Source organism: Phoxinus phoxinus (genome assembly GCF_949152265.1).
Source record: "Phoxinus phoxinus genome assembly, chromosome: 24".
Lineage (NCBI taxonomy): Eukaryota > Metazoa > Chordata > Actinopteri > Cypriniformes > Leuciscidae > Phoxinus > Phoxinus phoxinus.
In genome coordinates, this window is record NC_136899.1 from 12948746 (window position 1) to 13525461 (window position 576716).

Sequence of the window (576716 nt, forward strand, 5' to 3'; positions counted from 1 at the left end):
GGTAAACAAAAGTACGACTCGTGGATCGTTTGTTTATCCCGCGCAGCCTCCTGTTTATTCGCGTATAAATCCAAATGTAGCCTACTCCGAAATTTGATAATAATAATAGAACTCCGATCACACACACGCCATAAAATATTAATTGATGGTTATTCTTAGATGCGCTTTTTTGTACTTTCTCTTCAATTGCGTTTAGCTGTCTGATCTGTTCTCAGGTATTTTAAAAAGCGTTTTACATTTAAGCAATTGGCTACACGTTATTTACCGAGTAAACTGTACAAATGCATGCATTTTAAGTATCAAGCTTTCATAAAATGAAAGTCAATTATCTGCGTCACTCTTATTAATAAATGAGCAGAACACATGGAGACGCACCATAAATTGCAGACAAAGTGCTTTATTGTTTTGAGCAATGCTTATGGAATGGAGTGTATATCGGTTTACATCATAACACATGAGACAGCCTCCCCTTTGGTTACCCTCAACAACAGCTTTTAGACTCATATCTGTGAGTGTGATGCAGATAACCAGCGATTCTCCAACACTTCTATTACCTTCACTATCTAGATTAAAACAGTCACAAACGAGGGGATTTTTTTTCTTTCAATAAGCCTGTAAACCTGCATATTCAAATAAAATCCAGCCGAACACGTCATCCATTAATGTTTAGAAAATAAAAAAAATCGAATTGCTAAAAAGTACATGACATTTCCCCCACAAAGCTTAGGCCTATGTGATGAGTGCATCAATGAAAACATTGAGCAAAATGCTTTTGGCAAATGAAGAACATGGTGGAGGGCTTTTGAAGAAGGCGTAAAGTGAAGCTGTAGGCTATATTATAGCACTTTTCACATTTAGTGAAATCACATATACATCGCTGCGTGTGAATCCAGTATTAGAAGCTGAAGCGATGCTCTGACGACACTATCAAAGTCTACCGCTAAAACAGCCTCTTTTGTCATGCCCATGTTGTTGTTTGCGAATATTATAACCAAGACGACAAGGGTTTGTTTTCTTACCCAATGAGAACAATAAAAAATGCTTATTTTCCCTGTGCAATGGTTTCCCAAGGGCACAAGCAGCGCTCAGTTTATTAGGAAAATGAAACACTAACCAAGGACGCTGTAACATTGGTGCCGAATAATACTTCCAGATAAAAATGCTTTGAGAAAGCCCGAACACAATTTACAATTAACACTATAACAAGAGCCACACCTACTCATATCAACAGATTCACAATGCACAATCTTGTCCAAAAGGCTTTGCACATAGAATTAGCCGGTCAAGAAGAAATTGTGACCTTTTCAGTGTTGTGTTGTTGTGAACAGAAAGTGTATGTGTTGTATGAAACAGCACATTTTAAAACATCAAAACACCCACAAAAAAAACAAACACTGAAAAATCTGTTTTTTTCAACAACCACCCTAATATTAGAAAATAACATTACTTCTGTTTGAAAAAAAAAAAGATTAAAAAATACAGAATTAAATAATTTGGAGTAAAAAGGCACGACTCTTGCACAGTGTATACATTGAAAACACAGTATAAAGCAGGTATGGGACCATCTTAAAAAAATAGACCTGGGGTGGGGGAATGGGGAGTTTAGGGCAAGGGGGAAAAAATAAAAATATGACCAAGCATGGAATATACACCATCTCTGGGCTAAACCAGACTGAACACTAAAAATAATGCAACATGCATTTTTTTTTCTCTTTTTCCTTTCTTTTTTTAGACAGTACTTGTGTTGTAGGATTTTAACATTCTTCATTTATCAGAACACTTTTACCAAATCACAAACAGAGTGGTGCTTTAAAATTCTGGTGGATTAAAAGTCTATGTAAAAATATGTGCAAGTGATCAAAAAGTCTAAACCAACATAGGATGAGGCGGCTTTTTCTTTGAATTAGAAAAGTTAAGGAACAAATGTTAATCTCTAAGTCATATTACCTGCTTCTAATTCAATGCCATTTATAAAAGTATTCTCCTCTGTTACAGGTATTATGTTTCCCTTGTAAATACCACTGCTGAACCAACAGGATTCCGTGAACATTTTGGTTCCATTCATAATGTGCAAAATATACAACGTTTCATCTATGTTGCTGCCAATATGAACGTTCAAAAGAATTTCGAACAAAACTCACAAGACATATACACAATTTAAAAAAAAGAAACGATGTTTTAAAAAGAAGAAAAAAAAATACACAAAGCACCCCTTCCCCAAACCTCCATGGAATACTGAAACACAACACAAAATGGTGTGTCCTGGTACGATGCAAGAGGTAAACTATGTTTCGTCTGCTGAGAACAAGCGTATGCGTGAGAACACGTGAAACTGCAAGGCTGCGTTGAACAGTGCCTCATAGTGCTTTTGTTGCAGCTCGTAACAGACCGAGTGATCCTAATAAAAAGTGCAACAGTTTAAGGTGCTGATGGCAACTGAATCACTAATGTAACAGAATTCACTGATGACTGAAGAGAAACCACTGATCCTGCTGCCTCAGTGTCTTCATTCTCCCTCCTGTCAAGTTGCTGCAAAACGAAAAAAAAAAAAAAAAAAAAAAAATACAAACAAACAAAAAACAAATACCTACCAGAACCTTCGCCTCCATTTCAAACGCATTTGCCTCAGAACACTGAATGAACATGCAAAACAGTCAGATTCATCTATCTGTCTGTCCACACAAGGCAAGTGGGGGGGGGCGATGGGTCCTCCTTTTGTAAATGGCTCAAAGAGCGTTTCTTGTTAGTCTGTCCAGAGCAGGAAGAGGACTGTGCGAGTAAGGAGAGTTAGTGAGCAGGGTGCCGTGGGGTCAAGTGCTTCAGGTGCCTCTCTGCGAAGCCGTTGACCTCAGAACGGGCAGCCGAGGGCTGCGTGATGTGAGTTCGGGTAGCGATGTGATGAAATGAGAAGTTCTGTTTTGGCCTCCTTATCCAGAGACATAATTCTACTAACTGAGCCACAGAACATCACATGCGCTCTCTTTCCTCTCTCCGCCCTCTTCCACTTTAAAAGGCAAGAAAAGTATCAAACGGAACAAACAAGAAAAAGGGGCATGCATAAGAAAGCAGTAAAAAGCCCTATCCCCCCCAAAAAGGTGTAACTGTTGTCCTTTTCCATCACTCTCGTGGTCCCACAAAAACAAAGAACGAATAGATGAAAATCAAAATGTAAACGAATGGTGGTTGTAGCTGCTGTAGGGGTGCCCCCCTGTGGCAGAGCAGGCGAGTGAGTGAACTACACCCCTCCGCTGGCGTCCCTCTTCATCCCTGTGGACTCGACTCAGCTGCCTCGGACTAGGGCAGAATGGTAGTGATGAAATCATAGAATCTCTTCGAGTACTGCTCTGGGTTCACGGTGGAAATCTCTGCCCCAGCCTTCGACAAAAAAACAAAAAAAGCAGGAGGTTGATGCCTTGATAAAAGCTATAAAGGTTTCAGTCATGCATGAGCATGACAGAGAAATGCCCGAAATAATTCTCTGTACAGTACTTCTGGTACATGTTAAAAAAGTATTTGTTGGTTAATGATGTTTCTTCTATTAATTCCAACAATGTAAAAATGTTTGCAATTTTTTAAAGAAAAGATACAATTATTATTTGGTTATGCTACCTTACCGTACACACAGAACAGTTGTAGGCTACATGGTTTAACATCACATCATATGTCATTTTACTCTTAAAGACTGTCAAATGTATGGTCTTAATTTATGGCAAAAAAAAAAAAAAAAAAAACAGTAAAATGACATTCCCAGAAGTTTTAGACATCACATATGACTAAAATATATATTTAACATAAATATATTTTGTTTATTCGTATTGGTAATGCACATCAGAGTGTTTTTGTCTTGAATTTTCTGCTATTTAGTGGATGTTTATTGCATTATTTAAGTGTCATGTTTTACCCTGCAGGTGTTTTGGTTTTGTGTGTGTGACCCTAACTGTGCACCATCTATGTACAAATATTGGCCATGTTTTACAGGATGAATTCTGAATCATTATTCGATTTTACCACTTGTATTATTACGCTAGTTATCAGTACATTTAAAGGTAAAAAGCAGATTTTGGTAGTTCAAGTAACTTGGTATATTAATATTATAAGCACCAACATCCCATAATACCAGAAACATTGTCAATGTTGTTTTACAGTTTCTAGCTCCCACTTTTTTTAACATAAATTTAATTGAAATTCTTTATAGTGATATAACTCTACATATTAATAAAATGTTACAAAAATAAATAAATAAATAACTTTTTTTTTCTTTTCTTTTTTTTTTACACTCACCCCATGTTTTACCGTCTTGGCTGCATGAGCAGCCTTTTTCTTGGCATCGTAATGCTGCAGGATGTCAATAACAGCCATAAAATACACCTCCTTTCTGGGAGAATCTGGGGGAAAAAAGGTTTGCAATACATTTTCATAATGGGACATAGTACAGAAAAAAGTAGGGTGGGTCTTGGCTTATCAATCATGAATTGATTTGATTGTGAATGGTGGCCGTTACATACCAGCATGGAGACAGAATGTTTGACTATTAATATTATTTTCACCACCTGCCTCTATTATTACATTTTGATAAAAACTTAGAAGACTTTTATTTTAAAAATATCATGCATGGATGAAGCGTTCACAATAACCACAGGAACATGCATTCAAAAAAGGGTACCAGTAATAGGGCCAATTTTGGATTTCATTCTACTTAAGGTCCTCATATAAACAAAATGAAATGATTTGGTATAAAGCATAATGTCCAATAAAGCAATAAGCCCTGCGAAGCCATAGTCTACAGTGAATTTAGAACAGCTAAAAGACATTGTTAGGTACAACGCAGCATCCTCTTAGCTGTTCTAAATTCACAGTAGACTATGGCTTCACGGGGCTTATTGCTTTTATAAAACGGTTAGTCCATACAAATATTTATTTTAATTAGGTCACAGGTGTATGTTTGTAGAGTCATTTACAATGGCTTCAAATGCTGCTCAAACTATTTATCATATACCGTGGGATATCTTCACAGGTCCCATTTCAATAAGACAGCACATAAGCTTCTTTCTTCACTCACTGTCATGGCTTTTGATGGCATAGACGTCAATATTGGGGTCGAAGTCTCCCGGAGAGAGTGGTTTAGAGCTGTCTAGGGTGTTACTGGGACTGTCAGGAGGCGTCCCAACAATCCCTCCATCACTCTCTCCTTCCTCATCTCCCTCATTATCCTCACTTTCCACCTCCTCTTGTTCTGCCCTCTCCACGTCATGGATCCCAACCAGAAGACTGTAGTCCATCAACTTCAGCAAGGCAAGGAACTAGACAGAGATATGAGGGAAGAATAAAGACAACAGATGGATAGTAAAAGGAGAGAGGAAGTGCACAAGATAAATATATCATTGTGACAGGCAGACAGAGTGAAAAAGCTAATTCTTCTAAATCATTTACCTCCACATCCTTTCGAAGCTTATCGAGGAAGATTTTCTTACAATCCTCGTCAATGTATATTTTCTGTCCATCATTGATGAAGTCATTGTCTTTGTACGTAGGGAGTTCTTTAGCCTGGTAGAAAAGAGAGGAACAACATTTAGTGTGCTAAAGATGCTCACTTACACTTATAGACAGTTTTACGAACATCATAAGAGATTCATCATTAACATTCAAATAAATTCAGATCCTGATACCCTGGTCATGCAATGTAATATCATGCAGCACACCAGGGGGTGCTCTAGATTCACAATAAAGAGGCTGTTTGGCACGTTCAGCTGCATGTAGTGTCAAGGGACCCTCATATGAACAAATGAGGCAGCAGTCTAACAGTTTGGCTGATTTAGCTGATCTACATTTGTGTTTAGAGATATTCAGAATGGCCTACGAAAGAAATGAGCTTTTAAACAGAGTTAAAGAAGTATGTAGCTAGAATGCATTGACATTAATGTAGACCGGCCAACACCAAAATCAGCTACGACTCAATACGACTCAGCTGTAAGTCATTATTACTCACTACTACTACTTAATAATTAAGTAATAACTTTTTATGGCTTGTTCGAACTAATGAAAATGAATGCGGGTGAAAATGTGTCCTCCGGGGTGATTAAACCTCCAGAATGAACACACTCCAGCAATTCTCTGTAATTAGCTCATTTGGTAGCCTTGCTCCAGACTCCAGTAAATACCATATTAATGGACTTTAACAGCCTCTACCGTTTGCAGATTTCCCAACTTTTAAAAGCAAACATACACCTATCAAACTGTTGTGAAATCTAGGTAAATCATTGATAGTTGAAGAGTGCCCTGCTGGTGGGTTGAAGAACATTAGGCAAGGCAAGGCAAGGCAAGGCAAGTTTATTTATATAGCACATTTCATACACAGTGGTAATTCAAAGTGCTTTACATAGAAGAAATAAAAATAAAAATAATTACATAGATAATAAAAGAAATAAGAATAATTAAAACAGTTTAGGAAAGGTTGAGGAAAGCGCTTCAAACCAGACAACAATATAAGTGCACACTAAAAGTGAACAGACATTAGGGCACTGATGAAATAGTTTGCATTCATTACAGATGTATACACGTCCCCAATCTTATTGTGTGAGATTCATCTGTATATGTTATTCCAAAGGCAAAAAAATCTGAACCTCTGAAATAAATTTTTGGTCTCCAAGCCCTCTTATTTTTCAACCTCTACCTTCCAAACACCCGTCAAAGAGACCACTTTTCATGAGCTAATAGTTTTCTGACATAAAATTAACCTTTAAAGTGAGGTAATGGACTTGAACCTGATAGGCAGGCAGTGATGGAGCGAAAGGAGAAATATTTAACCTGCTGCAGGACTGAATCACACAGTATATGGCAGTATAGTTCATTTGTTTGTTTCTTAATGCCATACCAGCTTCTATGGTTAGTTTCATGGTGGAAAGAAAAACTAAAGACACTTAAACATCTATCTTCTAAAAAAAAAGAAAAAAAAAAAGAGTTAAAAACCTATTCTGGGTCGACAAAAGTATTCACAAAAGTATATCAATGATTCAAGTCATTGTGTGAATAATACAATTATGCATTGAAGCAAAACCAGAACATATAAATATTTGTCTTTGCAAATATTTCTGAGAAAGTTACTTCAAAGTCCACATTTGCACAGACATGTACAGACGCAATTTAAAAAAAGAGGGGCTGTTGTCAGAAAACAGAGCGTGTGAAGAAAATTAACCTTTCTTTCTACTCCTCTTCATGACTTGGCCAGGCAACAAGCAGCTTAATGGAGGCTAAAACAGTGAGTCCTCTGAGAAGGGGGTGAAGCCTTATATCCTATAGCCTATATGTGGGACACAGGGCTGACAGTGACGGCCAGTATCCCTGTTAAGCAGTGACCTTAAATTGGCACAGTTTCAACTGTCATCTGTAAAGCTGCCTTTGGCCTGTAATAGAACAGCAGCAGGTTCAGCATTTATTCAAAGAGCCGAGAATAAATAGGAAAGTACTGTATTCAAAATCCATGTGGCAGATGAGAAACTGCTAAAAATAAAAACATTTCCTTAATCAGCATTTTGGTCTTGTTTTTCCTAATGTAAATACCTTAACAGCCAGATAATTGACTTGAGATGCAAAACTGTGTGTGATAACTATAAGAGACTAGGTTTAAGAATATATATTATTAGAACATATACAAATTCCATTTAAAATCTGATTCATATAATTTGCAATATGAGAACAACAAAGATATTTTCTCTGAAATAGAAGCTCTTTTGTTTTGTCTTGTGTTAGACAAAGATGCTTGATTAAGGAATTTATTATTTTTAATCTTTGGCTGATTCTCTTTATTTAAAATCTCTTTAAAATGTGGCTATTAAAAATTTAATTGCTAAAAAAACTGTTAACATATTTCTTCTTTGTTAAGTTCTAGTACCTTCTGATGACTAAGACGGTCATTAATTCATCCTTTTTATTTGCATTCGCAGTGTTGATGCCACTGCAGCTTACAGCCTCATGGATTAATCTCCATAGCTTAAAAAAGCACCATGGACTTTGCTTCACCTTGACACACTAAGTATAGGATAGATCTACATCTGCGCACCCGATAATCACACAGGCGCTCTAAAATCAGCACGCCTCACTCTTATACTCACTCTCTGCTTCGCAGTAAATTAAGGTGCTCGAAGTGACAAATGATTAGCCACTACAGAATGAACCATCTTTAACAAACCCACAAACAACAAAGAGACTTGACATGCAATATACTCTGAACACAGAAAACTACTCTTGACTGACACAGGAAAGATATATACATATATAATATATATATATGTGTGTGTGTGTGTGTGTGTGTGTATATATATATATGCAATAAGTTTATTTTATATATATATACAGTATATAAAGGAAAACATTTTGCTTTCCCTTCAGAATTTAGAATAGAATAGAATAATTCTTTATTGTCCACCTGGGTGGAAATGTTTCTTTGGCTCACCAAACGTACAAGACAAATAAACATACAAACAATGTCTCAAACATAATAAGGAAATATTTCTGGATAAATAGAAAAGAAAAAGAAAAAAAAAGTTCGAGTTTAAGGGTGAAACTGACCTTTTCTTTGTCACTTGCCTCTCTAGCAACGGTAGATCCCTACATAGAAGAAAAATGTAAAAATGTCAAACCATATAATCATCATCTCGCTTGACTTTGCCACTCATTTTTCATAATCCTTACCTTCAGGTCATATTTCTTATACACAGACAACCGATGGCTGAATACGTTGCGTGTGACTATCATATAAGTCTCGTCTCCATCTACAGTGAGGCGGTACATGCCTAAGAACTGTGGCAGCAGTGTGGTACCATGAAATTCCACGATATACTGCAGCGAGAAAAGAACTTATAACCATCTGGCTCATTATAAATCTGCATGTATATTAAAAAATGTTTGGTAAAACATCAATCAAATGTATATAGCGCTTAAATAGGGAATGTATGAGCTTTTGTGTTCGCACCTGGTGGTACTTCTTGAGAATGTTGTGCATCTCAGCCACGTCCTCGCTGCTTATGGTCTTGATGACGTACCTCTTGTCGTAGGAGGTGTGGAAGCGAGCACCACTACGACCCTGACCTTCACTGACGAGGGGCGCGCTACGGGTCAAAGAGTTCTGCCAACACATAGAAAAGAGGAAGATGTCTTGGCATTCATAATAAACACAAAAATGGATGCAACTGACAGGTCTTGCACTTATTTATACATGAAGTTAGATCTCAACATCATCAATGCCCTGAATTAGAAATTAATGGTAATTTAAAAAGCAGAAAAGTTGAAACAGATTAGCTGTCTGTTTTTATTCTAATTTCTCTTACCATCTTTACCTAGCATCTGTTCAACTTAGAATGTATTTACACATTTTCTTTAAGCACACTTTGGCAACCACCAATGTTTATTAGCAACCAATTAACACCAAAAAATTGTGGATGTAAAAAGCAGTAGTTTTTCCCCTTTTCCACACATTACAGTCCTGAGCCAGAAAAATCAGCTGTACAGCACACACCTGCTTGTTTCGATCCAGGAACTTAGTGCTAATGTCATTATCCAGAAAGCAAGATTATGTAATTAACATAAAAGTTGGCTGCTTAGTATTTTTGGTGGAAAGCATAATATTTTTTCCAGGAGTCATAAATTCTGTACTGTCACTTTTGATAAAATTAAATGAATCCTTGCTGAATAAATGTATTAATTTCTTTAAAAAATGTTTTATAATACATACATTTAAAAATATGAATATGCACAGTAGGGCTGCGCAATGTATCGCTTTAGCACCAATATCACAATGTACGCATCCGCGATAGTCACATTGCAGGATGTACAATGTAATATAGGGTTCGTACGTAGTTGATCGGTACGGGTCAGCTGCCCCCTGGCTCGGAACGCATGTGATTCGCAGATTAATTCCAAAGTTTAACCATCATAGTGAGTTTATCATTTGCATGTGTTATTAAGTCCTGTCTAGACATCAAGTGTAAAAAGAATGGAACTCGCGCGTTGTTTTGTGCGCACACAGAGCCACACATACAGCTAGTGAAGTTCGTGAACACTGAATTCCCTTCCCTTTCTTATCTATTTGAGCTGGAATGGACATGTGCACGGAAAACTAAGTCAAAATGCCCGCCTCGAGGAGTTTCCTCATAAACGCAGTCGATTATGAGTTGTAACAGAGAAAGAAAACGGATGCTTGTCATTACGGTAATGGATACGTGCATTCTATTGAATACTGTTTGTGTCACCAAAGTTAATCAAACAACAAAATAGAAAATCACTTTTTGTAGCTTTAACAAAGATAAACTGTATTAATTATATGAATCATATTTAATTTATACAGCGAAGACTATCCAGTGTTATTTTACATTTGATTATTCAATGTCTGTACCTGAATAATTAATTTACCTGAAAAACAAAGCACTGCTTATTTCATCTGTGTCTTAGTTCTATTATATTCAGATGCTTGTAATTTGTTTATTATTTTCTATGCAGAGTGCAGATGCACTAAAAAATTACCCCAATCATCCTAGAATGATGAATTCTTTACGAATAGAGCTATTCAAATCATCAGGTGAAATTGTTTTCATATCGCAGAAAAAAAAATATCGCAATGACAGTTTTTTCCAATATCGTGGCGGCCTAATGCACAGCAAAAAATAAGACTGATGCTCGTTGCTGCATGTTTGTTTGTGGGCAGTTTAAGTATTAAGTCAGTTATGTAATGCAGAAAGTTCTGAAGTTCAAGTTCTGAAAGAGGTTGACAGAATTCACCACTGAGCACTGGCTCTCGGACAAAAAGGGTATATAGGTTTTACTGTAATCGCCCTGCCCACCAACACATGACCACTTAGATGTAGACACAGCAATTTTCCAACTGCCCTTGTGTCTGTACCAATTTCAGGAAAATGCTCATCGTGGACACAAAGCACATGAAAAGACCGGAGGCTCAGCGAGGGTGAGTGACGGGTACAGCTGCACTGAGCAGCTCTACGTACATTTCCAAGGTCTGCTACCTCAAACATGTAACATACACACCCACACATATTCCTATCGCCTCTCTGTTCCTCAAATCTTTGTGGTTGGATTTCCTCATAGATACCCTCACCATATTCACCAAGTATACTCATTAAACACAAAACCAAAAGCAGGATATGAGATTTCGAAAGGCTTCCCAGGGTGAGTCATGCGGCCGGGTTAGGGCCTGTAGCTGTTCAGCTGATGGCTCATTCCGCAGGGAAGTGGTGCACAGATGGGCTGAAAATAGTGATGATGAGGCAGGTAGCTGTCAGAGGACACAGGGCGGACTGAAAAAACCACACAGCTAGGAAATCATAACGGAATTATGCTAGATCTGTATTACAAAACAGCTGTTATCATGCAGGTAGTTACGCATAGCCAGACTTTTGACTTGCGCCATAACGTCTGGTCCAAAGTACCGCCCACCTATGACCAACATGAAAAGCTGTCCAAAACTAGCCTAATTATATAGGGTAGTGGTTTTCAAACATTTTTACTCCAAGGCCTCACATTGTCCACAATAATATTTCAAGGCCCCATGACTCTTCCAGTCGTGATTTACTGGATAATTATTATTTTTTTAGATTGGTGTAACTAAAAATTTGTATATTCATAATAAAAAAGCTCATGGATTTTATTCATTTACATTGTCAGAGCTAGAATTTTTTTTTTGTTTAAATGACGCTACCTCGTATATTCAGGTTTATCAAGCAACAGTTGTCGAGGGCGGAATTTAAACTAAGAAAGATCTTGATTTGTAGTTGCTTTGGCTTATTTCAATGCTTATTTTGTCTGGTTTTAAGTTATTTTAACTCATCTTGAGAACCACTGTTATAGGTGTCCTTAAAATTGATTAGCTGATTTTGAAAATATGTAGTTTTATGTACACATTTCTAAATTTGCTCAATGTTGTGCTTGTCTTAGTGCAATAAAGGTTTCATTTGTCTCTGATGTATAAGATAGGAAGCCTAGACTACGCTAAACGTCCAGTAAACAGCTCGTACTGAACGTCTCTAATCAAGACCATAAAATATGCAGCACATTCTGGGAAGCTGATGTTTTTTTTGTATGTGTCAGGGTTACAGTCATAATGTAATACCTTTTAAAACCCACACAAGCAGACAGAGAACTCTAACCAAGAACCTGAGCTCTGACTGATTACAGTGAAATGCAAAGGCATATCTTCCTCATTAGCCAAAATTAGAAATGTTGAGAAAAGCCCTTCTGCCTAACGCAAGCTGATTGCGAGTATTCTTTCTAAAAAAGGTATTTTCTTCTATGAAAGGGATAAAGGGAAAAGGATATGAAGGCAATTAAGAACATTTGTACGTGGGAGGCTGGAGGATGCAAGGACAGCTCTGACATTACTGTGTTATTATGGGGAATAATGGTGTTCATTACGACAGCAAATCGAGTGGTTAATGACTAAATTACTTCTTGATAATTATGGGCTTTTCTCACAGATACCTCAATCTATTTGGCATTGTTTAGTAGAGAGTACACTGGTGTTTTGTGTTATTCAAATGCAATATTACGCTGTGGCTTTAAGACACTGAACGTGACACCTTGGATAATTTCTCTCTCTCTTTCACAAAGCTTACCTGGAAGTCCTGGTCATCGATGTTGAACCTCTCTCTCAAGTTACGGAAAACAAGAGGGCAATACTCCTTGAATTTAAAATGGCTTGGCATATTCTCTCTGAAAAGCAAAGCAGTAAAGAGATCAAAGTGAATACACCAAATAAACATCTCTAGAATTTGCTGGGTCAATCTCACAAAGAAAAGTCAGTCATTTGTATATTTACAATGAAAGAGAAGTTACGAGTCTTCTCTAGAGTGACGAATATCAGAGTGAAACGAATGAAAAAAAAAAATGCACGGATATTTTGTCAATCGGGAACTGAATGCTGCAATGGTGACATATTTTTGTAGGCAAACCCAGAAGTTAGCATCACACTGGTACCCTCGACAAAAAAAACAATACGATTTTTCCATAAACTTTTGAATTGTCGCAAAAAAAATATGCTCTGTGATCAACAAAAGTTTATGGTACTTGCACGTTTTGTCCATTAAAGTAATTTTCACAAATGAACAACTTTTATGAATTTTGAAGCCTAAAATACAATTGCCAGAATTAAAAAAGTTAACCTTAGGCTATAAATGAACTACACCACGGTCGCTCGACTTCAACATCACCAGAACCACCAAGCTTCTCACAAATATTTCAATCTTTATAGTAAAAAGAATTTTCTCTGAAAGTGTGAGTTAGAATAGTTAGCAAGAGTGTGACTATAAACACAATGAGGCTGTGAAAGCAGACTAGAGCGTAGATTAGTTTACCTGTTCGGTGTGATGCCGTTTAATGTCCCGGACAACGTGATTTAGCAACTACCTTTTTTTAAGACACGTAAAAGCTTGTGTTCACCACAGACCACCTTATTTCAGGCTTTTAACCAAAATCAAACCATTAAAAAAAAAACGTTAACTTTGGGATGATGGAACTCATTTGGATTTTGGCCTACAAAAATACATCATCCCTGCAGCACTCTATTGATTGGATCTTTGTGGGTTGCTACTGCTGTGATCTCATGCGAGTGACCGGTTGTCCCGCCCTCACACCAGTAAACACGTCGTTGTAAGAGGGAGGGGAAGAATTTTTTGATTAAAGTCTGCATGAACCGGAAGTTGCAAACGACTTTTCTCCAGTGTTGTGACGTATTTCCAAGTGAAAGAGAATATTGAACAGAGGGCAGGGTTTTACTTTAGCGCTCCTCCTCTCCATCTCTCGCTCAGCAGACTAACGGTTTGAGGAGAGTGGTTAAGCGTTTTCAAACCAAGCCGTCAAACTGACGTCATCAGAAAAGGAACGCAATTCCAGACCGGAAGTAACTTTTCAGATTTTGATTAAAGATTACCACGGCAAACTATTTTTTTCTGTGTATTAACTTGCACGGACTAATTTGTAATTTGAATATTAAAGGATACGAGAGCATGTGAATTTAAAAACAAGTCATGATGTGCACCTATAAGTCATTTAGAATAAATACTGCAATATCCCATTAATCCATTGATTTTATGGTGACTATATATTATGCTATTACAGTACTAAGAATTTTTCTTATGATATATGATTCAGACATGTTCTTTCATGAGATTCACCCCTCTTATAACCAGTGTTGGGGGAAATGCATTACAAGTAACTTGAGTTACGTAATCAGATTACTTTTTCAAGTAACTAGTAAAGTAACGCATTACTTTTAAAATTTACAACAAAATATCTGAGTTACTTTTTCAAATAAGTAACGCAAGTTACTTTGTTTTCCTATTTATTGACTGACAGCCTGTCCTCATGTTGAGACAAATCAAAGTGCAGAGAAAAAACTATTCAATATTCCTCAAAATGAATAAAATCAGTGAAATGCAGAATAAGAAAACTATGCAAACCTCCAATAACTTAATATGTTAAATAAAACATACATTTTTATGCATTTAATCTAACTTTATTGACCAATGTACTTGCTTCTGACCTTCGATGATGCAGTTAAATAAGCAAAAATGACTATAGATAGATAGAAAGGTTTGCTTGTTTGCTTTCCTCCTCTGTACACATTTTCTTCAGCCTGAGAATTATTATTTCACTTTTGGTGTGAAAGGGTCTTTACATTTGCTCAAAAATATAACTTTTGTGTTTAAAAAAAAACAAGCTCAGCCGAGGGGGGGAAAAAGTAACGCAAAAGTAACGTAACGCATTACTTTTCTAAAAAAGTAACTAAGTAATGCAATTAGTTACTTTTTAAGGGAGTAACGCAATATTGTAATGCATTACTTTTAAAAGTAACTTTCCCCAACACTGCTTATAACACACGATTAAAAGTTGGATCATATGAGAATGAGGAACAGTGAAAAGTTTGAAAGGAACTCACTTGTTGAAAAGGTGGTTGTCCACTTTAATCTTAGAGTAGGCTTTGAAGTCATCAGGCATAAGCATGATGGGGATCTGAACATGGCTCAACTCATTTATCTAGAGAGAAGGAGAGAGATTCAGTTACTGGTTACTTGTTCAGGGTTTGAGTCTTGAGTCAAATGTAGTGGTCACCCGATATGGGCAAAGAAACGTATGACCAATACCAATATCTTGAGAGTAGGGGAGCTTATAAAAATATACATATAATACAATTTAAGATATGAGATGTAAAAACCTTATTTAAAATACTTTATAGATAACTATTTAATAAAAAAATAAAAAATAAAAAAAAGCTGGGTGTGGTTAACTGCAGATGCTGATGAAATAATATTAAAATGGCCAAGTATCAGCTGATTAAACAGTCTGTTGGCTATCAATAAGCTACAAAAATCCTAAGATTTGAAAACTTGCTACCAGTCAGTTCACACACGCTTTAACAACCGCACATTTTTTGCGATTAACATAATTGACACTGAAGCAATTAATGCACACAAACAGTAGGTGCTGAGATGCGCTGGGTACAGGAACGCTTCACTCAGTGTGAGTGATGTGTTCTGCTCATCAGAGGGCGATATCTCTGTGACACAATGCACTGTTTTGCTCTGCTCAGGATCTAAAACAATGTGCTACATTCAACAGTCATCAGTTCCTGCTTTGCACAGTTTGCTCTTGTGAAAACAACACTTGTAATAAAACTGTAATAACGGAAACTGCTGCATTGTGAGAAGTGGGAATTTAAAACTGCTGTGGACAGTTTTCATCCAAACAAAGAAATCTGGTGACTCATAGGTTCTTTCCCTTTATTAAGAAATAAATAAATAAATAACAATAGCGCTAACTAAACTCAAGAGGACTGAAGGCGGCTTTAATTACTGTGATATATTTGTTTGTTTGAGGATGTGAATGCACTAGGATAATTATAAGCAGTCAAATAGGCACGAAGCACCATGGGAGATCAAAGATTATGTTTGACAAGCTCTCCAGAAACAGATAATAATAAATATATTGTAAAAAAAAAGAACAAATAAACAGGGATACACCGCTATAAAAATTTTGGTTGTTAATTATTTTCATGTTAAGGCCAATAAACAAGAAATGGCTGACATTAAATAGCTACCATTTTGATACTATAATATTTGGTCTAAAATCGAATTAAAAATTAAATCAATCTGTTTAAATTGGGCATTACAAAATCTTAACGTTCATAATTTATTTATTATGTAGAAATATTTACAGGGTACATGTAAATAAATCAATATAAATAAAAGGTATAGATAAATAAAAATGAGAGACTGCAACAGAACAGAAGTGCACAGAAGATGGCAGTCATTTAGGATCTCACATAGATCTAATCAGCAAGAAAAAGGCTTTTAATCAAGGCGTGAGTTACAGCTAATCGCTTCATTTCCTCTGAAAATACATAGTAAAGCAACCAAAGGTCAAAGAAGTTGGATCTATCGGCTCGCTTTCTGTCAGTCAAACCATTTAACTGAGTTAAAGAGAGAGAGACAGGTTGTCTTCCAAAACAAGGAGATATTGCATCGACCCACTGTGATGTGACCTCTCAGAGAATGGAGAGCATTGAAGTCTCTAGAGACTTTCCTATTGGCTAGTTGAATGCCAGGCTTCTGGATTTGAAGGGTGTCTCAGAGCCAAATGCACTGTGGGTAAGGAGTGCTACCTATAGGAGGTAGAATACATTTTCTTTTTTGAGCAAGTGTGATTATACCTCATTTGTTCTGCATGTCAATATTGAAAAACCTCTTCATGAATGTCACACATTCAAGAGTCAATTAGTTGGCTTTCCTTGTAGACACTTATCTTATAACATAATAAAACTGCAATTTAAGACCCATACACTGATGTATAGCTAATTCCCCTAGAATGATTACTTTTAAGAATGATAAGAATGCATTGGTATGTAAAATTCTTATATACTAGTGCAAAATCAGTTTTTGTGTGCGTTTTTAATAATTGTTGGTTTGGTGTGTTTGAGTGCTCATTGTTACAATTACACAGCAAAAGTTCATTTTTATTTGTGCATGGAAGAAAGCAAATACTGATACTGACATAATGGCATACAATAAATATGGAAAATTGAACTACACGATTCAGGGAGCAGGCTATGCAGTGAACTCAGAGAAAACGCTACGCTTGAGCAAACAGTTTGTGAATAGGCTACAAATGATGGTTGTGAATAAAATATAATATTCAGAAGTAAACAGTGTAGCCGACTTAATGTTTAGCTGACAGAGTTTAGAATGTTTATTTTTAAACCACAACTTCAATGTGTGCTTCTTTTACCGATATATTTACCAATATCTTTTGCATTTCTAATCCAAACAACGTCCAACTTGGCACTGCACTTACTCGTGCCCGTTTCAAGACACCTGTTGTCAAGTTTGAAATCCATCAACCGACTAACGGTTGGAGAGATATGCGAATAACAGACATATAGACAGACACACAGACAGTTTCTGTAATTTATAGATAGATAATTATAATGCGTTAATAATTAACATATTACTGCATGGACCTGCCATGTTAACAATCTGTTACTGCGTGACTTTGCCAATTACGGTGGAGTCTTTTTTTCTGCAACTATTTAAAATTTGGATGACCAAGCCTCTTCTAGTTGACTAACTTTAGTCGACTATTAGGGGGCAGCCCTACTATTTTGTCTATATAAATGATAAATAAACACTAAAAGCAATAATTTTAAATGCTACAAGTGAATTTAGGCATCAAATTATTAGTGTTTTTAAATATTAACTTTAAGTAAGCATTAGATGGTGGCAAAGGTAACCTAAATGAAAATGTGTTAAAACACATGGCCGCGCCACTTTCTCCTCTTTTCAAAAGCAATCATGAGCCGCGTTCTCCATGAAAACGAAGAAGTTTCAGCAAAAGATCAATTGTGTAGACGCGCCTGGGAAAAACACGAGTACGCTTGTCGCACCTCTACATTTAAAATGACAAACTTAAGCGAGCAAAAGTCGTGACATGTGAACGGCCCCTTAGGTATCCAGGTATTTAGACCTGCAAAGTGTCACATTACATGCAACCTTAAATAACAGTGACAGACTATATTCCATTTCCAATATGTTTTTTCCTTCATTTCTGTCAAAAAGGACATGAGTGGGGTTCCAAGGGGAAACCTATGGGCCGATCCGAGCAGGCTTTGGGTTACTGAAAACCTTTACAAGAATGCAAATTGCGAAAGGGAGTCAGGCATTTTAAACAAGGTCACTTGAAACCCTTTAAAACGCCTCTCTCCTGACACAAGCAAGTGTAAAGAGGCTGTAATGCATGCTGTGGTTACTGCTTAGTGAGTTAGGCTCATCTTTCACGCTGTGGTCAGAAATTAGGCTATGCTAAATCCCTAGGTAAGAAGAGCACATTTAGGAAGAAATTAGGTACATTACAACAAAAATTATTAATTTATGGACTGTTAATATGATGAACCTTTTTTTAATGTGGTCAAGGAAATTAAATGTCACATGAGGAAGCGAAAACTATGAACACAGGAAGCCAATTTCATAAATGTTTATGCCCACTCATCACTAAAACAGAAACTAGTTTTTCTTTAGATTGTGCTGACACAAACCATTCATCCTTTTAATAGAATAGATGGGCTGTCTGACCAAAAGAAACATAACTGCTCCTCCGCCAGGCTGTTGTACACACTATTTATCAAAGATCAAGAGAGCTACAGGCAGAGCCGCTGAAGACAGCATGAGTGCCAAGAGAACATTACACTAAATCACCCACAAACCAAAAGAGTGCTAACCAAAAGTAAAGGAGATGAAAATCTCCGTCTTTCAACACTTTTTTTCTGACAATGTTTTGTTCTAAACAGAATGTAAAATGCAGCGGCATAGTGATACAGTAAAGCCAATGTCTTTTTTTCCTGCAGGATGGGATTAATGCGGTGTTTATTTGAAATGCAATTAAAGCTAAGCGGTGTTGTGAGGGGTTAAGAGGCAACAGGTGCTTGCAGAAACATGTGCGAGCAGGATGAGGTATGAGCTGTGCTTTCTAGAGGACTAAGCCTGTCTACTGGCAACGGTGAAGCAACAGCGAGCGGAAAACGGCTCTCTGTGACCCCACGTCAGCTACATAGGGGGCCTTCTCAGTCACTCTCAGCAGCTACAGCCTATTTTGGAGACAAAACCTAGGCCTTTAAAGGACTTTATACCATATTGACAAATAAGGAACTGTACATGTTCCTTTTTCTGAAACACAGTAGCCTATCCGACACCTGGGTCTGTGCATAACAATGATAGGCAAAAATGACACAAATGTTACGCAAGTTTGAGTAAAGGGATAGTTCACCCAAAAATGAAAACTCTGTCATCATTTACTCACCATCAAGTTGTTCCAAACCTTTATGCATTTATTTTTCTTCTGCTGAACACAAAATGAAGATATTTTGAAGAATGTCGGTAACCAAACAATTGATGGGACCCCATGGACTTCCATAAAATGTTTTCCATACTATGGAAGTCAATGGGGTTCATCAACTCTTTGGTTAACGACATTCATTAAAATATCTTCTTTTGTGTACTAAAATTACATATAAATTAAAGAAATATAAACATTTATTAAAATTTTTAAATTAAAATAAAATATAAAAAAAGAATCACAGAAGCACATAACAAAATGACTCAAATTTAAATAAATAAAAATATTCAAATGGAATTAATTAGTAAACCATTATTAATAAATACCATAATAGTATAAATAATAGTAAAATAACACTGCTGACAGTGATTTCAATGGTTATTTAAACAATACTTGTTCACCTAAAATGAAAACAAAATAAGTTATTTTGAATTTCTCAGTTTGTATTTTGTCCATACAATGGAAGTCTATGGTAAGAAAAATGGTTTGGTTACCAACATTTGGTTTCACAGCGGAAACGAAATGAATACAGTTTTAGAACAACATGGAGGTGAGAACATTTTAATTTTAGGCTCAACTATCCCTTTAACAGACATAGGGGTGGTCACACTACACTTTTCGTTCCATTGACTTCCAAACGCATGAGAATGTGTCAGAGCACAAATGCATGCTCATGCGAAAAGTTTGATTCCGAAGTGCAAGTTCGTTGAACTCTGACCTTCGAATTAGAATCATGTGAAGACGTGTGACTAGTAGAAGATTGATACTTCATTGCATGTCGTCTTGGCTGAATTAAAACAATGATATTTTTTGCAGTAAAGGTTGAGTAGATTGTATATTTTTACATTTTGAATGTATAACTATTTGTTATATGTTGAATTCATGTTTTTTTTAAAAAGACACTGAGAGCGAGACATCATATCACAACCGTTGCAGTGTTCGAAGCAATTTTGCATGCTCAAAGTCTTGTGTGACTGGCTTAATCCAGAAAAATTGAACGTCTCCACACAAGATGCTCTCTCTTTAATAAAATAATGAAACAAAAATGTACTAGTTTGCAAAGTCATTTACTGTGTTGTTGCATGGAAAACATCTAATGTGATTAAGTGCCTATGCTGGTTTGAAACAAATGCGTCTTTAGCTGCCTAAAAACCAGTTAACCATTGGAGCGGGTAAACTTGATCCAATAAATTCTATTCCGTGAGCCTGTGACGGAGCGTGAGCAGTTTTAGAGACGTTGCACTGCACAAGATTAGAAACTGAGAAACAGGAGTAGACAACATACTCCACTGTCCCACTTTCCACCTACATGCTAGATCCTTTGAGGATCCAGGGATAGTGGCCTAACATTTTCAACAAAGCCAGGAGCAGCTGCACAGGATCTCCTCAACTACCTTCCTCATACTTTAAACAGAAATAACATTCAAAGGCGACTGCTTTAGACTCCCCATCGTGCTGAGGCCACGTTATAGGTGTTTTACAAGCCTGCAGCAACGGTTTCATTTGTTCAAGAAGTAAGCACTTATCTCATCTCATCGGCCAAGTTTCACACTACCACTTCCTGTTTGTCTCCATGGCAGCGAAGTCAGGTTTTCCGCTACAGAGCTGACAAGCTTGCACTCCATCAGTACAGGAAGCCTAGTTCAGAGAATGCTCATCCTCCTACCAGATGTTTATAAAGCTCTTTGTTTCTAAGCAGTGCATTCATCATAGTGGGGTGTTCGGTATTTCAGCCTCTTGACGTCAACAATGCCTTCATTTATGGCCTATGAGCCTATGAGTCTAAAATCAAGTTACAATAACATCTGAAACAGGTTAAAATTATATATTGACAAATTACACAGAAGAGTGTTGATTTACCTTAAAGGGATAGTTCATCCAAAATTTTTAATTCTGTCATAATTTACTTTTGCACAACACTTAGGGTGAGTAAACTTTTGGTTTTATAAATTAAGTGTGTGGACATGATAATATATTATAGGCATAGTTATAAATCTGTCCTCATTTACTCACTCTCATGTCAACACACTTCGTTTAGAAAACCATTTTTAAAAATTAGGCTTCGATACAAAGAAAAGGTGTTCTGGAAACTAGGAAGGAATCTAACCAAATGGCTCATTCAAATTCTTGAGGAAGGCTAAAGAAAAAGCCCTAAGGTCACATATGAGGTCTGACCACATGCATTAAAACCTCAGATGCAAGTCATTTCATATAGACACTCTCAAATTAAAGTTCATCAGGTGCTGATACTGAGTTAAAACGAAAACATAGCAACAGCAACAAGATTAGTAGTGAGTGAGATAGCAGTGAGAATGTGTATGACCAAATCTGAGGTACATGTTTATCTTGTCCTACTCAAGGTTGAGGTAAATCCATTATGCAAGTCATTCACCTGTGCTGCCCTCCCTCATATGAATAACAAACTTAGAAGAACCTATTTCACCTGGTATTAAAATTCATTTTGGTCGACTTGGCCGAGTCAATGGCCGGGTAAATCCATAGGCTTTTTCAGATCTTTCGATCTAATGGATGAAATAATTTACATATGCAATTTACATATGAACGCAACCGGAGACGACAGAAATACGTAGAGTAGCAGGCAGCTTTCATTTCTGCTCTGATATCCGCAAGACCGCGATGAACGAAGTGTGTACGTGTTAGAAATCAGGAAAAGCGATAGAACATTGTGCTTAGTGTGTTTTTCGTCTTCAAACCAAACTCGGGTCTCCAGCCGACAGTTTAAATCCCGTCTTGCTAGCGCACTTCAGATAATGTTTAGGTCAGTAGGTGGAGAGCAGATGGTCTTTTGTGGCTGTTCAAACACATTCGGCTACATGAGCGTTTACAAGAAAGCCATCCGTTCGATTTTGTTTTCGACTACCTCTGGAAGAGGTCAAAAGTGGACGAGCTCAAAACGTTTTAGACCCTGTTCACACCTTTATTTACCATCATCCACTTGTGGTCCGATTTACCAAAATGCATCTTACTACCAGGTGTAAATAAAAAGGGCCTTAGGCACACTGAATTTGTGTAGGCGTCATAAGCTAAGCCTTGCAAATGAAGAAGAGAACGAGGTGCCTATGGATAAACTGACTATCAGTGTTAGTTTTAATTTATCTTCCCTTAGTAGTATGGACAAAAAAAAAAAAGACTACACAGATAAAAATTGTCATGGCGATTAGCAAATCTCTTGTTGAACCTGAAACGCCTACAACAAAGTAAATGGAAAATAGTATCCCACGTGTAGTTCAGCAGAAATGCATTTTACTGAGAGAGCATGTTAAAATCATCTGCATGTATTGCCCTAATCAAAGCATTCTGATTGAGCTTTAAAGACTTTGAAGATGATCAGCATTTGCCTTAGGAAGTGTAAAAATAAAATAGTGTGTCTATTTTCCCAGTGCCACAGATTGGCTGCTGAATCTTCTTGAGTATTTTTAGAAACTCCTTATGCAATCCAAACACAGACAGAGCAACTCTTGGTCAGGGCGGGAGAGTCTGGGAAGTATGGAGGGCTTAACAAAGAGAAAAGTAAGAGATAAAGAGATTAAGAGAGAGTAAAGACCTGTACAGAGTAAGCAGAAAGGGGAGGGTGCCTAAGTGATTGAGCTGGACTAAAACAACCGCTTCCAGAGTGTTTGATTTCATAATCATCTAAACTGAATATCCCCTTATTAGCATTAACTCTCATATCACTTTCAATGCATATACAAATTAGCCTTTTGTAGACGCACAAAAACAGACAGCTTGAGAACACAAAAGCTGAGGTGCTCCTTGATATGAGCAGAATAATGTTACATTATATTCCCCATTCACTGGTTTGCTAACCAAATTCAAGCAGCGTGGTCCTTAGTGGTCAAGAGCCTCTGCTTCTCTGTTTAGTAGTCTGAGCTCAGTGAGGGCCTGCAGCTGCATGCATGATTCATTAGCAGTGTAAGCACCACAGAGAGCTGCACCAACTACTCCACCCTCAACTTTCTTGACCACATGCTCTCAGAGTTGCTTGATATATAAAATATCCAACACTAGGTTAGGTTTCAAGGCCCACTTTCAGCCTACAGAATGTAGCAGCGCTGCTTAGCTCCGGTCAGTGGCAGTCAATGTGTTTAACTGATGGCGCTGTCACAGATAGGGAAGGATCTGTTCTCCGCTTCTCTCTTGTGATTTTTGGCCTCCCCCTCTCCAATTCCATTCCAGCCCTACAAGACCAAGACCTGACCTCTGCTTTGACCCATGGCACAAAGCACCACAGCTCTCTGTGGATGTTTATATCATGCAAAACAACCCAACAATCAGCTGTGGTTTAAAATTTGAACATAAAACTCTTTACAGCTTAAAGTTGGAATGAAATGGAAATTCACCCTATCTATTTTGAACAATTCATCCATGTATACGTTTCATATATATATATATATATGTAATTTTTCATCAAAATGTAGGCTAGTAATAACTTGATATTCCAGTGAAATGTCAGACTTCTCACTGGTGACATGCTAGACTTCTTAAATATTTAGTTAAACCCTGCCTTAAACTTTCTTACAAATGACTGCACACTCACGGTCAGATCTGCCACACAATCAACAATCGATATAGACAGATGTCCTCAGCCAACATTTTCTTCTTTTTCGATCATTTTACTTGGATGTCTTGCCGAACAAAAGTTTTGCCGCAAATTCAGTTACATCACAAACTTTAAAGGCACAGTATGTAATTTTCACTGCTAGAGGACATCACATATTCATAACAATGAGAAAGGCGTAGCTTGATGACGCTGTGAAGGAGCGTTAAATGATGGGAGTTGTCGTCTTCACCTCAATCATCAATGGGAGGGACTCACAAATCATGTTCATGGATGAGGTAATAAAATACAGTTTTGTAACTTCTGTTTGATCACATGATTTTATTTTATTCTAAAGAATAAGCTGAAAGTAACAATGTTTAATGCTAACTTGTTACTTTATTTGTCAAATGAAATAGTGGAGTAATGCAGCACAGTTTTATGTGTTCAAAACATTCATACAAAAAGTATATTTGAACGTACCCACAGCATTTGCAAAATGCTGACTTATTATTTATGTAGGCTATACACATACTGTGTTTAATTACACTGCCATAGACTTGTTCTTAATGCCACAATGATATTGATCCTCGTTTTATTCCTCCTCTTGTCCAAAAATTTTCTTGGATCATTTCTCTGGAGAGATAATAATCTCTGGAGACAGCTGCAAACGATAAATGAAACATTTAGAAATGAAATATTTAATAATAATAAAAAAAATTGGATGCAAGTTAAGATTAGAGGGCAAAACAAAAGTAATAAAAAATATAAAAATAGATTGAAAATACCCAATAATACTAACCTATACAGAAACAACCAACACTATTATTAATATTAACACACATATATATATCCTCATGTACATACATTTCTGGATACCTTTTCAGTGTTTTGACAATGGGTTGTGAGGCCATGAATACAAAAGAAATAGTTGCATTATTTTCATGCCTGGTCTACTTGAACATTTTCTTAAATGTCAACCATCCATGCAGGCTACATTTATCTACTGTAAATAAATAAATTAAGCAGAAAAATGACCCTTAAGAATGGTATGTGTGACTGGAAAATAACAAACCTTTATTACATCTCAGACAACTAAACAAATCTACCATTTGGAAAATGTCACCAGACAGTGTAGAAAACTGAAAACAAGCTGTATTTCTGAAGACCTCCAAAGAATGACATTTTAAGAGACTTTCATGTAGAACACAAAAGGATGTATGACTGGTCTGAGACAGTTCATTCATAGAGACATCTAACAAACAGCTGGAGGTGAAGACTGTCACACCAAACATAACTGACACTTGGGACACCAAGGCATCTAAATTGGATTTTTTTTTTTTTTTTTGCAAATACGGCCTCTCCTCACCTCAAAGTACAGTCAAACAGCCACTATATAAATATGAAACACTACCAACTGAAATGAGCAGGCCTATTAGAGAAGCACATCTAGGAGGCTTTCCTCTCCAAAGACAACTAATGGTGCAAACAATAACAGTCAGTATCAGCTGAGATGAGTCTTGCTTCAGTAAACCTCTAAGCTTATCATCTTGCAACCAAAACTTCCAACAGGAAACGATTACTCACCCACAACTCCACTACTGATACAGATATTATTTTGCAACCTCTTTGCATGCACATAAAAGGACATAGAGAACTTACAATTGAGATTCATTACGGCATAAACAACAAATGAAGGTTTTAAACTACCGGTAGTTTGCATCATAGGGGCATTTCGGAAGAAGTTTTTTGACATGAACAGAACAATATCCTTAAGTCAACAATTAATTGACAGGTTTGGTTCACATGCTTTAAGAACATGCAACTGCAGGTGTTTTAAGGAACAAAACCGAATGTTGTTCAATAAACTGAAGGTTAAGCAAAGCAACAGAAAATCAAAGCAGAGGATCCAACAACAGATGGTCGGTTGCGAGACATAACGTTACTGAACTTCTCTTTCCTCGTCAACTCTAATTCATTGATCAATAACGGACACAAACAAAGAAAAAAACTGCAGGTTTGACTCACCGAATGGTTTATTCCCCACATGAGAACACTGAGCAGAGGGTCGCTGGCACGAAACAGCTTCACTTTCTGAGCCACGAAGTGTTTCTTCTTCGTTTTTGTTTTGCTCGCAAACGATGAGACAGTGTTACCAGCCGAGGCCATTGTTGGTTGTATAACAATAAATTAACTATCACACAGTGACAAGTGTTTTAATTAAGCTAGTGGTGTCCTAACTGTCTCTTAGTAAAATTTCATTTGGCATAACGTTCAGTTAGCTAACTAACCGCAGCCAGCTAACTGTACCAACTCAACTATTAGCTCGCTGGACAGATGAAGAACTCGCCAAATGTGCTAAAACAGTCTGCTGTTATATATAACATTAAAGTTAAGAGCAAAACGCGGTGTTATTTTAAGTTCTCGCCCGTAAACTGCAAAAGCTCCTTAAGACTTCATTAGTAAGCCTTCCTTACTACTTGCTAACTAGCTAGCCTGACAAGCCAGCCTCCTCTCGGGAGCTTTTTTAACACTTCACTTAAGGAAAAACAGTAGAAATACTGACGGATACAACTGAAAATAGAGAATGAAATGTAATCTGAACGACGTCAGTCTAATTTGAGGAAAAAAGAGCGGGTGGAGAGACATCCACTGCAGCGCTGCTCCATTAGCATGCTAACGCACCCCAGTCAGGCTAAACCAGCCAGCAAATATGTCTCAAGCAAAATCCCACTCCCACTTTCTTTCTTTGTCGTTTGTCTGCCCCGAAAAGATGTTTACTTTTAGACGAAGCCAGTATTCCGAGCGTGGAAAGGGTTCGAGTCTGAAATCGGTGTGAATTTGGTCAGCTATATCTACATTGCTTGAAGTTGGCGTATCCGGCTCATCCGCACTGCCCGACTGAAGGACTGACAGCTACACACACACACACACACACACACACACACACACACACACACACACACACACACACACACACACACACACACACACACACACACACACACACACACACACACACACACACACACACACATTTTTAATTGTAACTCAAATTAATAATAAATAAATGTCTAGAATAGCCTAAATAAAAACTGAACAAATAGTTTCTTGATAGATAGATAGATAGATAGATAGATAGATAGATAGATAGATAGATAGATAGATAGATAGATAGATAGATAGATAGATAGATAGATAGATAGATAGATAGATAGATAGATTAAAGAGACGTATTGCGCAGGTGCATTTAGTTATACTTGAAGAATGGGTTAATTTACCAAAAGTCAAAAACACACTGGGTGGGTGTGTTGTATCGTATATCACATTCATATAACTTTTATTTGCTCCTTCTTGCAACACCCACTGCTGAACATGCTCATCATTCCAGCGAGCATGTCACGGAGTGGGTGGTGTAGTGTAGGCTACCACTGTCCATGAGTCTGAACATGAATATCATCAGAGGTCCAGGTCTACTCCAGTGACAGCTGTTTTTCCGACGAGTTTTTACCATTTTAGATGGAGGAAATTCGAGATGATGCTGATGCTTTTTCAACAATATAGATTAAATGCTTTAACCCGCATCAACTAAACGCCTTGTTCAAATAGTTTCATTTATTAGGCTACATTAAATATTGTATGAAATAATTAGTGTATAAGTAATTGCATTTAATAAATAGTGCTTTCGGATTAGATTAAATTATTTCTACAATAAGACTTTAAACATTCTAGATTTCTCACATGGTAAAGAATACTGCATATTTCATGATTTAATTGCACTATTGCTGTTGATAGTCACCAGAAAAGCTTATTTTGATGATGACCCATTGTTTTATAACCTTTTTCACGTTTTTTCTAATTATTACTGTAATTATTTTGAATGATCATAATTTAATAAATTATTACATCGGAGCCACCTAACGGTTCATGACCGACATATTTTAAACAAATAAATAAATAAGTATCCAAGTATGTTTCAGAGAGATTCTTGCCCCACCTACAGGTGACATGTTAAATTACACCTGTCACCTAGCAACAGCAGCTAAACAGAAAACCAAGCACACAGCTTTCAGCGTAGCAGGTATTCTTTATGGATTGTAGAATTTGTTTAGGAATTGTCTGTTAATATGTTTATGTAATTATTTATCTTTTTGGATTGTTTTCTGTGTAAGTTTATTTATTGTTCCTTATGTAGTTTGGAGTTTTTGATATCTAGATGGGGAAAAAAGTAAAAAAAGAGGCCGACCCATTCCCGAAAGATGTGGTGAGAACATTTTTCACCACTCGTGTGATTTTCCAGGGAAATATTTCTAACCTTGTAATAACTGTCAAGTTGTATTGTTTCAGTTCGACCCTCTACCTATCGAGAGCAAAACAGCAGCGACCGCGGTTCTCATGCTCAGCTCTCCTGAAGAAGAGGTGCTGGCAAAAGCTTGTGAAGCCATCCACAAATTCGCAGAAAAAGGTAACAGTGTCATCTAGTCTTACAGTCTAAGGTCATTGACAATTTTGCAGAGGTAAGTGCTCACTACGTTCCCTTGTGTGGCTCTCTTTTATTGATTCCTGTGTGCGTTTTTGCTGATATATTTTTAGGTGATGAGAATAAGACTTCTTTGATGTGCTTGGGAGCGATTGAACCTCTTTCTCGTCTCATATCTCACGAGGACAAGACTGTGCGCAGGAATGCTGTCATGGCTCTGGGCGTCATGGCTTCTAACAGTACGTAGAGTACAAAAATAGGCTCAAATCAAAGAATGTTCAGCATAGCAACATCGTTTAAATTTTTTGTTGGCATATTTAAACAGATGAAGTTAAAAAGTGTTTGAAGACACTGGATGTGATACCTGCAGTCATCAGAAAACTGTCACCTGAAGGTACATTCAATGTGCATTATATATATATATATATAAGCTGTATTCTCTTTTAATTTCTGTTGCACATACCTTACCAGCCATCTTCTTTTCCTCAGAGAATGTTGTGGTCCACGAGTTTGCCACATTGTGTTTGACGTCATTGTCAGTGGACTTCTCCTACAAGGTCCAGATATTTGACCACAAAGGACTTGAACCTCTTATCCAGCTCTTGTCTAGCCCGGATCCTGATGTGAAGAAAAATTCTGTGGAGTGCATATTTAATCTTGTACAAGTAAGACAACAGATGTCAGAGTCAGACAGACGGTCTGTTATGAATCAGACTAAAAGGCATTTGTCAGGGTGGTATTTTACAGCACTAACGAAACACAGTCGTTAGATGAAAATTGAATTTGAAACGATTTGTATTTTCAATGATGTCATAGATATTTCATCAGATTTAAAAGCATAACCCTTTGAATTCCAGAAGGACGCTGTTAAAATCAATTGTTTGTGCTCTTTTTTGCTTTGTGTCCACTCAGGACATTCAGAATCGAGCGGCTGTGCAGCGTCTAAATGGACTCCCCCCATTTCTGGATCTGCTGCGCTCAGAGTTCCCAGTTATTCAGCAACTTTCTCTGCGCACCATAGAGAACATCACCACTGACAGTGACACCCGTGTGGCCTTTAGAAATGCACAGGGCTTTGACAGAATCCTGGAGCTCCTTGCGACCAAAGTAGGCTAATTATTCTCATCTGAATTATTCATGAGCATTTAGCCATTTCAAAACGGCTTATTTAGTCACCTTCATTACGAGCAATCAAACTTCTTGTACGCAAGTTCAGGACAATTCAAGGGATTCAATCAAAATCAAGCAACACATGATTGAGCAGTAATGGCAGCGGTGTCTCTCCTCCCTACAGGAGTTTAGTGATCTGCATGAGGGGGCTCTCAGGGTTATCTGTAACTGTCTGGAAGACAGCGAGTCCATGCAGCTTATTCAGACGATGGGCGGCCTGGAACAGATACTGCAATTTGTTGGCACGGCCACACTGCCTGAAGCGCAGGCTAATGCAGTCAAAGCCATAGCCAGGATGGCACAGAGCAGTAAGAAAAAAATCATCATATCTCTATACTTTTTTTGACAAATGACAGTTCGTGCTCTATATTCTGTCAGACAACATGTGCAGGTATTGTTAAACAGCTTGTCACTAGGGCTGTGCCATTAAAAGTACATCTTTGTACCTCATGTAAAATGAATTTTAGTACCTTAAAGGTGTACTTTGCCCTAAAATGAAAATTATGAATTGAATCACCCTTAAGTATTGTATCTTCGAAGAGAAGATCTTTTGAGAAAAAGTCTCTTTTTTCTCTCTTTTTTGCATACAATTTTATTGCAAACAAGCTTGGAAACAAGCTAATGGTCACCAAAAGGGTTTGGTTTGGACCCAAAGCTCATGACCATAGGTGAGACTAGGAAGGAACGTAGATTGACCAGTAAATCGAGAGCTTCGCCTTAAGGCTCAGCTGTTTCTTCACCACGACAGACCGGTACATCGACCGCATTACTGCAGAAGCTCCACCGATCCGTCTGTCAATCTCCCGTTCCATCCTTCCCTCACTCGTGAACAAGACCCCAAGATACTTAAACTCCTCCACTTGAGGCAGAAACTACCTGCCTACTACCTGCATATGTAACTGTACCCTTGAAGTAGTAATATGTCCTCTTAAAGGGATAGATCACCCAAAAATGAAAATTCTGTGTCATTGACTCGTTTGTTCCAAACTTGTATGAATTCTGCTGAGCACAAAGGAAGAAAGGACGCAACAGTACTTTAAGGGTACATATATCAGTTTTAAGGTTGTATATCAATACCTTAAGAGGACATACTTCTTCAAGGCTGCTTATTTGTATTTACAGGTACATATTAGTACCTTAAGGGTACATGGTGTAGCTTAAGTTTTGCACATTTTGTCTAACAGAGCATAGTAGTAGAAACTAGTATAAAGCAAAAAAGACAGAACAGTTTTTTTTTTTTTTTTTTTTTAGAATTTTATTGTGTAAAAATTTATTTTTTTCTCTCTCCATAAAGGTGAGAACAGAAAAATTCTGCATGACCGGAATGTAGAAAAAGCCCTCACTGATCTTCTCATGCAGGAGAATGAGAGTGTACGTACTGCTGTTTGCCAGGCTGTGGCAGCAGTGAGCAAAAACCTTTCGAGCAAGGAGACCTTCAGATGCCTGGGTAATCTCATTTACATCAAGAATCCAGACTTACTTCCCTTTTTAATTCAATCCGGCTTTAGTTTTGTTCAATTTATCATCATGTCCTTTTGTGTCATTGAAGATGCGATCGGGCCCATCGTGCAGCTGCTGAACAGTGAAGGAAGTGAGTTGAGAACGGCTGCCGCAGAGGCCCTGTCCAGCCTGACCAACGGCAACAATCTCAATGCTTAGTGAGTCACAATCTTGAAGTGCAACAACAAGATTGTATAGTACAATAAGTAGATTGCTCAACCCTTTCTTTTTCCCTTTTCAGTGCTATATATGATGCAGGGGGTGACAAGCTCTTGGTGCAACAGCTGCGAGACAGCTGCACGGGAGCAGCTGTGTATGCGGCATCAGTCTTGACAAACATGGCATCGCAGGAGGAGCTGCGCAGAAGCATTCTGGCCCATGAAGCTATGCCAGCATTGGTGGAGCTGCTACACTCCACTGACAACAACACACTCATCAGTGCAATGCAGGCTGTGGCTTCACTGGCCTGTGATGCAGAGGCCAGGCTAGAGGTAGCAGTGCACTGCACAAAAGACTACATTTCAAAGTTCCACACAATCGCCATGGTTTATAAGCTGAGTGTAGAAAAAACAAACTTTTTTTTCTGGGTCAGGGGTGTGAAGGACGTACATGGATACTGTTCTACATTATGTGCGGTTTCTGGTGATTGTTTTTCTGTTTTTCTTTACATGCAGCTGAGAAATGTTGGAGGTCTGTCACCTTTAGCTCAACTGCTTAAATCGATCCATCCTGAAATTCGGAGAAATGCTTGCTGGGCAATTAGTGTGTGTGCAAACGATGAAATAACAGCCCTAGACTTGTGCAATGCGGGGTAAGCATGTTTTATGCTTTAATACACTAAATGTTTCAAGTTCAACATTTCTATGTATATTATACTCAAATGGGTGTAATCAGCCTTCGCTTTAAAAAGAACACACACACACACACACACACACACACACACACACACACACACACACATACACACACACACACACATCAACTTAAAAGGATTTTAATAGGCTTTAGATGTTTAAAACATTAGAATGAACTGTTAAAGCAAAAGCAGTAGATGGCAGTAAATCCCAAATATCAGAATTCTTGAAGAAAGTGAAGCCTGATTTAGGAACAGATTTTGCACTTGTGATTATTTTTCATGACAGTAAAAAAAATGCTTCAAACGTCTCATTCCTGTAATGCATCTGGACAGTTTACATAATTCACATTATTCTCAGTAATAGCCATTTTCATTATATTGTAATCACAGTAATTTTTGTATTTGAATCAATTGAAATACATTAAGAACATTTGAATAAATAAATGGAAGAACAACAAATAGCACCATCATACAAAAATAGTTTACTATTTAAATAAATAAAAATCTTTCCCACACTTTTTTGCATTACATTATGTTTATATTTATATAACAATAGGCAGATAAATTGTGTAATTTTCATCGCAATGCAATACTACTACTAATAAAACATTGATGGTGCCAAAACATTCTTCATTTCTTTTGATTCTGGAGTGAATTATGACCAGGACATGTTCCTGACAGGTTTTGAGAAATTTGTTTTTTTTTTTAGATGTTTTTGGCTGTTTAAGGGTAACTTCATTGACTGTCATTTGGTTTTGTTGTCATCAATCTTACAGAGCTCTAGAGATACTCCAGGAAATCAACCTGTCACCACACCGTAACAACAAATTTAGTGAGCTGGCACTACAGAAGCTTCTGGACAGCAGTCTATCACTGAAGTATAGTCTGACGGGACACCTGTCAGCCAGCGATATAACCACTGATGGCTTCTACGACCCTGGACAGGTCCAAATGTGAATGTTTTTCAAGAGAACAATAAACCCTCAATCGTAGAGGTTGCACAAATCAATAACTATTTTCTCTTGCTCTCTTCCTCCTTCTGCAGATAAGAATGGGTCATCAGGTTCCTACCTTAGAGGATATATCAAAACAAGTGGTCAACCAACATCGAGCCATTATTGCGGTTAATGGGAAGCCCCTGGATCAGTATGTTAAGGCCAAGGGTTATGCTTAGGAAATCCAAACCTACTGTTTCAAAATACTGTTACATAAAGCTTCCTCAAACGTCAAACATTGTGTGAAACAGCTCCACAAATGGCAGTGTTCTTCACTGATTCAGTGTATTCATAGTCATTTTGGGGGCACGCTTAGTCTATTTTCATTAGTATTTAGATCTCTTTTTACTTCTGCAATCTCACTTTAGTGACAAAACAAGCTCTTTGTAGAGAATAAAGACTTTCAGAGCCTGTCCTCTTCCACGCCATTAGCTCTACAGCAGCACACTTGAATATTAAATACCTCTGTTGCACAACAGATAGATGTAGATAGATGAATTTCCCCCCGGGGAAAATTCTTTTGCACACATTGGCTTTGGAATCTGGCCTAGAGATCCCACAGGAGAAATGGGAATTCTGCCACTGAGGCCCAAGCATTACAATTTAAGTTAATTACATTTAACGATTCTAAATTGTGAACAGAACTCGACTTGACCGCTTAAAATGTTTGTTTTTGTGTTTGTGGATTCGGTTCTACCATTCAAATTAGTTGATTGCCAAGTTAGCACAAAGGTCATTTGATCCACAGCACTAGGAAAAGTAGTTTGCTGTTTTTGCTAAGTGGATGTTAAGGTTTAAAAATGCTCATTCTTTCTTTCTCTTCTATCAGATTTATTACCAAAGGACCAGATGATCGTAAGCCAGACAGTCCAACAGAAACTACTGCCTCATCTGTTATGAGCAGCACAAGGAGCAGCAAAACACCAAGGTGTGTGTGTGTTGTGTATACTTATAGATGGGTTTCCTGTAAATCATGTTTCTCGCTCTCATCTCTCTTTCTAAAGTAAAATGAAGGGAAAGGGTCACAAAGAGGATGAGAAAAAGAAGGATGAGGATGAGAGTAAGTCCCAGCAGGAGACAGTGGTAGATGAAGCATGGAGCTTGCCGTATGACGCTGCGTTTCATAACCTTCTCAAGGAGGCTGCCGAATCCATCTCGCCACTTCAGGATGAGGTCAAAATGTATACGGCTTTGGCCATGTGAGTTTTTTTTTAATTGTCATCATCCCATATTCATTATCCATATGGCTGAAATGTGACAAGTGATCATTTCTCACAGGTTAGTGTGTGAGGCAATGGGCGGCCAGGTTGAGCCAGAGAAGCTGCATGACTTCCTGTGGGAACTGCACATTAGCGAGCTAAAGTTTGAATCCTGTTCCAACGTCGTTCTCATTGGAAAGATAAAAAAGGGCACCTACTTTCACAGAGCGTTGCTTTTCAAGGTAATTTATCCTCCAGAGATTCTTTGGGGTATTGACAGGACCCTCTCTTTGCTTGACTGTGTATAAAACTGACCGGACAGTGACTTTGTTCAACCAAACACATCTTAAGGACTGTAAACATTTAATAACCATCATTTAATTTGTGAATATTTGGTGGGATGTGTCCCCATAAATGTCTGATGGTTATGAACTTAGTTGCAGCTGATATTTCTCCCCTTTTCTGTGTAAGAGATTAATTGCAATACCTTTTAGGTTCTTGCAGACCGAATTGGGCTGAGCTGCAGTCTCATTAGAGGAGAATACAATCGTGCCTGGAACGAAATCCTCATCACTGGTCCAAAGAAACGTCATGGATACTCTCAGCCTGAAAGCTATATTATAGATCTCATGCACCAACCTGGAAACCTCATGAAAAGCAACTCACCAGCAGCTCTAGCATATCAGACCATTTAATAGCAATATGGTGTCCTGAGAAACAATGGTTTCAAACTGGTGGCAAAGTGGTTAAGGCATATTTTAATTATTATAATCTGTTGAAGTGAATTAAATCCTAATAAAGATTTATCAAAACGAATGTGTACTCTGGTCAAATCTCCGTTCCATTGAATTATCTCTGATGATAATATAACTGGTTGAGGAAGTCTACGTTTTTCTCCCTTATGAAGGTCAAAGTCTCAATAATATGCTGTGATGATAAGAGCGAAAAAATTCCGATAAGACAAGGAACTCCAAAATCAAACTTGTAAAAACTTCGACATTCATGATGCGGTTAGTCTAGTCACAAAAGGTGCAAAGTTTGATCAGTTTCAGTCAGTCGACCGTGACCCATAAAGTGTGTGAGTTGTGACCGTTTTCCGGTGGTCGAGCTGAGGGGGGGAATAAACAACTGAGCTCAATTCAGCTTCTTTTCAGTCTATTGAGTAGCCCCTGTTAACTAGTGGAGAAAGTCACTCCATTAAATAATATGTCGATAAAAATGTCACGTTTTCTAGTTCGCGTCTCCTCTATCGTTTCCAGCGGAGCGACTGGCAAATCAATTTTACCTCAAAAAAGGATATTTGTAGGGATTCGGATGATTTCTACGTCAACGGGTAGGTAGGGTTTTATTTCGAACTTTTTATGTAAACAAAATGAATTGCCTCAAGATATTCTTTCAATTGTAATTGTATTATATTTTGTGTACTTTAATTTGTGTGCAATTGAATTTAGTTATCTTGTGAGTCGGTGCAAAGTGCAGTTATTCTAGTCATGTAGTTCAGAACATGCATGCGTGACCTGATTACTCAAATACAGTGTTGGCTTTTGAGAAAGGCCTGCAAAACAAACAGATTGTGTGATGCATGATTTTTAAATAATAAAGTAAATACATATTGTATTACCTCTAAATCAACCTGTGTTGTAAATAGAAATGCAATTAAAATACAAAATAGCAGTTAACTGTTAACTGATAATGATCTTAAATCTACAAGTAAATAATATTAGCTATATATATATTTATATTTATTTATATATATATATTTTGGTTTAAATTGATATTTGAGACAAACCAGCTAATACCACAAATCCAATACTATCAAATCAGTGTTGTTGTTTTTTTTATTGTTTTTTTATTTATTGAATATGTATCAAATAACAAGCAGATATAAAGAACAGAACAAATAGAACTTCTACATGAAGTAAATTGTATCAAGTATATGTAAAGCTTCACATATATAAAAATAAATAAATAAAAAATAATAATAAATAAATCAAATTAAATACATACACAGAGGAAACATTATGCATCAGTGGTATTATTAAAAATATCATCATAATATTTCAAGAATCTGTCACTTTTCTTGTTTTTAATCAACCTTAGAGACTTCAGAAATGTATCCATTTCGATTAAGAAATGCAGAAAAGTAGAAAAGTGATTTAGAGAATTTTTGCTTGTGAATAAACAAACAAAAATAAAACAAAATAAAAAAAAATAAAAAAAAAAATAAAAAAAATAACAATGTAATTAATTCAAATTCAACAATAACAAAATTGTTGTTAATGGTGTTGTTTTTTCACCAGAAATGTCACTTCCTTTAAAGACCAGACTTTTGTTAAAGGGATACTACAGAAGACCAACATGATGGATTGCGAAACCTGTAAACCTGAAAAATGGTTACTAATTAAAACAATATTCCCAAGATTACATGTTCTTTAAAACACTTTAATTATAGGGGAAATGTAAAAAGAAATAAACACATGTATTACTTCTTAATAAACTGCTTTGATTTTTTTATACAAATCTTTACAAATTGTGGGTTTCATATAGCCTGACAACCCAGACCCATATCAAGATGTTGATCAAGATGCACACTGGCTGTAAAATAAAATCTGCTGCCGCTAGGGTGCGTCTAGATTTCTAGGTTTGGTTTCATATGTAATCCAGTGTACATATGTAATGGGAACAAAAATGTACTGCATTTATGACTGTTTACACAGGTTTGCAGTCATTGACACGTTATGACCAGTCCACAGATTGGCAGAGGAAGCTGACCCCAGAACAGTATGTTGTTACGAGAGAAAAAGGCACAGAGGTGGTAAGTTAACAAAGCAAGATGTTTACAGAACATTAAGCAAGATGCATGTGTATGCAGAAAATCGCATGAATACGTTCTTTCCATATTTCTTTATGAATGTACACCACTTTTATTTTCTAGCCATTCAGTGGCATCTACCTGAATCACAATGAGGTGGGTATGTACCACTGTGTTTGCTGTGACTCCCCTCTTTTTAGGTAAGAATAAAAATAAAAAAGCAAAATACAATTACAATTGTGTAATTCTACTTTAAGACACTCTGATACTTTATTGACAGTATTTACAATTATGATACAAAAATATAATTAATCAAAAATGAATATAAAATATAATATGTATATTAATGAATATGGCTCCAATAGCTCAGAAGCAAAATATGATGGAGGAACTGGGTGGCCGTCCTTCTCTGAGGCTCACGGGACATGGGAAAAAGACGAGAGTCATGCCAACATTGTCCGTCGCCCTGACAACTCGCTTGGTAGCACAGGAACAGAGGTCATCTGCAAACATGTGAGTGCAGGACAAAATGATGTCAGCCAGTTGGGTTATTTTATTGGCAATGGTAACATACAATGTAACGAGTATTAAATTCCACTCTTCATTTCAGGTTCCCAGATACCATTATAACATGCAATTTTGTTTTATAGTGTGATGGCCATCTTGGACATGTCTTTGATGATGGTCCAGATCCGACTGGCCAGAGATTCTGCATCAACAGCGTAGCTCTAAACTTTAAGCCCAGGGAAAAATAATGCAGAGACATCCAGCAGTTATATCCCTGGAAAGGATTTTACAGTTATACATGGAAAATAAAGAAAACAAATAGCATTTGAATAACAAATCTTCATTGTAGTATGCTATGAGTTACAGTTTACAATGTTTATTTTGAAAAAAAGAAAGAGGCTTGAAGGTTGTGTGTAAGGAAAGGTGGTTGATTAAACATCCCATATCTTGTATTTTTGCATATAGTGCACTGTACATTAAAATCTGAAAATGCACATGCTTTACACTCTTAAAAATAAAGCTTCCATTGATGTAAAAGGTTTCATTGATGCAAATAAAGAAACTTTACTTTTAAGAGTGCACACTGTAAAACATTATATGATTAATAAGTTGACGAGATGTGTTTTAGACTGCTTTAACTCATTCAAAAAAACGTATTTATGAGTTATAGAAGATTCATCTATTTTTTAATTCAGTTTAATGTAAATGACTTAAACATCCAAGTTGATTGTAGCCTACTTACAAATTTAAGGCAGCAACTTTTTTTTTTTTTTTCAGTGTGTCAAAACGTTTGTAAATGACATGTTTGGTTGTATTAAAATGAACATTGTGAGAAATCGACAGTGTGTGTATTTGTGTGGGTTTGTCGAGGGGTTAATGATAAACCTGAGGAGAGGGTCATCATCCTAATCTGTGTGGCAACACTGGACAGTTGACTGACTCTTATTAGCAAACTTCTAACAGAGCTGTAGGAGAGGACTGGTATAAAGGGTTTTAGTAAAGCAATAGCTAAAAAAACAGCTGATTTCATGATTCGCTTCTGGCTCCATCTGTTCTTTGTGCTCGTGTGGCTCAGTTTCTGGGAGCCTGTCGAGGCACGAAGAGCACGTTTTAAACCAACACCACCAAAGCCAAAGAAAACCGAGGCAGAAAAAGCTATTGAAAGACTAGCTCCAGGTCAAAACATCAACATTGATCAGGTATATTTCATCATCCTTTATGTCATCATAGCATTTAAGTTAATTCGTTTTGGCAAACTAAATAAAAAGAGTGCATCATTTGAACATTATTCACATTGATAGGCCATTAAACATGCCCAGTGTTGTTTCAACAGACTGCAGATATTTTTTTCATAAATGCAGTATGCACACAGTTTATTACTGAATTATATTTACACTATCTGTTTGAAAAAAAATCACTCTCTCTAGATGAGTGGGAAGTGGTACCTGCTTAGTGTAGCATCACGGTGTAGGAATCTTCTGGAGAGCGGCTTCAAAGTGGAGAGCACGACTGTCACTTGGACTATCACTGGTGACAAGGTGTCTGTCAGCACTGTGAGGAAACTGTAAGTACTCTTTTAGTCACAAGGGGGAGCAATTTACTCACTGAATTCAAGGACTCCCAGCTGATCTTAGTTCACTTTATAATATAGTTTGATTACTCTCAGTACTGGCCCTTAATTACACTTGGTTATTAGACTTAACAAGATCAAGTTTTTTTGTTTCTCAAAAAAAAAAAATCACAAAATCTCAAAATCAAACACAAACTCGCCAGTATGACTATAGACCTATTTAATAGGCTGCCAATGCTGCTTGCCATTATTTAAAGGGTTAGTTCACCCAAAAATGAAATCTCTGTCTAAAATTTCTCATGTCGTTCCAAACCCGTAAGATTTTTGTTCATCTTCGGAACACAAATTAAGATATTTTTTTAATGAAATCCGAAAGCTTTCTGATCCCCATAGACAGCAACGCAATTACCACTTTCAAGGCCCAGAAAGGTAGCAAAAACATTGTTTAAATAGTCCATGTGACAGTGGTTCAACCTTAATGTCATGAAGTGACGAGAATACTTTTTGCTTTGCTATGGGATGGTCAGAAAGCTCTCGGATTGCATTAAAAATATCTTAATTTGTGTTCCGAAGATGAACGAAGGTCTTACAGGTTGATGACAATGACAGTAATTAATGACATAAATTTAATTTTTGGGTGAACTATCCCTTTATAGAATCCGTTTAGTCCCCTACAGTCACCTATGGGCCTATAATAATTTATAACAACAATAATCAGAGGTTATGGCTAGTATTAAGTAATGCTGCTCCATGCTTGCTATTTCAATAGTATTTTTGTCTAGTCCCCTATAGTGAATGCAACTGTATAACAACTTAAAGTCAAGCAGTTAGTCAGAAATCTATATCTCACCTGATGTTCCCCATCTAACCCCAGCTCTGTGTATTTAATGAACGCAGATTTGTGGAAACAAAACATGGATTCAACAATCTACTAGAGTCAATGATTTCAGAGATGATTAGAATAAAATCAGATATAATTATTTATTATTAGTCAGGTAAATGATAGTTTACACCTCATTGGGGACAGAAGGTCATTTGCATCAGAGACCCTGCAGGGCACACCCTCCACAGGCTATCTCTAAACTCCTAAAACCTTTATTACCATTTTGTTTACTTCTGTGGGGATGAGATTTCAGTAGATCTCAGCATGAAGAGACGGGAGAAGTGAGAATGAAAGAAATGCAGATCAGACGGTGTGATCTACTCAGTGTGATTGCGCCTCGGATGAAGATGCTAATTTTGCAAGAGAGAGTTCAAATGTTCATATCCAGAAAAGTCCTTTGTTTTCTCAGAGAATAGCCCTCTCTGGGTCTTATAGGCAGCTATAGGCACCCGCCTTACTCGTATAAATACAGCTGATGTAATTAAGCAAAAGCATTGGATACTCAAGAAACAACTTGCTTTCTCAAAATAATTAGTGTCTCTCATTTAAATTGCTAAGACATGTCTAAAATATTCAATAATATAAATTAAACATATAGCCTACAAAACACAAATATAAATACATAATAATAAATTATATATATACATTGTTTATAATAAATTACATTAATTATATCATTTTTTAAACGATAATTTTTATATATATTCATCCATTGTGCTTTCCCCCCTTTGTTAGCAATTTTCAGTGCTGGGAAATCAAGCAGGACTACATGAAAACAAAGACCCCTGGCCAGCTCTTTCTCAAAGGTATATGCAGACTGAACTCCATTGACCAGAGTTCAAAGCCTGTCGATATTACCACTATCTAACTGATGTTTTTTCTTAGTTGTGAAATTTTCATTGAACTGTACTGCTTACATCTGACTATCGGTCAAAGGAAAATGTTTGGGAAAAAGCTCAGACAATCAGCAATGAACCCCCCAGGTTCAGGTTCATCAGGCTCACACAGTTCAGTTCACTCAGTTAAAATACTGTCAAATAGCTGTCTTCATTTCAAACAGTAGCCTATTTATTGTTTATAATTTAAACCCTAAAAAAGAAATGCCACTTGGTTTGATTTTTTTTAATCTAATTTGTCATTCAAATGTTAAGTGTCAAAATCTTTCTCTACTGTCTTTTTACCATCCTCTTATTCAGGTAAAAGACCTACTGAGAATATGGACATAATTGTGGTTGAGACGGACTATAGCTCATATGCTATGTTGGTTTTGAAGAGAGCAGGGAAAATGACCATGAAACTATATGGTAGGTGTAGTGTCTATTTTAAACTTCTCACTCCCCATCCTTTTGTCATGATGGCGTCTGTATGTAGTATTTCCATTAGGGTTATCTAGCCTATAAAAAGCCCACGTGTGTTTTACAAATGGTCAGTAAAACATACTGTGGAGTAGCCTTAGCTAATGTGGAAAAGTGTATTGTTTCAATAAAATATTCGTTTATTTTAAAAGGACGGTCAAGTGAAGTTCCTGATAATATCGTGGATAAATTTGAGGATCGTGCAAAGACATTCAATTTGGGATTGGACGTCATTTTCCAGTACCCCGACTACGGTGAGACAATGGACAAATAAGCCTATAAAACAGTTAATAGCCAAATACTCTTTTTGACTCTAGACTCTTTTCCAGGGTTCTGCGAGTCCACAGAAAAGGTCCTGGGTAAGATCTAAATTTGTTTGTTTTTAATAGATTATATTTCATAATGTAGGCTACATTTACAGAACGATATGTTGGCATATATTGTGAAGTAACCAAATAATTGTTACATAGCCTAAATAGAACTGCTTTCTGATGTGATATTCGCGAGACGCGAACGAAACGTTATTTTGTAACGGTTCTTTTTTTATGATTCAAACGTACCGACTCGCAAAGTGTAGCCTATATAAATAATCGACAATAATTGACATCATTGACACAATATACAAACTATTTGAATACAGAGTAATAAACTGTTTAATTGAATATTTCACTACGTAGGCTATATAAGGCTACAACAACACGTAAAACCCTGCGCAAAAAGTTCTGCGAACTGATTCAAACGAATCGATTCGTATTCGAATCTATAGCCTACTCTTTGGTGCCGTTGTTAGGCAACATTTACTGATTGGCTGAAGGAAAATTTACATCCTACAAAAAGAGCCAATCCAGGCATTTGTGCATCTCCTTCTTGCTAAAATCACGTTTTCTGTTTTAAAGGCATGTCTTGCCAAACTTGCATAACCTCAATTCGGTTTTGTAACAACAACAAAAACTGCATAATTTTGTATAATCTCTATTTTTGCCTAACAACTCTAATTTCTTCTCCACCAGATATGACCTAAGACTGACTGGCCAGTATCGTTGAGTGTGAGCACTGTGCGAATTACAACAATAAAGTTATTATGTAATTTCAAGGCTGTGTGTGTTTGAAAAATTATATTTTATAGTCTGCTCATGAACAATAGCATTCAACATAAGCACTATAATAAGCACGACCAACAAGGTGCATCATCCTTATCCATAATATTAGGTTACATCCTTGTAATAAGCATTGAAAGTGGTGATTTTCCTAAGCCATTCTTGATGAAACTAAAAAGTTCTTATAAAACAAGACAAAGGAATCTTGTTAGTGTGGTTTGTGATGTAACTCTCAAAACAAGACTCTGCCTGCCCACGCTTTTCGGAGTTACACAACACAAGGGGTAAACATGTTGCACGTCCAACATTCCAAAAAGTATCCCGAGGAAATCATTTTCTTATGGAAAAGAAATGAATTTGTTTAAACTCAAAATTAGTTGCTTCTGCAGCACCTGTCATATAATACTTGACATGAAAATCAAAGAGCAAATGCTGATTTGGATACAATGCATTTTGCTTTGCATTTTATATAACAAACACTTTTATTTAGTCTTAATTCAACCATTTCAATCTACTACCGCTCAAAAAAGGTTGCTGCCTTTTTAAGTTCGATCAACTTGGATATTTAAGTCATTGCAACTTAAATTACATTAAACTGATTTTAAAAAGATTTGTTGAATCTTGAATAACTTGTAAAAAAAAAGTTAAAATCGTTTTGATAAGTTAAAAGCAATGTAAAAACATGTTGTCATAACTTATTGATCTTTTTTTTTTACAGTGCATGAATAAATTACATTTTTTTGAAATAATAACCTTGTTGTTTTTCCATCATTTTTTATTTTGATTACATCAGGCTACATGCTTGCATGTGAGATACTTCTTTCAAAAACATTAAAAATGTTTTGCATGATTCTGAAGGTCAAACGGGGCATCCCGAGGGGGGCAAAAAGCATTAAAAGTCCTCACAAACACCCACATATAGGCTATCTGGAAAAATCCACACGTGGATGTTGCACGTTGTGTAACGACTGTAATTATCATTCCTCCTTTGGAGGTGGGACTGGGAGGGACTGAAGAAAGGAGGGTTTGAGGGGCTCACTGAGGATAAAACAGGGGCTGCCATTCGTCTCCTCTTCACAGCCAACTTTTCCTTCTGAACTGCATTCAGAGAGAGAAACACACTTCTACAGCCATGACTGTCGCGTTGAAGATGCTGTGCGTTCTGCTCTGTGCAGTGTTCGCCTCCGCTGAAGTCATGCCCATGACTGACTTCGACCTGGAAAAGGTAAATTATCTCAGAGTTATTAATAAGATTTGAGGAAGTTCTCAGGTTAAGTTGGATTCAACTCTTTGTATTCTACAGATGGGAGGAAAGTGGTATCTCGTTGGTTTTGCTACAAATGCAGAATGGTTTGTCCGTCACAAGGCTGGCATGAAAATGGGAACTGCCGTGCTGGCGCCTACCGAGGAAGGAGACCTTGACCTCACTTACTCGAGCCTGCAGTAAGCTCAAGTTAGCTTTATTGCAGTTTTGATAATGTTCGCATCATGGTTACAAAAGAATATCTGTAATGGCTTCATTTGTTTCTTAGGAGTGACGGTTCCTGCTGGAAGATGTCGCACCTCGCCAAGAAAACCGAGACTCCAGGACGTTTTGTCTTCCACAGCCACCGTAAGTCTTCCTGCGTTTGCTTTTATCGAATGGTCATTGTTTTTTTCTCATCGTACTTTGTTCCTTTGGACTAAAATGTGTTCGATTTGATCAGGTTGGGGAAATGACAATGACATGCGCGTGGTTGACGCCAAATTTGACGAGTACGCGCTCGTACACACCATCAAGACCAAGGGAGATGTGTCTGAGGTTCTCAACAAACTTTACAGTAAGAGCTCGCTTTGTACACACAATATAGATAAAATGTGTTTCACTAATATATGGTAAACGAACTCTGAATGTGTCATAATCACAGGTCGTACCGCAGAATTTACTGATGACTTAAAGGAGAAATTCAGGCAGTTCTCTTTGGACACCGGCATCCTTGAGGAACACATTGCCATACTGCCACCAAACGGTACAGCTTTAAGATTTTAATCGATTATCAAGTCCCTTTAAGTTATAATATATATAAATAAAATTATACTTGAACCTTTAAACTAACATTTTACTGTGAACTGCTTTTACAGGAGAATGCGCAGTTGCCTGAGGATCTCATCAACCAAATAAGGACAAAGACAACTTCAGCTGGACTGATCATTTCATCTGAAAACAGATCTGAATTTGCTGGCCTTAGTCTGCTCGGTTTTGGTCTTTTTCACTTTGTGCCTTAAACACAGTTGTTCTCACATGATGACAAATCTATTTTGCAACTCCAGAGCTTTTTCAAAGGACATCTCAAGCAGGGGGACAGAATGGGAAAAGCATTACCTTATCCAAATGATGCATTTTACTTTTCAGTTGAAACTCATGTTTCTTTATTGTCGTGCAAATTTGTTGACGTGGGTCTTGTCACTAATGCCACACCTGCAAAAAAACATTTTTTATGAACAGTGCTTTCTTTGTTGTTGGTGGTTTTGTTTACTGCTGTTGGATTAAATTGGTTTACAAATTACAAATGTTGGTGTGATTCATTCAAATTCTTAATTTTACAATGAAACAAACAAATAAACATTTTGGACACAAAATACTGTTTATTACTTCTGTATTTACAAATATTTCTTATACACATAACATCTTTTAGAATCTCTTTATTCCAAATTATACATTTTCAGTATCTGTGTAAAAAATAAAATTTATCCTAAACATCTTAATAATAATAATAATAATTTGAGGGTGAGTTTTACAACAAACAGACCAGAAGCCAAACGGCAACATTCAAGAAATACACAAACATACTAGCGTCTAAATTAAAACAAATTTAGATTATCAGCATTTCGGCCTGATTTGATGACTGCACACTCTGATCAAATCTCAAGATCTCTTTTTGAGCTGAGAACTATTTGCGATATAATTTTTCCTTGTAAATATTAGCAAGAAAACCTGTTCTACATTACACTCCAGTCATTTTCTTTATTAAATATCAGCTGGAATTTATAAATTAATGCACCAATGTTGACGATGCATTTTGGTGTATCCCCAAAGCCTATCTGGGCTGAACAGCCTATTATCTCTCAAATTAAAATGTTTTAGCAGCCAGGGCATAATATGAGTATTTCCAATTCATTTTAATTAGACAATCTGCTTATCTGAAGCTAAGAAACCAGTCAATAAAGCATTAGCACTTCCGTACTTGTAAACGCATGTGCATATACACGCCACAATCATCAATGCTATTCAAACATGGTTTGTGTAACATGCGATACAGGAGTCATAATTCAAATTTACAACCAGACGCACCAACATAAAACTTTTAACGTCCACCCTTGATGATTTAATATGAAAGTTTATCTATTTTTGCATTTAATCTAAAGCTGGTTAGCAGAACAACGGTTAGTTTGTCTGATTTAGACTCTCGACAAAGATTGATTAAACTTTGGAGTAATGCGTCTTCAAAACATTACAGCAGTGTAGCTCGTGACCGGACACATTAGTAGGTGGATTTTTGATTGATCTGATATAGCCTCTAGCTGGCTTTCCAACGGTCAGCTTTTGGCCCTGAAGACCACAGCTACATCAGAACGGACCTTTTCCTGATGGCTTTCTGATTGGTGTTGCAAAGGTCACATGGTAGGCATTAGGTCTTTATGATGCCGCGTGATGTGCTGATTCTTCTCCGACGGTCTGCGGAAGCCTTTCGAGCAGAAGTCACAGCGGTGAGGATAGTCTTTGGTGTGGATGGAGATCACGTGCCTTTTGAAGCCGGACGCATCACCTGTGCTGTAGTCGCAATACTGGCACTGGTATACCCGCCGCTCCCGATGGCCCTTGGACAAACCGGCGCCGCCCAAAATTTTCTTACCCCCATGAGCACCGAGTCCAAATGTCTTCTTAAGACCTTTTTTGTCAGGAAAAGCCTGCTGCTCCTTGGTGTGCACTGACAAAATATGCCGGCTGAGAACAAACGGATCTGCGATTTTGAAATTGCAATGCCTACACTGGTGTAACTTCTTCGCCTTATGGGCGGCCGAGTGCTTCTTGAGCTCGGACGGCCGGTGGAAGCCTTTTCCACAGACCTCACATTTATGTGGATAGTCTTTGGTGTGAACTGAAATGATGTGGCGCTTCAGGTCACTGGAATTGGAGCTTTTATGGTCACAGTGGGTGCAATGGTGCGTTTTGGCTTCCTCGTGCGTCAGTCCGTGTTGTAACAGCTCGTCGGGTTCGGCGAACGTCTGGAAACAGCGGTCACACTTGTAGGGCATCTCTTTGCTGTGCTTGGTCTTCACGTGCGTCTTTAAGTTAGACGAGTCGGCCGATTTGTAGTCGCAGTAAAGACAGGAGTAGGGCTTCTCGCCGGTGTGGGTCCTCATGTGTTTCTTCAGCTCCGAAGGATGCCGGAAGCCCTTCCCACATTCTACGCAAATATGAGGGAAATTCTTGCTGTGGACGGCGAGCAGATGTCGGTTGAGAAGTCCTTGTTCTGCAGTCTCATATTCACAGAACTTGCACATGTGCATTTTGTTGGTGGGTGGTGAGATCTGAAGCTTGGATTCTCGGTGGTGGTGCTGCAGACGGTGGGAGAACAGCGTCGCCTGCTGGTGGAACTCCTTTCCGCACACTTCACACTCAAATGGGGCTTTACTGCTGAGGGTGTGGATCTCCATGTGGTTGTGGAGATTGACTTTTTTGTTAGTGGTGAAATCGCAGTCCGTGCACTGGTATTTCTTTCGGTTTACGACATCCTGATGGTGATTCTTGGCGTGGCGCTTGAGGAAACCACGCGACTTGAACTTCTTCCCACACAGCATACAAGGGTAGACCGTAAGAGGCTGGCCGTAAGGTCCAATGATGATTGCTGAAGTTGAGAAAGGAAACCAAAATTAACATAATATTCTCTACTGTTCAAAAGTTTGGGGTTGTTAAGATTTTTTAATGCTTTTGAAACAAGTCTCCTTTACTCACCAAGGCTGCACTTATTTGATTTAATTTATTAGGATTCTTTGATGAATAGAAAGTAAGAAAGAACAGCATTTATTTGAAATAGAAATGTTTGGAACATTATAAATATATTTACTCTCACTTATCTCCAAATCTCCATTTACTTTGATTAATTAAATGTGTCCTAGATTAAATAAATATATATTTTGAACTATATATATATATATATAAATGTGTGTGTGTGTGTGTGTATATGTGTGTGTGTGGAAGAGCACATGTTTGCGGTAAGTATTTTTTTTTTTTAAAGAAATGACCTTCAAATGACCTTACATTTTTTTTAAGAATCCTGAAAAAATGTATCATGTTTTCCACAAACACATAAAGCAGCACAACTGCTTTCTGAAGTAATGATGCTGAAAATTAATCTTTGCTATCACAGGGGGAAAATCAAGTATATATTTTAAATACATTCAGTTAAAAAACAGTTATTTTAAATTTGAATAATATTTCACAATAGTACTCTATTTACTGATCCAATAAATTCCAAAGTGGTGAGACTTCTTTCATAATAACATAAAAAAATATCTTAACGACCTCAAACTTTTGAGTGGAAATGTACCTAACAATTGTAATGAATCAAATTATATAATTAAATTCAATAAAATATGAAAAAAAGCAGTAGAGATGTACCTGTCTGGATGTGACGGAGTTCAGAACGTCTTTTGCTCTTGTTCCTGCTTCGTTGACGACTGAGTCTTTCGATCACGTCAGAGTCATCGACGTGCAGCAGAGCGCTGGCGGCTCCATTCCTGTTCTCACAGCTTTCGCTCTCCTCCCCACCTGACACACATTACATCATTTCTAAGGTTAGAACCAAAACACATACATCCCCAACACATTTGTAATGTAAACTTTATCTTAATCTACTGCATATGTCCATCTTCTAGTAAGAAAACGTCCTTATTAGGAAATGCACAAATGCGTTAGGGAACATAAATGCATATTTTTCTTTATTACTAAATGTACAGCATTAATGTAGTAAATTGATAGCCATAAATTTTGTTTGTGGAAAACATCGCACAATGCAACTTTTGAATAAGATGTGCATGTGTTTGACTTACTGTAAGCAGCTGCCCAGGCCACAGGCATGAAGTCTTTGCTGAGTGATGCGTTGTCAAGTGTCCGTTGAGCATTTCCAGGGTCCTCACCACCCACCACCACCTCCATGTAGACCTCATCTGTGATTTTAGCCACATCTTCAGACATCAAGAACACACAGCATCAGCAGAGGCACTTGGAGGAAATGCCTTCATAACAAACTGACAGTAACAGGACTCACTGATGTCATCCTGGCTTTGATTGGCTTCATCCATTGACATGTACACCATCTTCTGTCTTATAGGCATTCCAGAGTGATCCACCAGCTCCACGGTTTCATCTACATCGAGCTCCGCGTCTTCTATGTCAACGGTGCCTCCTGTAAACAATCCATAAATGTGTCTGTAAACACCAAATGTTTGTAATGAAGTATAATGCCATGCAGGAGACTGACTTACCCAAGTCCTCCTCCCCTGAGTGAGCCTTGATAATGTACACTTTGATGACCTCTTGACCCTCATCATCCTTGTCCACATCCTCTGCGTCTTCTAAAGTGCCCTCAATGGTGACTTTAGCATCCCCATCAGAAACCACCTTCCCAGCCTCATCCACTGAAATAAAACCAAGACACGCAAATGGTGACAAACAAGCAATATTTTTGCATTCTGCATGTATTGTCAAATGGTGAAAAGAATAGCGTAATAAACTGTGCGTTACATTTACAACTTGTTTGACACAAAGTGGAAGCTTTAAAACCCAGCAACAGCAGGACGATTAAATACACTGGTGTTTAATAAATCATTAATTTAAATAATAATAATAAGATATGCACCAATGCTAATAATTATTTTCATGTTATGAAGTACAGTATGTTTTAATTGTTATGACAACAATTGTTAAATATTGACATTCCATACAACTTTATCTAAATCATTTTAAATGATACTAGTAAATTTAGGCATCACAATATTATAATATTCAGTATGAAAAATGGAGATTCATTCCTAAAGACTATGTGTCCTAAAGACAGTGTTATTCAATTATTATTACTTTTAAAGATGAACTTTCAGTGAGAGTTAGATGGTGGCAAATGTAAACTAAATGTACAAATAGAGCAAATAACCATGAACAATTAAACATCCAATATCAACCAATAACTTTAAATAATAAATACATTTAAATAATAAATAATGGCCGATGACTGATATGGTATTGGTACCAATATATTTTGCATCCTAAATAATAAGACGACGACATAACACGTAACAGAGTCTAAAGGTGCAGTAACATTAGCAAAATTTCAACAAAAAAAGATCCATTGTCTATTAACAGTGTAGCAATGTTTGAAGCCCAGCTCACATAGATATTTCACTTTCAAACCAAGCAGCTTTCTGTTGGTCAATGCAGCAAATTCGCATGATCAACTTGAACCCATTGCAAAAAAAAAATTCCCAATCTCACGGATTTCCGTTGGAATTTTGCAGAACAATGGTAAATATCACTGAACCCTAACTGTAGGCTGCTCACTGTTGTCAGCAAAAGCAACTTTCTGAACAATGAGTCATTAATATTCAGATCCTTTTCAAGAAATGTTCTATTCTCACTGGCTGAAGCCACTCACAAGAGATCATGAGGTAGTCTCCACAGGTGTCAGGATCCTCCTGTACCTGAGCGTCGGTCACCACATCAACCCGCAGTCCTTCATCCTCCAGAGCCACATCATCAGGTGACATCACACAGGTCTCCACCGCAATAGTGCCCAGCTCTTCGTCTTCATCCGAGCACGGCACATACTCTGCCACCACATCCTCGATGGCTTCCTGGATGACCAGCTCCTCGTGTGCGAGGCCGTGCACCGCAATCTTCTCGCCCTCCACGTCAGACACGAGAACCGACTCCTGCAGTTCTACCACCACCTCGTCTTCTCCATCACAGTCTTCTTGGAGAGGAACACACATAAATATCTTAATACTCATTAAACAACAATCTGAGAGACTTTATCATAGTCATTGTTTGTTTTACCTGTCCCATGGAATATGATCTTGGGCTCATGGGAATGGAGAGAGAGAGCCGTTACATCTTCATCCATTGTCTCCACTGGTTATCTGCATAATATAAGACCTACAGGGACCAAACACACACAAAAAAGAAAACCATCAGAACATAAGAACTTAAGACTAAAAAGTCTGATTTTCACAGCATACAATCAGCATTAAATTATATAATATATCAGAATTATCTTGCAATAGGATTCATTACATAATACACTAGGATATCGTAAAGATAACCATAACATCACAAAAGAAAGTAATAAAATAGCAGGTCAAATATGGATATTTTTTGTAGTTCCCATCACTAAAGCAATTATCGTCCTTCCTGCTGTGCAATACATTTGATCCCATTCACATCATATCAGTCTTGATATATTGTATAAAATAATAAATAGCCTACAATTTTTAAGATGGAAATAATTTAATCATTTAGAATAAAATTTAATAACACTGTTACATGTAATTTTTAGCATATCTCAAAAATGAAATATACTGTACATTATAAATTTTAAATGACAGATTTTTGCTATTAGTGGTTTATTTAAAATTTAGATTATAGGCGCGCGAGCTGTCTCGCCTAGGTCTGTATGCTGTGGCAATGCATTTTACATTGATACAAAATTAAGGATAATTTTTTGCTTCAGTATTCTCGTGGAAAAGGATTTTCCCCGATGCGTTGTTACGACAACGCAGTACGAGAGTATCTCTCGTAAGAGAACATTAAAATATAATTATCACATGTCTTAAAATAAATACATTTTTATAAAGATGGAATCAATTAAATCATATTCAAATAAAAACTGTTAAAAAAATTAGCTTGCTATCATGTAAATTATCAAATTATTAATTCATTTTAATCACCTGATCTTGACCAGTGCATATTTCTGAAAGTCTACATTTATGTAGATCTATTTTAAACACAAGCATATTTATTTTACTGCACAATAGGAATTGCCTTATGATACTTTAAGTACAGCAACTGTAAGCCAAATAATCCCATGAATCCCATAATCTGATACTGTAATTTAGTGTTGACCCTTCTATACACGGGTTTCTGTGCAACGTCATCACGTAGATGCGCGCGCATCTAAGAGGCAGAAAGCAACAGTCTTTACGGCTATATCTAGCAGAAGCAGAGATGACGCGGAGCTGTTGTGCTGTAAACTAACCTAAATGCATAGGGTATGTCAGGTTTTTATGATTAGCAAACTTAGTTGGACAATTTCATATAGTCAACTAACTAACGTTTTACATAATGTTATATTAATATGCAAATGAAACAAGCAAACAAATCCAACTCTGAAATTCCAGTTTATTATTGAGTCAACAAGAATTTACAAACAATGCGAAATCTACGTTAATTACAATGTTCTTTTACAGAACTCGGCATAAAATATAGCGGTCTTGCCTCTTGGATGCGCGCGCATCCGGTTTTGTTTGTATACAAGAAACCTATGTATTCCCATCTGTACTGTTTACAATGTGACAGTAAGAAGGGGCGTTCCCTGCCGGAGCCTTGAGCAAACAGAGCCCCGCCCACTGTTAGAACCCACCTGCCACGCCCCCTTTTTAGCGACATCGCCATTTTGAATACATTAAAATAATTAATTAAACCTTGTAAATATATACTTAAATGGCAGCACAGTGACACTCAAAATGATCTACAACACAATTACAGTTTGCGTAATCCATCTGCAAATGAAATCAATGTGTAATAGCATATGAATCAGCCTTGCAGGTCTTGAGAGTGTCGTCTCCGCGGCCTACTTTAGGCCTCTGAAGGCCGCGGCTCGGTGCTAACAAAGGCCTACGCGCCATTACAACGGCGTTAATCTCTCAAACAGATAAATACACAATTCACTCCAAAATATCCCATCAGATGCATATTTAACAAATATAAACGTTCAGATTCTGTTAAACATGGCGGCCTACCTGTTATATTTTTTTGTTTGTTTCCAAGGCCGTACGGGTTTCCTTCTCCCACCCCCAGACTCGGGCTGAACGCAGACGGGGCTCTTGTGTGAGCAGGGCGGGCCGCCGCAGAGCGCGGAGGGGAGGGGCCGAGTCTGATGCGCTCCGCGGCGCTGCAGCCTCCAGCTCCTCCGGCGCTTACGCCGCCTTCAGAGCCGCACGTCACTGCCTCGGAGCCGCAGGAAAATGCGGAAGGAGTCTCAGACAAGTGGCCGCAGTCCGGCTCTTTTGGCAGGCCCATATGCTGTATTTTTTCTGTGCTTCGGCGAATTTAAACTAGGCGGTTTTGACTAAAACCCAAACGAATAATTTTGTTTTTGTTTAGCGCTTTGGAAGTCGGTTGTGAATGAGTATTTTGATGGGGTTTAATTTGTGGCGGCGTGAAATGCGTATGGATGCGGAATGGCGAGCTCGGGATATTAGCCAGTTATGGATTTATGCTTATAAAATGGTTTAGATGACCATTATGGGTTATTATTACGCAAACTGTTTTGGTTAGAAATATTTTTTGGGTAACTTGGCACATTTATACAGTTTAACGTTACTGCATGTACGGCAATTAATCCGGTGGTTTTACGTTTTTATAATTTTCTTATAAAGAACACGCTAGAACATCAAATAAATTTGTTCTAATATTAGTTACAGGCCAAAATACTTCTATAAAGAAGAACTATTTACAGACCAAGAACCAAGCAAACATATATAGTAACATACAAAAATACATATTAGAAATAAAAATAATGACAACATATTCATTCCAATACCTACTTATATTATAATATACTTATACTTAAATATTTATTTTAAATTACTCATTAGATTTAGTTAAATTATGAAGCTGGCTGAGTCAATTTCCCCCCTAACACCAGCACTGAGATTATTAATACACCTATTAAAGCTGCCACCGTTAAGACAAAACTGCTGCTCATTCAAAAACCTCTTATTACATGATTCTAGATCACCTTAATTATGCTTTTAAAATTGCAATATTTGTTCAGGATATTTAAATTGAAAAAAAGGGTGTAAAAAACAATGTGTCACTGCACACTATGAAATGCCTTCGGACACTATTAAGAACCTGCATGTTTACCACAAAACTGCTGTTTTTTACGCTTTCTATCAAGCTTTGCTGTAAAAAATAACATCTTAACTTTGTAAATAATGTTTTAATAGGAAAGTCTTGTGGTTGAAAGGAAGCACAATTTTCAGAAAATAGAGCACACAAATGGTTTGATCCAAAAGGTTTTTATTTGTCATCACTGAAAGATGTTGACAATTTCTTTGTCAAGCCAAGGAATAATGTTTTCATTGCAATTCTCATATAAATGACACCAATCCTTCCACTGAGGATGGTGAACATCTTAAAATACAGGGCCAGTGCATTCCACTCAAAAAGAGCCTTTCCCTTCACTTTGCGCTGACCTGTGCACAAGAGTGCGTGAAATGGTTTAATAATTATGTCCGGCAGAGAGACAGTGCGAGCCATTGATAGAATGGGTCACTCCTCAATCGTCATCAACTGTGGGTGTGATGGTTACCCCTCTCCTGATCTGCCCCCATCCGATCAAACTAGAGGAAAAGAGAGGTCAATGACTGTTCAAACTGCAATAATGAAATCTGGAAAATATATAAAGCTTGGAAATCACAGCCAACATCATATTGACCCTACTTCTCTACTTCAAAACAAGTTCCTGGTCTCATTGTGCATGATTCATTGATGCACATTATTCCACAAAACAACAGGTCTTGAATTCAATTTTGCTCACCGCCAATGTTTTTCCACTCTGCGACTCAAGGCGATCTTCTCCCCCACCTCTGTGCACACAGGGTTAGTGAGCACAATCTTGGCCAAATCAGCTTTCACTGCACTAACACGGCCTCCTGTCGACAGCGAGCCGATGTTTACCATCAGCACCTCATTCTTTGACAGCTTCTGAACCTGTAAGCCAAATCGATAAGAAGAATCAGAAACTGTAATAGCAGGTACAATAAAATCAGAATGTTTATAAAAAATAAATTAAATAAGGCATGTATGTATATTCCATACTATATATACACACACTATCATTCTTAAGTTTAGGGTCACTAAGATTGTTTTTTTCTTAAAGGGATAGTGATTTAATCCAAATTTTCTGAAGAGACACGTACGATTTATTTGATAAAAGATTTAATTTAGTACTTTATTCACATATAAATCCATTCATCCATTCGCACATCAGTTGTGGTAAACAGAGGCTTAAACATGTTCGCTTGTCGAGGTTTGTTCCTGCACGTCATAAGGTTCAGTTTGAGCTTCTTTTTATGTTCGCTGATCAATGTTAATACGTGAAAAGCCTAAATTCAATCGGTTTATTTGGACTAAACCTCAATTCATATGGATTAGTTTTACGATCTCTTAATGAACTTTATGAAGCAACTGAGTGGTAGTTGCGTGGCTGTCATTGGAGGAACAAAATTATCTCAGATTTTATTAAAGTATCTTCATTTGTGTTTCGAAGATGAACAAAAGTCTTACGAGTTGGGAACGATTCGAGCGCGAGCACATTTTTTCATTTTTGGGTGAACTTATCCTTAAAAGAAGAATAGACTTGTATGTTCACTTCAAAAAAATTACTTAAAATTTTAATAATATTTGACAATATTACTGTTTTTACCATGTTTGGTCAAATAAATGCAGCTTAGGTGCTTTAAAACACAAATTTTGTCTCATTCAAAATCCAGGATCTTGTGGAACATTAAGTGGAGATTTTGCTTTACCTTGGCTGCTTTCTTGTCACCCTCAGTGCGCACACCAAGCAGCCTTCTTAAAAGGAAGTAGGAGATCTCAAGCTCTGTAAAGATCTCAGGAAGAGCCCCCACAGCACCGAGGACCTGGCCCACCATACGATCTGCTCTGCACAGTGTAGGGTCGATCTTGGTGCCAACACCTGCAACAGAGAATGTGCATAGCAAATATGAAATCATCCACTTTAGTACTACAAAAGAAACAACGACAAACAATGAACAAATATTACATTATTTCAGTAATGTTGAAGTCTGCATACCAATAAGGCCACCAGGAGCAGCATACTGGAGGTCATTGTGTTCGGCGAATAGTGAGACAATTTTGGAGAAGATAGGTTTGCACATTAGTTTGCCTTCATGGTCTTTAGAAACAATACCCGGTCTGACCTCAATCTCCTGTCCAACCTTGAACAAAAATAAACAGGAGAACAGCATGAAAAGAGGAACAGGAATAGCAGCCGTAAAGCAGACAATGAAAGAACTTCACAGAGTATCTGCAGGGGTTTTCAAATCAAATCTTAAAGGTTTTTAAGACCTATTTTAAGACATGCACAAATCAAATGAATACTGTATAAGCGGGTTAGGAAAATGTCTATGGTAACACACTAATCCATAAAATTATTGTAAAGCCATGATTTAAAGTGCCCCTATTATGCTATTTTAAAAGTTACTACTTCTACAATAGGTTTACATACATCCAATGTAAAAAACAAAACAAAAAACACTTTAACCTTCTCATAATATACATTGCACATCACCATTTCTCAAAGAGTCTGAAAATGGTTTGTTCAAAGATTCAGTCTCTCTAAACCCTCTTTTCCATGAGCTTACTCTGCTCTGATTGGTCAGATGGCCTAGTCTATTGTGATTGGTCTACTGCTTACATCTTGTTTCAGAAACTAAATGACTATTACAATATCTGAATTTCAGCTCTGGAGGCTTCCTTGGTACTTGATACACAGTGACACAAACAGTAACAATGGCGTCGTTTTTCCCCGTATCAATTCCGTTCGCGGGCAGCCAATGAAGACAATAGGCTGGCATTATGCAAATATGTTACATTGTTACGTAGGTATGTAAAAGGAAGTGAAACTGGAATTGCTGACAACTCTTTTCAGCAGTTCAGAATCAATTCTTTCTTTTAGGAGACAATACATATTTGTTGTCCACTATGCACTTTTTAAAACTTCAGAGACCTTTTACATTCACAAACAGCTATATTCACACTGCATGAAAGGTAATAATGGAATTGCATAATAGGGGCACTTTAAACAACTTTACTGTTCAAATACAGGTTGACAAAACCAAAAAAGATTTATAAAAGATTAACCTCACATTTCAATCTTTAAAGCCTGCATTTTCAAGAAAAGGGATAAGTTGAAATTACACACAAACACTTAGAAGTGTGTTGATGGAACAGTGTAGTAACATCTCAGAGCAAGAACTGGCAAATCTGGTGCAGTCCATGAAGATGAGACGCATTATAGCGTTGCTTAAAATTGGATCAAACAGGTCAAAAGTTACCTTCAGGACTCCTTTGAGGATACTTCCTCCAGCTACACCACCTTTCAGATCATCTACTTCACAGCCAGGCTTATTGACATCAAATGACCTGATTACTGTGGGAAAAACACAATCACTCATCTAAAATTTGACATTGAGCACAGGGAATCCACTTTAGTAGCCTTCAAATTAAAACAGTCACTTACCAATAAGGCGAGGCTCAGAGATGAAGTCACGGACAGGCACGGGGATCTTATTTACAATGTACTCGCAGACAACCTCAATGTTGTACTTGAGCTGGGCTGAGATTGGGATGATTGGAGCTCCTTCTGCTACCGTTCCTGTAGGAAAATAAATTAATGAAAGTTAAACCATCCTATTATAAAGCCATAGTTTACCCATCAGTCTGCACAATGCAATATAGAGGACATAAGCTATGATATAGAGAGTAATAGAAAGGGTCCATGTTAAATGGATTGTTCACCCAATATTACCATTCTGTCACACTCTTATGTCATACTGTACGTTCACACCGCCGCCGACGAAAGCGGCAAAATTCGCTCTCGCCGCCCTGCCATCGACGCCGTGAGATTCGGGGACTCTCTGGCGCTCTGACGTAGATTTTAGAATGCGTGATTTTTTTAAAACTTTATTTAAAGGAGCCGCAAAGCAAATAAGAACTGAACATAAATCAGTATCATATTTTGTGGATACTGGCTACACGTAGGGTATAAGTTAACCTATTAAAATCTTTTAAATGTGAAAGTAACAAAACACCAACAATTTCAGACACCTTTTTCCATTCGTCGTTCTTTTTATTAATGTCCCTGTATGTAAACAGGGACACGTCGTACAATAACGGGAAAACCCGCAACAGAAATAATTAACTTTTCCTCCATTTTGCTTAGGAACTAATGTGGTCGGAACCAAAGTTTACAGGATTGTGTTCTCTGGTATCCTCTCAGGCGGAGAACTTCTACATTCCGATTGGTTGCCGCCGAACCGCGTCATAGCTTATTACCATAAAGTTGACAAATTTCAACTCTTCTCGCCGCTCTCGCCGTCCAAGACGCGCCGCGCCGCCCTCACCGGAGCTCGCCGCCGGCTCTCATTGAAAATGAATGGCTTCCGGCCAATTTGACGCTCTCGCCGCCGGCGGTGTGAACGCACAGATAGACTTGAATGTGTTTGAAATGCATTTTGATGCATTTTATGGAGCCTGACAGATTCAGTCCCCAATCACTTTCATTATATTGAGGGTGAAAAAATTTTTAAAGTGAAAAATCAGGGCTGTCAACAGTAACGTGAAAAAAAAATCCACAAAATATTCAGCAGCGCAACTGATTATAATAATAAATGTTTCTTGAGCAACAAATCAGCAAATTAGTATGATTTCTGAAGGATCATGTGACACTGAAGAAATGATGCTGAAAATTAAACTGACATCACATGAATAAATTACATTTTAAAATATATTTAAACAAACAGTTATTTTAAATTGTACTGTATTTTTGATCAAATAAAAGCACTCGATGTGTGCCTACACACATACATGTACAAATATTTCTTCAGTTTTACTCTCTAAGTTTCAAAACTGCAATGATACTAAAACACTTACCCTGCACAAAAGCCAGGATCTGTTCATACTGCTCTTTGGCCTGACTCTCTTTCACCAAGTCGATTTTATTCTGCAGAATCAGTATGTGCTTGAGCTTCATGATCTCAATGGCTGCCAAATGCTCTGACGTCTGTGGCTGAGGGCATGACTCATTGCCAGCTGAAAGAGTAAAAAAGATCTTTAGCTACTGTTACAACATAAGGATGGAGTCATTACTTGCAAGACAAAAACTGCTAAAGGTTGTGAGGTAAATACTCACCAATTAAGAGAAGAGCAGCATCCATTACAGCGGCACCGTTTAACATGGTGGCCATCAAGATGTCGTGACCCGGGCAATCCACAAATGAGACATGTCTAAAAAGAATTATATAAACTAAATATAAAGACTGAATTCAGAAAAAAAAACAACAACAACAACACACTAACCAAACTGTCAATACACATGGTAAAGATTTAATACAGAAGAATATTACATGTATTGCCTTTTGGAAACCCTCTGAAACTGGCAGATTTGAAGAAAATTACAGTTGTTTGGCTAATAAATAAATGACAGACTGTTACGTATGAATTATTGTAATTTATAGTGTTATTATTAATTAGAGAGTCCACGAATGGCATGGGTATGCAGAGCATTAGCAGCTAATATGGACCGCACGCCCCTGGTATTTGTGATATACCTAGAACCTTTTATATATATATATATATATATATATATATATATATATATATATATATATATATATATATATACACACACACACACAAATAAAATACAACTTTTGACAGGTGTATATAACATATATATATAAACTTTTGACAGGCGTTTGAAAATATTTGGAACAAAACATACACAAAGGAAAAACAGTAATATTGTAAAATATTTGTAATAACTATTTGTCTATTTTAATATATTTAAAAAATTTAACTTATTCCTGTGATGTCAAAGCTGAATTTCTTAACCATCATTACTCAGAAAGGATGCACCGATACCACTTTTTCCAGACAGAGTCCGATACTTTCATTTTGGTACTCGCCGATACCGATACCTGTATTTTTCATTTTCAATTCACTGCATTTGTAATTTTTTAAATGTATTGGTAGAGAAACCAAAAGAATATAAATCATATTAGTTGTTTATTAAATTTAAACTTATTTCATCAAATATATATTTATTGCACTGCATATTCATTACTGTATTAAATTAAATATAGGTGGATATTTTTGTAAAGTTGAAAAAGGTAACCTATTTAGTCAAGAGCAGTGAGTAATTTATTTGTCCTTTGTTTGATTAACATTAAAACACAGCAGCAGGTTTATTAAACTGCTGCCCCTTTAAGACCAAACGCACGGACCCCATTTGAATTATACGGTCTACGTTCACTTAAGATATACCGTTAACTAGGATTTACGACGATACTTGCCAAGACTGGTGTTTTTACATAGTTTTGTGTGAATTCCTTCGTACAAGCGCAAGACGTGAAAGACTTAAATTCAGTGTTCGTGCGCTGTCTGAGGCGATGGTTTTCGGGGCGCACACTTTGAATGTTTGAAGTTCATGGAACTTCTTGACATGCAATTGTCCTGTAATAATGTAGGGAACCAATCGTTAAACATAAATAAGGTAACAGTTCATGTTTTACTTACATATATGATTTAGTTTTAATCCAAATAACACGTGCTGAGTGAACGATCAGCAATCAATAGCATTTAACAGAAGTGCGCTCTCTCTCTCTCCTCAGTTAACGTTAATAATAAACTACATGCCTCGTTTTACTTTCTTTGCCATTGACATCCGACGGAACTACAAACTTTCCACTGACGTCTGTGAAAAAGGGATGCGCTCGACCAGCTCGCGCGTCTGTGCTGCTGCGCGCGCTCAATCCACTGCACGTTTTTCTCTTATCAGCTCGCACACCACAGCTATAGTAACAGGTGTTACTATATTCCGTTTAATATTCCACTGATAAGATATATTTACTTCATTGACAGCCTTCTTTTTTATGCCCAATATAATTTCTGTTGTCAGTGTTTCTTTGTCTGGACACTAACACTGTACACACGCTGCCTGGTATCGGTTGTTGGTATCGGGGCATTTTTACGAGTACATGAGCTCAGTATCGGGCCCGATACCGATACTGGTATCGGTGTATCTCTATTACTCAGTCTTCATTGTCACATGATCCTTCAGAAATCAGCCTAATATGCTGAAATGGTGCTCGAGTAAAATTTCTTAGTATTATCAAAGTTGAAAACAGTTGTGCCGTTTAATATTTTTGTGGAAATGACTCGTCTGGACTCGTCTCGCTCCGTTTTCCATTGCAGATAGTACCTCCACAATAGTACCTGGTCGTCATAGCGACGCGACACACACCCGCTACCCACACACACAGGACAATGGAGTAAATCGAGTGTATGCTGTTTTACATAATATTAGTAAAGGGTATATCACACAATCTCTGGCAAAACTATTTAAAAATGCGGGGGTTATTCAGGATACTCCGTCTGGCGCGTGCAATGATGACACAGTGAATAGTGACGATTCTCTCAGACCAATCAGCAGTCTGCCGTGTTTCACGTCATATATTAGTATCGCCTCAGCTCGCTTAGAACCTCGCTGAAGGTGATACGAAAAAAGTACCTGGAAGCAGGTACCGGTACAACTTTTACACAGTGGAAAACCAAACAAAGGCGAGTCGAGTCGAGGTGGTACTGTGTAGTGGAAAAGCGCCAATTGTTTCCACAAACATGTTAGGCAGCAAAAACTGTGATGTATATTAGAAAACATACCGAACTAATTTGAAGTTGCCTTTGGTGCCAGGAATGTCTGTGAGGAACTCATCAGGTGTGCTGCTGCCACATGACCTGTAACACTCTGGCCGTGGACAACTTGGATCATCCAATTTATACACCTAGATAAGGGATTCAATGCAAAAGATATAAACTACAAGCGAACAAACATGACAAATAATATCAAACCCTCAGTAATAAATACTACACATTTCTTCATAAGAAATTACCTGTAACAGCCTAGGTTGGAGGGGAAAAAATCCCCCCCATAAAACGTAAGCTGTAATTTGTTGTTGCAAGGCTTAAATTGAATCAAATAATTGCTATTTCTAGCTTTTGACTCAGAGTGTAGCTTGCAATAATTAGAGATTTGAAATCAAACAATGTTGTTACCTACCTTTGCATTAGCATAACCCAACTTGATTGTAATGTTTCTCTCCAGCTCATTTTTGAATCTGACAGTGTGAACTCCAGAGATCGCTTTCACCACTGTTGATTTTCCATGGGCTACATGACCAATAGTTCCTGAAGACAAACACATAGGTATAAATAAAGCCAACATGAAATGGAAGCTGCAATCATCTTTTCATCCCTATTGTGACCGTATATCCGAGTGAAAACGACTTCTCGAGCAAGAAAAAATGTAGAGCGGGACTTTATTTTGTCCATTGGGAATTGATTGGATTGTTGTGGTTTGCTATTGATGTGATGTCATGTGAGTGACAGGTTGTCCCATCCTCGCATCATTAAACACATCATCAGAGAAAAGATGTCGTTCCAAGAGGGAGAAGTTATTTTAATTAAAGATTAAAAGAGCACATGAATTTAAAAAAGGTGAATAGATAAATTACTTAAATAAATACTGCAATATTCCATAAACTGTCCATTTTGATTTCATGGTGACTTTAACTTTAACATGAAACCTGGATTTGGATCAAATGTGACTGACTGTATGGAGAAAATAGTTCAAAGAAATCTCACCTATGTTTATTGTGGCTTGTCTGCTGATGATCTCTTGGGACAGAGGAGTCAGTTTGCTCACATCCTATAAAGCAAAACAGATCTGTTAATGCCAATCATCAAACAAATTGGCAAAAAATATGGCAAACTGGTTTAGGTGTAACCTTGTACACGAAAAAAACAAACAAACATAAAAAATATCAGTAGTGACAAGTGCATCAAAACATTCAAATCAATCAAGTTATGGGCGACAACCACCTAAAATAAATACTTTTTTTTTTCTTCCAAAACTTGTAACAGCCTCTCTTAGAGAGAGAAAAATTTTTCTCCCCTAAAAAAGAGAAGCTGCAATTTGCTGTTGCAAGCTTAAATTGAATCAAATAATTGCTATTGCTAGCTTTTGATTCAGAGTGTAGCTTGCAATAATTATTTTAGAGCTTCATTGTATTATTTGCAGGTAATTAATAAATAAGTCACAGTATCAAAAATAATCACTGAGTTAATTTCAAGGAATACATGTTAATAAAGTTTGCCATAAGGGAAGATCTACTGTCGACATTACATGAGACACCGGTGAATAATTAACGTTAGCTTAGAAGTATGTAAGATTAGCACATGACCAAAGTAGAACATGACAGGAACTATATTAAACAGAATGACATTTGGGTAATGACAACAGGTAGCGGTTTCACGACATTTTTAAATATGTAACTTATAAGTATATATCCGTAATTTCTACACGGGGTCCTTCTCCATCCCAGAATGAATCATGTGCTGAGTTTTCACCGGCACGGCTAACAAGCACGCCTGCCTTCATCAGAGAGTACAAGAGCACTGAACTCGAACTGGCGATGGCGCCAGTACACCTTGAACATTTTATATTACACTAAATTACAAAATATGAAGACTTACTAGTGTACTGAGGTCTTGTTTAGAAAGATGAGGCTGACCCAACGTTGTTCCAGACTCGTCGCCCGCCATCTTGAAAGAAAAGGAATGAGAGTATGATCCAGCTAACGCCTGACCGTTTTTACAAATACATGTGTGCCTTTCATTTATAAACTGTATAATTATTTTGTAGTGTTGTATGTATGCATATAGATAATGTTATACTTTTACTTTTTATTACACGGCAGAACACCAAAAAAGAAGGTAAATAATTATAACGCATCTAAAGAACAGCGTCCTGTAAGCATGGGATGATGCAATCAGTTTCTAGAAAAGGCCAGTAAATCCCAAGAAGGAGAAAACAGACCGGAAATGGCATCCTAGATCATAATTAGCATCAACAAATTTAAAATACCAACATATCCAACAACATAATTTATATAATCTGTAATTAACATGTAGAAAACTTGAACACACGTTGGATTGATGGGGATTAATCCTGGGTCCGTCTTCAGGTTATGACGTCACGCGTTTTGTAGTTTTGACAGTACTGTCACTACTAGTGACCTATGCTAGTGACAAGTTGTTCTTACCGAATGTGAAAATGTGTAAAAGAAATGTCAAGACCTTGATATTGAATTCTGTAATGTTTTGAACATGTAAAAAAAAAAAAAGCTTTTTTGCATTTTGTCTCTCTGTAAAAAAAAAGAAGAAAAAAAGAAAAGAAAAAGGTAGCCTACCAAACAGTTGAGGCCAAAAGTGATGTCCGGCCTAAGAAAATTGACATCTTCACCCTTTATTTAAATATTATTATTTTGTTGTTGTTTAAGATTTTGTAAGCATATATTGAGTAGTTATGCTTGGAGGCTTTTATTTGTGATAATGTAAAGAAACATGACAAATTGTACATTTAAATTGTGCTTTTTTTTTATTTTATTATACATTTAACGGACATATTGTTTGGCCCCACAGTCATACAAATAAATTATGAACACACACACACACACACACACACACACACACACACACACACACACACACACACACACACACACACACACACACACACACACACACACACACACACACAAACACACACACACACACACACTCCTATCTATCTATCTATCTATCTATCTATCTATCTATCTATCTATCTATCTATCTATCTATCTATCTATCTATCTATCTATCTATCTATCTATCTATCTATCTATCTATCTAATAAAGGAGGTTTCACACGCTCAAACTTCCCTCTTAATTCATAAGGAAAGTAGAACTTCAATCTTAATACAGGCTATGTCATAATTTATGCTCTCATAGCAATTGTAATGTCTGTGACGGTGAACTAAAACATTTTGTACATGTAACGTTAGGCAGAAAATATTGACACAAACTCCAATATTTCCGTCCGACCGACAAATGATCGGGAAATGACGTCAGTGCAGACAATAATATGGCGTCTACGAACGCAGTGGAGGCTATAGACAAACAACATTTAGCAAATCAGGCCAAATAACACTAGTTTATTGTCACCTAAAGACGCCAATGGGCAGCATGTTTCCGTCGATAATGAGATTTCATATTTAATTTCTCTGGCCTTTGTCTAATAGCAGCACTCCATGTCCGAAGGACCTCGGGCTCCCTGGTCGAAGCGGGGTTGCGTGGAGTCGCATCGCCGAGGTAAAACCCAGCTGGAATTGTTTCATTTTACTCACGCAACGTTATCCTGCTTAATAACTTGCTAGTTTTATCTCACTGTAGCCGAAAACATCAGAATTGTTTAATATGTCGTGGGCTGACATTCGTTGGGACGTGTCAGCGGTAATTACTGGCTGTGCCTCTGATATTGACCCAGTGAGTTCCCTAGATAGACAGCATGTTTGGGAATAATATGCATGTAAAGCGACTCAGTGACTATAAATGCTGCCTAGATAGACATATAATTAGGTTTCAAGACAGCGTTATTGTTTGTATCCAGTCGTTTTCAGATACTTTAATTTATTTTATTTTAGAATCAAAACAACTGAAATCAAAACATGTCATGCAGAATTCATAATACATGCTTTTCTGTGAATCAGCCAAGCGTTGTTTTTTGTATCTCGTTTACTGAGGATCTGAACACGAGGTCATTGCAGTTGAAAGGATATAAAACCACGTTGAGTGTAATGTAAGGTTGAACATTGGTAAAACAGGCCCATTTGTCATTAAGAAAAGGTGACTGTAAACATTAATTATTTCCTAGGATATATTTTCCAATAAACACAGAGAAGTTTACCACAGTGACAGTCAAAACAAGGTAAATTATATACATTTATTGTATAAATCAGGGGTCTCCAACCTTTTTTCATTTGAGAGCTTCTTTCTAAAAAGTGTCCGAGAGCTATATGTGATACTTAAATTTCTTAAATAATGTATCATAATTATTATTAACAACTATCCAAACTGTTTTACACCTGGCTGAAAAACCAATTGATGTCAGAGAAAAGAACAGAATCAGAGAATACAGTTCTTTATAGAAAATAGTACTTTGTATATACTGTGATTATACGTGTTTGAGACCCCTGGTATTGTATAAATGTATAGGCCTAAATTAAAACCCAGAGGCATCCTAGTGGTTACTGGAAAATGGATTGATTGTTGTATCATATGACACACAGATGTCTCATTGGAGTTTGATACACTACCTTTTGGCATTATTTGATAAAAATTACAGTAAAAACTGTAATATTGTGCAAAATTATAATTATTGTTTTCTGTTTTTAGTATATCTTAAAATGTAATTTATTACTGTGGTGACAGCTGCATTTTCAGCATCATTACTCCAGTCTTCAGTGTCACATGATCCTTCAGAAATCATTCTAATATGCTGATTTGGTGCTAAAGTAAAATTTCTTATTATTATCTGTAGAGATGTTCCGATGTATCGGCCGCCGATAATTATCGGACGATTTTTTTTATCAGAAACCATCAGCTATAGCATGGAAAAGGCTGATATAACAAACTGATGGTTTATTAATTAACTGCATGAAGGCACTAAGTTGTATACTGTATGTTGCATAATCCAACGTTTTTCTCTTGGTAAAATAATTAAATACTTGCTAAAACAAAATGAAATCTGTACAAAATACAGCAGGGCTCAACAATAAGGACTGTTCGGGGCCAACGTGAACGACGCTTGACGAAACTGTCACTGTCCCGATCAGGCCAGTGCTGCATCTTCACAAAAGTTTGTTCTTTGCACGTGTTTTAAACCTTGCGAATTTAAATATCCAAGTGCGAGAAGATGCCAAGGGGAACTCAATTCTATCAAAGTCCCTTTTAAGTCAAGTCATTTCACTCGGCGGCCATCTTTGAAACTCCTCTTGGGAAGCTATTTCAGTCATGCCAGTGCAGCTCCTATCTAAGCATACGATTAAATTTCATATTTGAAATAACCAATGAAATCTAACTACCATTGTCTCATGAATGTGGTCTCTTATGTTAAAATAACGTTAAAAAACTTATTTTTCAGGCTGGACCAGCCAATGCGCTTAAGCGTATGTCTCAGAACACGGACTGTTTCTATAGCAACTGGAGCTTCTAATGGCAGCTGCAGTGACAGTGACTTTATCATTCAGTGAATAGGCCATTTATTTAGAAGGCGGGATTTATATTAAAAGTACTATGAATGTATACTATAAATATATAAAGTCTTTGATTCTACTCACTGTGTGAAGTTTTGTGCGTGCAAATCCAAAGCACGCGCCCGGAAAGCAGCGTTTTAGACAGCGCGTAAATACTGAATTGAGTTCTTTCACTTTTTCTAATTCACACAAAATGATATCAAAATGGCCATTTTAGTGTTTTAACATTGTCAGTTGTGTCTTAAATGAATGTTGAGAAATAAAATGCTTGTGTACCAGTTTATTGAATCCGTGCAGATCTTAAAGTGACAGCAGCCTAATATTCCTGCTGCGCTGCTGTCTCTGTTATAATATTAAAGCTGCAGTCCGGCACTTTTTTGGGTTTAAAAATATCAAAAAAGACATTTTTGGAAAAAAACGTAACCAGCCAGTGTTCAAAACGATCTGCTTGCCTTACCTCGATTCAAAACGGTAAGCTTGTAATAATGATTTTAATTCCAGTGGTACTGGTGGATTTCCGCGGGAATTTCGAGCATGTCTTTGCGTCATTACGTCACTTCTGTACACATAGAGAAGGAGTCCCCGGCTAGCGTGTGTGGATGATGGAGGTGGAGATTTAGCTTAGCACTTGGTATGGCGGATCCCGAAAGTTTAAAGCAACAATCACCAGTGACAACTGGAGATTCACCAGTTGTAAAACCCAAAGACTTCGGACTTCAGAGTGGCTACAGAAAAAATATATTTTTCACGTTTTGACGTAATATAAGCAATCGTTAGATTTAATCAGCATGATATAGCTACTACAATGCTTCCCCCCACCCCCCCGAATTTGGTCAGAACAAAAGTGAATGTTACTTACTTGTTCAGATGACATTTTCCGATGAAAATTCTAATGTTGACACTTTCAAAAAGTATACTCTGAGATTGCTGATGACAGTACAGTATCCACAGCGACGCGACAGGTTCTCCTCAATACATTGTGTTCATCCGCGCTGTTTCATGCCGATTTACTACCCACGCACAGTTAATAATTCCGCGAATAACTGCAATTGCAGATTTCTAACAGAGATGGCGACAAAGAGGAAAAACGACGGACTGCAGCTTTAATCAAACAACAAAAGACAAAAAACACTACCTTTGACTAAATCACTTTTTTAACTTTAATAAGGATTAATTTATGTTTAATTTATACAAGTAAGAATATATTTTACATTTGATTTACTTTATTTTTGTACCCGTAAACTACTGTTAGACCTACCGTAACTGAAAAGTAGTTTTTCATATGCATTTTTGTTCTGTGGTATTTATGCTGGTCTGTTGAATTTTGATCCAATCCATGTTCAATAGAAATTGTTTGATGATGCAGTAATAAACAAATGCATGCTTTTTTGAACTTTGCTAATTTAAAACATGATCGAAACACTAATCTATTTTAAAGACAAATGTTCAAATAAGAGAGCAAGCGACAAATATCGGTATCGTGATCAGCCAATAGTTGTTGGTTAAAATATGGTCAAACGATGTAAAATAACGATATTGGTAAAAAAAATGCATCCCTGATTAATTATCAGTTTTGAAAACAGTGCTGATTTTTGTGGAAATGTGATAAATATTTTTCACAATTCTTTGATTAGAAATTATTTACTTGAATATCACTTTTTTTGTCACATACTAAATGTATTTATTTACTATCCATTTTTATCTTTTTTGTGTCCTGTTGAATAAAAATATGAATTTATATTATAAAATAATATAATAAAATTCAAATAATCGTATTCAGCTCAAACTTTTGAACGGTAGTGAATTTAAAATCATATTTTAACATATTCTGGGAAATTTCTAATTTTGTGGCCAAATGGATGCAGTTTGTTTTGAATAGGACATTCGTTTTCTTTCGTCTGATCTGTCGACTGACTGCATGAATGTAACTTAAACTGTCTAATACATCAGTCCCTCACATTACATATAAGCACTTACTCAACCGTAAAAAATAATAATCAGATGTTGCTCAGTGTCTAATGAACATTTGGTAATAATTACTAATTAACAATGGTTAAATTAAAGCAATAATCCATGTCAAGTCATAGTTTACACATAGTGAATTTAGGACAGCTAAGGGGCGTTGTTGGGCACGGATCGGAGCTGCTCTAAATTTACTGTAAATCACAGCTTCATGGGTCTTATTGCTTTTATAAATTGGTTATTCTACATCCCTGACAAGGTTTCATAAAATAAACACACAGGCACAAAAATGTAATGCTGCTGATAAAAATATTATTATTTTGTTAAGCAATGTAATTCTTCAGAGCGGAACGACCATCTTGCCAAGCAGTGGCGCAGTAATACTAATGTAATGCGGTTTGTAGAGTAATTTAAATCGGTTTCGAACACAGCTGAACCAATCACAATCAAGGACTGGAACTATCTGTTTTATAATAAGTAATAACACAGTAATGAAAAAATATCATATTTCATTCATAATCTGTCAATTTTCCATCATCTCTTTTTAGAGCAGGGCAAGTACAAGCAGAGGAAATGTGAACGTCCCTTCATCGCTGTGAAGCCGACCGTTGGCCAGGACCAGGAGGCCTCTAAAAGGTAAGTCACAAACTCATCACCCTCTGCTTTTCTCCAAGCCACCTTACCAGTTAAGGATACAGTGTCTTTAAGTGTTTCTCATCTCATTTTTATATTCAAAATAATGGTTAAACTATACGAGGCTTCTGTTTTGCACAGTTATGGTCCATTTTCAATGTGCAAGCAGGGATATTTTGTCAAAAGTATTCTGTCATCTACTTCCATTTATGCCTCAAGTAATTGTCTCCTGTTTGCACACAGTGGGACATTCAGTTGTTGGTACGTCTTTAGCATTTCAGTCTGTTGGTGATTTTCTCGTAATTTTAATGATTGGGGCTTGTTCGGTTTGTCATTTAGGTGAATATCTTCAGAATTTAATTTCCTACGGACACAGAGGTACTGTCCTCTGATTGGCTCGGACACCCCCCGTGACATGCCCGTGGCCAATCAGAGGTGAGTGTGCTGTGTGTGTATGTGTGCAGTAGAGGGGGGAGTGTGTGGGGGAGCTTTGAGAGAGTTTGGCTTTCAGCAGCAGAAACTGAAGTGCTGAGGTGTGAAAGTTCTTGAAGTCCTTCCAGAGGCTTTATTAAAGTCTGGCATGTATTTATACCATCTATTATTCACTAAACTGCAAATAGTTCTGATGATTTGGCTGATGAAGAACTTGAGGAAGTGCTGTTTAGTTCAACAAGCACTTAATTAAAGATTTGCATAATTTGATCTTGTATTAAATGGCTCACCTTATGCTCACCTGCATTTATCTGATTGAAATTATTTAAAATAACTATTTTCTATTTTATTGTATTTTTAAAAAATATTCCTGTAATGACAAAGCTGTATTTTCAGCATCATTACTCCAGTCTTCAGTAATTGATAACAGAAAATTTATTTTGGGTGAACTATCCTTTTAACAGGCCTTTACCATTGTGTTGATTGATATTGAAGTCTGAGACTAGACTTATGTCTATAAAATACTTGAGAGAAAATGGTAAATGTCTGTCTCTTCATCACAGTTATGGTCCTCCCGAACTTGCAGAGACGACCAGCTAAATTGGGACATATGGACTTACCTTGACGTGTCATTTATAAGCTTGTTTGTGTCTCTGCAGGTGCCTAATGGCGGGGGATGTGGAGGTGTACCTTTCCCAAGTGCATGATGGCAGCGTGTCGTCGGGCTTCCGAGCCTTGTATGAGGAGCGACTGCTGCTCGATGTCACTCTTCTCATCGAGGAGCACCACTTCCAGGCGCACAAGGCTCTGTTAGCGACGCAAAGCGACTATTTCCGGGTAATGTTCACGGCCGATATGCGGGAACGTGACCAGGATAAGATTCACATGAAGGGGTTGACGGCAGCCGGGTTTGGTCACGTCCTTCGCTTCATGTATTATGGTTCATTAGAGTTAAGCATGATCACGGTGCAAGAGATCCTGCAGGCTGCCATGTACGTGCAACTCACAGAGGCTGTAGAGTTCTGCTGCTCCTTCCTACTGGCCAAGATCTGCTTAGAGAATTGTGCTGAGGTCATGCGCTTGCTGGAAGACTTCAGCGTCGGCGTGGAAGGTGTGCAGGAGCAGCTTGATGCGTTTCTGCTGGAGAACTTTGTGCCCCTGATGGCGCGACCGGACTTCCTGTCCTATTTGAGCTTGGAGAAGTTGATGGCTTATCTGGATAGTGACCAGCTGAGTCGATTTCCGGAAATTGAGCTGTATGAGGCGGTGCAGGCTTGGCTGAGACATGACCGGCGACGATGGAGACATACGGATGCGGTGGTGCAGAACCTGCGCTTTTGCCTCATGACTCCTGCCAATATCTTTGAGAAGGTAACAATGCTTCCTTGTTTATTATGTGTTTAGGGGTCAGTGACAAGTAATAATTTGAAAATCTAATTCATGAATATCATTACGTTTTTGGAGAGTTGTACCATATGACACTTTACAACCTAATTTTACTTGTCGTTAATTATACCGTTAAAAAAAAAAAAGAAACATATCATGAAGATCTACAGAGATCTCTGTCTCTGTGATATAATTTCCTTTTTTTTAAATTCTGTATGACTTTTTACATGACATTATAACTTTTTTAAATTGTAATGCACATTAAGCTTATACAGAATACTTTTGTATGTTGTAATTTTTTTTTTTACAAAAATGCCATTAAATTGCATTAAATACATGATGCAAATCATTGTACTCTACCGTTCACAAGTTTGGGGTCAGTACAATATATATATATTTCTATTCATCAAAGAATCCTGAAATAAAAGTATTACGGTTTCACAAACATTTTAACCAGAACAACATTAATAATAAGAAGAAGAAATATTTTTTGATCTCCCAAATCAGCATATTAGAATGATTTGGATCATATGACACATATGACACATATGAAGACTGGAGTAATGATGCTGAAAATTCAGCTTTGCATCACAGGAATAAATTACATTTTAGAATCCATTCAATAGAAAAAAATATTTTAGTTTTATATTAATATTTCACAATATTACTGTTTTTATTGTATTTATGATTGCATAAATTCAGCTTTAGTAAGCAAAACAGCTTTCAAAAACATTTTAAAAAATCTTAATGACCCCAAACATTTGAACGATAGTAGGGATGAACCAATATGAAAATATTGGCAGATACCGATAACTGATCATTTTTTTATATTTGAAAGCCGATAATAACCGATATATTGGACGATAAATCTAAATCCAATTTGAATTATGTAGCCAAGATGACAGCTGAGCCTTTATCACAGCACATGTTCCATTTAACTGTATTTTCCTTTTTTGAAGTGATTCCTATCATATTTTAAGCAATTCAAAACCATCATGGCGAACAGTACACATCTGAAATGAACATTTATCGGCCGATAATGATATGGTGGCCGATATATCGTGCATCCCTAACGGACTTGTATGTTGGAAGTGTCCTGTCATTGACCCTTATGTGCTTTTTTTTCATCCTTGCATAGGTGAAGACATCAGAGTTCTACCGTTATTCCCGCCAATTGAGACTAGAAGTAGACCAGGCGCTCAGCTACTTCCATCAGGTGAACGAACAACCGCTGGCAGAAACCAAGTCCAACCGCATCAGATCCGTGAGACCCCAGACTGCTGTATTCCGTGGAATGATCGGCCACAGCATGGTCAATAGTAAGATCCTCCTCCTGCACCGGCCCAAAGTGTGGTGGGAACTAGAAGGCCCCCAGGTACCGCTCCGGCCCGATTGCCTGGCCATTGTCAACAACTTTGCTTTCCTGTTGGGTGGTGAAGAGTTAGGCCCGGACGGAGAGTTCCACGCTTCTTCTAAGGTCTACCGCTACGATCCCAGACAGAACTCCTGGCTACGCATGGCCGACATGTCCGTTCCCAGATCAGAGTTTGCCGTCGGCGTCATCGGGAAGTATATTTATGCCGTTGCAGGCCGCACTCGTGACGAGACGTTTTATTCTACGGAGCGTTATGACATTGTTGAGGACAAGTGGGAGTTTGTAGATCCTTACCCTGTAAACAAGTACGGCCATGAAGGCACTGTGCTCAATGGGAAGCTGTATATCACTGGCGGCATCACCTCCTCTTCCACCTCAAAACAAGTGTGCGTCTTTGACCCGGGACGGGAAGGAGCGTCCGATCATCGTACGCGGCGCACGCCAATCCTCACCAACTGCTGGGAGAACAAGTCAAAAATGAACTACGCCCGTTGCTTCCATAAGATGATCTCCCACAATGGGAAGCTGTACGTCTTTGGCGGGGTGTGTGTGATACTGCGTGCCTCTTTCGAATCCCAGGGCTGCCCGTCGACAGAAGTTTATGACCCAGACACCGACGAGTGGACTATTTTGGCTTCAATGCCTATAGGACGCAGTGGGCATGGAGTGGCAGTGTTGGACAAACAGATCATGGTGCTCGGGGGACTTTGCTACAACGGTCATTACAGCGACTCTATCCTCACATTTGACCCTGAGGAGAACAAATGGAAAGAGGACGAGTATCCTAGGATGCCTTGCAAACTGGACGGACTGCAAGTGTGTAGTTTGCACTTCCCAGAATATGTTCTGGAACATGTGAGACGCTGCAGCTGAGTCTTTGTACTTTCTAGACAGTTTAGGAGACAAACGTTTACAGGTGTGACAAGTAATACTAATACTGTTGAAGCTTTTAAACTGTAGGCCAGTGCTTATTTAAGAAGAAAAAAAATCCTTTTTAGGCTTTCATTGTAGAAAGGAAGGTTTGTTATTTGTTCGAAGCATTGGCGTTCTCATAAAAATCGGATACAGATGACCTTTTTGCTCATACGTCTGACTCATTGCACTGTATTCATCCTGTAGAGCACATACTACTCTTCATGTCACCACATTGTCTTCATTCTGTTCACAGGAAGTCATGTTTTATGTGTGCTTATTCCACGACAAGTAGTCTGGTATGTCTAGGAGTGGTTAGAAAAATGCAAAGGAGACTAAATGAAGTAGAGGAACTCACGAAGAAATTAAAAGACTTCCCAGTCCCCCTTTTTTCTTTCACATTTACTAATCTAAGAATGCATTTGTGCTGATACTAGTGATGTTGTAGTGGATCTTGACGATAATGACTGTAATGATTGTAATCTTGACGATGACGTTGACAAGCATTGCACTCGAATAAGGGCATATATTACTGCTCTACAATAACACCGGTCCTCCACTGCTGACTGCACAGGGAGAAAAGGGGACAGCAGAGATTAGGGGACGCGTAGTTCCTACTTCTCCGACCTTTATTAGTTGTGCTTATGCTTATTTTTAACTTATTTATTAAAATGGCAAAGCCTTGCCTTGATCCAATTCATGTAATGTAAGGAACTACTTTCTATGTGTGTGTGTGTGTGTGTGTGTGTCTCACATTTTGTTTCACCAGCAAAGGGCTAAAGCACATATGCATCTTGTGTTTAATGTCAAAAGAAACACTAATAGCAGTTCTACGAGTTTAGGCATTCATTAGGCATTAATATCAGTTTCAGTAAAAAGGATTATTCATCAAGTACTCACCCTCAACGTCATTCCAAACCTGAATAACTTAATTTTTTTTTTTAAATCTGTTTTTGTTTTTCTGTGCTATGAAATTCAGTGGGACCCAAAACATGGTTTTGGACTCCATTGGTTTTCATCTTTTGTGTTCTACAGAAAAGAAAGATTTGGAATGACATAAATGTGAGTAAATGATGACACAAACTTTTTTTTTTTGGTGAACTATCCCTTTAGGACAGATCTTGAAGGTGTTTGGCAATATGTCATTTACTATCATGGACCCTACATGTGATGCTGTGTTTCCTCAAAGTTCCAGGTTGGTTTGTACTTCCTCAAACACTAACTTTGACCTTTTGTCTCTGCCGTGTGACATTTGTCATCCAAAATTCAAGCTATTTTCATGTACATATAGATGCCAAACTGTTGTCTGTAAGGGTCAAACTAATAATCAGACACGGCGGTAGATTATAACCTTGTCTAGTTATTTTTTTCAGTAGAATAACAGACAATTATTCCACTATAATAATAATAATCCATAGCCCTGTATCTTGTTCCTGAGAGGAGTATAATCAGATTGCTAACTTGTTTACCAAAATCTGCTGGTTCACTGGTATTTGAAGACTTTGTAATTAATTTCCAGAAATAAATGTTCAAACTGTTCAGCTCTCTGGGTTTTCTAATTGAATACAATCACCTGCTGTGCTGATGTGTTTAAGTTTAACGTGTATTTAAGACGCTGTCTTCTCTAGATATCAGCATCTTATCCTGTGGGTTTATCCCTGTAAGAGGATCCATCAGCAGGGTGTGTGCTGCAATCCTAAGCCGGTTCTTCAGCTCGTGTGTCGCCATGTCTGACAGAATTGTGCGCTATATTGAGAAAAATGCATTCCTGCAGCTCTAAAAGCATGGTGCTAGCAATGCAATGGTCATGGGCTAGATTCCCATGGAATACATGAACTGATAAAAATGTATACCCTCAATTCAATGTAAGTCGCTTTGGATTGTTAAAAGAAACTTTATCCATTTGGCAGATTGGGGTATTTTTGGTCATGTGGCCAGATGTCTCTTGGTAATTTTTAAGTAGGCCTACTCTTTAAAGATAAATTTGGACCATATGCTTTGCAGCGACTGGATTGGATTAATATTCAAGCTTTTTTTTGGTTTGTAGAATAAAGCCACATGTTAAATATTATTCTTTCCAACAATAAACAGCAATTAAGAATATCAATTTTGCCAGAAGGAAAGACATTTTTTTTCCTTCTAAATAATAGTGTTTTGTCATGAAGTTTTTTTTTTGGGCCTATTTTTCATTGCAATACTTTTTGCCTCAGAGTAAAAAAAGGTATTATCATAATTGCAATTTAGGCTCACATTCACAATTGTGACTACGCTGCAATTGTGAGAAATGAAATTACAATGTTAGACTTTACATTTTACAATTGCGTTTTGTTGTTGTTAGTGGAAACAGTCCATAAAAATTATACTAAACTTTATTCAGAACTGAATTCTGGGATATTGTTGGACTTTTCCAGAATGTTAATGTTTTTATTTGAGACCCATCGTTTTTGATGATATATTCGATGGTGATCTGAAACGTTTCAATTTAACTTCTATATATGATTAATTCAAAACCTTTTTTTTGTAATACAATGGCCGTCCTACAGGATAATAACTGAACTTTAAAAGCCGGAAGATAAAGCTTTTTAACTCAAGTTTCTAAATTAATTTGACGTTGGTTGTGTCAGGACATAACATCAATAAGATAAAGTTATGTGTCGTCTCTTTTGGCTATGACAGACACGATAAATATGATTCATTTGTCCATGCTGCACAAAAAAGATACAACAAATCCCGATTCCCGAAAGCTAAATAGCAGTCGGTTTTAGCTTAGCAAAAAAAGCCAGGATAGCACAGAGCGCGCACGTGGCGCCGTGGCTTAGATGGTTAAAGCGCCTGTCTAGTAAACAGGAGATCCTGGGTTCGAATCCCAGCGGTGCCTTTTGAGTGCACTTCATTCACACGTAAAGAATATATAGACGAAAGCCTTTACTATTACACTGTACTAATATTATTTATTAGAACTCTATTCAATATTTCTCAGAATATTTTAACTTCTGTTTAGGCATTTGCTTCCATAACATATCTGTATTTATCACAGGCCTTTTGTTTGGCTTGTCTTCAAAGGGTCAAACTATTATTAAACACAAACTAATGCAGAAAACAGCAACAATGGTAACATAAAAATATTATACCACTGTTTTAAATAAATTTAAATCAGTCAATGAATAGCTTCAATAAGGTATTAATAAACCATTGTATTATATTAAATATAATATTATAATATAATTATTATAAAGTTATCTACCTTAATTATATCGTGTCGTTTAACCTTAGGCTACCATACGAATCGAGTAACCCCAGAGTGCAGTCTGGACGATGGGGCGGGGCGACACTTTGGGGCGGGGCTACACGTGTCGCTCCGCCCACCAATAATTTCATTGGTTTATAATACAGCAATCTTATTGGAGTAGGCATGAGCATGCGCATTCCTTTATGTACGAGTTTATGAATGATCTTCTACGCAGTTTGGCCGTAGGCTACTACGCATGGCGATTTCAGTAACGATCAATTAAATAATGTTTTTATTAACTTAGTAGGCTACGAGTTACAGTTAATACGACTTAATAAGTTAAATGAAGTTACTGTACAACAAACAATCCTTTCAAGGCAAACTGCCGTGTAATATAGCCCTGCTAAATCTGGGGAACGAATTCTTAATTCGTGGCCACGATAGCCTAGGTCTATATCATTATCAAGTGAAGTCAAGTCAAGTCAAAACATTTTGTATAGCGCTCAATTCACATCGTTTTATAGGCCTAGCAGTTTTTCAAAAAGTAATATTAGCTTTATATTGAGCCGTTTTAGAGCTGGGCGATATAAAGAAATATGTTGCTGATATAAATCATACGATGTTTTAGATTTAGCTAAATTATATTTATTAATTTACCCAGCAGATAAGTCAATGGCACTTTAAGTGAGCAATGATCATGACTGCATTCAATTACTAGCATTGCAAGGAGAGATCGCCTATTAAGCTGATAGTAATGTTTTCCGAATGTCATGCAGGGCTGCGTCATTTTACATCATTCATTTATGCTTAATTTTTCCATTAGGATTGGTGAATAAAATAAACTCGGGGTTTTACACTACATAATGATAATTCACTGTATTTCAGTAAGACACAGTTCCGAAAGTGACAAATAAGACAATAATAGGCTACCAAATAATACAAGCCCTGGACATTGTTTTTTTTTTTTTTTTTTTTTTTTTTTTTGCGTACAATGGGAATTAAAAAACCTGCAGTGCTGAAAAGTGGGAAAAAAAATACTAAAACAGATATTAATATGTCGCTCTATAGCAAATATTATTTTTTATGTGCTCAATTTAAGTATAAATAAGTAACTATTTGAAGTAGGCTGTTAGGCTATAGGCAATGCCCAGATTTACAGCGGTGATTTTTTTAATAGTTAGGCTGCAGCTGTAGCCTTTGCCAGTGTTAATATTTAAACCTATTTTTAACAGGTAAACAACAAGGAAATGAGTTTGCCATTAAACATTTTATTTGCACTTTGTGCCAAAAAATGCAAGCATTGGAGAACAAATCTCGTTTAAAAAAATCAACAAAAAACGGTCGCGCTTTAAATAAAAAAAAATTTAAATATAACATTTAAAATCAGCTGCTTGCGTTCGGGTTTGTCCGATGTCTTTCCTTTAATACAGCGATTTATCATAATTTGCGTAAAATCCCGAGTTTGAGATGATCCACCGACCGACCTGATGGAAATATGAAAACAGCTGAGGTGCTGTCACCAAGCGTTCGTTTTTAAACAATAACTTTGTCTATTCTGTGTCTTAACAATAAAACATTAGCCAATAGATCTTAACTAAAATGACCATGGTAAACCGATAATATTCGATTAGAGTTAGCATTTAATATTTCGTTAATATGGACAAATCATTCACAAAAATAGTACATAAAGAATGCGCATGCTCAGGCTTGAATCATCTGGGCCAATAAGATTGCTGTATAATAAGCCAATTAAATTGGGGGTGGGCGGAGCGACACGTGTAACCCCGCCCCAAAGTGTCGCCCCGCCCCATCGTCCAGACTGCACTCTGGGGTACTACGACGAATCTGAATGTATGGTAAACTTCTCAAAAAACGGTTACAGTACGCCCTCTGGTGGCAAGACGTTGTTTCGTTTATAGTTATGCATGCAACTGAGTGAGATAATACATCAAATATTTGAACTTTAGAAATTAATTTGTTATACCACAGGGCAATTGAAGTGAGATAAATAGTCGTGAAAAACTAAAGAAAAGCAGCCAGCATCTAAACACACGCTGCTTATGATACAACGGCTTAGTTAGATATAATAAATATAATAACAAATCTGGTCAATTTTTAGCAAATCAACGTAGAAGGTAGGTAGAATAGGTAGGCCTATTTAGTTTTATATTTATGGATCTGTAAAATTAAATTACATTAAGCAATGGCAGTGTTTTTTCACATTATGGTTGTAAAATACTGTGGCTTTTTTCTTGTGTAATAAGATATATATATATATATTTTATAAAACAGCATTAAACAATAGGCCTATGCTCTTCTTTAAACATTGTTACACATGTCTACAATTCATATTATCATATCATAATCAAGCTTTCTGTTTGTTGTGGGGACAGATATGACCCGGAACTCTAAATAGGGCTATGTCCTCGGTGCACGAATCGATACGCAATAAATATATAATATATAACACTTTAAAGCATACCCGCCATCCATTTACTTTCAACTGACATAATTTTGCTAACTCATGATGAACAAAGTAACGTTACAAAGACGCGAGCGCGTTATATGAAATAGTGGGCGTTGCTTAAAGGGACAAACACTAAATTCTGCAGTCCGTGTTAATCTATATAAGGAATCAGATTTGAACCTTTCATTTATCGTTTATCGAAATAAATTCGAGGTTTCTCAGTTCAGCGGTGCGGTAAGTGCATTTCAAAATGTAAAGCAAAAAACAATGTTGAATGCGGCCTGTGTTGTTGTCGATATATCAGCATTAAATTAAGCGTGTAACTTTACCGAATGTTTGTTGTGAGTCATATTGCTTTGAAAACTTTGAATGGAGTCACGAAATTTAATCACGTGATTCATTCACGTCTTTCTTTTGTCAGAATGCGGCGCATTGTAGTTGTTCCAATTCCAAAACTATGTAAACCTACTTTATAATGTAATATTTGTGGCCAAATTGTTTTGAAGAGTCTAAAAAGATGTGTTGATTTATTTTGCACGGAGTTGTCGACTGTAAATAAAGTGCAAACTGTTTTGATTTCGTGTTGTTTACACAGCAAATTGCGTAAGCATATTTCCCGTTTGCCATTTTTTTTTGGGAACAAAATAACGCTCTAGAAATGTTCTCTGTGGGGTTTTGGAACCAAAAACTAAACTAGCCAGAACGTTGCAGATTTTTTTTTTTGCAACAACCTAAAGAGAACCCGAACAGAACGTTCTGTTATGGTTATTTTTAAGGATATATTTTATAACCAAAAACGTATGTTAACGTTTAACTTTATCTGAAAAGCATCTGCTGTTTACGAACATCTGATAGACATCTTTAAGATGTCAGTTTAACATACATTCTAAATTATCAAAGACATTTTCTAAACAACTATTTGACATCTGACAGGAAACGTCCTATAGATGTATTGCAGATGTAAGTAAGAAAAAATAGGTCTTTCAGATGTAAACACACACTGACACACATCAAATAGACGTCTCTGTGATGTACGTTGGCTCGTCTGTAAGATTCTATCTTAGTCAAAGTTCCACAAAAGGAAGCAAACATGAAATAATACAAATACAGTTAACATATTTGATGTAGATAATATATAAAGGGTATATTATTAACGTAGATTAGCCTGTAGATTGCTCCATCTCGTAAAAATCACGACCACAGAAAAGTAAACATAATGCACAATTGTTTATCGCTTAATGGATCACAGTAAACAAGAAAAAGTTACATTAAGTTAAATATTCTGTTTATAATTTCTTTTTTTCCTCACAATTGCCTTTTAGATTTAAAATATTGCTTTATTGTTTGAAATTGAATAACCCACATACTGTCACTGTTTCGATGAATGAAATGCATTGCAGGGAAATTTGGAATTGAATAGGTTCACACCCTGTTTTTCTTTTATGAACAGATGGCAAACGAAGCAAAGCCCTGTCCATGTGATATCGGGGATACGATTGAATATGAAGGTCTTGGAGAGGAAGTTCAAATCGAGCACATTAAAGCTTATGTGGTGAAGCCTCAAGCATCAGAAAAGGCCATTATTGTAATTCAAGATATTTATGGATGGCAGCTTCCAAACACCAGATACATGGCTGACATGCTCTCAGCCAATGGATACATGTAAATGTTTTATAATGTTATACATATTACAATTGTTCAGATATCCCTGTTCTTACTTGATTATTTTGCATTTGCAGTGCTATATGTCCAGATTTCTTTGTTGGAAAAGAGGCGTGGAGACCATCTGACGACTGGTCAACATTTCAGCAGTGGCTTGATGACAAAAAACCTACAGACATCAAAAAGTACAAGTTCAATGAACTAAATGCTCTTATCTGATGCACTTGACCATGCCTTTAAAGGGAAGACTTAAACAATCTTGTTTTCCCAGGGAAGTGGATGTTGTATTGAGGTACCTGAAGGAGCAGTGTGGTGCAAAGGATATAGGTGTTGTGGGTTTCTGTTGGGGTGGTGTTGCGACACACTACATTGCTCTTCAGTATCAAGAAATTAAAGCTGGCGTCTCAGTCTATGGTAATGTATTTGTTGCATCTATATGAACAATCAAGGATACAGAAAGTTTGTGTCAGTATGCTGTCTGCAATCCTAGCGACTGTATATATGTTCATTTAACCCAGGTATCGTTAGAGAGCGGGAAGACAGGTTTGACCTCAAGAGTCCAACCCTCTTCATATTTGCAGAAAATGATGCAGTTATACCTCTTGATCAGGTAAGCTGAGGTCATTTTAATATGTATATATATATATATATATATATATATATATATATATATATATATATATATATAAAGAACACATTTCATTTAAGATTTAAACTGCATTCTAAAGTTCAGGGTCAGTAACATTTTAAAAAAGAAAGAAATTAATTTAAAATAAATGTTATTTATTTTTTAAAGAATCTTGAAAAAATATGTTTTCAACATTGACATCATAGTTCTGATGTATTGCTGAATCAAAAAGGATGTGACATGGGAAATGTGCTTTAGATTTGCATCAAACAGCTAAATTTAAGGATAATCAATCACAATTCTCTTTAAAATGATCTTGAGTATTCAGTCTAATACGGATTTATTTGAATTTTATCTCGAGAAAGTCACTGGATTAATAAAATGAACCTATTTCAGGGCCGTAAACTTTGGCCAAACAATCATTTGATGATGTTTATTGTCATCTAACTTTTAACCAAGGTGACCACACTAGAGACAAGACTGAAGGAAAAGTGCACTGCTGACTACCAAGTGAAAATCTTCCCTAATCAGACACATGGGTTTGTCCATCGCAAGAGAGAAGACATTAACCCAGATGATAAACCCTACATCGAGGAAGCCAGGAATGATATGATCAACTGGTTGAAGAAGTACATGTAAACTGCAACCGATTAAACAGTTTCTAATGACAGTCTTTTTACTAATGATAAAAAGCAGTAAATCTGATGACATTAACTTCTTTTTGCTTTTGCAGTTCTGCATGTATATTTTTAATACGGCACTTTTTTCTACTCAAGATTCAAAAATCTAATGTCAATGACAACCAAGAAACAAATCTGAAAACAAAAGTTTAATGATCACTTCGGTATTACATTGAACTGCATCAAATGATAAATAACAGTACAGGTTGGACACATTCCTTTAGAAGTGCTTGGGACCGTTCATTTCAGCACAGCAGCGCGTCGCTCAGTCTTCAGGCTCGCCGGGGCCCCTGACATCATCAATCTTCAGAATCATCTTGACTACTTGAGTGGCCAGAGAAATCTGTTGTTTCTTTCCAATGAGGGTCTCGATCACATGTTGTTTCTTCATGTCTGTAAAGATTTAAGTAAAATTTAAGGCCAAATATATTTTATGTATCAGTTTAACACTGAACTAATTATATATAATAATAAAAAATAAAGCAATACTGTTCAAAAGTTTGGTGTCATTAATATATATATATATATAAAAATGAAATTAATAATTAATGCATTAAATTGATCAAACGTGACAGCAAAGATTTTTTAGAGTAAATTCATAATGCTCTTTTAAACTTTCTAATCAATGAATTCTGGGAAAAATGTATCGCATGTATTTCCACAAAAATAATAAGTGGCATAACCGGTTTCAATATTGATAATAAATGTTTCTTGATCATCAAATCAACATTAGAATGATTTCTGAAGGATCATGTGACTGAAAACTGGATAGAAAACTTTTAAATTGTATTATTTCACAATATTACTATTTCTACTGCATTTAATCAAATAAAGACTTTTCAAAAACATTACAAAATCTTACATGAATCATTTCTGAATGGCTTTTTACTTTCGCACAAGCACTACAAATATTATTCTTTGCTTTTCTTACATTTGCCTATTATGTTGAAGAGTAATATCTAAAGAATTCTATTTTAAGAAGTATATTAATAAGGTTCATACCATTTGTTGATAAATGTAGGCAGTCAATTCCAAGTGCAGAGTTGATTTCCTTGACTTGTCGAGCTCTGACCTCTGTCATCGTCTGAATAGGGTTCAAACCACTGTTCTCGGCGAGTGCCATAGGGATGACCTCAAGAGCGTCAGCGAACGCTCTCATAGCGTACTGTTCCAGAGAGGGGCACTGGAATCCAAGCAGAGCGTTTTAGAAATATGCCTAACAAAAAGCTCAGAATGTAGAGTACAGATGACAGCAAAAATACCTTATCAGCTGCCAGGTTGACCGCAAGAGCGCAGGCGATCTCCGAGGCACCTCCACCGTACACGATGCGGTTATCCTTTACAAGGTTACGGATGACGCACAGAGCATCATGGAGAGCTCTCTTAGCCTCTTCGATAATCTAAATGATTCAGATGAGTAGGTGAGGGAGATTGCAAATTTGTAACCAGGATACGAAAACTAATTTCATATCTTGAGGGGGCAAAACACCAATTTAGCACTTAAAACTCTTTACCATTTTGTTCCCTCCACGGATGAAGATGGTCACGGCTCTGGAGTTCTTGCACTCCTCAATAACCAGCATTTTGTCTTTAGTGGTCCCAAAGCAAATTTCCTTCACCAGCCCAGCAGCGCCCAACTTCTCCGGGGTCAGCTCGCTGAATCGGGGTACGATACGTCCTCCAGTAGCAATGGCGATGAGCTGGAAATGTTTGTATAAAGTCTCATAGTTTGTTCATACTCTCAACAGACATTAGTAACCCATTAGTGATAAAGCTGAAGACATCGTTGTGAGATACCTGTGCATTCAAAAGGTTGGAAGTTTTTTTAATGAAAGGTATACTTTCAATTTATTTAGCAAAAGTGATTCTAAAGACATTATAAATGTTACAAAAGATTTGTTTTAAAGAAATGCTGTTGTTTTGAACTTTAGTCTTAATTAATTAATAATATATATATATATTAAATCAATGTCTACAAAAATACTAAAGTTCCTGTGAACTGGAAGTTGTGATCGACTTTACTTCAGTAATGTGACATTTTCAGAGTGAAATGTAATATTAAATGAGAAAGAGGGCATGGCTCTTTTTTCCCACTGGTAATTGATTGGATCTAAAAAAGTAGGCGTTCTATTCCGCTTGCTGTCATTGAATCTGGTTCATCAGAGAAGGAAAGCCATTCCAGAGGGGAAGTACAATTTCAGATTTTTTTCAAAGACAACAAATTGTTTTGGTTTAGATTAACTTGCAGAGATGATGAATTATTTACCACAAGACTAGTAATGTGTGCTAACAGTAAATAGGGTCAATTTTGATTTCATGCTGACTTAAGTAGCACAATTGTTTTTACCATTGATAAGAAATGTTACTGGAGAACCAAATCAGAATATTAGACTGATTTCTGAAGGATTATGTGACACTGAAGACTGGAGTAATGATGCTGAAAATTCAGCTTTGCATCACAGGAATACATTTTAAAGGTGTTAAAAGTTATTTTGCATTGTTGTATTTCACAATATTACTGTTTTTAATGCATTTTAAATGTACAAACATACTGACCCCAAACTTTTAAACAGTAGTGTATTGCAGTGTAGTTTTTACAAACCTCAATCTCAGGTCCACCGACCCAGCGGACGGCAGGAAGCTCATTCTGCAGGAGTAAGTGATTGGCCTCGTCGTCAAATCCCCACTGGCAAATGGCAAGATTAGCCCCAGTCTCCTTGACCTTTAGAAGACGTGTTGGAAGAGGGAGAGGAAAAAACAATCAGTGATACATTTATCATTAAAATCAAACTGAGGATGCAATATATTCAGAATATTAAATAACCATACTGAAGAGGGCAGTAATTCATATTGAGAGAAAACATTATTGCTATTGTTTGCATTTTTTTTACAATTACGTAACTAAATCTTAAACAAAAAAACTGATAAGATGTCTTTAAGGCACTTTAATCCGTCAATGTCAAATAAAACTGCTATTAAATGTTATAGCTTTAGAAAAGTACAAATTATAAATATATATTAAATACACAATATTAAATATTCATATACATATTAAATACAAATATATTAAAACTATCTCTTTACTTTCTCTTAAGAAAGTACACAAACAGAACAAGCAATATACAGACCTGCCGAATCATTTCTGCAAACTTCTCCTTCTCATACTTCTGCAGAGCTTTATAATCCTCCACTGAGGTCACGTCAAGCTTATGCTTGGTTTTGGGCTTGGGCGGCTCAAACGGGCAGGTGAGGATGGCGATTTTTGTGTCTTTCAGTACCTGGAGGAATATATAAAACATACTTATTAATGAAGACTGTATGCATATACATATGCAACCAGGTATGATTATTAACAGTAAACACAAACCTTGGGCATCTGAGGGTGACTGAACTCTTTGTCCACAACAACACCTTTGATGAGCTGAGTGTCCTCTAGTTTACCACCGACCTTCCCTTCCACTTTAATGAGCTCAAAGTCGACATCCTTCCTCTCCATGTCTGCAACTGTCAGGATGGCATTGACAGCAATCTCTGCCATCTGTCTGTGGCACCGGTTGATCCTACGAACCAAAAAAAAGTTAATACATTGATAATCCCGTACAATATTCTCAGTATTAAAACTGTTAATTTCAGACAACTAATAACAGACACACTCACACTTTGGACCCTAGCGTGGTCATGGCTGTCTGAATAAGAGGCTCTGTGTTGTTGGGATCCACTGGGAAACTATCCCCAATTTTGTCAAGCTCCTGGATGGCAATTTTTGCGGCCTGGTCATAACCATCGGCGATTCTGATGGGGTGAATGCCTTTATCTAACAGCTGCTCAGCCTGTTCCAGAAGAGCTCCTGCCAAGACTACAGGGGCAAACACACACATTAGACTATAAAGCTACACTGATAAAACAATAAACATACTCCAAACATACTACAATGTAGCACTCTTGAGATAAACCAACATATTTAAAGATGTCTACTACTATATATTTCATGTATGTCTAGCTATAAGCTACATCAACATTTTTTAGATTATCTAAAAACAAAACCACCATCATTCAAAAATCTAGTTTCGGTAGGACTTTCCCCACCCCAAATGTTTTTTTGTTTGTTTTTGTTTTTTAAGTCTCTTATTCTTACCAAGGATCCATTTATTTGATACATGCAGTATAAACATTAAAATTGTGAATAATCATTTATAATGACTATATTCAAATCTTTTAAGATGTAATTTATTTCTGTAATGGCAAAGCTGAATTTTCAGCAGCCATTACTCCAGTGTCACATGATCCTTCTAATATGCTGCAGAAGAAACATTTCTTATTATCAACTGGAAACAGTTGTGCAGATTAATATTTTTGTGGAAACTGAAATGATTTTTTGATGAATATAAAGTTTCAAAGAACAGCATTTATTTGAAATGGAAATCTTTTGTCAATGTCTTGTATATAAATTGTATAAATGTATTTGTCACTTCTGATCAATTTAATGCATCCTTGCAGAATAAAAGTATTAAAATCACCATGAAATCAAAATTACCCATCTTTATTTTATGGAAGATTGCAGTATATTTATCTGTGAACATTTAATTTTTTTTTAACCAAGTGCCCGATTATCATTTATCAAAATAACTTGCAGTGACATCTCTACTCTTTATTGATGCGTTTACTGGCATGGGGCAACCTGTCACTCACATGACATCACATCAATAGCAAACCACAACCATCCAATTAATTCCAAAATCCAACCCAACATGTTTTTTTGTTTGTTCAAGAAGCCGTTTCACTCGGATATACGTCACACATAGAGAAGAAAAGACTAGGGGTGTGCAGCAGAGCCAATATCTGTAACAATGTCAAACTTAATTTTTATAGTATATTAAAAAAAATGTTTTGGACATTTTAGATGAGCCCTATGTAATTTCTGACCCTGATACAATTTAATGTTACATCAAAGCATTATTAAATAGACCAAATTATGTAATAAACAAACCTGCAGTGGGAAATATGTGAAGTTTGATCAATGACAAGCAATAAAAAGCCAAATTCTGCAACCCATGTGCAGATAGCTCAGCTGGTTATTATGTTTAGTCAGGGCAGGGGAGGAGGGAGGACTAAAAGAAAAGCAAACTCACCAACAACACCAGTGGTTCCATCTCCAATTTCATCATCTTGAGACTTGGAGAGTTCAACCATGAGCTTGGCAATCTGATGGTCGACATCCATCATGCTGAGAATCGTTGCACCATCATTGGTCACGGTCACCTCACCATCCCTATCTACCATCATCTTGTCAAGCCCTGTAAACAGTATTCATCCGCATTAAGAAAACCGCAAGGAATGGACCATAAAGACTAACTTAAATGCAGAACCAAGGACTTACCATTTGGCCCCAGTGATGTTTTCAGGGTGCCTGCAACTGCTTTTGCTGCCATGATGTGAGACTGAAATAGACGAATAATATTGGAATAAAACATATGCACATTACAGATTCATTCTGATTAACGTTATGCATGATCTCATATTGTTCTCACAGAGAGTAAGGTGCGTCACAAACAAAAATAAACTTGACAGGATACTTAAAAAGTAATAAACACAATAAGCAGTTTGCATAAAAGTAAAGTCAAGGGACAATTAAAGCTTTCTCGTGGATAAAAACAATATTTCTTAATGTCTCCCTTTTTGCGCATCATGACTCAACGCAGTTAGCAGAGGAAGCACATGGACCATCCGCTGCTAGACATGAGGCACATTATTGATCGCATTAGACAATAGAATATGCAATAAAGGAATTCATTCTCTCCATGACAGACTACAAAAGCACAGTGCAACCAATACGTTTATAACATGAAACAGTTTGTAGTTTTCTGGATTATATATGATTAAATGAACCGTCAAAAAGCTTAGAGAGCCCCGCTAGCCCGTTAGCTTTTGTACCTTCAGGGCTTCCAGGCCAGTCAAACGAGATTTCTTGTCCTGGTCCTTTATGATGAGGAAAGGCCTTCCATATTCATCGAACGCGAGGGTCCCCATTGCGGACATGTTTAATCTCCACCCTAGAGATATGCACAGCTTTCTAAAATGATTTTATATGAGGAAGTTTTATCCTCTAGCCATGCACCTCGACGCACGGATCTGCCGGCTAGTTCTGGAAGAATCTTGGGGCGGGACGGACCAAACCAAGTGGAGGGTGTCATAGCATCAACGGGATTTTTTGGTAGATTCTGTAAGCGTCGTTTAGTCAGTAATTATATACAATTTAAAGCACTTCAGAAAATAATTTATGAAAGAAAAAGAAAGAAACATATCTACCAAATCTTTAAATTTAAGCATTTTAATAATGGTTCATCCTACTATCGCGATAACTCCAACAAATAACGCGAGTTCAGCCACAGATTTATATTCAATACAGATTGACTAGACATACTGAGGTGTATTATTGACTAGTATATCTTTTATTTACAAATAGTTTATTTCTGCAAGGCCATGTGCGACCGACTCGAGTCCACCACAGTAACGTAGTATCCGGTTACCTGCTCCAACAGTTCATACTTATGAAAGCATGCCAGTGATGAATTCAGTAAGTTTCTCGGCCGACGACGCGGTTGGAGTTGTCATTTGTAACTTCAAGGTAAATTCTATCAATTTAATCCCACCGCTCACATTTGACATTTTGTTTCGATGATTGGATAGTCTAAAAGAGTTGTTGATGTATTTAAAATAGCACTGTCAACTGTAATGAAATAGCAGACTGTTTTGATTTCTTCGGCCTTTTTACATGGCTTATGTAAATAGTTAACGTTACATGATCGGAGCTGTTTAATTCCAGTTTACACATGTGAAAGATTGTTTTTTTCTATCTATCTATCTATCTATCTATCTATCTATCTATCTATCTATCTATCTATCTATCTATCTATCTATCTATCTATCTATCTATCTATCTATCTATCTATCTATATTAGCCATGTGAAAAAGAAAATATACCCTATTGAATTCTATGGTTTTACATATCAGGTCATAATAAAAATGTATCTGGTCCTTGGCAGATCTTAAAATTAGGTAAATACAACCTCAGATGAACAACAAAACATGCCATTACACTGTATCATTATTTATTTCACAAAAACTAGGCCAAAATGGAGAAGCCATGGGTGACACCCTTACTGCTTCCATAGCAATGAAGAGGGTAAGTAGCAGTCAGGCATTGCTAATCAAATGCCTTTGATTAATTGATCATCAGCAAGTGTGATCAGAAGTTTGACCAGAAGTTTTGGCAGTTTGCTGTTCTGAAGCATTTAGGTGTGTTTTAAGATTAACACAATGCCAAGGAGTTAAGACATCAGCAATGATCTAGACAAGCAATTGTTGCCATCAATCTGGGAAGCGTTTTACGGCGGCTTCCAAACAATTTGAAGTCTATTATTGTACAGTAAGTAAGATTATTCACAAGTGGAAAACATTCAAGACAGTTGCCAATCTTCCCAGGAGTGGACATCCCAGCAAATTCACCCCAATGTCAGATTATGCAGTGCTCAGAGAAATTGCAGAAAACCCAAGAACTACACCTCAGACTCCACAGTCTCAGTTAACATGTTTAATGGTAAAGTTCATGACAGTACAATTAGAAAAAAGACTGAACAAAATTGACATGTTGGGAAGGGCTGCCAGGAGAAAACCTATTCTCTCTAAAAAGAACATGGTAGCACGGCTTAGGTTTGCAAAGTTGCATCTGAACAAACCTCAAGACTTCTGGAACAATGTCCTGTGGACAGACGTGGAGTGGAGATGTCTGGCTGCAAACCAAACACAGCATTTCAGCACAAACACTTCATATGAACTGTCAAGCACTGGGGTGGAGGGGTGATGATTTGGGCTTGTTTAGCAGCCACAGGACCTGGGCACCTTGCAGTCTTTCAGTTGACCATGAACTCCTCTGTGTACCAAAGTATTGTAAAGCCTAATGTGAGGCCATCTGTCTGACAGCTAAAGCTTGGCCGAAATTGGGCCATGCAACAAGACAATGATCACATGCACACCAGCAAATCTACAACAGAAGGGCTGAAAAAGAAAAGAATCAATGTGTTGCACGGGCCCAGTCAAAATCCAGACCTCAACCCGATTGAAATTCTGTGCCGGGAACTTCAGAGAGCTGTGCATAAACAAATGCCCGGAAATCTAAATTAACTGAAGCAACGTTGTAAGGAAGAGCGGCTCAAAATTCCTCCAGAACGATCTGAGAGACTGACAAAGTCAAACAGAAAATGATTACTTCAAGTTATTGCTGCTAAAAGTGTCTCTACAAGCAATTGAATCATTGGCTGTTCTTAGCTTGTCACACATGGCTTCTCCATTTTGGCTTTATTTCTGTTAAATAAATAATGACACTGTGTAATATGTCATGTGTTGTTCATTTGAGGTTGTATTTACTATTTACCTCATTTTAAGACCTGCTAACACCAGATGATTTTTTTTTTTATGTCCTGATACTTAAAACCATAGAATTGGATTATATACGGTCTTTTGAGACGAGACCCTTTCAAAAGGTTCTAATATCTAACATTGGTACTTTTATGCACACTTTAGGGGTAAATAAGGTACAAAGGTGAACTTTTTGAAAGTGTAATGCCCCAGTGACCGCTTTTGTATATTTTTCACAACATGCAGAAATGATTTTCAACATCTTAACTCCGTTTTGTCCAGCTATGATAATATGCCGTGTGAAGTTGCTGCTCGCTTCTTGATACTGTATGGATCTCAGCGCGGTCAGGCTCAGTCAATAGCTGAAGAGATCTGCGAACAAGCGGCTAAGTATGGATTAACAGCTGACATCAGCTGTTTGAGCAACCAGGACAAGGTATGTTTCTTACCATTACTTTCATGGATATCAAATCTGGGACAGTCACATGCAACTTGTGCATTCCCATGCATCCCCAGTACAACGTAGACAGTGAAATCCGCCCAATTGTTTTTGTGGTTTCCACAACCGGTGAGGGTGATCCTCCAGACACTGCTCAGAAGTTTGTGAGAAAGATCAAGAATAAATCTCTGCCGCACGACCACCTCTCCCATCTGCGTTATGCACTGTTAGGTAAGATGGTCTTTCTGTTATGCAAGCGTGAGCTCCACCCATCAGCACTTTTTTTAATGCTGTTATATATGCAGCTCTAGGAGACACAAACTATGCAGATTTCTGCAATGGAGGCAAGACCATTGACAGCCTTCTGCAGCGACTCGGTGCTAAACATTTCTATGCCACTGGGCATGCAGATGACGGCACTGGGTAAGCATGAATGTTAAATAACAATATAAAAAAACAGATTTTCTGATATATTTCCTTGTCAAATTCTGAGACTCTTTTCTTTCCAGACTTGAAGTAGTGGTGGATCCTTGGATTGAGGGACTCTGGGACGCTCTGAAAAAAACATTCTCCGGCATGTCCGCTTCAAATCAAACAGGCGCTGCCCGTAGTGACTGTACACAAGACAATAATCATAAAAATGCATCCGGCCAGGAAAAAAACAAGTCAGATCTAGAAGTTGATCTTCATCTTTTGAAGCTGAGTGAAGTACACTCACAAAATGAGAAAAATGTTACATCTGACAGCAGTGAAGCAGAGACTCGCTCTACCACGTTGGTTGCATCCCTGAAGCAATCTGTACTACCGTTGTCAGAGTCTGTTCTTAAAGTTCCTGCACTTCCCCCTTCATATCTAGAGGTTGTTTTGGAGCAGGCGTCAACTGAAGGGGTATGGACTTCATGGAAAATCAACATTTCTAGAGTATAGAGATTAATCTTAAATACCATGGGTCGTTTTTTCATGAAACACGAGAGAGACCGAATTCAGAGATTCTGTTTGTTACCATTTGCGTAAAATCATTGCAACAATTTATGTAAGAATGGATTTAGGAACATGCATTTTATGAATAATCCACTGGGGGGGGCCCTTTGAATAAATGTGTTGGGGGGCATTTGAGTCAAAAAGTTTGAAAACCACCATCTGGTATAGATGGTATGATAGAAAAAATAATTTCTTTAACTGTGTCTATTATTGTGCTAATAAAAATCGTCCGTTCACAGGAGACAGTCCCATCTGGTACAGACGGTTATCATGAAGTGTATATTTCAAAAGCAGTTCAATTAACTCAAGATGATGCAGTGAAATCTTCCATCTTACTGGAGATTGATATTTCGGTAAGTCCATATTTATTCATGTTTATTTAAGTAGGGATGCACCAATATTAAAACTCTGACTGATACAAATGAGCTGATAATTATTTTAATAATAAACAAATTATTTGTATTTATATAGAATTGTTTATAATTATGACCGATAACAAAGAAATGTATAGAATACATTTAATACAGATAAATTAATAAATAATAATACAATTCTATTCTAAATTGCCTAAATATTTTTCCTAAGTACACAAACTAAAATCAATCATTTTAAATGCTACAAGTGAATTTAGGCATCACAACATTATTATTAATCATTATTATTAATAATTTTTGGAACTTGCTAAAGATTACATTTAACAGTGTTATTAAATTATATATATATATATATTTTTTTTAAATATTACCTTTCATTGAAGTAAAATAATTGAAAGGGGGGGGGGGGGAAACACATTATGAAATAAATGTTTTTCTCCAAAACACGTTGGCCACAATTATTGGCACCCTTTTATTAAATACTTTTTGCAATCTCCTTTTGACAAGATAACAGCTCTGAGTCTTCTCCTATAATGCCTGATGAGTTTGGAGATAAGAGACCATTCCTCCATACAGAATCTCTCCAGATCCTTCAGATTCCCAGATCCATGTTGGTGCTTCTTCTCTTCAGTTCACTCCACTCATCAGGTCAGGGAACTGGGTCAGTCATGGCAGAAGCTTCATTTTGTGCTCCGAAACACATTTTTTGTGTTGATTTTGCTGTTTGTTTTGGATCGTTGTCCTGATGGAAGATCAAACCACGGCCCATTATAAGATTTCTAGCAGAAGCCGTCAGGTTTAGATTTTTTATCTGTTGATATTTGATAGAATCCACGATGCCATGCATCTGAACAAGAAGTCCAGGACCTCCAGCAGAAAAATATGCCCTCAACATTAAAGATCCAACGGTATATTAAATTGTACAAATGGGGTACTTTTTATCCTTGTGTGCACCAAACCCATCTAGCATGTTTGCTGCCAAAAAGCTCTTTTTTTTGTTTGTTTCATCTTACCACAGAACCCTGTGCCGTTTGAAGTTCCAGTCGTGTCTGACAACTGAACATGCTGGAGTTTATTTTTGGATGTGCAAACAGGATTTTTCTTGAAACCTTCCCAAACATGTGGTGATGTAGGGGTTGTTTGATTTTTGTTTTTTTCTGACCCCAAGACTCTTTGGCCACTCAAACTTTCATCCTCACCGTCCATTAAGGCAATATAGACACACGTTCTCTTTCTGGCAGATTCGTGACATCTTTAGTTGATTGGAACTTCTTAATTATTGCCCTGATGGTCAAAATAGGGATTTTCAATTCTTTAGCTATTTTCTTACAGCCACTTTCTATTTTGTGATGCTCAACAATCTTTTGATGCACATCAGAACGATATTCTTTGGTTTTACTCATTGTGATGGATGATTAAGGGAATTTGGCCTTTGTGTTTCCTCATATTTAAACTCCTGTTAAAACAAGACGTCATGGCTGGACAATTTCATGTTCCTAGTCACCCTGGTGTGCTAAAAAAGGTAAATATTAATGGGAATATACTTCAGAAAAGAATTCTAGGGGTACCAATAATTGTGGCCAACGTGTTTTGGAGAAAAACATTTATTTCATAATGTGATTTTCCCCCCACTTTTAAATCTTTTGCTTCAATGAAAGGATCGATTTTTGGCTTTTTTTTAAATGAAAGATCAAAAGGATAAACAATGCAGATTTATTTTTTTACAGCCAGTTATGGTCATATTTACCAGGGGTGCCATTAATTCTGACCATGACTGTATCACACACACACACACACACACACACACACACACACACACACACACACACACACACACACACACACACACACACACACACAGTGTATATGCTCATGCTCAAGACATCTAATTTTACATTTAGATTACCCCCATTTAACTGTAGTAATGCCTACTCAAAAGTTTAGTTTAGAACATAGTTTTGGATTAATCAAATGTTTTCCTCTGTTTTGGTCTCTGTGTAAGAGTTCAAATAAATGTTGTCTCTCCAGGAGCAGGATGTTGCTTATCAGCCTGGAGACTCCTTTGATATTCTCTGTCCAAACAGAGCTAGTGAAGTTGAAGAGTTGCTGCTCAGACTGGATCTGCAAATGCAAAGGAATTTTGCTGTTCAAGTCAGCTTGCTTAAAAACAGCAGTAAGAAAGGTATTGCAGCCATTGTTGACACAATCAGTGATACCGGGAACGTTTCCCTCAAACTGTGCAAGAGATAAAATAATGTATTCTGCCCACAAGTCAGCGAACTAGATTAAGATTGAACAACTTGAAATGTTGAATAAATGCATAGCCAGTTTTTCTTTTCTTTTACAGCAGCAAAGGTTCCACTTCACATCCCACAGAACAGCTCTTTGCAGTTTATTCTCACCTGGGGTTTGGAGATAAGGAGCATTCCAAAAAAAGTAATTTTGTGTTATTAACCTTATTTAATGTTATAGTTTCTGTGCTGTTTAAGTTCTGAACCTTTGATTTAGCACTGGCGCTTACTTTATACGCAACAGTGCTTTTGATGTACCGGTGGGGATGATTTGTTTGGCTTTCATGGGGCTGTAGTCTGAAGTTCCTGGACAGATCCTGTTATGCTGTTCTCTTGTGCTTTCAGGCGTTTGTGCGCGCGTTGGCGGACTTCACTCGGAGCAGTTCAGAGAAAAGAAGACTTCTGGAACTGTGTAGCAAAGAAGGCTCAGCAGACTACAACAGCTTTATCAGGGACACCAACGTATGTGTGCTGGATCTCCTTCAGGCCTTCCCATCCTGCCTACCTCCGCTCAGCCTCCTGTTCGGTCAGTAAACACATGTGATCTGCTTTGAATTTACTGGAATGGAGATGTTTTCTGCATTTCATACATTCCATATCAGCATATGCAGTTTGCATGGTAAATGTGCTTGATGTTTGGAAGTGTTTGCAGTGTCGGTACCACCAGGTGGCAGTAAAACAACATCGGATCAGAGGTCCAGCTTTGCTTTTTTGCTCTCCTTTTAAAATGCAAAATCCTGTTCTTTAACTGCAAGTATAGCCTCTGAAAAAAGAATAATTTTAAACTTGCAATAGCTGTATTGAGAGTCTAACCAAAGCATATTAGGGCACACAAGGAGAATGATAAATTCAGCAAATATAAACTAAAAATGAAGGCTGTCAATTAAGATAACTAATCATCTCATGAATTATATTAAAGGCCTTCAGTGCCATTTTAAGGGTAAAAAAATAATAATGTGTTATTACTGGGTTCAGCAATTTGAGTGGATGATGCTAGTTGCGAACAATGTGCTTGTCTATATAAAGACATAAGATTGCTCTTTAAAAACACTCTTTTGATTCTCTCAAAGCATATCAAAAGTTTGGAGTCAAGTTTTTTTGGAAATGTTTGTTTTGAAGTCTCTTATGCTCACCAAGGTTGTGTTTATTTGATAAGAATGCAGTAAAAACAGTACTATTGGAAAATACAAAATAACACTTTTCTATTTTAATATATTTTAAAATGCAATGTATTCCTGTGATGGCCATTCCAGCCATTACTCCAGTTTTCAGTGTCACAGGATATATTTTAAATAGAACTAGAACAGCATTTATAAATCACAACATTATTCATTTCTTTGCTGTTACTTTTGGTCAGTTTAATGCATCCTTTCTGAATAGAGTAAAAAAATACAAATAATTTGCTGTCCGCCTGGTAGTGTAAGTTTTGGACGCTGTATAAGAAATCACTGTGCCATGTAATTGAATTTGACAATACAAAGATGACATTTTGTAATAATAAACCTTAAATAATTCTTCTAAAAATATTTGGTGGATCTATTTTTTTTTTTGTGTACAGTAAGCCTCTGCTGTGAAATGCAATAAAATTATCCATCAAGGTGAGAAATGTGCATTCACCTTGATTTTGAGAAACAGCTGGTATAGCTGAAATTATTATTGCATAGCATGCTTTAGATATGGCGAACTGCAGGATAATCATAATGGAGTGACCCTCACTGATTTATGCGGATGTGGCCAGTGGATTGTTGCATTGGATGCAGGGTCCCCGCGGATCCTTAAAAAGTATTAAAAGGTCTTAAATTCGATATTTAAAATTTAAGGCCTTAAAAAGTCTTAAAGTCTTATTTTTACCTATGAAAGGTCTTAAATTGTAGATGACACTTTGACGACGTATCTAAATGCTTTCCAAATGAAAACTATCTAATTAGCGTGTATTATTTTTATTATTCTATCTTTGTGGATTTGCTTGTTCACGTGACAATTCGCGTCATTTACGGCAGCGTATTATCCTGCGTCTGTCTCCTGCACGCGAGAGAGGAGAGGATGTGTGTACATATAAAGTTTTAATCTGCATGAATATTACTGCGACTTTGGCAAATTAAGGATTAACATGGTCATTCTCCATGGCACAAATCGACAGAGATGCTGGTTCAGCAGCGTCTGACAGCACATTAATTTTATTTCTAAAATCACTCTGCACTGGTGTGTTCTTGATGGTAAGATCATTGTCATCAGTCAAACTGTTTCTCTCCTGACTTTCAGGCTTTTTCCGAGATTTAAAGTGCAGAGTTGTTCACCAAAACACCATGTGCCTTTTTGATGCATTTGTTTGCTCTGACGAGAGGCTGTAATTGCAACAGCTGCTCACTGTATTGAATGTTTGATTGTAATTAATTGATAATATTGAGGACCTTCGGCATCCACATATGGTGTGCTTGAAATGAACATTTTCAAATTGATTCATCATTTCAGAGAATTGGAGAAATTGTATGTCAGTTGTTGACTGATAAAGGGGAATTTGAAACATTTTATTTGAGCAGAGAAATGCACTACCTTTGTGCTTATTAAAGGGATAGTTCACCCAAAAATTAATATGCTGTCATCATTTACTCACCCTCATGTCATTCCAAACCTGTATGAATTTTTTTTTTCTGCAGAACAGAAAAGAAGATATTGTAAAGAATATGGGTTACCGAACAGTGGATGGAACCCCATTGATGTCCATAGTATGGAAATAACTATGGAAGTCAATGTGGTTTCCCATATTCTTCAAAATATATTCGTTTTGTGTTCAGCAGAAGAAAGAAATGATGACAGAATTTTCAATTTTAGGGAATCTATCTCTTTAACAAGGGACATTTTGTTAAGTGTAAAAAAGCCTTTTGCTATAATGTAACTAATGGTATGAGGTCTTAACTTAGTAATGCACTGAACTTAATATTATTGGGTGAACCCAAATTCAAAAATAGTAATTTAAACGCTCATAAACATTTGTTTGGAATAACTAAAATGTATTATTAATTTTGAACATTGTAATATTTTTGTAAGCGATTACGGTATGTTCTTCCTGCAACTGGTATCACTGCAAAATTTGGAAACGGAAAATCAAACCGAAAGGAAAGGGACCAGAAGCTTCTCTGTATTACAGAAACAATTTCTTATGTAGAATATTATAATTTGCATTAAATACCCTCACAGCCTCTGGATCAAGAATAGGAAAACCCTCCCTTATTAATGTCAATAACCAAAGGCGGGATTTCTTTGTTTTGGGACTTTAAGGCACAACTAGGAAACTCTAATACAAGAGTTTTGACTGTGATGTGCTTCCAGAGTTTTAAGTGAGTGTGTAATTCAGTTGTACTTTTTCTGTCTATATCATCCATCATCATTTGCATTTGAATCAGATTCAATTAAACCTGTATCATTTCACATGCATGCCTTTTTTTCCGCATGTTGAAGATTCTATCGTTGAATGGTAAATTGTGCCTGTTCACATTTTCCACCTACTTTCTCTATGGGCCACTGGCGAGTTTTAGACAAAAAGGTGCAGAAATTTCAGTTCAACCATATATATAATAGTGGTCAATGATATGGGCTATGCTGATATGACAGGGGTGCTGATTATAACTAAAATAACTATTTAGCCTATCTGATATTTCGGTTTACAAGTAGCTTTATTAGTATCTTATAATCAATTGAAAAGTTAAGAAGATGTTTTATTTTTTTTATGTACTGTACTTGCTTTTAACATCAAGATTGTCCTAAAAAGACAGACTAAATTAAACACTGTGTTGTGAATTTAGCTATTCTGAGAAATTGGCTCTCTTTAGATAAACTCAAAAGGCTTGGGTAACAGAGAGGGGACGCCCTAAAAGAGAAACTCAAGAGGTCACAATTCCATCTCTGATCGCTCCTCTGCTTTATTACAGAACATTTGCCAAAGCTTCAGCCCAGAGCCTATTCTGCTGCCAGGTAAGAGACCTTGTTTGAAACACCTGTGTTTTATATTTGGACACACAAATTAAAGCAGAGACATATTCAGGTTTTAGGTCATTATTTCCGTCTCTATCCTCCTTTGATGTCGTGTGGTTTATTATAGACAGACATGAATTCAATGTGGCACTTACTCTTGCTTGATGATACTTTATTTGTTGTGATCAAAGTCAAACATTGGATGCAAAGGACATTCCTTTCAGAACCGCCTGCCACTTTCATTTGTTTTCTGCCCATCTCCTTTGGCTTGTAAGTGGTCGGGCATCTACACTAATGTCTCATGTTCAGTACGCTGATGCTGGTAGAATACACAGAAACATTAGGGCTATGAAATATTAAAGTCCGGTCAGCAGGGGTCCCCAGGGCCCGATACAGGCAGGCCATTAAGAGAGAGATAATGAGGTCCACCGACTTGCTCATGTTCAGGGTTGTTTCTAGATTGTTAGCACTTAGTCTCTTATTTTCTGTCTCGTTCCTCAGCTCCAGCCTTCAGCACCCTGAGAAAGTTCATTTCGTGTTCAATGTTGTGGAGTTCCCTTCATGTCCCGAGCATCCAGCGAGGACGGGGTTGTGCACAGGCTGGCTGGTTGATCACGTCTCCTCAATCTTGAAGCCCCTTGGGACGGTACCTGCTTCAGAGTGCCTAGGCACATCAGCCCTGCCGAAGGTTAGCACTGTAGGCATTACACATTAGCAAGCCCGTTCACCTCCAAATTAGCTTTTCACAGTCCCTGGGAGGGTTTGGCTGAATTGGGTTGTTTGATTGAGGCAAAAGCTGGGCAGAAATAAGCTCTGGAGAAAGTGAACTAAGCCTTGCAGCAGAATACAACAACAACAACAACAACAACATAAAAGCTTTTGGTTTAGATGCTATCTACAAAATTTATGGAATTGGGTTTGTTAAGGTTAAATAGATGTGTGGAGGATTACAGAATACAGGCATCCCATCACCGCTTAGAATTGATTGGATCTAAATGTCACGTCCAGGTACATGTCAGACCTCGTCCAAGCAGCTCCTTCCACTTACCATCCGACCCCTCTGTCCCTGTAGTGATGGTGGGCCCTGGGACAGGTGTGGCCCCCTTCATTGGATTTCTTCAACAAAGGTAAATTTTGAAGGTTTATCACAAGGTACCACCCTTTTTTTCCTGACATATTTTAGTTGTCATGACATTTTTAGTAGTAATAGCAGTGTTGTGCAGTGTGAAATGCTATGCAGTATTTTTGTGTGAATTCCAAAATTCTGATGATATCAGTAAGCTGGTAATCATGTTCATGTAATGGCCCATAACTTGACATTTATTATAAATCTATACTACTTTGTTAAAAAATTTAAAACACACTAAATACAAATGATTTAAATCTTAAAATAGGCAGAAAAAGTTACAAGTTACAACTGTTAGTGAGCATCCCGCAGCTGCTGAGGCGTTTAGATGGATATGTAAATATGTGCTTCCCGCTGTCCTCACAATAACAAAATAAACACACAACAAAAATGACAGCTGTGAGAAAACAGCAGAAAGAAAGCATTTGATCATAGTGATGTGGATATATTTGCATGATCTCTGTTATTCGGCACTCCTGTGAAGTAGGATGCTTATTTTTGCAGCCGATACCGACTACCGATTTCTTATCATGATCGGCCAATAACGATCCCGATCATTCAAGCTTTACATAAGTGATATGTAAGCTCTCTGTTAACTGTCACTGTTAATTTTTTTTTTGTTGGTCCCACTTTATATTAAGTGTCTTTAACTACTATGTACTGACATTGAAATTAATAATTTGATACAATGGACTTATTGTGCACACATGTTTTTACATTGTACTTATATTTTAAAAATACCTGCTTGTAATTACAGCGGTAATTCACTTATGTAATTACACTGTTGACCTGTCCCTTACACCTTAAAACTACCCATACCAGCACACCTGTCCCTAACCTTACCTGTATCACACCGCAATAGCAGCAAAAGTGTTTTACAATAAACACTTTTTTTTTAGATAAATACCACAGATGTTTTCTTGGTTACAGGAATGTTGTAATTGTTTTAATTGAGAATTAAATAAGCACAGAAAATATTCATTTTACAATGAACATTTTAATAGGCCTTCAAAAACAGAGCTTCTGCAAAACACTATCCATATTAGAATACTAAAGCTTATTAAAGAGCCTACAAGACTTTAAAACTGAACATACCCTGTAATTGTAAGCTGTCAGTTGCTGGCTTAAAAATGCTGATTCATTCATGAATGATATAAGGTGTTAAAATTAATTTAACTTGAACGCCACTTCACGAGCCTCAATCGACGCTGAAGCTGATGTCTCACTTCGTAGAGATCAACGGCATTGATTTAATGCATTGAACCCTTAAATGGGAAAGATACTATGACAAAGATACTACTACTTCTGACAACTGATTGCAAACTGATTTTTTCACCAATATATGACTTGACCTAAAGAAGGACAGACGTTACAGACGCAGAGAGCAGACTTTGTTTTGGACTGATTTTTTCATTACATTAGGTCTTCGCATAATTAATTACATTTTTACACATTGTAAAGACACAAACATGGCTGTCAGTACAAAAATTATAGTCTTTATTTGAGGTAGCTCTCCATGCTCCACAGAGCAGTAAGTGTTAAAAAAACAACCTTTTTATCACACATCTTCAAAAAACTAAACCAGGTTTTAAAAGAGGAAGGAAGTTTATTGATTCTCATGTGTAAAAGTAGCATAAAACACCTCTAGGGTGATTAGGATAAATCTAAAAGGATTGGAGGAGGAAGAGAAAGTGTAAATGTGCTATTGACCTGCTCCCCGTCACATTATCTGTGATGCCTAATAGTGTTTCTGAAGACCCTGGTGTTACAATGAAGAAGGACATAAATTCAGGATCTGGCTGTAAAGGTGTCTTGTGGAGGCCTGTCATCTCAGTGTGTGTGATTTATACTCGGTGCCAGGGGCCCATGAAGAGTGACACGCCAGGACTACATATGAATGAAGCCGTCTGCCCTGGTGCAGGGCCGGTCGGTGATGCGATGCCTGCTGTGTGTGTACACGAATAGTTTGTAAGTGACACAAGGGTCACAGGTAATCACTGGGGCTAGTGTCCGAGCCGAACGGGGTTGATGAATGTTTCAGATATGTCTGGGGGACGATGAGAGTGGGATGAGACATTAATGATGAATGACAAAAGTTGTCCTCAAACACCACATCACCTTCCAAAACACCAAGGTCGAGGCAGTCATGCAGCAGAGCATGTTTGTTTTGGCCCCAAGCCATAGATCAGTGACAGATTTGCTTCTTTTTATATTTAAGCTTTTTTAAAAATGATATTCCTTTAATCTTTTTGCACATTTAGTGGATAATAAATTATTATTATTAGTTGTAGTAGTATTTTCTCTCTTCTCTTCATACATAAATTAATATTATTAATAGTAGTAGTATTTTCTGTATAGTATTAATAAAAATAGCATTATTATTATTGTGTCTACTAGACAAAAGTGAAGCAAACCGCACAATACCATTTAAATTAATACAGCAAATTTAAATCTAATTATGATTTTGTGATACATTGGAGTCTAAAATCACAACATATGTATCACAATGCATATCAACTTGTGAGGTAGTTTCCTTGTTGTGACAAATTCCCTACATACTAGGGAAGAATATTACCTCCACTCCAGGTTTCACATTCAGTGTGTGTCATATTCAAACCAAAATCACAGTTACTGTCTGTTAACAGTAAGAAAAAGTTTAGTTCTATCACAGTTATTATTACATAAACTGCCTGCTCGGTTGCAAGACAATGATATGACAGCAATTTACACATTTCTATTCTGAAATACAAAAACATTTTCTTGGACGCAAGCATCTGCAAATGTGCAACAATACAAGAGCGATTTAATCATGGACATGTGTGCTGTTGAACTGTTTCAATGCGGTTCTTAACTTGAGATTCTCTTAAATACAGCTACACTTGATGCCAGCCTTCAATTAAAGATAACGATCACCATTCTGTCAGCAGGACATTGTTTGTGTCACAAAGCTCTGCGTTTCCTCTTTAGGAGCAAACAGCATGGGATGCTTCGATTTTCCTCATCTGTAAATCAATGGCAGCAGGCAGACAGCCGGAAATGTATTGTGCTGTGGAGAAAGTGGGAGACTGGGCAAGAATCTCACACAAGGACAAAGCCAATTCATTTGTTTGCAGGCTGCCAGTGAGCTTTAGGCAGAAAGGATTTGACGTCTTCAGAATTAATTGAACAAAACTATAAGACTGCCTTCAAAACAAAAGCTAAAATTATAGGTGAAGTAGTTTCTGCGACAAGTGGCAGTTAGCGGAATTACAAAAATAAAGCACATTTGCTATTGAACATCCTTGTAAATGCCCATTTTGCGTGTCACCTCCCCCCAACTCAAACATCACAAACAACTCGAACGCCGCTTATAAAGGCATGTCTCAACAGGTAAAAGCAGGCTGTTAAATAAAAGGTCCGACATATTAGGAACACTTTTAGCTGCGAAAAGGTTATCAATAAAAAGTCTAAAAACTATAACTTATGAACTAAAACCGTACAAACTCTCCTCTTAAACTAATGACGGCAGAGTTTCAGTGCGTTCAAGCAGCGGTACTACAATAACCTTGTTCAAATTCACTCAAAAAACATGAACCATCCCCCTTCCTCTAGTGACGGCTGCCGTGAATAATGTAAACACATTTTCCTGCTTACTAATTGAAGCGTACCTTTTTTTATTAATGTTTTATTAAACATGATTAATAAATACACAAGATGATTAAGAAGAGTTAAAACAACAAGAGTTAAAACAAATCAATAAATACAATAAAAAGGACAGATAAAACCAACATACATTTACACAAACATTTCCATATATAGCTAAAATGAGCGCTCCCATACAGTTTGCGCTATTTAAGGTGAAGACGTACTATACATAATTATAGCTGTGGCATGATTAGCCAGGTTTGATTTTATATCTGCATAGCTTTCAAAGAAGTTTGAACACTTAAGCAACTGCTTCGAATCAATCTGTATTGTAAAAAGCATTACCGGTACCGGTATATAAATAAAGGTGTCTTGACTTGACTTAGCAATGCCTGGTAACCACCCAGAACACTGTAAACACACTAAATTTCCTCAGAACACTATAGCAATTGGTTAGCAACACCAAGGCAACCATCCAGAACACTGTTGCAACTGCATAGCAACGTACTACATTTCCTCACAACACTGTAGCATTTGGTTAGCAACACTCTGGCAACCATCCAGAATAGCAATGCACTAAATGAATATAACCCGGAACAACTCTGGCAACCACCCAAAACACCTTAGCAACCACATAGAAACATGACAACATACCAATGTCTTGGCAATCAGCCCAAACATTTGTGTTCACTTGCATGTTCTGTAGAAAAAGTTAAACTGTGGTTAAATGTCATAAAGGGGCTTAAAATGTTTCTGCACATCCTTTGTTCGCACTTTGTGTGCAGTTCACAGGTCAGAGAATGTTATTCTGAGTGACTACGATTAGCTCTGATATCACACATGTCCCTTGCCTTCACAATGCAGTGCATAGTCTCAGAGGAAAATGAGGAGGAGGATTACATAGTATGATTTATAAAGGTGAATGTCAGAGTAGGCCACTGACTCACTTTCATTGTATGAAAAGGTACCAGCTATTGCTTTAGCTCCGATTCTACCCAACTGCAGGCTGTCATTTTTTTTTTTAGGGATGCGGATATGTCGTCCTCGATGTCGCAGTATAGTTGATTTGTATTCAGGAGGGGAGCTGGTCTGCATGGTGTTACAAAATGGAATCCAGGTTTTTCATATTGGTACCGGCCCCTCTGGGGCAGCATAAAGCTCCACTAAAGCTAGTTTATTGAAGCCCATTTCCAGATTGGATATTGAACTCCCAGATGCTAATGGCTCTACTGTGGACCCTCTGTTTGTTCAAATGCCAAACTCAGTTGAGCCAAGCTTTGAGCAGGTGGGCGTGACCAAAAGAAGCATCCAAAACGTTAACCCTGTCTCACAAAATATCATTTCCTGCAGAGTGGGACTGCAGGGAATCGATGTGACAGGCTGTGTTTGGTTATGTTTATTATTTAAATTTCAAATCAAAAGAATGCATAAAGTGATTACTCTCAATGAAGAACATTTCCCATGTATTGTCTGTTTCATTTACCGTTTAATTAGTGGCTGTAATTGTTTGTGTAAATGTATTTTAGGACATCTAGAAAGTATAGAATTTATTTCAGAGGCTGTATAAGGGGGTGTAGACAAACCACTCATTGCAAAATGAATGGAAGAAATCATTAATGCTCAGTTGGCAACCGTAGGAATTTAAGGGTCAGTTAACAAAGCCAGTTGCCTTTTTTGTATTTGCTCTAGTCTAGAATGTGTATGTGAATATAATTTTTGCCAGATTTTATTGCCGATTTTGTGTGGAAGGCCCATTCTTTTCTACATGATTTTGTGGAATAGCCTGCAACAGTGAGGTATTGAGTCACGGTTTTGACAAAGTTGCAAATGTGAGGTATAAAGTCACATTTGTGAGAAATAATCATGACTGAAGCATAAAGTCAGGATTTTGAGGAATATTCATACCTGTTAAGTATAAAGTTAAGATTTTGAGGTCTTAAATGTGAGGTATAAAGTGTCAGTTGTGAGAAATAGTTGTAATTGTGAAATCACAATTATGGCTGTCACTAACGATTATTTTGGTAATCGAGTAATCAGTCGATTATTTTTGACGATTAATCAATTATTATTATTATTATTTTTTTGTCATAAAAATAGACCTAACAGTAGACCACAGTAGCCTTTAAAATTAATAAAAATAATAACAAGGCAATAATAATTTAGTTAAAATAAAGTATCAAAAGCAAGTTCTCATATGGTTTTGAACAACACTGTTAAATACATAAGTTAATTATTTATATTATGTATATTACATTATGTACATTACGTATTATAGCAAATGCCTACAGAGGGTGCTAGTGCATTGTGATTGTTGTTGTTACAGCTCAAATCCTTATTTTATATTGGTCAAACATGTAATATTTGGCCACTTCTTGGTGATAGAAATACTACAGCCATTGTAATTTCTTGAACAAGAAAATGTGGACATCAAAACATGCAAAATCAGAGTGAGGCTTTAAACTTGTTTTGAAATTGTGATGAATAGTTTGAATATTTAGAATCATTTTGATGTATTCTGTGTTGGCGTAGGTTTATAAATGATTTACCTTTCTAATCTGCTCCAATAGCACACGTTGTGTTCCCATATGGACGTTATAAGCCAACCAATCTCTCAGCAGAGATTCAGTTTGAGACGCGCTCCGCACACGTAAAAGATAACATTTCATGCGGAGCAGCATTTACTGTGAACGAAGCCACTCTGAGACGCATGTAACCTACACACATGTAAATAAATATAGTGCATATATATTTAATGAATCGCAGTCTATGTGAATTCACAATAGCACTATGCTACATTATGATTTTTAAATGTTTTTTTAATACATTGTGCTGCTTTAGAAAATGGTCTAATAATGCGGTTCATGGATTCTCGTCCGTGGACTGCACCACTTTCGGTATTTTTCCAGTTAATCGGCATAGGTAAATTGCCATCGAGGATTTTTTTTTTTAAACGAGTTGCTTTTAATCAAGGAATCATGACAGTCCTAATCGCAATTGTGAGAAAGTCACAACTGTGAGCGAGGTATAAAATCACAATTTTGAGAAATGATTGCAGTGGTGAAGTATAGAGTCGTGATTTTAAATTAGCAATTTTCAGACGTTCGCAATTGTAAGGCGTAAAGTCACAATTGTTTGAATTATGTGAGGTATAATTTGGTCTTTCAGCATTCAAGTAGAAGTACTTATGTACTTTCCAACCAAGATGGCTGCCAACCAAGCACAACTGACTTGCTTCAAGGGACATGAGTTATTTGCAACTAATTTATAGGCATCATTTTGTTTATTGATGTTACACAACTTCTAAAACATCCATATACCTGGAGCATAAAAAGATGCATGTTTTATTTCATTAACATCAGTCAGTAAACAAACCATTAGTATTCTATTGACTGCCCGTTGCTCAACATGCCACTTAATTAAATGTAGATGCATCACAATAACAACTGTCTGACAGCACGACTCAAAAGTGAGTGTTTTGCTTTGCTTGCCAGTTGTTCATTCCATGTGATGGGTCACTGAGGCAAGGACATGAAATGAAAAAGAACAGATTGTAGATGTTTGAAGAGAAGCTCTGTTTTGTTTTCCTGTGGTCATCTCGTCCACACTGTGGCTCATTAGTAATCTAATCGCAATTAAACTGTAAGTTCAGCAGATGGGGAGAGCTTAGTGTCTGAAACTCTGCTCACTGCAGTGTTTTGAGTGATATCAGCATGATGAAGGGCATCTCACCCTGAAAGTCCTTTGGGTGTTTCTACATTCCACTTCTTTTAATATCTCTGAAACTTTCAGACCTATTTCTGAATGCTTTATTTAGGTTGGCTGAGATGGCTAAAGGAGTAGTAGACACTGGAGTTTGCTTCTAGCCTGTGTAATGCGTCTCTAACAGATCTCTTCCTCTATTATGTTGGAGTAAAGATGCAGTGGAGTAGACAGTGTGCTGTTTTTTTTTTCCAGGGCCCGAAGACCGTTTAGATTGTGTTTGTGCGACGCCTTCTCTTTTATCTCTTTGGAGAAGTCTGTCAACCTTTAGCAGGTGCAGTGTACAGATAGTGCCTGGTACCTGTATGTCACCTTAGTGTAGGGAATTCTGGGAACACAGCCAGATCTTTTGGAGGACTTGCTCTTAAAGAACCCATCCAGATAAATATCAACGTCCTCTCTCTACAAAGAGTGACTTTGTGTTTTTGTGGTAACACCGCAGTTAAAGGAGAACTCCGGGCAATTTTTAAGTTAATCTTGATCATCATACCTTTTGTGAATACTGTCTATAGAAAAAAAAAAGAACCGGATTGGTGCTTGTAACACGGAGCTGCTACCGCTAATGCCCAGAGCTCCCACTCAGCTAAAACGGCAGTTATGGGGGCATATTCATAAAGTGTTTTTGTGCCTCTTAACAGACACAAAATGCAATTTAAATGTCTGTCCAACATGAACAGGGTCCTTACATGACAACAAGATGCTTTTAGCAACTTGGCCATTGTTTAAATTCACCTAAATAGTGTTTTAGACGGCTAGCTGTAGTCTCGCGCTGAAGTCCCGTGGGAACTCCCGTTGTAGCCGGGAAAAGGTATTGTTGACTGAAGAGTGTGAGGCTAGTTCTTCGTCTGTATACTCGGGTTTGAATAAATAAGGACGACCATCAAACTCAAAAGCCTCTCCGATGTGTTCAAAATCTTCTATATTCTCCATAGTTAGATTACGAACCATTTCTTCTTCATTTGTGAGCAACTCCGATCATCACTCTTCACACACACGACGCTCCTCCCACCTGCACACTTCCTATTTACCTTTTTCCGGCTACAACGGGAGTTCCCACGGGACTTCAGTGCGAGACTACAGCTAGCCGTCTAAAACACTATTTAGGTGAATTTAAACAATGGCATCGTGAAACTATGAATTGGATGAAAAAAATACAGAAGATTATTAAATTTGTAATAAGCGATCAGTCAGGTAAATTAATTGACTAATATTTGACAATTTTGAGATTATCAGCAGCATTTCCTTGTCCTTATTTAATTTTTAAAACATACTGACTGTCTATGAATAATAAACATGTTGGCATAATGAGGGTCCCTACATGCAAACCAAAGCATTGAGAACTTTGTAAGTGTATAGACAGTTAAATAAGAAGATACTTTATAAAGACAGTACACTTTGCGTATACAGGCAGGAGCCATCTTTGGAAAACAGTCTCGACCAGTCGAACCACGAACGCCGTGCTAAGTGAGCTGGTCGATTGGCTCAATAGCATAGACTGTAGGGGACTGTTTTCCAAAGATGGCTCCTGCCTGTATACGCGAAGTGTACGGTCTTTATAAAGTATCTTCTTATTAAACTGTCTGCACACTTACAAAGTTCTCAATGCTTCTTTAATGCAAAGATTGCATATTTTGACACAACCCTTTATATTTGCTTATATACATTAATAACTCACCATTTTATTTAATACATTTAATTTAAATAAGAACATTTGACCATTTGCACATATTACCGTGAAGCATAAACACATAAATATGCATGTGAGCATTAGAGAGCAGCCTCCTGTCAGTCAGACAGCCCTTGGCTACTGAATTGAGTATGCACTCGGTATTATTAAACCTACAGAAAGGCTTCTATTGCTTTATTTATTTTAGTATTGATTTGGCAAAGTTTAGGTCATTTTGACTTCCTTAATTGCCATTATTTTGGCCATTGGTCATCCAGTTCTATAGATATCATCAGCATGAAAAACCAAGTCATTTTAAATAGGCTATTTTATAATAGACACTTAATTTTATAGAGACATCATATTCAATTTTGCAATACTGTTTTGACCTGACAGAGAGAAAGAACATGAGACGAACCAGGATGCAACTTTTGGAGAGACGTGGCTCTTTTTTGGATGTCGCCACAAAGACTTTCTTTTCAGGTGAGTGTATTTGCAAGTTTCTTAATCTGTTGTCTGTCTTATTTTCCAGAATAAACTTCAAAACAGCCTTAAAGGGACCGTTCAACCAAAAATGAAATTTCTGTCAATTACTCACCCTCGTGTCGTAAGACTTTCGTTTATCTTCGAAACACAAATGAAGATCTTTTTTCCTTCCTGTTCCTCCATTGACAGCTACGCAACTACCACTTTGACGCTTCAAAAAGTTCATAAAGCGATCACAAAACGAATCCACATGAATTGTGCGGTGTAGTCCAAATCCAAATTTTCTGAGAGACACGATCCAGGGTTCCCATGGGTCCTTGAAAGTTTGTGAATCTGAAAAAAAAAAAAAAAAAAAGGTTCTGGATAGTTTTTGAAAATAAACATACATAGATACAGATCCTTAAGTGCTTTAATTGATTTTGTGCAAGACGTTTTCTGAAGAAAAAAAAAATCCATATTATTCCCTCCGGTCCGCTAATGTTATTTCGCTAACACTCCGTGGCCTATGCATACTAGCTTGCTTGATTTACGTTAGTTACGTGCATTTACTTGGTACGTTGTGTTTCCCATGTGAGGTACTTTGTGTTGGACGTTGCCATGACGTTCACGCGCACACAAAACTACTACGATGGTATCTCAACGTTTGTTGTTGGGCACAAAAAATATGTCCCCACATTTAAGGGATAGTTCACCTAAAAATGAAAATTCTGTCAGTAATTACTCACCCTCATGTTGTTCCAACCCCGTAAGACTTTCGTTCATCTGGGCCGGCAGATGCAATTACCTAGCAGCATGAAGGAGTGAGCCAGCTCTCAGATTTCATCAAAAAAATTAATTTGTGTTCCGAAGATGAACGAAAGTCTTACGGGGTTGGAACAACATGAGGGTGAGTAATTACTGACAGAATTACAATTTTTGGGTGAACTAACCCTTTAAAATCCTTGAATTTGAGGGTATTGGACCTGGAAAGTCCTTGAATTTGAAGTTAACCAAGGTGTGGGAACCCTGACGATCGCTTTAATGATGAAAAGATTGAATTTAGGATTTTATTCACATAAACATTCATCAACTCAACTGAGGTTCATTCTAGTGAACGCAGCACGTTTGAGTTTCAGCAAGAACCAGTGAGGTTCGCTCTCGTGTTGAACGACATGAGGACGAGTAATTGAGATAATTTTCATTTTTATGTGAACTATCCCTTGTGTAGTTGTAATGTACTTAAAGCAATTGTTTATTATTAGAGTGGCGTCCAAAAAAAATCTTGAACTTAATTTTTACCCTATTGCCAACTTATCGTATATTTTGTTAGTTGTATGCTAAAGATACAACACCAAAAAAACCAGGCTAAGAATACTTTTCATTTAATTTTAAGATATTCTCTAAAAAGCATATTTTCTGATGCAGGTTTGTTTCCCAGGTAAAGTTATTTTGTTTTATGTATGTTTAGATATTTTTCACTGAAAAACAAGAATAAATTTAGATTTAGAAAATGAATTGCAGTGCAGACAGACACACAACAATTCTTCCACCCTGCCCCCTTTGCAACCTGAGAGTATTTTTCACTCGATCTGCCAGCTTTACACAGGATCTTGGCGTCTTGTCTCCTCTTGGTTGCTATCAGCCAGAGGCTCCTGTTGCACTGTCCTTGAGAGTAATGATTGGGAAAGCAATGAAATTAAAGTGCTCCCTCTGAGAGTATGGGCCATATGATACGAGACATTATATAAGATGATTGGGGTCTGGCTGTCCCATAGGCACACAGTCATAATTCACACGCAAGGTCCTGAGTAATGACATTGGTGCCTGGATTGGTGAGTATTAAGCGTGTGTTGTGACCGAGGGGCGGCACACAGCGTTGTATCTGCGCTTGGCTCTACTTGACACAAGAGCTAATAAAAACAAGATTCAAAGTCAAGGTCCTGACACGCCATTTCAATCTATCTTTGCCTTCACTGCTCCTGAACATCAAAGGATTGTTTAACATTTCTTATTCATGTTTGTCCGCACTCTGGTTTCATTTATCATTTTTTTCCCCCTCTGCATTGATTAAGCCAATCAATGAAATGAGTTTTGTGTTGTTCAGTGTAACACCCTCATTGTCTGCTATGCTTTAATGAGCAAAGTAGAAAGTGCCAGTGGCATTTGAGATGAGAAAGTGACTGAACCTGGCTTGCAAAACTCAGCACTCACTGAAACACAAAAAGCAAACAGGCTGGCCATCAGGCATTCTGCTAAAGAAAACAAGGCGTCTGCAATCAATTCTAATCAAACATGATACTTATATGAGTGTTAAAAGGGTGAAATCAGCTTCAATCGTTGTTGTTGAAACAAAGAACACTTGTCTTAGCCCCTCCATCACCAATGAGTCTCTGTTTTTATGGATTTGGATTACATGAGGAGGGGTAGCGGGTGGCTTAGATTCTGTAAAAAGGACAAAGGATCACTCAAGTCTGTTTTTAAAAACAACAACTAAAACATTCAATATCTGTGACCAGAAAGTCAGCTCGCCTGGACCAGTTTAGATGGATGTGGCTCCCAGATGGACCAAGTAATCAATACATATGCACTCAAAAACTTAAAAAAAACATGTCATTAACAAACAGGTATTTTTATTGTACAAGTAGTTTCATAAGTTAGATGGTGAATTCTCGGCTTTGCTTAGTTAACCTGCAGTAATCATATAGTTTGTATTATGCAGTTTTCTTACAGAATATATATAAATATATACAAAGATTTCTATTAAAAAAATTGTTCATTTGAACTTTCTATTCATCAAAGAACCCTGATTAAATGTATTGTGTGTATTACTGTTTCTACAAAAATATTAAACAAAAAAGTAATAGCACATTGAGTTAAGTTGTGCTAAGTCACTGAAGTCGAGATTTTCTTTAGAAGCTTTAAAAAAAGATGTTCTTTTGCATTCAGATCATTGGAAACTGTTTAAGTGGTGATATTTAGAGTACGTGCCAATACTCAGGTTTTTGTGATCATTTAAACATGGCTATTTTTCAGATGTGTGCAAACGCTTGCTTCATCCATCTGTTTAAATTTCACTCAATCATTCTCTTTTTCTCTTTAGCTTTGCTGGAAATATATAGTAAATGCCTGAAAAGTTGAAAACAACTATTTTTTGCTATAGTTCACCCAAGAAAAAAGTTAAAATGCTCAAGGTCAACTGGCTGACTCGATTATCTGGTCACAATGGTTATGACTTGGTAAATTAAGAAGACGTGGTAGTGAAGTCCACATTTATTATACTTTTATTGTGCTTCTGACTTCTTTTTGAAGCTTAAAGGCTCCAGTCACCATTTATTGTAATTAAATGGAAAAAAATGACCAGTACAAAATGTCTCCTTTTGTGTAGAGCGAGTAAATAATGACACAATATAAATTTTTGGATGAACTATTCTTTTAAGGCAATTAAAAAATTCAAAGTGCCTGGCTTTGGCAAGTGAACATTCGAGGTAACAGACAAGAAAAGCAATCAATTGGAAAAGAGGCTCAAACCTTGAGCTTGACCCTGTCCGTTAACTTCACATTTTTCCATCTCTCATTTTGGTTGAAATAGCACCCAAACATTTATTCAGAGCTGAAATAAAAGCTGTTACAGAAACGATTTACAACAGAAGCCTTGAGGTTTTATAAACTTTCTTGCCAGATGGATGAGGGAGATGAAAAGTTGAGTTTCAAATGCTACACTAATGAGCTCCATTGTTGTTACTTAACCACTGCAAAATCTGAGAATCTAATTTGCCATTTGTATGTTTTAATGCACAAGTTTATCTTAACCACCGCAAAAACAACCACTGACTGATGAAAAACAGTGAAACACGGTAATAAGCACATTACTGCCTTTTTTCCAGAGAGGAGTTGGAGAGATTTGTGCATAATGGAACCCTGAGCCATCTGATCGTGTGCTTCTCCAGAGATGAGCCCGATGCAGCGGGAACCGTTAACAGACCAACATATGTCCAGCATAACTTGCTTCTCCATGCTAAAAATATTGCCAGCATCCTCCTTAAAGACAAAGGCAGTCTTTATGTCTGTGGGTGGGTACAAAATACCATTGTTTACCATTTATTATTGTGGACTGCCACATTTTGTTCACTAGGAATTAAACTATATCTCACGATTTTACAGGGATGCTAAGAACATGGCAAAAGATGTGAATGACACACTACTGGAGATCATAGGAAAGGAACTTCAACTCGATAAACTGGATGCTATGAAGATAGTAGCAGGACTTCGTGAGGAGAAGCGATATCTACAGGACATCTGGAGCTAAGAAAGAACACATAGGTCAGGTTGATTGGGACACTTTTTCCCAGTCATCTCAATGGCAAAAAGTGTCCCAATCAACCTATAGTACACAATTGCATCTTATTCACAGACAGATGTGCAAGCTACTTTTTGGCCATTTCAATTCAAATATGCACCACAGCTGCCATTGAATGATAGCTGAACTCATTAACAAACTGCTTTTCAACTGCCTTCAGTCTCAAGGCTTTTAAAAGCTTTTAGAGAATAATCTGAGGGTGCGGTGAAACGCTTAGATTAGATGGGTTTGGTCAAAACGGTTTAACTGTGCCTTTTATGCAATTAATAAAGAGAAGCCCCGCATAACCGTTTCATTCTTTGAGAACCATTTGTGTTGGGTTTAGATACAGCTCAGGTAAAATATGCATAATGCATCAGACTCCGAAGAGAGGAGGACGCTAGACACGAGAAACCAAAACATGACAGACTGGATGGGAAAACTGTCAGAAACTGCCAAATCCAGGATCATCTGCAGCATTTCTGTATTTTCCAATTCCAACTGTTTTTTGTTGTTGTTTTTTTTAAGATTAGAGAGTATAGCATCATCAATTTTCTTCCCAACAAACATTTTGCTATTTAGGTTTGAAATTCATCTCAGGTATCCACAGCATGTATACCAGTCCACAGAGTTGGTGAATCTAATGTTGCTCTATATTTTTTCGAATCTGCCAGGGTTAGAAAACGTGTTAATTGTCTATATCACAATATCTGTCTTTAAGTAGACAAAAATAAAATGCGTATCCAAAAAATGTGATCTAGTATTTTGGTATTAATGTCACCATGAAATCAAAATTGACAAAAAAATATATATTTTACAGAATTTAGCAGTTTATTATAAATGATTTATCCCTGCAAATCTTATTTTTATTTATGTGCATTTGTAATTAATCAAAAACGATAACCTCCCCTCCCCTCTAAATGACGTCTGTTCTCTTCATGACGTGTGTCTCGGTGAAAGGTGGGACTAAATATCTTCCACAACTGATTAAAACTGCCATTCAGATCTGCCTCCATTTAGGGGCGGTTTACACGACTGTTTTCAAACTATTTATGTGGGTTTAAAAGTGCAAGTTTTTGAAAAATATACCGTTATTGACTATACGCAAATTTGTGAAAACAATGACGTCATGCGCATACGTATTATGTATTTAGTCTATAGGCTCGTAGTGTTTCTTTAGTGACATCGCCAACTACTGGCCTGGCAGCAGAATACAGCTTTTTTTAAATAGTTTTTGCGGATTCATGTGAATGGAGATCATTTTGACAAGATTGTTGTTTGTCCTCAATCACAAAGCAAAACTTTTCCGTTTTTAGTACCGGTACATTATTGCCATGTAAATGTAAAACGCCCAACTTCCTATGCTCTGATCAATTCCCAAAGGATGAAATTACAGCTTTGGATAGAAAAAAGAAAGAAAATAAAAAGACGAGTGTGCAAATGATTTGGTGAAAAGCAAAGAACAGCACAGCAATGTCTTTCAACAAAACTAGAGAGGCAGTGTGTGTGTGTGTATGCACTGTATGTAGAGTAGCGGCCACTGGGCTATAATAATATTAATAAATCTAACCTATGTGACGTGGTTGTGTATGATTAGGCAATAGGGAACAACCTATGCACTGGTCAAAATCGGGCTGACTCCCCAAATTTTTTAAACATGTTTAAAAATTATCAGGAGGTTGGGAGGTGATCGTACAGTACTGGACCCTGCTCGTAATTCCTCACACAATGTGAGCCGCGACCATACAAGCATCAACGATTTCCACGCGACTTCTCCTCATACCTGTACGACAGCTCGTACGACAGCAAAAATCTTACCATGTTCGATGACACGTTAAGCTATGTTAAGCATACTAGCTTTACATATAATTTTTAAGTCCTGTTTCAGTTTTCTTTCTGTACTCCCTAGTTTGATGCCATTAATCATTTTTATGACCTTTCTTTACATACGTCTCAGACCACTTTTGTCTCAAGTGTTATTGCGTAAAGAACAGACTTAAGAGTTTTCTGTCTGTGTTGCTGATATCTGGTAAACACTGATTGTGCAGGAGGACTCTTGAAGGCGACGACTCGCGTCAACACTCCGGAGGGTCAGCAGGCTAATGAGACAGTGTAATCATGGAAGAATAATTACAGAATCCATCACCTCATGAGGTTATGAAGTTATGAACACAACCCCTTTAGGACCGGTTGTGAATTTAGGGATCCAATGGATTTGAAATGTTGTTTTAGAGCGGGAAGAGGGTTTCCAAGCTTTTAGACTGAACAGCGATGAGTTACGATGGTGCTGTGATTTGGGACGGTCATGAATTTATAAGTGTGGCACTTAAAATTTAAAACAAGCACTTGAAATTTTATGGGAACAATCAAATTGCACTGAAGCAGTGAATGATGTTTTTACACAGAAAAAAAATACAAACAAATGTATGGTGATTATCAGAGGCAGGCGGAGTACATAAATCAAGTACTTGAGTTTAAGTAGATAAAATATTACTCTGGTAAAAGTACTCATTTTCAGTTTTACTTGAGTAAAGGTGCAAAGTACGGTACTTCATTTTAATGTACCTAAGTATTTAAAAAAAACTGATAGATTACTGATACTGATAGATTAACCATGTTTATTAGTTATTGTAGCAAGCAGTCGGACTAGCCATTGGTCAGCACTAATAAGATTAGTGCAGACATTTAATATATATTGATCTGAAAATAAGCAAACATTTTATTCTATTACTAAAACTTGGTACTATACGGAATCAAAACATCTATTTAAGTTACTGATAATTCAAGTGTACAAACAAGTGAAATAATATACCATAGTATTTTAAAAAATTAGAAAATAAATTTGTGTAGCTAAATATGTGGCTACAAATACAATATAATGAGAAGACGTCACATGGGGCAAAAATGCCAGTGAAACTGCTAGAGCAGCAGGGAAGATGCATGGATATTAATTTGCATTATTTTAAAATCGCCGTACAGACGTTGACACAAAGTGTGCACATTCAAGCATTTCAGTGGGCTTAAACAGCTTGCCCTTTTACAGCAGATTTACTTCACAAATAACTGACAGTTGTGACCTAAATGTGTTTTCATTTACAACAATCAATACTAAAATTAGGCATTAGCAACTTAATTCAGTCGTGCACACATTCAAGCTCTGATAATATCCTGTTTCTTAGCTCATTTGAATCAATAACAGCTGCAATCGGATCAGTCCGATTCACAAATTAATTGTTCAGTGTGATTTGTGAACCAATTTAACAGATTCATTGGAAAGAATCAACTCGTTCATGAATCAGACATCGCTCTTGATTGAATCTTCAGTTTGAAATAACTAGGAACTTAGCTTAGTGAAGTAAAAAGTACAATATAATGCAATGAAGTAAAAGTTTCCCAAAATAAAAATACTCTGATAAAAGTACAGATACTTAAAAATGTACTTAAGTACAGTAAAGAAATAAAAATACGTATTTACTGTCCTTCACTGGTAATCATGTTTATAAAAGGAAAATCTGCTCTGCCGACAAGATCCCAATTGCACTGTATATACACATTTGTTTTTTAAAACTGCGATACATTTGTTATGTTTTTTTTTTTTGTCCATACACTGAAAGTCAATGGGGCCAGTGTTGACTTTACTGTATAGATTTAAAAAAACAGTTTAAAACTTATTCAAAATATCTTCTTTTATGATCCACGGAAGAAATAAAGTCATACAGGTTTGGAACGAGTTAATGACAGAATTTTCATTTTTGTGTGATCTATTTCTTTAACTTTGTAAACAGCATTCTTGTACAAACACTGTAAAAAAAAAAAAAAAAAAAATCCTCTGTGAAGTTTGATTTAGCTGACCCTGTTAAAAACTGACAAAGCCAAAGGAGCGAGGGGATATTGAATCATCAGATTTTTGTCTTTTTTTAATTTCCTTCTTTTCTATCCCATGAGCCTCTCTGCTTGTTTACGAGTATTATTTGCATCTGTACTGGGGAATAGCTCAGGACAGTGCTGCAAGGCACATAAATGAATCCCGTAATGAACGTGCTGCATTAATGATGGGTTTACTTCTAAATTAGATGCTCTTAATTAAAACGGTTCAAGGTGCCTTTATGACTGGGGTGCATAGAAGTGAAATGGTAATCTGAATAAATCACGAAGGCCACAAACTTGCATCGTGCTGGTGGATATGATAGATCTCTCTGTTAAGAATGGCTTAAATGAAGCAGAAAGTTGTGTGCTAGAGGTAATGATTATCATTAGAGGAGCCTCTGCTTCAGCCCACCACAGTTTCTACGTCCATGTCCATGATAGTTGACCGTTTCTGGGAAATTATAATGTTAGGTTTGACATTTTATCACCACTGTAAGTAGAAGGATAATGACATTATCAAGTCTGCCAAGAGTTGAAGAGGGTTTTTAATGATCTCTATAGACCTATAGAAAACTAATTTCAGTAGAGATTTCTCAGTTGTAGGTTACTCAATAATTATAACTATTATTGTGCAATAAAAAAAAAAAAGGTCAAATACTCCACTAAGAATAGCCTCTAATTTTACAAAGAAAAGGGCTGCAGCTCACCTGTTAATTACCAGTTATTAATCAGATCATCTTACACAGAAAAAAATAATTAATTATTATTTTTTGTTTTCCAGTAAAATCTTGTTTTTATGACATAAAATATGAATATATTATTATTAATAAATAGGAGTGTTTTATATGGGTATAGGGTATATCTGGAAAAAATATTTTAATGCATTATTTTAAGCGTAAAATTAATATAATTCGAATGAGGTTTATTTTTAAAACAAGTGTTAAGAAAAATAAATATTCTCTTAAATCAAGTCTGAACACGTCAATCGTGTTTTTTAAATGGTGTTTAGATGAATTTACTTGAAAACGAGACAAAATACTGAAAAAGAAATGGATTTTGCCACATAACCTTAATAAATGAATGGCGTTCGCTTTCACTGTTGATATCCATGGATAGTTTACTCCATTTCATGAGAAACAGTTTACTATGTGAATGTGACATTTTCCAGCAGATTGATTCTTTTTAAGTCCAGAACACTAACATAAAAAACCTAACCAACTGGTTAAAGTTGCTCATCAAAAGCAAATAGCTTGAAAGCAAACATGAGTCCGGAGCATTTTTAAAATAAAATCTCAGTAGATGAAATGTACAGCACATCCATCTCAGGTATTGCAGTGTAAAAAGGGCGATAGGGGAGTCAATTAGTCCTCATAATTACTAAAAGGCCTTCAGTACAAAGCTAATTGATTTTCCATTTAATGAGTGCAGCGGTAATGACCCTGAAATGGTGGTTGTAGGCTTCATATAAAGAAACCAAGAGGACAGAATGTTTTTGAGGGGGTTTGGGTTAATGCTGTCATCATTTGTCTCCTGTTAAATCAGTTTTTTTTTCACTGAGGAGAGAGGTATTTGATCATCCAGTTAGTTATTGTACACTAACTATTGAAATTTTTATAGGGAAAATCTATAATTTTGTGGGAACCGGTTGAGCGTGACAGTTTTAGGAGTAATTGGTTTTACTCTAGTACTCTAAAAATAAAAAGTCATTTAAAAAAAACGAGTGAATGAGTTTGGAATACACAAAAGCCTTTTTGTGGTGGTGTTTATTTTAATCTGACTTTTAGGGCTGTTGAGTAAAACAGATTTTTCTTACTTAAAATATCATTTGGAATCTCAAGGTAGGTCATGTCACATAAATAAATGCACTTGTGATACACTCTCCGTCTTTCTAATGCTGTAACCTAATTTTCACTTGATACATGTGAATTGTTTTAGTCAAGCCTAAAAACAGAACACATTTATTGAAGTAAAACCAGAGCTGGGGCAACAACGTGCACAAATAACTGGGTTTATTGATGTTAGAAAGCTAAGTAGTTATTAGTTCAAGTTTTAGGACACATACAATTGCATCTTATTGACCCAGCTTTTAAATCTTAAAACCGAATGCATGATAAAAATATGAATTATTCTTATATATTGATAATCTCAAAGAGCGAAGTAATACCATATCAATATTTATTGTGTTTATAGACACTGCCATTTGGGGTCAGTACGATTTTTAAAATTATTTTTAATGTTTTAAAAGTCTCAAGCTCAAGACTGCATTTAATTTGATAATATTAAATTATCTGATATTAAAATAACTTAAGTTATATTAAATGATCCTTCAGAAATCACTCTTAATATGCTGATTTGCTGCTCAAGAAACATTTTTTTTATGATTACCAATGTTGAAAACAGTCCACAGTATTTTTGTGGAAAGTAGGGCTGTAGTCAAACTCTTTGTCGAGTCCAAGTCCAAAGAGGTTAGAGTCCGAGTCAAGACCAAGTCCAGGACAGGGGGAAAAAAAAGTATTATGCATGACATTATCAAGACAATCATTTTGGGTTATTATTTGTTGCCCTAAAAGCAAAAACAGTGTCACAACACCCAGGATTTTTAGACATTCCCTTGATATCATACAATCTTCTAAGGAAACAGAATGATGACATATGGTGATATGATATACCTCATAGCAGTGTTAGAACTGATATACAAACACCAACCCACTACTATTACCACTGCTACTGAGCATTTGAGGAACTAAATGACAATATAGCTTCACTCCAGTCAAATATATCTAAATAACTTTTATTTTTGACGGGTTTCTGACATAGACTGTAAAAAAAATTGGTTTCTGAGCGTATCTGACGATGAAATGCTGAAAATGAACGTGTACTTGACAATGTGTAGTACATGAACCTGCGGCCCTCATTTGCTGAGACTCACTGAACAATCAGACTTTGGTAGCAGTCTTTAATATTCACAGTCACAAATCCATATAGCAATTTGATATGATCGGCAGTGAATAGACAGGTCTGTTATTTCAGCTGTGCGCCGGTATTGCAGTAGCAAATAGTAGAAAATAAATCACACAAGCGCAGGTCGTAGGCTACTTGTCAATGATAATCTGCGGAAATCTGCTGGTGCATACAACTATAATACGTTACTGGGAACATAATAAAAACACCTGGACTAGGTCGAGACCAAAAGCCATATTTGGCAAGACCAGTGGCTGAGACGAAGACAAGTCTGAGTCCGAATAGCCTACCAGCGAGTCCGAGAGACTATAGAAAAACGGTCTCGAGTCCGGACTCGAGTACTACAGCCCTAGTGGAAACCATGATACTTTTTTTTAGGATTCCTTGATGAACAAAGTTAAATATAAATATTTTGTATTATATATCTATCTTTAATGTCACTTATGGTAAATGTAATATATCCTTGATGAATTAATTTATCAAGGAAAAATGTATTTAATATTTTAATATGCATTTTTAATATGTTATAATATTATTTATAATACAACACAAAATTCTGCCCTTGAGACAAATAAAGTTGTCAAGGATTTGTGTACTTGTTCAGCTTGTGCACAGGATATTTGCATTGTATAATTTCCAAGCTGAATTTTTTTTTATCAATTATGCAAAAAATGAGAAAACATTCTTTCATTGCCTGTATTTAGGATGCTCTATGAAATTATCTTTATCAAGATGAATTTGGCTACTTTATAAAAAAAAAAAAAAAAGGATTAATTTCCACCATCATCATTTACACTAATCCCATTAAACAATAGTAATTTGAGATGTGGTAAAACAAATATTTATAATTATTTGCGTTTGTATTTTTGAAGCTAAAATATAAAAGTATTATTTTACAATATACATGATTCACCAATAATCAAGACTAATCCAGTCCATTTTTTTATTTATTAAAATACCAGTGGGCTTAAAAAACATGGGGGTTGTAAATCTGTCAAGTGTATGCAGTGCAGTGCAGCTAGTCACGTGGCTTGTATTGAATTGGAACCGGCACCATGTTCAACTCTAATCCACTGGCTCTGCTGCACATGCATGTAAAGAACGCATTACTCCTGTCTCAGCGCTGTGGCACTCCATCAGCGAGACTGTGATTTATGACACCGAGCCTTTCCAGTTGGCTTTAATATCCCGCCATTTACTTGCAGCTTTTTGAACAGCCTCAGGTTTTTATCTTATCCGACACATTCAGACCGATCCACGCGAACTGGGACCTAACACCTGACTCAAACATCCTCTGGTTTGACATGAAGTCTGCAGAGACTGGGTCTGAATAATATCAGCATCCTTCCCTATGCATTTAATGTCTTTAATGATATGAATATGAGGAGAGAATTAAAAACATCCTCTTCCGTGGAGAGAGGCCATGGAGTTTCTATTTAGAGATGCGTTTAATTAGTTGATGACTCTGGGTCTAATGCTCAGAGGCTAGAGATTAGTACACAGGGTATATATTCTGAATGTACTGAAGATGGACATTACATCATTATGCTTTTGGGGTTCACACAAGTGCAGGAAGCTCCAAATAAATAATTATGCGTTATTGACGGTTTGCAGAGAGCTAGAGCTGGTTTTGTCCCTGGGCGCTCTTCTGGTGTAATTACCAGACCAACTGTTGATGTTTTCAAGAACTCAGAGCATATATATTAACGTATTTATTTCACCAGTGGAATGAATAAATGAATGTTGTTAAAAATGTTTGGTTGGGTAAGGCCGGGTCTGTGAATAACCATATTTGGACTTCTGAAATGAAGTCCAATCAACCCTCATGTTGTTTCAAGCCTGTATGACCTGTTCGGTGGAACATAAAAAAAATAAAAAAATAAAAAAAATCGACAAATGAAAGTGAATGGGGTTCAACACTGGTCCCCATTGACTTTTGTTGTTTGGACAAAAGAAAAATAAATGTCTGGTGTCATTGTTAAAAAGGTACTTGTAGATAACATTTACAGAAACAAATATTTGACCCTGGACCACAAAACGAAATTTTCAAAACAAAATTTAAATTGAGATTTATACATAATCTGAAAGCTGAAATAAGCTTTGTGGTTTGTTAGGATATGACAATATTTGGCCAAGAATGTAATCTTAAGGTGTAAAAAAAAATAATAATAATAATAATATTGAGAAAATCACCTTTAAAGTTGTCTTCCCTCTGCAGCTGTCAATCATTCTCCATTCAGGATTCAAACTGTGCGCCTCATCCGGCTATGACATGAAACTGACATGAATATATATATATATAATTATTTACATTCATATATAAATAAAATTGTTAAAAAGTAGTAATTGGTTTTTATCAACATGTTTAGATTTTATAAAATGACTGCAGATTTTTTCAATAATTACTTTTGCTGCTGATTTATACACTCACGAAGTTTAATAAGAAAATTGTCATAGCAATTGAATACATTTATTTAATATTTAAAGGTGTTAACTGTAATCTTACACTGCAAAATGATAAAGCCATCACAATTATTGAATGAAGCACACAAAAAAAGTATGACAAAGCCCTAAAATAGACAATTAATCGGCGTAATCGTCAAAGCCCTAAAACACAATCAATCGTCATAACCGCGATTATTATCACCCAAATGTTATAATTGTGACAGTCCTACTTTCAAATGAAAGATTGGTATTAAAGGGCACACCCAGGTTCCTAACTGACGATGAAGACTTAAAGAGAAAAAGTAAGCAGATCTAGCAGTTTTTACAGCCTTTCTGTACGCAGTAACACTGTCCCTCCACAAAATGTGAAATACCTGGACTGGACTGTTTTCCTAAACTTTTCTTTAAACATAAAGGAGCAACCATGTCCAACGTGCTAGAATAGAGAAAGTCGAAAGTTTCTGTTGCAACATCGAGTTCTTCTAAGCGATCTGGTATTAGAATATTATTTATAAAGCAATCTTTAATGATTCACCGTATAATCTTTACACTTTCACCGTATCTGTAACAGGGAGAGGGTTTTGCAGCCTTGGCATCGCACTGCTGCAGAATTTCAACGTCATCAAACATCGATTCCATGTGTCAATATTAGATCGAAAATATGATTACGACAATGAGTGGGTCCTGACATGTGTTGTCTAAATCCAATAGATTTTAGAATGTCTATAAATGTCCACCCCACGGTGTCTTTTTCACTATCTTCATGTATATTAAAAATCACCAACAATTAGGACTTTATCTGCAGCCAGTTACAAACTCAGACAAAACATCAGCTAATTCTTTGATAAAGTCTGTGTGGTGCCCTTGGCCTTGTGGCCTGTATACAGTAGCCAGTACAAATGTCAAAAGGGATTTATCATTTATACTATATAACATTATTTAAATCAACACTAAAGATTTTTTTTAACCTTAAAATGTTGTTTCCAAAACCGTATCAGTGGTTCAAGTAGTAACAGGGTGAAAGGCACTTCTGGATTCGCTTTGCAGTCCTATATCTGCTATAACCACACTATGTATGTTTGCCAGACCGGGTTGCGTTTCTAGTTCGAATGAGACAAAAGAAAACTACAAATTTGACTTGCTTTACGCCAAGCGTTACAATAGTCATTATTTAGTTTTTCTTCGTCTCTGATGTCGCAATACATCATACTTTCATGAAATCATGCAACATACTCTACCGTACCTGTGGGACATCATTCATTCCAAAGCCGGTGCTGGATAAACAGCGAGCGTGCGACAGTAGGCTGCGGTAGGCTAAATTATTTATGACAGCGGTAATGGACAATTCCACTTCCAACCTGTAGGGCGACCGCAGAGTTCTTTTGTGTTGCTTTAAAGCACCATCACTTCAAAAGAATTATACTTGAAACCAGACCTCTGAGTTATACTAAAAATATGACTATAAATTGCAGAAACACACCCCCCTATATATATTCTGGAGTAAAGTAAATGCTGTACTTATTCAAAGAAACATTTCTTTATTTACAATTACATTGCAAACAAGCAAAGTCAGTCCAAAGCACTTAATTCAAGATTGAGGCGGGGTGTGTGACCAAAATATTAAAATGACGAAATATGGAGATGAAAGTTTTCTACCCGACAGCGATGAATACTCATGAGTTCACATTGACTATCCATTTAATGAAGGCACAAGAGATGCTGTCTGCAGATAAATGTCCAGTGTTACTGTAAAAAAGAAGAAGAAGAGTGCTCTAGACTAGAGTACACATTATTTGATATATTTCATAATATTTATCTTTTATCAATTTTAGTTCTGGGAGAGTCACTGCCAGGCGACACAAAACACCCGGCCGTATTCTTAAATTGAACAGCTTTATAGAAAGTGACAGGAAGAAAAAAGAAATGGAGATATTAAACCTTCCTTCTCTCCATGTGTGATGCGGTCATTAGATCCGAGCTTAAGTGCTTCATTGTTGAATCTGGCTATAAAGCGTTTGGTGAAGAAGTGTGGAAAATAGCCTCTGGTTAGACTCACTCATAGCATCGGTTACGATTAAAGCCATAAGTCCTTATACCGTCTGGGCAGGTGATGATAACACTGTAATTGCTGACGTTCAGATGAGCTCTGCTTCCTCATTTTGGAATAATATCAGCTCTGCCATCATTCATTGGTCACCATTCAGTCAAAATAAGATGGATTGACCAATCATTCCCTCATGCAAGGACATTGCCATCTCAGCAGATGAGGTCAAATGAAATCATCGGAGGACAGTGTAATGGAGATAGCCGGCCCTGAGCATGAAAAGGATTTTCTTATTTTTAATCGTGCACAAGCGCTGCTGGACTTGTCAATGCAAAAGAGCAATGAACTGTAAGCAATCTGTATAATGGCCTTCTCAGAAGCACTGGCATGACTAAAGCATATATTGTTATGTGGCACATATTGATCGACACACTAATTTAGCTTTTTTCCACAGGGTCGGAAAACAGGTAAATTCACTTTCTCTTAGCGGACGGGCTGACCTACATAATCTGAGGTAAAATTTACACCTCACCGACTCCCTCTTTCTGCAGATTAATACAATCACTGTAAAAAAAAAGAAGAAAGACATGTAGCCCTGCATAGAGGCCTCTACCTTCATACATTACACTGAAAATATTCTTCATACTTTATATTGAGTTTCCATTTCACTGATTTGCTGATGAAAAACATATCCACGCAGTGCTCATATGTGTGCTGTTGCTTTAGTATCTGCTACATACATTGTCTAAAACTATTTGTTGAGAAACTTGGTCAAGGTCAGTAGGCCTAAAGTTATAAAAACAGAGTGTATAGGGTGTCAAAGCCATAGAATAACCATTTTTGGTTCCCCAAAGAACCTCAGTGAACTTTTTTTATTCTTACATGTTATCACAATAACTATAACATATAACAATAGCTTTTAGTATCCCCACACAACTAAAACTCAAACATCAAAAATGTATACTCAAAGCCAATTGAGAAAACAGTAAATAATGGTTGATTTCAAGGAACGTCTTTTTGACCATTTAGGTAGGACATCCCCATCAAAATATATACGTTTATAAACCATAATATAGCGCAAGTTAAGTTATTCTATAGTGCTATAAAATACAAATTAATTTAACCAGCTGACATTTCTGATCATTATTTTGACCTTAGATGTAATCTCCTGACATGGAAGGGTTCAGAGACACTGTATTTATTAATATGGACAAGGATATGTTTGACTTAATTTAATTATACCTGTCACTAGCAATAAGGAAGTTGGTGCGCCTTAATCATATAGATGGCTGCTCTAGAAAGATCTAATTATGGTGTTTTGAGCATATTGTGAAGAACGTTCTTTGTGAATTGATGAGGACTAGATAGACAACTCATCTAATAGTGCTAATTAATATGAACTTCAGGCTTCTTACAGCACAGCGTGAGGGGGGTCTGCAAGGTCAAAGATGAAATAAAGGGCCTTTATAACCACAGTTAAATTGTACATAGTGATTGTAGTTTTTATTATTTACAATGCTGTCATTTCAATATACTTAATATTTTATAAATAAATAGAGTATATTAGTAAATTTATAAAAAGAATATTCTGGGGTGTTTATGACCAGTTGTGCTCACTGAAATTTAAGTGACCATAGATAGAGTTTAAAAAAAAAAGTAGCATTATGCCTGCCATAGACAGACCAGGCTTTCATGATCATACAAATAAAAAAAAATGTTTTATGCTTTAACGCATATAGAATGCACTTCACATTATCTGCTGGTGCAGGTGACTAGATATGTTTTAGGGTGAAAGGTGACATTAAATTAAAGTGCAGTTCCAACTAATTCTCTCACGTCTGATCCCCCCCCGGAAATTATTCACACATTTCAAATGCAAGCCTGGAGGAGTCTGAGAGGTTCCACTTCTATTCATTTCCATGGTCCTTTCTTTTTTTTTTCCCCTCTTCATGTTTCTGCAAGTCATTAAGCAGGCAGGCCAGACAGAAACTGGGCCACGATGAACTCTGTCTCAAACACCTCATTATGCAGACAGATGTTTGAGAAGAATTTGTCTCTTAGCACTGATAAGAGCTGGATTTATTTTATCAGAGGGAGGCTGTAGAGTGGGTGAGCTGTGACCTGTTGGGTCATAAGTCGACTTTCCATCACTTCATGCTCTTCAAAACTGAGATAGTTTGAGCATTGATCATTTTTACCTTGGATGGTGTTAAACTGTTTTATGCAGAATTTAAAAAATGGCTGCCTTTCCATTCATGATATGAATTTCAATTGAATTGGCCATCAAGCTGTTTGAGCATGAAAAAAAGTCACAAAGCAAGTTTTTTGCAAGTTACAAAGCAAAAAGATCACCGAGCACAAAGCACAGACGAGGACTGGTTGAGTTGCGTTAATAGTGTGTTGAAACCGAAACTCAAGGTTATGGTAAGGGCCGTGACATTTCAGAAACGCACTCAAAGCGGTAGACCAATCACAACACACTAGTTCAGCCAACCTATCAGAGTAGGCTATATTAGCTTTTAGGCTGGAAGGGCTTCATAGGCTACTGACAGCATATCCGATTGAAATCTGATCAGAGTTAGCTAATGTGAACTGGCAAGAAAAATAAAAAAAAAATTATTAAATGCGATTTAACAAAAAAAAGTTTGAAATCCTATTCAAAACGCATTCCTGGAAATCCATTTCAGTCTGACTTCTCTGATTGGATTTCGCATGGTTTGCGACTTTCTCACGCCACGTAAAACGTCAGACGTTGTTATTGGAAACATGCTGAAAGTCGCTGCCGAAACAATATATCCACCGCGTCGACTACACATTATCATGTTGTAAAATTTAAATAAGACAACATCTCTATTGCAAACCCCTGCATGTTGCGGTTGTTGTTTTTGGGGTATGCCTACCAACGCAACGTCATTGCCATAGAAACAATACAGATAGTCGGGAAAACGAAAAAGCTGCATGGACACACAAATCGTACAGTTGTATTATATATTCAATACAAGCTAATTTATATATTGAAATAAAATAAACAAATATAGTAAATAAAATAATTACTTTAAATTTTATTCAAATTACACTTCTTAATCCTGTTTGCTACCTCAAAAAAGCATTCTCAATTAATTTCTGCATGATGCACAAGCCTGGGTTCCACCCTTTTTTATATTTCATAATTTTTTGTTTAATATTTCAAAAACATTTTTTGATAAAGAAATCTGTGCTGAATCTCCCATCAGTCATTCCCTTTGTATCTAGACAGGTTATATTTCTCCGCTGACATGCCTCGCTGGTATAAAACGGTGAAGAACATCATCACATTATGGATCATTTCAAGACATATAATTACTTCAATCTCACTCAAATGAAAACAATTAAACACGGTTAGCTCTAGAACATTGAACTTCTCAAAAATCATTCAGAAAGACAAATTATGGTTAAACAAAGGCAGCGATTTGAAGCATATGGTCTTTTTCAACCTTATAAAAACTGATATAGGTTTTCATATATGATTGATTATCATAGATTGATAAGTGAGCCAATTATACTTGTGTTAAAAATGAAATCCAGGATTGCATGAACCCCCATAATGCACACAGGAATCTCTTTTTCCCTTTCTGTGCCCATTTCTTCTCACTGCCTAATGATGGAATGTGATGAAAACTAAACAAACAGCTTTAATTAAGGTCTGGGACTCGGAGACTCCTTGACTCATACAGTCCTTGTTGTATTTACAGCAAGACAAATAAAGAGGGGAAGAAGAGAGAATGTGAGAGAGCAGTCTTCACCAAAGCATTGCGTCTGAGAAGATTTGTAACGTCCACAATGAAATATTGATAACATTGCAAAACCATTTATTGCCGGCTGTGAACAGAAAAGTGCACTGTGCACGACTTCTATTCTTTTGCCCAATAAACTATTCCTTCCATAACGTTTATCTATAAGACCAGTCTAGACAAGAAAAATAGCATCAATTACCAAAAATTGGGATTTAACATGATATTTCAGGAGATTATTGATACATGGGTAAAGGCATTGACATTTTAGGGAGATATTTGAGTGAACAGAGTTCATGAATTAAATATAATATTTAGTATTATTTATTCAATTATTTAAATAAATAATTTCAAATGTGGATCAAATGTAAGTGGCAGTGCTATTTTAGTATCATTTAGATGCTATTATAGTTTTATTTGTAAAACTTTGTACTTTGTATAGTATTTTGAATTAGCTTTTATTTTTATATTTAGAATTTTCATTTTAAAGTTTTAGAAATAGTGTTGTCATTTTGATAAGTTTTTTTTTTCTAAAAAATGCCTATATAGTTTTTATTTTTATTTCAGTTTTAGTTATTTTAGTAAATTAAGATTGTATTTAAATTAAGATTTAATTGTAAATGCCCTGCAACTAGCTGAAAAAAAATAAGTTTGATATTGTAAAAATATTACATATTATTTCAGTAATTGTTCACTTTATTTAAAGCAATAAATCATTTATGGTTTTAGTTGCAGTTAACTATAATAACGCTGGTGAGTGGTCATGTGTCAATGTATTAATCTGTTTGACATCAGTAAGTTACAGAACTTTATAATAAACTTGGAAGTTTTTACAGGATATTTTTATAATAGATCAAACTCTTATTTCAGAAAATCAAAGAATATTCTCACGATATGAACCCATTTAATGTTACACTCTCTGCTTGCAAATTATATAATGTTCCCTCTTTTCCCAGCCGTTCTTGTCCTTTTGGCAGGTGCTAAGAAGCCTGTCGGCTCAATAAATCCTTTTAGATGCCATTTCGAGGTCAGAACATTAACCTCACCTCACACATTCATGTCTCTGACCCACAATTTGACAGACAAAAAAAAAAATGACTAGGAAATAAATTAGACTGGACAGCAGAAATGCCACAAACACCACCAGTCAGTAAAGCCATTACAGATTACAGGGTACTTTAATTACTCTCTGTGACCCGCTTTCCATGGGCTATGGGCCACCTTGACCCCAACTGGACTTGAGGCCTTTGGGCAAATAAGACATGTTGACAACAGAAACTTTTGGAGCAAGTTCATACACAGTAAACAAACAGGGAAACGTAAAGCAAATCTAATATTATAGGGAAATTCACGGTTCATTGATTCAATGCATAATTTGCTTTAAAATGTGTGCACACAACTGTTAAACATTCACATTTAAATCATTCTGTAGAGTTGTACAGCAGTCTTTACTAACCATTTTTTAATCATGTTTGTCTTTAGTCTAGTTTGTTAACAGCTATTTCAGCCGCATTTGGTTCTTTGAGTGCTTAGGAGAAACAGAAATAGCTCGAGTGGCACTTATCATTTACTCTGCGGTTGTAGCAGCAATAACTATCCGTAACGAGCATCTGTATTTTTCAACGTCTAACCAACCACCTAAAAACACTCTGAAACAAGATTCATCTTATCTACTCCCTTAATCATCACTGATAAATGTGCGTAAGAGACACTTTATATGTGGGCTTAATCATTTTAATGACGAAACCTGTTCTCCAGAGTCGTCCAGGCTCTAGTGGCTCATCACTAATTGGATTAATGATTGTTATCTACACCCAAAGTGGACAACAGCAGTTTAATAAATCATCTGGTAATTGTACTTAAGCATAGTATTTTTGTTTTGTAGGGGGTGAAACGCTTTATCTCCATTTAGAGGAAATCAGAGATAGCCGTAGAGTAATGATAAAGATAATGCAATAACGACTGTTAATTTCAATCAGGGCGTATGTCTTATCTGTACAAATCAATCAATCATTCATCACATTAGTGACACTTACCTTTTCAACAGCTTCTGGAAGTATTTTTATTTTATTTTATTAATTTCCTTGAAAGATATTTTAAAATATTAAAGGGATACTCCACCGTTTTTTCATATTAAACTATGTTATTCCCTTAACTAAGACGAGTTGATACATACCTCTCTCGTCTCAGTGCGTGCACTAAATCGCTCTGTCTTGCGGCGAAACTTTGTTAGCACTTAGCTTAGCCCAGTTCATTAAATAGGGGCCAAGCAGAGAAGCTACCAAACACCTCCACGTTTTCCCTATTTAAATACAGTTACTCGAGTAGTGTAACTCGACCTAGGACGGTGACACAAAACAAAACGTTGCTCTTTTCTAAGCGTGTAAAATGGATAACTATGTTGTATATCTTCACTCGTGAAAAATCCTCTCACCGGCCTCCGCTCACGGTCCATAAGAGCTAATTCCTCCTCCGTGTACTCGGGTTCAAACAGATATGTCTCTGGGTCTGCTACAAACAAGTCATAATCATCTACAAAGTCCGCCATTGCAAATGATCTCTTGCAGTTTGCTAATAGCACAGGTGGTAAAAGTCTGGTTCTATTGACGGAAATGAGAGGGAGGAGGAGAGTGAGCTAAGTGCTAACAAAGTTTTGCCGCAAGACAGAGCGATTTAGTGCACACACTGAGACGAGAGAGGTATGTATCAACTCGTCTTAGTTAAGGAAATAACAGTTTAATATGAAAAAAACGGTGGAGTATCCCTTTAAACTCTACCATTCAAGTTTAGGGTCGGTAAGAATGTTTTTGGGGAACAAGGAACAGGTGGGACTAATCAATCAACCAATGAATCACTATGACAACAAATGCAAACATACTTCGAAGTCAAGGAAACAGAAAGGAAAAACAATGAGAATACCAAACTAAAAGTCTATGAATCACTAAACTGAAACAAGACTATGTTATAGTTACAGCGCATCTTTTTCCTTTTAAAACAAAAAAATATATAATTTAGTTATTTCTTAAATGTATTTATTTTTATTCTTCTCCTTTTCTGCATTCAATTATGTTCTAGGAAGTTTACATATAATTTTTTTTTTGTTTACTAATCTTGACATTGTGTAGCTACTATATTGGTTACTCATGACAATTGGGTTTTAAGGTTAAATAAATCTGCTAAATTAATAAATGTAAATGTAAAAATGCTACTCTCTGATCAACACTGGGAAATATAATGAGACGAACACCCATGCCACATCTTAATGTAGTGTAGAGAACTTAACATTCTCATTGGAGCATCCTTTGTGTTAAGTGATTTAAGTTTGTTAATTGAAAAAAGTTAGCTAATCAGGAGGCAGATTTATGAACATGACCTTTGGGTTGCCCTATAAATGAACATTAGCCACATATTTCAATAAATCACCAGGCAGGGGTTAGAGCACGTCAGATGTGCAAAATGCACGTCTTCAATCTCACTGACACTCTTAAAGAGAACGGCCAAGGAACAAGTAGACATGTTTGCTTTACATTTTTATCCACAATGATTTTTTTTTTATAAAAGATAAAAAAAGATAGATTGATGAAAACCTTATTACAAAGATACTCTTTACTCATTTCTTAGGCTGTTTAAAACACAATTAGTATTCAGTAATATTATCAATTTAGCTGTACAGACACTATTGGATGGAAACTAAATTTAACTGGATAATGACACTAAATTTGCAACATTTGCAGAATTGAAATCAACATTGAACTGACTTGAACTGAATAATAAAACTAGAGCTGCTTATATAGCTGAATTTAACTTCCATAATTGATGCACTTTGCAACATTGACACAGTTATTGAACTGAATTAGAACAACACTGAACTAAACTGAGCTGAATAATGACACTTGTCTTCTGTACAACTACTTTAAAGCCAAAATTGAATGAGTTTCATAACGGATACATTTTACAACATTAAGGGTGTGTTCACACCAGGAAAGTCCGCTAGTTCACTTGCTTTGGTCCGGACCAAATACAATGTTGATTTTGTTTGTTTGGTGTGGTTCGCTTTCACATTGCCCTTTTTGCAAGTGAACCAAAATGTGTAAACCAAACCACATGTGTGCTAAAGTCAACCATTCATTGGACAGACATTCTCAAGCAGGGAAAAGCAGGAAGTGCAAAAACAGGCAATTTATGGAGATCTTTCGTAGTGCAATGAAAATTCGTAGTTTACTAATTTGGTGTTATCAGCTACTAACGCAATATGAAGAAACTTATGAGCATCAAATGATACAATGTCATCTATACGATGTCGGAATTAGGATTTTGCGAAGACGAAGATGTGCTGCAAGACGGTTCTAGCGGAGAAAGCATGCTCTTCACTGATGAAGTTCTAACATTATTAAAAACAAGTGAACAGTCAGTAATAAAATAAGAACAAATACACAAATTACAAGCAGAGATGAATACAAAATATCAACCTTACAAAGTCTAATTCCAGTACAGAAATGAATAATTAAGCCTAAATGTAAAATAACACTATTTGTTCACTGTAGAAATTAAATATATAGTTTCATCTTTGTTAAAGCTGTATTTTGTTGTTTAATTATCTACCCAACACTAGAAATGACCTTAAAGAACCTCTATGAAGTTCTTGAATACGTCTAAGGACAGTTAAGTTTCACATGCAACTCATGCAAGCAAAAGGATATTTCAAGGTCCCTTCAGAAAAGTCCTTGACTCAGTCAAGTTTCTGCAGAAGTGTGAGCTATAATTACCATCCTCATGCAGATTCTAAATCGAATCATGTTTGTTGTCAAGCTCTTAATAAGATCCTAATTAAAAATTCCTCTATAGCATAATCTCAGCAGTGGGCCGGTCCGCTCAGGTTTAAATTAGGTTATTTTTTTTTTAGATGTATTCAATTGTAGGGCTTTCAAGTACAAAAAGATGAAAAGATGATGAAAAGAATATACAGTGCTAAATTTAAATCTATCCATCACACAACCTTATGTATACATGATTTGGCTGTTTAATGAGCCTGTTAAAAAGCGGAGATCTTGTTCTCACAAGTCTTGTTTTACTATTTGAGTGGGGACCTTTTCAAAAATTTTACTCAAGTATGTATATAGCCTACTGACCTACACAAAACACAAACACAGGGGTGTAACGGTATACACAAAAATGACCGTTCTGTGCATACCTGGTTAAGCCATGGTTCAGTGTTTTCGAAACGATAATTATAAACAACTGTGGTGCTTTCATAGTTTACTTAACTATGTCTGTCTTTAAATAAGTCTATGGTGCTGTATTAATTGGGGAAAGAGATTTGAAGTGTAAACACTTTTGGATGCAAAATATGTAAGCAAAATATTAAGTAAGTAAGGATAGAATTATTGCACTCTCATTCTAATCCACTCCATCTATTTCATGCGCATGTTCCTGGAAATCTACAAAGTTAAGCAGACTCATTGCTGTCAGGATAATACTTTATGTAAAATTAAAATATGCGAATTTATAACATTTACAGGTAAGTAAGTTGTACACTGAGGAAAACTGACAGTAGCCATGTAAGTTCATGATTCAGTTTGAAGCCCTTAATATAAAGCTCTGAACATTCTTTATATCAAAGTATAGGATAATCCAGGGCTAGCTGCATTAAACGATTTTAATGCATGACGTAGAGTGCATTCAAATTGTTTAATGCAAAGCTAGTCATGAATTATCTCGCTTATACCATGTTCATTTGGTAGCATTAGACACTTGTGTTAGGGAAAGTTACTTTAAAAAGTAATGCATTACAATATTGCGTTACTCCCTTCAAAAGTAACTAAATTGTGTTACTAAGTTACTTTTTAGAAAAGTAATGCGTTACGTTACTTTTGCGTTACTTTTTCCCCACCTGGGCTGGGCTTGTTTTTTTTTTTATAACAAAAAAAGTTACATTTTTTGACAAATGTAAAGACCCTTTCACACCAAAAGTTTAATAATAAGCCTTAGGCTGAAGGAAATGCAAATTCACTTGTGTAGAGAGCGCAACTCAAACAAACCTTTCAAGCTGTGCTGCCATTCTGGATAACAGAAGGAGGCAGGAGAAAAAAGTTGAACACTCACAAAAAGTTGAACACATACATTAAAAATGTATGTTTTATTTAACATATTTAGGTATTGGAGGTCATTCCGATCCTACATTTCACTGATTTTATTCATTTTGAGGAATATTGAATTTGTGCAAGTGAGATGAGTAAATGGACGCTCACATTTAGTCTAGAACTAAAATAACCATCATGTTCACACACTACGCCTCTGCACTTCGATTCGTCTCAACATGGGGACAGGAGAGCTGTCACTCATTAAAATGGGAAAAGTAACTCAGATATTTTATTGTAAATTTTAAAAGTAATGCGCTCTGTGCTCAAATCTGTGCTCATTCTTTCTAAAGTAACGTGACTTAAAATTAAATTTTTTGTATTTTTCTAAATGTGTAAGCCTTTGGATTTAATGGAGTTGTTGTGTGCATTGCTGTGATCCCAAATAAATGGAAGCAGGCGCGACTAAAAACAGTTAAAATAACTATGTTATCATATAACATCAGTTATGCAACTGCTTGCATTATTCTACATTGTGCAATCTTAATATACACACTTCAAGGTGAAGCTTCGATTGATTTGACTATAAATGAACAAAAACTAAGTCTCTATGAAGTCAGTTTTATAAGACCTGATCGAATCATGCATCTGATGTTCCCCGTCTTACGCTTTATGGCCCATTTCGATCAGGGCTGTTAATCACAGGTCAAATTATGATGCATAAAATTAAGGTTTGATTGCCACTAAGGGACAAAGAGAGTATTACATTTCAAACCTGGTAAGTGCATAGAATAACTCTCTGGTGACTGGTTGGTGATCATGCATTCCACAATGACAAAAGCATTTATGGCTGTAATAAAAATGGCATCAAAATTCAAGTAAACATTCCTTCTAATGTCTGTCAGGATAGTCCAAGAGCAAACAATGCAGCAAGTTACAGTAGATAATTTCAGAAAACTGAAATTATATAGGAATTATATCCAGCATTTCAATAGCTCTAAATATTTTTAATCTGGCTTTGCTTGGACTTCACAGCTGTAGGTTAAAAAACTCCACTGCACTCAACAGCTCGGACATTTTGATTTGCAATCTATACGAGTTGTAATTTAAATGGGCACAGGAATAGAAACCAGACTTGACATCACCTGAAGTTATTATAATTGAGATACTCTTAGTTAAAAAAAAATAGATCAAATGTCGAGGCTTCTCCTTTGAAATGTACAGTAGGCCTATATTCATTTTGAGAGAAAAGAAACAGCAAAACTCAAAACCGCCAAGTAGAGGAATAAATCTTTCTTTAGAATGGGAAATTTAATCAGTTTCTCGTTCGCAAAATGGGCAGTGCAATAGCGGAGACTTCAAAGAACACGAAAACACATGAAATTAGCTGAAATTAACATAATGCTTCACTTATTAAATTAAGAAATGTATTGTATAGCGAACCTTTGAAGCCAAAATGACAATGTATATTATTTTGCAATGAAACAGCAAGATTCCTGGATACTAAAAAGTACTAAACTAAACAAAGGATTGTAAAGCACTTTGAGTGTTCAGTATGAAAACGCTATATAAATGTCTCATTCATTCATTCAAAGATTTCCATTTAGATGCAGTCAAATTATTAAATTTGGACACAAAGTTCATGCTGGTTAATGCTGTTTTTGAGTTGGTCTAGCGCCAACCTAGCTAGACCAATAATGTTTAATGGTGTCACTAAGTTTTTTTTTTATTATTATTTTTTATTAATGCTTTTATTTGGCAACGATGCATTACATTGATCAAAAGTGACAGTAAAGACATTTATAATGTTTAAAAAATATATATTAAATATGCTTTTCTTTTACACTTTCTATTCATCAAAACATCATTATAACGGGTTTTACAAAAATATCAAGCAGCATTACTGGTTTCAACATTGATAATTTTTAAGTTTCTTAAGAAGCAAACCATCATATTAGAATGATTTCTGAAAGATCATGTGACACTAAAGACTGGAGTAATGATTTGGAATGAATATAATTTTAAAATATATTCAAATAGAAAACAGTTTTTTAAAATAGTAATAGTTTTTCAATATTACTGTTTTTACTGTATTTTTTATCAATAAATGTTGCCATGGTGAGCATAAGCGATTTCTTTCAAAAACATTTAAAATATCTAACAGATGCCAAACTTTTGAATGTTAGGATAATACTAAACTTTCTAAAATGAATATTGGGCAATAATAAAAAATTATAATAATACAAGAAACTATCAGAACTGACCGTTTTAATACATTTTGTTTTAATTTTGAATGTATATTTTTTGTAACACAACCCATTTAGATCGGTTTCATGCTGAAGAGTCTTTATCAAGAGTTATTCACAAAGTTCTCTTTTAAAATGTAAACAAGTGTACCAAGTATCAACACCATATGGTACATCAGGGGTATTCAATTAAAATTCCAAGAGGTCCGGCCTCAGCATTTCCTTCCCAGTGGAGGTCCGGAAAAATCTTTTTTTCAACAACAGTTAAACATTTCCATCGGGGCAGCTGTATACTTTGTAAAAGAAAAAAAAAATCCTAAACACTCAAAATAGTCATCAAATTTTTACCAATATTTACCTAAATAAAAAGTTAATATTTCTCCAAACTGGATATGAATGTATTAAGGTTAAATCAGATATTTTATCAGACTATAATTTTTGTACATTTAGAGACCTACGTGTATAACACATGGAAGACATTGGATCGGATAAAACATAGGGGTGCAGGGGTTACCTTTTAAGAAAAGTACGGACCATTTTTGTTTTTGCTCAAAGTAATAAACTACTGGTGCAATGCTCACATATTTTATAATCAAAATAGTAACTTTGTTCCCATTTATGCCACAAGCTTGAAACCGGCCCCACATGCCGACCTCCCGGCCAAAAAACAACATATGCAACAAATCTTCCTATTCAGGGCATCATTTCTTTTTTAACACTCATTACAAAACTAAATTTCCCTAAAACTAGCTGATGTTGGGGATGTGTTCAACAGCATGCGTTTGCTGCATGCTCCACTTACGCAGTGAGGCCGTTCGGCACTGAAAACGAATAGTCTCATCCGTCTTCTGCGCTCAGCAAGCCAACCCAGTAATGGAGGCCCAAGGTGCTGCATGGTTGGCCTCACAATCTGTTCTCATTTGGATGGCATTTTATTATATACGAGATGTATCTCCCCCCTGATGTCAAGTATAAGACCTAGACACCTTCACTGCTGTCAAAACTTCAAATGACAGGATGAGGAAAATGAGGACGAATCGATATAAACAAACACAGGAGCTAAAAATAATGAAACATCCACATAAACACACACACACACAGAGAGAGAGAGAGAGAAAGAGAAGATGCCTAAAGTCCATGCAAGAATAAAGATGATGCTCTTTAAAACAAATTATCTGAACGTAATGCTCATGGCTTCCAGCCAACCAGATCTGCTGTTTCAGAACGAATTCAAACATTCTTTACATTTTTTTCTAGTGCGGTCAATGAAACACAACTCCCTAGTCTATTACCATCCTGGCCGCTGGCCAGAATAAACGAACAGAAGGAAAGAAAAGGAGTTTTTCAGATGAAGGAAAGGGGCTGAACATTACCTGACTGAGGAGGCAAACAAATCACATCTCAGTCCAATTCTTTTCCTCAGACATTTCTTTGGCTCTTCACTGCCACATGACCAAAACGAAAGCAAGTCAACCTAATGAAGAACGACTGAGGAGTATTGGTCCTGGTGGTACTTGACGCGAGGCTTTGGGTGGGCTTTCATCACGCCGTCTACTCATCAGGGAAAAATGTCAATCGGATTTGGCTTTCTAACACCTGCTCTCTCTTCTTTCTCAATGAACTGGGCCCTGTGGTTAGCAGAGTCCTGTAAACATATTCCTCCTAGCTGCATATATGTGTATAAAAAGTCCATTGTTAATCTTCACATGGAGTAACGGTTGAGTCAGCTACATGCACTCCCTCAGAGGAGAGAGGTCTACTGCTGAGAGTGCATCTCAATTTTCTCTGAAAGGTGTCAAATGTACTCTCTGGACCATAGATCCAGTAAACCCAGAGAAGATTTTTTGGGTGAGCAAAGAGTTGAATGATGTGAGAGCGAAAAAGTGAAGTGTGTGAGTGTGAAAAGGGGAGAAATAGTTGGTTTGGATTTTAAAGGTATAGATCAGTTAAAGAAAAAAAAGTCCTTTTTGTTTCAAACATGTCTTTCTTCTGCGATATATTTTTTTGTGTGTGAAAGATTCCTAACAAAAATGTTTTCATATTATAAAAGTTCATAGTGACAACAGCTTCAAAAAATAGTCACCATTAAATCAAAATTCACAATTCTTTTTAACGGTTTATTATAACGATTTATCCACGCACATCATTCAGCAACTGCAAAGGAACACACTCCTCTTTTCGCAGCAGCGTCCCAGCGAGCGCAAGTTCATCCCTAATTTACCGACGTGCGTCTGTGGAGGGAAAAGTCCGCTGTGCGTCGGGTGCAAAATAGGAATCATACATGCGTTGGTGTACAAAGTCAATTGCGCTGGGTGCAAGATAGGGCTCATCATATTCTAAATCATAAACATCTTAAAGATGTTTTATGTGTAGGCTATATCTTCCAGATAAACATGCACATCAAATAGACGCCTCCGCAAAACCTGCCTTTTATGTCAATAATATTACAATGACAATATTAACATAGAATATTTTCGCCTGAAAGAACCCTTTAAAGTTCTATATAGAACCTTTTCTTCCAACACCGTTAGAATTAAGGCTACTTCTTTAAAAATATACTTTTAAGATTTGAAGTACACTGCAAGTACACAATCAATTCAATTAAGCAAACTTCTTTATCACAAGGGTATGTCAGGCTTCCAGAAGACTAGGAATACAGTGCAGGAGCGTGGCCATCGTGGTTACTATAAGCTGTCATTGTCAGACTTTTCAAATTCTACTTTTGCTCTGACTTGGAGGTTTGAGAACTGCATTGAAATTTTTTAACAGCATATCTTTTATTCAGTGGTATACAATTAGTTTGACATCAGCTTGTTTGAATAGTTTTGAAGACTAAATGCTATTAAGTCCTTTAACTTAACATTAAAGGGGTCATGACATGGTTTATTTTATTTTATTATTATTATGTTCCCTTAGGTGCAATTATAGAATTACTATAGTTTTTTTTACAAAAAACTTTTAAAAATGTAGTGATTTATGACCTTTTCCCACCCTGTTTCTCATCCTCTGATTCAAACAGTCTGTTTTGGGGGTGTTTCCCCTTTAAGAGTTCAGTGTTAACGCCCACTGTTATGATTGGCTAACGTCAGTGCCTATGCATCAATTATTAACGCCCCCAGCCAGAACATTGCGGATTCGGCGCAACTGTTTAATAGCGGGTGATGCATGCGAAGCGATGGCTCTTGCAATGATAAAACCTTATATGTTTGAGCCAGAATCAGATGAGGAATCAGAGGAAAATGAACCATCACCACAACAACGAAGACTGGATCAGCCCGTGTCCACATGGAAAGTGAAACTATTTTGAATTAATAAAAAAATTGTAACCCGAAACTGATTATTGTTGCATAATTATCCTATAGCTTAATTTGCTAACAGTTTAACATTATTTAACTAATTCCAATGAAATGATAGGGTGTACCACGGACAAAAATGCATGTACAGGCCATCTTTGAAGATGCAGCATTGATAAAGGCAACATTTTAAATTTTCGATCACATGTAGGCCTACTAGAAAAGCAACATATTTTCAAGATTCTCTTATACAAATGTGTTTGATAAAAAGTGATAAAAAAGTGAAAAAATACATGATAAAAAGTAAGTTTGCGTCGTCGTTGTTGAGCCCAGAATAGTCGGCATGGACTTATCTTTGAGCAACAGTTTTCTGACAAAGCCAGCATCATATTGGGATTTTTTCCTCAAAACAGTCATCCTTCAAATGTATAGAACAAACGCTTAAATTAACACTGCCGTGACTGGGACGTTGCAAAAAATAAAGTGCATCCATTTTTCCCTGACGTCTGGATCTTTCGGCAGCGTATTCAAAGATGTTGTTTGTCCACAGCCAGGAACCGCACATCTGCGTGGCATCGTCATTTCCCTGTACACAGACCCACTCGCTGTCCGTCGACTGAACACTTTGTGAGGCGCGCGGCACGCGGGGCGACAACGATACGAAATGACCGTAGTTGTCTTGCGCTTAAAGCGTAGTTGTCTTGTGCCTGGAGGCAGTCATATGCAAACGCTGGTACGTCACTTCGCACCGTGACGTCACTTCTTACCATGGATCCAGAACGAGCTGTATTTAGAGCTTGATTAAATAAATGATTCGTTTATAATGGGGAGGACGTCTAAAGCTAAAACTCGCAGGACGTTTTAATGGTACAAAGACCTCTTATATACCAAAAGATCAAGGCAAATTTGGTTTCTCATGTCATGACCCCTTTAAACAATGATTTCAAGGAACAGTCCTTTAGAAAAAATTCAAAGCACAGAGATAGAAACACAATTTCCGCAATTAACTATGAAAGTCAAGAACATAAAAAAGGGAAAGTTTACTGACATTAAAAGGAGATTTGTTTAATTATTACTGTCATCATACATATATAAATAAATATATAGATTTCCCAGATAGAGGGCAGAACTTATATTTAAAACCATTTATCTTGTGTTTTTCCCCCCCCAAGACTCACTCTGACAAAAACATTTGTGTACTTAAAACAATATTTGATCTTCTGTAATCCTGTAAAGTTCTTAAGGTTAAACGTTGTGTTTACCGGAATCAGGACCATGTTGACAAATTATAATTTGCTTGATGATAATAAAGATAAATACCTGCAGAGGAGGTTAATGGGGCTCCATGTGTCCTGAACGATATTGCAGTTTTTTTAGTTTCCTATGGTTTTGCATCTTATGATCTCCATCTCCTCTAATGAATGCAGAGTGAAGTCATTCGTCAAAGAGGATGTCTGATGGATCATCAGGGGTTTATCTATGAGCAAGGTGCCATAGCTGAGAATATTAACAACCACGCTTGCCTCGCAACACTGCACAGTGACCTTCATTTGCATGTTCTTTGAGGGGCATTCTGGGTAACATTCAACCGATTCAGTGTCTTGCTATGTTTTCTTTCTTAAGTTCTTAGTAAGTTTAAATGTAGTGATTTTTTGAAGAGTGCGAGCAATCAATAACTCGTCCTAAAGCTCATTTAATACACTCATGGATTTAATTGGAAGGTTAAAGAGAAAACATTTATCCAGGGAAATGATATCAGTTTCTGTATTACACTCAGGTTTAGATTAAATTTATTATTGGTCGGGGGACAAAGTGGAAAATGAAAATTGATTTGAGAGATAGAACATATCAGAGAATGCTTATTACAGACGTGTCAAAGTCATTCCCTAACATGATCAATATATCCTGGTTCAGGATAGTCAAATGTAGAGATAGTGCTATGCCTAGATTATGCTTTCTACAAATAATATTAGCAATCAGTTGATGCTCTTAGAATATAAACTATATTGAACATTTTATGCATGTTCAAACTAATGAAACTAGTCCGGAAAATAAACATGGATGTGTCGTTGTGCAAAGAGGTCATAAAGTAGGTATTAAATGAGTCATGGAATCATTCATTCTACCATATTGTTCAAACAAATGCTGATTTATACTAGCCTGGAAATCCAGACCTAAATCTGAAAGATTAATGGTCTGGCGTTGACTAATGAAAATCGGCCAGCTCGAGGGGCGGCACCAAGCATGAATTTGAAAATCTCACTGCACACAATTGGCTAACACTACGACCAATCACAACAATACACAGGGTGACGTATCCAGAGCGACGGAAGGGAACGATTTGAGCGTCGTCTTCTGTTCCTCTTTTAGAGAAAAAGCCAAGTCTAAATCTTTCATTGTAGCGCCCAAAGCCGTTTCAAACAACTGGTGTTCATCCATAGCCATCTTGCAATGTTTACTAAAGACTTCGACGTCGCAGCGCTGTCGTCATCTCGCCTAAATCAGATAACCCGATGTGATTGGTGTCGAGTAATGATGCTCATTAAATATGCCCTTGTGTCTGAGCTGCACCAGAGTAACTCACTGATCAAATTCAACTTGTGCTCTCGCGAGAACTCTGGATTTCCAGTGTAGATTTATACAGGAACTAAACAAAACTCTTTATGCATGAGCATTGAATAATTCCAAATCAATATTTTTTTTTTTAAACTCACGAGAATAATAATCACTGAGGAATAAAACACTGCTGCTGTGCTTACAACTTCTCAGAAACAGCCCAAAATCTCATTGCTAATGAATACAGTAACCTGTTAATACATGCAGTGCGAATAAAAACCTTGATGATCAATTCTGTAATTCTTTTATACACTAAACCTGCATATGGTACAATTATTGATTTTTTTATGTAGATGAGTTTGCTGTTTGGCAGACAGAGAATCGGCGTTGTCTTGCGGCATGTCAGCGATAATTAAAGTGTGCATTCATTTAACAGCGTTTAGTCATGCCATATGCAACAATGTTTTTTAGAACTGTTATTCTTGAGGGATGAGCCAGATGCTTCATCACTTCAGTTCTTTCACTCTTCATCTCTTTCATGTTTAAGGTTCTCAATTTGCTTTTGAGCACCAATCCCTGAAACGCCATCAGTACATTCACTGATTAAACTGTATTGTTATGTCTTTAAAAGATGGCACGGGACTCATTTGAAACATCACAAATGAATTTCTAAAGCCCTTCTTAAATTTTCAAGAACTGTTAATGCATGCTTTTCAGTATTTAACCGCCATTTAAAATGTAGAGAAGAAATTCACTGTGTTCATGGAAACGAATGCACATTGAATTAATCTGTAAAGGCGTTTAGAGCACCCAGAGGTATATTGATGTTAAAAGCAGAGGATATGAGCCCTGCTGATGACAGGATCCATTTCTCACATGGAGGGTAATGTAAGTGATGCACTCCAACACCAGCCACTACCTTGTCAGCAATGATATTCCACCTGCCTCCACTTTCAGTTTTATTTACGGTTAGACACCCACATCTCACACAATTCAGAAGCGAGTCTATGCAACCACTAATTATGCTGTATTCAGTGACTAAGGTATCAAAGCAGATCTAATTTGAACAAAATATAACTAAACTAATTGCTTATTCAGTAAAGAAATACCTACATGATATTACATGAGATGGAATTCAGTAGTGGCTACAGTCCTTGCATGCATAACTCCACAATTTAAGGCTGACAATTAATTTACATAATAAATAATATTAATATAGGTTGCATATATGTAAATATTTATAGATTTATACAATTAATAAAAGTATAATATATAAATAATTATGTTAGCACTTAAAAACCGCAATGAATCCTGTTTCATTTGTGTGGCAATCAATGTAACAAGCATCTTCCAAGTTTACACTCTTCACTGACAAAATTCAATACGGAGCCTTGTTTTTTTTTTGTCAGCTGATCCTACATGATTAATATGGGAATTTTAAATTAGGTCACATCTGGAACAGACAAAAGAGCCAGATAGCCTGACCCATCTCGGTTTTTGTTGAACAACGCCTTGTTTTGCACAGCATGCCTGGACCATGCAATATTTATATCTCACTTGACAGGTAACTTTCAGCACATCTACTGAAGCAATCATCTCCATGAATTAGGCTGAAAATAAATGGCATCATCAGACATAGAGAACAGCCTCACAATGGGATTGAAGATGTGGCTGATTTTTCCCTGACAATCTGGTTGGGGAGGGTTACTGTGTTTCGTACAGAATAGCACAGAAATGTTCATTCTCTCGGGAGATTGCTCATATAAGGGGAGTCTTGTCATTGCATTCTGAGCTCAATGGAATGAATAGTATAGTTCCAAATGAATTTACAATGAAAAAATTTAATAAAAATCCCAACATACCGGTAGTTACATCACAAAAACCATGTCTATGACTGAACCTGGTATAGCCGGTTTTGCACAACCTTACAAATGAGACTATTTTAGATATAGAAATTTATAGATTGTTTAATGTTATCAAGTGCTGAGCAAGCTTTTGCAGACTTAGTAGTAGAGCATTTGTTGTTCCAGACATCTGAGATGCACCTAATGATTGCTGGAAGGAAAAGATAAAAAAAGAATAAATATCTGCCATCAGATGAAAATTATTTTGTGTGAATTTTGGCTTAGAGGACAAAATGTACGCCTAAGAGAAACTTAATCTATATGAAAATGTGAACAATATTTATGAGTAATGGGTAAAGAAGGGTTTTCAAACTGATAAGGGGTCTGCAGAAATGTTAAGAGAAACAAAATGAAAAATAAGAATTATATTAATAAATAAATAAAATGTTGAAAAGCAAGGCATTTAACGTTATTATGGTTTCATTCTACTTTCTAAACACTAGGCGAAAATCATGAGATTAAATTAACTTTTTTTGTTATTTTATTGCAAAAAAGGTAATTCCAATTGTTAATATTCAAATGAATGTTTTACATATTTATATATTATATACACAGTATAAATTTAGATGAAAATATATTTCTGCTTTTTTGTTTTAGTAAGTGGGTCGTGTTGCAAGGGGATCATTATATTTAGGTGTCCGTGGCATCCAACAAGTTTGAAACCCTCTGAATTAATGTACATGGCTTACAACTGAACCAATAAGACAATCTACAAATCAATAAGGAGGTTCTAATGCTCGTTTTAAGTCAATTATTTCACAAAGAGCAACAGTTGAATGCTGCTAAAAAGATTAAATATAGAGGTTGTGTCTGAAGTGTATTTGAAATTGCGTGTTATGTCTAACAACCATCACAGAAGGTTCACGAAACCGTCCAGGGTTATGCGTGTAACCCCAGTTCCCTGAGAAGGGGAACGAGATGCTGCGTCAGCTGCTGACGCTATGAGGACGCGCCTTCGCTGGACCGGTGTGTGAGGCACGTGCACAAACATGCCATACAATGGCTGACACGGTGCAATGCTGTTGCAAAGTGTGCCTCAACTTATAAGAAGGGTGGGTGGGGAGTGGGAGACTAGAAGAGTGCACTCGCACTCGTCTTCGGCTCTTCTCCCCAGGAACTCATTTCTGGAAAGGGCATAGATGACTTAGGAGGGGGCTGAACTCGGTGAGGGATATACAACCCAAAGGCAGCTGACTGCATTCTCGCCCCTCTAAACCAGTCCACCACCGTCTCAACAGTAGATCCAAACAGCCCTGATGGAGAGACAGGGGCATCAAGGAGGACAGCTTTATTGGACTCCTTGATCCCTGACTAATCAAGCAAGAGATGTCTCTTCTTACCATAGCAGCCATGGACCGGTCAATAGAGCGGTTTGCCTGCTTGGTGTCTGGAAGAGCCTGATCTGGTCATACGCAGTTCAGAGACCGCCTCAGGAGATAAACCCCTTCGAGAAGACCTGCCTGGTAAGCTTGCAGTAACGCCACAGTGTACAGAGCTCCACCAGTCTGCCCAGCTGCCGCTTTGCCCACCAACCTCAATGTCGCCTGATGTGGTTTAGAGGGCAAAGCGGGAGCATTCAGTGTTGAGGATGTCCCTGAGGAAAGGTAATAACTAAATTCCTTTCCAACCAAGGCATCCACCAAGAACCCTGCTCGCTCAGCCCCTCTACATTCGAATAACTCGAAGCCGAATGGACCAGTGTATGGATGTCTCCACACACCTGACATCTCAGTGTGCAGGTCTGGGAGAAAGGGAAGGCTTACCGGAGCTGCACACTTATGACTCTGTAGATATCATTCATCTTCAGCGCCTTAACTCACGAGACACACCTTGCGATGTCTTGGCCATTGTATGGCGTGTTTGTACACATGCCTCAGACACCGGGTTCGGCGAGGGCACGTCCCCATACCGTCAGCAGCTGATGCAGCATAGAAGTTTCCTTGAAAGGGAACTAGTTCATGAACAGAACTCAACGTGAACATTTAATGCAAGATATGTGTTAAGCAAAGATGTAAGACTGGTGATGAAAGCTGTGTGCCTCACTTGAATTGTCAGCACTCTTTTTTAGAGAGATCAACATCAGAGGTGACACACTTACAAACCCAACGTCTGAAGCCCAGAGGCATGATGGATTACTCGTTAGTTTTGTTTTGAAATTTTCCCTCTGAGAAATGACAGTCTAACTGAGACACAGGTGGTCTCTCTTTCACTGATTTACGACAACAAAGTGTAGTACTGAAGTCTCATCCACCTTCTGTAAGTGTGTTGTTTTTTTTAAGTTTTATTTTTGGATCCAAATTCATATTTTCGTACGATTCGTCACAAACATAATTTATCCAAAGATTGTTTAGAAGAAATTAAGCAGATCTTTAAAGCAACGATTCTGTCATCGCCAAATCTAAAATATATCGGATTCAATAAATAACATTTCAGATTGGTTTTGTGAGGTAAACTGATTCAATGAAAAGATCCAAAGTCATATGGGCCACTTTTATGATTGTTTTGTCATTTTGGAGATTTACAGCCCCTGGTACCATTCACTTTCATTATATTTAAAAAAATATCCAGGATACTCTCCCAAAAATTGTTCCACAGAAGTAAGGAAAGCATACAGGTTTGAAATGACACAAAGAAGTATTACAATTTTCATTTTCAGGCAACTGTCTCTTTAAGCACTGACATAGATTACTCTCAACAGCAACTGAAAGCAAAGAACATCTCATAAAACGTCTATTGATAACATTCCAGAGAAAGGAAATGGCTGGACCCTCAATGAGCTCATAGACGCTTCTTCAGCCTGCCAAAGTGTCAGCAGAGGCAGAACACAACTGTTCTGATTCACCTTTTTAAAAGCCAAATAGATGAGGGGGAAATGGACACTGCAGCTGGTAATCAAAAATGTCAGTTCTTTAAATGGGATTGGCACATAGGTTGGGTTGGAGGTGGGAGGAAGCTTCGGGGATTTGGACCAAGGCTTCCTGCAGCTGAATCCCAGGCTTGTTTAGCCACCTGTGGGTCCAGATGTCTGATGAGGAGGACTGTGGGGACTAACATCATCTGTCTATCTCTGGCTCAGAGACACCTTCATCTATTTTAGTATTCACCTCACGCACCTCAGCAATGACTGTTTTACTCTATGAGAATGACTCATTCCCATTCTGCAGATTCATTTGAAATCAGATCTTTATGAAGACATAATATGGGTTCCAAAAATATGAGGCCACTAGCAATAGTCATTTTTCTAATTTAATGCATTTCCCCGATAACAAATTGTTATTTATCATTTATCCACAAAATCTTAAGATTGCTTAGATAATTTTTTCCTTAAATTAATGCATTTTTCCCTATTACAAATGATGTTATTTATCATTTATCCACGGAATCTTAAAATCGTTTAGAAGTTGAGTTTTTTTTTGTAATTTAATGCGTTGTTTTTACATTACAAATATCTGTTACAAATAACATAAAATCTGCTATTTATTATCCATCCAAGGAATCCTAAGAATATCTGGAAACATCTTTAGCTTTAATGGAAGCAATAACATCTGTACAAAGAGTCACATGATCAATGTCACAAATGTATTTGACCTAGAAATCACAAAAATGTCTTATTTTTTCATAACATGCCTTTGTTTTAAAATCTCAAAATCCTAAAACTTCCAGATTGTGGTCTCAGACGTTTCTGTATCTTAAAACAAAACTGGCACTGTTACGGTCATCATCAAGACATAACATGCTGAGTAAGTTCTCTGCAAATCTTCCAATAACATCATAATATAAACCGCATACGGTTCTGTCCATTTTTCTATTATAGCAGCGGCCCTGCTGACTGAGTGACAACGCTGCTTATTGTGTCAAGAATATTTAAAGTGAAGTCGGCAGCGAGGGAACCGTGCACTGCGGCTGAAATCTCTCCTTCATCTCCTTGTGTTGAGAATTCTATTTGACAAATCCCATCGCACAAACACACTAAGCCTCACACCACGCACTTCACAGCGTGTCTGTGTTTCCGAGAAATTGCTTTGTGCTTCCCAGCAGGTGACAACAATAGCGGTGGCATCAGCAACCTCACACATTGCTAAGAACAGTGGAAAAATCATTTCCATGGCCTCACCTCAACACTGGTCAAGGATGGGAAAGAGGCAGGGATTGTGTGCTATGTGATAGAGGGGCAGACAGCTTGTTAAAGGCAGCATGAAATCAAAATGAACTCTATTAGCCTTCTTGATAAATGTTTCTGGTCTTATTCTGCATGAATCATCAGTGAATGTTATTACGTCATGGCAAGTCAGTTCACTTCACGGCCATCTTGGATCTAATCATTCAAGTACAGCTCTCATCTCCAAAACTTTTTCAAACTTATGTTCCAATAATCTGTCAACAAAAGGATTATAATCTTTTTCTTTTCATGATATTCAGTTTCCCTTGTAAGCACATCACATTATGACAATGTTGTTGCAAATGTAAGAAAACTTAAAGTACGTCTGACAAGACAACGTACGATCTGAAAACAGGGATGACACTTGGGGAAGGTGAGCGAGGACATGACAACAACGAAAAGAAATGAACAATAAAAAGACAAAAATGTCTTGCTAATTAGCGCTAACACATAGTGATAATGCTAATTTTATTTTTCCTGTAAGGACAGTGAGGTTTTAAGGACCAAAGTCATCGTCATCAATGAAGCGGCTACAATGAAATTGGCCAAATGCAGAGAAATGAGCTTCCAGGTGGATTAGCTGATGGACAATTTGCTGACCTGGACCTACACCGAGTTAAAGGAGAGTAGCAAAGGGTAGTGAAGACAAATGTAGCAAGCGTGGTTGCTGAACTACAGTAGAAACCATCTTGGAGAGGATCAGAAGGTCATGAAAGGCATGAGAGATGGAGTGTCAGAGTCAAGATGGCTAATCTCACTGATATAAGGCGCTTTTGCAGAGGGAGCTAACATCCATTTCCCATGAGCCCTGCGCACAGGCTATGGACTGTAAATTGCTAGAGTATTCAGTACAGCAAGTGAATTATTCCTCTTTGACAGCAATCATCAACAGCCTGGCATTGACACCGCTTCAGGGAAGAACCCTTGCTGAATTAAAGGAAAAGTGAAGCACTGCAGTGAACGATACCTTAAAGGGATAGTTCACCTAAAGATGAAAATTCTGTCATCATTTACTCACCCTCATGTCGTTCCAAACCCATAAGACTTTCATCCATCTTCGAAACCACAAATGAAGATATTTTTAATGAAATCTGAGAGATTTCTGTCCATTGAAAGCTCGTAAAATAAATCTATATGAATCGAGCGGTTTAATCCAAGTCTTCTGAAGAGACGATCTACATGATGAACAGATTTAATTTAGGCGTTTATTCACATAAAAACATTGATCAGCAAACGTACATAGAGAACACAAATATGGTAAAAGGAAGGTTACCGTTACACCAGCACGTTTAAACTTCCACAAGAACCAATGAGGTTTGTTCGGTTGAGCGATTGAGATTCTGTTTATCATATTTGAGTGATCCATGTATGTTCACTGATCAAAGTTCAGGAGACTTGGATTAAAACGCTTGATCATATGGATTTATTTTACAATCTCTTCTTCATGAACGTTTAGAAGAGTCAGAGTTTCGGGTGAATAGACTTTCAATGGAGGTACAGATATCTCTCAGATTTCATTGAAAGTATCTTCATTTGCATTCCTGAAGAAAAAGGAAAGCTTTGAACTTCATGAGAGTAAATGACAGAATTTTCATTTATTGGTGAACTATCCCTTTAAGCTGTTATTAACTACCGTATAATATTTTTCTCCATTGGGCTGTGAACCACAGAGAACGGTATCAGTTCAATGTGTGAACAAAACTTTCAGTCTAATTCATTTCAGTGTCATTAAAAAACAATGATTTGTTCATGAGTCAGATATTGATAGGTCGGATGTCGAGGTTAGGATTGAACAGGATATTCTTTAAAAAACACAAAGAAAGAAAGTCATACAGGTTTGGAACAACATGAATGTGCCTGAATAAAGACCTTTAACTTTGCAGTGCACTACATGACAAGGCAATACAATAATGTTAAAGATTTTATGTGACATTGAAAAATGAATCTGAGCGAGAATGTGTGAAGGCAACAATTATTTTGCTGCCACATAACGTGCATAACTTCTATTATCCACACAAGTACATGTGTAAACACGCAAAGGGAAGGAGTAAATTAACTGGTCATTTTTTTGGTCTTTTTTGTTCCCTGCAGCAGCTTTTATAATGGAGGTCGTGACCTCTAATTAAAGCGAGGTGAATACATGAAAAAGCAGAGTGAATTAAATCTATGTAGGTTTTTGAAGAACAGGGTGTAACTGGATGTAAACTAAAGTATTGAACGAATCGGCAGCAGTTCGTGCTGAATTTCTACACTGTTTGCTACAGAAATCACAGTGTGTTCTTGCTCTCATGCTTTATCATACAACATAAAGAGACAGAAATCTGAGCTATAGGCTTTGAGTGAAAGAATGAGAGCACACTAAGCTACCGTGATGGTTTTTGTGCAGTCCTAAGCCCATTTGTTTTACTGTGATTTTTTTCTTTGATATGATTTCCATGAAGCTCACCAATTTTTCAAAAGAGATGTGCGATCACCCATCTCGAGAAGGTTAAAAACTCTGGCCTTTATCTTGTCTTTCATTTATAAGCTTTTTTATTGAGATCTTACTGGAGTCAGAATGATAACTTACCTGGTAAATATTTGAAGACAAACTGTGCTTTGGAGAAAGTGTTTTATAACACAGCAGCGGTGCATCTGAGAGAACTGAGGCGGAGGAACTGTAAGAGAAAGACAGGTTTTATTTTATTTTATTAGATGATAGTGAAATTAATTATGGATTAAGAACAAGAAAGATGAAAAATATGTCATCAATTTTACATAAATTAAAATATAAATAAATCAAATAGAAGTGCACGTTCAATATGTCGCAAACATAAGCAGTTATGCTTTTTTATCATTAATCCAAAGAAATCATAAGAAGATTAGAAATTAAGCAGATCTTTAAAGGAACATTCACCCAGAAATTACATTTCTGTCATCATTTACAGAACCAAATCAGTTTGATAATAAATTAAATGTCACATTATGAGTGTTTTTCCCCATTAAAACTGGTTACTTATTATTTATCAAAGGAATCTTAGACAGACAGACAGACAGACAGACAGACAGACAGACAGACAGACAAACAGATATAAGTTTTATATTGTTACCAACCTATGGTGAGTACTATGCTTTCCCAGCATGCACTGCAGTATAAATAAATAATGGGAACTACTGCTTTACTGTTCACTGTATAACAGTTTACTGCATTATTTACACTGGTGATTGATGATTATTTTGTGCATGTCACAATGCTGTTTTTGTTTATTATTAAATGTATTTATACACAGAGACACACTATACCATATTCTAATAGGGGAAGAAAAAGAAAAAAGAGGAACAGAAAATTATCATAAATTTTGCAAGGAAGAACAACAAAGTCATAACCTTCCAAAATACCTGTAATGCGATTTATTTTTATTTCCAAACTTGCCCCTTATAGAGCAGTTAATGTTGAAATTGTTGAAGGATAATCAACAGAAAAACCAACTAATGCACAACCATGCAGGTTTAAATATGAAGCATGGTTTGTGAGTTATATCTATTTTATTTAGTGATTGTTTTTGTAATGTGATATGCTTTCTAACTCAGACTGAGAGCCAGGGTTGCCAGGTTTGCACAATAAAAACCTGCCCAATTGCTTCAAACCCGCTGACTAGAAAAACTACCCGTGGCAAGTGTAAATCTAGCCCAATTCTGCAGGAAACCCGTGGACTTGGCAACACTGCTGAGAGCGGTGGTGAAGCAGGCATTGACTGAAGCAGTGTCCGTATCTGAATGAAATGATTCCCCCACAGGCTACAGTGCTTTTAGCTGAGCACCAGCATTGATTTCAACAGCCGCTCATTGCATTTAAATCAGATTTTCACTCCTTGTGCTGCAACAAGTTAAATGTTAAAAATGTATTTTAACAATCTTCTTTATAGCATTTCAGAAATAGACTCAAACATGCAGCTCTGTCATTTGTTTCTTAATTAACAAGCTTGATGTAAAACATGCTTTCAGAAATAGGCTAAAAAAAAATCCCAATTTTTTTTAACTTAATTGTTAAGTTGCGAGAGAAAAAAAATACATATTTTTAATTCATTAGTTATTTCCTCTGGTAAAAACTGTGAGTTTAATACTTTATCCAATGTATAATGAAATATGAAAATGCTCCACAGGAATGATCCAGATAGTAAATTATATGCTGCTAAATATTTTTTTTGCCAGTGAATCTTTGCAGAACCCCTTTGATTTGTAGCCCCAGAGAATTTAATATAATATTTTAAAAAATTAAGACATTTGCATGGTCAAGGTTTTCTGATGACGGTTAATGGTCACATGACATGCATGTAGACAAATTGTAAGTGTTACAACCCCAAAACAAACACCAGTGTTGGTAACCCTGTGCCACTTGAATATAAAGACATACGTGTTATACGTTTCCCATGTCTTCTGTTGTATTTCCTGTTTCTAATCCCATTTTGTAGTTCGTTTGTTGATTAGTCTGATTGTTCCCAGTCTCCCAGGTGTGTCGTGTTGGCTTAGCCCTTGTGTTTCCCTTGTTCCTTGTCAGTGGATGTTTGTTGTCGATGTAGATGGTATGCGTCATGGTTCCCTGTGCTCTTTTGTAATTGGTTCAGTTTACGTTTGTTTATTTATATAAACACCCCATTGCATTTAAATCCAATCTATGCCTGCCATCTCTTCAGCTCCTGCCATGTTACAAAATGTGATGACAAACATTATTTCAAGGAAAACACCTAGCATCTTAAAGCAGAGTTAACCTTTGAGTTTAATCTAAGCCCTGTCTGTGAAACCAGACTAATTTGTGTATACGTGTGTGGGTGGTTGTTTGTCGAACCAGGTGGCTTTACATCAAGCATGTCAATATGAGGTGCGCGCTGGGTCAGAGAGACACATTAGTCATTTCAGACCATGTTTACAGACTAGAAACGTCTTAAATGAAGCAATTCAGGCATGCCGTTTTTTAACAAATGAATAGTACATATTTACCAAAACACCCTGAGAGCCTGCAGAACCAGACTAGTGCGTTATGCAACCATGATCATGAGTCAAAGTAAACTGTGATTAATCCTCAGGGGAACCTGTGATTTCAACACCTCTAGTTCACACAAACATGTATGAGTAGATCTATGATACTCAATTGCCATCTCACACTGGTTAAAGAAGGCAACAGAGAGTTCTTCTCAAAAAAGGCAGCTACTGTGGTGTTTATGGCCAGTTAGAGCAGCATAGGCTCACTGGAAAAAGATGCCTCTATACCTATGTTTTTGCAAAACTCCAACAACGTATATCCTATACACTGCAGTGTCCAGCTGAGATGAACAATATGGCAATAAAACACCATTAACTTTTTTTCATTTTCACACAAATTCTGGCCACAGACCTTTTTTTTCTCAATACTTAATACAATATCTTGAATATAACTTTAAAAAGAGTTTGGGATAAACCTCCTAACTCCAGTGAATCCTCATGAGGCCAATTCACACGGCACCGACAGACGCAGTCAGGTGCCGACAGTCACTAGATTATAGCGTATCACTTATTGGACATTCTAATTCTGATTCAGAATATAGGCAAAAACAAGCACTGACAGAGGACAACAACAGACTGACTGATCAGACCAAACACTGATGAAGTGTCTGTTGCAGTCTGTCGGTGTGATTGGTTGACTGCCAAATTGAAATATTAAACTCTAATCGGAAGCGAGCATCCCTATGCTATGCCCTACACACTCCGAAGGTCAGAGCCCTGGAAGTGGGGACTTTGGATAGAGCAGGGCACTTGTGTGTCATGATGAAGCCGTTTGGAACGCACTTGGCGAAGGCAGAAATTTCCTTACTCTAGTTCCTTACATGTTACCACGACAAAACTAGGCGGCGACAACAGAAATATCTTATTATTGCTGTTAATATAATACAAATAAGTGTTCTTTATAATGAAGTTGTTTAAATAGGCTATGCTTTATGCGTGCGTGTTCCGGATCTGCTCTTAACTTTAATAAGCTATAAGATCATGTGATAAGCATTAAAAAAATTACGTTTTTTACCTATGAATAAATGTATTGGTAACTTGATAAAACTAAATAGAATTTAGCCTACATGATGAAAATGTTTCACCATTCACCATTGTCACCATAAACAATTAAATTGCTTCCTTGAAGTGACCATCTCATGTTCCCTGATCCCTTCGCTAACGCACTTGTGCCCTTCGTGAAGGGATTCAGACTGTTGTTCACTTTCCTACAAATTGCGTCCCCTTCCATTCAAGGGCGCAATTAACGCCGTTTGTAATTCGACCTAAATATAGTGGTGGGCAGATCGAGGCTTCGTGGACACTGAAACAGTTGAAGCAAACGTGCAGTATTGTGTCGAGGCTTCGAAACAATCCGACACCCATCTCCACGGGGACCCCTAGTGGTCAAAAGAGTGTAAATGCAACAAAAACCCAGACCAAACATGCACACACCAAAAAAAAAAAAAACTTTTGCAAATTATTGCACATTTTTTATTGAAAGTAAAATTTTTAAATGCAATTATCTAATCATTTAATAAGATCATTAGTGTCTTTAAGTGTGATTTTATCAATTGTCAGGGTTAGTTTTGTTTGTTCTATGAATGGCTCAATAAGACACTACACTAACTACCATTATTCATTTTAATTATACTAATGTCTAATTAAAACGTCTTAAAATGTATTAAACTGATCAGAGAGCAGGTAAAACCCACAGGCACTTGTTCATTGGTTCTCAGTGACGTAATGAAGCCTCGCTTATCACGTGACTCTGGCTTAATAAACGCTCCGAACCATTGACTGGAGTCGGAACAAAAGATTCGTAAAAGTTTCGAACTCGAAGCTTCATGAAGCGAAGCAGTGGTTTGAAATTGCCATCACTAACTAAATAAGCGTTTCTGTTCATTACCATTCAACTTGATTTCGTTTTTGTTTAAGTAACGCGTTAAAGTTTACGTTTTTTCCCCGTTCCTTGAACAGGTTCAGAGCCCATTACAGATTAATAAAGATCGTATTTTCAAGCGGTTCCCCCCCTTGCACTATGAACTACAAAACACTTTTACCAAAGTGCATGATTTAAACATTTGGATGCATCACATAATCAGCTCCATGACCAGTCTGACAAGAGTTTCCCTCACCTGATACAGCGTTGCAGTTTCGATGCGGAGAGCTGAGGTCCAACACGATCGCTCACACAGGAAGCTAAAACGGCAGTAGCCCTTTTTTAAAAAAAAATCTCACTATCTGTTAGTTTTAGGGTCTCAGTAGGCCTACGTTAATTTCAAACGTGATAGGGCATTAACCTTTTAGCGCTACTCACATGCATGTCATTTCCAAACTGCAGTGACGCTATGTAGGCCTACAACCAACCAACGACGTAATAAAACATTGCCACATGCACGTTCATGTTTCAGAGAAAATAGAACGCGTTTTTAGCGCCACACACTGGACATTTCACTTTGAAAGTGTCGCGAAATCTATTTGATTGTGTGAATATCATTTAACATTGTGGCCACAAGGTTCCCAACCAAAGCTGGACTGACTAAATATGTGAATTCAAGCAACAACTCATGTAACATTTCACTGATCGAACACAGTGACTTATATGAAGCAATTTTAATTTATGCACATAAAACAAGCAAACAAAGTTTTACAAGTAGAAAAGAATTAGTAGAAATTGAAAAAGTGTATTCCCAAGCACATCTCCATGATGGATGGATGGTTAAGTTATAAGTAAATTCATTGAAATATTTAAAAAATGAAAGAAAATAGAGCTGAAAAAGCAGTTTTGTGCTGAAAGCTGTTTCTTTTTTTACAGATAATACTCATTTCCTCATGAAATCTTGAACCACTAAACATCTAAACAAATAGAAACATGTTGATAATATTCAAATGTTCAATGTTTTACATAAAAAGGTCCTGTAATGTTTCACATTCTCTCTTTTTTGCAGACCTTACACCACAAAGACAAATGTTAATAATATGACAATTCATGTCTTGTTTTGGTGACTGAACAGGGTTACTTTAAAATACTTTTTTTTTTTTCAGAATAGACTCATTTTTAAAAGCTACACTGACATATGTGTCATGAAAAGTGTATTGTACAACAAAAACACAGAGATTCCCACCACTGCTAAGCGCTCAACTAACAAGTGCCCCTATAATGAGAGATACATGAACACATTTTTCAGACACCTTGGTATCTACATATGGATGGTGTGTTGCAAAACCCCATTTTAGGGCAGGCAAATGCACTGGAGACCACCGTAGGTCCTCAGTGAGGCACAGGGGCTTCAGATTCGGCACAGGAGACAAAGCAGTCAGAGAAGGCTCCACCCATTTAGGACACAGGCCCCGCCCACAAACACTGGAATGCGACCAACCATGCAAAAAGCAACGATAAAGAAAAACACATTAAATGAGAATCATGCAAATCGTCCATGTGCCATCTCTGCAGCGAGAGTTTATCGGCGTCACGGTTGAATCAAATCGCCTGCTTTATTTGTTCATCATCATTGTTCAATTTCATTTAGTGATGTCCACACAATTGGAGAGCATGATGTCCTTGTTAACTCTGAAAATGGTTCTGTACAGCTTTATTGACATTTGATGATGGTTCCAGTTAAAATGTCTTTTTATTTATCCAGGCAACCCACGAAGAAAAATCACTAGGTGCTGAAGTTGATGAGGGGAAGATGACTGGAATCACAGATCCATTTTTAAAAGTCGTCATATGTGTTGACGTCGGTGAAGTATGCGTTGGTATATGTTTTTCCTGCTAGCTGAGGGTTGAAATACTTATTTCTTTCCTCCAGGATCAAGTTATTCTTATTGAAAGCCTGTGGATGAAAGAAAAAGGTGTTTCAGTAACAGAGATAACAGAAATGGAAAATACTTTTTTTTTTTTTTTGCATGGATGAAAAGTCAGACTTTATTGGGTTGTGGATCTAGGCAAAGAAGAACTCAAATCACAAATCACTTGAAAAATTCAACAGAAATCTTGCTTTGAGACGGAATGATGGTCAAACCATGAAAAGGGTTTAACAAAAGACTGATCCACTTGGCTGACTATATATTACTAACTGAAAATATCGGCCAAGGAAGTTAGTATCATTCACAGAAAAGAAAGAGCGGTGAAAACGTCACAGTATCAAGACAACATGGAAATGTCGTGAAGTGAACAAACTGTTTTATGCAAAACCAGAAATGGATTTTTGCTGTTTCTGCCACCCATATGCTCAACATGGTTTCATTATAGCTCTGTGTCAGCAAAATAAAGTATTGTTTATATAAATAAATAGCTTTTATTAGATAAGCAATTAAATGACTGAATTTTTTTATTATAAACTGCTTATTTAAATAAATAAATAGGTTTATTCTGTTTTTTTTTAAAGACAGCAGTTTTAATGTATGAAACAGAAAAACGACTTAAGGTGACACGCTTTTATATTAAAAGGTTAAATATAAAATATATACAAATAAATTTAAAAAATACTTGTTTTGATACATTAAATAAAGAAAAACAACTTTCTGTAAGCTGACATGGTTCATAAATATTACAAGATTAAATTTAAAACAAATCTAAAAAAATATGAATAAGATGTTTCTTTTCAAATGGTTATTAAAATAACAAAATACAAAAAACATGTAAAGATAATGATGAAAATATATTTATTCAGTCTTTTGTTAAACCACAAAGTCTCCTACATAGCCTAATTAGAGAACAATTAAAAGCAAATGTTACAAAGCTGTAAGCTAAAACCGAGCTCGGCGGGGTGGCAATAACAAGCAAGCAAAATAATAATTTAGAAGAAAAGACTAATCCGATTTACAAGGTAGAGAATAAAAGAGATGGGAGAAAAAAACGCATGCAACAAAATGGTAGTAGACAGCCATAATCACGACACCAAAATTACACTGCCTTCTCACAAGCCTGAGTATCTGCTCTGTGGGATGATGGGAAATGCTGGTGACATATGCAGACAGAACGAATGGGCGAGCACACCTGCCACGTACACGAGGGTCAGGGGAAGGAGAAGGGATTCGCGAGAGGTCTGAGAGTCAGAGGAGAGGATGGTAATGCCGGTCAAGAGTTAGTAGAAAATCTCCAGGCCCCGCGCTACACCAGTGTTAGAAGACAAAGGCTGGCGAATGTGGTGCTCGTCCAAAGGCAAGAGAACGGAAACGTCAGGCTGAAAAGAGGAATGGAGCACAGTCATCCTCAGGGCAGCAGGAGGCGGAAAGAAGGCCTGCACTGTCGTTTATGGTCTTTTAACGTTTAAAGTCAACATGAAACGGCCCTCGCAACCCATTTTACTTCCTTAAGGTGACAAATTTCAACGTGAAACATAATAATTAACATGACAAAATGTTGGGCGGGAGTTAATATAATGCTGTTTCATACCAGAATGGGCAATTGTGGCTATTTAGCTCCAAAAACACAAAAAGTTTCAACTCACTCTTAACTCTTTCCCCGCCAGCGTTTTGGACATTTTTTTTGCCAGCAAACGCCTGCATTTTTGATAATTTTCACAAAATTCTGGCTCCCAGAATATTTTGTTGTATGAATTAAACAGAAATTTTATTCTAGCTTCATGCATTCTTTTTATCAACACTTGAATATGGATAATTTTAATTAAAAAAGCAACATTTTGAGCAAAAAGACTACATCCAGATTGGATTCAGAACGATCAAAGCATAAATCGAGTCCATTAACACAACTAAAGCTTCACAGTCCTTTACCTCGTCCTGGGTCGACATTTCATTCATTAACATTAGGCAGTTTTGATTTATATACGGTTTAATGTTGATGAACGTGCTATTTAACATATGCATATGCTTACATATGATATTGTTTGTTTCTGCTTCTTTTTCGCCTGTATTTTGATCAGGAGATTCGGCACTTTTTCAGAAGATGCATAATAGCGCCCCCCTAACGGAAATTTCTGTCAATGGCGGGGAAAGAGTTAAAAGCATCATGACGTTGGTAAATGTATACCTATTTGCTATTACTAAAGTAACCTTTTATTACATAAAAGAATAGTTCATCCAAAAAAGACTGTTGTCATCATTTACTTTTTTAAAATTACATTTAATTTTTTATCCATCCATTAAAAGTTCACACAAACAAAACTTTTTACACATCAAAAAGTAATTAATATATTTATGTAATCCATATGTAATCAATCACTTCAGAAGACTTTAACTGTTTAATTTATAGGGATTACTTTCTGGATGACTTTTTGGCGTGTGAAAGTTTTGGATGTGTGGACTTTCAAATGATTGAACAAAAATAATTAGAGAGAAAAAAAGAATAAAAGTCCTATGGGTTTGTCATGAGGGAGAGTAAATGATGACAGCTATTTCATTTTTTTTAAAACTCTCCCTTTAACTTTAAATGACTGGATTTCCTAAGGCAGTGGCCTAAAACAATGTCAAACCAGCTTTTCTGGCTATTAGTTAACATTATTTTCCTTTTTAACATGGTCTAGGTGACGTTAGCCATTTCAGAAGTATTTTCAAATCATCTTGTTGAAATATTATAAAGACGTTTTTTCTTTGGAATAACATATCGATGAATCATGCACAGTAACATGTATTAAGAAAGTAAATAAGGGCAATTTGAATGTCATGTAGCCTTTAAAGATCCTGTATGGGAAAATATATTCCATACTTACAGTAACAAACTGACAGCATTCAGAAGAAGAGAAAAACAATACGACAAGTAAGTTGTGCATGGCAATAATATTGTGTAGCCTTAAAGTTTCATTCATTCTTGTCATCAGTAGAGATGAAGCTGAGCTGGTGACTTTCTACAGTCAGGACAGTAAAAAAAGAAAGTCATTTGCTATATTACCCTTCTGGGCTCGGGATATTGTGTAAATGATGCTATTCTATTGCAATACATCCAGCTGATGAAATATGCTACTTCACAAAAGTGTCTGAACAAGCAATAACTGAAGAGCACTTTCTGTAATTAGTCATGAGTCTTGTATTCAAGTCTAATGAAGCATTAACTGTCCTTCTGACTAAATGTGAAAAATGATGGTGAGCTTTATTTTTGCTGTGCTTATGAAAAAATGATCCATGTGTCTAAATCTCAGTGTGTTGCATAATGCATTATGTAATAATAACCCTCGATTTATCAATTTTTCAGGGTTAAAGTAGCCTAACAACAATAACATTCTCAGAAAACGACTGACATGAGCTGCATATTGGTTTCTGATTTCATTTGAGACAATCTCACACAAACACTGAGTGTACAAACTGAATCAAAACTTTTTCAAATTACTTATGAGAAAGCAGTGTATGAATGTATGAATCGATTTAGACACAAGACAGAGTCGCGCACACACACACACACAGACCACATACTGGATCCATCGTCTTATCTCTAGAAATAAACAACATTTTCCGAATAGTATGAGTGAAAACACCCACCTTAATGGCTTCAACCGAGTCGTACTTGTCCAGTTTGTTGATGTGGTTGGTGATGCTGGTGTTGAGGGGGGCGGCAGAGATGGGATGGATGACTGTGGCATCATGGGACTGCTGCTGGTATCTCTGACAGTAAGTGTACACCAGTAGGGTCACCAGGCAGCCGAGTATAGAGCTGCTCAGGCCCACGGCGATCATGTGGAACACGTTGAAGTCTGGCGAGAGAGGCAAAACAGCTAATGGCTAAATGATCTGACGCAAGCAAAATGGCTGTGTGTTCAAGCATTGATCCTAAAGCCAGTTGATATCAATCATCCATTACCTGAGCCAATTAAACATTATAGTAAATTACAGTCAATATCGCTGTTGCCCTGTAAATCTGCATGAACAGCCAATAATAATGGCTATAAATGGGAAAAATGTACTATTACAGATCATTCCAAATGCGCATTTGTTTAATGGTTCCCAAAAAAGCATTGAGGCACATTGTCTTTTCACAACATAATTTTTGCTGCAAACTGGATAAATTACACCTAGAATTATGTTCTGTGGAATACTGGATTCTGATTGGTCAACTGTGACAGTGAGCAGTCAGATGTTTTTCTATGATAAACATCGAACCTTATGTTTCACTGCTGTTCATGGAAACATTGCTACGCGATCTCTCTCTCTGTTATAAAATTGACCTTGGGAGTAGAGGTCTTCACGGGTCCAAAAATTCTTACCCGAACCGGAAGGGACCCGTAATTTGCTACACCGAACCGACCCGGACCCGACTATTATTTCAAAAGCTGGACCCGGACCCGTGCAGACCCGATAAATTTTTTGTAAGCTGGACCCGAAACTGCCGGGAAGACACAGACCCGACTGGACCCGATTGTCACATTTTCCACCTTAAACTGCTATTACAAGTCAATAAACCTGTTGCGAAAAATTACAACTTTTTGTCTTACCTAATTTAAGGAGCCGTAGCAGCGTAGTAACGTTAGTCTCTCCATCCTTTCCTTGTAACGTTAACGTTACGTTACCTGACTGGCTGTGATGCATTACAATCCTTCGGCTCCGACAAGAAAGTTATCCATGTTATTCCTCTCGTTATTCCACCAAGTCCAAGCTTAATCCTTGTTATTTCAGCTTCAAAAGTCCACATGATGTCACGGACTCACGGTGACGGATGACAAATTAAACGAGTTAGCAGCTAGCTGCTAACTCGCACAATAACTTTTGGCTGTTTGCCTTTTTGAACTATAATAACGATTGCTCGTTCAGTGCCATGGCCGCTGCGCTGACGTTATTTATCATCTCCGTGCTCTCTGCTCTGCATCATCGAGTCTGAATCTGACCACTAAAACTTTAAGATTGAACAAAACGATTAATTGACATTGTAAAATCTAAAGCGCGGTTTGGCTATCCCTCACTGAAGCTCTGCCTCTGGTAACTGGTTGCCATAGAAACATGACACGCGCTTGACTGCAAATGCGCGCTAGCTGGATGGATCAACCTAAAATATGCTTTTTAACGCAATTTATTTTGAGTGTCAAAGTAAACATTCATGTGACAGTTCACCTCAGATTATGTTACTGATTTAAAATATATTAAATATGAGTGTGACAAGACGCATTTTTGAGATTTGATGACTCGCACGGGTATTACACACAATGTTAAACAGACCCGGGACCCGAAGTAATAGATTCGACCCGACCCGGACCCGGCTGATCATTTAAAATATAGACCCGAACCCGTACGGGTCCCGGGTCGGGTCCCGGGTCAACGGGTCAACGGGTTCACCTGAAGACCTCTACTTGGGAGTTCATTTTAATACACACTACTGTTCACTATGTTTTTAGAAAGAAGTCTCACCAAGGCTGCTTTTATTTGACAGTAAAAACAGTAATATTGTGAAATATAGCTGCAAGCAGCAATCACCGGGGCCAAGCGCAAAGACGACGACAAGACATTCCAACATGGCTGGGAGTGTCAGACCAACTGCAGCAAGAAGCAATTAAAGACATTTAAAGGATTATCACTTTCGACCAATAGGTGTCGTAGTTAAAAAATTGATGTGATGTGGTCAGAGTGAAGTGACAATGACACATACAAAGTTTGGTGTAAATATGTCAAGGCATTGCAGATATAAAGCCTGAATAGTCATTTTGGCATCATGCATCAACTTTGCTGCTGGGGTATACGAAAACGGTTTTGTCTATCGACACGAAATCCATAACTTTTACTCGGCACGGTCTGGAGATGACACGATCTGATTTTGGTGAAAATCGGACGTTCGGTCTAGGAGGAGTTCGAAAAAGAAGGTTTTAAAAGAAAATAAAGATGGCGGACAGGAAGTTTGACTGACTATGGCAAAATTGGTATCTATGTTTTCAGCATAACCCAAGGAATCTATTAAGATCAGTGTCATTACTATAGGCAAATTTATTCAAATGTTATTAGCATTTTTGGACATTTTATTATAACTTTTGACCAAAAGGTGGCGCTGTCTCATAATCTTTTGAGTACCTTTAGGGCCTTGTACTGATGACCCATACTGAGTTTCGTAACGATACGTTCATGCGTTCATAAAATACAGCATTTTAGCACATAATTCAAAATGGCCGACAGCCAAAATGGCTGATCTGGGTAAATTGGATATCAGTCGACTCAACATGACGCCCTGAATCTAACGAGACCACTTTTGTGATTTTTTGACAAACCGTTCAGAAGTTATAAGCAAAAACATAAATTATTCATATCTCCGGACCAGTAGGTGGCACTGCGCCGAAACGCAGCATGTAGCCTCAGGTCATGCTTGTGATGACATGTACCAAATTTGGTCTGAATCTGATAAAGCGTTGTGGAGATACAGCCTTACGTCTGTTTTCGCAAGCGCTACGTTAAATTTATTTGCACGGTATTCGAGAACGGTTATTCGAATCAACTTGATTTCCATAACTTTTTGTCGTCCTGGTCTGGAGATGATCTGGTTAAGTTTTCTTGAAATGCGGACCAACGGCCTAGGAGGAGTTTGAATCGCCGTGAGCTCAGGAATCAGTGGTTCAAAAGTTATTAGCATAAACATGAGTGAAACTTTGGACAGCTGGTGGCGCTAGAGGGAATGAGTTGGAGTCTCCAAATTTGCTATGGTGATAGTTCAGGCTGTCCTCTATCACTGTGCCAATTTTCATAAGTTTCCCGCAAACGGTTCTTTAGGCTGCCATAGACGCCCAGTCGGAAGAAAAAGAAAAAGAAAAAGAAACAGAAAAAGAAAAAGAAACAGAAAAAGAAAAAGAAATAGAAAAAGAAAAAGAAAAAGAAAAAGAAAAAGAACCGGAACAGATACAGTAGGTGCCCGCACCTTCGGTGCTTGGCCCCTAAATATTACTACAATCACAAAAACTGTATTTTAATTCATTTTAAAATGTAATATAATCAAAGTCTTCAGTGTCACATGATCCTTCAGAAATAATTCTAATATGCTGATTTGGAGCTCAAGAAACATTTATTATTATCAATGTTGAAAACAGTTGTGCTGTTTAATTTTTGTGTGATTTATTTATATTTGTGATACCCAAAGTTCAAAAGAACAGCATTAATTTGAAATAAAAATCTTTTGTAACATTATAAATGTCTTAACTTTCACTTTTGTTCAATTTAATGCATCCTTGCTGAATAAAAGTATTAATATCTTTCAAAAAAGAAAAAAGAAAATCCACAATATATGGCTTTTTATTAGCGGAAGCTTTCAGCTGATCTAAGCTAAGCTTTACTAACTTAAATCAATATTTTATGTCCATATATGTCTTTATTTGGCAAGTAGCCGTGTATTAAATGGGATAATGTACAGTCAAACCCCAGCAGAGTGATAACAAGGCTGCTTGTACACTACTTATGAGTCTGCATACACTGCTTACCTCCACACCATCTTTCCTCCTGACTTGAACGTGCAACAGACGTTTCTGAGAAAGAAAAAAAAAATCAAGGGAGATGGGAAATGAATCCGTCAGGCTGATAAATGAGATCTTTAGAAGTTGCAGAACATTATAGCAAGCAAATTTCAAACTCAACCCATTATCGCGATATTCAAAGAGCTGAATAAGGAAAGTGGCACCTGCGACACATTTTTATGATCAGTAATGGAAGTAAATGAGGTATAAAACTTTTCTAATGAGCTGTAATGGAATGTTACTCTGTGAAAGATACAAGGACTCTGCGGGGCAGACAATATTTACACAAGATTTACAGAATAGTCGTAAAAAAATTCACTCCCCGTGCTGCGATGGAAGCGGAAGCGAGGTAATAACTCCCCTGACGATCATATGTTTAGCGTTTTCCATCTCTACAAAATGGTTGATCGCATAATAACTCATCATTTTCAAGACGCTTTAATATCATCAGAGCAGGAAGTACAGTTATTAAGATAAGATGTTCCCTCTTTCAATTAGCTACCTCATGTTTGAGTTTGTAAAACTTGTGGTTGGACTTCTCTCACAGCAGAACTATCTCAGGTATCTGGTGTATGAAACATCACTGTAATGCATTTGTTCGATCGTGCCACTTAGACAAGGCGGGGGATGAGAGGCTAATTATCCCTGCACTGCAGAAATCAATGGTTTGGTGTGTCTCGCATTACTTCTTGTCAATAAGGGAAGATCCTTGTTTGTCCAGGAGTCGATATGGCAAGTGTTTGGGTGTGTATGTGTGTGTGTGCCCACCTGGGATGAAGTTGGAGATGGGCAGACAGGCACGTGTTTCACTGCTGTTGCCAGAGCACTGGTTGCCGGTGGGAAACAGGACGTCACAGTGCCGAAGGCGTGCTTGAGACCCTGATGAGTCACAGGGGGACCATTCGGACCAATCAGACCAGCTCTCTGTAAATGATGACCAAAAGTGCAAATCAGATGCAAAGTTATGTAGAGGGGACGGAATGTGAAGTGCCCATCTTATTTAGTATTGTTAATGCAATTATGTGTTAAGATTGACATTTATCAATTTTCATATTTCATATTTATTTATTTTTGCGCCACCTGAAGACCGTTACCTCTGATAACAGATCACTCTAAATTGTAATGTGGACTCATGCATTTTCTGTAAAGCTGCTTTGAAATGATGTGTATTGCGAAAATCGCTATACACATAAATGTGAATTGAATTGAATTGATTTAAAAAAAGGTTTTTATAGGGAAAAAAATTGGGCAAAGTGATTCTGATTAAAAAGTATTCAAAAATAAAATGTGAAAATAAAGTAAATCAAGAAAGTCAGGACATATATTAGCTTAATTTCAATTAGAATAATTTTTTAATGTGACAAAACCCTGCTAAATAACATCTTAAAGGTTCATGAAACACTGACCTACATTTTCTGACATTTTAAGAGGTGCTGTGCTGTAACTTTGTGCTTTAAATTGCAACTGTCACAGGATAGGTGTGTAGTTGTGTAATATAAGGTGAGCTAATAAAACCACGCACAACATATTTGTTCAATTTGATGCGTGCAATGGTGAATAGCATTGTGCATTTGTGGGAAACTTTTGCATTACATTTCAAAATGTAATTTATCACAATATAAATATAATCAAAGTCTTCAGTGTCACATGGTCCTTCAGAAATTATTCTAATATGCTGATTTGGAGCTCAAGAAACATTTATCATCATAATCTATATATTTTTAATACCTAAAGTTTTAAAAATAATGTACAAAATAGAATAATACAAAATTTTGCGGAGAAATGGTAAATGTGACCTTAAAACCAAGAAACCAGGGGCCAGATTAACAGTCTGCAGCCGTGCAAACCTTTATTTAAAAAACTACAGTCAAGATTTACTACAATGAAAAGGCATGGACAGTTTTTTTTGTGGCTGACCTTTTTGCACAGGCATTTGTAGGAGTTTCCCTGTCAGATTGCAAAATTTATGGGCAGGGAGTATTTAAATGAATGTCTGATTTTGCGCCTGACATGACAATAATTTTATGCATTTTCAGTAGATCACCCACAAAACGTTCCACTCACATCAAGCGCTTCTATTATGCTAGCTTCAGACTACACACATTTTTTGTCTGTTACGACAGTCACTGTGTCAGATTATGCGATTTTGACTCCTAAATTCTTGTTGTGTCGCGGACAGGAAACATGTCAGACTACACGTTGCTTCCCGACCAATCATTGCTAACCGTCTAGACGTGTGATGTCATCAAGAAGGCGGAACTACAGACTGACTTCACAAGAGTGTAATTTATGTTTTTTTTACTCTGTTGTGGTAGTCCCTCAAGGAAATTTTCTATCAGGAAAGGCTTAAAATAGAGTCACGTGGTTATCGTACAAGAGAACTGATTATCTATTTGGCCTCACAGCTAATTTAAACCAAACCCATACATTGGAGCATAAAAAGGTTGAAATTCAGCTTAGGAGAAATCTTCCACACAGGGTCTTCTGATTAGCATTCCCCTCATTTATCCCGTCCCCCGTCTCCCGACCTGCACTGTAGACTGTACAGCTACACGCGAGCGTGTAATGAATGGTGTGACAGATAGACCTGAACGCAGCTAATAAAAGGTCACTCCGTAACCTCACTACACTTCTGGCTAATGGATGGACTGACATTTGAATACAAGCTCTCTTCTCCCATTCACCTTTCCGTGGATCAATGTGCGAGGTTTGACTCCGCCATCAATCGCCTTATCTTACCCTCCTCTATTGCACTCCCTGCTGCGAGCTTATGCATATTATCTTCGTATCGCAAGCTCGGCTTTACCATTTGCTTTTCTATGATGTGTGACATTTTGATTTCCTCTCCTTTCATTCCCCCACGGGCCGCTTTAGACACGAGACATGACGAAAGGAAAGCAGGTACAAGACAAAGGCTTCCTATCCAGAAAAAAGCCATGTAATTTCCTGTTGGAGTCAAGGTGTGACTGTTGTGTGTGTGTGAGTTCACGTAGGTTGAGTTCATGCACGTGATAAAGTGTGTGTGTGTACCAGGGCAGGGTTGGATGTTACAGAGAGCCTCTTCAGTATGCAAACCCAGGCAGATGTCACCTCCGTAGGCAGGTGGAGGGTTGTTACAGGTGCGTGTGCGCATGTAGTGTCCTCCTCCGCATGTCACTGAGCATTTAGACCAAGGTGACCAGCACGACCAGCTCCCATCCACTGAAAGATAAGGAAAAGAGGACACTCAAAATACTACTGCGCTCGTCTCATGAATAATTTCGGGACTAGCGTCTGACATTTCTTTCAGTGAATAGTGAAAATATTTCTGGGAACATGTTTGAGGGTGTTTGCAACTATATACATGTGTAATAATAGTTTATATCAACAGGGGCAGATGCATTTTTTTCCTCTACCCTTTTTCACACTTTTGCTCCGATAAACATTTGTTAACATATAACATCATATAACATCGATAACATCATGTTGAGTGTCATTACATATAAATGGGACATATAATGGAAAACAAGATTTAAAATAAATAAAATAATACAATTAAATACTTCAATTGAAAATGTACACATGCTCCCGTAACACAACGAAAAATGACCCGCAAAAACAAGCCATTCAGAAAGCATCATATCTGTAATATCAGCACCCATTCAATGCTCAGCAATTTAGTGAGGTTGTTACCCATTCCACAATCGAAGAGGTTAACCAATCATAGCATAGCTCATTTACATATAAACAATGCTAATAGAACACTGGCCTGTTAAAAAGGTGAGAAAGTTAGACAGGCAGAAATAGCCTAAGCTGATTGGATGGTCTTGGGTTTGAACATTTTTCTGCTGGCCAGACTGGGAGACAATCTTAAACCAGCTAAGACAAGACTGGGTTATGGCTGTTTTTGACCATGAAACAATTATTATACGTGTCTTTGAACCATTTAATTGAAATAGATCCAGGACATTTATGCATTTAGTACCACGATATGAATGAATGACATCACCCTAGTTATCTCTGGTACAATCACTACAATGGCGTCAAGACAAGCTAAATCCAGATGCTGAGAGTGCTGAGAATCAGGGGGACGATGAAAAGAGAGGCTGTTCACACAATCTGCTCCGGAGCCCTGCCTCTCCCTGGCGCTCTCACACTGACCCCTGCTCTAATTAATGAGGCTAAACGAACCATCAATTCACTCCCTCCCCTCTTCAGCGAGTGCCAAGCTCAGGGTCATCAACCTCGACAACTGGGGGAACAGAGAACAACTCACAAAACACTACCACTGCCTTAGTGCTAATTAAAGGAAAACAAGCATATACTGAGTCTCATTTCACATTAGCATTAGCCCTGACAGGTTTGTAGAAGAGGGGCGAGAGCTTATGTCACTGACATGAGTAGATTTCGGCTATGTTTAGTATGGAATATTAGCTTACTGATTACTGAATACTTGACAGTATAATGCCTATACTAAGCTATGAAACAAAAATTAAGATATTTTTAATTAAACCTGAGAGGTTTTCTGTCCCTCCATTGAAAGTCCAGGTAACCAAACTTAGAAGATCAAAAAGGGTCATACAAGTAAATTAAAATGAATCTACAGTATACGATTGGTTTAAACAATGTCTTGTGAAGAAGAGACACGACTGCTTTATATGATGGACAGATTTCATTTAGGCTCGTGTGTGTCACATTGCTGTTTGGAGCAAAACACATTGGTTCTCGTGAATCATGCATGCATGTTTGAGCTTCTGTGTTTACAATGTGTGATGTGCTCTATGTATGTGTATACTATCAATCATTGTTTCCTATCTATTCATAAGACTTGGATCAAATCGCTCAGATAATATGTTTTTTTTACAATGCCTTTAAGATCCTTTTGCATCTTGAAAGGTTTGGTTGTTTTTGGGCAGTCCAATCCAAAGGGTCAAGGGGGTTTGATTAGCATGCATCTGTCTCTACAGAAAATAATTAAAAATGTAATAATAATAAAATAAAAAATAGATTTTTGTCAAAAAATACTGGTATCGGTGATAACCATGATATTAAAAAATGTAAATATTTATCTCATGTTAATGCTACACATATCTTGGATTTACAATATTGTAAATATTTCATAAAATGGGAAAAAGAAGACAACTATACAGGGTGTAACTTGTATGTCAGAGGAGACGACAGGCGAAAGCAAAAGACTTTACCCACATATTAAAAAAATAGTGTTGGGAGATTTTTGGATTTGGTCAAAAAGTCTGCAGGAAGTGCCAATCAACAGTACGTTTTTTTTGGTATGCTTTTGTACAGTTATGGTTACAAACTCTCTCTCTCCCACCCTGTTATATACCCTCATACTTAAGAGTGTGATTCATTGGTCAAAAAAGAGAAAACACAAAATAAAGTTAAAGATGAATTTAACTGATATCTTTATGTTTTTTCAGAATTTATATAGATATTGCTATAATATCGTTATTGTGAATTAAATGGTCAAATGTATTTTTTCCTGTCTGTTGCCTTTGACGTCACACCTCAGGATAGTTGCTAGTGAATATTTTATGATTCACTGTATTTCACATATTTGGTGAAAAAAATAGAAAAGGTCACTTTTTTAAAGGTATAAGTAAACAAAACATTGCATTTTACCATCTGTTATAATTTATCTATTGCGCAAAATGACAAATAAGCTCCTGTCGGCCCCTGTGTGACTGATCATCTCATTTCACCTTTGTGATCTGCGACAAGAAGAGATTCATTCGTTTCTGAGCCGCAACAACAGCAACCGTGAGACCTCTGTCTGCCTCTCTCAAAACAAAATAATGCATTTCAAAGGTCTGACTTTGAACAAGTCAAGATTTAGCTAGGCAGAAGGAACCAATAAAAGACACAGTGAGAATATTGGTCACAGACAAGCTCCGGTTCAAAGACGCTTATGGAGGTGTAGAGCAATTTGATGTGTTCTTTTCCAAGCTTTCTGCTGGGATACGCTTGATGAAAGTCATCTGTACTGTTCTGTCGTCGTCTGTACAAAGGAGCTATTGAATCTAAGTTCTACTAAGACGTTTCATTGGAAGTAGACAAGGACTGAATTAAGTTAGAGAAGTGCAGAGCACAGCTACTAATCGACAGTGCGCTGAGAGAGTTTGCTGTACAATTTTTTATCTGCCAATTTTGTGAAATTTGCGCAGCGCTTCCTGATATGCTGGCAATTACTCCTGTAGAGAAAAACATCAATAAGGCTAATAAGGTCTTAAAACCTCTGGAGGTCTTTGTTAATGAAGCAGTCCTGCTGGTCTTGCTATTGTCACTTTACAGGAAATATGTGATTTCCTGTTAGAAAACAGCTGCCGTAAAATTAAGACTGAGAAGCAATTAGTCTTCCACCATAGCATGAAGAGAGACTCCAAGACTATATGAACTACACTATGCCCTGCTTTGATGGTTAGGGGTGACATTCATCTCCGAAAACAGGCTATTGATTAATTAGGATCGCAAAACAAATTCTGCATTTCCCGATAGTGTCTTGCTCACCGTTAGGTATCATAAAATACCCAAGAAGCACATTTCCATTTAGACAGCATATTGCCAGCACACATAACGATGAGTACTCATTTAATTAGAGAGCTTTTCCCCTCCTTCAACTTTAGAGAGGGTGTACGCCATTGTCATAAGCCTTTTAATGACTGAATCCTGCCTTCCCGTCGCTGCCGGTGTAATTAGCCTGAAATGTGATTACACACAACGATGCCACAGAGATTTCTCTCCATTTCCGCCGGCAAATTGGGGTCCTCGCACCTTAAAACAGGGAGATCGTCCTTCATGCGTACAAATACTGTACGAGAAAGTGGGCTATATCTTTTCTTTATTGCTTGTAGATGTCTGAAATTCTTCTTTATTCCCTGCGCACCAGAAACAGACTGAATGCCTCTATTCTCAAAAATAAATGCATGTTCTTTCTTAAAATAACACTTTTTTTTATATGTGTGTGAAGAACATTTTAAAAATCTAAAGAACATTTTTCTACTATAAACAATGTTTTTGGAATGGAACGATTGTATGGATGAAAAAGGTTCTATGGAACCCCAGATACCAAAAAATAAACTTTATTTTTTAAAGTGCATGAAACATATTAACATTTGAAGAGAGAATGGATAGGTCTTTATTATATTTGTGTTGTTTGATGGTTTTTCAAAGTAAACCAGCTGGCCAGATGTTGTTAACCTCTTTCAGAAGATTTTCCACTAAGCCGAGCTGTGTTATAACTGACTACCCTATCATATAACCAATACACAAACAAACAACACATTTCTGTTCTAATTCTGAACTTATTTGAACATCTAAAGACAATTAACTAATCACAAGCTGGTTTTTCGTAAAAAAAAAAATTCTTTACATACGGTACACACTGTTTTCATACAACTGGTGAAAAGCTGACAGAGTTACACCACCATTAACATTTTGGGGTCCATAAGATTTAAAGAAATTAATCCTTTTATTCAGCAAGGATGCATTAAATTGAACAAAATTGGCAGTATTGACTAATGTTACAAAAGATTTCTATTTCAAAAAATTTAAGCAGCTCAACTGTATTCAACATTGATAATAATAAGAAATCCACTTATTAGAATGATTTCTAGAGGATCATGTGACATTGAAGACTGCCATCACAGGAGTAAGTAATAATAAATAAATAAAACATTCAAATAGAAAACTTGTATTTAAATTGTAAGAATATTTCACTGTTTTACTGTATTTTTGGTGAGGCTTCTTTCAAAAACACACACATAAAAAAAATGTACAGACCCCAAACATTTGAAAAGTAGTGTACAGCAAAATTGATAGTTATCAAGTAAAATATATGACATTTATAAATTAACTGACAGTGACAACTCCAATGCTTGGAGAAGCTGTGTATGATGTAAAGGTGTATATACGAGGTGTATATATGACTAACCTGGACATGGTGTAGTGTTGCACTCCTGAAACTCCTGGGCAGGCCCGAGGCAGGTGATTCCTCCATATTTGGGTTTGGGGTTGGAGCAGGTGCGTTTGCGGTTTCGGATACCTGCGCTGCAGTCCCGACTACATTGGCTCCAAGGGCCCCACACGGACCAACCTCCATTTACTGTCAATCCAGTGATACGTCCAGATCGCAACAAATCTCCTAAAACGAGAATAAACACACCCAGCAAACAGTTAGGCTCATTAGACATGTGAATTCGACCCAGACAGGGTTTCCAATTTTAACTTTTTAATCCATTATTTCAACAAATGTAAAACATTTGAATCCATACCACCCTAATTGTATTTCAAAAGATTATCTCGGAAAGCTAAATTAATTCTCTCTTTCATAGTTATTGAAGCCATTCACAACTATGAGATTATCATGCATGTGATTTATCTTATCATACAGAGTGTTTTTGCTGTCTGCACTGTGACCTCTGTGTTTGTACCTCTGACCTTGAGGGAGATTGAACTGTGACAGTCCCTCAGAGCCACAGCCATTTATCCATTCTGAGCAGGCAATAGCGCTACATGGGTCGACCTATAATCTCTCCAGCACCAGAGCGCACAGCTCTCTCAAAGGTAATAGACTACTTCATAATCTACTCACACCTCGAAGCGGGGCGCCCGGCTCTGATGGCTAATGGCAGGGGAGCACAGGTGTCAGTGCATGCTAGACCCGCAGGTAAACAAACCAATGACTTTAACCAAGAAATGACTGACTACATTGATTTTACCAAAGTATAAAGTCATATTGTGGAATTGGATCTTGACTTTGCTATGCTTGCTGGTTGTTAAGATGCAAAGCAGAAGACAAATTGCGATTAAATACTTTGAAATAGTAAGCGCTAAAGTATCCGCTCTGAACTTTCCCGACCCAGATTCTGTGATGTGTTAGACAATGAGATCAGTGGTACATCTGCTGAGTGAGATGGGTGGCATTATATCCTGCACAATCAAGAAAATTAATAGCTCTTGTGGATTAAGAGTGTGGCTTTTACACTATTCCCCAGAGCTGTCGTAAACTGTCTAGCAGTCACCAGCGCTTATTAAAAGTTAGGGGGTGGGCAATTAGAATCGACTCCCTGATGGGTCTGCATGGTGGGTGGTTAACGCCTATGCAAATACATATAATTACCGTGATATACAGCGTTCCAGCGTCGCAAGAGGTAACTGAGAAACCAATGGTCGACTGAGGGGTGTGGGGTGCTCATAAATAGTGCAGGCCAAAAGTCTGAGACCACTGTTAATTTAAAAAATACATATATCTTATGTAATACGTTCTTATCTTCAAATACAACTAGATGGAGCAAAAAAAAAAAAAAAAAAACCTGCAAGATGTGTAAAAGTTTGAGGTTGGTGAGATTTTTTTTTTAACGCTTTTACTGCTAATTTGTACTTACTAAAAAGTGTACTTTTTTAATTATAAATTAAACTATTTGTAATTTTAAGAATAAATTGTTATTAAATTACAAATTCAATTAATTTGAATTAAATATAATCGTTTTTCAATGATACAAATATATGAATTTGTAACTATTAAATAAAGTTAGTTAAATAACAATTTGAGAGAAAGACTGAACTGAAAAATCAACATGAATTTCAGATTGTCTTTGGCTCGTGTCTGTTTTGCTTTAACAACAAGAGATGCAAACACTGGTCAAAGAAAAAGTTTGTGTAAAACCTGATGATCTCCACCATGATTTCAAAATCTTCCATGTTTTTAGTTCCCAAACTATCAGTTTACATTCAGTTTTATATTTAATTTTGAACCCCAGATTTATCAGATGTGACTTTTGGTCCTGGCTGTAAAAGGTTGAGACCAGAATCACTGACAGTGAGATTTTCTATTTTGTATCCAAGGACATGTGTGTGTAATGCAGCACAGAAAAATGTGCCAGCAGAGATCCTATGGTCTGCAGAATCTCACACTGAGTGGGATTCTAACTGATGGCAGATCTGTGGGGAACCGACAGTAAATAGCCTTGGAGATGTCAGGTTCTCAGAGAGAAGGCTGAGAGACAGAGATGGAGAGAGAGAGCCGTTCTTTTGAGCACGGTATTTAGATGAGAAAATAGTGCTAAAGTCACATGCTAAAATTATGTGCTATTGTTTCAGAGACAAATGAAGGTATCGCTCATAGCCAAATTACAGACCCGGGCCATCATCAGTTACGGCCTCTGGCTTATGAGGGAGAAGAAACTCAAGGTTTTAAGACTGTCAGGCAGCATTTTCACTCTAGCCACTGCCATTACTCCAGCAAACAAATAGACATAATGGTGCATGTATTGATTTTTATTGTACTGAAGGTTAAGCGTTAAACACTTGCACTTGCACTTTCTAAAAGAAAAATGGTGCTGTATTGTAAACGTAAAGAACTCCCCTTGGGTTTAGGCATTTGCATTAGACATGCTCTTATGTTTCAAACGGCTAGATTGATCACAAAAGAGCAAAACCCAGAGGTCTCAAGAGCATCTTAAAACAGGACGGGATGCTCAAAATGGGCAACGTTTGGGTTTTAAAGTCCATTATGCTCACCAAAACATATGCATTTATTTGATCAAAAATAGTAAAAACATTAATATTGTAAAAAATACAGTTTATTTTCTATTTTAATTTATGAAATAGAAACATTATACATGTCTTGAATTAACTTTTGGTAAATCTAATGCAAAAAAAAATCTTTGAATGTTAGTTTACCTGTCTCAATGTGTATGGCTGTAGTGGTGGCATTTTAAAAGTTGTGAATTTAAAGATTTTTCAGAATGTTTTTTTTTCCGGACTAGTTGACCACCAACCATCTGTACCTTTAATAATCTCAGAGGACAGAACGTTCAAACTTATAAATGCTGGAAAAATGACCTGATGACCATCAAGGTTTAAACAAATACAGCCAACAGTTTGTCAATGAAAGTGATGTTGTTATCTGACAATGTATTGTATTTTTATTCAGGTTAATCTATTCATTATAATGAAGTAAACTGACTGCAGATCACTAAGCAAAGCTCCTGAACCGGTGTGTAAATAACGACCAGCTGCTGCGGACACTGATAATTTCTTTAATTTTCACCAAAAAAGGCTGAGAAATCAAGGAACCTTATCTGCACAAAGCCGATTTAAATTGGCCTAATAAAAAACTGACATCAAATGCATTTCCAATCTGAAAATGTCAGCCAGGGCTGATACTACTGATCTTAATTCTTTCATAATGTTGATATTAAGCAGAGAAAGAGGCTTAGACCTCAAAGGCTTGACAAAATAGAAACATACACATGATTTCTACTTGAAAAAGCCAAGGTGACTTCCAGAGACCTGCCAACTCAGTTCATCTACAGCTGAATGTACAGCTTTCACACACACACACACACACACACACACACACACACACACACACACACACACACACACACACACACACACACACACACACACACACACACACACACACACACACACACACACACACACACACACACACACACACACACACACACAGTTATATTTTAGACACAATTTTGTCTGTTTTTGCTGATTTTGAAAATGAAAATATGACCTATATAAATCCACTGCAGAACTGTTACGTCTCCGTCGCTTCAAACCTGTATGACTTTCTTTCTTTTGTGAAACATAAAAGAAGATATTTTGAAGAATGTTGGAAACCAAATTGTTTGGTTTACCATTGACTTCCATTGTAAGACAAAAAAAAAAAAAAACCTGAGATAATTTCTCAAATTATCTTCTTTTATGTTCCACAGAATTAAAGTCATGCAGGTGTGAAACGAGATAAGGGTGAGAAAATTATGAGATAATTTTCATTTTTTGGCGAACTATCCCTTTAATACCCATTTAAAATCCATTAATCTCATAGCATTATTTCATTGTAATTGCAGTGTAAATGCATTCATGCCACCTCTGAGATGCAATAAACAGCCAAATTTAATGTGTGATTAATTCAATGAATTACCAGCACATCATGTAATGAATTCGATTAAAAATTGTAATCACTTGACAGCCGTAATCAACCTGTTTATTTAGAGTATGTGATTGTTGCGTACATGTTTTTTGTTCATGTAAATTTTGAATACATTTTAGAACAAAAGTTATCGACGAATCACGATTCATGAATGATGAAATAATACACACAAAATTTGTTTATATGCACGATTAGTGAACGAGTTTAGACCCCTTGATGTAACCACGTACATTCATTCCACCACTTTAGATTTTCCCACATGAACTCTATGCAATGAGATGCTCTGCTTTATCACACTCTTCACACAGGCATGGGGATTACAGATTCAAATCGATATGGGCCAGCCGAGACGTGAGGCTAAATCTTGGCCAAGTGGCAGCCCATTCGTTTCAGAAGTCATCTTCCCTTGTGGCTTCACTGACATCAACACACATCTTTAGTGTGGAGGTGATTATGGGACTAGGCCTCCTCTGTACGATATGCAGTAAGTTAACAACTGTCCAAAAGCCCTTAGAAGAAACATCTGTCATGACAGGCCATGCAGCGTTATAGCTGGGTGCTTCGAACTAAATAATGGTTGAAATGCAGAAATTAATCATGGATTTGCTGGGCACTTAATATTTATGTTTTATACTGATGCAGCACTTATGAATCATATGAGAGTCTGTAAACGGTGCTAGAGCCCTAAACATTACCTATGCATTTGTGTATATGCATGTATGCATTTATGTATGCATGTATAGCTCCTTTCACACAGAGATTCCGGAAAATACACGGATAATGTGACACGGGATTTGTCCCGGGATCGTTTGATTTTGGTTCATTCACACTGCCAGTGATTTTCCAGGATCTGTGAATGCGTTCACACACATCCCGGTAAGATCCCGTAAAGGTACGTGACGTCAGGATGAGACGTGTAACGTACGCGTCGAAAACTGTACACTAACGCATCGCGTACAGTTCCACAAAGCTGGCGAGCGCCCTCAGCTTCAGCGCGGATAGTAAAGAGCCCCTGGTCTCTGCATCGTTCCAGACATGTTTTCGTTCTTTCTTTGTTGATGACGAACACAAACTTTCTTCTAAGAGCAACAGAGTCGCGCGATGGCACATGTGACACACCCCTTACGGCACTGATCCTGGCTTTTGTTCACACAGGGCGCGTTCCGGGAATGATCCCGGCATCAATCCCGGGACGTGTTTGCGTTCACACAGAAGGCACTCTGGCAATTTCCCAGGACCAACGCGCTGTGTGAAAGGGGCTTGTGTGTGTGTGTGTGTGTGTGTGTGTGTGTGTGTGTGTGTGTGTGTGTGTGTGTGTGTGTGTGTGTGCATAAATAATTATCTCATGCTCATTTTTGCATTTAAGTGCAACAAAAAGACTTCCACAAATTGGCAAATGAAATGTTGCTGTGCTGTTCTCTGTGGCTCTGAATGTTCTTTCTTTTGTCATTTTAGCTCATTCGCTCGTAAAACAAAATGGAAATTAGTTAGATGGAAAATACCAAAAAATAGCTAGTCATTAGCTTTGTGTGCGGCATCTCTCAGTAAACGTCTGTTGAAGATCAGAGCTTCACTGTAGAATATGAGTGTCTATAAACATCACTCGCAAACCAAATTTACAGTTACAGGGTTTTCACTGCATTTCCGTTATATACCTCTGTGCCACTTTGACTCTCATAACTCGCCAGTTAACAGCTTGTTTACAAACCACAACTAGTTCACAGATGTGCAAACCCAATGCAGCTGCACACATGCAGGGAGGAAAATAAATCAAATTAAGTACATAAAAGAAGCCCCCCAACCACTGAGAGAAACAACATTCTCTGATTTGACTTAACTAGTATGTTCCTCATGTCTCTCGGAGGCACAATGCAGCCAAGAGCACTTGTGTCGGGTAAGACGACACTCCAAAATCTGATGTAGCGAGCCCACATAGATGAGAGAAAGAGAGAGAGAGAAAGAGTGAAAGAAAGAGAGAAGCACTAGAGCACATCATGTTGTCTTTCCGCTGATGGACAAATAGATCAAGTGTCTTGCCTCAAAGTCACTGCTGGCTCACTTCATCAAAGACACAGGGAGAAAAAGCAAGATGAGAGCAGAGAAAAGGAAAAGGGTGAGTGACAAATGACGGATCGCGGGGAAGAGAGACGGAATGAGATCTCACCATCCGTGGAGCATCCAGTGGATCCGTCGCTGGAGCAGTACCTCATCTCAATCCGCTGTCTGCCTACTTCCAGCAGGTTGGGCTCCGGCACTCTCGCCTTACAGGTGTACCTGAAGCGCTGCTCGTAGTGACCGCCATTGTCCGAGATATTCACTGGCGTCCATGGTGTCCAGGGAGTGGTCTTCTTTAGATCCGGGCAAGGGAGGGTATTACAGGACTGGAATTCCTGTGCAAAACAACCAAATATATTACATAATTGTATTTCATTAGGGGTGTAACAATATATGGTGTCATAATATATCGCAATACAAAAATGCAACAATATTTATCGTGGATTCGTGGACAATATGTATCGTGGATCATTTACACCCACAATGTAATATCAAATTTAGCACTTTAATCAACAGTACATTTTTTGTTAACCTTTTCGTGACATGAGGGTATCGTTGCACCTCTATATTTAATACAACTGTATTTCATATTTATAAAGTATAAAATAAATATTATATAATATATATAAAATTAAATATATATTTATTATATGTTATATATGTGTATCATATTTCAATAGTATTTAATACTTTATGTATTTATAAATCATGAATATATATGATATAATTGTAATGTATGTTTTTATTTTATATAAAATATATAAATATAGTATACATAATGTATATTTATATACATACATCTATCTACATACGTTATAAAAAAATCATATATACACATCTAAATATAAAATGTAAGTATAAATAATGTATACTATACTATATACATATAAAATATAAGTATAAATAATGTATAATATATATATAAATGTATGTATGTAGCATTTATGCTGAGAATGTCGCTTTGGTGATTTGTTGCAATTTTGCAGGCGCCTATGAAATATTTCCATCGCACTCTTTGCTGAACATGGCAAGTCGCAAACAAGTCAGGCAGAAAAGGTCATTGATCAAGTTTAATTTATGGCCTGCGAGGAGAAAAAAAAAACTGAAATATGAGGGAATAAATAATGGAGTACATCCTACACAGGCTAAAATGACATTTCGATTTGAATGGAACCTCGAATGACTGACAAAAAGACAAAAATTGTCACTACTAGCATGGGACAGTTAAAATGAGTTTCGGCTGCGCTGTCTGTTCTAACGTCTCGTCCTAGTTCGGCGGGGACAAATCTAACCTCTTAAATTCTTGATTGTTTTATTACATTCCTATAATTGATATGACATCTACACTGCCTGTATCCTTGATCTGTACCAGTAGTTGAGAGCTTTCAATCCTTCGATTTATGATAATGTAGCATCTTCTGATACCGACGTCTAGCACTTGAGGCAGTCAAATTCATGTCCTGACACCTTAATAAATCGTCCTGAAACAAGGAGCTATAGATTTCCTGTAAATCATATGTGTTCATTTGGGTGAGTGGGGAGCTGTGTCCATTTTCACAGCATTTATTTATGCTTAATAGACCTTGAATGACTGCCAGACCTTGGCAAAATAAGATAAAAGTCCTTTTTGTTCATCCGTCAATCTGTCAGACGGAGGGAGAGCTGATGTGAAGCGCTCAGACGTCTGGCTCACCTCCCCTCCCTCCACTCGTCTCTTTTCACCTCCGTTCTCCCATGGATGAAGAGCAGATAGACAAGGTTAAAGATATGGAAAAGTTGAGGCATTGTTTATAGTGTGCTCTGACCACCTGCTTTTGTTTTCACACTTTCTTTGTTAATATTTAATGATGGTAAATATTATGAAATCAAATCAGCTGACTCGACGCTTTTTTGCCTCAGTGAGCATCAACACATCAGCTAAATGGTCTACCATGCAAAGATTTTTGCGGTATGTTTTCTCAGAGACAAAAGAGGGCTGGGTGTTAGTGTTGTATTTGTGTGAGTACGCATAGCGAAATGTTAACGGTAGACTGCACTCTTCTCAGAGCACAAAAGCAAAACGAGGTACTCGATAATTACAAGGTACCATTATCCACGTCTGGATGCCTCCACAAATGAACAAACTACAACTACAAGCTGCGATACATATAAATAGTTATGTAAACATGCCATTAAAAATATTATAGAACTATTTCTTTAGTTTCAGTTTTTTTATCACTGTGCGAGATAAATATGATGAAAAAATATGGCATGTTACTACAGTAGGTGGTTGCTGGGGTAATTTGGGTGGTTGCTAGGTGGTTACTTTACTGGTCCAAGTCACTATGAAATTCTGGACACTAGATGGTTCGAGTCCCTCTACAATCCAACTTTTTCTTCTATTTTGTTGCTTGTTAGGAGAACATTAAGTCTGGTCAATAAATAATAGTACAAGTACAAGTCTTTAAATAAAGTATAAAGTAAGGAGTATAAAGAAAGAATATACTAAACACGCACGCACGCACACACACTATAACCAGATATTTTGTCCCCTAAACCTACCCTTAACAGAAAACTTTTAGCATTTTACATTTTCATATTTATAAATATGAAATATATTATAAACATTTATAATATTTATATATATTTATAAAGTGGAGAATGTGGATTACAATAGATTATAATTCAGTATTATCTGAGAGGAAATTGTCTGATCTTAAAAGTCTGATCACTTAGAAAAGTAATATCACACCTTCCCTCAACAACCCGTGAAAAAACAAATATGTTGATAGACTTTGTTTTCCAATGAAACACCTTATAAGCAGCCATCAGAAAATTCATAAACTTCCATTCGCTACAAAGCATGACGGCAAAAATCTCTTTTTCGAGGGAATTAAGTGAAAGTGATAATGCAGCAGAACGCACTCAAACACATCGGCCCGCGGTGCTGATGCTACATTGGACTCAATGAGGTAGATGTTCTCACCAGCTGGGCGAATGCCTACATATGTGCAGCACATCATAATGGTGATTTAACACTGATGCACACAGCCTGATACTCGTGCAAGCTAGGCCTCCCGTGATGTCTGAAACGTGAAAACATGACACGACCTAAACCGAGCAAAATCAATCATGTTTCCTCGTCGATAATGATGTTACGTGTGTATAATACAGCCTCTCGGATTGTTTGCTTTCTTTCCCACTCCTTTTTTTTCCGCTCCATCATTACTCATCCTGCACACGTTTTTCATTTCTATAATTCTCCATCCATCTCACTTTATCGGGCTCTTCCTTTCCCTAATTCTCTATTGTTCCGTTCTTGTTTTTCCCGCCGACAATCTATTCATTATCCCCCTCTCTCTCTCTCCATCTTTTTCAGACTTCGCACTCCCCAAGTCTATTTTTCATCCTCAGAATTACTGTATTACATACAGTTCTCGTCCGTCACTAATGCATTATGGGTAGCGGAGGCAGGGATTAGGGGATGCCCTGTATGAAGCTCTGCCAGTCCCCGTTCAGTCTCTAGGCATCTGCTGACTAATGAGTAATCCCACCCGCGCTCTCTGGAGCTTTCTAACATCATTACATCCACTTTGCACACACACACAATCCTCAATCCTTTGTGTCCACACACAAAAATGCAGCGTATCAGCAAGTATGTGTGTTGGAACGTAATTGGCCATTCTTCGGCTCCCAACTTTGACACTATATGCCCCCGACTCCACAGAGATAGCAGCCTTTAGTATGTTTTTTTCTGAAAACAACAAACTTCAATCCATTACAGGTGTCGTTGATTGCATTCATTACCAGCGGTTCACCTGAGACACGTCAGCTGGCCGTTCCACAATGGACCACCAAGACAAATAGTCTCAATTATTATTACAGAAAAGCACACAATCAGTCAGGCAAGACTACGGAGCATGATACACTCAGTCAGGAGGGTGTAATGAAAAATGCTGTCGTTTGGGAGTGTTCAAATTCCCTGGAGAAAACTTGTCTCTCTACGACCACAGCGTCGGTTAAATTAATACCCACGCTGCACAGTCACCGTAGAGAAATGGGATGCAGAGATTTTATGGGACGTGGATGGTTTTATGTAGTAGTTAGAAATATATTCAGAAGAAATTAATAAACTTGAGAACTCTCGGAGGACCGTCCAAATGGGATCATAAGAGATAAAACTTCTGAGGTCCTGGACTAAACACTCGCACAAGGTACACGACGGCCTTGATGAGAAATAAAATATACTTTTTTGCTTGTGCAATCTATTATGCAGTGTGTGTACTTTTTGAGTGCATTTTGAGTGACTGAATCAGAATAATGGCGCAAATGACCATGCTATTTGGACAAACCATCCAAAAAGAGGCCTTGGAGAACAAGAACAAATAATCAAACTACAAGCAATAGCACAAATAAATAAATACAATAGAACAAAGAAAAACAAATGAAATAATCAGTGCTTTTCAAGCTTCTCAGGTACAGAAATTGAATAAAGTAATCAAATTTAAAAACAACACTGCATGTAATCTTCACTGTACAAATTTAAGAAAGGTTAATCCTTATTAAAGTTACAAAAAATGTATTCAGTGAAGAGCAGTGAGTGATTTCTTTGTCTTTTATGGTTTGATTAACATTAAAAACAGACAGCAGCAGGAATATTAGGCTGCTGTCACTTTAAGACTAATGCACAGATCCAATGTGTTGTCTTTCTCTACTGTTTATGTTCACTTTAAGCAATAACCGACTATATGTTTTCATAGATACTCTTCAAGGTGGGCATTTTGAGATTAATCGTGTGCCAGTTTGGCATATCCTTCGCTTGAATGCATAAATTAGCAAGGCTTGATATACCTGTACTTTCGGGACCATGCAGCACTGGCCCGGTCACAACAGTCACAGTTCCTTCAACTGTTTGGAACATCTTGCACGCTTAAAGGCGCACTTGATGAATGACACGGGCTGCATCCAAAATCGAATACTTCCCTATTATACAGTAGGCAAAAACAAAAGAAGTATGGCAGAATTCACACTACTCATAAAGAGTGGGCAAAAAGTACCCGGATGAGCTACTACTTCCGGCGAGATTCTGAAGTGTGCGTACGATGGACACTAAGGTTACCATGGTAATATTTTCATGATTTATCATCACAATTATTTATCTTTTGTCAAATCAACTTCGATAACTAATGTGTGAAGATAACATACTATTTTGAGTTTCTGTTTATTAAACCATTCTTTCTCATTGTATTAACTCAAATTTTTAATTACAACGAAGTAAAAATTTTAAGGCAACAAGGTAACTTGCTTTTTTAAGTTAAACCAACATTTTTTTTTACAGTGCAGTTGCAACACTCTTGAACTGGTGGATAGAAGGAAAAAGTCGTTTTGTTTACACTTGAAATGTGTTGGCTGACATTATGTACACTTTGAGAAGAGTGTATTTTTGGTACAAGACACCTTCAATTTTTTCCTCCATTACACAAAACATTCCTAATTAACACTAAGAAAGAGAGAGAAAAAGTAAATCCTTACACTGAACAGTGTACTTCACAGATTCAAGCCTGTCACATATTTCAGCTGTGTTGATTCTGAAAATACACTTGCCCTAAGACAAAGTGACGGTAATATCTGAGTCTTATTATCAGAGCATAATTACACTGAACATATGAAGGATCTCACAAACAGACAACCAATTAAGGGTTTCCAGGTACTCATTATTAATTTTCTGTCTACTCTGACATCTGGCAACATTCTTGTGAGCTTTATCACTATCATTAGAGAGAGGTTACAACCACTGTGACAAACGAGCCCTGTGTAAAATTACCAGCTGAATGACACATCATGTTTTTATTGTGTCTGACAAAACATCCACCAACTAGTATTTCAAAGGGACATTTTTCATAAAACTATAAACAGCTGTTTGCACGTATGGCCCATGCCAAAGTCTGGCAATCATCAGTAAAAGAAAATAATATGAAGCTTACTTTTTAAAGCATCTGTTCTCAGTATTACCTCTTTGAGTAGATCAGCAGCTCAACAGATATGTAACTTCGTGTTCACAGGGCACAAAAATAGCCTAAAAATCCAAATCAGGCAACGCACCACCCTGGTACCCACACACATACATAATTATATACATCAACATGAACGCTGGCATTCCTATGATGCTTTGGTGTGTTTGGTGTCGTCTGCATGGTGATGGATCTGAGGCAGCTGACCTTGAGGCTAAACATGCACACAATATGACAGGGCTTTACCATTAAGATTCACAGGAGCGTCTGAACTTTCTCTTAAGCCATAGTGCCATTGATCATAGTGCCATTGATCAAGGTTGACAGCCTTGATTTCTATAACTGTACAGATGTTACTATTCCTTATAAAACAGTTTAAATAGCAAGTGAAGTATTCAAAGCTGTGCCAGATTCTTTAAATCATTCAAACCACTGCCACGAATGGCATGGAAAGTGAACCGTGGTCATGTGAGCTGGACTTATTCTAAACTAGCAGTGAGAGAGTGACTGGTTTAAAAGTGGAGTAAGAATATCACAGCTTGCTCATGCCTGGAAAATCCCAGCTTACTCTAGCAAGGCTAACACACGCGGCAAGTTCCTCCCAGCTTTCCAAAGGAGGATAAGTATTTTAGGATTGTAAGATGCTCTTGACTGTTAGAGCATGTACTACTGTTCAAAGGTTTTGAAAAATGTATTTTATGCTCACCAAGCCTGCATTTATTTGATCAAAAATACAGTAATATTGTGAAAAATGATCACAATTTAAAATAACTGTTTTGTGTTTTAATATATTTTAAAATATAATTTATTCCTCTGACGACAAAGCTACATTTTCAGTACCACTACTCCAGTCTTTAGTGTCACATGATCCTTCAGAAATGATTTGAATAAGCTGATTTGGTGCTTAAGAAACACTTATTATTATCAATGTTGAAAACAGCTGCTTAAAATGTTTGTGGAAACCATGATACATTTTTTATTAGGATTTTTAGATGAATGGAAAGTTCAAAAGAACAGCATTTATTGGAAATATTTTTGTTTTGCAACAATGTAAAGGTATTTACTGTCACTTTTAAGCAATTTAATGCATCCTTGCTGAATAAAAGTATTAATTTCTGTCAAAAAAAGTTGAATCTCAAACTTCCGAATAGTAATGTTGGTGTAGATGTAGTCCTTCATAGAAAAAAGCTTGCAATTGGTGCAACTTGTGCACTTGATTAGACACTTTTTGCCCATGGCGTCAGTTTGGTTTGAAATGTGCTGGGGACAGAGACGCATTCGGAAGTGCATTTTCAGAAGTGCTGGGTACAATGACGCATTCATTTTTTTTCTCTTTCGCGCAGGTCATGTTTTGAAAGACGATGTCACATTACCTGTAAGCTCTCCAAGCTACAATGCTCTCCACAGAACATGAAATATTAATTTTATTTAATTTTTCGTGTTCGCATTTATGAGGAAAAAACAATGTTACGGACGTGACCGCTCTGTAAGCGGCACTGAAAGACTGCTTTAAAACTTTCACAGAGACCTCAAACAGAAAGCTCAAAGCCTTTCTTTAAAGTGAATTTCGTTTTGTATTAATTGTATCTTTATTTTAATCAATGTTTCATCAACCAATTGCCTGGATTTAAAAAATAATAAGTAAAGCAGATAATAGATATCACGACGACACGGGCGCCGGCGCATGAACTGGAGCTCGTCTCATAAATGAACCGAAACTCAGCATACTTGCCTCACAGACCTGATAAATATATTTATTATCTACAGAACGCTTGAAATCATAATTTTAAACAGAACAATTCAAAACGAAAGAAAACGATGTAATCCGTATGAAATGTGCATTTCTCTCCGGCGCGTTCACTACTGCGAATATCGCGAGTCAGCATCGTCAACTTCATCTTTGCAGCCGACACAGAAAACACTTGTTTATTAATAAACAATTTAAATGTCTCCTTGCTATATTTGACATATTCATAATCATTACTTTTGCCGGTTCTTTGTGACAGCTTTTAGGTGCTTTATTGGTAGCGCCACATTGGTAGTATTGGTACTAACCATGCAATTTAAATATATGATACAAATGATTAAGATATTCTGCGCACCATAGGGTAGTCCATGATGCTTATACTCTTAGTTTGTGTAATATTGTAGCAATGGAATCTATCTATAAGCACTGAACACACATTTTCCATTTACTGAGGTGCTCAGTTCAAGGTCTCATAAACAAGCTGAGTAGTAAAATGAATGTGACATACAATGCTGCATCCAGGGCATTCGTTTCCGTTCTCGCACGTTCGTCGTCGTGACTGGATCCCACCACCACATGGAACTGTGCAGCGTTCCCATGGAGACCATGCTGACCAATAGACATGCGGGGGGCAGGGCAGGTGCTCGTTGCAATATCTAAGAAAGATTAAAACAAACATCTCAGCATGCAAATAAAGATTATTTTCACAAAACCCATCACCCAGTTTTTCACCCATACTGATTATGCATAAAACAATGGCCTTGATAATAGAATATGAATACTCTGACGCACAAATTATTAGATTACAAATAGTTTTACTTCAAAATAACAATTTCCAATCTTTTGTAACTTTGCAACTGCATGTCAACTATCAGTCATTATAGCATTAGTAGACTGTCTGCTTAATATCTGCTAACATACTTAGTTAGTTGATATATACAGTAGTTGCAAATGAATGAGCATTACAAGTTGATTATCGAAATAAAGTGCATCAGAGGTTTACAAGGAATCAAGAAAAAATTGTTTAATTCAACATGTAGGAAATGCAAACATGCAATAATGACTGGCTAGCAGATGTGTAGGTCTCCAAGGGCAGGAAATGCCTGGGTTAAGTGTAATGAGCAATGATGGAACTGTGTCTTATCTAAATGAGGTCTGCAGGCAGAGAGAGAGGAGGTTTTCTGGGCCCGTCTGTCCACTTGCAAACCCAGACACGTGGGTTCTACAAGTAGTTGTAATTGAAAGGTAGTTGTAATTGGTATAAAGCATGATGATTGGACACACACAGTCAATCATTCCAGCTCTCATGTGGTCTCACTGCAATCAGTGGATCCTTGAAAGGAAGCGAATTATAAATGAAGTCAGCTTCCTTTTGAAGATATGGTCATAATCAGAACAAAATGACCTCAAACATCCTGAGCCTGTGATGACTCCAAAAAAGAAAAAAAAATGAGTACAGATGTTGTTCTGTGCATTGTGCATTATTTTAAGACATTCATGAATTTATTTTAAGAAATCAGAAACCAGCAAACCTTATATAAGCCTTATATACATCCTTGTTGATCCTGGAACAACATTTCAATCGACCTATCAGATTTGAGGAACTGGTTTACAGTTCTAACAAGGGTTAGAGGCTTCCACACCATTCTAAATAACTTATAATTTCCCTCTGATTTTAGGTATAAGTTATGGGTAGGGATAGGGTTAGGACTAAAGATGTTGATCCAGGAACATGTCTTACTTGGCAAAATCGCGGCAGTGGTTCCCAAACTGGGGTACATGAGGTGATACATTTTTTTTTTTAGTTGCTCTGATCACCCACTTTTTGGAGAGTTTAATTTGCTCCCCCTCAGGTCGCCGTTTTAGGATACCTATGTTAAGAACCGGACGTGCCAGGGATTCTTTTATTCCTGTGGCTATTAGGAACCTGAATGCCCTTAAGTGATATTTTATGACATTTTTTATAGTATATGCTTATTTATTAATTAATTTTTTTTCTGTCATTTCTCATCATGATATACGGACCTGTGTATTGTATTGGTTTCTGTCATTTGTCATAGGGAAGGAGTGTCTCCATTGATGTGTTGATGTGTGTGTCTTGTGTTGTGTTTACAATGTTGTGGCATCTGGTGGTGCTTTTATTTTTGTTTTTAGATATTCTGGTGCACATTAAATTTCCTTTCTAAGGATAAATAAAAATGAAACTTGAACTTGAACTTAAAGGGGGTACGTGTACGAGTTTTGCAGTTAATTTAATTGAAATTAAACCTACCCCACCTTAAAATAACATTAAAACCAAGCATGTCATTCTAACAGGCAAAATGCAATAAAAGGTCAAGACATGACATCCAATTAAATTACCGGTACATTAAATTTGCGGTCAAAACCGACAGCATCCATACAAGTAGCATGTATATGATAGGTTGCTTGCAGAGTACGCAGCCATAGCAAATCGTACATCACTACCAATCTTGACAATGTTCCTTTGTAAAAGTGGGGATTTAGCACTTAGATGAAGAACAAATGGCTTATAGACAGACTGTGCATAGATATCTACTTAAAACTCAAACTCTCAATACAACAAAAATACCCTGTAGGAGTATTTAAATTAAGTCATTGTCATTCTTTTCACTACAAAACACCTCCTTTCAATGTAAATTAAGCTTGTTGTAGATTGCACCTTATTAAAAGTGCAACTGCTTTCTTCAACAAAGATGTCTGATGATGCATATGTGCTAATTAGAAAATAAGACAATATAATCAGATTCAAATAAGAAAAAGAAAAAGCATTTAAAAATTGGAAGGAGTACACATTCCCATTGGAAAACGATTGATCACGGCAACTTGTTGTGAATGATGTAGCGGGCAATAAAAAAAGTCGAGACATTCATATAAGAAAGATTTATAGCCAAAGGAAACCCACTGCCAATTTGCATATGCAAATAGTGTTCATTCAAATCGGATTTGCTAAGTTTAACAAGTTTGCCCCTGCTCTGGCACAAAAAAAGGAGAAAGAAACAAACGATCAAAAGAAAAAGAAAAAAGTGGTAATTAATAGCACATTTGAGATGGTGTATGAAAAGAATGAGGGAGCCTGTAAAAAACACATTCATTTATCAAATGGATTTCAGGCAGAACAAAGTATTGGAGTGTTGCAACAACAGTTCTTTGCCTTCAGGCGTTCTGTCTTGTTTTGGAGAGTTTCTGAGCACAAATGGATGGAAGTTGCTGGTTCTGCGTTTACAGACACCAAGTGCCGGGATAGATATATGGCTTTGGACCAGGGCTGGATTATGGACCGGGCCTCTATAAGGCAAAGCTGAATTTTGCCAGCATTAGCAACCAGTACAAAGAATACAATTAAAATGAATAAAAATTAATAAAAATGGTACTTATTTTAAATATATTTGAATTTTATTAGTTATAACTTCAGACCATTTTACCAAAAGCAATCAGTCATGGGAATTCATTAGAGAAGTAATGATATCTGATTCATGCATGGATCCCTTCAGAGTCAGAATGAGTAAATGATGATAGAATATACATATTTGACTTTAGTATTACTTTAACTAATACCATTACTTTCATTTTACTTTAACTCTCTCTCTCTCTTTCTCTAACCCTCATGGAGGACATCTCATGGTGACTGAGCCACAGCGGAGCGGCGTGCTGAAGACTTTGCCATCTGGCAGCAGTCCGGCAAACAGGGAATAAAGTGTGACTGTACATATGAGCTGAATAACTCTGAACAGATGCCCAATGGCTGAGCAGGACACAAAGAAAAAAGTTCCCCACAGTACTAACAAGTGAATCCAAACTTCTTTCAATATCAGATAAAAGACCCCAAACTATAGAGAATTTGCAGCAGTCCAAAGTGGAACAAAAACAGGAATGTTGCTTTCTTCTTTTGGACCAGCGTCCTGCTAAAGGGACTGACAAAGCACATTTGAGCCATTAATTCAGCTCCCTTCAACCTTAAATGAAAACTGAGGGCCTGACGCTCTCCCCGGATATGTTTTCACAGCCATTATGCACCGTTGGGCTGGCCGAGGTGTTGTATTAAAGTGGATGGGTGGTGTGAAAAACTTGCAAGGGCTTGTAGACGAGCTAGACTGGATCCAAACTCAAAGCTTGCACCAGAACTTTTTCTGCTGATTATTCACAGCCTTTATGCTCAGACACCTAAGGGCATCAAGTACCCCGGCGCCTTGGATAAAGAGTGTAAGCGGGGGGCAGGAGATGGAAAATGCAAGAAGTGGCAAAAATCCTCTGCTTCAGTCACCTGCAGAAAAAAATACCAATCTGCAGCCTTCTTCGTGTTTTAAGCCCGTGTCTGTGTTTCTATGGCGACTCGAAAGCAAGCGACAAGCGGCATGCACATTCTGTCCAGAATGTTATTGCTCAGCAGTTGCTCTAGCTCTTTCACAGGTCAAAACACTTAAATGAAACACATAGGTATCAACTTTGTCTCAGAAGTTCCTCCTAAAATGGACATTTTGAAATAAACAAGATTTTTTCTTCTTCTTCCATGAGCTTGGGTGAACTCCATAACTTTTTCCAATGAGATTGCAGACTTTAGTATCTTGGCAAACCCAGCCTCAGTTTGTCATATTTTCAAAATCTCTATAAAATAAAAAAGATTAATATTAAAATAATGTATTTATTTTTAATCATGCACAACTTGCTAATTGATCAATATGCTGATTGATCAATAAACTTATAATTCTTATAATTATCAATGTCGAAAACAGTTGTGCTGCTTAATATTTTTTGTGGATTCTTTGATCAATAGAAAGCTTGAAGAAAAAAAATTGTAACACAGTAACAATCTTTACTGTCATTTTTGGCCATTACAGAATTGAATTTATATTTTAAAAAAATTTAAAAACAAATACTGACCCCAAACTTTACTACTAATCATCATTATTGCTAATCATTTTGCCTATATTCGGGCCTATGCAGTTCATGTTATGTTTCTAATATTTAAATGTTTTTCATTTTAAGGTTACTAATCTCAATTGATTTCAAGGATCAAACTAAATGGTTTACCATACAAATGTAAACAAAACTGTCCTGTTTCCTTTACTTTTGTTTACCAATTTGTTTGATATTGTTAGCAGCCACTTGGGTCCTGAAACAAAACCAGTTGATAACCACTGTCTAGGAGAAACAACTTAGATTTTAGAGTTAATTTTCATGTCCTCGTGTTTTTATTTTCTGTCAAGAGGATCCGCTGAGTTTCAGGGAATTAGCACAATAATGTTTTCAACGTGGGAATATGGATAAAAATGTTTGAAGAAAAAAGTGCGAGTCGGGGGAAGTTGGCACCTCCAATGGAGGGACCATAGCGGTTTTAAACAGACGCCTCTCTCGTCTTCTCTTCATCCCTCCACTTCAGGTCTAATTTTTCAGCTGCAATGCACTGTTGCTTAGAAACCTCACACATTCTCAGGGCAGCGTAGTTTAAACATAATTCTGCCATGATTAGATGGCGCTGCATCATACCTACAGTGTGTGTGTGCGTGTGTGTGTGTGTGTATGTGTGGAGTCTGTGGTGGCAGTCCCTGTAATTAACAAGCCTTAGCATGTTTATTTTTAATTGGATGTCAGTCACGCAAAATTATGGGGCAGATAAAGAAGAACCTCTCTTACTCCTCCATTCAAACATTTGGTTTGCTGATAGTTATGCACTAACAAGCTTTCTACAGATGAACATTGCATAATAGGATGAGTAATAAAAAAGCAATGAAATGAGCTGCCTATAATCATTCATTATTGTCAACTGCCATGAAATCACAGCAGCAATTGCACATGCAGCAGGTGAGAATGAAAGGAACAAACAAAAGAAGCGGCATGCCCTTTCAAACAGACACGTGCCCCCTCACATTTCTGATCTATAAGTGGATTTTGAATGTAAATTCCAAAAAACAAATAAATAAATCTGCATATGTAATGAGCTATCTTGCTTTTCTTTTTACCTCTCTTCACGGTTCTGGCCCACACAAACGCGTCCTCCATGGCGGGGAGTGGGATTGCTGCAGGAACGCTGTCGAACTTGGAATCCGATCCCGCAGCTGGTGCTGCAAGGAGCCCAGGCCGTCCATGGTGTCCATGCCCCGTTTCTGAGGATGGATACGTTACAGCAGTAATCAGTAATCAAACGCTGGCACAGCTGGCTGCTATAATCTGACCTTCAGTTTGTTAACTGAGGATCTTAGTTAAGACCTTTCTAAGCCTGTTTACAATGAATGAAGCACTGCGAAATGGAAACAAAAAAGTATAATTTAGCTCAGAATCACACACAACTTTTGTTTCTCAGACACAGCTCTTTCATGGTGGTATGAAAGCTTGTTTCCACTTTAGAGTAAGTAAATAGGAAATAGTACAAAAAATTACAAAATCACATTGTGATATATACGTAAAATCACATTATGATAAACTTGCCAATTTAGAAAAAAATTAATATTTGAAATCGCAATTTAAAATCACAATTACACGAAATAAAGTTGCGATTGTGATATATAAAATTGCATTACAATAAAAAGAAAATAATAGATATAAAAGTCACATTGTGAGATGTAGACATGGTTTCACAGACAGGGCTTAGATGAAGCCAGGATTAGGCATTAGTTTAATTAGGACATTTAGCTTTTTTAAATGTGCCTTATATAAAATACAAAAAAACTTGTGTGCATCTTGAGACAAAACAATGGCACTGTCATATTTAGGGGAGTGAGGGGGGTAAAGTAAAGTCCTGTTAGCAGAAACCTTGTATCTCCATATTTTAAACGCTGTCGTTCTAATGACGTATAAAACACGTGTCCGACATTCTCTGATATTCGCTGGTCAAAAACCTTGTAGGTCCATTTGAGCTTGTTTTGGTAAAATGTTAATAATCTAATGACATATGCAAGTGTCTGACCACATACAAAGCCACAATATCAACTTTGACAGTGCAGTGTTTATAAAATAAAATAAATACATTTTTTTTTTAAATTTCCTGAAAAGTAACGTTTTTAAAGATACGTTTCCGCCCGACAGTGACGAGTTGTAAGTTTGAGATATTAAGTCATAATTATGTGATAGTCACAATTGTGACATATGAAATTACATCAGTAACATTTACAATAACAATTATGAGAAATCAATTTGTAATCGCAAGACAAAATGTCACGCTGTAAGATATAAAGATGCAATTACAAAAATCAAAGTTACAATTCACCTTTGGCTAAGCCCCGCCCCCCTTAGTTACTGTTGCTACCTCCGACAACTTCATCTGGGCTCTGGTTTGGTATCAACATGGCTTATGCTGTGACAGCTCTTCCTGCTGGAATTTTATCAAACTTTTATAAAGCAGCAAATAAAGTGTCCGATATAGGCAAAAGGGGCAGCAGTATGCGTACGAAGGCTATATTCAAGACATAAACGCAAGCAACAACAAGGCATCCAAATAGAGGCAAAAGCATAACGGTCACAGTTAAAAAAATGAACCACCGCATATCCTAATCGAGACGGAGGCTGGGACTAACAATATCAAGCAGCAACACTGTTTATGCAAAGCGGGGTAGGTCTATTACAAAGCAAAAGGACTACGCGAGTATAAAGTTCTATTTATTAGCAGCGTGTGCTAGCGTATCAACAATTAGGGTAGAAAACCGAAATCATAACCATAAATCAACGCCTGTGTTAAAGTCAATGGAGCGCTGTGAAAAAGTGTCGGACCTCTGTGGGAGCTGGTTCTTGGCTGCGCTGTGATTGGTCAATCTACATTCTAGGGCGTGGCTTAGCCAAAGGCGAATTGAGAGATAAAAAATCAGAAATGTGAAATGACAAAATGACAATTTTAATAAAAATCAAGGCACAATTGTGAAATATATAGTAACAATGTGTTAAAGTCGCAATTTTGAGAAAGAAAGTAACAATCGTGAGACATGAAGTTGCAACTGTCCTATGAAATCGCCAATTTAAATTGACAGTTACAAGAAATCAAGTCGCAGTTGCGAGATATACTGTAATATCACATTACAATAAACTTGCAATTGAGGGAAATCTGCAATTGCAAGATATAAAAGTGCCAAAGATGCAAAGTTACAAATATGAGATATAAATGTAATTGTGAGACAACGTTGCATTAATGAGAAATAAAGTAAAAATTGTGACACATAAGCTTGCAAGTGTCATATGAAGAGAAATAAAGTTGAAACTATGAGACAAAGTTACATTGTGACATAAAATTGCAATTACAACAAAATAATGTTGCAAATATCTTGTTAAATTCTTTATTTTGAAGTGGAAATAGGCTTCCATTGAAAGAGTTATCGGTAACACTTTATTTTAGGGTTCAATTCTCACTATTAACTAGTTGCTTAAGTTATTACCATATATATAATATATTACTAAGATATTGGCTGTTTATTAGTACTTATAAAGCACATATTAATGCCTTATTCTGCATGACCATATTCTACATCCCTTAATTCTACCCAATACCATAAAAACGCTACAAAAACTACCTTACTATTAGTAAGCAGTAAATTAGGAGTTTATTGAGGCAAAAGTCATGGTTAATAGTGAATATTTGTTCCCCATACTAAAGTGTTACCAAGTTATCTGTTATGCTTTAAAGTGTAACTTCCTGTTTGTGCTTTAGTCTTTGTATGAATATATGTAGGACGTTGTATACCTGGAGCAGTTTGCCACCTCAACACTGATTCCTTGGCACGGTTGCCCTCCACACTGAGGGCTCGGGCTGTCACAGGCTCGAGTCCGACACTGGCATGAACCAACACTGCCGCCATCGCTATGACTACAAGCTTTCCATCCCGACCAGGCTCCAAAATGACCATCCACAGTCACATTCCTCACCTAGACATACACACACACATACATAACACACACAAAAGAAACAAAGCACATAAATAGTAAATGGCCACAGAAACAAGTAAACAAAATATGAATGAAAATAAATTATTACAGCAGAATGTGCAGATAAGGTCACATTTGCCAGTTATTAGATAAATCCAAACGAAAATATACTGTAGCTTTCAGCATATTAGATTTGTGATAGCTGAAAATATCACAGGCTCCTGTTTGAAAAATGAACACAATTTACAATAAGCAAATATTTTCATTTGAGGCATTATATGAGAATGCAGTAATGAATAGCTAATGTAATTTTGTTATTGCAGTCTGGTTATTAACATCTGAGGTATCAGATACAGGACAACATATTTTGTGAACAAAAGGAGAAGGTAATGTTGTCTAACGCATAAGACACGATGAGTTCTGTGGAAAAGATTGTCGTTGCATTATGAATAGAGAAGAATAAATGAACCTCTGTGTGGAGAGAAATTGTCTGTGCTCTTTGTGTACCGAACGCATAAGAGAGTCACATTTCCAATGCGGTGGAATACACTACTGAAGTCATTTTAGACCTTTCACTCAACCTCAGACACCTGAACACAATCACACCCCGTGGACAAGTATACAAGATTCCTTGCTATCAAGGACTGTGTCAGATGAGTGGGATGCCCTATAAGTGTGAGTGATACAAGCACAAAAACAGTTGTTCCTCATGGTCGAATTTAATTTGATTAACAACACCTACTGGAAGTAAATGGTTTTTGTGGTGGTTGTTTTTTTGATAGGTAAAAAAATTATAGGTCAATGGCATCATTTTGCAATTATATGCAGTCATTTTATCTTTTTGAATCATGAATAGTGCATATGAAATTTAATATTGAAAATCACATTTGACAAACTGAAGTCAAAAGATGGTTGAATTATCTGAAATATTTTAGAAACTTACGATTAACATTAAACAAAAAAAAAAAAACTACATCAACCCCCCATAGTTTTAAACTTAAAAAAAAAATCAGCCTTTTTGATTACTTTTTAAAAATGATGTAACGTTTTTTTTTTTTTTTTTTTACAATATATATATATATATATATATATATATATTACTTTTATAATACGATATTAGGGCAGTTACAGTCCAACCAAAGACGAAATGAAACTAAACGAAACAAAAGAGGTTTATTATAGTCATTTTATGTACTGTATAAGTCAATTTTATTGGGGGGGAAAAATTGGTATCATGTAATTCTCAAATATTTTGCAGGCAAGATTCAAACCTGCATGTTCCGCATGAATATCATGGCTTAACCTGTTTGGGGAAACCTTTTTAAGCAACAAAGGAAATGGACCTCAAAATGTGTATCCAATATGTTTAAACAACATGTGTGAAACTAAATCAATACTAAATCTTGCATTCTAGTGACTCTGAGAGCGAAGCCTCCCACACTTTTGCACTTCCCTGTGCGTGTTCAACAATTCCATGCTGCTTTCTCCAGGCAGTGTGGGAGGCAACTTGCTATTACACAAAATGTCATTTCTCAGCTACAGCTACAAGGTCTCTTACCTAAAGACCCTGTGAGAGAGAATGCCTGATATAGTGTATACATAGTATGCGTGTCTGCAGATGTGTGTGTGGATCGTGTTTTCAGAGCTGTGGTATCTCACAGAAAGCTGCATGAAAACTTTAGAACATGAAACGCCGTGAAGAATAAGTGTCCAAATATTTTCAGAGCCACTGTAAATGGGAGAGACCTGATGGATTGGACAAAGCATTCTGGGAGTGATCTACAGCCTGGGAGGCCTCAGGCAGGGGCACATGTCAGCACAAAGGAGTGTGGGAATATGAAGCCAAGTTACCAGAGAACGCCACTCAAAAGAACCATGGCTGACAGCAATTTGTGCTGCGCTTTGTTTCCTTGCGCACATGCGCAGTTGGGCCTTATATTTGGCCTTATCTAAAAGTTAGTTTTCCTGCAAAAGCAGCAAGATCAGATCTGCATTGTCTCAGCACCTGCAATGTTTCCTCAACATTGTTATAAAACTCCTCTAAGGGCGTCTGCTAGTGATGCGCGGGTCGTCTCATAACCCGCGGACCCCGCGGGTTGCCCGCGGGTCGGGTTGGGGCGGGTAAAGAAATTGTCACTTTATTTGCGGGGCGGGTTGGGGCGGGTCATTAAAAACAAAATAAAAAAATGTCAGCCTATATTAAATATTTGGGAATATATATTTTCATATTCTATTAGGTTATTTGATAAGGTTACAATATGAAGATCGCAGCAACGTATAGCCTATTGCGTGATGTGCCCAGGCGAGGCGTCACGTGATGTCACGAAAGCGGCGCGCCAAACAGCTCGCTCCCACAGCCAGCTACAAAATAAGGAGAAATAAAAGTGGAGATGGAAGACGAGGCGAGGGAGATATTGAGGTCGGGAATTTACATAATTAAAAGAAAAGAAGGTCAGGCTGCTAAATCTAATGTCTGGGACCGGTTCTCAGAAATAGTTGCAGCAGGAGACAACAGCAGTTTCGGCTACGTGAAGTGCTTTGTAAATGTTTAAAATGTTTATCACATGACCTTATTTATGGTTCATTTCATTCATATTCGTAATCGTCTGTTGTTGTCAGTTAACATGGCGATGTTTCTGCACTTTCAGGCTGTAATAAAGGCTGTTTTCATTTCCATTACAACGCATGTCTATTTTATGGTCGCGGGTGCGGGGCGGGGCGGGTTGTAAAAATAGATACAGTGGTGCGGGGCGGGCTGGGGCGGGCCAAATAATTTCATAAATGCGGACCCGCGGGTTGGAAAAAAAGCCGACCCGCGCATCACTAGCGTCTGCTGTTGTGAGAGAGAAAAAAAGTTGATCTTGCAAGACAGACGTTACGGTTGAAGCAGCCACATTTGTCACTGTTCTTCACCGACAGACTGGATCAGCATCAAGAGTCTTGATATGAAAAAAAAAACATTTGGCTTTTGAGAGCTGAGGCACTGCGTGAATGATTGAAGTGCATTCTGGATACTCACAGGACACCGTGTGATGCTCTGCTCCCATTGGCTCATGCTGACGCTCTCTTCCAGGGTGGTGCATTTCTTCAGCACCAGATCCCAGCCGCAGTACGGATCCCTGGCCCCCACACAGGCACTGACGGGGAGAGAGAAAGAGCAGATGCTCACCGTGATATGAAAGTTCATGGCAACATTAATCAACTGAAAGAAGACAAAAGAAGAGCAGAAGTGAGGAGGTCATATAACGAGAAATCCAATTTTCCTTTATGAAAGTGTACTGTATGTTTCAACACTGAAAACTTCCTTCCCAGTCAAAAACACCATCTATAGACACCAAACTGGAAGAACGGTTTATGAAATCCTTTCAGACATCTGAAACTTGAAGACAGTATTTTAATGCTGTTTATATTATATGTCTATGAGGTGTTTTTAACGTGCTTTAAGACAAACCATGTGCAACTTCATAAGTCAACACCATTGCTGAGTATTTTCTCTTTAAAACTGCATTGAATCAAAGGCAGTCTCAAAGACGAGATTTGAAATCGCTGGTGTTTCTGACATTACAAACTATCTTGTAACCAATCACGTCAACGTGCCGGCGGGCTTTAGCAGCGAACTAGCAGGGGAGTCTCAAGAAGCCTTTATAGCCTAACTATAAGTTATATATTTCTGTTGATATGGAAAATCGGGTAGATTTAACCAATATAGCGGGTGTATGATGTATATTACGATGCCATGATCAACTATATGCCTTTCTCCACTTACGATCTGAGTTGTTTAAAGCGTTTCTGATGATTGTTAGAAGGCAGCTGTCTAACTCTGAGATGGCGAATGGGAACATGGTTTGTGTAACATTAGCAACACATTATTAGCTGTTTGATAACAGTGGTCAAGCAAAAGGCTAATCATATTAATAATTACCGTTATGTATCCGACGTTGTAAAAAGCGATACCATTGTGCAGTGTTTACCTCAGTGAGCTGGACGAGTGAATCTCTGAGCTGGCGGGATTGGAGGCGGGGCTAATTAGCATATTCATGGTGTAGAGTTTCATTCAAGCTATTTTAAGGCATGAAGAAACAGGACAAACTTTTAAATACGTCATTTTGGTGATCAAAGACGAGTTTTAAGGGATCAAATTATTGACTACAGGGGAACTTTAAATCTTAAAGGCACAGCATCAAAAAACTTGGAGTCTGATGTGCTGATGAGTCGAATCAGGTCCGTTCCATTAGGAAGAGTTTGAAAATATGTAGTGTTGGCGTGTCTCCAGGAACAGGGCTGGGAAACACTGCTGTAAAGTACATTATGACACTAAGTGGAACAAAAACTTGAATAATTTTATAAGTGGACCTCAGGGAAATTTATAGAATGATAAAAACACACGATATGAGCCTTGTAAATAGTTAAACACCTTTAAGTGCACACATGCTTCTTATTATAAATATAGCTTGCATTGGCATAACTTAATCTGGCAATATTTCCCTTGAGTCTTGGTAATGACTTTCATCAGAAACAGAGAATGGCCCTGAGACACACCAAATAGCTTTTCAAACTCATCGAGGACTATCATACACATCATCAGAGCAGACAGAAAGATATAGCCAAGCGTTCAGTTACGGAAAGTTTGAAGTACAGTGACACAGGGATGTAAATGTCAGCAGAGTAAACCAGTCACTTTTTAAAAGTTGTGGCATGTGACCGTTTATAAAAAATAAAATAAAAGTTTGCATAAGCTCTCCTCTTTTGTGTCAGAAAGCATAGAGGTGTGAGTAATTGATCTCTCCCAATCTTTAAACCGCTTAACAGGATAGAAAAAGCGCATCAGGCAAAGCTCATATTCACATAACTCAGCGCTTTTCATTGGAATGCAAATGGAGAGAGATGATGAACAGGCTGCCATCTCCCCTTATGAGCAAAGATTAGAGAAGTGCTCTTGATATGAAGGCCTGGAGGCACAATGTCAAACATGGTGATTGTTCTTTGTTGCCCTCTGGCAGAAGATCTTAGTGACATTACGTTTTATTCTGGTGCAATGAAAAATTAAGTTGCAGGCATGTACGCCCTGGTAAGATTACTAGTATGATTTATCTTGCCAGGAATCAAAATGTTGTTATTATTAAAAAGCCATCATGAAATGGCATCTGCATTTAACTTCTGCATTTGCAAGGGAAACGAACAGGTAACACAAAACAGCGAAGTTCAGTTTAGGTTTAATGCATTAGGTATTACGTTTAATGCATTGTTTTAATGAGTTTAACAATGAAAAATACTTTTAAAGCATTTATTAATTTAGGATCATATTCATTTCTATATAATTTCATAAATTACCGTTAGTTATGAATTAACAATTAAAACATTAGTATAATTACATATCATTAAGCTATCAACCTAAATTATTAAATGCTGTAGAAATAGTCTGTTGTTAGTTCAAGATTACTAATGCATTAACTCAAGCTAACAAATAGAATATTATTGCAAATAATTACCAACAAAATAATTCAGGGGTGTAACAAAATAGTCAGCTACAAAATAGGCTGGGACTTGGTTTTACTCTTTGTGAATATATTGGTTTGTGAAAAAATAGGATACATACATTTCTTTAACGTCCACATGGTAAAGTGCACAGAAAAGAAAAGTTGTGACTGGTGCAGAAAGTTAATGTTTTTTTTTATGAAAGGGTATAATCAAAGTGGAAGTAGGATCTGTCGAGCTCCAAAAGGGACAAAAAAACATCCTAATATTCCATATGACTTGTTGACTATACTCCAAGTCATCTAAATTCATATGAAAAATGTGCTGGGCAGCACTGGTCACCAATCACCGACTGTATAAGCAAGAAACAACTCGGTTTTTAAAAGACATTTTCATTTTGGGTGAGCTGTTTTCTTTAAGAAAATAGTTATGAATTTCTACCTTGAGATACCGCACATCTGTCTGCTGAGAAAGTTGCAGTACTTACTCTCTAGATTTGTGGAAGTTGCAGCGCATCAGGGGGATTTTGATGACCTGTTCTCTGACTCCGACAAATAGCTCACTGCGGCTGTGAAGAATAAGCAGGCTGCGGATTGGCTGCTTCTTCTTCTGAGGGAAAAGCTCAATCTCATCCAGCAAACAGCTGCCCATGGTCTGGTTCAGCGGGGAGAGGACCTTCTTAATGGTGCCGTAATCTAGAGAGAGGAATTCGAGAACAAGTGTGTTAGACTTTAAGGGAGAAGGTAAGAGAGAGAAAATGAGTTTAGGTGATCAAGTGGGGCATATCTGATGACCTGGTGAGATTGGAAGGAAATGATGTCAGAGAAGCAGGAGTGGAGAATGACCTCAGATCTCTTCAATCACGTGCAAATTCTATAAAGTGCTAGTCTGTCACCCGGACTGTCAACTTAAATATGGATGTGCTATTTGGATCAGAAAGGGCAAACAGGGCGGACTACTCTCCAGAGAAGATTCATTATCTTCTCCAAAGGGTGGCTATTGTGCAGTCAAAAGGAGGACAGAATTATCGTCTGAATCCTTCTCCGGACATTCATTGGTCTTATAATGTCACAAAGAGTGACCTGATTTGGTTCAATAAGCTATATAATATCTATTTTATCCTTGGAGTAGTTGTTGCTATTCTTCTGTTCACGCCAAAGCTGTCTGTCAGATATTTTATAGAAGTCAAACTTTTAGATACTACAAGAGCCTCTGATTAGGTGCCTGCCCTTGTCAAAACAGGCTTTAGTGCTCTATTTCATTTCATCCAACGTGAAAATTCCAGCTACGTTCCTCACACTTCAAGCTATTATTGTCTGGGATAAATTGAATTTAGGCTAACACTATAAACATGACACATAAAGGAGTAGTTGCCATACCAGAGGATTTATCTTATAGCACCTCTGAAATATTTTGATCGTGAGTGCACGTCTTTATCATGTTGGTCCAAATGTGTATGACTTTCTTTGAAGAATTGTGGCGGATGCTATTTTCCAAACAACTACATTACTGAAGCTGGCAAGAATCACCATTTACATATCATAAAAGTGATCCATACAATGTGTGCGCAATATTCCAAGGTTTACGTGAGAAACAGACAGTGGTGTTATTTAAAAAATATTTATAATAATATAATATAATATAATATAAAAACTATATAATATAAAAACTTTTGCTTTTGAGTTTGCAAAGAACGCAAAGTTTCTCGAGGAAACGCAAAACATTTGCGAGAGAACGCAAAAGCATTGGCATATAATTTTTTCCTCCCATCAGCTTTTTTCCATCACCACGTCCCTTCAGGAGACGTGAGCTGTATGTGCCACTTTTAAAAATAGAAACATGAAAAAAATGGCCATTAAAAATGTCATTTTTTTTGTTCCACAAAGGAATAAAGTCATACAGGTTTGAAATGACATGACATTTTGACAATGACATTTTTTGGGGTGAATGATTCCTTTTCTTTCTTTTTTTCCCCAAAACTATTCCTTTATTCCCTCATTGCCAGACAAGACAGACAATGTGAATGCTGTTGAATCAGCATGAGGCTTTGACTCCTGCCAATAACCGAAAACAGTTGGTGTATTCCAGAAATAAAATCAAAGACGTGCTGCTTGCCCAATTACAAAACAGCTTTTAAACCCTGCCTGTCCTGTGTGTTTATGTTGTACAATTTAACAAGTGTGTCCTTCCCTTTAACAAGTGTTTATTTTACACAGTTCTTTAACAACAAGTGTCTCCCTGTAATATAATTTCTGTTGACAGGTAACTAGTGTTTTTCAGCAGTGCACAGGCCAGAGCAGACAGGCTTTGAGCTTTCCAGGGTCTGGTGTACATCTGGATAGCAAATGACCGCTTACAGAACATTTTTTCCTTATGTAAGCACATGCTGCCTTTGATGTTTCATCACTGCTATGTGTCGAATGCCTTTATTCAGCCTGGTGACCAACTGTTGCTTGCTTCAAAGACCATTGATTCAAGTGGACCGGCAATTATTAGAGTCAGTTTTCCCCTGTGCCTTCCTTATAGCAATGTAGAAGTCTTCACTTGACAAAGTTTTGATGGTAAAAGTAACATTCTAATAAGCTGGGTTTAATGAGAAGTCGGCCACCTGGGATTTTCTGACTACTTTCTTATTACAAGCTTTAATGTTCATTTCAAATTTTTTTTTCTTGGCTTAGATCTGTTCTGTTGAAGTCTATCCACTATTCATAATCTTATTTGTGAATGGACTTATCTATATGTTTTCAAAAGTTTGTGGTCGGTAAGATTTTTTAATGAAAACTATAAGAATATTGTGAAAAGGTTTTCATAAGCTGTAAGCCATACTCATCAAAATGATAACAAATAAAGGCTTGAAATGTCTCACTTTGCATGTAATGAGTCTATATGTCAGTTTCACCTTTTAAGTTGAATTACTGAAATAAAAATGAACTTCTGCACTATATTCTAATTTTTTCGAGTTTCACCTGTGTATACACACACACACACACACACACACACACACACACACACACACACACACACACACACACACACACACACACACACACACACACACACACACACACACACACACACACACACACACACACACACACACACACACACACACACACACACACACACAGGCAATTATTAACCTTTTGCTGACAATGTATATATATGTATATATATGTGTGTGTGTGTGTGTGTGTCTGTGTATATAAACATGTGTAAATATGTGTGTGTAAACAAAGTATACACACGTACGCACACACACACAATAATAGTATATACAAACATATATATGTAAACAAAAACTTTTATGTTTGATAATCGTGATTAATCTATTTGACAGCACTAATATATATATAGCAAAAAATTTTGTAGCCGTTATATATATATATATATATATTATATATATATATATATATGATAATATACTGTATATATATATACATGTATTATGGCTACTTAAATTTCAGCTTTGCCATCATCACTTCCTCACAATTGTGACTTTACTTGTCATTACCTTAAAAGTTATCTCTTTTATTTTTTTATTTGGGGAAACAAGCTTCTATACTAATTAGATCCTTCAGAAAATAACTCTCACATGTTTGCAAAACATTTATTCGAAATGTGTTCCTATTAGCCACAACTAATGGACTGCATTAGCAATTCTGCAGCAAGTAGTAAACTATTAGTAGAGCATCTTATGCTGCAACTCCATTAACCTCCATTACTAAGGTATGTCTACTGCGGTGCTTATTTTAGACTATATTAAATGTAAATGTGAATAATACTACTTACAGACCTTCTCTTTCTTTCAATGCAGGTCGTGATGTGGTACTATACCTGTTGCTAGATAGATGATGTGGTAGAGCATGTCTTTGCCCTGCACTACATCCACGGCCACATGGGAGAAGCGCACATTGTCCTCCATAAAGTACGGCACAGGAACGACAGGCTGCACCACCTCATGCATCAGAATGAACTTCTGGGCGTCCTGCAAATTCCTCTCCGTTAAGTTCACATAGGAGCCGTAATCTATAGTACCACACTGAGAAAGAACCAGAGAGATACAGATGATGAGAAAAAATAGGATTAACGGTCTGCGGGGAAATACAAATTCACAAAATTCACTGAAAGCTGTTGATCTGAAGAACCCAAATAACAAGCACAGATTGCAGTTGCTTGTTGTATGAAATCACAATAATTTCTTATAAGAAAGGGTTTAGAAAAGTGCAGTTGTTTCCCCTAAATTACTGTTTTCCACCCTGAATAAGATCTTTTTTGAACAAATTAGCTGGCTTCACAAAACCTGCACTCTCTCCCGGATCACATATAATCAACATCAATCAGCTGGAGATCAGCGCAGACGTAATTCTACTCAAATGGGGTGCATGTTGGTCTTTCAGGAACAGAATATACAGCAAGCTATTTTCCATCAACGCTGGAAGCCATAAATTTGAAGCTCGTAAATCTCGGCCTCAACAACATGGACAAATGCTTGATGAAGATGTCACAGCAAGCTAGATAAAGTGGAACTCCTGTAGATCATGAATCCCTGTGGTTCACTTCAAATGGAAAAAGAATAAAGTAAAATACTTTTTGGACTTCAAAAACTTAATTATCAGGTCACAGAGATCGGCTTCAATAAGCTAGACGAGAAAGTCTGATTCAGCTGATCCAACAACGAAGTTCATGCTGATCAGACAGTTTTTAAATGGTTTAGATATGGTAGTCAAGTCATTTTAATGGGGTCATTACAAGGCCCACATAGAATCTGCACCCAATTCCACAGAAAGCTCTGAAGGTTTGAGGAAATTTGAACACGTCATTCAGAGCATCTGGACCTTTGTGTGTTTGTTATTAGAGGTGAAGCATATAATCGAACAGGTTTCCAAACAATTTACAGTGTTTAAATTCATTCCGGAGAATTTCACCCAAATTCAGCATAGGAGACGTAAATAAAAAGTCTACATCTGGGCCTGGTCATGGATCTCATGCTGATTTAACTGCCCTAGATTAACCCTCTAACTATCTGGCAATTACCAGCAATTTAAGGTTAATACTTCAGACGTGGATACATTCCTCCACGCTGATCACGGACCATGACTTTAGATTTCTGAAGAGAGTCTTGCTTGAAACTAAACGCACTTCAGACTCAGTCATTGTGAAGTTGGCAATACTCCACAGGAGATGAACACAGGCTTTATTAGTTCTTATCGTTGCAATTGTCCTGCCAAAAATGTTATAAGCTGGCAACTTTATTAATAAATCCGTGAGCATTACAAAGACATGGAGGCAAATTAATGAGAGACTTGAGGAACCGTGGCACGAACTGTCTCCTCTTTGCTATCATTGATAATATCAGATTCGGGTGTTTGTGGGCTTTGGATAATTGGACTGTTCACAAAAAATAAAAATTCACCTCACATATTTCTTTTTTATCTTCCTGAGAATAATCAGGTGAAAACATGAGGCAATAAAACACAAAACATCAGTCACCACCTCGTTTTAATTGGGCGCGCATAGGTGGTATTTGAGGTGAGAAAGTCAATTATTCTTTTGGTTGTTTACTGCTGGAGTGTTGCCAACAGAAAGAGACCTGGCACTCTTCACAAATATACTTCTATTTGGCAGTAGAGAAACAAATCCCACATTTTTTATTAGTATTAACCTAGAATGAAATGTGGGTCATTTTTAAAATAGAAAGTATCCACCAAAAATATTATGAGAAGTCCTCAATTATACTAAACAATTAAAATAAGATGTCATAATTTAACATAATCTGTTAAAGCCATATTTAACACATTTTTTGAAATCATGTAAAAAAATATATATATATTATTAACTACCGGTGTAATGACCAAAAATTTTATATTAAGCCAATTTGAAAATTACAAACCAGCATTTGGTCCCAAGCTAAACTACTGTTCACAAGTTTTGGGTTGGTAAGATTATTTAAAAGTCTCTTATGCTCACCAAGGCCACAAAAATATAAAAAAAATATTACTGTGGAATATTACTATAATTTTAAAAAACTGCGTTCTTCTTTAAAACGTAATTTATTCCTGTGATATTAAAGCTGTATTTTCATCATCATCAGTCTTCAGTGTCACATGATCCTTCAGAAATCATTCTAATATGTGGTTTTGCTGTTCAAGAAACATTTCTTATCACTATCAATGTTGAAAACAGTTGTGTTGCTTAATATTTTTGTGAAAACTGATAAAGAATCAGCCTAAAATTGGCTCAACAAAACCGAAACAGCCACACAACAACAATTTAAGATAAAAATCACATTAAACCCGCACCACTATAAAACCTATCAAATTCATCTTAAGATCCTATTTAAAATACCAATGGCAGCTGGAATAAAGGTCTTCTTAAACTTGGCCTTTTTCACAAAAGGTACTTTATACCGTCTACCAGATGCAAGTACCTGAAATGAACAATGCAAGGGATGGGAAGAATCTGTCACAATAATGGAGGCTTTCCTTTTTACTGCCACAGTGTAAAGATCGCACAGAGGTACTTGTTTCTCACCAACAATTTTACCAGCCATGTTTATAATCCTAAAGAGTCTGCTTTTGCATTTAACAGAAAGAGAGTTAAACCAGGATACAATGTTAAAAGTGAGCACAGATTCAATGAGTGATTTATACACAACTATCAGCATCTCCTTTACAATATTAAAACTCCTCAATTTCCTCAGTAACCCAAGACGTTGGTAAACCTTTTTAAAAACACTGTCTGAACGCTTATCACATGTAAACTGGGAGTTTTTATTTATTTAATAGAACAAATAATCATGTTTACTATTAGGTAAAAATCACACAAATCAAGCAACCCTAATTTTGTTAAGAGGGTTGACCTAATCTAATTAATGGAAAATAAAACTCTTTGATGAGGATGATAATCAACATTCTCTGAAGGTTAAGCACCTTCTCTCATTGACCATTTGAGAGTTTCAGGCCCTATTCTGTACCCTATTTGTGGAAAGTGCCACTTAACTTTTAAAGCAGATGGAGCGAATGCATACTGCCCGTAAAAGTGGCTGTCATTTGCTGGATGCTTACCTGGAAGTCAGGGTTGGGATTGGGGTAGGGCAGCCAAGCGGAGCGTGAGTTCTCCTGGTACTTGAAAGGCCCACTGAACACTTGGGTAATAGCGCTTAAATTGAAGGCGCACACTGCTGATGCGGCAATGCTGTTGCTGAGAACACAGTCAGAAGTAGGCAGTCAGCACACAAACACACACACACAAAAACACACAATTATATGCAACACTTTTTCACAGACAATCATTAAAGCATAGTGGATCATAATGTGAAAAATGGATCTGTCCACTGCTGACTGTGATACAGATCTCACACTACCAGAGAGATAACAGTAGGTAAGCAAAAAATGAAAGAAAAAAGTAGCAAATAGTTAAAATCATAGTGACCCCTCTTACCTCACACACACACACACACACACACACACACACACACACACACACACACACACACACACACACACACACACACACACACACACACACACACACACACACACACACACACACACACACACACACACACACACACACACACACACACACACACACACACAATTATTAACCTTTTGCTGACAATGCACATCACAAAATTGAAGTCCTGCTGAAAATAATGGGTCATAAGCTGACTTCTGTGGTTTGAAACCTTTGAACATAACAGCAGATATCTTAAAACTGTGTGGTGATCAAACAGTGCTTTTACTCACACATTAGTGGTGAAAATCCCATAGAGGAGCTCAAGCTCGGGCAGGAAAAAGGTTCCCTGAAGTTCATTGTAGTTGAACGGAATCTCGCCCGGCCTTGAGCAATTCAGCCTGGCCTTCATAAAGGTGGTCCAGGTGTCCTCCAGCAGAAAACGGCCCCCGATGTCGTTCTTGCAGACGCGAGCGGCGCGGGAGAACACCGTCCTGCCGCAGTCATGCTCCACAGCGTTCTCACGGAAGAAGAAGTAGGTGAAGTTGCCGATGTCATAAGAGGAAACGAAGTTGGGCTCTGACGGGGGACAGGATGACAGTGATTAATAACGGATTGCACATGGTGCAGAACCGCTGGCCCATCGAGATGCGTTTATTAATCTTATGCTTAGGTAATGGACAAACTCATTTGTCATGGGAGAAGAGAAAGGTTACGGTGAGAAACGATCAAAGCGTGCTCACTCGTTTAATTATCGTTCCCCATTCAAAACACATGAAAGCACAAGCTTCTCAAAAGCAAAAAGAGCAACTGTCATGGCCAACTTTGTAAGAATCAAAGTGAGTAGGTGGTGGTGATTGACAGGGAATTCATTTTCTTTTGTGGTGAGGAGTACATTTGCATAACATAAGTGAGGAAAAAAATCAATGAGTAAAGAACAAGCTCTACAGTAAAAAGTATTTTGTCTATTCTCAAAATGTTTTTTTTTTTGTCCATACTGTACAATGGAAGTCAACAGTGACTAAAACTGTTTGGTTACCAATATTCTTTAAAATATCTTCTTTTTTCCTAAGCCGGAAGGACATCAACCGTCGACTAAAAACACTCAAATTTAATTAACTTTTGTGTATTGTTTATGGGATTTGAGGATGAGTAATTTTTTTTCAAGTCAACAACAACATTTTTAAAGTTCATAAGTATATTTATTTAATATATATTATTTATATATATTTATTATAACTATGCACAATTATTTGTTAAGTTAAATCTTATTTTTTGTATCTATATTATAATAATATATATTTTTTTATTTTATTTACATTTATATAGCGCTTTTTCTGGGACCTCAAAGCGCTTCACACATGGAAGGGGGGAATCTCCTCAACCGCCACCAATGTGCAGCATCCACCTGGATGATGCGACGGCAGCCATATTGCACCAGAACGCCCACCACACACCAGCTTACTGGTGGAGAGGAGACAGTGATGAAGCCAGTCAGTGTATGGGGATGATTAGGAGGCCATGATGGACAGAGGCCAGGGGGCAAATTTGGCCAGGATGCCGGGGTTACACCCCCTACTCTTTTTCTAAGGACATCCTGGGATTTTTAATGACCACGGAGAGTCAAGACCTCATATTGTTCTTACATATGTCTGTAAATCATAACACGGAACAGGAAAATGAAAGAACCAGGGCTCTTAAAAAAGATGGGGTACTTAAAGCAACAGCTCACTCCAAATTAATAAAAATAAAATAAAAAAAACGGTCATCATTTACTCCCTCAATATCATCTTTTTTCCATACTATGAAAGTGTAATTCTGCCTAAATCTCCATTTGTGTCACAGTAAGAAAGTCGTACAGGTATGAAACTACATGAGGGTGAGTAAATGATGATAGAACTTTCATTTTTAGGTGAACTATCCCTTTAGAGAAGCAAATTTAATGTCATTTTCCCAAAACCTTTAACCACAATTAGTCACTTGATTGCTATTAATGGCTTTAGCTTTTTTCTTGTAATGCCAATTACAATAACATCATTCAATGAAACATTTTTCATCCAATAGCTCAGGCCTACCATTGAGCCATTTAGAGTTGTATTGAGCAGTACGCAGAGGAGGGAGTCCACCCAGGCTGCGGTAAATTGCCGGGTCTCTGCCAGAAAAGTCCATAGCAGTGGCAGCATAGAGCTCCCCGCTGGAAGTGATGAGGGCGGTGGAATTATGCAGAGGGTTATAGGGGCATCGTGCCATTCCACTGATTTGGTCATGAACCTCGGTCAGGTTAGTCAGCTGTGCAAAGAAACAAAGAGATTGGATTCAGAAAGACAGCAATTCTTATACCTGAAATGCTAGTAAACAGAGATTGAACACAAAAAAATCTAGCCAGACCTATAATTATTTTGCCACAGTATTAGTTTGTTTGAACAGAGAAAAATGTCCAAACGTTTCTACGGCGTAAATCTCGAAGATGTTCTAATTTTGAATATGCGAGGAGCTGATGTGGCAGTGAAAATTATTTCACCGTTCGAATCATCTATTACTGTGGAAACGCTCGGCCTACTTCCAGACGTGTCATGTGCTGTTTTGTGAGACGGCAATAATGTTTATCTCATTACTTGGTTGTCACGCCTAGTGGCGACTGCAATGGCTAAATGCTAATCGTTCGCAGCACACCCGTTCTGTCCTTATGTGCAGTACGGCAAAGTCTTGATTCTTGCTTAGCGTGACATTTAGCCAGCAAAGGGAAGCTACCATGACAGGGAGGTAATTTCCATTTGTATACAATAAGCACAAGGGATATGCCACCACAGGAAGTGGGTTTGACTTTTCGTGCTGGTCCATGTTTTTTTAAAACCGATTTCTGTTCCTTCATGCAGGCTAACGGAGAAACCCAGAAAGTCACTCCATCTAAACCACTAGAGAAGCCATTAGCGAAACACATCGGTTTAAAGCAGTGGTTTTCAACTGGACTCAACCTCAAAAAAGGCTTTAAAACGATTTTCAAAAAGCCAAAACAACTACAAAACAAGACTTATTTTAATTCACTGTTTTTTGTCTTCCTAAAGCTCACACTGTAGAGCATGGCGCTAGCAACACCAAGGTCATGGGTTCAATTCCCAGGTAAAGCAAGAACTGATCAAATGTGTACTTCGAATGGAACATAAGTAGCTGTGGATAAAAGTGTCTGCAAAATGCATAAATGTAAAGGTAAATGTCTTTGAAAAAACAAAAACAGGATTGCCTCATATTAATACTGTAATTTCTCAAAATTTTAAATCGAAGTCATGGGCACTTTTATAATGAATATAAATTTTTGCAAGTTCTAAAAAATTCTGTAAATCATGTTAGACTTGAAAAATCATAAGGCCTTGGAATATCGTTGTGGACAATGGCGGGCCTTGAAGTCAAAAACGCTGATTTAAAAGACTGCTTCTGCTTTTCACAAGGGAGAGATTTTGAAGAGCAGTCAGTTTGGTTACTTTGAAAGCAGGCAAATCCTGGTCATCGTTTTGTGTACAGTAATGCCCTTAAAACGAATTAGCATCAAAAACACATTTGAAAAAAATCCAATTAAAGCTTCTGTTATAATGACACTCCTACCTTACATGCATCGGGTATCTGTTACCAGAAAAATGACAAGTGAATGGTTTTGGGATTGAGCAATGCATATCAAGCTGCAGTGAATTTATCTATGCAGCTCGAAATGTCATGCCTTCAGTGACTTGCTTATTTTTGTCGCAGGAAATCTGACATACTGCATTGTGCTTGGTCTGTCCCGAAGGCGGATTAGATCCTGTGTGGCCTCTCTTGAATGCTTTTATCTTACATGCAGCTGACGGCCGCAACACTTGCCCTGTGTAATCAATGTAAAGAGGGATTATCCTTGATGTTGGCTCGAAGAAAACTCCAAGAATGGCTGGAAGTGTCTCGGCTTCCTTCAGGACCCCCGAGCCCATTTAGCTGGCAATAAAGTCAGGCAAATTTGCATGTTTGGCAAGGCGAGGCAGTCTTTTTGAAGCGCCGGTGCCAGGGAGATACTTCTGCCCGAGCCAATGCCTGAACGGATGTGCCTTTTCTTGGGCGCGAAGAAAGATGAAAGGCGTTTATTGATGGAACACCTTCTGACAAATGACATTCGGAAGCCTTCGTAGATATGGACACGCTACCCATAATGCACATTAATGGAGAGGGTTGAAAGACTCCTCTTCAGGACACCGGCAGCTGTGTTTTGCGCTATACACCGAGCGGCACTACAGTCTCGATAGCCGCTTGTTTAAAGATGCAGCTTCACTGGCGGCGTTACAAGGACACGGTGGAGACTTTTCACTCGTGCCTTCCTGGCTGCGCTAAGTCCTTTCCTGCTGGCACGAGGTACTCATGATGGTAAATCCCTGGGGTGATTTAGCTTTGAGTCAATAATTCCCGCCATCCTTCAAAGAGCCACCGAGGAGATGATTGCCATCGTACGCGAATCGACTGTCATCATCATTATCAGGTTTGAGGAAAGGATAGACGAGTAATCCAGTCATTCAAATTCTGGGGTTCGAGCACAAGAGACTTACATTCATGAATGAAAACTAGGAGATGTGAGGGGGAATAATGGGGGATGTCAGTAAATGTGCTTGGCGGAGATGCTTATCTTTCAATCAGCTGCATTGAGTGGCACTTATTGCGATAGGTAACTATTCTGCAACCCATGCGTTGGAATTTTTTTATCAAAGATAAGGTGCAAATGCTTGCACACCTGCATAACAAGTGTGAACTTTCCACAAAGGACACAGGACTTAGAGATACTACAAGTTCCCACCTCATTAGAAAAATAGGCCTTGTTTGTTGTTTTTGTCAAGATCTCAAGAAAGCTTCTATTGAGATGAAGCATGAAGAAAACTCTGAAATAAACCACAGGCTTTGGTTGAAATACCACATGCAATGCTACACTGCCCACGCGGCGATGAAAATGTCAAAAGAGGTCAATGGGGGAGAGAAAGCTGGGACAAAGCTAGTATAATAGGTCAGGAAGCCTCTGCATTATAGTGAACGCATTGTTGCGTTTACATTACCGTGCGATTGGTGCAAATAGGAGTGAATGCATTTGTTCCGCATGTAAACAGCCTGTCACCGTTGACGAGTAGAACACGGATGTAATTCTGGCACTCCTCCTGTGAAAAGACATAAGGGAAGATATGTTTAGGCGTTTTAGTGTCTCATCTAATTAACATCACAAATACAACATTTTGCAATAAATAAATAAATGAATACAAATTTACACCAAGTCAACTCATCATAACACACTACAAATAGAAATCCCACCTTTCTTTTAAAAGAGCAAATCAACTTTTTGACAGTTTGTTTATTCTAAAGCGTTTTGGATCAGTCTGAAAAATACAGTTTTTAAGCATAAATTGATTGCTAACTGAATTGTATCAAAACCACCTTGATGACTGTTAGAATCACAAATGTTCTACAATTTTTGTATTGATTTAATATAATATTTATTTATTTATTTTATATTTATATGAGTGAAATCATTGAATGAAGCGAAAAATATAAGACCATTATTATGCATTATTTTAAAATGTAATCTTGACAAATGTTTTGAATATGTCTGTCTTTCTCCACTGAAATAAGTAGAAGCTACACTACCAGTAAAAACATTGGGGTTGGTAAATCTTTTATTAAAAATGTGCTCACCAAGGCTGCATTTATTTGATTTATTTGTTTAATTTAAAACATATGCGTTTCTATTTTAATAAATGTAAAAATGTAATTTATTCCTGTGACAGCAAAGGTTAGCATTTTTAGCATTACTCCAGTCTTCATTGTCACATGACCCTTCAGAAATCATTCTAATATGCTGATTTGCTGCTCTAGAAACATTTCGTATTATCAATGTTGAAAAAACAAAAGGAAATCCCTTTATCAATACACTATCAATACTTGCAAAAACACACATACACTATGTGGTGTTTTTAATGTGCTTTAAGACAAACCATGTGCAAATTGTCATGTCAACATGTCACCTATGTACATGTCAACACCAATGCTGAGTATTTTCTTATCTTATCTTCTTCAGACAGTCTCAAAAACGCGGTTTGAAATCGCAGGTGTTTCTGACGTCACAAACTACCTTGAAATCAATCATGTCGTCAACGAGTGGATCTCTGAGCTGGTGTGAGTGAGTGGAGGCGGGGCTAATTTGCAATAGAACCAATGAGGTAAGGATGTACAGTTACATTTAAGCTATTTAAAGGCATGAAGATTTTTTTTCAAGTTTAAATATGCAATTTTGGAGATCAAAGATGAGTTTTAAGGGATAAATGTATTGGCTACAGGGGGACTTTAAAGGGCAAACTTCCAGAAATGTGAAGCCCATACAGTACAGAAGCTATGTTACATTTGTATTATATATTTTCCATATTAGACCAGCTGCAGGACTTCTTGAATTATACTGCTTCGGTTCAGTGTGTTTTTACAAGGCTTTTTGAGCCAGTAAATCACATTTGTCTCAAGTACTTGAAACCCTGTCACCCCGTCTCTCTCTCTCTCTGTTGATTTAAAGGTGTTCCAAGGCAGTGCTTGAGGGGGCCAACTTTATTTCCTCATCAGAATGGCTGTTAACTCGTGGAACCGTTCATTTCCCTTTCACTAAGCGGAGTCTTGAAAAGAAAAGGATGATTTACATTTGCTAATGCAATTTGGCTGGGGGCAGTGCTTTGCTGTATGTGTAAATAAACTGAGATTAAATATGCCTAGCACATCACAATGTGACATGTTTATGAAAACCCCTGACAGATGGCTACACTCCACAGCGTAATATAGTGGCTGTTGTTTGCTTTATAAACAAAATGAAGTCGACAGAACAGCATTCACTCCATCAAACACTTTCCTTGGTTTTTGAAGCAACAGACTCAAAGAAAACAAGATGCAGTGGTTGAAAAAGACAATTTCACATAGAATTCAATTAAAAATACTGTTTTATGAAGAAAAAAAAAACGTTTCATATTGCTTTGTGATGTGTAAAATAATCAAAACGTGCTGTAGTCTTAAAATCAAAATGTGCTGTAGTCTTAAAAGGAGTAGAAAACTGACCCTCACATTATTCCAAAAAGTCAGATGACTTTCTTAAAAATGGTCAATAAAAATCACATGCTGCAATTAAAATTTTCAGAATCCATACATAGCTTTGTGAAATCACGAGAGAAGTTCAAACAGAGTTCTTGAGGGAAGCAGTGATGCCTGATTTGTAAAAAAAATAAAATGATTTATAACTTTTGAATTAATCAATTGATTCACTTTAAAGACCTGGTCTGAATGATACAGAGTGATCAAGTTCAAAAATCTGGTCATAATGGTTAACAGCTCACTGGAGGGGAAGATTAGTGAATTTTGGTCTGTTCCTCACACAAAGCTTTCATATGACAAAATTATATCGAGTACAGCACTTTTATGGTGCTTTTGTGTACCTTTTAAAGCTTGAAAGTCTTCCATGTAACTGCATGGAAAAGAGCAACCAGCACATTGTTCAAAATGCCACCTTTTGTGTCCCACAGAAGAAAGAAAGTCATACAAGTCCAGAATTACTTTTTTGGAAAAACATTTTGGGATGAACTACTACTTTAAAGATATTTTGAGCTACCACATGTGCAGATAATATGGAAAGGCTTCACAGTTTCAAGCAAGTTACGACAGCCACCTCCTGGAATTCTGAATTACAATCAAATGTTGGTCAGAGTAATCCATCTTATTATGGGCCCTAGCACACTTTTTACGAGCGAATAAAAAAAAACACTGGTGGGGCCGTTTGCACAGGCTGAAACCGCACTAGAAATACACCTTGGGGTTCAGCCCAGACTGGAAGGATGGTCTGCAACACAGTCCCTATACAGCTCCCATATGAGTTAGAATGGCTTAACTCAGTGTAGCATACTATAAAGCAAAGGGGGACCCTCCGTCTCATGTTTGACAGAGCTGGAGTAAGTGAAATATTAAGGAGATTTAAGAAACATTTTGTAGCACAAATCTGATCTGATTCCGTCAGCCTTCAAAACACAAGGGAGTCGGTGTTGTATAGTGCCATGGAAATGACTCCATAGTGGAAGAGACATGGGAATGCCTGAGCAAGAGTAGTGTCATAAATAATGGGTTTGCTATTTTAGGAGGGCGATTACTTTCTTAAGTACAGTTAACATTAAAACAACCTTCATTCTGGCTGAGAATAAAAGTGGGGTTTGAATTCGCTTCCAGCTCCCCTACCAAAGGAAGTCAAAACAAAAGGTCTGAAATATATTACAGGTACATGTTTCAGCAACCACAAAGGTCAGATTACTAGTTAGTTAGCTCATATTTCCATGTGGTGCCAAATGGAAACAGAAATCGCATTGCCTGAGGAGGTTACTATAGTAACAGGATGCTGCTTGAGAGGTTTGTAAGGATCAGTATAGGACAATATATCAACAAAACATAAATAGGTTATAAATAGCTGCTGTCATGGTTTTACACTGGCAATAAACCAAGTTGTACACATTTTTTTTGAGGGTTGTCTTTCCTTTTTCTTTATATGGTTATTTAAATGTCTTTGAATTTTAAATCATTTTAATTCTACTCCCTAAATTCATATTTTAATTATACACTATTGTTCAAAAGTTTGGAGTGTGAACATTCTTTTAAATGTTTTCAAAGTCTCTTATGCTCGCCAAGGCTGCATTTATTTGATTAAAATACAGTAAAAACAGTAATATTATTATAAATTTAACAGTTGTGCCACTTACTATTCGATAAAAAAATAAATAGAACGTTTACATCATTTATAACATCATAAATATCTTTAATGATTCATTTAATGCATCTTTGCTGTATAAAAGTATTATTTTCTTTAAATACAAATGGTAGTCTAGTTCCTGTTTGCTACAAATTTAAACTCAATTTCATTTGCATATTTTGCTTCCAAAATTACCTCAAAAAGTGGATCCCCTAAAAATTCCTTTCACAATTCACACATTGTTTTCAACCAAAATGTGAAATAATTGGGGAGTTTACACAGATACTAACCTCTGATTTGCCCCGACTGAAACAGGCTCCTTTGGTAAACTCATCGCAATGCCATTCTGCCTCCTGTAAGCAGACAAAAATGAAGAAGAACATACGATTAATGATATGTGTTCCTGTTAACATTGGGAAGTGGTGTGTGTTCATCATCAATAAAAGACAAAACAGATCTGCTACATCACTATTGAATTATGCCTCAAAATGATTCTTGAATTTACTGAGCTCTAGAATATAGAGTAAAAGAAACTCTTTTTTTAAATCGAATCTCTGTGTTTAGCTAGGTATTATCGATTGTCACTGGGAGGATAAATGAACTTGGCTATAGAAAGCAGGCAGATCTTGGATGATAATCACTTGTATTCAGCTCCCTGGCATTCTGGGAAAACAACAGGCTTTTCAGAGGAAGCGTGTGTGCCGTCCTTCACTGAGAGATGAGGGTCCCGGAGACAATGACAGCGTCCGCAGACTATGGCTGCATTCACATTGCACCGCTGGCACTGAACTGCTGGATAATGCCAAGCTTGATGTCTGAAACTGCCTCCAAATGGATTTTAATATCAAATGAGCTCCTCGCATTTATTGACCATGAGATCTCTGGCTCGGAACCAGACGTGTGAGACTTTAAGCTTGCCAAGTGAAAGCAGGCTGCTAACTATCAAAAAACAATTAAGGAATCCCTTACAGAGGCGCAGCAACCATTTTTATGCTTTTCAGAACTGAAAAATTAATAAGAAATTATCATTCCCCAAGGTGGCACGACTCCGGCTAGACAGTAACCTCATTTTCAAGTGATCTAGAGCACAGCAGAGACCCTGTGGCTGCTTGGCTGAGATGTTACTCTGTCTGGAGAGCCTTCGATCATGGGTTTATGTGAAGGGATTGTTATGTCACACTGGCCCGAGGCTGAACAGGACATAGCGCACTCATTCCCAGCTGCATGACCCGTTGAAAACAGCAGGGTTCCCCAGTCGGGCCAGTGAAAATTTTGGCAGGGCAAGTAAAATTTTGAGCCACTGGCCCGACCTGTCAACCAACCAATCAACCAACCAATCAACCAACCAACCAACCAACCAAACAAACAAACAAACAAACAAATAAATAAATAAAACAGTTATTTCTTTAGTTGTTTTTGACACCAACATTTTAGATAAATGTGAAAATTCACAATTCTTGAATTCCAATGTCGATAACTACCATAGCAAAAACTACTATACTAATATAAAGTTCAAATATTATTAAAGACAAGTCAGTAATAAAGTAAATAATAAGAACAAATTCAAAAAATTACAAGCAATATCACAAGGAAATACGATAAAACAAATTAAATAAACAGTGTTTTAAGGTTTTCAGCTATTTCTAGCAGAAGTATTCAGGTACAGAAACTAAATAATCAAATTTAAAATAAAACTGCAAATTCTTCACTCTGTAAATGAAAGAGATGAATTCTTGTTAAAGCTACACAAGTTATTCAGTGAAGAGCTGTGAGTGACTTTCTCTTTGTCTTTTGTTGTTTGATTAACATTAATGACACAGACAGTTGCAGGTATATTAGGCTGCTGTCACTTTAAGACCGAATACATGAATTGAATATAATGATACTGTCATATTATACTGCTTTGAAACACATGGGTTGAGGATCCAAATGAAGTATTTAATAAAAGGGTAATCCACAATCGTAATCCAAAAAAACAGGCAAACAGTCCAAACAATAACAGAGTCCAGGGCAGGGAGAGAACAGGTAGAGCATCAAAAACCAAGACACAAGAAATTAGAAAAATGCTTAGAAACGCAGTACAGACACATACAAGACTTAGCAATGAATTGACCCGGCTTATATAGGGTGAGCTAATGAGACACAGCTGACAGCAATCAAGGATGATGAGTCCGGGCAGTGAGTTCTGGGAAATGTAGTCCATGTGTGAATGGCAATGAACAAGAGGGAAGTGTCCTATAGTGGACAACCACGACACTCCAGCTGGTGATCGTGACAGATACGCATTTTTCTCAAATTTTTTCGTTCATTTAAGACATGACCAACTGTGTTTACAATGATATTTGACAGGCATTTTGACATAATTTTGTGTGTATTTGTCGATTCAAGCATAAGAAGACACAAAAGAGGACTCAATTCGGAATGTTTAAAATCACTTTTTAATGTTTTAATTGGTAACATGTTTGCACATGTTAAATTTCATGTGTACATGTGACTACGTGTATTTGCACAAGTGAAATTCATGTGTTTTTTCTGTAAGGGGCTCAAACAGGGTAAAACTACTTTCCAAACATTATACTTTTTTGATAATTCTTGTACTTTTGGGGGATTATAAAGCTTATAAATCTCTTGTTATGCTATATTATCACCAAATATTAGATTCAATCTATGTTTTCTTTCAATTAGGACAGGTTTTGTATTTCTTTTTGGAACTGATTGATCATATATAGGCCTCATTGCTCTTAGCTTACCTCAGTTTTCCAGTGAAAAATCATTATTTGTGGATAATTTTGCAGTAATCAACAAAATATGCAAAAAATAATTTCACTGTTTATCAAGCTAGAGTGCTTAATGTAACCAGGAATTTTGTTTTGAAATGCTTTTATTTTGTAGAAATGGAACAAAATCACACTTGTGGTGTTCCCGTTCAAAAAGGACCGGCCTACAAAAAAAACCCAGCTTATAAATATATCGATATGCTATATTATTACCAATATTGGATTCAATCGTTTTGTCAGAGGCCTTAATCTTTGCAAGCAAGCATGTACATATGTGAACATGCTCCTGAACGCTAAACATTTCTCTTATTTTCGTACTCCCCCATTCATTTTCAATGGATGGTCAATTTTGACAATAAGCTCAGATCAATGAGACCTACTGAGACAAACTGACCCTCAAGTCAGTTTCAAAAATGAATATAAAACCTGTCCTAATTCAAAGAAAACAAGTTGACAAAAATATTTTTATATTTAATAAAATATCCAATATTTGGTGATAATGTAGCATAATGAGAGATTTATAAGCTATTTTCTTGTAGGCCAGTCATTTTTGACCAGGAACACCAAAGGTGTTACAGGGTTTTCAACACAGCAGTGAAAAAAATCCCGGTTTTCATTCCCTCTGGCCAATGAGGAATCTTACGAATGACACTTAGGAAAAGGCAGGGTGTGAATGTGCAAATGCAGGACTGAAAATCTGTTGTCTCGCTCAGTCATGCTGCTGAATGAGTTTCCCCGTGGGCCCCATTCATGCCAAATCTCCACCGCAAAGCGGAGAAAAAGGCTGAGGGACGGGGACACGGGGAAACTCCTTCACATCCAGGGTGACATGAAAGATGATTTAATGTGTCAAAATAACCATTAGCAACTGATATAGCACTTTCTGCCAGACATAACAGCAGCAGAATGATAAGAAGAAGCAGAAAAAACGCTGGCATTTGCTGAGGAAAGAATACTATAGCCTGTCATGCTTCAAAACATATTGTCATATGCCATAATTATAGCTAGGGAGTGGCACTGAGGCACAACGCTCCCTTTTTTTTTTTTTTTAAGAAATGTGCATTTCATGAACTTTTGTAAGCCTTAGTCACAGAAGGAACAGGAACAGACTTCATTCTTATATCCCAGGCTAGAAACCAGCTATTTTGAGGAAAGTCACTCATACAAACAAACTGCACATCAGCAGAATGTTTCAGAGTGCGAGGACAGCATTAAGATGTCTTAAAGCAGTTTTTGTGTGTGCCAGCACAAATTGCTAAGAGGTAGTAGTCGCCCACTCGAGGTGTTGCGTTTAGCTCAGCAAAAATGGTATGAAACGTGAATTAAATGTAATTACTAAACCATTAACTTGACAAATTAGGTCAAATTACGCTTTGGAAAATTGCATTATGAATTTCCAGGATAGTCTGAAAAATGGCATTCGTTAGTTAGCATCATTTATCAGTAGAGCTATTTAATGATGTAATAATGCTGAACGTAACCATTAACCAACTTGAACTTGGCCATTAACAATTTTTTTTTACACAAGACATTTTTTAAGGAAAAAGTGGTTTGGAGAATGGATGGATGGATTTTTCAAAGGTGAACGCTATGGGGAAGAGGCAGATAGACACCAACACAGCATTAATTTGTTTTTTGTTTTCAGTAAAATATGCTCCAGTTTCATGTCAAAAGTATAACTGATTATTTGTTTGTCTTTTAAAATTTGTCTTGTCAACAATAATTGTCAACAACCACATCTATCTAAATTGACGCATTTTGTCAGTATTTTGTCAATCATTTAGGATATCTTCTGAAATTAATAATATGATTTCCTATTTCTTACAATGTGTTTAAGCAACACCACAAAAGCAAGACTGTTTTTCTTAATTAAATGTAAGCATGACTGTGACTAGGTGACTGCACTCTTAAAAAATGCCAGTGGGGCGGTCCCTTTTCAAAAAGTACTAATATGTACCATTTAGGTACTAATCTGTACACTAATCTGTAATTAGCTGCTATTATTCACCTTTAAGGTGCTTTGGGTGTACATTTTGAAAGGTTACTGCCCCAGTGACAACCTATACCTGAGAGTTTGTGATGAGGCCGCACAATCGACTGTGATTGTTTTATTAAAACAATACAATAAATAAGTAACTTACATTTTAGACACAATATTGTCAGTGACATTTTAGTTTTGCCCCGCTAACTAAAATAGTTCCATTGAAAGCCACAGTGTCTCAGAACAACACACTGTGTTTACTTCCTGAATGACTCAGTGTTGTTGAACGAATCAATTGACTGACTGATTTAATGATTCAGGCTATAAATGATAGAGGACATCTTTTCATACTCATGCTACTTTAATTAGAATCAAAAGAGAGAAACGCTAGGAGCAGTTCTGTAATATTAGGTTGAAATGTTTGTTAGGGATCTCAGATGTTCCATGAGTCTGAATTATTTGGTTATTTTTTTAGCAACAATTAACAAAAGCGCTTAAAGTATTTTATTCTAATTGTATAATATATATATATAGCAGAATAAGTTCCGCCTTCTAAATAAAAGAACCAATCACCAATTGGTAAAATCATTGTGTCACTGTAGCTGCCTTTAAAAGCTCAGTTTGCTGTAGAAACACTGTTTCTGTTTCTTTACTGTATGAATACAATTTAAATGGACCAAAGTGCTTTACAAAGTAGACACAAAAGATAATACATCAACATAGTAATAATACAATTTAAAGCAAGTATACAATCATAAGACATAACCCATTTTTAAAATGCCAAAGATAGTAGGTACGTTTTTAACTTCGCAAATGCACGATCACCCTTGTGTTTAGATGGAGAGGAGTGCAAGATCACTGGATCTAAGTGATCTGGAGGGAACATGACTTACGAGGAGGTCTGCAAGATAAGATGGAGCGAGGTTATTGATGGACTTGAATACCAAGACCAGAATTTTGAACTAGATTCTGTATCTTACAGGCAGCCAATGCAACGATGCAAGAAAGGGAGTATTATGTTCATATTTTCGTGTGCTGGTCAGGAGTCTAGCGGCAGCATTCTGGACTAGTTTCAGGCAAGCTAGAATAGACTTATTAATACCCTGGTAGAGTGAGTTGCAGCATTCTTAACGGGAATATATAAAAGCATGAATTGTTTATTGGATAAACAATCAGTGTTCTGAGATGGACGCTTATGATTGATCACATGCGCATTGACTGGTCCAGTCAAAAAAAAAAAACTTTTTTGTCATGATTTGAGCATTTAGAAACATAATTTATGACACAGTTGTTGTCAGATCTCATTGGTGTTTTTTAAATATGAAATTTATTTGTAAGCTTATTGAACAGCTTTGGAGAATTCGATGTTTCACCATTTAAAGAGGTAGGAGCTGCACTTGCATGACTAAAAGAGCTGCTCAAAAGGAGTTTCAAAGATGGCCGAGGGAAATGACTTGCCTTAAAGGGACTTTGATAATATGACCTGCATATATCCTGTGGGTTTAAGGAAATGAAAAACATGGACTGGAGCTTGACCGGAGTTATTACAGAACGCTGTAAGCAGAAGGGAAATTGCTGTCGCCCTGCTCCACTCACATATTCTGATCCGTTTTGTGTCTTGATTTTTTGGCTTCTTTTGGAATTATTTTTGTTGAAAGAGAAGAGATAGTTGAACTAACTTTGTATTTAACTTTAGCACCGCAACGAAGGGAACAAGTAAAAGAGGAAACATGGTATAGAATACAATGCTCTATAAATCCAGTTTTTGTTTTTAACAGTTTGTCTTTCTTTATAGAGTTTATACAGACGGTTACATAACTGTCACCATAAACAGCGAAACACAGACAACATCTGCAGTTATTTAAGCACTCTTTACAGTTTCTCCACTTCTGCTTGGTAGACTTGCACCATTGTTCCAGATGGTTGGGTGCAGACCCTATAACTGAGCGGTCATTGTCAGGAACAGGTGGGCCAAAGAGAGCCAGTCAGCACTGTGTGGGTTGAGTCGCCCACCACGCGGCTCTCTCAGAGTTCTGCCTGGAATTTACATTGCCAAAACAAAACAAGGCATGCATAAATGATTGCAGGCATTTCTATTGTGCATGCTTGCATTATCGGAGTTGAAGAATGCAACCACAGGCACGCTTCGAGTATTCAACGAATTCTGCTCATTTCAACAATTGGTGAAGTAGCTTGTGAGGCGACAGTCAACAGATGACAAAGTATCGCATCTTCCTCAATTGGATTAAGTGTGCATTTTCATAATTACAGTGAACTGAAGTGTGGAAATATAACGTGATATCATCCTACCCTGCAACTATGGCTTATAAATGAGATTGAAACCTCCTCTATTACAGACATTCTAGCAAAAAGTGATCTTTTACCAAAACCCAATACATCTCCACTCATTATATATGTAAATGGCAAAAGGTCCCAGCAGCATTTACTGAAGTATGTTGCTAAGTAGCCATTATCAGCCTGTAATTGGCATATAAGACCACAGTCCAAGCCTAGTCCCTTGTTAATCAGACATCTGATGGAGTTACAGTATAGAGCGCTGAAGGGGAGCTCATAGGTTCATTATTTCATGAATTGAAATGGCTGAGTAACTGGAAGCAATTGAAACAGCCGCCCTCAGAAATTAGCACAAGTGTTCTGTTGATCAGTGCATGTAATTGTTATAGTGACGGTGAGTAAGAGAGGTTAATAAAATACATGACTGACAATCTGTCTCTTTTACATTGGCATTATATTGCTTATAAAAGGCAAGTTAATGATATCACGTGCCAAAGTCAATTTCACAGCTAAATGCTGTTAACAACACTTTTCATGACTCCTACTCTTTTGAAAAAGTGAAATCAAGCGGATAAAAATATCTGATAAGTCTAATTATGCACAGTCTACCCTCAAATGTGTATTGAAATCAGCTGTGCACTTTAACTTACTAACAAATCCCTTATGTGGCAACTTGTTTGAAACTTTGAAACACTCAACAGTTTCAAAACTTCACGTTTGAGGTATGAAAGCGTGTAATTTATGCGAATTCACTGCACACACAAAAAAAATTCTTCAAGTAATTTTAATCACAGACTATTTTACTCATGAAAACCCACTGGAAATTTTCACGGGAATCCATGGCACCAAAAATGTGGCACCAAATTATTTTCTTTCAGGTTCTATCTACGCATCTATTCTTTCTTTCTTTCTTTCTTTCTTTCTTTCTTTCTTTCTTTCTTTCTTTCTTTCTTTCTTTCTTTCTTTCTTTCTTTCTTTCTTTCTTTCTTTCTTTCTTTCTTTCTTTCAATTACATTTCCGGGACATCTGAGCAAACATGTTTTATTTATTCCCTACATTGATCTTATGTAAATTGTTAACTTTCCAGTTTTAAAATCTCATAATGAAATATTTAATTAAGGGAATAAAAAACATCTGCTCAAAAAAAACCCTGAAAAGCAAAAATGTTTTTCAATGCTGTACAATTCAAGCACATTTGCATAGGAGATCACTTCATGAATAGTACCAATGTGATGGTTTAATTTGTGTATATAAATCAAATAATCTGACTTAATCTAGGAATATTAACTAGCAACATCCGTTTGTGCTATTTAATATTCATGAGTTCACCATTCCGGTGCCACTGAATAAAATATAAACAAGATAAAAATGAACAAAAGATCCAGAGTCACGGCTGAACAAAACCCCGCAACCAGCTGACGTGATAAAATCATCGATCACGGTAATGGCTCTATTTTTGCTGAACCAAACTCACTGGTGCATGTGTGTAAGTACAGCGGAGAGTTGAATTGTGCTCGTGGGCATATCCCCTTAGAGCAAACTGCTAAACACTGTTAAATCACGATGATTACCATATTTGCTGCGGGACTGAATGTAAATGGCAGGTCCGGGTTGGTACGTTTCAAACGAGACAGCTGCCATGGGCTGAGGAGCTATACTGCTGCGTTAAATAGAGAATAAGTGAACAGCACAGGGCTATGAGTGCATGTGTACTGTAGTGACACAGCAGGCTAGCTGTGGTGCAGAGGGCATGCAGGTCTAACCTGAGGCAATCGGTCAACAAGCCACTCAGATAAGAAGCCACCTCACAGCATCTGTTCTCATTTCCTTTGAGCCTGCCAAAGGTAAACCAGACTATCCTGGGATGCGTTTCCCCTACAATGATGTAACTTGCCGCATAACAACCATAATTTGTTGTTCGAACCACGTTGATTCACCAACATATGACTGTCATTAACGAAATCACATGTAGGTATGGATGTCACGTTGACGCCAAAGATGATGAAGAAGATTAAAATTGAAGTGTCTTTGTTAACACAAAGTAAACTCAGGTAATCCACAATGATGCGAGACAGCATGCAAGCACAAACACACGAACAGTACCAGAAGAAGAACTGAATGCAGGGAGGAACTTAAATACACAGAGATAATGAACTGAATACAGACAGGTGTGCTTCTTAAATGAATGTCCGTGACAAACGATTAGTGGCGAGAAACTAGAACAAATTAAACAGGTAACAGAAGAGAAACAAACTAAGGGGCTATATACACAACACCATTTTAAACTAAAAACATTTAAAAAAGTATGCGTTTTGGTTTGTTCATTTACATGAGTTTTGGGTGCCTGAAAATGCAAACTTCAACAAAAAGGTGAATCTCTGAAAACAATGACGACATGCACATGCGTGTTTCGTGTTGAATCTATAGCGTTTCATCGTCATCTAATGGCCTGACAGCTGAATACAGCGTTTTTAGTCTTTTTTTCGCGGATTCGTGTGAACGGGGATAATTTTTTCACAAGGAAAAACTTCTGCATTTAAGCATTTTTATCATTTCGTGTATACGTTGTGTCAAATTCTGTCATCATTTACGACAATAATAGACTGTTAACTAAAATCCTTCCTTTTTACTATACAAATGTGTCATTAAAAATGTCTACAAATTTATAAAACTTTAAAAAACCATAAAGACACTGGTTAATGGGTTCAGAGATTATCGCCCCCTAGCAGAGAACCATTGGGATTTTAAAAAATGTCTGTTAAAATTTTTCAGTTAAGGCACAACAAAGCCTACTGAAATGATGTGACTTTGGAAGTTTGATACACGCTCCAGTAACTGGTTCGAAACAAATTACTTGCAAGGGGTTTGAAGCTTCATAGAGCCTGTTTCAAAAGCGCCTATCACTAATATAATGTACTGAATGTTATCTTGCTTATTGTGCCCAAGAGAATGATCAATTCAACATTAACAAGAAATATGCTTCTAACCCAAGCTGGACAACAGTGGAACTATGGTTTTGGGAAATTCCAAATCGTTGAACTATGTTGGTAAGTTAACTACAGAACATGCAACCTTAGCTGGCTAACAATGCTTTTGGGAAACATTCCCCTGAGCAGCTAGACTTTATCCAGTTCACTTAGAATAAAATACTTCAATTATTTAATGACACAGTGTTAAACTTATCCATATGTATCAGTAATAAAGACAGCAATTTCTCTGTTGCATATTAACAACTGATTTAAATTTACTCTCGCGATTCGCCTGAATAAAGGCGTACTGGGGAAACAGAATCTGGCGTTCATTTGTCAAGCTTGAAATACAATGAAGTGACTACAATGCATTTATTCAGGAAATTAATCAGTGGCCCTAGGAGTGCTGCTACTGTACAATATGCAAAATGCTCAAGGGAGCGCAGACTTGACAGAGGAAAATCGGCTGAGCAAGGTGGACTCTGAGTAGACTGAGACCATAAGGAGCAAACAATAGATCTGCTCTTCTTCGAGCACCTCCGCCATTTGACAAATGAGAGAGCAGCTGTATTGTTCAGTCCATCTGGGTTTCAGAATCCTATTGACTCCATATAAGAATCTACATTTCCAAGAGCTCAGTGTTTATGTTTCCGAGCCATTGAAAATCATTACAACTAATATAATGAAACATTAACACTGTTTCAGGGGTCAGTATTTTTATGTATAAAAATAAATACGCAATGTGCATTTAAGGAAATATTCTTTGAACATTTTCTGCCATAATACAAAGTGAGTGTCTCTCTAAGGCTGCAGATGTGTCCGGTAGAACCCCAAATAAGCAATACAATGCATATCTTTTGTAATTACCGTATATAATGCAATAGTCAGTTTATTAGTGAAAATTCTAAAAAAGGGTAACACTTTACAATAAGGTTTCATTTCTTAACATTATTTAATGTATTCACTTATTGGCCTTTTATTGTTGCCAGCCTAAGGCACACCTGTGCAATAATCATGCTGTCTAATCAGCATCTTGATATGCCACACCTGTGAGGTAGATGGATTATCTCGGCAAAGGAGAAGTGCTCACTAACACAGATTTAGACAAATTTGTGAACAATATTTGAGAGAAATAGGCCTTTTGTGTATATAGAAAAAAAGTCTTAGATCTTTGAGTTCAGCTCATGAAAAATGGGGGCAAAAACAAAAGTGTTAAGTTTATAATTTTTTTCAGTATATATATATATATATATAGAGAGAGAGAGAGAGAGGGAGGAGAGGGAGAGAGAGAGAGAGAGAGAGAGAGAGAGAGAGAGAGAGAGAGAGAGAGAGAGAGAGAGAGAGAGAGAGAGCATGGACTGTATCCATCTGGGTTTCGGAACCCTATTGACTCTATATAAGAATCCTGAACCATATACCGGTATATAATTTGCAAAAACAACTGTTTTTCCTTTTCTCAGCAAATAAATTTTTTTTTGGACATTAGTCCATTTGAAGTTTTTCTATCAACAAGCGGGTTTACATTGTGAAATTACATCTGACAACCTGGTTTCCTCATCTCCCTTGTGGACAACAGCCTGACAGAACAAAAAATTATACACAGAATACAAGCATTAGGAGACATCATCTGAACCTGTCAGCAAGTTTGAAAACTCAGTATCTCAACATATGAGCATGTACCTTTGCATTGACAGTTTCCACCACTCTTTATTTCACTATGCCTATCACTTTGGGACCTCTTTCTTTTTTGTATTATGAAGATTTCTAATAAATTTAAACTCATCTGAGACATTCACTTCTCATTAAAGTATATCTGACCTGCCCCACCTTCCAAAGAGATCTCTTTCAAACTCTGATCTGCTTTTCATTATTGCAAGGGGACCTGAAGGAAACTGAAGTCATGGTAAATTATGATGCCAAACTTCATTTTGAGTTGATAGACGGTAACCTTTATACCTAAAAAACAGTTCAATCTACAGTCACCCATACATAGAACAGCTCCATCTGTTACTACTGCATAAAAACAGTACATACACTGTGTATAATTTTAATATATGTTGGGATATAATGTATATGTGGCAAGCAGGGAGGGGATCGACAGCAATGGGAAGGGAGCGAGACCAGTGGGGCGAGTGTGAATGAGCGTCACCTGTGCGTCACAATGGTCTCGAGTCCCATGGATGAGCTCCGGAAGGACACGGAGGAGTGACGACAGTGGAAGACGAGCGAGGACCAGGCCAGGACTATATGCTGTTGTTTGGTTTTAGTTTATGCAGCAGTCGCCTGTGAGGGGCTGCCGCTTTGCTTTTGTTTTGTTGTTTATGTTTATTACATTATTAAAGTGCCGTTCATTGTTCGCTGTTCCTGCCTCCTCCTTCCCTGAGCCTTTAAATGTGTTAGAGTATAATATTATGTTTAGACAGACAGACAGACAGACAGACAGACAGACAGATAGACAGATAGACAGATAGATAGACAGATAGATAGATAGATAGATAGATAGATAGATAGATAGATAGATAGATAGATAGATAGATAGATAGATAGATAGATAGATAGATAGATAGATAGATAGTATAATACTTTTTTTTTTTTATCAGCTATCGAATTTGAAAGTCTTTGCATATGCAGGAGGGCCACAAATGACACTCATTTTGCACAATGGCCCATGAAATAAAATGTGCCCTGCCCATGTACATATAATGAGTATATACTTTCACGATATACATCTACTACAGCGCTGCCACATTTATCCGGCCATTAAAAGGCTTTTAATGCTTCACAGACCTGTGCTCTTAAACACTAGCGGAGGTGTTGCAGACACATGATGGGTCACTCAGCGGGTTTATTTTTCCTATTGCTGATGCGTCATTGATACTGAAAGCTCTATTCTGTGAGATCAATGAAGGATAAAAGCAGTACTTTCTAGTTCATTTCCTTCTCGGGTCTCAGGACTTCTCACTCATTGCACCATATTGCCGGCACCATTCATATTATCCCATCGCCTGTGATATCACCAGTTTTCCTTGAAAGTTGTTGCACAGTATAAGGGGAAAATAAATATGACAGGTTCTAAATAAACCATATTCAACCAAAACCTCACAAAAGTCACGAATGCCTCACATCAAAGTCATGAATGCTTAGAAACACAAACAACCTACAAGTACTTGCTTACCGCAATGGAATTGGGCTTTGGGTCAAGCTGAATTGAGCTTTGGGTCAAGCTAAATTGGGAACCTCTCATCAAAACATCTCATCAGAGCATTTCTCTTTTCAGAGAACCCTTCAGCAAAGTCAGCTGAAGCAGTGACAAAGGGCATTAAAAGACCAAAAAGAAAAAGTACACACAAGACTCCATGCTGTGAGGCAAGTGAAGAAATTCTATTAAGGAGAAAAGGATTGGCTGGAGAGGAATGGCAGGGCTCATCTTTGTGATGCTGGTTCCCTGTGAGCAGGTCAGAACAAAAGGCATCTCAAAAGTTGACTCTGGTCTGTTTGCTCTTTTCCCCAGGAGGTTAGCCTTTTTGAGGAGCCCCCATGATGTTTAAGTTGTTAAACAGCCAGTGTTTGGCTATTTCGGAGGCCTCAAAAGAGTCCACTTCTTCACACTGGGAAAGGCTTCAAATAAATTTACAAACACGTCAATGTTTGGATGGTTATTTACAGGGTTATAAGATGTTCAATGCAATAGGAGAGAGTAACTTGCCTGCTGCTGCTGCTATCACAGGACAGCGGTTACTCTTGGGTAATTATGTTTGAAATTTGGTAGGGGAATAAGTTCTAATTTGGGAGATATGCAGGTCTTCTTTCAGGTCCATTTGCCTTTTAAACTGCGCTCATTAATAGGATTTGATAGTCCTGGCCTTTATAGAAGTAGAACAACTGGAGAGGCCAGAGTCTAAAGACGAGCAGCGTTTCCAAGTGACATGCGACAAAGTCATTCATTTTCATAATCATTTCTAAACATATTTTTAAGGTAAAAAAATAAATTAAAAAAATATCATGATTTAATTCTTAAGTGTCTTGTCATAAAAAGGTCTAACTTGTCTGCTTTTGTTCTCTGGGTTACGGGGATGCTAGAGTCTACTATATAAAACACGTTATAACAATTATTACAAATATTTGATTATTCTAACATTTCTTGTTCTGTTCTTCCCACTATATTGGTTGCACCACATGACTTTGATTTATTGCACAAATATATTATTATAAATATGACAATCTGACAAAACTGCTTCATTGCTTTTTTTAAAGGCACACTATGTAAGATTTTTGGATCAAAATATACAAAAACCACTAGATCAGTGTTATATATTTTGTTGATTTGTGTACTTACATTATCCCAAATGTTTCTAAGAATGTTTAAATCCAGAGAAATAAGCAGTTTTAACCAGGACACTTGTCCGAAAGTCGCCTATCAATGACATCATACGTGCGTTACCCTCGAGTTTCCGTGGAAACACCAAAGATGCTTTAATATATTATATGTTTTATTAGACAGGTGAGCAACTGTTTGGATCCATTCATCAACAGAAAACGAATTGTTATACAGCTCAACACATTAAGTCTTATTGTTTAAATCTCGTTTTCTTGATTTAATGCGAGTACCATATTTACCATGCCTAATATCGATACAGCTCACTGCAGTGTGCAACAAGTGTCTCATATAGTAGCCGCCGAATGAACGCACAGAGTAGCATTATAACAACTTTCAAAACACTCAAATGTATCTAATATGATAAAACAGCACTGCGTTATCCCTCATACCGGAAGTGACGTCTTCAGCATAATAAAAGCTCCACTGCTCTCGAGCCGTGTGCCGTGCTCGTCTCTCATTAGCAATCGCTCCAGTGGCCTCGTTCCACTCCAACGGCTTTAGTAACGTTCATAAATCTTTAATACGTTACCGGTCATCCATGAATATGATTTCTGCCCGAGTCTCGTCGTATTTTCCACCGGCTGTAGAGGTGAAGACATCAACTCCCATGATTCCTCAAAATCAAGGCATCATCAAGCTACGCCTTTGTTTTGAATAAACGACCTCTAGTGGCGAAAAATTCCACAGTGTGCCTTTAAAGAAATAATAATACGTGCCTTTTTCTATCGGAGAGAGAGATCTGCCACCTCGTAAAGTAAGGAGACGCAACAACGTCCAGCAATTAATCGCAGTCAGTGTAAACATCCCTTAAGACTCCCTAATCCTAATCAGCCTCATCATATTTATCAGTGAACTTCATTATCAATGCCCAATACGATGCTAGTATCAGAGACTCTAAGAACATAATTGTGTGCCTGCATTCAATTTTTTTTTTAAATTTAGCACAAACCGACATCTGGTCATCCAAATAAGAACTGTTATTAGGTTTCAAACAACTCAAATGCAAAATGGAGCCCAGGGAAAGTTTACATATGGTTGTAACAGACAGCGCCAGCCCACGGGGCACAAACACCAGTCATGTCTGCATTGTGCCGAACTGACAACTTTTAAATTGGCAAAGTATTCCTCTCTGAGCTTATGAAGCCACTGTAATTGGCATGTACACATGGCGGCAGCAAACACCTGTTAGTCTCATCCTGGGTGTTTGAGGTGTCTGAGCAATTCCGGAATAGGAAGGACAGAAAAGACACAGACATACACTTTTTCACCCACCTGGATCAATGAAAGATCCTCTAAATGCAGCCTGAAGAGATGATTTCTGAAAGAAAAGAAAAAATATTATGAATTTCCTCTCAAATCAGAACACAAGTTGTCTCAGAGGGTGGGAGGGCATTGCGGTTATAAATAGAGATTCTTATGTGTTGCAAAATTTATAGTGAATCCATGTGTAATAGCAATTGGCCAATGTAGTGAGAGGAATGTTTTGAGCTTTTTCAGAGATAAACAAGTCTATAAATAAAACAGAGGATTCAGAACTAAATTGCCAAATTAATTGCTGAATAAATCACATTAATATGCTCCCTATACACATCCACTTTCAATTGAACTTGGCGTAACAGTTCAAGTTTGATTTTTCATATGATCCGCATTCCTGGCTGAAGGCTAACCTTGCGTTAGAATCAAAAACCTCTTATGCGAAATGTGCAGCCTACTGTCACTTTAATGAGCCGATGCTGGACCTTCCCTAAGGGTAAGATGCTTGTTTGGAGCAGCAGACGATTGTAAATGCTGCCTGCATTTTAATTCTGGCCAGCAAAAAAAAAAAACACAATTTGTTCCTCCAAACATCTTGGATTGAGTATACAATCTAGTGTAGCAATATAGTGTTCTGCCAACTCTAATCTCAAATGTAATATTATATATGGAACTACAAATCGCATATCCGTCCAACATGATTTTACATTCATCTGTGAACGACGGAAGCACAAACACATTTGCTCAAACAATATGGTACATAACCTGAAAGCGGAGCCTGTCTTATTGTATAAGAGAGTACATGATAAATCAGGTTGCTGTGATTAAGGTCCATTTACTGAATCGACATGTCTATTGATTGTGTTTCACTGCATTACCGTTAAAGCCTTTTGAGCTTCTCACTATCAATGGCTCCTTTTCACAGACCATTTCTGTAATGACCATGCAACTATCAATATAGAGGTATTCTGATCATACTGTGCTCGTTGTAGGCTATTAATTACGATTTCTTTTTGTTGTTGAATTTGAATGCAGTTATATGGGGCATCAGGCACAATGTGATCAAGCCAAGTAGCTCAACATCCTTGGAATCGTTATTCTTTGTTGGTCCTAGAACAATATCCCTCTTCAAAAATGATGTATCCATACCCATAAGATACCCTTATTATGAGGAAAATGCCCTTAACTTTAACCTTAACTCTACAATCTGATTGGTTAATAGAAATGACCATGACCAGCAAACTCGAGGCATGACTCAATATTCCACATTCTAAGTGTCTGTGCTTTGACAGGTCTGCTCAGTCTGGTGTTGGTAATTGGCAGAAATGTTCCTTGAGCTGCTGAGTATCTTCACGAGAACCCTGTTGTTCAGTGACCTTGATGAAGCAGCAGCTCAGCTGGAGAACCTTCACACACTCCATTACGCCAGACTGTGTGTGCGTTTCTGAGGCCTTGAGCACTGAAAACCCATCTGCTCCAGGGACAACCAGTCGAGCCGAAAACATCATGGAGTTCAACCAAGACAAGACTTTCGTTTTCCTCTTCACAGCTCAATTTGAACAATATTGATCCACAGCGCCTGACTCATCCTATCCATAGTGAAGTGCATTAACCGCAGAAAGATGGGCGATCTGCATAAACAGTGTTGTTTACTGTGATTGTCACCTCCACAAATTGCTAGAAATGACTGTCATACAGTTCTCAGTAGGGATGCACTGATCTCATAACCAATTTCTAATGTATTTTTTAAGGGTGATAACTGATGTATTTAGTTTTTATCTGTTACCGTTTTTCCTGTGTTCTGATCATCCAGTCTGTGTATTTAAACCCCGAGTTCTGTCTGTTCATTGTTCCGTGTCGCCTTTGTATTATGTGGCTGTTGTTTTTTATTCCTTTATCCGAAGTATCTCCTGAGTGTGTGTGTGTGTGTGTCAGGGGCGTTTCCTCAGAGGAGGCAGCGAACATCTGTCTAACATCTCCTCAAAATAAAATGAGAAAATAATCCATAGACAATAATAAAACAATGCTTCCATTGCACTATGATTGGATATGGTTGGCCATGATTAGTTCATGCGATAATTCCCGCCTCTTGTTTTCATGCGTCTTCCGCATCGCTAATCTGAATGAATAAATGACACTATTGGGAAGACTAATTAAAAATTAAGTAAACAAATCAACCACTTACATATCACCACTTTGACACGTCAAAATTAAACTCGAAATGGCCTGAAAACATAATGACAGTGAGGTTTTTTTAGTGAGTAATCACAACCAGCTACTGTAGGTGAAATAAAAGGTGCATCTCAGTGTCTGTGGCAGCGTTTACCGTGCCTGATGATTGATGATCTAAAAATGAGTTGACTTTTTTTTAAAAACAGCTGAACATTAGTTCACATATTGTTTAAATTGTAACTGCCTTGAGCTATTATTTTGGAATAAATGTAAAAATGCTTAAAATCATGAACTTGATGAGATTTAAACTTGGCTTTTAGAAAAAAGAACATTATTGTAATGTAAAAATTCGAAATTATTTTTTGATAGTGTAAGTTACTGGGACATGACTTTGTTTACCAGATTAAAAATAATGCATTCCATTTGTAATTTGTCTATAATTTCTTGTCTTGAATATACTTGTCTCTTTTAATTATTAATAATATTAAAAAGTAACATCTATCGGCTGACTGATTGATATGATCAGATATCTAGTTGCCAACCTGAACCTAAAGAGCACTCAGAGTACTGGATTCCTTCAGCTCCAGTTGTTAGTATCCTTCTTGTTTGAGGGGGTTTGCGGTCTCTAAACCCGAACCAAAATAAAACTGTATCTACAGTACAACAGGTCAAAAGAGTCTTTTCAGTTGAGCCATTAGCACTGATGTGTACTTCTTTGTAACACCAGCAAGACATTTTGATGTTTAGAGAGAAACAAAACTCCCAACCGCATTACTTCCAACTCTAGCAGAGTCAGACTTGATAATGATGTGTTGCACTTATGAGCAGGTTCTGAGAGCTAACTAACACTTTCCATCTCGTTACTTTCAAGAAAAAAAAACCAATCTGTTCAAGATACAATGAATCACTAGTGAAGTGAACGGTAATCCTTGCTTCTAAGAGAAAATGTAATTATTCCACCGCTCTCGGCCCTGTGGGTGAATGAACTGTTACAGTGCCTCATATCAAACCGTTTCTGCGGTTGTCACAAAATAATTGCTTGGAGACCATCCAGGCTGCTGACAGATCGGGAATATGAGATTAATTTGGCTGAAGATGTATGGCAGGACAGTGTGAAAGTCTATGTGGAAATCATCACACTCATTAATTAGAGCTGGACATAGGAAATCCTATCCTATTCTCACATTCATGGTGCAATTTTTCTGAAAGTATCTGTCAGCGAGGAGGGTCTATGCTGTTCTTTGTCTGCCACAAAAGTCCTGCAGTTTTCATTGTGTGGCGTTGTGAAGACTCATATTATTTGTCAGTATTGGGCTAATCATGGGAAACCTGGCGATCGTGACATTTTCGCAGTGGATGTCAATTTAGTGTTGCTGAAAATATAGTCAAATATGAATGTATGGCTTTGCAGACACATTGTCAGAACCTCTGACATCGGAAAACACACTGATTCGTATACTGAGACACATGGACTGAGTCCTAATTAAATTTCATAACCGTGATGGAAGAAGGTCCCATTACCTTGCGCCCACGATTAGTTCGTTCTGGCCTGGGTCAAAAGTCAGCTGTGAATAATCGACGGTGCCCTCAGATCTGAACCGATGGATCCAAGGCTCGATTTCTGCAGAACAAGAGAGGACACATGATAGCGCACATCACGAACAGACACACACAGATACCGTTGAATATTTTGTAATACTTCCCATTCAGTTAGTGGACACCAGAGTGCATTCATGTTTGTTTGTGTGCGGGTGTATGGTATGCATAGCAAATGCTTTTGCTGTGGCGCCTTTCATATTAACCTCTGGCCCCAGCATCAAAGCCTCAATCTTGGCCTGTCTAACATCTTTTTTGCCTACCTACCTCTGTGTAATGGGATAGCTGCTGGGTTAGCTGTTCCAGTAATGCTATAATTTGTTAAGTTGTGCTACTGGTCATTGCCTTTTTCCCCAGCTCTGAGGTGTAGTTTCACATTAAAGTGCCCCTATTATTTTCAAATATTACCTTTCATGCAGTGAGTAATATATCTATTTGTGAATGTAAAAAGGTCTGCAAAGTTTTAAAGATCAAAGTGCATGAGAGACATAGTTAAATTAAATAATCTATTTGGAAATATTCTTCCAAAACGAATCTTCAGCAATTCCTCACTTCCTGTTACACATACCAATGTATACATTTGCATAATGCCAGTCTATTGTCTTCATTACACACAAAGTCTACTTTAACCAGCCCTCAAACACTGTAGTTGAAGCTGAGACTGTAAGAGTTTGGTTTGTTTTGTTAATAGGGATGTCAATTTTCACAAATTCCAAGGATCGATCGTCGTTTAAATGAACAATCAATTAATCGAATAATCGTAAGCCTTTAACACTGCAGTGGCATATGACCAACAGCATGACCGGGTGTGCAAATGCTGCTCAAAACGCTATGTTCCTCACCAAATTAACGAGAAGGGATTTTGATCTAAATAAAGGGCTAGAAGGATTGTAAAATGTTTCAATGTGATTGATCATTTAATTAAATTGCTTATTTATAAATCAAATATAACAATGAATACAACGTGTCACCAACGCCGCCTCAGATGCGTGCTTGTCACAATGGCCCTCATTTATCAATCTTGCGTCGAAACGGGCGTATATGTTGGCGTAAGATTATGCCTACACTCCTCTCACCGCCTGATTTATGAAGCTGTGCGTACCTTTGAAATTCAGGTGTACGCAATACCTGCCCTTGATAAATGCAGCGGCTGAAAACGATCGTCATTAGATTAACACGCCCCTATATATTCACGTGTCCGCCTCCCCCACGCCCTCATTTTACGCCATGGACACACGGAAGACGGCAAAGAGGAGAAACTTCTCCGGTGGAAATCCAGTTTAAATCGCTGGTTGGTTGAGCAAATTAATTATCACAATGCATTATTTTACAGCACGTGTTTTGAAACTATTAGCGTTGAATTTCGCATGACATCACATGTAATAGGGTCTACAATAGTGATGATGATGTGAATAATTGCATGACAATTTGTAATATTCTTCTTATTAGTATTATGATTTTGATTATTAATGATGCTTATTGTTATTAAGAAGAAGAATGTCGTTGTTATTATTATTATTTGTATTAGTATTATTATTTAAAAGAAGAAGAATGTCATTTTAATTATTTTGTCAGTCTGAATTATGTTTTGGTCATTGAAAGCCTTTCATTACTGAACCCAGTCCGTGCGCACCTGCCGGGCTTAACTCAGAAAAATAAACACTGAAGTTTATAATTTCTATGTAGTTGTTTTTTTTACAGTGGGTCATAATATATCATATCTTTAGTTTGTCAGTGCGTTTTGTGGTGTTAGGAATTGTTTTTCTGCGCATTTCAGCACTAACTCAAAACGTGCGTACATGTACACCACCTCCTGAGCTGGCGTAGGATTTGAGCGTGCCGTACGCCAACGTCCATATTGATAAATCGCAAAGTCACCGTGGTTTTGGGTGTACGCCAGGTGTACGCTGGAAATTTGGTGTACGCGCTTTTCATAAATGAGGGCCAATGTGTACTCCTGTTGTGGACGAGCTCTTTCTGGAACAACGCGCTGAAAACCGCAACTACACCCAATGAATTCACAACGAATTAATAAAATTGTGTTCTCATGTTATGTAATATGACAGATACTGATACCATACTGAATAATTTAAAAGTCTAGTAAATGAATTAAAAGAATCTACATCATTTCTTGATTTTTTTTTTTACATTTTATTTCAATAATCAGTTAAACAGCTTTACTGAAGAACAAAGCTTCCTCTAACTCTTATGGGGTTGTTTTTCTTCTGAAGAAGAGTGTCTCAAGCATACAAAAGGAAAGCAGAATTCCCCAAAGATCCACAGCATCAGTTACCACGATGTTCCTCCATAAATCTTGCATGTCTCTATGGGATAGCCTTAACTCCAGCAAGAGTGGAACTCATAAGTGAATGTGGAGATGCTCAATGTGGTTCTCCAGTGTTTCTGAGAAGCAGTTTCATACGTTGAAAATGTAAATTAATTCTTTTAAGGCTCATAGGTCATTTAAAAGCTTAAAACCTAGGTGTAGTCCACTCATGTCGGCTAATGGTGGACGTTCACGTTTTATCTTTGTGTCCTTCAGCATACAGTATACTTGGTTATGTGTTAAAGGCGTCAATTCATGACAAATTCATTAAAATAACAGCTTACTACGTACTAATCGAAATGTGTAAAACTCAAATCGTCTTGCAAAAACCTTCAATTCAAGAGTCAGAGCAACTTTAGCAATGCATGTCAAATAAAAATAGAATGAAGATGTAAAACTATGTAGGCAGTTTCCAAAAATCATCCTCAGCATGGAAGCAATTTAAAGCTTTCAAGGCCCCGGCTGTCAAAACTTTTCTCTTAAACTTCTGTTTTCTTGAACTGTCAAGGACTGTTTCTTTTAATAGACATTAATATGTTTGCTCATTTCAAAGATTCTTTAAGTACAGGAAGGAACATCTGACAAGCCGCAGCTGTGTAAATGTTGGGGTCTTCTGGCACAACGTGGCTCTTAAACAAGTTCTCTAACCAAAATTACACAGGGAGGATTTCAAGACAAACTTGTAACTAAAATGAGACAAAACCACTTTATAAAGAGTGTATGTTGTTACCAAATGTTGACACCTAATGAGCTAAAAAAAAACTTAATTAGCATTTATTCATTTAGCAGATGCTACTGTTGTTACTGCTCAAAAACATTTTTTTTTGTTAATTTACAAAAACTGGAAACACTTTACAATAAGCTTGAATTTGTCAAAATTAGTTTATGAATTAGGCATCAAACTTACAAACTACTGCATTCTGTAAAGCATTTGTTAATCTAGGGTAATGTTAATTTATGAATATTCTTTTGTTCATTGTTAATTCATATACCTTCGCATTAACAAAAGCTAAAGCTTATACAACTTAAAATGTTGACAATATATTAGTATATGCATAGAATAACATAAAACAAGATTTATAAATGCTGTAAAAATACTGTTCATTATGATTTAAAAATAAATGTTCCAAAAGTTTTCTCCAAAAAACTTTTCAGTGAGCAGTTCTTAAATTAACCCCTTTTTTTATTTGTGTGAAGAACATTTTAATCATCTAAAGGAATGGAAAGGTTCCCTGGATGTTAAAGCTTCTTCTTGGAACCTTTATATTTGAGAGTAGCATGTATTTCAGTTTTCTCAAACAAGTAATGAATGTTTTTCACTTAAAAAACTTTAATTTAATGTGTTACTTGCCCTCTCTGTAATTAAAATAGAAATTTACAAGCAATTTCTGAGTAAAAATTGTTTCGACACCAATTTGTTTTCCAGTGTAGACATCAGCATGGTAGACATGAATGTAAAAGTTGCATAAGTCAACAATGACTCATTATAAGTACTTTTACGATAAATCAATAGCATAATTAATCCTAACTGAAACTTTAAAAAACTGTTAACTTAGGAAAGTTACAAAAATAAGATAAATTCTAACATAAAAGTGTTTGTTTCTGCATCAAGTCATGCAGAAAAAGCTCCGGCAAGCCTGTGCAGACAAAACTCCTACTGATCATAAGATATACTGTACCTGTGGGGAACCATCTGCTTCTTAAACCTGTCATTGTTTTCCAAAAAAAAAAAAAAAAAAAAAAACACTCTCTGAAGTCTAAACAAAATGCAAACCTGACTCACTATGAATGTGCAACATCTGTCCAGAACATGAGCAGAGCACTACGGCGTCATGGCGCAGATATGAACATTTTGTTTTAGTCAACCAGTGTGCCTTTATACAGAGATCCAACATTAGAGCTCTGCTGGAGTTCAGGCATAGCTGAGAGGACGTATATTTATACTCTTTATAGTCTGCAAGGCGGTAAGCCGACTGTCCGTGGTGTCCTTCCCACTTTTTGATCCCAAACGGACATGGATTATGCAGTCCACGGAGAAACGTGTCACCGCACCACTTTGGAGAAGAGAACAGAGGTGTTCCATTTAGGAAAACACAGACTCATGCTCCATGCGTCTCTCTTTTGGTCTGGATCGACACACACATCTCTGTGACTCAACCCTTTTTATTGATTTTTTTTTTTTCAAAGAGGCTGCTCTCCTCTATAAATGCAGACTGCAGGCTTGATTCAAAAAGGCAAATTAAAGGAGAGAGCGAAATGTTTCTCTCAGTGTTCAATTCACTCTACTGGGTGGCCTGACAAAGTCTGAAAGGTTTTGATAAAAAAAAAAAAAAAACACAGGCCCATCAATCACTCTTCTCTATAAAGCCTTTGTCAAGATAAGCACAGAACCGCCTGTGTGTTCGACTATAATTACAGGGAAAACTATTTCCCAAAGCACGACATTTTAAAGAAACAGAAGACGTGCAAGTATCAATTTAAGGTGTGAAAAGCTTCAGTAATCAATGCCCTTTTTATCTATATGTTGAATTCTAGTTTGCCAAGGCGATATTGAGATAACATTTGAATAACTGTAAACTCAAATTTACAGTTATTCAAGTAGCAGACACTGTTATCCTAAGCGAAATACAGATGAATATCATAAAAGCCAACAGAGTTTGCAGTACGATGGAAAGTTCCAGATATAAATGATTAGTAAACAAATTACCTATAGATCAGAGAAAAGTCTAACAAAAAGAGAACATTAAATAAATACAATTAAATAAAATATCTATTTAAATTTAAATGAACATATTTAAAAGTATACATGTATGTAATATTTTTTATTAACATAAACAAATGAAATATTCTTAAGTAATAAAAACAAGAACTCTTATTCAAAATACAAATAAAATTAAAGCTGCAAGCAGCATTTGTCGGTGTTCAAGCTTTTAAGGCCTTTAAGCATTTAAGACAAAGTTTTATTTAGCAAGCATTTGACCACTGACATCATAGATGGAAAAGACTACGTTTTAGCATGATTTACCATGATATACCACATTTTAGTGTGATTTTTAATAAATCATGGTAAATCATACCATGTTCCAGTATGATTTACCATGAATCTAGCATGATTTACTATAGTTTACCATGATATACCAAGTTCTAGTATGATTCAGCATGATTTACTCTGCTCTATTATGGTTTACAACAATTGAACACATTCTAGTATGATTTAATATGATTCTAGCATGATTTACCATAGTTTACCATGATTTATCTTAGTTTACCTTGATTTACCATGTTATAAAATGATTTACCATGATATACCACATTCCAGAATGATTTATCAGGAATCTAGCATGATTTACCTTATTTACTGTGATTTACCATGTTTATAGCGTTATTTACCATGATTTACCACGTTGCTAGCAATTATGTGAAGCATCAGAACAAATGAAGTGATAAACTCTGACAAAATATGATTGTGTTATAATAGTAATTGTTATATAAGGTCTAAATATATGAATGCAAAAGCACATGTGAAAAGACTAAGTAGAATGTCCAGCAGAGGGCAGTAGAAGACCACTTATTGGCTCACTTTCATTTTGAACTACTTGGTTTCACCAGTATTCTGCATTAAAGCAAAACATTTTTTTTCATGTTAACTCCATGATGCATGTTTACACACACACATTTGGGATATGTTATTTTGAAAATCTCTTTTAATGCTGTATAATAAGCATTTCAGGATTCCCATTTCTCTATGTGACACAATTGTCAATAGTAATACTCCAATAGATGAATTTTGACAAAATGTGATTGTAAATGTTAAAATAATTATTTTATATAAGTCACTTATATAACAATATTAGGGAGTAATATGATTAAATGACAGCAGGGGGCAGTATAATACCACTTATTGGCTTAATATACCATGTTATTCATATCATTTTCATCTTTTTTAACTGTTAAAGAGGCAAATTTTGTCCGATCTATCTGAAATTTGTCATGCTTCTTTATCATGTTATTTCACATGTTCTGACCTGTTTTTAAGAAGATCTGAGCATTCATTGAAGAGATATAGGCTTTCGGGGACACTTGGTCAAGGCTATATATTGAAGTGACCCTATTATAGCCATCCAAATGCAGAAGATCAACTTTTTCTGATAATCATTGATCTAGAGAGTCCAGATAATTATTCTGCACTGGTTTTGAACATTATGATATGAACATTATTTGATCATAGATGGAAAACACAATTTACAGCCAATACAGACAATTTACCATAGGAAATATATGGTTTTTAACTGTTTTTAACTGTTATAGCGCCATCTATAGTCCGATCTCCATATAATTTTGCATGCTTGTTAATGATGTTATTTCACATATGCCCACCAATTTTCGTGAAGTTCTGAGTTTTTTTTTAAGATTTATAGGCTTATGAGTGGATTTTGCCACACCCATTTTCTAAATGACCCTCTTATAGCCACCCAAATGCAAAAATTACACTTTTTTTCGATAATTATTGATCTAGACAGTCCAGAGAATTGTCCTAGACTGGTCTGGTTCTGATCGGGCGAAAAACCAGGGACTAGTTCGCAAAGGTATGTTTTTTACATATTCGTGAATATTTAATGAACGGTTTAATTGACAGCAGTGGTTCTTGAGGCAAAGTTGTTCAGCATGAGGAGATCTATCAAATGATATGCATATTGTGACGATATTTGTAACACCACGTGAGTACAGAGGGCGTAAAACTCATTAGCGCCAACTAGTGGCAGATTTCTTTCAAAATTCTTACAGACCTCTAGGGCCATGAGTTGAACATGCCCACTGAGTTTCGTTCCGATTGGCCATCGATAACCTTGTGCTAAATTTAATTGGCCGATGGCGGCCATGTTTTTTGAGATACGACAATATCCTTTTACACATACATGGGGCCTTGGGCCAAAACACTGCATACCAATTTTCAAGTCAATCGGACAAATGGCCAGCTGTTTATCTGTTTTTTCGGTTTTATAGCGCCACCATGTGGCCAATCGACGCGTTTTTTTTACCGTGACCTCAGATTGACGTCCGACACATGTGTACCAAGTTTGGTGAAGAAATCTCCTTTACTTCTCGAGTTATAGCCATTTTAGTTAAATAGGCTCCTCCCACAACGTTCATTTGGCGCCCCCTAGCGACTCCGATTTAAAAATTCATTTTTTTTTCGATCATTATTCATCTTCAGAATCCAGAGAACATTTCTGCACTGGTTTGGTTCCGATCGGGTGAAAAACCAGGGACTAGTTCGCAAAAGTAGGTTTTTGACAAAATTCAAAATGGCGGAAAATTTTCCCTACCGGAAATAAAATCGGAGATATACGTTTTGTTCTTCAGGAGTCCAGCTTTCCAATGATATAAGACACTTGAGGCTGGGACATACGGTCTAGGAGATATGACCAGTTTCGCGTATTTGCTGCTATAGCGCCACCTATGGGCCAATCGGGCTCATATTTTGATAACCTCTCCTCGATTTTTGTACTACCTATTGGCAAAGTTTCAAGTCTCTAGGACTTACGGTTTGGGCTGCACGATGCGTTTTACAGGAGAATAATAATAATAAAAATCGGTACAATTACAATAGGTTTTCAGCACTTCGTGCTTGAACACCTAATAAAAATCGGTACAATTACAATAGGTTTTCAGCACTTCGTGCTTGAACACCTAAAAACCGGTACAATTACAATAGGTTTTCAGCACTTCGTGCTTGAACACCTAATAATGACGATACCTTTTTGCCAGTTTTAGCGCCACCTATGGTCCGATCTCCATGAAACTCGGCATGCTTCCTCACCATGTTATGACACATATGCTGATCAATTTTTGTGCAGTTCTGAGTTTTAGTTTAGGATTTGTAGGCTTTTGAGTGTATTTTGACACGCCCCTTTTCTTAAATGACCCTGTTATAGCCATCCAAATGCAAAATTGCAACTTTTTTTCGATAATTATTAATCAGCAGAGTCCAGAGAACTGTCCTAGACTGGTCTGGTTCAGATCAGCCAAAAAACCAGGGACTAGTTCGCAAGAGTAGGTTTTGGACAAAATTGGCCATAACTTTTTTTTTTTTGGTCCAAGTCGAATTTGGAGATGTACATATTGACCGTCTTAAGCCAAGGATTACAGGGATGTGAAAATTGTGATTCTAGCCCAAAAGACCTAGGAGTTATGAGCAATTTAGTACTTTGGGTTGCTCTAGCGCCACCTATGGGCCAATCTGGCTCATATTTTGATAACCTCTCCTCGATTTTTGTACTACCATTTGGCAAAGTTTCAAGTCTCCAGCTCTTACGGTTTGGGCTGCAGAACGCGTTTTACGGCAGAATAATAATAATAAAAACCGGTACAATTACAATAGGTTTTCAGCACTTCGTGCTTGAACACCTAATAAAACAATTATATAAGATTTTGTACTTTTACATTTTTTTATAGAATAAATAAAATACTCAAAAATGTATTTAAATTGATTAACATTCAGATTTACTCATGTTTTATTTATTTTAATTAACAAATACATAAATATATAGATACATACAATATTTTTAAGTACACGCACGCACGTATACGCACACACATATATTTAGTATACTTCAAAATGGAGTATACTTGTAGTTGTTGTTAAATACAATGGATTAATAACTACCGGTATATACAAGAGCTTGAACACACAGCAACTCCAGATGAGCGCTGTGGCCATAAAGGGCATAAGGAGTTCAAGGCTTATTTTAGAAGTCTTGGTGGAGAAGTTCAACAAACACATAAGAGAAAAACAGAAAAAGCCAGTGCCCGCAGATCCCAGTGCTCTTTGAATAAATGTTTTTATGAAGAAGGGGTTTTGTTTGTGAAAGCTGGCGTGCAGGTATTTGGTTTTGCAGCAGGGTGGCTGTTAAATGTGTGGACTGGGGCTCGTTCAGTGATCTGAAAGCTTTGATTCAAAAGCTCAGTCAAACAGGGAGAACGGAGATTATTTGAGCTGCCATAGGAATTGCATTTTCAAAACGGTGCCAATGGACCATTATGGGTTTGGATTGAACTGTGTGTGTGTGTGTGTGTGTGTGTGTGTGTGTGTGTGAGAGACCTCCCTGTCGCTGCTGGGTATAAATGCCATTATCACTGCATTCACTGTGCATATTTTATGAATGGGGTGCTAATTAAAAGGTTCGTGTTTTAGCGTTTGTGTGTGTGTGAGAAGGGTGTTAGACATTGAAACTCGAACTCATTCTGTAACACAGATGGTGACCTGGCATACGGACACATCTTAAGAAACAATGGGTTAATTAGTTACTAGTTTGTGATACTACTCACTATAGCTCATGCTTACCGATAGCTTCGTTCTCAAGTTCATTTACAGTCAGAGCTGTTGATCACTACGCTAAAACATTGACCTTGCCTTTCCACTCCATTAGCCCCAATAGACCCCCTTTGGTTTTGACATTCAGCTACACAATTATTTACTGAAATCCGCCTGCTAAATTTACATTGATTATAATACCTGCTCTCCCCAGAAGGGAGTCCTGTAATTTAAGCTGGAGGGAAGGTGACTGAGTTTGTCAATGCAATTAGATTTCTATGATTTGGCTCAAAACACACTGTTTAGGGAAAATGGATTTAGTGCTTTAGTCAGAAAGCATGTCTCAAGGACTATTTACAAATGTAACTGAGGCAAGCTAGTAAGAGCTGTGCAATAAACCTCACTCCCCTGGACTCCCATGCCGGAGACGACGGTTCGAATCCCGCTCGGAGCGGGCCGAGTACCAGTTACACAAACACATGACATAAAACTCATACATCACTGGTTGTTTCTTTTTTTTTTCACCAAGCATTCCAAAAAAATTGACTTAAGTGATTAAAAAGAAAACAAATTTTATAAATTATTCCTATTATAATGGCCAGTTTTTAAGTTTGCTCTATCAGATCCCAAAAGCAAACAACAAATGATGCTAATATAAACTCGCAGTGTGCTGTACTACCGAAATATCATGATCTCCATCCCACAATCTCATTTGGTTAGTCATTCATCTTTTCTGAATCATTTAAATATTGGTGTTCAAAAGCCAAGAGACTGTATTGTGCACTGTGAGTTTTTAAATGCTTCGCTTAAAGGTGTGATTTGAATGCAAAATCCTCATAAACAGCTGTTGAGGTGGTATTTTTACTTGAAACGGAGCAATTTCCTGGACCCGGAAAAAGTATTTGATACGTCACAGCTTAACAAGCAGATAGTAATAGTGGTCTCAGCAAGCACCATTAATTAACATGCCACATCAAGAACAGAGCTCTCCTGTAACTTTCTATAATGCTGTGGTGTGTGGGATAGAAATGCTGACCTGTGTGAGAGATGAGTGGGTGTTCAGCTCTGTGGCAGGGGGACTCCGGGGCCCGTGTGGCCCCCCGGCAGGGCACTCCTCTGGGCAACAGCAGCAGCAGGCTGTGCAGCAGGACTAGGCAGCGGGCCAGGGGCGTTCCCTCCGCGGGGGGAGCCATGGGGGTCCAAGGGACTCTGCTCAGTACTGCTGGGACAGGGGCATAGGGTGCTGGGCATCTGCCACGGAAATCTGCAGAGAAAATGAGAGAAAGATTGAAGGAGTATGATATGGTTTGATTGATTTTGCTGGTAAAACTTTATAATAACTTTCATAACCTTCATTTATAAGTCATTTAAATAAAGCCTTATATAACAGATCATTATTTAAAGTCAGGACCTGATGATAATGACTTTGCTATTACTGTAGTATATTATTCCAGTCATGCCATTGGAACAAATGATTTTTTGACAAACTATTTTTTTTTTTTTTCTAACAATAAGAATTTTGAGTCTATGTCCAGATGGGAGGATTTCAAAAGATTGAAGGGGATGAGTATAATCTTTAAATATCACAAATGTAATTTTTACCATAAAATGAGAAAATAAGTCCTGGGGCCCTATTTTAACGATCTGAAACGCAAGTGCCAAAGCGCAAAGCGCAAGTAACTTTGTGGGCGGATCCCGGCGCTGTTGCTATTTTCCCGGCGGGAAAAACGACTCTTGCGCCTGGCGCAAATCTAAAATGGGTTGGTCTGAAGTAGCTTCATTATTCATAGGTGTGGTTTGGGCGTAACGTGAAATAAACCAATCAGAGCGTCCTCTCACATTCCCTTTAAGAGCCGGCGCGCTTGTTCCATGGCGGATTGCTATTATAACGGCGGGTTTGCCAGCGCACGCCAGGAGCGATTCACAGCCGAGGAGACCGACGCTCTCGCCAGGGCCGTAAAACACAGAGAAGTGACATTGGGCTTAATTAATTTACTGCCTAATCTAGATTTTTTTTAAAATCTAGATAGATCTTTTTCACATCTTCACGGACACAACAATGATTTCCCTCGTGTGTTAATATTTTTCCTTGTAATAATGTATGATTTGCAAAAATGAAAACTGCTGCGTCTGTTTATATTAGAGAATCAAAGTGGATGCGCGTTAACACGCTACATTATGGCCAAGCACGCGCCCTTAAAATACCATATCACTAACGCGCAACGCGCCATTGTCTTTAGACTGTTTTTTTCTGGTCAGTGGCGCAATTGCTTGAAAATAGTGGAAAATAGCACCAGGGAAGTTTTGCGCCGGAACACGCCTCCTCTTTGCGCTGAACCGCCCCCGCGAGCGCAAGTTCATTCCCTAATTTACCGACGTGCGTCTGTAGAGGGAAAAGTCCGCTGTGCGCTGGTGCAAAATAGGAATCATACATGCGTCGGTGTACAAAGTCAATTGCGCTGGGTGCAAGATTGGGCCCATAGAGTGTATGTTGTTTATGCCCAGTGATCATATTTGCCTGGATAATTACATGTGAAAGTTTGTTCTTCTGCTTAACTGTTAGATTTCCATAGCGTGAAACAAAGATATTCACAAACACTAATCAATAAACCATGGTTAAAATATGTGCACTAATGTTAAAATGTTGTCTTGCCTTCTCACGGAAAAATCCTACTGTATTTGACTTTGGAAGTTAATCACTGATAATTGTTTCTAAATATTTAAAATCTGATACATAAAATTTAAAAACATAACATAAATATTAATACAATTATTTTATCAATAAATTATACTGTTTATTACATGGGTTCTTGGAATACTTGACGCCATTAAATGCCTATAAAATGTGTTTTTATTTTACCAATCATACTAAAAAAACGACTTGAGTGATAAAAGGAAAGCAAATATTACTAATTAAATACATTCATATATTAATTTAAATATTTGTAATGGATTTTTTAAATTACATATAAAGTGGCCCTCATTATATAAAGCTCAGTATATATAAACTGAGAATAACATAACATGACATATTGTAGTAAAAGAGCGTCAGGCACAGAGTGTAGCCAGATAAAGAAAATGCAGCTGTCGAGGTCATTGCATTCATCTCCCCAACCTCCTGCACTCTCATCTTTGACCTTTGACCTCACTTCCACGAATCAGCACAGGGAGCTGCACTCTAGCTCCTCTGAAGTGGTCTACACTATCAGTGAACATAGTAAACACGCTCCACAGGGCCCCTCACACTGCTCACATACAGACACAAAACTCAATGTAGTTTTGCACTCCTGAGAAACTTATAGTGCGATTATAGATTGTTTTCAGACTCATGGACTGAAGAGCAAGAACTCAGGCAGTGGTCTGATATTTGCCCATAAAGCACATTCTATAAATCATGCCAGTATTAGTCCTTTTCTTTTCTTTTTTAAATACTTGCAGCTAAGTGGAAAGCTATATGTATATTAAAGGGATATAGTTCACCCAATAAGGGAAATTAAGTTATCATTTAATCACCCTGGTGTTGTTCTAATGCCGTATGCCCTTCTTTCTTTTTTAGACTGCAAAAAATGTCCTTCTCTCGCTCGTCTATATACTTTAATGGCAGTGAATAGCAACCAGCATCAAGCTTTTAAAAAAGATCCCATGCGACACGTCGTATTTTCCAAGTGTTCTTGGGGTATACGATTGGGTTTGGTGAAAAACAAACCAAAAATGTAAATCCTGTTAATTAAATATTTTATGTCACATTTTTATTGATCTTGATTTCTCACAACTTTTTCTGGACGAGTCAGAGTGAACTGTGGCGCTAATAGTCTCATGAACATAATACATTAAATATGTTATTATTATTATTATACCAAACCCCTGTATACTTGGAATATATGGCACAAGTCTTTTTTTTTTTTTTAAGATTGATGCTGGTCACTATTTACTGCCATGTGGACGAGACAGAGAGGGACACATTTATTATTATTATTTTTTATTTTTTGTGGTCAGAAACAGAGAGAATGGCATATTGCAACACCAGGGTGAGTAAATGATGACTTTATTTTCATTTTTGCCTTTAAAGTAAATCATGGTCAGTTAAACTGTACCAGTATGGTTTTAGTATCTGTGAGATATCTTTTTTATTAATATTTTTACATTTTAATTTAATTTCAGTTCAAGTTTCAGCAATTTTGTTACATTTTTAACATTTTTATTGTTTTGGAAGGACATGATGATTAGAATTTTGTGACATAAGTTTCTGTTTTTGAGTGAATATTCCTTTAAATCACTCTAATTACTGTTAATTACACATAGATAACATAAAATAATGTATTGGCTCATAGTAAAGTGGGAGTACAGTCTTTTTGTAGAATCTGATTGCAGGTCTGTTGGATGGACTTTGCAGCATCACGCCAAAGCCAAGAACTTCTACCACTGCAGTGCAATAACCTGTCAATCAAAAATCCCTCCATCTTTCCTTTCCTATAGCCTCTCTACACTATGACAGTACAGATGAAATTGAATCAGTCTGTGCGAAGGGCAATACAAAACTCGATTAGACCAAACTTGCTCTCATCAGCAAGGCCACTGGGACTCAGTAACTGACACACTGCAGGTCTGAATGGCTTGTTGATGGGTCTGGAGACTCATGTCTCTAGTGCGTGGAAACAGGGTTTTACATCCCCTTGTCTTATTGAATGCACACACAGTTTCCTGTTAGTAGATGCTGGACAGAGTGGAGCCACCGCTTTCTACTGGACAGACCTTATTTCTGATTTTCTCTTATGAACAATTCCCAGTACGATTTGATAGAAAATCAATCAAACACACACGCATGCACACACACAAACATTTTGCAATGGCAAAATACAGTATTAGAAATTGGATTCAGACATATTTCTTTCTTTCTGTGAATGGTAATGTTTACTGTGTAAATATTTACAAAACCCATCATTTCTTTTGAACGTTACTGATGGGAAAAAAATATAAGTTTTTTGGATATCATTTCATATTGTAGCTCATTGCAGTGCTTAAACACTATCCCACCCCCTCATATAAGTGGAAAGAGACACAAAAAAGCAAAGAAAAGATATGAATTACATTAGTGAATAACTGACTAACTCAGCGGTTGATTTGTGAAAAGTGCAAACATCCATTCGAGGTGTTTTATGCAAGCTGATTTGCTTTTAATCTCTATATTGTGTTCACACTTTTAGTTTGTTATGTTCTTTTGGTCCTGACAAAAAAAGAAAAGGATAAATGTAGTCCTCGTTCGCATTCACACTGTCATTTCTAACACTGAACCTAAAGATACAGAAAAAAAAGGTATCAAAAGGTCACAACCTGATTGGACAGCAATTATGATGTACAGTATATTTTGAGACGGAACTTACCGAACATTCAAAACAATGCTGTGTGCTGTAATAAATGCACTCGTTGTATGTGAGTACATATGATGGTATTTTTACCAGCTAAGAACTCATGAAGAGCTTAGAAAATGTGTAAAGGAATCAAAACAGTGCCAGGAATTCCTCCATTGCACATACAAGCGAAGATCTTATGCAAGAACACAGTGGTTCCGACACCTTTACCGAATTGTATTGGGCAACATAGCTCATATGATGGGATGAACCAGGTAGACTTGAGCATTCTGTATTTTCTAGGGTCACCACATCCTGTTTTTAGTTTGTTTATGTCTTTGGTCCGTGTTGCATATGTAATTCCATTGAACAGCATCAGAGTTTGTCTGAAAGCAGACCGAGACCTTGTGAAAAGTTGGGTTTTGTTCTGCTTGTTTTGGTGAGCACCAAGGTTCACACTTATATAAATGAACCACACTATCAGAGCGTTTGCACCAGAGTTCGTTTTAATCAAACCAAACCTGCCAAGTGTGAACACATCCTAAGAAACAACTTGAAAAGATCAGATATGCCCTACCAGTCAGCGTACCTACAGTCTGCTACACATTGAGTTATGGTGCTCAAATGGACACTGTAAGTTCGAATACGGCTGGCAAGATTCCCTGATTCCATGTCCATAATTTCCTGCTCTCTCTCTACTTTCCTTTAAAAAAAGCAGATAAATGGTACCTGCGAGCTTAACCAATTACCAACAGGACAACATAATGGCTGGTTGTTAGTCAGGGTGTCATTGACAGGACACAAGCACTGAATTTCCTTTAATCATAGCTACACATGACATTATGACATATTCCTGTTGTGGTCCATTGTCTGTCATGCAGGAAATAACAATGTATATGACAGTGATGAAACATTTCACCAGTACTACAGGCTGTGCTCTCTCTCATACACACTGCGGTCTGAGAGGCTTCCTGCTAAAATGAGCTAAACTCTAATTCAAGTAATGGGAGAGCAGAGCACAGTGGTCAATATGATCTAATTATTCTTATAGAAACACAGGATCCTCTACATATTACAGTCTGCCACATTCAGTCCTGAATCACTGGACTATCTTCTAAATCTGGTTCCATCTTGAACCCAATAGAAAGGAGGAATACAAGGGATAGTGCACCCAACTAATGAAAACTCTGTCTTCGTTTCATTCACCCTTATATCATTCCTTACAGTGGACAAAAGAAACATTTTTAAATAGTGTTCTTGTTTGAGGACTAGAGCTTTTAAGCTTCAAAACATATGCAAAACCACCATAAAAGTAACCTGAAAAGTGATCCATATGATTAGCCTATATGAATATGAGTGAGCCATATGATAGCATTGATACAATAGACTCATTTTCAACACTATTGTTAACTGAAGAAACCATTGAATCAGTGAAAAGAGATACATGAATCGGATGTCACTGAGGTTGCATCTGATATCACATACTTCCCTACTATAGTAGCTGAAAAACACTATGTGACAAAAGAAGTATGTCCGAATTCACAGTATAAAAAGAGTAGGCAAAAAGTATTTAAAAATGTTTCATTCTTTTCTAAATATGCAACTGTATGGAAAGTTTTACAAGTTTAGAAGGACATGAGGGTGAGTAAATGACGACTATTTAATGTTTTTTCTATGAACTATCTCTTTATGGCAGAATAGCCATAATCAAAAAGAAAAATGAAAGAATAGATTTCAAACCAGTTTGAAGGCCAACCAAATAAAAATCTTAAACTCTGGGTGTCATTAAATTCATTCAATAGACTCTATACAAGCAAGGTCGCTGACTAACACAGCTATCATTCATAGCCACGAGCGAGAGCTCACAATTATACACTTTAAATGAACATACTGTGCGGCAGACCTAAGTATGTGGTCTTCCACTATACATCCACGTTGTGTTTTCTCCATGTTTGCACAGATGCGTCTTAACTGTGTTCAAACCCACTTGTGGAAGAAGACACACATATTGCATAAGCCGTGTTTCCACCACAGGAACTAGGGACTTTGGTGTGGTACTCGGTGTGTTTCCACCGCAGGAACCAGGGTCTAAAGGAAGTTTCGGGTAAATATTTCCCCCTCTGAAAGCCCCTGCTTGCAAGGTAGTACTTTTTCAAAGTTCAGGAACTTTCAGGGGTGGGACTTGAGCGCTGAACATGCTGATTGATTGAGTTCATGCCCTATTTTGATTGGTCGACTCCACGTATCTTAAAATCTGTTGCGGTGCGTGCAGTAACAGTTGTTTGCTATTCAAATCAACAACGGAGTTTAAAAAATACGACGATGGACCGACGACGAGGTTCAGGCTTTATTAAACTTAAATTCAGAGGATGAAATCCAGTGGAAACTGTAAAAAAGCGTGCAGTCCTACGTCACTGGACTAATTTGCCTTATCTTCACGGTACTTTAGACCACGGTGGAAACTGGGACAAATTGTTTTGGGTAATTTCGGTGGAAATGCAGCCATATACAAAGCAGACAAGACACATATGCTGTAAAACACCAGATTTTACACTGAGAGAAAACAATAATGGGACAAGACAGGAAATAGAGGTTTCCTACACTATAGATTGACAACAAGGAAACACAAACTAGCACAGACAGTCACAGACAGATTTATTTCCTCTGTAGATCAATTTCAATCTTTCTCGTCTCTGTTTTTCACTCTGACGTCTCCACTAAAATGGATATTTCTACCAACACCCCTGAGGAAACTGGATTGAGGAGGCATTAGCAGCATCTGGTCCAGAAAAGGCAAAGCGCAGGTCATCTGGTTCGGGCTGCCTCCGGCGTCAATACACACAAAGAATAAATAAAAGGGCATTTTCATACGAGCTCTTGAGGATTGAAAAAGGCTCGGTCGTGCTGTCTGAAATAGCCTTCTCCATATTGAGAAATATCCTAATTGACCATCAGTGTTAGAACTGACATCATCGCAACAAGGGTTGCTAAGTAATAGGAATTGTACATTAATGAGCTGTGACACCCAGAAAAGTGATTTGACGAGTTACTCTCAGCTGGTCATTGTGAATGCTCTCCACTGTAGCCAGACTTTTGACTTTTGACTTTTGACTAGCATACTGATCCAGATTACAGCCAATTCTGGTCATAAACTGACTATTTAGGAAGTAAGAGGGTCTCTCTGACCAACAATTAAAACAACTAAATAGCATTTTTATCGCACTGAATATCTGAAGCAAAAGTGAACAACATAAAGGAAAAGTGAAATCCTGCTTCCTGGCTACTAAGGGCCCCATTATACTTAAATATTTTATTGCTTTTAAATATATTGCAATTAAATGAATCAATGGAATTCTTCCATAATAATGTATAAAAAATAACTAAGACCCTCTCTGGTTGTCACAAGCTGTGACTGTAGTAAATGCATGGCGATAGAGAATATCAAAACAAACAGTCTTCAATGATAAATCCAAATGGTTACACGCAGGAGATCACAAAGGAAACATAATAGCACAATCCCATAATATTAAGATGAATATGGAATAATGAAAAGAGGAAACTAAGGGTTTAAATACACAGACAGGGTAATCAACAGAACTAAGAACAGGTGAGTAACTAATGAGGAAACTAAGATGACCAATAAAAGTAATTTCATGTTAAAACAATGTAAACACAGTCACCAGCAAAATAAAATTTAAATTAGAGTTATATCTTTATATTTTGCTTATATTTCCTCATTTTCTATTTCATTTTAGATAAAGGTTGTAATAAAATGGAATCTATCGATAGAATAGTTACATAAAACTGGGCTTTTCATTTAATTTTGATGCAGTGCCGTCCACATTCGGTTCCATCCAAATACACACAAAGATAATTTCATCACAGCAACATGTATAGAAATATATAATGGCCATTTAATACCATACAATACGCTGCACAGCCAGCAAATTTGTTATTAAAGTAACACCAAGTAACATTTCCTCTGCGGTCGCCCTACTGGTTGGAAGCTGAATTGTCCATTAGCGCTGTCGTAAATAATTTAGCCTACCGCAGCCTGGCTGTTTAGCGGGCTCTGTGTAAAGGTGGCCTGAGGAATTCAACTGACTTTTTGTGGATTATACGCGGGTTTTTATGGACTACTACAGCATCCCGGCGGCTAAACAGACTGTGGCGAGGTTGCGTGAGTTCATGGAGGAAATGTGTTGACTGCGGCGTCTCGCCACGCTTCGCCCGGTATCTTTTTGTTTTGTTTTGTTTTTCCCTTCTCTTCGCGGAGGACATCTAGTTCAGTCCGGACAATTTATGTTTGATTGACTGAGTATTTGATCTGCTGGGACATTGGGTTTCTGGGGTTTAAATGTGCGTGGAATTGAGTTGCAATGTTTGTTTGATGTAGCCTATATCGGAGCGCGGCCGCGCCTCCAGCGCTGAATAACTCTGTGTTGCCCGACGTGTATAAACCTTATATATCTGTCAATACACGTTGTTGAACCTGAGTATTGTGAACTTTTCGTTAATGTACAATTATTTTAAGTTTATACATGTATGATTGCTTGTTTATTTTGTTGATTTAAGGGGTTAACCAAAAATAAGCTGGGTTCTGTCTGTAATCACCCCAGTATACATCAGATCCACCCGTTACCTTATGTTTTGCGTGATGTACTTTTCCCTTACTCTTTTAGTGTAAGGTAAATTGTTAGTATGATGCATGATTTACGCTTACAAAAGCGTCCGAATTTGAGGAAGTGGTGGGGGGAGTGACGTATGCCGTAAAGCACTCGAATTTTGTAGTTCTTTTTGTGCACGGGTTCCGACCCGAAACCCGAAGTTACATAGTGCCAGTAAAAGCGATACAGACCACGTCAGGCTATGGCAGACGTGTCATTTAACTTATTTTAAGTCGATGTACCATCACAAGGGTCTTGGAAATATATTATGAAGGTTGAAAAGCTACTTAGTGTTACTTTAAAGAAAATACACAAAAAAATGTATTTTTTTTTCTAAAATCTTGATTTTCTCCTGGAATCTGTACAAACAAAGAGGCAACAAGAGGCAAAGCTGAGCATTAAAAAAAATATTAAAGTGATAGCTGGTTGAGCAAATAACTATCACTGCAGTTTCCCAGGTGCAACGCATGCATGTCAGTCGGTAAACATTTACTACTTTTCAAAGCGAGAATGGAATTTTCCGCTATAGCAACCTCTTTATCCTCAACTGATATTTTTCTCAGTCAGACAGAACCATTTCCATCTCAAATCTAATGCTGCTTTTGGGTCCAGTGCGCTCTCAATCTGTTAAACCAACACCATTTTAACAGATTGCACATCTGAGCACACAACATCTGTCAACTATCGGACAACAGCAAGCCGCTTATCTTAAAATCTTAAACGCTGATCTGTTAAAGTCAATATTAAGTGAAAAAAGAAAAAGAAAATAAGTAACACACAAAAAAACACCCTCTCCTTTCTCCCACACATTGACAGCCAACAACTGGGCAAAATTGATGGAGGGCTTGGTTGGAACTGGATTCAACTTGTTGGTGGTAGGCAGCCACAATTGCAGGCTAGTTATGAAAACAATACTACTTAAAGACTGACATATTGAGGGTTATGTTCAGTGCAATAGCTTTGGAGCTGTTAAAAGAGTAGTTTTGGGCTGGCTGGCCACATACAAAGTCAGATTTAAATCTGGGACAGCATACCCAGCAATTTCAGCCCGTCACACCCTAACTCTCCCAAGGTATACAGCCTTTATTTTTAACTGTCTGTTTCTCTACACGGCCTCTGATGGAACTAGCACTGACTATCCTTGGATATATAAGAGACAAAGCTTTCCTGATGCTGAAAGCAAGATGAGGCTCTGTAGTTATGTGGCTCTCTTCAAGAGTAACGGCTCCTGAGCCAGCCTGTTATCACAAGGTCATTGAGACACCCATACAGAAGCATTTTCAAAGGCACGAAGAAGAGCCTAAGGCTCATAAACATTGAAACAAAAGGTATTTGTTAAGATGCATTTAACCTGTGCCTTGAAACAACAAATCTAGGTCACGGTTGACTTTTAACCAGATCACAAGTGCAGAACTATAGGGCTATTTCAGAGTCATCTGAGTCACAAAATGGGCTTTCAATTAAACTGAATATGTGGTAGAAAAAAGAAAAGAAATCGGTGCTACCTGACTAGACAAAACAGAGAAAAAGGGCTGTTGTCTTCCCTTTCGCCAAACAGGAAGGAAAACTTCAACACCCATAATATACTGGGCATGCTGCCGTTCAAGGCCGCTACCAATCTGCTCCCCTCAGTGGGTCCCAATTTACCTGAATACACACCTACCCCTATCCTTCTTAGCAAACTTTAAGTCACAATGGTGTTATTTTCAGTTTCCAGTTGAGAGCATTGTAGACAGTGGCTAAAGGCTGCAAAGAATCATACATGTAAATATGGAGAGAATATGTATGGAAAATCTGTAAAACAGTGTTTAAGGCCAAATGGATGGAAAGCTGAAAGAAACATCAGGAAGAAAAGGAACGGGGAGCACTGTCTGGCCAATTTCCCGAAGCAAAATGGCGTCACATGCCGGACTGCCGGTAGGAAGGCTGTTGCTGTCATATTTTTACCATTATGCTGTTTAAAGTGTAGACAAAGTACGATACAGTTTTCAGTGATGAACCTTCTCTTACAATAACTGTTTTGTTAATAACCTTCAGTCGATTCGACTGTCCATGGGCCCTGGAGCGGTCATAAAGGAGAATTTATCGTTCCAGGTAACACAGAGAAAAATTAACATTGTTCATGTACATATACAATCAACATTGCAACAATACAAAGCAGGTTGTAAATTGGCGAAGTCACACTTTATCTGTGATGCTGCAGACAACACTCTCTATAATCTGTTTTTGTTATCAGTTATCTCTATATCTCACTCTATATCCCCTATGATTAAAAGATAAATCATCAGTACAATCGACATATGAAGCTTTCAAGAGAAATATCTGCACATAAGCCAAGATCAAGGTTCCCAGGGTGCACTACTATCTCTTCTTACTGTACGTTTATCTCCTCATGAAACTATCACTGTCAGATAAAGTCACCATGCTGTGCTGCTGAATCCCCCCAAAAAAACATGAGCGCTGGTGCCGAAGAAACACAAAGCTCTCACTGCAAAAGTCTGTGAGCTGACAGCAGACATTGCTGAAAAAAAATCATCAATATCATCAAAATAGTCACAATCAATGAAAAACATGCATTTGTTCTCATTTTGAGCATTTTGAATAAGATCATTTCCTTAAAGCAGAATTAAATGAAATAAACAACATAACTCTGACAGCCCTAAAACATACATTATGTACAGCTATGTGAATTTTTCTCAGTTGTTTCTCGCAGACAGCAATGACATTTATTTGAGAGCAATTTTAGACATTGCTGGAGCCCTCTTTTCTTCTAAGTAAAAGAACCTTACCGGTAATTGTCAAATGAGTTTCAGAAGTCTCAAAAATGTCAAAAACTTTGCTCAGCTATCTCAATTGTCTAATTTATGCTCATTTGTTGCCCTTGAAGAATTGTAAGAGAAACCAAGCTGATATTTAAACGAAACACTGCATTTGTAATTAAGTCTCATGTGCTGTAAAAGAGCAACCTCTAGAAAAAAACTAGGCTGTTTTATCTTAAAGCCTTATTGATTCTAACTCATAACGTGAACCACTTTTAGTTGACAGTATAAAAATATTTTCCACATGCTCTACAAAGCTTTGGTTTTGGGAGACATTTAAATGCCAGAGCGTGACACAGGCAGTGAGGCTCCCCCACATCACAGGAGCCTTTTTTAAGACATAAACCTTCACAAGCTCTCAAAAGAGATGACAAGAAAAATCGGATGTTTTCCTAAGTTGTACAAATCTGTTTAAATCACGCACTGAAACACACATAGATTGACTGACATTTCAGGTGCCCTGTTGTTGATGCCAATTGCTACGTATATGTGCTTAAGATGTCACGAAACTCCCACTGAAAGGCATGCAGTTCAAATTAACCCATCATATACCACATGCATACAGAACACAAACACACCCCCCTGGAGGTGCAGCGATAAGGCCCATAATGCCTGTCGCTCTGAATATTTGACATTTTTAGAGGTTTAACTCCTTATCAAGCGCCCCCCTTTTTTTGAATATACATGAAAATGCACATTCCGAACTTAAATGGTTGTAATTCAAGAATGCTTTGGAGTATAGATGTAAGATGGGTCTTGTTTTTAAGAAGACATTTGGCAGATTTTTGTAGAAGAGAAATAAATTAAGAAAGTTAAACAGAAAAAAAGTTATAGAAGTTTGAGTTTATGAAAATGTACAACGTTAAAAATTTAATTATTCATATTTTATATAAAATATATATTTTCAAAACCTGGAGGACTCTAAAAATGCAAAAAAATCAAAGGCAAAAATCTGAACAAGTTGTGTTTAAAATTTTAGGTTGATATCTCAAAAAATAAGCTTTCAGTGAGATTTTGTTTGGGCGCAGTACCAAACTTTTTCACTAGTTGACATTACTGCCCATATAAGGGCGCCTCCATTTCCATATGTTGTTTGAGTGATCTGAACCATTATTTTTACAATTTTCATACAATTTATGAAGTAGAAATCCTATTCAGAAGTAGTGTTGGAAGTTTGGCAGATTTTTAAATGAATTCAACCTCTAAGAAACACAAAAAGAACACGTATGTGCATTATAGCTCGCTGCCACGAATGGTGAATCACAAATGGTAAATCTATAATTTTTTTATTTATATTTAAAACATTTTCAGACCTTTTTTTCTAAAACAATTGAATGGATGCAATCTTTTGAACTCTTGGCATGAAAACAAACTGAGGTTTCTACCATTCTTTCATGATTTTTCATGTTCATCACTATTTCAAAATAAAGGTCTGAACACGCCTTAGGAGTATGAAAATATTCTTGTTGCAAATTGATAAATTACGGCTCCTCTGTAATGTATTTTAAAAATCAGTCACCACAAATGAAAACTAGAGATTTTAAGCTTTCAAATGACATATAGTTTGTCAAGATTGGTTTAGGTTTAGTATAGGATATTACTGTTTAAAATATATAATGGCCGCGGGCCCGCCGGCGGGCCGGCGCCAATATAAAGGGTTAATTACACGCTTGGCCTCTAAGAGCTGGGTGAAACCTGCAGCAAATTACACTATCACTATCCGCAGCTGCATGTCGCCATTGTAGTATTGAAGCCCTTCAGCAGTTGAACCCGTTCGCCTTTATGAATAAATAGGGTTCACACTCATGAGTGACAGTGACCTATAAAGGCGGTTCACCAAAAGTTTATTCTGGGTTGACTCAGAGGCAGGATTTGCCATTTAGGTGGATCTCAAAAAGTGGATGGGGGGTATTAGCTAATACAAAATTTTTATTGATAACTCCAATGAAAAGAGTTTTTGTTCTTTTTGTCCTTTGAATAACCATTGAATTGGATAGTTGTTGTCCCCAAGTTGGTTGTACTGTAATTTGTCATGTTACATAAAATTGATCTGGACCACCTATAATAATGTAATTAGCAAAATAGCTAGTAAAACTTATACACTGCATCCGAAATTGCTTGCTAAAAATTCCAAAGAACATTTTTTATTTTGTTCGTTCGTTTTTTTTAACGTTACAACATTATCACTAATGATCAATTACACTGTTGCTGCTGCAGAGCAAGTACGGGACTTGCTACTGCCAATACATACACAACACACTGCTGTGAGCAAGTAAGACATGCTGCTTTAGCCGTAGCAGATCTATACAGGTGGAGCTGGGGAAGGTGGAGGATTTCTGAAGGCGCTGCACTGCTACAGCAAATGCTGGTTAGTATTTGAAGGTTGAACAGCGAGGTCATTGGCTACTGATACAGCAGGAACCAATCAGCTGTGCCCTAAAGAGAACGATGTGATTGCAAGCAGATTGAGTAAGGACCTATCAGCCTGATGATAGATCTAGAGTTTCATGACAGAACTTTGTATTAATTTTTATTTTTTTTATGTACTGACCCCAAACTTTTGAATGGTAGTGAATGAGTTTAACTTTAAATAGTGATAACTTCCCATCTTCAAATGATTGCCAAGTGTGGGACAACTAGTAATCAATGCATTTGGGCACATACGTCCAACCTGAGAAAGCCAAGCGGCAGTGTATAAGCGAGTATAAATCAAGTAAGAAGTACATGCTGTCATGGCATGAAGATAATAACAAGAGAACTACTTCATCTGCTGTATAATTAAACTCCAAAACAACTGTAGTGAAAAGATACTGGTGCCACAATTGGTACGGCATACGGGAAAAGGCTGACTCCTGATCGTCAAGTCAACGTTTAAAAAAAAAATATTATGGAGTCCTCAGATATGCAGAGGGTGGGAATGTAAATAATTACTCGGCTCCAGTGGAACCAATTAATCACATGTGTGGGTTGTAATTTGTCCCATAAAAAGAAGACGAAGGAGATGCGAGCAGACACAATGTCGCACAAGTTAACTATAAGATGGCGCTAATGAGAGAATGAGAGAGAAAAAAGGAGGAAGACAAAGTCATGCAGCCCAGCTATGAATGACGTGGCGTCTTGACAGGATCGAGCATGTCGCACAGCTGCAGGCATAGCCGAGCTAGCGTTGAGTTTTGAGTTGGTTCGATTATAGATGTTCCTCTGGTGACTCCACGTCCTGTCTAGAACAGCCAGACACTCACAGTGCTGTCAGCACAAAGTACACACTTTTGTCATCCTCCAAGCAATTTGCTGATCATATTTTAACACCTATATGAAGACAGACCTCTAACACAATAACAACTGAAAATAGGAGGAGGGCGAAGTCCTCCAGTTTCTGTCATCATCACCCTCCAAACTTGTAAAACCTTTTATTCACTGGAACGCAAATTAAGATTTTTTTAAAGAACATTAACAGTTTTTGTTTGTCCATACATTGAACATTAATAGGATCCAAATGCTGTTGAAACTGACTGACTGTCTTTGTAGGGACAAAAACATTTCTAACATTCTTCAAAATATCTTATTTTGTGTTCCTGAAAAGAAAGTCATAAAGGTTTGGAGCAACATGAGGATGAGTAAACTCTGTTTTCTGGACATTTGTAGACTTGTATGATAAACTTTTGTTTACTGTATGTAGATAAGCCTAATACCTAATGAACCGTATTCCGTTGTCTCTAGAGACACGAAATGTGGAGCAAAGTCAGGAGAAATGCGTGAGTGAGAGAGATATTTCTCCTCTGATGAGAAGCTTTTGCCTTTAAAAACATCGCCTAATAAGCTTATTAACATCTTAGAGAGAAGGAAAATAAAGTCTGATGGTGTATGCCACATTGAAATGCAGCACATTATTAAAACAACATGAATTTTAATGTAGATCTAAACCAATTAAGGTATTAAGAAGACTGAATAATTGCATTATGAGACACTGTCCCCATGGATTCACTTTCAAACATCAAAACATGCATTGAATTCTCCAAAGACTCGCTTATAATGAGATAAACATTAAACATATATACACTGCTGTTCAAAAGTTTCGGGTGAGTAAGATTAACACATTTATTTGCCAAGGAGGGATTAAATTGGTCAAAAGTTACTGTTTTCAACATCGATAATAATAAAATGTTTATTGCAGCAAACCTGCATATTAGAATGATTCCTGTAAGATCATGTGACTGAAGACTCCAGTAATGATGCTGAAAATTCAGCTTTGCAACCACAGGGATAAATTACATATTAAAATATATTCAAACGGAGCATAGTTATTTTACATTGCAATAATATTTTTTAAATATATAAAAAGGGCCATTAAAAGACCAAGAGTTCTGCTCAGAAAAAAACATCACTGCTTTCCCTTGAATTTATATGGACTTTGACAAGTGAAACTGCAGTATAAGCTTATTTTGAGTAATGTCATTTTTTATACCCACATTAAGGAGTTGTTGAAAACTTACCAGAGAAGAAATTATAAGAGATGTTATTTAAATTGTCCAATTAGCTGGCAGTTGGATCACTTCCTGTTTGACTGATTAATTTCAAGATCTCAAAGTTGAACTTGGAAACTGGCTGCAAAGGCAACATCTGCAAGCGATCATAAAGAATAAACAAATGCACACAGAAATCACTTTACATATGAACAGGTAACTATGAATACAGATTAGGCTACTGGAAAAAATACAACTACGGTAATAAGAATGAAAAGGATACAGCTGACAAAAAATTAATTATAATATATAAAGAACATTATATATGAACAGAGGATATTATTATTGCAAAATAATACATTGTCTGCAACATTATTCACAGCTCTTTAGTTCTAACAGCTAATTATACAGAGAAAAGAGAAGGATATGTGAATAAACTGAGTATTGTTAAATGATTTGCCGATGTTTTGCAAGCCATACTTGCATGAGAATGCCACCACAAGCCTCTCTTTCTTCCTCTCACTCACTGCTCTGACAATTGCATGAGGCAATATTCCAAATACTACCGTCTGGACATTAAACAATGAAGTTTAAACAATAAACTTTAACAGGGGACGTATGCTTTATCCTGCAGGCCTCGTTAGAGTAATTGAAATACGGCGGCCCGGCAGGCTAATTAGTTCCAGTCAAATCAAGCAGTCAAATCCAGGGATGAGATCAAACGATCCACAAGGCGTTCCGAGACATAATATAAGTAGATATTGGAGTTTATTGCTATTCTAAGCATAGTTTGGCTGTGGCTGCATCCTTAGTCATATACTATGCCATGTGAGCAGAATTAGAGTGTCCAAAATCATCATTATGGAATTATGTCAGTGCGAGCCTTTTGAGCTATTATCAGGAGTATGGGTTTTCTTTAGATTTTAAGCACAGAATGTGAGGAACGTTTTTAAGAGTATGAACCTAAAAGTTAAGTGACAGTGTGCTCTAAAGGCCATTATTAGCATCACTAAATTAAATAAATAAAAATCTTCCCAAAGACACTGCCATTGGTTGGATAAACAGACGGCTCCGCCTCAAACTCACACCATTGGTTGAGCCAGTGTTGCTATGTGGTTATGATGCTAAACTAACCAGACCAAACCAAATCTAAACAGACCACTTTTTTAGGAAAAATCAACCTATGATATGCAAACGCAGACAGTAAGGTGACAAAAATCAAAGATTTTATTAACCCATAATGTCTTACCACAAGCTCAAAACTATGTAGCCTACTTTTTACATCTCCAGTGAAGTACATGCAACACGCCTATGGCTTAAAAGAGCAACTTCCTGTTGCTTTGGGTTGACAGCCTTACGTAATTTCAGATAGTGTCAGGTGAATTACAAAAGCCCACATAATCTGTGTAAAACCCTCAGAATAGGTTCTTGTCTGGTTCATTAAGAATCTGCAGAATATTTTGCTCGTTAAAATGTTTGAGCAGAAATTCTGGCCAATTATGCAGCTAGTGGTCGCTTACTGTTTCTACACCTTCAAAATGTGCATAATGAGTTATGGACTGTTTTAGACTAGGTGTTAAGCATTTAAATTAACAAGCAAAACAAAATGCGAGTCCTAATTTCTACTAAAACATCTTATTTTACAACAAGAACCAGAACAAGTATAATCATTCAGTGATTAATGATGTAAATAGCTATTTGAGACTAAGATTGGCATTAACATTCCCAACATCATCATTACAAGGCCCTGATCTTACATGCTGACCTTTCAACTTGTTTGCTGTGCTCCTAGTATTTGTTTGATGTCAACCCTACTACCTAGACAAACAGGGCGGTCCATCTGTGAGCAGTTTCCTACCCGTAGCAGATGTCTAGGGTTCCGCTGAGAGCACCACTCTTCATATGTGTTTGTAAGCAGCGAGAGCCATGCGCTGGGCCAACAGCAGTCACTTAAGTACCAGACGAGAGCTTGTTTCGGTTTGAGCAGCTGTGTTATTGCACTCAAGTCAGGTTACATTGGGTCACCTTCTGAACTGTAGAGAACTAACCAAGCTGTACTAAGTGCACTTTTGGGTAGAATAACAGTGTTTAAACAAAGCACTCACTGGCGTATCGATACAGTACATGCAGTGGCGGTCCACAGATCTTGGGGACCCATGTAAACCTTGGAGTGTATGCGTTGGGTGTGAAACAGTATCGCTCATGGAGAAATGTAGCCCTTTTTTTTAGCGGATGTGGTATTCAACCAATTCTGCCACTAGTTACTCACACTCATGTCATTCCAAATATGTATTGCTTTCTTCTGTGAAACACTAAAGAAGATATTTTAAATAATGTTTCCAGTGTTTTTGCCCATACACTGAAAGTAAGTGGGACCCAAAACAACATACTGTAGGACACATGTGATACAGACTATCCAGTAGCCTATATTATATAACACATATAGGGCCTACTGTTCAAAAGTTTGAGATCAAGATTTTTTAGTTTGTTGTCTTACTGAAAAGATCAGTTTCCATATTGTACCCAACATTTACAATTTCTTGCCATTCATATACAGAGGGATCTTAAGCCATTTCCTTGTAATGCCCTATGATTTTTAAAGGACAAATACCCAAGTACATTGTTTTAATGTTACACTCAAGGTTCAACCCCATTATTGCATGTATCTCTCTGTTCAGATCCTGCTAGTAAGTAATAATTTTACAGTTCCAAAAGATGTAAAAAAGTCAGCCATTACATTTCCAAATTTTCTCCAGCATTCACCAGCCTTTTGATTCCCAGTTTGCAAATATTTTACTTTTGGGTTTATGAAAAACCTTATTGTAAAGGCCTTACCCTTTACAATAACCACCCTAACTATAACCCCGAATTTGTTGAACTCATCTGTGTTTTACACATATACAGTAGTTAGTTACCCATTCTTCTTCTGTTATACTTATATAGAGTGTATTTTTGTTTACATTAAATAGGAATAAATTAAAGAAATGATTCTTGAGCACCAAAACAGAATATTAGAATGATTTATTAAGGATAAATTGGAGTAATGAAGCTGAAAATTCAGCTTTGCCATCACAGAAATAAATCAAATGTAATAATATTTTTTACAATATACAAAATTTTTACAAAATACAGTTTTTACAATACTTATGATCAAATGCAGTGAGCATAAGAGCCTCAAAAAACGTTGCAGTTTCTTAACTAAAAATATTCTTGCATGTGGACAACAATCTCTTTATTGTTCTGTATTGTTGGATGTTACCACTGGGTCACGCTTACCTACCACCAGAGAGATTTAGGCATGTCTAAAAAAATCTAAATGGGTCTGATCATTTTATTTAGCAAAAATGTACTGAGAGAAAGAAAAGTCTAACTCCCTGATTTATTTAAATTTTTCCTGAAAGATCCCGAAGTAATGCCAGCCCAGTTCCTAACCCTCGCCATCTGCTAAACTGCAAGGGCAGATTTCCCCACAAACTTCTGCATGAATTCACCTTCTGTAGAGTCACCACAACTTCCTCTCCCCTCTCACCCAGACAGACGGGGGTGAGCAGCACCTGGACTCACCGCAAATAGCCCACCACACCAGTGGACCCTTATTTTCCCTAAAGTATCAAAGAAAACAGGCCTTTGGGAAGTGAAGGACAAGCGAGTGGGTGCAGCTGGACAAGCAAGAACAACACCAACTGTGGTTGAGGTGTCAGACAGACGCTGCTTTCTGAAAGTGGTACAAATTACCAAACAAGTGATTGTTAAAGCTGAATCCTTGAATAACTTAATTTATTATTTATTTATTCCATTACCGATATTAATTTATTACTTATTAAATTAAATGAATAAATGATTTAAGGATTCAGATTATTTTATACCTCCCAAGATACCTTGTTTCTTTAGTCAGACTCTTAGACAGCATGCAGTCTTAGCTGAAAAAAAGAATCTCATTCAACTAAAAATATAAATCTATTAAAGATGGACAAGGCAAGGGCAATTTTATAAATGAACATAAAATCCATTTAATACTGAAAAGTGTTAATAGAAAATAGTTCGGTGCAATTTAACAATGTGCACTACCGATTAAAAGTCGACACAATTTTTTTTATGTTTTTAAAAATACTTTTCTAATGCTAATCAAGGATGCATTTTTTTATTAAACTGAGTAATAACAGTAATATTGTGAAATATGAACAGTTTAACCCTCTGGGGTCAACGAACGAACATAGCAGCAAATTTGACTTAAAATACTACCTCATACCTCATTTATGGTCATCCAGATAAAAATAATACATAATTCGAAACTGTAAACTATTTTTATATGTCCACTTACAATCAAAACAAAACATTGTGCTTTTGTAAAATAAAGATAACAAACAGGGTGTGCTTTCTGCCGTCTCGGTCTCCGTGAACTTTTTTTTTTGGAGCATGTCACAAAAATGAAACAAAACTCATCTAATTCTTTCCACACAGACATGAACAGTAAATGTTTTCCATTTTAATATATATTAAATATATATATTTCATTATTTCAATATAATTCAATTAGTATTTTATTGTAAAATATATAATTCAAACAGCATTATTATATGTATATATATTTTTGTATTTATTACAAAAACCTAATGCCCAAAAAAAATCTCAACGGTTTTATAGTCGTCCAGTCAGATAAACAACATTGAGAACATTCATAAAGCTTGCACAGCGAGCACATAACCTGTCAACATTTAAATTTAAGAGTAACCGAGTTCATTCCCTGAACAGTTCATAAACAAACACCAACAGACACAGGTGCTAACAAGATGGAGAATGTTGCGCTCTCGAGTGCATTGGAAGCCTCACACCCCAACTTCTCTTTTTTAACGATGGGCGTCTCAGGAAGCCCAACAATAAGTTATTCTTCTCTCGGCAGAACATGCCCTTACAGAGCACTATGAAATCGTATGGTGGCGATAAAATATCGCAGCTCACATAAATAATGTTTTAATGAGCCCCCTCACCCTTCACTTTAATGATGACTGTAGCTTTTCCAGTCTGCTCCTAGAGAGCACATGTGGCCTCCAGGTGGGCCAGTCAGACCAATACAAAATTATTCCAAACACCTCCGATTCCTAAATCATCCAGGACTACCGTTGAACATGCCTTCAAGTCCTTTCTCTCACCTCTCTTGACCATTGATCACCGTCAGAATTCTTCCTCTCTCTTTCCCTTCCCCCATCTAAAAATGTGTGTGGGGAGAAGTCATGATGAATTGAGCCTATATGTTCCACTAATTGTTTCCAAAGAACATTGATCCCTTATAAGCATGAGAGGGAAATCATGCATAATCCTCATTATCCCTCTCCAATTAACATGAAATTTTCCGATGCCGAATGGTCCGTACGGACCAGGTTAGGTGGCACTGCTAACAAGTGTCTGGTGTTTAAAAATAGAAGAAAGAATAATTATTCCATTATGACTGCAAGCAATGCATTTTTTTAAAATTCACTTTACATTTCAGAGTACTTTTTGTTAGTTTCTGCAATGGTTTTGATGTTAGTTTTTAATTTATGTACATATAAATTTTTTATAATTTCTCTCTTTTCTCAAAGCGCTTTACATAGAAGTGGGAATCTCCTCAATGTTTTTGAGGGAATCTCCTTATACACTACCGTTCAAAAGTTTGGGCTCAGTAAGACCTTTTTTAATGTTTTAAAAAGAATCTCCTAAGTTTACCAAGGCTGCATGGATTTTATCAAAAAATAAAGTTTGAAATATAGTAAACATTTGAAATAACTTTTCTGTTTGAATATATTTTAAAATGAAATGTATTCATGTGATGGCAAAGCTGAATTTTCAGCATCATTACTCCAGTCTTCAGTGTCACATGATCCTTCAGAAATCGTTCTTATATGCTGATTTGCTGCTCAAGAAACATTTCTTCTTATTATAATAAATGTTGAAAACTGTGCTGCTTAGTATTTTTTGTGGAAACCGTGGCACACTTTTTTTTCAGGATTCTTTGATGACTGCCATGACTGCTAAGTATAAAAGTACAGAATTTATTTCAAATTGTAATCTTTTGAAACCATTTAAATGTCTTTACTGTCACTTTTGATCAATTTAATGCATTCTCGCTGAATAAAAGTATTATTCTCCTTGATTACATTTTTTTTAATGGTATTATATCTAATTTAATCCAATATGCTGTGCTGCAAGTCCAGACTCCAGCAGGTACGTACTTTATAAGCGACAAGCAAGGCAGTGTGCTAGGCTTTGGAACAGAACTTATTTCTGACTATTAATTGAGTCAGGGTCGTGCTGTTTGAAGGGCAGCTTTCAGGGATGTCAGGGTTGAGCTCACGGTTTATGTGCTGTCAGAAGAGAATGAATGGATGAAAACTGCTGTGAGACCCGTCAAAAGGTCAGCAGGTGAAATGGGGGAGTGCGAGAGTGCCGATCTCAGCAGGGTCAATGAGAAACGAGTGAGTTTCAAGGAACAAGAGTGTCTTTTTATAACTCTGAATAATTGCTCAAGGGCACTGTCATCTCTGTCAGCTTAACATCTAAAACCATTTAGCAACCATGATTTGCTGGTATGTGTGTGGAGGTGTGGGGTCTGAAATGTGCGTTTATAAAATGTAGCTTTATTCATCACAAAACAAGATGTTTGTTCAGTACTGGGAGGGAAAGTGTGTTAGAGCACTGCAGGGTTCAGAGCTCACCGTAATTCATTCAATCTTTTTCAACACTTCACAGAAAAGACGCCTGTTGATATTATATTCATGCAGACAAGAGGGCTTAATAGACGTTTTAAGCACAACAGGTGACTTCTGTTCTTTTGATTCCTAACTCAGTATTCTCTTCCAAGCAACATTTGTCTCTTTTGAAAGGCGTAGAGGGTGGAAAAGTAACAAAGAAATAAATGAAAGAAGGACAGAGGAAGTAACAGCATGCCGATTGTTTCACGGCAGGAACTCGAGGTCGACAGGTATAGGGTTATTTGCCGCTAACTAGCCCTCCTCCAGTGACATTTATCTAAAGTGAATACAAATTAAATAGCACATTTGAACGGTCACCACACTCGACTGTAAGGCGTCCCAAAGGTAAACGTTTACAATCTTAGCATGGACATGTCAGACGGTTTACGTCAAGTAATCAGCCAGCAGCCATATCACCCTGTAGCCCAAGACTGGTTGCCCACTGAAGCTAAGCAGGGAGCTGGATGGGAGACCTTCTGAGAAAACCAGGTTGCTGCTGGAAGAGGTGTTAGTGAGGCCAGTAGGGGGAGCTCATCCTGTGGTGGGTCCTGTGAGGGTCCTAACGCCCCAGTATAGTGACGGGGACACTATACTGTCAAAGAGCACCGTCCTTCGGATGAGACGTTAAACCGAGGTCCTGACTCTCCGTGGTCATTAAAAATCTCAGGATGTCCTACTTACACAGTAGGGGTGTAACCCCGTCATCCTGGCCAAATTTGCCCCTTGGACTCTGTCCATCATGGCCTCCTAATCATCCCCATATACTGGCTGTTGAAAGATGACTTTTTGTAACTATGGACATTTGTTTAGACGTACAACAGTCGAACTCGCTGATAAACGACCATAGCATGATGCATCGTTGGAGTCAAGACTGTTTCCAGAAACAGACATTGGTTCAACAATAGGACTAATGTTAATAGCATCATGGTAAGTGTATAGTAGTAATGACTTCTGCTAATTAGTCTATATGAGATCTCTGAGATGCTGCTAATGAACATGGCACCTAATGACTATCCCACTGTTTTTGTTCCATGTCAATTTGCTTTATTTGATGTTTGATTCATCACGGGTTCCCTCATACGTCATTCTCCAGGCCGAGATCCCTTGTGCATATGCGCACTCTTCAAAAACAGTGCTGATTGTTGAAAATACACACTAAAATATAGCGATTAAAATGTATATTTAAATAGAATGATATATATAGAATTTACGTAATGTTAGCTTGTTTATTATGCTCAAGAGCATGATCTTTTTAAGTCCATTTAACAAGAAACTGCAATTAAGAGGTCAACTCTGGATGGATGGATGGATGGATGGATGGATGGATGGATGGATGGATGGATGGATGGATGGATGGATGGATGGGAAGAAAGAATGAATGGGAATGCACAGATTACAATTTTCTAGGACGAATACGATTTCCGATTTTTCATTGAGTTTGACCTGCCAATATCGATTTTGGCCGATTCCGATTTCATTTTTTCTAACCACTTTACAGCACACACAAATATTTATTTTCTATATTCTTTTTTTTATAAAACACCATATACTTTATCCAAACATCTCTAGAATAAAAAAAAGAAGGCTGGATTAAATGGAGGAAAAAATGGATGGAAGAAAGGAAAGAAGCAAAGAAGGATGAAGGAAGGAAATCAAAAAGATCGAATTGTTCTTTAATGTGTACGTTGAGGTCAGTGAGTGAAATCACTTCCTAATGCCACAGGCTCACAGCCTCCTCTGATTCCTTAAATTGAGCAATCATACCGGACATGGAAATGGAGTTATATCATTTGTTTCTCAAAAAAATGGGTTTGAAAAAGTTGAAAAGAGAGAACAAATAAAATGTTCTTTCTTCCGCATAAATATAACCATCATTATCAGAGTAACCTTTCAAACCAATTAGCTTTTAAGTATCACTTTGGTGCATGATTAAGCCTGATTGAGGTAAACGAAACAGGTGTAGAGACAGAGAGGTAGAAATAAATAAATGAATGATGGGAAAAATAGGTGGAGATACTTTAAAATACAGCTAAAATATTGATCGATACTGTATTAACGGGTCATTTTATATATAAACCCGCAATAAGTAAGAAAAGGAAGATGAAATTCTAAGTGGGATGTTAGATGGAAAAGAGCTTTCCATTAATTTACAAATGATTTAAAACCGATTTGTTTCCTTAAATGACCAATGCTGGTCTGGTGATCAGAGACATTATAATGCGTCATCAGTTATGAAGACTATTTTAAACAAATTAGGGCGGGATCATCTGGGATGAGGATATAGATAGACAGACAGACAGACAGACAGATAGATGGGTAGATGTATATAGACAGATACCAAATAAACATGCTTGCTAAAAATATCCTCTCATTTGTAAACACGCGTGCTGTTCTCTGATTCGTGTAGCTTCAGCGGCTCCTCTCTGCAGGGAGGAACTGTCAGTGTCTCACACCAACCCTCCTCACGCTGAGAACGGTTTGTCTGTCTCCCACTCTTTCTTAACTCATTCTGGGGTGCCTCCCTCAGACATATATCTGGAAAGAGATCACTGGAAAACCATTTGAAGACTTTAAATATAAATAAATGACACATGCCTCAAGTAAGAGCAAATCCCCTATTGATCCCTTCATATAGTCTGCATGAACAACCATCCATCTTAGAGGAGCCAGTCGACACGTTTAAATTGCGTTGCACGGCCCCATCAGTCGCTGGAGAGCCGTGCGGGACATCTTCTCAGGGAGCCGCTCGATGCTTTAAGCAGGACTTAGGAGGTTTTGTATTGATTAGCAAGAGCTCGGTTTCCATAAAATCAAGCTGTTCATTGATACGGCAGGGATTTTCTGCATGCCCGGTTGCCCACGCTTCTACGGTGACCTTGTGGCTTTGTTTGTTAATATCTGCACATATTTACAGTACATCCTTTTACTTACAATCAAACGATTTAAAGGCTTTCAAAACACAACTACAGCTTTTACGTTTGCAATACACTATCAGATTAAAGTCATATTTAAAATCCTCCTCATAGCTGTCAAATTCTCTCTGTTGGATGTTTTATATGAAGTAGAGAAGAGCAGTTGTTTTTTTTCCCCTTTCTTCTGTCACATCCCGTCTGACTTCACTGCATCTTTTGAGCCTGCGGATTCTCACCTGTCAGGGAGGATGTCAAGTCCCCTGACGCTTCCTCAGATTTGGATAGCGCAGATGAACAGTGCAGACACATCACAAATATCAGATGTCAAGAAAGCAAAATGCAGAGTTTGAGTCATCCTCTCGCTTCAAAAAGCACATAGACGTGGCTTAAAGGTTAGCGCACGTATTCCCACACCTTGAGCCATGAGGACGCAAGTTTAAGTCCGGCTTGCATCATCCTATTTGCCTTTTCTTAACTTTAACGAAAATTAGAACAACCTACATTTGATAAGCTCAAATCAAATATATATTTTTATACAAATAAAGAAATAGAAACGTTTATTGAATAAATTCAATTAAAAATATGAATAATAGTATAATATAATAGTACATAAATAATACTAAAAAGTATTCTTTCTAAAATTTCTGACATAATGTGCAGGGTTTGAATTTAGACTGCACTTATGTTCACTTTTTTCAACTAAATGATTTAGAGAAAGCATGCATATTTAAAAAGATGAAAATTAAATAGGAAAAACTCCTAATTTTTATTGTGGTTTGTACAGTAGCATATAGTTACCATTTTATAAAAATTTTATCTAATGTATTTGATTAATTGTTTTTCTACTTTTTAATAATAAACACGTTTGTAGATAGAAGTGTGTTTCTAAACTGAATGAAAAGAAAAACAGAACAAGTATACCATAAAACTGCATAAAAATCAAATACATAAGAAAATTTAATATGAAGACGGAAATATTATAGGCTAAGTACATAATTAGGAAACCGAGTAACAAACTTGATATCACACGTGCAAGTCTGAGCTTGTGTGCAAACGATTCATTCACAGTTTTCACATAACACTGTCAAACTCTGTGCAGAAAGCAGAAAACAGAACTGACACAAAACCATAAGCACCCGTGTCTCACTCTACAGTCCACAGAAACAGCAAGTGAGAGAATCACATGGTGTTAAAACAAAAGCTGTGGAGCAGAACCACGCGGACCACCTTCCAAGGCGACTCATTAAAGCCTCTTTTTGGACGCAGGCCTCTTTTTGGACGCAGACCTCCTTCACCCTGAAGCAAACCCCCGGCTTCAGTGATCAATCTACACTTTCTCTATCTGCTCTGCCACATTTCCAGGACCCCAGACAGAGATGGATGCTGTTCGCAGCCTGACACAAGCTTTCAGAGCAGCAGGGGAGGCGGGAGGCTACAGCTCTATCTGGAAAAAGCCCTAAATACATATTAAGTGCTCTCTCGCTATCTGCATCGCTCTCCCCACACAGTCTATGGTCAAAATGCTGTTAGAATCCATCAGACACACTTGCGCTGCATTACAAAAGAGGCGGAAGCTTTTCTGTAAAACAGACCATATGGAAAGCCCAGTGGAAAGTCCTGAAAATGGACGATTTAAGTTGGTAAAAGTTTTCATTTATGTTATTTTTATTAGTGGTCGAATACAAGATTTTTCAATGTAAGTATGTGAGTGTGTGTATATTATATATATATGCTATACATTATATTTTTTTATACATTATCATATATTATGTATAAAATATAAATAATGTAATTATATATATATATATATATATATATATATTATACATTATATATATATATATTATACATTATACATATTTATGTATATTTTAGTGTACATATATTATATATAAAATATATATAATGTAATATATATATATATTATACATAATATATATTTTATACAATATGATATATATTATGTATAAAATATATATAATGTCATATATATACAGTATATATATATAGTACATTATATATATTTTATACAATATAATATATTATGTATAACATACATATATATATATATTAGTATATATATAATGTAATATATATATATATTTTATACAATTGCTTTTATATTAAATATATTTAAATATAATTATTGTCATATAATTAACTATTATCATTAATGATTAACTATATTATTATTACTTATATATATATATATATATATATATATATATATATGTAGTTTTTTTTAACAAGTGTGACCAGTGGCCAATACATGATATACTGCTAAACTATATGATTTTAACATATTAAATGATGTATGCATACATACAATCGATGCCAGTAAAATCAAATGTATCTACTCAAAATAAATTTAAATATATCAGTAGATTTGGTTGACCACAAAACAAAAGGCAAATATATCAAAATAATTATAGTAATTTAATTAGTCTGCCGGATATCGGTTAATCGCTGTTTATTAACACCATTAAAATGCAGTAGTTAACACCAATGATTTAATTTTATTTCTGTTGTCATTAGCTCTTAAAAACTGAATGTACAGACTAGTGTTTTTATTAGAAAAGATGAACATGAGACCATCAGTCAAGTTCACTGGCTATTAATTTATGCTCCATTAAGTTTATTATGCCATAATTCAAAAGATATACATTTAGACATCAAGAACGAGGTCCTAAAAGCTCCACATAAATGGACCACAAAAATAAATCCATTCATTTTTACAACAAATGTCAACCATCCTCGTTTACATGTCAGCGATTTGATTAAAGGTCTTCAGGAATCTTCAAGGCAGTTTGGTGTCCCCATAAACACAGAATCACTCAAACAACCCTTTCACTCATTTTGTAACGTCATTCACCCACATAAAAATTACGAGTCTGTTAAACCGGGCCTAGAAACCATGGGAAATCATTTTCAGAAGACTGACAACTCATGATTCAGCCCGAAGAGCAACCGCCGGTGGAATGGCATCACATTAATAAGCTACGGTAAGCTGAAGGAAAGAAGAAAAGAAAAAAATCTCCTGATCTGGCTCTCATCCTTTATTCTCAAAGAACATAAGGTCCATAGTTTCAAACATAAACAGGATGCTCTCCAAGTCTATCCTAAAAATAACACCCGAGGTCTGGCGGGATTATAAACTGGACCTCTATTAGAGCTGCTGAAGCGCTGTCCTTATTTAAATGCACAAAAGTCTTTCATACAAGCACAGAACGGAAACACAGAGACCGGGGGGATTTGTCAATGTGAAGTTTCGCATTCAGTGAGTCAGGGCTAAATATAAGGACTGCGGTTTAAAATGACAGTGAAAGAAGGGTAATGAGGTTTTGTGGTTTTAGGATATGTAAACATATCAGCAAGTGTGGAGAGAGGGTGCTAATCTGCACTGATGTGTGGGCATCTCTGTTTCCATCAAAGCAGAGAGTTCTCTCTTTCACTCAAAACACATTCAAACCAGCTTTCTTTCTTTGTAAAACTTAAAAAAATCATCCTGAAAGCATTGGCACCCACCTGCAGTTCAAAGCAGTGCATATTACTGTAGTCCTGCTCCAATCTGGCAGCGCTGCAGATCGAATCAACTATTCTAGTGTGATAAAAGAGTCTCTCTTGTGTACAGTACGTTCACAAAAAAAAAAAAAAACTCTATGCTGCACAAATCTCTACTTGTCTTAGACTTGTAGGCCCCTATTATAGGAACAACTCTGAATCAAACTTTGAAGCTGCTAATTTATAGACTTATTTATAAGTCTGAAACTGAAGTTGCGATAGCCTTTTCTTCCCTAATGTTCTAGGAATGATCAATACGTGATGACAACATGTGTTTTTACATTGCTGTAACTCATCAAAAGAAGTTATACAGATTTAACAAAATGTTAAGTCAGTTTGATGTAATTTAAGTTGAAACTACTTAAACATCAAAGTTGATTGTACCTAAAAATGTAAGGCAACAACTTTTTTACAGTAATTCCCTTTAAGTTATGAAAACCTTATTTCTGAACATTTAAATGTCCAATTTTTTAAATGTTATTAAAATATATATATTTGGTATGCGAACATTAAGAAAACATTTCATTTTATCATTCATCAAAGTTCATGGGAATTCTCTGAACATTCTGAAACAAGTAACATTTAAAAACCATTAGATGAGTGTACCGTTTCAAAACGATGTATATAACGTTTTTGAGCTAACATTATTAAAGACCAGATATCTTTGAATCAACAAACAAGAATGTTTGTTCATACATTTTGAGAAAACCTTGCCTTGAGAAGAGATGTCATTGCTGGAGGGAGGGGAAGTTATTTTTGGTAAAAGATTAATAATGCGGTGCATGGATAGATCATTTACAATAAGTACCGCAATATTCCATTAAAAAAATATTGTTCATTTGACAATAATAATCATATCTTGTTCACATCTTATTCTCAATTGCCCGTTTCTAAAAAAAAATTAAAGAATTGAAAGAATTACGTATAATGAATTCCCTCTACAGCCTGGAGGAGACAGCAAATAATGTGTATGGAAAGCAAACAACAGCAATTAGAATAATCACCAACATCAAGAGCAAGAGTATGAAATCACAGTCTAAATACAATCAGTGATAATTACAAAGAATTGCAACCACATCAGACCAACCTCAGCTCGCCCTGTCCTGACATAAGAGCTCATGTTTTCATACAACATAGTTATCTAATCTACTTCAGAAGCTGGGGCAACCTCAATAAACTTTTACAGGAGACAATTATGCCTCATGTTACACTCTCTCCTCCATTGTTGTCTGATCTGCCATCAAGGTTGTGTTGCACGTATCCACGGCAACCCTTCAGCGTCTTACCGATTGAATAAGTTGGCGCCTCATTAGCCCTGAGCTGTCTGTTCTTCAGACCAGCTGTTTCCTCAAGCCTGACTTACTCTACAAGGGTAATAAAGTGGCAGTCATAGTTGAATTCTTCTCTCAAAACTGCCAAGACTGTTCTGTGATCAGTACCAAAGCACCATGCCCTGAATGGAGATGTGGCGAGCTGAGAGCTAAATATAGACGAGGGACAAAACCGCTTGTAAACAATGGAAAAATTCACTTGCTGGCAGTGAAATGAAAAGTGTGTGAGGGACTATGATGAATGGAATTATCTTATTTAAAAAGATAATTCACCCAAAAATTAGTATTGTTATAATGTGTTGTTCCAAACCTGTACGTGTTCAGTAAAACAAAAAGGAATCTATTTTTGCACAAACAATGGAAGTCAATGGGGTCCAAAACAACTTTGGACCCATATATATACACACACACACACACGCACGCACGCACCCACGTTCTTATTATCAAAGTTGAAAACAGTTTTTGCAGTTTAATATTAGAATGATTACTTAAGGATCATGTGACACTGTATATTTGATCAGATATAAGCAGCCTTGGTGAGCATTTTCTTTCAAAAACATAATTCCATTATTCCAAAAGAATGAAAGTCATACAGAGGTTTTGGATGAACTATCCCTTTAAGATCCCTTTTGGTATTGAGTTTGCTGCTGATTATGTTAATAAAAACAGGGGAGGTGAGTGGAACAACAGGCTCTCAGGGTTGTCAAGATGTGCAGGTGCTAGTGACGGCATACTAACAATTTTACAATAGCTCCTGATGCCTTGGTTACACATGCAGGCCACTGGCAGACTAATAACTTGGGTTACAAAATAGGAATAAAGTCAGTCTTCATATTACTAAAGCGTCCACGGGGCGTTCTATAATAAAGGTGCTTTCAATGTAACAGTGTACGGCATAATGGCTGACATTTGGAAATCTGTATCGATGTTAACCATAAACTCGATGATCTCATGTTGACTAAATTATCGCTTTAGGACAATAACAGTGCTAAAGAGTTTAGAGTTTAGGTAAAATCAATCTTTTTTTTTTTTAAGGACTGTTTTTACACGTCCACTGAGATTCCGTGTTGAATCTGCACTGAAATTTGAGGCTCTCGTTGCCCAAAGGTATCTTATACTCTTTCAGAATTCAGCATTTTTTTTTTTTGCTTTACATTCCCGAGCCTCTTTGTCCTACGGGACCTTAACGGCCGTGCCTTTGCAGGTGAATGAACTCAAAGGACTTGCACTGCTATGATCTAGAAGTAATTTAACCATCTGGACCAGAGTCACGTTTTTCCAGAAGCCTGCTGGTGGTGATACACTATACACATGCACTATAGAGATTAGTCTTTAAAAAAAGTATCCTATACTGAACTGCAACAACCTTTAAGCAAGTAAAGAAACACTGAAAGGAACTTGGACATCTTCCAGCGCTCGAATGCATCATATATTCAGCATGGGTAAAATACATAATGATACAGATCAATGGAACAGGAAAGCCACGTGAACCACTAATTTCAGGAACGCTGAACGTGTTCAGAGTCATTAAGCAAACACATTTGCTCGCAAAGTACTTCAAACGATCATTTCCATTTTATGATAAATTTTACTCTGTTACATTCAGAGAGTGATTAAAAAAGATCACATTTGACAATAGTTGACCGTTTGAGGGAATGTCCAAAGTTGATACTATTATGCCTAATGACCTGACACATTCTCTATCGGATGAAATGAGATGTTTGATGATAATAGCAGCGTGGCGACAGTTTGGACACACTACAAAGGTCACAATTCTGGAAAATCAAATATAGAGAGGTTTATGTAGTACTGTATATATAACTATTGGTAAAATGAATGAACTTGAACAGTCATGGTTCAATGTGGCTGTTAAAATAGAGTGGGACATCAGGTAAACTGGAACACAGACGTTTCATGATTGATTGTCCTTTAAATATCAGGAGACAATCAAACGTGGCAGTCATTAATCTTTGCCAGTCATTAATAATAAATAAATAAAAAGCCACAAGAGTCTTTAGCCTTCTGAAAATGTCTTCATTTGTCTTAAATCATCACCAGACTCTCAATAATAACATAAAAAAATCCACCAGTAAGTGAAAATCGGCTTCTTCTCTTAAACTATTAAGAATATAGTCAATTGTGCTGTATACTTATACATGATTACTGCATATTGAATAACAAAAAATATGCTTTGTTGCAAAATTGCAAACAGCTTTGCTATAATACACATACATGATAACACATATGGTAGCCTGAGTTACCATCGACAGCTTGTTTTAGATTATTTCTATGCTGGTCATTTATGTATTGAAAATATGCTTCTTTAAGTTCATATACAAATAGTTATAATAATGTGTTAAGTGAAGTATATTTATAGTAGAGAAGTTAGGTCCAGTTGAGGAAAATAATATTGACAGAAATAATAATAATAAAAAAATTACACATGAACCTAGAGTAAAAAGTCATTAAGACAAAATTAAGTAAGAAAAAAAAAATCACATAAACTGAAGAAACTGTCAATAGCAAGGTGTAGACAAAGTCATTTTCTTCTATATAGCCTATACTGTCTCTGCTAACAATCATATTCATGCAGTTTATGCAGGATACTGAATTAAGACGTGAGACTGTTTTATTGCCGTCAAAAGCTTGATCTCTGTCAGACTAAACTACTCTGAGGCAGCACCACCACGCGGTAAATATGATTTCATCAGCAAAAGTTCCACAATACACGCACATGAAAGCATAGCCGTTATGATTTCGACAATGTTTTCCTTGATAATGTGTGTGTGTGAGAGAAAAATAAATATAGGCTAAATAATGTTTTGAATGCGAAATATTATAGCTATTGATCTGAATTCATTCTTAAGAAGCACTTGTTATTGTATACAAGAGAACGACAGATACAGTATTTGTATAGGCTACTGCAAATATAAGCTTTACATATCGCTTCATTGGTTATTTGAACACCTGAGTCGCGTATGGAGAAAAGCACATGGGTTACTTACCAAAAGAAGTGTCACAATATTCCTCCTTATCATGAAGGTGAGAAGAAGCAAAGAGTCAGTGAGTTCTGTGAAATGTGACGTGTAATCCCAATATCTCTACAGTCCGCAACGGGGGAATAGTCCGTATGAGCGCAGCTTTCTATTAACTGATCCTCAAACGAACGCAATAAGAACAAATGACTTCCACTACTTTCTCAGACGACAGAGAGCGGAGCGGGGAAAGACGTGTAGCAGAGCCGCGAGTCTAAACTCACTGGGCAGTTTGTGTGAAGCGCTCCGGTCAGAGAGCGACAGAATGAGACGTGTCTACACTGCGAGCGACGCGACGCGAACAAGACCAGAGCGTCCCACTGAACCAACGAGCCTGTCTGCACCGCACGAGAGCGCGTGGACAGCTTCATTGATGATAATGGGGGTGTTCTAGTTTCCGCAACAGTTCTCTTACAGAAGAACATCATTTGAATTGCAGAGATAACGATTTATTTTATTTCAATGTTTTGATCACCCTGAAAAGTTTAGGACTGCTTTGCAAAGTTCTTATTCGGATACCACCAGAGGTCACACTTTACATTAGTGCCCATCAAATAGTGTAATTTCATAAATGAGTGTTCATTTCCCCCGTTATAATGACCGCTGACTGTACAATAGCCTATCATACTCCTATTACATGATTCCTCATCAAATAAATAAACAGCCAGCCTACATGCAAATTATCTTAGTCACCATGACATAAAAATGGACAATTCTTGTTTTTTTTATGGAACATTGTACTAATATTTTTAGTAAATGATTTATGTATGAGTTTCATTTTTTAAACCCTAACTTATGTGCCCTCATAATATTTAATTAATATACATTCCCTCTCTCTTGTTGTGACCTGCAATAGCAAACTCATTTTTTAAAATTATTGCTATTATTATTATTATTGCAGAGAATGGGAACATACAAAATAATTAGCAAGCATACATCCATTTTTTTTTAACTTGTTTAAGAAGCCATTTCACTCGGATAGGCTACTCGTCACCATAAGGAAGAAAATAGCCTACTAAAATCACATCCGAAATCACACTCTCTAGCCAACTTATTTTGAGTAAGTAATTATTTCACGACCGCTGAAAAAGTATGTTAGCAGCCTATGTAAACTGGACGTAGCCTACTACATTGGACAAGCTCTCATCTTCACGTGACCTGCTATCAGCGTCAGTTGTTTCGCTTCACTGCCATTCAATTCCTCTCCCGTGGCCTCATGGGACAGTGTCCATCATATGCACACTTCAAAATCTCTCCGGAAGTAGGTCATCCTGGTACTTTTTGCAACTCTTTTATGAGAGGTACTGTGAATTCAGACATACTTCTTGTGTCACATAGGCTACTGTTTTTCGCCTATAGAAGTATGCGATTTCGGATGCAGCCTTTCGCAACTTTGTTCTCGGTAAAAAAAAAAAAGGCGGATAGGCTATTAGGAATATCAATTGCAGTTAAGTAAGGTGGATACTGATTGGCTGTCAATCAGTAAAAAAAATAAAAAAAAGAATTCCGTTCCTTGTTCTTGTTTTAGCTGTAGACTTTATTTTACACTATGAATGCATCATTGTTCACTTGCCTTAGTCTACAATGGATGTTTTATTAATATACCACATTAAAATATTCCAATAAATTTCAGCACAGTGAAAAAGGAAATCAAGAGTTATTTACAGCTAATCAGATTAAAATATTTAATTGTACTCGCTAGGGTGCAATGCTTTTTTGGGAAAAAGCCTGTTTTTTAGAATCGGAAAGTATAATGACTTGGATATAATGCCCTACTTGTAATAGAGAGTTGCTATGCAGCCAGGAAAGGAGGAAAAAAAAAAGAAGGAACGACCGTGCAAATATTATATGCAATTGCCTACATGAAAGCAGAGTATTACATTCCATGAATGACATACTGTGTCTGTGAGAAGTTCAAAATGAGTGGCAATAACATTTACATTTGGATAATGCACAGTGTTCCTGGAACACAAGGAGATTAAAGCCGTTATCAAGTTTAGATGTGGACCAAAACCTTAATCCTGAGACAATCTTATTTGCTGTGTTCATTAGCCAGAAAACATTGCCAAAAAGCAATCAAATATTTGCCAGCCTGAAGGCAAGTGCGATCATCTGCTATTATTGCGTCCATAAAAAGGATATAGAGGCTTCTGAGGACTCACTAAATCAAAAAGCATCCTGTATCGCTTGACAACTGTGTTTAACAATACATAATTCCAGACTCCTGATGAAAGCTTTGAAGACAGTCTAATGATTAAGTTGCCAGGCAACTGTCTGCTAAAGTTAAGACCCCTTCACCTGGCTCTAATGTGGGTTTTTGAACATGTTTTGGCAGGACGGCGAGATTATCGACTACATTGAAATAAGTTTGTACTAGAAACAGTTTTCACTCAGAAATTGCTAGTAAATTTCACAAACAATTACAAAGAAAAGGCAACTAACACATTGAATTAAACGTGAAATTTTGAAGTAGAAAACCAACCTGATCTCATGGGAAACCAATGGGTTTATATAGAACCCCCAAAAAGTTGTACATAGAGACCCATCTACACTACATCGAGACCCATCTGCGTCATCTTCTCAGTTCTCGCGCATGCGTCGTGACGCTCTCGTGAACTCACGTCAGAGGCCCACGCAAAAGAAAATGAATTGAATAAAGTCGTTATTTTTGTTTGTTTTTTTGCGCACAAAAAGTATTCTCGATGCTTAATAAACTTAAGGTTGAGCCACTGTAGTCACTTTGACTATTTTAACGACGTCTTTACTAACTTTTCTGGGCCGGCAGATGCAAGTACCCAGCAGACTATGAAGGAGTGAGCCAGCTCTCAGATTTCATCAGAAATATCTTGCAAAGATGAACGAAAGTCTCACGGGGTTGGAACAACATGAGGGTGAGTACTTACTGACAGAGTTTACATTTTTGGGTGAACTAAACCCTTTACCTTTATGTTTAACAGGTTATTTCCGTATTTTCTTTTATAACGCACGTTTACGAGCTGTTTCATTTATAAAATGTAATCAAAATAAGTAAAGATTTAGAGAACTAAATCCAAAATGATAACCCCAAAAGGTTCTGTATATGAAGCACCTGACAGAACCGTTTAATATTATATATATAACCTTATATTCTATATTATAAGAGTGTATGTTACAAAGTGCCGATTGCGTATTCATTCATACAATGTGTATCGTACAAAAACGATTCGATTAATACAAAAAAAAGGTCCACTCCTAAACATTGTAAGCAGATTGTACAAAAATTTACAAATAAGATAATCCTAATTCACACAAATTAGCCACCAGTTCACCAAAACGTAAAATAGTTAAGAATTGCCATGACATTGTGTTGTATTTTCTTGCAAACCGTACTCCAATACTTTAAGAATAATATTTTTTTAACAGTGTGTTACCGGACATGCAGCATAAAGCCTCATTGCCCCAAACTGGTCACCAGTTTTCCAACAGGACCATGTCAACCAGCCTTGTGCTACACAACCTCCATCCATCACCAAACAACCGTTTGCCAAGCTTGGCCCCCACTGGGAGCATTAAAACAAAAGGGAAGCATTGAGCTAAACAACTACCTCAGCAGTGATTCCATCATAACTGACAGGGGTCCCAGGGGCCACTCAGGGTACCATGAAGGAGGATGTCGAGCTGCCCCGTAAGTCCATCAGGCATTATTCACCTCTGCGTACCTGCACGCGGCTCGCTGGGGTGCAGTGAAAAGTCCCTCGGTCGGTCAGGTGATTTCCCTCGCTTTCCTCTCGCTCGCGCCGGCTGTGTTGGAACTATTGACCCCTGTAGGAAGGAGGAGCTTTGGGTTTTGTGGAATGATGCTCAGAGAATAAAAATGGACGAAGAGATGTAATGAAATGCACTTGGGGATCTGTATCTACGTCAGCACTTGTTTTTTTTTTTTTTTTGCCACTGTATTTGTCACTGTTCAGCCAGTTTTAGCCAAGATGGATAGCATTAGAAGCTTCTTACTCTAAGAATATGACTGGGTAAGTTAGTAATCTGAGCGATATCGAGTCAAGTTCACCTTCAGCTTTAAAACCAATTTAGGGGACCAAAATGAAAATGAGCTTTTTAAGTGGCTATACAAGTATTAAAAATCAGTTCACACTGAAATAAAGCTGAGGCTCGAATTTCCAGGGATATTAACAGTGATTAAATTACATTATTTTAGCTCAACGTGAGGCCCATAAAACAAATGCTCAACGGGTTCCATAAAGGAACACTGTAGAAGACAAAACCAATATATTACATTAAGTGAATTTTTACTCACATTAGATGCTTTTTTTCCCTCACGAGGAGAGCAGGGAGATGTGGAGATCTCATGTTGCAGGGGAACTTCCCGGCCCTCCATGATACACTGAGGCCTTTCAGCGGAGGTTCAAATGCCACAGCCCACAGTCACAACCTTTTCACCTCAAACCCAAATAGACGAAAGCTTGCCATTATGGGAATTACAGGTCATCCGCTCGTGCAACTAAGCAATTTAAGATAATAACAACTCAGATTTGTATATTCTGTATGGAACTTTCCACAAATAGGGTATAACACAAGAATTTTGTGTTTTTTTATGAGATTTGACATAGTTTGCAACCCTTTTACCACACTGGCACATATCTAAGTGCTTAAATTGATGATTTTTTATTTTTATTAAAATGTTCATGTATTATAGACTACAAATAAAGTTTTTCTTTAATTGTGACATGTAAATGTATTTTCTTGGTTTGAAATATGGAGGACAAATATATATTTTAAAATGCTTTTAATATATATAGCCTGTATACATACATACATAATATATATATAGGCCTATTTTAAAAATATATTTCGTAAAATATATATTTTTTTTAAAATGGAAAAAACTTGTATATATTTTACCAAATATATTTTGTGTAGATTACTAAAAGAAATACTTTTGTAAAAAAGAATACTTTTTTTTAGCATCTAGCTTCTCGTTGGAATTTAAGTCAACATAACTGTAAAAAACATTAGCTAATGTTTATTTACAGTTAGAACTTATTTCCAGATGCCCTTAGTGACTCCTTCCTAAACCAGCACATTAATTATTATTATTACAGTGTGTTTGATCATGTTGTCGTGGTGTTCGCTAATCGAAATGTTGCAATTAAGTTGAGCTTCAAATCATGATTCGCCCACCTCAGTGCAGGTAAACATCCATCATCTCTCACTCCCACAGAAGAGGCCACTGCATCTTAACAAGCGGCCCAAAAACACTCACATAAAAACAGTTTGTTGACAAGCAAGTTTACATTGGGGTAATTGGTTTCAGGCACATATCAGACAAGTTAATTAATTTTAATTACTCACGGTGAACGGCAGAGGTCAGGCAAAAGTGCAGACAGGGTGGGAAGAAGTTTAGTTTTGCCGCCAAGTTGTTCACTAAGAAAAAACAAACAAACACAAACTTTGAGACAAGAGGGCGGGTTGTTGCAACTACTAATCTTCTCTCTGTCTGCCTCACATTTTCTAAGCTTGTCACAATATTTACAGCACATCATGACTTGGGTATATTGAAAAACTAACATTTCTCTAATACAATGACAATAATATGCAATAAACACCCTATTTTCATATGTTATGATGTTACAAAGGATAACTGCATTGACAACTGTAAAAGAGTCAAATTGGAATCATTTTTTTTTTTTAAATGAGGACAATTGTAACAAGATGTACAAATGAAAAAGATCATGATATACCACCCTTTGTTAGACCAGAAATATCATTATAATTACTTACATGGTCTACTTACTTTCTAGAAATTGGATTGTGTGGAAGATTGCGAGCCAGTTTCAGCGTTGAGTTTAATTTCATGCAATGCAGTGAGAGCAAAAGAGCAGTGATAAAGCACACAGATATGGGTTTGTGACATCCCAGTAAAATCACGCGCGTCGGCAGAAAGGACACTTTTATAGGTTGAACAATAAAGGCAGGTGCTTTAAAGTCAGCTGGAAATGTGTTCACAAACCATTTTACTGAGCTAATCTGACATATTCAATGGGGGTAAAAGTAGGAGAAGACTTCATTTTATCCATCATTGATTGGATGTGAAAAATAGGTGTTACGTAATGACACCAGTTGGAGGGGAATTATAGTTTTTTCTCTTGGTTGACATCAACAAACAATCATTATGAAGATAAATTATTTAAATTAAAACAACTCTGTTCAAGTGGCCATTCTCAAAGAACACATTATTGCATTCCACTGAGCTGCGTTTCTGCTATTTTTATATGTAAACATGCGCTAAATGGATGTGTTTGACAGTTGCGCTCACGTCTTATACATCTTTTGCTGTGTGGCTTGTTTTAAAAAACGCATCTGTACCCATCTTTTTAAAATGTGTGTAATCTGCTTCCAGTCATTTTTAGCTGTACAATTGTAAGGCTGCTTGATATTGCAAAAGTGTGTTTTTGTTTGTCATATTATTTTAGTGTTGTTGTAATTATAAACACACGGCACAGGTTTGTAGAGCAAATAGTTTTACCGATTACTGGGGCTGCAGTATATCGTAGATTTAAAATGTTTAACGTTAGAGATTTTTCTATAGTTTATCACAGTATGTGAATATATCCACCTAATAAATGATCTGTGGGTTATTTTGAGCTGAAACTTCAGATACTTAGAGAGACACTAAGACTTATATTACATCTTGTAAAAGGGCATAATCGGTTCCGTTTAATGTTAAACGCATTAAACGTTTAATGTTTTAATGCTTAAAGATCTCAATGCAGTGCCCGCACTGACTAAGAGACACACACCAGAAACTGTATCATTTTAAATTTGATTATGCTGTTTGCAATGCTTCCTGGAATTGCAGTTCTTTCCCTCACTAAATCCGTTAAGTACACAGTCTTGTATCTTTGTATTTGGCTTCAAATCAGTTTGTAATGTTCTGATCCACCTCGTGGCTGGCTGGTTTGGTTCATGCCATGGCTTATAACGCTTTAACAAACACATTTGTAAGAAGCCATGTTGTGGGAGCACACACAAAACACTATTAAACACCGTGGTGGTTAATATTTATGCTGTGTATAAGTTAAAGGAACACTTCACCCATTTGCATTAGACTTTGTATCTTTAGAAACCCAGTCACATTTTCGAATGGTCATGGTTTATTCCCTTATTTTCCCCTGAGATGGGAGAAATAAGGATTTAAGTGTTCCACTTCCTGCTTTTTATGACGCAAAAATCGTCAATTTGCGTCATAAAAAGCAGGAAGTCAAATTTCTTTGAATAAGGGTAAGACTACAAACACTAGCTCATCATTTATCCAGTAGAAGGCGCTGTTCCGCATGTTTTCAACCCGCCCATAGAGGGATCTCACTCACAGAATGTACATATAGTGTCAGCCATTCTTTATTTAGAAGCTAAGCTAACAGTTTCTTATTCTGTGAAGAAAGCTGAGTAGTAGCGGTGACCATCCTCTTTTTCCCGGACATGTCCGGCCGTCGAGATCGTCCAAAATGTCCAGGATTCGGCTTTTGCTTTCTGCAGTCGCATTCATAGTTTACATGCACACCTTTTGTTTCAATCTAACTGAATTCATTCCGATTGGTGAATCTGAATGTAGTGTTTACATGAACGCTAAACAAGTGATCGTTTGATGTGCGTTTTAACATTGCTAAGAATATTCCCGCTCCTCCGTGAGAGATGCGAGACTGGTGCGTCTCACAGGCGCCGGCGCCGCTCATCAGTAATCACGCCACCGGGCTCGCATCGTTCTCCGCAGCCGTCAGTCTCAGTCTCGTTCCTGCTCGTCACAGTAAACATGAGGAATGGCGACTGAAGAACGCAAAAGCCGAATCCTGGACATTTTGGGCGACATCAAAATACTGGGCAGACTCACGGAGACTCACTAGTAGCATAGCCTTGTTGTTTACTGCGATCTCTTACCGGTAGGCGTGGCCTCCTCCTAGGGCAGCGAAGCAAGTGCATTCTGGGAGTTGTTGTCTTTCATCCCCATAAGCCAAAAATACATTTTCTGTCTTTTCTCAGTCTAGAAGGCTCCAAATTCAAAAATAATTTCACATTTCTTCTACATAAATGACCCATTTTAAATACACATTCATCTTTCCAGAGGTGAAGTGTTCCTTTAACACAGTGGGGGGATGAAATGAAGAAGTGGCCTGACATCTTATGAGAACATTTTTAATTATTTTGTGTTGTAGACGAGTCTTCAATGCACGTCTCAGCAGCTCGTTTAACAAATGCCATCTCTGCATATGCTGTGAGTTTTGGTTGCTCATGACGTTGGGAACGCAATATGCGCCATTTCACCAGATTTGTAAAGTCACCACATTTATAAACCTACGCCAACACAGGAGAATACATAAATATAGTTCTGCAAACTGTCATCGCGACTCATGAGTTTGCGTGTTTTGATGTCCACATGTTATTGTTCAAGAAATTACAGTGGCTGTAACATTTCTATCGTAAAGAAGTGGCCAAATATTAAAGGGATGATCTTCCATGGGTCTGCAATTAACGAAAAAGAAAGAGCAAACGTACAGAAATTTTGGTGGTTTCTCACAAATATATCGCTGAAATACACACAAGATAGATACTGCGTTTAGAAACTTAATAACGTAATTTAACATGCACAATTTCACATGTACTGCATCGTGTCACACATTAAGCATGTGCGTGCAAAGAACTCAAAATGGTGATTGAATGGTTAATGCAAAAGATACACTGGTAACTATTTGACTAAAACATATAAATAACAAGCAACTCGCATTGCCAGAGTGTTACACATTACAATAATGCTTTTAACCAAACCCGACGAGCTTCTTGCAGCGTGCAGATCATAGGGTGCCCCACATCTTTCAGTTCTGGGGCGTGGATTGCGGTCAAAACATATATCTTGCAGGTATTTTTTATGCTTGAACCATATTATGATACACCCTAACTGTGCAAAGGATGCCAATGCCTGCAGTCCATATTAAAAGTTAGCTAGCCAGACAAAATTATACACAGTTGACAAAACTATGGGTTCACAATACAACTACGATTAGCAAAGTGACTTACCGGAAATCTAATGCCTTACATTTAAAAAATGGCAGCGCCTGCTCTTGATTGAAAAATAAGGTGGATAGCGGCTAATGAATTGGAATTCACAGAAAATTGCGTTTCTCATTCCACTGCCTTGCATCTCACAATTTTAAAATGCACAAATGTGTTCTTTGTGAATAGCACCTATATAGGGTAAATCTTGTTTTCTAATATGGTGGGGATTTTCAATTGACTCTTTTTGTAGGTTACATCGGCATGGCCCTAGATGGTGACAGGTCTTTTTTTTATTGAGTTTGAACCGATTTGTTTAAAAACCGGATTCATGACACACAATTACTGTGATCGATCATGCATTGATTTTTTCATTGGCAGAGCAAAAACAGATAATGTAACTGTTGTGTCTAAAATGTAAGTAACTTAAGATTAACGTTTATTGAGCTGTTGAATAAAAGCAATAACGCACTGGCAATCATGCTGATGTTGATCGTAATGTATTCACAAATATCAAAGACTGAAATGAGTATAATTGATGTATTTTTGCCAAGAAACATTCAACTAATCCAAATGAAAAACAACAGATTGATCCCAATAATGTACACGTCTAGCACTGCAAGTGCATTGATCCGTTTCAGAAGAAAGAACAGGTTTTCCCAAATCATGACTATTATCTAGGATCGGAGGATTTGTGTCAACACCGCCATTCTATCCTGTGGCCTGTCAGCTGTGAAGCATGGGATTGAATTTAGTTTGTAATAGAACAAATCATATTGTCTCAGTCCAGTGAGAGAGATAAGAGTCATAATGTTGCCTTTTCATCCAATTGAAGAATCTGTTCCACAAAGTGATTTTCAAAGAAGAAAAAGTCAAAAGTTTTTCCGCTTTTGTTTGGTTTTCTCTACGGTTTGTTAGAGCATTGTAATGGAGTCTGTTTGTGAGGTAATGGCTACCTCAGAAAGAATGAAATGAAGTAAATATGCTATATCCTGACCTTTTACAAAACATTTTTGGGACAAAACTTAACTTCGATCCTATGATGTGAAGTGAATCTTGGCTATCAAATTAGACAAGGGAGACGCAGTTGCTAGTCAAACTTGACTTGTTTCTCAGGAGCGTTTCTAATGTGTAACTCCATCAGGAATTTTAATTAAACTGCTGCGTAATCTCCGGCGTCCATTTTTCTTTCCTTCTCGCACACATTTTGCACTCGTTCTCTGAATGCTGTTGAATGAACACAGCCACATTATCACTTAATTAATTTCTATCAGCCATGCCACAATAGCTTCTAGAGCAAAAACAGCATCTTTCAAAATGACAACAAGCAAAAATCTCTTTTGTTTTTATGGAGGGCTGATTTTCGCATTCTCGTTTTCATAGACCATTCATTTGAAGCCTTGTGACATTAAAAAACCTGACAGTCACAATGGATATTAGGTGAAGTAGTCATCTGGAAAAATAATGGTTATGGCACAGAACTAAATTGTGTTCCTTTGCGCAAAATATTCCAGTTAACATCTGTATGTATGTATATGTATGTTATTATTAATATACATCATGCACAAATTTCATTACATACCAATTTAAGGAGTAAAATCACACAGAGAACCTCTCTGTTGCTAAATGAAAGCTGTAGGAAAGAGAAAGTGTGAGAGACTGAAAGAGAGCGAAAGAAAATGGTAGCTGCTGACCACTGAAAGATTGCTAGACCAGCCAGCACAGATTTCCTCTGCCCTATGCCATCAATAATCAGACACAATGTAAGGAAAAATTACTAATGTTTATCTCTTGCATTATGAGAACCCAGCGTCAAATATAAACAGGTATGCTGTCCAGAACTTGTAACATTTAACAGTGATGTGTCTGTGTGTGTGTGTCACGACGATTGAGCTGTGTAGTATCATCCAAAGTCGTAATTAATTTCAACTTATTTATACTTGATTCGACTCAATCTTTTAAGTCAGTTTGAACAAGTTGAAACGACTTGTACTGGCAATTTGATAATACTTAAAAAATTTAAGGCAGATATTTGTTTTTTTGTACAACAATTTCAAATAGAAAATGTTCTGTTTATGTTTGGATTCAATGAGCAGCATTTGATGCTACTGTGTCTATATTTTACATTCCACAGCAACCTAATATATATTACAATAACAATAATACTTCTTTAGAAGATAATTATATATCAAATATGTGCTGTAAACCGGTACTATTTATTTAGTTGTGTAACTTAACTACAAATGTAAAAAAACAGACTAGATTAGTGTAATATATATATATATATATATATATATATATATATATATATATATATACATATATATATTTTACTGTTATTTTAGTAAATAAAATACTTATTAGATTATTCACCATATTTAGATGAGAAACATCTTAATTGGAACAGTGGTGAAAAGCATTTTATATTTCAGAATTATACGAGATTTGATGTGCTAAAGTCCCCCTGTGGTGAAAATCAAGTTTTTAATGTATGTCTGTGTGGTGTTTTTAATATGCTTTAAGATACTCACTGCTGAGTATTTTCTCCTTAAAAATTCAATGAACCAACGTCTCAAAAATGCGGTTTGAAATCACCCTTGTTCTCTACAGGCGGTCTTTAGCATATCATTAACTATGCTGCGAATCAGGGGAGTCTCAAGAGAAGCATTTATCCCGGGTATATTTTTCTGTTGATATCAAAAATCGGGGGTACATTTAGCAATATAGTGGGTGAATTTTTGTATTACGATGTTATGAGGAACTACATGTCTTTCTCCAGTGACGTTCTAAGTTGTTCAAAGCATTTGTAAGGATCTTTAGAAGGCAGCTGTCTGACTCTGAGACGGCGAACGAGAACATGGTTTGTGTAACATTAGCAACACATTATTAGCCGTTTGATAACGTATCAAGCAAAAGGCTAATCAAATAAATTAGCGTTTTTGTGTCCGACGTTGTAAAGAGTGATACATAAAACGCATTACCATTCTGACACTGTAGACGAGCCTGTATAATTCACTCTTCTGAATCAGTTTCTGGTTCAAACACATATGGCTAGATTAAACCAGTATTTCCAGTAAAGTTGAGCGAGTGGATCAGGTACTCTGAGCTCATGTGATTGAGTGGAGGCGGGGCTAATCTGCATACACTCTAAAAAAAAGTGGTTCTTCAGCAGTTCTTTGCAGTGTTTATGGTGCTATATAGCACCACTGCCATTTTAAGAACCTGTTAAGCCCAGTTTGGTTCTTCAGCGGTTCTTCAGCAGTTCTACAGCGGTTCTTTGGGGTGGTTAAGGTGCTCTTATGGTTCTACATAGCACCATTTGACAAAGGTGAGGTGCTATATGGCACTTAAAGGGGTTCCCCTATGATTACAAGCCAATGAACCACTTTTAGTGCTATTTAGTAGGGGTGTGCCAAAAAAATCGATTCACAGAAGAATCTAGATTCTCATTGGCAACGATTCAGAATCGATCTGAAATGTCCAAGAATCGATTTAATAAATAAATAAAATCAGCTGGCTGTTCGCCTCCATTTTTGTAACTAGCCTATACGGGACGTGAGCGGCAAATCACTAAAACAAAAAGGAAGCAAATGGATGAGAGGGAGATCTTTCGTTCCTACCATTTGCATGTGTTTTAAGTCCTGTCAGTTTAACAGGGCGCGCTTGACAGGGCATACAGAACGAGCAGAGAGAGAGCCGGCCGCGCGCGCGCACTCACCCGAGCGCTGTCTGCTCTCTCTCTCCCTCGCGCATATGAATCAAAATCAATTAATACGATGGTGTCGGGAAAAAAACTCTCCAGTGATGAAATGGTTTCTGTGTTGACAAATCTTGTGCGATATCCTAAACTGCCGAATGCATTGCTTGTTTTTTCTGTTTACATTTCATTGTGAATGCTGCTACGTCAGAGCGGCCAAAGCGTCAACAAGATTCCCCGTACTTTTTGACAAGCGTCCTTGACAGGGCGGCCATAGCTTTTTTGCAGCTCAAGTCGGCGGCGGTGTGAACGTACAGTCAGCCGCCAGCTGCAGACCAACGCACACTGCAGTGCTTCACGAAACTCCCTGCCAACTCCGAGAGGGCAAAAAAAAAAAAAAAAAAAAAACTCGGTCTATCGCTGCTTCATCGCCAGGTAGCTTAGGGGTAGGACTATTATTCATTTTGAAAGAAGCACTTTATTTTCATAACTTGTTATTCTTTAAGTTACTGTGTCTGACTGAGAAATATAGATGTTTTTTTGTCTTCACCGGTTGTGTTCTACATGATATTTGTGGTAAACTGCATCTATTTTCAACCATTTTGTATTATGAAGAAGCACTTTTGTTTTGTTCCAACTTATTTTATAGCTAGATACTAATGAGTAGCAATTGAGAACCAGACAATGTTTTTGATAAAAGGCACTTCCCTGAGAATTGAACTTAATAAATGTGAAAAAGACACTTTAAAGTCTCCGTTTGTCATTCTGTATAGCAAAGCAGATGAGAGTAGATCATGATCAGAAACCCGATTCGAAATCATTATGGATAAAATCGAATCGAATCGTTTTGAATCGAAAATCTTTTTGAATCGAAAATCGATTTTGAATCGAATCGTGGCCTCAAGAATCGGAATCGAATCGAATCGTGAGATGGTAAAAGATTCCCACCCCTACTATTTAGCACCATTTTTTTAGAGTGTATTCACGGATCTGCATATACTAAATGAAGCAAGGGTTTAGAGTTACATTCAAGCTATTTTAAGGCATGTTTACAGGAAATATGTCATTTTGGTCAAAGAAGAGTTTTAAGGGATACAATTATTGACTAGGGGGACTTTAAGTCCAAATGTTCAATATAGGCAACTGGACACTAAATATTATATAGCCTAGTTCATTTTCATACCTAATTTTTGTTGTTGTTGCGTGTACATATTCCCACGCAGGACTGGGGAAGTTAGAATTCCGACAACAAATAAGTGCTGTTGTAATGGAGACCAGCTAGTAGACGCTAGATGCTAAAGGCTGCGATCTTTAAAGGCAGAGTACAACACTCACGCCGGAGACCCGGGTTCGAGACCCGCACAGAGCGGGGCTGGAGGGGTTACACTGTGTCAAGCGTTATAGGTAATCGTGTGAAGCATAGTATCATTGTAGCTTTCTCTCATCAGCACTGTTGCCAAGGTGCAGATCAAACACTTCTAATAGCTCAGCCTCGATCAGAGGTCGTACAAAGAGACTGTGTGTAAATGAACTGTGAAAACACCCTATATCACAGATGGTTTCCGCAATGGAGCAGACCCTATACAGCCTGGAGGCTGAAACAGAATTCTCCAGAGCAACAGTTCTGGCCATAACATTTCTTCTCAACATGGCTAATGGGAGTCTGTCTGACTGCACATAACCTCTGCCAGAATCAGAGAATGAGCTTTTAACATCTCACACCTGGCACCTTTAAGTACAGGCAGATGGGTATTGAAATTCAATTAAAATGGAAATCTTGCTCAATTAATGTGGTGGAACAAAGGATTTTCCGGCGGTAACAAGAAACTGGGGGCCACTGATTATCTGAGGCTTGTTGACGAGCCAGACAACGGATTAACATGGCACGCATTCACAGACACGATGACAGACAGACACGCACATACATGCACACCAAGTTATGAGCTCCAGCGCCAAGCAGCTTTGAAATGTTTACACGAACAAATCAGCTGATAAGCCTCAAATATCATGTGCGCCTGTCGGGTTAGCGCTTACGACAGTCTTCACAATAACAGCGAAAAATATACAAATAAATCATAAAATCAAACAAACATGATTTAAAATGTAAAATATATTTTTAAAAATCATAGTTTCAAGTATTATTCCTAAAGATTCATTTTAATTGTTTTTGTTTTTAATTTAAAATTGAAACTAAATACAATATTTCTTTTCTAAAAAAATATTAAAAGTAAATTAGGATTTCGTAAAGATTAGTAATTAATTAGGTCATTATTAAGTTAGAACAAAAACAAATCAAAACCTGATACAAACAAACTTTTCAAGTTTATTTTTTTTACTTATCAATTTATTATTGTTAAAAACGTTTAAAATGGACTGGACAGTCATTATTATAAGTCAAAACAAAAAGAAAACTGGCTAATTAAAATAAAACCTATAAGTAACTAAACTTACTAACTAACTAACTAACTAAATTTTTTAATTTAATATTTATAAAGTTGCATATGGATTTAGCAGAAATTAACAAAAAATTACTACAAATAATAAAGAGTAAATAAAAACACACAAAATAAAAATACATTTGAAATGTATAATTCCTAAAGATGTTCCATATGCATTTAAAACTGCATTTGTTGTGTGACTACTGTATATTCAACTCTTGGATCTGCATTGCATTTGTGCTTTGCCTTGTGTTTTTGACTTTTAGAGATAAAGAATTATTTATTAGTGTCTCAGTGCCGCAACTCATTAGGGAAGTCAATTTAAAAGAGTATGATATCACCACAAGTCTTTGCCATAAGTTAGAAATCCACTTGCTGGAATGACAATTTTCCATTTGTGAAAACCCTCCCTATTAATTTATGTAAAAATATTGACTCAACACAACAATAAATCACTGTTGCGGCCGGCACATTTTGCCTTCGCACTGTTGTCTGTCTAATACTTTAGGTGCCCCTGACCTTGAGTGACTTTGTTGTTCTGTTTTAAATGCATCATTTTATTATTATTTATTTATTTACAAAAGGACAAGATTAATCATGTCAGTATTTATGAAGTAAACCTGGCTGGCAGGACGTTTAGGACAGTGAGCCAGCAGTTTTGGAGGATCTCTGGCTCAAAGCTTGTCATCTGCTGAGAGTGAAAAGCTGCAGTGCGGCCAGTTTTCATGCCTGTCATCCGATAAGCAACCTCATCTACAAGTTATTTAGTTATCAACAGAGAAATCGCCCACAGTGCGTGACACTGTATGTCAGCTTAAAACATAAGATAGCACCAAAGTCAATTTTGAGCAAAATATTGATCCTGAAAATCATTCTCTCTCTCAGAAATAACCACAGGTCTCCATTCACCAGGCAGCGCCTGTTCACAGTACATCGTGCTTGAAATGAAACATAATTAAAAAGTACAGAGACCCGCCCCCTTTAGTTACTGTTGCTATGTCCGACAAGCTACGCCGCTCTCACGCCACACCATGTTCTCACGCAGTGAAAAACACATCGCGGAGCAGAGAGGAGACTGACAACACACTGACAAACAGGACAGACCAGCTTACTTTTGGGTTACTTTTGATATTAAACAAAGTCTCACCTTTCAAATTTGGGCATTTAAAAAAAAAAGAAATTTAAACAATAAATACCGTTTTGTGGCTCTTTAATGTGTCTGACAGATCGCAGTAGAGCATCAGATAAAACTGCTCGTGAACTGATCATCTCTTCCTTCTAGTTCATTTATAGCATCAAATAAACATGAATCAACATAAGAAGGAATGTTGTTTTAACCGCGGAAAGGCGTCGGTACACTCCGTTTTTCAAGTTCAAATCCTTCCATGTTAATCTACTAACTCTCCTGACTGCTTTGTCGGACAAAATGGCGGATGGCGAAGTATGATTGGTCAGATGACCTGTTAATCAAGCTCCCTGCGAAGGGTCAATTGAAGGCCATTTGTAGTGGTGTCCGAAACCATAGTGGACATTTTAGAGTGCAAACATTCAATCCCACAATGCACTGCAGTAATGAGGGTAAAACTGATCAGAAGTGGAAGTGGTCATATTTGTGTATATACATCAATAGCCTATTGAACGTAAATTACTACAAATATAATTTTTGCGTTCCTATTTGCCCCAAGCAAAAGAAAACACCAAGTATAGTGGTGTACAGTAAAAAAAAAATATGAAAAAAAAACCTTGCTGGATTTCTTAAATTTGACATGAAATAATAATAATTTATAGTAAATACTGCGATAAAAATAAGAATCGTCAATTTTGATTTTATGGTGACTTGGGAAAACCGTATCTGTGAAAAGTCCATTTTGTTACACTTTATGCTGATCTTTCTTTCTTTCCCCTTTCTTTCCCTGTGATCTTTCTCACAAGTTAAAATGACAGCAGTACAGCCATATAACTGAACGAGTCTCTGTCACAACTAAAACAGGCTGACTGATGCGCCTCTCTAAAACATGACACTGCAACTTCCTGCACTCATAAGTGTAACTGCTACTCGGGGCTAACAGTAGTCTACACATTTATGAGGATGGATGTGCTGCCTTGGCCAACTAGAACACACAGCCACGTCCTGCCACTCATGAGCCACTGTTCTCAAAATCTGACAGTTCAGCATCTTCTCCCATCTGAATGATTTCAGGGACATCTCTTTAAAGACTAAAACTGTTCTCAAAAATTTGAAAGTTATCATATAACACATTTATGAGGTCATCAGTAAGAGGAAAAAGGTAAATTAAAAAAATACAAATTAAGTGGTTATTTTACATGTTATTGTCACATATACGTTGGTTTCATTGTGTTTTGGTTTGGTTTTAGTTTCCTTTGTTCTCATTTTCCCGCCACTAGTTAGTTTCCATGGTTTCTAATTAGTTCACACCTGTTCCCTGTTCTGTTGTCAAGATTCCCTTCTGTATTTAAGCTCTTGGTTTTCCTCAGTTACTCATCTAGGCTACGTTTACGGCTATTTTCATAAACGGACATATCACCCCTCTACTTTTTCAAAAATAACAGTCAGTTTTCAGAAAAGTGTTAGTTAACACAAACCCGTGTATATGCCGTCAAGAGCATGCCAAACCTGTAGGTGGCAGTGTAACGAGAAGCTCAAGCCCACGTTAGCCAATCAGAATCCCGAAAATAGTCCCATACTGTGAAGTCGGCTGCCAACTCAGTTTTTATGCAAACGAAGGTTTCCAAAATCTCCACTCTGGCCGGAGTTTTTAGAAAGAATCATTTTCAGAGGCGAATTCTCCGTTTGCGGGTAAAAGAAGGGAAATGTCCCCGGTTTTCAAAATAACCATGTACGTGTAAACAGGACCCTAGTGTTAACTGTGTTATAGCGTGTAGTGCTTTGTTTCCCCTCTGCGTTTACTAAGGCCCCGTTTACACGAACATGGTTATTTTGAAAAACGGAGACATTTCCCTTCGGTTGTGCCCCTCGTTTACACACAAACGGAGAATTCTCCTCTGAAAACGATTCTTTCTAAAAACTCCGACCAGAGTGGAGATTTTGGAAAACTCCGTTTGCACGTTTGCATCTAAACTGAGAAAAAACATATAAGATGGACACAGCGACCCCATAGATTTCAACGGAGAAAAGTGAAGCCCATTTGAAGCACTCACTTCCTGATCGCCAGGCGTACTGCGCAAGCTCAAACTGAGCTTGGTGACATAGATGTGACGTGAGCAACGTGTCTGACAGTTTTCAGTCTTCTGGTAGATGTGCCGAGAGAAATCTGAATCATTCCCTTCCGAATCTCGCAGAGACGGAGAGCGTGAGCATTAGCTGTCCATGAGCTAGCAGCAGGAGCAACTTTATAATTCTCTATGGGCTTTCTCCCTTGACTTTATCGGACTTTATGCCTCCACGTCCCCCCGATTGCCTGCGAGCTTCTCCGCCTGTCTATACCGTAATTTCTCTTCAGTGCGACAGAGAGTCGGGTGGTTATGACGCAATCGTTAGCCTATTTTTTACAAAAACTGCTTCTACGGGGCCACACCGTAAGGTACAAGGCAATGGAGCCTTTTATACATTGTCGTGTTTCTTTAGAAATAAATAATGGACAAATGGAGTCTTTGGATGCCTCAGATGTAAAGTTATGCGCTGTCAAAGTGACGCCAAAATAAATGGGAGTCAATGGAATGCTAACAGCAGGGGAAGTTCTGCTACAATGGCGGCGCCCGGGGAGGCTTCAGTTTCCGGCGGATGGATTACCCCCTTGGTTTTAGGCAGTCGACGTCACAGTATGCGACAGAACTTGCACTGCGTCAAAAGTGCGAACTATATTTTCGGGATTCTGATTGGCTAACGTGGGCTTGAGCTTCTCGTTACACTGCCACCTATAGGTTTGGTATGCTCTTGACGGCATATACACGGGTTCGTGTAAACGAACACTTTTCTGAGAACTGAGAGGGTGAAATGTCCGTTTATGAAAATAACCGGCCACGTGTAAACGTAGCCTAAAAGTCAGTTTAATCGACCTCCTGCCAATAATAATATATAAAATATTACATATGAAGACTGTAATATGAAGTGCCATTTGAAAATGTCTTCTAGAATGATAATTTTTATCATGTTTTGCAAGTTCAACATGGGTTAGGCTATAGGTCGAAAGTTAAATGAACGAGTACTTATGTCCTTTCGATTTCTTACAGGTTGAGTTGTTGTTGCCCATGACACGCTAGCATTCTGCTAATGAACGCTGATTGGTCAGTGAAGGACTGATTACGACCAGAGATACCGCTTGATACATCCGAAGCGGTACCAGAATATCTTCAAACACGTGTATTTACCTGTGTCAGCTGTGTTGTCGATGCCTCGAGAGAAAAGAAAGTGCAGAGCGCAAAAGCACTAAAGTGACTGAAGGATTGCCGCAAGCAGTATCTCTGGTCGTACGATGTGTATGACGTCTTTGACATTTAAAAATACTTTTTAAAGCAAATAAGTGACTCTAAAAAATCTAACACCCACCCGAATACAACATTCAAATTACTAGACAAAAAAAATTATACTGAGAAAAGTGGATTTTGGGGGGTATAGCTCCATAGACCTCCATTCATTCTGCACTCGTCCTGTGAGCGCCCTCATATGGAACCAGAGTGGAACTGCAACCAATTCAGAAGTTTACAGAGAGTGGCAGTTCTCCCCAATTCCCCATTAGACATTCTCTGGTTTTATTCACGATAAAACACGGCTATGACCGATTCTATGTATCACTATGCAATACCCCTAGCAACCACTCTTAGCAACTTAAACACATGTTTGAACTCATCGATATTGTTCATTGAAGCTATAAGTTAACTTAGAGTATTGTGAGAGATCGAGCGAGCGAGTAACTGTTACCTGCATTTACAGTAGATATAGCATTTTCCTTCAGGTCAGTCCTATATATTCATAAATTTTAAAATCCGTTTGTCCGCAGCGATATCTTGTATTTTTAACAGTTAAGGGGTTTTCCCGTGCCCGTATAGTCTCAGTTGCGTCTTCCTTCTCCTTAATCACAAGTTTGAGTCCTTTCAATGTAAAAGTCTTCTCTCCTGACTGACTCACTCATTAAGACAGTCTTTGCCGCCATCTATTGGCGATATAATGTAACTTCTGTTGCTGTTTACGGTCAGGGACTATTTTTGTCCAGCGGAAGGAAGGCTTTTAGTGATTTTAAAGTCTTAAGAATGTATTAATGTATTTTTTTTAAGTATCTGTACTTATTTAATAAAAATACAGCTGAAATAGTAATATTGTGAAATATTATTCCTATTTTAAATAACGGTTTTCTATTTTAATTATATAATGTAATTTATTCCTGTGATGGCAAAGCTGAATTTTCAGCATCATTACTCCAGTCTTCAGTGTCACATGATCCTTCAGAAATCAGTCTAATATTCTGATTAGGTTCTCAAGAAACATTTCTCATTAGTATCAATGTTGCAAATAGTTGTGCTGCATATACATTTTGTGAAAACCATGACATTCTGATGAAAAGTGAGGATTCTGATTTGATGAATAAAAAGTAAAAAAAAACTTTTGTATTTAAAACTGTAGGCCTATTTACTGAATAAAAGCATTGATATAATCTTATTTAATTGATATTAATCTTAATATAATATGAATAACCTTAAAGATCTGGACTTAACAGAAAAATGTAACAAAATTCCTTTATGTTTCACAAAAGAAAAAGTCATACTGGTTTGGAATGACATGATGGGGAGTAAAACATGACAGAATTAAAATTTTTGGTTGAACTATATCTTTAATAAATCTTATTTGGAATAACAATGGAATAATATTTTAATCTAATACTGAGCACTTTAACTGATATAATGGTATAATTGTTGCAAAACTTTTTGCATATTTATCCTCCTGCTAATGTCAAAGTTGCAATTAAACACAAGCTGCTACAGACGCTGCAGTTTAGGAGAGTTTAAATCTGGTTCATACCCTCATAAAAACTGTCCGGATAAGAATAACTCTGACACGACATTTTCTGCTCATCCGATAATCCTAATGAATACTTGATAAGCACACACTAGCGACCAAGATGAGGAAAAGAGAGAATAGGTCAGCCTTCGTGCCTCTAGAGGAAGAAAATGTAGATTTGACAGAATCAGAAGCACAGATGAGTCAGAGAAAATGTGAGGAAGCTTCCTCAGCTCTAGTCTCCATTCGCTGACTCATTTCTGATGTGTGTGTGTGTGTGTATGTTCATTTGTTTCTCACACCAGATCCACACGACTAACACTGATGATGGCCGCAGGTGCTCGCAGTGTTCCTGCAGGGTGGCCAAAAGCAAAGTCAGTTATTTCTCCTTGAGTGCTTCTGCCTGCAGTGCAGCTTATATGTTCCTGAGCCGAGGAAGAGAACGGATACAAACACTGCTCATTAAACACTGAAGTCATAGTTCAGCTGGTGTGTCAAAACACGATGCCGTGGAGAATTAAAGTAACCTGTTGGCTTTAAATGAAGTCCTGCTTGTTATGAACACAAACAACAACAAGAACCAGTCTTACCTGTGGCTTGAAAGTGTTCTGGTGCTGGTTTAACTGAACACTGCAATAACCGGAAAGAGGGTTTCTATACTTTCATCCCCAAAACACAACATTATTCCAAGTTAAGAAACAAAAACTGTAAAAGAAAGATTTTTTTTGTTGTATTTTCTATTTGTAAAAATCCAAATCAAATGGGAGTATGAAAAATAAAATGAAAATGTAAAGAACAATGTTTTATATTTTGCATTTATATATATATATATATATATATACATACATACACACACACGTATATATATATATATACACACCGGTATATATATATTTATTTAAACACCGGCGTGTGACCATTAACCAACATCTGAAAAATATAAACTTTAATTTTATTATTTATTATTATTAATATTATTGACCTAACTGATTAATTTGGGTACTTCCAAGTATATAGATTAGGTCAAGGAGGTTCAGCTAACAAAAAGTTGGAGCATACCTGCATGCATGTACATATAAAATGATTTGAATTTGCACATTTTAGTGAGTTTGAAAGACAAAAGCCTTCCAAAGACAGTAATACATTGTTAAATGACTCACTGATAATTCAAATAAGTATTAATGTGTTTTAGTTGATTTGATATGTAATGTTTAGATAACACTTCTTAAAAGTGAAATGATTTCAGTAAATCCAGTGATCAATTGTTGCGTGGCTCTCAGTTTTCAGGCAGATGACGAGTGGCTGTTCTGTGTGTGCAATTCCACAAACCCGGAAGACCTTCTGAATGTATACAAGCAGGGTTCTGTTTTAGAAAGGAACATTTAAAAGATAAAGTAATAGTAGCCTAGAGAGAATAAATTAACTATTAAGAATCGACAGCCATTGTGAGAATAACATGTAATCAATAAAAATGTAACTTTGTAGTCTGATTACGAGTATTTTAAAAAGTAATATAATATAATTACAAGTAAGCTACTTTAGGGATCTGATTCAACCCTTTTGAAATAAAGGTCAAAGTAATAATTGTCTGGACAGGCCAAATCTACAGCTAACATTAAAAAGGTAAACACATTGCATTTCCTTTTTTTTCAATTTACATGTACATTGCATTTCCAACATCCTTATTAAGTGTTTGATTCCATGTGATGTGGTGAAAGATCTTTTGTAGTACAAATAGTTCAAAACATTATGCAAAGCAAAGCTGCATTCTTCAGTTATAAGTTAAAGTTGTACAGAATGCCAGGAGCCGCCCACCTCGCTGATTTGACTGAGATCCGATCGTCCCACACAAAAGAGTAGGAAGCAAGGAACAGAGGGCACTGGCTCTGCAGGGTTACGAATATGGAAATATGGAATACAGAGCCAGCTGTTAAAAATAAAAATCTGAACGGCAAGTTATCATAAAGATGCAGAGAACTTCTGTGAGCGAGCAGATGAGACTGAAGAATAGTGTACTACTGCCCCCTTGTGGTGTCAGAAAGTAGTGGCCAAAGCCAGTTTTTACAGTATTTCTGAAGCTGAGAGATTAATGCCACATATGATGTCACTGATCAGTTTGTTTTGAGAAATGAGCTGTTTTCAAACATGACATTTCAGCAATCTTTATTTTTTTTTTGAAAGAGATTCAAAGGGTTTTTTCCATAAATACAAAAATAGCATATACAGTACTTCAGTTTAAATGAGATAATACATGTTGCAGGATTAGCATTTTAAATCAAATTATGATTAAATGAAATTACATAGTGAAGGACCGGGCGTTCATAGGAGAAGGGGAACTATACACACATTTTCTAAAAGCACACTTAAATCACATCCTTTCAGGTGGACTTTTTTTTTTTTAAATACAAAAAAGAAAAAAAATATTGATCCCATTATGTGAACCTGATATTGACAATTGCACAGAGATGACTTCATGCGCTCACCAAAGCACATAAACCTTTTCACAAGGAAGTTCTGTTTGAATTCATCACACAGTTAACATATGCCTTACACACACACACACACACACACACACACACACACACACACACACACACACACACACACACACACACACACACACACACACACACACACACACACACACACACACACACACACACACACACACACACACACACACACACACACACGAAGGTCTATTTCGGTTAGCAGAAATTGTTAATAAGGGCACCGTGATCTCAAATGCATCAGTGTGTTACATTTAACCTGATAAGCGATACAACACAGAGTAGGACTTCGCACATTTACACGAGTCATAACCATTAGCCACATTATCCACACCGGCTCTGGTTGATTCAGGAATATTGGACACTTACTAACAGACGGAATTAAGGCAATTACAAAACATTAAAAGTGCTTCAGAGGGCAAATGTTTTTTTTGTGTTTATTTTTAATTTTTAAATTGTCATCACATATAAACTGAGGTTATAAATAACCTGAGGCTAGACCTCTATAATTTAAAGAGATAGTTCAGTCAAATTGTTTTATTCTGTCATTTCACCGTACGCTGTTTGACTTTCTTCTGAGGAACATAAAAGAAGACATTTTGAAGACTGTTAATAGTTTCGGTTCCCATTGACGTAGAGTCATACAGGTTTGGAATGACATGATGGTGAGCAAAATAAGCAGAATAATCATTTTTGTGTGAACTACACCTTTAACCTTTCCCTTTAAAAAGACTTTAAAAAGAAAGGAAGAAATGTGTCAACGACATTGTCTAAGCAGAATGTGCTTGGCCTCAATCAACCCACTAGCCTATTTACAGTTCCTCAAGCACGCAGCCACACATGATCGTGGCGTTAGTTTTCAACACTGCAGCAAATAAATGACGGTGAAAGTAATCATTTAAAGATTATTGAAATGGCCGTGTTTGCCGTGCGCTGTGATTTTGCTGGAGGAAATGAACATAAGGCATGGGTGAACTGAAAGCACCGGTACACCAGCGTGGGCAGAGCAGTGCTCGACTCTGCCAGAAGATGGCATCAGGCCAGTCTCATTCTTTATACCGCCTATTGTGTGCCCGATACAAATTCTCTCATGTCATAAGAGAATGAGCTAGATCCACCATCAATGTGAAATCTATGTATAGTTTGCTTAAAAAGAAAATAAGTCCAGATGGAAAAAAACGAGACCTAGAGGGACTAAAGCGGTTGCTAAGCCCTTGTTGCATTTCTATATTGAGAGAAGTCTAACTTGACATTCCCTCAGGTTGTGATTGGCTGTGGCTGTCTACTTGCTGATTGGCTGCAGAGGTGATGCTGGGCGTGTAAGGGGGTGGGGCATCGCTAATTGCACTGGAATCACTGGCGTCCGGGATGGCGATGCTCAGGGATGCATCAGTATCGTCGTTTAGAGCGTACTCGCTGTACGGTGGAGGCTTCAGGTCATTTGCTGCACAAAACAAAGACGAGAGAGCACAATGATCATGCAAAAGGTTTAAAAATGGCAAAGAAAAAAACAAAACAAAAACAAATAACACAAAAATGTTTTCTCATTGTAAAATAAATCATGTTATATTTACAGTAAAAATATGTACTGTGGTTGCCAGATATTCACTGTAAAAACTATTATGAGAATGATTCTGGTATTACGGAATCGGTGCCTGTATATTTAACAATTTATAAACTGGAATATTTCATTAAGTGATGTAATGTTAATATACCAATGTACTTGGAATACCAGCATCTGCATATTACCTTAAAATGTACTAATAACCAGCGTAATAATACAGGCGGTAAAATAGAAAGCCACAAGATGAATCAATAAAACATGGACAATATTTGTACATTAGACATTGCACAAGGTCACACACACAAACACAAAACATCAGCAGAGCAAAACATGACACTAAAATAATCTAATAAACAATTAAACAGAACATTTAACACAAAAACACCCAACTGTACATTACTGATAACAAAAATGAGAAGAAACAGAACTATTGAAATAAATCATATGTGATGTGTCATGTACGAACTTTTGGGAAAGCCATTTTACTGTTAAATTATATAACAATTTATTTCAGCATTTTACAGTAAAATTACATAGTAATGTTAACAATTTTATAATAATTTCTATTTAAAAAAAAACTTTTTAAAATGTAAATAAAGAGATATCAAAACAACGTAACTTTTATTGATAATATAAAATAATAAATTTATATAAAAAAGTGAATAATAAAAGAAATAAGACTAGAATAACACTAGTGACTCTGCGACTTTCTGCACAACTAAACCTTCCAATGACTCATCAATGTAATATGCATCCAAAATAGCAAGGCCATTCTTAAAAAACAACAAAAACAATTTCCTGTCCAGGCCACTGCAAACCAGCAATGCCCTATTTGGTCTTAATAGCAAACAAAAGCAAATATTGGCAAATATTTTCATGGAACAGGTGCACAAACTACACACACAGCACTTGGAATAAAGGGGGGGTTTCCATCACCACTTCACTCAAATATCCAGAAACGGTGGAAACGCTGAATGATGTGTCATTAAAGATTGACAAAAACCACATCCTGCCCTGAAGATATTATTGTTCACGCTTCTGGGTCAAAGGAAACGCGGTATATGCATGTGTTGCATCTTCAATCTCATGTCTTGTTCTTGGGGGTCTTCTAGACACCTACAGATCTACTTGCTGAAATCCATAAACTCATTAGACATTGCTAGATAATGAGAGCGCAAATGGAAATGATGGAAATGGAATGATCCAGAAGACTGGAGCTGGGAGCCAGAATCTGTCGTTTGCTGCCAATCCACACAAGCACCAGAAGATTTCCTTCTCTGCTGCTGAATGAACGATCGGTCTCAGCACAGAAACTAAACTTAAAGGAATAGTTCACTTCAAAATGAAAATTCTGTCATCATATACTCACCCTCAAGTTGTTTCAAACCTGTATCAATTTCTTTCTTCTGCTGAACACAAAGGAAGATATTTTGAAGAATGTCAGTAACCAAACAGTTAACTGGTCCCATTGACTTCCATAGGAGAAAAAAAAAAATGCTATGGCAGTCAATGGGACCAGTTAACTGTTTGGTTACTGACATTCTTCAAAATATCTTCCTTTGTGTTCAGCAGGAGAAAGAAATTCATACAGGTTTGAAACAACTTGAGGGTGAGTAAATGATGACAGAATTTTAATTCTAAAGTGAACTATCCCTTTAAGTAAACCCTACGAACAAAGCTTTGATTGCCAAATTCATTTAAACCTTTTCCATGTCTTAATGTCAATATCTAACAGCTGGTGTTCATAAATGTCCTTCTCAGCGACAGCGTGTCAGTTGCAAAACCTGCCAATTAAGAAGCATTGGTCTAATTTGGGATGGCTGATGTCTGCAGGCCCACTCTCCAACTGTTGCTCTCTCTTGTCATAAAACTGTCCCTGTTAACCATTTACAAAGAATAAAGCAGAGTGGGTGAAAGCACGTGACTTTCCCTGGAGAGATGTAATGACTAAAATGCTGTTTCTTATGTTAGGGTGAAAAGACATGTCAAGTATTTAGCGTTTGTGTAATCCTTGAGGCTTGACAGACTCCCCTGTCCTCACCATACCATATATGTATTCTTGGTGATTTTCTTGTAAACATATCGACCATTACTGTATTAAGCTTCTCACGCAGAGATGTTTTTAGGGATGAACTTAAACTGTGACAAGAGAACGTCAGTGCAAGAGCTCATAGTTCAACAAACATTTAATCATTTACATTCCAGCTGCGCTGTGAGTGATCGCTTGGCATAGCACTTTCAGAGATGTTTTTAAGTGCAGCACAGTCTACATGAACGCTGCAACAATATCAGGATTTGGCGTATACACACACAGAGCCAAAAATATGGCGAAATCCATCCTCCAAATGCAAATGTGCAACTAGAAAATGATTAGCAGACAAGTCTGCCATTGTTTATGGTTAACTTTTTTGTAACACTCCATTGACCAAAATCATCCATGACTGTATAACAGATTCAAATGGTTTAATGAATGGTTTCATTAAAGTTCCCTTATTATGCTTTTTCGAATATTACCTTTCATGGAGTGTGTAATATAGCTGTTTGTGAATGTAAAATATCTGAAAAGTGCACAACTAAATAAAAAAATTATTCGGAACTGCCTGAAAATTAAAAAATTCGTCAAAAATTCCAGTCTCAAAGTCAACTTTGACCACCCCTCAAACACCGTAGTTGTAGCTGGAAGTGTTTGGTTTGTGTTGTTGACATGTTGAGAAGAAGCTGTTTTCGACACTGAGAATCCAGTTAGCATTTTCTTTTTTAAACTACGCCAATGTCACTGTTCGTATTACTGTGTATACAAGCGCTGAGGAAGCCTCCTGAGCTGAAATTCAGATATGGTAATAGTGTTTCATTTTTGACACGCGCTGTAAGTGGAAGACCAATCACAACAGATTGGGCCATCTGACCAATCAGAGCAGAGTAGGCTTGTGGAAAGGAGGGTTTAGAGAGACTGAATCTTCGAACGGACTGGTTTTAGACTCTTTGAGAAATGAGGTGATGTGCAATGTATATTATGAGAAAATGTAAGTGCTTTTTTTTATTTTGATGCATGTAAAACTGTTGTAGGAGACCTCCAAAACTAAATTAGGAACTTTTAAAATAGCATAATAGGGACACTTTAAGGCTTATCCCGAGACAAAGCAGAAAAAAAAAACATATATTTCCTCTTTTTGAATGCATTTATTTTATTCTCTAATATATACTGTATATATATATATATATATATATATATATATTTAAGAAATAAATCAAATACTAATGGATAATTTACAATTAACAAATTAATAAATGCAACTAAAAACTTAAATTCCTCATTTGATACAGTTTTCGGAATTGTGATGTCAGTCCCTAAAACTGTGCCATGAACGGTCTCAGAGTAATTCAAAAAAGGGGACACACACACACACACACACACACACACACACACACACACACACACACACACACACACACACACACACACACACACACACACTAAACAACAACAACAACAACAAAAAATACTTGTTGGGTGCCGATGGTTTTTGAAGTGGTCCAGTAAAAACTGTTCTTAATTTCCTATATTTTCTTAATAATCTTGCAATAAATGATTTCTGTCCCAGTGCAGACTGGGGTGTAGTCGTACAGCGAGTCAGTCTTACCTCCAGACACCGCCTCATATGGAGGAGGCATGTCCAGTTGAGACATTGAGGATGAAGGTGGAAGAGAGGCGGAGGGTTCGCCCACCGAGCCGTCGTCCTGAACTCCGTACCAACTGGGCCAGATTGATGTCTGTGGAGCAGAGCAGCAGTGCGAGTTAAACACCCACACTCAGACATATTACACACAAGAAGCATCTTAAAGACGACTTTAAATACATGTGGCAGTGAAACAAGATCCAGTCGATGCTTGCCCAGGTCTATGCATGTGCTTATAACCTACAAGACCTTGTGGTCTCAGTTTGGCTGATAAACACAATGATATCCCAGTTTCATTAAGGATATGAGACACTCGATTTTTTAATGTCATATGCAAGCTGCATAGTTCACATACAAAATTAGCTTAAAGAAAAGGTCATCTTTTAGGTTGGATCTTAATGGTCTGGTATTTCCCTTCCTGATTACACGATTGCTCATCGAAGCGGTTTGTTTAGTATTAAACCAGTTACCATTTAACCATTATGGTACATGGCAAAACAAATGACCACATAAGGGCAAACTGCATTTTAAAACTACTGTAAGAAGAACAAAAACAACTAGATGTGAATGTGTAAGCAGGATAAAAGTTGATCATCTATCTGAACTGTTTGTTGTCAAATTAACGGCATTTCCTGTGTGGAGAGCTACAGGCAGCTTGGGTTTCTAAAAATAGACCTATATATTGTTCTCTCCACATCTGAAGAAAGAGAAAACAACTTCTGTTAGAAGAAAGAGAAAACAACTGCTGAGAAATTCAAAGATAATCTAGAACCTTTTTTATAGGCATATATCCTATAAAAAATTCAGCTTGCAATGGTATGATGGGCTAATAAATGTCAATTTCTATCCAAAATATCCAGTCAAATATTAAAACAGAGACTTTATTTGAATGGCAAAGCTCTTGAAACGGTCTTCAATACTTGTGCTACAAATTGCTTCCAGATGCTTTTCTGAACATAAGACGCTTTCTTTGAGAAACAAAGGGCTTTTTCTGAATTTAAAATAAAGCGTTACAGCTTCAAAAGAGTTTAGCACTACAGAGAACACATTATTCTACACGTCAGACTATTAAAAAAAAAGTCTAATTTATAATACAGTCAGTCACAGATACCATAACTTGACTGTACGAGTGAATCCGCTTTAGTCAAACTGCCAAAAAAAACAATAACATTCCTCAAAAGTTTTGTCAGCACTGCAAGGCCCTTAGCTCTGGGTCCTGTTCTTGTTCCATCAAGTCTGCTCCTTCTGGATTTTTCACAGGCACTGGTTAGTTTTGACAAGTGCTGTGCGCCAACAAGGGAAACTATTCTTCTGAACAGAAGAGCTCACACATTTAGTGGCCTGTGCGAATAACACAGACACGAGACCTGACACTCCTGCCCTCGGTTTGGTTTAACAGATCCGTGTTGCAGCTTTGAGTTTAAAGAGTGAAACGTTTTACATCATGAGTCAAAAAAATGCAGAGCACCAAGGTCAAAAATTGTGTTGTGAAACAGTAAAAGTGGAAGTTCACCAAATCCTTCCCTGTAGATAAATGACAGAAATAAACATGTCACACTGAAAATGTGCACCACATTAGAATCCGCACTCCAATTCAGTCTGAAAACCAAGCAAAATGAAACCTTTGAGCAGATTCAAAATTCCTGTGTTCAGATATATTAAAGATTCCCCTATAGACTAACATGCCTTTTAGGATCTGTTTGGGTGATCCGATTACAAGTGCACAAATCATACATGTGTCAAGAGGGTCTAAGTTACTCAACCCACATTAAAAAATGTATGACTCCTTAACATTCATAGTGTAAAAAGCTAATCTGTCCTGATGTATCCCTGACAACAGTGAACGGCCGCCTATTCATCTGTCAATCTCCACTATAACAGGGGTGTTTAAACTTTGCTGCTTGTTGTGGCAACATGGAAAATTTGGAAACATGCATATAATACATATACTGTCATATATATATATATTTTTTTTTTAATTAAAAATCTAATCATTTTTATTTTATTTTTTAGATTAATTTCTACATTGAAGAGCAGCAAATATCAAGCAAGTAAAACCTTTTTAGCTCCGTTGAAAAAACTTTATTAAGTTGTTAAATATACATATATATATACATATTAGAGCAGCATGATTCTAGATAAAATGAGAAGCAACATTATTTAAAATAGAGATTGCGATTCTCCCACGATTCCGAATAGACAACTAAACAACATAACATGTAATTTACTAGAGTTAAAGATCATGGTCTGATCATGTTCTGACAAAATGTTAATTGCTACAGTCTATTTAATTAAATATGAATTAATTATATGCTTTTCAAAAGTTAGTTTGAGTGAACGATTCAATGACTCGCTCATAGACTTCAATGGTCTCATTACTGGATAAATCAGTGTTTTTGAACGAATCTCTTGAATGAATGATTCAATGGCAAAAAAATTTTTTTTTAAAGCAGAACTCGGCAACTCTAGTCATTTCTTCGCTGATTTTCACTTTTGTTGTCGCATGTTTTCCCCACGAGCTTCCCCTACAGCTGTGGGGCATATATTTCACAACACTGTCATAAAAAACTCACTTGCAGCACCACCCTCCTCCTTTCAACCGCTGCTCGTGCGCATTTGTTATGATCGGAGCCGGCCAACTTTATCGTATGGAGCTATGTCTACCGAGGTGGGTAGGTAGACATCATACACATACATCATACACATTATCATAGAACATTGACATGTACATTTTGTATTCTGTTATCAACCATAAAGCAGTTTGTGTTTCTCGCTTCTCACGAGACTTCCAATTTATATCTTGCCGGGACGGTAGTCCCCAAGTTGCAAGGTTGGTTTTCCGCCTGGGAACGCTGGGGGGAGCGGGAAAAGTCACCAATATCACCAGAACAGTTTGTTTAACCATCCAAATGATTTCTAGAGTTTTATTAAGTTAAAAAAGATGCCATGTTCTCCTTTAAACATTTGTCGCCACCTACTGGAGTAATTATGTAATTGATACAATCTTTATTTGAAGTGTCAAGTTACTTTCAAAGGGTGATTTACTCTATTTTGATTGCTACCATAGACATCAGTGTAGGGCTGTCACTACTGATTATTTTGGTAATCGATCGATTATTTCGACAATTAATCGAGTAATCGGACAATTTTTTGTGGTCATAAAAATAGACCTAAGCAAAGACCTAAACCTTTAAAATGACTTAATACATATATAATAACTATAATGAAATAATATTTAGTTCAAATAAAACATCAAAAGCAAGTACCGTAATCATATGGTTTTATAGAATAACACTGTTAAAATACATAATATAAACAAATATCATCTTATTGTATTATCTTGTATAACAAATGGTTGCAGAGGGCGCCAACGGCCTGGTGTTGTTACACTTGATAGCAGATTTTAATTAACATTTTTACATTATCTTTAATATTCTGCCACTTCTTTATGATATAAACGCTACAGCCACGATCATTTCTTGAACAAGAATATGTGAACATCAAAACATGCAAACTCAAAGCAAGGGTTTAAACTTTTATTTTTAAAATCGCGATGAACAGTTTGCATATTTAGAAACAAACAGCTGTATTCTCCTGTATTTGCGAAGGTTTATAAATAATTTACCTTAGAAATCTGATCAAATCCCAGATGAATGTTATAAACAACCCAAACTCACATCATATGCAGAGATGGAGTTTGAGACGTGCTCCACACATGTAAATGATAACAGTTCATGCGGAGCAGCATTTACTGTGAACGAAGCCACTCTGAGATACACATAACCTACACGGACGTAAAAAATTAAAGCGCATATATTAAACCCGCAGGGCATATATTTATTCTATTGAATGGCAGCCTTTGTGAATTCACAATAGCACTATGCTATATAGTATGGTTTTTATATGGTTTTAATACATCGTGCAGCCTTAGAAAATGGTCTAATACGACGGTTCATAGATTCTCGTCCATGGCATGCGCCACATCCAGTATTTTGCTGGTTACTTGAAACGGGTAAATTGCAATAGAGGATATTTTAAAATAGAATCATGACAGCCCTAAATCAGTGTTTATATCCAAACTATAAACTAATATTGATTTTGAGTGTAGACTGACTGAACAGTGATGGATATAAATATTCCTCTTCCCCTACTGCTTATTCAAAGGGGGAAATATTAGTCTGCTTATCAGTCTCTTTGTCATTTACCTAGTCAATTCTCCTGTGAAATGCCACTTAACGTCAACAGAAGTTACCATAACATATTGCGTTGTACACTGAATCCAGGAGACCCACACAGTACTACAAAGGAAGCAAAACTTTGTCATACTTCCAAAAAGCGATTTTATCAGCAGCGGCTGACGCACAGCCAACTCGGCCACACCTTTAAAAAAAAAAAAGGATCTGATTGAACTGAAGTTTGAAAATTACAGTTTTACTCACATTTTGTCTCTCACAGACCTGGTGCAGGTACGCACGTCCTCCCACAATGACGATCTGAGCGTTTCGGGGATTGCTGAGATACGCAGCGAGCTGTCTTTGCCTTGAGCGATACCAGCAGATGTAGAAGAAGATCTTAATCATAATAAATATTATGACGACTCTAAAACAAGATAAAGAACAAGTTTAAAGTCTCAAAGACATACGCATAATAACTGTTATTATTACAACACATAAATAAAATATAAAGATGATGCAATGTTAAAACAAAAAAACAGACAATACAACTGTAATTACATCAACAGTCTCCCTAAAACTTACATGTACCAGTACAGCTCCATGCTTCTCACAAGTTGGTATCAATTACCATAATCAGCTTCCAAGCTGTCAAACTGAAATAAAAACCAATTATTGGCAGAGTTATTGGCAGAGTCTGCATAGGAAAATGTAATTTCGACATTCCTCATCTCATGTTTAAAGCAGCTCAGATTCTTAAAGTCACCCTAGAAACATTTAAAAGAGACTTTATTTTCAATATATTGCGTAACACACAAGGTTGGGTTATTGTTACATAAACTAAAAACTGAAAATAAACTCACAAGCCTAGTTCGCTCATATAACAGTTACATAAACAAACAAACATTACAGAGCACGCGCACCCCTTAACGTTACGTGCATTCATTGCGATTTATTACAGCCCATTTTAGTTAACGTTATATGACTTTAATACAACTTTTCATCAAGAAAATAAGCTCACCTTGTAAACGCGTTATAAGTAGCGTTATAATCCAGCTTTAGACAGCTAGCGAAGCATCTGCTCCTCAGATACACAAGAGGAAGTCTCTCAGCTAACGGGCTAATATAACGTTAGTTAAATAAATGTAACGTTACCTTTATAAAACACAAACGCGGTCACCTAGGTGTATTTTTATCCAAACAGCTCAGGTTCATTAGCAGCCTGTAGGCCGATTGTGGCTCCTCTCTGTGTGTGTGTGTAGGTAAATGCTAATACTTCAGACACTCAAGGGCTTCCGAGAAATGTTGAGCGCTGTGCTTTTTCCATGAGCAAACGAAGGGGGTTTTGTTGTAGTTCTTGTGTTGTCTCGCAAGGCGTCCGTACTTCCGTGGATTCATGGCAGAAGAACGTCAAATTAAAAGTCCCTAATAGTTTGTTTTATGTTTTTATTGTTGTAATTTCATAATTTAAATGTAAATAATTTAATAATAACAGACAGTAATAATCATTTTCACATGCAATTTAAATTGGTTGAAATGTTAGTTAAGCCAAAGCAGTATTTACTATTTTTAAACTGTTCACACACATACATAATATATATATATATATATATATATATATATATATAATATTAAATCTTTTTCTCCAGCTGTTTTGTACCTGAAGATTGTGTTATGAACGGTTAATTTTTTTTTACTAAAGCGCCATCTACCGGGCACAATAAGTTACTGAATGACGTTCATGAATGCAAGTGTTATAATAAAGGTATTTTCTCACTGGTCCATCAGAGATCTACTGCAATATAAAACTGGGCATAATACTGCATGTCAAAAATTGGAAATAAAAAACAAACACATTTGACTAACATACTACATGTATATGCAAAATGAAGGGTTCATTTGGTAAGATTAGTTAGTTACATATTTGTGTTGCTATTTATTCCTCTGTTCTATAAAACAATGACAGAACCATAATACATTTCACAAAATGAAAAAAAAAAATCTGAAAAGAGAAACAGGATAGATTCATTTATATTTTACATGCTTTAGGCAAAGGAAGAATTACAGACCATTTGCAATAAAGGTATCAAATTGCTTTATTAACCTGTATTCAAGTTACATTAATTAAAAACAGCTTTTCTACGTTGATCGTTTCTCTTTATTTCAAACCACATATTATATAAAACAATCATGCATATCCTTGTACAAAATACAAGATGTTTCAGTACAAGCACTTTCCTGTCCAAATATCTAGATCTTCCACTTCCACTTCCACTTGTCTAAATAGTCTTGTGATGATCAACACAACTAAATTCAAGCATGACAAAACCGAGCTCGATTAATCCGAGTAGCGACATAAATTCAGGTTCTTCAGTTTCCATTCAGAGCTTTTAAATGAATGTCTACCATTGAAATTCCTAAAATGCGTTTAACACTTAAAACTCATTGAATCTGTTGTCTTCAATGACGACTGTCCTCCTGGGATACGTATCGATCTCTACAAAAATATACCGGAACTCATACTTTCCAGTCTGAGGATTCTGTCAGACAGAAGAAGCAGTTTGTTATATATTTGTCAACACTATTTTTGCACGAATCTAAAACAATTTTTTTTTTTTTTTTCATTGAGATGTATTGTACCTCCTTTGATTCTGAATGAACAGTTCCCCGTAATCCTGGTTCAGATCCCTCAACATAAAATTTCAGCCGCATGTACTTCATTCCATCCTTCATGTATTCTACATGACTAAAGAAAAACATTGAAAGCATATGTGAGCTGTAACAAAAGTTTTTATTTATTTATATTAAAAATGTTACCTGACTTGTTGCCTTCTGCCACGCCGACTGGTCTCTCCAAATCCTTTGATAGGCTCTCCAAAAGCTCCGATTACCTTCACATACAGGACATACCCAATTTATTCATGCGTTTAACATAGTTGGTTTGTTTATCCTCGTAGCTCGTAACAAATTAATCACCATTTGCTGACCTCTGGGTGAGTTCTGCACTTCTCAAAAGCTTTTCCATAAATTTTGCTTGGACTTGAAGAGGAAAACAGCTCTTGAAAGACCACATACAGCAGTCCACCTAATAAGGATGACAATCAGATCACTTATTATACTGTTGAACATATAAACATGCATGGAAATGTCTAAGCAAGGGGGCTTTAATTGATCTTTGATAACAATGGTATCATCAACTAGATGTTTGAGAGAGCCGTATCATAGGCACACTTGGATCAGTGTTATAACTAAAAAAAATTTAAAAGGTTTTTGCTAATTGAAATTAAGCTTAAATAAAATAAAAATATTAGATTAAAAACTTACATTTACAAAACTTAAAACGATATATATACACTGTACACACACACTCCAGGGCAGAAAAAGAAAAGTGTCAAGCCCAAATTGGCTAAACGCTCCACTTTTAATTGTCTTCACCACAAATGATTGGTCAGGAAATTTGCAAAATGCACTACTTATAAAGCCATTATTGTCTCAGTAAAACATCAAAGTCAGAATGAAATGCATAATGATGCTCCAGAGCGGTGTCTTAGAAAATCTGGTGAGAAATATAATAATAAATGCATCTCTTCCACGGTGGAGCATTGAGGAAGAGGAGTCATTGTGTCGGGAGCCTTTTTAGCTGCTCGTATTGGTGAGCTACTTTACTGTGAAATGTCATTTAATGCTTTGGTGTACAGGAGTATATTGCAGAATGGCTTGCTTCCCACAAATGAAAAATTGTTAACTAAAGAGAAATTATCAGATATTATTTCATGCACAAATTGCAATTCCATCAGACTTAAGTTTTGGCTAGTCAGAGTCCAGATTTGACCCCTATAATGAATATTTCATCTCACATTGATTGAGTGGAACAACACTGACTCCTTTTCTTGTAAAAACCTGTCAGCAAGTTAACGGTGAAGGCTATTCTGTGCAAAGTTACTTGATCTACAGATTTTGTACAATTCTTGCTAATTGCCTGACCAATAATATAGACCACAAAATATTTAGCCATTTTTGGCTTGGTTCATAATTTTAGGCCAGGAGAGTGAGTGAGTGAGTGAGTGAGTGAGTGAGTGAGTGAGTGGTGTGATGATGTTCCACAATCCAGCCCTGGATTGTATCAAATCAAACATGTCACCTGTTACACCGAGTCCAACGAGCACCACGATCAAATAAGTGAAATCTTTGCCGGCTTGTTTAACTGTTGAGGAAAGACACATAGAATCAGACATGCGCTTACTAACTATAATAAATCATGACACTAAATTCCTTTTTAAAAAATCATCAAGGTACATAGTTCCACTTCCTACCAAAATATCATATTTAGTGGTAGATTTATATAGCTGAGATATCTTTAAAAACCAGCTTTGTTTTGAGAATCTTTGCTTCATTTTAGCCTACTTTTTCCAGAGATCAATATCATTATCTAACCATTACTATGGTATTTTGACGGAAAAGATGGTTAATACGGTAATTCTCTGTAATGCACGTACCTTTCTGTGCAGCAGACGAGCTTGGAGGTGTGTATGAACTTCTGTAAACGGACACCTTGTCAGTGTCCTTCTGTCGTCCGTCGTTTCTACTACAAAAACGAACTCCTGTATAAAGCGAGCGAGTGTTGTAAAATGTCCAGTTCAACCGAGAACATTGATTTGTTTGTGTCTGTAAAGCTGATTTCTGTTGTGGTAGTCTGACATGCACACGTTTTAATATGTGCTGCACACAGTTTGTCGTCCTTCCGATTCTGAAGAAAGAATACATCATGATTCCTTATAGTATAAATGACCGGTCTAAGCAGTTAATCTAAAAGATACACGGTGCATCACTTTAACATGTTTTAATGATGACTTTCACACGATCGTTTATTGAAGTAGAACTAGATGGCATTAGTCCTTGGCTTCACGCTTTCTGTCTTAATTTTCAAAATAAAAGTCCCAATTCACGTGTAGAGACGTATCAGAATTTCATCACTGGACATGTTCACGACAACACTTGACGTTATAATCGGAGCTGTTCACGTGGTGAACAAGTAAGTGCAAGAGCTATCTTACAAGCGGCATGTATGAGCTCTAGACATGAACTCTTTTTACCAGTTGAAATCACGTAATTGCGGTAATTACGACATGTGAACGCACCTTTTTTGTTAGTAAACAATTCAGACATTATGGTAACACTAACAAACAAAACAAACACATTTTTTTTAAACGTTGCATTTTAAAATTCTAGAAACCACACATACAATTACAAAAATGTACCCAAAAAAACATTTTTAGAAACTTTCTAGAAAAACCTAGGGTGAATTAAAGCAAGGGATAGTTCACCCAAAAATGAAAATTCTGTCAGCATACTCGCCCTCAAGTTGTTCTAAACCTGTATGCATTTTTTTATTCTTTTGAACAGGGAATTATTTTGAAGAATATTGGTAACAAAACGTTTCTGGTCCCTATTGACTTCTATAGTTTGAAAAAATACAATGGAAGTCAATTGGCACCAGAAACCAACAATGGTACCAACATTCTTCAAAATATCACAACAGAAGAGAGAAATTCATACAGGTTTGGAACAACTTGAGGCTGAGTAAATGATGACAGAATTTTTACTTTTGGGTGAACTATCCCTTTAAGGGGGATTTGGACCGTTTTTAAATTAAAAACATGAGCCCAACACACCATACATTAGGCTACATTTATTTAATACTGCTCACTTAAAAAAGTTGGGTTAAAAACGACCCAACAACTAACCCAATGGTGGGTTGATATAGCACCGACCTAATGTTGGGTTATTTTAACCCAATAAATTAGGTAACTAGTTTTACCCAATAAATTGGGTTACAAAAAACTAATTTGTTGGGTTATTTGGCCAAAATTATGCTTTAACCAACCTAGTATTATTATTTTATTATTATACTATTATTGCCATGTAAATAAATAACTTACAACTTCAGTATATTGACAATGCTTTATTTACATTCAATGGCATTACATTCAAAGGCATTACATTCAAAACTTTTTATTGCAATTGTTTTAATTTATTTCCAAAAGATAAGAAATTGTTTTAATAAATAAAAAAGGTAACAGTGTGTTGAGGGAACACCTCCAGGCACAGAATATTAATGTTAAAATTAATTAATTTAGAATTATGTTTTAAGTTCTAAGAAACATGAAGCATAAAAACAAATAAACAGTTGTAAACCTTACAAGTTGTAAACATTTTCATTAAGTTATTGTTGCAATTGCTTTAATTTACTTCCTTAAGGTAAGAAATTCTTTCAATAAATAAATAAATAAAAGTAATGCAATTATAAACTGCCTCATAAGACAACATTGTGTTGAGGGAACACCTTCAGGCACAGAATATTAATGCTAAAATTTATTTATTTACAATTCTGTTTTAAATTCTAAGAAACATGGAATACAAAAACACAAATAAACAAACAAAACAAACAAAATCAAGTCCAGTTTATCCAATTATAAACTGCCTAAGTAGGCGACAGTGTGTTGATGGAACTCCTCCTGGCGCAGAAACTGCCAAACAGGCTTTGGATACTCAATGTCTAAAACAAAAGGCTATCTTGCTCTAGTGCCACTCCTCCCACAATGACGAAGGCTTGTGAGCAGTTAAATTTATCCCCAAGCTGCAGGACATGAGGGAATTGCCTCCGTTGCTCCTCCTCCTCCAAATATTGAATGATGTTTGTTCCAACCTTTCAATAGAATTTTGAAATGGTAAATATGCACACATGGATCAAATATTACCCAAAATGTGTTGTCATAAATGATGTACCTACAGGCTATAAATCAACAAATGCTTGTGTTGCCTCCTGGTAAGAGGAACCATCTTGCAGCCCGTTTTGTATGGCAATGGAGGAAGGATAGATGGCAGGGTTTTTCAAAGCAACATCTTCAAGAGTGTCTTTACATTAAACAAAAAGAACAACGGATTAATCTTTAAACAAGTGCATTATATTATAGACAAAATATTACAACTTGACATGAAAGTATAGAGCTGTTGTGCAGGATTTTCTCACCAGAAGAAATGTTAGTCTGAACAGGAAGATCCAAGGCTCTCTTGAATGCGATATGAAATGATTCGTTGAGATGCCTGTCCCCAAATTTCAAAAAGTCCTGAGCAATCTAAAAATGAATAAAGAAAAAGAAAAGTTAAAATCACACCAACACCTCATATGGTGCAGTAACAAAGAAATTGTGGACATTTGTTTTTCAATATGAAAAATCAAGCTTGGTGAATCAAATCAAGTGGGATTTTTTTTTTTTTAAATATAGAAAAATATAATTAAAATGCCACTAAAAGAAAAGATTTAGATTCAGATTGTCAAATTATACCTATTTATTTGAATAAACCAAATCTAGAAAAAAATATACATTTTAAATTAAAAAAATGTGTATATAAAACCAACACCAATACGCAGAAATGAAGTTGTGTATGCATGTGTGTGTGTACCTGCATTTGTGTTTGTGTGGGTGTTAGGTCTCACAAATGATGCCCTAAATGTTAGGGCGCTATTCACAAATACACTGTTGCACCTGTGTGTGTGTGTGTTTGTTTGTGTGTATGAGCAAGCATGTTTGTTCCAAAATGCATTTGTGACTCAAAGCTTTCCTTTCTGTGTGAACAGAAATGTTCTGATTTATTCTGGATTTATTTTTTAAAAACTGAAAAACTAAAAAAAACTCTTGGGAATTATAATGAATGTATAAATTCATAGGTTAGTAGGGACATAGTGAGAAAGTTATGACAAAAGTTTGTGAATGCATCAAACACAATTTGACAAATGCATTCGCAACCATCTATGTTATTGAACTTAATACATGAAGTACATTCTTCCATTCAACTTGTGACCCGCAACAATAGAACAATAACAAACAAATAATAAAATAGTTTATATTTTACACAGGAATTTTTTCTGTAAATCGTTTGTGAATTTACATTTGAGATTTTTTTTTACGCTGTTCAGAAGCCATGTGCCACTGAAAAGTGCTGAGGGTAATAATTGAGATGCAGTTTGACCAATGTATGCGTTACGTACATTACGTACGTTACGAAGGCAATGCAAAAAGACACACAATGAATGGCGTCCCGGCCGGACGCGCTTTTTTAGGTCCAAAAAGAGGACATGTCCGGGAAAAAGAGGACGTATGATCACCGTAGTTTAACACTGTAGTATTTTAAATTCACACTAGTTGGGATAGCCCAAGTAGACATTTGCGCTACAATGTAGGCCTTTATATAACACAGCATAACGTTACCTTCTTCCTGTAAGTGACTGCGACACTGGATGGACCAGGCTTCCGCTAGCGGGGTCTTGAAGCCGAACGTGTCGGTCAAATATCTGAAAATATGAATAACGTCCCACAAAGTATTAGAAAGAACATAGAAAGTGAGGAAGAGTATCACAACCGAGTAACGTTATTAAGAAATACCATCGGTGCCGTTAGTCGCAGATAGCGGACGAAAAGCAGTCGACAGGGGAGATATGAGCATGGAAATAATAGACTAAACATAAAAAGGCGGCAATAATACTATGTAAGAGCTTAAAGTCACTTTATAACGAAAAAAAAAACATGTATACAATATGCATATAGATATACTGTATAGTGTAATTTATTAACTCACCCGTGCCGTGTATCTTCTATCACACGGTGGTCCGGTCAACCGTTGAAATTTGAATTTTAACCCAACGACTGCGTTGTTATAGAAACAACCCAATAAATGTTCTGAATAACCCAACAGAACGACCCAATATTTTTAACCCAGCTATTGGGTACGCAAAATAACCCAACGTTTTTTAGAGTGTGAAGATGTTGCCTATCCATTTGAACAGGACACAAGTTTATATGATAATGAAATATTGCGTGACATTTTATGTAAACCTTGTTAACTTCTTTTTTGGTAACATTTGGGTGATTGGGACAGGCTGCACTTATCATTGATTTAGGCTAAGCATATTTATTACACAAGTTAGTTCATACTTTGATATAATTTCATATGAAATATTTCCCTTTTCTGTTTATCATAAGAGTCCATGCTTATTTCTGTTCAACTTTCTCAATGTTTATAAATTCACATGTAGGCTTAAGAAGGCTTGAAGTCCTTGAAAAGTGTAATCAAGTAAAAAAAAAAAACTATAATAAAAACAAGCAAAAGCTTATGTAATTTTTAGGGTCAACTTCCTGTTTGATGTATGCCCCGCTCACCTACATGATGTCACACGCATGAGGGCATCCAATTTTGACTATGTGGTCTCAGAGCTAAGGCTCAGCAAAAAAAGTATTTATTTTCACTCACTAGATGAGAAAATAAACTGTACACTCTAAAAAACGTTGGGTTATTTTGCGTACCCAATAGCTGGGTTAAAAATATTGGGTCGTTCTGTTGGGTTATTCAGAACATTTATTGGGTTGTTTCTATAACAACGCAGTCGTTGGGTTAAAATTCAAATTTCAACGGTTGACCGGACCACCGTGTGATAGAAGATACACGGCACGGGTGAGTTAATAAATTACACTATACAGTATATCTATATGCATATTGTATACATGTTTTTTTTTTCGTTATAAAGTGACTTTAAGCTCTTACATAGTATTATTGCCGCCTTTTTATGTTTAGTCTATTATTTCCATGCTCATATCTCCCCTGTCGACTGCTTTTCGTCCGCTATCTGCGACTAACGGCACCGATGGTATTTCTTAATAACGTTACTCGGTTGTGATACTCTTCCTCACTTTCTATGTTCTTTCTAATACTTTGTGGGACGTTATTCATATTTTCAGATATTTGACCGACACGTTCGGCTTCAAGACCCCGCTAGCGGAAGCCTGGTCCATCCAGTGTCGCAGTCACTTACAGGAAGAAGGTAACGTTATGCTGTGTTATATAAAGGCCTACATTGTAGCGCAAATGTCTACTTGGGCTATCCCAACTAGTGTGAATTTAAAATACTACAGTGTTAAACTACGGTGATCATACGTCCTCTTTTTCCCGGACATGTCCTCTTTTTGGACCTAAAAAAGCGCGTCCGGCCGGGACGCCATTCATTGTGTGTCTTTTTGCATTGCCTTCGTAACGTACGTAATGTACGTAACGCATACATTGGTCAAACTGCATCTCAATTATTACCCTCAGCACTTTTCAGTGGCACATGGCTTCTGAACAGCGTAAAAAAAAATCTCAAATGTAAATTCACAAACGATTTACAGAAAAAATTCCTGTGTAAAATATAAACTATTTTATTATTTGTTTGTTATTGTTCTATTGTTGCGGGTCACAAGTTGAATGGAAGAATGTACTTCATGTATTAAGTTCAATAACATAGATGGTTGCGAATGCATTTGTCAAATTGTGTTTGATGCATTCACAAACTTTTGTCATAACTTTCTCACTATGTCCCTACTAACCTATGAATTTATACATTCATTATAATTCCCAAGAGTTTTTTTTAGTTTTTCAGTTTTTAAAAAATAAATCCAGAATAAATCAGAACATTTCTGTTCACACAGAAAGGAAAGCTTTGAGTCACAAATGCATTTTGGAACAAACATGCTTGCTCATACACACAAACAAACACACACACACACAGGTGCAACAGTGTATTTGTGAATAGCGCCCTAACATTTAGGGCATCATTTGTGAGACCTAACACCCACACAAACACAAATGCAGGTACACACACACATGCATACACAACTTCATTTCTGCGTATTGGTGTTGGTTTTATATACACATTTTTTTAATTTAAAATGTATATTTTTTTCTAGATTTGGTTTATTCAAATAAATAGGTATAATTTGACAATCTGAATCTAAATCTTTTCTTTTAGTGGCATTTTAATTATATTTTTCTATATTTAAAAAAAAAAAAATCCCACTTGATTTGATTCACCAAGCTTGATTTTTCATATTGAAAAACAAATGTCCACAATTTCTTTGTTACTGCACCATATGAGGTGTTGGTGTGATTTTAACTTTTCTTTTTCTTTATTCATTTTTAGATTGCTCAGGACTTTTTGAAATTTGGGGACAGGCATCTCAACGAATCATTTCATATCGCATTCAAGAGAGCCTTGGATCTTCCTGTTCAGACTAACATTTCTTCTGGTGAGAAAATCCTGCACAACAGCTCTATACTTTCATGTCAAGTTGTAATATTTTGTCTATAATATAATGCACTTGTTTAAAGATTAATCCGTTGTTCTTTTTGTTTAATGTAAAGACACTCTTGAAGATGTTGCTTTGAAAAACCCTGCCATCTATCCTTCCTCCATTGCCATACAAAACGGGCTGCAAGATGGTTCCTCTTACCAGGAGGCAACACAAGCATTTGTTGATTTATAGCCTGTAGGTACATCATTTATGACAACACATTTTGGGTAATATTTGATCCATGTGTGCATATTTACCATTTCAAAATTCTATTGAAAGGTTGGAACAAACATCATTCAATATTTGGAGGAGGAGGAGCAACGGAGGCAATTCCCTCATGTCCTGCAGCTTGGGGATAAATTTAACTGCTCACAAGCCTTCGTCATTGTGGGAGGAGTGGCACTAGAGCAAGATAGCCTTTTGTTTTAGACATTGAGTATCCAAAGCCTGTTTGGCAGTTTCTGCGCCAGGAGGAGTTCCATCAACACACTGTCGCCTACTTAGGCAGTTTATAATTGGATAAACTGGACTTGATTTTGTTTGTTTTGTTTGTTTATTTGTGTTTTTGTATTCCATGTTTCTTAGAATTTAAAACAGAATTGTAAATAAATAAATTTTAGCATTAATATTCTGTGCCTGAAGGTGTTCCCTCAACACAATGTTGTCTTATGAGGCAGTTTATAATTGCATTACTTTTATTTATTTATTTATTGAAAGAATTTCTTACCTTAAGGAAGTAAATTAAAGCAATTGCAACAATAACTTAATGAAAATGTTTACAACTTGTAAGGTTTACAACTGTTTATTTGTTTTTATGCTTCATGTTTCTTAGAACTTAAAACATAATTCTAAATTAATTAATTTTAACATTAATATTCTGTGCCTGGAGGTGTTCCCTCAACACACTGTTACCTTTTTTATTTATTAAAACAATTTCTTATCTTTTGGAAATAAATTAAAACAATTGCAATAAAAAGTTTTGAATGTAATGCCTTTGAATGTAATGCCATTGAATGTAAATAAAGCATTGTCAATATACTGAAGTTGTAAGTTATTTATTTACATGGCAATAATAGTATAATAATAAAATAATAATACTAGGTTGGTTAAAGCATAATTTTGGCCAAATAACCCAACAAATTAGTTTTTTGTAACCCAATTTATTGGGTAAAACTAGTTACCTAATTTATTGGGTTAAAATAACCCAACATTAGGTCGGTGCTATATCAACCCACCATTGGGTTAGTTGTTGGGTCGTTTTTAACCCAACTTTTTTAAGTGAGTATATATACAGTCCCATTTGACCTTATGTCCCCAAAACCCTCCATTCACCATTTGTTATCAGAAACGTGAACGTCAATAGGCTATTTAATATATATTTTTAAATACAAAACCAAGATTAGACCAAGTTTTATTCATGTTTTACAATAATCTGAACATTTGAAAGTTTCTAAAGTATTAGAAATACTGAAATACAACTATGGCAACATTATAAAGTTTGTGAAACATTATGTCTCAATGGCAAAACTTTAATAATGATAACATTTAATTTATTTTGGGGGGTAAATTAAAGTGAACAAAATAAATAGTTTATTCATGTTCATATTTGTTTTCTTATTTGTAATCAATGTATATCACAACTATTTTACCAGTTAACACATGCCTCAAACCTCCTTTCTAAAAACCTTATATAAAATCAACTATAAATAGGCTAGTTGATTCAGTCATACATAATAAATTCAGTCATTCATAATAAAGTTCCAACGTTTGTCCAAAAGAACACTTTTGTTTCACTTTATTTAAAACAATATGTCCAGCATCAATAACTAAATGCGTTGTGTCAAATGAATAGGTTTCTGTTTCTCAAATCGTAGTAGAAGGGAAATATTATGACATTTCTTATCAGTAAGCAACTTGATAACAATTAGGCCTATTTGAAAATCTTGCTTGGCACACTTTATACAGTGCTATGCATAAGTTTAGACACCCATGCTAAAGTTGACTAAAAAGAGGAATAAAAAATCATCTTTTGGAAATTGAACTTAATGCCTTAATTTAAAAAAATAGGAAAAATCCCAACTTTAAGGACACCAATTTTCGTTGTGAATGAATAATGTATCGTAAATAAATAAATGTTCTTCCTTAAAATACAGGGTGCATAAGTTTGGACACCCCTATGTTAAACTCCCATAGAGGCAGGCAGATTTTTATTTTTAAAGGCCAGTTACTATATGGATCCAGGATACTCTGCATCCTGATAAAGTTCCCCTGGCCTTTGGAATTAAAATAGCCCCACATCATCACACACTCTTCACTATACCTGGAGATTGGCATGGAGTACTTTCCATAAGATCATCTCTCAATGCAAATCAAACCAGCTGTTAGGCTAACTGAAATAAAACCATGCCAATCTCTAGGTATGGTGAAGGGTATGTGATGATGTGGGGCTATTTTAATTCCAAAGGCCAGGGGAACTTTATCAGGATGCAGAGTATCCTGGATCCATATAGTAACTGGCCTTTAAAAATAAAAATCTGCCTGCCTCTATGGGAGTTTAACATAGGGGTGTCCAAACTTATGCACCCTGTATTTTAAGGAAGAACATTTATTTATTTACGATACATTATTCATTCACAACGAAAATTGGTGTCCTTAAAGGTTGGATTTTTCCTATTTTTTTAAATTAAGGCATTAAGTTCAATTTCCAAAAGATGATTTTTTATTCCTCTTTTTAGTCAACTTTAGCATGGGTGTCTAAACTTATGCATAGCACTGTATTGTACTGTATGCATAGACATGACCATAATAACTGACCTTAATGTTGAACATTAAGAGAACAAGTCTTGTGTTTAAACATCTGAGATGCTAGTCAGATACATCTAACTAGGCAATAGTCACAGTAAAATCACTTCTGACCAGGGGTGCGTTTCCCAAAAGCCTAGCCTCTGTGTTCGCAAGTTCCGTCGTTATCAGCATAGTTCAACGAGTTTGTGTTTCCCGAAACCATTGTTCCAACGAACATTCGCAAACAGCATCGCAAACTTGTGTGGTTGGAAGGGCAGCTCTGTGGTTAGAAGCATAGTTTCTAGTTTAGACATGTGGACTAAATAAATCCTTATCTTGAGCAAAATAAGCAAGCTGACATTCAGTAGGCTACAACCCGTTTTCTTTTTAAAAAAATTGAGAATAGGCCTACATACAAATGTCTTTTACGTCTTTTAGTTTGTCAAGAGATTTAAAGCACCGTTTTGAAGACTGCGCATGTGCGAACGTGCTCAAAAACGAGCCAATGATTGAGTCTGGAAATAAAGCAAAATAACTGAGAAAAATGAGAAATAGTCCTCAGATGCTATGTCTGTAATTTATATCAAAACATCTAGCGTTAATTCGATCTCAAACAGTTTCATTAAAAGAAGTTATTCTACTCCACCACGTGCGTGACTTCATAAACCAAGGACCACTTTGCGACAATATGGTTTCGGGAAACAGCCGTGACTAACGTTAGCTGATTTCTCCGTAGTTGTAAGGGAAACATACCCCTGGAGGATTACAAACTACCTGTTTATCAGTTGGTTCAAGTATCTTAATATGGTTTGGCAATATTTTAAAGGTCTTGATCTATGCTTTCTGCAAAGTAAAAAGGTTATGCACCTATAGTACTCAGGACATTACAGTTTGTATTGAAAAATAATCTGAACATTACAATCATCAAATCAGAGGAAACAAAAACATGTCTGATTCATATTCCACTGAATGAAAAATGTACATCAGTTTGTAGATTCTGTTTCAGTCCAGTGTCTGAAAAATAGTTTTTAGTCCCCAAGAGCCTCACAGTATCAGCTTTAGAACACACGTCGGTGTCAAGATATTCCCCATCAAATTCTAAAAGATGACAAAAAAGCAAACTTGTCACTATGTTGCACCCCTTTGAGTTCTTAAGAAGCTGTTTCCACAAGATGTCAGTAAAGAGAAGTCTAGGATATGATAGCCTGCAAAGAAATGAACATACTATTAAACTTCACATCAATAACATTCATGTTTAAAAGAATATGTAAAACACTGTTGATTGGGGTCGGTAATATCTTTCAGTATTTTTGAAAGAAGTATCTCATGCTCACCAAGGCTGCATTTATTTGATCAAAAATACAATAACAACAGTAATTACAATGTAAAATAATTTTTTTTTTTAATATGATTGAATTTTTGATGTAATTTATTCCTTTGATGGCAGGCTGTATTTTCAGCATCTTTACTCCAGTCTTTAGTGTCACATGATCATTCTAATATTGATTTGGTGCTCAAAAACATTTATCCTTATATATTAATGTTGAAAACAGTTGCTTAATATTTTTCTTGTTGATTTTTTGATTGATAGAAAGCTCAAACAGCATTTATTAGAAATATTTTGTAACATAATTTTTTTTTTACTGTCACTTTTGATCAATTCAATGCATCCTAAATGTTGCATTTCAAGTGCATTATAGTGAGGCTGCAAGCCTAATAATTTGTAGGCCTACACAATGTAAAAACTTTTTTTATGCCACACATAAAATGCAATTTAAAACAATAAACATAAAACACGAAAGTAGCCTATACTGTAACATCAAAACTTATAGAAGTAAAAAGTTGTAACAAACCTTTGTGCCTTCCACTTCAGAAGACATTTTGTCTACATATAAGAAAGTGGAAATTCATCCATAATGTAAATTCATTCATTCCTCAATAGCATTTATTTTGTAATTTATATAGTTTCAATTCTAAAACAAAAATGTAATGACAATGAACAGACAGACAGAAACACAGACAATTCATTTGAATTAGTGTGATGACTAAAAATCTAGCTTGAAAAGTGTGTGTGTGTGTGTGTGTGTGTGTGTGTGTGTGTGTGTGTGTGTGTGTGTGTGTGTGTGTGTGTGAGTGAAAGAGCTCTTCTCATCTCACATCTGATATTCACTGCAGGTTAATGGATCACACAAACAAAAGTATGAAAAATAAACTCAAGATTTATAATTACTAATGTCATTATTTATAATAATAGTTTATTGTTCTTTGACAGAGCTTGTATTGATGGTTCGGCATCTACAAAAGTTTGAACACAGTTAACATACAAAGTTTGTGTGCTACTAAAATGTAGCAAATGTTAACTTGCTGTCATCCTTCATTTGTCCTAAACATCAGCAACTGAAAGTGTTTACAGTATTTAAAAAATGATTTATGTAAATGAAAGATCCCATATTGAATCATACTCTAGATCTTATAAATCGGATGATTTTAGCATGCAGTTAGTAAGTAAACTATATGGGAGGGGAAGGGTATAGTGTCATTCCATTTGCTTTAATATATATATATATATTGCAATTAAACCTATCAACAATAAATAGTGTTGGGTTTGATGCTGTACCTAAATGCACAGTCACTCACTTAAAAATTATAAAGGAAATATGCATGCAAATCTTAACATTAAAGTGTCTCTGAGGATTCAGACAATTATGTGGATAGAAAGTGTTTGCTAAAAGTCACAAATACCCAATGTCTTAAAAGCATTTTAACAAATATAAAGACGTTTGGTGGCAAAACATGACAATAAAATGCATGCACTACAACAGTCCTGAAAGCACTGATTCACATTTATTCATGTAAATGAACAAACTTCCATGTAATGTTCTGCAATCCTAAATAAGTAGCCATTAAAAAAAACAAAAAACGGTTATGCGACTGAATTAGGAGCTACATGTTAAAGCGATTTCAACAGTCACTTCCTTTGTTATTGAATCCATGTCCTCCTTTACATCTGCAGGTCGTTTTGATAAATTTGTCTTTAAAATGTCCATGTTATTATCATGCTGGTGTATATCTCCGGTCCACATTTTCATATTTCATTGAAGCCCGTTCGTACTGATCCAGGATTGCACTATTTTCAAGAAGTCTACACGATGGAGACGATGCATGATGGAAGATGAGAAAAACACAGCATTGCACATTACACAGTACGACACACACAAAATCATTTGCAAAGCACAAACAACAAAATCACCATTAATATGAAGAAATGCTGCTTTTTGTTGATCATCAAGACTGTCAAAAACGTCATGTATTTAACACATCAAAGTATATCACATTATAAGTAAAAATGCATTTGTTGGTAAAAGAGTGTTTTGAAAGTGTACACAAATGTGTGTTTCTTTCATTTAAAGCTATCATAAATTAAATACATTTTTTAAATGGATATTTTCTCACGCTCATGTTGTTTCAAACTTCCTTCCTTCTGTGTAATACAAAAAGGTGAGTTTTTTTTGTTTTGTTTTTTTACTTAAAAAATGTAATGGAATAATAAAGCTGATTTCTTGTTTCTTGATATCCTGAAGAAGTGTAATTTTGAGTCCGATTTGATTATAGAAATGCTTGCAAATAGATTTATCCTTTATTTTATTTCTTTGTTTCAACCACTCGCTGACACCAACTAACAGAAATAAATATTTCAGTACTAAAATGAAATAACTTAAATAATTAAAGCCATATAGAAATATTTAAAAATAATAATAAAAAATTACAAAACCACAACACAATTATTAGAACTTAAACTAAAATTAAAACTATTTTTTTTAAATAAAAGCTAATTCAAAATAATACAATATACTATAATAGGTTAAACTTTAAGTCTAATTTGTTAACATTAGTTAATGCAATAACTAAGAATGAGCAATTTATTAACCTATGTTAATGTTAGTTAAAAAAATCATATTCATGTTAGTTCACAGTGCATTTACCACATGTTTCCCAAGTGCAAAGTATGTTTCCCGTGTGTTTTTGTACATGCGAAATTCTTAGTTCATGTTAACAAATATAGTTAACTAAATTGTAAAGTGTTATAATAATATAGAAATTATACTAAATGAATACTGGTAAATTATACATTATTTGCCAAGCCAGGATATATAAACTCACCTTTGTGTGTTTCACTTGAAAAAAGGGTGAGTAAATAATAACAGGTTTTTGTTTGTTTTTAATTTCCTTTAAAGTAATTTTTCCCTATTTTTGTTCACAAACTGCAATTTCCTCTCAGTGGGGTTGAATAATGGCTCAAAGTGTATGCAAGACAAGCATGGATGACCTTCAACAAAGTGATGTGCTTCAGCTGACACATACGTTTTGACACCTTGTCAGGAGTACTTGAATTTGTCAAAACAAATAAAAGAAAGAGAACATGACAAGCAACATATAAAGGGACCTCACCAATAAGCAAGATGGTCATGTCTTATGATGACCATCTCAATGGCAATGATGAAGGGTTTTGATAAAACACAAAATAAATAGTACCAAAAAAAACACAAAAAACACGACACTGACTCACAGACACTGACTAGACAAACATTTAAAATACATAAAATGGAGTGTGTTTAAAGAGTCTTACCTTCAGATTGTCTGTTACACCCTAGTTGTGTTGTACTCAGATTCATGTTTGTTTAGAGACCCAATGAGGCAGAACCTGGAATATCATTGCTTGTATGTTTAATATCATTGTATTTTTTGCATAAGGAGTTATAATGCACATTTCATTTGTTTGGGGTCTAGTTCTTAAAATTGTTTCATAAACCCTGTCATTTTCATTTAGTCAAGAATACACACTACTTTTCAGAAATTTGGGGTCGGAATTTTTTTATTTTTATTTTTGAAAGAAGTCGCTTATGCTCACCAAGGCTGCATTTATTTGATCAAAAATATAGTAAACGCATTATTATTGTAAAATATTATTACAACATATAATTTTATTTTAAACTAAAAAAATTATTTTTACATATAATTAATATATTTTAAAATGTCATTTATTCCTGTGATGACAAAACTGGATTTTCAGCATCATAACTCATCATAGTCTTCAGTGTCACATGATCCTTCAAAAATCATTCTAATAAGCTAATTTGGTGCTCAAGAAAAAAAATATTATTATTATCAATGTTGAAATCAGTTGTGCTGCTTAATAATTATGTGGAAATTTTATACATTTTATTTCAGGATTCTTTGTTAAATATAAAGAACAGCATATATTTGAAATATAAATAACATTATAATGTCTTTACTGTCACTTTTGATAAAATGAAAGAATCCTTGCTGAATAACTTTAAATATATATATATATTACTGACCCCAAACTTCTGAACAATAGTCTACATAAAGTCTCAGGTTAAAACTATAACCATGGTTCCCTGAGAAGAGGAACGAGACACTGCGCCACTGAGTTGATTTGATTGGCTACCGCAGTCAGGTGACGTCACAGGAGTGCCAGCAGAGTATATATATAGGTGCCTAGAAATTTTTTTATCAGCCTAATTTTTCTGAAGGAAGCCATACAGACCTGCCGAATATATGGCAACACGACGCAGTGTCTTATTCCCCTTCTCAGGGAACCATGGTTACAGTCGTAACCTGAGACATTCCCTTCCAAAGTGGAACTCTACACTGCATAATGCAGTTCACACTATAGGAACGAAATGCCCACTATACCATACTGCCCAAAATGTCTGCTCACTGTGCAGTTAAATCATCAGCGAACTAAGCCATAGCCAAATATTGCCATTTAGCGCACCTAGTAACCCAGAACTTACAGCCTGAGGCAATATCGGCAGCTCAATATCACCCATATTATTTTATCTATGCTGGGGTAGAACTGACTAGGTAGATCGCAGCCTCACTGCGTCTGCAACCAAAGAGGAGGGTCAAACTAGAGAACTGCCACCTGGACCCTCCTCCCAGAGAAATCATCCATTCCAAAGTACCAGTAGAGGCCTCAGGAGAGAACACCATTCTCTCAAATTCCTGCTCAAGAAACATGGCAATGTTCTTCAGGGAGATCTAGTGAAAGAGCATGGGGATAGAGCATCACATCCAGCTCCACCCCCTTGCTCTCTATCACTGATCATCACAGCGGCGTGACTGCCCAACCTCTTACAGCAACTTTATAGCGTCTGGAAAACTGTCTGTATTCCAGAGAGGCTCTCTCGCACTGTATGACGTGACAGACAACTAGTTGTCCAGTCTGGTTCCATTCATACAGTGCAGGTTTTCCAAAAACGCGTTGTAAGTCCTGAAAATTTACAGGTGAGTTCTGTTATAGAATGCAGTTTTCACTCTAATAACTAAATAACTGAACCCTGTCTGAACGTAACCGTATTAAGGACTCAAATACAGAACCGTATTATTTTGCTGCGTGAACGCGGCCCTAGAGAACTAGTCGACTGAAAGTCGTCCGAATATTACCTCTCCTACCGGAGAAGCCACTGAGAGAGTGCAGCGCATTCTTACAGTTCCATCAAACGACAGATAGCGGGCTGCAAGATGCGACAGAGTCCACTTTTACACTCTGTCTCAATACTCCTTGCGAACCGAAAACATGCTAACATAGTCCCCTGCTATGTCCCCACTAATAACTAGGGATGTCCAGATCCGATCACGTGATCGGAAATCGGGCCCGATCACGTGGTTTCAGACTCGATCGGAATCGGACGTTTCCTCCCGATCAGGACTCGGATATATATGTAATGTATATATATTCTCATTATTTTTTAACACATCTATAGTTATGCGGTGGCACAGAGTTAGACCCTTTTGACTCCACACAGAAACAGCAACGCATGCGGCATGACATCACTTTGTTGACATCACCAAAAGTGAAGAATTTATGTTATTTATTACTTGATTGTTTAAGCTACCTCACAGAAGTGCTCTGTTTGTTAACAGAGTTGTTGAACGTTAAAATAAGGTGAATTAAATAAAAAATAAGGAACATCCTGGATCTGTTTTTTCGCTCTTCTTTATTATTTTTTTATGTAGGCCTACGTATTATAGAAGTATCGGATCGGGACTCGGTATCGGTAGATACTCAAAATCAAATGACTCGGACTCGGACTCGAGGGCAAAAAAACCTGATCGGGACATCCCTACTAATAACCTCCAGGGTTATCCTCACTGTACTGCCCATCCATACATGGGAATGGCTTTATCATGGCTTTGATGGCAAGGCTGGAGCCTTCCATAAGGACGCCGCACCGGGGACAATATCATGCTCTCCGCCAGATCGGAAGAAGCGCCGAGTGGGCTTCTACATCTGGCCTGAGAACTAAAGAGCTAGGAGACAAAGAAGCTGATGACATTCTTTCTAGGCGCCCTTATATACTCTGCCAGCGCACCTGTGATGTCACCTGGCTGCGCTATCCAATCAAAATTGTTGTTTGACACACGTGCTTCAGACACCGGCTTACATAGCATCAAGTTCCACTGCGAAAGGGAAGCTTGTTAAAACAGAAACCCTTGTGATAATTTCACATATTCTCACTGAAAACGGACTTAAAAAAGGCTGTTTGTTTCCCAGTACCATCTTAATGTAGCATGTCTTTAGCTGAACATTAACATTTAGAAGTGTCAGCCTTTCCCTTACTGCAGGGCGCAGGCATTTACTTAATGCATATTCTGCATTTCTACAGCTTTTACAAACTCAGCTCTGACTGTGATGCTGTCTCAGTGACAAAAAAGAGAATATCAAAGCAAAAAAACAAACAAAAAAGAAAAAGATAAGATAGCTAAAACAAACAAACAATGAGAAGCTGATTAGAGGAGCTAAAGAGGAATAAAAATGAAAGTGGGAGTAAATCCTTCCAAAATGTGCATTATGATGAATTTGTATCATCAAAAATCAATGGATACTGACCGCTGCACTGCTTTCTCGTGTCTGGACAGCCTGTGGCTAGTGGTGGGCACTTCATCCAGGTCATCATCTAGGTCACAGGCATCTGCGGCATCTTGTGAGTAGGTGTGTCTCATTACCAGAATGTTTCTGCGGTTGGTTTGGGGAGGAAGCGGAACCCGCATGGGTTGTGGCGGGAGGTCCGTCAAGATGGCCGCCGCCGCCTCGCGGGCGCTCAGGTTGGTGCGGCTGCCCTTGTTGCTGGACAACTGCGTGGAACCGCAGTGATGCTCGTGGACACAGCGAGAGGAGGCGCTCCGCAGCTTGTGGTAGCTCTCAAAGTCCTCGGCCAGCTCGGCCAGGTCCGCGGATGTGGCCGCCGCGCTGCGGAGAGTGCACAGTTCATAATGCGGTGGCTCCTGGAACACCTCTTGGAACATGGTGGGGTCAAAGTCTTCCCGCCTCAGGATGTACTTTTTCCGTGGCTGCTTGATTTGAACGATCACCGATATGACAAGCAGGATCAGTACGATGCAGCACGTCACGCCGATGATGGTGCCGTTGGTGTTATTGAGGTTGTCCAGGATGTTGGCTTTCCTCTTTTCTGCAAAACACAACAAGAAGCATAATAAATGATTACTGCATGCAATGTCACCGTGGGTTACCTTCTGTTGAAACAGTTGTATCAAAGAGATTACAAACAGCACACAGAAGTAGTAAATCATTCTAATGGGAGAGCGTTGACATTTATGTAGCACAGTGAGCGTATAACATCTGCGCTGGCTTTGGTTCAGAGGAGAGAAGCATTTGCATTCAGATGTGCAGACAAACCCCCAACTAATGCATTATGATATTTTTCAAAATGAAATAATTTGGCTTTTATAATAATAATAAAAAAAAAAAAATGATTTAAATATTATCTGCATGATCTATGTATATATACAATTTTAATATTATTTGTTTTTTAAAATATTTATTGTAGTAGTATTCTATAATTTTTGTTTTTACTATTCATCTTAGTCTGTGGAAAATAATAAGGATTGTAATATAATAAAAGAGTTGATCTCAATTATATGATATTTAATAAATAACATGTTTTGTAATATTGTATTTTGGATTATTTTTCCTTTTTATTACTGTTTAAAACTAAGGCTAAATACAATATGATTCATATCATGATTAGTTCAATTACAATTGAACTTTAGAAACCAAAATGAAACAAGTCAACTTTAGTAAATGTGTTATAAAATTATTAATAACTGAAGATAACAAGGAGAACCCTAAAAAAAAGCTACACTTTGTAAAGTCTTTAAAAAAAAAACAGACCCCTAAGAGTATTATTCAACCTGATTATGTATTACATAAATTAAATACATTTAATTGGTAATTACTGATAAATTGTGTTTGATGTCAAAGATGTTTTAGACAAAATGTCAAAGTTTTAGGCCTTTTTTAAAACAATTTCTCCATCTGTCCCTAGTATTGTGGAACTCAAGTTGAGCTAATACAATTCTCTATGGAGGATCCCAGCAGCATTATTATCAACTTCAGTTAATTTAGCCTGGACAGCTTATGTGAAATATAAGCACAGATATAGCTGTACTGCACTTATTCAAATCCAGCAGAGCCAAAGTCATTCACATATACAAATGAATTTCTAGTGGCCTGCTCATTTTTCCCAGCAGGAGCATTACAGTGCAAAATCAATCAATGAACCCTAGTGCCGAATTTTGAAGGCTTTATAACAAGGTTTGTGAAGATATATTTGATTGACAAGCAATAAAACAAGAACAAAAAGGGGACAAATTTTAAGACAATTCTTCTCCTCAAGTATCATCATTTAAAAACGAGGGCGAGATATGCACTCACAAACCACTCAAGATTTGAGTGGATATTACAAAAAAAGTACAATTTACCTTTGCAGTGGTTCTCGTCCCAAGGGTAGACGCAGTTCTGGACTCCATTGCACACCAGCGTGTTGTTGATACACATGTTACTGTGGCAAAAGAAAGTATCTGCCTCACAGGGAGCTGATGAGAGGGAAAAATGGATAATGCTAATGTCATATTACACTTCATTTCTTCCTGTTAATAAGACGCTGTCTATAATCTTATCCCCTGAACACAATTAATCTCACAAATCACACTGGAGGTCTATCTGACTGTGTCTGTGCATCAATACAGTTCAAATTTAGAAACCCATTACTCAAACCAACCAAATCAAATTCTGTTGCCTTCTGCTGTGCATGAATTTTAATACAGCTCTTCAAATATGCATGTAAAACAAGTCCATGTCTGTAGAAGCTGCACAGATATTTTGTAATTTTACAAAATATTAATATTATTCTGGTTTTACCTCAAGAAAGAGTCGATATATGGATATACAGTGAATAAAATTCAATTTAAATCAGGCCTATGTATTCAATAATTTCACAAGTTTCTACTTGCTAAGATGTGGTGATGATAACTAATGCAGACACAAACTGCAAGTACTTTAATATTTCCAAAAGCACTAATCTCATTCAAGATCAAAGAAGATTAATCTAATATTTGTGTGAAAAATATATTAGGGAGAGTGTTCAAGCAGTCTCCATTTGAGCTGAAAAATGAATGAATGTCTCAGCTGAAATTATAAAATGATAAATGAGAAAGTACGCATGAAGACAACCTCTCATAACATTTACAACATCACTATCTGAAGGCTCAGTCAAAGCCAAGGTGACTTGAAGAAGGGGCGTGGTCTCAATCACCTCGCGTGCAACACGCCCTCCAATGTGTGGCCACTTCCCACATACCTCACTTGACATTTTGCAGTCTGCAGAGGACATAGATCACCTAGTTCGTACAAAACCCCCCTAAAATAGCAGCTTCAAGGTTGACTGAATGTACCTTGAGGATTTATTAATGACAGTATTCTGTTCCCAGGTGAGAAATAACAACGTAAATTAGGATGACTCATCATTCCAGAAGTGCCGTCCTCATGACTCTCGCCTTCACGTTCTTATACAGTTCCACTTCCCATCACAAGGTGGCGATGCAAGCCTGTATTTCCCCTAAATAAGGGACTGAAAGAGACTGGACTTCATTTCTCGGATGGGACCCCATTGACTTCCATAGGACAAAATCACTATGGAAGCCAATGGGGTCGCATCCACTGTTTGGTTACCCATAGTCTTCAAAATATCTTATTTTGTGTGCAGCAGAAAGATATTCATACAGGTTTGGAACAACTTGAGGGTGAGTAGGTTAAATGATGACAGAATTTTCATTTTTGGGTGAACTATCCTTTAAAAGGCGCTTCAACCTCCATATAAATTGTTTTCCAGACACCTAAAAGTGAAAACACTTTACAATGAGATCTCATTTGATAAGATTAGTTAATTGGCTAAAATGAACCCTCATTTAGCAATATATTTTTTACAGCATTATAGATCATAAAAAAATTAAATAAAATGCTATAAATGATAGGCGTTTGTTCATTGTTAGTTAATGCCAACTAATATATTGTATGTTAACAATGAAACCTTACTGTAAAGTGGCTGTTTACACATAAACCAGTGCATGAATTACACAATCTTACAAAATAACAACAATACGGACATGCCTTGGCTTTCTAAAAAATAAAGGTCCTGCACAATATATATATTATTGAACTAGGCTATGTTTTAGAAGAAAAATACTTCCGTCTTGCAACGTCATGTTCAATTCAATGTTACTTGTCGTTTCTTAATTAGGCTACTTGTGAAATTTTCTACCAACTTCTGAGTGAATCCGACATAATTTTTCATTCATTCAGTGTGTTATCAGATTGAAAGGCTCTCAAATATGTTGAATCCGTTATATATGCAATAATCTGGTTGTAAAAGAAGTTGAAACCACTTAGTCATCTAAAAACATACTTTGCTTCTGTAGTAGAGCAAGCACAGATTCACTTATTTAAAGGTATGCTGGGCGAGACTCTTTTCAGTGGATGGTGGTTTCCCCCGTTCAGCTGCTGAGGCGAGCAAACCAGAGGGAGAAAGCGAGTGCATAAGTAAGTGCCTGGACAAGTTATGCAGGGGTGTTACCCGGGCAACCGCACATCCTGTGTTCATTCACTGGATAGGGCTGCACAAAAGACACTGGGCTCCTACACAAATCCACCTATCGCCATTCACCAAGACTGACGCAGACGCACAGCTGCATCTTTCTATCTCAGAAAGAGCACTATGTGTTTTCTGCACCCTCAAGGGTCTCAGAACCAAAACCACAGACTCATTCCCTCAACCATTCTTCTCCCGCATGCTTCAGGATATCCGCCTCTCTCTTTAAACGCACACTAATGTCCATTAAAGCCCCGCACTCTATCAGGAGAAGTGGAAGCTGTGCTGCTATGCTGCTGTCTGCTGCTCTGCACAAAACTGCTCGTTTACTATTTTCAGCGCCAGGGGTTTTTAAACTTGTTGATGCCAAGGAAGGAACCTCAAATATGACGTTCCCTTGCAAGGAACAACTTTGCTAAAATATAAAGAAGGCTATATATTTTTCATGTTTTAAAAATTAACTTTTATATTGTGTGACATAGAAATATTGTGATAATAAAAAGAAAACATTAATATATATATATACATACAGTGAAACTCGAAAAATTAGAATATCGTGCAAAAGTTAATTTATTTCAGCAATTCAACTTAAAAGGTGAAACTAATATATTATATAGACTCATTACATGCAAAGTGAGATATTTCAAGCCTTTTTCAAGCAATTTTGATGATTATGGCTTACAGCTTATGAAAACCCCAAATTCAAAATTAGAATATTTTGAAAAGGTTTTCATGTAAGGCACAATCATCAAAATTATAACAAATAAAGGCTTGCAACATCTCATTTTGCATGTAATGAGTCTATATAATATATAAGTTTCACTTTTAAATTAACTTTTGCACGATATTCAAATTTTTCGAGTTTCACCTGTATATACAGTATATATATATATATATATATATATATATATATATATATATATATAATATATATATATATATATATATATATATATATATATATATATATATGCATGTACAGATATTTATTGTATTTTATTAAAATCAATATTTTAATCAAATCTGAAAAGTTATTGTTAAAAACAAATGCTGTAAATAGAATAAAATGATATATATATACAGTGTATACAAACTTCGACAGCACTAACACACACACACACACACACACACACACACACACACACACACACACACACACACACACACACACACACACACACACACACACACACACACACACACACACACACACACACACACACACACACACACCAATTCATTTAAATATTGTGACATTAAAATAATACAACACAAACCAAATTTACTGTTTCCATAATGTTATTTTACAAAAATTGTGTGAATGCCCAGCACCCCATGCAGCCCCATAGCCCTAACTGCCTTAACCAATATGTATAATTTTGGCTTGTTTTGGGCTTTGTTTGAGCATTGAATTATGGGTAGTGTCAGTGAATGCACATCAGTTGACCTCTAAATCCGAGTGCATTATGAGTACAAAAAAACTGAACTATGGGAATAGCAGCACAAAATGAAATACACCAACAAAATGAAAAGCAGTATATATGTATTTTTAGTGCTGGGAAAGTTACACAAATTTCATAATTTTATTCTATTTAGCATTTGTTTATATATATATATACACTTATATATAAATGATACTGCTTCAGTATATACACTGCTTTTTCTGTGCACAATGAGGATGGTGGCATCGTTTCCTTTGAATCTTTTACCCATCAGCATCGGCACGGCGTGCTTAGGATGGGGTCGTTTTTAGGGACCACTGGGACAAGACAAATGGCGATGGGGCGTCAGGAACGGTGTTGAGACCATTACAAAGAAAGCCGTTTGATGCCGGCAGTGTGCACTAATGATGAGTGTGCTACCAGCTAAACATTAAACTCACATTTTATCACCCTATATTCACATTCTCTCTCTCAGCACTTCCTCTCATAGCCAGATACTCAATCTTTATCGCTCCTCTTCTGTCCCTCCTTTCTCACAATACTTCATCCTCTTTTAGAGCACCCATCCTTCAAGTTCCTTCTTTTCTCTCTCTCTCTCCTCCCCCATTACGCTTTATAGTTTCTGATGCTGCTAGCGCTGCCACCCGGAGAGATGTGACTGTAACTGCGCAGGACCACCGATTCAAAGACGCCCGGCTGGCGGGGCACCACCGCAGAACCCATGTTTCCTATAAACCGCTCCGTCCCAGCAGAAACAGCTTATCCCTTAAATGAATAATCCTGTTATTCTGTGCATCTGTGATCTCCCCTGTAGCTCGTGGTTTTATAAAGGCTACTTAGCAGAGGGAACAGGGGAAGTGATCTTTATATTCAGCATGGGAAGGAATGCAACTGATTTTACAGGGCTACAGTGTGATATGTAAATAACAAATAGTTTATGTGCCTTATTTCGAAAGAGAATGTACTACACCTCGTGTCCTTGCTTCATTAAAAAAGACTGTGATTTAGGGATAGATACAAACTCTGTCATAATTTACTTACCACCATGTAATTCCAAAACCTGAGGTCTTTCTAACAAAAGAAGATATTTTGAGAAGTGTTCGTTGTGTTTACAATAGAAGTCAATGGTAACCAAAATGGTTTGGTTTCCAACATTCTTCAAAATATCTTCTTTTGGGTTTCTGCTGAAGAAAGACAGTCTTACAGGTTTGGAATGATATGATGGCGAGTACATGATGACAGAATTTTTATTTTTAGGTGAATTACCGCTTTAAACTACATTTTTTGTTGACAAACAACATGGCTGTGGGGGTCCACCACCTTCAAACCAGCAAAAAATATACCAGCACCAGTATAAACAAGTTTGCTGGTATGTTCAGCAGGGTTATGAGAGATTTATTGTGTGTTTGTGGCTCAAATCTCTGGCAGGACATGACCAGCTGAATAAATGGCCCGTGTTTCTTTAATGGACACATGGATGAGCTGTTTTCATTTCCCAAGTCCTGCTCGGTTTAGCGTTCTGTCAGGTATGAATGTGCTGGTGAAAATGAGAGTGGGAGAGCATTTTCGCTAAGTGTGTGTTCATAAAACAGGGAATAAATACAGAAGTGTTAGATGTCAGTGCTTGTCAAATTTTGTACAAACATGTGCACAAGGGTGTAAAACCCATCGTTGCTGTGAGGCGAGATGGGTTTCATGAAAATTGTCAAGAAATGTCAAGGTCTTATTTCAACTCAAAAGCAAAGGGAATATACAGTATATATATGCAGAATATTAGGGGTTGAACGACTTCAGATTCGACGTCGACTAGTCACTGATGATGTCATAAATGAACAAATAAGCCTGAACCTTGAGCTGTGACTCGAACACGGGTCGCCTTGTGCACAACTATAGCATATGACACAGAACAGCTTATTTTTTATTAGTTATTTTGTCTTTGGGTCTTTGTATTTCTCAAAGATTTCTGCTCAACAGATTTTCCTTTTGCGATAATATAAAACTCTCCTGATATTAGAATTTACAATTACAGAAAAATAAAATAAAGCATATTTCGTTACCTTTTGGAGCTTGGAACTGTTCAGTTTGAGTAGATGTTTCATACCATCATCACTGTCCTCGTCAGAGCTCATTTCCCAGTACATTCAGCATTTGGCTCATATTCGCCATCTCAAAAGTATTCTCAAAACTATCATTTTCAACATCTTCAAAATCAGTATTTTGATCACTGACAGCTTCTTCACCAGATCCACCATCAAGTGACAGTGACACTAATATTTGATTGCGTTCAGTACTTGCTCTGCAGCAAATCGCTGAAACATTTAAAGTTTTGCTGAATATACTTCCTATTTACTTCCTGAATATACTTTTATTTTCTGCCTTTCATGAGTGAAACGTCACTTCATCATTGTGTTTCATACATTGCCATCTTGTGGAATAAAGGTGAATTGCACTTATTTAGTCAACAAAGATTCAATTATTGTTGTGCAGATAAAATATACTTACACTGTTACACACCTCGGGTCGTTAGCGACCCTTTACAGTTTTTTGTTTACAAAAAAATTAAAGGGAAAACAGGCATTCTTTAAAAAAAAAATGTTTTTCTTGTTATATTGTTTATAATGAATTGATTGAGCAATACTAAGAAGGTTGATGTTTTAAAAAATGAATAAGGAAGAGTGTGGTGAATGAAGTCCTGGGTCACTTCAGACCTGAGGTATTTCTAAGGGTTAACTGTTGGAAACCATAGACAGTATATAAGATGGACACAGCGACCCCATAGATTTCAACGGAGAAAAGTGAAGCCCATTTGAAGCACTCACTTCCTGATCGCCAGGCGTACTGCGCAGGCTCAAACTGAGCTTGGTGACGTAGATGTGACGTGGGTCTTCTAGTAGCTGTGCCGAGGGAAATCTGAATCATTCCCTTCCGAATCTCGCAGAGACGGAGAGCGTGATTATAAGTTGTCAATGAGCTAGCAGCATGAGCAACTTTATGAATCTCTATGGGCTTCTCCCTTGACTTTATGTCTCCACGTCCCCCCGATTGCTTGCGAGCCTGTCCGCCGGTCTATACGGTAATTTCTCTACAGTGCGACAGAGAGTCGCGTGGGTATGACGCAATCGTTAGCCTATTTTTTACAAAAACGGCTTCTACGAAGTCATAACGTAAGATACAAAGTAATGGAGCCTTTTATACATTGTCGTGTTTCTTTAGAAATAAATAATGGACAAATGGAGTCTTTGGATGCCTCAGATGTAAAGTTATTCGCTGTCAAAGTGACACAAAAATGAATGGGAGTCAATGGAATGCTAACAGCAGGTGAAGTTCTGCTACAATGGCGGCGCCCGCGGAGGCTTCAGTTTCCGGCGGATGGATTACCCCCTTGTTGGAAACAGAGCGTAAAAGTGGACTTTAAAGATTTCTTATCCTGTTGCGCCCTCTATAGGCCATGATCAGTGACTAGTCGACGTCAAGCTTAAAGCGGTATTGACAGAGCATTAAAGTTGACTAGTCTGTGCAAATTATAGAATGTTCTGCCTTTTTGTACGTTAAAATTGATGATTTTCATTGTGACAATGAGATTTGTGCTACATTTCAGTACTATGAATTTAGCTGGGAAATTCTGTTACACTGCATAAAATACAAAACATACTATTTAAAAGTTTGGGGCCAGTAAAAATTTATTTTATTTAGAAAGGATGCATTAATTGCCTGAATAGTGACAGTAAAGACATTTATTAAGTTACAAAAGATTAAAAATAAATTATTTTCTGGTAACACTTTACAATAAGGGTTTATTAGTTAACATTAGTCAACTACCTTAGTTAACATGAACTAAGAATGAACAATACTACAGCATTTATTATAGTTAATGTTAATTTCAACATTTACTAATACATTATTAAAGTCAAAGGTTGTATTTGTTAACATTAGTTAATGCACTGTGAACTAACATGTACAAACGATGTACAGCTGTATTTTTATTTATTTACAAACATTAACACAGATTAACTAATACAGTAACAAATGTGCTCATTGTTAGTTCTTGTTAGTTAATACATTAACTATGTTAACTAATGAATCTTATTGTAAAGTGTTACTGATTTTCTTTTGAACTGTCTATTCATCAAATAATCCTGAATTTTTTTTATCATGGTTTTCAAAAATATTAAGCTGCACAACTGTTCTCAATGCTGCAGTAATAGGAAAAATGTCTTGAACACCAAATCAGCATATTAGACTGATTTCGGAAGGATCATGTGACACTGAAGACTGGAGTGATGATGCTGTAAATTCAACATCGCCATCACAGGAATAAAATAAATTTGTACATATTATTAAAATAGAAAAAACAGTTATTTTCAATAGTAATAATAATGAAAAATATTATGGTTTCACCGTAGTTTTGCATGAAAGACTTTCAAAAACATATATATATATTTTTTTACAGACTCCAAACTTTTGAACAGCAGTGTCATTTCTGATTGTTTCTTATCATTTTGATGTTAAATATGACCCATACATTTCTTCATGAGATTCATTCAGTGTAGGCCTAAATAATAAATACAGTAAACACACTCGAGGGCTGGAACAGACAGCTATAAGTGCAGTGAATGTGTGTATGTGTGTGTGTGTGTGTGTGTGTGTGTGTGTGTGTGTGTGTGTAAGGCTTACGCTCTTGGAAGGTAGTGAAGAGTATACGGAAGCGGGTCCTTCGGCTGCCCTCGTCGGCCCACATGCGAACCACTCCCAGCGCAGTCACCAGCATGACGTCGTTGGCCACCGTGCTGCAAAACTTATTCCTCAAGTCTTCCACCGAGCTGCTGCCGTCGTACACCGCCACGAAATTACGTTTACACTCATTGGAGTTCTGCATCTCGTAGTCTAGGAAACGCAAGTAGATCTAAGAGAGAGGGGAACAGAGCAAAAAACACAGACTCTTACTCCCATTGGAAATCTATTACTTCTAACACACTGGGATTTCCACACAGGAAATTGACACTTCTGTTGAAATAATATTTTTATTTCGACAATTTCAACACACCCATCCCAGATGTCATATCAATGACATCTAAGATCACCTGGTAAACTGTGTTTGCTTCAACAACAGATCTCTGTGGTCAGAAAAGCCTCAGGTTGATGATAATTACGAATTTGCGATGATGAGCTCTCGGAGAACGGCAATAACCTGCACATCTACTCACGCCAGCTCCTTTGGGCTCTCTAAAAACCAGGGAGGTGTTAGAACGAACCATCTGTTCTCCTCTCACCCAATCTAACCCTAATCAAGCTTACTTCACACCTCTCCTCAACCAGACTCCCATTTTCACTGTTTGAATATTAGAAAATTCTGTCATCATTTACTCACCCTCATGTCTTTCCAAACCTGCATGACTTTCTTTCTTCAGTGGAACATAAAAGGTGAGTTTTTGAAGAATATCCAAAATAGTTTCATAAAAGTGTTTCATATTATTTGTGTCACTTTCCAATGCTATTACTACTAAGTCAGCATGAAATAGAAAATTATCATATCTGATTTCTAAATGCATATTATTGATCTAATTAATTGTGAATGATTTACCCATGCATATGTTTAACATTTAAAAATATTGCAATTTTTAATCAAAATATCATCCAAACATCTAGTCCACTTAAACCCCGCCCCTTTCTTACAATTGACTGCAAGCTCACATTCATATCTGCCTTCATCCAATCAACAGCCGACGCACTGTAAAAAAATAAAAGTTCCTGCCTTAAATTTTTAAGTACAATCAACTTGGATGTTTAGGTTATTTCAACTTAAATTACATTAAAGTGACTAAATAAATTGAGTTGAATCTGGTATAACTTGCATATAACATTGCATAACATATTTTGATGAATTTTCTTTTTTAATAATCTGTTTCACTTGGATGTGTGTTACAGTACGAAAGAAAAGATCAGTCGCTACTTCCGTTACATCCTGACATTAAGGTCTACAATAACTTTGTGTGACCACAGGTCATGATAGTAGCAAGAATCTATTAAGTTGTCAAAAAATGTTTTATCATTCTTTTATCTTGTCAATGAATCAGTTGACTGTTCACAAAACCAGTCTGAATGAATCATTCATAATGGATTCTGTTCTCAACTCACAGATTTGGTCACAATGGTTAACAGGTCACTGAAGAAAAAGTCTATCAATGAAAAATCGGTTAAATTTCCGACTTTTCCATACAGGGCTATAATATGTCTTCAGAAGATCCAAACGGCTAACTTTTATGATACTTTAATGATGGTTTTGCATCCTTTTTGTAGCTTTAAATCTCTCATTTCCATTCATTGTAATTGCATCGAAAAAAGAGAGCACAACATTCTTCAAAATTTCTCTTTGTGTTCCACACAAAGTCAGTCAAACAGTTTTGGAACAACATGAGGGACAAAATGACAGAGTTTTAATTTTAGGTATACACTGCTAGAGTAACCCTCAACATGATAAACCAACGTTAGCCTATTTGACAGAATCAAACCTTCCAAATATTAGTACAGAATGTTCTCCTTTCAGCAGGTGGAGTTTGCAGTATAAAGCGAGGTGATTTTACATTTAATGAGCACTTGGTGTTCCATTATGACAAGTAAATGAAGCACCCCAGTTCAAGCACTGGGTAAAGGCTCACGTGTTACTCAACAGCTCAGTAAATCTTCTCTCTGTTATAGCATTTCATTCAACACATTTTCCACTTTTATAGGGGGACTATATATCGATGTGTCATGCCAGTGACATTGGTTGGTTTGTCCTTGCCACCCACAATATGCTCACACCTACAATATAAGTAATGAATGTGACACCGTAGTCTTTCTGGAAAGCTGCGGTGTGTACAATCTCTCATCCTCAGCAAAAAAGCATGGGGGCGTCACCAGCAATACTGTACATAAACCCAACTCACTCACATCTGGACAAATGAAACATAAAGAATGAGGGTTTCCAATATCCTCAGAGAATCACATGAAGACGAAAGGAGACTCACTGCATATGTGCCAGCTTGTTAGCACTTTTTAGTCACATTTCACTAGGAGGAATATCAGGAATGTGTGAGACAGTAATTAGACTGAATTGATTTCAGAAAGTTGCCCAGATCAGTAAACGAAGCATTAGGGAACCTGGTTATTAAGATAGACTTTCCTATTAATCTAACAATCTTAGGGCAGCTGAAAGCAAAATCCAGAAACTGATGCTGAAAGTGCATCCACTGACTACTGAATAGCCAATCACTAACAGTGCCTTATAAACCCTAAGGTAGAGGAATGTATAATGTGATAAAAGCAAATATTTAATCAAAAGATTTGGGCGGTCCTCAGATCAGTCACAGTAGTCTTATCATTGCACCCTAATTAGTCGTGCTTGCTTTTAATTTTTATATTTTCAACCCCAAAAGTTTGACACAAAACTCATCCGGCACCATCTGTGCTGCTCACTGAATAATATGTGTACTTGTGCTGAACGAGGAAAAGTGTGCTTTTAAGTGATCAGACATATGGTTTCTTTATCACAAACAAAACAAACAAAACAAAATGATCAATTTATGACCAATATACAGTCAAACCAAAATGTATTCATACACCAGATATACATTTTTATATATTTTTTAACTAGTGGGTGCAGGACACTAGTTAATTTACTGTAGTGATGATAGCAAAATAAAGTAAACTATGACATATTATACCCAAAAATTCTTCATACAGTGGACTACCAGTAAAATGTATAAAAATGTGGAACCCAAATTTATTCAGACACTTTGACTTGACCATGTTTTGCTCAAGTGTTTTTTTTTTAAATTGCTAATGCGACCTTTTAACACCACAGACTGAACAAAATGAAGCATTGCTTGGTAATTGGTTGACCTAAATTTGATATTATCTAATTGTGTACTAAAATTTAACAGCTGACAGCTATTCAACCTAATTCATTTGTGAGACCGTCTAAGGATACATTTACACGACAAAGATATGCTTAAAACGGAGAAATTTTTCCTTTGAGCTTTCCCGTGTACAGACGACCCCATTGTCAAAATGATCCCCATTCACACGGATCCACGAAAATGACTAAAAACGCTGTATTCTGCTGCCAGGCCATTAGATGCCGATGAAACACAATAGACTGAACACGTAATTGTCACAGTGTCTTGTGTGTGGTTCCCTGGGTGTCCACTAGAGGTCTCTTCCCCATATCGTCACCCACTCATCATGAACTGCAATTCCCATAATCCTTTGTCTGCACTCATCATCTGTTCATTGCACTCAGCTGGTTCTCATCATCCTGTTAGTTCTGTGTATAAATACCCTGTCTGTGTTAGTTCATGTCATGGAGTCATTGTATTGTATGTCACACGTCAACGCCAAGGTCTGTTTCTAGTCTGTTCTCGTTTTTGTTCTTGCTTGTTTTGTTTATTTGTATCTGATGGATTAAATGGTTTTCGACACTGAGATGGATGACTACGATTCTGATTATTTGGACTACGACTCTTGCATGGACGACGACGATATGGGGAAGAGACCTCTAGTGGACACCCAGGGAACCACACACAAGACACTGTGACAGAACCTCCCCTCTACGGAGCGGCTACCAGACGCTCCATGACAGAAAACAAGACAACACAAGAGTCCAAGAGGAAGGTGGAATGTGAAAGAACCGAGGGAGGGATGGGAAGGCCAGGACCATGAGGGAAACAGGAACACGAGGTGACGACTTAACAGTCGGCCAGGGCGAAGCAGACGACCCCTCGGGCGGCCAGGGTGGAGACGACCAGGGCGAAGACGACCACTCGGGCGGCCACGGCGGAGACCTTCCCTCAGGTGGCCAGGGCGGATCCGGCTGTGCAGGCGGCCGGGACGGGGCAGGTTCTTTGGGTGGCCATGGCGGAGACGACCAGGGCGAAGACGACCACTCGGGCGACCACGGCACAGGAACAGCAACAGACACCACCGGCTCAGGAACAGCAACAGACACCACCGGCTCAGGATCGGCAGGCGTGACGTGAGGCTCAGGATCGGCAGGCGTGACGTGAGGCTCAGGATCGGCAGGCGTGACGTGAGGCTCAGGATCGGCAGGCGTGACGTGAGGCTCAGGATCGGCAGGCGTGACGTGAGGCTCAGGATCGGCAGGCGTGACGTGAGGCTCAGGATCGGCAGGCGTGACGTGAGGCTCAGGATCGGCAGGCGTGACGTGAGGCTCAGGATCGGCAGGCGTGACGTGAGGCTCAGGATCGGCAGGCGTGACGTGAGGCTCAGGATCGGCAGGCGTGACGTGAGGCTCAGGATCGGCAGGCGTGACGTGAGGCTCAGGATCGGCAGGCGTGACGTGAGGCTCAGGATCGGCAGGCGTGACGTGAGGCTCAGGATCGGCAGGCGTGACGTGAAGCTCAGGATCGGCAGGCGTGACGTGAAGCTCAGGATCGGCAGGCGTGACGTGAAGCTCAGGATCGGCAGGCGTACCAGTCCGCCGGGGCGGGGCCGGCAGGGCGAGCAGCTCGGCCGGGGCCGGCAGAGCAGGATGCCTGGGCGGCGCGTCAGGGATGGCAGTCACCTCCGGGAAGGTCTCTGAGTTAGGAGCCACCGGACAAGTCCTTGAGCAGACCCTTCTCCTCCTCCTCCGTCTCCGGACCACCGAACTCGGGACCACCAGAACTGGGACCCCCGGACTCAGGACCACCTGAACTGGAACCCCCGGACTCAGGACCACCTGAACTGGGACCACCGGATTCGGGACCACCGGAACTGGGACCACCGGACTCGGGACCACCGGAACTGGGACCACCGGAACTGGGACCACCGGAACTGGGACCACCGGAACTGGGACCACCGGAACAGGGACCACCGGAACTGGGACATTCACGGAGGAAGTCTTCCTTCTCCTCCGTCGTCCCTTCTGGCGAGGTGCTGGTCCAGGACGGGACAGGACCTGCGGCGAAAGGTGTTCTGGGCTGCGCGTCACCGGATCGTGGTCGAAGGAAGACCGAAGTAGAGACTGATTTCGGGACTCACCTCTAATACTTCCTCCTCTGCAAGCTCCACGGGTCCCCGAAAATCTGGCCAGACTCTCTCCTCTAAAGGACTCTCTGTCGTCAAACGAAAAGTCCTTAGGAAATCTGAGCGTCATGGCCTCCTCCCTTTGTCGAGCCACAAAAACAAATGCCTGCAAAATGTTCATGCTGCTGGATCCATTTGGTGATGGAGTCATTCTGTCACGGCCGATAGCAGAGAATTGGGTGGATCCAAATGCAGCAACATGATAGTCAGGGCAATCCAAATCGTCGTCGTCCATGCAAGAGTCGTAGTCCAAATAATCAGAATCGTAGTCATCCATCTCAGTGTCGAAAACCATTTAATCCATCAGATACAAATAAACAAAACAAGCAAGAACAAAAACGAGAACAGACTAGAAACAGACCTTGGCGTTGACGTGTGACATACAATACAATGACTCCATGACATGAACTAACACAGACAGGGTATTTATACACAGAACTAACAGGATGATGAGAACCAGCTGAGTGCAATGAACAGATGATGAGTGCAGACAAAGGATTATGGGAATTGCAGTTCATGATGAGTGGGTGACGATATGGGGAAGAGACCTCTAGTGGACACCCAGGGAACCACACACAAGACACTGTGACAGTAATACGCATGTGCATGACGTCATCGTCTTCAGAGATTCACGCTTTTGTTGTTTACACAGAGACCATTTTCAAAAACTTGCACTTTGAAACGCCCTTTGGTTTTTCAGGCACCCAAAACGCAGCTGTCGTGTAAACAAACGGCCAAATGCATAAAAAGTTTTACGTTTTTAGTGAAAACCATGTCGTGTAAACAGCCCCTAACGGCCATAAACTAGATACCCAAAAACCATTGAAATATCAACTGATATGATAACTCTTGTCATATTTTTTTTACCATTTTCTAAACTATAGCGAATAAACCGTAACTGCGATAACTATGGAACGTGTCTGAATACATTTTGGGGTTGACTTTATATATACAGTATATATATACAGTATATATATAGGCTATATATATATATGTAACCCCTCCACCCGGGTCCTTCTCACCCCGCTCCGTGCGGGTCTCGAACCCGGGTCTCCGGCATGAGAGTCAGGCGTTCTAACAAGGAGGCTAAAGACTGCAGCCTCTAGCGTCTATTGAGATCAGAGGAGTGAGGTTTTACTCGCACAGCAACTACTAGCTGGCCTCCGTTACATATATATATATACATACATATACTGGGAATGGTGTCTGGCCAGCTTCAACATTGTATTGTGAGTATTGCATAAGGACACCACTCTTGAGAAAACGCAAAGCTGTAGCCTTTAAAAAGTCAATCTATAAAAATTATCTGTGAATCAGTAAAAAAAGACTATATGAATTAAAACCTCCTGTACCCCCTCCATCTGAAACAAGCCCCCTCCAGACTCAGAAGAAGGCTTGAATGCTTGAGTACAGTCTAATTATCCAGTAGAATAATTGTATCTCAATAACTCCGCTTTGTTTTCCTACCGCTCCTCTGGAAAAAAATGAGCCAGGGCTGCCTGACACCGAGACACCGACCTCTGGCCAGTTGGGGACTGCTGTCTCTTCAGGGCATGTGGATGTGTTTGAGGTGTTGTTCACATCCCTCTCTATGCTGACTTATTAGTCTGCATCTGCTGACGTTCCCATCGGAGCGGAGAGGACAATCAGAGGACCGGCTGCAGCCCAGAAATGCATGTGTGGATGAATTGCTGCGAACACATGATGATGTAATACACCCCACCCCCTTTTCTTTTCCTATCAGTCAGTAAATCAAATAAGAAACCAAAATATGAGATGTACAGTACATGTCTGGGAGGTTATTCAGTTGTGGACTTAATTGGATGAGATATATGAAAGCCTGCGAGAAATGTGGGGAGGACAGGCATTTGAGGAACAGTAGCTGGTGTCTAGAGGAAGACTGAAGACACGACGCTTTCCCTGCCATCTGTGCTCCAAACAATCATTCCTGTGAGATTTCAGAGCCAGACAAACATGACACTGATCCAGAGCTGCTACAGAAAATGATTCCAATGAAATGGACAATATTACACGTGTATGGAGATGACGTGTAGTTATATGCACATTACGAGAGACGTTAACAGGAGGACAAGTCATTTTAAGGCAAGTCAGTTCGTTGGTAAAAGGCATTCAATAAGAAGTTTTGCTGAAATATTATAAACATTTGAAAAATGCAGACTCCTTGACTGCGTGTCAAGGTCAATTAGTCTCTCAAAATATCAGATCATTTGAACTTTGTATGACAGGGTAAGGTTAGGTTAGGTTGTGAAATGTCACATGAAATGTCAATGTCAATAACATTAATGAATTAATCATTTATATAATACATAAAAAATACATTTTACCTTAAATTTGCAAAAATACATAAAATATTTATATATTATAAAAACATACACCTCCATTTAACAGTTTGGAGTTGGTAAGATTTTTAATGTTTTGAAAAGGCGTCTTTTACACACAAACCAAAATTGCATTTCACTGTTTTTATTTTAGATAACTCTTTACTATTTTAATATATTATAAAATCTAGTTTATTCCTGTGATGGAAAGTTGTATTTTCAACATCATTATTCCAATCTAATCTCATATATTCAGTCTAATATGCTGAATTGCTGCTCAAGAAACATTTCTTATTATTATCATCAATGTTGAAAACAGTAGCGCTGCTGAATTTTTCCCCCCAGTAATTTTTGATGTATAGAAAAAAAACATGATAAAAAAAAAACAAATCTAACATTATAAATGTTTTTACAGTCACTTTTGATTAATGTAATACATACTTGCTACTGTCAATAAAAGTATTGATTGCATAAACAAACAAACAAACTTACTGAAACCAAACTCTTAAAAGATAGAGTACATACAACTATTTTATTCAAATTCATATCTAGATTCGGATTCCGATAAAAAAGTGACTGTTTTTTTTTTTACTGAAAGGGGGGAATTCTATTTTATTCCGTCATGATTACTTCCAATCATTTTTCTGTGAGTGGTCCATATCCTCTCCCGTAAACTACCTCTGCTCACAGTCTGCTGAATAAATACTGGTTAATCAACACTCTCTGAAGTAACTGGAGGAAAAAAGGCAAAGTCTTCATAATAAGCATTGTGTACAGATTCATACAAATGCAATCATGAGTCATAGCGCTGCAATTTTTAGTCTCCCTTGAGCAGTGCTGGTGGATGATAAAAAGGCTTGAATATCTGTGTGAAACGGACAAGGGCATATGCTTTTGATTTGTGCCTCTGGAAGGACATCAGATCTACAAAAATCAATTTCTGAAACAATAAATCACATTAAACACAAATATTATCACCGAGCCATGGCAAAATACACATTTCTGCTCTCCAGTCAACACTGCTATCTAAAGATATACAGGAAATGGAGACAATTTATTGTGTTTGGTCATATGCTACTGATCAGTTCCACAGGTAACTTGACGACTCTGGGCAAACCCATCTGTTCCAGCTGAAGTGTGTTTAGTTTGATTGATGATCTCCTTTCCCCGCTTAATATGCAGGGCATATACTGTACTTTTTTTTTATAAATTAATATTTTTATTCAGCAAGGACATGTTAAATTGATCAAAAGTGACAAAATATTAAGCAGAACGCACCACACAACTGCTTATAATAATAAGAACACTGAATTAGAAATGCTTATTGAGCAGTAAATTATAATGATTTCTGAAGGATCATGTGACACTGAAGGCTAATGGCTGTTGGCTGTTGATTTTTTAAAAATATATATATATATTTTTAAACTGTTCTTTTAAATTGTAATAATATTCACAATATTGCTACTTTTACTGTATTTTTGATCAAATAAATGCAGCATTGGTGAGCATAAAAGACCTTTAAACCCCAAACTTCTAATTGGTTAACTGGGACAATGGCCAATTGTGCAGTGTGGAATATTATGAAAGACTGTAGAATTATGCAATTAACCAATCAGAATACATTAATACAGTAATAAATGATCCTAATGAGGATGCATTTATTTTTTACCCATTTGGATCAGAAAACAACATGGAAAAAAGAGCAGTCCAATCTTTTTCACTGTTACTGTAACATAAAATGGAAAAAGACAGGCTAAACTAAAGCATTAATGAGTATTTTGATACACTTAAAAATAATGTTTTTCACAGTGATGTCATTCAGAGAACAGTTCTTAAAAGAACCATTTTTTTAAAGAACATTTTAAAAATCTAAAGACCCCTTTTCCATTATAAAGGACGTGTTGTGCAATGGAAAGGTTCTATGGATGCCAATAAATAAATTGTATTTTTAAGAGTGTAGTGAGACAAGGGCAGCTGTAAACCGCTCCACTGGCAACAGTGCCCCAATTATAAAACCAAATCTGACCCCAAATAAACTGGACTACCTGACTTTTTCCACATGGACACTTTTCCTTTGAATCTCATCTGCCATAAAAACAACACGACAGCAGCCCTGCGAGAGCTCATTCTGCTGTATGTCATACGCCCAAGAACTGCCACATTTTTATCCTCAACAGAATTCCACCTAACCGCATACAAATCCGCCCCGAGATGTTTTCACAATGGCCGCATAATGCAAACGACTGCAAAACAGGAATCCAAATGCTGAAGTGCTAGGCGGTTACTGCACAGCTTGAGGCAGATACAAGCTGTCATATGTCACAAATGCGGCAGGCTGGGTAACACAACGACAACAGGGAAACAACTGGAGAGTTATTAGACGAGAGCAGGGGAAGATGGGACAGGGCTCGACAGCGGGGGACTGACCTTGGAACGAGGAGGGGCACGGATGTACCACTTGCAGTCCACTGCCTCTGTCTGCAAGGCTTTGCCGTCTTTGGTGATCTGCTGCGATTCAATGATGCCTTCAGGTCCTCCCATCTCAAACTCACAAACTGTAGTGGAGGAGACATAAGAAGACAGATTACGGAAAATGAAAAGCCATTAGATATATTCATATGTAGGGTGCTTATAAATGAATGAATAATACCCACAGGGAAGAGGTTTGGGGACTCCTACGTCTTTAAAGTCAGGATCTGAAAAAAAAGAAAATAGGATATAAAATATAATTCAGATGACTGATAAGCAAATATTGTGCTGTGTTATATCAACTGAACCATTTAATGTACAATCAATGTGTACGTTGAGATTGATCAATAAGATATGTGAACTGTTTAATAGTTTTTGAAATCTCACAGTTGATGTTTCAAAAATTATGCAGAGTTGCAGTTTGAACCGGAAAGCAAGTGGAATGAACAGGAAGGAAGCATTCAATAAACAGAGATTAGACCGTTCATTTAGCAATATCTTCCAGTATATTTTTCATTTCACTGCTCTAAGTTTGTGAAAAAATGTAGACATGTTTGGCAAGCTGTCTGTAATGGAGGAGCTTTGAAACCACCTATAGAGAAAATGGTGTAGTTGAGGAGAAGAGGTGGCAGAAGACTAGGCAAGTGTTTGTAATCACAGTTATTGGTTCTACCAAAGCTAATGAACATGCTACTTCTATGAAACTCCTTTTTATCAGTATTCAATATCCATGTAATACATTTAACACACTTCTTTTTTCATTTTACGGTGGTCCACAAACTAACAGGTTCATTATTGCCGCCAACTGAGCTGGAGAGTGAAGTCTTGCAATGTGCTGCAGGAAACAGTCAAACCCATAAACCAGCATTCAGTCAGTGTTTTTTTGTTAAATACCTGAAACAAAGTTAGTGGTCAACAGAAGCTCAAGTTGTATTGTACAAATGTGAAGGAATTAAAATTAATCATAACTAACATTTCTTTTTCAATTGGCATTTATATGCTTTTGAAAAATGTCCCCAACACTTGGGTGAGAGTGTGTCTGAATATGTGTCTGGGTTCCCATGTCTCGAGACCAAGACCGGTCTCGAATACAACAACACTAACTCACACTCTTGCAAAACTATTCTAATTTGTAGATTTTAAATAAAGATTGAAAGAGTTGTTGGAAGCTTACTCATGGTGATGTTTAAGACATGCATCTGTGGTGTTTGTTTATAGCCTAACTTATAACTTTTACATGTGGTGACTGTATTTAGGCTTCAAAATTCAGTTTATTTGTGAATATGATTTTGATTAACAAAACGTGCAAGAATCTTAATAGGAAAATCCTATCGAGAACCAGGGTGATGTTAGCTTTCAGGTTGGCTTGAAAACTGCACCACTTTAGAAAAAAAATTATACTTCAGTCTAAACAAATAATAATGGAAAGGCATAATCTAAATTGTATTGATCCAACCTGTTGTTCTTAAATAACGTTAAACGTTAAAGAACAATTTAGACTTTAACCTGCTGTGGAGCATCATTATGTAACCGTACATTCAGTGAAATCTCCTCAGTTCCCAGTGGATCCAATTCTTCACTTGGTTGAATTTCTTTGTTTTCAAATGCACTTTAATTTAAAAAAGTACATTCAAGTCTCTGGAGAACCAAATTTATTGCAAATATCACACCCAGTCTAACAATAGTGGTTAAGAGCAGAATGTCTAATGTGCAAGACATCATTGTACTGTATATCCAACAATATAGTCTCATATATAGCCATAAAAAAGTGGTCTTCACTGCAACTTATTCTGATCAAGAACCGCCCACTTAAACCATCCAATTGACATGTAAAGCAACCAATCACTGTTAGTTTTGTTTTTATTAAGTGCATTTAAGGGTAGATTTTTTTCTTCAGAATAATAGGCTGGCCTGGAGCTAAAAAATAAATAATTCAAACGTGACAAAGTAACCTTCATGAACTTTGTAGAAACAATGAAAAGACAAAGGGAAATGTTTAGATCCCAAAGTAATAAGTACTGATTTTTTTTTTACTGACATAACTCTGAAAGCAAATCAAATACTAGGCCTGGGAATACAGCTTTTTTGGTTAGATCTGATTCAATTTAGATTCAGATTCCAGTCTGATTCAAACCGTTTCAGACTGATACAAGATTGCATTTTTTGTGCAATAAGAATCAGATGTTCTGCGGGTTATAGCTACAATATCATGCGTCAATACGGCCCTACTCTTTATCCTAACATAAATGAGCATAGTCTATCAGAAGTGGCATTTTGCTATGCAGAACTAATAGGTGGGCAGTTTAATTACTCTCACCCCTCTGTGATTAGATCGGCTTATATTTAGTATGGGTGATATTTCGCTCTGTGATCCCACCGTTCACTCTGATATTCATACATGGACAGAGACGATGGCATTTACAGAAGCGAATCTCATTGAAGATGACTTCTCTTAGAAAAGACACACATGCATACATATACACATACAAACGCACAGAAACCTCAGGATTGAACCTCAGTTCTTTTTATATGAGAGACTGATTGATTTGTGGATTGATCTGGTGAAAAATCCTGATTTATTTCTCTCATTCTCATTTCACCCTCCTGTGAGCACTTATGTGGGTCACTGTGTGTGATCGCAGAGGACACCCATCACTATTATGACATATTCACTCCTATTTTGGAACACGGACATGTGGTTCCTGGCAATATGAGACTGTAGGATATGCAGCAAGTCCGCTTATAATGTGAGTCAATGTTTCTTACAGCAAAAACAGTTCTAATGTAGTTGCATTATCACCTTGATCTCTGTTGTGATTGGCTAATCTTTGCGTGTCAGAGTTGCCCACATTGTCTTTATTAATTTGGGGTCAAGGGGTCAAGGTAGTTAGCATGCAAATTTATCGTGAAGGTTCTGTGCAACCCATCTTTGTTAAACAATTCACACATTACACATGCTGCTCAACATCTACATGAGGATTCAGATCAGGCCTTGAGGAGAAAAGAAATAATAAGAAAGATTACATTACAGAAATAGGGAAGAAAAAGAGAGTGTGTGTGAGAGAGAATCGCCATATCAAAAGAGATTCATTGGCAGATTAAAGAACAGAACAGTGTGGAAACTGCAACTGGGTTCTGCCATTTACATTCAAAACTTGACTTCTTGCTCTCAATGAGTGTACAGTATATACATATTCACACAGTAGAATATTGTGTTATAGTGCAAAATACACAGGGAGTCACTATACAGTACTTATTCAAAATAAAAGAAACAGTTTGAAGCCACTGTTGGTTAATTCAGATTTGATGGATGAACTCTGGCCTTCTTTGAAGTCGCTTATAGCATTTCTAAGATAGGACTTTCTGTTGTTATGTCATTTTATGATCATAGAGTATACCTTAGTCACTGTAACTATGGTTGCAGGTGCTATTTACATCTTTAGCAAAAACTGAAGAAGAGATTGACTCATTCATATAAACAGTATTCAATCCACTCCTGTAAACAATGTTGCTTTTTGCACAGATTTTTTAGTCATTGTTTAGTTTGTCTTCCAATATCCTTCAAATTTATTTAATATTTTGTCATGTCATATTCATTCCATTTAAAGCATATCAACATTTAACAAAGACAAAATGTGTTTTACACATGAGTGAATCAAACCTACAAAGTTGAAAGTCAGATTTTTGGTCAAGTGTTGATGGACTCTGTGTTTTGATCATCGGTCTGAATCCGATCTGAATGTAATCTTTGTTTGACAAAACCTTTTTTTTTCTCACATAAAAAAAAAAAAAAACGTACCCACATTCAAGTGTTTATAAAAAAAGAATGCATTAAGCTAGAAAAAAATATTTTGTCTAAAATCAGAGGCTCTGTTCTTTTTTTTTTATATTGCATGTTTAGATATTCATAAAACAAAAAAACGGGGGCCATGATCTTTCTTTGAAAATGGTCAAAAATGCTGGCGGTGACTGGCAACGTTTAAAAAACTTTTATTTTTAAACTAGTCTCAAGATTTAGAATTAGGCATATACTTGATAAAGTTACCTTTAACTACTACAGTATGTACTTTATGTTTAAGTTAATAATTTGATACAATACACTTACTGTGTACATATATGTTTTTACATTGTAATTATATTGTTTGAAAACCTGCATGTAATTACAGCTGCAATTAATATCTTTACATCCATAATTACACTGTTGACCCTTCCCTTTCCCGTAACCCACCCGTAAACCTAAGCACAACATCAAACCTGTCAATACAATGAACACAATCAATACATGAACACAATATACACATTATACTAACAATACAAAAAAAGAACATATAAGGTAAAGACACTACTAACCACATATTCATTTTACAGTAGTGATTATATTTTTTCATTAGACTTAATGGATTTTTTCCCCCGTTTTGATTGACATTTGAAGAAATCTTATTTTTGTCAAATTATGTATCACCTGCAACATATGACGAGCTATAGTGTGTGCTCACACAAGCCTTCAAAATGAACAAGTTGAACTTATGCTACAGTAGGCCAGTGTCTTCAAACTTAAACTAGCCACTCTTTCTAAGCATTCCTAGACAGATCCTCTGAAACATTGTTCCTGTAACAATACAGCGATCAGTTAGAACAACACTGCGGAATTAAACCACATCCTTGTTTTGTTGTAGAAACTGACTGTTACTCTCCTGCTCACAGTTTAATCAAAGGTAGCTGCCACCCTTTATTTCGGCTTCCACGGAAGATGTGGATCCTTTCTTTTAGCGAGGGAGGAAAAGAAAGGCTGCTTGAGTGTAGGGGTGTTATCTGATTGTACTTGTCTGTCATCCTCCTTATTCTTTATCTGATAATCTCGTGAAAGAGTAGCACCGACACTGTTTACCCACCCACCGCGTAAGCGTCGTGAGCCGAAGGGAAAGCTGCTCTTCCCTGTGGATGGGCTGCTGTAAAGTTGGAAACACCCTTCTGTCCGTTCAATTCCCTTTGCCAGAGATCTGACGCCTATTTGAGGGTAAACCTGGGGGCAATGTGCTGTCAATCAACACGAGAGAGAATGTGGCTGCTTCCAAACAGCCAAGATTTATAAACAACACTGTAGTAGATCAGTTAGAATATTACCACTTCAAGAATCAATAAGGCATAAGCAATAAAGTAAATGTGTGTGTGTGTGTGTGTGTGTGTGTGTGTGTGTGTGTGTGTGTGTGTGTGTGTGCGGGTAGGACCATCGCAGAAGCAACAACTTCTGTATTTGTGGGGGTAGATATGGTGGATGGAAAATTCAGAGTGGCAGGAAGTTAATGAAACAATGACCTTCAGGTCAAGAGAGCTGGTTGCTGGACTGATTTATGATTTGGATGTGGCATCACTTAACCCACAAGGTCCAGCAGACCCCATGGGATCAGGCGTCAGCCATAGTCACGTGTAATATACAGGATCCCTCTAAAGGTTATCTAAAGGCATCTATCATCAAGAAGAGTGAAGGAAAAGACACTCATATCTCTAAATGTGAGATAGGAGATATGAAATTACAATGAATATGTAAAAAGGATATAGGCTTTTCTTTTGTGTGGCAATTCAACGTTACCACTTCAACATCTGCATAGCAGGTAAAGTGCCTGATTGTATTTGTTATCAGCCTTTAAAAAATGAAAATACATGGGTAACAAAAGCACTAAACAAAAACAGCACCATTTATAGAAGTATTAAAAATGATTTCACAGCAAAGGTCTGAACAATCAATTGTCTCAAAATAACTATAATAAAATATATTGATTGGGTATGAAATGAAAAAATGAAAAAACAGATAAATTATTTTCACACGTTCAGGTTGGCATCTATACTGTATATACATGTGTGTGTGTGTGTGTCAGTGTGTGTGTGTGTGTGTGTGTGTGTGTGTGTGTGTGTGTGTGTGTATGTGTGTTTCAGGTATTCCGTTGAGATAGTAGGCTAATAGCAGAAATCTTTGACCATGTGGGGACATTTTTTAATCCCCATAAGGAAAACCCCATAAGAAAACATCCCACAGAATGATGTTTTCTTGAAAATGTAAAAATGCAGACATTTTTCTGTAAAGGTTTTTAGAGGTAGGGGATATAGTATAAAAAAAATCATATGTTTATGGAAACTCTCCATATAACATGGAAACTCAACTTGTGTGTGTGCGAGCAAATTAAATACAATGTAAATAAATAATGAAAATATATTAAAAAGGGAAAAGTAACAATTATTTTATTTCCAAGATGACAATTGGGGTGCATTTCCCGTACAATGACGTAACTCGCTGCTTAACTACTATAATACGAAGCATCGTTGAAGAAATCAACTGTTTCCGAAGCTGTATTGTCATAAAATCTGCCTTTCGACTATGTTGGTTAATGATGTCACGCAGGTGGTGGAGTAATAACTTATTTTAATTAATCCATTTGAGTTCCAGTTAATGCCAGATCTTTTGCTATAAATTCCAGACATGGCATCTGAGGACTCATTCTCATTTTTCTCAGTTATTTTGCTTTATTTACGAATTCAATCATAGACTCCTTCTTGCGTACTAGAGCATGTGTGCATGTCCTGCAAAACGTGTCATGTAAACAAGAAACTATGCTTCTACACTCAAAAAAATGGTTTTGTGGCACTGTTGTTTTTACCCAATTATTTTTTGTTAAAGTAACACAGATATATTTATTTTACCTCCAAAACACTATTATATTGCGTTTAATTAACTTAACCTGTATAATTTCCCACTATACTTAATTATAAATCGTTAAACTAATGTAAAGGGTTTAATTTTGGAATTAAAAAAAAAAACTAAGTTTACTTAATCTGTTTGCGTTGGATTACATGAATGATTTGTGTTGCATTATCTGAAACTGGGCGGTGCTTAGTTCCCAGCATGCTTTGCATATAGCTAAATTAAGAGAGAATAAATGTTGAAATTAAGTGTTATTTTATGTGTTTTTTAAAAAATGAGAAAAGAGGAAGACTTGATAGTGTGTAATTGTGTTTAATATTCGATTACATTGTGATTATTAGAACCATTTAAATTACAGTGGGTTACCATTGTGGAGAAGAGTTGAGCCTGGTTAGGGTGCGGACTGATTCAAATATGTTAATTTCCTGTGGCTGAAGGTGCATTGTAAAACTTAACATTTAAAATGTTAATAAGTGCTCTTATTAGTTCATAGCTATAGTCTAGAAGTTCAATTGAGAAATCATTTAAATCCATCACACTTTATTTTGTTCAGTCCAGTTTTAAATAAACAAAGCATTTTCGCTAAACTTAAAGGACAAGTTCGGTATTTTACACTTAAAGCCCTATTTACAGATCGTATCTGATGAAATAGAACGGTTAAGTTTAAAATTTGGACACATGTTCCAGTCCCGAGAATTTTGGGTTTATTTCGCTTCCCCCCCACCAGGGGCGGAGTGGGACCAAAAAATATACCGGGAAATTTCGTAGACCACCGGCCCTTGTGGGAGGTGGGAGAGGTTTATTTTATTAAGTTGTCAGGCGTAATTTGCAGGTGAGTCATGTCCCCCACCACTTTTTGAAACATTGAGGCACGGATGTACCCAATACAAATAAATAAAACATCTCCAGTTAACTAGCAGAGCATTCATTTAATTCGCAATTAAATAAGAGATCTAGCGCTAAAATCTGTTGTTTTTTAAATCAGCTGAGCGCTCGTTGCTGCTGCTATCAGTGTCATGGATACAGTGTTCTCGTCTTGTGGCTCGCGGACAGTCTTCACTCAGATGCGCTCTTCAATCTTTCCGTTGCGGAGACTCTCTAATCGTTCCGGTGAAATCACAAAAATAATGCACACAAACGTGTCCCTGCTTGATATAGACTGTAACCACTGATATTCGGTTTTGAAGAGAGAGAGAAAAAAAACTATACGAGCGCGGATTAGAACCCGCAACCTCTGACACGCTTGCCAAAAGATCTACCACTAGACCATTGAGGAACTCAATCAGATAATATGGATTGATGCATTTATTTACGGGTTGAGCAGAGAGGCTGCACAGTTTGACCAGCAGGCCGCCGGAAGGTATTGTTAAGAACTAACCCGATCTCACGGCAATTCGTACGAATTTTACGAGGTGGCTAATTCGTACCAATTCATACGACCTCACTCGTACGAATTAGTACGATTTTTGCTAAAACGTACATATTTTACGATTTGCCAAAATCGTATGAATTCATACGAATGACCTACCCCTGACCCCGCCCCTAAACCCAACCGTCACGTGGGTTTAGACAAATCGTACAAATTCGTACGAGTGAGGTCGTACAAATTCGTACGAATTAGCCACCTTTTAATCACTCGTACAAATTCGTACGAATTGGTCGTGAGATAGCGTTGTAACTTGCAATATATAACTATATTATCAGACCAGCCCTCGCGGCCTCAAAACACCACCGGCCCACCGGGAAAAGTCCCGACTCTCCCGATTGCCACTCCGCCCCTGCCCCCCACCCCCACACAATGGTTGTCTATGGCCACTGGAAGATTCCTTCCTAAAACACATTAAACTTTCGTTTACAAAGACGTGAAACTCACCGAGTGGTCAGGGGTGTTCACTGATACGGGCCCAAAAAAAATCGCTGAAAAAGATGCTTTCCAACAGGTTTTATCGTAGTGTTTGTCCAACTCCATTGATTGTATTGAATGTGCTGTGTGAGGTACGTTATTCCTCCGCCGCTTCTTCTTCTGCTTCTTCTGTGTATTAAATGAAATGGCAGCGGTTTGCTTGCAATCGGCAAAGGTGCATTATCGCCACCAACTGGTGTCTATTATTCAAGCTCTCAACGGAAGAATCTGGGTGTGACGCGTTTGGCAAAATAGGTCCACAAACGCTAAATAAAACTAAAATTCTCGGGACAGGAGCATGTGTCCAAATTTTAATCTTAACCGTTCTATTTCATCAGATACGATCTGTAAACAGGGCTTTAACTCCTTAAGTGTCACCGGCCCACCGGTGGGCCCAAATTCATTACATATTTAAAATAGTAATACCCTATACTAAACCTAAACTAATATTGACAAACTATATATCATTTGAAAGCTTACAATCTCTAGTTTTCATATTTGGTGACTGATTTTCAAAATATATTACAGAGGAGCTGTAATTTATCAATTTGCAACAATAATATTTTCATACTCCTAAGGTGTTCAGTCCTTTATTTTGAAATAGTGATGAACATGAAAAATCATGAAAAAAATGGTAGAAACCTCAGTTTATTTTCATGCCAAGAGTTCAAAAGATAGCAATTGTTCAATTATTTTAGAAAAAAAGGTCTGAAAATGTTTTAGAAATAAAGAAAAACCATATATGGAAATACAGGCGCCCTTATATGGGCAGTAATGTCAACTAGTGAAAAAGTGTGGTACTGCGCCCAAACAAAATCTTACTGAAAGCTCATTTTTTGAGATATCACCATAAAATTTAAAACACAACTTGTTCAGATTTTTGGCTTTGATTTTTGTGCAGTTTTAGAGTCACCAGGGTTTTGAAAAAATATATTTTATATAAAATATGAATAATTAATTTTAATTTTATTTTATTTTCATAAACTCAAACTTCTATAACTTTTTTTCTGTTACATTTTCTTAATTTATTTCACTTCTACAAAAATCTGCCAATTTTCTTCTTTAAAACAAGACCAATCTTACATCCATATTCCAAAGCATTCTTGAGTTACAAACATTTAAGTTCGGAAAGTGCATTTTCATGTATATTCAAAAAAAGGGGGGTGACACTTAAAGGGTTAAGTGTAAAATACCGAACTTGTCCTTTAACCGGTTTTTAAGTTACAGAGAATCAATTTCATGGATTTGATTGTTCATTACTATTTTTTTATTCAGTTGTGTTGTAACAACACAAGGAGCTTACATAGAGTCAAACAAATCCATTAATGTTAATACAACTTAATTTGCTTGTGTGGAACCACTGTCCATAATTGAATTAAGTTATTTTAAAGAGTAATTTTTTTGAGTGTAACCACAGGTCGAGGGCTCTCATTCCAACCTCACAACTTTGCCAAGGCTGTTTCCGAATGTTTGTTGGAACTATGGTTTCAGGAAACACCAACTCATTGAACTACGCTGATAACGACAGAACTTACGACCATAGTTGACTAACAATGCTTTTGGGAAACGCACCCCCGAATGTTAAGACTGACAACATCCAATAGCCAATAATCATTGGTAGATGGCAGTCCATAACGTCACACATTATGGTGTTCCCCATAGCGTTAATACCAGATGCAGTTTCGAAGTTCCTCTTCAGAAGGAAACATAACAACATCAGAGCTAAAAAAGAGATAGTTATCAGTGTTCAGGTGCTTTCAGAAGGATTTACGATACAAAATGCATCAGATAATGGAATTAGGAATGGTTTATCAAAACTGTAAATTAAAAACAACTACTTGAATTTACTTTATAACATAAACGCAGAGGATAAAATATCCCCACAATGATACACTTCTACCCAGGAGCACACACACTCACACACATTGTCCTGATTTACTAGGGAATTCTCACACCCGACATAAATCCTGCAGATTTTTTTCACAGTTATAAAGCACTGTGAGAGGACAATATGGAAGCTGTAAATCCTCCAAAACTGAAACCATGACCTCTGTAAACAACGTCCTCAGTATAAGCAGGCATAATCTGGCTAAGAGGAAGCACTATTATATAGCATTTCTTGCCTCGTCTGTCATCAATGGGAGTGTGTGTGTGTGTGTATATGTGTATGGATACTTCCATATTCCCCCAGAATACTTCCAGATTCCCCCAGTGCTTGTGTGCAGCCTTGGTTTGTAAACCCTGGCTTAGACTATAATCTTTTGAAGATTACAGTATTTACCCATAACAACCTAGAGGAGATTTATATTTCTCCAGCCTTGAAAATTGTGCCTGCCAAGATATCCGTAAACTGTGCGAGGAAGTCTCGAAAGAATACACATGCGTAATGCTCAGTCAACATAATGTCAAGACATGTGCATTGCTAACTTGTGTTTGACTTCAATTCCTTTGAAAAAAGAGTTCTAGAGTGTATCAGCGCAGCATCCTGCTGTCTTTAAAGAAACAGCCGTTGGATAATTGGCAGACATTCAAACACCATCTCGTACCCAAAAGGACACGTACAAGAGTGTATAAATTGCTTTTAATTTCAGTGTGCTCATAATAGCGGTTATAAACAAATCCAGATTATCCAATTGTGGAGTAGCTGAACCATTTCCCATTCTGCTTTTTCCAGGTGACATTTAAATAAGCATCTGATTAATATCTTCCAAAGTGCTAAATTGGTAGATCAAACTAATGAATGAATCCAATTAATCAGCCAATCCCAGCTGGAGGCGGTACCACATCTTCTTGGCTCTGCCAGACTCGGGCTCCTCTGTCTTATCGGTGTTGCCTGATGGCAAATGCTGCAACCTGCCACATAAATGCAAGCATGCACACATAAACACATGCGTCTCTCTCTCTCTCTCTCTCTCTCTCTCTCTCTCTCTCTCTCTCTCTCTCTCTCTCTTGACACACACACGCACGCACGCACGCACCCACGCACACACGCACACACACACACACACGCACGCACGCACGCACGCACGCACGCACGCACCCACGCACCCACGCACATACGCACACACACACACACACACACACACACACACACACACACACACACACACACACACACACACACACACACACACACACACACACACACACACACACACACACACACACACACACACACACACACACACACACACACACACACACGCATTTGGAGTAGCATGCTGGCATATTATTCTCATTCTTCCTGCAGTGTATAGCGTGTATACTGTGCATAGTATGGACATTTTCAGCATAGAATCCCCTGGCAATCTACAACAATTGCCAAAATTTGCATTGTAAAACAGTACAATGCATGCAAGAACACATTCCGCAATGAAATTGCCTTCCATTTCCATTTCCCAGTGTGGCGATCAGGACGAGGCTGAGGGCCGCGAGAGAACGGCGCGAGGCCCGTGGCGTGATTACTAATGAGCGACATCTGCGGGACGCACAGGTCTCGTATTTCTACATAAAAGGAAGCATAAAAGGAGGAGCGACGACAGTGAAGGACGAGAGAGCAACAGGTCTGGACTTTACGTTGTGTTTTCTTTCTGTGTAATTATATGTGGTCGTCCATGAGGGGCTGCTGCCTTTACTTTTGTTTTGTTGTTTATTGATTTTATGATTATTAAACTTTGAGAACATTGCCTCCTTTTTCCCATGACAACTAACTTTTCTACACCCACTTTTACTAACATCCTTTTTTGATTCATTATTTGATCGGACTGCCAAAAGTAATTTTTTTCAATTACTGTACGGTAATTTTTCATTAAAGCAGCACTCAGTAGGTTTGGAAATTTCTTCGCTGTTTTCTCGCAGGTTTCTTTTTAGAGATCCCCCTACAGTTTCGGAATAGATATTTGAGAAAACTGTCGTAAAACCATGCAACTTTCCCCCCTCCCATCTTCTCCCTCTGGTCACGTGCATTTGTTTTCAGAGAAGCCGCCGTCGAACGCACGGAGCCATGTCCACTGAGGTATGTATGATACTTAGAATGATATCATATAAATGTTGAGTTACTGTATATTTGTATTGTGTTACCAAACGCAATCCGTGATATTATGGCGAAAAACAAGGGACTATTTTGCCTTTTTTTTTTTAAGTTTAGCCTATCTAAATTATCTACTTAGATTATGCAGTATCAAAATAATTGTTACGTTACATTATTTATAATCTTGACGGTGATCAGAGTAGAGTTGTCCATCATAACGATTGCCCAAACAATTTGTCAAACACGTAACTTAGTTTGTTTATTTCTTTGCTCGGTCACTCTGCCATTTCCTCTTTCTTTGGTCCTCCGACAAAGCTTTCCTAGCTTTCTGTTTCTTTTTTAACGGTTCAGCCATGACGAAAGAACTCAATATCTAGCTAACGTTACCTTTTTCTTAGCTAGCCGGATCCTGGATGGGGACGTATACGTGTGCAGTGCCGTAAAGCAATTTGTTACATCGCGAGACACTTCCTGACGCGGCCCAAAGTTGCAAGTGTGGTTTTTCCGCTCACAGGCGCTCGGGTGGTGCGAGACGACCACCATTCAACCCGAAAAAAGTCATATAACTATTCCAAAGACTCCGAAGCTGTTCGGTTAACGTAAAATAAGTTACTTAGAGCACCTTTAAGATGATGGTATGATAACTCATATGCAATTATCATGAGGTCATGTGACAACAGGAATAGTTGCCTAATGTTACATTTACTATTTATAAAGAACAGAAGGTGCTATACTTCATTCCAAACATAGCCAAAAATGTACATAATTTAATGCATGCACTGTATATATTGTATTTTGATTATTATATTCTATCCATTATTTATGCCTATAAATAAAATATGCTATATGCACGCATTTTGCTATTGCTATTACAATGCTATAGCAATGCAATGCTATTACACTACCATTCAAAAGTTTTTTTTAATTATTATTACCCCTACACTGCAAGGACACATTAAATTGATTATGAGTGACAGCAAATAAATGTATAGTGTTACATAATATTTATATTTCAAATAAATGCTGTTCTTATCAACTTTCTTTTACTAATAATAGAACCCTGAAAATAAATGTATCACTAAGAAATGTTTTTTTACCAGTATATTAGTAATCAGTATATTAGAAGGATTTCTGAAGGATGTGACACTCCCTCTGAAATTAATATTTGCCTTAGAATATATATATATATATATATATATATATATATATATATATATATATATATATTTAAAAACAGTTATTTGACAATATTACATTAGCCTTGATGAGCATAACATTACAAATCTTACCAACTCCAAACTTTAAACGATAATGTGTATACATAGTAATTGAAACAGTATGCATGATAAACATTTCATTTAATAGAAAATGGGTAATTTTGCATTTTTTTATTACATTTTATCCTATAAACTTGATCAAGGAGCAGTTTGATCAAATAATGAGGAGATGTCAAAGGTCAGGTTGAGTGCACATTCTACTGCAAATTGTGCATACTGTGCAAAGTATGATTAATGCATGCGTAAAAAAGGTTAGTATGATTTAGTATCATATAGTATATGAAGCACATTAGGAAAAATAATCCACTTTACCAGAGAGAGAGATAGAGAGAGAAAGTGTATTGGTGCAAAACAGTTCTAAACAGTCATTAGTGATGATATTTACTTCAGGGTTCATCATAATGTAAAAGCTGTGCCAAGCTCTACCAGACTGTGTCTTTGGCAAAGTGTTGCAGTTTAGATTGTGTGATATATTTCCTGCTCGTCTTCTACCAAAGTCAATCATGCTTTCAACTAAAGTAAGATCACATGTTTAAACTAAAGGGGACCTATATGCACTTTTTCTTGATTTTGTTTTATGGGTCTACTAGGTTTTCATGTCTAAATGTTCAAAACACATTACTTTTCACATATTTAACATCATTGCAGCACCTCTCTTCCCAGTCTGTCAGTAACGTTCTGTTTAGTTCTGTTCTCTATGAAGCCCCTCCTTCTGAAAAGCATGCTCTGATTGGTCAGCTCGACCAGTGTGTTGTGATTGGTCAACCACTTCTATTGTGATTCAGAAATGTCTTGCTCCTTACCATAACCTTGAGTTTCAACACTACTCAAACAGCAACATTACTCTAAATAAAGTTGAAAATGTAAAAAAGTAGTTGTGTCCAATCAATTAATCGCGATTAGTCTCATCTAACATAAATGTTTTTGTTTACATAATATATGTGTGTGTGTATTGGTATATTTAGATATATTATATGTGTGTGTGTGTCTGTGAATATTTACATATAAATATATACAGTATGTATACATTTATGTGTGTTTATCTACAGTAGGCCTATATATACACATACAGACATGCATGTATAATATATAAATATAATAATATATACACACACATAGTAAACAAAAACTTTTTATGTTAGATGCATTTAATAGATTTGACAGCACAAAAATCATAATAGAACACCTTTAAGACAGCAACATCCACATCGCTACTAAATTACACCAAAACCGCATTGCTACATTTACAAGAACCATAACAAGTGTCTTTCACTGCATTAAAACCGCATGCAGCAGAAGCTGGAACGTTCTCGGCTCATTTTATTCCACATCTCACTGGGGCTCGGCTTTATTGCTTTCGACAGAGTGACTCCTCATCAGAAGAGAATAGGTGTCCTCCCTGTCATTGATCAAGCTGTTAATTTAGCAGGAAAGTGCTGGAGGGGCCACAGTTTGGCATTCCTATTTCCTGGAGAGTAGCTGAGGACACATATTGTGTCTTATACCGATCGATGCCGTCCACCTTTCACACTGCTCGAAGTGAAACTCTGACGAGGCAGTTGTGCACATGCTGACATTTTGTTTAAATAAATGCTTTCCAATAGCTGCTATAAACACTGCTCACATTGAGCTATTCATGTAATAAATCCGCACGATACAGTGGAGCTCTTTCATTCTAGTAATAGTAGAGGTCTGGGACAGAGACAAATCTCAAATTTGATTTCGGAAAGAGGTAATTAGAGCATCAGATTGCATTTCGAGACTTTGTACTCCACAGAGGGTTTTCATTTTCGCTGATTCGCTCACTTCAAATATGGCAACATGCTGTTGACGCATTCATCTAGATATTTGCATTCTATTGATACAGAGCTCATCTGACTTCAACAACAAACAAATGAGCACGCTTCAAATGCAGAACAGACAGGCTTAACACCTCTAATCCTTAAAAAAGAATCCCAAATCCTTTGTTTGAAAAGTTGAAACGGACTATATGGATTCGGCTCCACAGGAGCTGCAGATGTCTTTTAGTAAGAGTTTGTTGATATTAAAGTACCAGAATCCCTTAGCACCGTAACTTCTGTGCTAATGTCCGACTCTCTTTTGCGGATTGATGTGTGGAATTTAAAACGGACTTGATTAATTGAGTGTTTGTGCAAGAGGTTTTAATCTGCTCTGGAAGACTGCCGCGCTTGGCTCTGGTAAACAGAAGGCTTTCTCTCAGAGCGCGTGTTTGTCTTCAGAGAGGACACCGCATGACTTACTTAACTCCGCTGTGCTGCCGAGCGGTTTACATCGGTTCATGGATTCCTGCATAGGCGAGCTGCATGAAGCCATAAGTTCACAGAGAAATCAAATAGTCAAAAAGATTCCTTAGATCACCAAAAGGTGACAATGACAATGGTAAATGCTTTTATGCCAAAAATAATTAGGCTATTAAGTAAAGATTCTGTTCCATGAAGATATTTTGTAAATTTCTTACCGTAAATATATAAAACATTAATTTTTGTGAGTGAATGCAGCACAGAACATAAATGGACAAATTTAAAGGCGATTTTCTCAATGTTTCGAAGTTTTTCACCCTTAGTTTCCAGATTTTCAAATAGTTGCATCTCGAACAAATATGGTCATCTCCTAACAAACCTTTCATCAATGGAAAGCTTATTTATTCAGCTGTATAAATCTCAATTTAAAAAAAAATACTGGTTTGTGACTAGTTTTGTGGTCCAGGGTCACATATAGATTTAAACAAAATATTATCAATAAAAATATCAAACACCACAATGTAGATCATAAAACTTCATAAATAGAAGAAAGATGAACAGTAGAAATATCATATTGTTTTTCAGAATATTTATGTGTGTGTGTGTGTGGTCTTGGTAAACCCTAAATTAGGGGGACAAAATGTCTCCAAAAAGATGTCAATATCCAAAATCCTTGTCCTTGTGGGAAGACAAGACATTGAAAATGTAAAATTGCAGAAAGTTTTCTGTAATGGTTAAGTTTAGGGGTAGGGTTAGTGTAAGGCTAAGAATATACAGTTTGTACAGTATAAAAATCATTATGTCTATTGAAAGTCCCCATAAAACATGAAAACACATGTCTCTGTGTGAATATTTTTTTCTCATTTCTATACATCATATAGGTTTACATTACAGTTAAGTTATCACACTATGGAAATGGCTCAACATGATAGGGTAGATTTTAAAAAAATAAAAAAATCATTCTCTGAAAGCAAGCCTTAATGTCTTATTCAGTTTTTCTTTTGCAAGTACATTTATCTTCTTTCAAGAACGTCAGATATATTCCTCTGTAAAACAAAGCAAAAAGCTACTGATGAATGATTATTTACAGTGACCAGCATCACATGCTGGTGAGCAGCGCTGCTGGTGGATTCAGCGGGGAGAGATTACGCTATTCATGGTTATGAATCATTGGGAAAACAGTGAAAAGAGCTCTTTGCCACTCAAACTTCCTTTATTTAAATGCCATGAAGTGGCATTATTGAAATCAGCTTCAGCTTCAGCTCCAACGAATTAGACAAACCAGCTTTCTGTTGTCTTTCTATAGTGGCCAAAAATGCTTATAACAGACAATTAAGTGCATCATTCCTCCCTGCCCACTCTCCAACTCTAATTAAAACCGTTAATCTTACCAATTTAGCGAGTCAATGCATCAGAATTGAGTTCGCAGAATGTTGTGGGTAAATGTGCAGCAAACAGTTCCAGATAAGATCAATTCATGCAATAAATGACTGAACTGCTGTGTTTAATTTGTGCACGGTGTGCTAGACATGCAGATACTTATTTCACTGGATGCATTAACCTATAAAAATAGGTCTGCCTCAATTAAACACAGCTATCACCATCCCGGAAAGATAAAGACACACTCTTGACGTCAACCGCTGGCAATGTTGAAACTATATAAAAGCAATACGTTTAAGGCGTCTTTTTAGACACTGTCACTGTGGTAAAACACAAACAGTCCAATTATGCTTCACTAAACCTACTGTCAAAATAAATAAAGTGCTTCACTATACAAACTATTTATAGAAGGAGGCTTATGTTTTCAATCTATCTGCTTTAAAACACAATTACACGCTACTCTCACCCATCTCTGAACAGAATGTCAGCTTATGTTTTTCTTTTCAAACTATTTGATGAAGCTCAATAAATGGTGTAATGGACCGTGACCAGGTGGTGTCATGCTGCTCATCATTAAATAATGGAATATCACAGCGCATTAATAAAGCCTCTCATGAACCTCCTCATAAATTGACATTGCAAAAATAGTCCTGCATACGAACACAAACACACGCATTAAAAATATATATATTTTTTAACTCACCCTCATTTCATTCTGAACGCATATGACTTTCTATCTTCCGTGCAACACAAAAGAAGACATTTCCAAGCATGCAAAAGAATGTTGCCCTTTTCTCTGCAATTCCAATTAAGGGACTGAAGCTTTCCAGCTCCATAAAGGATGCAAAAGTACCATAAAAATAAATAAAAAATGGACTGTATGATTCTTGGTGGTATATTCCAAGCCTTCTGAAGCCATACGATAGCTTTGTGTGACAAACAGCCAAACAAAAAAACCCTCATTGGCACATTTATGAGAGTTCATTAGAGAAGTATCCTAAACCAATTGGTAAAAGAATCAGGTTACACCTTATTTTAAGGTTTCCATGTTTACAATGTAATTATACATTTTATTTAAGTACTGAGAAATAATAATTAACTGCATGTACTTTAGGGTTATAGGATTAGGGTTTGGTTTAGGGTTAGTTGCATGCAAATGTGCATCATTTCCAGTTATAACACTTTGTGTTATCAAGAATCATTTAAATGGTTCACAGTCAATCTGAATGATTTGTTCACAAATCAAATCCTTGGTTCTTGATTCAATTCACTAAATCGATTCTGTAGCGGCAGTGTTATTTTAGTATTATTCATATACTTTTATAGTATTATTTAGAGTTAGAATTCTTTTGAATTAGATTTTTTTTCTTAAAAAAATACATTTTCAGTTTTAATATAAGTTTTAGTAATGTTCTTTTTTTATATTTCTATTTAGCTTTATTTTCTATTTCCGTTTTAGTTTGAGCAATTTTAGTACCTTAAAGCTGCAGTCCGGCACTTTTTTGGGTTTAAAAATATCAAAAAAGACATTTTTGAAAAAAAACGTAACCAGCCAGTGTTCAAAACTATCTGCTTGCCTTACCTCGATTCAAAACGGTAATCTTGTAATAATGATTTTAAGTCCAGTGGTACTGGTGGATTTCCGCGGGAATTTCGAGCATGTCTTTGCGTCATTACGTCACTTCTGTACACATAGAGAAGGAGTCCCCGGCTAGCGTGTGTGGATGATGGAGGTGGAGATTTAGCTTAGCACTTGGTATGGCAGATCCCGAAAGTTTAAAGCGACAATCACCAGTGACAACTGTAGATTCACCAGTTGTAAAACCCAAAGACTTCGGACTTCAGAGTGGCTACAGAAAAAATATATTTTTCACGTTTTGACGTGATATAAGCAATCGTTAGATTTAATCAGCATGATAGCCTACTGCATTGCTTCCCCCCACCCCCCGAATTTGGTCAGAACAAAAGTGAATGTTACTTACTTGTTCAGATGACATTTTTCGATGAAAATTCTAATGTTGACACTTTCAAAAGGTATACTCTGACATTGCTGATGACAGTACGGTATCCACAGCGACGCAACAGGTTCTCCTCAATACATTGTGTTCATCCGCGCTGTTTCATGCCGATTTACTACCCACGCACAGTTAATAATTCCGCGAATAACTGCAATTGCAGATTTCTAACAGAGATGGCGACAAAGAGGAAAAACGACGGACTGCAGCTTTAAGTACTTATTCTATTTCAGCGAGTTGCTAAATACAAGTTACATTTTTTTTTTAATATTTATATTTTAATTTATTGCAGGTTAACTTCATTTCAATTATCAAAACAATCATGTTTAAATTGTTTTTTTCATCAAGTTTTTAAGGAATCTTTATATAAATTGTTGATGGTTTCTCATTCAAGGCAATCATATGACTTTAAAGAATGCGCCCAAGTTGTTTTTAATGACTCTTTTGTGTTCTTTTGATGCTTTAATGTTTTGATCCTCATCCACTGTAAATGCATGGAAAATAAAGCATAAGACATGACATGTGTAAATGATCTTTTTTGAAAAATCCTAATCCTTGAATCTCACTTAATGCTGAACTTAACAGGCACTGCTAAAAAGTCAATATATCATTCAGACAAAAGAGTATGACCCCTGGGCAGTAACTTACTGAATAGGAACGTGATGAAAAAGATAATTCGCTATTTAGAGAGAGAAGAGGAGCTCACAGTTTCTCACAGTTTTTCTAGACAGTGTTGATCAAAAGTTCAATGCGCAGGCCTGGTGCAGGTCTTCACTTCTGAAAAGTTTGATTCAGATCAAAAGAGCGGCTTTCACACATTCCCACATGTGGACTGCAGACAGGTTCATCAATAAACTTTGACGTCCAGAGCAGGATTCGTGGCTCAGCACGGAGGAGCCAGTGCAGAGAGGATAAGTCAATCGCAATCTGGATACACTATGAAAAACTCTGCCCACTGTTTTATTAATTTGATCTATTTTATTTAGGCAAGACGTTTCGGTTTCAAGAAGTTTGGACTCTGATTTGTTTTTCCTGTTTGGTCTGATAGTAAAGCGCATGAACATAAAACATTTTCTCTTTAAAATGTGGATTTCTACATAAACACTCTTTTTTTTTTTTTTTGCTGCTGCATGAGAAATGGTTTAGTAGAACAAAATGTAGTCTGAACAGAAAAACCCCCCACCATACATGAAATCACATCCATGTATGTTTTGAAATATGAGTAAAATCTGATTTTTTTTTCTGATTTGAGATTGGAAGTGTTTTTTTGGAATAACCTTAGCTGGGACCGAAATGGGTCTTGTGCATGTTGCCCATTTGTGTCCCACCTAGTACCAAGGCGATTAACATGGGGCCATTATGTAACCCGTGGACAATCCTTCATGGGGCCATTTTTCAGCCCATTTCATACCCATACGGGCCCCACATACAAATGTCGACTGGGTTAAAGCTGGGACCGAGATGGGTCTACTGCATGTTGCCCATTTGGGTCCCACCTAGTACCAAGTGCAATCTTATATGAAATTCATCTGGGCGATTAACATTGGGCCAATATGTAACCCGTGGACAATCCTACATGGGGCCCATTTTCAGCCCATTTCATACCCATACAGGCCCCACATACAATTGTTGGCTGGGATATAAGCAATAATGTCTGCAGCAGTGGCTGAATTCAATAATTTACGCACACCTGTGGAATTTACAACGCACCGAACAAGCAAACAGTTTCAGGCACAGCATATGTGACTGTGTAAATACAGTAATCCCTCAGATGTTCGTGTTGCTGATGCGCCTTATGAGTTTAGCACTGCAGGGGAGATGACGATGAACACTGTTGTGCTGATGCTTCAGTCATCACTATAGCAACCTACGTAGATATTGTATACCGGATATCGACAACACTGCTTAAACAAACAAATCTGATTACAGCACTTACAAAATGTCAGTCGGTAATAAAGTTGTGAAAAATCAATTGGATTTATGTGCAGTTTGAACAAAGCCAAGGAGGGTGAGGTGGTGAAATCAACAAGATATCTGTCTCACTCACGTCACATTTCTCAGAGCCGTCTCCTCTTATAATCTTATCATTAAAGAAGGCAGAACAATAGCTCATTTTGAGAGCCTGACACATCAGAAGCAGAAGCGAAGGAAATAATTTCAATAGATTTCCTCAGGGAATGCGTGAATAATACCTGTTAGTGTCATCCTACACGTTTGTGCTCATTTTGTTTGAGTAGGCTACCAGTAAAATTGTGTAACGTGACAAAAAGCTTCACATTTCTGAAGTTTTCAGGACATTTTATTGCATCTGCAGCTACAGAGTGAAATGAGGTAATAGTCCGATCATATATTTAAACGATTCAATGGCTTAGTCATTTTAAATTCATTAAATTACAAGTAACACAAGTTATGTAATTAGATTACTTTTATAAAAGTAACTAGTTGTCACATGAATTCACCAAATGAACTGTGATTTTTTAATCGGTTTCACAGCTAATTGTACTTGAAAGGAGGGTTTGTGTTGAGTTGTGTTGCACAATAGCCGGTCAAAAAGCGTTTAAAATCCTGAATCACAACCATACTGCAAATAACATAAATCCAATACCCCCTTAGGAGATAATTCCATCTTTTAGTTTTATAAAAGACTTCCATTTAAACCCTATAGAGCCTAAGAATCAAGCACAGGATTTTATTAGAAAAGAAAAGACCCCTATAATCTCAAACCGACAAGAGCACTTGAACTTGGAAAGCACAAATATCTTTGAAGCAAAGAATTTTGCCCTTTTTTAAAATCGTATAGTTGAGAGTGGAATGCAATCACTGAGGAGAGAGGGGGAGTCGGATTGGGACTTGAACCTGCGTCCCTGTTGAGAACCACAGCCCCCATATGTCAAGATCAGTGGCGTGTGGAAATGAGGAGGTCCCCCTCTGTGTCCGGGTTATTTAGTCCAATGTAGTCATGTTCCAGTTCTAGTTGATGTTTCCGGACTGAAGTCATTTGGAAAAAACCTGGAAGTTTCCCTTTAAATTAACCGACTCAAAGCTGCTCTTCCTTTGACGGAAAGAGTTATAAAAGCCATTGGAAATGTAGTCTGGCTTGCACAAACATTTGGCACATGTAAAAGCAATCAAGCAGCCCTCCATAAAGCCACACAGCTACCATCCAAAGTTCAAACTGTTCCTGAAGCAGATGCTCTCGTAAAAAAAAGCCCAAATCAGGAAGCATCAGAGAGTCAAAGACAACAGTAACACAAGCCGTGCGCTGATTCTCTTCCCTGGAGCAGAGGTGCTGCAGCTCTGACTGTATTGTGATAAAGGCCAGGCAGGCATTTGTGCTATGCTCATAATTGATTGGTGGTCTGATTGAATGCAGAGTAAGAGGCTTGAGTGGGCAGTCATCCATTATAGGCGACCTTGGGGAGCAGTGTGTTGCAATCACATCACTTCCTCCCCTCTTCTGTCCTCCTCTCCCTCTCTTCCTTTCCTTTATCACTCACTCACATGTGAGCCAAGTGAGTCTTAAAAGTCCTAATGAAATCAAAATGTACCCTATTTACTTTGTTAGCACACATTACTGGTCTTAGGGTGAACAATTAATCCGTGCAAGTTCATACGAAGAAAAAAATAGTTTGTCGTGGTAATCTTTAATCAAAATCTGAAAAGTTACTTCCGGTCTGGAATGGCGTTTCTTTTCTGATGACGTCAGTTTGACGGCTTGGGTTGAAAACGCTTAACCACTCCCCTCCAACCGTCAATCTGCTATGAGTGAGGGATGGAGAGGAGGTGCGCTAAAGTAAAATCCCGCCCTCTATTCAATGTTCAGTTTCACTTGAAAATACGTCACAACACTGAAGTAAAATCAGTTGCTATTTCTGGTTCATGGGGACTTTAAATGAAACTTTCAAAACCCTAAATTTTTTTTTTTTTTGATAATTGCGTTGCATTACTAACGAAACGAAACGAAACGAAACGAAACGAAACGAAACGAAACGAAACTAAACTAAACTAAACTAAACTAAACTAAACTAAACTAAACTAAACTAAACTAAACTAAACTAAAAATAAAAGTCCATGTCCCTGCATTTAACAATCCCTGACCATAAGAATAAAAAAAATGTTGACTGCATTGATTATAACGCATTGAAGCTTTGCACTGAACTTAGGGGAATAATACAGCGATAAATCTTTTTTAAATCATAATTAAAGGAACACTCCGACTTTTTGGGACTTTAGCCTATTCAACTTATCCCCCAGAGTTAGATAAGTACATACATACCTTTTTCATCTCCGTGCGTGCTATAGTCTGTTTGACGCACCCACCGCTAGCCTAGCTTAGCACAAAGACTGGATGTAAATGGTTGCAGCTAGCTAACATTTTCCTATTTACATGTTGTGATTTGTATAGTCACAGAGTGTACAAAAAACAAAGTCACATGAGACACAGACATATTTTAACCATATAAATACTGGGAACTATATTCTCTGCTACTTGGGCGGAGTGATAACCGCAGCACCTGATTATAATCTTAAATCTATAATCTTATCTTTTCTTTAAAATAATCTTGGCATGCAAATATATTATATATAATATTATATATATTATATGTTTATATGCTGTAGAACAGTGCTACACACCTCTTAGCATGCATGTATTGATCCACATGCTAGATTAAGTCCAGCTATATAGAGGACCTTCAAGGCACAGTCCAGTGCGTGATCGCACCCATTCCTCTGGCAGCAACACAAATCCCTCAGTTCCTGCCTCTAGTGTTCGCCTAATTCCAGATCACAATGGATGTAGGCTGGAGAGATTAAAGCAATTGGGGAAGTTCCTTTGCAATTATCTTTGCAGTACTGCTACATCTTAACACTGATTAAAACATCAAAACCCATTTTGCTATAAAGAAAATTTATTCAATTTACAGTGCTGGACATAGCAGTCTAGCAGGGTTTTCATTCGTTAACATTTAATAGAACCACTCTCCGAAGAAATCGTATAATTAATACATGTTTTACAACATAAAATGCTTCTTTAATGATAAGAAACATGATACTAGCTAATGGCTTAGGGGAATCAATATAACTGTATGACTTAAAACGTGTCATTGAGTACATATTTTTAAATAACAAAAATGTACAATGAAAATGTTTGATCACTTAATATAAATAATTACGTATTCTTGTTTATACCATGATTTGTCTGAATACTCTATACTGATTGGCTGTAAATTGTGCGTTCAAAACGTGTGATGTACATAGTCAGTTAAATGACCGCTCTATAATAATTTGCTTCCTTCATTGAATCTCACTCACTCACTCACTCACTCACTCACTCACTCACTCACTCACTCACTCACTCACTCACTCACTCACTCACTCACTCACTCACTCACTCACTCACTCACTCACTCACTCACTCACTCACTCACTCACTCACTCACACACACACACACACACACACACACACACACACACACACACACACACACACACACACACACACACACACACACACACACATACACACACACACACACACACACACACACACACACACACACACACACACACACACACACAGAGAGAGAGAGAGAAATGGGAGACCGCGCTGCGTACACACTTATCAACACTACGCCACGACATTTATTAATAAATTAGCTTCATTATAATTTATTAATAAATCACTTAATTATATTACTCAGCAACGAGGGGGTAACATCGCTGTTTTCGAAGTAATTAAACTCACATATTCACTGTTATTAGAGCGAGACGCTGCACCGAAGCAAGTAATTTACATACACATCTCTCTCTCTTAATAATTAATTCAAATAAATCTTTGTTTCTGATTTAAATGCTAGACCTAATGAGCCTTAACTGACGATTACTGCCATTTTAACCCTTTCAGTCAAATTTTGCACAGCAAACATCAATGACAGCTTTAACTTGTCAGTGTTGTCAAGTAGCATGGTAAAAGCGGTATAATACACGTCTAGGTGTGCATTACACAATTTTAGTGCAGTTTGTGGAGGCACTTTGCGTCGTGGAAAATCGTGGATAATTATCAGACATTATCCAATGTTTAGAAACATTTAATGTATTTAACTAGTTAAATCCAGTGCATAATGACATTGAGTTGACCTCAGCTGTGGAGCGGGCACGGGACATAACCATACGGGTTCGCGATGGGCACATGTATGTGATATAGTCACTCTGCAGGGTTTGTCCTGTCACTACTGCTGCCTCATTACCGGGTGCCAGTAGGGAGGATGCCACAGATCACGGCCTCCCCCTCTGGTTCATTTACATGCCAGCGTGCTCTTTTAACTGGAGTCCAATCTGCCTCAGATTGCAGCCAACTAGGGAGCACCTTGTTTATCAGCAGGGGAGCATATGTTCCCCCGTCCCTCATTCCGAGGTGCCACTTGAGAGTGTCTGGGAGGGCAGTATGTGTGTGTGTGTGTGGTCGTACGATGTTGGTGTGGGTTGGTTGTGTGAAGTGTTGGAGAACTTGCTTTGAAATGGTAGCTTGCCAAGATCCGAGCTACTCATAATTTAAACTACAGCCGAGTTACTCTTGTGGGGAAAGTATTTTTTTGAGTAATTTGTAGTTTAGAAAAAGAACATAAAGCTGAAGTGACTATATGCACCATATACAAGTTTGGGTGACACTCGAGACGGGAGTAATGGCTGCTGAAAATTCAGCTTTCCCATTATAGAAATACATAACATTTTAAAATATACTAAGCATATGAATATCATACATTTTAAACAAATTATTTCACAAAACAGTCAAATCTGATTGATTTACTGAAAAGTCTAAAAAGTCTTTTGAATCACTTTTAATGCTTAAAATAGCTTGTTATTGGAAAAAGCTAAATGTTACTCTCATATACTTAAAAGGTTAGTTCACTCAAAATGTTTAATTCTGTCATAATTTACTCACACTTGTCTTGTCTTAAGATATTTTTAATGAAACCTGAGAGGTTTCTGTCCCTCCAATGAAAGTCAAGGTAACCAAAACTTAGAAGAACCAAAAAAGTCTTAAAGGCATCCTAAAACTAATGCAAATTAGTCAAGTCAAGTGGTTTAATCCAAGTTTGGTGAAGAGACAATCGGCCTTATTGTGAACAGATTTAAGGTACGCTTTTATTTACATCTAAACAATGATCGACACATTACATTACAATAAAATCTGGTCATACTGTATAAGCGATCGTATCTCTTCACAAGACATTTTGGTTACCTGGACTTTCAATGGAGGGACAGAAACCTCTCAGGTGTAAATAAAAATATCTCAATTTGTGTTTTGAAGATAAACCAAAGTGTTATGGGTTTGGAACGACATGAGGGTGAGTAAATGATGACAGAATTTTCACTTTTAGGTGAACTATCCCTTTAAGTTGATATAAACTGTTAGTTAGTTAGTGTGTATATATATATATATATGTGTGTGTGTGTGTGTGTGTGTGTGTGTGTGTGTGTGTGTGTGTGTGTGTGTGTAAGATATAACAGAAGAGTGTCTGCTATAGTGTATTGTCTATAAGAGGCTGAGGCACTATTCGCTAAAAGTGAATAGTGAGAGTTTGCATGTGGGAGTGTATGGCTCTCTCTGAATGACTAAAGGCTCACATTAATGAATTTCCAAACACTGGCTTATGTTAGTTTAATGCACTCGTGCATTGTCCAATTGTTTTACAGTGCTTGAGTGCTGAGAACAGAAGAGTTGTTCTTCAGTGAATGGATGACACATCACTGAGTCATACACACACTGCATTTCCATCACAACACAAACAACAAGCACCCTGTGACAGAAAAAAAAATAGACCTATTTAATATATTCTGAGCAAATCTGATTCATCAATCGTGCTGAATCTGATATGCGCAGTAGGGATAATCCGAAAGCTCTGTGACATTTACAGTGTGAATGAGTTAACTCTCATAACTCTCCCATGTCAAAGCCTCAATATCTCCCTGCATGTAAATGGAAATTGCAACTCCAAATTTTCAAGTTAAAGTTTTTCTGTAAGACCATCTAGACCTCAAGAGCAGGACAGTTGAATCAGTTCTTTCAATTCTGCCAAAAACACATAAAAGCCCTGTATAACTCAAGTAACTAACACATAGCTGGTGTTACTTGGCAACTTGTCCTTTGGGAAAAAACAAGGAGTAAAAAAAGAAAATGATCAGGTGCACAAGGCAGGAAGAGGTGCAAAGAGGATGAGCAGAAAAAAATAATAAAGGCTTGTTGGGGTGCTATCTAACATCTCACCTAGGCACCAACAGAGCCTGGGCCGGCCCTGGCTAATGTCGATAATTAAACCAAAAACAAACAAAGAGCCAAAAATCATTCCAATATCACAGCAATGGCAACAACTAGACAGCAGAAACAGATATTTAAGTCATTCAGTGATAATCCTACACTCCAGTGAGCAAATCAGTCATTCGCAACCTAATAATTTAGACCGGTTTTGTGAACTGGATCATTGATTCATTGCAAACTGATTCATTGCAAAGATCTGACTCAAACGAAAGAATTGTTCAAAATCAGATATTGATGTGTCTCTCATGACTTAATTTTTGGTTCCCCACACAAAGCTATTATGCGACTTCACTTTGGCATCCTTTTTTTCAAAGTTTGGAAAAGAGCGACCAGTATAATGTTCAAAAATTCAGCTTTTGTGATATACAGTCTTGCATGGAATCTTGTTTAAGCCACGGAATAAAGAAAGGTAATTGCAACGTTTAATCTAACAATTCTGAAAGCCTTTTTTTATTTTCTTACAATTGCGTGTTTATATCTCGCAATTCAGACTTTATAATTCGCAATTGCGAGGTTATGTCTAGCTGTTTTGGACTTTATTTCTCAGAATTGTGAGATATAAACTCCCAATAGCGAGAAAAAAAGTCAGAGTTGTGAGATAAAAAGTCCCAATTACATTTCTTAAATATTTTATTTGATGGCAGAAACAAGCTTCCGTGGGTTTGGAATGACACGAGGATGAGGAAATGACAAGATTTTAGGTTTAGGTTTATACAAAATGCTTAACATTTGTGTGCATTCAATACATTACTGGCACATTTTCTTAGTAAAAGCTGCTGACTTTTGTTAATAACCTCAGAGGCCTCGCACACAGCAGGTGTGAATGTGTGTGTGTGTGTAGTTTACGCCAACCACGTGCACACACACAGGCAGGCAGTGTTGGATATTCTCTCCGAGCCTGTCAGCTCTCCTGGCTTTGAAAAACAGTCTGTTGGAACAATTCCTAGAAAAGTCCCCCAGCTTTTGAAGTTAAGTACTGCTACACCCCATTCTGCAGCAGACAGACATGATGATGTTATTAGTACACATTCTGTAAATACCTGTCAGTTTCCTGTGTGTATCCTGACAGCCAGCTCCGCCCAGTGTTTATGTTTGTGAGCGCGGCACTATTCCCAACACTAAACAAATGGGCTACCTCCACACACTGCATACATTTGCCATTGGAGGCACCTGACATACAAAACTATTATCATAATATATACTTATATCGTTCGCATTATAAAAGAATACTGCATAACAATTCACCTTTTCACTATTTCATGAAACGGCTTGCAAAATATGCAGAGAAAAAACATAAACACTATTCAAAGACTTCAATTCTAGTCACAGTTAATTTGCTGTAATTACTGTACATATGAAAGAGAGCATGACATGAGAAATTAAATTTGCATTGATGTTATGACATATACGAGGTCTGTGTTCCATTAATACATTTCGCACGTTTCATCTCTTAAAACATCCTCCTCATTATAAACAAAGCATTTATTTAACATTTCGATATTGTGGGATTTCACTTAACGGCTGACATTTGCCTACACTGATGTGTGTCGCATCACGTCAAAAGCACATAGAACTCAAGAATCACAGACGCTGTCTACACTACAGTATCCGCACTTTCTAACTTTCTCCACGCGCTTAAATCTGTCGACAGGACAAATGGAAGACTGAAAGAATGCGCGCTTTGTCCAATTTAAACAGCTTGTTTGCATCTTTGTATAGACTTCAGAAGGATCCCAGCATCGAAAACAAGTGGATTGCGGTCTGGATGGCGTCAGAGAATTATATGTTTGTTCTGAGCATTTTGAATTGTAAACAAGGCACAGTGTAATGGAGAGTTTGCCAAGAAACTTTTGTTGAAAGATGAAGCATCCAACTCTGACAGCAGCTGCATTACAGACCGTAAGTAAATTATATTATAATGCTTTGTCTGTACATGACGGTTTTATATTCTGCTTTCAAAACACTTACTCATGTGCAATAGCAAGTGGGTTTCTATAGTTTCCTAAGCTATGACGTTAGCCAATCATAAAAGTGGACTCTTACTGGGTCAGAATGAGGGTTGAAAATGATAGTTTCTCTCGCATATATATATTTTTTTGTGCAAAAAACTTTATTAAAAACCACAAAGCCAGAAGAATCGTGACTGAGACCCTGCTTTCACGGTCCGTACTCATCCTGAAAATCAAGATCTAGCGAGCTTTTGCCCTTCTGCTCCGAGGGACGTTTCTGTCCTCCCTGAGCTCGCCTTACGACACCTGCGTTACCGTTTGACAAGGTGTACCACTACCACCCCAGTCAAACTCCCCACCTGGCACTGTTCCTGGGGCGGGTCGCGTGGAGGACCGGGTGACCGGCCCACTCGCGCTTGACTCCAGAAGCGAGAGCCCGCCGGGTAAGTGAGGAAGTAGAGGGAGTAGTGGTGTTTCCCCAGCGGGTGTATTATTCTACACCCCTTATGTCTCTTCACAGTGCCAGACTAAAGTCAAGCTCAACAGGTTCTTCTTTCCCTGCTGATTCTGCCAAACCCGTTCCCCTGGCTATGGTTTCGCTAGATAGCAGGTAGGGACAGTGGGAATCTCGTTCACCCATTCATGCGCGTCTCTAATAAAATGACGAGGCATTTGGCTACCTTAACAATATAAGTCAGGGGTCACCAAACTCCGTCCTGGAGGGCCGCTGTCCTGCAGAGTTTAGCTCCAACCGCTCCAGGACAGCGGCCCTCCAGGACCGAGTTTGGTGACCCCTGATATAAGTGAACCTCAAGGAACATGTCATAACCCCTTTAATCCACTGACCTACAAAATGTGACAGATGCAGGGAGTAAGTTATTAAATTAAACATGTCACAACTTCATGTTGCCCTTCAGCAGGAATGGCTGCATTATGCCAAAAAATTGCAACTCAATGCGTGATTGATATTGATGTTTCAATTTCTGAAAGCAATGTTACTGTTTACAGTTTTGACTGAGCTGATCATCTTTACAGCTTTTGCTAGAGTAACCATTATATTTATGTTAAAAAAATAATATACGTATTTTAGAAATGTTGCAATCATTCGCATCTGTCTGCCAAACTTACTCTCGCATTAATCATTGTTGATCAGCTCATCATTTCACAATCTGTTCTATTCAGTTCCTGATTTATTTTCTTCAGTTTTATTCAAAGACAATATGACAAAATAAGCTGAGCTGGAGAGTCTGTTATTCTTGGCAAATTTTACTTTCAACAATTGAACTTAAAGGAGGAGGAAAATTGGCAAATGTTGAGAGATTTAGCTATAAAAAAAAGACACATTCAAATTGATTGACAGTTTTTACACTTTAAATAAAAGTCCAGCTGAATAAAATAGGCTATAATGACGTCAATTAATATATAAACTACACTCTAAAAACGCAGGGTTATTTTTTCAACCCAAATGCTGGGTTGAGACTGTTGGGTAAAGAAGTTGGGTTGATTTGACCCAAGTTGGGTCAAAGTTTGGCAAGTTCCAACGGTTCACTGAAGGCCGAAACCACTTTGCCTATCCGTGTTCGCGGATGTGTGGAAAAAAGTATAAAACCAATCGAAGTGGATAGGAAAGAGAACTTTATAACTGCATGGCTACAATGAGAAGCGTGTTCTTTTAAAGCTGGAGTGTTTTTTTTCCCTCACAACCAAATCACTCACTCAGTGACTGGTGAATGGGAATGGCGTTTAAGAGGAATGATTAAAAATGCTTTAAACGTAGAAGGTAAAATCCTGCCGATTCACTATAGCACACCGTTTATTCCCGTCTTTCAGTGTTTATTACAGGCTGAGGCTTTCAGTCTGAGTGTTCTTTGGCGGCACTCAAAGCCTGACATTCTGGTCATTTAAAAAAGTTAATAACTGGTAAAATTTGGTCTGAAACGCAAGTTATTCGACATTTATTCAACAATGTTCAATTCAACTTAAAAAGCCATTTAATTTACCTGTATAACTGTTGATTTGCCATTCTCGTTTGCACTTTTTCCTCATTCACATGGCCATGTTGTTATTATTTTACAATTTTTGGTTGTTCTTAATATCAATAAATTTTCGCTTTTTGATGATTAATCTAACCTGTAATTTACAACCCATTTTGGATTAATTTTAACCAGTAGCGTACCGTGGGGTTTCAGTCAGGGCTTTCAGTAATGATCTCCACTTCAATCTATCGCCTCTGGGGCGTTCTGTCATTACGCATCACAATTTGATTGGCTGATAAACGTCAGTCAAAGTTATGATCAAATGGAAATAAAATAGCAGCTTCAACGGAAGGCTGCTTCAAATATTACTAGTGCTGGTCCACGGAGCTGCGCTTAGATGACATATGGAAAATACAGCTCAGACTCACAAAAAAAATAACCATATTCCTTCTGGAAATATAATCGTAACATACTGATAGACTTGAATTTAGACATGTTCAGACACAATTTAATTTAATTATGAAAAAATATATATTTTTGATTTTGATAGGGCCAGCTGGCTCTGACAGCACACCACTGATTTTAACCCAGTAGTATAGTAATTTAACAAATGTTGTGTAAAAAACATAACTTTTTGACCCAGCACGTTGCCAAAGTGACTCAAATTGGGTTGTTTTTAACCCAGGATTTTTTTTTTTTGTATTCAGCAAGATAAAAAGGAAAGACAATAGATTGCAGATTGAATATAGTGAATACAGGCCAACAAAAACGAATTAAATGTCAGAAAATGACCTTATTCCACTGAAATACAGCACAATTCTCATACTTTAGCCACTTCCAAGTTTTTGTGAGGTATCAAAAAGCAAATATCTTAAAAAAAGAATGATCCGTAGTACTCAGTTTTACTCTTTCTCAACAATCCCTTACATAGACAGACCAAATATTTCCCAAAAAAATCTCCACCAGAACTTTATAGAGGTACGTTTTACACTGATTGGTCCACATCAATAAACATCAAGTTAAAATCTCATCAGTTGTTCTGGATTTTGCGTTTTATCTACCCTCCACTGGAGCCGCTGATAAGATTAGGTAAAACCATCCGAGCAGCTTCATTTCAGGATTTAACAAGGTGTCCTCTGTGTAAATGATCCCTCAGCTCATTTCAGACACCACTTAACATTCCCTCAATACCAGCATAGCAGTTCCCACCAATTTTACCCCTTTTCCAGTTATCGATTCCGCTACATTTGTTCATGTATCACCTCAGCGTTAACCAGTGTGACCCAGGTACCGGTCTCACATTCTGGGTCTGCCCGACCGGCTGCCTGTGTGATAATTGCTAAGGAGAGTGAGACTGAGAATCCGTGGGTGAAGTGAGACATGTCATGAAGACAGAAAGAAGGGAACGGAGAGAGAAGAGACAGAGAGGTGATAAACAAGGACATGGACAGATTCAGCTACCGCAGGAAAAGCCATGCAGGGAGAAAGGATGAGTGGAGAAACACGAAATCCACTGAGGAAAGACAAATAGCGGGTGCAGGGATCAATACCAGTGCCAGTAATGAAGAGAGTGACAGGAACAGAGAGAATGAGAATGAGGTGTATGTGTGCTACAATGAACGCAATGATATAATTCATATATAATGATACAATAGTTTACCATCAAACTGCAATTCAACAAAACAAAACAAACACACACAATATATATGCAATAAAATAATGTATTCAGTCCTTCGGATGAGACGTTAAACCGAGGTCCTGACTCTCTGTGGTCATTAATAAATCCCAGGATGTCCTTCAAAAAAGAGTAGGGGTGTAACCCCGTCATCCTGGCCAAATTTGCCCCCTGGGCTCTGTCCATCATGGCCTCCTAATCATCCCCATATACTGACTGGCTTCATCACTGTCTCCTCTCCACCAGTAATCTGGTGTGTGGTGGGCGTTCTGGTGCAATATGGCTGCCGTCGCATCATCCAGGTGGATGCTGCACATTGGTGGTGGTTGAGGAGATTCCCCCCTTCCACATGTGAAGCGCTTTGAGGTCCCAGAAAAAGCGCTATATAAATGTAACAAATGATTATTATCATTAAGGTGTTTATTTTATTTATATGCCAAAAGCCTATTTTCACCCCTATATGGTGTGTATTTGTGAGCTTATTTAGTTAAGTGCAAGCAAAATCAAGCATTGCGATGTCTAATTTGCTAATTATTCTCCACCACAGGGGTTTGCAATAAAAAGAATGAGATGTTTTATAATATTCATTAAAAGAGTTAAATTAGGTCACTAAATACTAAGCACTGATAAAACAACCGCTAATTAAATGTTTTGTTATAATTTGCTCATAAAAGAGATTTCTAGATCTAAAATTAAAAGCTTTCCCTCTTTTAATGACGTTAATGTTGTCATTTTAAGGAACTTTGAACAGTAATTCGTCTTCGTGCAATAAACACAAACAAATGAATAATTCTTAATAAGTAATAATTAGTAATTCTGTTGTCCTCAGCTCTATTAAATATGCTTGTCACATTGCATTGCACACATTGTTATTTCTCAACCTTATATGTGACCCTGGACCACAAAACCAGTCACATGGGTAATTTTTTTTAGATGCATACATCATCCGAAAACTGAATAAATAAGCTTTCCATTGATGTATGGTTTGTTATGATATGACAATATTTGGACAAGATACAACTATTGGAAATCTGGAATCTGAGGGTGCAAAACAATCGAAACATTGAGAAAATCGCGTTTAAAGTTGTCCATTTATGTTCGCGATTGTGCTGCAATCACTCACAAAAATAAATGTTTTATATATTTACAGTAGGAAATTTACAAAATATCTTCAGGGAACAGGATCTTTACTTAATATCCTAATGATTTTTGGCATAAATGAAAAATCGATAATTTTGACCCATACAATGTATTTTTGGCTATTGCCACAAACATACCCGTGCTACTTGTGACTGGTTTTGTGATCCAGGCTCACATATTGTGCACTTTCTACCTTTGTTTAGATCTAAACACCTCAGTGTCAACACTTAAACATTTACCTCTGTATTTGCACACATGCACCATACAACCACATGATCTGGCAGAGTCTGTATACAGTATGAGGTTCGAAGTTACAGCTTATCATCATAGAAGCAGTGTGTGTGTGTGTGTGTGTGTGTGTGTGTGTGTACACCTGGTATTCCCTATTATACAAGGATAATAATACCAGTACATTTGCATTTATTTATTTGGTCCTTATTTATTTAAGTGATATTCTTTGAAATACTAAAAAAGTTTTCTGGGATGTATGGTTAATGGTTAGGGGATATAATATACAGTTTGTACTAAAAATCATGTCTATGGAATGTCCCCACAAAAGATGAAAACCCAACGTGTGTGTATTCTTGTATATTTGTTTCATGAGGACACAAATGTGTGTAACGACATGGGTATTACAACGTAACAGTTCCATTTACAACAAGCATTTATTAAATTTAATTAACTAACATAAAAACGATTAATAAATAGTCTACGGTAATAAATGTTTTGTTAGTTAATGTTAGTTAATGCATTCTCTAACATTAACTACTGGGCCTTTTTTGTTGTGTTATAATAATAATACATTTATAAATGTAAATTATAACACCATAATTTAAATATATAACTTATAAAATATTAATAATGATACGATGTATTAAATTAAATGTATAATTCAATAACAAAACTTTTTATTTTTTAATAATAATAATAGCACAAATAATAATAAATCTGACATATACTAATGTACACTCTAAAAAATGCTGGGTTAAAAACAACCCAATTTGGGTTATTTTGGCAACCCAGCGCTGGGTCAAAAAGGGACGTACCCAGCGCTGGGTTGTTTTAACCCAACTAGTTGGGTTTAATGTTTGACCCAGCATGCTAATATATATATTATACAACAAATTGATACTTGTATGTATGATTTAATGTAATTTGTTAAAAAAAAAAATCATATATATCATATAATCATTTATATCATTATTATTATTCTATCCTATTGGTTCACTTCTGCCCGCTGCATTTCACTGTGCTGAGTGTATCCCGCTTTTTAACTCATTCTGTTTAAGAGTGACGATGCAGACACCTTCTGCATACAGCATTAACCTTTCAAGCACAATACTCACCAACTCTAAAGTTGGAGTCCAATTACATCAATTCTGGCTATCCCACGAATATCTGTGATGTGCGCCCAGACCGACTGACAGCGCACTGACTGGCCTTTGATGTGCACATTAACTAGCCCAGACCGTTTGAGTATTCAGGGTGACTTTGATATGCTCCATTAGTGTCAGTCTCCACTCATGCTACCTCAAAGGGAAACACGGTATTGTTTGCACACTAAATTAAGCCAGCACTGTTCAGATCAGAGGGACTGTGTCAAGTCATGCTAGTCATACAACACGACCCCCGCCTCCTTATGTGACTCCATAACTGGCTTTGGCAAACCGAGGAAAGAGGAGAGAACTACGCTGCCCTGCAAAGGCAAAATTCAGTAAATGGAATTGCTGAAAATTTCTTTAAAGTTTATGGACTGGATTTCCATTGATAAAAAGGAATGAGTGAGTGAATGAATGCATATTTGTCACACAACCTATGACCCAGCAACATATAAAGCACAACTTACTCAGACTTTTGTTCTATCTAAATGAAAAAGAGTATTTATAACCAACCTCAGGAGCAAAAGTTAATGGAAAATGTGATGCATCAATTGAGCTACATTAAAGCGTCTCTGGGAAGGAGCGATAACAACATCCCTTTCAAATCATTTTTAATTTTCTAATATTGGCTTTTTGTCTGAGAGGCACGTGTTACCAAGGAAGCAGTAATCAGTGAATTGGCTCGGATTAAAAGATATGCGGAAAGAGATCAAAAAGAGTTTCTCATGCCTGTAATGAAATCATAAAGAGGCTAAAGAATGGCTAATAATTATAGCTTAGAAACTCACCCAGGCATGTGCCAGGACAATCAATAGACCCCTGTCTTCAACGATTGGTAATAGGTAATGATTCTGCACAGTGTAATTAGTTGGGTTCAATTTTTGGGTCAAACCTCATATTCTGATTTTATGAGTTCCTTATAGGCAAATCTGCAGTATAAAGCACGCAAATCCTTTGGATTTGCATGGCTTTCTGCTTAAATGTCATAAAAATCATAATTACAAGAAATGTTTAGTGGAGGTTATTGCTGCCACAGGATGGTCAAGCAGTTATAAAAGAGAACTAATGACTATGAATGGCTAACATGTAAAGACATGAAAATATGTTTGTTTGTTTGTTTGTGACTTAGGATCAAATTTAATACAGAATGTATTTATTATGTAAACTACAATTCAAATGTTTGGGGTGGACAAAAAGTAAAAAAAATATATATCCTATGTTTGTAAGCTTGTTTCCGCCACAGAATAAAAAATAAAAAAGGTAATTGCGAGTTTTTTATCTTACAATTCTGACTTTTTTTCTCAGAATTGTGTGATATAAAGTCCCAATTGTGTTATAAAGTCAGAATTGCATGATATAAATTTGCAATTTTGTGTCAGAATTGTGAGATATAAACTCGCATTTGATTTTTTCCCCTTATGAAGTTTAAAACTTTATTATTTAAAAAATGTGAGTTTATTTCTCGCAATTGTGAGTTTATATCTCACAATTATGACTTCATAACACTCAATTGACTTTATATCTTGCAATTCTGACTTTCTACCATGCAATTCTGACTTTAAATTCACGCAATTCTGACTTTATTTCTCAGAATTGCGAGATGTAAACTCGCAATTGTGAGATAAAAAGTCGCAATTATCTTTTAAAATGTTTAATTCTGTGGCGGAAACAAGCTTCCATACTTATGCTCTCAAATATTTATTTATGAGATCAAATATATAGTGAAACAGTTAAAAATAACTGTTTTTAAATATATTTTGAAGTGTAATCTATTCCTTTGATGGCAAAGCTGAATTTTCAGCATAATGTCAGGCTTCAGTGTCACATGACCTTTCAGAAATCATTCTAATATGCAGATTCATACTATTATCAACAGTTGTGATGCTTAATATTTTTGTGGAAACCTTGATACATTGTTGAATGAAAGTAATAATTTCCTTTAAAACCTTTTAAACAGTAGTATAGTTAATCCAAAATATTCACATACTTTTTTCTGCAACTGTATCACAATGCACTTTTGGTCCGACACCATATAAAACAACCCAAACTAAAACCAATAGTGTTTATGAATAAATATATATTCATGTATATACATGTATATGGGCTCATATATGGTAATGTTTCCAGAATAATCCCTGTTGCTGTAAGACTGACAAGGGAGTTCCAGTTCCTTATGGTTTACAATCTTTAATTTGATCAGCACATCCGTGGGAGACATTCAGATGAATTTAGCATTTCTATTAGCCATTCAGTCTTCTGCCTGAGCGGTTGTTTTTCAGCACATTTAACTCCTTGAGATGACAAAGATGCTTAAGAGAAGAACAAAGCCATCAGTAACAAACCATCTTTATTCTATCATACATTATCTTTTTAAAGCTTCACATAAAATCAGTCTTTAACTGCAATTAACAGATTTTTTAAGTAAATAAGAATATAGCACCATCCATCTGAGAGCCAGCCATGCTAGAACACAGTGTTCACTTATATAGAAAGATTGCAAATGTATCATAATTAGTATAATAATTAATAGTCACCTAGTGGTTCTATTTTCAGCCACATCATAAATGATAGCCACATAATACCGCTTATATTTCTAATGCAATTAGCCTCCAAGCAGGAGGGTCATTTTACAAAGTAAATGTGTAAAGCTCAGCTTTTTTTTTTATTCCATGAGAAAAATGAATGAACAAAACGGTAAGCTAAAAGCTGAAAGAACATAGGGATTAAAATATTGTATTTTTATATAGAGAGGGATTTCATTTGGATTCATACCATATTTACTTAAAAGTGCACACATTTGTGCATTTTTGGATAGACACTGAAATCATAATATTAGCCTATTGACAGCATAAAACATGGAAACACTTTTACGCATGAACAACTTTAGAGATGTACAAAACAGATTGGCCAAAACTTTCTGAACTAATGGCTTTTAAAAGTGATTTTTTTAAGTCAGTTATTTTTAGTGAATCAAAAGCATACAGCGCAATTTTTGAACAAATGACTCATATCTGTGGAGTGAATAAAAACCATAAACGCCACTAGTGGAATCTGATTCCTCATAGAATGAGGCAGTTCTTTTTTTGGAGAAACAAATCTGAATCTGAGACTTAAATCAGTGTAGTTACTAACATAGATGTTCATATATGATGATGTATAGGCCTACCTAAAAATATACATTAATTTTATCAGTAGTATTTTATAAATACTAATAAATGATACATGTATCCAAATTTTTTTGTTACCATTATTGTTTAATATATACAGTAGTTAAAGGTGCACTACGTAACTTTTTTTTGTATAAAACAACATTTAAATAATGAGTCAATACACCATCATTCCTTCTTCCAAAATATGTTTTTTTATTACTATGTTAAGCCCGTTATAAGTGTTTATATTTTAGACTGAGCGGGATGCTTTTCGTGTGAAATTGTGTACTTACGACACTCTGTGCGTGTCTCATCATATCCGTAAATAGAGAAAAGTTGTTCTGGCTACTTTGACGCATGTGGGAGCGGGGCCTGAAAATGAAAATCTAATCATTTGCCAATGGAATTTCCATGATTTCTAAATAATTTCCCCTTAAGTATACTAAAATAATCATTGAGTTCTAAAATTACAAAAACTAAAAAGTAAAGCTAAATAGAAATATATATAAAAAAAACACATAACAAAATTGAAAACTGAAAGTATAAAAAAGAGGCTAATTCAAAATATTAATAAATAGTAAATAAATAATACAAAAATATCTAGTATGTATAGTTTACACTACTATACAACACAAACTAATACAAGCTTGTTTACTATACAAGCTAAGGAAACGTGTTAGAAGTCGTCCATATGTTGACATCGGTGTACGTGTGCTAAAGCCACACTTCACATACAGTATGAATGCCTATGAATACTAATGAGATCACATTACAGAATTACTCATTGTGGGTTGAAGAGCTCGATCCAATCACATTCTCCCCTCCAGTGTGTGTAATCAATCAAAGGGGCGTGGGCTAAAGAAAGATTGATGCACAAAGCAATCAACATCCGCCGAGAGAGCAAACGACATCGCTTATACGCCGTAATGATGTCAGCTGGAAAATCTATGCTGGTAGTAAAGGATCTTTTACCTGCACAAAACCGAGAAGACTTCATTACCATTAAATTACCCATCCTGCATTGTAGGCTATATCAATATGTCCATTTATGGTTCATGATGCACAAATCAGCTTCTCCAAATGCTGCAAAAAATACAATGGCATAAAGAGCCCACATGCTCACGCAAACTCCGAAAAACCGGCCTCATAATAATACATATCGAACCAGCAGTCGTTTGATGCATGCTGGGAGGTTCAGTTGGAACAGCAGGTCTATTCCTCAGTTCAGCGGTACGCTAGAGGCTGTGTATCTAAGGGCTAGCTGCGGGTTTACCAAGCCTGAACTTAAATCCACTGCACAGTCCTCTCTCTCTTTCTCAGATGACAGGGTAGGAGCTTGCTCAGTGTTTCTGGCTGCGCCCCCAGTCAAACTGTTCATGTGAACAATTCAATCCTGCTCCCTAGAGCAAGTCCACAACCAGATTGACGTCGACTGAATTTTGAAACAGCCTTACATGTCTTGTAAAATAAGAATCTGAAGAAAGCCCCCAATGTGTTAGCTTGTTTTCTAAAGCAGACAAACTACCATCAGTGTGATACCTGCAAGAAACTAAAGCATCTGTTTTCAAAATATATATATACAGCATGAAATTGAACCCTATTTACTTTCTTAATGCACGTTGATCTTGTTGTGAATGATTCATCAGTGCATCCAAACTAAATTATTGTTTGGGTTTCAAAAGTAATGAATTGCTCTTCCTTTTGGCTGATGTCACTTGTGTGGGCTGTTAGCCAAATAGCTACTTTGACATTGTTTTAACAAACTCAGTTACTTTGACATTGTTTTAGGAAACTCATTGGCTATGTTCACATGCACACCTTTTGTTTAAATCGGAATGAATTCATTCCAATTGATGAATCTGAATGTAGTGTTTACATGAATGCTAAATAAAGTGACCGGGTTAATGTGCGCGTTTATGTCACAAACTTCTAATCATAATAGATTTTTTGACATGTGCACACTGCACAAATATACAGTTTCCCGCTGTTTGTGCATACAATTCTCCTACATTGTTTTTTTTTAACATTTACTTCCGTCACATTTATAAAGTTAAACTATTACATTTATTATTATTTATTGACCTCCAGTTTTGGTAAAAGACGTCTAATCTGCTTATTATTATTTGTGTCTACCGTAATTATAATGATTAAAGCTGAATGAGAATCAAATATGCTATCATTTACAATGTTACAAAAATACATACTGAAGAATCATGTGACACTGAATACTGGAGTAATGACTTGTGAAAATTGCAACCTAGGCTCATTGAAAAAAATTTACCTGTGGATACATATCTGCAAAATGATACTACGTATCATCCTGCACATTTCGTGACACTTTCAAACCGAAATTTAGAAGCGAAAATGCAGCGAGTGGCACTAAAAGCATTGTTACTGGTTAAGTGATGTAAACATAAAAATGTATACGTTTTGAAATAATGCACTATGGTAAAAGTGTTATGAGGCCATAACGTGGTAAATGTTCATTAATAGGCCCTATGCACAGCTTCACTACTTCCTGAACTTAAGCAGGGTCCTTTGTTTCCTGTCTGCCAGGATTGGCCAAACTGATTAATCCAGGTGTGTCTGATTATTGTTGTTGGTCAGACACACCTGGATTAATCAGTTTGGCCAATCCTGGCAGACAGGAAACAAAGGACCCTGCTTAAGTTCAGGAAGTAGTGAAGCTGTGCATAGGGCCTATTTGGTTTATTAATATTATTGTTTATTAATGTGTTTATTATTAGGGTCTTTTAATCTGCCCCTGCAATCATACTTTTATGTGAAAAGGAATACAAATTGTTGGTTTGCAGCTGGAAACTGCAGTGATTTGAGTTTTGCAAAAAATGTATAGATGCACATTTTTTTCAATGAGCCTCTGTTGGAAAATTCAGCTGTCATCACAGCAAAGGCACACTGGCCCATTTTACAGTCAGAGTTGAAAATAGATAGTTGTCCTTTTACAAATGGTGCAGGCTCTCTTGCCAAGCCCCATGAATATTCAGAGGGAACGGGGCCTTAGGGAAGCACACTAGCACGGAACTGTTATCAGACACTTCTCTCCTCTACAGAGCCACGGTACTTTCTCCCCCCCACCCCCCCTATCTCCCAATTTTTCTCTCCGAACAGCTCTGCATTTTCAGAGACTGGATATAATAAAAGAGGAGAGGAGGATTTCCATGCGACTGGTGTGATTAATTGAGCTTGGCAAACAGAAAATAAAAAGTCAGTGGAGCCATATTGTTCAGTGGCTTGTTTAGTGTTTGTGTGCCAGAGACGATGAGCTCACATGATCTGCAGCCACGATGTTCCGCTCCAGGAAGTTAATATTCCCACTGGGAAAGCTTCGTATAATTGACTTTCTGGACTTGCACGCTTAACCGTCAGCGGCCAAGGAAAAATCGGCAAATGGCCGCATAACTAACAATTTGTGCTTGCGTAAACAAATGCCGCTAGCCTTAATCAAACGCACAAACTTCCACACAAAATGGTGAAAATGTCACACTCTGAAACCCTTCCAAGAACAAAAGGTGCTGTAAGATCAATTAATAAAGTAAGCAGCAGTAAAAAGTGCTGCAGTGGATTCAATACTTGTTGGCGCACCTTGCGTAGCACATAGAGTATCAAAAGATGTCAACCTTTAGCTGGAAGCCTTAGAGCCCGATAAAATGCTAAAAGCTGACTGTTCCTCATAGCTGAAGGGGAGAGCAGGTCGCATGGGATAATATTTAGCGGGGCCCTGACCTCACCGGGCCGAATGCCATCATGCCTATGAATGAGATGCGGACGAGTCCAGACATTCATGGGGAACTTGGCCTCATGAATGCTGAAACGAGAGAGCTCTGATAAAAAAAGCGAATGGCATATTCAACCCTGTGACACTGCGCTATAAAAATCTGACAGAAAGCGCTAAACTGCCATAAACAAAAATCTGATATTTTGATCTTGAAGCTCGATGGAGATATCTAACACATTTCTGTACAGTAGGTGGACCAATAATACAGATTTTTGTCGTAACTATTAATACATAAAAAACATTACAAATGCAATTTAAGAGACTTGGATATTTGTTAATGTTTTTGGAAGAAAGCTCTAATGCTCACAAAGGCTGCATTTATTTGATCAAAAATACAGTAAAAACTGTAGTATTGTTAAATATTATTACAATTTAAGATAACTTTTCTATGATATGTTTTAAAAATTAATTAATTTATGTGATGGATAAGGATCCTTTAGAAATCATTCTAATATACTGCTTTTCTGCCCAAGAAACATTTCTTAATATTTTTGTGGGAACTGTGATTTTTTTTTTAGGAGTTTATGATGAAAAGAAATTTAAAAAACAACAACATTTATTTGAAGTAGAAATCTGTTGTATCATTATCAATGTCTTTACTGTTACTTTTGATCAACTTATTGCATCCTTGCTGAATAAAAGTATTACTTAATAAAATAAAAACCCTCCAAACCTTTGAGGGGGAGTGTATGCTACTTTTTTTTACTTTACTTATATTTATTACAAGACTGACTAATGCAGACTAATATAATTAAATAACTTTAAGTTTCCTGATAATTGCCCCAAAATCAATACATTATTTTGCATATCACTTGGCCATTTTGCAATCAGGTATCCATGATGTCAGGTATCTGTCAAGTAAGTTTCAAACAAAAAAAACTATTGAAACCAATTACCAACCAATTCACCCTTCGCAGGGAGTTTGATTGACAGGCGATCTGACCAATCATAATCCGCCATCCGCCGAATCCGCCATTTTTGTCCAACAAAGCAGTCAGGAGAGATAGTAGATTAACGTTGGTGGATTTGAACTTGAAAAATGATGTGAACTGATGTCTTTCCGCGGTTGAAACAGCATTCCCTCTGATGTTCATTCATGTTTATTTGATGCTATAAATTAACTAGAGCGAAGAGATGATCGTTACACGAGCATCTTTAACTGAGGCACTACAGCGACCTGTCATGAGACATTAGAGCCAAAAAACGGTATTTATTGTTTAAATTTCTTTAATAAACGGCCACATTTGAAAGTTGAGACTTTGTTTCATTGCCTATCAAAAGTAACCTGCTCTGTCCTGTCTTTCAGCGCGTTGTCAGTGTCCTCTTTGCTCGCGATGTATATTTCACTGCGTGAGAACATGATGTTGACGTGAGAGTGGCATGGCTTGTCGGACATAGCAACATTAACTAAAGGGGGCGGGTCTTTGCGAATGGTCAATTGAAAGCTCTTAGAACTTGCTTTCACCATGCCACTGACAAAGCCATGGCAGAATCAAAATTATATACAGCAATTTTAGAGATTTTGATTGAACTACGTACAGGGCCAGAGGCAACACTGTAAATCTCACCTAAATCCTTCACCTTGTAACATGCTAGAGCGTTCCAACAGCATGTTCTGGGATATCCCATTAACCTCCTGTACTCACGCCCCCGCTGTATACGTTCTTCTTTACGGTTAAATGGGTGTAAGGATTAGCAAGAGAATAATAATAAAGCACACTGTAGGCAAGCCATTATGAATGGATGGGTAAAGAGATGAATGTTGTATGTGGTTAAATTGAGCATGGGCTTTCCAGCTGCTGGGCCTGAAAGTACAACACCATAAAAAAAAGAGAGAAAAAGAGAAGGAGAGACAGTATGGAGCAAACAGAACAAAGAGAGTAAAGACAAATTTACTTATCATTTCTGCAGCTTTGGATTTGCTAAGTAACAGTACACTGAAAAAAATAAACATTCTGTCAGAACGTTTGTGTGTGTGTGTGTGTGTGTGTGTGTGTGTGTGTGTGTGTGTGTGTGTGTGTGTGTGTGTGTGTGTGTGTGTGTGTGTGTGTGGAGCGAATTAGCTCAAAATGAAAATATGTATCATTAATTACTAGTATAACTTGTTAATGTTATACTATGACTATAACTATAAGTATAACTTGTTATAATTATTTAAAAATATTTGGATCAGTTAATAAAAAATAAAAAAATGAGCGTCCATATGCAGTCTCAGATAAAAAGTCTCGATGGTTTAATGGTGGTGAAGTTGCGATCAGATTCTTCCGGATTGAGTGAAGAATTACGAACCGCTATTGGAGATTTTACAACTTCCCGCTTATGAAGCCGTGATTACGAGCTTGTCGCATCTAAGTGCTTTGTTATCGGAAAGAACAGGAATCGTGGAGGACACCAGGTTTATTCTTGTCTAGCCTATTTATTGGGAACATCTTATTAAAACCAAAATTATATTTAGCCTCCCATTCATTGACAACAACTTTGCCTGTGCTATCTAGATAGTCAGCTTGCTGATGATTCTAGAATTTGGGTCAAAAACAGGCTATTTTCACTATAGCCTATATATAAAACATACAATATGCTCCTTCAAATGTAAATATGCACTATTTTAACAATAAGACAAGGCGAGCTGTTCTGGAATAAAAACGAATAAAGAAAACCAGCCACAGCCAATAATAACCAACTGCAGAACCAGCAGATTGAGGACAACAGCGGCAGGCCAGCAGTCTCACACCGGTGTTGGGGGGAGCTTTTAGCATCATTAAGGGTAGGTTTAGTGGTTGGCTGGGGTTTGCATTCGTTAAAGGTTGAGCTTATAGTTATAGTTAAGGGTAGGGTTAGTGGTTGGGGTGGGTTACTTCATCGTCAGCCACCTAACTTCATGTCTGATGCTGTTGGCCTGGTGCTGTTTTCCTTAGACTGCTGTGGCATGTGATTCTGCAGTTTTAAATATATCACATCACAGAAGCAATCATTCACCCCTCCACTATGTTAAAAAAAGTTTATAGCACGCGCAGCTCAGGAACTTATCCCAGAGCTTTCCAGTGGTAAATACAGTGGTGGGCCGTCAGGGCCAGCAAGGCCTTCTCTGATGGCCTAACACTATCAGAATCACTGACTTGCACTTTAATATATATATTTTTTTTTATGAATGAGTATTAAATTATTCCCAATAGTCCATTCTCTTAATTTCATAGCTTTTCTCTTGGTTGCGCTGCTTCCAGTAGTGTATATATATTTTTTAGCTCTTTTATCCAATCATATTTCAGCCATCATGTGTTGCCAGGGTCAAAAATATCTGTCTCGAGGCCTTCAGAATCGATGGTGCGGGCGCCTGTAGCTTAAATGAATGGCAATGAAACTGTTGCTTTAACCAATTAGATAATCAGTCAGATTTAATCAGCCAATCAGATTTCGAGTTGACTGCACCGGGGCCATCTAGCTGGCGTAACATAGGCATTTTCACGCCCTTTGATTGGATGGTCAGAGTGTGTAGTCAGAGCTAGCTAACCGCATCTGTAGCGAACTGCGTAAACTAAAATATATTCCTGTAGATTTAATAGTTTTTCAACCCACAAATTAATGTTTCTTTCCTTCCTCGACCACCAGCAGGTTCGAACCTACTGGAAAAAAACCCGTATTCAGCTTTATCCAGCTTACGCAGAGTCACAGAACTCTATAAATCTGTCCGGGTAAAAACAGAGCTGACTGCAAAGTATGCCAGGACTGATTTTGAAGGCAAAAGTCCCTCTGATCTCATTGATATCGTTCAAAAATCGGTGTGAGAGCGTGTCAGCTGTACACATCGTCATGTTTTGTGGTGTTTTCCATGTGTACTGCTTCTGTCGAGCAGACACTCTCAGCACTAAAGCGAATTAAAACTTATGCCAGAAATACGACGGGACAGACTGGACTTTCAGCACATTAACCTCGATGGCGTTAGAAAAGGTTGTTGGGACTGAAACGCACAGACAACCTTTTTGAGGAAAGAAATTAGGATGGATTTTGTGTAAAAAATAATCAGAAGTTTTGGTGAGTATAATGCATTTTTGGCCCCCGTTTTTGTCCGTGGTGAATATGATTTTCGTCCTTATTTTTCTTGTAAATTTATGATCGAAACAACTTCTTTTTTCAAACATTAATACTATTGTAACCATTGAAGGACAAGACAAGGGAGGATCTGTTTCTGAACTTAATTGGAACGCAAGAACCACTGTACACTAACACAAAAGCAGAACTCACTCGCTCGTTTCTCTCAAACTCTCGCGAACTCACCGCATTAACCCTATAACTGCCAGAGCAAAATAAAAACAGGAATTTCACAACAATTATAGAGAGTATGTGCGTGCGCTGAGGTGGGAAAAGTTCCTTAAGCTGACTTATTTGTGTGATCAGAGTAGACTGGCAATTTTGTGTCCCTCTGATTAACTCTTTCCCCGCCATTAAAGGAAATTTCCAGCTTTCCGTGCTTTCACTGTTACAAGGTATTAGGCATCTTCTGAAAGAGTACTGAATATCCTAATCAAAACAAAGGCGAAGAAGAAGCAGAAACAAGCGATATCATATGTAAGCATATGCCTGTAAATTAACGCAATCATCATCATTAAACAGCATATAAATCAAAACTGCCTATAATGTTACTGAATTAAATGTCAACCCAGGACGAGCTATAGGACTGTGCAAGCTTTGGGGGTGTTGATGGACTCGATCTACCACATCTATGTTTTAATCATTGACATTCAACAACATTCAAGTGTTAATATAAAAAGAACGCATGAAGCTAAGTTTTTTTTGTGCAAAGTTTCGATTTGCGGATTTTCATTTAAATAAATATTCTGGGGGCCATGAAACTTTTGTGAAAATTATCAAAAATGCTGGTGGTGGCTGGCAACATTTTTCAAAAACGTTGGCGGGGACAGAGTTAACATAACAATCAATGTACATGATGGTACCAATCAGGTTACATTTTCTAATAGTTCCATCATAAGGCATGCATTAAACAGTATACAATACAAAATACAATATACAAAACAGTAATAATACACACAATGTACAGGGGATATGCATGTTTATTCATAGAAAGGGTTGTCTGAATTAATGGAGAGAAGTCCGTTTTATGGACATTATGTGTCTGTTTCAAAAGGAACGAGGTGAAAGTGAACCCTCTCTAAAGTCCTTTGGTTTGTAAAACCAGTTTTATCTTGATTATTTATCTGTGGGATTATTAATTACATTTAACAAATAATTGAGTGTCTGGTCAGTCACCTTTTTTTACTTTACTATTATATATATACTATATGCTACTGTACTCCTAAAAGTTGAGAAAACTATATACTGTATTCATTTCAATCTTCCTCTTCTAAGAAAACAGACCAAAATTATTAATGATGTCATCCTGTACTTGTGAGTAATGATGTCATTCTGTACTTCTTCTCCCCTATTATGATGTATATTTGAGTAAACCGGCTTTTTGAATGAGAAAGAAAATTTAGGACGGGTCTTGTTTTTGTCCACTGGGAATTGATTGGATGGCGGGATGGTTGTGGTTTGCTATCGCTGTGATCCCATGTGAGTAACAGGTTGTCCCGTCTTCACGCCAGTGAACACATCATCAGAGAAGAGATGTCATTGCAACAGGGAGGGGGAGTTATTTTGATTAAAAATTCTATATATAAAATATATATATATATATATATACACACACACACAGATAAATAATGTATAACAAAACAGCAATGTTCCATAAAAAAATAAGAATTGTCAATTATTATTTCATGGTGAGTTTCAAAGGTACAAGCCTTTAAAATGCCCCATCTCAACTTCCTGTATGAAATATGTCAACATAAGAAAGAAAACTGTTTTTTTATTGTTTATCTTGGATGCTATTCAAAATCCTCATTCTGTCTTGTCATGAAAAATCCAAATATGCCACACAGTCGAATGTGGAGATGCCAGGAGCAGATCTAATTTGCTAAAGTAATGCTATCAGACTGAGCTGTTTGGCACAAGCGCACACGGACAAGGTGGAAAAGAACGCGGGGCTCCTGCTCTTGTTGTTTATCTCCTCCAGACTTATTTGGGTGTTTGCATCGTTTCAGTAACGGGGAGCCAGGTGCATTCTAGACTGGTTAATGAAGCATTGAATTGGTTTTAAAGAGCAGTACTTTTTTTTTTTTGCAATTTAGAAAATGCTTGTCTTCATAAATTGTATCATGAATAACAGTAATTTTGTCAGGTTTTATGTTCAATGTAGATTTTTAAACACAACACAATATAGGCTAATGTGGAAATAATGTGGTTGTGCTCTGTAGTAGAGCTCAATGGACTGTGTTACATTACACACTAGCTGCAGTACAGAGGTCGCTCCAGAAGCACTGGCCTCGTTTGCAAGCACAGAATGTGCACAGGCTTATCGAACTCTACCTTTTACTCAAGGGAGATCTACTGTGTTTATCGCAGCCACCAACCAAAACTTAAAGAATCCAATAGTACAACGTTATTTAGCCGCCAACATTTTTATCTCCCTTTCCTGACCTGTTTTTTTTTCACTCTCTCTCTCTCTCTCTCTACCAAAGCCAATTGCCCCCCAAATCAATATGTGGACTAACTGAGCTTGCAGTCAGATGGTGAGAGAGTGAGTGACAGGAGGAGCGAGCGAGAGAGAGAGAGAGAGAGAGAGAGAGAGAGAGAGAGAGAGAGAGAGAGAGAGAGGGCCCTATTTTAACAATCTGAAACGCAAGTATCAAACGCGAAACGCAAGTAACTTTGTGGGCGGATCCCGGGCGCTGTTGCTATAGCGACAGGATAAATTACTCTTGCGCCCGACGCAAATCTAAAATGTGTTGGTCTGAAGTAGCTTCATTATTTATAGGTGTGGTTTGGGCGTAACGTGAAATAAACCATTCAGAGCGTCCTCTTACATTCCCTTTAAGAGCCGGCAGGCTTGTTCCACGGCGGATTGCTATTATAACGGCGGATTTGCCAGGCGAACGCCAGGAGCAGTTCACAGCCGAGGAGACCGACATTCTCCTCAGGGCCGTAAAAGACAGAGAAGTGACATTGTATGTTGATCGGAGAAACCCACCCAAATTAGCTTCGGTTAAACAGGCTTATAATAATTTGGGTAAATGTGTAAACTAGATTTATGACTATTTTTTTCACATCTTCATCGACACTACAATGATTTCCCTCGTGTGTTAATATTTTTCCTTGTAATAATGTATGATTTGCAAAAATGCAAAAATGTTCCTGGTCAGTGGCGGAATGGTTTTCTCAGACTGCAAAATAGCACCAGGGCACATTTGCGCCGGAACACGCCTCCTCTTTTCGCTGTAACATTAGAAATATGCGCTTATAGGTGGGTGCACAAAGCGCGTACACTTGCGCCCTGCGCTTTAGACCATGTGCTTAGATCGTTAAAATAGGCCCCTCAGTGTCACAGTGGTTGGCATGGTAATAGATATGTCAATGTTGACATGCGTACTTCCAAGCGTACTGTGCCGATACTAAAATGTGACGCGAAAACACTGCAGATCACTTATTGGTCAGACAGAATCATCAGTACCACACATTGTATTTGCGACACAAGACACCAAACCCACTAGATTTAAATAGCCAATAACAGCCACCGCTGTAGCACCTGTTTTTAAACTACTTGCTTGACTTGCTTGAAGAAAAAAAAAAAAAAAAAAAAAAAATGGCTGAATCGTGGTCAGTGGACGAAGTGCAGACGTTCTTCTCGTTGGTTGCCGAGGAGCGGATAAACTATAACAATAAGTCTATAATCCCATCCACTTTGTACTCAGTAACCAATCGGCTGTGCCCTATAGAGAATTTTGTGATTAAAAGACGATTGAGGGACCTATCAGCCTGCACCATCTAGAGTTTCATGACAACTTTATATTTTTTTAAGTTACTAAAGTAATTTTAACACATTTCATGAATTATTAAGTTATATATATATTATTAAATTTTTGGGGAGTCTTGCCACAGGACTTTTCGACCTGAACTAACCCCACCTTGCCATAAAAAGGTCAAACTATGTGATATTTATGCAATATTTATTGAGACGTAATTACCTTTTCACAAAGTCATGATTGACTGATTTGTAAAATTATAATATTTTAACATTGTTGTTAAACTATTTTTTTTTGCTATGAAATAAAATATCATGCTATGAAATAAAATATCATGCTAAATGCACTTGCCTATTCAATAACTTTATTTAACAAAAATTTTCTTCATTGTGATATTAGAACAATTGTTCTAGTGATATTGATATTAGAACACCAATAGACAAAGATGTCATCTTTGACTATATGACCACCCAAAATATTCAAATTAATTTTAATTCTGAACTTAAAAAACATACTCATCATATAAAAGCAGTATCCAAGTACTTTATAATAAATGTATAGATATTAAAATGCACACATGAGCATTGCCAAGATCATCAAAGCAGCCAACGTGCTTTTTATTGTTCAGGGTGATGTTTTCAAAGATACATGATTTCATATACAAGATTTTCTCATTCAGATTCCTCACTGTGTTCGCACTCCTCAAATGAAATTTATGCTGTGCTGACTTTAGGTTCTTTCACAGCGGAAACCCATGTTTTTTACTCCTTATACTCAACCACCCAGAACAGAATCCATTTTATGAAAGGAGCAGCATTACGTGGGCCTCTTTCAGATTTTTCCTTGTTGTAACATCTAAAGCGAAACACAAAGCATGCAATTTTCAACCCCAAGCTTCCAAGACATCCTAATGGGTAATAAATGCTGCCATATTAAAGTGCACGATTCACATGTTCTACGCATTGAGGGAAAAGCATTTGACTCTTGTACATTTTCTGCAATTCTGGGACATAATTGAGAATTTACATTACATTGTCTTTTGACTCGAGCAAAAGAGGCATGATACAAAAGTTGTGCAATCCAAATTAGAACTGATACTTTGTTTACCTTCCTCCAGCTACCACCAGCAATGCAAAATCTACATTAATTTGTTACTCTGCCTTCATTTGTTAAGTTTCTCAGCTAATTACCATTACTTACACTCAACTTTAATAGAGGGGAGGATGTGAACCATCTTTAAATAATAATGACTGATTATTGTGCCTCGAGATGGAATTTTGCCTTGTCAAGGACTTCAGTAAATCTATTCAACCTTCCAGAGCCTGAAATGTCGATTGCACAGAGGATTTCTCCCTCCCTACACTTTATCGGGCCTGAGAAAATAAAGTAGATGGTGAAATGTGGCCACCTGAATGTCCCCAAAGTTCATTCCCTGAGTTAAATTTTCAATTTTTCGGTTTGAATCCATCACGCCTCAATAATATAGCGGGGTCCATGTGCACAGAGGAGTCATATATCCAGCTCCCTTTTCTAATCTCAGATGTCGTTAGAATGATTTAAATTCGATACGATTTCGAGTCCACAAATTAGAAGATTAAATATCTCCACTACATCATGGCCTTATCAGAATTATTGGACTTGGGATTAGTTATTTCTGGTTTTGCTACATCCTCTACGTGTGCAAATAGAGTTGAATATTGCAGTTATGAGTGCAGTGAATGCAAATCATATTTAAGTGGGTATACAACAACATGCACAGCATAGCAAATGCAACCATATGAGTGATTCAAATACAGACAGAAAGACACTTATACTAAAGAGATCATGAAAATATGTTTTTTTTTTTATTCTTGTTCAAAGTTCAATGTAATATGTCAACAAACTGAAAGTTTCAAACCAACAGCGTGACTGCGAGTGTGATATTGCTTTTATACACAGTTCAATAAATAAGAAGTTAATATTGAGTAACTTACTTTATTTTAGGCACATGATACCAGTCTATTTTTGCTCTGTCCACAAAAACAATTCCAAATTATCACATTGTTGCATTTCAGAGCAACAGTACTGTTTTTATTTTCTGAATGAATCTGTTTTGAACCATTTGGCTGAGTGAATGAATCAATGACTCACGAATAAGTACTCATGATGGCTTTGTTCTTGAATCTGTAATGATTTGGTTGTGGTGGTGGTAAGAGCATACAGCAAAATGAGAAAGAGAATCCAAACGCAGTTTATTAACAAATATAATCCAAGGTCATAGTCCATACCAGGCAGAGGGTCAAAAGCACGTGCAATGATGTAAAACCGAACACAAATACAATCCACTGAGGCAGATGGGAACAAGATATCCAAAACTTAGGAAAATATAAAGAAACCAGGAACTGCTCAACATGCTGACAGAGAACAGATCTGCAGACTAGGAAAGACTCAAGAACAAACTTACAGTATATACTGGAACATGCTCTGAATTATGTGCAGCTGTCTGATTCAAAGCCATTTTGACGAACATCGACCAAACACCACTACCATCACTGAAAGCACAGAGGAAGACGGGATGAACTCTGGGATCAGAGAACTAAGCATCAGCAGAAATATTAGATAACGGCTTTGATAAGCCAGCTGTTCTGACCGTTCTCAGAGGTAGATCTACCAACTTAGATATCAAGCCCCAAAGTGGATGAAGCCTTGGCATCCTCAATCGCTGCGTCAACGACACCTGGGAACACAGGGATGGTGTCCGTGATGGTTGAAGACTGAAAGGTTTCTTTCACAACTGGAGGCTTTGGGTTGCTGATCTTGACCACTGAAGATTCAGGCAAGGTTGTGCTGGCGGTTGGCGGCTCTGACGTGGCTATACTGGTGACTGGAGGCTCTGACGTGACTGCAATGGCTACAAGTGGCTCTGACATGACAGCTCTGGCTAACGTTGTAAGCACTGGGTGTTTCAGCATTAGAGTGGGCACGGATGGAAAGTGCTGGCCAAGCTCCGTGGCCATTGAAGCTTGCCTCATGTAGCCCCCTCACAAAAAAAATGTTTAAGCAAAGCGTCACCATCTGCCATGATAAACTGGGACCCGCTCAACAACAACGCATACTGTAGTCCAGAAAGTCAATGAACGAACTTCGAGGTGCATCATGAATTAGCTTATCCTTGAGAAGAGGGTTAAACCCATGACAGAAAAAGTCTATGAGTGCATAGTCCGGTAGATCCGAAGCAATTACAATGTCCAGGAAAATTTGTATATGTTCTTTGAGTGTGCGGTTACCTTGACACATACAGACTTGTTCAACTGCTGGATTCATGATGAGAATCCAAACGCAGTTTATCAACAAATATAATCCAAGGTCATGGTCCATACAAGGTCAAGCACATGTAATCAGAATGAACACAAATACAATGAATCCACTGAGGCAGACGGGAACAAGAAATCGAAAACTCAGGGGAATATAAAGAAACCAGGAGCTGTTCCAAATACTGACAGAGAGTGTGAACCAAAACAAACAGTAAAACAACCAAGACTTCATACTGAATAAAGGCAAAAGGCATTTTAATAGACAGGGCGATGATCAAATGAAATAAGACACAGCTGAAACAGATAAACTAATAATGAGCAGAGGGTTCTGGGAAATGAAGTCCAGGAATAACAGAGTCTATGGAAAAAGTGAGGGACTAGGCTGCCATCAGTTGGTACATGATAGCACCTTCAGCTGACAGATGTAACAGAATCAGTGGTTTGAACAAATCATTTAAATCAATGATTACGTGATTATTTTATAAAGACAGTCACTTGTCACCACCTACTGGTTTATCAGTATCAATATACCTGCAGAAAAAGTAGCTGACCACCACCACTATACACTGTTGAATAGCCTACAGTACACACTACTAAATGTATATTGCAACATGCTAGCTTTTGTGAAAAAGCTATTTATCTTGTGCTATATAGGTATATAGCATGTGCTGTGACGTTTGTGAGACCCGTTAATTACTGGTCTTGTATTTGGCCGTATATCTGTCAACAGTTGTGCTTTGGAAGTTAAAATGAGCTGTTTATGACTTCAGGGCTCATGCAACGCCTCAGTGCAGTGAAAATCAAGCTTTAACAGCAGCAGGGCAATCGGGTCTTATTAGAGCAGAGGAAATAATTATGACCGGGATCTGCAATCATAATTCGTGTCAAATCCTGGATTTGATTCACTGATAATGGTGAATATCTACAGAAGGCCAAATCCCCATCATCTCTTGGAAAAGGGTTGTTGTGTAAACAATGTTTACATTAAATTTGAACAAAGCCCTAAACAAAAACAGCTTTCTGGTGTCTCACCCCTTCCATTCCAAACCAAAGGCTTTGTCCAGGTATTATAAACCAACTTGTTCCTCCTAAACCCTTCATAAACCCCTAAATGACCCATTTAAAAGGATAGTTCAACCAAAACTTCTGTCATTTACTCATCTTTGTGTTGTTCCAAATATTTACACAATTGCTAATTTCATTAATTTTTTAACAGAAATTTGTGACTGACTACAGTAGTTGACTAGTCCAAGAAATCCCAAAAGGACAGTCAAGAAATATGAATGCTTTAGCATAAAGTTCTACCGGGAAGACTTAATTGTTACGTCACTTTACCTTTATCTATCCAATCACATTCCATCACTCGTGGTATAAAAGATCGGTCACTTACTCATGTCTGAGTTCGCAGATGCTGACGCTCCAATTCAGTTGCTCGCGTCAGTTGCCGACCAAAACATGTCTAAAGACACGGAACTTCTCTGCGTCTACTCCGACTCCGACGATGATTTCGTCTCACCATCTCCTCCCGCTGCATGCCGCAGCTCACGCATTCAGAGCCGTATTTCTCCATGGGCACAGTGGTCATCTGAGGATACAATTAAAGCCCTCGAGGAAGCCGGCATGCCGACTAGCCAAGGTCTCTCCAGAGAAGACCTACACCTCTTGGCCCTGAACACCTTCCTCTTGTCACTACACCTGCCTCTTTTCCATCAAAAGCTTCAACTTCGTCAGTTCAACCCAAACCAACTGGCAAGAAAAGATCAGCTAAGTCATCCTCACCTCATCCAGCCAAGAGATCAGTAATTCCTGCTCGGCTACCATCTTCTCCGCAGATTGTCGAACCTCCAGATACGAACTGTCAGCTCATTTCCGCAGTTCAAAGCCTTGCTCAGACAGTCAAAGGATTGGAATCCAAAATGTCATCTCTTGAACATTCTATTACGAATTCTAACTCAAGCACAAACCCGGCCATGATCTCTCCAGTGATTCCACAGTGCAATCCTCTTCATTCCGGACTAAACAACCCCTCGAACGAGCCTTCTACATCCTCTGCTTTTCCCACTCCTCTACATTCGATTCAGACAACTTTTTAAGACGTTTCTGCACCAACGGCTTCCTCAAACTTCAACCTATCTACAGCGGCTCCTGCTCAAAATTTCGGTAGGCGTTTTGTTTCACTAGCCGCCGTAACGGTGTCTCCTCGCCTAAGAAACAACATCATCCAAGGTAAGGATGTTAACTTGGCTACTCTACTGCTTCCTTCACCCGCTACCGACAGAAAAATGGTGGACTGCGGTGACGTGGCAGTTCTTCTTAAAACCTCTGATCCTCGCCTTCAACGCAATCTTTCGTTTGGCGAATTCGTAATTGCTTTCGGCATCTACAGAGACATTTTGTGCCAATGTTACCCAGAGAGAAGGGAAGAACTAGATCTATACTTGTCTGTGATCGCGGATTTCAGCCAAAGATACGGGATATCTGAGATCGAGTAACAGAATCTTTATTGCAGACCCGTAATCTACGCGCTGCCTCAGCACACGCGAGATCTGAGATCGAGTAACAGAATCTTTATTGCAGACCCGTAATCTACGCGCTGCCTCAGCAAACGCGAGATCCGAGCAAAATAATCTTTATTGACTTTCTTCCCTCGAGAGGAAAGCCATCAGGAGCAGAGCTAAATTCTTGATAGTGCAAATGTTACACGTCGAGAATTTATGAATGGACACTGTCAGTCCCCTTTTACTAGAGATGACCGTGCATGCTCCACTCCCAAACAAACAACACATGAATCGTGAGTGTCCCCACTCGTAATGAAGCGAGGGCAGGGGACACACGATCCAAAGCTGTTTGCTCCCCATACTCCTGTCTAGATATATATTATATGCTTGTGGTTGTGGACATGCATCGATGCTTAGCACCTCTACCTCCTCAGAGATAGACTGCTGAAACTAGCTGAAACTCTCTAACCAGGGCGGAAGAAGCCGCGGCGCGGGCTTTCGATCCCAGAGAGAGAGTGCTAGATCCCCCGGGTAAAGGCAGAGAAAAAACGGAGCCCGTCTCTAACCCCTCCGCGAGGTCCATTTGCGAAACCCACAATACAAACTTCCATGCTGCCTCTGCAACACGGGGCCGGTACTGCGAGGAACGCGAGCCTGAACACCCTCCTCAAAGAGTGACAAGCGGGAACGGAGTGAGTACAATCGTAGTCAGCACCCTCGAGCGCTGACAGAACATGCCCCGTTCCAAACAAACAACACATACATCCTGTATATCCCCACCCGTAAAGACAGAGGGCAGGGAGGAGCACACTATCTAAGGTTGTTTTGTTCGCCATAATATCTATGCTTGAGACTGAAATAGTGACAGACATCAATAAATAAGACAGACAGTATTGTAACACAGAGCGCTTGCTGAGGCACAAAAGCTAGCGCGGTTCTAAACCGGATGTCCTTTATCCTTTCCTGGTCGTCACATCACCTGCCCGTGACGCCCACTCTCGCCATTGGACTAGTTGACACAAGTGCTTCAGACGCAATCACGCAGGAGCGTTCCCAAAGCGTCATCGACGCATCGCGAGTTCCCTCGAAAGGGAACTAGAAAGCACACATGCTTGGATGACAATGAGAGTGAGTAAATGAGATCATTTTCATTTTAGGGTGAACTATGCCTTTAATATCCATCGTTTTACCTGGCAGGTCACCTTATTATGTGACAGCAAAAAACATACAACACAAAACATCAGAAGGCACAGAGCTATATTTCTTAATTGGTCCTGACTGTGTTTCGACATTTGGATCTAAGGGACCACTCTCAGCTCCTGCATTCAACTTCCACTTTCCCTGCATTCGACAAAGCTATTGAAAATGAAAAGAGGAAAAGGCCACATGAGGCTTTCCCAAACAAGGTTATTAAATGGCCACTGGATCAAAAAAGCGGTCCCTGAAATGCTTTTTAGTCAATCTTGCTTTTCTTATTACTGCTGCGTCTGTTTACAGCAGGGACAAAGGCTTCAAACAGCCAGTGGCCTGGGGAAAGACACACGAGGGAAGCAGCTCTCCCTGTTATTTAACACAGCCAGATCTTGTCTGGTAACACAGCTTTATCTCTTAGAAAAGAGGAGGGGTAATAAGGTCAGTCAAGCCCAGGAGACAAGGAAGTGAGACTCAGGAGAATGAGCGTGTGAGTTTTCTAGATAGTGAGAAGAAGAGACGGAGAGAAGGACAGATGGACAAAGGGAAGGTAAGAGACAAATGACAACAACCACAAAGTTTCCTGCATTTACTGCTTAATCCAGTTAGGTGTATAGTAGTGTTATGAGAGGAAGTGACATCACAGTCTGTCTACAGACAGCAAGATCTGACAACTGGAATGAACTCATACACTGTCTGCATAATAATTGCATCTGAATGCTGTGAGTGACTGCACACAACCATTTTTATTTTCACACGATATCAGGAAGTAATTACACACAGTGTGCACATCATTCTACTATTTAAATCACTACTTTGGAAATCATCCAGCAATGGATTATGCCATGCATCTGCAATTTCAGATGAAACTAACCTTGAGTGAAAACACCTTTAATTACTTTATAACCAAATTGAGAAACTCAAGCATTAAAGCCATGTGATTTTCGAATATCTTAACCTACAACTGGATTGTTGCCCAGGTTCAAGATTTACATCAGTCTACAGCATTCCCACACCTTCTAACCAATCATTTTTTTTTTCAGAGTGACAATTTGGAATTAATTGCTTTCATTCTGAGTAGAAACAATTTTTAATTAGGGATGGAAATCGTGCGGAATTTAGGTTTTGCAAATCTTCAAATTTAATTGGTGAATTCTTAGAGTTGGAAACATTAATCCAATGCTATGTCTACGTTAATCCAGATTTGAAAACAGAGTTTTCGTTTTAAAACTCTCTCTCTGCCCACACTAGCGTTTTGCAAAAGTTTGTCATCCACACTGAAACGCCGGAAAACGCTAAATTCACAGCGCATGCATAAACCCTCATAAAAGCTCACTGAGATGAAACAGACAGAATAAAACATAATAAAGTTACTGTATCAAGCAATTTTTCTAGCAGGATCATTTTATTTAGCAAAATATCTCACCATTCACTGATGCGTCCAGGTCGCACTCACTCACCATTACATATGTCTGGTCTAAAATACAACTGCTCATGTTTTGCCGCAGGACAGCAAATGTGAGTTAATTTTCTATCCTCTTTGCAGGACTGTGATATGAAGAGTGTGCAAAGTAACATATTTTAGCAACTGTGTGAAAGTGAATAGCACATAACATATACAATACTGGTATTAACATGAATAACTATGGGTCACATGACTAAACTCGTTGGTTTCAAATACCTCCGTTTTCACAATCCACACTAAAACGCGAAAACTGCGTTTTCAAATGTACCCACTTAGGAGAGTGTTTTCAAAAAGCTTTGTTTTCGTTGCTAAAAACGCTGTCTCTGTGTGGACGGAAGGCCAAAAACAGAGAGAAAAAGATGTGTTTTTTATACTAAAACATTAGTGTGGACAACCCCCTAGTCTTTTAATTGGCTTTTAATAAGCCTTAAAGGGATAGTTAACCCAAAAATGTAAATTAGCCCATGATTTACTCACCCTGAAGCCATTCTAGGTGTATATGACATTCTTCTTTCAGACGAATACAATCGGAGACTCGGAGATATATATAAAAAATGCGCTCTTCCAAGCTAAATAATGGGAGTGAATGGCTGTATGACTTTGTCATTTGTATGACTTTAAGTCCATTAAAGCGCATCTATTCATGATTAAAGTCCTCCATATGGCTCTGCAGGGGTTAATAAAGGTCTTCTAAAGTGAAGCGATGCGTTCGTGTAAGAAAAATATCCATATTTAAAACTTTATCGACTATAACTAACTTCCGTCAGACGGCCGTACGCATCGATTCCTTTAATGGGATAGTTTACCCAAAAATAAAAATTGAGTCATTATTTACTCACCCTATGTGCTCAAACAAAGTAAAGAGGGTCAATTTTGATTTCATGACAACGTTAAACAATGATTCACAGTTTCCAAACCCTATCTTCCCTCCAGGCTTCGAATCACACTTTTAAACTGATTTCATTTCAAGTTGATCACATAGCTCTACTACAGTAAGGAGAAAAGTCTGGAGATCAGATCTGTAAGTCAGCTGCACTTGGATTTAACTGATTTGATACAAATCAAGCAAGTGCAGTCTTAATGAGGTCTGATGCAGAGGATTTCAGAAGTTTTGCTGCCAGAGCCCCGGCATGACGAAAACACACTAGACTAAGTTCCCCGTCTTTCACACTGCAGATTGGCACATCTTTGATTGAGTGGCCGTTTTGTGACAAGAGCATTCATTCTGAGCTAAATACAGTAATGTTTCTTTCTATAGCGATAAAATGTGAAAAGCACCAAGGAAGATGAATACATGCAATTTCTATCCTTCCTCGTTCCCTGCTTTTCATTCATCTGTTGTACCTTCTGCATTAGCATGTGTTACCATTGGCTGCAGCAGAGCAGATGCGCTCTCCACTTTTTTGGGGGAACATCAAGGGAAGTGAATTCAGGGACTTTTATCTCCTTAATTATGTAAATTATATGCCACTGATATTCCTTATCAAGACTAGAGGAAGCTGGTTTGTTCCTTCCCTGGCAAGTTGCGAAGCGAGAGTCTGAATCCATTCATGCTGAATAGTTTCTACAAACTTGGCGAAAGAATTTCCTCCTCACTCACAATAGGATGGAAAAATTCTCGGCGCAAAACTCATTTCTCAGATACGACTCTAAATCAGTGCTGCCTTCAATTGTGTGCTACTTTCTCTTGTACAGCTGTGTAATTCATCAGCAAGGCCCTTAAAGCTCGACCGCTCTGTGAAATCCGTCGGCGTTTACAACTTTAGTTGCAGCTTTATTCAAATATTGCTTTTAGCATTCTTCACACAATATCTATCACTGTTCAATTTGCACACCATTTACGCAAACATCTCTCGCTTGAACTCAGGTACTACAGTATTACATGCAGTTCAGACTCACTTCAGAGCTTCAATTTTAAATCAAAGCAAATGATCAGAAACTAAAGCAGTGAATTTTAACACACTGAGAATGAGACGTTTGATAAAAATCAACCATTTTGCAATGTGCTACATATTTTCCAAGGATTCCTTTGAGGGGACGTGAAATCAATTATATGAGGAATGATGTATTTGTTACCACTTAGCATCTTATTGGCAATCTTGAGCATCTGAAGCAGGTCCTGGGAAGGATTGTCAGCATTCATTGTGGTACTAAGAGCTGATCAAGGTAAACAATTAAAAATGGTTTTAGATCAATTAGAACATACGGGCTGTTCTTTATTGCAATAGAATGACTAATAAGCTCAACAGCAGATTAGGATCATTGACAGAACCAACATGGACCCACAATAATTGCTATATGAATCAGCGGCTTGGATTTTGAAGAGTATAGTTACTGATTGCATCAGGAATTCAAGTCGACATGCAGAGGATAACAATAACCCGAGGGTACTGAGGTCAAAACCGGTTCCAGAACTCTTAAGACCGTCAAGGAAAACCAAAAACTCACTGGTGCAATAAGTCTTTCACAATCGTAAACATTACTGACACTGCATAAAGGAGCATAAAACAGTACGTAGGCCTACCTGCTGTGAAATTGTAGCGCGCAGAAAATCCCATGGCTTCCAATTCACCATCCGCAACAAATTTTATCCATAGATAGCGGCTGCTCGATCTGATGTATGGAGGGTTCTGCTGCCCGCAGTAGCGTCCAATTATTGGAGAAAAGCCAAAGGGCCCGTCCCGGACTTCAATATGGTCAAATTTACATTCCCATGAAGGCTCTATTGAATACTTTTCATCAAAGAAAAGATCAATGCATTGTCTCGGGGGAGCTGCAAAGAGTGAAAAGAAATCATGAAGACTGACAGCTGTATTTTATGATGGATGATGTCATATGTAGAACATACTGTCATGGCAATACATAATTATTTTATGTTTTGGTGGCTAATTCGTATGAATTTGGTATAATCTCATTCATACCTTTTTTTGTACAATCTGCTTATGCCCCTCTGATGGTTAGGTTATGGTTTAGGGGTGGAACTTCATGCTTACGTATGAATCACATCATACAAATTTAAAAAAAAAATAGCAACCTCGTTGAATAATTACGTTCTCTTATGAGATTGGGTTGGGTATGTCTGCCATTATTAGTATACAAAGGACATTTCTGAGATCAAAGGTACATGGTCTGCAACCACATGCATTTATTGCTACTGGTAGAAAAAGCACAGCAACATCACACTTAATCGAAAGAAATTAGCAATAAAGATTGGAGACCACATAGGTTTAACAGTGGTATTTACTAATATGATCTCATAACATTTGTAATATTATTATGACAGTAAGAGATTATCACGTATAAACCATCAGATTGCAAGAAAATTGCTACTAGCTTCTTAGTTTAATTTGATTATCAGCTCGCAGCAGCACTGCAGCATACAGTCCAACAGATGTGACTGAAAGACAAGCCTTTTTTTTTTTTTTACATGAAATCTAATTGCAATAATCAAATTGACTTTCAGATATTGAGAGATTGTTGATCTATAGATCCTTCTGTTATAAATGCAAATGAAACACTAGTGTTCTGTTTATTAGTATCATGGTGCTGCATGGGATTAACAATCAACTGATTGCTCCTTCACTTTGAGTGCAACTGCGCTACTGAACAGTTTAAAACAACCCCCTCCATCCAAGTGTCACGTGAAAGATTTGCTTGTGAGCTGCATTTACTATTTGAACAAGTTTTTTTTGTATACCTTCAATGATGTAGATGCATTCTCTCTCTGGGGGATATTTGTTTGGGTAATTGGGTGAGGTGAAGAGGCCTCCCTCTGGTTCTTTCACCCAGGTTCCACACTGCCCTGCCGGCTGCACTCCTGAATTGTTTTTCACTGAGAGAAAGCAGTCAAATGTCAGAGATTGCCAGGAAACATGGAGATAGAAAGCGGGTGGGTATTCTGTGACAAAACATCATTACCTGCTTCCTTCTTTGTTGCCCCAGACAACCCAAGCATGAGAAGACCTGCAACAACTGAGACAAAAGATTTAAGATCAAAACAGCATAGAATCACTCATTATGAACCTACAGCTGGACTGAAGAATGTTGCTCCTATTGCACTAAATCACAAAACAGAAATACTTCAAGGAATGGTTGAAAATCAGGGATCTGAAACATTATCCCTAAGGAAATTGGGTCTATACCAACGCTATCTCACGACCAATTCGTACGAATTTGTACGAGTGATTAAAAGGTGGCTAATTCGTACAAATTTGTACGACCTCACTCGTACGAATTTGTACGATTTGTCTAAACCCACGTGATGGGTGGGTTTAGGGGCGGGGTCAGGGGTAGGTCATTCGTATGAATTCATACGATTTTGGCAAATCGTAAATATGTACGATTTAGCAAAAAACGTACAAATTCGTACGAGTGAGGTCGTATGAATTGGTACGAATTAGCCACCTCGTAAAATTCGTACGAATTGCCGTGAGATCGGGTTGTCTATACCTTGAAAAAGTTAAAAGTTACACTTATTTCTATTAATGTTTAACACAATACAAAATAAACGCAAAATAAATAATTACATTTGTTTGTTCATTTATTTATGTAGGTCTTTATTTTCCATTCATTTTCCAGACTAATTAACTTGCTATGGATGTACTGTAAATTTGGGGAAAAAATGTTTTTTAATTCAGCTTAAGCTAATTGTTTTGGAATATGTTAGCTGGCTAGTTGACTATCTAGTGTTTAAATGTACACCTTAACATGGTATGTCCAGCGAGTAGCCTCTTTGTTTTTTTCCTAAACGTTCTTCCAACTTCGACTATAACTAACAACTACACTCTAAAAAATGCTGAGTTGTTTCAACCCAACTTTGGGTCAAATATGGACAAACTCAGCTGTCAGAATTCCCAAAATTTTAACCCAACGTTTGGGTTTGACCATATTTGACCCAAAATTGGATAAAAACAACCCAGCATTTTTTAGAGTGTAGCTTAGACCATTAATGAACATCTTTGGCAAGCTAGAAGATATAAGAACCAGGTAAAAACCAGCCTAACAGCTTTAAGCTGGAATGACCAGCTTGGTATGTTGCTGGTCTAAAATGGTTTACCAGCTTATGGACCAGCAAATCACCAGCAAGAACCAGCTAAGCTAATGATCATCTTAGACCAGCTAGAAACCAGCTACCAGCTTAAACTGGATTTCCCAGCAGGGAACAACATGTATTAGACTAATGTCATAATGCATGCAGTTGCATCGCTTAGTTTAACTCTAAACACATTCAATTATTTTAATCAGTTTACAATCACACACAAAGTTCCTAAAGGAATAAAGAACACACCGGTAAATTCAGATAGACCTCATGCGTAAAATGAAAGAGAGGGAAGAGTGAAGTTAACTGGCAGCAAGACTCACCGTGAAGGAACCTGTTCCCATGTACCATGTCTATTCCTTTCACAAAGGGCTTTCTCAACTAATTCCATTTAGATCGGAATACTTTCAGAAGGAAAGATGGATATTTCCAAAAAAACAAAACAAAACAAAAAACTCACAGCATATATGTCAAAAGCCCTGAATTCATTTCACTATGTTAATCAATGACAATGGAGATTCCAGCAGAGATCCACAACTATGCATTAGTAGTTTCGTATAAAACCAGAAAAAGATGTAAACATTTCCATCCAAACGTTTCCAAACCCCTCTGGTGCTTTTGATGGATTAATAGGTCCGTCATTAGCTTTTCCTGATCGCTCCACCTTTCCAGAGTCACCACGAAAAGATTCATAAAAGGCTGGAAAATCTTCCTTCCATCTCTAAGGAACATTTATCAGAGTATCCATTCCAATTCATTTTTCCATTGTTGAGCAAAGCCAACTTCAACAAGCAAACTCGCAGCGACAAGAAACGTGTTTAGAGCCTCATTCCAGTGTGTCCTCCTCGGCAGTAGCCAATATGCAGTATACAAAATCCCGTTCCAGCTTCCCTTCACATCAAAGAGTTAATTTGTATCATCGCTCCTCTCCGGCCATTCATTATTTTCAGTTCTTCAACAGAGTTATGTCAACATGATGCGGCAGCACACGGAACTGCTCGTCATAGGCTATCCACTAAAGATAATGTAGATGATTCTCTTAAAGAAGCACCGCAAAGCCGGTCAGACTGCGGGATCCAATGAATCCAACACCTCACACGGCAGCACTAGAGCAACATTTAGAGGGATAGGCAGAAAAAAACCTGCATGAGGAAAAGAAACAAGCAAAGAAAAGGACATCTAGCCAGAACTACTATCAGCATCTTCATATTAACTGCACCTGCAGTGCTGGATCGGCGAAGAGCATCTGCAGCCTGCGGACAATTGGAGTGAAGTAGCGAAGCATGCAGACACTATTCATTCGAGGGTTTATACGTGGCTCGTGTGAGCCAGCCAATTTCTTCCAGGAAAAAAATCACTCTGTTTATCTGGCTTTAAAAATGTTAACTTCATTCATCAATAAACTTGACGCGATGTAAATATGGGGGAATCACTCGAGCTGCTTTCTCTCCAATGAATAAATGTGCGCAGTGTTAAGCTATTATGTTTACATGAGTTTGTTATTCACGTGACAATGGTTCGTAGAGTAGCTAATAGCCTATTGCGTGTGGAATAATGAATCGTCTTTGTCAATGATCTTTGAAAATAATTATAGAATCTATCTATCTATCTATCTATCTATCTATCTATCTATCTATCTATCTATCTATCTATCTATCTATCTATCTATCTATCTATCTATCTATCTATCTATATATCTATCTATCTATCTATCTATCTATCTATCTATCTATCTATCTATCTATCTATCACACACACACACACACACACACACACACACACACACACACACACACACACACACACACACACACACACACACACACACACACACACACACACACACACACACACGCACAATTCTTCATAAATTGTAAGGAAATTCCTATACCTTTTATATCCAATATAAAATGAACTTGCAATTAAATTAAAATTAATTTATGACAGAAAACACTGCTCACTATTATTGTACATGAGTTTTGAAAGAAAATCTTATTTCATTAATAGATTAGCATACAGGTAAATCCTATTATTTTTGCTGCTGCCATTATAAAGAAAGCTATGCAATAAATGCCAAAGTCATTTTTGTTGCCTGAAATAGTTGTGTGCATGGTCTTCACACTAGTTTGGCAACCTCTCCATTTCATACCAGAAAGTACCGGAAAGTGCCATTACACACAGAGTTTTTTCATTACCAAATTTGATTAAATTTGTCTTCAAAGTTACAAGCATCTTGCAAGGATCTTATTAAATTCGTCTTCAAAGTTACAAGCATCTGTAGCTATTTTTATCCTGTAAATATGCCTTTACCTGATGCAATAATCTCATCAATCACGTGTTTTTAGAACATCAGTCTCCCTTTACCCTCTACTGCTGTTCGGTCATTTTTTACAGGAAAATTTTACGGTTTGTTTTTTTTCCAACATTTTTTACTTCATCGGAATGGCACAAAACATGGTAAAAACATGTCACATTTGTATTGTTCCTGGTCAAAAATTACTGGGAAACAAATTTCATCAAGTTGAAAACGTTGGTACTGAGCCAAACCAATCAACCTCAAATTTGGACCACAATTTGTTTAGATTTATTCCTTTGATTTTCTCGCAGTTTTAGAGTAAATCATATTTTGGAAAATATATATTTCATACAAAATTAAAAAAATCTAATTTTTGTGAATTTTTTCATAGTAATAATCTTAAACTTCTAGAACTGTTTTTTAAGTTTCACTTTTTAAAACTTTTTTTTCACTTTAGCTATAATCTGCTAAGTGTCTTCTTTAAAAAGAGACCAAACTCTTACAGTAAGTGCTGCAAAGCATTCAAGATTTACGCCAGTTTAAGACTAATTTCATAGGTCTATGCTCAAAAAGTGGTCAGGGTAATAGGGTAAAAGGGTAATAAATTGATTATAACTATTCAGTAAATATAATTTAGTAAAATTACCTAAAATAAATAAATAAACATTATAGTACATTCATTTCATTGAAAAAAACACCCCCAGCCATTTTTGACGCTAATGTGAAGTACACTGCAGACAGCTAATCTTTACAGAACATGAAAGTCAGCACTAAATCAAAGGTTTTTGTGTATACACAGACAGCCACAGTCACAAATTGAGTTATTAGAAGAAATTGCCCCTTTTCAATGATCAAAAAAAAGTTTAAGAACTCAGAAATAGCTTGCACAGTTTTTCAAGATTTGGATTTAGGCACATATTATGCGCTCGAAAGTGTGCCTTCAACCCAAATAGGCTGTCTGACAATTAAGAGTGTATTGATGTTGACAGTAAAAAAGCAGTCTGCCCTGCCCTAACAGTCCCCTCACTCAGTAGCGGCTGCTTTAACAGAGCTAATGATGGGCCACTCCATTAAAACGCTGCTCCGAGAAGCAAACTCTGACACTGAATGTATTAATCTTCAGAGTAATATGCTCAATGTAATGTTGAAGCTCAGAAAAAAAAGGAAAAAGGGTTGACATTGAATGTGTTTTTTTTCTGAAGAGATATTTAAAGCTTAGTTTCTTTATTAAAACAATCTTATGTTTTTAATGTCAAAAGTTAGTATCAATATTAAAGTCACCATGAAATCAAAATTGACTTTTTATTTTATTTATTTTAGTATTTATTATAAACGAATGATCTATGCAATTTTTTTTAAATCCATGCACCCTTGTAAGTTTTAATCAAAATAATTTCCACTTTCTCTTGTAAGAACATCTCTTCTTTGATCTGATGACATTTACTGGCATGAGGGCGGGACAACCTGTCACTCACATGACATCACAGTAATAGCAAACCACAATGATCCAACAATCCAATCAATTCCCAATGGACAAAATCAAGTCCCACCCTACATATTTTTCTTGTTTGAGATATACGGATATACAGTACGTCACTTGGATATACGTCACAATAGGGAAGAAAAGACTATTGCAACTTCTGTTTTATGACAACTTTAATAACATACCATAAATTGCGATCACAAACAGATTAAAGCTGGTGATTAGTAAAGAGCAATGGTGGAGCTCCTGCAGATTAGTATATTGTTGGAAAATTCCAGCAGTTATGAACGCTCAATAAGTTCTGTCTCACGGCAATGGCAGTATCAAATTTAAAAGTGGCCTCAGGACTTGATTTATTTCCTTAGACGGATAGCAAAAGAAAAAACAAACAGATCCTTTTCATCACTATCAGCCAATAGTACCTGATAGGAAAGCACAGGAGAGGCCAGATTGTTTTTGTCGAGTGGTAGTGCTTCTCGAAATTGGAATCTCCTCAGGAAAAACTCTGTGAGAAGCTGTCTGAATATCTTACACAGGACCTTATTTATGAAAGGATACTCATGTGATTTATGCAGCAGTCTATTATCATTATTATCCATCACTGTCCATAAAAAACACCAATCAAAGGAATTAAGGCCCGTTCACACCAGGGCCGATGACTAGATAACCATAAAGATGTTTTTAAAAATCGTTCTAAATATAAAAAAATAAAGAGTCCATACCACAACTATAATGATAACATGCACAGAGAAAAAATATCCTTGAATCACTTTCAGAATGATTCTTTTTTTGTCTTGAGAACTATAAAACAATGGCAGCCAATCAGAATCCATCCTACTTTAAAAAGCTTGAGCATTTAAAGCGGCAGACGACAAAACTTTATAGTAATCTTTCTTGTGAAGGCATCTTCATCAAAGGTTAAAAAAGTGTGGTTAATGAAGTAGCATTCAACACTGTGTAACCAGAGTGAAGTTGTGTGTGTGTGTGTGTGTGTGTGTGTGTGTGTGTGTGTGTGTGTGTGTGTGTGTGTGTGTGTGTGTGTGTGTGTGTGTGTGTGTGTGTGTATAGCTTCAACAAGGCACTGTCAGAGGGATTTGAATGTAAATGTATACACGCTAATCCTATTAGAGATCTTTTTGTTATACTGTATTTCAAAAGCTGCAAGACTCTGCAAAACCAGTTAAATATTTTTGTGACCAAATCACTCAAAATTCAGCTCACCGATTGGTTATTTTAGGGATGACTAATGACAAAATGGCAATTATGTAAATAAGGGCTTATCTTGCTTACTGTATGCAACACCACAACTGCAGAGTTCAGTTGCTTCAGCTCATGTGCAGAAAAAATATATGAGGGAATATGAAGCTTATGAAAGCAGTTTGTTCTTCTTTCCCTAAAAAGTAACCTAATAATGAAAGGTGTGAATATCTATCATTTGAACTGAGATAGTTATGGTTCTGCTGTTTGTAATTAAAAAGCTCAGGGGAGATGGGACACCATTCATATACACATAAACACTACATTCATGAGTAAATGAGAAACAAAAATGAGTGTGAGTATAGTCTCCACTGAATTTAATTAACTTTTTCTGATAAAGTGATGCATTATGAGCATTTACCAATATTAAAGGGGGTGGGGCATTCTCATTCTAGAGAGCATTTGATTGGACAAAATAACGGAGTGCAGGATGAGTCATCAAAACTTTCCCCTTGTTTTCCCAACTGTATCTTTTAAATGAATCTGCTAAAATAATACTTTTGTCAACTTTTAAAAGCATTTTAAAAGCTAATGCCTAGGCCTCAATGCTAATTGTTTCCCAATATCAACTCAATATTTTTCCCAATATATCTTGTAAAGTATAGATAAGCATTTATTATTGTCAATACGATTCGATTTTCTTATATGTTAAACAAAACAGCATGTCTTCAAGCGATCTGGCTTGACTGAGAGACCGAAAAGGTTTTTTTAGGTATATTGTAAAGCACTGGATCAAACCTTGTCTTATCCTCGCTGATGCCTGCTAGTTTCACGTTGCATTTTAAGAAGATTGAGGTTAAAGGAAGGTGAGTAATGAGAGGCTGTCAGTCTTCTATGTAGTGCTTAACTTATCAGAGTGACACACATTATTAAGGCTTGTGTGTAAAGCTCTCTTACCACATTTTTCCCACTTTTGAAGAAAATATTGTTTATGAGATTAAGGCATTCTTGAGTAAATAGTGCGTCTGTGTAAAACGTTATTGTGTCAGAATCACAACATAAACGTACATTTTTTGTATATCTTATGAATACTAGAAATATGTAAGAGTTCTATGAAGTGACTCCAATATAGATAATGTAAACAAAGTAGCGCCAAAGTCCAAAGTCTGTGCACTTGATCACTTGTCTACGTACATGATGTTCCTGTATTTTGACTGTAAGATTGTGGAGCTTTTGATTATCCGATGGGACACACTTATATAGTGTTGTAAAAATGCAAGTATTTACAGAACTTTATTTTGATTTTCAATTCTTTCCATAAAAATCAATAAAATAAACTTCTAAATGTTTGTTCAGTAGTCGTAACAGGCGACACAATTTTGTAATTTTGTAAGTGATAAAAAGCAGTTGCAAATGTTGTACAATCACTCTGAAGCAGTATTTGAGGGTTTAGTGTGTGTTTAAAGGGATAGTTCACCCAAAAATGAAAATTCTGTTATAATTTAATCACCGTCAAGTTGTTCCAAACCTTTATGAATGTCTTTCATCCGCTGAAGACAAAAGAAGATCCAAACAGTGATGGGCCCCATTAATTTACATATGAAAAAAATAAATAAATATGGACGTCAATGGGCCAGCTGTTTGCCAACATTCTTCAAAATATCTATAGTAAGTATAAATGAAGTAGGCCACAAGGTTGTCATTCAAGAATGCATCTCTTTCAAGAGAGTATATGGCGGCCATGAGAAAATTTGCAGAGATTTACTGCTTTATTAGTTGACAGTAATTGTCAGCTCACAGACTTGGACGAGTTTGGATCCTAAGGCATGCAGAGGCAATTTTAGTACATGTCAGTAAGTCCCGATGGCCCTGAAGATTATTCAGTGATACCAGCATCATTTTTGTTGATATATTTTTAAAAAATGGCCTCAGGAATTTTCCCTTGACGTCTTAGATTTTTAAAACTAGATTTTTAAATCTATATTTTCTTTGTGTCATTCAGCATTTATCGTTTGAAGGGTTTTCTGACAGAGGAAAATGCAATATGACTCATCTTCAGCTTTGTAAATGAAAACAACGAGATTTTGATAATAAAGACCACGATGGAATTATATTTAATTGCCTGTGGGTGTCTTGCTTCACCTCATATACTTTTTCCTTTTCTTATCTAATAAGGACTATGTCTTCCTGTCAGTTATTGTCTTATCTTCTATCTATGTCCTTGATGTTAGCCATTTTGATATCTGTCACATTAGTTGGTGCAGACAAGACTGCATTGTGAGGCCCCTGGGGGCCCAAACCTCTGTCCCTAAATAATGTGCACAAAACAACAACAAAAACATTGGAAGAATTTAGAAGAATGGAAGAATGAGTTAATATTAGTAATACAAAAGTAATGTGCGCACATTTTTTGAGTAGTATAATGTTCCAAATATGTTGAAAACTATCATACTAGCTGAATATGACAGACTGAGGCTGACTGACGGACACTCATTATTCAACACTTTCGCACATTGTACACCATTGACTAAATGAATGCAAAAAAAACATCAGTGGTACTGTAGATTTCTAATTGCCAAGTGCTATTGCCAATGCATTTTTGCTAGGTTTACATGTTTCTAAAATAATGAGGTTGTTGGTTAGATGTTTTATTTTCTTTAATTAATGTTATAACTGCAGTTGATTGTAAGGCTGAACAAGCGACATTTAAATTAATTAACTCTAGCTTTCAAAAAAGTCCAGCTTGTCCTGGCCGTTGGCTTTTTGTGCTCTCTTCAATCTGGTCCTCATTCATTTTGCCCCTGTAGTTTGGCTCTGCAATTCATCACTTGACCTCATTAACATGATGGTAGGGGAGGTAGAGCCGACTGCCGAGTGTCGCTCCTCGGGCCCCATCACCTCCATAGGGGAAAGGGACAGCCACTTCCCCTCTTAACCACAGGAAGCTGGAGCTTCTGGCTCTTCTTGAAATGGAGAGGAAAAAAGATTGAACAGCCATTGCACATTCCCCGTTGCCCCATCCATCTTGCTTATAAGGTACATCCAGAGGAAAATATACTCCACTATCTCAGTGTGAAACCCTTCCACACCTGACCCTGCTTATAGCTTTCCTGGAGTTATCTGCAGATGGCACTTTACTGGATAAGGTTAAACTTAAATGACTAATCTGAAGCACACACTCAAGATACAGATTTCATGACAACTAAAGGCTTTAAGTGTCTCATACCAAGTGGAAGCCCTTGTCAGGGCCACTGTCCTGCAGAGTTTAGCTCCATCTCAAATCAAACATGTATCTAATCATTTTCAAGCATTCCTTTAAACTTTTGTTATTGGACTGGGGACCGCAGGACAGTGGCCCATCTCTGAAAACAGGAACTAATCACAGGAAGTAAAAGCAGGACCAATAGGAACAAAATAAGAGTCCTAAGACACAAAACAGGGAACACGAAACAGGAATCATAACACTTGTATTGCATGTGAAAAACCCCTTTAGGAACGTTTATTTTTAAGAGTGATGCATTTATTTCATTTTGCAATTCATATTGGACAAAAGCATCTATCAAATGCACAAATGTAAAATATATATATATATATTTTTTATTTATTAAAATATAAATTAAACATTTTATTTTAATATATTTATGCATACATAATATGAATGTATGCATAATTAGTTAAATGGCGACCGGAATACTTTTTGTATTGCCAGAAGCGATGCACTGTTTACTACGTGATTAGGAGACCGACACAGAAGAGATAAAAAATATCTTAATTTGTGTTCCGAAGTTGAACGAAGGTCTTACGGGTTTGGAACGAGGATGAGTAATTACTGACAGAAATTTCATTTTTGGGTGAACTAACCCTTTAAAAGTCAAATACACACCATCTAAATATCAGAACTATAATTTGCTAATTAAAACAAATGAGTGACTGAACTCTTTCTAGTTCTGTTAATAAAACTTACATTAGAACTGTCTGACATATGGATACATGCATTTGTAATGAGCACAGTGCACATACGGCAATATGTGGCAGCTCAATAATTTATCCCAAAATGGCCTTCACTAATCTTCCAGATCTCATATACTGTTAATATGGCGTTTTTCCCCTTTTAACACATTTTCACCTTTCGTAATAATGTATTTTTTTGTGAATTAAACATCACAGTAATTGCCTGGAAACTGACAGTTTTGCTAAATAAAATTAGTTAAGGCTTGAGTGTATCTGAAAGTGCAGAGTAATATAAAGGAAATTGAATTTGAAAGATAGTTCAAAATAATGGCCATTATTCATGAAACACAAGCAGAACACACAATTATGTTTAAATCCATTCGTATGATATTGTCACATTACATTAAATGGGGCAATTTATGTACAATTTTTTTTTACAATTTACACAGAAATTCATTCTGCTTCTGTTTCATGAACAAGGCCCAAATCTTCAACAAGGACGCACGACAGGAAATAATGCTGATCAATTTAACTTAGAAAGCAGTGGAATGCCTCATAAAAGTTAGAGTAGTAGGAAGTACGGATGTACGGAGAGGGGCTGCAGAACCCCAACTACATGATGAAAGTCAGAAATGATTGATTATGGTTGTTGTGAAAAAGATGGTCAAGGTGGTTAGTGAAACTAAAAGAATCTTCCCTGGCAGAGGACCTGGCGGACCAGATGGTGGAGGTTCATGCATACTGTCCTCCAGCTAAACTCTCTCTCTCTGTGTGTGTGTGTGTGTGTGTGTGTGTGTGTGTGTGTGTGTGTGTGTGTGTGTGTGTGTGTGTGTGTGTGTGTGTGTGTGTGTGTGTGTGTGTGTTTGTGTGTGTGTGTGTGTGTGTGTGCATTTGCATGGGGAGAAATTGGGAAGAAGGAAACTAAATTAGATCACTCTCTATGTAAAACATTAGAATTTTACTACTCGAAAGAACATTTTAACCCTAGAATGCATAGCTAAGTTTTACCCATAGAGTACAAATGCGCTAGCACAATTACAATTACATCGCACAATTACAATTACATGTATTTATTTTTTTTATTTTTAAACTACTTGTTTTGTAAAAAAGTTTAAGTTATGTTTGTACGTAACCTAACCTCAGATTGCTCCAGGTTGATCCAATCATATAAAAATGACATTGAATAAACACATCTGCAAAATGTTATAATAATAAATATTATTAAAATTCAAAATAATTTAAACTTAAATCCATTTTTTTATTAAGTGATATAATGTTAAGATACTACTTTAACTTAAATCTGCCTTTTTTACCTTAAAATACAGATAACCACCACAATAATGCAGGCGACACAATAGAAAGCCACACGATGAATCAAGCGACCTTGTTCATAAAACATGTTCAATACGATAGACTGTGCACAGGGTCATACAAAAAAATAATGCAATAAACATTCACTAAACAATACAAAATGTAATGAAACACACTAATGTACATTACTGATAAAAACTAATATTTATAAAAATGTAATCATGTGATGTGTATAGGGAATTAAATATCCTTTTACTATGACCTTAAACTTGATAATATTTTACAGTGAAATTACCTAGTGCTGTTAAACCATTTAAAGTTGTTTGTACTATATATAGTAAGGTAGATTACAGTTAACAGTATTTTACAGTATTCTTCTGTAAAATTATTTTTAAAAATCACTAGACAGACAGACAGACAGACAGACAGACAGATAGATAGATAGATAGATAGATAGAGGAGCGATAGAGCAGGACGATAGTCTCACTAAATCTTTCTCCTCACCTACCTCAAAGTCACCCATCCATCTTTTTGTTTAGCAGCCCAGAGCCTTAAATGTTAAGTTATGTTAAGTTAAGTTACGTCAGTTGCCAACATCTCACTCAGTCAAACACTCTGCAGCCCATTAAGAGACCCTATCGGCCTTAATTGATCAGTGGATACTAACAAAGTACTTAGGCACTCTAGTAATACATCAATGTAAAATGCTTAAGAGAAAACACATTCATTCAACAACTGATAAGCAGAAAAGTGCATGCAATTGTTATCAGCTTCAGCTACTGATCTGATAAAGTCAAGAGACTGGTGTGTGTTTATTTAAAGAGAAATGTCCCATTATACATGATGAAAATGCAGGAGAGATGGTGGAAATATACGGTGTTGGGCGTGTCCATTGTGTTGCGTGGGACCAGGTGGTTTTGTTGACAACTGGGTAATGACTTCTCAGAGCCAGGAAATTACCATGGATGCCAAAACACTGCATATAGCACCAGCCGAACTCACTGGGGAATAGGAAGGCATGATTAGCATGCTGTCTTCAGAGTGCTTGGTTTGTAATTAGAATCTTTATCTGTAAACAAACAACCTGTTTATGTCTTTTCCTCCTTGAACTCCACGCTTTCTGCGCTAGAGGAAAAACATACTCATATGTCATGTTCAATCCTTGGCTCCATATTGACCTAGTTCACCTTCAGGATATCCATGTAAAGAGGGGATCATTTTCCTATTTAGAAAGTGCTTGAACAACACTTATTCCATCAATAACTAACCAGGAAAACATGACTATTTTACAAGGTGGCTATTTCATATTCATTCATACATTATGAATTGTACAAAATGTAACATTTTTCTATAAAAAAAGCATTAAGGGCCACCCCTAAACATAACCATCACTGGGGCATAAGCAGATCGTACGAAAACGTACAAACAAGATTGTACAAATTCGTATGAATTAGCCACCCATTCACCAAAACGTAAAATAGTTACAAATTGCCATTAGATTGTGTTGCAATAACGAATCATTCTGACATTTTTAATTAATTAATTATTTATTTTTGAAGGAACACTGGTGACAGTCCTTGAGTCCTGCCTAGCTTGGTGTGCTTGATGAGATAAAGCAGGGAAAAATAATGGGGGGAAGTTTGAAGTTTGTTATCAAAGTGTAAAAATATACCTATATCAAAATAATCGAATATAATAATATCTGGGTTATGTATGTAACCCAGTTCCATGAGAAGGGATCGAGATGCTGCGTCAGTTGCTGACGCTGTGGGAACGCCTTCACCTCCAGGAGATCCAGCTGGATAAAACCTTCCAGAGGACCACTGGGGAAGCATGGCAACATTTTCCAGTCTACACTACCACTGCTAAAGCTGCAGGGAGCCGACAGAGATAAAAAGGGGATCAATTGCAAAAAGCCCACTACTTCTCCAACAACTGTCCTTCCTTGAGCATCACCAACTGAATAACCTTTACTGCTGATCCTCTAGGGAGCTCTCTGTCTGATTAACAGGTCCCCTTAGGAATGTGCTGACATAATATATATATTTTACTATGTCAAGCTATTACCACCAATTTTATTCCAGACTAGAGCTGCCACTCTTCTGCAAAGTAACCCATGCCTCGGCTTAAGGATGGTTATTTGATCTTGGTTCCAGCTAGGAAGTGTTCTGATGCTGCACCTTCACCTCCATACTGTCTATGCTGGAGGGGGACTAGTCTACCCATTCCTTGCGAGCCTCCAGGAAGCATGCTAACATAATCATATGTCTTCTGACTTACTGTGCTAGAGGGAGTGACAGATAAGAAGTGGGACGATAATAACGATAAACTCAACTCATCTACTTTGCCAATACACATTCCTAGAGAGCCTTCAGGAAGTGCTAACATTTCTAGCCGCATCTGCAGACATATCTTGCTGGAGGGGGCTACAGTTAAGAAAGTGGGATGCAAATGATAACAAAGTACACTCTTCTCTTCTGATTAATATCCACATCTTGGTGATACCTATAGGAAGCATGCTAAAATACCTATAACTATGTCTGCACTATTGCCTCCAGACTCATTGTGCCGGAGGGTGACAGATAACATAGTCCACTCTTTCTTTGTCAATTACCCATTCCTGATGAACCAACAAGAAGTGTGCAAACACGGTAGTAACTATGTCTGCACTGCCACTGACAAGTCCACTTCTACTCCATAACTCGCCTAATCCTTTAGGACTATAAAGCCAAATCTCACGTCCAAACTCAATGGTACTGGAGGGGGCAACAGAAAAGAGAGTAGGATGCTAATTGTGGTTCAGTCCAACTTACTCAATCAACACACGCCTTCTTACCCTCCTTACAAGCATTCATGCTTGGTCCAGGGTCAGAAGGAGTTACAGGGGCGGAATGAGCCTGAATAAAAGGAGGATGTAGCGTTTGAATGCCGCAGACTGAACCCGTGCCTCTCTGAACCTCTACAACTACGATGTCAACAGCAATTCCCAAAGAGGCCAGAGGGTGAGAACGGGGCATTAGGAGAAAGGATTTCTCCTTCTTCTTTATCCCCAAGAGGTTAAACCCCAGATGCTTCTCCACAGTGACCATTGCATCCATGGAACGGTAAATGGCACGTTTGGTGGGACAGAAGGTGAGATCCGTGGCTCTGTGACAGTCCCTCAAACCTCCCTTTCTGATTCCGGTGCGAGAGCACTGGAGCTAGAAGGTGAAGCCTGAGAAAGGGACATGCAAGAAAGGGAGCTAAAAAAGTTAGCTCACCAGTGTGGAAGTTTTTTGGATTCAGAGAAAATGACTCGTACCTGTAACTTACAAGTGAACAGGGTATTAAAATGTAATTAATGCATGGCTTCGGCAGGCGTGTATTATACCTTGAAAAGCAAATGTACTGTAAATGTAAAATTAACACAAGTTTCAAATAACAGTAAATTATATATATGTTTTTGTTACAAGTAATCTGTTGAAGGTGCGATTAAACCTGAGAATGAGTCTGCCACACTATGTTAAAGACTTTTTTTTATCATGCAAAAATAATCGTAGGTAAAAACTATTTATTTATTCAAAAAATAAAAAAATACTTTTTTGCAGAAGTTACATTCAAAATCCACTTGACTCAAAAATCTGCCATTTTGAGTTTGCATGACACTTCTTCGTCCTGCCACAGTAATTCAGCCAATGCTTTTAGTAGGAGTCGTTACTATGGGTGGGTTGACTGTGTCCTTCACTCAAGATGAGGAAAAAGTTTTTCTGCCAAGATACACGCCATAACCCTTGGTTCAATTTTAGACACATTCACATTCCATCAGTTTCCCTCAGGCATCTGTGCCTTATCAATGAATGTCAGAGGCTTTGTCGGTTGGCGTACTAATGTGCATTAACCATGGTGACATTGCCTTCAAGAAGACTGCTGCTTTGTCTCCGTCTCTCGCTGTCCCAGAGCTCCCATATATCTCTGCACATTAAAACACAAGTCATCCTTTCATTTGTCTCTGGTTTAGAGGCATCTATCAGCACAGATATGAAGCAGGCTTCTGGGTCTTTTTCTGAGCCGCACTATATAGATTGATACCTCAAAATAGTCACAAAATGGCAGTGCTTATTCACGTTGGCACTGATTGAACGACATTCAAGTCTCACTCAAAGAATTCACAGAGTATGAAAGTAAAAAAAATGACCTGACAATCCACTAGCTGGCCAATAAAAAAAGAAACACTTAACACTGGCAGAATTCGGCAACACTTTACAATAAAATCTTTAACATTAGTAAATGCATTGACTAACATGAACCAACAATGAGCAATTATAGCCTTATATATACAGGTATATATATATTTACAGTATTTATTATGTTAATGTTACTTACTAAAATGTTACCAATGAAACTGTAGGCAGTCAAGCCCTGTGCAACATGTTACAACTTGTACTTATATTCATTTTCTAAATTTAATTATTTAAATATTACATTTCAGAGTTCTTATTTCAAATAAATAACATGCATTACTGTTCTATTTATTTTATTTGATTCATTCAATTTATTGAAATTTTATCAAAAAAGTATCCAAACAGACGGACAGGACTGGAAGTCCACGTTTCTTCTTTTTACTTGGTTTGAGGGATGTTATCCTGTAACATGTTGTGTTGTTCTAATCCAAGATGCTTGACGCACATACAACATTTAAGGAGTCTTTAATTAACCAGTAGAATACACAGGGTAAATAGACACTAAATTACGATGGAAACCGACAAAGGACATAACCAAACAGGGAGAATAAATAAACGGAGAACTAGACGAGACACAGCTGTAACTATGGAAACAAATAAAAACATAATCGGAAACCCAGGAAAACAAAACTAAACTGAGCAGGGAAACAGGAACTAAAGGAAATTAAACAGAATATCAAAATAAGAGTCCATAACCGTGACAATATAAACAAACCTGCAAACCAAGTATAGCACTTCCACTCTGGAGAAGAGTTTTAGGAAGGTCACAAAGAAAAAGTTGCAGAAAAGTTATATATATATATATATATATATATATATATATATATATATATATATATATATATATATATATATATATAAAACACAAAATAATACATAAAAAACCTTGAATTCTTGAAATCTTATCGCATCGCGTTTGGTTAGGACATGGTGTAAACATAGCCCTTCCACTCTAAAGGAGAGTCTCAGTCAGCTGACTGTAAGTAACATAAAAGTAACCTACTTTTCATATAGTTATTATAAAAATATTATAAATAACAATTCAAAAAAATATATCATTCAACACTTACTCTCAAAATGTGTATATTTCCTGAATGTTATATGCTTTTTTGACCTGGTCGACTCTTCTCTTTGTTCTATGTGTATCCCTGCACACGAGCACTTCTCCTGAATAGCAACTTGAGATAAGTGCAAGGCCAGCAGAGTCCTTGACTGTGTCTGAGGCACTATCAGCTCCGCTATATCGTTCACCTGGAGAGGAGAACAGCTCGATGGGAGACTGCCTGCTGCAGGATGGATGGCCAGCCCCTTCTGCATCTGTTTTACCTGCAAGAGCAAGGTGGAATAGTTCCTGAGAGAACACAACTGGGGCAAAGAAACCATGGCAATGTCACCCAGAGATAATTTCAAATGTACAATGCACTTTCCAAGCTCTTCTTATCATCAGCACTTTATCAAAAGGCTTTGTAAAAAGCTTCATTAGAGTTAGCATTTGCACTTTCAAAAATAATATATCAGCTCCTATGAACTGGAACTCCAATTACAGTGCCAGACATCTCTCTCTCTCTCTCTCTCTCTCTCTCTCTCTCTCTCTCTCTCTCTCTCTCTCTCTGACAGAACAGCAGCCATATGAATTTTGTGGAGTATGATTCTGCTTAATTAATGACTCATTTCTTCACAGTAGGTCCATACATGGTGGGATAGTTCTCCTTTTGCTCTCACAGTTGTTCTTAATTCGAGCATGTTTGGTCTTGCTTATGCTGGTTTAACATCAAAAGTTGTATGACCCACACTGTAATAAGGGACCATCTATCTAAAAAAAAGGGGGGAAATCTATGCAGTGTTACAGTTCTTTAAAATAAAAGTATTTATTTCCATAGAAAGTACATTTACCATCACTTGAGGATTTTACCAGTATTCTGGTAAACATCCCATTTGCAATCGGATCTTACAGAAAGCTTGTAATTGCATCAGCATTCAATGGCTGTGCTACATTTAAGGGGAGTGGGATCTTAATGGTATTTAGAGGATAGGTCCTTGAAGGTTTGTGGTTACATTTCAGTGCCCTGTTCAATTAGCTCTGATCATATATACTTTAGTATGCTGGCAAGTTAGAATTTTCCAACCACACATCCAAAAGTTAGTTCTACCAGAAAGACTCGGGAGATAAATTGATATAACAGCGTATATTTATTAACAGCCCAGCAAGCATGAATTTATAAAGTTCTTTGGCATAGGCCCCGTCCTTAGAGAGCAATGCGAGGGTAGCGGAATCTGCATATCCTGCCTGAAGACGAAGGCAGGGGCGCAGCCGACCCCCCCTGGAGGTTAAGGAAGGGACCATCCTGGTGGTGGTGGGGAGGATGAAGGGGAAGGTGCCATCTGGGTGGTAGTTGGGGAGGATGGAGGTACTTGGGAGCGTCAGCATCTGCGAACTCAGACGAATGTAAGTACCGATCTTTTATACTGTGAGTGTTAGCACATGATTGGTTAGGAGAGAAGTAATACGTGGCACGCTGATTGAGTCTTCCTGGCAGAACCTACGCTGAAGCTGTCATTTCCAGTCCTCAAATTTGCAGCGTTCTGAGAGCGTTGATATCGCAGTCCAACAACATTGAGAACTTTCACTGTTTGTACCACTTCGTTCTCCAGGGTCTCAAGTTCCAGAAAGATTGCATATTTGACCAGTGGCGTAGCGTCTGGGTATGCAACAGTAACGCGACTTCAACCGAGGGGGCCTCGGTTAAATTTTTTTTTTACATATGGGCCCAGGCCGACTTACTACGCCACTGTATTTTGACCAATATGCCTCCCTACTATATATATACATATATATTAGGTGAAAAATATTGAAAAGAGTGGTCACAGAATTCATTAAACAGTAGAATGACCTCCTACATCCAGTGAGATTCTAAAGTGAGGCCACATGAGGATTTGTTAATGGCAGTGAAGGAGCACAATTGGCGCTGGTAGGTTAACATAACGAATGTAGTACATCTGGATTACACTCATACGACATGAATCCTATACATAACATACTTTTTTTAATGCTCACAAAGTAATTATTCAAAATAAGGACTACTCCGAGATTATGCTAATTGTAAGCGAGTCATTGAATCTTCACTCAACCAATTTGTTCAAAAATGCTGAATTATTTACTCAATCAAATCGTTCAAAAGCTCATTCAGTAATCTATTTAGTAATGCCTCTGTGTGATCAAATTCAAAAAGAAAGAAAGAGAGAGAGATAGAGAGAGAGAGAGAGAGAGAGAGAGAGAGAGAGAGAGAGAGAGAGAGAGAGAGAGAGAGAGAGAGAGAGAGAGAGAGAGAGAGAGAGAGAGAGAGAGAGAGAGAGAGAGAGAGAGAGAGAGAGAGAGAGAGAGAGAGAGAGAGACTCTGTAATTGTCCAGTTCATAGGAGCAAATTCAGGTTCTCTGAATGTGGTTTGAAAATTTGGTTTTGTGTTTAGGGTTTTGATAAAGTGAGCGATGGTTTCATGAAATGTGTTTTAGCAATTCAGAAAAACTGTAATCTTGAGATTGAAAATTGAAGATTGAAATAGAAAAATCCAGCATAAACCAGCATGAATTCCTGGCTGCTTTACACTGGTTAGAGCTGGTATCTGATCTTACTGGAGACTAGGATACCACCATCCCATGCTGGTACCAACATGCAAAACATAAGGACATATGCTGGGGAAAAGAAATGCTGGATTTTCCAGCATATAACATTTTAACACACACTATTGGTATTTCCGGCTCATCTACAATAAGAATATTAATTCAGAACTTGTGACCTAAAAGTGATTATGCTATAATTAACAATTAGCATACATTCTTCCTCTTGATTATAAATTGATATGTGATGCTCAAAAAGGCAAACATACTACAATAAAACTTGAGTAATTAGATCATGCCAGACCTTTAGTTGAGCTGTAGAGTGGAGGGTTTGCAGAATGCACCTTTCCTCTAAGCTGACCGAGTGCTGTCATGGCCACATCATTAGAATTCGATGGGCTTAATTAGCAAGTCTATGCATATTAAAGAGCACAATGTAACAGACCAAACAGTCTTGAAGTCACAGCATGCAACTGGTGTTCCCGAATCAGCAGCACTGGTTTAACTAAGATTTCAGACATTACTCACAAGATGTTTGAATAGGATTACACAAAATCATGTGTAGCGTTATGGCAGGTTTCTTTTACCTGTAACACTTCCATGGCTAAAGTCTAATAACACTGTATTCAGCATTAATTCTGCTACAATAATATGTGAGCAGCATGTATGTAAAAGTTTGTAGTTTTGAGAAAATTACGTTTATGCGTGGTTTGTGAAAAAACTAAATAATTTAGTCACTGAAATAAGAACATGAAACACATACTGATTATATGTTCACAAGACTTTTGAAAATTGTATCATGTAGTCTAAAATTTTAGCTGCTAAACTATCTGAAAATCATCCTTCCCACTCATTCACATAAAACAATATATTGATGTAAAATTTGTACGACATATTTTGTGTAAGAAAGCTGTATGCGAGGAGGGCGTGAAGTATTGATGTGATCCACACCTGGGAAGACAAAAATCCTCCCCTATTGACCCTATCAGGTGGGACTGTGAGGGAACTTGACCAAAGAATGAGAGATTAAAAGAATGGCTTTTTGATTGTTTGGATTCATTACAACACAACATAATCCAAAGATACATAACGAAGGACAAAAAGGCACATTATTGAGCACAATGATTTAAACAGAGAATTTGTGCCATTCCTGAAACAGTTCCTGTTCAACATACCTGCCATTTCCAAGGTGTTTGCTTCTTTCATTTTACAATTTTCACGTACAGAGACTCATGTGAATGTTTGAGTCAGCAGGACTCATCAGAGGCATCTGGTCTCTGTAAAGAAAAAAAACAACAACAACTGTGAACATGCTGATATCAAGAGAAACTATAGGGCTACACGATTTGGGGAATAAAATCGAATTGTGTTTTTTCTGGTTAAAATTGCGATTTAAAATGTTTAAAAATATATATCAAATGAACAATAGGTTTGTTGTGCCTTGTAGGCATATCCTTATAGGGCTGCATAAAGTAACAATAACAATAATAATAATTAACTTCACACTGAGAGACGGCAGAACGCAAAAGTGTTTATTTTCTTTATTTTACGAAAAGCACAACATTTTGTTTTAATTCTGAGTGAACACAAATAGAAGTAGACATTTAACAGTTTTGAATGATGTATAATACTTGATGATGTATGCCTGTATGACAAAAATCGACTTGAGTTATTTGAGTCTCTTTCACACTGATGAGAAAAAAAGCGAGGCGATTGCGCCGGTGTCACCGCCGACCCCAGAGGGTTAAGTGAATACACCTCAAATATTGGTGTTTGCCACTAGTTTGATGTTACAGTCATGTAGAAATACATTAGATCAAAGAAACTTAGTCCATGCCGTGAGTTTGGGGGTGCAACTAAAAGTTGCATCATGTCTTCGGGGGCGGGACCATCTGTTTGATTGACCAATAGCAGATGGAGGAGTGTTTGGAAATACCAGAATAATTTTCTGCCTGGTGATTCTCATGGCTCAGAAAAAATATAAATACACTGCAATATTCCAATTGTGAGATTATGCACAGAAGACATTTGACAGAGGAGAACCATTCGTGTGCATTGAAGAGTGGCAGATATCTGCTGTGGCAATGGCATTTTCATTTGTTGCTTTAAACTTTTAGATGCCTTTCCATGTTATCAGTCTTTCTCTGAGCAAGGATTCTGCCTCGTGTCAGACATCCAGACTGAAGGAAATTGGAGGCCAGAGACATCGGGGGAGACTCCTGAACCCATCTTAGCCTTCTTGAAATTCACAGCGGAACAGCACATTTCAACGTAAACTCAGACGACTGAACTGTGTCTGAATCTCATGACAAGGACAAAAAGACATTTGTCACAAACGTACTTTAGCAGGAGATATGTTCTTGTAAAATGTGTTTGGACGCTTGAAGTGGAAAGTACTTCAGTATATTGTACAATGTATTGTAAATAATGTAATACGTAAATCTATCTATCTATCTATCTATCTATCTATCTATCTATCTATCTATCTATCTATCTATCTATCTATCTATCTATCTATCTATCTATCTATCTATCTATCTATCTATCTATCTATCTATCTATCTATCTATCTATCTATCTCTTCCTGTCTGCCTCTCTCTCTCTCTCTCTCTCTCTCTCTCTCTCTCTCTCTCTCTCTCTCTCTCTCTCTCTCTCTCTCTCTGTGTGTGTGTGTGTGTGTGTCGCAATCTCTGTGAGGACTAGTTTAAGTTTTGAACCATCAAAGTGAGGACAAAGTAAGTCAGGGAGATCAGCAGAAAAAAGGGGGACAAAAACAAAGAAAACTGCTGTTGCAACAGTGTTCAAGTACGTGAATAGCTGTTGGCGCTCTGCCTTTATAAAGCAGAGCCGAACACCAATTTAACTGAATCTTCTTTAGGCCATTGACATGTCCCCATCTGAACAAGCCTGACACAGAAGTCATAGACGTTCCTCACCATAGAAAAGACATCTTCAGCGGATGGCATCACAAGCTGCTATTGTGAACGCACCACTCCACTGCCATGTTCCGGAGAGAAGACATACAAGTAGCTGAACTCGTGATGCACCATCAAAGGAGCTCTCTGCAGCCACTGCTTATATATCGTTCATCCAAAGCATCACTGAAATATTTACATTTTGTGTTTAGGGTATTTAAATTGTAAGTAATGTTATAATCTATTATTCTCTCTTACTGTTAGCAATGGGTGACCAAAAAACAAAACCCCTGCATTATACCAATCAATGTCCTCACAAAGACAGACTTACAGACATGTGTATGAAAATTTTGCTGCAAAAGCCATTTATTTTAATGAGATGCATGTGTTGTATTATTTTACAGTTCTGTATATCTTAAATTCAAACCAACCATGCCAAGTTTATTTCCAGAATTTTTATTCTTCATAACGTTTTTTTTTTACTATAATATAAAAATAATGAATAATATCCGATTATAATATACATTGTATTAATAATATTATACAATAAATAAAAATAAAAATAATTGGAAGCTCTCTCTCTCTCTCTCTCTCTCTCTCTCTCTCTCTCTCTCTCTCTCTCTCTCTCTCTCTCTCTCTCTCTCTCTCTCTCTCTCTCTATATATATATATATATATATATATATATACTATATATATATATATATATATATATATATATATATATATATATATATATATATATATATATATATATATATATATCTCGTACTGGCTTGATAATGCAGATCAAAGAGGCTTAATTAAACCATTCACATTGAAACCATCACAAGAAAGACCAGCACGAAACATCAACACACAACTAAGAACAGAAGATAACTGAGGGTTGAAATACACAAAGGTACAGGGGGTTAAATACACACAGGAATCGTGACAATATATTTAGCAATAGCCGATTTTTTTAATGAGAATTTTCAGTTCTGTAGATCTCAAATTTAAGTATGCCAAGTTGATCTCTAGACCTCTATATTTAAGTGTCATTGAAAAGGACAGCAGATATGTTTTATGCATCGGGTATATGTATCCCCCAGCAATCACGCCGTAGAGACTCTGCAAGAGTTTACAAAGCTCTTCTTCACACAGACTCCACACAGGGATTCCAGCAAGATGGACTGTATGTGGGCACTGGTTTGACTGATAATTAGACAACATCAGTATTCATTCCAAGTTGACAAATAGATTGCAGCTGTCCCTCTAGTGCTGATATCAAGCCCTTCTCATGTGGTATACATGTGTTTTTCTTTTAATATGTCAGGGGATAAATAGCCAAAATTTACCAAAATTGATTATGTAACCATGTTGTTTTATTGGACTATAATACAAATGTCCTTATTGTTTTATAAAATTGTTCAATTAAATAAATTTATCTTCCCTGTCATTCCAATTCAGAATCCTGACAGTTCAGTTTAAATTCACACTCATGAATTACAAGTTAACCCATTCTAAATTCCAAACGTGTGTTTAAATGGCAGCGGGTTATTACTGTGGTTTCCTCAGAACAAAGGCTGAACAGAACTGTGGGCAGTGATGAAGATGAAGTATTGCTGAGATGAGTCATCTGAGCCAGAGTTGAATCTGCTCATTATGATGGTACACAGCAAACCCCGAGGCTCTATACTCACTGCCAGACTGGCCTTTTATGCAGGAGCCTAAATGCTCTTAGCTAAATACATAGCCTTTATACCTGGTATCTAATGAGGGACAAACTCACTTCAGTAGCTCTCCTAGACTTCTCAAAAAGGAGGTCCTCTTAACCTGTCTGCTGTTTGTATACATTGGGCAATCTGACCTTTAAAGGGAAATGAACACTGGTTTACAAGTGTGTGTGCCAAAGGGATAAAAACACAAATATAATAGCTCTGATCCAATTCCTAGTAAGCTGTCTATGAGGGCAGAATCTAACTCAAGCTCTAAATGTTGCTTATAAGGTTCCATGCCAATTACGATAATGCTAAAGTTCTTCCCTACTCAATACCAACATGACAATAAAAGCAAACACAGTATCATATGCCACAAGCAGATTTGCCTCTGCTGATTCGGCAGCCAATGAGATTTCTTTTAAATCGTAATTTAAAAAGCATTTAAAGAGTGTTTGCTGTAGGCTAGTCCTGCAGGCCACAAACAGAGTTCCTCTGAAACCCTTCACCTTCCCCAGCTCCACCTGCCTAGATCCGGTACAGGATTCATGTCTACATTATTTAAGCAGCAGCGACATATCTTACATGCTCACAGTGTGTCTGTATATGGATTGACAGTAGTAAGTCCATACTTGACAAATATGCCAAAACTACTTTGAGAGTTACATGATTAAAATACAATCTATTGTCTAAACTACATTAACCTTTCACACAGGCCAAGAAGAGATGTTCGTTTATAAATATAACATAAACTAAACAGATTGTCTGACCCACAGTCTTTGTTTAAGATTCAAGTTGGGTGATATTTTTATACACCTAAAGCCTTTCACACGAACAGTAATTTAATCGAGGAGGTCAGCCATAGCCTTTTTAAAAATCTGATCATAAATGAGATAGATGCACTGGTAAAAATGTCAAGAAATCAGTTTTTCGGTGGCTAAAAAATGAACATAGTGCAGGGAAAAGCACTGCAGCAGTGCACTATCATATTATATTTTAACAAAATTAACTATTATCAGTTGTTTATGCATGCTACTTAAGAGCTGGGGTTTGGGCCCCCAAAGATGTGTGCCTGGAGTCTTTGTCAACAATTGCTTGTCATGCAGATTTGACTGTGATGCTAATACTGACATCTTACAATTATAACATGTCATTATATTACAAGAAATTGGACAAAGATGCCTTAATCATGTAATCTTAAATAAAATTGGTTTGATTGATTAGCACCTTTATTAGTACAAACAGAGTGGTCTTACTCTATCCATTGATATATGGGCTCCTTCATCTGTGTGTCATCCATTACCATTTCCATTAATAGGACAAATAACAGGTATAATCACTCAGAAAATACCTCATCCTGATGAATGGTCTTTGGCTTGAACCTGAATTAGGCAGCATTTGGCTGTACATGGACTGAGCAACGGAGTAGCTGAAAGGCAATCAATGAGGTGGAGGTTCTATATTTACTAGCAATACCCTTCCTGAAATCACTGGATCACACAAATTGATGCCCTTGAGTTATTATGCCTTCTGGCGAACACAATTGCCAATAAAGCATGATGTGAAATCCGAAAATCTGTGATGAAGTTCAGAGAAGATTGATTCCTTTAAAAAAAAAAAAAAAAGCATTTTAAATGCCGCCTGCAGTGTTTAGTAAGAGACGCATCAGAAATGATCTTGCTGTTGAAAAGGATATTTCACTATCTATCCATCCAGCCATCCATCCATCCATTTCAATTATTTTAAAATTAGTATTTTTATGCAATTTTACATTTATTCCAAAATAATACCTAAAAGCAGCAACAATTTAAACAATACATAGCCTATCATTTGCGAACTAACGTTCAGCTTTTCTTTTAAATAGTCAACTTATTTTCAGCGTTCAAGCTTGTACACTGGTCACAAAGATTTATCTTTAATTTCCCCAAGCTAATTGCTCACTAAAAACCCACACAGTCACCATGTTTTCTTTTCAGCCCATTTCGAGTTTGATTTTGACGTGACAAAGTGGTGACATGGCTGAGTTGTTTACTTACTTTTTAATTAGGCTTCCCATTAACGCCATCACTTGTCTTCATTCAAGCCGATGAGAACGCGCACGAAAACAAGAGGCGGGATTTATCGCACAAACCAATCATATCCAACCATAACCGATCATATCCAATCAAAGCGCGATGGAGCTATTGCCTCCTCTCACGTGACTTTCCCACATTTATTTCTAGAATCAATCAATCAATCAATCAATCTATCTATCTATCTATCTATCTATCTATCTATCTATCTATCTATCTATCTATCTATCTATCTATCTATCTATCTATCTATCTATCTATCTATCTATCTATCTATCTATCTATCTATCTATCTGTTATTTCAGAATGGTTTCTTGAGAGAAAAAGGCACTGAATAAAATGAACTGCCTATGGACATTCAATCAGAGTTAGTCCTTGCAAATCCCCTGTGGTGTCGAGTGACTGCATGTCCGGCTGTCCCTTCACCTGCCAAGCACCCCTGGGGCTCTTGCCATGCTTTGTAAGCATCTTCGACTGACCTGATGTTTTCTAATGTTCTTCTATCAGTAACACAATCTCACCCAAAATGTCCAACCAGACTTCCAACTATGAGCAAATAATCCAGAGCTCCGTAATTATGATGCCAGGATAAAGGATGCATGCCTGAGCAAAACAATCTAACACCTGCTCACAGAGCAAAAGGTCTGAGCCTGGTATTCAGTTGATGGGAGAACACATGCTGATTTAAGAATGAGTAAATGTTACAGGTGTGTTGCACACAGTGAACGTTGTTCTTTATAATATTTGTCACAGTGGATGATTCAGATCCTGATTTATTTTTGTAGATAAAGCATGTCCAATACTGAATGGCTCAGTACAACCGAATGTTATAATGTAAAAACTTGTGGTAGGGGGATGGGTAAGTTTAAAAACACTTAAGCGAGTGCAGTGCCAAACTCTTTCCAGGGTATTTTGCTGACAGGCGTTTCTTCAGGCTTAGTCCTTGACATTTGACATTTATCCTTTCAAGATACACAGTTACTTGGATATGGAAAAAAAAATTATTCAACCATTGTTTTTTTATATATAGGCTACATTATTTTTATATATTTATTATTTGTTATATATTATTATTTTTTTGTTCTACATTTCTGACACTGACTGTAGATAAACAGTAGATGTTTACTGGCAAAAGTCAATCATGTGGCACGAAGAAAAAGAATAAGCACATTTGCATGTATACAGTATACATTTATCTTTCGGGCACTATGTAACATGCAAACAGAAAACAGTCAATGTCATAAGGAATATGTATGTCTGACAGGTTATGATAATTGAATGGATCAATTTGAATGGGATGGCTCACACAATGAAATAATGTTTAGAAGTTGTGAAGAGATATTACCATTTCACTGAGAAACAACTTTGATCAGTTTTGAATCAGCTTTGATCAGCAAGCCATGTGCATTTAGTAATTGTGCAAATTGTTCCATGATCCTACACTCATTTACTGCGTCATCAATCCTCGCCTTTGTTATTGTAAGAGGTTAGCGACCCCTTGAGGCGAAAAAATTACAGATTGTAGCTTTAAGGATGTAGCACTATCTGATAACTTCTGTATTTGTTTTACATATTGATCTCTCCTGCCATTGAAGCTAAATATGTCTGTCAAAAAGAGATACATAAATGAGAACACTAGTGTGCTATTTATGATTGACATGTATTTTACACCAAGCATTCTGCAGACTTGGTTTTCTCCTTGACTAGAGAACCTACGAATTCAACGCTCTCTGACTCTTCCATTCAGGGGAGCCCCGAATTTATTGCCTGGGAAAACCCTGACGAACTTTCAGCAAATTGGAGATTTGCTCTGCAAGTCCGTCTGGCCAAGAGCCCATTTCCAATTTCTCCAAATCGAGACACCAATCACAAATGTTGAGGAGGCGGGCATTACACGATGACGATCACTCTGATTGGTTTTAGGTCTACGCGCCCAGAGGCATTTGAGCGACGTCCGTTGTGACGCCCCTTTGGCAATGGGCTTTGAATTACCCTTCTCCAGACCCACTCTCAGTTACAACTGAGAAGGGTCTGGTGTCAACCAGGCTACCAAATGCAGTGATTTAGGTAGTCAGGAATAGTATTTTAGCCTTTAGTTAAATATGATCGCTATTTTCTTTCCTTATGCATGATTGTTATGGCCTAAAGTGTGATTCCACCAGGTGGCAGTGTTCTGTATTCAGGAGTGAGCGTCAGGAACAGGTGTGATGGGTTACTGGTGATTGCGCTCATAGACATCCATATAAGGCTAGATGTCTTAAGGCGGAGTCTCGAACGGCATCACCGGCGGCCATCTTGTCACAGGGAAGCTTTCTGGCGAGCTCTGTGGTATCTGAAGTAAGGTGAGTGATCAGCACAAACACAAATCCTCTTATCTCGCTGAAATCTTGACGGATTTACAAGCGGTTTGTTTTTTTACAAAGGTTATTAACATGGCTATAATTCTGGATGCTTGAACATGTTGAAATATTTAATATTATAATTATATAATTATGCATTGTCATAACTACATCTCTGGCATTTATAACAAACCAAACCGTTTCATAATCGGTAGAAAATTGAGCAAGTTATGGTTATTTAAAAAGTATATGCACCATTAAAACACAATGTTATGAGTGAGCGAGCCCCCTGTGGCAAGATGGCCGCCGTGTGCGGATGTCAACCTCCATTGGCCAGCAGCGTGGACGAGACATCTAGCCTTTATTATATGATATCTATGATTGCGCTTGTCAAGATACAGCGAGTACAAAAAGAATAGCGGAGTTGCACTGAGCTGTTTATCTTTCCTCTTCAGTTCCAGATTGTTTTTCTTTACTTTTTGAGTTGTGGTATTTATGATTTTACTTATTTTTTCATTAAATGTTTATTTGTTAAATTGAGTGTGTGGCCTCCACGTTATTATGTTGCTTCACCTTGAGCCAGGTGGACATAACAATGATATTTGTATTTCTTATGCAAATATGTTGTGATTATTTTACGATTATTTTAATTATTTTTCTATATAAAGCACTTTGAATTTCCATTGTATATGACATGTTCTATATACATAAACTTGCCTTGCCTTACAAAGCAATAAATACTTGTCTCTGCAATGCATTTTGTGAAAAAGCAGATTCAATTAAGTTTTACCCTCTGACATTGACCTCTCTGCATGTACTAAACTTTGGTTTAAGTCCTTGAGTTTATGAATTTAATTGGTTCTATTTTGGTTAAAGCAAGCACACATTTGAAAGCATATAGCGTGAATGCTGTTTTACACCACCAGCCAATAAGAAAAGAGTAACATGTGACCATAATCACAACCTCCGGACTGGTTCTTCCTCTGGAAGTGGATCCTTCAAGTGCAGTCAAGCCGGTGTAGCACCAATATCATATTTCAGATATGTTTTAATTATTAGAAATATCACTGTGCATGTTTTACAAGCTTTTTGCAGTTTTATTAAATTATAGCATTATAAAAGGAAAAGCTTCAATCCACTTTAATTGTGCTTTAAAGAAAATAATACGGTACCCATAAAAAGTATTCATTCCCAGTGTACTTTTTCTCATTTTCACTAATCAACACAAAGCACTCTTAAGTAGCCTACTTATAATGGAAGAAATCCAGGCATCTTCAGAGAACCTTGTCACAAATCCAGTCTGAAGTTTTTTCTGGTCTACATAGAGCTGTTTCCATGGAAATGCACTAAGCAGTGATGTTTTAAGATTCAGATATGTATGTTTTAATTAATACATGATATTATGTGAAACATGTGACAGCTGGATATTTTATGAAGTGATTTAAATGGGCAAAGCAATGGCATGAATACTAATGTATTTATTTTTTGTGTTAACTTAAAACGTTTACATTTATTTTACCCATGACATTATTCAGTACTGTTGTTGATGAGTGACAACACTATTAACAACAATTATCAATAAAAGAGGCATTATCTGAGAGAAAAAAATGAAATATATCAGTATATTTATATTAAATGCACCTGCCCTAATAAGTATTTAACTGATTTTGAATACTTTGGCCAGTCCAAATACAATGAATACAATGGTCAAGCATTTGCCAATTTATATTTAATAATCCAACAATGTACTTAAAAAAAAACATTTAACATTAATTAAATGATAACCTCAAGATTAAATGTTTAAGAAATCCTTGATCTGTACATTAAAGGGCAACACACTTTAGCAAACATACCTCCATCCATTCATGCTTACCTACATCCATAATCATAAAATTTTATCAGACATCTTCCTCCACTCATCCTCAATGTCCCTGTGATGTAAAAACAAAGTCAGTCAGGTAGTCCATTGGTAATTAATTTTTTATCCCAATAGGTTTTTATTTTATTGAGTGACTCACTCACAGACTGTGAAAAGATTCATTCAGATTTATTATGATTATTTCTTTGTTGTTTGTTTCTCATAATCTCAAAGTAATAAACTGTTCCTCCTTTTGTGTTTGTTTTGTTCGCTACTCTGCAAATATACATTTTCCGGAGGAAATGGAAAATATCAGACAAAACCGGGGAGGAAAATTGAGCAAATAAAGAATAAACCCCCATTATGGAGTTTCCTTTGAGGAAAAAAGAAAGGAGGGAAAGCCTTTTTCTCCTTTGCCTCACTTTCCAACTCATCCACTGGCATTTCAAATGTCAAGACATCTGGATCTTCACCAATCACACACTGGGGTGCGAGACCAGGCTGTCTTTGAGACACTGATTAATAATCAATAAGAATAAGGGCCATAGGGTTATGCTCTGTGCTCCAGTAGAGGCTGGCACTGAAAGCTTGATGAACATCTATAGGATTGAATGTTAGATAGTAATACAGTGACTTTATGATGCTTCCTTCCTATGGATGACACCATTAACCTTCCATAAGTGCATTCTAATGGTAATGTCCAATGGCTCGACATCACTTAAAGATGGTTTTATGTGTAAAATGTGGCTTGATGTCAGTAACACAATGAAAAGAAGATTTCTTTTTTATTTTGTTAAATCGTTTTTGACCTATCAGCCAGAAAGCTATCTGCTAAGATTTTTCAAAGAACGGTGCCATTTTTTCCTCAGATTATGCACTTGTCATGAACAGCAGGATGGCTTTTAAACCCCCACCATTCAAATTGGTCAAATGACAAAATCCTTCCAATCCTGCAAGAGCATGAGTCTCGCACTGCTGCACTCACAGATCACTTTCTTTAAAGAGAGCAATCCTGCCTCGCACGCTCTCCCGTTCACTTCCCCTCTTGAACAGAGATGGAAAAAAACAGCGGAGTCACGGGGCGGAGCAACAGGGCTGTAGCGAGCTCACGTCAGCCCAGCACCTGCATGCCTCGCTCTCCCCATAGTGTGCTGAATTGCATGTGCTCTTCACCCGCGATGACCAGATCCGTTCTTCATGGAAGTCCACGAAGAACTGATGAAATCATAGCGCATATTCAGCATGCATCCATTACTCCTCTTCAGCTGCCCTCACCACGTTTGACGGCGAGGAAGCAAATGGCTACACCAAACTTCCCCCGTTGGAAGAGGCTGTCGCTGCGAATCTTTGCACACCCATGGCCCTCAGTTGGAAGACTAAAGCCGTGCAGAGCGTCATCTGCGTTCGCAGCCACAGCCTTTACACAATAGCAGTCCTCCAAGTTTACCAGGCCAAACTTCTCCGTGCCAAGGACGAGAGCGATCCTGACCTGGTGGCCTTCAAAGAGCTGCGCAGTGCGACCAACCTCGCCCTGCACGCCGCCAAGTCTACGGCTCAAGCGATTGGTTGTGCCATGGTCAATTTGGTGGTCCTCGAGCGCCACCTTTAGTTAAACTTAACGGAGATCACAGTCCTCCTGGACTCCCATGTCTCTCCCTCGGCCTTATTTTATTCTGCAGTGGATGGCTTCACTGAGCGCTTCAAAGTGGCACAGAAGACATTGCAAGCGATGCACCATTTCCTGCTGAAGCGAGCGGGTTCCTCTGGTGCCTCAAGTCACCCTAATTCGTCATTTAATTTGTCGGCTCCTGCACCTACTCAGGCTCAGCAAATGGCAGAAGCCTAGTGGAAAAGCAGCGCTTCCATCCATCAAAGTGCTACCCGTTTCTCAAGCGCAAGGGACCCCTAGTGCTGGACCCTGAACCACACAAGCAGTTGATGTGTCGGGCACAAGGACAAGGCTAAGTCCTGCAGAGGCCCAACCGCTCCTAAAGCGTCTTTCCAAAGCAGGTTCCCAGTTCCAGGCATTTTAAATGTTTTGTTTGCTGTCTGTACTGGGTCCGACCCATCAGTGGTATGTGCACCCAGACCTATTTACGCTGTTACAGTGAGTCAAATAAAAAGCAAACACCTTCATAAAAAGAGAATTTCTCCTCCTCATTATCCTACTGCAAGTGTCACCCCCCTACCACAGAGCAGTGGGCTGCCATCTGCAGCTCTTCAACCCTCGCTGCCTGAAGCCAGTCTTGGAAAGCCATTCCCGCCATTTCAAATTGGACTTTGACACACATCCTCTCGCAGATCTGCCCAGTGGATTGGAAGGATGAATACTTCCATATCCAGATAGCTCTCAATCACAGACCGTTCTTGAGATTCACGTTCGAAAGGGTAGCTTACCAACCTACAGTCCTACCATTCGGACTGTTCCTAGCTCTATGCACCTTTACGAAATGTATGGATGTGGCCCTCTCCCCCCTGAGATGGATGGGAACCTCTAGTCAGTTCAGGCAGTCAGACTAGTATGCTTTGGAAGCTACTCTAAGGGGATGCCAGATACGAACCAGAGACTATCCCACTGGATAGCTTACACGTCCTTGGACTTGCAGTGCCCTATTGGAGTGAGGGCCCACTCCGCCAAGAGAATGGCCTCCCCTTGAGCTTGGTCTAGTGTGATCTGTGTGGCGGCCAGTTGGTCCTTGCTGTCCACCTTTTACAGGTTTTATAACTTAGACGTTCCTGCTCTTCAGGCATGAATTTTGTCTGCCTAGGGGGTCCCCACCCTAGGGGGCTTTTTCTAAGTGGCATCATGACCCATAAGTTTTATCTGACATATTTTAGGTCCATATGTCTGGTAGCCTGCTTTGGGGCCCTTGTCATCAAGCGCCCCTGGGCTACGGCATCACAGGGCGGCTTCCGTTCTGCGCCAGTAGAACAGTGCTACTGAATTGCATTCCCCATAAGCGTCAGACACTCATGCAATGCAAGTGAACTGTATTAAAAGGGAATGTTCCGGTTACTAACGTAACCTTTGTTCCCTGAAATAACGAGGACGAGCAATGTGTAGCTTGCCGTGCTACTGCGCTAAGGCGCGAGTCACAGCTGCCGCTCCTCAGTCAAAACATTCTGACGAAAATGGCTTTCAGCGCCACTTAAATAGGCTGTTTTGGCGGGCTGAAAAGCCATTTGTCTGTGCAGGTGCACAGACGTGAACCAATCAGGCTTCAGTATTCAGAGAAAAAAGGAGTTTTTCCCATAAGCATCAAAAACTGATGCCATGCTCGTTCCCGTTATTTCAGGGAACCAAGGTTATGTTAGTAACCGGAACGTTATTTATCTATCTTCCCCTTTACTGTCAAGGTTGAACTCTTTGGCTGGAGCCCTGTAAACAAAATAGTAATCTGAGACTCTCATACTCACCAACATGTGACCAAAACTTCCCATTTTAATTTGGTCCCACATGTGAGACCCACTAGATGCTGAAGCCCACAGTATGAAACTGACAAATACAGTTTGTGTGAGCCCAAATACTACACACTAATGACACAAAATCAATAGAATGGTATTTAATATTTTTCTTATCATAAAATTATCTTGAGGTTCTTTCTTTTCAAGTTAATTATCACCTTCAAAAATATCCTCCTATGTTTTACATGACACAGATGCATTAACTTTGTCACGATAATGCTTGTTCCATTTTGCAAAATGATACTTAACAATGTTTAAAGAAAACCTCAACCTATGTCAGTCGAGTTTGGTCGCTAAGCAACAAGATATGCAACAGCATAAAGACTTGTGCTTACAGTAAAGTTCATCTTCCTTTAACTGAAAATAGGCCTACCATATCAAATAAAGCATTCCTTACTTTGAGAACAACGTTTGTTCACTCTTTAGATTATGTGATATGTCTTAGTGTATGTAATGTTCATACAATGTAATGTACAATATACATAAGATAAGGCTCAATTTATTACATTACTGAACTCACCCGTGCAAATGTGGTGGAAATGTTTCTGAAGCAAGGCTATAATAGTCCATGGGTGATCACACAGAAAGATGAGGCCATAGTGAATTGGACATTATACATGCTACATTAAATACATTCTTCTATGAATACACTGATGATGCCAACTTAAAATGATTTGTTGCTTCATCATGAGGACAGGTAACAACACCTAAACCTCTTTCTTTGTATGTTGCTTATCCTATAGCTACAACATGATGCATGCCAGACCATGTAAACAAGCATAATCACTAATCAGGGATCAGCACTAATTGGTTGACATGTGATAGCTTCATACACTATTGTAAAAAACACTGTATGAAGCTTTTATTCCCCATCATATGATGTATATAATTGTATATTATAATAATATAATATAATGAAGTGATAATAGCCAGCAAAAGAAAGTAAGAAATTCTTAACACTGGCCGAACAGAAAATAAGGATGCTACAAATAGCTCGACCTTATAAGAGCAAGAACACAGCAGAAAGCAGTCAACATAAGGAGAAAGAGCTGACAAGACAGACACAACTCTTTAAGTTCCCTGCATCTCCTGCGCTGTATAAAACCACCTGCTGAGAAGCAAAGGCCAAGACTGTCTTTTAAGAAAAATTGTACAACTAATGTAATGCTCCAATAAACGGGTAAAATCTCTCACAACTAAAGCTGTTACATGACTTGCATAACCATTTTTTATCTAAAAATGCTTGTGCTTTTGTGCCAGTGTAAAAGCCAGTGAGATTGTAACAGCGATCTTAAAGGGAAAATCTTTCTGAAAGAAAATATTTTGAGAAACATCTGTTTGGCTACAAACATTCTTTAAAATATCTTCTTTTTCTTAAGAAGAAAGAAAGTTATACAGGTTTTGAATGACACAATGGCGAGTAAATGATGACAGAATGATCCCTTTAAACCATAACCCCATTTGTTTTTGGCCCCAGTTTGATGTGATGTTTAAAATTTGACTGTTATAATGGCATATATCTAAGTTGTCAAACATGACACATCACAACAAAAGAACACACATTAACTTCCTCATGTCTCCTGTCATCTTCTCATTTACGGCCATCAAATGCATCACTTGGATTAAGAGCCAGAAGAACGGCTCTTTTAGAGTCATTTTCAGCAAAATGCAATTGAGTTCTGTCATGTGAAATTGGCTATTTGTCATCTTTATTCCTCTACAATGCCTCAGTTGTGGTAGTCATAAATGTTCTGTGCATTAAAAAGGGGGAAAATATGAATTCCATTTTAATATCAGTAAATTACACGTTTTCAATCAGAAAAGCGCACCTTCAAATACTAAATCTAATAAAATGACTACAAATATTGGCAAACAAAACGTTAATTTGTCTTTTTATTCTTAAGAGATCTCACACAAATCACACTATATTTACAAATAAATCTAAAACATACACAACCTAATAAAACTGTGTTTCTCTATAGAGGTCAGCATCATGATTCATGCTATATTTCTAAACTGAAGATGCAGTGAGACTAGGGTTCAGTGTACATCAGCCACTTTTCCATTATGCTTACACTGTAGATATGCCGCTGTCCTTAACTGACATTGAATGGACTAAATATAGCCATCACCAGCATCCAAATTATAGTGGGCTGTGAGAGTAAAGGTTCATGATAGATACAACATATCAGGAAGGCTGTCAGTATCTTTTGTAATAAGCCACAAGGGTGGCTGAGCAGCGGGAATAGAATAGAAACTCCTTATCACACATCTACCTCTCTCTCCTTGTCTCAGTCCTCACAAACCGAGGTGCTCGGAGGTTATCTGTGTGACACTCTGGGACAATATATCCACTTTCAAAACTAAAAAGACAACAAACTTTTCCATCCTGAACAAACAAACCACACGGCAAAATTTTATGTAAGAAAGTACAATACATAGTACTTATGTCAGGACTGGAATTTGAACCCGATGGCCCAGGAGCTCAAACTGTCCTCAAAAATCAGGCTTGGGACTGTCCAAGAAAACTGAAAACTAGGGCCATCAGCACATACAGAGTTAACCCCGGTTGCATATAATGTATGATGGCAAGAATAACCAACGCATTCTCATCCTTGGGCGTCATATACTGACACTTTTGACATTTCGTCTACATCCAACGCACATGGCACCCTTTAGCGTCAATATGACACGCACAGAGCTTTGTTCGGTTATGGTTGGGTTTAGGTCTGGGGTAGGGTTAGGGTTAGACCGCTAGGAGGCGCCTTCTGGCCCATATCTATCTGCGTCTGTCTCATATTGACGCTAAAGGGTGCCATGTGCGTTGGATGTAGACGATATGTCAAAAGCGTCAGTATATGACACCTTGGGATGAGATCGGGCTGGAATAACCTACTGATTTTGTGGACTAAATTAATTATGTAACAAAATGAAATATTTTCCGTAAGATTCTTTTATATTGCCAAAAGTATTGGGACACCATCCAAATAATTGAATTCAAGTGTTCCAATCACTTCCATGGCCACAGTTGTATAAAATCAAGCACCTAGGCATGCAGACTGCTTCTACAAACATTTGTGAAAGAATGGGTCGCTCTCAGGACCTCAGTGAGATCAAGCGTGGCACGTGATAGGTTGCCACATGTGCAATAAGTCCATTCGTGAAATCTCCTCACTACTAAATATTCCACTTTTTAGTATTATAAAAAAGTGGAAGCAATTGGGAACAACAGCAACTCAGCCACAAAAGGGTTAGCCACATAAAATCATAGAGCTGGGTCAGTGTATGCTGAGGCGCACAGTGCGCAGAAGTCGCCAACTTTCTCAATAGCTACAGACCTCCAAACTTTGTGTGGCTTTCAGATTAGCTCAAGAACAGTGTGTAGAGCCTCATGGAATGGGATTCCATGGCTGAGCAGCTGTATCCAACCTAACATCACCAAGTGTACTGCAAAGCTTCGGATGCAGTGATGTAAAGCACGCCGGCACTGGACTCTAGAGCAGTGGAGACATGTTCTCTGGAGTGACGAATCACGCTTCTCTGTCTGGCAATCCGATGGACGAGTCTGTTTGGCGGTTGCCAGGAGAACGGTACTTGCCTGACTGCATTGTGCCAAGTGTAAAGTTTGGTGGAGGGGGGATTATGGTGAGCGGTTGTTTTTCAGGGGTTGGGCTTGACCCCTTAGTTCCAGTGAAAGGAACTCTAAATGCTTCAGCATACCAAGACATTTGGGACAATTTTGGCCATTGTGTTCACACGGTCAACATATATGTCTCTGATTGGCCATTGTGTTCACACGCTCAACAAATATATCTGTGATTGGCTACAATGATCAATGTTTAAAAGAATAAAAGTTATTTTATGGCCCGTTAAAGCATTCGCAATCAAAGGAAAAACTCACTTGACCAACAACTTACTGAAGCTTTATACTGATTCAAACATTCATCCGCTGACTGCAAATACATCCCGGGACCTAACAGATGTAGGAACTAAAGTTATCATGTCACAAGTTCATTTGAGTACTTCTAACTCACAACACTTGCAGTTGATTTCTGTTGTTGTCCAAAACAAATCCCTCTCCTGAACCCTTTTATATAGGAAATTGCCAGCACTCAGTGACAACAGCTGGTGCGTGACAGAGATTGATTGGAGTGGTGCGTATCTGTCGACGTCAGCATGTTTTCACTCTGGATCTAGAATTTTTTCAATTACATTGTGATTTTACATTTGCACACCAAGGACGTTCTGGAAATAGACCATCAGAGTCTGTGCTGACCCATTTGTGGAAAACCACAGTATTACACATTACTCTTTCAAAGCAGAGGGACCTTTAAGGTTTGCAGCAGTTAAATATTTCAAAAGCTCATTTGGTCATGCGGCCATAGGTTAGGCGGACAGATCATTTCTTATTCGCCTTGCGACACTCCTAACAAAAGGATGAAAGCTCTGTGGACCTCTGCAAATTAGACTAGACAAGCCACATGGGAGGATTTTTAATGGTATTGGGCTCATTTTCAGGTTACTTCTACAGTATATAATATAATATAGGAAATTAACTGATTATTGGTTATTTTAATCTACATTTATCTATTTTATACAATTAATGAGGCAAAATGAAAATGTTTAGCCACTGAAGCACTGCGTAAGACAAGAAGCTCAAACTTTTATGTGATTTCAGAAATCCAATCTGATGAAATACTATAATAAACTGCAAAGCAGACAGTTTTACCTCTGTAATGCATTTATGATGGAGCCGCTTTACAATATGTCAGTGTGCTGTATTCCTGGCCATTATTTGTGGCAGTTTTTGTAAAGTATCAGCTGACTTCAGGGACACGATGAGTCAGTTCTGCTAATGAGCACTTGCTCGTGCAGCATGAAATGAATTCATATGGTTCAATATAGAAATAGCAAACTGATTCTGTCACTATTTCGTGACTCATATCATTTAGGAGCATGATCTAAAGCTTTAGAAATTGTCATAATTTCAACTATGTCATACCAAGCAAATGGCACTGGCAAGTTTTCTCTCTTTCTGTTTACAGCACACTTACCTTCCTAGCAAGAGGAGTCTGATTAAACTGTTTTGTACTAGAGCTGCACAGTTCTGGTTAAATTGAGAATCATGATCTGTGTGTGTGTGTGTGTGTGTAGTGTTTCCCCTAGAATTTTTTCCAGCAGCGGTGCTGTTACAAGCCGCGCGTGGGGTAAATATTTAAAATGTTTAATTAAAACTACAATATGTAATTTTTTCCGCCGCTAAGGGTCGCTGACCTCTTACAATAACAAAAGCGTAGATTGATGATGCAGTGAATAAGCGGAATCATGGAACTTCATGCCATCATGCTGATGGATCTGATAATGTTTATGGGAAATAATGTTTATGGAGGAGTGAATACATTCATGTTTTTTAACATGACTGTGGTATGAAGCAGGGCGCGATTGCTAATGAGAGACAGATATCAATACCACACGCGAGTCCCGCGGATATAAAGGAATGAGGACATTTCATTCTACCTAACTACCGGCAAGTGCTGAATTAATACTCAAACTGGTCAGATTATGTAACAAATTAAAATTGTGCGGTAACGCAGCGCTGTTTCACTTGGTCTACTCTATCATACTAAAGTCTATGAGTGAGTTGAAAGTTTTGCTATTCTATGAGTTAGTTTATTGGCTATATAAGACTAGCAGCAAGCTATATCAACATTAGAATAACATACTGATCATATGCTAACATTTCATCATGTTGAGCTATATAACATTAATTCATGTTATGTACATTTGCTCACTGTCTAATAAAGTGCATGCAAGAGCGGCGTCTCTGTCAAGTCGTGAAGCTCTGTCAAGTCCAAGTTTGTTGCGGACGTGGAGCTCTCGGCTTCTCGAAAACGCCACGCCGATATTGATCCTCATTTTATTTCTCCTTATGTCCCAAAGTCTGCTTGCCGTAGTCCATAATGTTTGATTGAAACAACAACAGCGTGGCGCTAGACGTTATGCAGCTGTCCACGTCTGTCGCCTTGGTTACTACGGCAGTACAAGCGGAAACCAGGGATAACACAGATATTACGTCATAGACAGGCAACAAGTGACAAGGGACGGGCACTATTGAAAATTGTGAATTTCTCTGAATTTACAAATTCTTGGAAGATTTAGGATTGAAATAAATATAGCCTATCACTGTGCAAATGTTTTTTTGGATATTTTGATACAAAAGTCTTAATTTACCTTTAACTTGAATTACTTAGTTAAAAAATTTGGTTTGAATGAATGATTCAATGGGCCCTATTTTAACGATCTGAAACGCAAGTGTCAAAGCGCAATGCGCAAGTAACTTTGTGGGCGGATCCCGGCGCTGTTGCTATTTTCCCGGCGGGATATATGACTCTTGCGCCCGGCGCAAATCTAAAAGGGGTTGGTCTGAAGTAGCTTCATTATTCATAGGTGTGGTTTGGGCGTAACGTGAAATAAACCAATCAGAGCGTCCTCTCACATTCCCTTTAAGAGCAGACGCGCTTGTTCCACGGCGGATTGCTATTATAACGGCGGGTTTGCCGGCGCACACCAGAAGCAGTTCACAGCCGAGGAAACCGACTTTCTCGTCAGGGCCGTAAAACACAGAGAAGTGACATTGGGCTTAATTAATTTGCTTGCCCAGATTAGCTTCGGTTAAACAGACATATAATTTGGGTAAATGTGTAGCCTAATCTAGTTTTTTTTTTTTTTAAATCTAGATAGATCTTTTTCACATCTTCACGAACACAACAATGATTTCCCTCGTGTGTTAATATTTTTCCTTGTAATAATGTATGATTTGCAAAAATGAAAACTGCTGCGTCTGTTTATATTAGAGAATCAAAGCGTATGCGCGTTAACACACTACATTATGGCCAAGCACGCGCCCTTAAAATACCATATCACTAACGCGCAACGCGCCACTGTCTTTAGACTGTTTTTTTCTTGGTCAGTAGCGCAATTGCTTTCTAAAACTGGAAAATAGCACCATGGAAGTTTTGCGCCGGAACACGCCTTCTCTTTGCGCTGAACCGCCCCCGCGAGCGCAAGTTCATTCCCTAATTTACCGACGTGCGTCTGTGGAGGGAAAAGTCCGCTGTGCGCGGGTGCAAAATAGGAATGATACATGCGTCGGTGTTCAAAGTCAATTGCGCTGGGTGCAAGATAGGGCCCAATGACTTGAATTGAGCATTTTTAAACAAATACATTTTTTAAATCACTGGTAATCGATGCAATCATTATTGAAACACCAAGTTACTTTCAAAAAGTGATTTACTCAATTTTGATCACTTCCGTAGATATCAGTGTTTATATCTGAACTATAAACTTTTATCCCAGTATATAACTGCTTTATCTGGTTCTGCGGCAGCGCAAAAGCATATTTGAATGATCCGTTGTGATTTTTTTTCAAAGATTTAATTGCCAAAAGGTCAAATCGTTGTCATTTAGGAATGAGATTGTATGGGTGTTTAACTGAGCAGCTTTTGTACTCTGCATTTGTGCACGATAGACTTATTTGCAGTTGGGTTGAATAATGCATTTGATTGTTGATAACTAACGCCTGTATATGCCTTTTGACTAAAGCAATTATTGCTTCTTAGTTAAAATAAATGTTAGTTAATTAAAATAATTATTTTACATGGACAAACAAATTTTATCACTGAAATGAAAATAAAAAAAGGTAATATAATACATACCAGAATGGACAAACTGAGATCATTTGATCTCTGAAATGAAAGGGAAAAAAAGAAAGAAAATAATAATTATGAAATAAATTACAAACAACAAATGAACAAATCAACAATAATTTAATCTCTGTAATGAAAGCAAAAAATAAAAATAAGACAAACTAACAAAAAAAAATATTTTCTGAAAAAAAAGAAAGATACCGCTTACAAAATTGTGTAAGTGGTCTTACAAAATTTTATTTCATTGATTAATGAAATAAAAGAGTTAAAAGTGAAAGAAAAACTAAATATAATAATAAACACATATTTACCAAATAAAACATATAAAGGAATTGGACTAACAAACAAAATAATAATAATAATAATAATTTTAAAAATAAATAAAAAAGGAAATTACTGGTTAATTGCTCAGTTAATCATAGATTTTTAGGGGGTTTGAGATAAAAGACTAGGTCTGAAACCACCCGAAAAAGATTAGTATCGCCTGTGCGAGAGAGTGAGATGCCACATGTCTCTGTGGCTAGCCAACCTGACAGCGGCCAGGCAGTTGAGCAGTACAGATAAGCTCTGCAGCAGATGCTGGCGTCCCTTTCAGCTGAGTCACCAATATGATTGACAGCTCAGGAAACAGGCTGATGTAAGAACCGGCCTTGTATTGGGCTGGATTTTACATAATTGAGCACAGACCCTTTCCCTAACCTTTTACCATAGGAGAGGAGGTATCAATCATGCACTGCACCTCAGCATCCTCGGGGGAGAAATGAATGTGATGAATGTGTTGTCCAAGGGTGACTTACATCATGTGTGGCTCTCCAAAACAACCCGAGAGTGGAGATTGAACACTCCGAAACAGGATGGTGTCATGACCTGTGGGTGAACTAGCATTTCCGAGTGCAAAATGCACATCATAACACACGATCTTGTGTTGAAGGGTTACCATGGCTGAATGATCACCAGAATCAGAGAGTTTTTATTGTGGGGCCTGTTTTACACCATATGTGAAAGCGGCACATGTGTAGTTTGGTTACTGAAATGAACAGGCACTGTAACAGCATTCAAGCGAGTGCCGCATGATGAAAAAAATGTTCATAATGCACTATAAACTTATTTAGCAACACAATATTTTGCAATATAGGCTTTTAGGAAGGAACAAAATAAGAGTGAACTACTAAAGTTACAGGTTGATGAAGGCACACAAGCAGCACTATACTATACTAAGTAAATCTGACTGAATCCAAATTATCCAAAAACGACACTGTTTTCAACTACACTTTAGTTTTTTTTTTTATATTCATGAATCATGATTATGACATTTTTGTTGTTGTTGGAAATATGTTATAAACATGGTTAACTAGCCACTGAGATTAGTCTACGCAGACATAAAATATGTATTGATTTGCAAGTTAACAAACATAAAACGTTAAACAAACATAATTAGCCATTAATGACTGAAGATGACTAAATATACCTTCAATGTATCTTTGCTTTCTTCTTTTCAGCCACTCAGTGTTTCTTGTTCACAACCTTAAGTTTTTGTTCATCCTTGGTGTCTGAAATTACAAAATCAAGACAAAGGTTACCAACATAATGAATGAAATATGTACATATGCATAGAGAAGCATTATAGTACATGTAACATATGGGCTCATGACTTGTGACTCATGACTGCTATCAAGTGTTGTTTACATCTAAATGAGCCTCAACATTCTATGTCTATGTTGATATTTTAAATCAACAGAACTGTCCATGAAGCCTTGAAGCCTGAATACACACTTTACAATTCAACATTTTGAAAAGTAAGTTGATTAATTTTACCATTTGGAAAGAGTCATCATGAAGCAACATCACCAGAGAAGAACCAGGGCTCTTCCTTCACACCTGAGGGTATTCTTGGTGGAATCTCTTCCATTCCAGATCCCTGTGAGCTTTCACAGCTGGTCAAACTGGATCACACTTACAGCTGCATCTCTAAAGCTCACCGACCCAATGGTTTGAAGGAGCGTTACCTGAAGAACGCTGCTCTTCACGACATCCGTCCAGCAGCCGCAGTCTCTTGAGTGAATGTGTGTCCGGCTCCTCTGTGTCAGCAGGAAGAGCCTGTCTCTATCCACAGCTGCAGCGAAGCCCACACTGGTCGGCACCGTCCCTACAGCCTTGAGCTGGGACTTAAGCTCAAGCAGCGGCTGTGGGAGACACTCAACTGCCCTTCGCCGGTGGAGATGGAGCAGCCTGATGGACGTGTCCTGATCACTGAGAGGTTCGCCACAACCAGCAGACGCATCGCTCCTCGAATCCACGTGGACATCAGTGAAGAGCCTCTGCATGAGGAACCCAGAAGAAAGAAGCCCAGACACTGAATCATCACAGTGTCACATGGGTACCACACACAGCGGGAATACTGTAGTTATAGATTAAGTTTATAGTTTGCAGCACATTGCGGTGTGGTTGTTGAGATGTTTTTGGTGATTGTCAATGCGTTGATAATGCGTTCCTGGATTCTTCTAAGAGTTTTTTAGAGCTGCGATACGTGGTTGTCAGGATGTTTTGGGTGGTTTCCTGCATTGATGTGTTTGCCATGGTTTTCTGGGCGGTTGTTAAACAGTTTTTTTGCAGTTGCTGAAGTCTTCTAAGTGGTTTTTCATGCACTGCTATGTGGTTGTTGGGATGTTTTGAGTGGTTGGTTGAAATACGGTTGCTTTAAACCAGATAGGGTAGGTTAGGCAGTGTGTCCACTAAAAAAACTTTTTTAGCCAGCTGAAAACGGTAGGTGCTCTGCTGAAAATGGCTAGCTGTGGGCGCTTGAGAGCATTTTGGCAGCGCAGCTTTTTTTCCAGTTGAGACGCTTCGTTGCTATGATACAGAATATCCATTGGTCGGTGTGGTATTAGTCCCACCTCTCCTCCACTGTGATTGGATGGTTGGGTGAAAGGTGACAGTGATGAGCGCTGCGTTTTACCCAAAGATGAACATTATTCAACTCTCGGCGACCTGTAAAAAACGCCGAACGCTCAGCGCTTCAGCGTGAAAAAGACGCCCAGACGCGTCGCTCCCATTGAAAACAATTGAAAAAGCACGCCAACCGCGTGAAAAAATGCTTTGATGGACACACGGCCTTAGGGTCCCTTTGCAGCTTGACGTGCTGTGAGGGCTTGAGTGCATCAGTGATGCTGAGTGATGCTTTCAGCAGATGGAACTGGATAATATTCTGAATGTTCCATTCCAATCTGACCTCTGACCTATAATGCTGCCTGAATCATAATTATACACTGTTCGTTCGTTAACCAGAGGAGAACGGGCCTGGGTTCTCCCAAGGTTTTCTCTCTCAATGAGGTTTCAGCTCTCAGTTTTTAACATTTGACCTGCAACTTTTCCGAATCACGATCTACCACTTATAAACAGAATGTTCAATGAATATTGAACCTGAAAAACATTCCAACAAGATCCCAAACTTTTGAACAGTTTTCTATATATTCTTTCAGCAATATGTTCCTCTCTAGAGTTTACTGACGTGCTACGTAATGTTAGCGATCTAAACCACTTTTATTGTTTTAATGTTGTCTTAAAAAGTCAAACTGATCAAATAGGAAAGCTAAGACTGAGGATTTTGCATGTAGAGGAATTATTGACTAAAATTAAGTGCACTGCATAATTGAATGCACAATACATAGATTGGTTCATCAATCACAATCTTTTTGTAGTCATATAAGTCGGTAGAAAATGAGACTTCAATATAAAGAGATTCAAGGCTGTTACTGTTAAAAATCAGTCTGTAAACTCCACAAACAATGAAACAACCAAGAAATCTAGATAAGCATTTTGTGATACATCACCTTAAATCAGGCACAGATGTGACTTGTTTGTACCAAACAGAATCCAATATTTCAGGGATGTTTATTTCTACTATCTGATTGTTTTGTGATTTCATCATGAATGCAATTTTTCTTCACCGCTATCAAATGATGACACTTCCAGTCATGCTTCAGTGCATGTACTAGTTTATTTTGTGGTCTTGAGGAGGCGGTTACCCAGGATGACACTTTCCATTAAACTGCCATGTGAAGGGTTGGGGCAATCTTCAGAGGAGCCACGTAGCATGGAAGACAAATTCAGCTTTAACATCACTTTTTCATGTTCCTTTGAAGAGCTGCCCTTTACTTGCATGTGAAGATCTTCAATACAATATAATGTTTTTTGCATGCAGAGGGGAAAAGTATTCAAAAAAAAAGAAAGAAAAAATGTTACGCATGGTTTGATATGGTGGAATGACGCATTAAAATCCGCTGAAAGAGGTGATCCGATTTCTGAGAAGATTTCACAGCTACAACAAAGCAATTATAATAAGGGATCTCACCATCAGGAGGAACCTCAGGGGGTGAGTGCCTTATTAACAATGTGAAAATGGAAACACAGTTTGTTTACCAAACAAAACTCCAGCTGAATCGGTAAACTTTTTTTTCTAATAACCTTGGTTATTAATTCATGGTAACCAAAAGGTTAACAATTTAAGCTGTTTTTCAAATAAAGAATTTTCATGTATTAATATTTTTTTATTTATTGCCAATGTGTGACCAGCATGAAACAAAACTTAGAAAACGAGAACCCTGCCTCACTAGGTTGTCTATGAAAGCCTGTAGACTGAACAACGGAACGATTTACACCACAAGCGCTCAAGGGATGTTTATGGTGATGATCTTTCAGGGCCACATCCTCTAACATTTGTATCTAGAGCCAAACACGCTCCATGCGCGTTACTTTCTCCAAATAAAGGCATAAAGGCCCGGATTAAGATATGCAGATGAGGCAGTTATTTAAAAAACAATTTTGGTAAATATTGGTACAATTCTTAGACATCACTGTTTTGGCTCTCGGGGCCCAAGATTCTCATCTTTGATGACTATTTTGAGTGTTTGAGATTTTCTTTCTTTTACAAAGTACTACTAGCCTGGTCCTACCAGACTCGTACATTTCATTTTTTACAGAGAGTCTGGCCACTCTCCATTGACAAGCGTTAACTTCTTTGAAGGCGGGTACTCTGTTGAAGTTTAAAACTATTGGATCTGCCCAGAGCCACTCTGGATCTGCCATAACCAATCGCTAACGTTTGGTCGTGACGAAACTACAACTCAAACTAGAGCACGACCTCATCTGTCGATATGATGCCTTTGAATTGCAGAGCTGGTGTAAACATATCCTCTATGCTATGATCAGATGCCTAACTACTGTTTTTTTTTACCACTGTCATGTTTGTTGTATGTTTATTTTATTGAAAGGAAAGAATGCAGCACATATTAGTCTAAACGTCACTCAGTAGAGTGGATGGCGTCGGATGTTCGTTAACGGTATATTACTGCAAAAGTATGACATACTTTTTACTTCCAAGCAAAAATAACTTTGCGGTAGTATGCGTTCAAGTCCTCCTAGGAAGTTTGTATTCACGAGTTGGGAAGTCATGTTCACGACGTCAGACGTCAAGCCACTTTCGTCAGAGCAAGATGGCGGTGTAGCATTTCTTATTTAACTACACAAAAATACAGCAAGGTTTCTTTTTTAACTTTACTTCTACAAAGTGAAGAACAGAATGTGCCTCAGGTGTGTTTTGCTTTGTGATTTCAATTATTTATGAAACCACTATTACAGTACATATTATATTGTTATATTACAATGCTATCATATTTTGTGCAGGCAATTACCTTATTTTGTTGTAAATAAAAAAGCCTGACAATAGCCCGTTTCACACAGAAATCCCAGTAAATTACAGTAAAATTGCCAGAAGGACTTTACCGGTAAATACACAACACAAGCAAAGTCATTCAGGCTTTTTACCGGTAGGAAACCATTCACATCAGCTCCAAAATACTGGTAAATTATGTGATGTCAGTCATTGGAAGTGATCTTTTTCGGCGTGCCTGTCACGGGTGGTTGCAGGCAAACAGACGATGACAATGAATAAAGTTCCAACAAGTTTAATAACACTAAATATTCCACAGGACGGGCAAACAGGAAGTAGCAACACACAGTATACATAGATGACACCTGTCAGTGAACTGAAACAGAACTGAACTATATACAGGTGGTAATGATGGTGACTGATGAAAGCACAGCTGAACCTAATTAGTGTCCGTGACAACAAATGAGTGACGAAGGCAGGTGATGATGACAAAACATAACGAGTCCAAACTAACGTGAATGTGACAGTGCCGTTGTCTTTATCCGCCCGCATGAGAAGAAGCACTTTAGTTTCACTATCTGTTCATTCTTTTGACGTCTGAATGAATGGCATAAGGGGATGATCAAACAGAAAGCGCTTATGCTCTTAAAAACACAGAGACGTGCATAATAATATCCAACTGCAGAGCCGCAGCGCTAATGAATGTAAAACAAGGCTGAGTCTCGGGCGTGACACGTTGAAAAAGCTGCAAGCCGTGGCGTAACGGTCAATGATGATCATATTGCGCGTATTTAAATAGAAAACTATTAAAAAGCTTACTGTAAACAGCACTGAGTAATCGCGTCATCTCCATAAGAACTTTATAATTGGCCTAAAGCAGACTTCTTATGTCTGCACATTCTGACCTCGTACGTGATCATACCTTTAATCTTCATTCCGCGTTTACACAGAGCACCTTACCGGTAACTTACCGGTATTACGCCATGTTTCTCACAAACACGCACCCAACTCAATCTCGAGTTTCCAACTGGTATTTCCAACTTTGTAGTTGCATTCATGTGCATTCAACTCATGAATACGGTCTTTCTGATTTGTTACACAGTGTGTGCACGAGTGTGAGCAAGAGCAACAGTTGCAGGCTGCAGTTTACCTAATGGCCACTGATGTCGCTAATAACAAGGCAACTATACATATTGCCCCTTTAATATTAATGGTATTTTTTCTATATTTAAGAAAAAAAAAGTTCCACAGAGAAAGATTCACAGAGTCTGGTGAAGAAGAGCTTGACTGGCCAGCACAAAGCTCAGAGCTGAATCCCATTGGGATGAATAACATCAACTGTGAGCCAGAACCCAGCACCCAACATCTGTGCCTGTGGCACTTTAAGGGCAAGACTCTGTTTGTCTCACCAAAGGAAGACGGGGAAACCTATTTGAAATCTACAACTACACAATGGCACAGAAATGACAAAGCTAACCTTTAAGATCTGTCAGTTTGCTGATATGATCATAAGTGTTTACCTGTAATTCTGAACAAAAACATATTTCTGCTAGTGGCATGCTTCAGGCAATCTTCTATGGCGATCCTTACACTGTTATTACTGTAGTAGTCTTCAAAATGTTTTGATCTGAGAATCTTAATGCATGTGGGACTTGCATGTTTTCTTGTATACACGGCATTGTATTTTATACGCTATATAATTTCCTAAAGTGTCAGAATTTCTTTTAATTCATCTTAAAAGAAAATATAATTTACAGAGAGAACTATATTGATGCTTTTCCCCTCCCCTTTTTTCCCAGTTACAACAAAGTGAGCACCAACACAGTAGACTAATTCTTAATATTGTTGGAAAGTATTTGACCAAGAATGCCTTTGGCAGCAGAATAGTGTAGTTATGGCTTCTACCAACCTCGACCCTCTGATGTGCCCATGTGTTTACCTCTTTGTTTGCGTTTTTGAGAGTTTCATGGCCTCTGTGTTTGCAAGATCTCAGCAGGGCATTCTGGGAATGGAGACATAGTCATGTAAACACACAGCATAGGAGAAGAAGATAATTGAATAGAACGGATGATAGCAGGCACAGTGATTGAACACATTGACAGGGAATGAATAAACGGTCCCTCTGGAACAGTTCAAGCTGACTGTGTAATCTGAGGAGCAGTACGTGTAGGTTTAAGGGACCATGCTGGTTTCAACAGTGAGTGAGGGTTTAGATTAATGGATCTAGCGTTGTAGTTGCATTAGAGCTCACTTTAACTTCAAATTAGCCGTATACGATTAAGGCAGTACACAATAAATGCCACAGCTCACAAACCAACATCTTAAGCAGTGACAAGCAGATGCAGACGGGGGACCGATGATCAGTTAAGGTATTGCTGATGAGGCAAATGCAAACAAGAGGATGAATGTGGTGTGAAAGAGATTATTGATTTTACTCATCTTGAGAGACCTTTCTTCAGAGAAATATTGACCAGGTCTGCGGGTCAGGGAAGGAGGAGGTCCTTAAAGGGCAAGAGCAACTTGTGTGTGATCCACTCTGATGAAAATCCAAAAATGATTCTGTCTTCGGTTACTCGCCCAGATGTTGTAAGATATTTTGAGTAGGTTACCAGATTTCTAATGGTGGAATATAGGATGGAATGGACAGGCACACCTCTTCCCTCATTTAATATTATGATATGAGAAATTATATTTCATGATAACGATATATATCATTTAGTTATTTTATTTTTGTTATAAAGAACAAAGAAGCAAAATTACAAACGATATGGCAAATACATTCAGTTACAAATTAAATAAACTACGTTTTTCAGACACAGTATGACACGGTCGGACATGCATCCGGTTTTCATCGAGCCGTTTATGCTAAGTTAAGCCATCATCAACTGTATTTACATGAGATACTCAACATGATGGGCATTTTGACAACTGTGATCATTCAGGCGCGAAGAGAACTGAATCCGGGGTCGCACGCTGTCCGAGAGAGCGCTTCTGGTGTGTGTCATTCTGTGTGACACCACATTGAGTTCTTTTTTCACAACTTACTGCACATAATAACTTGATAAACTCTTTTTTGAAGAACCTTGATAAATGTACACACTTCTTTGACATCGTCGTTTCTTAATTGATATCCTCCGCGCTCTCTAATACTTCGCCTTCACTAATTGTACGCAAGTTAATCTATAACTAATTGTGATTGAATGGTGACAGAAGACTAATATACGCTTTTATATGACCACCTAGCAAAGACACTTTAGGAAAGAAGAAATATGCGACAAAACATGATTTTTTTTTTTATAATAAGTCGGGGCACTAAAAATAGAACTGAAATACGGGACTGTACCGGGAAAAACAGGATGTCTGGTCACCCTAATTTTAAGATCTTTTCTATTTTATGCTATACAATGGCAGTCAATGGTAACCAAAACTCCCAGTTAACAAAAATATGATTTGCTAATGTTCCCATTAAGCTATGAAAGCATTAATTCACTACTAATTAACTACAACGTTTCAAAATGTAAATGTTCCATGGACAATGTATACGTAATATTTTGTGCTAACATTTTGAGAACATTATTAAAGAAAAGACCATTCTAAATGAACATTCTACTAATGTTACCGGCAGAACGTTTGTTCATAAATGTATAGAGAACCTTGCCAAAGTTCTGAGAACGTTCCTTGTTAGCTGGGCTATTTGGTTACAAACATCTTACAGAATATCTTCTTTTGTGTTCAGCACAATAGAGTAAGTCAACCAGACTTGGAACAAAATGAAAGTGCGTAAATTAAATGATAGAATTTTCATGTTTAGGTCAACTATCCTGTTAAATAATGTGCAGTTTGTCCATAAGGGAAGGAAATCTGTGTCTTGAGGGATTTAAATGACTGTGGGTTGGTGAGTCGGCGACTGGATTGACAGAGTGGTTATAATATCTCTTAAGAGCCATGCAGAAAGAGGCATTAAGAGTTCATTTCTATTCAACAGGTCTTATTTCGGAGTCTGATTAGAAGCTGGAATAAGGAAAGGGAGGTGTAAGAGAGAGAGAGAGAAACAGGGCTGTATTACCATGAGCAGATGAATAATGCATATCGGGCCTGTCAGCAGCACTGAACAGGACAATACGTTTGTTTCCTCCACACAAAAAAGGATCTGACAGGTAAATAAGAGCTGTCGTTAGGTGGTACGGCCAGGTTAATAGAATATATCTGACCTCAGAAGCTTTGTATCTGCCCGTGTCAATGCTCTAAGAGACTTGAAGCCAGACTCAGATTCACATTAAGCTGCCTGGACATGCCAACTCTTCTGCCATTTTTTAAGCACACACTGATGAGCCTCCCATGAATGGATGGATGTTTTCAGTGCCGCAGGCTGATGGTTGGTGTACCCCTCGATGTTAGGCCGGCAGAGGACTGGCTCATGCATTTCCGTAGTTCTGCTCTGTATTTTTTCCCCCCAATCATTTTCTGTCAGTGAAAGTCACAGAAAAAAGGAGGACAATATGATGCATTAAACATCTAATCAAATATTTACGATCAATATGTTGTTCACAAAAACATGCTTTGCTAGAATATATTTGGGATATTTTAACTATTTATGAGTCAAAAAAATATTGTATGTTTATTTATTTATATATAAAGAATAGGAAAAATATAGAAATAATTCACAATATTAATACAATACCCTTGTACAGCAAGATGCATTACATTGATAAAAGTGGCAGTGAAGACTTTTAGGATGTAACAAAACATTTCTATTTCAAATTTTTTTTTATCAATAGTAATAATAAAAGAAAAAGTAATAATATTTAACAAAATTACTGTTTTTACTATAGTTTTTGACCAAATTCATGCCGCTTTGGGGAGCATAAGGAACTTAAAAAATGAAATACAAAAAGTTAATCACGGACTTCACACTTTTCAACGGTAGTGTGCATTTAGTATTTATCGTAAAACTTTGCAATGAGGTTAGCGTTTAATAACCTATAGGAACTAGTCATAGATTATATGTTAATATTAAGTTGTACATATGAACATGAATGAACATGATTTAACAATGAACAATGGTATATATTTTTTAAATATAACACCAACCTAGATATAAAAAAAAGTTAATTGGTAGCTCATGATACCAACTAATGTTCACGAATTATATCAAATGTCACCGTATTTACACTAAATACTACATGACAGTAAATAATTTCGGAAAACGACTCAAATTTTTCTCTTTAGCACTTGTTTAACAAATGTAGCCAATGGATCTAGATTTGAAGTATTTTTTTCTGCTGACCTTCAACTGAAAAATAGTCGCACAAGACCCTTATGTGGGGAAAGCAGAACATCTGCATCAGCTGTCGTAAATGGGAGCTAATTAGCTCCCTCAACCTTTCATTTCCGAATAGCAGAAGCCCCATCGTTAAGTCTATTTAGCCAAGTCACAGAACCATAAAATGAGAAGGATAATGAACATCAGAATGTTTCAGATGCTTTTCTGCCTGTAGACGAAAATGTCTACCTCTGTTTGACCCTTACGCTTCAAAATCCAACAAAACACAAATTTACAGTATCATTCTCAATTTGTGCATTAGTGTGTATCAGACTGGAAAAGATGCATGACAAACACTCGAGATGAAACGCAAGAGTGGTGTTGAATCTCCAATATACCAGCTACACCATAAAAATAAAACAAATGCGTAACACACCGAATCTTTCCTCTGCTGCCCCATTGCTAATGAAAAGAGACATGAATCAAAATATAAAACTTCCAAATTAAAAACTAAAGGGCAGAATCATCCAACCCTGAAGTGACTTCTTCATTATCCCTCCACGTCTTAATTTAATCAATGTGGCAAACAGAATGGAAAGCCCAGACACCTCATTTAATTCACATTGCGCTCAGAATAGGCCAAATTATCCGAGAGGTCTAACGCTTCACTGGACCATCTTTGTTTGTTTCTATTTTTAGGTGGCCTAATAAAAGAAGTTTAATGGATTGAACATTAAAATGAATTGCACAATTCTGTGTGGCAGCTTAGAGTGTGTGAAGAAGGGTCCTCACAAAAAAAATAAAAATAATTGTAGTCGATATTTGTCTCTATACAAGCTGCTCTCTATAAAACACACCGGCCAAAGACACTAATAAAATGCCCAAATGTAAACAAAACAATCATTCTGAGCAGATGGCATCTGTGCTGGTTGGCTGAATGGATTGTGTTTTATTATAAGTGGTAATAAAACATCGAATTATAGTGGACACAGTTTGTATATGTTCCAAACAATGTAGTTTCAATGAAGTCTTGTGTGGCTGAGGATGCTGTGTCAGACTTCTGACAGGGACAAACAAATGAAGTGGCTAATGATGTGTCAGGGAGAGAAACGCTGAGTCATTTAACTACTGGCACAATGAGAGTCCAGAGAGATTACAGTGATTAAGAAAATCAGTCGGACTAAAAGGCTTATTACCGGAAGTTTGGCAAGTTTATCATGCCATGGCGTAATGCTGAATTTACTCAGAGTGGTTTGTAAAACTTGCTTTTCAATAGACGGTGACAAACCAAAATCATTTATTGTGTGCATCTTGCCATTAACAAGATTAGACCTGACAAACAATAACAATACTTGTATATACATACATTAATTATGTTAAAGGAACATTCCACTTTTTTTGGAAATAGGCTCATTTTCCAACTCCCCTAGAGTTAAACAGTTGAGTTTTACCGTTTTCGAATCCATTCAGCCGATCTCTGGGTCTGGCGGTAGCACTTTTAGCATAGCTTAGCATAGATCATTGAATCTGATTAGACCGTTAGCATCTCTCTCAAAAAAATGACCAAATAGTTTTTATATTTTTCCTATTTAAAACTTGACTCCTCAGTAGTTACATCATGTACTAAGACTGACAGAAAATGAAAAGTTGCGATTTTCTAGGCCAATATGACTAGGAACTATACTCTCATTCCTGCGCAACTTTTCATTTTCTGTCGGTCTTAGTACACGATGTAACTACAGAAGAGTCAAGTTTTAGATAGGAAAAATATCGAGAGTTATATCTCTCATTTTTTTGAGAGAGATGGTCTAATCAGATTCAATTATCTATGCTAAGCTATGCTAAAAGTTCTACCGCCAGACCCAGAGATCGGCTGAATGGATTAGAAAACGGTAAAACTCAACTGTTTAACTCTAGGGGAGTTGGAAAATGAGCCCATTTCCAAAAAAAGTGGATTGTTCCTTTAACAAAGATGAATAAATACTGTAACAAATGTATTGCTCATAGTTAGTTTGTTAATTAATGAATGAACTAATGTTAACAAATAGGACCTATTGTTACCATATAAGTGTCATTATATCTTAGTAAACTAGTACTATTGTTTCCCCTCTGTGTTTTTTTAAAGTCAGTTTAATCGTCTTCCTGCAGCCTAACCGTGACACACACATCTTGAATAGGGAACAGTTTTTGTTTTGTTTTTTGTTTTTGTATAGTTTCTTTAGTACAACATAATTAAATGGGTGTGAGGCTTCTGCAAACTGATAAATCACTACAGTTTGGTTATTGAGATTACAACCAATGGAAAAACAAATATATTTTTAGAATTATTTAGAGAATATCAATATTTTGTATTGAGTCTAAATTTCTTTAATGAAAGGCTGAAAAGGATATATATAAAATGAAATTAAAACACAGGCCAATATAGTGTTGGAGGTTTATATCTGTGAGCTGGTGGTGAATCTTCACTTCAGAGTTCAAAAGACGAAAAACTGCAGGTGCACGTCTCGCTGGCTCATCTGTGACCAGGACAGCAAGTCTTTGCGGTGTATTGAGAGCTATATTATCCAGGGTAATGTCGGCATACCACCACGTATGATGATGAACCACATCCAACAGGAGTAACTGTCGACTCAAGAGGAAGCTGTCGGAAAGTATTTCCCAGGTAACCCGGATTGTATCCAAAAAAACATAAAAACACAGCTGCCGAGCTAAATGTGCACCTAAATTCTCCTGTTTCCACCAAAACTGTACATTGGGAGCTCCACAGAGCCAATATTCATGGTCTGGCTGCTATAGCCAAACCGCTGGTCGCTCATTCTAATGCCAAATGTCATTTCAATGGTGCCAACAGTGCAAATGGGCTGTGGACAATGTGAAACATGTTTTGTTTTCTGATGAGTCCACCTTCACTGTCTTTCCCACATCCGTGGGAGTTACAGTGTGGAGAAGCCCTAAAGAGGCTTAACACCCAGACTGTTGCGTGCCCAGAGTACAGCACGGGGGTGGATCAGTGATGGTTTGGGGTGCAATATCATGGCATTGATGGACGCGTCACTGCCAAGGACTACCGAACCATTCTGGAGGACCATGTGCACCTAATGGTTCAAACATTGTCCCTTGAAGGTGAGGCAGTGTATCACCATGATAATGCACCAATGCAGCAAGACTTGTGACAGAATGGTTTGATAAACATGAAAGTGAAGTTGAACATCTCCCATGGCCTGCACAGTCAGATTTAATATTTGTGAGCACCTTTGGGGTATTTTTTTAGAGGAGCAAGTAAAAAAAAAAAAAAAAAGTTTTCCTCCACTAGCATCAGATGGCCAACGGAAGGGGAATGGCTCAAAAACCCAGGACTTGTATGTTATTATAAGTGACAGTAATGCTTACAAAAATAAGACACATGTCAGAAAGTAAATGAAATTGGTAAAGTGTACTATTTGAAGGACATATGAAGGATGTGGAGTGATTTGGAACAATCCGGCGGTCACAAGGAGAATCACACCATTTACATACATTCAGAGCAAGCCCTCTGTTTTTACGTCCGAGCAATAAAAGGGCATGCCATTCACTATGAATGATTTATTGCCTACTAAGTTCTCAAAGGTTTTTCATATAGGCATAACCGTCATAGTTTACCCTTGGTTTGATGGCAAAATGTCATCCATGTCTATTTTTGACTGATACATATTTTGTATATTTGTACAATTGCAGTCAGAATAAACTCAACCACAGTTAGATTGCAATTTTTTACTCTTTAAATTTTCTTTTAACAAGAACATTTTGGAAACAGCTTGTTGTTTAACGTACAGTAGCAGCTTCATAACCCGAGGATGAATGTGCTGCTGCTAACATATACACTCCAGTAAATGTTACTGCATTTGTCTATCTAGCATAAACAGATATAGTCATTTTAAAGTTACAGCATATGCCACCTGACAGAAGTCATTTTCTGCTGTGGGATTCCGAGCTCATGGAAATGACACTGTTCAACAGTGATTCCGTCACACATGAAAACACCGGGAGCTCATTCATACTGTATATACAGTAACATTATCTGCATACACTTCGCCATCAGTTTATGCAAAGGAAATAAACAATATGATGTTATCCTTTTATCAAACCAAGAAAATAAACCTGAGTGGCTTAGAATAATTAATAATAATAATAATTTGTTACATTTATATAGCGCTTTTCTGGGACCTCAAAGCGCTTCACATGTGGAAGGGGGGAATCTCCTCAACCAACACCAATGTGCAGCATCCACCTGGATGATGCGATGGCAGCCATATTGCACCAGAACGCCCACCACACACCAGCTTACTGGTGGAGAGGAGACAGTGATGAAGCCAGTCAGTGTATGGGGATGATTAGGAGGCCATGATGGACAGAGGCCAAGCGGCAAATTTGGCCAGGATGCCGGGGTTACACCCCCACTCTTTTGAAGGACATCCTGGGATTTTGAATGACCACGGAGAGTCAGGACCTCGGTTTAACGTCTCATCCGAAGGACGGTGTTATGTTTACGTCTCGGTTCTAAAGAAAAAACAAACAAAGAAACCACACACATTTTCTGCCTTCTAGGCTTATTTAAAACATTTATAAAGCTGTTAATTATTCTTTCTGCCTGAACAAACATCTATTCCTTGCATATACTTATCACAAAATATGCAAATATGGGGGGTGAACATCAATTTATAGTGAAATGCACAGAGATCTGTTATTATTATAAACCAATATGCTGATTATTATAAAAATGGAGCTGTTCACATAATGGACATGGTATCCAAATAATTCAATCATGGCGGTGCATAAAAAAATTAAAATACAGAGTGCACCTTAAAAAAAATACACATAGCATATTAACTAACTAAATGAGAAGACCTCTGCCCAGGATCTGTTCTGCCTTCAGTAAGAGAAATGGAATCTAATGTTTCAGATATTGCATGACTCACCTCACCTTTGCACCCTATGTTCAGTTGCCCAATTATTAAAAATAATTTCAGAAACATTAAGTTAGTGAGAACATCGATTTTAACATGCTCACTTGCACAGGCATACATAAAACAAGACCGCAATAAAATCCTACTTGTGCATTCGTGTCCATAGTTGTCGTAAAATATTAATATCCAATAAACTCTGTACACAAATAATAACTGCACCACAGATTGCTCTGCTGAACTACAACTTTATTTCTCAGAGAATATTCACTGCTGGGTTTTAGCCAGAGAAGCTAAATCCTTGAGGTCTGTTCGGTTTTACAGACTTGGAAGTTGTGACCTCTAAGGTTGTGTTGAATCCTTGATAAGCAAAACATAATCAAGCATGCAGTCATTATCATAGATCAAATGCACTGCGCATTACTTACACATGGCTGCAAGTGGCAACATCCTTGTGATTCATGATCTGATGGATATGCCTTTGAACATTCAACTCACTATGAGCGGACACATCTTTCTTCTTGACTGCACAACAGATATGGTTGTTTACTTGTCTGCAGTTTTGACCAATTGTGTAAAGAACCAAAATCATTAATCTTTTGTGTACTAATGTGTGACCAGCATTTTGAAAGAGACCAGCATTTTAAAGAACTGTCTCTAGGCGGAGGGCTTAGCCTTCCCCTGGCCACGGACTTTAGAGGGAGAATATGCCCATAATTCAGGGCGTCAAAGGTTTCTAACGTGTTTTGCAGCATTGAGCAAAGTCGCCAATCAAACATATCTGTTGAGTTCTTGAACGCAATTGCCAGTTAGACGTGATGAAGTTAGAATCCACTCACAAGTTTTAGTCCAGAGTTCTGCACACTCGCAAATCTTCTTGTTATGAGTTATACTTATAGCAAACCAAGTGAAGACATTATGAAGGCTAAATAAGATATTCAGCTAAATTAATTACAGTGGAATGTTGTGAGATCGCAATGAATTGAGATGAGTGATAGCTTTTTAGTGATGATAAAAGGAGTGCTCTTTGCATGCTTTCAAGGTAATAAATAACAGATTCAGAATTTGATGAAAAAACTTGGTTATTTATTATTCGAATTGGCTGCTATGCCAAATCACACATAGGCCTACAATAAGCTTGATTTTTTTTGTTCAAATTATAGTGTTTTGTAAACGTAGCTGGTTTAATAACGAAAAAGTAATATGTCAAGAATGTGTTTTGTTTAGTTGCCTTATTAGTGCTTTGTTTCTTGTGCTTCATTTCAGTTGATTATGTCCTATAGTTAGTATTCTTGGTTACTGATTATGTTTAGCTGTCTATTATTATGTTTGCCCGTGTATTTATAGTCCCTGTTCTGTTCAGTTCATTGTCAGTTCTTGTCTTTAATTTAAGTAGTTAGTGTAATTACTCTCTGTATTCTCCTGTCTATATATTCCCGGTGTTTATTTAAAAAGTTATTGTTGGATATTCTGCATTATGCGATTACTAACTACCACGACATTCATGACAGAATAAACAGTCGAAAGCATTTATGCTGGGATGCTAAGGGATACACCGCTCTACAGTAATTTGAAAGTGATTGCAGTACCAGATTTGGCCACAATTTTACATACGGTTCCTTTAAATAAAACGTATTAAATTTAGTGGGTTTTTTTTAGATAAAAAAAAAAACTGTTCTAAATGTAGTCTACATGATACATTTAGGTAACTTGAATTATTTATATGTATAACATTTATGCAATAATAATAATAATGCAAAATACGAGTTAAATATGATAATAAAATAATTTTTTTATATTATATTATTTTGCATTAATATGCATAGATATTCAATATATTATATAATGTGCAAAAAAGCTTTGAGAAAACAGCTGGCAATGGCTAAACAACAACAACGATTCGATTTCCTCTCACACCATTCAAGTTCACCTTGGCTTAACATAACACGGTTCGTGATGCACGGTATAAAACGGCAGTGGAAATTCATATGGAATAGTGTTGTCAGCACAGCAGACTCCAAACAAGCAGGAAATGGAATCCAAACAGGCCCTGAGATGTGTATGGTAATTCACAGCCATCTGCTGAAGCAATTCAGCTAAAAGACCAAAGAAACAAACGACCCAAGGACAGCAAATGTTCATAATCATAAAGCCAGTGGCATATCATATGCAAGCAAATGCCATAAGGCCTTCATCAACATGGCGGATCATGCAATACATGCATCACAAATGTCAGATAAAATGGCCAGAAATGAGCAAATGACAAGACAGCATGGCAAAAACAATTGTAAAAACGGTATTAAAAAATGATAGAGAAAGCAAAAGTTCTGGAGATGTACATGATAAATTGGACTTGATTGCAGACACAGAGAGACTTTAAAATGAGGTGGGAGCAATCATTACTGACGATGGAAAGGAGGAAACCATTTATAGACCTCTAAATGACGACAAGCCATGTGTGCAACAGCTCTGATTTTATCAAACAACGTGAAAAGGTGGAAGAATAGGCTTTACTATTTCATGCATGCATGCAATACAAAACATTTATTTATTATTATTATTTTTGAATCTTTATGTTTGTTTTTTGCAGTGAATAAACAAATGCCTTTAATTTTCTCTTATTCCAGAATAATTAAAAAAAATTGTAGTTTGTAAGTCCATTTTGGCTGCAGAGCAAAAAAATAACTATATAAATAAAAAGGTTATTATCAATATATTACAATGAATTATACTTAAAAAATATATATATTTTTAAATGTTCTAACTTAAAATTGTGACTTTTCTCGAAAATTATGACTTATGACTTACTCGAGAGTGGATATTGGTTTTAATATCAAAATATTTGACTGCCAATTATTTTTACAGTTTAAGGGGAACATATCAAGCTGATTTAATTTCAGTAGCAAAATAGGACCGATTGCTCAGTCGAGCAATTATAACTGCATTGGGGTTACAGGACAGGATTATTTAAGCTTTTCCCTCGAATAAAGAACAAAACAAATCAACAATAGCAGAGAATTAATAGCTTGTGCACGCAAATGCAAACTCTTAACGTAGGCTGTTTAAGCAGTCTTAACAAATGTGTTCTCACACACATACATACTCACACAACACAAACATTAATTCCTTATTAAAACCGCTTTTCCTTAAAAACAATGAAGTCCACAGGCACATGTATTTTTATGTTCCCCCCGTGGAGTAACAGCTGGTGAAATTAATTACTCATTGAAAGATTTGACCTTACCTATTCTAATAGCAGTGTGAACTGCCACTTACATGCTGTTCTGCCCTGGTCACTGAATGTTGCTGACTGTGAAATTGAAACTATGAATTCTCTCTGTCTTCATTAGAAGCTGTCAGTTTTGATTTGGCAGCAAAGTGGCCTTTGTCAGTTTATAGGACTGGCACGCTCAGCCACTATAGGTCACGGAAATACACTTTTCTTGAGCTCAAGATTGAATTATTAAATTAACAACATAGTTTTTCAACTCTTATGTTTAAGTATTAGATGTTCCAGATCAGTGCAAATTTGTAGTGATTTTTTTTTTGCCACTAAAGTTCCACCCAAGACATTAAGGTTTGACTGGCTAGCGTGATCCAGTTAGTCAGGTGTGCCCAGGGGCAAAGCACATCTTTTCTCATTGACAGTACTTCAAAAGATAATGCTAAAATGATTTGCAACCAATATAAAAAGAAAATATCAGATTGTTTACCAATGCTTGATTTTTTTGGAGGGCTCTTGCTAGCATTGTTAGCATGTCAAGACTTAATTTCCGTGATAACTGGATTTATTGGTACACTAAAAAAAGCGCTGGGTTATTTGTTTACCCAAACGCTGGGTCGTGCCTGTTGGGTCAATTTGTTGGGTAGTGTTTGTGTAATCCAGACGTTAGGGTTAGTGGCTGGGTCAATCTCACTGACAGTTGAAATAATACACACCTCCCCACCTGCCATCCGATGCAACAACCTACGTGCATTTCTTTGGTGAAATGGATTGTATACATTTTATTTTATCTGTAAATTAATTCAACGCTACAAAGGGGTGAGATGTCAGTCAGCTAAATGCGTCAGTCAGCATTGGTCGTCTGTGATGGAAACGCCTTTTTCCTTGAATAAATAAACTGATTTTTATTCATCATAATACTGAATCTAATTGATTTGGATGATAACATATGTCCTCAAAACTCTGTACTGTTTATTTATGTGTAGGTTATAAAGAGCCTGTCAAATTTGATTTCAAATGCAAGTTATTCAATTGTTAACTTAAAAAAAAAAAAAAGAGGGAGGGGGGTCAGAAAGCTCTCGGATTTCATCAAAAATATCTTAATTTGTGTTCCGAAGATGAATGAAGGTCTTATGAGTTTGGAAAGACATGAGGGTGAGTAATTAATTACAGAATTTTCATTTTTGGGTGAACCCAACGCTGGGTTTGTTTTTATTAGGTTTTATTAAATGTTTGACAAAATGGTAGTTTTATTGAACTCAACTTTTGATAAAAAATGACTGGCTTAAAATGAACCCAAAATACATTAAATAATTAAAATCACACACAGAATTACTAGAGTAACAACACAGGCAACAGTAATAATCAAAAGATTAACATTTATTAATTAGCAAGAACACAGGAATGCACAAAAATATAGGCAAGAGTTAAAGGGCACCTATTATTCCTCTTTTCACAAGATATAAAATAAGTCTTTACTGTCCCCAGAGTGTGTATGTGTTTTACCTCAAAATCCCCAACAGATCATTTTCTTTACAGCATGTTTAAATTTTCACTTTTTGGGGCTGAGAAAAACGCACTGTTTTAGTGTGTATCCCTTTAAATGCAAATAAACTGCTGCAGCCGGCACAGAGGGCGGAGCCTCACGAGCTCGCGCTCCGTCAGGACAATCTCATCTCACCGATTGATAATATCAAAACAGAAACTCTAAGTAGTAACTCATTTTGTAGTAGTTAATTTTGACCCGGAGTCGGACAATAATGCACATAGAGTCAGAGAATATATGCTTTATTGAAATAGAACAGGTGTAGTTTAGTTTAATTACGATTGTAACTTATTTTTCTTCTTGCTTTTATCCACTATTAGTACAAGCCTGTTGTAGCGGACCACGACCGAATAATGGGACAACAAATTTGAAGGGGAAAAGTTTTATGAAGTTTTTTGTACATCACACAAAAGATGATTCGTCGGTTTTACTCCAAATACGTAAAAGCTGAATAAACACAGCAAAAGAAGTGCGCATCTCTCCCTTTCATTGTCATCAACATACACAGCGAATTACACAAACCACTTGTTACAACAGTAAACAATTATACACAGACGTTATGCCTTTTCAGTGGGTGCTTCATAAACTGGAAAACTTTATATCCGTAAAACAACTCTGAAGAATTGTAATAAAGTGCCCATTACTGCCATAAATCAGTAATGTTAGGCATATCGCTCCGGAGACTGTAAGCTGGATCACGAACAGTTGGTACAGATCCATCCTCACCTCGAGTAACAACAAGAGTAAATGAAGACTGCTATGTTCATTCTTACATCTTATAATAAAACACCTCAAACGCTTAGGATACATTCTTGTCTACAGCTGCTTTGGTGTCGAAACAATGTTGGACTGATGTGTTTAGCTCACTCAGGGCGGGTCTACGCTAAAACTGCAGTGTCAGTCAACAGTTGTGGGCGGGGCTTGTGTAAAAGTACGTCACATTGCCCCGAATCTTGTTCTGAGACAGTGCTTATGATTTAAGGGGATTTAAATAAAAGCACTGGGTGGATTTTTTTTATCATTATAGGGTGGTTGCACACACACACTGCCAACACACTGTAAAAGTGAATTTCGCATAATAGGTTCCCCCAAAAGTTGAGTTCAATAAAACAACCATTTCAAACATTTAATAAAACCTAATAAAAACAAACCCAGCGTTGGGATGCCAAATATCCCATTAACCAGCATTTTTTTTTAGAGTGTAATCATGGGTGTTCAACAAAAAAACAAACAACAAAAGCCCAAAAATACAATAAGAACAAAACAAGATAAACAAAAAAAACACACACAAAAAGAACAAAACAAAAACCACACACACACAAAAACAAAACAAACCTGTATCCCATGAGCAAAGATGACAGAATTGATGTTTCTTTTCTGCCAGCCAAACAACTGTCTTTGAAATAAACGGAATGCTTATGAACTGTTTACACAGATATTCTAAGATAAAAGCACACAATAAAAACAATTATTAAGAACGGATATTGACTATAGTTTGACCAAAGAATATATTTAGCAGATTTTAGATAAACAAAGAACAATTTCAACGACAAAACAAACAATTCACATGAAATTGACTCCCTCCATTAAATCTTGTATCCTGATTTGAGTTTTGGAATAGTTTAACAGCTACAGCCAATAACATCTACACCGTCTGACACCACTAAAATCACCTCCTCTCATAAAAGCCCAGCATGTTTTATGGCAAGATAAACTTCAGCACTGAGAGTGCAAAAAACGGCATGTCACATTTAGGCTAATTAAGTAGGAAAGCATCTCTGTTTAGCTGGGCCTTCCCTCCATTACTGTGTTACTGCCAAAAGCGTTGACTTGGCATGTCAAAAGGTTGAACCAACAGGCCTCCTGTTCAGCCTTGGACAGGTATGTGAACTTTCATTACAAAGCACAGCATATCAAGCTGATGCGACAGACATGCCATCGATTTCCATTAGCCATCTGAGGTAATTATACAGGAATAAGCTGAATGGGCTCCTTTGGGGCCTTTTGCAAACACTTTCCGAAGTAGCAGCTGTATGATCAATTCCCTAATGTGCTGGAGCGCTCGCTATCTCTGCGTGTGGCTGCATCGACTCGTCCAATACAAATATAAGCGCTACTAACATAATGCAAAGCAGGAGAAACATACCCGCATTGTTATTGTACTTTTAAAGTTACATTCCGCTGTCAAGAGAATGAAAAGCAGCGTAAAAACAATGCAAGTCCAAAAAAAATGATTTAGCTTTGATATCATGAAAAGATTCCACGTTAATCTGACGTGGAGATGATCCCTGTCAAAACCAAACCAGACAGACATGCCGTCTGCACGCTACACAGCCCCGGAGACATACGGATGTTGTCAAACCATGGCAACATAAAAGCAAAGGCTGACAAGAGGATTGTCTCCCTCTCTTCAGATTTAAAAAGACTGAATCATTAAATGATAATCACAAGGACTTGTATCGAGGTACATTAAGATTTCGGCATTAAACAAGCCTCAATAACACTGGTAAATGTGTTTAAAAGCATATTAACGGCCGGAAATCTACACTACTGTTCAAATGTTTGGAGTTGGAAGATTTTTAAAAATGTTTTGGAAGTCTCTTTTGATCACTAAGGCTGCATTTATTTGATCAAAAATACAGTGAAAAAAAAAGTGTGTTTCTATATGTAACGCATTAACCTGAAGACCATCCAAAGGACTGTTCACACCAAGGACGATAACTATAAAGATAACTATACAAATATAGTTGTAATAATCGTTCTCAACATTAAAGAATAGCAGAGTTCCCACCACAGCTGTAACAATATCGTTGGAATCATTTTCAGAATAATTTTATTCAGCTGATGAACGATAAAAACATTGACAGCCAATCAGAATCCATCTTGCTGTAACAAGTTCGAGCATTTAAAGGGACAGCTCACGCTTAGAATAAACTGAACGGCTCCATTTATTATAAATTCCAATAAGACAGCAAATATGTCACTATTAATGAGAATTTTGGGTCATTGACTGTAATATTCAGAAATGTCTTTTTTCACTATGTTGACAATAGAATGTCAACAGTCAACATAGGTATAATGACCTCTCAGAATGGTCTCACACGTCATGACAGCGTTTATTGCGCTTTGAGTCAAGTAATTTAGAGTATGTACAAAAAAAACACAGTTTCTTCCCAAATTGCAGCAACTTCCATTTGTAGATATTTTTCGACAATTCCCAAGGAAGTTATCGTTGTTCTCTTAACACATGGGATGGAAACATTGCTTTATTCACAAATTTTGTGCATAAGCAATTTTTTTAAAACTTTGGGTGGAAACCAAGCTAATGAAGCAACAAAACATGCTAGTTTATTGCACAGGGAATTTAGCTTTGGTTGTAATTTGCCTTGTGCGGTGCGATTTTGTGAAATAAGGGAAGTATTTCTGTCAGTAGTACAGAGCGTTGACAAGGGCTAGCATTACCCATGTGTATTTCAGAACAGCTTGTTTGGGAGACCGTACTGAAGTATTGGTGAGGATTGAGGAAGCTGACAGCACATTGGGAGCACTTTGAGAAGCAGGTTCCACAGTGTGACTGTGAGCTGTGACACGACTGCTGATTGTTTCGCTACAGTGCTCTTGTCACAGAGCGCTGATGACGCCCATCTCCCTGACACATCCACGAGACGACTTTGGTCTACCCTCAATGTCAAAGCCACAAACACTTAAAAAGAACTTTGAAGTGAAGTTTATAGAGAAAGCCTGAAAATACAATCAAACTGTATCTTTACCCTCATAAATAAACTAAATTAGCATTAGCATGTATGAGTGACTAAGTCTCTCCACTGTTAAAAAAAAAAAAAAAACTGCTGCTTTAAGTACAATAAATAGTACAATAAAGTTAGTTTGCCCAAAAATGAAAATCATCCCATAATTTACTCACCCTTCCAAGCCACCCTAGGTGTATATATGACTTTCTTCTTTCAGCCAAACACAATTGGAGTTAAAAATATCCTGGCTCTTCCAAGCTTTATAATGGGCGTGAATTGTAACTGAGATTTTGAAGACCACAAAAAAACACATCCATCATAAAAGTAATCCATACGGCTGCAGGGGGTTAATAAACGCCTTATGAGGCAAAGCGGTGCATTTTTGTAAGAAAAATATCCATGTTTATAACTTCATAAACTAGAATCACTGGTTTCCGGTAACGTTCGTCTGCGCGTTCACAGAAGAGTTGAGTTCCGGCGTGTGACGAACATATATAAAATATATTTAAAAACATGACATTCAAGTTTCAATAGAAATGACAATAAATGCTAGTCAGTACATTCGGCTGTACACTTTAACCATATTTCAATTATAAAATGACATATAAAGATGTACATAATTGCCTTAATTGTTGTCTTCAAATTTAACTATAATGCGTTGAATTTAATTTAAATTAACGTGCAATTAAGTGTTAAAAGATATAACATTTAAATAGCGTTTATGTATATTCCTTTAAAGTATTATTTACATAAATACTCTAGTAGTAATTATTTTTCACAATGGGAACTTTACTGTACAGTAAACAAAACCCCCCATATTTTTCAAAATATCCCTTCAAGTGTCTCAACCAGTTGCGTTATAAAATATTTATCACATTGGCAAAAGGAGATCTGTGATTTTTTTTTTTAAACAAAGATCTTCCCTTACTCAAGCAAGAACATTGTTTAGTACATTGAAATTGTGTTTGAACCAGGATCACTATGACTGTAGAGTAATTTGTTCTTCACTGTTCTCATCTTTCATGTGCTTCTAAAGGCCTCCATGAAACTGTTTTGAACTCATTTGCATTGGCTGGAAGGCTGTCTTGAATATTTTAGTCATACTCATGTTCTCTCTCTTTATCATGCACACAACACATTTTTGTCTTTTATCCATGCCTTCAATGTGAAGATTTCACACCTTCACAGTTTGCAGTGCTGTCAAGGAAATTTAATGATTTGCAATAACCCTTAATTAATTCTGGAGACAAAACATCATCTAGCTGCAGGTTGTATTCAGGATCTAAGGCACTTCACAATATCTCTAAATATGCTTGTATGTTAAAAATTGTTTATTTACACACTTATCCGCGGCTTAAAGAAACATCTGGAGTGTTATCCTCAGGAGTTTTGTTAGAAGGTTGTTGTTTGTTGTTGCTTCTCAGAGGACAGCTGTACCGTTCTCTAGGTTGTGCATATTGTGTATTATCATTACAAACACATTAAAGCACCCAAACTAGTGACACTGATTAAATGAGCCCCCAATGTGACCACAATTCTCCCAAAATAGACCTATATCTCATTTCACAACATCGCAACATTCCTGCATTTCACCAAAAATCACCAAACCTCACTGAAAATGACAAATGGGAGTGATTTTATGGGGAGAAAGGCCATTTAATTGGTAATCTATTCAGTGGATGATTAAAAAGGCACCTGAACACATCTGGTTTTGTGACACAAATGTGCGCAAATGCATTTGCTATTTAAACAACGTGGTAAAAATGATAACTGTGTCGGGCTGAAACTAGCAAAACACACTTGCCTGTTAAACAAGCCTGTATCTTAACTGTATCGTATCTGTAACTTGTTGTAAACAAGTATCATACAGCCTGGCACTGCATTGCGCCGGATGTATGATAGGGCCCCACATGTTGTAATATTAATGTAATTCAACCATAAGATAAATTATATGTTGCGTGAGGGTAAATAAAGCTATTATTAAGCGTATAGCTTATAGCTATACAACTCATTAGCTTATTAATTACCATATTACCATTTTAAACTTTCCATTCATCAAAGAATCATGACAAAATATATCACGGTTTCCACAAAAATATTAAGCAGACAGCACAACTCTTTCCAAAATTGATAATAATAATTCTTGAGCAGCAAATCAACATATTAGAATGATTTCTGAAGAATCATGTGACACTAATGATTGCAGTAGAGATGCTTTTCTTAAAAAAATCTTACCAACCCCAAACTTTTAAACAGTGTATAGCATATACCCATAGAATGATCACCTGTTGTACAACACAACAGGCTACAATGTTAACACACCATAGGAAACTGGTAGCATAACTGCTACAATAACAAACAGCTATCTCTGGCTATGCTACACAGACCCTTTTGATCGGTGAATCCGATTGTTTAAGACACCAGTGCAGGTGAGACAGCTTTACAGTAACTTCTGAAATGCAGAGTTAGCAGAAAGGATCGTGGCATTGACGAATGTTGTCCTGCATGTCTCGGGTAACATTGGCTAATGAGATATGGTTTCTATTTAGCCACACAAGGTGGCTTACAAAACTGATGACGTGTCCTGGAGATTCATGTCAAGGCCAATGAGGAATCGTCTCCCTCAGGCTACAGATATGCTGGGTCATTGTTTCTATATTCTAGGTACCTATGGCTCAATGTCACCAAATACTCTGAAAACGAAACATAACATTACAAGATTAAAGTTCTTCAGCAAAAGCAAAAAATGGCCCGAGACTGCCGATTAGCTAACCAATTCTTTCCATAAAGTATGAGCTGAGCACTAAAGATCCCTGACTACCTTTTAATGTAAGCCTACCTAAATGCATTTCCTAAATTGTTTAGCTAAATCGCTTTGTGCTTGTTCCAGTAAATGGCTTTTAGCTTTAGCAGTTATTTTTGTAATATGGTACCAAAATCAATACAATGTTAAGCAAATTTAGACCTCACAATCAACATGCACTTCACAGCTTGCTAAAGTCCAGAGAAAGTATAACTGACATTACCTCTATATTACTACTCTGTCTGCTTTTTAGGGCCCAAGCCTTGAAAAGGCGAAGGCCCTATTGTTTTCCTTCGGATTATTATTTATTATTATTATTATTCTTCTTCTTCTTTATTATTATTATTTTACTACCTTTTGGGCACTTTTGGGGGCCTTAACGTGCTCAAAAACTCTTGAAACTTTGCACAAATGTCAGAACCTGCGGCCATTAGGGCCGCGCTGAAGCTGGGACCCGGGCGTGGCAGGGGGGCTCGGCAGCGCCCCCTGGAATGGGATTCAAAAACATGTCCATATATCAAACACGCTTGCATGTAATAATATGAAACTCGGTACACATGTAGATCTCATCGGGCCGAACAACTTTCGTGCTCTAAGTTTTACGCCAGTCCAACAGGAAGTCGGCTATTATGGGCTGTATGGAAACGCATGTTCTGGCATTTGAAACACTTCTCCCAGAGAATTCATCCGATGACCACGAAACTCGGTGTGCATGAAGTCAAGACATGGAGGATGCTAAATTGCGGACGGATTTTTGATATCTCGAACGGTTTGGCCGTGGCGAGGAAACGAATTTATGATTAAAAAAGGATGCATAAAGTGTGTTATAACTTAGTTATAGTTTTACCTACAGTTACAAAACTCAGCGTGTATATTGATATTATCAAGCCGAACAACTTTCTAATTTACAGTCATTAGCTCCGACCAACAGAAAGTCAGATATTGTGGTTTGAATGTGAATTGTGTCTCTCTCTGTCTCTGCTATTCTGTGTGTGTGTGTCTGTCTGTGTGGGGTGGGGAGGGGAGGGGGGATCTGTGTATGTGTGTGTGTGAGGAGGGGGGCTAGTTTAGTTTAACCCTTTCTCTGCTGTGTGCAAAATCTCGGGCACTTTTGGGGCCCTTAACGTGCTCGAAAACTCTTGAAACTTTGCACAAATGTCAGAACCCGCGGCCATCAGGGCCCGACTGAAGCTGGTACCCGGGCGTGGCAGGGGGGCTCGGCAGCGCCCCCTGGAATGGGATTCAAAAACATGTCCATATATCAAACACGCTTGCATGTAATAATATGAAACTCGGTACACATATAGATCTCATCGGGCCGAACAACTTTCGTGCTCTAAGTTTTACGCCAGTCCAACAGGAAGTCGGCTATTATGGGCTGTATGGAAACGCATGTTCTGGCATTTGAAACACTTCTCCCAGAGAATTCATCCGATGACCACGAAACTCGGTGTGCATGAAGTCAAGACATGGAGGATGCTAAATTGCGGACGGATTTTTGATATCTCGAACGGTTTGGCCGTGGCGAGGAAACGAATTTATGATTAAAAAAGGATGCATAAAGTGTGTTATAACTTAGTTATAGTTTTACCTACAGTTACAAAACTCAGCGTGTATATTGATCTTATCAAGCCGAACAACTTTCTAATTTACAGTCATTAGCTCCGACCAACAGAAAGTCAGATATTGTGGTTTGAATGTGAATTGTGTCTCTCTCTGTCTCTCTGCCATTCGTGTCTGTCTGTGTGGGGTGGGGAGGGGAGGGGGGGATCTGTGTATGTGTGTGTGTGTGTGTGTGTGAGGAGGGGGGCTAGTTTAGTTTAACCCTTTCTCTGCTGTGTGCAAAATCTCGGGCACTTTTGGGGCCCTTAACGTGCTCAAACTCTTGAAATTTTGCACACAGGTCAGAACCCGCGGCCATCAGGGCCAGGCTGAAGCTGGTACCCGGGTGTGGCAGGGGGGCTCGACAGCACCCCCTGGAATGGGATTCAAACACTTGTCCGTATATCAAACACGCTTGCATGTAATAATATGAAACTCGGTACACATTTAGATCTCATCGGGCCGAACAACTTTCGTGCTCTAAGTTTTACGCCAGCCCAACAGGAAGTCGGCTATTGTGGGTGGTATGAAAACGCATGCCCCTGGAATTTGAAACACTCTTTCTAGAAAATTCATCCAATCGCAACCAAACTCGGTCAGCCTGACGACAAGACATTGAGGATACTAAATTGCTGACGGATTTTTGATATCTCGAACAGTTTGGCCGTGGCGAGGAAACGAAATTATGGCGAGAAAAGAGAAACACGATCTGTTATAACGTCTTCATACATTTATTGATCTTGATGAAACTTCAGTAGCGTGTTTGTTGTAAGAGAGCGATCACATGGATGTAACTAATGTGAGCCCCCCCCCTTTTCTGTGTGTGTTTGGAGGGGAGCAGAAAGACTCACACTGATACAAGCTCTAAAGCAGACTTCTTCTCGACAGTCAAAGCGGGGTTACGTTATTGCCCGTCGTGCACAGGAACCCGAAAGGCAACGGGGTGGCGGCTTTTTATATATATATATATATATATATATATATATATATATATATATATATATATATATATATATATATATATATATAAATAAATATAGCTGCAAGCAGCGATGGAGGGCCCAAGCCGGTGGCAGCGCCAGCCCGGTGCCTTTAGTGTAACTAAAGGCACCAGGGTGGCGGTGCCACCGGCTTGGGCCCGTAATCGCTGCTTGCAGCTATATTTATTTATATATATATATATATATATATATATATATATATATATATATATATATATATATATATATATATATATTTATTTAACTTTATTTATAATAATAACTATAATGTGCTTATATAAAGGCCCAATTTGTAAGATTCTTTAATTAAAATATCCAAAAACCACCAGAACAATGTTATATATTTTGTTGACTTGTGTACTTACATTATCCCAAATGTTTCCAACAATGTTTAAATCCATAAAAATGAGCAATTTTAAACAGTGTTATGATCCGTGTCATTGCGTCGCCTGTTAATGGCATCATATCCGCGTTATAGAGCTTTATTAATAGCAATACAGCATTTTCTCCACCATGCAATATATTTTAAAAAAGATTGCATGCCATTAAGCAACACAAGTTATCCAGCTTTTAATATTATATTTTAATATCAATCTAGCACTGCAATGTGCAATAAGTGTCTCATACCAATCACAGAGCGAACGCACAGAGTAACGTTATAACATAACTTTCAAAACACTCAAATGTAGCCTAGTATTAGTATGATTGTTGCTGTTACCCCAAAATTGTAATTTGTCAAATAAAGTGACCCGTATGCAGTAATTCAGCTCTTGAGGCTATTACATTAGAATGCAATAAAATAAAGTGAATTTTAGTAGTTATAACAAAGTTCAAAGTTCGAAGTGGGCGGACATTAAACGTTCCTTTAATCGTAAAATAAACATAAAAAACAAGACGAAAGGAGCATCAGCTGCCGACCGCAGCATTTAAGCATAGTAAAAACAGCAAAGTAAAATGTCCCAGGCTTTCGGCCCCCTGAATCAAATCACAGTAATGTAACTTTAATACATTAGCTCATCCATGAACATGATTTCTGCCTGAGGCCCGTCGGATTGCTTTCCATCGGTGAAGACGCCACCTCCCATGATTCCACGCTCATTCACGCCATCATCAAGCTACGCCTTATTATTGTTTTGAATAAGAGACCTCTAGAGGCGAAACTTACACACTGTGCCTTTAATTACTATATATATATATAATTTTAAATATTACTTCTGGAGATATTTCATACAAAGTATTTTCAACCTGGATTTTGTTGTGACCTTCTTTCCTTATTAAAATGTTACCCACATTGGTAGTGACAGTCGTTAAATCATGGTATATGGTGGCTGTTATCTGTTCAGCACAACTCTTGAGCGAGGTTAAAAGAACATTACCTCTCAAGGTGCATAACTGCAAGTCATTCATCATGCTAATATAAAACCTCACTGATCATCCAGCGTGGAGACAGGGCTGAGGGTCTCAGAGTGTGATAGAATCAATCACCATCATAGCAGAGATGTCTCCTCATTATGCACGGGGTGCTCAAACACCACAGAGCATTATTAAAAAAATCATCCCACAAGTACCACAACATTCCCATATTCTGTGCTCAAACTGATCTTTTAGATTTTTTAGGACGAAACTCCCTTACCAGACATCTATTTTTGGAGAGAACAGCAAAATGGTCTTAGTAAATGGACAACTTCCTCAATCTCCAAACCTAATCGAGGCATATCAGCCAATGCTGCATTTTCATGCTTTTCATGGGGAAAAAATAACATAAATCAAAATGTGTTCACGATTATTACAATCCGTAATGGTAGGAAAACCATTAGCGAGAGATGAGCGCTGCTCTGCAGGAGCTGAGAATGATAAATTAGGTTTGTTTGGATGAAATGTGACAGCATGCTCAAAATCTTATTTCTTGCTTTGGTAAATTGTGGAATATTCTGAAATGTATCAGAAATAAATAAAATCTACTATAATAATAATAATAATAATAACTATAATAATAATAATAATAATAATAATAACAACAACAACAATTGTAGTAGTAGCAGCAATTATAGTATATATATATATATATATATATATATATATATATATATATATATATATATTATTGTTAATTATTAATACGAATAATCAAATCTATTACAAATAAATAAATGAAATAAATAAAATGTACACCGACAAAAATTTAAACAGGAAATTGGGAGAGCACTGTTAGTGCATTATTATTATTATTGTTATTATTATTATTATCAAGGAAAATATAAATGATTACTTATTTACAATAATTTATATTTATTATTTAAATTAATAATAAATTCCTACATATACTACTACTTCTACGCTGTTGAATATTTGAATATTAACTATAGTTTCTATGGATTCTTCTCTGCTTCCTTCACCACTATTGAAGTATCCTCCACTGTAAATGATCTAATCACATGATGCTGTATGAAGGACCATCGTCATGACAACAGCCATCACTTGTTTGGTCACATATCTGACAGGCTTCTACATACTGTACAATAAGAACCTGGCGAATAAATGGCCCTCACTAAAACCATTTTCTCCTCAATTTGTTCAGTGAACATAACCATCACGCTCAGAATAAACAAAGCTGACATACTGAGCAGACTGTTCACATACGCTTCTACCATAAACACTGCTTATTTGAGCATCACATACTCCACATTAGCTGTACTAAAAGAGGAACTATTATACGAACATGATTTGTTTATTCAATGTGTGATGCTTATGTCTCCCAGGCTTAGCAAAAAAAAAAACAATCTGACCCATAAAACAGTAGTGCTGGGACATTTTCCATAAAGCTCTGGCTCAGCTAATGCACACAAATCAGCTCTGAGCCATAAAACCTCACTCATAACACTAGTAAACACCACAATGTGAGCAGAGGGAATAGTGTGTTCATAGTAGGCCACCAAACCACAAAGCTAGACGTCAATGCATGGCCCTGAATAATGAACGACTGCTAACGGGAGTCTAAAGCGAATAAAGACACAACAGGAGCATTTCTGAGCATTCCAGCTGACCACAGCATCAATAAATCTGACGTGCCCACCAACACTTCCATTAAATTCCTCATTGGCAGCGGAGGGAAAAAAGGATCTATGGCAACACGCGCTGACACATAACAAAGGCGCAATCTCCAGAGTAGCTGGAATCCAGGATATGATGTGTGTCCCTGCACTCACACAGATCAATGAGCGCTTGCCACAGGCGCAAACCTTTGCACCAAAACAACAGGAAAAAGAACCAACACAACAATTGTTCTAGAAACTCTGATGGCAAGTCGCCTCTCGGGTGAAGCCTTCTTCAAAACAGATATGAAAAACTAACAACCAACAGAGCAAATCATATTCATTTCCGTATTGTCCTATAATATTAAAAATCCAAATTTGTATGTTCTACTGAATATCTAAGGTGGCCATTCACACAGGAGTTCTCATTGTTTGTTTGCACCATTTATATTTGTATTCATTTGGCTGTTTTATGCCATGTCAATCAACCAACCAACCAATCAACCAGCCAAATCAATTAGTCAATCAATCAATCAATCAATCAATCAATCAATCAATCAATCAATCAATCAATCAATCAATCAATCAATCAATCAATCAAATCAATTAGTCAGTCAGTCAATCAATCAATCAAAAATTATGTAAAAATATCTTAATTAAAAAATTTAAACCAAATGGTTGTTTGTGCAATCAATCAATCAATCAATCAATCAATCAATCAATCAATCAATCCGTCACTCAATCTATCAATCAATCAATCAATCAATCAATCAATCAATCAATCAATCAACATAGAGAATGTACATATATAAAATATAAATCCATACCATGAATATTCTTTTAATTAGTTTAGTGATGTCACAGTTGACATTGTGATTACTGGGCAAATTAGTGTGCAACTGCAATCCCATGGGAGTGAAAAGTCCTGCAGGTGATCTACTAACAATGCGCAAATGAACTCAGACACAGCCATGTCAAGCGCAAAATGGGTGAAGACATGCTATTTTTTCAGCATTAAATAATGCCACAAATACCAGAAAACTGACCGCAAACCTTAATGAATCACGTTGCGTAATCATATCCCCCCTTCCCCCCCATTAATTTGGAAAGAGAATCTCACACAAATGCATAAGTGTCCATACCTTTTAATCATCAATATCTTTAGTAAATCCTGAAAAAAGAGTTTGTGCTGGCGCAAGCAGTTAGTATCTGGCCCTTAGTATATTAATCCTTATTACATTGCTGTCTGAATCATTTGCACTCCATCTAGACATTTTTTAATGCAAGAATGCATCCTGCGTTTCCACACAGTCGCCTTTGGCTTGGGGTATGAAGACTTTATTTTTTGTAAAGCTGCTTTGGAACAATATTTATTGTGAAAAGCTCCATTTAAATAAAACAGACTCGACTTGACAAGGGGTCTCGCTATTGCAATCCATATAATGCACATTACACCGACAACATATCTGCATCTCCAGGCCTGAGCGGAGCAGAAAGCGTAAAGTCTTTTCAGTCAGCAAACAAACTCACTGGATTTTCACAATTTGCCCGAAGCAAAGACACCCTCAGAGTATTTATGAGAACTCTTAGAACCAACAACGGGAGGCCAAGTGAACTTAAAAAACAAACATAAAAGAAATGCCTAAATATGATTGTAAACGGATTACACAGAAATGGGAGTTAAAGGTGGGGTATGTAATTCTCTTTTTTGGACATTTTTTTCAAAATCACTTAAAATCCTATTCCTAACCACTGAGTTAGAAGCACTGAAATAAAAATTAAGCAATTTAATCATCTGTGGAACGGGCAGGACTCGAAAAACTCCAGCCAATCATTTCCAAGACCACCTAGAATCATTGGACAGTAAGTGCGTCAATCAATCGGTCGTTCCATCCTCCCCTCCCCCCATCCATGTCCATGTTCTTTGAATGGGTGGAGTCAAAGGAAAGAAGGTAGGACCAAATGAGTTGTGTATTTTCAAAATCTGCCAGCCGTTTTGCAAATCACATACCCCACCTTTAAATGCTTTTAAACACTTCTGGAACAAAGTCAGCACATTGATGTATTTTTTTTTCCATTTCTGAATTGGCATTTGAATACAACGGCTTTCAAATCAAATAAAGCAACTTTCATAACGGATTACACTCAAAGTCTGTTATCAACGCAGAGCTAAATTAATTTGTCAGCCACATACAGTATAAATGAAATAATTGTCAGAAAGTATTGTACATTTAAGCAAATGTAAAATTCATATTAACCCGGCCTAAGCCAGCATTAGGCCTAATTAAAGCCCATCGGACCTTACAAAAGTTTCGGATTTTTGGGGATTTGGATTTTTTTTTAAAGAAAGCATTAAACTGTCAAACGTGACAGTAAAGATATTAAGGGCCAGATTTACTAACAGCCTGCGCCAGAGCAAACCCTCTTTTGGCATTAAAAAACTCAGTCAGGATTTACAAAGGCGTGGACGGGGTTATTTTTGCGGCTGACCTTATTGCATATGCATTTGTAGGAGTTTCTAGACTGGACAAACCCAGCCCGATCTGCCGGCCATTTGATTTCGCCCTGCAGCTCAGGCTTGAAACCTGTACATTTATCTATCCTACTTCCTTTACAAATTTGCGGGAACCAATCACAAACTGGCTTATCCATCTGGCGAGCTATTGGCGGGTTTAACACGATGCCGATAGAGAAGCAACGAATCCAATTCCTTTTAACCTCTCGGCGATGTTCAATGGCTTTCATGTATCTTTTGCACAACCTGCAAAAATCACTCGATGCCATTGCTGCTTCTGCAAACCGCTGATCAATGCTACAAACCAACACGTGTGTTTTGTACAAACTGGAGTTTTTGCGTCTGATTGGTTGAAGGACTATCCAATTGCGTACAGTCATTTGATCTATGCCCGTTGATCACGTGTCTTGTGCAGTAGAAAATACAGAGCAGACTCCCCAGAATAATCTTAAAAGATTGAGCTTGGTCTGGTGATAGCCAGACTAAGGAGTTTCCCTTTCAGACGCTAAATTTATGGGAGAATATTTAAATGAATCACGCAAGGTGATTTACTAAGGTTTTTGAATAATTTACTGGTATTTGCACCATTATTTACAGCCCAAAAAAGCATGTCTTAAACAAGACGCTAATTTGCGCTGCTTTTGAAAGATTGCATTGACATTATGGAAATTATGTTCTTTACTTTGCGCGTCGTCAGTAGATCACGCACAGAACTTTCCATTCCCATTGGCACTTTTTTGGAATTGCGCTCTCACGCTTATTTGCCCTGTTTAGTAAATCTGGCCCTACACATGTTATAAAAACATTCAATTTCAAATAAGTGCTCTTCTTTTGACCTTTCTCAAAGAATTTGGGAAAAAGTATCATGGTTTCTACAAAAAAAAAGTTTATTAAGAAGCACAACTGTTTTCAACATTGTTAATAATAAGAAATGTTGCTTGAGCAGCAAATCATCATATTAGAATGATTTCTGAAGGATCATACGACACTGAAGGGAGTAATGATGATGAAAATTCAGTTTTGCCTTGACAGAAATAAATGATTTTAAACTATATTGAAATAGGAAATGATTGGTTTAATTTGTAATAACATTTCACAAAATAACTGTTTTAGCCACAGAAATTCAGCCTTGGAGAGCACAAGAGTCATCTTTGAAAAACGTTTTAAAAAATCGTACTTAAAAAATGTTTAATTAATTTGAATCAGTTTGAATGAATGATTCAATGACACACTTATAAAGAATTCACTTATTTCATTACTAGATGAATTTGTTTTTTTTTTTAACGAAACTTTGTCATTGAGTGATTCAATGACAAATATATATTTTTAAGTATCTTGTTGCCACAGTTCCGCTTTCATCATACTTGTCAAAAGTTGAATAGACAAAGCCGAATCGTTGTCATTTAGGAATAAGGCCACGTGGTTGTTTGAATCGAGATCGTCTTTTAATTATGAATCACGCAGCTCTACAATGTAGTCAGAACAGAGGTTAAAAAACAAACCAGCTCCAGTCTTGCTAGTATGCAGGCCTAACTAAACATGAAGGTCAAAGTCCAAACTCAAAACTACAGTACGTGCCAACAAAACTATCGAGTTATTAATAGATATCAGTATTATTGTGTTACTAAATGAGCAGTATAAGGATGTGTCTTAGTTTAAATGGCAGTGCAGAGCTGTGTCACACAGTGAAGGCTGCGGACTCGTTAGCATGTGACCTCGGTTTGGGATGACAGAGAATTAATTGTAGCAACAAGGTCCCGCCAGATCGGAGTTAAATGTTAATCAGGGGGGCGAGAACACCGCCAAGTTGCTGCAAAATGCCACTGGGAGTTTTCAGCTGCATGTTAATAAAATGACGTGATTAAAAAATCACACTGTGTGGGCTAAAAAGGCTGCACAAATTCATTTCAAGCAAGTCTTTTTTTGGGGGGGCCACTAAAAATAAAAGACTTTGTTTAAAAGGCTGATTTCATCCAGGTCTCAGCTGGTCCGTCATTAGAGACGCCATTAAATGCTAAGGCTGCGGTTTTAATTCCAAAGATCACAACAAGTTCAGTTAGTAATCGCTTCCTAACTGATTTTGTGCACACAATAACAGGAAGTATCATTTTATCTGTAAATGTCACAAATGGCTTTCTGACCACATTATAATCATTTATACTTTATCCGTTTTGCATCTCAGACAATTTTATAATCATACATCTTCACACCTCATTTTATAAGACCCCAGAAGAGTCTCTTAATGCAAAAAAATGAAAAAAATCATCAGTCTTCTATTCTCAGCTCACCAATATCTAAGAAATTGTACTTGTTAATTAATATGGATGCGGTTCAATGTCTATGAAATGAGAGCAGAAATTCATTTCACTAGTCTGCCATCTACTGGAAAGATGCATAACCAGTTAGTGGTTATAATCTTGGTACTAAAGACGGTTTTGAATTCTGATACAAATTTTGTGTAAAAATGCCTTCACATGTGGCTGAAATACGGTATGCGTCATATTTTTGCAGGAATTTTGAATACTGTGCACAGTATATTTCATACTGCAGTGATAATGAGAGTATGCTATTCTGAATAGCCAGCCATTTAATGGGACTTATAAATTATTTCTAATTCAGTTGTGCAATGATCAGTAGTGCAACTATAAAAAAATCCCTGTAATCGCACTGAAGGCATATCCAGTATTCATGAATGAATCACATTTTAGCAACCACAACAATTATTTAATCAATATTACCCATCCTGGTCTCTGTAAATCAAATACAATCCATTACTATTTCACATTGTGTTGTAGGGCATTTCTACAGTATAGCATCCACTTGCCTTTTTCATTATTACACGTTATTGTTTGTGCCTTATGGATTAACAGATCTAGCAGGTGTTTTATGACTTTTAAAAACTACATTTCCCAGATAAATAAAGTGTTTTTACTACACTCAAATGTGCCTCAGGTCGGCCTTATAATAGCAGCATTGCACTGTTGTTCATCTACTGCGGTACAACAAACCATTGAAATATTGGGGCGACATAAGGAGCATTAACCTTCAGGCAAACCTTTAATACAGCCTCAGTCATGACAAGAAGCCAATTCATTTGAGCCTAGAGGGAATGGATTTGGATCAGAGTCCCGACAGAAAATATGTTGGGGGAAAAAGTCGTTTTCAAGGTTAGCTTGACCTCTGAGGGGGAAAAAAAAAATACAGTGCTAGGCAATCTTATTAAAGCACTATCCCGTTTTTTTTTTTACCTCAGTCTCTTCTGCCAACCATATAACATCGGCACCTCTGATTACTGACCTAAGCGAAACTTTATTCTGACTCTGGAATTGTGTCAAAAGCCTGGAATAAAGAGCAATGTTATGATTATATATACACCTCCCTCGAATGCAACCGTCTTATGCTAGGAATGCTGAGACTGCACAATAACAACATTATGCAGTATACAATCATTTCCAGGGACTTTTGCTGCCAAATGAACATTGCTCCGCTATATAAGTCACAGCATGTTTTCATCTTATGAAGTCAAAATATTGTTCACGGAGTCGCACGCTAAAATTCCATTACGTGCACTTACTGTCCTCGGTGTTATGGAATGATACATCTTCAAGTCAAGCACTTCAACAGACATTTTATGGACTATTAAATTTGCATAAACAATGCAGCGGAGATTTAGAGTGTAACTTGATGCTGACAAAAGAACATAATCTACCTCTAGGGCATAGAAATGTCCATTGCCTATGAATAATATAGTGAAATCAACTGCCTGGCGTACAAGAATTCTGATATGCTCCACGGTAAGAAACACTCTAGACTAATCCAGGACCGAACATAACTATCCATTATGTAATTTAGAAATAAGTGTAATGGGGGGGAAAACATGTCATTCCTGATGAAGATTAAATGGAAAATCAAATTAAATGGATTCAGTGACTTTGGCTTTGACATGCTCATGAATAAACATACAAACAAACAACACAGATCAACATCACTATAATAAACCAAATTTACAATATGCCAACACAAAAACTTTTAATAAGATACATCCACTTATGACTAGGTGACAAGGACAGTAACTCTATATACAGTGTATTGTTCAATTAAAATTGGGAAGCCTGTTTAATTGTTCATGCGTTTTACTGTTTAGCATTTAAAATAGCTAAATTTGCTATTTTAGGTTCTCCGGCTTCCATCATTCGTTTCTGTAACCGGTTATCCACCAATTTGTCATTTTTGATCATCAATGAATTTTGACAAGCACATTAGTTTTCATCATTAATCGTCTTGCAGCTCAGATCTGCAGATAAAAGAGTTTATTTCACGAAAGGACTTGGCCTAGATTACTGTAATTATATGTAGGCACGCCTGTCTCAATCTCATCTCCAGACGATTCAGAACATGCCAGTGAGATTTATATATCTCCTCTATTAGAATCCAGTTACATATTACAAATAGAATCAAAATTGATTTTAAGATTTTGCTTTTAGTTATAAAGAATGGCCGGTCTTTCTCTACAATATATTTGTAAACTCCAGCCATACTCTATAGAAACTTGTTTCTGCCACGCATTAAACAATAAAAAAGTAATTATGACCTTTTTTTCACAATTATGACTTTTCTTCTCAGTATTGTGAGTTTATATCTCGCCATTCTGACTTTATAACTTGCAATTCCGAAAAACTGAATTGTGAGATATAAAATCACAATTGCGAAGAATTTTATAATTTACATTTTTTATATATTTTATAACTCACAAGTATGAGTTTATATCTATAAACAATAAAAACATAATTGAGACTTTTTTAGTTCATATCTCACCATAGCGAGAAAAAAAGTGAGAATTGTGATATAAATTCACAATTGCGAGAAAAGATTAGAAAAAAAACACTTTTTTCTCGCAATTACGAGTTTATGTCTTGCAATTCTGACTTTAAAACTCGCAATTGAGTTTAATTCTGACTTTTTTTCTCCAAATTGTGAAACATAAACTCGCAATTGCAAGTTAAAAAGTCAGAATTGTGAGATATAAACTCACAATTGCGAGTTTTAAAAAGTCAGAATTAATCTCACAATTGCGAGTTATAAAGTCAGAATTGCAAGAAATAAACTTGTAATTGCAAGAATTCTTTTGAGATTTTATAACTCACAAGTATGAGTTTATATCTCTCAATTTCGACTTTATAACTTGCAATTACGAGTTTATATCTCACAATTCTGACTTTTCTCGCAATTACTAGTTTATATCTCACAAATCTGATTTTCTTTCTCGTGCTTACGAGTTAATATCTCAATTCTAATTTTTTTGTACAATTACGAGTTTATTTCTAGCAATTCTGAATTTTAACCTCACAATTCTCACTTTTTTTTCTCAGAATTGAGACAAACCTCGCAGTTGTGAGAAAAAAAAAGTCAGAATTGCAAGAAATAAACGTGCAATTGCAAGAGAAAAGTGAGATAACTATGCGAGTCACTATTACCTTTATTTATGTTTTATTCTGTGGTTAAAAAAAAGCTTCCATAATACTCTGCCCCCAGGTCATGCAATCAGCTTCCTTCTGTCCCACTCATGCTGTAAAGGAGATTTCTCAGTTGCTGCCCCCAAGTTCCCTGCTCACATCAGATCCTCCTCCTCCTCCACTGGCACTTTTAAATCCAGCTTAAGAGCCGTTTTTATTCTTTAGCTCTTGATTCCATGTAAGTTTTTTTTCTTTTTTTTTTCTATTATCTAAATTTTATCTGACTTGACATCTCCTCTTTTTGTGACAGGCTGATTTTTATATCCTTAAAATGTAATGATACATGAAAATGTGGACTAAAATGTTTAGTGATAGAGTGTATAGAAACATTAAGTCATAACATTTTATTACTGACTTACATTACTGACTAGTTTGCAGCTGCCCTGCTTGTTCTTAAGTCAAATATAGTACAACGGTCTTCATGCTACGAGAAATGGCATGTGAAAGCTTCAATAATCTCTCCCAAAGTGCTTATTCACTTTGGCGACAGGAATGTAAATCATTAGATTAACCAAAAAATACTGTTCCTTATACTCCATCTGCTTCAGCCTCATCTCCACCCTCCCCTCTGAGTCTTGGTAAAGGATGGAGAATCTCTCGCCATCATAATCGTACGATACCGTGTCCTCATTTGCTTTTGTCATGACAACAGGAGCACTCACACACCAAAAAGGCTGCTTGGCTTCATCCCATAGAGTGAGGTTGATCATGCAACAGTCCTGGAGACACCAATTAGACCATGAAAGTCCTTACATAAGTTTTGAAATAAAGTACGGTGAGTAAAAAAAAAAGTGTGGTGATACTGTACCTTGATAGTTCCATGTAAAGCTTCAGTCCTCCAAGGCAAGCTGACATCTCCAACCAGATGAGTATTTAGGGATCTGTTATTCTCACTGATCACTTCCAGTGGTAGATAGCCATCAGAAATCTGATCTGGAGAGTAAAAAAGAGGTATTATGCACTATGGTATTTCGTTACCAAAGATAAGATTTACAGTGACCCCAAAAATAATTAAGACACATATGGCCAGATTTACAAAACAGGGCAAATGAGTGCGAGACAATTGTGCTGCTTAATATTTGTGTTTTTTTAGGATTCTTTGATGCTTTCAAAGAATCCTGAGTATTCAACTCTCCGAATATTTTTTTAGGATGAATATGTATCACTGAATGATATATTAGGAAGATATGTTATATACACTGTTAGAAGAGTATTGTTCATACATACATTTTCATAATTAATGAAATATTTGTAAAGAATACTATTTGAGCATCAAGTTTAGGACGGTGTTAATACAATATGTCTGAAACTCTCATACTGGAGGGTATAAACATCTGAATTTTGCTTAGAGCAGAGATTTTTGAGAATCTAGCGCCATCTACTGTCAAGCACATAGTACCATCAACTGTCAAGTCATCTCAGTGTAGAATTTGCCAACTGCATAATCATGTGTTTATAAGGTTATCATTCATTTTTATCATCAATTGGACTTTGATCTCTTTTTTTCTTATTATACAGTGCACAATTTACCTCTCCTGCAAAACAGCTGGGAAAAGCGGTCAGACATGACGACTCTCGCTGTATTGTGCAGTTCAATGTAAGCAGTGTATCCATGGAGACCATACTCCGGGTCCACATCATCAAACAAAGCACTGACTGTGGTTGCTGCACACGGACTAGCGGTATGAAAGAGAGATAAGGAAGGAAAAGAAAGGAATTAACTATAAAGTGGGTGTCAATGCATCTTTTCACACTAAGGACTGAGCGACAGAATGGCAGTAATAGAGACGGTATCAGAACTGATGAGTCAGGGCTGTACAGTGCCCAAATTCACCAGAAGATGGAGTTATTACTCCACCAAACTATACTGACGGTGATACATAACTGACATTTAGGTTCTGACTTACACAAACACATCTGTGATTAAAACAAGGGAGAGAAAATAAAGATTGACCACAGGAATTCAGCAAATTGAAATACGCACCAAGTTTGAGAATAATTTAAGTATTTGGTTTGACAATGCTATTAAAAGGGGACCATGCAAATAGTCTTATGAAAACAGAAAAAAAGATGCAAAAGAGAAAACCGATAAGAGGAAATAAAGGCATACCTAATAGACGCATGAAGACTTCTTTCCACAAGTTTGTGATTGTGCAAGTTCACTATGACAAAAGCAATTCCACATTGGTCCTGTATAAGAAGCACAGAGTTGTTGCATTATCAATAAAATATTATTATTATTACAGAAAAAACATTATTAATACTACTACTACTACTGCTGCTGCTGCTAATAATAATAATAATATATTATTAATATATAATATATAACAATAATAATAATGACATATACTTAAAGTGTAAGTGTAGCGTTGGTAAGATTTTTGAATGTTTTTGAAAGAAATCTCTTATACTCACCAAGGCTTCATTTATGTAGTAGTAGTAATAGTAATAGTAGTAGTAGTAGTAGTAGTAGTAGTACTTTATTGATCCCATATGGGAAATGTATTCGATCGAAAAAACAGTAATATTATGAGATATTATTACAATTCAAAATATCTTAATTATCAGCATCATCACTCTAGTCTAGTCTTCAGTGTCACATGTTTCTTCATAAATAATTGTAATGTTTGCCTGATGTTTAGGAAACATTTCCTATTATTATCAATGTTTAAAACAGTTGTGTGGATTTTTTTTCCCCAGGTTGGGAAAACATTTTTTTTCCCGTCAAGATTGTTTAATTATTAGAAATTATTAGAAAAAAACAGCATTTATTAGAAATAAAAATGTAAAAGCCTTTTAATCTATCCCTTTTAAGCAATTCATAGATAAAATGAAAATATAAAGAGATCATCCAAAACGTCAAATCATCAAGTGCAACAAAAGCAAAAAAATAAAAGAAGTAAATAAGGCAAAATATACATGCCTGAACTATTACATACATTTGGTTGGCAGCCACAGTACAAAATGTGTGTTTGTCCCACAATGTAGTGTCAATTCTAGAATTGTAAAATACCTGCCATAATCCCAAAGTGACGCCCCGTCCAACATACAGCATCTTGACAATCTTGTCTGCAACACACAACTCGCTGTGTTCTCCTTGAAGCTTTATTTTGGACATAACCGATTTCCAGCCCGGCCTGAAAGACACAAGATGGAAGCAACTACATCACTCACTTAAGTTGGGGGAAAAGGTGTATCTTTGTATTTTTTGGCATCTACCACACCTGTAGGGAGCAGGACAATGGAGGGGAACCCGCGACACTCCACGAAGCTCAAGCGAGGTGAGCTGGTTGAAAGAAGGCCAACTGACAGCGCCCCAGAACACAACAACAGCCGTACTGCTGAAGGAGGCATGAGACTGCTCAAAGGTGCTCCGCCGTCCTCTCCCATCAGTCACTGTGATCTCCCATGTAATGCACAGACTCCTGCCAGACACACATGACACAAACCCCATCTGACACCTCTGCTCTCAGAGCATTTAAGGCCAATGCCTTTTTAAAGTAGAAGAAGTGGGGAATTATACAAGATAAAAACCCTGATAAGGAATGAAACAGCTTCACAAACAATCTTTTCAACCCCACAGTATCATTATTTCTGTCTTACAATCATTCAAATTAATCACAGAAGTACTGGGATAAAAGTTTTTAAAGTTACATTTAAAGTAACTTAAGGCTTCAAATAAAGATTGTATCAATTACATCGACTGTTACAAAGTGACAGTTTATAAATATTTTTGTCATAGAATCATTCATTTAAGAATGTTTTTTTATTTAAATCCTGATCTATTAATGAAACAAATTAAGTATTTTTCAGTCATTGAATCATTCATTTAAACCGATTTTGTATTATTATTCATTAAAATTAATTAAAGGGATCATCGGATGCAAAATTCACTATTATATGGTGTTTGCATATAAATGTGGCTTTGCAGTGTGTGGACAACCACCATACAATGAAAAAAAAATCCATTTGCTCAAAAATCAAGCTGTTTGGATTTTCTGAGCAATATGATGTCATATCATTTAAAGAGACATGCACCGAAACAGGTCACTGTGAACAGAGCTGTTTTTGAGGAGGTAAAAAGGGTGGTTTTACACAACCATTGAGGAATTTTAACCTGTTACAAACTTTACATGAAGGCCTTAAAGAATCATACCAACTTGTGTAAAATGGGCGTCCAATGACCACTTTAAAAGTGTTTTGCATTTTTGAACAGACTGCAGCAATTAACATTTTTCAGAACCTCTAATTACATGTTATTTAGTTTATTTGTATATTCAGAATCGTGGGAGAATCGTGATTAAGCCAGTATAAAGCAAAAATCTAATACATTATAGTGAATAAACTGTAGCCAATGGTTAAAATTTTTTATTTTAATATATACAAGTTTTTTCATTTTTTTTTATTTTTAAGTCAATTTTACACATTTTAAAGATGTTAAATTTAAATAGAAAATAAAAAAATACATTTAAAAAAGATGGAGAATTCAAGGCTGCTCAAATAATACAAATAATTAAGCTGTATCTAGTTTTCCTGTAAACATATCCTGAGGATCTTTAAAATAATATACATTAACTTGAGAATCAAAACTGTGATAATGCGGAAACATGAAAGCTAATGGATGGTTCGGTTAGTTGGGAAACAAACAAAAATACTAATTATTTGTTTGTTTTATTAGTGTCATTAACCTAATTAAGAGCGGGGAAATGTTTCTTTGGCAATATACAAGCATGAATGATATTAATTCTGAAAGAAACAGGGCATTATATTGGGGAAATACCTAATATGATGCATCCTGTGTGGGCACTGGCACCATATGATATCAATTAATGCCGTAAAACAAGATACAAGCCGAGTCCCAGAGAGATTAATAGCTGTTGTTTGTGTCTGAAAGTCAGTGGAGATGATTATTACCGAAGTAAATCTCATCCTCCAGTGTCTTTGTAACTGAGGAACCTATGGGGATTTGTCTGGGCAAGAGGTAGAGGCCAAGCAATTTATTTTTACAATTCACCCAGCCTTCTGAGGGGACCACAATTATTTTCATTCCCCCTGTATGCCGCACGCTCTTTGAGTCGAAAAATTGAGTGGCCCGGCAGCTCTAATCAGAGGTTAAGACAACAGCATGCCGTGGCCTGCAGATCATCAAGCGTGTTTCCGTATCCCATCGCCCAGGAGCACAGAGCAAATCTAAGACGCTGACTCTCGCGCTCACCTTTAATAAGCCCACACACTGCAGGAGGGAAAAACACACCTTGACATATATTTGATGGGGAATATGCCATCTTCAACAGATCAGGTCACAACAAAGACGTTATTTTGACTACAAAGTCTCGTTGCATATTACTAAATGTAGGGATATACAGAAAGGCAGTTGAAAAAAGGAAACTAGAAACGCAGAAACTAGAAAATTGCAACTAAACTTAGTTTATGTGTACAAATTTATATATAGAAACATTCAGATTATATGTCAAACCAATGATATTGTTGTATTAAATGAAGGATAAAATAACCAAAAAATGTAAAAGGGATTAAGAGACACTGATTTTAAGATTTATAACACATTTAATTAGTCACCACATTTGTGAATAATCATATAAACTAAACATTAAAGGCACAGTCTCTAACCTTAGGACTTCCTCTGTGTGACGCGGCAGTCCTGAATAAGGGTCGATGCGTTGAAGTTTTTTTCTCCACTTGTTCACATTCAGGCCAGCAATTTCTCTGAAGAATGCGTTTTTCCAGTATCCCTTTGGCCTCTCCTGCACACCTACCAGGCCAAGATCACGTATCATATGATCTTCATGGTTGGCTTTCTTCTTTTTGGCATGTTCACGAATGTAAAACCGATACCACATAGAACTGCAGGGACATCAGAATGAGAAGAAATTATTGATTTTTCTGCTTAAAAAAAAAAAGAAAAGAAAAAAGTGAAACATTTATTAAATAAATGGTCTGAAGAAAAACAAAATCACTCACTTGTTGTTTGACAGATCATGGAAGAGCTTGTTGACAAAACTAATGCAGAAAACAGACCCAGCATCCAAGTATGAGAGAATCCTGAGAATGATCTCTGGCGGCATCCTATTTTAAGTCAGATTAAACGATAGATAGATAGATAGATAGATAGATAGATAGATAGATAGATAGATAGATAGATAGATAGATAGATAGATAGATAGATAGATAGATAGATAAGATAGATAGATAGATAGATAGATAGATAGATAGATATTTTAAACAATCAACAATCTTTAATTTCTAGTGATCCGAGCAAGAGAGTCACAGTGAAGCTAAAAAGTCATTATGTTACCTACTCGCAAAACTTGCCTTTCTAAGGGGTTTCCACAAGCCTTTACTCTGAGTTTGTATGCCATTCTGTTGACTGATGGGTGTTGTACAGCCATTTTTGTTTGTCTGCTGAGAATATGAAACACATAACGTTACACACTGAAACGATCTAACTTAGCAGAGTTCTTTAAGTTAGTGCAGAGGCATTAACTTAATGGTGCGAAATAACCAAGAAAAGTAACAAACAACCTGGACATGGATTTTGATGTAATAATTGAGTGTTTCTCAGCATCTTGCTTCTTAGTCTTCACTGATTGCGAAGACATAATTTGTATCTCTTCTGAAACGTGTTTAAGTGCTTCTCAAGTTGTAATCCGTTCAGTCTTGCTCTTCCGGCATCTCGCTGTCAAGGTAACCAGCCGCGCACGTGCCAACTGCCAAGCACTTTAATCGCACTACGTTACAGAACACATTCTCATCTGGGTTCAGTCCGACACATTGGGTAGGACATTAAACAGTTCAGCATAGAACTATAACATTTTATCGCAGAGAAAAACTCCACAAAAGAAAAAATGTTAAATTTTTGTCTACTAACAGGTGACGTGACAATCTGGAGATGTACTGCTCCCAACAGGCCAGGAGCAGAAATGTAGTTTAAACGGTCTAAACGGGAGCTTTTTAAACTAGGACCAGTGAACATCCTAAGAGCCGAATGGAGGTGCTTATCGTACAATAAATGCTACATGAGCTTTTAACAAAAAAAAATTTAATAATAATAATAATAATATTTTATATATATATATATATATATATATATATATATATATATATATATATATATATATATATATATATATATTTGTGGATTTTTTTCTTCTTCTAAATGTTCATTATCTCATTCCTTGCAACAGGATGTTTAGATGCCTTTATATGTTGGTAAATGTGGTATAAAATCATTATATGTCTTTAACATTAAAACGTTTGAAAACATTTGTCCTAATCTACTCAACAGAATTTACAAACAATAAATGTTCCAGTCATTAATGGATGTGAAATATATAGGTTGAGATAGGTTGAGATTTAAATCAATCAATCAATCAATCAATCAATCAATCAATCAATCAATCAAATTTAATATTCAGTAGCCTAGCTACTGTATTAAAGTAGTGTAATCAAAATATGAAAGCATCATATTACTTTCATGTGTGGTCCTTGACATTAAAAAGTTGAAAACTTTTTGTCCTTATTTATGCAACAGAACCTAATAGACAGACAGACAGACAAGTCACTTTTATGATTGTATCAAAGCAGCTTCACAGTGATAACATGAAAATAATACAACAAAGTTTGTTTCTAGAAGAAATTTTTTTTTGCGTCATCGTCCACCTTAAGTAAGGCAGATCAATAATATTGTTGAATATTAAATGTCTCCAACTAAGCAACCCAAAAGCCAAGGGAACAGTGGCAAGGAACCAAAACAACATCAGGTGACAGAATGGAGAAAAAAAAACTTGGGAGAAAACAGGCTCAGTCGGGGGGCCAGTTCTCCTCTGGCCAACGAGCGAACCGTGTATGATTATGATTCGGGCAGCATTACAGGTCAGAAGTCAGATTGGATCAGAACATTCAGAGTATGTATCCATTTCCAATGGAAGTCGGAGTCATCACGCCGGTATGGAGACGAGTTTGTTGAGGATCAGGGCTTGATGAGGCTGGCACTTCAGGGATGCGTTTTGGATGGGTCCAGGCGCAGGTCCACCATAGGGGAGAGACTAGTTGACACTTCAGGACTGCGTTGTCGTCGTGTCCAGGTGCAGGTCCTTCATCAGATCTGGATACGGGCTGGATCCGGCGGACTGCGGTAAACCTCGGGATAAACGGAGAGACTAATATTAGCATAGACGCCATCCTTCTTATGATGCAACTAGTACATCAGGATTTATGGGAAGTGTTCCCGGTTCCGGCTGATCTAAACTATGCAGCCTAACATTGAATTATAGAAGTCTATAACGTGTTATGTGTATAGGCCAAATAGATTAGTGTTTTTAGTCTAGATTTTTCAAAAAGCTTCATCAGGAAGGACCACCTCTAACCGCACCCCTAAACCACCCATCACTGGAGTCAAGACACATTGTACGAAAACGAGTGAGGTTGTACGAATTCGTACGAATAAGCCACCTCGTAAAATATGTACGAATTGCTGTGAGATTGCGTTGGACCGACAGACCCGACCAACAGAGAGACAGAGAGAACCAACAGACTGACAGAACCGATCGACAGACAGAACCGACCGACAGATAGACAGACAGACATATAGATATATAGACAGATAGACCCAACAGACAGACAGAACCGACAGACAGACAGACAGAACAGAACAGAACAGGCAGACAGACAGACAGACAGACAGACAGACAGACAGAACTGACAGACAGACAGAACTGACAGACAGAAAGAACATACAGACAGCCAGACAGACAGATAGACAGACAGACAGACAGAACCGACCGACAGAAATACAGACAGAACTGACTGACAGACAGACAGACAGAATCTACTGAAAGATCAACCAAACAACAGACAGACAGACAGACAGAAGAACCGACCGACCAACAGATAGACAGAACCGACAGACAACCAGACAGACAGAACTGACCGACAGACAGAACCTACCAAAAGACCAACTGACCAACCAACAGACAGAATTGACATTTGAATAAAGCAGAAAATATCTAAAGGAATGTTTGTGTATGTCTGTCTAGGCCAGCCTTTCTCAAAGTGGGTGCCGCGGCACACTGGGGTGCCCCCTGACTGTGTCAGGGGTGCCGCCAAAAAATTACGTAGGCAAAAAAAAAAAAAAAAAAAAAATTTGACATTTCATATTTATATTTTAATTTACATAAATACATTCTTCTTCTTTTTAAACATATAAACGGATTGATAAAATTGTAAATTCATTTTAGATAAATATATATATAAAATTAACCATAAAAATCCGTCTCACATCATGACGTCCCCACCGGGGTCGCTCTAGCCCCCTAGGGAGCCGCGCCCTAGAGATACGCGAATGGGCTATTATTTCATCCGCAAAGTTTTGCATCACAAAACTCATCTGTCCGCCATCCATCCGCAAAAGCGTTTTTGAAAAATTTTCAAAACCGCACCGCCCGCCATCCGCTGATTGGGCGATGGAAGGAGACTAGAAAGCTCTTACCTAACAATATCAGTAGTGAACTCCGTCTCCGATCGGCGCACAGGGACAAAAATAAACAAATAGCATAAATTAAACGCACTTCGGCAAACCTGACCTTATCTGATGCTACTGTAGGCCTACAATATTTTCATTGTAGCCTAATAGAAAACGCATTTTGGCACATCATTTCAACATGCTGCTATTTAGCCTACTAGCCTACTAATGAATGCCTATTTCACTTTATTTTTTAGCAAATAGATAGAAAGCTCGAATAAAATAACAAGTCATTTACATTATAGGCAAATTCTACGCACTGTTATGTCAGGGTGACAACTAACATTATAGGACAGCGCCGCCGCTCCCACCAAATGCAGACATCCCAAGTCTCCCGGGAGTCTCCCGCATATTGATAGCGGCTCACTGATGCCCGCGAATTAGTTAAAATCTCCCGGAATCTAGAGCGAGCGCGCCCGCGAGACATAGACTGTGCTCCAAACCGCGTAGCCGCGTGCACGGCAGAGAGGGAGAGAGAGCAAGAGACCGCCTCATGAAGCGCATGTAATATCATTCCCCTATTTTCTTTTTTTGGATGTAGGTATAGTCAGATATACCTATAATAATAATAATTAATACTATTAATATCCCTGATAATAGGGATACCCCCGGCTTGTGCATGCGCGCATGTAGATCTTTCTCCCTCTCTCGTTGCGGATTATTGTTTGTGTGTGTGGGTGTATGTGTATGTGGGTGTGTGTGCATGCGCATATGGCACGGATGAAAACAAGTATTATATGGAAAAACATTCCTGCTTATCTCTGGTGCATTTTTTAACATGCATCTTTTTCTTATCGTATTGTATCTGATTTTATTTATTTTTGTCATGTCTGCCCCTTTTTATTTTATTTTAACTGCATCCTGCACTTCATTTTCTCCTGTTCTGGATATGTTGTTGGGTTCTTGTATTGGGCGGTCCACCTCTTACGGTTTTATGGCATTTGTGTCTCTGATTAATTATTTTATGAATTACTTTGCAAACCTGTGTTTTTAAAGGTGCTATAAAGTTGCTATAAAGTTGTTGTTATTATTGTTATTGTTATTTACAGTTCGTATTATGCTCTGTTCATTACTGTCCTGTCTAAATAAACAGGACTTTTGCATTTATATTTGGGTTATGCAGTGTTTTAAATTATATTTTACACTGGGGTGCCTTGAGATTTTATGCACTTTTGAAAGGTGCCCTGACTGAAAAAAGTTTGAGAAAGGCTGGTCTAGGCAATCTCAAGAGGGATGGTGGTCTTCTGCCTGTCAGATTAAATAGTCATATAACATTCACAATAATTCACCATTTCTCGTGGTTGGGGAGAGCTGTTCTCTGTGGGCATGAACAGCTCTGGGGCCCGTGATACACAGGCCCAGTGCCCACCCAGCTTGACATTTGATGTTTTCTTTTCTTTTCCTCGCCCTTCTGCAGGCCCCAGGTCAGCCACGGCTCTCGGATACTCAACGTCAACCTCCACAGAGCCTGTCACTCTGCACCCACAGTGTGATGCTTGTCAAAAAAAGGTGCATGGAGAGTCTGTGAGGAAGGATGATGTTAACTATGACCGGCCCAGTGAACATGCATGATCTCTCAGTAGTTCACCTAACAGCTTATAAATGGACACAAATCTGGTGAAGTTTATTCTGAATGTATTTTAAACCCATTGTTCTAGCTATTTATATGCAAGAACTGTTAATAAAATATGGCCGGGATGGCATTGATTGTTTTGAACTGACAGGGTAAGTCTCCCAAGTATCCTAAAAGACAAGAATACTATATTGTGAAGTGCCTATTATACTTCAGTTATAAAGATGCTGAGTCATTCCAATATGAATTAAAGCAATATCCCCATTTCACTTTGTAGAAGCCTTCAGCCATGATCGTCTTACATAATATTTCCAATTAGCAACTTTGAAGAGTGAGGGAAAGTATTAATTAGGGAGGTTAAGAATGGGTTCAGTGGACATAACACATACTGAGTAGACCTGTCAAACCCAACATTACACTTCATACAGCAACTCCAGAGCTTCACTGAAACGTTTATTAAATGATAGAAACCAGAGAACTGAGAGCATATTACAAGTTTGTTTGCTTCTGGGTTTTTTCTTTCATAATAAGGCTAGAGAATAACAATTATGCATACAGTACATACCTGCATGAAACCACACGTTTTAACAGCTTCGTTTCCATCCATTTCACTTTTCAATATCATTTCTGCTTGATTTTAGGTTTCAGGTTTCCAATTTTCAGTAATGAAATTCAAAGTGTCTGAAGAAGTGCAAATGCAGTTTATAGCTTTGGTACCACTTTGATTTTATGGTAACACTTTACAATAAGGTTTCATTTGTTAACATTAGTTAATGTTTTAACTAACATGAGCTAACAATGAGCAACACATTTGTTTCTGTATTTGTTAATCTTTGTTAACGTCAGTTAATAAAAAAAAATACATTGTTTATTCATGTTAGTTCACAGTGAATTAACTAATCTTAACAAATACAACTTTTGATTTTATTAATGTATTAGTAAATGTTGAAATTAACAAATAAAAATATAAAAAATGCTGTAGAAGTGGTTCATTATTAGTTCTAATGTAGTTAATGTTAATAAACCCTTATTGTAAAGTGTTACAGATTTTACTTAGAAATTTAAGGCAGAAACTAAACTTTTACATTTAAATTTGTTTAATTTTGTATACTCATTTTTTTAAAAACAAACTTTTAATACAAAAAGATGCCACATACACTTTAAAATAAAAATTTCTTTATTGGCATATGGTTCCACATCCACAGAACCTTCCCATGACACAAAAAGTTCTTCAGAATTCATTAAATGTTCTTCTCACTAATAAAAAAAAAACAATGTAAGAATTCACTGGTGTTCACTGGTTCTATGGGGAACCAAAAATGGTTATTCTATGGCATTGCTGCCACAAACCCCTTTTAGAACTTTAAAACAATCAATTTATATTTTATATATTTTAAATAGACTAATTATATTTCATTATGTTTATTTAAAATGTTAAACCTCACAAACTGTCAAACTGACTCTATATAGAGTTGATGTCAGACTGAGGATCATAGCACTTCTTCTCCACAGGGTGGAGCACAAGATGTTTGTCTGGCTTTCGAGGCATTCCACCTGGATGCTGAGATTTCTAACGTGCATGTCCATTTATTTCCTGATATTAAGCTATATAACATCAGCTACAAATTAAAAACATCTCTACTAATCCCGTATGCAAAACTGTATGTTTGCTATAAAAAATACAGATGTCACCAAAACAAACATAGCTGTGGTAGTGCAAATATATATTGCAAACAAACTCTTAATTGCAATTGTCTGGTCATGCCTGGGTTTTATGTCCAGAAACGTCCGCTCCAGAATTATTACTGTACTTGAAAAGAAGGGATGGGCGTGATGCGCCCTCTAAAAAGGATGAAGGAGCAATTGCTTTTCTCCACTCTTATTGGGTGCGCGCTTCACTCCTTCTCAAGACAGCTGAAGGAGCGGCCACACAGATCACACACAACTATGGATTTAACAGGTAACAATGTCAGCATGAAGTAGAAAAGAGGCAAAGGAAAACATATTAGCCTAAGATATTAAATGTCATGCTGCTGTTGTTTTTATTGATTATTTATGTAATAGGAAAGGCATGTAATGAGTAGAGAAGTGATATTTACTACAGGGGAAAAATAACTGAAAAACTTTGTTTAAAATGTTGTTAATATCAGTTAAGTGAGCTAAACGCTGTTTGACCTTGTATTTTTAGTCGAGATTATATGTTGCGTATCGTTGCGCAATATAATCTCGTCAAGTCTGATATTGATAGCCTTTTATAGCTATTTACTGAGAAATTGTTATTCGTGCACTATTATTGCTTTGAACATATTTTTGTTCTGATTGTTCGTGTTTTTATCATTCAGGAAACATTGCGCAAACACTCTGAGCACCTCAAACTGATGCGCATAGACGAGAAGAAAAGGAGTGTGTGTGACGGTGAGTAAGCGAGTAAGTGAGAGAGAAAGAGAGAGAGAGGTTAGTCTGGACCAGGTGATAGAGCCACATCAAACCTCCAAGGGGCTGCTGGTTAGATCAGTTTGCACAGGATTCTTGTTCCGATCATGGTGCCAGCAGCCTGTCCCGGACCCTTTGCCATGCTGGCTCTCGCCTTTCTCCTGGGATGTGGCATAGGGCTATGTATGGGCCAGAATGACACGGAGCCCATCGTTCTGGAGGGAAAGTGTCTGGTGGTGTGCGACTCCAACCCTTCTTCTGACGGAGGAGTCACCTCTTCGCTTGGGATATCTGTGCGCTCCGGCAGCGCCAAAGTGGCTTTTTCGGCCGTCAGAGGGACAAACCACGAGCCTTCGGAGATGAGCAACACATCCACGACTATCTATTTTGACCAGGTCAGGTGTCCCGTTGGTGACTTTGTAATCACAGGAAACGCATTTGTAGGGCTGTGCTCAGGAATTTCAGGCAGAAACTTCACGAAGTGACAATTGTTTCTATTTTATTGGACGATGTACGTTTTCAACCAATTCAGTTGCGTAAATCTCCTTTCCCCCGTGTATAACATAATTTAATTAAATGTATGCATTGTTGTTTAGATGTATGTGCAATGGCAAATAATCGCCAACCTTTTAACAAATTGCTCAGTTGATAAACAAAAAACAACAAAAAAAACGCCCGTACTGTCAAAAATGTTAAACTTAACCCCAAAGGTTAACAACAAGCGAATGTTTAGATTAACAATAACTGACCCGCAGTCATTAAAATAGACCTAATTACAACTGACCCGACTGTTGACAGGTTTCGAATGCGCGTATGGCAAGCCTACTTAAGATGTAAACATTTGCAACGTGATAAGAAAAGTAGGCTATTTGTAACCATTATGATAGATAGTGTCTCATAAATGCTAGTAGCCTATCTAATAGGCTACATAAATAAATAAAAAACTGGTACAACTGGAACTGATGCAAGTAGCTGACTAGTTACAATTAACCAATAGGCTACATAATAGTAACCTACCAAATGAATACTTGTAAAACTGAAATATTGACCAGCAACAATTGTATTGCATAGGCTAGTTGGAAAATTAATTGATATCTGGACCACAGATCACCATAGAATTCAATGGGGGAAATGCATTTTGTTGCCAGAACCAAATTACATGTTATTTATCGCTATTGAAAAAAAAAAAAAAAAAAAAAAAGTTAGCCTGAAACTGAAAAGACAAGTCATTATTGGATTTTTCACTAGAAAAAATAATAACAAATATATATATTTATAGTTGTTTGTAAAGAATAATTGTTAAAGCAGCTTGCCACACTGCGCTCGAAGATCCGCATGTCCGTGTAAAATTGCAGAGCTAAACGTAAATGTAATAGCCTATGTAGATTCACACATTTTCATTTGCTAATGGATTTGTAACGCGTCATGTTGCTTTTGTTTCAGGTCTTAGTAAACATTGGCAATCACTTCGACCTAAAAGCGAGTGTGTTTACCGCGCCACGCAGAGGAATATACAGTTTCAGCTTTCATGTGGTCAAGGTTTACAACAGACAAACCATACAGGTGAGCGGAGCAGCGTGTTCTTTTGCACAAATTACTATTGCAGTCACCTCTAATACTGTGCGTTATGCATGAACCCTAGTGGAAAGCCGATTCTCTGCTTTCAAAGGACTAAAGTGCGCTGTGTTCTGTTATTTAGGTTAACCTGATGCAGAATGAGTACGCGGTCATATCTGCTTTCGCTGGGGATCAGGATGTCACGCGGGAGGCGGCGAGTAACGGAGTTCTACTGATGGTGGAGCGCGAGGATCGAATCCATCTCAAGTTGGAACGAGGGAATCTAATGGGCGGATGGAAATACTCCACGTTCTCTGGATTTTTAGTCTTTCCTGTATAACTGACTCGCAAAAGTGTGCCTGTGAGTGATACTTTTTAAGAAGCCGAGGAAAAATGAGTATCAGTTCTTTGAACAAAACTGAAACATTGCAAAACTGCTTATGGACGCGGTCACAGGGAGTTCCCGCCTTTTTTGGCCGCAGCGATTTTCAGTCGCGATTGTTCTTGGATTTTATCGATGGGAAACAAATCGCCACTGACAATTACCTGGACCACTATATAAATGAGAAGATATTTAAGACGAAGACGAACTTCAAATCCCAAACTAGGTGTATTTATCAGTGCTTTATTTTGTGTTTGTATAGCCTTAATGATTCGGCTTCCGTCCAGTGAGGTGTGTGGTGTGGAGCTGCGGAAGTGCTTTATGGCCCCAAAGCATTTTTGCACGAATGGAAGATTCCTGTTTTGTGCTGTCAATGATGTGTTGTCTGGATGCTGAACATACTGAAAATATGCCAAATGTAGGCCACCTGCTATACAGTGATTATTAATGAGAAAAAAAATATCATATATCAGCCAATGGAGACGTCTTAAAACTTTTTGCTAGACATCTATCTAATTTATAAAATACATATTTACATTATGGTGTGTTCTACATTCCGGATAATAAGTAGCTTTGATTAGTGTTCAGTGACAATGCTCACAGATGTAAGTTGTGGAAAAAGAAAAGTCCCTATATAATGTTCCGCCTAATAAAATATTGTATTGTACACATATTTACTCAATCTTTTTTTATTATTAACGTTGATTATATTTTTTAATGAATGATAAAATTCGTATTAATGAATCGCGCATGCGCAAAAGGCTTATTTTTCTTTGCTTTATGATGAAAAAAGATTTACAATAAAACGACGCTGTCCATGGTGCTGAATCAACACTCGGACTGCAGAAATCTTCTCAGATGCCTCAAGACTGGATGATAAACAATTACGTATGCTGCTATAAATGCATTAATAATGTTTCTGCAACCTTTAATCATTAGACTCAAAGTCTATTGGTCTGTTCAGCAATACTTGATGCAATATGATGTTAAATTAGCCTTGTAGAACACACACACACACACACACACACACACACACACACACACACACACACACACACACACACACACACACACACACACACACACACACACACACACACACACACACACACACACACACACACACACACTCCCTGTCTGTGATTGTTTCATATACACACTTTCATTCGTTTTAGATTTTTCCATCTTGCACTCTTATACACATATCTGCGCATGCATGCACACACACACACACCCAAATGTGTGTAAAACATTTGTGTGCGCGCGTGCATCATGCAGATGTGTGTGTATATATATAGGTTATATTACAGTGGTGTCAAAACATTCAAAGGTCAATATGGTTCATCAGAAATTCTGTTTATTCATAAAGGCAAGCTGGTGCGCAAATGTAGGTTAAAATTCATGCATGCAAATGATGCACACGAAGGTCTCCAGCTCTGTTCTCAACAGACTAAAGATACAAAATGTCTATACGGTATTAGATCATAAACATTTTAAAGCGTAAGCAGTTGCAAGGCATGGCTCGTATGCTTTAAATCAAGCCACTGAACTTTGAGAGTGCTGAACTGTATGTGCACATGTGTACTGGACTGTATGAAGGGTAATTTGAGGTGTCAGTATTGTAATAACGCCTGTCATAAGCCATAAGTGTACTGAAGAGCATGAAGGGTGACTGTGCCTCTTTCAGATCCACTTAGTTTTAAACCCAGTATAAAGACAGTGTATGTGAATATAATAAAAACATATATTATAATTTATTTAAAAATTAATGATTCATTAATGTTTACCTTTGTCAAGCATTGACAGTTTCAAATAGAAAAGCAGGTAAAGTTCAATAAATCTCTCAATCTGAGATCTGAGTTTTTTGCAGAGACATTCTAGTGCTTTTTTTATTCCCTTTCTGTCTTGATTAGATTTTTTTTTTAAATCACTAAAAGCATTTGGATTAAAGATTTTTTTTTAATGGTTACTGTTTTTTACTCCCTATAAAAATGATATTATTTTTTAGTGTATTTTTGGCAAAATATCCTTCAAGTGTCTGCGTTTTCAATGCGACATCCATTCACGAGTGTGAGGGAATAATTTACAAAAATGAGCTGGCTTCTTTATTCCTTAAAAATGACAGCCTTTTGTTTGTGTCAGCATATATCTAATGAAATATATAACATTTGAATCGATTCTAAATAAATTAAATTAGGTCCCTTTATATGCACATTCTTCTTTTTTTGTGATAAATAATCAACAGTTTCCCTCAGTACGATTGAATTACTCACATACAGAATTTATATTGTGGTTGTCATAGTGTTATTTATGATAGCAATATAAGGTCCTAACCCCCCTAATCATGAAAGGCAGCTGATGACCTCATATAGCTTCGATCTCTGCTCTGCTATTGGTTCTCTGACAGTGCATAATGTCACCAGTAAATATGATTGGCAGGCCTCATTATGTTGTATAGGTTTTAAATGTAAAGAAAAATGAGGGCACTGGACAGAGTCCTCTTCTGTTCAAATTAATGGTAAGATGAGCAGCCTGTTGTTTGACGTAGACATATACACAGGCCATTAAAGTAAGACCATAAAACACCCAGCGCAGTAAATTAGTGTTCTCACAGGCATTTTTATGCGTGCACAGATGGCCAAACACTGTGTGTTTTTAATTATGAGGGTAAAAACAGCAGCACCTTAAAATACTTTCTGATTTTTTGTGGTTTTTAGATTACAGACCCAAAACAGTTTTTCTCCAGGAAGACAATGCTCATTAACTTCCAATGTGGGCTGGTTTCAGACCTCATATTTCATACAGTAGAGATCATCCACCTCAGTTATCTCTCAGCACACACTTGAGTCATTTAGGTTCTGGAACTGCATACTAAAGGATATTATCAGTTGCTTTTAGGGGTTTAAAGTTGGCATGAACAGGAAGTTGCGATAGTCTTTTCTTCCCAGTAAATTCGAGAGAAACTGCTTCTTGAACAAGAAAAATAGGGCGGGGCTTGATTTTATCAATTGGGAATTGATTGGATTGTTGTGGTTTGCTTTTGCTGTGATGTCATGTAAGTGACAGGTTGTCCCGCCCTCGCATCAGTAAACTCGTCATCAAAGAGAAGAGATGTCTCTGCAAGAGGGAGGGAAGTTATATTGATTTAAGATTATGAGGGCACATTCATTAAAAAAAAAAAATGTGCAAGGATAAATCATATATAACAAGAACAAGAATTGTCAATATTGATTTCAAGGTGACTTTAAAGTTGATGTCAGTTCCAGCCATTTAATACTGAAATACACTGAGAAATATTTATTTTTTTAATGAATAATGAAATTATTATTAATAACTATAGCTTTTTTTATTTATAAGTTATTTATTTATTCATATGTTCCACCATTTTTCAACTTTCAGGAATACAAGTTTATCCATTACTCCATACTCTGATATATTATGTGGAAACAACCAGTTTAGCAGGTGAGTTGCATTATGAATGGTTTTATGCTTCAGTCCCATTCACCTTCTTCCCAGCATGCACCAGGGCATGACAAATCATAGGTTGCACTCTTTGACCGTTTTTACACAGGTTTTTCTTAATTTTGTTGTCATGTGACGTCATCAAGCATTTATTCCTCTACTAAAATTGATCAGAAATTGTATCGATTCCTATTGATGCCTCGTGTTTCATGTACCAAACCTTTGAGGTTTTCGTAAGTGTGATTGTTCGTGTGATTTTATCAATAGTTTAGGAAAACAAGCTCTTTGCTCTTTATGACATTCACATTTATAAAACATTAAATGAAACTTGGGAATTGCTACATAAGAAAAAATACAATAAAGGGAACAATTTGAATATACTGAATATACGCGTACAGTAGTCACTATGGTCATTGTTACAATCATGAAAACCTGACATTTTAAATTCAGTCAAGACATACTTAAAATAACGATTGGATGGATGGATGGATACATAATTACAAATCTAAACTAAATTCCTTAAATTATATTTATAAACCCTCATTTTGTTCTCACTGCAATATACCATTGTTATGCAAAATATGAAAATACTAAGAACTATAAATAATAATTTGGAAAATACTTTCACTTTCATACCAAAACTTTACATTATTGTGTCCCTTTCGCAGATGTGATTAACCATTAGCAGTCTAACAATTTCGAGGCTGATCTCAAGAGTCCAGAGGAAGGTAATCTAGCTCAGGAAATGGCTCAAACCAATATGCTCCCTCTGAGATTGGCCTGGACAATCAAAATGGCGAGCATCATTGTGCACAGCTTTTGAGCACTGATAAGAGACCTTCATCTTGAGGAAATGTCCACCTTGACATTCCAGAGGGATGCACGGAGATCAATTGGTCTCCTTGAGGGACAGAGGAAACAAAACAAACTTAAATGTTACACATTACGCACTAAAAACATTTTTTATGCTGTTCACTTTATTTAAACAATCAATTTTGATTTAACACCATTGTATCAGGCTTCTGGTTCAAACGGTATTGCTTTATGTTAAATTTACTTGAAACAGTTACTCTTTTTAACCTTGATATTTTCATTTTGAAATAACATGTTTCAATCAAACGAGACTTTATACGGGGCTGAGTAAATGTTGAAATAAAGTGTTATTTCATGCAGTTTTAAGCAAGATGAGAAAATTGAGAGACTTGTTAATTTTTATGTTCTATTATGTTGGTATTTAAAAGTTTCTGTTATGTTTGTGTTGAGCTTTTGCTTGGGTTTAACGAGAATTCAAATTGTTCTAATAAAGCAATCATATAAAAAAAATGCTGGGTTGTTTTAACCCAATTTTGGGTCAAATATGGACAAACCCAAACGTTGGATCAAAAAGGCAATTTAAAAATGTTACCCAATGGCTGGGTTTGTCCATATTTGACCCAAAATTGGGTTAAAACAACCCAGCATTTTTAGAGTGTATACTGGTGTATCCAGTATCACTTCTAAACTGCCAACACTGAACATCACGTGTGTAAAGAAAAGGTATAGTTTGTTGATATGTAAATCACAGGACTATACAATAAGCATCACTTGTCTGATAATTTGAACAATTCAATTAAAATGATAATCATTTATCTAAGTTAAACTAAAACCATTTATTCAAGTTAAATGAACACCATTGATTCTAGTTAGTTATACATGGTTTATTCTATTGGGTTTTACTTGTTTCAATCATGTGGATTCACTGCCAAAGAGCTATTTTTCTTGATGTACAATTAATAATAATGCATTATAAATGAGAAATTGTTGAATTAAAAAGCATAAATGACTGTGTGGCTATATATGTTCAAAACGCCATGTTTAATGGCGTCTGTTAAACAAACCCCTTTTATCACTTTGTTCAGACCAATTTTACCAAGACAAATACATTGAATGCATTTTATTGCCGTTCCTAATGGATTTATCTACCGGTTTAATGCAGATTTCCTTGATAAATGACTCTCCTTAATTTTCAAAGCCCACTTTAATTGTCTGTTGTCTTTGCATAAGGGATAAGGTGATATTAACCACCGGTGCCATACTTTTCATATAGATTAAAGCTTTTCTCCAGGGAAATGGCACCTCCATAAAGATGTTTTATCCTCGGGCTCGAACATTTATATTCATATGCGTGCTCGTTTTAACTCAGTCTTCACCTGAGCATGTCATTTTAGCATGTTTCCTCTTGAATGTGCACTAGCAGTACTGTATGGCATGTGAGAGAATTCATAATTAAAAATGAAGGAGATGACGGGGAGGACAAGTCAAAGAAACTATATTAAAAAGGAATCAGAATAAAAAGGCAGTGCATCATGCGGCAGCTACTTATAATAAAAAAAAGTCCAAAACAAACAGCAGCTAGTGGGGAAAAACACTGTCAGGAGAGTCTGCACCGAGATGATCCCTAAAAAGGAGGGGTTTTTTTAAATACACAAAACATCCTGCTTCTGCATCTGCAATATGCTCAGTAAGTATACAGTGCAACGTTAATGCATAAGCAGCATTACAATGTGAGTGGACATGCATTGTATTTCACATAAATTGTGATGTTCATATATGAGCCTATTTAATTTTGAACAGAAAGGAAAGCATGATTGGGCTGGAAAATCAGAAATATCAATGCTTATATTCAGTTTATAGGGAATTCTGGTTCACAGGGCTCCCACAACTTTAAATTCAAGGGCCTTTCAATGACTTTCCAGGTCCAATACCCTCAAATTCAAGGACTTAGGGTTAGTTCACCCAAAAATGAAAATTCTGTCAGTAAGTAAGTACTCACCCTCATGTTGTTCCAACCCCGTAAGACTTTCATTCATCTTCGGAACAGAAATGAAGATATTTCTGATGAAATCTGAGAGCTGGCTCACTCCTTCATAGGCTGCTGGGTAATTTCATCTGCCGGCACAGAAAAGTTAGTAAAGGCATTGTTAAAATAGTCCAAGTGACTACAGTGGCTCAACCTTAAGTTTATCAAGCGATGAGAATACTTTTTGTGCGCAAAAAAACAAACAAAAATAACGACTTTATTCAACTAATTTTCTGTACAAAATAAATTCAAGCACTTTCAAGCACCTGTATCCATGTATGTTTATTTAAAAAAACTTTCCAGGGCCTTTTTTCAGATTTACAAACTTTCAAGGATTTCAAGGACCCGTGGGAACCCTGTTCACAGAGAATATTCTCTCATAATACAACGTCATATGAACTGCTGGAGACTATATATAAATGGTGTGATTACAAACATTATTTTCCAAATTCCTGAAAATATTTATTTGGATAAACACAGCTTGATAATTTCTTAAATGTTAGGCTACATTATATGGCAAATTACAAAGGTGCTTTATTAGACAGCTCTCGAATATTTGATTCTAGTTGCTCACATGTTTCATTATTCGCCGTTGTCAAAGGCAATGCACTCAGAGCTCTGGGTAATTGAAACTGCTGCTACTTTCTTGTCTCTCGTCTTCATCTCTCGTTTGATAAAAACTCAACGGGTGCCATATTGTGTCTCTGGAATAATGTGAGTTACGTAATCAGATTACTTTTTTTCAAATAAAGTAACGTAAACTTTTTTTTAATGAGTAAAGTAAAACATTACTTTTTGATTCGCAACAAAATAGATTTTTATATTTTTTATTTTTTATTAAGTGACATATAAGTTACTTGTTTTCCTGACACCTCTACTGTCTGCAAGTTGATAGAAATCAAGAGTAATGAACACACACCGTGTGAAGATGATGGTTATTATAGTTCTGGACTAAATTATGAGCAAGCATTTACTCATCTCACTTTCACAAAAACAAATTCAGTATTCCTCAATATTAATAAAAACTGACATGCAAACTCAGAATATTACGCAAACCTGCAATTAAATACGTTAAATAATACAAATATAGCCTACTTTATGTATTTAATCTCACATTAGTAACCAGTGTGTTTGTTGCCGACCTTTGAAAACACAATTCAAACATAAGCAACAATTACTTTAGATAAACCAGATTTGTGTTTTTGCATTTTTATGTTTTTGTTGTTGTTTTATTACTGAAATAATAGCCCGAAATCACATACTCTCTTACTTATTTTCAATAAGTAATTAATTCACGACCGCTAAAAAAAAGTACGTTCTATATAGTATGAATGTGTGTAGTAGTATAAATGTAATCTGGATCGCCATGTTGTCATTATCATGTGACTTTACCAGCGGCAGTTGTGTCGCTTCACTACCATTCACAAATCCTCACCCGGGACCGTGGGCACATGGGATAGTGAAGTGTCCATCATATGTGCACTTCAAAATCTCGGCGGAAGTAGTTTAGGTACTTTCTGCCTACTCTTGAGTACTGAGATTTCGGACATACTTCTTTTGTCACATACTGTTTTCCACCAACTACTGTATATAGACCTTGTGTAGCTCCGCCCCTTTTCAGCGCTGCACTCGTTGTCTTTTGTCTTCCGGTCTGTATTCTTACATTGATCTTGCCTATTTATGAATGAACGCCTCGTTTTAAAATCTTCCTGGTCTTCTGACATTTGTTAATACATCTGCTTTAAACATTACAATCCTAATGATAACTTCCGTTAGTAAATCCACTTCAAAAGATAATTACTCCTGGACAGCAATGCCATAGAGATATACAGAGCCAACGCAAAACGGAAATTCAAAGACAATATTCTAAAGATGGCTGCGCCCTCGTTTCTCTGCCGGATAAGGTCTATACACAGCGACCCCAGGTTTCAACGGAGAAAAGTGAAGTAAATTAGAAGCACTCACTTCCTGATGGCCGGGGCAAACTGCGCAGGCTCAAACTGAGCTTGGTGACGTAGATGTGACGTGAGCAACCTGTCTGACAGCTGTAAGTCTTCTAGTAGCTGTGCCGAGAGAAATCTGAATCATTCCCTTCCGAATCTCGCAGAGACGGAGAGCATGAGTATTATAATACTCATGCTCTCCGTCTCTGCGAGATTCGAGACAGCTATAGCTGTCCATGAGCTAGCAGCAGGAGAAACTTTATGAGTCTAAGGGCTTCTCCCTTGACTTTACCGGACTTTATGCCTCCACGTCCCCCCGATTGCTTGCGAGCTTCTCCGCCTGTCTATACGGTAATTTTTCGACTCTGCTTTTATAAATTGTCGTGTTTCTTTAGAAATAAATAATGGACAAATGGAGTCTTTAAACGTCTCAGATGTAAAGTTATTCGCTGTCAAAGTGACGACAAAATGAATGGCAGTCAATGGAATGCTACAGCAGGTGATGGCTTGATCGCCAATGGCGGCCCCCGGGGAAGCTTCGGTTTCCGACGGATGGATTACTTGGTCCTCTCCTGTGTCCTATTCTTCTGCAATCCAGAAATGTTTATTTGAGCTGCGCCCTCTACTGTACAGGCTTGAATCTGCATTTCCTTCAGCCTGAGGCTTAATCATTTTAGTTTTGCTTTATTTTTTATTTGGCTGTTTAACACATTACTTTTAAAAGTAACTTTCCTCAGCATTAAGTGTACCTAAGAAGACTTCAGAATTAATAGGGTGCAACAGTGCCCGCCCATTTTGTCAGCGGCCATGAACCAAAGCAACCAGCTATGAGGTGATTCACAACATTACAAACGACTTGAAGCAAAAAAAGTATTTCAAAACTGACAAAAAGACAAAGGTACAAGACTGTATATGTAACAGCTTTAATGAGAGAAAGAACTTTAATCCCATGAATCACTGCAAATGACAATCAAATAAAAAATGGAGATATTTAAAACTATTGATTAAAGTTGTGTGTTATGTGGACATTAACAATATATTTTAAGTTTATTGCAAAATATGCAGATATATAAAGAATTGTTTGAGCATCAAGAGGCTGGCTCAAACAAATGAGGCTCATTCGCGTCATTCGCGGTGCTTCATGGGAGTGGGCAGAAGGTAAAGAGTTCTTTTGGTGCGATTTGCTCATTGCAATGGTTTGATTGGTGGTGATTTTTTGGCATTAAACATTATAATGTAGGTGTTTGCCATGCTATTAAAATAATGCAAACAGATGGCTTCAGCAAAAGCATATACAATTGAATAACACCTTCAGAGCTCTAGATCTGTCTTTAAAGGGTTTATGAGTTATCATTAAAAAATAATTTCCCAATGGAGAAAATGAATGTTACTGTATCCTTACTTACTTGACTCTTGCTCTCTATATTATTATAATATAATGCAGTGTCCATTTTGTTGCTCGGCCAGCTGTTTTGTAAGATAATATTGCATTCACATTCAGGACAGATGTTAACTGCATTTCACCAATATTTACACAAAATAAAAGCTTCAGCATTTGACATGTTAAAAGTGCGTATAGATTTGAATGTTTATAAGTTAATTTTTTTAAATATAAATATTTGTTGGTTCCTGTAAAAAGAGTGAGCCCAAGTGTGAACACTCTTATAAGTTACCATTTTTATTAGCATTAGTCTTTGTTCTTTGTTTGTCTGGATTTCTCAAATTTCTGAAATTAAAAGTCATATCGCAGTTCAAATTGCAATATTTGACAAAATAATTGCTATAATGTAGAGTCGGCCCTATATATATACAGTAGTGGCCAAAAGTGATGTCCGGCCTATAGGAAAAATCACATGTTGACATTTACTTAAAATATGATTATATGCCTGATGAAGGTCATGAGACCGAAACGTTGCTAATATATATATATATATTATTTAATTTTTATTTTTAAAATAAAAATATTTCAAGTATTGATAGTGTGCGGGATTTCCTTTTGTTTTTTAGATTTTTACTTTTCTTGGTCTTCTCTCCTATGCACCTATCTATTACCTGCAGGTGTGCGATAGTAATTGTTAACTAATTAAAATATTATTTAAAAAATATATATATATATTTTTTTTTTACATAAACTGTAAAAAAAAGTAGCTGCCTTACATTTTTTAGTACAATCAACTTGGATGTTTAAGTCATTTAAACTTAAATTATATTAAACTGACTTAAAACATTTGTTTATCTATCTTGTGTATCAAAAAAGGGAAAATTGCTTAACTTATTTTAATGAGTTAAAGCAAAATAAATCATATGTTGTCATAACTTATTGATACTTTTTACAGTGCAGTTGCTAGGAGTCAACTAAATTGTGTGTGTGTGTATATATTTATAATAATAATAATAAATACTAAATAATAATAAATTATTTAATAATAAATTATTAGATAATAGAAATAAAAGCAATCAAAAACTATTCAATATTTTATCTGTTTTCTTGCATATCATATGACCATTCATCAGAGACACCTGAGAAATGTAAATATGCAAATGTGTCGTTAACTTATTGAAATATTAACTTTTAAATCTCAGGTGGAACTTCAAGTAAATATTTTACATCTAAGGGGTTTGGCTGACAAAAACGCTTGGGAACCCCTGTCTTAAAGTACAGTTATTGCTGAAAGTATCGAAATTCATTTGAGATGGAATAAAAAATTGTGCAAACTATATCTGATTTGATATATAAGACATGTGAGATGCTGTCCCTAATTAGCTCAGTGATGTGCTGACTAGAAGAGGAGTTTTTATATGCGCAGAGAATATATAAATGCTAAAGAGATCAACCGCAGATTCCTCTGACGGCAACAAACCATCACCTTCACATAAGACCCAATTAAAGATCGTGTGATGCATCTCTTGGTTCTGCACCATGAGAGAAACGCTGAAAGGGACAGACGGACCAAACTGGATAGCTGTGGGATCACAGTGGTCACTCTCGATAAATAGGGACTTGTTCATCTCATCATAGACCTGCAGATAAAAGGTAGAGTGGAAACATTAAATCAGCCCACGAGCCACTGAAGTCATTCTCGCCTGCAGCGAAAAGAAGGACCGTAAGGAGGGCTTCAGGCGTGTTTAAAGGCAAAAGAACAAAATAAAAATCTTTAGGGAGAATTAAAGTTCAACCGCAATCAATTCGGCACAGTACACAGGTGATTCACCCGCAGTTTCAGCACACGCGACGGTCTACTCGCTTGCACACGTCAGCCTGAAGGACAACACAATAACTCTCATTTGAGTAATCAAGTATATTTGCAATCATGGACATTTGTATACATTCACTTTATTCAGGAATGCATTAGGACCACTGGATTTGATGTCCTAACAAATAAGCGGTTGAATGTGAATAAGCATAAATCATGTGTAGCCAGAGGCGATGTATTAATAGTAAGCCTATGCTGAGTCTGTCTGCTCTTCAGGGCCTCAATGAACACTAATGAAACACCACTTAAACATTAACACAAGCCCTGCTGAAACAAGAGACTCGAGTGCTTGACATTTTCAAGTTTTAGTGTTTGTTAGTCATATGATCCGAGTCTCTTCAAAGGACATGGGAGGTACTTTAACACACACAAACACACACACACTCGCGCACGTATTGTGTTGTCATGCTTTATAAGGTCTGATTTTATACTGTACAAACTGTATTCTATCCCCTTAAACAAACCTTACACATCACTAAAAACTTTCTGCATTTTTACATTCCCCAAAAATATCACTTTTCACTATTTTCCTCATGGGGACCAAAAAAATGTCCCCATGGGCCATCTGGCCAAAAGGGCCATCTTTGTGGGGACATTTTGTCACATCACACACACACACACAGACGCACACACGCACGCACCCATGGACGCACGCAGACCAGAGTAAAAAAAATAAGTTGCTGCCTTAAATTTTAAAGTACAATCAACTTGGATGTTTAAGTAATTTAAGCTCAAATTTCATTTAACGGACTTAAAAAATATTTTATAACCTAATAAAAAAAGTTGAAAATACTTAAAAAACATATGTTGTCATAACTCATTAATTATAATTTTTTACATATATTATGGTATGCAGTATAGTAAGCATGTTCCCAGTGCATACAACTCTTTCTTTTTTTTCTTTCTTTCTATTTTTTTTCTTTTTAAAAGCAAAGCAGCTAAAATCGAGGTTGCGGTGAAATTTTTTTATTTGATTTTTTTGAAGATTAAATACAGAAATGTGATAAAAAAATGCATTATATTTATAAACAACGTCACTTTTTTCTTGTTAAAACTTGTATTCAATAAAGTTATTCACATTTTAGGGTTTTAGGCATTATGTTGTCATAACAACAACGTAAAATTGGATGTGCTTTTACACAGAAAAGGTTAGTAAGACTTTGTTCACACTAAAATCATAGCAACAGGCAAATTATTTACATTTTGTGACTATACTATTGAAATAGCGTGCATTTTAGTGTGGTTTTTTTTTTAGATAAGTGGGAATAATTGTTTCCCTGCTAATCAATATTATGAAAAAAGTGCAGTCAATTGAGCTTAACTGAAATATTCCTTCAAATCCTAAATTGCTATACATACAGCCTATAATGTTGACTGGAATTCATTCGACATGTTGAAGTTCACTGATGCACGTCTCAACCTTTGAATGAAGGTGCTGTGTCGTCAGCATTGGGTTGTTGGTGAAAGCAATAGAAAAAAAAGATGCTTGAGTTGCCTGTCATGTATTAAAAATGAGAAATTTGCCTTCTGGCCCTTTTTTTTCCCCCTTTTTTTACAGCGTAGCGTAAAACATCAGATCTCTTTGCGCCTGTACCGTTGACTGTGAAACCAGAGGCCAATTATACAGTAGCTGTTTATATAAGTTTTACCCAGTCCACTTAAAGATCACCCACTTTCTCGACCTGTGGAGAAAAATACAGTTTGACATAATCACCACTGACAAGGCCAAATTGTACTTCAGCCCACCACATTAGTTTTTAATTGCTATTGTGATACACGTCAGGGAGGATAATTGGTGCGATCTGAAGCCATTTTAGGCGTGGTTTAATGATAATCTTTGATTACAGAGAGTAATGAGCTAACTGTCTTTCGGCAGCTCTGTTCACTATTTGTGAATCCTACGATGTTTGCCTATTCAAAGTCTGCACCACACACATCCTGGCCCAGTTCTTGGGAGCTTCCCATCTGGTTTGACAATCTGTTTTGATGAAATTCAGTTGTTTTTGTTCCGCTCTCATCTTAGCAGCGCGCCACTGCTTGATGTTTCAGAGTTTTCTACTTTAAAGCGCGGTATAAAACTTAGGCGGGATCACAGTTCTGAATATCAATAGATCAGCGTCATGTCTGAGAGAATGTGGCCTTTTGTGTTCAATGAAGATTTACAACAAAAAGAGGAACTGTTGAATCCGTCCGTTGGTTATTTAAAAGTTATTTAACCATGAAATACTCAGGCATGCCGCATGAAATCAAATTTGACCGCAATTACTTTCTTGGTAACACTTTAGTTTAGGGTCCAATACTCACTATTAACTATAGTTTCTTATTAGCATGCATATAACTAGGATATTGGCTGTTAATTGTACTTGTAAAGCACATATTAAGACATGGCCATATCCCTTAATCCTATACCCAATACCTAAATTTAACAACCTTACTAAGGCCCCGTTTACACGTACATGATTATTTTGAAAAACGGAGACATTTCCCTTTGTTTGTGCCCTTCGTTTACACGCAAACGGAGAATTCGCCACTGAAAACGATTCTTTCTAAAAAGAGTGGAGATTTTGGAAGACATTGTTTGCATGTAAACTGAGGAAAAATTAGTTTCAGGCAGCCGACGTCACAGTATGTGACTATTTTCGGGATTCTGATTGGCTAACGTGGGCTTGAGCTTCTCGTTACACTGCCACCAACAGGTTTGGCATGCTCTTGACGGCATATACACGGGTTCGTGTAAACAAACACTTTTCTGAAAACTGACAGGTGTGCACTATGTTATTTTTTAAAAAGGGGTGAAATGTCCGTTTATAAATAGCCGGCCACGTGTAAACCTAATTAGGAGTTTGCTGAGACAAAATTCATAGTTAATAATTAGTTAATCGTGAGAATTGGACTATAATCTAAAGTGACTGAAAAAGGTTTTGTACTCCAAAACAAAATAACAGCCTCTTTACAGTTTTTCTATGAATAACCAAATTGCCACAAGCTAGCTAACTGTCTGTCTTTTAGTTATTTTTGTTATTTACTTGTGATATGTCAGTAATCTGTATTGAGACAGGACTTGTGTTTTGTTTTGTTGATATACGGTCCGATGCTTATCCTAAAGCAAACAGCTCGAGCAATGTACTGTTGCTATGGTTACCGCCCCAGGCAAAAAGAACTGTCTATTTAGTGTTCTCAGATGTAGTGCACTCAGATGTGTGGACTTTTATAACGTTTGTTATTGTCTGAAAATGCAGTTGAAATAAATACATTCTCATTTTGGGATGTTTAAATGAAACAAGTCTCTTTTGCTAACCAAGGCTGCATTTATTCGATCAAAATACAGTAAAAACTGTAATATTGTTATTACATTTTAACTAACAGTTTTATGTTAGTTCTGCTCAAGAAACATTTCTTCTTATTATCAATGTTGGAAACAGTTGTGCTGCTTAATATTTTTGTGGAAACTGTCCATTGTTCAACAGAAAGTTCAAAAGAATTTATTTGAAATATTTTGTAACATTATACCTATAAATCTCTTTAGTTTACTGTCATTTGTAATCAAATTTATGCACCCCTGCTAAATTAAAGTTCATTCATTTCTCTTTTTAAATTTACAGACTCACATGTTTATTGTAAAAAAAATATATGATCAATAAGTTGACAACATGTTTTTACACTGCTTTAACTCATCAAAAATAAGTTAAGCAATTTTCAATTTTTTATGTAAGTTATACAAGATCCACCGTCAGTTTAATGTAATTTAAGTCAAAATGACTTAAACATCCAAGTTGATTGTACTTAAAAACTTTTTTATTTATACAGTGTACTATAATGGCATACAAACATTTCCCTTTATCTAAAATATCAAAAGAATGTCAATATGAGGGTTCAATGTCAATCTGCTTCAAAAATGTGATGTTTAGGTCATCCATTCAAAGCATTTGAAAGCCAAACCGCGCAAAGCCGCACGCAAGCCAATGACACGATTATCCAACGAGGACACACTTTTCCCAAGGTCGGAATCCCTGGTATCCATTTTGTGCTGGAAACCTCGAGCAAATAATTTACCTTGTGTAAATGTGTCTCACAGAACAGAGACGTTGGAGAAGTTCACCCCAACGCCCTCTGCGGAATAAGAGTGTCTGTCTGCATGCGTTCTGTCAGCAACTCCTGACACTCCTCTCAGATGTTCAATCCCCCCCTCCACCACCCCACGCAGATCTCCCCTGACGGGCGAGAAGAGACACAGGGTTGTTTTGCTCCAGCATTTTTGAATATTCTTTTGTGTTCGCTGTTTGCAACTCCCTCTTTTAAATCACAAAGCCGAAGACTTTTTTTAAACGCAAAAAGCATGGCGTGGAGGAGTATTTCTCCCCACTGAGAGAATGGCAGCATCCACTCGCTCTTTATGTTTCTGTCTCTCTCAACGATTGTTTTAACTTCCCTTTTCCCCCCTCGTTTTTCCTCCCTCCCTGTTTTTTCTTCTTCTCCGAGCGCGACTCTTTTTTTTTTTCTGACTTCACTTCAGAGAAGTTTAGGGAAAGTGGGGAGATTTTTCTCAGCGCTTTCATCTGCCTGCAAAGTGAACAGGAGAGAGCATGTGTTGAAGCAATTTCCTTCGCTTCACTAGCGTCTATGCAACCTCCCAGAGTCCCTGCCTGTCACTACATTCGCTGCCCTGCATGTACCCCATTCCGTCCCCATGCGTTTAACTTCCTCCTGTTTTTATAAACCGGAAGATCTCGCACCACAAGCTTAGTTTCCATAAAAACTGAAACGAGAAGCCCTGTTCAAACATTTACATATTTTGAAGCTCTTCTTCATTCTTTTTTTTTTTTTACTCCGATAGTGTCCCAGGTGTTCCATTTCACCAGTAATTGAATAATGTAAAAAGGACAAGAAAGACAGGCCTCATCGTTGCTCCAAGCAGCCTCAGGCAGCTGCTATTTTATAGCTATTACCATTCTTTTTAATATGGAATTTAATCCGTATCCCCCTCTGCGTTTGGCTCCTTCCCTCCCAACAACTCTCCCTCGTGGATCAAATCAGTAGAATATAAGAACACCAAACATTCCAAATTGGCTTCGAGGAGTGCTAAAATCAATCTGTGCTGAAAATTGCAGGCAGTGATGCCTTGGGATATTTGGAAAAGGAAGAAACCAAGGCTGCGTACGGTTATGTGAGACGTCGCAGTGCTAACCAAGTGACTGACAACAGTCGAAATGTAGGTACAAGCTAACTCCTGCCCGGGGCTAAGAAATCAATTTGTGCATGCTGTGTGTTCGGACGACTGCATTAAATCAATTATTTGCATAACATCCACAATCGGTTTAAGGAATAACCATGTATTAATGCTATAGAATGGCATTGCTCCATCTAAGTTTAGAGCATATTCCTCCAGGTGAGAAACCGTTATTGCTGATTCATGATTTTTGATTTATTTTTTGCCGCCCATTCTTAAAGGGATATTTCACCCAAATGTTTTATTTTGTTATCATTTACTCACCCTCATGTTGTTCCAAACCTGTATGACTTTCCATCTTCTGCAGAATATTCTGAAGAAGGAATCAACTGGTTTTGTCCATGGAGTAAAGGTCAATGGGGTACAAAACAACAGTGAACTTTCATTGTATGGACAAAATCGTTTGTGTTCCGCAGAAAAAGAAAAAAAGAAAGTCATACAGGTTTGGAATGACTAGTGTTGGGTCCGAGTCCACCTTTGTCGAGTCCGAGTCGAGTCCAAGTCCTTAACAACCGAGTACAAGTCCAAGTCCGAGTCCAAAGAGGGCCGAGTCAGACTTGAGTCCGAGTCCTTAACATCCGAGTCCGAGTCGAGTCCGGCCGAGTCCACAAAGATTTAAATGATTTGAAATTGACCTTTCACAAAGACCCTTTATCCTCTGAAGGGTTGGACTAAATTAATGAATGCATTTTTAAACAAATAAGAACAATTTACACCAATGATCCAGTTCAAAAGTTTACACCCCTTGGCTCTTAACGGATGCTTCCTTCTTGTGCATCACTAAATGTTTGCAGGGTTTGTAATAGTTGTGTATGAGTCCCTAAGTTGTCACCAGTGTGGAAATATGGATCTTACAATCATAGTCACTGCTAGTAAGGAGTCAAATATGCAGAAGATGCTGGAAAAGCAAAGAATGTAAGGAGCTGGAGGACTTTTCCTCATGAACAACCATTACAAAAAGAAAGAAAAAAAGTTGTGGATCATTCAGGTAATGACACAATATTAATATGTAATATGTAATCTGTCTTTATTTTGTGTTTGTATTTTATTTAGGCTATTAAACATCTGTTATGTGAAAAATATTTTTCAGTGCAGTAGGCTACTAAATAGAAACAATGTGTGTATGATCCGTCTTATTAAAAAAAGTATAAAAATAACATTTTGGAGATTCTGCAAGGTGTATGTAAACTTATGACTAAAGTGTAAATGTAACAAAAATGACAACATTATTAGACGCCAAAATGGTGCTATGGTTATCAAGTTTCTTATGTTGCTATGTGTCAAATCATCGCAATTTCATGACTCAAAGGACAAAAATTAAGTGGATTCAACCCCACATTTAAATGCAGTTATCACTCTTTATAATGTACAGTGTGAACGTAACCACTGGTCCTCTAGATTAGAAGTATGAAAAAAAAACTATTTAGATTGTCAATAGCGCTCCCTTTAAGCCATCACTTACCGCGTTCTGCACTCTCCCTAAAACTCTCGTCATAAACACTGACTGAAGTTGTCCGCACTGCACAGTGAATATATTATTTATATTGCGTCTAGAGAGACTTTGTCTTTTATGAGGGGATTTGCGAAAGGATAAAGCTCGTGCTGATTCTGAACATACATTTTGAGCGAATTCTTCGCATGCTGACTCTAAAACGCCTCTGATTTGCCACTGTGTTTATGCACTTAACTGTGATTGGCTACCATGCTCAACGCTGAAACAACGTCGTTTCGTTTCGTTTCTGAATAATATTGTGTCATCCAGTGCCCGGACTCGACTGGACTCGGACATTTTTCCGAGTCTTAAATGTCTCGAGTCCGTGTCAAGTCCGAGTACAAATTCATCCGAGTGCGTGACAAGTCCGAGTTCATTCAAAATTGGACTCGAGACCGGACTCGAGTCCGAGTCCGAGTTCGAGTACCCCAACTCTAGGAATGACATGAGTAAATTATGGAGTTTTTATTTTTGGGTGAACTACCCTTTAATGTCTCCCTCTCTTTTTTTTATCCCTCCCTCAACATATTCTTAAGGCATGTGTTAGTCAGCCTCAGGGGCGTAGAATTTAGTAGGGACGCTAGGGACGTGTCCCTACCAATATCCAATGACCACTGATTTGTCCCTTGCAATAATTTAGATTTTTAAAATATATATATTTATATAAAACGAACTTTATATATAAATTAAAATATATGTATATATAAAACCACTCTTACAAGAGCGTTCTGTGAAAAAAGCGCAATTCCTGGTACACAACAATTGGTTAATAGATCTCGTAGAAGTCCCGCGCCTCGCAAACCCACATTGCTAATCCGATTGGCTGTGCTTTTTCTTTCTAACTTGTTGTGAGAGGCTGTAGCTTAATTCGGTTGTGAGACGCGGCAAAATTCCTCCGAAACCTAGATGCGGTAAGTGAGGGAGAAAGAAATCAACAGCTCTGTGAACAAAAATAATCGCGTCAAATATTGATTCTGGGCCAGTGCAGTTTTTTTTCAATGTATGACAATCGCGGATAAGTAGCCAACCCAAACTGTGTGTGTGTCTGGTTGGGTGTTGTGTGTGTGTGCGTGTGTGTGTGTGTGTGTGCGCGTGTGTGTGTGTGTGTGTGTGTGCGTGTGTGTGTGTGCGTGTGTCTTTCTGTCTCTGTATGTCCTGGTAAACCCTTGTGGGGGTAAAATGCCCCACAACGATGGCAATATTTGAAATCCTTATGTGGATTGTGGACAAGGATTTTTTGATTCACATGAGGAAAACAGCTTATAAATTATCTAACTGATGTTTTTGAAAATGTAAAAATGCAAAAAAGTTTTCTGTGATGGGTAGGGTTCGTGTAGACTTTTTTTACACAGTTTGTACAGTACAAAAAATGTGTGCGTGTGTGTGTGTGTGTACACTTTGTGATGGGCACTTACACTAAAAGATCATGACAACTATTTTATATGTGCTTGCTATTTAAAAAGATTTATAAATCTGACAAATCATGTTTCTATTTAAGTCTAGTGTTTTGCACAAGTTTCTGTAAGGGTTGTGTAAAATATGAATTTTGAACTTGATACAAAAAGTGGAAGTCTGCAATGTCCTGACCTGAGCTTACTAATATAGTGAAACAAATGTGTTTGTCAATTAGGCTTTTTTTTATGTGCTGAGTCAGGATGGCAGCTAAAAAAAGAAAGGTAGACATTAGGAGCTACTTTAAAACAAATACAAGTAAGTCATTTAAAATATTTTCTCAATTGCTAAAGTGTAGAGTCATCAACAATTTTTTCTACGTTTTCTCTCCCTGTTAATTCCGTCAATGTGTTGTTTTGCCAGCTGAGGTGACAGAAACAGTCCTGCTAGGTAGTTGCTCAGGAAGAGAGGCAAGTGGAGAGGCAGGGTCACAGGTGAGGTCAAGTTTTGACATGATGTTGACATGTTAGTAAGTCTGTTAAACGGCTTTCTTGTCATTATTTGTTACCTGTAACATTACATAATTAATTATTGCATTACACTATAAGCGGAGTAAAGTTAATAAGTCAGCCAAACTGCCTCCTTGTCATTATTTGTTATACTATTAATTTCCTGAATCCTCAGCTTCCGGGAATGTCCCCACCAATCTCAAAATCAAACCTACGCCTCTGGTCAGCCTTGACTTGAAATTGTTAGTGCGTTAGTGCAAGTTAGACTTGAAAGAAATAAGAAACTTTTAAGTATATCTTTTTTAATAATAAATAATAATACATTTTATTTAAAGGCACCTTTCAAAACACTCAAGGACACCGTACAGTTGAGAGATTGTCATAAAAAAAACAAGACAGCAATACAACAAAACAACAGCTGTTTAACAATAGATCATTAAAATTGATCAGAGAAAGCTCATTTAAATAGATACGGTTTAAGGCATGATTTAAATGTAGTCAGTCAATCACTCGTGGAAGAAATTTCCAGAGAATTATAGCACTTTATCTACTTGCGTCTGTAGATTTCAATTACACGTATCTAAAAAACGTTTACTCAAATAAGTTTTTTTCCAGCACTGAGTCAGAAATCTCCATTTCATATCGAATCATTTCATATCATATATAATTTGCCTGCTTTTAATACAACATTTTATTCCTTAAAGAAAGAAAGTTACAAAATATTCTGGCTGTTGACAGTATTTTCAGATTTATGAAGTGATAAAAAGAGATAAAAAGAGCCACTCTGTGTGTGTGTGTGTGTGTGTGTGTGTGTGTGTGTGTGTGTGTGTGTGTGTGTGTGTGTGTGTGTGTGTATGCGTGTGTGCGTGCGTGTGTGCGTGCGTGTGTGTGTGTGTGTGTAAACAAAATGTAGACAAAAAAATCTGATAAATTAGAAAAGTGCTCCCAAAAGAGATATGTAAAAAGTTAGGAACAGTATATAGGAGAGTAAGGAGACATAAAATAAACATTGGGTCACCGTCCACTTTAAAATGTGGTTCCTACAGTATAACCAGTTGAGAACCCCAGTGCAAGAGAGATCTTGAAAAGATCAGGAATGCGTCTTTTAAAGCATTTGGATATGCTCTGAAGTTTGTGACTCAGGTGCTCTTGGTTAAGCAAACTGATGGGGCCTGGCAGGGCTGATGTGAGCCGAAGACAGACACATCATTAGGGGGAGTTCAGAGCCTCCTTTGCCTCTGGGGAGGAGATGACAGCTCATCACAGCCGTGGGGTTACCTTTCTTTAAAAATATGTTAATCAAAAGGCGCTAGGGAGAATTTTAATAAAATGAGATCAAATGCATTCATTCCTTTTTAAAAAAAATAAAATAATTGTCTTTCATGATTTAAAAGAAATACTAGTACGATCTAGAACTATATCTGACTAATCATCCTGGTCCTACGGAGAGATGGCCATGTGATGGAGAATAATTGGCTACACACTGTCCAGAAAGATTCAAAGCTTTCATACAACTACACCAGCAACTATGAACTGCCTGAACTTGTACATGACAACAGAATAAAAGCTGGACACCAAAGCTTCTTTATATACTACTGTTCATGGTTATTTATAAAGGATGGACTTTAGAAAACAGTGTAAATACGGTGACATTCTTTTGAAAGACTTTGCCAGGGTCCATTTAGGAATACACCATTGATATTAGGGCGAAATGAAATTGGAAGCAATTAAATTAAATTAAATAATGAAGAAATTAAATCAAATGAGAAAAATCGAATTAACAATATAAAAATATATAATAAAATAATAAAATAAAATACACATGAAATAATTACATATGTCCAAATTTGTTATGAAAAACGTCACCAAAAAGAGATAATTTACAGACAATATTGAGGCAGGCGAATAAAATAATACAATTATTTATGGTCACGATTAAAGTAGATTATAGTATATTATAGAAGTGTATTAAATAGATAATACCCTGCAAATATATTTTAAAATATAAAATCATAATTCTGAAATAAATGTATAACAATGAAGTGAAGTACAGTGACATTATGAACACACAGTTGCAATAATGCACCAGAGATTAGGGCTGATAATAAATAAATAAATAATACCCTACAACAATACATCATTCTAAGCAGTAATATTTGAATTAAAAATAAAAGTAAAATTAATGCATAATTAACCTCAATAAATGTTGCTTAGGGAGCTATCTGACGGCCCCACCCCGTCTCTCTCTTTCTTGTTGTCTCTCGTTCATTCTCCTTTCTCTGTCATAGTGTATGCTCTATAATATTTCATCGTAGGGTGCTGTATCCATAGAAAACCGCCTTGAACGCCTCGCTTTGTTATGTGTTGAAACTATCGTGCAACGAAAGCACATTAGTACATCTTAAAGGCAGAGTCTGTGAGATCCAGACAGTCTGTACACAAGACTTTTCACATGGGAGTCTTTGTCAATGCTAATTGGCCCACCAACCTCTGGCAGTGAAGCAGAACAACATTTTCTACACACAACGTCTTGTAAACTCGTAAAATTCAGCTGAAAGATCCACTTCTTGAGCTACAGCATCTCGGGATGTATTTAACCTGTGACTGTACACCAGGAGAGAATTGTGAGATCAGTGACCGAGAGCAGAGCATCACAAAGCTCGATTTAGCAGAGGAGCATAATGCTGCCAGGAGTTTTCTTCTCTCATATCATGTCCATTTTATTTACAGAAGTAATGAATCAACACGTTTGCATGGTCTCAAACCTTCTGGAATTTAACAACTACAAATATGACAACAGAAAAGGAAAACAACCTTCTGCTTTTTTCCCCACACTTTTCTTTTTCTCTCTCTCTCTCTCTCTTTTCTTCTTCATGCCATAAAGCTTGGGTCATGATTAATGGCTTTAACACATTCAAATGCCATTTTGCTTCAGATAAATAAATGCACACTTTCTGAGCAAGGACATTTTCTTTTCACATACCATTTAGGAACAAACATGAAATGCTGACCTTTTAAGAGAACTTTAATGGCCATTAGCGTAGTGTGAATATAGTTATTTACTGCACTGTCAAATTTATTTGTGTCTTTAGATTGCATTTTTCCTTTTGCTGTTGTCTTGTTCTTATTAAAATGCACTTAAATTCCCTTTGTAGTCTGCAGCGCTCATTAACGAATACAATATCTATAGTTTTCCATAATTAGAACCCATGGGTATTTTTTTGCACTGCAGCTTTAGTTTGTTTTATTCAGCATTAAAGGAGCAATTTGTTTAATTTCTCAAGAGTTTAAGTCTAGCTTACAACAATGGTTGGCCAAAGACAAACTTCATTCACTTCATTGGATGAGCTGAAATATTACTGTGTAATTTTAACAAGTAACTGTTTTCATTTTGACTGATTTTTTTTTTAATCCTTTACATAATTTAAATTTGCACTAGGGAGGCTGGATTAAATGGTGCATTATTTGAAAATGAGTTACAGGTTCCCTCAAAGCACCACCAATAATTCTGCATTAGTCTCTGAAATATTTAATAAGGTTTTGAAATATTTATAAATGATGGAGGTTTATAATAAAGAGACATTTTCTAGCAGTAAAGTACAGCAACATTCTCATTATACAACATTACTTGATATTATTTTTGTAAAAAAAAAAAAAAAATATATATATATATAGTTCAAAATCACGTCAGAATGTATTATAGGTATAAAGACATTATTAGGGCAGCGAAAGCATTGATGAAAGAAATAAAAAACATAAATTTCCATTTATTTCCATTACATCTTGCTTCTTTACAGGGTGTTGCGTAAAATAAATAAATGTCGATGCCATGTCAATTTAATACTACTTCAAGGTTGAAAAGTGTGTATTGAGACAGTTTAATGTTGTACTGTACGTGGAAGAAGGTCACAAATCATTTTCATCCAGCACACATATTACTTTTCATATTCACTTTAGAGCATTCTTTACATCAATCGTGTAAATGTCTTCGGTCCTTCCATTGCTAATAGAAAGCGTATGACACAGACTGGCTCGCTCCGCGCTCATAGGCCCTTCCACAGAGAGGCTTTCTGCTGCCAGGCCCGTGTAAGAGACTTGGCAGATCCGGCTCCAGGGAGCTCCTCTCTTTCTCTGCCAACATGCATGTTTGCTCCCCGGGCCCCATCCCTGGAAACTTCATCCCTGCTCTCCTCTCCTCCATCCTCCATCTGTGGCCATCACTGCGGTCTCAGACCTGCAGTTATCGCAAAACCGCCTTTACTCTCATTTCTGCTCACCGCTGTGATGTGCTGAAGGCTGAGACCCGTAATGAGCCCCAATCCTACCGCCATCAAACCACACAACGCTCCGAACACACACTCCACCGCAGACGCAGGAAGACAATAAAGCACAAATGACATGAACAGATGGTCTTTCTTATTGTGCCCTGAAATGCAAACACTGAATATCTTTACAGGCTGGGTTCATCATTCGGCCTTCCCCAGTTATGATCCGCTATCGGCAAACACCTGCCGCAGGAATTTAACAGTGACAAACAAGAGCAAAAGATGGAAGGTTATTAAATACATTCTTTCTTCGCCCATTTACCAGAGTCATTTTGTGTAGGGCAATTCTGATTAATTGATGTCAAACTGATTATGCATGTTTATGATACTATGCAATTAAAGAGGACCTATTATTCAAAATTCACTTTTACATGGTGTTTGAAAACAAGTGCGTGTCGACACTCTGCATATGCGTACACAACCACCCTTTAATGGTAAAAATCCACCCTCTCCTTTTTTATACTCATAAATCATAAACAGTGTCTCAAAATGAGTCGTTCGTACATTGTGACGTCACAATGTAACGCCCCGCCCATGACTGCCCTGTTGCTTAGCTCCTCCCCTGAGTGAGCTGTACACAGTCCGCCATGTTTATCTCCTCGCTAGAGCAGCTAGTGGAAACACAAGAATGTCTCAGCTACATGATAAACAATCTAAATGTTCTGTTGTTGGCTGTATCTATGCACACAGAAAGCGTTTTTCCATTCCACTGCGCTTTTATTTCCATTGCTTTTCCACAGGGCTTCCACACCCACCAACCCACCAAATGCGGGTGAATTTCAGCAGCGGCGTGTAACGCAATCACTCCAACTAGCCATTTTGGCGGCTTGAATTATATACATTTTTCAATAGTATTTTTCAAGGCATCTAAAGTAATAAACTAAGTGCAATTTAGTGTTGTAAAAAATATAGGCTTTCGATACTGAAATGTCTGAAATGGTTCCAATACAAATTCTCCGCAGAATAGACACGATACCAGCTGCGCTTTTTCGCTCTAATCTATCCGACAGCGAGTTGACACACAAACCCACTTCCCCTCACTCACTCATTTCATTTGCTTCGGATGAATATTGTTGGTGTTTCAGCAGATTTAATGGAATTTCGGCATAGGTTTGCGCGAAATGCGCACAATTTTACTAATTTTCGCAGATTTTGTGATCACATCCAAGTACTATATTGAGCTCTCAGTACTATATTGAGCTCTTTTCCACTGCTTATTGTGGTTAAACAGTCAAGTACACGGAAAATAATGTCAGAACGCCAGTCTTGGCGAGTATTCATGTAAACACAGTCAGTTATGTTTTAAGTGAACGTAAACAGTTCATGTGTAACAGGATCCGTGCGTCGACAGCCCTGATATAATCATTTTAAAAACATCTATATGGCAGTTTTTCCCCATGGTATTGATGTCAAAATTGTGTCCAGTGAAAATGCTGAGCGGCCAGTAACTTTGGAAAACCATGAGCAACAATGACAAGCTCTGCTTTTCCATGTAATGCACTAGACGGACGTGTTTGACCGCTGCGCTCGCATCTCTCATCTTGTTGCAGGAAACGACGTTCTAAAAACGCAGAGCTCAAGATAAAAGAAGTTTAGCCTTTAAAAAAACACCTTCCGTTTTCCACTACCAGTGACTTTGCGTCTAAAAAACGCGTTGCAAGTAAACGACACAAGGTCTGTCTAGCACGTTTACATAGAAAATAATGGAAAAGCAGTGCAGTGGAATGCAAAAGCGAGTTATGTGGAAACAACGGCAAACTGTTTCTGTTTTGTTGTTGCCGGATCTCTGAGGTACGAGCTGTAAAGGCACAGCCCTCTTCTGGAAAGGGGGGTGGGGAGAAGCAGCTCATTTTCATTTAAAGATACACACGAAAACAGCGTGTTTTTCCTTCCACCCAAAAAGGGGCATTTTGGCCATGAAAGATTTGTGGTGTATTTTGAGCTGAAACTTCACAGACACATTCTGGGGACACCAGAGACTTGCATAATACAGTAGGTCCCCATTTTAGATATTTCACCCAAAAATTACAATTCTTTCATCATTTATGCACACTGAAGTCGTTCCAAACCTGTATGGCTTTCTTTGATCTGTGGAACACAAAAGAAGATTTTGTGTTTTCATTGTATGTTTTGTCAATTGAAGTGATTGTGGAACCAAAACTGTTTAGTTATCAAAATATCTTCTTTTGTGATTCACAGAATAAAGTATGTCATACAGGTTTGGAATGACATTAGGGATTTATTTACTTGTATAATGTCATAAACAAAACTAAAAACTAACAATTTTGGTTACTACTGACTTACATACAAATGGATTACAATGGAAGTCAGTGGGAACCGAAACTGTGACTTTGGTTATCAACATTCTTCAAAATTGCTTCTTTTGTGTTCAGCAGAAGAAAGACATGCATACTGGTTTGGTATGACATGGGGGTGATTACATGATAACAGATTTTTCATTTTTGGGTGGACTATCTCTTTAAGCTCAATTGTTTCTTTTATTTTGAAATACAAATAATGCATCAAATTATTCTGGCACTAAAAAACAAACAAACAAACAATGAAGCAAATGTAGTGTTATTTATGCCGTAATGTCAGTTATGTTTAAAAAAAATCTATTGCTGGTAAAGGAAATCCAAGAAAAAACATTTTCTTCTGAGATGATGTGTCCCGCTGCACAGGAAGCCTTGAAACTCTAAATCGATCCAAACTGCATTATTTGTCAGGAGTCCTTTCTCCTAGTTTCTTTTTAGTTGCCTACCGCATTCTGCGAGAACACCTCCTACCCGGCATCTATAGCAGGTTCATTGCTCTACTTTCGGATAATTCTGTGGTATTAACTGGCTAGAGTTATTACCCTTTATATGAGATGTCTGTGTTGAAAGCAGTTTATGAGATTCTGGTCCCGGTGGAGAGGAAGATGGAGTTGAGGCAGGCTGTCATCCAGAGCGGTATAATAGCATCAGTTGGGAAATACACAATGCCATGGATTATTGATAGAGCTGTATCTGTTCTTCTGCTGACAAATCTGAGAGCTCCACAGAAGGGGCACGTAATCTTGAAAAATATCTCTGCTAATCTGCTCATTCCACGCATTCTCTTCCGAGTTTCTCTCTCTCCCTTTTTCTTCATCTCATACTCTTTTTTTATTATGATAAACGATCAGCGATTTAATGACAACAATAGCGATGGTGTGTTGAACAAAAAAAAAACAAAAAAAAGGAAAAACGATGAAGCTGTCTTGCCTGCTCTTTTGCAAGTGCAATGCATTTTGGAAGGATTTTACCCCTTTTGTAAGCAAAATGCTATTTCGTGCCTCAAACATCTAGTCTTAAATCTAAGTCAACTGGCATGTTCTGTTTGGGGTCTGAGAGCCCAAGAAACACCTTTATAGCAGGGTTGAAGTATCAGGTTGATACAGTAACAATTACATAAATCTGGTTATAAACAAATTTTCAATTTGATAATACGCTTCAAACGTTGTTCAAATGCTTCATTTGTGTATGGGGATTCAGAGACACTAAATAAAGCCATAAACATTATTAGCAGGAGACCAGTCATATTAATCATAATTATTAGATTCACTTAATCAAAGCTGAATAGCAAAAGGATTAAAAGAGACAAATGGGTTAAATGAGTGATTTTATGAAGGATTTATTGACTAACTAGAAAACAAGCAATAGAATAACCGTTATGATCGATAAAGACACATATGAAAAAAAATCTATAGATTAATCGACTAACCAAAGAAAAAGAAAAACGATAGATTAAACGATTATCAAAATAATCATCAGTTGCAACCCTAATTTAGTCATACAATTACTATTATTATCGTACGCATTCATCACTGGGGTCTCTGCGACTCCAAAAACAAAAAAAAAAAAACAGTCAATCAATCTGAACATAAGATTCGAAATAAAATAAGAAAATGTAATAAATATACATACATATATATATATATACCAATATTTTTAAATATAGGCCTATTTCTTTTTTGTGAGATCATAGAGCACAGTTATTACTTTTGCTTGTGCTTTCTAACAGTTACATAGTGTCTCACAAACTCTGTTCCAAAAGCTGATATTAGGTATCAGGAGCATGAGCGCACTTCTCCTCAGGAGCTCTTCCTAATTGGTTAGAGTGGGCCAAAATATGCTCATATTGCAGCAACTCAGCCTCATTTCCATACAAAAAACATAAAGGTGACCTAGATATAAGATTTATTTATATGTGGGATTTTTTTCTTTCTTTCATATTTGGTTGGAAGAGGTATCAAACAGTGTGCTGGGGATATATTAAAGACATTTTTCAAAGCCTTCTACAAAGTGAAGCATCCAAAAAAAAAAAACACACACACAAAAAAAAAAAAAAAAATCAGCGCCACTCACTGCTGTGCTGCGTTAGTGGAAGACTCACACTTAATAGCGACCAAAAAAAAAAAATCCCACTGCCTCTATTTATGGTTGTCAGTTAAGTACATGCTCTGGCAGGACTCCAAAAGAGAGAACACTAAGTCACCTATAATTTGCCTTCCTGCCTTCTGAATATTAAATTGGCAGTTGAGGACTGATTCATAGATCCAAAGCCGTTTCGTCTATAATGCTTATTAGTCATAGCATATATAAGCCTTTTCCGCTGAGGCATTAGCGTGGCTAACATCACCGGTGTCGAGGCAAGTACCTCCAGTCAGCATCTGTGCGGCTTCATCTCAAAATGAAGCAATTTATTGGTTATGAGATACTTCCAGTGTTTCCCTGTGTTAAGGATGTTCCACGTAATCTGATTGTACTGTATTACAATAGCAAGGCACACATTCTGTCTTCTAACTCCCCACTGGAGGGCTATAAAAGCTCAAAGTGGAAATAATTGGTGAGCACATTAGCCAGCCCGCTGTCGTGCAGGAGAAACGTGCACACGGGCTATCGGGGTGTTGTTCATTTCATATATGGGACGAGGCGAATTAACTTGCACCGCTAACTTCGAGCGCACCTGGGAATATTGGCGGTATTATAGAGGGTAAAGCGGAATGTAATTACCAACCGTAAATCATCGCCATGGGCACAATTAAAAACTTTGCAGACGGCAGCCTTTGATTGCAAATTGAGTAAGATACTGAGTAGGCGGGGGTGTTGTTAATTACAGAATATGTGTGCTAAATAAGTATTAACAGGGCTATTTGGAAAGGGAGGCGTAATTACCTGTGAGACCTTTACGGATAAGAAAGGAGAAGGTCTGATCTAAAGATGAAATGGGGCTATTTGCGGGTCAAAGCATTAATGCTTACAGGATGTCGAGTAGGTCATGTTATTGTGAAACGTAAAGAAGATGAGAAGTGGATGCATGTTTTCATAATAGAGTTTAAAGAGCGTTATCGGTTAATTAAGATAACCGTGATAAGAAGAAACCCAGTGATGGCCGAAAAATAGTTGGCACGCTCCACCAACATTTAAGTCTGTTTGTTAATTAAGCAGCTCAAGATTTCAGAAAATCAGACAAGAATTTCATCTCCATTCTGTTTGCAATCAGAGACTATTTAAGGCTTAAACTAATTATTTTCATTGTTAAGACTCCTCTAAATAATCATTTTGAATCAAAACTTAATGGAGCATCCAAACGATTACATATTACATGTGCTGTATAAAAGACCATATTGTTTTTGGTATTGGAAATGGCTTTGTGAGATTCTTTCAAAGTCATTTTATTTCGAAGTTTGGGGTCAGTAGTACTTTAAAGATTTTTGCTCTTTAGACCCTTTATCATAAGGTTGGCACTGAGGGTTAATAAGTGATCTTTGAATAATGCATAGACACATTCATATTAGAATGGAGTAAAAAGAGAAATCCAGCAAGACTTAAAAGTGTTGTCATGTGAACTTTTAAACGCATACAAATGAAGGATCTACAGTTCCGTGCACGGGCAGAGCCTGTGAGCTTACCCGAGGCACTGTTCAGGTCTTGGGTTAGTCAGAGCCCTCGACTGAGCAAATCACGTAGATCTTACTCAGACCTAGTGCTCAGTCTTGCTGAAGTAAATCAGAAGTGTTGTCTGTCTCTGACTGTGTGTTTGGTGGGAATTAAAGCCAAGCCGAAGGCTAGAAGCTGTCCACATCTTTTTATAAGCTCTCTTTTCCTGACCTTTCTTTTCAGCAAACCCTCTTGAGAAGGAAGACCTGACATAACACGACAAGTTGCCAGGTCACTAAACATGTAGTGGGTTAAGAGATGAGAAATCACCTCCAAAAATCCTTCATACTTCATAAATGTATGGTCTTAGTTAAATTGTACCCTTTCAGAGACGTTCATTGTTGCTGCCATTTATCCTATCAGTGCGTGTGTGTGTGTGTGTGTGTGTGTGTGTGTGTGTGTGTGTGTGTGTGTATATTAGTACTGGCCAATGATTAATCGCATCCAAAACAAAAGTTTGTGTTTACATAATATATGTGTATAATGTATAATTACTTTGTATATATAAACACACACATGCATGTATATATTTAAAAAAAAAAAGGTTGATATGTAATATAAATTAAGTATATATATATATATATATATATATATATATATATATATATATATATATATATATATATATATATATAGGGCTATAGTATATACATGCAAATATTTATTAATTATATACATGCATTTGTGTGTATTTATATATACAAAATAATTATACACAGTACACACACACATATATCATGTAAACACAAACTTTTATTTTGGATGCAATTATTCGTTGCCCAACACCAATCAAAATATATATATATTAGTCCTGGGCAACGAATAATTGTATATATATATATATAAATAATATAAATATAAACTAATATAATAATATATATATAATCATTTAACAGCTATGGCTTAAATTAATACTTGGAACCAGTGTCTGGCAGTGCGCACTCTGAAGGTGTCTCTGTTTGCCAAGTCCAGGGCATATTCACAGGTGCCATCTGCTTGTGCCTTGTCTTCAATACACACCTGAACAACACACTCTTAATGCTGCCATAGTTGATCCCCTCAACCTAAAATAAGTGATTTTGTTGCACAATCATCACATAAGGTCCACTGACACAGTGTTGATAGCTGCAAACGACAATCTCAGGAGACTCTACAAAAATAGTCACCCTGGTCTCACTTTTTCTATCAACGGTGTCTAATTTAATCAGAAGTGCTCTTGCAGGCAGAGAGTTCTTTCAAAAGTTTGAGGAACACACTTTGTCGTATATTAACTTTGAAAAGATTTACGCTCCTTCGTAATTTGACTCCACAAACAGCGGCTTCCTATTGCATTGCATTACGAGAACAATATCTCCACTAAACACCGGGGTATCACAAGTGATTTTCACAATAGCATATGACATATTTGCCGATAAGATCATGCCAAAAGACACAATGTCACTAATAACCTTAACTGAGACTGACACAGAAAATGAATATCATATAAAATGTATTTTGGTGGGGAGGGGACTGGAGAGTTTGGCCTTACACAGTGTTATTGCGTATCAAAATATCAAGCCTGGTTAGCATGACCTGATAAATAGTTCAGATAAACAATATGCAGTTTCATACTTGAAGAAATCCATTCCAGTAATGTTGACCTTACAGCATTTCCCACAAATACGGTAGAAAAAGTTTTTATTTTATTTTTTTTATGTGAATTTTTTTGTTGCAATGTTTTTTTTAAAATATGAATTTATATGAAACTCCTAAATATTATATGAATGTTTTATTTTATTTTAATTTTTAACAAGGCTTGCAACTTTTGTAACCCTGATACCAAAATCTGTGTTTCTGTGACATTTTGCAATATGCATAAAATATGCATAAAAATTCAATAAAATGTTTACGATATAAACAACTACACCAGAATGGTTAACAGGGATGCACATTTACTCAGTCACTCAGTCAGTGAGGGACCAAATGCAGAAATTCATAAACTTATAGTTAAACACATCAGCTAAACGTTACATGGTCATAAAAAATAGTTAATAATACTGCTATGAATGGAATAAAAACAGATTATGTCCAAATTGACTTTAATTGCTGGATATTGAACTCTGAGATGGGGAAAGTAGTTACTTTTTATGCATTTTCTTTCATAGAAAACAGTTTATACTCTATAACAATAGTTTTGACAAAAAAGTAACATATCTGGACGTCTTTTATAGACTTGCTCCCTCAGCATTTCAACATCACTCACATGATTTATCACCTAGAATATATTCCTCTAAATGGAGAGTTCGTAACAACATGCTTTATGTATTTGCATATACTTGAAAAATGACATAGCTTTCAGCTTAATTAAACTTTTGCATTGCAGACTGTGTGGAAAATCTGGCACGTCGTTCTGAACTCTATCGTTTTTAGTGCTGAATAAACTCGGTGTGTTAACTCTTCTGGAACCATTTAGTGATGGCTAACAAGAAGGAACGATACAGAAGGGGGTAGAATTGGAAGAGGAAAGGAAAAGAAGCTTGAATGAAGCTAAGGCGGTAGCTAATGAAATAAAGGAGTAAGGATGTGTATTCACTTTTTTCCGATGCACGTTTTCTGCACACCTCCCTGGAGAGGCTGGGATAATGTTTTGTGGAGGAAGTTACTGGAAGCAGGACAGTAGGATAGGGAGGACCTTTGTGGTTGTTCACTGTCAAAACGTGACAAAAGAGAAGAGAATAGAATCCTTAGAAAGTCTGAAATTCCAAAACAGAACATTGTACCGCACTTAATGTTATTCAGCAGGAGGAAGAGTTTAAGCATGTTAAACTCGTGAATGTCTGGGGCAATGGATGGCAGTGTCTCGCTTCTGTTTCTGACCCTCATTAATGCACCGCTGTGCTCCCCGTCCAGATAAAGTTTCATAAAATATGACAGGCAATATTCCTACATATCCATACAATTCTTTTTTACTATAATAAGTGTGTTAGAGAAAGAAAAACCTGGTTTAGGAACAACTTCAGAGTTTCTTATGCGTGACCTTCATCTTTGGTCATTTTAGTAGGCCATTATGTTTAGTTACATTGAGTTTATGCAATGTATATATTTAACCCTCTGGTATTGATAATTTGGGAGTCACACTTGTGTTGTTCTTGGTCAAAAGTGAAAGAACACATGCATTTTTTTCTTCTTCAGTAATATTAATTTAATATATTTATGTTCAATATATTTTTTCATTTAGTTTTTTTTAGAGAATTTTATGTTACTAGTTAATATTTATGCAATAATTATACAATTTTATTACGTTGTGGATTTGGATACACATTTAGACATTCTCAAAGACTTTTTTGTCAAGGTTTAGATACTTTTTTGTTTGAAATGTTGATTTGAAAAGTTTTCATTAATTCGGTCAAACCTGAACACAAAGAAAGACATTTTGTAACATATTACATCAAAATTCTTTAAAAATTTAACAAATTGAAAAGGAATTTCTTTATCGCTTAATCTATCTCGGTCTGATCTGATTTCAACCTCTTATTTGAGTTTTCTGTCTCAATTTTTCCATATTGTTACAGCCACACCAGTTATTTTGTGCAGTATAATAGTGTGCCGTGTGTGTGTGTGTGATGTAAAAATATTAACCATTTAAACGAGTCGAGTATGCATGTGCACACAACGTACAAGACAATGTTTCAAGCTCAATGACTGGACAGACTGACTGACTGTACATTATTATACTGTACATAATTGATAATGCTGCTTTTGATAAAAGTTCATGAAGAGATAACAGTTAACGAAGTTTGCACTTTGAATTAAATTAAAATGTAGCAACTGACAATTTATTGTATATATTTATATTATTTACTTTTATTTACACTAGCCTGTATGTTTGAGAACATAGCAAACACTGCATACAATGCACATCGATGGTGAATGTTGGCATGCTCTTATAAAATGGTGTTGAAAACAACACAACCTGCAAAATGTGATGTTAAAAACGACACATTGTGTAGATTTTAACACATGTAGTGTGTGTGCTCAGGGACAACACATGGTGTGTAGATTTTGACACATGTAGTGTGTGTGCTCAGGGACAACACATGTAGATTTCGACACATGTAGTGTGTGTGCTCAGGGACAACACATGTAGATTTCGACATATGTAGTGTGTGTGCTCAGGGACAACACATGTAGATTTTGACACATGTAGTGTGTGTGCTCAGGGACAACACACGGTGTGTAGATTTTGACACATGTAGTGTGTGTGCTCAGGGACAACACATGTTGTGTAGATTTTGACACATGTAGTGTGTGTGCTCAGGGACAACACATGTTGTGTGTGTGCTCAGGGACAGTATATGTTGTGTCAAATTTAACACACAACCTGTGTCATTTTTTAACACTCTGGGCCCTATTTTAACGATCTGAAACGCAAGTTTCAAAGCGCAAAGCGCAAGTAACTTTGTGGGCGGATCCCGGCGCTGTTGCTTTTTTCCCGGCGGGATAAACGACTCTTGCGCCTGGCGCAAATCTAAAAGGGGTTGGTCTGTAGTATAGCTTCATTATTCATAGGTGTGATTTGGGCGTAACGTGAAATAAACCAATCAGAGCGTCCTCTCACATTCCCTTTAAGAGCAGGCGCGCTTGTTCGATGGCGGATCGCTATTATAACGGCGGGTTTGCCAGCGCACGCCAGGAGCGATTCACAGCCGAGAAGACCGACGCTCTCGTCAGGGCCGTAAAACACAGAGAAGTGACACTGGGGATGATGGGAGAAACCCACCCAAATTAGCTTCGGTTAAACAGGCGTATAATTTGGGTAAATGTGTAGCCTAGAAAGATCTTTTTCACGGACACAACAATGATTTCCCTCGTGTGTTAATATTTTTCCTTGTAATAATTTATGATTTGCAAAAATTAAAACTGCTGTGTCTGTTTATAATTATTAGAGAATCAAAGTGGTTGCGCGTTAACACGCTACATTATGGCCAAGCACGCGCCCTTAAAATACCATATCACTAACGCGCAACGCGCCACTGTCTTTAGACTGTTTTTTTCCTGGTCAGTGGCGCAATTGCTTTCTAAAACTGGAAAATAGCACCAGGGAAGTTTTGCGCCGGAACACGCTCCTCTTTGCGCTGAACCGCCCCCGTGAGCGCAAGTTCATTCCCTAATTTACCGACGTGCGTCTGTGGAGGGAAAAGTCCGCTGTGCGCGGGTGCAAAATAGGAATGATACATGCGTCGGTTTACAAAGTCAATTGCGCTGAGTGCAAGATAGAGCCCTCTGTGTTTAAATAAGGACTACACCTTTTGTATACCTTTAACACAACTAATATGTTATTCCTCTTACACAGAAGTGCGTTGAAACCTTTTACACACTAATGTGTTACACAACTTGTGTCAGATTTGTACTACATGTGTACTGATCTGATCAAGTTTTTGAGGATATGGATGGTGTGCATTTACATGCTGTTGTTATGGTCTTGTGAAACTACATCATGGTATCCAGCAGTGCAGATTGATTTCGTACAAAAAAAAAAAAAGTATTCAGAAACTTTTTAGCTGCAGTAGAAGCTATTCAAAAACAGACATCAAGAATCAGCACATGAATCTCAACAATGGTGAGAAACGAAAAGCGCCATGCCGCAATGCATGCTTTAAACTTTTAGTTTGTCACCACTGCTGAGATTCATGTGCTGATTCTTGATGTCTGTTTGATACCGTAGACTGTAAGATCATATGCACTGTGTATTTAAAAACAAATGTTAAGCTAGTTGCAACATGCTAATCTTGCTAAACCTTTTTAATAGTAATCTTTCAGGAATTAAACTTTTTCTGAGTGAAATAAAACATTATGATAATATTATCATCAGGTCATATTTTCCTCATGGTTATTCCTGCTGTTTCAAATGTGCAAAATATATACACAGTTACAGCAAACTGAGATAACTATGTTAAGGAGTCAAGGGTCAAGAGCCCAAATAAAGGTGCCACTAATCACAATTCTGGTGACTTCAAATGAAACATTCAATGAATCGTCAACAACACCAAAACCTGTTAATTCTCGATAAGAGCTTCTGTATACATCTGACATAAATAAAGTCAATCTGGTTAGTAATAACAAGTGAAGAGTGCGGTGAAAGCAGCAATTGAAAAATACATTGAAAAAGAGGCATGATGTGATTGGCTGCCAAAAAATACCCGTTAATCTTTACGTTTTTATGAATTAAGATGTTATTTAATTTATTTGAATTTATTGTTTTATTTATTTTAGAGCTTTTTATGATACCATATAAAATATACCTACACTCTAAAAAATGCTGGGTTGTTTCAACCCAATTTTGGGTAAAATATGGACAAACCCAAACGTTGGGTTAAAAATGTAATGTAAAAATTTAACCCAACGGCTGGGTTTGTCCATATTTTAGCCAAAATTGAGTTGAAACAACCCAACATATTTTAGAGTGTATATATTTTTTTCATAAACACCTGCCCTCCACCCAGTGCTATTCTATCCAGAGTTACATTTTAACATTGTGTGTTAAAAATCTACACATCATGTGTCAAAAATACCATCAACACATGCTGTGTGTTGTTTTTTAACACACCTCTTTTTAGAGCGTAAGAGCGCTGAAACATTTCAGTAAGCTGCACTGCAGGGGTTTCAAACTCAGCTCCTGAAGGGCCACAGTCCTACAGCGTTTAATTCCAACCCTGCTCCAACACACAGACCTGTAGTTTTCAAATAAGCCTGAAGGACTTGATTATCTGGATCAGGTGCATTACATTTGGTTGAAGCTAAATAAATCTGCAAGGCTGTGGCCTTCCAGGACTGTTTGATTTTTTTTTCTTCTAATAATCACATACCATGGGCCCTATTTTAACAATCTGAAACGCAAGTATCAAACACGGAACGCAAGTAACTTTGTGGGCGGATCTCTTGCGCCCGACGCAAATCTAAAATGGGTTGGTCTGAAGTAGCTTCATTACTCATAGATGTGGTTTGGGCGTAACGTGCAATAAACCAATCAGAGCGTTATCTCACATTCCCTTTTATAATGGTGGATTTGCCAGGTGCACGCCAGGAGCGGTTCACAGCTGAGGAGACCGACGTTCTCGTCAGGGCCGTAAAAGACAGAGAAGTGACATTGTATGGGGATGGGAGAATAATAAATATGTCCTTGTATACCTATGTGTCTTGCCACTATTGGTCAAACATTTTTGATCCGTCATCTGTTATGGAAATTTTACATTTAGATGTGTTTCTTTTGCTTTTGTATGGGTACAACTTGTATTAACGTTGAACTTTCATTTACTCATAAGCATTTAAAGGAATATAATCATATAAGCTAAAGCACAATAATAAAATATGTAACCAGAAATGCATAAGTTAACAAGCTTGAAGGAACAAAATGTTCAACTGGGTCATGTGAAGGCAAAAGACTATAAGTGTGAAAAATGTGTGCGCAGCTTTGATCGAACTAAAGATAGACAAGATGTGTGAACAAGAGCAGCAGCTAAGAAACAGGAAACTTTTGCAGACATGACGTTGCTCAGACCAGTTAGAATTTGGGTTGGACATGAGATAATGAGTTAAGACATATCCATTTAAGGTAACAAAGGATTTTTACACAGGGTGTGTTAGGGTATATAACCTTGGCGAAAGGGACTAGCTTTCGCCTTCTCATGTCAGATGCTCTCTGCGTGAGAATGCCATGGGCCTTCTCATACTTAGACACTGTCTGTATGTTGAACGCCTATTTCTTGCAAGAAATAAAATACTTTGTTTAATCTTTTGAGAATCGACTTTGTCTCCTTCATCCAGGTTTTTGAATATTGATAATTTCCACAACAAATGGCGACGAGGATGCGATTGCAAAACCGATGATCGTCGTGAGGGGAACAGTTGACTGGCCATCCCGAGAGAACACTCTACGGCTCAAAATCCTCAAGCTTGAGGAAAGAGAATTGTTCAACTCCTCACGACGACCTAGGTGGACGCAATTCCAAGAACTCACAGACGGTGAGACTCACAAGACGGTGAGAAGAAAATTATTTACGTAGTAAATAAGAAAATTATTTGCGTATTAAAGTTTCGCCTAAAAGAGTCACGTTTTGGGATAAGCCTAGTAAATTCCCAAAACACCAGACATAGGTTGTCTGGGAAAGACCTACATTGACGAATTTAGGCAAGTTTGAAAGACCTGCATCGACGGATGTTGGCGGGGGCGTGGGTGACCGCGCGAGGGAAATTTAATACGTAGAAGAGAGCGTGGGTGGCTGCGCGAGGAAAATTGATTAGCAAATATAAATTAACAAAATTATAGGGAAATTGAACAAACAAAATTGTTTAAGTAAAAATGGGTAACGGAAATTCAAAAAAGAAGGATGGAGAACAGGTTGATTTCTCGAAGGGTTCATACAAAATAATGGACAAAGTAATAGGAATTTGGTATCATGAATATGTGCCGTATTTAAAAGAAAATTATGGGTTCAATGGGGGTTTAAGCGTGTCACATTTGACAAAAACCAAAGAGAATTGGTCGAATCACGTTGTCAAGGGGAACAAAGAAAGACATTATAAATACTGTGGGATAGTCATAGAAAGATGGTTGGAAGAGGCAACGCGCAGACAACAGAAACAAGTCTGCCGAGCCATCGCACCATCATTCTCTGACGAAGACAGAAAAAGCGCATCAAGAAAAGCGCTATCTAATCTTAAAAATGACTGCTCTGACATTGCTTTTTCTTCCTCCCCTTTTGACATCTGCTGTGCGAGACTGAGAGAGGAGGACGGGACGTATCCGGCTCATCTTCCACCTCCTGGCAATCCTAACCTGATTCCGGCTGACGCAGTGACACGGGGACATGCAGTTCCGAATGCTCCACTCCTACAACCACCACCGCTCTACAGTCCTCGCCAAGATGAAAGTAACAACGAAGCATCAACATCAGCAACACGCTCTGGGACCACCTACGGCGCAAAGCGGCCAAGGGACAACTTCGAGCAGATTGAAGAAATGGTGAGATCAAACCTGAGAGACTTAAGTATTCACCCACGAACTTCCGTGAAACGCAAATTGAGTGGGTCAACGAAGAGACGGGAGCGTCTGCAACGAACGCGCCGACCATACCGATCAAAGAAAGACGGTGCAGACTCTGAGACAGAGGATGACAACGAAAGTGAACTTCAGGCACCTATGCTTGAGGTGGCGGGAGCAGCGGGACCCATTCTGGTCATGCGACCATGGACACAAGAAGAACTGAAAAGCGCGTCTCAACATCTGCCTAACCTAGAAGCGGGTGGGGCAAAACTGGGCGCTGATCTAGCCATTTTCTGCCAGGAGTTTAGACCGACTCTGGGGGAACTGTGGAGATTGATGGTTCTGAAATACGGACCAGTCCAAATGGCGAAGCTGTCAGGTAAATGGCCCGCTGATTCCCGTTTGAAGAACATCGAGTACAGCCACGAAGATAATGCTGATTATGTGGGTAAGGTCAATTCAATCATTTCAGCACTTTCTGAGGCGTTTCCACGAACTCTAGACGTACAGAAAATCCGTCAGTGCACCCAAGAAAAAGATGAAAATACGGAAGCATTTTTTGTACGGCTGAAGGAGTGCTTTGATCGTTATGGTGGTATTGATAAAAGACCCCCTGCAGCGGAACCAGCAGGAGAAGCCGTGGGGTCAGACCCGTACGATGACTACCTAAAGACTTTGTTTTTAGATGGCTTGGACAGTGACATTTCAAAAGCAATTCAAAAGAGCTGTGTCGGATGGCAACTTGCCTCTACAGCAGAAATTCGACGACATGCAAAACATCATGAAGACGTCATGAAAGCACAGCGAAAAATCAAAGCAGCCAAGCAAGATAAAGACTTTGCGTTTAGCCCTAGTGACAATGCAAGGTGTGCACATGAACAACAACAATTCTCAGTATCACCAACAGAACCAGAGAGGCAGAGGAAGGGGTCGTGGAAGAGGACGAAGCTTTCCACAAATGAGACGAGGACAAAATGATTCGGACATATGCTTTAACTGCAGACGTAAAGGACATTGGCGGGATGAGTGCCCACACGGTGAAGGCGGGGGTCAGGCGGATTGAAGGGAGGAGGGGGTGAGCGACGGGGTTCCTGTCTCTCCAGCAGATGAGTATAATTTACCTTTATTTTCTGATTATGCTCTATGCAATGAAGACTTGCTTGCTAGGGTTTTTCTATAAGGCTAATTTTTCTTTACCCTTGATAGAAATGACTGTTAATGACGTATCTTTACTATTTCTGCTTGACACGGGAGCTTCCAATTTTGTAATTAAAGCCACAGAGTTTGAAAAACCAATTCCACTCTCTGGTAAGACGACTTCTTACAGAGGTGCAACTGGTCATGTGGTCATAGAACAATATTCGAAAACACTTGAGTGTTTAATTGAAGGGGAAAAATAAAATAATAATGTGCATTGTTTTTTAAATTACTAAGTTATGCCCAGTGAATTTAATGCGAAGGGATTTACTTTGTAAGTAGGGTGTTTTTGTTTACTGTGGTGATCAGGGCTTATCAGCTGACATGAGAATGACGCATGAAACTGAAAGCACAGAGGATTTTTCTCTGTTTGTATATGAATGGCAAATTTCTGACACATGTCTGACCACAAAGCGGCTCATGACAGAGTGTTGCCATCTTCTGAATCTATGAGAGACTCAGATTTACATTGCACTTCTCATGTAAGCACTGATCATGATGATGAATATGCGCAGCAATGATTTAATGTTGACATAGAAATTGGGACGACTGACTATGTGTATTGGACTGACCAATGGTGTTTTGAATGTGAAATTGACTGACAAACAGACAGTGTTTTATGACATGGAAAATGCACAAGCCTCATATCGCTGGCCAAACCAGTGAAGGCTGAATGGCGTGACGCGGGTCCCTTCATGGCCAGGTGCCATGAACTGACCGACTGGGTCATAATAGATCAAAAAAAAAAGAATGATCTGCCAAAATGAAGGTACCACAAATAGCCATGTCATGAAAACACTGAGAGGTTTGAGAGCAGTCACAGTGTTGGATGAGGAAGTGAAACTGAACAGACTGAGTTTAACACAACTCCCTGTCATAACAGACGGGTTGGAGAGAGTTTCCAAAATGTTTATGGGCTACTGATAAAAAATGATGTCTGATTGCAGATTGTGAGCCGATTCAAATAAAGACCAAATCCGACTATAGACCAAAAATAAAATGCAGTATCCACTAAAAAGGAAGTGGCAGTTTGTAAGTGCCAGGCTCATACTTCGGGTAGTGATGACGTTCTAAAGAAAACAGGGTGTCAGAGTTTAGCAGCGAAGGCTGTAGCTCGACTTCCTGTTCAGATAACCATAGCAGTACAGCTGAATGAGGAACTAGGTGACAGAAGCGATGAAACAACACGCTTCTGCCTATGAGAATGAGAAAGATGGACTGGGAGGCACAAAATCCTCAAACATTGCCTGACACCACTCTGTGTAAAAATGACATGTTGCAATATTGTGTTGAACGGGATAAGGTGTTCTGTGATATCTCAAAACAGGTCCAAGCAGCAGTTCCAGAGCCAGCTGAGACGGCCCTGCACAGCATCCGAGGAGAGTTCGTGTTGATAAAGGATCTGAGACGAAAGCATTGGAAGGCGAAAAGGTGGCAGGGGCCATTCCAGGTTTTGCTGACAACTCACACTGCGGTGAAAGTCGAGGAGAGGACTTCCGTGGATCCATGGGACCCACTGTCGAAAAGTGCCAGCTCCTAGAAGAAGAATCCCACTCAAAGCTAACGAGTGCCAAACAGAGATCAGACTAACCAGAGACGTGTCATCCCGTAGGTTACCAATTTGAAAACCACCGTCACTGGAGAGCAGACGAATCAATAGTAAGAGACGATTGTGCAATTTCAGGAGTGGTCAGAACTGTATCAAGGACTTTGTGGAACTTTAACGGCGTGGGCATTGAAATAACCTGTCTGATCATATCAACTAGACCTGCCCTGAGACCAAAAATACATCGAGAAACGGGACTGATATCGTCCAAACAAGAACATTTTCTCGCCTGACAAGGTTGTAATGTGTGGCAATAGGTCACTAAATCTTATCCTCTTAATTAGTGTGGCTGTAAGCCTAGCACGAGATGATAGCATATAGAGGTGAAAATGACAAAGGGAAAATGGGGTAAGACCATGTATTTTTGTAAGGATCCATGTCAAGGGCAATATGTGTACGGAGGTAATCAGGATGCTATCAGAGAGGGTCTATTGACCAAGGCGGGGTATGTCTCACTTCAGGGTGATTAAATTAGAATATTAGAGTGATGCCAGGATTTTTGGAATTAGAAGAAATCACTGAAAATTTAGGAGAATTAATAGGGTTAATTCCATGTACTATGTAGAAATTACTGAATGTGAAAATTCTATAGAAATCAAATTATCTCCAAAGAAAGTCAAAAGTCAGAACCCATCAGAACACAGCACTAGAGACTTTGACAATGTATGGGCAGTGAAACCGCAATTAGGCGACGTATGTTTATGTAAATTAGGGACCCAACAAGGGGCAATAATGGCTGGTACAGCACACTGTAAAACCACGATAATCATGAATAATAACAAATGTATAACATCTAATGGTACAAATATCACATGTCCAGGTGACGACAAATGTCTCGGAGAGACAACAGCTTGAACAGTATGTGCACACCCTTCCTAAGAAATGGATGGGGTGCTGTTATCCAGGACTTTTAGATGTAGGAGGTTTATTTGAAAATATGCAAAATGTTAGGAACCTCTTGTTTTAATTTGACTGACGTCTATCAAAAAGTATCAGACATAATAGAACACATGAAAATGGCCATAGCCACTCCAGATGAAATGCAATCTTCACTAGATAATTGGTTCTTGGGCCTGCAGGGGTGGACGAAATAGTTAATAAGTACCATTATGCCAAGCGGATGTTTAATTTTGATTTTGATTTTTCTTTTAATGATTCCATGTTTAATGAATTGTATTTCTAGAATCACGGCTAAGGCAGTGACTGCCACAATGGTGAGAATGAGTCCAGGGGAATACACAACAGTGATAAGTAGAGCACCAGAGGACGAAGTTAAGGTGTTAGTGGCTGATGATGATGAGGATTATGAGAACAAGAGCGAACATGAGTTTGACTAGGAAATTAAGTAACCATGGGAAAATTTACCTGTTGTGAATTACTATGATTATGGAAGAGTAAATGTAAAATTGTGTGTATGTTCTTTGAATGAACATATGGGGGATTGTTATGGAAATTTTACATTTAGATGTGTTTCTTTTGCTTTTGTATGGGTACAACTTGTATTAACGTTGAACTTTCATTTACTCATAAGCATTTAAAGGAATATAATCATATAAGCTAAAGCACAATAATAAAATATGTAACCAGAAATGCATAAGTTAACAAGCTTGAAGGAACAAAATGTTCAACTGGGTCATGTGAAGGCAAAAGACTATAAGTGTGAAAAATGTGTGCGCAGCTTTGATCGAACTAAAGATAGACAAGATGTGTGAACAAGAGCAGCAGCTAAGAAACAGGAAACTTTTGCAGACATGACGTTGCTCAGACCAGTTAGAATTTGGGTTGGACATGAGATAATGAGTTAAGACATATCCATTTAAGGTAACAAAGGATTTTTACACAGGGTGTGTTAGGGTATATAACCTTGGCGAAAGGGACTAGCTTTCGCCTTCTCATGTCAGATGCTCTCTGCGTGAGAATGCCATGGGCCTTCTCATACTTAGACACTGTCTGTATGTTGAACGCCTATTTCTTGCAAGAAATAAAATACTTTGTTTAATCTTTTGAGAATCGACTTTGTCTCCTTCATCCAGGTTTTTGAATATTGATAATTTCCACAACACATCACTACAATTAGCCTGAATAATTTGGGTAAATATGTAAGCTAGATTTATGCCTATTTCTTCACATCTTCATGGACACCACAATGATTTCCCTCATGTGGCAATATTTTTCTATGTAATTATGTATGGTTTGCAAAAATGTGAACAGCTGTCTGTGTAGATGAGAGAAGCTAAGTGTATGCGCATTGTGCACACGCTACATTATGGCCAAGCAAGCATCTGAATAACGTGCCACTGACTTTAGACCAGGGTTTTCCTGGTCAAGTGTCGGAATTGTTTTCTGAAACTGCAAAATAGCACCAGGGACGTTTGCGCCGGAACACGCCTCCTCTTTTTGCTGAGTTCCGCAAGTTCATCCCTAATTTATCGACGTGCGTCTGTGGAGGGAAAAGTCTGCTGTGCATCGGGTCCAAAATAGGACAGATACATGCGTCGGTGTACAAAGTCAGTTGCGCTGGGTGCAAGATAGGGCCCATAAATGTTGCCATATTGTAACAGCCACACCACACATTTGTCTATATATCCTTGTTAACACCATGTATTCTTTAGCCCAATGAGCTCATTGTTTCTGCCTTAAATTAATACATTGTTAGCTAACTGTGTGATATACTGTATGTACATTTCTGAAATACAACTTGGACAATGTCACCTCTGATAACAGATCACTCTAAATTGTAATGTAGACACATGCATTTTCTGTAAAGCTGCTTTGAAACGATATATGGTGAAAAGCGCTATATAAATTAATGTGAAAAAATGAAAATGTGAAATTCTACCAAAATTTTTTTTTACAAGAAAATCTTGTAAAATAGTTACATATACTGGTGTGGTGACTGCGGTAATAGTAATACCATTGTGTTGTTTCAATAGGAATCCATGCGATCGGGAATGTCACATGAGGGTCACATGAGGATGAGGGTGATTTCCCAGCGCAGATTTCGCAAAGTTTTCAAGTTGGTCACAGGTATTCGCTACGTTGACCAAATGAAAGCTGCTTGCTTTGAAAGTGGCTTCACTTCTTACATCGCCAAACCATTTACAATGGACGTTTTATCTGCAAAATTTCACTAATGTGACCTCACCTTTAAACCTCAGGTTTTACTGAGACTGACTTAAAAATGTAATTTTTTTCTCTTCAAATTCTTTTTAATATGTTCCTCTGACCAAGTCAAATTTGTCAAAAAAATGGTATTGGGTTCTTGTAGACCTCAAACAGAACATGTGGGCTTATATAAACACAATAAGGAAACACCTGGAATAAAACAATAACTGAGCTATTCTATCTTCCCCTTTCATTTTTCTTTGTTTTCATTGCTTCATCATATCTCTCATTATCATGTTTTTCCATGCACCTTTTCATTCTGTCCAATTCTGTCCATAGTAATACAATACATCTAAAGTTTACACATCCTCCCAATAATTATGCAATCACATTGTTAACAAAAAGCCCATAATGCTTCTAACAAACCTGTATCATCGTCAAGTGATTAAATGTGAATCATATTTGATTGCTGAATAATTAAAATATCACTAGCCTATTCATAATGCTTCATTTACATTGAACTCAGTATATCCAATCTTCAAATGAATAAAAGAAGCCAACATGAATTCTTTATATGTACACAATATCTATTTGTCATTGACATGAGTGACAGCAAAGACGGGTATATTGTGAACTCATGTATTGAACATCCTATAAACCGCGGGTTTACGGCGATGAAGTGTTTTCTATCTCTAAAGGAGTCATTTTGGTTGCAGCTCTCAGAATATGTTTATAGCCATTGTCTGGGATATGAAAGCTACTGGTTTTTTAATAGCTTGCCTGCTGCATTCTCATCAATCAAGCTCAGCAGCCGTCTCATTCCCGCTCCAGCCCAACACTAACCAAGTTACGGGCTCCTGAAACTAACTTGGAGTTTTGAAATGTGATAAAAAGTAATCGGATTCCCCGCGTCGGGATCCTTACGGATGTGAATCGATGGCATTAATTACTGCATCTTATTATGCCGCAAATGTGGTTTAGTCTGTTTTTATTTATTGAGGGTGGGGGATGTAGGTGGGGGGTCTTTTTTGGGAGGGTGGCATGATGGGCCTCTCTATTTCATCCTCCGGTACCTCCCTTTCTCTCATCGCATCAGATAGGGAATGGTACATTCGCACAGCAAATCCTAAAGCAAACACAAGCACTTTTTTTATTTATTAATTCTCCTCTTATTTCACACAAAAACGGAAGTGTTTTCTCATAATGTGACTGAATTTGTACTACAGCACAACTTTGTGCGGTATCTCATTTCCATATCGCCCAAATGATTCTGTAATGCATTTAGCCTGACCTACATTTTGATGCCAAGGAATGTTGTGATACTACAGCAGATTAGCCTCGCAATCAAGACTACATTCGTTTCGGTGCTAAAGGGAATGCTTTCGCAGTATATACAGATGCAATTATCTTTAGTTAGCCTTTAACGGTGCGAGTACAAGAGTTACCAGCACCTTGCAAGGGCTTTCTGTGAAGTTTGGCTTATAACTTTACAGAGGTGCCTGCAGTCAATGATCCAGCTAGTCTGTAAAACAGTCATGTACTCTCAGGGTTAGAGAAGTTTGGCTAAATAAGATGACTTTCCTCTAGTCTGACATCATTACGAGCAGACTAACTCCTTGTACCAAGAAGATAGAACATCGAACATCCAAAACAACGCTGTGTGCTGGGATAAATGCACTTACTGTTTTAGAAGATGGTATATGATGGAGCTAAAAACTCGTGAAGAGATTATAAAATGTTTTAAGGAGGAACAGCGGCACAGAGCCCTCTGTCACACACACACAAATGAAGATCTGCTATGAGGCTATACTGCTAGATGATATGCAATGATATGCAACTGTGATTGGCAACATCGCGACTATGACAAGAAAAAACAGGCATGCTTAAGCATTGTGTCCTTTTTAAGGTCGCATCTAGTGACATCGTGTCCTGTCTTTGGTCCGTGTTGCGTTCATATTTCATTCGGACCGCCGCACCAGAGTTCGTTTGGTAGCAGAAAGAGACCCATCTTTTCAACGGTCTCGGTCCGCTTGTTTGGTGCGCACCGGGGTTCGGATGGCAGCGTTCACACTTATTCAGTTAAACCGCACTAACAAAGCAATCGCACCAGGGTTCGTTTTAATCAAACCAAACATGTCAAGTGTGAACGCATCCTAAATTATTAAAAAAGAAGACATGTTTCAGGCCTACATGCCAAATCAATTTACACGGATCAATTTAACAATACATTAATAATACATTTGAGCCCACAAATTGCTGCCTTATAGATCCACCATTATAATACTTAAAGTATTTCAAGTGAAGCGATAAAAAACTTGACTTCTGAATAATTTGATGACAACAATAGCATAACAGCTCTTACAAATAGACTCTGATCACTTAATTCCCTTCATTGGATCACTGTACTCTGTTTTTCTTGCAAATCATCCTCCAGAGGCTACAGTTCAATCAATCCTTCAGGCTGTGCTTCACTAATTCTCATTCAGCATGCTGAGATGGTGACAGTGTCTCAGTTTCATCAGAAGGGCGGCTCACAGTGTGCCTGCCTAGAGGGGACTGGTTTCCTAATTTGCGATTAGACATGAGTGAGCAAAATCTATCCAGTCCATCAGCAGCAACTGTCTGCATATGCTTAGAAACATGCAAGTAACTGTGCTTTGAGTGGCTAAATAATGTTATAAAAGAGTTTTTGAACAACAATATAGTGAAATCCACCAATAGCCTATTTAATAAATATTTAAAATCATGTGGAAAACAATCTGAAAATGGGGTGAACCGTTATAAATATTTTCGGCCTGGGCCATGAATATTAATTAGGTGGCAAGTCTCACAGAGTATAAGGCAGCTAAGTGAACTGAACAGTAGCCCTAGTTTACATATAGTTCAGTCATGAAACTCTAGATGGTGCTGACAGATAGGTCCTTTTCATGCAATATGCAAGCTATCTTACCTTTACCAAATGGCACAAGCTGATTGGCCTCTGCTGATTCTGCATCCAATAAGCTTTCTTGCTCAACATTAAAGTCTGGTTCAGTGTACACTGTAGGCTAGTCCTGCAGCGCGCTATCAGAGTTCCTCTGAAACCCTCCACCTCCCCCAGCTCCACCTGCCTAGATCTGCTACTGGATATATATGCATGTCTAATCATGCAGCAGCAGCATATATTAAACGCTCACAGAAATGTGTGTGTATCTATTGTCAGTAGAAAGTCTATACTTGATAATTAACAGCAGCAGAATCAGAAGCATCCCTTAGCATATCTAGTCAACCAAGACCAAATACATTAACATTGCCATTTTCATTAGCATGCCAAAATTACTTCGAGAGTTGTCATCATGACTATCATCAACTTTTTTTAACCTAAACCGTACCTCTTTGAGAAATGAGGTAAAATGCAATGTATATCATGAGAAAATGAAAGTGTTTGACCTTGGATGCATGTAAACCTATAGGAGACCTTTGAAATGGTGCACTTTGATATACCCTTCAAGTGATTTGTGGTTAGACGTGAGCATATACAGTAGACCTTTTTTTAACAATGGTTTGAAATGTGGCTCATCCAATTGCTTTTTTAGCACTCATTTTATAAAAAATACATTATAATATTTACAACTAAAAGCATAATGTAGTTAATAAATAAAATGGTATACAAATAACTCAGTATCACAAGTATGCAAAGGCCAAACCTAGAATTGTCAAGATGAATGACAAGGCGCTCATAATGCCATGGTGACTGAGGGATGAAGCGACGCTCCTCCGCACTCAATTTTAATCCAGGCTGCTGAGATTAGCTCTGGGAGATGGGTGTCTCAGCATGTGCTATCTGCTGATGGGGGCCTGAGAAATTAAATTAATGGCAAAGGGAAATCAAGTGAGAGAGCTCCTGAAATCAAATTACCAATCCAGTGCAAATGGCTTAGTTGGGAGTCAAAGTTGTAATTGATAGCAAGCAAAGGACGAGACACTGGATGAGACAATGTGATCTAGCATGCATTCTTGCTAACATCATTTGTGAATCTGCTGTCTTGATTAAATATTAAAGGAGTGTGGATGGGGGAGGAAGATTTCGGTGGATGGGGGGGTTGGGAGTGGTGATGGGTATACAAGCTAATTTACATGGCATCTGGGTGTGTTTGAAAATTGTCTTTCCCTTGGCACGTGCCAGAAATAAGAAATGTTATACTTGTTGGGTCAAATGTGTTAAATGGTTCTTCAGTAGTTAAAATCCTTCGAGGATTTGTATCACAACAATAGAAAGGAAAGACAAAATAACACTTTTTCTAAAACGACTACTTGTTGATTTGTCTGAAGGATTCGTTGACTATTCAGAAACTTCTCGGATTTCATCAAAAAAATATCTTAATTTGTGTTTCGAAGATGAACGAAGGTCTTATAGGGTTTGGAATGACATGAGGGTTAGTTTAAAAAATATTTTTTTTGGGTGAACTAACCCTTTAAGGAAGCATTGAATAAATAACGCAGACAAAAACATGCCTTGAGAGTGCACACTTTCACTCCGTAAAGAAACCTAGTAGAATGCCATCGTATTGCCACCAAAAATCAAGCGTAGCGTTAGTTCTGGCGGGTCACGTTAGTCAAGCTCGCATCAGCTGACTCTCAGCTAATCCACATCTACCTATAGGAATATGACGCCCATCACCGTATACATATATAAGCTCCTTCAGTATTATCAGCAGCTATTGCGTTTCTCAGGAGCAAATTGCCCTCCTCAATCCCCAGGGGCCTCATTTATAAAACTGTGCGTAGGATCCTTACTAAAAGTGTACGTGCGCCCAAAAGCCAAAAATGGCGTGCGCAAAAAAAATATTCAGACTTATAAAACCGTGCGTACGCCAGAACCTGCGCAGGATTCACTTTATAAATCCCACTCAGCGGAAGATTGTGCGCACGTGCGTCTCCTCCCCGAAATAACCATATATGGAGCTTACAACGCCTAGTTTTACTATGCATATCCTCATCTGCATATCATTTGCATGTGATTATTCATCCACGTGATAACATGTTTAACGGTACAAGACATTAGGAAAATAGGAAATACGGATGTGCCCTCACATTACATTAATAAAAATCATTCAGTAGCCTATCCTTGCCTTGTTTTTGAATAAATAAATCAAATAGTGTCAAATACATTTCAGAGAAAGTTTTTCTCAGTGTTTTCCACTGGCCGAATAGTCTTTTTAATTGATTTATATTTTTAATGGAAACAGATAGACCTTGTTGTGCATTATATTTGCACAATCTGCTATTATCATGATAAGCAATTATCTCTTAAAACATTTAAACACAGCATGCCAAAGGAAAAGTGTTCAAAAGCATTGCATCCACAACAAATATTTATAGGCTATATATATATATATATATATATATATATATATATATATATATATATATATACAGATATGTTCGTACTCATAAAAAAAAAATAATATATATATATATATATATATATATATATATATATATATATTTTTTTTTTTTTTTTTTACTTTTCTGTAAATGTCATGTAGGCTAGTTTAAGTGTTTAAATCCGTTAATGAGAATGGCATATTTAATATAAATGTTTATATCAGAAAAAAACAGTTTAAATCATTGTTTTATATAAACTGTAGCATATTTATGACTACTCATAATGAAGATTTACAGTTTTACTTCATCTGCCGTTAGATATGCGTCAGTTTCACTAAACGGCCCAACGCGCTCGCTGGCGCGGACATTTAAGATGTGGATATTTGCTTCAAGTGATAGGCTTGGTGAGTGAAATTATATTTGTATTATCTTTCTGTATAATTTTATTTCGATTTTCTGTCTAAAAGTGACCAAAAAGACATTTAACTCCAGCTCACCATCGGTGTCGCCAAACTGCTCCGTCTCCAAAACGTTCGTACGCATGGGTCAGAGTTTGCGTGCAGGTGCGCACATTTTCCCGTCAAGTTTGTTTTTATAAATCACAACTTATGCGTCGGAAGTGGCGTACGCCTCTTCCAGGGCCTGTTTTGTGTGTACGCAACGGTTATAAATGAGGCCCCAGCTCCTCCTCTCGCCAGTCAGGATTTGGCATTCTGAGTGCACTTGAATCAGAATAAATTCTCGAATCATGTTGTACTTTAAAATCTTGAATTAAATATATTTGCATACATTCATGTTGGTTCTATTCTGTTTACCCCAAGGGGGGTTATTGCTGCTCTCCCTGCTCTTATCCATGCTAGGCTGCATGGAGTTCTCGCCCAGAATGGTATAAGAATAATATTTGAAAATAGTGGTCCTGACAGAATTCAATATACGGGGGAAAAAACGTGTTTTAAATTTCTATATTATATAGTTAAGCAATATCACACAAGCAAGTGTGCTTTTTTTCTCAAATATCACCACAAATGAAAATTGTGATATTGATTTTATACAACAGTTCAACAAACAATGAATATTGTGAGTTACATATTAGAAACAATGTCTGATAGCAACACACAGTGGTGTTTCGTTCCTGAAAATTTGAGCAAATCAATGACTCATTCATAAAGAGAGTTGAGCTGTGTCTCATTTCGAAAGCTGATGTCTTATTTCAGACAACTAACCATTATAAAATTGACCGTTATTCCTAGCGAAGCTTAACATTTTGTAATTTCTTCATGACTTTGGAATGTAGTGGTCAGTTTACTGAAATGAATCAGAATGACATGCGGCCGACAAATGTCCTCTATGGAGGACACAGCCTTCGAATTGAGACGCAGTCTCTTGCTTCATTACTGAATGAATCAGCCATTCGAATTGGTTTAAATTAATGACTCAATGACTCATTCATTAAGACAGTGACTTGCCACCAATGACTTTCCTCTTAGTTTCTTATCTAAAATAATGAAAATGTGCACTTCAAAAACCCAGATACCCAGGGGTCTGGGGGGACAACAACAAAAAAATAGTTTTTGTTCAAAAACAATTGTACAGACCCCAAACTTTTGAACAGAATGTATATCAACTGACATCTGCTCATACAGTCACAGACCTATTGCAATAGCAAATGCTAGTTAGGTAATATGTTTAGCATGTTTCCCCACAAGGACTAGGGAAACAGCATCAGGAGTGCGTGATGAAAGCGTTTATCTGTATACTGAGCCACATATGTCATTGAGAGAGAGAAACGAGGACAGAACAACAGAGAGACAGTGAGCGAGAGACAGGGAGGGAGAGAAAAAGAGAGCCAGATACCTGACATTATTGAATGAAGTTGTTCTTTTTAAGGGTGTAATTTTCACGCTGGTGTCCGGCTGTGCACAGCGCGTCAGTCCCGCTGAATGAACTCTCTGTGTGATGCGTGCGAAGGGCTCAGACGGGGAAGGCACCTATTCAGCCCGGCTAGCGTGTGAGCACAGTAGCAGCCCTTTGAAGTCTGTTTACTGCATAGGAGCCATGCTGAGCACACTAGAATGCCAATCTGTGACACCACTGACACCTGGCATGTAAACATCTATAATAATTCCATCTTCAAATGTCATGTGGTGTTGCCCTTTCTTACTTTTGTGGACTGCAACAGTCTGATTTTTTTAAAAATATAATCCACTGAGTTGACATCAAATTGCTCACTCTGCTCTTTCTGTAATATGTACCTCGGATAGGTTAACGGACTTAAGTTCACACTGATATAGAGCACAAATGTACAGTATCTGCCAAACTGTCTTATTATGCTTAACTATAGTCAGTCATCTCACGCTAACACTGTTTCTGTGGACGTCCTACTGTCTCTTGGCATCTCTTTTCTCAATTCTTTCAAAAAAATATGATCTCTTTTCTAAATAAACTTTTTATTTGAACTTTACCAATTATTTCTTCATCTACAGAGTACAGACACGGTTATGTATTTATTTTTTATTAAAACTAACAGATTGTAAGACTTTACATTTTGTTATACAGCGGTAACAATGTCTGGAATTGCATTCATGATTCATTTTGCTACTTTTAAAGACTTTAAATGTTATTTTATGTAGATCTTATTGTATTACTTTTGTACCAGACTTTCATTCGTAAAACATATCATAAATATATGAATTAAAAGGATGATAGTCTAAACAAGTGACGAAATGGGAAGAAAACACAAACACAATATTTTTTCAATAGTTCTGCATAATTTACAATTAAGCTGTATATTTTTCAAACTATGCAAACTATTTTCAAAAGTGTGAAAATAATATAATTGTGTGTATTTAGCATATTTCTATTATTTTCTTTACATAAATAATACTTTCATTCATCAAGGATGCATTAAAAATGATCAAAAGTAAAGACATTTTTAATGTTACAAAATATTTGTATTTCTTTTGATCTTTCTATTCATCACAAAATCATGAAAAAAATGGTTTCCACAAAAATATTATGCAGCACAACGGTTTTCAACATTGATGATAATAAGAAATGTTTCTTGAGAGGCAAATCAGCATATCAGAATGATTTCTGAAAGATCATGTGACTCTGAAAAGTAATTACGCTGAAAATTCAGCTTGCCATCACAGGAAAATACATTTATTAAAATAGAATACAGTTATTTTAAATTACAATAATAAAACTTCGCAATATTACTGCCTTTGCTGTATTTTGAATTGAATAAACACTTTTTCCAAAAATGTCTTACCGACCCCAACGTTTTGAATGGTAGTGTCTATGGCCAAAAAAAGTGGAAACTCAAAAGTGAACTTCTACTGCATTTGGCTCCACACTACTGTAGAAATGATGACTTGGCAAAGCTAAACACAGTCTGCTCCCCATTATCTTGCTGATCCCTCATCCAGGTCAATTTCAGACATGATGTCTTTGAACAAACAACCACTATCTCTCCATCTCTCCAAAACAATTGACATTTTAAACTTGATTTGTGGCTCGGCAGCCGGTTCTCATTAGCATATTATTTAGCTAACATCGCACTTGTTTTGACAGATTGCTTTCATAAGTCACCAATGAAAAGCTTCCGTGGACATTTTGGGTTTTACAGTCACAAGCTTCCATCTGTTCCAGCTGGACCCGGTTTTATGTTCCGCTATCACTCACCTCCTTAGAGCAATAAAGTTGTTGTTTTTGCAACTGGCAAGATCTTTTTACTTCAATATCACTTCACAATGCTGGCTAATTTAGCATTTAGCTCTAAAGGAAGGAATATCATTCATTCAATGTATGCTGTTTTTGAAAGAATTATGTTATGCTATAACCAAGGCAGCATTTATTTGATCAAAATACAGTGAAAACACTAATATTGTGGAATATTATTACAATTTAAATGCACTGTTTTCTATATGAATGTACTTTAAAATTTATTCCTGTGATGCAAAGCTGAATTTTCAGCATCATTACTAGTCTTTGTCACATGATCCTTCAGAAAACAGCTGTGCTGCTTAATAATTTAGTGGAAACGATGATACATTTTTTAGGATTCTTTGATAAAAAGAAAGTTCTTTTGTAACATTATAAAAAAAATTGTCACTTTTGATCTATTGTGTCCTTGCTGAATAATAATTTTTTTAAAAATCTGCACATCTCTATTTTTACTTCCAGTTTGCTGCATTCTAAAAAACTAACAGCTGAAGATTTGCCAGCTTCTATAGATGTGTGTGTCATACACCCAAGAGTCGTTACAAACGAGGGGCAATCGTTCTCCTAAATGAAAATTAATGATGGTCATAGGTCTCTCATATGGTGTGTGTCCCACACAAAAGACTAGCAATATTGACTGTGTAATTCAATTGTGTTGTTGCAGAGCAGAGTTAAAGTAATGAATCAGAAGAGCTGATGGAATCATCACAGCATCATGCATCAAAGAAAACATTTTCCTCTTTCTGCATTAGAAGCCTTGTCAATTACAGACACAGCATTTGTTGATAATAAAGAATGAATCCAAAAGAGTCACACTGCGGCGCAGATGCAGAAGTCAATGCTGAAACAAAGGAATAAACTCACTGTGACACTCAGCCATAGCGGGGGATATTCAGATGCACTGTAGACACTGTGAGTGAATCAGCTGCGAGTCCTTATTCATATCAAAGGCAAACTGATTCCTAATGAGCTGCTTTTCTGCTGAACACAAACAAAGTGTGAGACAGGCGAGTTTCACCCTTTAAACGATACAAGAAACAAAGCAAAGCAAAATTTCATTCTTTTGATCATGCTGAGTTGCCCCAAACCATTAAAAGAAAAAGGAAAGAAATGACAGACTTCTTTTTCATTTATTTATACACCTTCATGTATCTCCAAACCTGTATGAATTTCTTTCTTTCGCAGAATAAAGAAGGTGAATGTCCTAGACACTATTTTCAATGTATTGAGTGTCATAGAATTGTGCACTATTAAGTCCTCTGAAGTGGTTTGATATAGTTTTGTGTGACAAACAGACATCAAAGTTGTTTTTTAACAACCTTTTTCCCTTCCATGCTATTAGCAGCTGCAACCATATCTGGAATCAGTGAGTTGAAAACCCACGAAAAAGAACAATTTGTTCATTCATCTAAAATGACTGACTCGTGAGTCGAAAGAATGATTCGCTCTTTAATAAGACTTTGCTAATCGCTTATAGGGTGAATATCAAGATTTCCAGTGAATAATCACACATTTTGGGCTTTTCCACATGCAAAGCTTTCATATGGCATCAAATCCGTATAAATACATTTTAAAGTCAGATCGAAATTTCGATCGTCTTTTCTGATTAAAGATTACGAGGTCACGAGAATTAAAAAATAACCAATGGTTAGCATAAGTGCTCTTTAGCATACTATAAATATTTCTGCTTCATTCGGTGATCAGAATCACCATCAGATCGCATTTGGAAGTTATTAACACTCGCTGATGTCTGAAAGTGAGTTCTGAGCTGAAAATTGTTTAAATGTCTTGGTAGCTGATATGAAAACATGGGAAATGAGCAGCAATGTTGACCCTCTCCTGACTCAGATGAACTTAGTCTTTGTTTATGACCACTCCTCAAGCCCCAGTATAGCCTGCTTTGGACAAAGGTATTTGTTGGGCTAAAAAGCCCTGGCCATTGGTCCCGGGGAGGCCTGATCAAGCCCCAAAAGTGACAGTGGGAACGCGACTGGCCCTGGCACACACTAGCACGCTCTCTTTGGGCCCGATAGTGAGTGCGGCTAATAACCCTCAGGCTGAAGGAACTGCTCCTATTGGTCAACTTCACAGATGTGACGAAAAAAAAGAAGCAAATGTGATGTTTAACTAAACTAATTTTTGCTTTTTGGTACAGTTGAATTGGATCATTGAAGGTCTGCAGCAAATACATTGGTTAATAAAGTGATATTAAAGGGGTCATGACATGAGAAACCAAATTTGCCTTGATCTTTTGGTATATAAGAGTATATTATTGTACCATTAAAACGTCCTGCAAGTTTCATAGCTTAAGACTTCCTCCCCATTATAAACAGAATCATTTATTTAATCAAGCTCTAAATACAGCTCGTTCTGGATCCATGGTAAGAAGTGACGTCACGGTACGAAGTGACGTACCAGCGTTTGCATATGACTGCCTCCAGGCACAAGACAACTACGCTTTAAGCGCAAGACAACTACGCTCATTTCGTATCATTGTCGCGCCCGCGCGCTGCGCGCCTCACAAGTGTTCAGTCGACGAACAGCGAGTGGGTCTGTGTACAGGGAAATTACGATGCCGCAGATGTGCTGTTCCTGGCTGTGGACAAACAACATCTTTGAATACGCTGCGAAAGATCCAGTTGTCAGGGAAAAATGGATGCACTTTATTTTTTGCGGACGTCTCAGTCACGGCAGTGTTAGTTTAAGCGTTAGTTAATCCATTTGAAGGATGACTGTTTTGAGAACAAATCCCAAAATGATGCTGGCTTTGCCATAAAACTGTTGCTCAAAGATTAGTCCGTGCCGACTATTCTGGGCTCAACATCGACGACGCAAACTGTAAGTAATGTGTTTAAAACTTTAAACTACTTTTTAAATACGCTGAATCCACACAGGTTCCGGCTGGGGGCGTTATAAAATTGATGCATAGGCACTGACGTTAGCCAATCATAACAGTGGGCGTTAACACTGAACTCTTAAAGGGGAAACACCCCCAAAACAGACTGTTTGAATCAGAGGATGAGAAACAGGGTGGGAAAAGGTCATAAATCACTACATTTTAAAAGTTTTTTGTAAAAAAAACTATAGTAATACTATAATTGCACCTAAGGGAACATAATAATAAAATAAAATAAAAACATGTCATGACCCCTTTAAATACATAAAGGCCTGGTTTCACAGACAGTGCTTAATTAATCCAGCATTCAGCTTTTTGGACATTTAGCTTTTTAGATGAACTATTCATTTAAAGCACAATTAAAAGTGGCTGATTGTTTACCAGACACTTTTGAGTCAGTTGACCATTAAATGTGAAGACTATACACTCTTAAAAATAAAGATCTTTATTGGCATCAGTGGTTCCAGAAAGTACCTTCTTCCATTGCACAAAGGGTTCTTTATAATGGAAAAAAGGGTTTTATAGATTATTCAAATGTTCTCCACACTAAGAAAAAATAGTTATTTTAAGAACTGGTCATTGAAAGGTTCTTTGGGGAACCAAAAAGTCTTCTTCAATGGCATCGCTGTGAAACCTTTAATTATAAGAGTTTATTGTGAGCATGGCTCTGAATATCCTGGAGCTTTCTTCACATTTGTCTCAACCTATTGGTGGCCATTTGAAAGAACACATTCACGTGATGCACAGTGCCATTTTCTCTCTCTTTTTTTACCTCAAAATGAGGTTTTAGACACATTCATAGGCAGAATATACAGTTGTTCTTTAGTTCTGAAAGTTAGCCAGACTAAAGTAATTCTAGTGCATATCAATCACTCAGCTTTCAGTCGCTGTACTGCATTTGCTGGCTTATTTTGATAACCCCTTATTACTTTCATTGGGAATAGAGGCACTTGTGGCTGGCCGCTGATGGCCTGAAGAGAATGAATCAAACTTACAGGTTATATTTTCAAGTAATACATCAGTTACACACCACATGAAGAACCTTTTTGCTTCAACCCGGAGAGAAAATGAGACAGAACGCCCAGAGTGATTTATTCTTTGATCTTCATTAGCAGTATATGGACAGTATAAGCACAGCCACATGACCTCTAAGCTCAAGTGGACACTTGGGAAAGTTTTTTTTTAGTTGTTGTTGCTTTTATTAGACAAACATAGTGGAGAGTGACTGTGGGGGTAGAAGCAGGGCACATAACGTTTAGTTTATTTTCACATTATTTCACTTACACAATAATTTTAAATGAAATACCATTCAAAAGTTGTGGATCAGTACGATTTTTTGCAAAGAATAAAAATAATTGATACTTTAATATAGTAAGGACACATTAAATTGATATTTCTATTTAAAATAAATGCTATTCTGAAGAACATTAAGATGATTTCTGAAGTATCATGTGTCACTGAATACTAATGGAGGCTGAGAGACTGAGACTGAGCTTTGCTATTACAGAAAAAAAAAATTCTAATTAAAATAGAAAAAAGTTATTTTGAAATTGTTATAATATTTCAATTTTTTCTGCTTTTCACACACACACACACACACACACACACACACACACACACACACACACACACACACACACACACACACACACACACACACACACACACACACACAAACGATACTAAAAAATAAGTAACTTTTAAATACATAGAATAAAACATATTTCCAATCATGCAGTTCACAAAACAATGCTTGTTCAATAACACTACATATGAATTAATATAGTATATATATATATAAATATATACAGTTAAAATATATAGGCTATATCTTGTATGTAATGCAGTGACATTCAGACACTTCAAAGTGTGACCTAAAAGTGTCCAAATACTTTGCATGCCACAGTAAATACGAGTTCATGTCATAGATCGATGACTGAATCAATTGAGTGTGTCAAGAAAACACACCACATTCAAATTTCAGG

At 37.2% G+C, this 576716-nt stretch overlaps 17 protein-coding genes and 1 long non-coding RNA gene across 30 annotated transcripts; 8 read left to right on the top strand and 10 right to left on the bottom strand.

Annotated features, from left to right (window-relative positions):
- Positions 1–1457: 1457 nt before the first annotated feature.
- Positions 1458–26881, bottom strand: pip4k2aa (phosphatidylinositol-5-phosphate 4-kinase, type II, alpha a). The gene is made up of 10 exons (XM_079601685.1): positions 25970–26881; positions 14939–15036; positions 12618–12714; positions 8969–9121; positions 8689–8835; positions 8566–8604; positions 5431–5544; positions 5060–5300; positions 4282–4385; positions 1458–3375 (listed from the first exon to the last, which is right to left on the bottom strand). Exons 1-10 carry the CDS (start codon positions 26108–26110, stop codon positions 3295–3297), a joined length of 1215 nt encoding a protein of 404 aa, XP_079457811.1. The 5' UTR covers positions 26111–26881; the 3' UTR covers positions 1458–3294.
- A 444-nt stretch (positions 26882–27325) lies between these two features.
- armc3 (armadillo repeat containing 3) lies at positions 27326–34959 on the top strand. Of its 2 annotated transcripts, none has more exons than XM_079601671.1 (18): positions 27326–28022; positions 28137–28205; positions 28289–28406; positions 28535–28660; positions 28747–28815; positions 28911–29086; positions 29334–29528; positions 29716–29899; positions 30886–31038; positions 31141–31249; positions 31333–31582; positions 31766–31902; positions 32724–32892; positions 32993–33093; positions 33772–33870; positions 33947–34141; positions 34221–34383; positions 34636–34959. In XM_079601671.1, exons 2-18 carry the CDS (start codon positions 28158–28160, stop codon positions 34834–34836), a joined length of 2493 nt encoding a protein of 830 aa, XP_079457797.1. In that variant the 5' UTR covers positions 27326–28022; positions 28137–28157; the 3' UTR covers positions 34837–34959. The 2 variants fall into 2 exon arrangements, with proteins under 2 accessions (XP_079457797.1, XP_079457798.1); XM_079601672.1 differs by having other exon boundaries at positions 27983–28022; positions 28114–28205.
- Positions 34960–35196: 237 nt separating this feature from the next.
- On the top strand, positions 35197–37858 carry msrb2 (methionine sulfoxide reductase B2). Its single transcript, XM_079602090.1, has 5 exons — positions 35197–35474; positions 36859–36956; positions 37077–37153; positions 37319–37466; positions 37604–37858. The coding sequence occupies exons 1-5, from the start codon at positions 35348–35350 to the stop codon at positions 37706–37708; spliced, it is 555 nt and encodes a 184-aa protein (XP_079458216.1). The 5' UTR covers positions 35197–35347; the 3' UTR covers positions 37709–37858.
- Positions 37859–38370: 512 nt separating this feature from the next.
- Positions 38371–42392, top strand: c8g (complement component 8, gamma polypeptide). The gene is made up of 7 exons (XM_079602088.1): positions 38371–38659; positions 38888–39024; positions 40649–40719; positions 41110–41217; positions 41421–41522; positions 41598–41627; positions 42279–42392. The coding sequence occupies exons 1-7, from the start codon at positions 38489–38491 to the stop codon at positions 42287–42289; spliced, it is 630 nt and encodes a 209-aa protein (XP_079458214.1). The 5' UTR covers positions 38371–38488; the 3' UTR covers positions 42290–42392.
- Positions 42393–42924: 532 nt separating this feature from the next.
- LOC306992851 (lipocalin-like) lies at positions 42925–44915 on the top strand. The gene is made up of 6 exons (XM_079602089.1): positions 42925–43590; positions 43669–43808; positions 43898–43977; positions 44072–44185; positions 44273–44374; positions 44487–44915. The coding sequence occupies exons 1-6, from the start codon at positions 43498–43500 to the stop codon at positions 44504–44506; spliced, it is 549 nt and encodes a 182-aa protein (XP_079458215.1). The 5' UTR covers positions 42925–43497; the 3' UTR covers positions 44507–44915.
- A 58-nt stretch (positions 44916–44973) lies between these two features.
- On the bottom strand, positions 44974–52805 carry zfx (zinc finger protein X-linked). 2 transcript variants are annotated; one of them, XM_079602086.1, is made up of 8 exons: positions 52419–52805; positions 50458–50556; positions 50057–50371; positions 48894–49046; positions 48677–48814; positions 48459–48593; positions 48028–48177; positions 44974–47254 (listed from the first exon to the last, which is right to left on the bottom strand). In XM_079602086.1, the coding sequence occupies exons 2-8, from the start codon at positions 50522–50524 to the stop codon at positions 46020–46022; spliced, it is 2193 nt and encodes a 730-aa protein (XP_079458212.1). In that variant the 5' UTR covers positions 50525–50556; positions 52419–52805; the 3' UTR covers positions 44974–46019. The 2 variants fall into 2 exon arrangements, with proteins under 2 accessions (XP_079458212.1, XP_079458211.1); XM_079602085.1 differs by having other exon boundaries at positions 50057–50374; positions 52419–52684.
- Positions 52806–53686: 881 nt separating this feature from the next.
- eif2s3 (eukaryotic translation initiation factor 2, subunit 3 gamma) lies at positions 53687–63770 on the bottom strand. Of its 2 annotated transcripts, none has more exons than XM_079602578.1 (13): positions 63475–63770; positions 63022–63090; positions 62131–62194; positions 61547–61674; positions 61150–61271; positions 58622–58716; positions 58363–58521; positions 56951–57085; positions 56766–56860; positions 55502–55646; positions 55215–55384; positions 54224–54396; positions 53687–54026 (listed from the first exon to the last, which is right to left on the bottom strand). In XM_079602578.1, the coding sequence occupies exons 2-13, from the start codon at positions 63088–63090 to the stop codon at positions 53963–53965; spliced, it is 1419 nt and encodes a 472-aa protein (XP_079458704.1). In that variant the 5' UTR covers positions 63475–63770; the 3' UTR covers positions 53687–53962. The 2 variants fall into 2 exon arrangements, with proteins under 2 accessions (XP_079458704.1, XP_079458705.1); XM_079602579.1 differs by having other exon boundaries at positions 63229–63487.
- A 632-nt stretch (positions 63771–64402) lies between these two features.
- On the top strand, positions 64403–74862 carry klhl15 (kelch-like family member 15). 2 transcript variants are annotated; one of them, XM_079602581.1, is made up of 6 exons: positions 64416–64680; positions 66131–66226; positions 69134–69221; positions 69558–69653; positions 70310–71021; positions 72175–74862. In XM_079602581.1, exons 4-6 carry the CDS (start codon positions 69634–69636, stop codon positions 73282–73284), a joined length of 1842 nt encoding a protein of 613 aa, XP_079458707.1. In that variant the 5' UTR covers positions 64416–64680; positions 66131–66226; positions 69134–69221; positions 69558–69633; the 3' UTR covers positions 73285–74862. The 2 variants fall into 2 exon arrangements, with proteins under 2 accessions (XP_079458706.1, XP_079458707.1); XM_079602580.1 differs by lacking the exons at positions 66131–66226; positions 69558–69653 and having other exon boundaries at positions 64403–64680.
- Positions 74863–78932: 4070 nt separating this feature from the next.
- On the top strand, positions 78933–82427 carry cmbl (carboxymethylenebutenolidase homolog (Pseudomonas)). The gene is made up of 6 exons (XM_079601693.1): positions 78933–79253; positions 80470–80681; positions 80759–80866; positions 80953–81095; positions 81200–81291; positions 81769–82427. Exons 2-6 carry the CDS (start codon positions 80470–80472, stop codon positions 81946–81948), a joined length of 735 nt encoding a protein of 244 aa, XP_079457819.1. The 5' UTR covers positions 78933–79253; the 3' UTR covers positions 81949–82427.
- On the bottom strand, positions 82126–88314 carry cct5 (chaperonin containing TCP1, subunit 5 (epsilon)). The gene is made up of 11 exons (XM_079601683.1): positions 87921–88314; positions 87367–87427; positions 87119–87283; positions 85647–85845; positions 85357–85549; positions 85118–85267; positions 84592–84711; positions 83504–83689; positions 83252–83389; positions 82992–83172; positions 82126–82382 (listed from the first exon to the last, which is right to left on the bottom strand). The coding sequence occupies exons 1-11, from the start codon at positions 88023–88025 to the stop codon at positions 82255–82257; spliced, it is 1626 nt and encodes a 541-aa protein (XP_079457809.1). The 5' UTR covers positions 88026–88314; the 3' UTR covers positions 82126–82254.
- On the top strand, positions 88262–114843 carry mtrr (5-methyltetrahydrofolate-homocysteine methyltransferase reductase). 2 transcript variants are annotated; one of them, XM_079601681.1, is made up of 16 exons: positions 88515–88614; positions 89117–89172; positions 90687–90840; positions 90921–91074; positions 91149–91266; positions 91353–91731; positions 92064–92177; positions 94227–94380; positions 94546–94634; positions 94835–95015; positions 98419–98461; positions 98963–99149; positions 99470–99588; positions 109033–109119; positions 112986–113171; positions 113263–114843. In XM_079601681.1, the coding sequence occupies exons 3-16, from the start codon at positions 90697–90699 to the stop codon at positions 113405–113407; spliced, it is 2100 nt and encodes a 699-aa protein (XP_079457807.1). In that variant the 5' UTR covers positions 88515–88614; positions 89117–89172; positions 90687–90696; the 3' UTR covers positions 113408–114843. The 2 variants fall into 2 exon arrangements, with proteins under 2 accessions (XP_079457806.1, XP_079457807.1); XM_079601680.1 differs by lacking the exon at positions 89117–89172 and having other exon boundaries at positions 88262–88614.
- Positions 108656–156150, bottom strand: LOC306992593. The gene is made up of 5 exons (XR_013796313.1): positions 156078–156150; positions 155896–155959; positions 151329–151416; positions 122459–122543; positions 108656–109455 (listed from the first exon to the last, which is right to left on the bottom strand). It is a non-coding gene; the product is annotated as an uncharacterized lncRNA (long non-coding RNA).
- Positions 156151–156331: 181 nt separating this feature from the next.
- Positions 156332–301567, bottom strand: sema5a (sema domain, seven thrombospondin repeats (type 1 and type 1-like), transmembrane domain (TM) and short cytoplasmic domain, (semaphorin) 5A). 5 transcript variants are annotated; one of them, XM_079601664.1, is made up of 25 exons: positions 301429–301567; positions 286701–286772; positions 286530–286584; positions 285053–285155; positions 247527–247754; positions 236775–236874; positions 233100–233145; positions 217718–217780; positions 213730–213828; positions 210745–210958; positions 208963–209248; positions 208279–208414; positions 205049–205253; positions 201702–201909; positions 198759–198876; positions 195558–195739; positions 192853–192996; positions 187383–187530; positions 179247–179472; positions 173060–173269; positions 168163–168333; positions 165901–166056; positions 165100–165144; positions 161198–161409; positions 156332–157596 (listed from the first exon to the last, which is right to left on the bottom strand). In XM_079601664.1, exons 3-25 carry the CDS (start codon positions 286545–286547, stop codon positions 157477–157479), a joined length of 3438 nt encoding a protein of 1145 aa, XP_079457790.1. In that variant the 5' UTR covers positions 286548–286584; positions 286701–286772; positions 301429–301567; the 3' UTR covers positions 156332–157476. The 5 variants fall into 5 exon arrangements, with proteins under 5 accessions (XP_079457790.1, XP_079457792.1, XP_079457791.1 ...); XM_079601666.1 differs by lacking the exons at positions 285053–285155; positions 286530–286584; positions 301429–301567 and adding an exon at positions 287143–287158; XM_079601665.1 differs by lacking the exons at positions 286701–286772; positions 301429–301567 and having other exon boundaries at positions 286530–286669.
- Positions 301568–305580: 4013 nt separating this feature from the next.
- Positions 305581–315837, bottom strand: LOC306992234 (uncharacterized protein). Of its 2 annotated transcripts, none has more exons than XM_079600891.1 (5): positions 315447–315837; positions 315011–315081; positions 314693–314852; positions 310218–310347; positions 305581–306456 (listed from the first exon to the last, which is right to left on the bottom strand). In XM_079600891.1, exons 2-5 carry the CDS (start codon positions 315028–315030, stop codon positions 306254–306256), a joined length of 513 nt encoding a protein of 170 aa, XP_079457017.1. In that variant the 5' UTR covers positions 315031–315081; positions 315447–315837; the 3' UTR covers positions 305581–306253. The 2 variants fall into 2 exon arrangements, with proteins under 2 accessions (XP_079457017.1, XP_079457018.1); XM_079600892.1 differs by having other exon boundaries at positions 315581–315815.
- Positions 315838–316247: 410 nt separating this feature from the next.
- Positions 316248–319542, bottom strand: timm21 (translocase of inner mitochondrial membrane 21). Its single transcript, XM_079601060.1, has 6 exons — positions 318922–319542; positions 318567–318629; positions 317413–317510; positions 317243–317316; positions 317066–317171; positions 316248–316965 (listed from the first exon to the last, which is right to left on the bottom strand). The coding sequence occupies exons 1-6, from the start codon at positions 319190–319192 to the stop codon at positions 316861–316863; spliced, it is 717 nt and encodes a 238-aa protein (XP_079457186.1). The 5' UTR covers positions 319193–319542; the 3' UTR covers positions 316248–316860.
- A 9923-nt stretch (positions 319543–329465) lies between these two features.
- neto1l (neuropilin (NRP) and tolloid (TLL)-like 1, like) lies at positions 329466–419874 on the bottom strand. The gene is made up of 11 exons (XM_079601684.1): positions 419827–419874; positions 419606–419740; positions 418433–418681; positions 356847–356888; positions 356620–356747; positions 346463–346691; positions 338182–338295; positions 336290–336869; positions 332999–333073; positions 330225–330256; positions 329466–329576 (listed from the first exon to the last, which is right to left on the bottom strand). The coding sequence occupies exons 1-9, from the start codon at positions 419861–419863 to the stop codon at positions 333013–333015; spliced, it is 1575 nt and encodes a 524-aa protein (XP_079457810.1). The 5' UTR covers positions 419864–419874; the 3' UTR covers positions 329466–329576; positions 330225–330256; positions 332999–333012.
- Positions 419875–502128: 82254 nt separating this feature from the next.
- Positions 502129–508846, bottom strand: fbxo15 (F-box protein 15). 3 transcript variants are annotated; one of them, XM_079601772.1, is made up of 10 exons: positions 508467–508846; positions 508257–508343; positions 507906–508010; positions 507555–507788; positions 505151–505351; positions 504940–505063; positions 504037–504116; positions 503457–503602; positions 502735–502859; positions 502129–502645 (listed from the first exon to the last, which is right to left on the bottom strand). In XM_079601772.1, the coding sequence occupies exons 1-10, from the start codon at positions 508541–508543 to the stop codon at positions 502376–502378; spliced, it is 1449 nt and encodes a 482-aa protein (XP_079457898.1). In that variant the 5' UTR covers positions 508544–508846; the 3' UTR covers positions 502129–502375. The 3 variants fall into 3 exon arrangements, with proteins under 3 accessions (XP_079457898.1, XP_079457897.1, XP_079457899.1); XM_079601771.1 differs by having other exon boundaries at positions 508257–508346; XM_079601773.1 differs by lacking the exon at positions 508467–508846 and having other exon boundaries at positions 502235–502645; positions 508244–508312.
- Positions 508847–514622: 5776 nt separating this feature from the next.
- cbln2b (cerebellin 2b precursor) lies at positions 514623–519165 on the top strand. Its single transcript, XM_079601907.1, has 4 exons — positions 514623–514997; positions 515380–515865; positions 516914–517033; positions 517170–519165. Exons 2-4 carry the CDS (start codon positions 515578–515580, stop codon positions 517365–517367), a joined length of 606 nt encoding a protein of 201 aa, XP_079458033.1. The 5' UTR covers positions 514623–514997; positions 515380–515577; the 3' UTR covers positions 517368–519165.
- Positions 519166–576716: the final 57551 nt, after the last annotated feature.

Coding starts and splice junctions, on each gene's coding strand:
- pip4k2aa (XM_079601685.1), bottom strand. CDS start 26,110: ATGGCCTCGGCTGGTAACACTGTCTCATCGTTTGCGAGCAAAACAAAA. Junction 5,545..8,565: donor AGGCAAGTGACAAAGAAAAG/GTCAGTTTCACC, acceptor CTTTTCTACCAG/GCTAAAGAACTCCCTACGTA. Junction 4,386..5,059: donor TGCCATCAAAAGCCATGACA/GTGAGTGAAGAA, acceptor TTTTTCCCCCAG/ATTCTCCCAGAAAGGAGGTG.
- armc3 (XM_079601671.1), top strand. CDS start 28,158: ATGGGGAAAAAAGTAAAAAAAGAGGCCGACCCATTCCCGAAAGATGTG. Junction 31,583..31,765: donor ATGCAGAGGCCAGGCTAGAG/GTAGCAGTGCAC, acceptor CTTTACATGCAG/CTGAGAAATGTTGGAGGTCT. Junction 33,094..33,771: donor AATGGGAAGCCCCTGGATCA/GTATGTTAAGGC, acceptor CTCTTCTATCAG/ATTTATTACCAAAGGACCAG.
- msrb2 (XM_079602090.1), top strand. CDS start 35,348: ATGTCGATAAAAATGTCACGTTTTCTAGTTCGCGTCTCCTCTATCGTT. Junction 35,475..36,858: donor GATGATTTCTACGTCAACGG/GTAGGTAGGGTT, acceptor CTGTTTACACAG/GTTTGCAGTCATTGACACGT. Junction 36,957..37,076: donor GAGAAAAAGGCACAGAGGTG/GTAAGTTAACAA, acceptor TTTATTTTCTAG/CCATTCAGTGGCATCTACCT.
- c8g (XM_079602088.1), top strand. CDS start 38,489: ATGATTCGCTTCTGGCTCCATCTGTTCTTTGTGCTCGTGTGGCTCAGT. Junction 40,720..41,109: donor TGGCCAGCTCTTTCTCAAAG/GTATATGCAGAC, acceptor CCTCTTATTCAG/GTAAAAGACCTACTGAGAAT. Junction 41,523..41,597: donor TTTCCAGTACCCCGACTACG/GTGAGACAATGG, acceptor ACTCTTTTCCAG/GGTTCTGCGAGTCCACAGAA.
- LOC306992851 (XM_079602089.1), top strand. CDS start 43,498: ATGACTGTCGCGTTGAAGATGCTGTGCGTTCTGCTCTGTGCAGTGTTC. Junction 43,809..43,897: donor CTCACTTACTCGAGCCTGCA/GTAAGCTCAAGT, acceptor TTTGTTTCTTAG/GAGTGACGGTTCCTGCTGGA. Junction 44,186..44,272: donor GGTTCTCAACAAACTTTACA/GTAAGAGCTCGC, acceptor TCATAATCACAG/GTCGTACCGCAGAATTTACT.
- zfx (XM_079602085.1), bottom strand. CDS start 50,524: ATGGATGAAGATGTAACGGCTCTCTCTCTCCATTCCCATGAGCCCAAG. Junction 49,047..50,056: donor AGACTACCTCATGATCTCTT/GTGAGTGGCTTC, acceptor GTTTTATTTCAG/TGGATGAGGCTGGGAAGGTG. Junction 47,255..48,027: donor ACTCCGTCACATCCAGACAG/GTACATCTCTAC, acceptor TCTCAACTTCAG/CAATCATCATTGGACCTTAC.
- eif2s3 (XM_079602578.1), bottom strand. CDS start 63,090: ATGGCGGGCGACGAGTCTGGAACAACGTTGGGTCAGCCTCATCTTTCT. Junction 56,861..56,950: donor CTCTGAGCCTCGCCTTATTG/GTAAGTGACTGT, acceptor TTTTTCCCACAG/TAATCAGGTCATTTGATGTC. Junction 54,027..54,223: donor AGAGTGGAAAAACATTGGCG/GTGAGCAAAATT, acceptor CTTTTCCTCTAG/TTTGATCGGATGGGGGCAGA.
- klhl15 (XM_079602580.1), top strand. CDS start 64,620: ATGTCCGAAGGACCTCGGGCTCCCTGGTCGAAGCGGGGTTGCGTGGAG. Junction 64,681..69,133: donor CGTGGAGTCGCATCGCCGAG/GTAAAACCCAGC, acceptor ATCTCTTTTTAG/AGCAGGGCAAGTACAAGCAG. Junction 69,222..70,309: donor GACCAGGAGGCCTCTAAAAG/GTAAGTCACAAA, acceptor GTGTCTCTGCAG/GTGCCTAATGGCGGGGGATG.
- cmbl (XM_079601693.1), top strand. CDS start 80,470: ATGGCAAACGAAGCAAAGCCCTGTCCATGTGATATCGGGGATACGATT. Junction 80,682..80,758: donor CTCTCAGCCAATGGATACAT/GTAAATGTTTTA, acceptor TTGCATTTGCAG/TGCTATATGTCCAGATTTCT. Junction 81,292..81,768: donor CAGTTATACCTCTTGATCAG/GTAAGCTGAGGT, acceptor CTTTTAACCAAG/GTGACCACACTAGAGACAAG.
- cct5 (XM_079601683.1), bottom strand. CDS start 88,025: ATGTCCGCAATGGGGACCCTCGCGTTCGATGAATATGGAAGGCCTTTC. Junction 87,428..87,920: donor CTGGCCTGGAAGCCCTGAAG/GTACAAAAGCTA, acceptor CGTCTATTTCAG/TCTCACATCATGGCAGCAAA. Junction 87,284..87,366: donor AACATCACTGGGGCCAAATG/GTAAGTCCTTGG, acceptor TACTGTTTACAG/GGCTTGACAAGATGATGGTA.
- mtrr (XM_079601680.1), top strand. CDS start 90,697: ATGCCGTGTGAAGTTGCTGCTCGCTTCTTGATACTGTATGGATCTCAG. Junction 91,075..91,148: donor TCTGCGTTATGCACTGTTAG/GTAAGATGGTCT, acceptor TTATATATGCAG/CTCTAGGAGACACAAACTAT. Junction 94,381..94,545: donor TAAAAACAGCAGTAAGAAAG/GTATTGCAGCCA, acceptor TTTCTTTTACAG/CAGCAAAGGTTCCACTTCAC.
- sema5a (XM_079601664.1), bottom strand. Junction 209,249..210,744: donor CAACTCTAAATGGCTCAATG/GTAGGCCTGAGC, acceptor GTCCCCCGTCAG/AGCCCAACTTCGTTTCCTCT. Junction 205,254..208,278: donor ATCCCAACCCTGACTTCCAG/GTAAGCATCCAG, acceptor GTTCTTTCTCAG/TGTGGTACTATAGATTACGG.
- LOC306992234 (XM_079600891.1), bottom strand. CDS start 315,030: ATGGAGCTGTACTGGTACAT. Junction 314,853..315,010: donor ATGGAGCTGTACTGGTACAT/GTAAGTTTTAGG, acceptor ATCTTGTTTTAG/AGTCGTCATAATATTTATTA. Junction 306,457..310,217: donor ATATGAGGCGGTGTCTGGAG/GTAAGACTGACT, acceptor TGTTTTGTGCAG/CAAATGACCTGAAGCCTCCA.
- timm21 (XM_079601060.1), bottom strand. CDS start 319,192: ATGATGTATTCTTTCTTCAGAATCGGAAGGACGACAAACTGTGTGCAG. Junction 318,630..318,921: donor CTCGTCTGCTGCACAGAAAG/GTACGTGCATTA, acceptor TTTCCTCAACAG/TTAAACAAGCCGGCAAAGAT. Junction 317,172..317,242: donor GGCAGAAGGCAACAAGTCAG/GTAACATTTTTA, acceptor GTTTTTCTTTAG/TCATGTAGAATACATGAAGG.
- neto1l (XM_079601684.1), bottom strand. CDS start 419,863: ATGCTTGGGTTGTCTGGGGCAACAAAGAAGGAAGCAG. Junction 419,741..419,826: donor GGCAACAAAGAAGGAAGCAG/GTAATGATGTTT, acceptor GCTTTCTCTCAG/TGAAAAACAATTCAGGAGTG. Junction 418,682..419,605: donor ATGCATCTACATCATTGAAG/GTATACAAAAAA, acceptor CACTCTTTGCAG/CTCCCCCGAGACAATGCATT.
- fbxo15 (XM_079601771.1), bottom strand. CDS start 508,543: ATGTCTTCGCAATCAGTGAAGACTAAGAAGCAAGATGCTGAGAAACAC. Junction 508,011..508,256: donor TGTGGAAACCCCTTAGAAAG/GCAAGTTTTGCG, acceptor GACTTAAAATAG/GATGCCGCCAGAGATCATTC. Junction 507,789..507,905: donor CATGATCTGTCAAACAACAA/GTGAGTGATTTT, acceptor ATGTCCCTGCAG/TTCTATGTGGTATCGGTTTT.
- cbln2b (XM_079601907.1), top strand. CDS start 515,578: ATGGTGCCAGCAGCCTGTCCCGGACCCTTTGCCATGCTGGCTCTCGCC. Junction 515,866..516,913: donor CGACTATCTATTTTGACCAG/GTCAGGTGTCCC, acceptor CTTTTGTTTCAG/GTCTTAGTAAACATTGGCAA. Junction 517,034..517,169: donor ACAACAGACAAACCATACAG/GTGAGCGGAGCA, acceptor TCTGTTATTTAG/GTTAACCTGATGCAGAATGA.